Below are 484,732 nucleotides of genomic sequence, written 5' to 3' on the forward strand. Positions count from 1 at the left end.
TATAAAATATTAGGTTTTTAGATTTCATAAATTTTTAATAAAAGTTTCATAACTTTTATAAATATTAATATTTTTGAAAAATATTTTGTAAACACGGTAATTGGACCTGTGCGGTTCTAACACAACAATTATTTTTCGATTTAAAATTTTTAATTTTTTTTCAAAAAATTTGTATGCAATATCATTGGCCAAAAATATCACGTGACCTAATTAAACCCCAAATAAAAATTACCTCAAACTTTTGTTTTACTGAAAATTTTCGCGAAATGTTTTATTTTGAATGTTAGTTAGGCCAATGCGCGTCTAATAAAATACAAAATTTTAGGTTTTTAGATTTCATAAATTTTTAATAAAAGTTTTATAACTTTTATAAATATTAATATTTTTGAAAAATAATTTGTAAATACGGTAATTGGACCTGTGCGGTTCTAACACAACAATTATTTTTCGATTTAAAATTTTTAATTTGTATGCAATATCATTGGCCAAAAATATCACGTGACCTAATGAAAACCAAAATAAAAATTACCTCAAACTTTTGTTTTACTAAAAAATTTCGCGAAATGTTTTACCTTGAATGTTAGTTAGGCCAATGCGCGTGTAATAAAATACAAAATTTTAGGTTTTGAGATTTCATAAATTTTTAATAAAAGTATCATAACTTTTATGTATATTAATATTTTCGAAAAATATTATGTAAACACGGTAATTGGACCTGTGCGGTTCTAACACAACAATTATTTTTCGATTTAAAATTTTTTATTTTTTTTCAAAAAATTTCTATGCAATCTCATTGACCAAAAATACCACGTGACCTAATTAAACCCAAAATAAAAATTATCTCAAACTTTTTTTCTACTCAAAATTTTTGTAAAATGTTTTATCTTGATTGTTAGTTAGGCCAATGCGCGCCTAATTAAATATAAAATTTCAGATTTTGAGAATTCATAAATTTTTAATAAAAGTTTCATAACTTTTATGAATATTAATATTTTCGAAAAATATTTTGTAAACACGGTAATTGGACCTGTGCGGTTCTAACACAACAATTATTTTTCGATTTAAAATTTTTTTTAATTTTTTTAATTTGTATGCAATATCATTGACCAAAAATATCACGTGACCTAATTAAACCCAAAAGAAAAATTACCTCAAACTTTTGTTTTACTGAAAATTTTTGCAAAATGTTTTATTTTAAATGTTACAATGCGCGTCTAATAAAATACAAAATTTTAGGTTTTGAGATTTCATAAATTTTTAATAAAAGTTTCATAATTTTTATGAATATTAATATTTTCGAAAAATATTGGTTAACACGGTAATTGGACCTGTGCGGTTCTGACACAACAATTATTTTTCGATTTAAAATTTTAATTTTTTTTCAAAAAATTTGTATGCAATATCATCGGCCAAAAATATCACGTGACCTAATTAAAACCAAATTAAAAATTACCTCAAACTTTTGTTTTACTGAAAATTTTCGCGAAATGTTTTATCTTGAATGTTAGTTAGGCCAATGCGCGTCTAATAAAATACAAAATTTTAGGTTTTGAGATTTCATAAATTTTTAATAAAAGTTTCATAATTTTTATGAATATTAATATTTTCGAAAAATATTTTGTAAACACGGTAATTGGACCTGTGCGGTTCTAACACAACAATTATTTTTCGATTTAAAATTTTTTTTTAATTTTTTTAATTTGTATGCAATATCATTGACCAAAAATATCACGTGACCTAATTAAACCCAAAAGAAAAATTACCTCAAACTTTTGTTTTACTGAAAATTTTTGCAAAATGTTTTATCTTAAATGTTACAATGCGCGTCTAATAAAATACAAAAGTTTAGGTTTTGAGATTTCATAAATTTTTAATAAAAGTTTCATAATTTTTATAAATATTAATATTTTCAAAAAATATTTTGTTAACACGGTAATTGGACCTGTGCGGTTCTGACACAACAATTATTTTTCGATTTAAAATTTTAATTTTTTTTCAAAAAATTTGTATGCAATATCATCGGCCAAAAATATCACGTGACCTAATTAAAACCAAATTAAAAATTACCTCAAACTTTTGTTTTACTGAAAATTTTCGCGAAATGTTTTATCTTGAATGTTAGTTAGGCCAATGCGCGAGTAACAAAATACAAAATTTTAGGTTTTGAGATTTCATAAATTTTTAATAAAAGTTTCATAACTTTTATGAATATTAATATTTTTGAAAAATATTTTGTAAACACGGTAATTGGACCTGTGCGGTTCTAACACAACAATTATTTTTCGATTTAAAATTTTTATTTTTTAAAAAAAAATGTGCATGCAATATCATCGGCCAAAAATATCACGTGACCTAATTAAAACCAAATTAAAAATTACCTCAAACTTTTGTTTTACTGAAAATTTTCGCGAAATGTTTTATCTTGAATGTTAGTTATGCCAACGCGCGTCTAATAAAATACAAAATTTTAGGTTTTGAGATTTCATAAATTTTTAATAAAAGTTTCATAACTTTTATGATTATTAATATTTTTGAAAAATATTTTGTAAACACGGTAATTGGACTTGTGCGGTTCGTTCTAACACAACAATTATTTTTCGATTTAAAATTTTTATTTTTTAAAATAAAATGTGTATGCAATATTATTGGCCAAAAATATCACGTGACCTAATTAAAACCAAATTAAAAATTACCTCAAACTTTTGTTTTACTGAAAATTTTCGCGAAATGTTTTATCTTGAATGTTAGTTAGGCCAATGCGCGTGTAATAAAAATTTTAGGCTTTGAGATTTCATAAATTTTTAATAAAAGTTTTATAACTTTTATGAATATTAATATTTTTGAAAAATATTTTGTTAACACGGTAATTAGTCCTGTGCGGTTCTAACACAACAATTATTTTTCGATTTAAAATTTTTTATTTTTAAAAAAAAAATTTGTATGCAATATCATTGGCCAAAAATATCACGTGACCTAATTAAACCCCAAATAAAAATTACCTCAAACTTTTGTTTTACTGAAAATTTTCGCGAAATGTTTTATCTTGAATGTTAGTTATGCCAACGCGCGTCTAATAAAATACAAAATTTTAGGTTTTGAGATTTCATAAATTTTTAATAAAAGTTTCATAACTTTTATAAATATTAATATTTTTGAAAAATATTTTGTAAACACGGTAATTGGACCTGTGCGATTCTAACACAACAATTATTTTTCGATTTAAAATTTTTATTTTTTAAAAAAAAATGTGTATGCAATATCATCGGCCAAAAATATCACGTGACCTAATTAAAACCAAATTAAAAATTACCTCAAACTTTTGTTTTACTGAAAATTTTCGCGAAATGTTTTATCTTGAATGTTAGTTAGGCCAATGCGCGTGTAATAAAATACAAAATTTAAGGTTTTGAGATTTCATAAATTTTTAATAAAAGTTTCATAACTTTTATGAATATTAATATTTTTGAAACATATTTTGTTAACACGATAATTGGACCTGTGCGGTTCTAACACAACAATTATTTTTCGATTTAAAAATTTTTATTTTTTAAAAAAAAATTTGTATGCAATGTCATTGGCCAAAAATATCACGTGACCTAATTAAACCCCAAATAAAAATTACCTCAAACTTTTGTTTTACTGAAAATTTTCGCGAAATGTTTTATCTTGAATGTTAGTTAGGCCAATGCGCGAGTAATAAAATACAAAATTTTAGGTTTTGAGATTTCATAAATTTTTAATAAAAGTTTCATAACTTTTATGAATATTAATATTTTTGAAAAATATTTTGTTAACACGGTAATTGATCCTGTGCGGTTCTGACACAACAATTATTTTTCGATTTAAAATTTTAATTTTTTTTCAAAAAATTTGTATGCATCGGCCAAAAATATCACGTGACCTAATTAAAAGCAAATTAAAAATTACCTTTTCTTCAAAAAATTTTTTTCAAAAAATTTGTATGCATCGGCCAAAAATATCACGTGACCTAATTAAAAGCAAATTAAAAATTACCTCAAACTTTTGTTTTACTGAAAATTTTCGCGAAATGTTTTATCTTGAATGTTAGTTAGGCCAATGCGCGTGTAATTAAATACAAAATTTTAGGTTTTGAGATTTCATAAATTTTTAATAAAAGTTTCATAACTTTTATGAATATTAATATTTTTGAAAAATATTTTGTAAACACGGTAATTGGACCTGTGCGGTTCTAACACAACAATTATTTTTCGATTTAAAATTTTTATTTTTTAAAATAAAATGTGCATGCAATATCATCGGCCAAAAATATCACGTGACCTAATTAAAACCAAATTAAAAATTACCTCAAACTTTTGTTTTACTGAAAATTTTCGCGAAATGTTTTATCTTGAATGTTAGTTATGCCAACGCGCGTCTAATAAAGTACAAAATTTTAGGTTTTGATATTTCATAAATTTTTAATAAAAGTTTCATAACTTTTATGAATATTAATATTTTTGAAAAATATTTTGTAAACACGGTAATTGGACCTATGCGGTTCTAACACAACAATTATTTTTCGATTTAAAATTTTTATTTTAAAAAAAAAATGTGTATGCAATATCATCGGCAAATGTTTTATCTTGAATGTTAGTTAGGCCAACGCGCGTCTAATAAAATATAAAATATTAGGTTTTTAGATTTCATAAATTTTTAATAAAAGTTTCATAACTTTTATAAATATTAATATTTTTGAAAAATATTTTGTAAACACGGTAATTGGACCTGTGCGGTTCTAACACAACAATTATTTTTCGATTTAAAATTTTTAATTTTTTTTCAAAAAATTTGTATGCAATATCATTGGCCAAAAATATCACGTGACCTAATGAAAACCAAAATAAAAATTACCTCAAACTTTTGTTTTACTGAAAATTTTCGCGAAATGTTTTATCTTGAATGTTAGTTAGGCCAATGCGCGTGTAATAAAATACAAAATTTTAGGTTTTGAGATTTCATAAATTTTTAATAAAAGTTTCATAACTTTTATGAATATTAATATTTTTGAAAAATATTTTGTTAACACGGTAATTGGACCTGTGCGGTTCTAACACAACAATTATTTTTCGATTTAAAATTTTTTATTTTTTAAAAAAAAATTTGTATGCAATATCATTGGCCAAAAATATCACGTGACCTAATTAAACCCCAAATAAAAATTACCTCAAACTTTTGTTTTACTGAAAATTTTCGCGAAATGTTTTATTTTGAATGTTAGTTAGGCCAATGCGCGTCTAATAAAATACAAAATTTTAGGTTTTTAGATTTCTTAAATTTTTAATAAAAGTTTCATAACTTTTATAAATATTAATATTTTAAAAAAATATTTTGTAAATACGGTAATTGGACCTGTGCGGTTCTAACACAACAATTATTTTTCGATTTAAAATTTTTAATTTGTATGCAATATCATTGGCCAAAAATATCACGTGACCTAATGAAAACCAAAATAAAAATTACCTCAAACTTTTGTTTTACTAAAAAATTTCGCGAAATGTTTTATCTTGAATGTTAGTTAGGCCAATGCGCGTGTAATAAAATACAAAATTTTAGGTTTTGAGATTTCATAAATTTTTAATAAAAGTTTCATAACTTTCATGAATATTAATATTTCGAAAAATATTTTGTAAACACGGTAATTGGACCTGTGCGGTTCTAACACAACAATTATTTTTCGATTTAAAATTTTTAATTTTTTTTCAAAAAATTTGTATGCAATATCATTGGCCAAAAATATCACGTGACCTAATGAAAACCAAAATAAAAATTACCTCAAACTTTTGTTTTACTGAAAATTTTCGCGAAATGTTTTATCTTGAATGTTAGTTAGGCCAATGCGCGTGTAATAAAATACAAAATTTTAGGTTTTGAGATTTCATAAATTTTTAATAAAAGTTTCATAACTTTTATGAATATTAATATTTTTGAAAAATATTTTGTTAACACGATAATTGGACCTGTGCGGTTCTGACACAACAATTATTTTTCGATTTAAATTTTTTTATTTATTTTCGAAAAATTTGTATGCAATATCATTGGCCAAAAATATCACGTGACCTAATTAAACCCAAAATAAAAATTACCTCAAATTTTTGTTTTATTGAAAATTTTTACGAAATGTTTTATCTTGAATGTTAGTTAGGCCAATGCGCGTCTAATAAAATACAAAATTTTAGGTTTTGAGATTTCATAAATTTTTAATAAAAGTTTCATAATTTTTATGAATATTAATATTTTTGAAAAATATTTTGTTAACACGGTGATTGGACCTGTGCGGTTCTGACACAACAATTATTTTTCGATTTAAAATTTTAATTTTTTTTCAAAAAATTTGTATGCAATATCATCGGCCAAAAATATCACGTGACCTAATTAAAACCAAATTAAAAATTACCTCAAACTTTTGTTATACTGAAAATTTTCGCGAAATGTTTTATCTTGAATGTTAGTTATGCCAACGCGCGTCTAATAAAATACAAAATTTTAGGTTTTGAGATTTCATAAACTTTTAATAAAAGTTTCATAACTTTTATGAATATTAATATTTTTGAAAAATATTTTGTAAACACGGTAATTAGACCTGTGCGGTTCTAACACAACAATTATTTTTCGATTATTTCAAGTTTTCTTAAAAATTTACAAAAATTATCATTAGTTAACCAACTTTGATATATTGTTATTACTACATAAATATTTATTTTTTGGGATGTATTTATTTAGATTCCCATACTAAATCAAATACTTTAAAGCTCTTAAACTTGGTACACTATCGAACACATCAAACAATCGTTTAAATTTCTTAAATTTAAAAATAAATATCTTTTTAATTTTTAATTTTTTTAGTTTTTAAAAAAATGCTTAATTATGTATTTAACTGAATGTTGAAAATTCAGTTAACTTTAAGATAACAAAAAAATAGTTTTTAAAACTTAAATATGTTTTGAATTATTTTTTTTAATTTAACTGTAAAACAATTTTTTAATTTAATCATTTTTTTATTTTAATTTGCTGTTGAACCCTTATTATGGTTCGAAATCTCAGATTTCGAAACATATTGTTATTGTCAGTGTATTTATTATGGTTCGAAATCTTAGATTTCGAAACATATTGTTATTGTCATTATACTTATTATTATTATTTTTATTCTTTCTAGTCCCAATTTTGAAAGAAGATATCTTTAGTTCCTTAGAATTTAAAAATCTGAAATTTTAGTATGTGGTTTATTATCAGATTATATTTTCATTCTCCTATTTACAACATTTAATTATCACTAATTACTAATTAATAGGTGTTTATTTATTAAAATTTAAAGGTTGTTATTAATTTTTTAAATCTTAGTCAATTGTATATCATGATATCGGTAACTCAAAAATGAAATAAAATTTTAATTTTTATCACTAATTAATAATTAATAGGTGTTTATTTATTAAAATTAAAGATTGTTATTTATTTTTTAAATCTTGGCCAATTTGTATATCATGATATTAGTAACTCAAAAACGAATTAAAATTTTAATTTTTATCACTAATTACTATTTAATAGGTGTTTGTTTATTAAAATTTAAGGGTTGTTATTAACTTTTTAAATCTTGGTCAATTGTATATCATGATATTACTAACTCAAAAATGAATTAAAATTAAAATTTTTATCACTAATTACTAATTAATGGGTGTTTGTTTATTCAAATTTAAAGATTGGTATTAGGTTTTTAAATTTTGGTCGGTTATATCTTATTATATTTATAATTTCAAGATAATTAAAAAATAATTCTTGTTTGTTTGTTATATTAAATGCTGGTTTTTTAATTAAAAACCAAAGGTATGCAATATTCTTAGTTAATGTTTATGCATATTTTTTTTATTTATAAAATTTTATGTTAAAAATAATCAAATAATTTCGAACCATATTTTATTTATCAAATAAATCTAGTTATTGTTTTTATTCTTTCTAGTCAGAATTTTGAAAGACGATAACTCTTGTTCTTTAAAACTAAAAGTTCTAAATTTTTAGTATGTTTGTTATTATCCCAACGAATCGCAAACCTCCTATTTACGACATTTAATTATCACTAATTACTAATTAATAGGTGTTTGTTTATTAAAATTTAAAGGTTGTTATTAATTTTTTAAATTTTTGTCAATTGTATATCATAATATTAGTAACTCAAAAACGAATTAAATTTTAATTTTTGTCACCAATTTCTAATTAATAGGTGTTTGTTTATTTAAATTTAAAGATTGTTATCAATTTTTTAAATCTTGGTCAATTGTATATTATGATATTACCAACTCAAAAATAAATTAAAACTTTAATTTTTATCACTAATTACTTAATAATAGGTGTTTGTTTATTAAAATTTAAAGGTTGTTATTAATTTTTTAAATTTTTGTCAATTGTATATCATGATATTAGTAACTCAAAAACGAATTAAATTTTAATTTTTGTCACTAATTACTAATTAATAGGTGTTTGTTTATTTAAATTTAAAGAATGTTATTAAGTTTTTAAATTTTGGTCGGTTTTATCTTATAATATTTATAATTCGAAAATGAATTAAAAAATAATTCTTGTTAGTTTTTTTATACTTAAATGCTGGTTTGTTCATTAAAAATTAAAGTTCGATATTAAGCATTAAAATTTGGTATGATGTATTTTATAATATAAGTAATTAAAAAACATATTAGAAAAAAAATTTTCGTTTATTTATCATATTTAAATGCTTGTTTATTTAATAAAAATCAATTTTAAGAATTTAAAATTTACTATAATTTATATCCTAATATCACCAACTTAAAACTGGGTTAAATATTAGTTTTTGTTTGTATTATATATATAAATGCTTGTTTGTTTATTAAAAATCAAAGGTTTGTAATATTCTTAGTTAATGTTTATGCATATCTTTTTTTATTTATAAGAATTTATGTTAAAAATAATCAAATAATTTCGAACCATATTTTATTTATCAAATAAATCTAGTTGTATAATTGTTATAGGGTGGCGCATCTACAAAATATGTAATATTCGGTTTAACAACATGAAAAGCATTACAATTTTTAAACTGCAAGAGCTTTATAGTGCAAAAATTGTCCTAGTGTTAGAAATTACTAAAAAAAACATTTTGGCAATAATAACTTGGGTAAGCTAGCAAAGATGGGTCCACTGAAAATGAGGGAATGGAAATTGAAGGAACGGAAAATGAAGGAACGGAAAATGAAGGAACCGGAAAATAAAGGAACGGAAAATGAAGGAACCGGATAATCAAGAAACGGAAAATGAAAAAACCGGAAATTGAAGGAACGGAAAATAAAGGAACCGGAAAATGAAGGAAAGCAAAAAAGGAAAGGGCGGAATCTTATATACTAAAACGCGGAAATACCGTTGACTGTTTATTTAGGATTACTGTAATTTATTCGAAAACTGATAAGCGATAATGAGTTAATTTTTATTACCCCAGCATACCCTAACTCTCTTCTATAAAATACCCGTTAATTTCTAAAATAATATTGACTTTCAACGGAATTTCCGCGTTTTATTTTTTAAGATTCCGCCTCTCCTTTTTTCACTTTCCTTTAATTTCCGTTCCTTCATTTTCCATTCCCTCAAATTCCGCGTCCCCGCAAAGATAAGCCGTTATTGCTGTTTTAAGGGGGTAACAGTTAGTTGTAAAAAAGTGCATAAAGGGGAGTTTACATATCTGCCAAACTTTTTAGTTTTAAGTTCACCGATGGCCAAGGTATAGTTTAGTGGTTTGTCAAAAAGTGCAAGATGAATGCCAATGCAGATAGGTGATTTCCATCTAGTCCATAACACTGTTCTTATGTGCAAAAAAGTCACAGGATTAGACTGTTATGCATGTTTTAAACAAATAATTAACTTTAAATCTTTATTGTCTTAACAACAAAATAACTAACATTAAACAATACAAAAAAACTGTCTATGCCAGTGAAAAATTTATTTTCTTTTTCTATCAGGCAAAAATCGCATGTTCTATGTTAAAAGTTACATTGTTATTTTAAGGTCATACACGTCTTACTTTGTTTTAAAACAGAACTTTAACATATATGTGTCGTCAATGTGTTTAATTTTTAAAGCTTAGTTTTAAATTAAAATTTTTTGTTACGCACTTTCTGATCGCTTCGATTAAAATTAACAAAAAATATATGTAATTCTACTTTATTAACGTATTGTATTCTAGTAACGTCATACCTACTAGACATATTTAGGTTTGACGTCAGATTTGCAGTCACAACCACAGTGCCATAAGATTATGAAGATGTTTGTTAATTACGCTAACTTTTGAACTTGGTCTGTGCTAAAAGTCTACACAACAGCAACCCAAAGACGTTGTTGTAGTTTGTAAAAACTTATGATTTATCAAAAAATTAACACCAAGCCACCTGCATTAAACGGCTCTTATTAAAAACAACATCGTGTTTATTTCGCGTCGATAATATTTTAAGGTATTTGTTACAAACGTTTGCCACCGATTTAAAACTTAATCGCAATCTCAGATTCTAAAAAGTCAAGGGCAGATTTTTTTTGTATATAATTTTATCCTCGATGTGGGAAAGTCGAATGCGCGACTTAAACATAGAGTAACATCAGTTATTCAGACCCAGTCTTGAGTTGCCTGCGGCAGTTTGGGATATTATAGATTATAATTGCCCAATAATTATGCTGCTGATTAAGTGGTGGCTCAGCAGGTGTTCGTACCGTTTATAGCGCCTTACTCAGGGCGCTACAGTATGAGGGCAATGGGGATTGAACCCACATCCCATGTGTCGTGTAGCAAGTGTTCTTACCACTACACCATGCTGATAGATGCTTTAAAGTGGGGAGCAATCTTATTCTATAAATATTTAATTTTTTAGGATAGAGGGTTTTTTTTGTTAAAAATCATGGAGCCAATTTATAAAGTGGACTGGTCAAACGATTCCTCAAACCCAAAACTTGGCCATCAGGAAATTATTTCAAGTTCATGGTCATCTAGTAATTTATTCGCTTTCACCACTGAAAAAATATGTAACGGGCTGTTGTTCCAATATTTAAATATAATTCACCCAAACCAGCCGTGGGACATATTCTCTGTTGTATATAAAAATGGGAACATAACTAAGTTAGAATGGAATTGGAATGGAACAATGTTGTTAACTGGGGATTCAAATGGAGTTTGCTGTGTCTGGAAAATGATTGGAAATATGAATAACTCGTGGGAAGGAAAACCAATAATTGAGCTTGACAAAGGTGAATATGTGTTAGCAATGGGCTGGTTTCATCATGGTGTTCGTACTTTATTTCGAATTGAAAAATTGGATGAGCCAAACATTAACTTAAAATTTTCCAGACAAAATTTTTTGCCATCTATAACACAGTATGGTGGAAAGCATTTGGATGGTGTTGTTGTTGTCACAGCAACAGGTTTGGTTGCTGTGCAGTTACTGGAAAAGGACGAAGAGTTGACAGGGCACCAGTTTGACCTTAATTTACCAGGATATCAGGAAATTGCAGATTTAACCTTTACAGCTGAAGGCAAAATTGTGATTTTAACTTCTGATGGAAATTTACTTCATATGATTCAATTCCATGAAATCGATTTGAAATATGATTTGGAAGAGAAAGTTTTAACATTTGATGTAAAGCAAATGTCCAGCTTAGCTTTAAAATCAGCTGTCGAAGAACAAGGTACTTACTCTCGCATTTCGCATGCAAAGTTTATTTCGAAAGAAAGTTGTGAACATGTTTTGGTTTGTGTCAGTGGGCAAACAGGTGCAAAGTTTGAAAGTTGGCTGTTGAAGAAGGAAATTGTTAAAGTTCACAGGGTATTTCAACAGTTGCCTATTATTTCGGAATCGCAAATCAATGCACCCAAGAGCTGGCAATTTGTTACCACGTCAAATCATTTGCCGAAAGTTTTGGATTTTTCTGTGCCTGGTTTATCAAATGACATGTCATCAGCTGAGGATAAAATTTCAAAAGAAACCAATTTTTACAGTGGTTTATTTTTTGCAGTTGCCTTTGCCAATAACACAGTTCAACTTTTACACAGAATGCATTTAAGTTCTCATGAGACTTTACAATTCTCCGATTATTTATCAATAGAACAGAATAATGGTAAGAGATTAAAGTCCACCCAAAATATTTGTGTTCAAAGTGTTAATTTTTCAACAATGTCATGTGCAGTTATAGCAATGGATACAAATGCAAATTTATGGCTATCACCAATAACACCTTGGTTGCAAATTTCTGGAAAGCCAACACAGCAAAATTGTAAACAACTAGTTCAACTTTTACTTTATTGTGTAGTAAGGGGTTATGAATGGTGGGATATTTTACTCCATGTTAAACCTGAAATAACAACTTTAATAATAGATAAACTTTCGCTAGAATTGAACTTGCAGCCAAAAATTCAGCAACAGTATTTAAAATTGAAAATTTTATCCTTAAAAATTACGATCTATCAACTAGCTGGCAATAGTTCTGCAATGGATTGTCATTTAAGATTAATATTTGATGCTATTTCCCATATATTTCGATCTTTAGTTCGATCTCAGCAACCTGTCACATGTGATGAGAATGACCCAGCTTTAAAGTTACAACAAATAAGTTGCACCCTGGATGAGCTAAATATAGATCAACTTGTGCAAAATATTTATACCGATTTACACACTTTGCAATCAATGCAGCAACTAACGCAATGGGTTGCTGATATTACTTTATATCTTCTTGCTTCAGTGCCTTTAAGCCTTCAACCTAATAGACCTGGAATAACTTTATTGCGAGATCGGAGTTGGCTGTCTTTGCTTCGTGAAATGTTGGTTTTAATTCGAGTTTGGGGCTTGCTTAAATCAGCTTGTTCTCCCATTTTTACTGTATTAGACTCTGACTTTGATGTACTAGCCCAAATGTTTCGATTAATTACTCTATTGTGGCAAACTACAGGAAATGATGAATTACGACAACAAGAAATTTCCACTGATATTAAAAATGAATGTAGTTTGCTATCAATGAAAGTTTTAATTCCCCCACTAGAAGTGATTCAACCTGTCAATGGAATTCTTAGCCATCTTCGAATACAGAACAAAACTAAAAAATTGACATTTGGTAGGCCTCAGTATAATTTGTATTTACAGCAAGGTAAATTGCATCAAATGGACTTTGTTTCTATACCAGGTAGCTCTGGAAAAATCGACTCCTTGCGCAGAATTTTTCTGGGTAAAAACCCAAACCAGGAGATAAAAGAATGTGTTCGTTGTGGCATAATATCAATGTACAGTAGTTTGTCACAACACTCGCTTATGTTTTGGGACCAACGATTTGTTGTATCTTGTTTGTGTGGTGGCCAATGGCACAAGTTGATCTAGAATTTTCTCATGTAACTTTGTTTAACACTTAACATGGTTTAGTTTTACTTAAGTTGCAAAAAAGTTCTCGATAATGTCAAATGTAATTTATAACCAAAAATATATATACCTTAAAATTTTGTATTTTTTAGTTTAATTAAATAAAGTTTCACTAAACCTTAAGCAATTATCATATTTTAAACTAAACCTTAAGCAATTATATGTGTTATTTTTAGGTATTGTAACGATTACCACTTATTGTACAACTGCCTGTATTTCACTGTACACAATTGTTTATATAAAAATGGTGTAAAATTTGTTCTATTGATTATTTACAAATATTTCTTTTTCTTAAATCTTAGTGTCATTAAGACAGATCTAATACAACACAAAAAATAAGTTTTGCAGTTATTAAATAAATGTGTTAACTTTTGCAAATATTTAGTAATAATTTAATAGAAATCTAAAGTTAATTAACTATATTTAAAAAACTTAAGTAGCATTTAGGCATAAACCCGCATTAGCTAGCAGAATACAACTCCTTGTTAAAATAACAGTTAGCTTTGCTGAAATATTTTGTACTAGTTTACAGAAATAATATATATATTTATTTTTACATCCGATTTTAACTAATATTTTACCAACAGTTGGTTAGTTTAGTTATGCTATCTAACAATAAATAGTTATGAAGTAACACCTTGAATGGAGAAAATTCTGCAAGTTAGAATTTATTTACAAAAAAGGAGTGAATAATAGTCACCTAAACATAACTATGCACATTCACCGAATGCTCTAACGTAACTATACAAAACTTATTTGATGGAAGATGTAAAATTAAGAGGTGGCCGTAATACTTTCAAACAATTTATAAAAGCTGAAAAAAAATAAGAACTAGGTTTAAATATTTATCAATAAATATAAATAAATAAATTAAATAAAAAAAATTATTTTTTGCATATGAAAATAAAATAGTTTACTCTAGTTAAAAAATATTGGCAATGCCTTATTTAATAACTATTTACAAACAAACTAATTATTTAAAATTTGATATGTTAGACAATAGACAACACACTAAAAACTTTGTCCCAAATATTCGAAAACAATTTTTATATTACAAAATCAGTACTATTGAACAATGTAAACAGGTATATTAGCTTTCTAATGATCATTCAAAATAAAAAAAAAACAATAACACTTTAAATTAATACCACTGGTAATTTAAAGCAATTGATATTCAAAGAAAATGTATCTAATAAATTATTCTTACTTTATACTACTATACTTAATGTTAAAAATCTTCATAGAGGTTTAATTTTGTAAAGACTTCATTAGGTAAAAGTTATCCAGATTATGTTGATTGTATTCTTTTGATCAACAACAAAAAGGCTTTTTTTTCGAATTGACATAGTTTTTTTTCCCTCTTTTAATAATTGGCAACATCAACTTTACACAATTTTTAAACTATAATAGACCCTACACCTGTAAAAAAAAATGTTATTACATCCTTTAAATATTATTATTAGATAAATAAAGTTATTAAAGACAAATGTTTTATCATTTCTATATTTTACTTGCTTGACTTAAGTTGTATTTCAAACCTGCTTAAATTTGAACTAATTACTCTTTTCAAAAAACATTTACATGTTTTATAACTACTACTGGCTACTGAACTTTTTTATGTTTTTTGCTAATGATACAAAAGACTAACTGTTTTAGATTGCATAAATGTACCACTAAATCTAAGTTTGACTATTTTTTTAAAGAAATTCTGCTTCTTTTCTGTAATTTTAAATAAAAACACCACACGCTTTTTTTTGTATTTTATTAAATATATAAAAAATTAAATTTTTTTCCAAAACTGCTCTAGATCTTCATGGCAATTTTTGGAAGTAGTAGGGCAACTGATATGCTGCATATCGGTTTCTACAGTGCTGTCTATATCACACTTAGACTCATTTTTCTCCTTTAACTCATTCTGAATAGCAACACTGTCTAATTTTGGTATAAAGCAGTTTTCGAACTCAGGTGTTAAGGTCACAGAACTTAAACCAGGTTTCTGCCTCTGAATTTCTAAATCTTTTTGAAGTTGCTTAATAACTAGATCCCTGTTTAAAATCTGGGCGCTAAATATACTAACTAGCCTTCCCTCATCTGACTCTATCTCACGGATTTCTTTTTGAGATTTTTCTACTAGTTTTTCTTTGTCTGCATCTGCTCTATTTTTTTCTTGGTCAAACAAAAGTTTAAACTTCTCTAGGTCTGCTTCTCTCATTGAAATTGCGCTATCTCGTTCTTTTACAAGCTTAATCTTACCAAACTCTTGCATCAGTTCTGCTGTTTCTGACCCTCGTTTAAACTTTAAAATTTCTTTCTTATGCTCTGCAGCTTGAAGTTCAAGCTTTTGTTTAACCTTTTCCACTGCTATCTCACTTTTTGATTTAATACTTTCTAAATCTTTTTTGAGAAATATATTTTCTTTTTCCTTTTGCTGAATGCCTATTTTTAATTTTTCAATTTCCGATTGATTTAGAAGCAACTTGTTGATGAATTCCCTTTTAAACTTTTCGTTTTCGATAACGATTTTGTCGAGAGCCTTTTTCAAACTTGCATAATCAAGTTCTTTTTTCAACATAGCACCTTTTAATTCCCTCATTTGTATTTCATGTTGCAATTCTTCCTTCACTCTTTGGTTTTCTTTCTTAGCAAAATGAAACTGAGCTTGAATGGCTATATGTTCAATCTCTGCCCTTAGCCCTTTGTTGGTATTAATTTCATTTTCCAATTGCTTCTTAATTTGACCAATTTTAAGCTCATTATTTAATTTCTCTTCTTTTATTGTCTTGTCCATTCTTTCAGTTTCCTTTGCAATATCAACAATAAGTTGTTCGATACATTCTCTATCTTTATTCATATCGTATTTAAGAGCATCTTTTTCGTTAGCTAAATCTGTAATTTCAGCTCTTTTTATTTGAAGCTCCTTAGTCAGCTCATCATTTTGTTCTCTTTCTATGTCCAGCAGTTTTATCAACTCAGCAGAATCAGCCAAGCCCTTCTTTAAGTTTTTTTCGGCAATAGCTGCAGACTCCAACAATTTTATGGTGTTGTTTCTTTTAATCAGCTCTTCTTTTAAGTCATCAATAAACTTAAAATCCATCTCTCTTTCTTGATTTGGTTTGGATATTTCCTTTTTAGAACTATTTTGTTCTTCATTCTCCAACTGCTTTTTTAGTTGACCAATTTCAAGCTCGCTTTTCAACTTTTCTTCCTCAAGTGCCTTGTTCATTCTTTCAGTTTCTTTTGCAATCTCAACACTTAGTAGTTTAATATATTCTTGGTCCTTGATCATTTCGTGTGTTAGGTTATCTTTTTCTTCAACTAAATCTTTAATTTGATTTGTTAGCTTGCCATTTTTTTCTCTCTCTAAGGCCAAAACTTTTTTCAACTCTGTAGTATCAGCACTGCTTTCCCTTTTCAAACTTTTTTCGATTTCAACTGTAGCATTTAACATTTCAATAGAATCATTTCTTTTATCTAATACTTTTTTCAAGGCATCAATATACTCCAAATCCCACCCTTTTTCTTGGTTTAGTTTGGAGATTTCTTTTTTACAACCGTTTAATTCTTGCTGAAGTTGCTTTATAAGAATCTTATCTTTGCTATCAGATGATAGTGGTTGATTGTCAAGGTTAATCATGGCAGAAGTGCTGAGAGATTTTGCCAGGTTATTTGCAGTGTTAGAAACGCTGCCTGGTGGTGGAGAATTTTTATTTCCAGGTATGGTAGCCAATAATTTAATGCTGGTGTTTTGGAGTTTAGGCTTTAAAATCAGGGACGAAACAGACTTTTCTTGAGCAATAGCCCCCTTACTCGCGGATTGAGGACTACTCGCGGGTTGCACAGGAGAGTTGTTGTCATTGATTAAAGCTTTGCTAAAATTTTTGGTTTTGCTGTCTAAATTTGTGTCGAGGTTTTTTGGGGAAGTTTGGCAAAATGTAGAAAGGATTTTAGAAGTAAGGACGTTATGCCCTTTCTTTGTTGTGGTAAGCACTTCATCTAACCCTGAATTAACTAAGGTAGTAAATATCTCACTGGTAGCATTTTTCAGAAGAACTTTGTTATCGCTGATCTTAGTAATACCAGCAGGAAGATTGAAATCATCAACTGGACTACGAGACATAAATGGCTTTTTGCTTTCAATTTGTGGGGACTCTTTAACAGCATTTTTGCAGAAAGCATTTAAATTTGCGGGGTCGGAAAAAATTGACAGGTCAGAAGGATTAGATTTAATAGAAGCTATATCAGCTAAAGAATTATGATTGCCAAATTCATCAACACCATCAAAAGAGGCATTTATGGAAGTTGTACTGCATGATGCAAAAGATAATTCTTGAGGATCTGCGATTTCTTCAGCAATAGAAGAGTGGCTGTCCGTGGTTTCTTGGACATCCAAATCTGAAATAACTTGTTCCTAAGAATAAATAATTTGGTGTTAATATATTTTTTGTCACATTTTTTTTATTTGTATTAAATATAATATGATAACAAACATACTTTCTGAAGTGTTTCAGTAACAATTCGTTTTTGGCAAGGGGTCTTCGAAGATTTGATAAGACTTGGTAGTTCTTGTGCCATAGATATTTCCTTTAAAAAAATAAATGTGAATAAAATATATTAGTAATTACTTTACCTAATAAGTTATCACTTCGTAAAATAATCTATATTTACTTTTAGATTGTTAGATACTGTCGGTACAGCTTTAACTTGAACATCTTCTTGCACACATAAATCCTTTTTCAAGGATTGAGTATTGCTGAAATTTTGCTTTGTGGCTTTGACAGATGTTTTGATTTTGTCATCAGTGTTTTCTACCAGATTTGCTAAAGTTAACATAAATTTGATTAAGGAAATTTTGACTTTATAATTTTGATACTAACTGTGCTACTGTACATTAATTTTATACTTTCTCAATAACACTAACATTAAAATCAAAATTATTTTCCGAAACGTAAAATTAGGAGTTATTTTATACAATAAAAAGTATTAAAATAAAGACATTTTGAAATCAAGGATGAGATAGCTTTTTCTTGAGCAATAGTCCCATTACTCGCGGATTGGGGACTACTCGCGGGTTGCACAGAAAAGTTGTCATCTCTTGATACAATGCTGGAATTTTTCAAAGCTTTCGCTGAACCAGACATTTTGGTTACAGATTGATTTGGTTTTTCATTCATGTTGTTCTCAGCTTCCACCTCATCAAGCAAATTATCAAATTCATTTACATCGAAGTTTTCCATTTCTACATCTGGTTCAGTGGAGTATGCACTGCCAACTGGAGCACAGGATTTGTTTGCTTGGCCAAATGTTTGGCTTAAAATTTTCTCACTGGTTTTTTTTTCAGGCTCGCAATTTTCTTCTGGAGCAATATTAAATGATACTTTTTTATTTTTATCATTTGGCCAAAACCATGTTTTTGTCAAGCCCTGACTGCCCATTTCTCGATTAAAAGTGGCATTTGATTTGATTGCTTGGTTGCTTCCCTTAAGCACACCTTTTCGGGGCAATGGTGGTAATGCATTATCACTTCCTAGAGGCAATAGAGCAACATTTACTAACTCTGTGTTGGTTTGATCCGATTTAGAATTAGCACTGATTAGTTGCATCTCTTTCTGCTTAGCCTGGCTTTTGAAATTCTCCAGTAAAATTGGATTGGAATCAATTTTTGTTTCGTCCTCTAAGTTAACACTGAAATTCTCAACCATTTGCTCAGAGGGCGGGCTGTTTTGAGAAAAATCAGCCAAATGCTCTAAAATTGAATCATCAGAAATAGAATCATCTGAAGAATGATCAGAAATAAAATCATCAGAGCTGTAGGTATTATCGTCACCTAATTCTCTAGAAACTGAACTAGCAAAGCTTCTAGGAGTAACCTCAGTCAGTTCCTCGGAGTCTGAATCACTGGATTGAGATTTATCATCGGATTGCACAGAATTAAAATCATCGGAACTGTAATCAAAATCAGCAGCTGATTTCCTGGAAATTGAGCTTTCTGAGCTTTTTTGAGTAACGTCAGAGAATGAATCACTGTACTGAGAATTATCATCTGATTGCACAGAAATAGTATCATCAGAGCTATAATCAGAATTTTCAGCAAAGTCCTCAGAAATAGAACTATCGGAGGATTCACAGAAAACCTTCGGCAATTGCTTACAAACTGTATTATCAACTTGTTTGTAAGAATCATTAGCTGATCCAAAAGCAATCTCAGGATTACTTTTGGATTTTTTCGGCTTTAAAGTGTCAACATTGAACAAGGACCTCACAACATCACTTGATCGAGAACTAGAAAGCCTGGAGTCGGCATTTTTCATCTTTTTGCCAAGTTTTTGAGCATTGGACAAATTGCTGGGTTTTGAATTATTTCCTTTAATTATAGGAACTCTGTGAGGTGATTTACTTTTTTTACAAGTACCAATTTTGGCATTTTTGTTAGGTTTGCCATCAGGGTGTTTCTTGGATACTATAAAAATGTTTAAAATTATGTTAAAAAAGAGTTGCTATAAACAATTTTGTATTTATTTTTTTGCTTTTTTTAATTTTAATTTTTTTTTTTAGTTTGTATGAAACCTACAAATAGAGCTGTTATACCGCCAACCAAGATTAAACTTTAAATAATTAAGGTAGCTTCAATAAATAAAAATATAATTTTATTAACAGACACAATAAAGTAGTAAAGCTTAACAAATACCTAAAGAAACACATTTTTTCAATAATTCTTTTTTTTTAATTAAGTGCGTTTTAGAGTGTATATTTACATTAAAATAACTTGAAATATGGCCTATCCTTGGAAAAATTATTGTTTAAATATAAATTATGCAGAAATAACCATACTGTACTTGCTGGTTAAAATTAAAAAGTTCATAAAAAAACAATATTGTGTTTAAAAAATATAAAATAAAATATAAGTTTTACATTTTTCAGCCAATGAATAAGCAAATATTTAAATGTTACACATTCTCTCCTAAACTATTATTTTTCTTAACTATCTTTCTCTTCTTTATTTTCGTTAGAATGTTACTTAAATTACAAACTTCTCTCTGGCTACATCTTATTCGATATTCTTTGCAATTGTTTTTGTTATACGGACAACTCTAATACTGTTATTACAAGTTATCAATAGTATAGATTAAAACTTAATATGTATTTAAACAATTTTTTTAAAGCTCCTTTCTTTACTGCAAGGTAAACTAATTTTTATTTCTACCTAGTACCACTATCCACAAGTTTTTTATTGAAATTATGAATGAACTTATTCTTAAATTAAAAAAGTCATCTTCACTGCCTAACAACTTTTATTTTATATAGGCCAGTCTTGAATTGCTACGACTAACATGGTCGGCGGTAGCACTAATATCATCATTTTCAGCACTAATATCATTATTTTTTGTGGTCTAGTCACTGTGCCATATTTTACTTTTATTCTTACTAACCATTTGCAAGGGTTTATACTCTGTTGGGTGTAAACAAAAGCACAAAATCATTAACCAAAATAAACGAGTAAACTTAGACTTAGGCGAAAATGTTTGTAAACCATTATCCTTTTTTAAACATTGGTTCTAAGTTACTCTGGTTGGCGGTACACATAATAGCACTAATATCAGTAAAAAAATTATAATATAAAAAAAGAAAACCTTACAAACTATACAGTTAATTGTCATAGATGCTTGTTTATATATAATAAAAAAATTGTTAAAGCATTTTTTAACAAACCTGATTTAGATGATTTTGAATGCGATATTCTGCTTTTTGCTACTGCACCATAATGAGATGTCACTCCTGTTGCATAAGTTTGTTTGGGAAACTCACTTATATATTGTTCGTCTTCTAACTGCTTGGATGCATCGTCTCGTATGGGAGCAAGTTTTTTTGGTGGTGCTTGAACTTAAGTATAAAAGATATAAAATTATTACAAAATGGTTTAAAAAGATTTGTTTATTTTACCAATAGTTTGGTTTAAAACATGTATTGTTTTAGTTTATTAACATTATTTGAAAATTAAAAAACATATATGGAACAAAAAACATGTTATTTAGTATATATACAAAATTAAAAACAAATAAGCTAGCTAATTTAGGCCTTACCGTAAGAAGGACCGAGCAAAAAATCTTTAGTAGGTGGACTTCTTTTCATTAACTTTAAAGGTTTTAAAAGCTCAGCTGAATTTTCACCTTAAAAGATAAAAAATAAAGTACTATATGCTTACATACCTACCTTAAAATTAGTTCATAAAAAAATGATAACGAAATTTTAGATATTATACCTTGTGTTTCCCAACTCGGGGAATAATTTTGAAGCCCAAAAGCATTTTGTAGCTTCTTTGTTCCTCCTGTTAACTCCAAACACTTACTTGAAGGTTTGGTTTTTGTGCTAACAGCTGTGAATATATGAATTGTATAAATTGTCTATGCATTGTGATTCTAGCTTATCTAAATAAGGTATAGGGCAGGTAATTAATGTAGTAAAAAATTAAAAGCGTATAAATTTTACCTTTTTCTCCTCCACTTTTCCTCTGTCTAAATTTTTGTTCCTCACTGCTGCGGGGTAGAGACGATTTTAAAACCTGTTAATTTAAAGAGTTAAAAACACAGCTTAACAGACGAATATTTTAGTTAAACACAGCAAGTAAGCAAAAATAGCACAGTACGGTGCTATAAATTAGCTAGCATCTCCATTGAATGTCAACCGGCCCTCGTACAGGGTTGTTTGTTACCGTTTATAAACAAAACTACGAAAAGTTATTACTTTATAAACGAATTTCATCAATGCAATGTTTACCTTTTTTACGCAATGCAAGTGCGACTTATATTCTAGAATAATGCTAACGCAATTTTATATAGCCTCCCTTCAGGAAACATGTATCATACCAGGTTTACTAACCTCCATTTCCCGGCGTGTTTCAGCCGAATCAGCTGACCTGGGACCCTTCCCAGCTGGCTCAGGCGACGCTAACTTCAAAAAAGAGCGTCCTTGAGCACCTCCTCGTTTAAATTGATCTGTCATTGTGAATCCATAAAGAAAACACGATGATTTTTCAATTTAGTTGTCGTTTTTAACTGGTTTGTAGAATAAATTCTGTAGGTATACTGATGTCGTTTATATAAACTTCCAACAATACGAATAATTTTTTTTAGTTTTTTTTGTTAAAGTCCGGTTGATAAGGACGTAACAATGGTAATTATAACTCAATAGAATAAGGAAAAATTACAATGGTTAAATAGCATGCAAATTCCGTTATGCTAAAATCAATTTAACTTTTATTAAATCTTTTTTTATATGGTATTTTTAACTTTATAAATGGTAGTAAGCGATTTTTGAATTAACGTGTAGTTACCACTTTTAACTTACACCTTAAAAATATAGCAAAAGACCTTAAACCCTTTGTCTTTTTGTTTAGGGTTCAAGTTTTAATATATGACACAATTATATCAACAAAAAATACATTTATTGTGCATAGAAAATACAGTAATTTAAGATAAGTGTAAGACTGCATGAAGTGCTAGGCTGCAAAAAATGCACCTTAGTTTTAAAAACAGCAACCATTTCATTTAAAACGAGTCAAAATAGAACTTAAATAAAACTATTTTTTCTTATCCCTATTTAAAAACAGTTTCTTTTCATCGGATTCCAATTCAAAATATGAAAGATTTTCAGAACATTCGGGTTCTTCATTACTTGAAGTTGGTAAAAAGGGATCAGTAGAACCACTTTGCATATTATTGTTAGATGCTTCATTTTTAATGCTGTGGTGTTTTTTATCGGAATGTTTTTGAAATGAAGCGGTTTTCTTCGATTTGGGCCGATATGATATTTGTTGATTAAGACTATAGTAAACAAAAAATTAATAATTTTTTTTAACACAACAGAACTAATGTTGCTTTAAAAGTAATTTTTACATAAAATATTTTTAATAAATATTATGTGAGTACCTGTTAGTAATTTCACCACTTAAATTCACAAATCTTAGGTATTCTTCCTTTTGATATACCTAAAATATATATATTTATACTGTTAAACACAAAACCAACAAATAATTAATTGTTTTTTTATAGTTTATATAACTAAGGCCCTTCGACTACTTTGTATTGTCTAATTTAGTAAACAACAACATCAGTATTTAAGCTTTTACCTCAGCACCATAACGTGCATGTAAATACGAGTCAGCTGTTGCTTGCAATTGATTTGAACGGATCGAACGCAAACAACCACTGCTGTGTGATTTTGCATCAAACAAGTGCTGTTTAATACTTTTTCCCATTGGCCGCATTAAAACTTTGTTGACCTTGCTAAGTTTTTCATCTATGTAAACATTTCTCATGTTTAGTAAATGACATTGCAAAAGTATATATGTTTAAATATGTTATTTTAAATTTATACCTATTTCACAAAGCCCATCAACTGTTTTCATTCTAAACAAATAGTTGGGTGCTAAATTGTCAGAATGGGAGTTATCAAAACTGACTAATCTTTCATCGTTTGGTAACAAAAGTTTTGGCTCATAATTAAAGTAACCAGAATTATCAAGTTGCTGGTTAATTTTATTTAACAATTTCTAAAAAAATAATTGCAATTAAAACGACATAATTAGATAAAAGTTTGGTAAAGCATTTAAATAAAGGCTAAGTAGACAGCAACTATACTACAAGCAATTAATTGTTGTAACACAAACTTTATTGATTTTAAAAACTTATTGATTCTCTAAACAGTTACTGAAATTAAAAATGCTAACAATTAACTAAGGTACAAAAATGAACTATTTATTTCAATACTCACTTTTGGAGCTCCTGACCCAGATTTTTGTGTTTGCGCAAAGCGAATATGAACTCGACGATGAATTGCACGTTTTATAAAGAAAACGATTAATACTATTATCTAAAAACAGGTTAAAAAAACAGTAAGTATTAATATGAAATTATATATAGGTAGAGGTTGAGTCTATGTCATTGATTATGGCAAAATTAAAAAAATTTAGGTGATGTACTTTGTTCTATCAGTTGCATGTCGAACATAAAAAACAATTTGTCAACATTTACTTACGATTCCACCATAAATTATTACAAGAAGAAAGTTTATGCCATTCCAGTCAAAACGAAAACCATCTGAAGTTGTAGTAGTAGGTATACCCAGGGTAGTAGTTGAAACTTCTGGGTTTGTACTCTCCATTATTTTTGAGTAATTAACTAACTCAGCCAATTTTATTCATTTTTTAGTTAAAAGAACAAGAAACCACAAGATTTTAGTACCTAATCAAGTTTTAGTACCTGATACAGTATCTGTTGGAACAAATTTAAATAAAAATATATAATTCAAAATAACAGTTGAACATTAAAAATTTAAGTTTTGGTTTTATTATCTATTGCTATAATATTAAATGGTTATTAATATTCAAACTAGGTGACCAATGTTATTTATAAGTATCTGTTCTTATTTTTAAAAGTTTGCAGAAGAGTATTTCTTTTTGCATGGGCCTACACTTATTAGGCCAAAATGTCAATTGGGTATAATGCTACAACCAAGTAACCCTTTGCCACTCCACACAGAGGGCACCAAAGTCAATGTTAAAATTGAATTATCACTTTGTTTCACTAAAACTTTAAGGCTTTTTCCCTGGCTGTGTTTGACGACTTCAGCTATGGAGTTCATATTGGTAAAATTTGTTTTTGTAACAGAACCAAATTTTAAAATCTGATCTCCTGTTTGCAAACCCGCATTATGTGCAGGAGAGTTCTCTGTAACCTCACCAACATGAGCAAAAGATTCAATAGTTTCAGTAACATTGGTTACAGAATCTTGCTCTAAAGTTGATGTACTAGTTTCCATATTATCATTAGTTGATTCCCTAACTTGCTTATGATATTCTACAAGACCTTGTTGTATTTGTTTCATTATTGCTTTATGGTCATTCTGCAAACAGTTGATATTATGTCTTGCAGTTCTAACTTGAAATAAATCAATATCGTTTCTAGGAAATCCGTCAGAGTCAACCAAAGGAGACTTCATACCAACATTTCCTTGAGACGCAAGAATATCAAACCACATACTAATATCCTTTTCTATGGAGTCTTTTTTCTCCATTAGGCTTTTTAAAAATGAAGACATATTTGCAGGTTTAACCAAGCTGGTGTCTGAAAATATTAATTATATTAACTAAGTTTTCCTAACATAAAATAGAAGATAAAAGTAAGTTTAATTAAAGACAACTAGTCATGCTTTTTTGTTTCGTTTGCTTTGCCTCTGAGTGTCTGACTGTCTAAGTTGTGAATAGATTAGTAAAAGGTTAACAGTAAATTAGTTGTCTGCACTTAACATATAACAAAGCCTATCATAGTTGCTTACAACATTATAAGTTCATTAGCTCTTTGCTTATTTCTAAACGGCCCAAAAACCGCAAAATATGTAAGTACGTCTAATACGTACAGTGCAAAACTTACAACATTTTATCCTGCAAAGTGAACATGACTCTTCACCACAAATAACACGGGCCGCTTTTTTATTACTACTGCCAGCTATACCAGTAAAACAATGTTTAAAGTCATGTTAATTACATTTTAATACAGATAAGGTAGTTAAATAATTAAGTATTGCACAACACGTTTTATGTCTGTCCAAAAACTAAAAATATTTTTATTTTAAATTAAGCTTGCCATCCGCCCATGCTGTAATAAGATGCATTGTTGCAACAGAGGTTATCTAAAAGCTTTTGTTTCTATCAAGAAAATAATGTTTAGTATTCATAAGTTTTTATATTTTACCAAAATTTTAATGTTTAAAAATGTCCTAGTTTGTTAATTATCTGCTTTTAATAATAAATTTTTTTTTACTTTAAATATTTTCACAACTTTTGAGTGAATTATCTTATTTTTTTAACATAAATTGTATTTTGTATATGTGTTAGAAATTAATTATTATAGCAAGCTGTTAGGTTAACTACTCAAACTTCCATAGTTCATTTTAGTAATTTGTCACTAAGATGTTAGTTATAATATTAAAAATACCCTACATTTTAGTTTTACTGTGAAATAATTTAAAATTGGGTTATGGAATTTAAGTTTTCTTTTGATGTTTCTAATACTATTGAACCAGAAAATCTTGTACACACAAAAGAAGACCATGATATAAAAATAAAACAGCCAATGGAGAATATTAAAGACAAACATGGAAAATCATTTAAACTTAAGTCAATCATAAGCGACTGGGTTTCAAGTAATATAGAATATTTATACACAATTGAAAGTTTGACTTTCAATAATGAATTTGAACTTAGTTACGTCCAAGGTCAAATTGACATTTGTAACTTTGAACACCAACAGCAGGAATGTGAACAAACACCAACAGAACCATCTGATATTATTCCTAAAGTATATGAAGGGGGACTAAAAATATGGGAATGTTCTATTGACCTTGTGGAATTCTGTTTAGAAAATGATATTAACTTTAAAGGTAAAACTGTATTGGATTTAGGTTGTGGTGTTGGTGTTCCTGGTCTGTGTGCTGCTAAACTGGGTGCCAAACATGTTGTTTTTCAGGATTATAATGACTATGTTATTTTAAAAGCAACAGGGCCATCAGTCCTGATACATGAATGGGAACTACAAAACAAATTAAAGAGTTTCGAAAATAATTTTAGTGTTTCAATTAACAACGTTTTGTCTGATGAGACGTTCATAGTAAATGAAGATAAATATACATTTCTAAGTGGCAGTTGGAACGGAGGATCCAAAATCCTTGATCAGAAATGTGATCTAATATTAACATCTGAAACCATTTATGATTGTAACAATTTCCAAAGCTTATCTGATTTTATGAGAAAAGCGTTGTGTAAAAATGGTGTTGTTTATCTTGCAGCAAAGTCCTTTTATTTTGGGGTGGGAGGTGGAACTGGACTCTTTATGGATTTTATAAATAAACAGGGATATTTTAAAGTCGAAGTTGTTAAAACTATACATGCTCCGTTACAAAGAGAGATTTTAAAATTAGAATTTCAATAACCTGAACCTAAAATTTCACTATTTTTTATGGTCTATGACTGTAACAATTTCCAAAGCTTATCTGATTTTATGAAAAAAGCATTAAGTAAAAATGGTGTTGTTTATCTTGCAGAAAAGTCCTTCTATTTTGGGGTAGGTGGTGGAACTGGACTGTTTATGGATTTTATAAATAACGAGGGACATTTTAAAGTGGAAGTTGTTAAAACCATTCACGCTCCCTTACAAAGAGAGATTTTAAAATTAGAACTTCAATAAACCTGAACCTAAAATTTTACTATTTTTTATGGTCTATTAGAATTGACTATTAAAAATTTACATATTCAGTAAAAATTAAATATTTTAACACCTTGCAAAACGATTTTTTTGTGTTATTTTTATTTTACTTATGTTACAAATATTATTGTAACCAATACAACAATAAGTAAAGTATTAAAAACATTTAACCAGCAAAAAATACTACTAAAAACCAATGAAACAGAACTTGTTATTAACTATAGAAAAAAAATTATATAAATCACTACAGTTTAGAATAATTTTCAAGGTATGCATTTTTAGTTTGGACAATTGTTTTATCGGGCAAATTTACAATCCATCCTGGTGACAAACCATAAAATATTTGTCTTGGGTCCTTTTTCAAGCTTAACATTTCGTAATGTTCATCCTTCGATGTATCAGGCAAAGTATATCCAAATTTTGATGCTAGTTTTATCCTTTCTTCATTAATTTTTGCAGGGTCGCTTAAGTATCCACGTACCTTAGGATCTGTATAATATGTGACTAAGTTTTCAGATGGCAATAATCTTTTCCTAATAGGCTTTCCAAGAGAAAATACTTTAACTGGATCACACATATCCAAAAAGCTGATACGGTCATAGAAGGAAGTGGTAATTACCCCACCACATTTTTCGATGGTGGCTATGGCTAATTCACTTGCAAGCTGAACTTCGATATTAACTTTTGCTTCGAACACGTTTGCACCTTGGTCTACTAAAAACACCCCATAACATGTTAAATCAGTTTTATCGAGATTCAAACCACGAGAATTTGCAATAGCTGTTACATCAATTGGTTTCTTTGGATCTATTCTTCCTAAATCAATAAGTTCTTGTAGTTTCCATAATGAAAATGGTATATATTGTCTTTTTAAATGTGTGTCCTTATTATATCCATACTTTGGAATTAACTTTTGAAATGGTGTATGGACTTCAAAACCAATTCTTGGCTTAATATTAGGTCTTATTCCAATTCTTCGGTTTTTCTTTCCCATTCGACATCTCCTTTCCTTTTGGTGGTAAGGATTTGGTTCCAAGTTTTTTAAATTCAGTCTAGGTAGGCGCTTTAAAACACCACTATACTTTGAAAAACCCATAACCTAAAGTAATAACAACATAACTAAGTGACATTAAATTATCGAATTTTTTTAGTTGCAAAGCTTTGAATAAAATATATTACACAGTTCATTAACAAAGCTTAAATTATTATTAATTATTAACACATAATTTATATCAGAACATACAATAACAATTGATAATAAATTAAAGTTGTCATAATATCACTCACGCAATGTTTAATAAAACTAATATTCATATTAACTTAAATTTGTTCACACAATTAAGACGATAATTTATTAAGTTCGTCTATAAGTTTCTGTTCACTGTCTAGTTTTTCCAATTGATTTTTCTCTAAAGTCTTTCCAGCCTTTTGTTGAGTTTTAAGCTTCTCAATGGCTTGCAACTTTTTCCGCAAGCTTTTAATTGCTTTCTCGTTTTGATTTAACTGAGTAGGATTGTTTGGAACGGTTTTTGCCTCTGGTGCAAGCAAGTATTTTGCCATACTAAGAACATCCTTTTGCTCAGAACTTAAATTAGATTGATTAGAAACCACTGTGCCCTTAGATTTCTTTCCTTCCCTCTTCTTTTTATTTTTCGCCGCCGATTTTGAAAGAGGTGCACTTTCCACAGGCTCATCTTCTTCCTCTTTAAATTTTGTGGCAGAGTAATTTGCATTACCCCGGGCATGTGGTGGAACATAAGATGCAGGTTTCGATGCACTGATGATGCTCTTCATTTTGCTCTGGGAAACTTCCTGAATCTTTGGCACTTTGTAAAAGTCTTCAGGCATGGGTTGCCAGGTGACTTGAAAAATGTCACAAGGACTTTCAAACCGAAATAAAAGACCTTTAGAGTAATGCCACAAACAGTAGCCATTTCCAACACGCAGTCTGGGTGATGTTGTTGCAGTTATGAAATGGATACCATCACTACACCATTCAAAATAGGTAGTATCAGGTGAAGTGTGCTGGGAAACTTGCTTTCTTCGGTCACAATCCCAAATTTCCAATGTTCCTCTTAAGTTGCCAAATCCAGCCAGTGCGAGTAAATTTCCATGTGGATTGTAGTAACATTCATTTTTCGGAGTCTGTCCAAATTCAAACACTTGGTTACCTTTAAGGTTAAATAAAGATGCTTTTGATGGCATAAAACCAAATATTACACAAAAAGTTTTGGAATCAGGAGACCATGCCACATCATAGATAGGACCTTTCTTGGATAAGCTAACAATTGAAGTTTCACCATTGCAAGACATAAAATATAGGGATTGCTCCCCATAATAAGAACTTCCAGTCGTATCAATATCAACAGCTGTCTTTATTAAAATGTCAGTGCCTCGTTTGTTCCAAACTATTTCAATTGAATCTGCTTTAAAAAAGCTCTTATGTGCAAGAACATCGTTTGGAGAGAACTTGGGATGCTCAAACATTCTAACAGAAGAAGGATTTCCCTTTGTGCCCCGCACAAAACAAGCAATTCTATACGGAGGTTTGGTGTTGGGTGAAAGTGAAAATGATTCCAGTTTTTCAATTTGCAGTTTATTTTCTATAACATTGTAGTTGTTGTTGGAGTAAAAGTTTACGCTTCCTCCAAACACTTTAGCACAAATGTTGTCATTACCCTTGAACCATACTGGATGCCAATGATCAAATTTCTTTTGAACGAAACTGTAAAGGCGTTCACCGGTAATTGTATCCCAAACGTTTAGATTTGGAATTGGCTTGGGATTGTCTTTTTGCATGGCAAGTGTTTCCCAAGTGCAAAGTGTTTGTCCATCCGGTGAAAAATACATAGCATAAGTACGGGGCAAGTTCAAAGTGGTTAAAATATTTCGATTTTTTGTCTCCATTATCGAAACTTGATTTTTATCACACCATGCAAGTTTTCTTCCACTCTTATCGAAACAAATGCAGGAACACTGACTCCCAGTGATTTCTTGGGCACTGTTGGTTAAATTATCTGTTCCACTCCATGTTATTAATGAAAGGCCTTGTGAGCTTCGTACACCAACATTAGGAAGCATAATAAATATCAGGTTTTTAGGTAATAATTAACAATGACTGATTAAAGCACTAAGACAACTTTTTGGTTAAAATATGCACTTAAACCAAATACCTTGACGGATAATAATAACATTAAGTGAAATGAGTAAAACAACTCCTGATTTTATGTTTGGAAATTTATTTATTAACCTGTTTATTGTTATCTGTGCTTGGTAAATTAAATAATACGTCATTTATACTTTACACACATAATTTTTGACAAAAGGTAATTTAAAGCCAAAAGTGGGCACTAAACCGTTAATGTGTTAAACGTTAAATAACGAAGTTAAATTTTATTTTAAAATTTTAACTTTTAAGTTAATTTTAAAAATCGTTGTCGGACCTGTTAACTTTCGTTAAATTAAGCCCGTGAATTCAATATTTTACAAGTAAATACATAGTAATACAGGGATATATATGTTTAATATTGCCGTGTATCGGGTTGAAACTCGCAATTTTTAAACGATATAAATAAATACTATCCGGCCACTGTTAATTGGGCATTAAGCCTATGGCAGTTTTGAAAACTTCTGTTAAACTAACTTTCATTTAGGTATAATATCGACTGAGATAAAAACTATCCTTTTTTATATAAAAGTCATTTCTTTGTTTGTTTTAATTAAATTTTAACGTTATACGATAACTTCCGTTAACGGTCAGACGGTTAACATAACTTTCGTACATTTCGCTTAATGTAACGAAAAAACGTTAGCGAAGTTACTGGATTGTGTAACGATTTAACGAAGTTGCTTTTCCAAATAACTGTGCCCACCTATGTTAAAAGCCAAGAATGTTACGTATCAGGTTAAAGGATTCAACCCTACTACATTTAACAACAACATTAAATTATAAATAAAGATTTTAGCGTAAATTAAGAAGCAGATATTAAAATATCGAAGTCGATCCGCGCACGTGACATAAATCTTGTTTTGTAATATAAACAACTGCTAGCTTTATTAATCAAAATTGTCAATACACGTGTATGATTAACTGAGTGGTAGTTATAAACGCAATAATAGAGTGGTGGATATAACTGCAAATTGGTTAATCCATCATGCCAGTTTTATGACACAATGATCAATTTTATTTAAGATCTTTGATTTAACCCTTTAAAAATACTTTTAACTTAGCTAATTAAACTCCTTTAAAACTTAATGTAAGCTCAATCGTTTCCAACAAAATAAAAAATCAACTAACTAAGCAACCTTGTATTTACTAAAGAAAAAGTTAGTAAGTGGAAAGAATTTATGGTCTAACATACCACAAATTATATTTAGGAATTAATCTTTTTTATTTGACACCGATTACTTTTATGCAGTTCGTTAAAAAGAATAAAAAAAATTTTGTTGAATTATCATGAAACCTACAAGCAACACTGAATTTAATTAATACTTGCCAAAATAGCAGCATTTACAAATAAAACAACAAGTGCAATGCTAAAACAGTGGTATTTAGACAAACTTCACAATGGCACATATAGGGGTTTGGTGGGTGAGCCTACAACAATTAATTAAATGTCAATGTCAATCTCTTCTTCAGATGCGACTTCTAGTTTTAGTTTTTGTTCCTTAAGAAACAAACCACTTTTTTGTTCTTTCTTATGTTGTCGATTTTCTTTTCTCTGGCGCTGTTTTAACCACTTGGCAAACCGACGTGCTTGACGCTGGTCTTTCTAAGAATATAAAAAATAAATATTTTAAACTCTTAATAACTACAAAAATTGGATTTTTTGATTTAAAAATTCCTAGTCAAAACTACTCCAGTTTAATATGTTGTTTCTTTTAATAAACTTACCCTTTGTTTTTCTTTTTGAGCATCTGCAGTACTTTTTGCTATGTTGCCATCACTGTTGCTTCTTCTTAAAACGCCTCCACCTTCCATAGCTTGAGAATCGGTTGTAAGTGTGCAATCCCTCAGATGGTTTCCCATGTAACCCAATACTCTGGCCAGCTTATGGCTGTCAATATCGTCAATAGACATAGAAAATGGGACACAATTTTTCTTGTTGGCACCAATTATTTGGATTATATCCATTTGCTCCTAAATATAACAAGGTTAGGGTTTTTGTTTTTATTAAAAAAAATAATATAAATTTTGATTTCTAACCTGTAGTCCCATTGTAGTACTTATATTTTGAGTCAGCTGTTCAATAAAACCAAGTCGTTCATCTTTTGTCATAATATTCCAGTCCTTAACACAAGGTGGTTGAGAATTTTTAACAGAATATTGGGGAATATCTGTTGGCATGGGAAACTTGTGCAAAATAGGTATAACAGGAGCACTTAGTTGTTTTTCTGTTTGTACGATTTTTGGTTTAGGTTTTTTTAAGTTAGACTCATTCGGACATGGGCGTACCATTAATTTTCCTTCCCCAATAGAGTCCACTTGCATTTGTAGAGACTGAAGTGGGTTCAATGTCGGATAGATTGAATCGTACTGACTGTTGACTAGATCATTTGGCCCAGAGTGTATTAAATTATTACTAACAGAGCTCGGATAGGTGCTTAAATTAAGAGTGAACTTCAGAGCAGCTGGTTTGGAAAATGTGTTGTTCAAAGTGGCGTTGTTGTTAGGTAAACAAGATGTATTTTCTGCTTTTCTAGGTAAAATGTGATGATCAGTATTGGCAGAATAAGAAATTTCCTCATTTTTTTGAGAATTCGATTTTACAGTGTTCGGATGAGATAGCTCAGATGTACCGGAAGATGATTTTACAAAAAACTGATCAATTGACATATCATCTTGCTCTTCTTGTTTTAATTTTCTGGCAATTCTTTTCTTATCAGAATTTATTAATAGTTCATGGGGTTTGTTGAATTTACTTTGGTAATTCGGAGATGAAGAAATGATCATATCATTTTGTGCGGTGTCCGAACCACCCTGTTGTAACACATCATTGATAAAATTGTCAGCATTTCTGTCTTTTAAATTGGCATTCACACCCACTTCTATTTGACGACGAATTACTTCTGTTAGGTCTGATACGTTGTATCCAATAGAAGGCAAAACCTACAATGATAAATTTTGGTATTAACTACTATATGCATATATTTAAAGTAAAACAGTATTAATAAGCATAAAAGTATATAAACCGAAAATTCTCCAAACAATACGGTATATAAATACTTAATAGGTAACTTACAGTGTCATTTGTAACAGTAGACAAATCTTTGCTATTTGAGCTGGGTGTTCTAATATGTCTCTTTTTTAACCTAAACATTCCAAAAAAGTATTAGTTTAAACAACAATCAATATTGAATGTTAGACATAGACTATAGTTTTTTTCAAATAGCTGATTTAATTACTTGTTTCTATCGGTAGCAGCCGAACAACTTGGCCCAATGTCAGAGTGGGCATCACAATTTGAAATGTCACTTTGAGGAACATTGCAATCGAAATCAAGCTCACTGATTGAATCAGGCCAGTCTTCATTGGGAAATGGAGTTCTATAAAATTAAATCAATTTTTAAATTAAATAAAATACTGTGACTTCTACACACTAAGAAGCATTCTCTTATACTTTAAACTTAGTTAAAAAAAACAGTACCATAGATTTTGGCATAAGAGCCATTGCAAACATAACTTTTTTTTTTTTTTTAAAACTTGTTATTTACATACAAATTGAATTTTATTATTTGTTTATATTATACCTGCAATTAATGCTTCCTTCCTCTAAAAGACTGAAAATGTTTGTGGAAAATCCTGAGTCGCCCTCAAACATTCCGTAAGAGTCAGAAAACAACGAGTCGCCATCAAAGTATGATGAGTCGTCTGTCATGCTGAAAAATGCCAAGTCAGCAGAATCAATGTCCGAACTTGCTATAGAAGCACAACCAGAAGTAGGACTAGAATGATGTTGACCTTAAAATAATACAAAAAAATAAATGAACAACATAATTCACATTAATTCAATATCAAAAATGCTTTTTACCAAATTTGCAGTTAATTTTTAAAACTAAGTTTTTACTTTCAATATAAAACACTGCATATATAATAGAAGTCACCTGTGGTAAAAGAGAGACGTTGTTGAACTCGGTCTCTTAAAGGATGTCTGTGATAATCTGGAATCGAACTTGAATCCCAATTTCTTCGAGATTCTAAAAATAAAGGATCGAAAAAAAATAAGTAAAAAATATATTTTGGATAAACAAAATTATTAAAATAATACATATCTATGAAAAAATTTTTTTTAAAGCACAAAATGGAAAGTCATTTCTTTATTTTTTTTAAATTCACTTTATTTTACCTGACATATTAATATTACAAAGACTGCCAGCTGTTTTTTGTGAGGCTGCTATCTGATTGTTGTAGCAGCCAGTTTCATATCCTTCATCCCAAGGAAATTGGCTATTTTGAGCCCATGGTGATAAAGCAGTGGTGTTAATAAGATTTAAGGTGCTTGTTATACTAGCTATAATTTAATAAAATTAGTCAAATACTAGAAAGGTAGAGTACTCAGGATATTTAAAAAAAATGTTTCGTGAAGAAATACAATTATATTTACTCTACTGCCTTAGAAATTATTAAATTGTTCAGTTTAATTAAAGGCTTACAACTTTAAAGGCTTTTTAGATTTTATCGCTTTCCATTTACTTTCATTATCAATCATTGCTATCATAGACACAACCATGTCTATTACCACAGGGCATACACGTTTTATTGTATTAAAAAAAATTAATGAGCTTACTAAGACAACCTTATTTAGATATAAAATAACTTATATGCTAATTATAAAAAATACACATAAATAACACATTTCAACTAAAGGTATTGTGGCAATACATAAAATGTTGGCAGTGTGATAATGCCTGTTGTCTAAAAAACAGTAAAACAAAAAATTTATAAAGACCTTGTGTGTCTCTTGAATTAAAAGAATAAGTGGAATTGGGTTGGGTTCTTCGGATGGCTAAGTTTCTTTCCCGCCTCATTCTGGCAGCAACAGAACCATGACCAACACTATTATCATCCCAACTTCCACCCTGAAAATAAAATAAAATTATTAACACTGATTATAACAAAATACACATAAATTTTTAAAGTAAAAACTTTTACGAAGGATTTAAATGTAAAAACTAGAAACAAAAAATTAGAAACTAGATATATATGGGCAATTCTTCGGTAACGGAATTACAATTACTGTGGTTTACAAACTTATAATTAATTTTTTTAATATAATTGAAATCGTTTTTTAAGTTAAAACAACCCATATATTGCCATTTTAAATTTTTATAAGCATAGAAGTCCAGTTCGAACTTCTATGCTTCTTAAAAATTGAAAAATGTTTGGTAACGGAATTACGCCAATAAATTAGATATAAAAAGTTGGGTAATACTTAATCCCAATTCGTCTGAATTTTATAAAAATTAACTTAAATTAAACATGTGTAAATAATTGTCCTTATTGAAAGCAACAAAAAGATACCAAATTTTTTTAGTTGGGGTTTAAAAAATATTTATTTATTGACAAATTAACTTAAAAAAACCTGGTAACGGAATTACACTTTAAGTAACAGAAGGACACTGTCTAATTTTGGCATGTAACTTTAGTCTTAAATTTACTCAATTTCAGATAAAATTAAAAAAATTAGTTTTAGGTACTGTTAAAATAAGAAACAAACCTAACTAAAAATTTTTTTTTTAAATCTTGGTAACGGAATTACAAAACTAAAAACTACTAGGTTTTTTTTTAAATAAACTCTTAAACAGAAACAAACAAACCAAATTTTATAATTCCTAACTACTATTTTAACAAAAACTACAAACATAACTCCAAAAATAAAATTAACAAACAAACATAACATGTTTAAAATTCTAAATCGCTAAACTCTAAATTAGTAATAAAATTGATGTCGCAGAAACAATTTGTTACACCTAAATAAATGGATAATTATGCAAAAACAATAAGTCTAGTGGGTAAAATAGCTTATAATATTGTTTGAATATGCCAAATATCAGTTAAAAATCAACTTGTTTACTATGAATATTTTTATTTAATTTTATTTAGTAATATATTTACCCGTAAAACTAATTTATAAATTTCAAAACTACCTTCTCACAAAATTAAAAAAAATGGATATTATATTACAATGCCATTTCATTTTTTTACTTATAAAAATAATTATATTATTTTAAATCACTTAAACCAGGCAGAATAAGCATTTCTACAAAATCTCTGATGTTGTAATTCCGTTACCCGTAATTCCGTTACCCGTAATTCCGTTACCATTATTGTAGATAAAATTAATAAGGAACATTAAAGTTTAGTTTTTATTTATAGTACTTAACAACTAAAATCAGAGAATTAAAAATATTAAAAGTTGTATTTGATTAAATTTCAAGTTATAAAACTTTTTATGTAAATTCGGTAACGGAATTACCTATATTCTTACAAGTTAAAAACTTAAAAATTGCTGATTTTTAAATTGTAATATAGAATTTGTTGTTTAACTTATGTTAAGCATATGTTTAAACTTCTTATACAACACATTACAAATCTGTTGTAATCTGTTTTGTAACTTTTATATTAACTTAAAATTATTGCTTAAAATAGCCATAAAAGTGCAAAAAAATTTGTACATTTTAAATTTAAAAAAAAAATCACTTATAAAAAATTATTTGCCTAAATTCTTTTAAATTTAAACTTTAAATATCAAAACCAAAGAAACAGGTAAGTTAATTAAACAAATAATTTAAGTTAATTTTTTTTAAAAAAACACTTTCCCAATGAGAATTGCCCATAAATATATGGAAGTTAAAAAAATTGTCAAGAGAACATTTATATTACAAGAAAGGCAAATTTACAAAGCTTAACACAGGCTTTAAAATGAACTTTACATAATAAGTAAATTTACTTATGAACGTTTTGTTTTTGCAAAGTAGTTAATTATTTATACAATCTGATTAAATATGACTTAAGAACTTTAAAAATGCAACATACTGCAATAGGGCCTCTACGAATTCGGGAGTTTAATGAATTATATTCTTTACAGCTTCCGGACCCAAGTAAAGTATTAGCATCATGAGAAGAAGAAGTGTTTGTTCTTTTTCTAGACATCAGGGAACCTTAATGAACAATTTTTTTTATTATAGTGCACTAGGACCAACAAACCTAAATCAAAAAGATAAAAACAAAAAATATATTTTTAAACATTTTTAATTACTAAATTATTATATAGAAACATTTAGATCTACAAACGTTTTAAAAACAATTACCTGTGCTTGTCCTTCTCATATTAAAAGACATATTAGGTGCAAATTAAAGGCTATTTATTGAACAGTCCATTTATCAAATTACTCATTCCTATTTAGATTTTGTTTATTAATGTTACATTTCATTACATATTCCTACTGAACAAAATACAGCAGGTTATATATAAATAAGTAATTATAGAAAACAAAAAACAGAATTTTTTTTTTTGAGTTAAATGATATTGATTTATTGATTATGCAGCCACATTTATTGTGACCAGGTTTCTTATAATAGAATAATTCTATGAATAGGCTACACAATTTAAAAATTTAGTGTCTTACTAAAAATCAATTTTTACTAACTATTTTTATTGTAAATAACCTACAATTTTGCTTTTTAACCCTTTTATACCATATTTTTTGTTAAATGTATGATTTCAATGTCTTTTTAAAAGCAACTTCTTAGCTTTTACGCAACAGCATTTTTATATAATTATTACCCAAATATTAAACTAAAAATTTTGAGCAAATATAATTACCAAATCTTATATTTTAAAATTATGTAATACACAGCTAAATTTACTAAACAATGAAACTTTTATTACCCTAATTTACTTCCTAAAATAAAATGTAAACACCAACCACTGTAAAGTATTTAAACTATTATGTAACAAACCTATATTAAAAGTCAAATACAATTTAAAGTTAATTTATCAACACAAAAAAGTTTTTATAAAATAGTTAGATATGCTACAACATTAGGTATTAATATTAAACATACATGTATAAAGCCCTATTACATACAGACATATGCTAATTCTAGATTATTAGTATAAGTTTGGGTTAGTTAACACCTCAAGTTGATTATTATCACTTTGTAATCTGCAGATTTGTGCAGTGTCACAAAAATGTTATATGAGCTTTTTTTTTGAACAATACTAAAGTGCGGGATGCGGGATAGTGCGGGACCGTATGTAAACATTAACAAAAATTCGCGCAATGCGGGACGGAACAGAATTTTTGTACTTTTCTGCGGGATGATTGCTGTTTTTATCTAAAGGGCTAAGAGGTGATGTGGGATTGACTTTAAAGGTTAAAAAATGATGCGAAATTGAATATATAGCACAATGGAAGATTAGAGGAGGGTATAAAAAGGGCGTCCTTTTCCGCATTCAGCGTTTTTTTGTTAACGTTTACATATGGCCTTGGTATTTCCCGCACCCCGCAACTTTCCGCATCCCGTATTTTAGTACTACTCATTTTTTTTAAACAAATGTAAATAAATAAAAAATTATATATATACTTATTTTATTACTGGGACGTTGTACAACAAACATAGACATCTGATCTATCATAATTTTTTTAATACTAGGCTGTTAGTTAAGAATTAAAGTAGCAAAAAACACCTATAAACAGATAAACGCATGTCGCTTCAGGGCTTGCAAATTGTGTTTCACTATCGTTTAATAAAAAACAAACTAAAGTTAGAAAACATAAATAAGATTTACTAACTTTGATTAGCCTATTAGCACATTTTAGCTTTTGTTTAAAACCTTTTGGTGTGTTTTCTCTTTAAAAGATATCACAAACGCTTACCAAAACGCGCGAATGCCTCAAACTATGCAGGTTTAGTCAAAAAATTTACTCTTATAGCAACAGAAGTTTTACCACAAAATGCATCTATTTTTTAACTCCTACTTTTTAATTTAATAAATTTTTAGTGTTAAATATAAAGTTAGTTTAATTAAAAATAAAAAATAAAGATATCAAATTAGATATTTTTTGTTAATACATATTTAAAAAATAAATTAATTACACTTACCCCCTACACCATACTGATAACTACTGCATGATAAGACATTTTCTTGCATTTTAAGGCAAGAAAAAACCAGAAAAAGTTATTCATTTAGTAATTTATGTAATAAAATGGCTCCAATTTGTAAAAACGTGTATATTTTCATGTTTACAAACATTCAACTTTATGAGCATTAAACTTTGGACTCCTTACATTTTTTTGTGGTTTCATTTTCTTTCCATCATTTTACGTATATACAATTTAAATTTTGCAAAACACATGTTCGGTTTACGTCACAATCACAAGTAAAAAGTTTGAATCAATTAACCATACAGCGTGCTGTCGTTATGTTCCAGCCATGCAAGATACGTATAGTTTTGTGTGCAAACTTATAGTCAAATAAACAAATAGATATAATGCATATTAATAGTTTAACTGACTGACTAAGAAAATTAATACAATGCTAAGTTTTAATAATCAGTTAATGGCTAAATAAACCCTGAAACACCCTTAGTCTGTTAGTCCTTGTAAAAAATATTTAAATTTTTCATGTGCTAGGGCTTGCTTTTTAATGTGAAGATAATTTTTAAAATGGAAAATAATAAATAACTATATTTTGCAGTCATTTATTCACTTTATTATTTGTGATTTAAAATTTAGTAGAAATCTACAGCAATAAAAATCAGCTTTTTAGAAAAACTAAATAAAGGGTTAATAATACAACCCATTTGCTTACCTAACCCCCAAAATGACCTCTGTATTTTTATTGCTGTATGTAAACTTTTATTAGAGATCCACTTTTTGTTTTTGCGAATTTCACCTTTTGAATATTTTTTTAATAGATGGACACAAGTGTTGAATTAAATGATGAAACTCTTTGCACAGATTTTAGTCAGTTTATGGTATGTAAAAAATCTAAAGTCCCCTAAAATTTTTAATTTACAAACAGTTGTATATGAAACTAAACTGTATATACATGTTATTTAATATTAAAATCTTATTAAAAAAACTATATGTTTACAGGAAAAGTTAAAGGAACATAGAATAATTGATGATCGCATAATTTACAAACTTAATACAACTATTCCCACAAAATCTTTTTCTTCAAATATAAATATTGCTGCAGAATGTAAAAGTCTCTATGATATGGTAAGTTGCATTAATTTAATTGTTTATTAAAGTGAATAAAATTTGTTAGAGAATTCAATTAATAAGAAGATTTTTAGATAATAAAAGCACATGATAGCAGGACCAATGCCATAAAAAATTGTATATCAATTCAATCTGAAAAAACAAAAAAATTAATTTCTCAAAAGGAAAAAGAACCAGAAGACTTTAAAATTTTTAAAAATCTTAGGAAAGAACAAACAAATGTAAGTTAGAAATAAAGTCATATTGAAAATTTTTAAACACTAAACTATTTATAAATATTGTTCTAGCATGCTAATAATTTTTTGTTTAAATAATAAGTTTTAAATAAAATTATGACTAATAGCAAATAATGTTTTTTTTTTTAATTTAACATTTTTTAGCTACGACTGTACCAACAGGAACTAAATATTGAAGAAATTGTCCAAGAAAGAGCAAAACAGGCTTTTTATGATAAATGTAGAAATTATTATAAACCTTAAACCTTTATGTTTTGTCTTTTTTAAAAAATAATGTTAGGTTTAATTTGTTTTAAAAGTTGCAATTAGGCTAATATTTACAAAATTGTATTATTTTTTTTATTGTTTTATATACTAAACAAATTCCACCAATTTGTTAATTTATTGTGCATTGTCCACAATTGTATATGCTGCTGGACTTTCAAATTATTATTAAATTTTTTGCATAAAAATCAAGTATATTGTATTTGTAAATAAATTTAGCCAGAAATAGTTTCAATTTATATTAGTAGAAACATTTTTATGGTTGTGGTATAGCAAAGACGTAATCCAACTAACACAACTTCTTTTTTTAATGAAAAGAAAGCACCTAGTTTTAAAAAAAGAAGTTAAAATAAGTTTATTACAAAATGATAAGGTTCGAAAAGGTCAAAATATAGCAGTGTAGGTAAAACTATAGAATAACACTATTTATTTTTGTTTTTCATGACGTACAAAAGCCCGGGGCGACCTGTTATGGAGACATCTTCATTGCGTGATTTTAAAATATTACTACCAAAAAAACAGAAATATCAGCTTTTAAAGTAAACGTGGTTCAAGTTAAAATAGGTTTGTTTTTTTTAATCATGATTTTCTTAAAAAATTCCCTTTCGGTTATAGCGAAAGGTTGGTGTGAGTTTTGGCATATTTTAAGGTAAACGAGAACGTGTTAGTTGACATCTCTGCGTGATAACCAAAAGTTGTATAATTTAAAAAATTAAAGTTGTCCCAATAGGTAGCCAGCCGATGGTTTAGTCAGTAAACCATTAAAAACGTTAAACAGTTCGTTTTTTCAAATATTTAATAATTTTTTTAATACACGCTTTGTTTAGATTATTTTTTTCTATCTAACCAAAATTGCGGTTGTAATTAAGTGGGTTTTATGATTTTTGTAGGCTTTTTCTTTAACTTTTATTTGTTATGTTAAGGTCAGTTTGTTTGTGAACTTGATTGCTCCTATGATGCGGATAGATAGTTTGTTATTAACGTTTTTGATTCTAAATGGATTTTTAAGTTGCTTAATTGAATCCACAGTCATAAAATTAAATAACCTCAACACGGAAGTGCGCAGTGGGTATGTTGTTGTTTGATTTTATTTTTAAACAAATATATAAACCAAAACCCTTTTAATATAACTTAACTTTACTACTTAAATTTTCTTAAGACATCGACAAAAACGCCAAGTAAACAACATTTGCACAGTTCCTGAAGAATATTCTTGTTCCACTACGATCCAAGAGCCTTACACGGAATTATGTTTTAATTTTCTTTTAGGTTTATCATATCCATGTCAACGGTAAGTGTATTAAATGCATCCACAGTGTTACAAATTAATGTTGTTGTATTAAATAGCAACATTTCACATAATAGTTTTAGGTAAATAAACATTTTAAAACTCATTACGAAACAGAACACGAGATCGTATTGTAGAATCCACCTGTACGCGAGATATTGAAGTATGCTGCAGTGGATATAGAAGAATTAATGAAAATTGTGTTTTTGAAACAGGTTAGCCTTAATTTTTAACTAATTTTACATCGTTATAAGTCTGAAATTTTGTTATTTAAGTGACAGACAACCAACAGCCTATGGATGCATGTAACGGATCGCCTCACATTATCTCTTCCGGTAAGGGAGAAATTAGATCAACTAACTATCCTTCTTTTTACCCTCCCAGTCACAATTGTAAATGGGAGTTTCATAGTTTTCCGGGTAAGCGGATAAACATCCAAGTAACAACGCTTCAATTACAAAGTGCAAGGTATAGTTTGTTAAAAAATTGTTACGATTTTCTAAAAAATTGTTACGAAATTGTAATTTGAATAGGCCTACTAAAATATTTTATAAGATTTTGAAAATATTTCTTTCAATTACTAAATTTATAAAAATATTATATAAAATAACAACCATGGCTTAAATAGAAAGACAATGTCGAATTTTTTTTTTTTTTTAAATTAAAACTTTTCTGTTTTTTGTAGTTTTGGTTGTTTACCCATATGTAAATTTTCATGTGCCAACGATGTTTTAAACATAACTGACGGAGTTGGAAACAGACAATGGGAGCTTTGCGGAACGGAGGTTGATCTACCAATTTATACAACAACAAATAGCCCGGTTGTGATGCAATTTAAGTCCGATTGGATAACACAGGATAAGGGTTTTGTTATAGAGTATGATATTGAAGACCCCCCTATAACAACTACTACGACGACAGAAGTCATTTCTACGATTTCATCAATTACAAATTCAACTACAACAACAACAACAACAACAACAAATGCAATTTTAAATACAACAGTTCTTATAGATGGAAGAGGTTAGTAAAAACAAAGTAGTTTATGAATCTTAACTATAGTTTATACTTCCAGCAAAGAAATCCCCTTTATTTTTACCAGGGCATATATTTTGCATCGGTATTCGTATACTAAGCCAGTGTGCATCATCGTGCCAACCATCTTGTGTAAATGGAGAGATAATTGAGCAGAAAAACTGCGTTGAAGGTACATGTAGACCAGCGTGCGTTTGCCCACCAGAAAAACCGATTACGTTTCAGGACAGCTGCTTAACGCATAGCGAATGCACTGCCTTGTATGGTATGTAAAAATTTAAAAACTTAACAGTTTTTGAACTGTAATTATTTACACTATTCATATAACACAAGATTTTGTTTTAGTGCCCCCAAAGTGTTCCAGCAAAACTGTTTTCACTGAATGCATGCCACGGCCGGAGTGTGTTAAAACCTGTTTTAACCGAAATTCTCTTCCTGCTTATTGCGACCAACCTGACAGTGGTGCCTGCGTGAGTGGGTGTGTGTGTCCGCAGATTGTTCCATATCTTATTGATACCAACTGTGTCCCAGAACAACTATGCATTCTTTTATTCCCAAGTACATCGAACTTGTATATCATTATATGAATTCAGTAATATTAAATTAGCGTAAAAAACGCAAAACTTAATAATAAAACGCAAAACTTAATAATAATATTATTTATAGTTAAATTGTATTGACGTATTTTTAACCTTAGGTTTTAATTGTTTTTGTTAGATCCAGCACCAGTAATAACAGCACCGCCGATGATAACATGCGGAAAACAATTTTATAAACCACAGTTGCGAATTGTAGGTAAGGTATTGGATTACAAACAATTTAAAATTTTTAAAATTGTATTAAAGAACTCATTTTCAGGGTAAAAACAGTAAATAAAAGTATATCCATTAAAAAGATGCAAAAATATTCTCTATTAATTAAAAGGTGGTGAAACGGCGAATATGGGGTCGTGGCCTTGGGCAGTTCAACTTCACAAAGGATTTAGTGAACCTCGTATATATCAATGTGGTGGCACGTTGATATGCTCAAGATGGGTTTTAACCGCCGCACATTGCTTTTTAAATCGAGAAACTCAATCTGTAGAGTAAGTACAACTTTATGCAAGCTCATTACATTTTTATATAAAACGTATCAAATGAGAGAAGCATTTATAAAACTATCTCTCAAGTAATAGTTTATGCTGCATTTCTGAATTTTTTCTCAAATTACAGTAGCCAAAGAACAAGATTATATAGAGTTCGAATTGGAAAGCATGAACGAGCTAATGTTGTTAACGATCGTGCTATTGTAAGAACATTATTTAATTTTTGAACCAAAATGTTCTTTTATGAATTAAATTAAAAACAGTATTTTGCATAGGAAATGATACCCGAACGTATTTTCGTACATTTATCCTATGACACGCGTACACAAGAAAACGACATAGGTTTAATACGTTTACCACAAGCAGTTACCATGTCGAATAATATTCGTCCAGCTTGTGTACCGGATTTTTTTCAACGAAATCCTTATGGTCCAAATTGGGGACCACACATTGCTGAATTTTGCCACGTTGTTGGCTGGGGTTCGACTAACGGTAAGATGTAGCCTATGATATTTGCACAAGTTATCTGTATCATGAAATCTGTATAAGACCATCTACTGCAGGCTTATTATACCTCATTTATGTTTTATGAAATTAATTTATTTATATACAACAGGAATTGGACCTTCGAACGAGTATCTGAAACAAGTCAAATTAGAGATTAGATCAAGACACTGGTGTAACCAAATCTATCAAGACTTTGATTCATCGGGAATGATTTGCGCTGGTGGTAAACGTAACGAGGACACGTGCTCGGTAAATGATACCCTTTTGTCGTATTGGTTTTCAAAACAAACTCACTTTTAAGCAAAAACTTGTTTAATTTATAGGGAGATAGCGGTGGCCCGTTGTTATGTAAGCATGGAGATCGCTGGTATGTAGATGGGATTACCAGTTATGGTCTTCAGTGCGGGGCACATGATATGCCAGGAGTTTACACAAGGGTTACAGCATACACTAATTGGATAAAAGATATTACAGGACAGGAATGCGGGCATCCCGATACACAATTTGTTAATGGAAACGTCGATCCATAACCTTAAAAATAAATAAATTAAACACTAGATAAATTGTTTGCTGATTTGGGGATTCGGCGTGGCCTAACAGTTAGCTTATATCCTAAAAGTACTACATAATAAATAATAGAATAATTAACTACAGTAAAAAATATTGGAAATGCTAATTTATCATTACTTAAAACATATTTGTAATGTAAAGCCGTGATTTAATTAAATTGTAATCAACAGATGTTATCAAAAATTAGCTGAGAAATCACTAGTTGTGGTGCGTAAAACTTTCAGTTGTGACCAATTACGGTTATCGATTTTGTAATAGTGACCAAATCGGGTAAAATTAAAAAAAAACACAAATAAATAAGATTTATTGTTACATCTTAAGTTGTTTAATTAATTACTAATCAACTAAGTAATTAGAAATGCCACTTCGTGTTATTGTTGTTATGCTTGGTTGCACATATTTTAAATTTTCCCAAATTAACTGTTATGTTTGTAAAATAAGTCAGACTGTTTGAAAGTTGACGTACCCAAGCTGTCAAGTCATGTTAAAATATAAGATGTTCGTTAGAAGTTTATTTACTTTGCAGAATGCAGTTACCGAATTAAAATGATATTAAAGGACAAAAAAGGCTAAAAGGCAGAAAAAATATAATGATAAAATGGAAATATCATAAGTTAAAAGTTACGCAATCTTACTATTAGATTGTGCTTTACACAACAGAATCTGAATAAAAGCTGTATAAATTTGTTAATCTATTGAAATGTGCACCAAACGTCACACTTTCGAACCAACACATGTTTTTGCCAATTTGTCATCTCGAGTGTTAACATCATTAGATGAAAACCAATGTTCCTCCGTGCAAAGGAGATGTGTAGAGGTAATAATTTTTATTCATATTTTACCAATAAGAAACTATAACAAATGGTAATAAATATGCAAACTAACTTATACACGACTACATTCATCATAGTATTATCCAAACATTGACACACATTAAAAACTTTTAAAAAATTTTAAATTAAGGTTTCTGGGACAGCAGAGACACTTGTGCTTCCAGATGAATTTTTGTTAACAATAATGATTACCAATAAAAAGGAATCCGTAGATGAAGCAAAAGCAAGTGTGGCAAGAAGATTAGAATATGTTGAGCAAACGTTATACAATCATGGTGTGCAGGTAAAGAAATTTAGTTTTGTACGTGAAAATCAACCATATTAAACAATCCCAAAACTTTGTAACCATTAAAGCTGGATTTGTAATAAGAAAAAACTTTATAAATGGAAAAATTAAATATTATTAGGGAAATGAGGTTCAAATTACAAAAAATCTCAGTCGACCTGGGGGTAGAGGTTGGTTTCATATGGAGACACAAGTTGATGCTCTTTTTCACTGGTTTGTATTTAATATTTTTAATATCACATAAAAAATATTTTAAGAGGTTTTAATTTTGTTCAAACTATTTTTTGGATAATCAATAGTGCTATATATTGGTAAGTTATATAAATCACTTGGTCTGTTTTTTCAGTTTAATATATTTTGCAATACTGTTTTGTATAGACTTTAATCGATGCTTTATCTGTTATTTAAAAGCTATATATTTTAATTGTAACCTTGATTACAGTTTAAGCAAGTGTATGAAACTTAACAATCTGTTTACTGAGAAATTAGATGACTGTGTTAAAATTTTACCAGTTGCGTTAAGAAACAATAAACAACAATTGGAAAATAAAAGGTGTAATATTAGGCTTTTAAAATATTCTAATATTTTAAGAATTAATTTTTTTTCTATTTTAATGCATAAACAATAAAATATAATTAACAATAAATAATTTAAAGTTTGCAGCTTTAAAATGTATTAATTTTTAAGTTACAGATTCTATTTCATTCTCATCATTAATTATTTATTTTTTAAGCTTACTTTGACACTTTCTGAACTTTATACAGTGTATTTATTTCAAATTTGAAAGATGTTTTTAAAGGAAATGTTAATCATTTTTTAGAAAACAAACTTGTTTAACTGCTCTGACCAATGCTCAACAAAAAGCAGCTGAAGTCTGTCGTCTAATGGGGCAATCATTGGGAAAACCTATTTTTATCACTGAAAATATTGTTAGAGAAACCAAGGGCTGTGAAGCTTATGAACATTTCCAGAATAATGAAAAAAATGGTGTGACACCTGCTGTTCCAATGGGGTTATTAGGGGTGATTGAAATACAAAGAAGAATAAAAGAGAATAGTATAAGTGTAAGAGTTGATGTGACCACTACTTTTGAGATTCAGAAAAGGTGCAAAAAATAAAAACCTTTATTTAGTAATTGTAACCCACAAAATTAATTTTTAGCTTTTTCCGTTTAACTTTTTGCACTGTATGTGTTTAATTTAAACCCATTTAACTTGTTGTTCTGTAACCATTACACTTAAGAGTAATAAAGCATAATTTACATTGTTTTCTTCGATATGATGTTGCTTTTTACAATAACCAAAAATTTACTTGTTTTGTGCAAGTATTTTTAATTGTTTGTGATTTAACTTGAATACAACACTGTGATATTAACCACTGTAGGTATGTGTTTTTGTCAAGTTTAAGTGACAATTATAAACACACATTTAACATTTTTTAACTGTATTTTTTAACCTTTGTATAAATAATCATTTTAATTTTCATATGTCAAATTTCTTTTTTAAAAGCTGAAATTTGTGGTAGTACAATACATTTAGGTATTTTTTCTGGTCACTTTCATTGTGTTTAAAAGTATAAATTTGTAATTCATTATTATGTACTGTACTAATACATTTTATAATTTAAGTGTTTAAACTGTCTTTAAATAAACCAATTTTTTATATTCTGTTACATTTAATTTTTTTTCTACAATATTTTCTTACCTGAAATTTTTGACCAAATCGCATTACTGCTTTAATTAATCACAAATAAAAAGCAATTTTATTTTTAGCATGGGTAAAAATATTTACCAAAACAAATTTTAAATAACATAACAGGATAGTGTGTCAAAATGCCTTTCAATATAACATAATAAACCGAACAAAAACCATCTTGAAAAGCATTTTGTAACATAAACTGATACAAGTTTTTTTGTCGAATTAACAAAAAACAGCTCATCATAGTCAAGCAAGCATTGCAATAAATAGAAAAATTTGTCAACTTTCATTCAGGTTTGTAATACATGTGTATCTGTCTCTGAAATCCTACAAGGAAATATAAAGGTAACATAGTTTTTTAACAACTATTTATGCAATATATTGTTTTGAAATTCAGCTATTTTCCTTCACAATTATTAGATGTAAAAGCTAATTTAATTAATTTTAATTTTTAGAAATGCTATATTATTTAAATACGGACCATAAAAACAAGAAGTTAAGGTAGATTATTATAAATTATGCCAAGGCATAAATACACCAATACCTATGTTTGGTTAATATTGGGTTAACCTTAAGGTAAATAATAAAAATTTAGCTTCAAGTTACAAGAAACTAGTTTATGATAAATTGAGCAAACTGACCTTTGCAAATATTACGAACTGGCATTTCCAAAAACTCTACATTTTCAAAACCAACTTGTTGAATTAAATATTTGGAAAAATCTTTAGGTAGTAACTGAATTGAAGAGTAGTTTTTGAAAATTCTTTCCTACAACAACAAAAATTATTTTTTCGTATTAACTTTTATGAATAACAAAATAATTCACAATTCAGTTAAACCACAACCTCACCGACCGTTATTTTTTTCTTTTTCATATATGATTTCCATGCTTGTGGCTCGAGAATTAGTTTGCCTCCAGGCCGCAGCTGTTTATAAAACCTTTCAAAGGTATTTTTTAAACCCTCATCACCCCAATTTAGGTGTATCCACTTTGTGACACTCATACACAGAATGACATCATATTCAGGTTCTTGGTACTTTATCAATTCTTCTTTCATAGGAACATAATTTCCCTTATATCCAGGATGATTTGTTAAAAATAATATTAATTGAATTTCATGTTAAAAAAAAAATTTTACCTGTAAAAATATAACATTGTTTGGAAATTTTGATGTATCATCCTTTGCTGTTTCAACTGGGGGGCCAACTATTGGACCAAACATCGTGGCCATGGAGTCTGGATACTTTTTAAGAATTGTATTTTGTGGCCTGTGTTCGCAAGAAAAAGCATTTTATATTTATTAGACATACTAATTAGAATTAAAAAACACACAGAGTATGCTGTTACAAATTAAATTTTATAAAACCTAATAATCTCAAATATAATAAGGAAAAAAATGTTTTACCGTGTTTCAGCTGTTACATAATGTCTTGTGTTCTTTCTTGCATTGTGAATAAGAATTTCATCAATATCAATACCAACAATTTTGCGAGGTTCATATTCTCTTGCTATCAAAATCGTTAAGTGACCAGAATTGCAACCCACATCCAATACATCTTTGTCTAAAAGTACATTCAAAGTAATAACATCATTTTGTGAAAATATGTGAAGAATGATAAAATCAGTTAGAAATTAAAATACCTTTAAACCATTCTTTTTTAAAACAGGTCATTCTCTCATCTTGAAACTTATTTTGATTTCGATATCCATAATATTGGCGATAGTTTCCGAACTGAAATTTTTCATGTTTTTTTGAAAAGTTAGGTTTTCTTACAGTTTTTTCCTTAGACTTTGGTTGGCATGTTTGTGTTTTATTTGGCGTTGCTATTTTTGGTTTGCACACTGTTTTAGAGTCTTGGGTTTCATGCGAAACAATATTTATTATAGAATGTTGCAAAGGTTTTTTATTATCTGTTTTGTTCTTTATGTCTTTCTCTGAAGCGACAACATTTTTCTCAACTGAAATTTTGTTGTTTTGTTTTGAAACTGATGCTTTGCGTTTTTGAGCTTTGGGTGAAAATAAAATAGAGCTTCTACGAACATCTTGCGGAACAACAGGAGATACAATTGGATCAGTAATTATAACTGAAGGCTAATAAAAAAAATTAATATATATTTATAAAAAAAAGAATTTTAGTCTAAAATAGCAAATATTGAGAATTTTGAAAGAAGATTGTATGGCCAAGTAACCTTAAATTAAATTGGGATAGCAATACTATATTTATCACATGTATATATAAACAGCAATTTTGGTATTAAAATTAATATTACCTGTGGAAGTGGAATAGTTAGTTTATTAGATGTTACGTTGTACTGAGAATGTCCCAATTTCTCTTTCACAGATGTATCTTCTTGTTTTATTTGTTCTGTAACCTTAGTAGAAGTTACTTCACTTTCCTTGGCAACGTTGCTCTTGTCATGTTTCCGCTTTTTTCTGTTGATGAGATCTGAAGTAGCAATTGGTTCCTTCATCAGAGTCTTAGTACTTGTTGTTTTAATTTTAGCAGAAGGTGTTGCTAATAGACCGAGTGGGTCAGTCATATCACTTGGAATAACAATATTGATTGTTGAGTTTCTAGGCGGTAATGGACTGGAAGACGGTGTAACAGCATTCAATGCACGGTTAACTTTTTCATCAAGCATAGAGTTTAAATTTAAGGGATCGGCGATGTTTCCTCCTAATAGAAATTTGTTGGGTAATATGATGTCACCCGAAGCACGACTTTTGTGTGCCGCTCCCTGACGTCTTTGCTTATTGCTGGTTTGGCCCTTTTCAAATGGAAAATCCTCGCTGGTGCTGTGCCTCCTTTTTCTGCAAACTCGCTTTCCAGCTATTTGCAAACCAATGGGTTTCGAATGTGTTTTATTTAGTTTTTCTTTCGTTAAAGGGTTATCCATTACACTAGATTCCTCTGTTTTACTGTCATGTTCTTTTTGACAAAAAGTAGAGCTCGGATTTATTAGTTTTGTTGGAGAAGGCGACTTTTCCAAAGCAGACGCCATGATCTTCTATGTCATTTAGGCTTGCGGTAAACAAAATTGATTTTTATGTTTTCTCTTTAAAGATAAAAAGATATCTTATATTTATGAATGCCAAAGGAATTACAATTACGACGATTTCAAAATCACATTTCTTACGTACATTGTACGAAATAAAAAACAAAGTCAAGAAGATATTGCATATTTATTTTTTAAAAGAGGATAAAGTTAGTTTGGTTTTAACACTCGCGGGGTTTAAGGACGACGAAACTGCGAGTACCAATATTTTGTTCAAACGCACGTGTTTATAAGGTTTATTTTTCTAATTTTGTTTTCTTTGTGAACGGGTGAATTTACTCGTTAATAGATTTTAAATTTCGTTGATTTGCCATACAGTCCTGTTATACTAAACAACAAGCTAATATAATTAAAACACTACGTAACAGAATTTAATTGGTTGATTTGCCATCATTTCCTAATGCAATCATTCGTTATTGCCGTCTAAAAAACTATTTAAAAATTCTCTTTACATCGAAGTTCGGGTTTAAACTATTTTATACAAATACTGCTAAAATTATGCGAAAAAACAACATTATTCTTAAAATTGTGCACAATTTGCAAAATAATAACTACACATAGCTTATGTTAGTTTTATATAACAATTACGCTACGATATTACATATTGTTACTCCTGTGGACAAATTTTAAAACGTAATTTCTTGTACATAGCACAAGTTAGTGGGGGTACTTAGTTATTGTCAATTTGTCAAAGTTTATTGTCTATTTGTCAAAGTTTTTTTTAATTTTTTCAAAGTTTTGTTAAGTATAAAATTGTCCAATCCTCTTTTGTTTTACCCAATTTCCAATCTTATTTTCGTTACATCTGCGTTTTCTGCCTGCTTAAAGTTAAGGAAACAATGACATTCAATCACAAACTGATATTTGAAATGTTAACATTTGACAATTGACAACAATAGTCTAAGCTTCTGACAATGTAAACTTCACATTATTAATTGTTTTGACTTTTATTGCGATGTTTAACACTGTAGGTGCGCCGCCCAACTTTAATAAAAACATGTTGTAATACACTAATTAAGTTTAAAAAGTAGATTTTATTTTGTGATGAAAAGATATAAATTTTAAAAAGAAACGAAAAATTTATAGTAAGCGATAGTGTGGACTATTTATTTATTTTTTAAATAAGCTGCAGTTAAAAAAGGTTAATTTGACAACATATAAAAATAAACTTATTCGGTTTAATAAATCTAGATTTATTTTATATTAAAATGCCAAATTCAACATTTAATGTATCTTGGGGGGCTGCAACGTACTTTAATACTTTGGACGATTATATCGTTTTCATTTCTCTAAATATTTTGCTGATAATAGCAGGCTATTTAGTAGTAGCTGTATTTACATATAGTCTCAAATATTCGGGCAATAGAGGCAGCGTGCAATGCTGGACTTCAAATGTTTTTGTTACGCGAATTTTGCTGCCTGTTGCTACAGTCTGTAACTTTTTTCGAGTTTTGGTAATCTACATTCAGTTTTTCTACGGAACAAGGTCAGATGTTTTCTGTCTAATAAATACTCCCCTCGGAAACCTTTTGTATGCCATGAGCTCAGTATCTTTACAAAGCAGTTTGTGGGTGAGACAATATAATCTTTACTCCAATCCTTCCATGTTTCACCTGAGTACAACGGGGCTGCGGTGTTTCAGTAGATTAACACTTTCCTTCATTATCATTGGAACCACGTTTAGTTTTTTTATAACTTCTGTCACAACAAAATACATTGCCACTCCTATTGGTTGTGTTCCAAACCGAGAGCATACCATTTTACCACTTTGGTATGGACTTTCTATGTTTTTGGCAGTTTCGGTAATAGTTGAATTGATGCAACTGTTTCTTGTGCTTTACCCATTAATCAAACACGTTCGTGAAAACGATGCAATTGAAGAAAACAACAGAGTTCATTCCTTAATTCGAAGAGTCGCAGCAAGTACAGGAGTAAGTGTGGCATCCGAAATAATCTTTGAGGCTTTCGGAATTGTTTTGGTAGTTCAAAATCAAAGCATAGCTGCCACTTCATTATATAGCGTAGTTTTAAATATTGTTGTAATTTGTGTGTTCACTAGTTTCATAGACTGGCAACGCCGTCTTTTTATTTTGTACAAACAAGCATTAGTTTAAATAATGTTTTTTTTTTGTTATACAAATTTGGGACCTATCTTAGAAGCCTATTTATAAAATGTTGTATTTTGCTTATACGTTATTGTTCTAGTTAGGAATTAAAAAACATGTAAATATTTTTTATAAGAATTTTTTAACTTAAAAAAAATTCTTATAACTATTAAAAAAAGATTTTAATACGAAACTTTGTTTAATTATATTTTTTCATTTTACAAAATAAATAGTTTCTTGTAAAAATAAACAGTTTTTTGTAGTTGGAGGTATTTGTTTACAAAGTGAGTTTCTCATATGATACATAGCCTTGGTCAATGGGAAGTACTCATTTATTATTATGTACCTACCAAAGTTATAACTGTTTTAAGGAATTTCAAAAGTTAAATTGCAATAGTTTTTGTATGTTAAAATAGTCCTTGTAGATCAAACCAATATGCAATTCATGCTAAAAATAAAATTGTCAAATCGTTTTTCATTTCAGGCATTTCCTTAAACAGTAAATTTACATCCGCGACATAATTGGGTAATCAAAAATTGTTGAAAAATTATTTTTCGTTTTTACAAATTTATTTTAAATTATAAAAACTTAAAAGAGAAATTTAACCCTTATCAAAATTACAATTACCACTTAAGTGTCAAAATTTGCTACAAAATGACTGTTTAAACAAAAAAAAGACAACATAATTGGTAATGATAATGTTACGTCTATTTAAAATTGAGTAATTGACAGTTTTTTGCCTGTGTCAACTTTACGTTATTGATTGTTCCGTTTATATTCACGGCATCAAAACGCTATGGGCGGCGCCGTACGTTATTTATATTGAGTAGTTTATATTTAGTAGCTGTATATACTTAGCAGCTTAAACTATAATTTATTTTAAAGATAAATCATTACAAGTTCAAAGTTAACTATGAGTGATTTACTCGTAATAGTAATTGTGGTATTTCATATCACTAACAAAAGTTTATAAAAGTCTATTTTTAAGATCACATTAAAATAATGTAAACGAATTTAATTATAGACTACAATCTATTTTACAGAAAGTTGCTAAAGGGTTATTAAAATGGAAAATAACACAATATTTAATGTATCACAAAACGTTGACAAGTATTTTCAAAGTGTTGGCGATTATTTCGTTTTTGCTGCTCTAAATATTTTGGTGGTAATAGCAGGATATTTGGTAATAGCTGTGTTTACATATGGTATTAAACATGCTGGGGATCACACCATTAGGAAATGCTGCACTTCAAGTGTGTCAGTCACGCGAATTTTGTTACCTGCTGCTACAGTATGTAATTTAGTCAGAGTTTTAGTAATCTATATCCAATTTTTTTATGGAACAACCTCAGATGTCTTCTGCCTAATAAATACCCCCCTTGGAAATTTCTTGTATGCTGTAAGCTCAGGATCTTTACAAAGCAGTTTGTGGGTGAGGCAACATAATCTTTATTCCAACCCTTCCATGTTTCACCTAAGTACAAGGGGGCTGCGATGTTTCAGCAGGTTAACACTATCTTTTATTATTATCGCAACGGCTTTTAGTTTTCTGATAGCATCTGCCACAACAAAATACATCGCCACTCCAATGGGCTGCCTTCCAGACCCATTCCATACAATTCTTCCACTTTGGTACGGACTTTCGCTGTTTTTAGCAGTTTCAGTATTGGTTGAATTGATGCAACTATTTCTTGTACTGTACCCATTAATTAAACACGTACGAGAAAACGATGCAGTCGAGGAAAACAACAAAGTACATTTCCTGATTAGACGAGTTGCTGCAAGTACAGGATTGAGTGTGCTATCCGATGTAATCTTCATGGCTATTGGAATTGTTTTGGTGGTTAAAGGCCACAGCATAGCTGCCACTTCGTTATATAGTGTTGGTCTAACCATTGTTGTGATTTGTGTGTTCACCAGTTTCTTTGACTGGAGGAAACGTCTTTTTGTGTGTAAATCGTTGCACTAGTGTAAAAAAAACTGTGAATAATTTCTATTTTTTCATTCGCTTAATTCTTCTACATTGTAAATATCAAAAAGTTACGAAAATTTGTTTAAAGGTTGTTAAATGACTAATAAAATAAAAAAACTGTTAGTTGTTAGTTCATTTTTTAAACATCAATAACAAAAACAAGTACATAGAACGTAACAACTGCACGAACAATAGTAAAGTTTATTGTCTTGATATGTGGAAGGTTATGTAAACATGCTCACCTGTTGTCGGCTTTTAATAAAACTTTTCCCTTAAGTCTGGTAAAAAAAAGTCGCACCAATGACAGGTTCTAAATTTCTTTGAAGTTTATTTTGATATTACGTAGTAGGTAGATACGGAAACGTCAACACTTAAAACACCTTTTAGACATATATGTTAATGTAGGAATAGGCTGTCTGTAACCATATTAGTTTGTGGAAGGCTAGAGATAACTTAACAAACTATTTTTGCCCCGAAAATTCTCATAAAACATATTTTGTACATTTTTTTAATGGCTACAGATGTTTAACTTTGACTAAAATATATTAAACAAATTTAATGAAGTACTGATATAAGAGTTTATTCTAAATAATGATTTTTGTAAAACCGAAAATTAACACAGTGCATAATTGAAGAAAAATGAGAGCAAAAACATATTTAAAATGTGACATATTTGTACAAAAATTATATTTCAGAAACTTATCATTTTCTAAAATAAAAAATCTTTACATTTCTTTATTTCACTAACAACCCAATAAAATATAAAAAACTCAATTTAAAATAAATACGTTCTATTTTCAAGTAGCACAAAATTAAAGTTTACAAAGTTTAAAAAATAAAAGCACAGAGTTGTTTAAAAGGCACCTATACAAATTAAAAAAAAATATGTTGGCAAAAAAATAAACTTAAATTTTTGTACAGATTACAAACAGTAACAAAAAAAATAACAAATCATAAACAGATTCTGTTGAACAAATATAAAATTTATTTTGTTGAGTTAAAAAGTCACAGAAAGAGGGGAGAATTGCATGAAAAAAAAATTAAATATCAGTTTCGTTATATTTCGGATTAACTTTGCGATTTTCTACAAAAAGGTCTGGACTGTAAACGGTTCTAGTAAAGTCAGGTGGTAGGCTATTTCTCTGGTGAGAATTGCTGGGTTGGTTCTTGGCACGCAGTTGACTAATCTGATTGGGTTGTGAAGCACTAGGGTGAAGTTTAGGGGGTAAGGTAGGGGGGGACTCGTAAGATTGGGATAACCCAACATTCGGGAAACTCTGTTTGCGATACTTTTGAAATCGATTTTCACCTGATTTTTCCAAAAATTTTGTTTGAGGCGATTTTGCTTCAGTAATGTTTTTGTAAGAAGTTGATGGTGTATTAGCAAGCGAGCTTGTTTTATCCGTCATTGTGATATTCGTTGTAGAACTTGTTCTATAGGGAATGCTTTCTTGGCGAACTCTAGTTTCCGGGGAAGCTTGCTAAATCATTTCCAAAATAAGATTATAAATACAACTCTCATGATATACATATTTAAGTAGCTGTAACATGTATATAATCGATAAACCTCTTGTTTTATTAAAAACTTGTCTAAAGCTTGCCCTAATATTTATATTTTAATTGTAGTAATAGGGTTACAACTCTCAACTAAAATTTGACCGCGATAATTTACCTATGCACCACAAACAGAAGTTTTAATAATTTTGTGAACGAATAAATTGGACATAAATAGTATATATATATATATATAGATATATATATCATCCACTAAGCTCTATTATTTACAAATGGTGCAATACTCTATGATGCTTTAAGTAAAGCAAGTTTGAGTAAAACAAACAAATGCAAACCATTGACCTCCCTCCTCAAACAATAGACTTTACATTAAAAAAACGATGTACCTGAGTTGTCTCAGCAGATTGAAAGGCTCGTTTACTTTCAAAATATAGCTCGGCAGTAAGTCTGGTACACACTGATGGGATTTGTTTCATTTTGTTCCATGCAGAGTCACTGACGTTGGATTCGAAATCATATGCAACCATGCGATTTACTCTTGTTAACATCTAAAAAAATAACATATCATAAGGATTAAATGTTGATTTGTTATACTGATGTCATAATATATATTAGATTATTGATAATGAGTTATTTTTTATATTTAATATATCTCCTTTTTTCGTCATATGTGAATAGCACAACCTTTTTTTTGAATATATCAAATAAGGGATTAAATCACTTCCGGCAATGTAATCTCTGTATTTCCTTATTGTATATCATAAAAGGTTTATATAGTTTATTTAATTTTAATATACAAGATCTTAAAACTTGTTTTTGTACTTTTTATGGGAAACTAATATAACAGTGTACCAGGATTTTGGATTAACAACAATTTTTAAAATTGTAAATTCTACCTGCATCATTTCCTTTCTCTGTCCATCAAACTCAAACATTTTGCACAAATCCTGAATGTAAACAGAACCAGTTCCCTTATTTCTCCAAGCATAATAATCTAAAGTTGGCAAAAAGATATTTTCAAAATTTTAATTTATTTTTAAATTTATAGCTCTTCCAGAAAACAATTAAATCTAGTTCATGTTTTATTCATTACTTTTATAATTTAAACTTTTTTAAAAATTAAAAAAAAAACTAATTTATTAAACCCAAACTCGCAAATTGTAAAATACTTTTATGCTAAACAGTAAAGTTTATACATTTTTTAAGTTCTTGGAAGAAAATTTGCTGGGATAAACCATAATTTAAAAACTTGAAATGTCAAGAAAAAGTAAAAAAAAACACAAAAAATAAACTGTCGAGAAAAAGTAAAAAACCACAATAAAATTACCTGGTGCAGTGGAATGAGCAATTAAAAAGTCTGCTTCAACAGGAACTTTCAATTCAGTAATAGCACTATCAACCATATCGCCAGAGGCTAAACGAAGACTAGGACTCCCGTCAACCATATCACTGCTTACATGGGTTAGTCTGTGGCCCGGGTCTTTTTTAAAACCACGACACGCCTTTGAAATTAAATATAACCTATTGTTATTGTGACTTGATACACTTGAACAATTTTCAGTAATTTCAAAATATCAACTTGCCCGAATTTATATTAGTTACTTTAAAACACTTAACTTAGTCACTTTCTGTATCTTTTTATTGCAATTACCAAATATGCATTATTTTTATATATTAGTAGGTTACATGGAATATAAAAAGATTTAATTTTTAAAATGGAAACATTGTTTGGAGTTGACTTGCCTGGATAAAAAAAATCTTTGGTTTTCCAGCCAAACTTTCACACCTATCTGCACCAAAAGGACTTGTAAAATCTTTCACATGTAGAGTATCATCTTTGGCATACAAGACATCATTGTCGCCACCATGTGTTAAAATTGCACAACCGAAACAATCGTAGTTTGTATGGTCAGCATCTGAAACTAAAATTAAAATCAAAAAATAAGTAATAGAACAAATAAAAACTTAATAAAACTAGAAGTAATTTTTTAAATAATTCCATATAAAAAAATCATACTTTTTTGCAAAAAGTCTTGGATTTGTTTTTTTGTAGCATCAGGCACAACTTTAATATATTCAAACCCAAGTGCTTGTGCTGCTTGAAACATGCTATTGGCGTCCAAGTCGGTTCCTTCTCTTACTTCCATTCTCAATTTTGGATCAAAATACTGAATAAAAAATAATTTTTTTATATTGTCCAAAGTACAGTTTCTATTTTTACTAAATTAAATTTTGCTTAAAATTCTAGCTTTTTTACATAAAATTCTAGCTGAAAAAATTTGATAGGCCTTTTTGAATTAAAGTCACAAATATTTTAAAGTTTACATTAGGCCAACCTTTTGATTAAAAATGATAAAGCATCCCCTTTGTGCATGGTTCATTGAGTACCGATACTCTTTTTCAAGTTGATGAAAACTTGTAGTAGGAGTAAGAGGAACTGCATGATTTTCCTTTTCATCCCAAGCATCACCCGCCTCCCCACCCGCATCCACTTGATCTTCGTCTTCACTCAAGTATGCTGGGTGACTACAAAAAACAAAATATTCAATTTGAATTCTAACAAATTTTTCAATTTAGTACAATAATAGTAAATACAACCTTATGCTTTTAATAAAGTGTTTGACAGATCTGGTATCCTCTTGTTTATTTAAATCATCAGTAGGTATTTCTTCTTCGACTTCTTTTGTTTGCTGTTGTTCTTCAACATAAATGGCTCCAATGTGGTCTATTAGTGTAATTTCCTTATCACATCGTAATTCCAAAAACTCACTAAATTGAGAAAAAAAAAGGTTATCTACTGAAAAAGTCAACTACACTACAGGCTGAAGTATATACTAGTAAGTCACTAAAAACAATAGGGATACATTTTTTCTAGAATATTTTTATGGTATCAATATAAAAAAGATTTTCTTACTATTCCATTAAAAGTTCGCCAGCTGAGATATATAAGCGTGGTGAGTCAGATTTTATACCTTGCATTACAACTGCCCCTAGTATAAAGAAAACACATTTTTTTTAATTCAAAAAATCTAACCAAAATTCTTAATAACTTTTTAAAAGTTCTCTTAAAGCAAGTAAACATTTTTTTAAGTAAACCTTAGAAGTTTTAAAAAAAAATTCAAGTATTGGGCTTTATTAAGAAATTTAAAAAAAATTCGTTTTACATAAAACTAGTCAATAGCCTATGCTGATCAGCATTTTAATGGTCTCAAGATGGTCATAATATTTAACTATTTGCCTTTATTCATTTACCCGCCAGTGTGCACTACAAACAGGAGTTTTATTTAATTTGCAGGCCTATAAATGAAACATACAATCATTCATCAAATACCATTAGGTATAGATTATTCACATTTAATGTGACATTAATATGCTTTTCTGGTATTTTTTTGGGTTTAAACAACTTTTATGCTAATGCTAAAGAATCATAAATAACATGGTAAACCTATGTAAACTTTTAAACCAACCTGCTGGAGGTGATGCTGGAAATTCAAGTTGTTGGGGATCAAAAACAGAATTTCGGCGATCTTCATACGCCAATGAATCCACAGTATCAAAATTCTGTCATTTCCAAAAAATTTATTGCGATAAATTTTGTTTCATTCACTATTGTATTTTTATTTGTTTTCAATTTAAATAATTACATTTCCACTTGAACCCGTTTTTCTTGTGTGATCCTGGGCAGGAGTTGAAACAAGGTGATCATATTCTATTTCAACATCTACTTCATAATACTGTTGTGTTGGAGAAATAATGCTTGGTATTTCTATCGGAGAACTTCTCTAAAATTAAAAGAAAAATATTTTTGCACATTTTTAATTTTAAAATATGAAAATAAATAACAAAATAGAAGCTCACCTGCTTCTCATGAATAATTTTCTTTTTGTCCTTATTATTCTGTTTATCTTTTTCCGATGACATTTTTATAATTATTACACATTTAGTATAGGCTATTCATTACAATATTTAAAGTTTACTTTGTATTTAAAAAACTAAATAAAAAAAATTCATTAAACAATTAAGAATTAAGATGCCTGGAAAAAAAATTCATTTATATAATGATTAATATAGTTAAGGGTGTTTTTTTCGCGTTACACAATATATATTACACTTAAAGCTCAATATATAAAATATTACCATGCTCGTATTACCATTACACTACCTTTTTTAAAACATTTGCTTGATTGTAAAAAATATAAATAATGCAAAAAACGTTTTTAAATTTATCCTAATTTGTGTCAGTTTCAACACAGTTTCTAAATTACAATAAGTGGAAGATACTCTCGCGTTTGTGACGACTTTTTAATATTTAACAATTGCGGATGTCTACAAATTGTGAAATCCATGACGTCACATTCATACATTGTTAACGCTTACTATAAAACATGGGACTTACCTACGGAATATCAAACTACATTCATATTTTATACGGAGCTATATAAGTCGTATTGTATTCAAAAAAATTTCGGTAGTACACAGTTCTCTAAAATTACAATACAACTCCAAACACAAAAACACCATAACTAACTCCCTCAAGAGAAAAACAATTGCTTACAAATGAAAAAGTCCAAAATCCATAAGCAGCAGTGTTTCCAGTGATTTAAAGTTGTAATGGTTTGTAAAAATACACTTGTTATTCAATTTGACTTAATTTATTGTATCTTTACCCACTAAGTCGCAATAAAAAAATTTAAATATTTGGATGAGCCATTTTAATAATTAAATATAATAAAATTAATTGACGAACAAACTAGTGGTGCAATATTTCAAAAAATGGTGCAATAAATAGAGAAAACTTAAATAGCAATAAAAACAACTTGCAAAGATCTTTTAATTTTCTAATAAGAGGATGATGGAATTGTTTTGATCATCCTTGCGTCTAACATAAACATAGTTTAAAAACCATGACAATAAAACACCAGGCAATTATTGTCCTCATTCTGCCCGTTTGTTTACGTTCGTGGTATTTTTAATCTAGCGTTCGTGGACTTTTTTGCTTTAATAACATTTACGCAAGTCCTATCTATTTTTATGAAGTTTAAATCATGGTCAGTAGTTTATATATGGTCGTTGGAATTTGCAAGCAAAACATTGCAAAAGACTTAAATCAAGTTAGAGAATGTTAAAAGGAATTCGCAACAGATGAATGAAGACACCCACCTGCCCACCATAACTGCCAAAGGACACAACATTTTAAAAATTTTATTTTTTAGTTTTTAATTTCATTTTGATATAATTATCAGGTTTAAGTTTAAATATGTAATAAAGTTTTTTGTAGATTCTTAAATTCATTTCTATATGTTAAAACTTTGGGTAAATGAAACGTTATATACCTTAAACTTGATAAAGAACTATATCCAAAACAGTACATGTGCATTTTGTAGAGAACTTTAAAATAGATAGTAAGGAAAAATGTATTAAGTATGCTCAAGAATTTGTTGAAATTTGCCCGGCAAGGAATTTGGCCTTCTTTATCTGGTGGATGGTATTTTGATTCAAGCTACAGCAATTTTACGAATGTTTTTCATCTCTACACTTGGATCTTTTTTCTAAGTTTTCCCTTCACTTTATACCTGGTAATATTGCAATTCTTTTGATTTTTTTTCATTTGTAAAGTTATGTTTGCAATGTTATATGCTTTTTTGCAGTTTATTTAATTAAATTTATAAATTTTTATTCAAGGTCACACAGATATCATGGACTGTGATTGGATCATATTGTGGCATTATTATTATTTTTTTCGGCACTATAAAATACATTAGTAATGATCTTCATGATACATTTGATAAAGGAGAACAATTACATAAGAAGGTTTCAATAAACAATGACACTGGTATATTATTTTACTAACTGTTTAATGGCCTTATGGGCTGCTTTATTATTTACTTAATTGGCTAATAATACAGCTAGTCATATTATGGTCACAACAAATATATTTTATATTTTTAAGCTTTATTTTTTGTCTATTATGCTATATTATATGTAGATCAAGCCTATTGTCTTTACTGATTTAAAGGTAAAGTTTTGTCCTTCTAAATTACTTACCTACTATTTAAAATGCAACGTTGTGCAAATTTATAAATATGCTTTAGATCTAAACAGAGTGATAGAAAACGAACAAAACTCCTTAAAAAATGATGAAGAAGTAGTGGATTTAAATAAGTATGCTTTTATACAAATTCTGTTTTTTATTAATGGCCACTTAGTGTTATTAATGAATATATTGGCATTTAATACCATCAACATTAAGGTACCTATTTTTATTTCAATTTATAAATTTATGTTATAGAAGTGATCAAATAAAACCGAACGAAGATAACAAATACAATGATCATGTAGATTTATGGAATGAAGCCGCACAGGTAACTATTGGAGAATTAATAATTTTTTTCAATGTCTATTTAAATAATAATTTATAACTGACTTTTTCACTTCTACCAGGGTTTTTACCTAGAAAATTCACAATCAATAAATCCACTGACTTCTGATAAAGAAGTTATCAAAAAAGGAGGTTTGTGTGTCAAATATTTTTTTTAAAAAAAATTTTTATAAAAAATAAATTAAGAAAAAACCTTTTAAATTGATTTTGCAGCAATTTAGTTTAAAATTTATATTTTTAGAAATGGCAAAGGCTGAAGTGTACGAACATTTTAAATTAAATCCAGCAAAAAATACGATTCGCACTTCTTCAGAAGAATTATCAAAAATTTCAAAGGGGACTGTATTGAGAAAACAAGTAAACAGAGTTGCTGTCGGTAGATGCCATAGTCTACCTAATAATGATTTTTTATTAGAAGACATAAATAAAGAAGTCTTATCGGTAAGTTAATTTTTGTTTAACTATAGGTTTCATTATTTTAAGATTTATTAAAAAAGGCAGTTTGTAATTTTAAGAAAAATATGGTAAGTTAAATTTGAAGGATAATGTTCAGGTTTTAATATATATGAAGTATTATTGTAATCATAACTTGCTGTGGGTAAACTATGCTGTAAATTAACAATAAAATTTAAAATTTTTTTAGGGCAGTGACAGTTTAAGTGAAAATAATGAATTTAAATCATTTTCATACTTTACTCAAGGGGGTAAGTAAACAAATTTGCTGTAAATTTTTTTAAATAAAATTAATTTATATATTTACTTAATTATTTTATATGTTTTAAGATAAAAATAGTAAAAGTGGGAAGAAAATATTGCAATCTGATGGAAAACTCTATTCATCAGTTCATCGATGTTATTCTGACAACACTTTGACTTCAGAAAAAATAACAAAGGTAAGAAAACAGTTGTTTTAAAATTTTTTTTAAAAAAAAGGAAAAAACTTGATATTTGCACAAATGCTTTATGTTTATTTTTTTTAGAAAACGTCGCAGCGCAAAAAAGTTCAACGCACTAGAAAACCAGCTATAAGAATTAAAAGAAATATGTAAGACTTCAAGTAATTTAAAATAAAAATTTAATTTTTAAACTTATAACCAGAATACGGTTATATATATAAAAATTTGTTTCAACAAAATTTTAATTTTATTATACCTGTAATAATATCTTTTAAACTTTTGTAGGTAATTGTTTTTGTTTACATTATATATTGTAACTGTATATTTTTTGTTTGTCTAAATTCTTGTTTTTAAACTTTTAATTAATTGTATTTTTAAACATTTCACAGATTGGAAGATGATCAATCCAAACCAAAGCCTCAAAAGCAGGTATTTATGTTTTAAACTAATTTATGCCCAATAATAACAGTTTATTTATATATTTGACAATGAAATCCTTATTTTTAGACAAATAAAGATGAAGGTTCGATTTTAACTACTTCAACTGCTTCTTCTACTTCCAATATTTCAGAATTTATAAACATGAAAGCAGGAAATAATAATGTGTAAGTTTTTTTTGATTTTTGGTTTTTGATTTGGTACTACAGTGCAATATCAAGTATCAAATCAAATAGATTTGTGTTTTTCTGTTTGTTAGCCTATTTTTATACAAATTTGATATGTTTTAAATGAAACTTCGAAAACAATTTTTTCAATTACGTTTTATTAAATCTGTTTTTAGATTTGCTGCAGGGGATAGCAATAAACAAGTTATTAAACCCAACTTTAAGGGTAAGATATAAAATGACCTATTAATAAGTTTACTTAAAAGCCTCCACAAATAAATGAAAAACATTTTATCTAGGCTTTAACCAACATTCAATTTATTTATTAATATTATTTAAAAATTAAACTAAAATTTTGTTCTGGATAAAAATTTTGCAGTAAAACCAAACAAAAGGCAAAAAAAACTGTGCAGCTTGTCGTCTCAGGAAACTAAAGAAAATTCCTGTTTCACAGGTATGTCTATTTAAAAAAAAAATTTTAAATCATATTGTTAAGACTAGTTACTTTGCAAGACTTTTTATCTAATATAATTTTGTTAATACCGGCAGCTTGGTGTAGTGGTAAGAACACTTGCTACACCACACATGAGGTCGTGGTTTCAATCCCCACTGAGCTCATGCTGTAGCGCCCTTGAGTAAGGCGCTATAAACGGTACAAACTCCTGCTGAGCTAGCACTTAATCAGCAGCATAATTATCGGTCAATTTTAATCTATAATATCCCAAACTGCCACAGGCAACTTGACACTGGGTCGGAGTAACTGATGTTACTCTATGTTTAAGTCGCGCATTCGACTTTTCCACATCGAGGATAAAGATATATACAAAAAAAATATATTGTAATAATCACTGTTATGCATTTGATAACTAAATGTTTGTAATAATTTTATATCTTTATAGAAAGCCCAGGCGAAGTAAGAAAAAAAAACTCAAAAATATTGTGGCTTAGTGACTCAGGTAACTTAAATATATTCAGATGTCCACTTGAAATTGAGTAAAACTAATAATTTTCAAGTATTATGCTATACGTTGAAACAACACATTTTAACCAAAATAACTTTTTTAAAAAAATTTTTTTTTAGAAACTACTTCAACAGACGATGATGAAGAAATGGAAAAATTTCTGGAAAGTTTAAGACATTCAAGAATTAAGGTTTGTTCAAAGGATTTATTTAAAAAAAATGCTTAAACTGTCTAGCTAATTTTTTTTTGTTTAACTAAGTGTTATTCTAAGTAATGTTTAAATTGTTTATTTTTTAGAATAAAGATCACAAAAATAGAAAAAATGCATCAACCAAAGAATTTAATGAAAAGTAAGTCATTTTTTTGAGTAAACTATTTTATATTTCGTATTAGAAATACCAGTAAATGATTTTTTTCTTAATTATCGTGATGCAGGCACAACGAAAGTAGTTCGGATTCTAACTCTTCTGCTGCTAAGAAAACAGGTCAACATAGTTCAAGAAATATAAAACAAAAACCATCAGCAGTAGGTTTCCATTTTTTTTTATACTAGCATATTATATTCAGATGTATGTATATGGTATATATTTTAATTTAGCATAGACACTTTAAGATAAATTAGAATTGAAAATTGAATGTATTGTTAACTTAGTTAAACGAAAAAAAATTAATTAAAAATACAATTCTTAGCCGCCTAGACATCGTTCCTTATCTATCCAAACATCTCAACATTCCCGCCTAAGAAATGAATGCAGGGTACGCAGAGCTCATTCTTTTAGAATAAGGCAAGCCTGGGATAGTAGGTCGATGGGTAACGATGGTGAAGCGACAGGAAGACATCGCCACCCAGCTGGGGGTACTTCCCAGGGGGATTTTACCCAAGATACAGGGTATGCATTTTTCTAAATTATATTATTTTTATGTTTTGGTTTGCTTTTTATGTGATTATAACTTTGCAGCCTTTTTTTGGGAATACTTTTATTTGCCCTACTCGATCTTAAGTTGATGTCATCCTTTCTTTATATTTTTTGCAACAGGTTAAATACACACAAAATATCTGATGACATAATAAATAAATCAACCGGCGAACAAACTTCAGTTCATTTAGCCACCACTCATACTGATACCAGTCATGGAGCTGTTCATACTTTTCAAGGTATTTGAAAATCAATTTGACTGTAAAAAATTGTATTTTTGTGTGTATTAAATATTTTTTGCTATTGAAGTTGTTTTTTGAAAATATTAAAATATGTTTAGCCTAATTTTTCTTGTATGTTAGCAATTTTTGCAAGAAAAGTGAAAAACTTGTTTTTTTAACTTTTAACTCGAAAATAACTTATCTGACTATTTTCTTCAATTAAAACTATTTTGTTATAGATGAAAATGGAAAATGGATGACATATACATTTGGATCTGAAGCAGCACCTGTTGCATTAGAAGTTTCAACAAGTCGCGTTTCACAAACTTTTCCATCCCATTCAAGACATCTTAGTGTTGCATCTAGGTAAAAAAAGTTTTAGATCAGAGATTTTTTAAATGTAGCGTCTGATTTAAAACGTGTTAAGGTTTAACTGTTAAAAATGGTTGCTGAAGATTGTATAGATACCAAATGATAACAAAATCAAAACACATCACTAAATAATTTTTTAAAACTATTTTTTACTCCAAATTTACATGTTAAATTTTGTTTTTGTAGTTCTTTGTATATAGTTTTTTGTTTTTATTAAAATATGTTTATTAGTTTTAGTTCACCAGCAATGAGATGTGGGAACGAACAGGACCCCAATTTTTCCACCTTCACCCAATCTGCACAAACGGAGAGAATGTTAGACTTCTTGTCAGCAACTGTATCTAGAAGACCAAGAGTTAGATATTCTGGGTATTTACTTTTCAAGTATTATATATTTTTAAATTATTTTCAATATTTTTTTATTGCAATACATAAAGCATTTTTCTGCCATTTGCTTTATATATTGTTACGACACTTTGCATAAGTATTTTGTATGCTGGGTTTACTTTTTTTTGGTTTCATGTCTAAGACCATTTAAGTAAGGTGCTAATGTTATTTGGTTTTGCATAGCCTAAACAGTTATCATCAGGGTATAGTTCGGGCAATATTGCCAGCTTTATAATTTTCAATAATGATTGGTCTTTAAATCCTTGGTTGTCCAAATAAAGGTAAATGCTAAGCAGTATATTGAATTGTTATTTTTAATTTTACAGACACAACCAACTTTTAATGGATGCTTTTCATCGCTCGATTTACACGGGACAGAGAATTCCAAATGGTGATACTTCTCCATCCTCTATCATCTCACAGGTTTTATTTTGATTTTATAATAAATTAATATCGATAACTAATTAAATGTAGTTGCTGAGATGAAATTTTATAAATTAAATGTCCTGCATAACTTGGTAACTTGTTTGATAATATTGATTCAATTTATTGTCTAATTTCTTTTTAATACATTTTAAAATTTTATTAAATACATTTTTAGTTAGATATTGTGCGTCGTTCTTCTACACCAAAAGTCAAATTTCTTTACCAATGGGCTATTTTACCATTCAAGTCGTTTACTATTCAATATGATAGACTTGCCTTAACAGATCTACTAGACAGGTAAATAAAATTTTACTGCAAAAGCAAAAAGTGCAATGTGTTTTATTCAAATTATAAAAACAAAAATTTTTAATAAAAATTCAGAAAAAAATAAGCTTAGTGTAATATACCTCTTCTAACAAACAGAATGTATTTTCTTAACAAACATTTTGTAATCAGATAGTATCCTAATTAAATTTAAACAGTATGGCAACATTTAATATTATTTTTTTTTTAGAAATGTTCACGTTCTTGAAGCTTTGCTTTCAATATTTCTTGCTGTCGCAGTTGGAATTTTAGGCCTTTGGATATTGTCTCAAAATTTATACTTCGACTTGTGGTCTTTTTGGTTTTGTATCGTCATGGCAACTGCTCAGTTTTCACTTATTCGAAGTGTACAACCTGACTCTGCCTCTCCTACCCATGTAGGTTAAAAATTACATAAATTTTTTTAACGAAAAAAAAAATTGTGTAAAATTTAAAAGAAATGCGTGTTTACTCTTCAAACAATAGACTGTATTATTTTTATTTCTTTTTTTTATAAGTTTTGCCAGTATAATTTTTTTTTTAATTAATTGAATAATTTTAATTAATAGGGACACAACAGAATTGTTGCTTATAGTCGACCAGTTTATTTTATCTTGACGGGATTGCTTTTGATGTTATTTCATTACCTTGCTGATCCCAACAACATACAATTAAATGGTTTTCCTCTCTACAAGTTCACTTTGTTTAATAATGCCAGTTGTGCTGTAGCAAGGGATTTCTTTGCAAGTAAGTTGTCGTTATAAAAAAGTTTAAATCTTATGAAAGTTGTTTTTAATATTTTTGATTTTTTGTATAGTTTTTATTCTTATTCTTCCATTCGTGTTTTTGTTTGGACTTCTTCCACAATTGAACACTTTCTTTATGTATGTTTGTGAACAAACTGAGATTCATTTATTTGGGGGAACAGGTAAGCTAGCTTTGCAATTTGAAAAAAAATTTAATTAAATTTTAAAACATTAACCTATCTTAAATGCTAAACAATATGACAATCTTTTAAAACACGATTAATTTAAAAAATTTAAAAAAATGTGTTTAAATTTTTGTAAAATTTTTAAGGCTATTTTTTTAGATAAATTTTAAACAATAAAATTTTGTTTTTTAGCTTTACTTAGTATTGGAGCCTCAATATTTTGTGTTGCCCGAAGTTTGTTGGCATTATTGTTGATATATGGATTTGCTTATGGAGCGATGCTAACTACGGTTAGCAAACTTTCGTTTCGAATTTATTAACTTAAATTATTTGAATCAAAATAAAATTTTATTTTAAATTTTTAGCTTATACCAATTGCTTTGCAAGTTCAAAATATTGCTAACTTTTGAAAAGGCAAATAATTTAAAACATAATTGTATTTACATGTTTGTTGAAAATTTATTATTTTTAGGAGGGGAGTCAACATATTTTATTCTCTGTGTTTTGTGGATTGATGATTTCAATTTCCTATCATTTAAGTAGACAGAGTAGTTCACTTGAGGTCATTTGGTAAGTTTGCAATTTTTTTATATTCACTGCTTCAGATTTAAAAAAATTTACAAAAAATGGCAAGTAAATTGTTACATGTATTTGGCAATACTGTTAGCATATCTTATGTTTTTCATTTTTTTGTTCAGGCGCATTATAAAAAACAAACTAGTTGTCCATCGGGACGGAAACGTGGATAAAAAAGAGAAAAATGATCCGGCTAAGCAAGCAGATTGCGTGTCTTCAACATACATGATAAATGCTATGGTGAGTTTAACTAAAGAATTAAAAAAAAACTAAAAATACAATTTGGTAAACTTTTACTTTGTCTTATCAATAATGATTTTTTTTTTTTATAATAAAAAAATTTGATGCTACTGATATTAAAATACTCGAAAAGTTTGCTAAGCTTATTTAGATGCAAAGTGGTTATATTTTTTATATTTATTTATTTGTAGAAAAATCGTTTACAATCTGATGTTGTATTGTGTCCAGTGATCGCCATTTTCTCATTTGCTATACATTCAAGCACTGCTTTTACTTCATTACAGGTTTGTTATGTTTTTACTAATTTTTAAAAAAGATTACAATTTTCTTTTTTTTAAATTTATTTTTATTTTTCACTTTAAAAAAAATCAATCATGAAACTGTAATTTTATAAACATTACTTTCCTAATTCCAAAACATTAGCCTATTCTATTTTTTTAATGTAGCCAACCATAAGCACAGTCTTGTATATTATTGTTGGAGGACTTGGATTTGTGGTTCATTATCTTCTCCCCCAGTTAAGAAAGAATATGCCTTGGCTTTTGTTTGCTCATCCTATACTTAAATCAAATGAATATGATTTGTTTGAGGTATGTATATTTATGTTAAAAGAGTATTGGTATGTCATTCATTTCAACTTCTTTAACTAAAGGTTCTAGTTTTATATATGGTAGTTGTAAACTTAGGTTATGGTTTTCAATGGTAATTGTATGGTTTGTATTAAGGATAAGGCTTAAATATTTTACAAAATTACTTAACAAAACTTAATTATTAAAACAAAATTATCCTTTTTGTATTAGTTAGGATTAAATGTTGCTTTTTTAGGTGACTACAGCAGCCAAGACGATGTGGTTTGAAAAAATGAAAGTTATTTTAACTTGTTTCGAGCAAAACTATTTGTACCCTGTTTTAATCATGAATGAACTTACTAGAGAATCTTCTTTAATTGTTAATACTTACGGAAATATGTAAGTGTTATTCAGTTTAAAACTATTTTATTGTGTCTTTGTCTATTTATTTTAAGCATTGGGTAACAAATGTTTGCCAGGCTAAGTCTAAGTTGCCTTTGACAACCTTATTTTTCACTTTTATTTTCGGCCAATTATAGTGCCTTACTCAAGGCTATGACATTAAAAAAGAAGTCTTTGTTTATTTTATATTTAGATGTGAATCATTTCTATGTTTATTTTAGATTTGGATGTGTAATCATTGTTATTGTTGGATTAAAATTGATGAGAAGTGCTTATTGTAGTCCAAACAAGCAGTATATTTTGTTTAGTATTACTGTTTTGTTTGTTAAATATGATGCCCAGTTATACCAACCCTCTATTCTTATCACTTACTTTATATTTGGGATTTTGTTTGTAAAGGTAAGTTAAATAATAATTAGCAAAATGTTGGTAAACCTCATAATTTTTTAAAGCCGTTTTTAAATTAAAATTCTTCGGTAATTTATAAATTTGACAAAAATATGGTTGAAAAATCACATTTATTACTCTTTTTTAGTTAAAATTTGTTTTTCGACTTTTTAGTATCGTCTGTTTATCACTTTAATAAAAAAAATTATAAAATAATATTAAATTGGTCAATAAAAATGTACTACTTTTCACATATTTAAATTACCTGAATGCTAAATTTAAAACATTCTTTTTAAGATTCAAGAACTAACTTTAAAGCTTCAGTTCTGGCTTGTGTATGTAGCACCTTGGCAGATAACCTGGGGCTCTGCTTTCCATGCATTTGCCCAGCCATTTGCAGTACCACATAGTGCATTTCTAGCTGCACAAGCACTTCTTGCCGCCTTAGTTCAAGCTCCATTTTCACCTTTTCTTGGCAGTGCCTTGTTTTTATCATCCTACGCTAGACCTTTAAAGTTCTGGGAAAGAAATTACAAGTAAGACTTAAAGATATAAACGACTTTCTGGTGACTGCATTTATTTTACATTACTGATTACTCTAGTATTACTCTAAAAGATAAGTAAATTTATTAAAGTTCTATGTTGTATTATTTTTCACAAAGTTAATATTTCAAAATCAGTAAAAATTTTTGTGTAATTTTTAAGTATTTTCTATTTATTTTAAAATAAAACTATAAAACTTTTTTATTAACCTACACAGAACAAACCGGATAGATCACTCTAACACCAGACTATCCACTCAAATAGATAGAGCTCCACACTCAGTTGACAACAACCTTAACTCAATATTTTATGAACATCTCACTTACTCTTTACAGAAATCACTAGCAGGAGACCTAGCTCTTGGAAGGTTATTCATTTTACAATTTTTATATTGTATTTTAGTTTTTTATTTTATAGTTAATGCAAGATATGTAAGCCTACTACCTTTACCATAGACTTTGCATTATTTTTTTTTGGTAATTTAAATATAATTTAGCATAACACATGCATTTAAAGTTTAACAAAAGTTAATTTTGATAAGTCATTTCTTGTTTTGCTTTGTAGATGGGGAAATGTTTGCTCTGGTGATTGTTTTATCCTTGCATCAGATTTTCTGAATGCTTTAGTTCATATTGTGGAAAAGGGGAACGGACTCGTTTCATTTCAACTAAGAGGCCTGGAATTTAGTGGTTTGTTCATTTGATTGTTTTATATTAACATAAACCAAATATCTATTCATGATTGAGTTGAGACAATATCACAATCTGGTCTACAGCATATTAAACTTTACTTTTTAGGTTAAATTAAAAAGGCAATTTTCTATAATAAAATAAAATTTGGAAAATACAATTGTTTTAAGAGTTTTTTATTGAATGCTAATAAACTTTTATGTGATTATAAGATTTATTTTTATTTAACGTACAGGAACTTATTGTCAACAACGCGAGGTTGAAGCCATTAATGAAAGTCCGGATTTAAATGAAGCTTTTTGTTGTTGTTATGCTCGAAAAATTCCTGGAATGCTTTCATTTAACTCTGCATTTAATCAACGCTGGCTGGCATGGCAGGTAAAATTTTATAAATAAACACACTAACTTAATGAAAAATGCCTAAGTTTTTTTAAAAAAACATAAAAATAATTTTTTTTTAATATTTATATGTAATTTATTTGTAATTATAATATTTAAATAAAAGAGTAACACCGCATTTTTATGTTTTCACTTAATTTTAACTTGTGTTTTTATGTTTTAGGTTATGGTGAGCAATTATGTTTTGGATGGATACAGTATATCTGATAACAATGCTACTACCATGTTGGGAGTATTTGATCTTCGTAAAATTCTAACAAGTTACATCGTCAAGGTAATTTATGAATTAAGCTTTACATTAACAAAAAGTACGACTATATAAGTGCAAAAATTGACTTTTATATGTTAATAAATAATAAACCTTTATTTAAATCAATTTAAAAATTTTTGTTTTATTTATGTAGTTAAATTTTTTATTTAATTATGATATATTTTGAAGGGTATAATTTACTTCTTGGTGGCCCATGATTCTTTGGATTCCTGGTTGGAAAACCAAACAATTCGTGATGCTGTATCACCATGTGAAGCATCAGATTATGTTGACATTGATGCCACCTTTGTCGTTGCTATTGACGACGATTATGACACATGGTTGTTTGGGGTGTCACGCGCCAAGTTTTTTTCTGTGTATGGACCATGGTTACGATTTTGTTGCGCACAAAAAGAAAAGAAGACCAATGAAGTAAGTGCAGTTTTTAATTTAAAATACATATTTAGGTTATTTTTAGTTTGAAATTTGTAGAATATAGTTTTTTTAAAATAATTGTTACGTTTTTATAACACTTTAAACACTCACATTGTAACTATTAAATAAGGTTTGTGTTTTTACAGAGCATTGATTGTGGCAAAAACTCAAAATTAGTCACTTTAGCTTTTGCTATTTCAGTACTTGGCAGAAGGGCTTTGGGAACGGCATCAAGAAATCCATCATCAAAGTGAATATTTTTAAATTTTTGTTTTACTAAAAATGTAATATACCTGCAGTGTGTTGTAGTAGTTAAAACACTTGGTTTCCCTACATAAGGTTTTGTTTGAGTTTAAATCTTACTACCCTCATGCTGTAGAGCCCTTAAATAAGGCTGAGCCACAAAAAAAAACAATCAGCAAATTAATTATTGGATATGATCTAAAATATTCCAAACTGCTAAAGTCAACTGAAGACCTGGTCGGTGTAACTGATCTTACTCTGTTTAGGCTATAAAGTACACCTTTTCACATCGGAGATAAATAAATAAAAAAAAAAATTATGTTTGTGATTTAATTTTCTTTTTTGAAGTCTGGATTCATTTATGTATGGACTCCACTCATTGTTCAAAGGGGAGTTTTATATAACTTCACCTAAAGATGAATGGGTGTTTAGTGATATAAATCTTCTTGAAAAGGTGGTAGCTCCTGGAGTTAGAACTGCATTAAAATTGCACCAAGACCATTTTCTGTGTAAGTTAAAATTTATTTCCTTAATTATTCAACTAAAGGCTTGGAATTTTGAACTGCATATCATTGAAATATTAAATTTAAGATGGAATTCTGACTTTTAGATTTTGATGGTATTATTTTTTGATTTATAATTTCTTTTACTAATGCTTGTTTTAAATTAAATGTGTCAGTTTATGTTGTTATTATTTTTTAATTGGTACAGGTCCTGATGAATATGATGAACATGCAGCACTATTTGAAGCCATACACGAATACACCACAACCATGGTTATAACTCATGAAGGGGATCCAATATGGAGGAAAGCTGTTTTGTCTAATGCTTCTTCACTTCTTGCTCTAAGGTAATTATCTCTTTTCACTGATTCTTACTAAATGTGTTTTAATAAACTGAATGTAAAAACGATTAATTTTTTTGTTTTGATTAAACAATAATGTTAACAATTTTACTTTGCATATAAACAATCGTTTTGATTAATTTGTGACAACAGTATATTTTATATTTGATGAGTAGGTAAAATTTAATCTTGGTTTAGATTTTAGAACAACATAGAATCAGTAAAAAACTAAAAAAAGGACTTTTTAGTACTTGACAAAAAATTTCATTAAGATTATTTAATTTTACAGGAGAGTTGTAAGTGATACGTTCGACGACTTGTACAGCATCATAACTTTAAACCATCGCTCGCTTGGTTTTAACGTTGTAAAAATCAACAGAGAGTGTGTCAGAGGTTTGTGGGCGGGCCAACAAAACGAACTTGTGTTTCTTCGAAATAAAAACCCCGAAAGAGGGAGCATTCAAAATGCGAAGCAAGTTTTGAGGAACATGATTAATTCGTCATGCGATCAGCCAATCGGTGGGTATATATTAGAAAAAACCGGCAGCTTGGTGTAGCAGACCGACAGCTTGGTGTAGTGGTAAGAACACTTGCTACACCACACATGAGGTCGTGGGTTCAATCCCCACTGAGCTCATGCTGTAGCGCCTTTAAGTAGGGCGCTATAAGCGGTACGAACTCCTGCTGAGCCAACACTTAATTAGCAGCATAATTATCGGGCAATTATAATCTGTAATATCCCAAACTGCAACAGGCAACTCGAGACTGGGTCGGAGTAACTCTATCTTTAAGTCGCGCATTCGACTTTCTCACATCAAGGATAAAGATATATATAAAAAAAAAAGACCACTTGTAAATTACGGTTCTTGGAAAAACTTAAGACTGTAAAGCATGTGAAAAAATAAGCGAGAACTGTTGAGTATGAAAGATAATTAGCTAGGACCGTATAGAATGTTTTTCTAAAAACCGTAATATACAAGTTATCCAAATGCCCAAAGTCCCTTTTCCTATTTTGCTTTTTTTTGTGCCAGCTAAAGCTTTTATTACGTTTTATCACGCAAATGATTGAAATCTTAATCTCCATTTTTTAATTTTTTTTTCAGGGTATCCAATATACGTTTCACCGCTAACCACTTCATACTCGAGTACAAACAAACCATTAACTAATATTTTGGGAGGTCCAATTACTTTTAAGATGGTTAGAAACTTCTTTATAAATATAGTAGCTTGGTAAGTAAACGTTCATAAATATGTGAAAGTTGTTTTTAAAATTGTTGTTTTGTCACTTTTTTTTATTGCTTTTTAGTTTAAGTCAAAGTTGTTCTGAAAGTTGTAACAGTGGAGGTGGAATAAATTTTCACGGCAACCCTGCTCCCCCTTCTATTCCTATGAGTATAAGAAGACCAGGTGAAAAAAATTAAATTTTTTATTCGTTTTTATATTAGTTTCGATATTTGAATTTAAAATTAGCTTAAACATTTAATTTATATGCTACATATCTTGTCAAAGACTATTACTGTTTTTTAAGAATCTACAATATAAATAGTTTTTATTACAAAAGCTACAATAGAACTTGTTTTTGTTGCTTATGAATTGTTTTTGTTGCTTATGAATTGTTTTTGTTGTTTTATCCAGCATCTACAACGTCTTCAAGTCTAAACAGATCAAGCCAACAACAGAGACCACGTGCTCCTTCTAACAAATCCGAACATACTTTCACTAATGTGACGTCACAAGACTCTGGAACAATTGGTTCGGGCGAAATTGTATCTCGAAGGTAAGTTTGTGTAAGGTGGATTAGGAATGGTAAAAGTTTATCATAATTTAAATAAGAATTAAATATTTAGTTTTAACGTTTTTATAGTTATCAGTGGCAGTTAAAAATTAAAAAAAAAATCAACGAGTTAGTATTTTTGTTGGGGGTTAGCGTATGATAGGAAAATTAATTTTCCTAATGCTGCAAAATTAGTGAATTTTTTAACGTAGCTTTTTATTGATGATTGTTTATTTTTTAGGTCTAATTACAAACAACACAACATCACCGCCCCCGAGGATTTAAAAATAGACATAACACCCCGTAATATTTTAAATTCGGCAAATTCGAGCGAACATGGTTCGTCAAAACGTTCTTCTATGACAACTAGACTATAATCACATTTGCAAATATCATCAAAATATATTTTGTTCATATTGTTTGCACTAATCTTTAGTGAACAATGTTAAAACACAAATATCTTGGTGGTATATTTTAAATTTAAAGAAGCCTTTGAAAATGTTAAAAATAGGTAAAATTAGCACAGTTAAACACCGTTTCATGTACTATACCCACTGTTACTGAAAATCAAGGCTAGAAGTTTTTTGTACTTTAACTAAGCAAAGGGGTTTCATATTATTTTTATTCTGGTTTTGATCTTTCGACTATTTTTGTGCAATGTTAGTTTTAAATATTAAATTTTGATGTGATTTTTGGACCGTATTTTACCAAGATAAAAATTACATAAAAAATTCATTGAAAGCAACTTTGAAAGCATATCAAAAATTGAAATACTAAAACCCCATTAAAAAATAAAAGTCACACAATATAACAAATGATGATATACTACAAATGAAACAATATAATGAATGATAATAAACACAGGTAATGGTAGTTCATAGATTTAATAAGTCAGGGTTTCCGTCAATATAACTCGTAGAGTCAAAGGAAATAGACACGTAAGTGTGATTACATATTTTGTTCAATTAATCATATTTGACCATAACAACTCATTTGAGCGACAATTTAAAATAATACATAGATTTTTTTTATTATCTCTGTTTAAAAATATATTAAGTTATCATTAAATTCTTTACGTTTATGTAAATTTTAATAACTTGCATTGCAATTTGTTAAAAATGGAAAATGGAACAAATGAAACCGGAGAAGAAGTTTATTTCGACGGTGTAGAAGATTATGTTGTCTTTGCAGGATTAAATATCTTAATGTCTGTGGCATTCTATTTAATTATAGCTGTGTTTGCTTACGGGATAAGAAATATGAGTAACACCAGGGCGAAATGTTGTACTACGCAAGCATATGTCTCAAGAATTTTGCTACCATTAGCTACAGTTTGCAACTTTTTCAGAGTGCTACTGATCTACTTTCAATTTTTTTACGGGACATCTTCTAATATTTTTTGTTCAATAAATTATCCAGCAGGCAACTTAATGTATGCTTTTAGTTTGGGTTCTCTGCATAGTATTTTGTGGATAAGACAACATAACCTTTATGCTAATCCCTCCATGAAGCATTTAAGCACGAGAGGCTTACGATGCTTCAGCACTTTAACGCTAGCTTTTATCTTGCTTGCTACAACCTTTAGTTTCCTAATAGCTTCTGCAACAACTTTATACATCGCTACTCCTTTTGGCTGTCTTCCAGATCCAGATCATACTATACTTCCACTTTGGTACGGGCTTTCTTTGTTTTTAGCATCGTCTGTAACAGTGGAATTAATGCAGCTATTTCTTGTACTATATCCCTTAATTAAGCACGTTCGTGAAAACGAAGCAGCTGACGAACACAACAGAGTCCATTCCCTGATTAAAAGGGTTGCTGGTAGCACAGGAGTAAGTGTGTTGGCCGACGTGATACTAATGGCTCTTGGAATTGTTTTGGTTGTTAAAGGCCAAAGTATAGCCGCCACTTCCCTTTACAGCGTTACATTAACGATTGTTGTTATTTGTGTATTCACGACATACTTCGATTGGAAAGAAAGATTGTTTGTTTGTAAATCTATGCATGGACATGCAAAGGCAAGCTTACATTGAAATGGGACTTAAATTTTTTTTTTTGCAAACGATTTCTGTGATGTTTTTTAAATCAGATCTTTAAAGTTTATTGGATTTAAATGACTATAGCGTTATTTTAATAAATTGTCTTTCATAGCTATTAATCGATTTTTGTTTGACTCAATTAAAATTATATTAAGCTGTTGTGTTTGCTTTTTTATTTTAGTAAAAATAATAAAAAATGTAATTTAACACAAAAAATTATTGGAAAAGAAATGATTGCAACTTTAAACGTTTTACAATAATAAAATTCATTAGTGATTTCAATATACAGGCAGGTAGTTTTCTTTACTGCATTGAATGTCTAAGTAAATGTTATAAAATACTACTAAACATACAGTTTGTTACACGTAAATAAATAAAATAACACAAAAGCGAACTAAAAACTAATAATTTAAATGCTACAACTAGGTTAAACCATTTAAGGCAGCTGATAGCTTCTACTTAATATAAAACGATATATTATGTTGCATTGTAGTTCTAAACGACGACATCATTTCTAATATTTTCTTTTCGTCTGTAAAACCAGGTAACTAATGTTAAAGAAAAAAATTACAAACATGTTTTATTTTTAAACAAAATTTTAATAAGAAATGTGATAATAATAGAAAATTAAAATAAAATATTGAAGGTTACTGACCTTTTGCGTCTTAGGATAACAAATACCAAAATAAGAATAAGTAGAATCAGCAGAATTACTCCCACGATCACAAATATATAAAATGGCATGCTCGGACTTTGTTGCGTAGGATCTGTTGCATTCAAGAAATTCTCATTTGTGGTAAACGAAGAAGTAAAATTATTTTTGTTTAAAAACCTCCACTTTGCAGAAGACCAATTGTTTAATGAAATACTGGTAGATAAGTTTAAAGTTGGCGTAACTTCATGCATTTTAGTTTTGTAATGTTTCCTTTGAGTTGGTAAAGTTAGTATGTTTGTTGTTTCTTGTAATCGATTTGTAAATTTAAACTTTGTTGTAGTTTGTAAATTTGTTTTTGTAGTCAATTTATTTGTTAAAATTTGAAGGTTTGTTGTAGTTTTGAGTAGACTTGTCTTTTTAAAAAATGTTGTAGTTTTATCGTTTGAAAAAGTTGGAACTTTTGTTGTAGTTTGTAGTTGACGTGGCGTTTCAACAAATTTTGTAGTTTTATTATTTAGTAAATTTGACTCGTAAGTTGTAGTTTTGGGTAGTTTTGTCGTTTTAACAAATACTGTAGTTTTATCATTTGTTGAAGTTGAAACGTTTGTTGTAGTTTTGGGTTGACTTAAGGTTTTAACAAATTTTGTATTTTTATTATTTGTTAAAGTTGGATTGTTTTGTGTAGTTTTGGGTAGATTTGTCGTATCAACAAATTTTGTAGTTTTAACATTTATTAAAGTTGGATTGTTTGTTGTAGCTTGGGGTTGATTTGTCGTTCCAACAAATTTTGTAGTTTTATTATTAGTTAAAGTTGGAGCGTTTGTTGTAGTGTTGGGTTGACTTGTCGTTTCAACAAATTTTGTAGTTTTATTATTTGTTAAAGTTGGAACGTTTGTTGTAGTGTTGGTTTGACTTGTCGTTCCAACAAATTTTGTAGTTTTAACATTTATTAAAGTTGGATTGTTTGTTGTAGCTTGGGGTTGATTTGTCGTTCCAACAAATTTTGTAGTTTTATCATTAGTTAAAGTTGGAGCGTTTGTTGTAGTTTTGGGTTGACTTGTCGTTCCAACAAATTTTGTAGTTTTATTATTTGTTAAAATTGGAGCGTTTATTGTAGCTTGGGGTTGATGTGTCGTTCCAACAAATTTTGTAGTTTTATCATTTGTTGAAGTTGGAGCGTTTGTTGTAGTGTTGGGTTGACTTGTCGTTCCAACAAATTTTGTAGTTTTATCATTTGTTGAAGTTGAAACGTTTGTTGTAGTTTTGGGTTGACTTGTCGTTCCAACAAATTTTGTAGTTTTATTATTTGTTAAAGTTAGAACGTTTGTTGTAGTTTTGGGTTGACTTGTCGTTCCAACAAATATTGTAGTTTTATCATTTGTTGAAGTTGAAACGTTTGTTTTAGTTTTGGGTTGACTTGTCGTTCCAACAAATTTTGTAGTTTTATCATTTGGAAAAGTTGGAACTTTTGTTGGAGTTTGTACTTGATTTGGCGTTTCAACAAATTTTGTAGTTTTATTATTTAGTAAATTTGACTTGTAAGTTGTAGTTTTGGGTAGTTTTGTTGTTTTAACAAAAACTGTAGTTTTTTCATTTGTTGAAGTTGAAACGTTTGTTGTAGTTTTGGGTTGACTTGAGGTTTTATCAAATTTTGTAGTTTTAACATTTATTAAAGTTGGATTGTTTGTTGTAGCTTGGGGTTGATTTGTCGTTCCAACAAATTTTGTAGTTTTATTATTAGTTAAAGTTGGAGCGTTTGTTGTAGTGTTGGGTTGACTTGTTGTTCCAACAAATTTTGTAGTTTTATTATTTGTTAAAGTTGGAACGTTTGTTGTAGTGTTGGTTTGACTTGTCGTCCCAACAAATTTTGTAGTTTTAACATTTATTAAAGTTGGATTGTTTGTTGTAGCTTGGGGTTGATTTGTCGTTTCAACAAATTTTGTAGTTTTATTATTAGTTAAAGTTGGAGCGTTTGTTGTAGTTTTGGGTTGACTTGTCGTTCCAAAAAATTTTGTAGTTTTATTATTTGTTAAAATTGGAGCGTTTATTGTAACTTGGGGTTGATTTGTCGTTCCAATAAATTTTGTAGTTTTATCATTTGTTGAAGTTGGAGCGTTTGTTGTAGTGTTGGGTTGACTTGTCGTTCCAACAAATTTTGTAGTTTTATTATTTGTTGAAGTTGAAACGTTTGTTGTAGTTTTGGGTTGACTTGTCGTTCTAACAAATTTTGTAGTTTTATTATTTGTTAAAGTTAGAACGTTTGTTGTAGTTTTGGGTTGACTTGAGGTTTTAACAAATTTTGTAGTTTTATTATTTGTTAAAGTTAGATTGTTTGTTGTAGTTTTTGGTATATTTGTCGTATCAACCAATTTTGTAGTTTTAACATTTATTAAACTTGGATTGTTTGTTGTAGCTTGGGGTTGACTTGTCGTTCCAACAAATTTTGTAGTTTTATCATTTGTTAAATTTGGATTGTTTATTGTAGCTTGGGGTTGATTTGTCGTTCCAACAAATTTTGTAGTTTTATCATTTGTTGAAGTTGGAGCGTTTGTTGTAGTGTTGGGTTGACTTGTCGTTTCAACAAATTTTGTAGTTTTATCATTAGTTGAAGTTGAAACGTTTGTTTTAGTTTTGGGTTGACTTGTCGTTCCAACAAATTTTGTAGTTTTATTATTTGTTAAAGTTATAACGTTTGTTGTAGTTTTGGGTTGACTTGTCGTTCCAACAAATTTTGTAGTTTTATTATTTGTTAAAGTTAGAACGTTTGTTGTAGTGTTTGATTGACTTGTCGTTTCAACAAATTTTGTAGTTTTATTTCTCGTTGAAGTTGGAGCGTTTGTTGTAGTGTTGGTTTGACTTGTCGTTCCAACAAATTTTGTAGTTTTATCATTTGTTGAAGTTGAAACGTTTGTTGTAGTTTTGGGTTGACTTGTCGTTCCAACAAATTTTGTAGTTTTATTATTTGGAAAAGTTGGAACTTTTGTTGTAGTTTGTAGTTGATTTGGCGTTTCAACAAATTTTGTAGTTCCATTATTTAGTAAATTTGACTCGTAAGTTGTAGTTTTAGGTAGTTTTGTTGTTTTAACAAATACTGTAGTTTTATCATTTGTTGAAGTTAAAACGTTTGTTAAAGTTTTGGGTTGACTTGTCGTTCCAACAAATGTTGTTGTTTTATCATTTGGAAAAGTTGGAACTTTTATTGTAGTTTGTAGTTGATTTGGCGTTTTAACAAATTTTGTAGTTTTATTATTTAGTAAATTTGAATCGTAAGTTGTAGTTTTGGGTAGTTTTGTTGTTTTAACAAATACTGTAGTTTTTTCATTTGTTGAAGTTGAAACGTTTGTTGTAGTTTTGGGTTGACTTGAGGTTTTAACAAATTTTGTAGTTTTATTATTTGTTAACGTTGAAACGTTTGTTGTAGTTTTGGGTAAATTTGTCGTTCCAACAAGATTTGTAGTTTTATCATTTGGTAAAGTTAGAACGTTTGTTGTAGTTTTGGGTTGACTTGAGGTTTTAACAAATTTTGTAGTTTTATTTCGCGTTGATGTTAGAGCGTTTGTTGTAGTTTGTAGTTGATTTGTCGTTCCAACAAATTTTGTAGTTTTATTATTTGTTGAAGTTGAAACGTTTGTTATAGTTTTGGGTAGCTTTGTCGTTTTAACAAATTTTGTAGTCCCCTTTTTTGTTAAAGTTCGAAGGTTTGTTGTAATTTCGAGTAGACTTGTCGTTTTAACAAATTTTGTAGTTTTATTATTTGGTAAAGTTGGAACTTTTGTTGTAGTTTGTAGTTGATTTGGCGTTTCAACAAAATTTGTAGTTTTATTATTTAGTAAATTTGACTCGTAAGTTGTAGTTTTGGGTGGCTTTGTCGTTTTAACAAATTTTATAGTTTTATTATTTGTTAAAGTTGGATTGTTTGTTGTAATGTTGGGTTGACTTGTCGTTCTAACAAATTTTGTAGTTTTATTTTTTGTTAAAGTTAGAACGTTTGTTGTAGTTTTGGGTTGACTTGTCGTTCTAACAAATTTTGTAGTTTTATTATTTGTTAAAGTTAGAACGTTTGTTGTAGTGTTGGATTGACTTGTCGTTTCAACAAATTTTGTAGTTTTATTTCTCGTTGAAGTTGGAGCGTTCGTTGTAGTTTGTAGTTGACTTGTCGTTCCAACAAATTTTGTAGTTTTATCATTTGTTGAAGTTGAAACGTTTGTTGTAGTTTTAGGTTGACTTTTCGTGCCAACAAATTTTGTAGTTTTATCATTTGGAAAAGTTGGAACTTTTGTTGTAGTTTGTAGTTGATTTGGCGTTTCAACAAATTTTTTAGTTCCATTATTTAGTAAATTTGACTCGTAAGTTGTAGTTTTAGGTAGTTTTGTTGTTTTAACAAATACTGTAGTTTTATCATTTGTTGAAGTTGAAACGTTTGTTGTAGTTTTGGGTTGACTTGTCGTTCCAACAAATTTTGTAGTTTTATCATTTGGAAAAGTTGAAACTTTTGTTGTAGTTTGTAGTTGATTTGGCGTTTTAACAAATTTTGTAGTTTTATTATTTAGTAAATTTGACTCGTAAGTTGTAGTTTTGGGTAGTTTTGTTGTTTTAACAAATACTGTAGTTTTATTATTTGTTGAAGTTAAAACGTTTGTTGTAGTTTTAGGTTGACTTGAGGTTTTAACAAATTTTGTAATTTTACTTTTTGTTAAAGTTAGATTGTTTGTTGTAGTTTTGGGTTGACTTGTCGTTCCAACAAATATTGTAGTTTTATCATTTGTTGAAGTTGAAACGTTTGTTTTAGTTTTGGGTTGACTTGTCGTTCCAACAAATTTTGTAGTTTTATCATTTGGAAAAGTTGGAACTTTTGTTGGAGTTTGTAGTTGATTTGGCGTTTCAACAAATTTTGTAGTTTTATTATTTAGTAAATTTGACTCGTAAGTTGTAGTTTTGGGTAGTTTTGTTGTTTTAACAAATACTGTAGTTTTTTCATTTGTTGAAGTTGAAACGTTTGTTGTAGTTTTGGGTTGACTTGAGGTTTTAACAAATTTTGTAGTTTTATTATTTGTTAACGTTGGAACGTTTGTTGTAGTTTTAGGTAGATTTGTCGTATCAACAAATTTTGTAGTTTTAACATTTATTAAAGTTGGATTGTTTGTTGTAGCTTGGGGTTGATTTGTCGTTCCAACAAATTTTGTAGTTTTATTATTAGTTAAAGTTGGAGCGTTTGTTGAAGTGTTGGGTTGACTTGTCGTTCTAACAAATTTTGTAGTTTTATTATTTGTTAAAGTTGGAACGTTTGTTGTAGTGTTGGTTTGACTTGTCGTTCCAACAAATTTTGTAGTTTTAACATTTATTAAAGTTGGATTGTTTGTTGTAGCTTGGGGTTGATTTGTCGTTCCAACAAATTTTGTAGTTTTATCATTTGTTAAAGTTAGAACGTTTGTTGTAGTTTTGGGATGACTTGAGGTTTTAACAAATTTTGTAGTTTTATTTCTCGTTGGTGTTAGAGCGTTTGTTGTAGCTTGGGGTTGATTTGTCGTTCCAACAAATTTTGTAGTTTCAACAAATTTTGTAGTTTTATCATTTGTTGAAGTTAAAACGTTTGTTATAGTTTTGGGTAGCTTTGTCGTTTTAACAAATTTTGTAGTCCCCTTTTTTGTTAAAGTTCGAAGGTTTATTGTAATTTCGAGTAGACTTGTCGTTTTAACAAATTTTGTAGTTTTATCATTTGGAAAAGTTGGAACTATTGTTGTAGTTTGTAGTTGATTTGGCGTTTCAACAAATTTTGTTGTTTTATTATTTAGTAAATTTGACTCGTAAGTTGTAGTTTTGGGTAGTTTTGTTGTTTTAACAAATACTGTAGTTTTATCATTTGTTGAAGTTGAAACGTTTGTTATGGTTTTGGGTAGCTTTGTCGTTTTAACAAATTTTGTAGTCCCCTTATTTGTTAAAGTTGGATTGTTTGTTGTATTTTCGATTAGACTTTTCGTTTTAACAAATTTTGTAGTTTTATCATTTGGAAAAGTTGGAACTTTTGTTGTAGTTTGTAGTTGATTTGGCGTTTCAACAAATTTTGTAGTTTTATTATTTAGTAAAGTTGACTTGTAAGTTGTAGTTTTGGGTAGTTTTTTCGTTTTAACAAATACTGTAGTTTTATCATTTGTTGAAGTTGAAACGTTTGTTATGGTTTTGGGTAGCTTTGTCGTTTTAACAAATTTTGTAGTCCCCTTATTTGTTAAAGTTGGATTGTTTGTTGTATTTTCGAGTAGACTTGTCGTTTTAACAAATTTTGTAGTTTTATCATTTGGAAAAGTTGTAACTTTTGTTGTAGTTTGTAGTTGATTTGGCGTTTCAACAAATTTTGTAGTTTTATTATTTAGTAAAGTTGACTTGTAAGTTGTAGTTTTGGGTAGTTTTTTTGTTTTAACAAATACTGTAGTTTTATCATTTGTTGAAGTTGAAACGTTTGTTGTAGTTTTGGGTTGACTTGAGGTTTTAACAAATTTTGTAGTTTTATTATTTGTTAAAGTTAGATTGTTTGTAGTAGTTTTGGGTATATTTGTCGTATCAACCAATTTTGTAGTTTTAACATTTATTAAACTTGGATTGTTTGTTGTAGCTTGGGGTTGACTTGTCGTTCCAACAAATTTTGTAGTTTTATCATTTGTTAAATTTGGATTGTTTATTGTAGCTTGGGGTTGATTTGTCGTTCCAACAAATTTTGTAGTTTTATCATTTGTTGAAGTTGGAGCGTTTGTTGTAGTGTTGGGTTGACTTGTCGTTTCAACAAATTTTGTAGTTTTATCATTAGTTGAAGTTGAAACGTTTGTTTTAGTTTTGGGTTGACTTGTCGTTCCAACAAATTTCGTAGTTTTATTATTTGTTAAAGTTATAACGTTTGTTGTAGTTTTGGGTTGACTTGTCGTTCCAACAAATTTTGTAGTTTTATTATTTGTTAAAGTTAGAACGTTTGTTGTAGTGTTTGATTGACTTGTCGTTTCAACAAATTTTGTAGTTTTATTTCTCGTTGAAGTTGGAGCGTTTGTTGTAGTGTTGGTTTGACTTGTCGTTCCAACAAATTTTGTAGTTTTATCATTTGTTGAAGTTGAAACGTTTGTTGTAGTTTTGGGTTGACTTGTCGTTCCAACAAATTTTGTAGTTTTATTATTTGGAAAAGTTGGAACTTTTGTTGTAGTTTGTAGTTGATTTGGCGTTTCAACAAATTTTGTAGTTCCATTATTTAGTAAATTTGACTCGTAAGTTGTAGTTTTAGGTAGTTTTGTTGTTTTAACAAATACTGTAGTTTTATCATTTGTTGAAGTTAAAACGTTTGTTAAAGTTTTGGGTTGACTTGTCGTTCCAACAAATGTTGTAGTTTTATCATTTGGAAAAGTTGGAACTTTTATTGTAGTTTGTAGTTGATTTGGCGTTTTAACAAATTTTGTAGTTTTATTATTTAGTAAATTTGACTCGTAAGTTGTAGTTTTGGGTAGTTTTGTTGTTTTAACAAATACTGTAGTTTTTTCATTTGTTGAAGTTGAAACGTTTGTTGTAGTTTTGGGTTGACTTGAGGTTTTAACAAATTTTGTAGTTTTATTATTTGTTAACGTTGAAACGTTTGTTGTAGTTTTGGGTAAATTTGTCGTTCCAACAAGATTTGTAGTTTTATCATTTGGTAAAGTTAGAACGTTTGTTGTAGTTTTGGGTTGACTTGAGGTTTTAACAAATTTTGTAGTTTTATTTCGCGTTGATGTTAGAGCGTTTGTTGTAGTTTGTAGTTGATTTGTCGTTCCAACAAATTTTGTAGTTTTATTATTTGTTGAAGTTGAAACGTTTGTTATAGTTTTGGGTAGCTTTGTCGTTTTAACAAATTTTGTAGTCCCCTTTTTTGTTAAAGTTCGAAGGTTTGTTGTAATTTCGAGTAGACTTGTCGTTTTAACAAATTTTGTAGTTTTATTATTTGGTAAAGTTGGAACTTTTGTTGTAGTTTGTAGTTGATTTGGCGTTTCAACAAAATTTGTAGTTTTATTATCTAGTAAATTTGACTCGTAAGTTGTAGTTTTGGGTAGCTTTGTCGTTTTAACAAATTTTATAGTTTTATTATTTGTTAAAGTTGGATTGTTTGTTGTAGTTTTGGGTTGACTTGTCGTTCCAACAAATTTTGCAGTTTTATCATTTGTTAAAGTTGAAACGTTTGTTGTAGTTTTGAGTTGACTTGTCGTTCCAACAAATTTTGTAGTTTTATTATTTGTTAAAGTTAGAACGTTTGTTGTAGTTTTGGGTAGTTTTGTCGTTGCAGCAAATTTTGTAGTCTTATTTCTTGTTGAAGTTGGAGCGGTTGTTGTGGTGTTGGATTGACTTGTCGTTCCAACAAATTTTGTAAGTTTATCATTTGTTAAAGTTGGATTGTTTGTTGTAGTTTTGGGGTGACTTATCGTTCCAACAAATTTTGTAGTTTTATCATTTGTTGAAGTTGAAACCTTTATTGTAGCTTGGGGTTGACTTGTCGTTCCAACAACTTTTGTAGTTTTATTATTTGTTAAAGTTGGGTTGTTTGTTGTAGTTTTGGGTTGACTTGTCGTTCCAACAATCTTTGTAGTTTTATTATTTGTTGAAATTGGAACCTTTATTGTAGCTTGGGGTTGGCTTGTCGTTCCAACAAATTTTGTAGTTTTATCATTTGTTGAAGTTGGAGCGTTTGTTGTAGTGTTGGGTTGACTTGAGGTTTTAACAAATTTTGTAGTTTTATTTCTCGTTGGTGTTGGAGCGTTTATTGTAGCTTGGGGTTGATTTGTCGTTCCAACAAATTTTGTAGTTTTATCATTTGTTAAAGTTGGATTGTTTGTTGTAGTTTTGGGTAGATTTGTTGTATCAACAAATTTTGTAGTTTTATCATTTGTTGAAGTTAAAACGTTTGTTGTAGTTTTGGGTTGACTTGTCGTTCCAACAAATTTTGTAGTTTTATTATTTTTTGAAGTTGGAATGTTTGTTGTAGTTTTGGGTTGACTTGTCCCACCAACAAATTTTGTAGTTTTATCATTTGTTGAAGTAGAAGCGTTTGTTGTAGTTTTGGGTTGACTTGTCGTTCCAACAAATTCTGTAGTTTTAATATTTTTTGAAGTTGGAATGTTTGTTGTAGTTTTGGGTTGACTTGTCGTTTCAACAAATTTTGTAGTTTTATCATTTGTTGAAATTGGAACTTTTGTTGTAGTTTTAAAGTGACTTGTGCTTTTAAAATATTTTGTAGTTTTAACATTTACTGTAGAATTGAGCAAACAACATTCATCCTTAATGATGTCAGTTGGTTCTGAAATGGCTGGATATAAACCTAAAACAGTTTGTTTTTTGGAATTTGTTTATGTTGATAATTATGTGAATTACAATGTGTTTAAATAGTTTTCTAAACAGGCCAGTGTTTACCTGTTGGTCTTTGACATATATAAAGAAATTTTTTGCAACACCCAACAGCAAAACCAACGTATGAGAATATTGAATATTGCAAGGCCCCGCAACCGTTGGCTTCTACTGCTCCACTCGGTTGTCCCATTGCTAGCGGGGGACATCCTTTTTCAACAATTTCTCCATTGTCCCATTGCATATTATTATATGAAAAACGATTTAAGCCGATGTGGTACAAAGGTTCATGATCTGTAAAATAGTTTTTGTTTGATAAAAATTTCTAACTTTAGCTAAGCGTTTTTTTATAGTATATTTTAAATATGCTTATAAGACATGCTCGTATTATATTTTACAAAAGCTTTAAAAACAAAATCATAAGTTATTATAAAAAAAAAGTTTAACCTTCACGAAGATTAAGATTGTTACTAACTATGCTATAAGCCATAGAATTAGAAAGTTGCGCAAGCTTAGCATTTAATATTTGACATCTTAAGTCAGCTTCTTTGTGAGTGGCGGTTAAAGAGGAAATAAAATATTCGTCTGTGAGACCTTCACGTAACCAATTATTTGTTAAAGTTGGAACGTTTGTTGTAGTTTTGAGTAGTTTTGTCGTATCAACAAATTTTGTAGTTTTATCATTTTTTAAAGTTGGATTGTTTGTTGTAGTTTTGGGTAGATTTGTTGTATCAACAAATTTTGTAGTTTTATCATTTGTTGAAGTTGAAACGTTTGTTGTAGTTTTGGGTTGACTTGTCGTTCCAACAAATTTTGTAGTTTTATTATTTTTTGAAGTTGGATTGTTTGTTGTAGTTTTGGGTTGACTTGTCCCACCAACAAATTTTGTAGTTTTATCATTTGTTGAAGTAGAAGCGTTTGTTGTAGTTTTGGGTTGACTTGTCGTTCCAACAAATTCTGTAGTTTTAATATTTTTTGAAGTTGGAATGTTTGTTGTAGTTTTGAGTAGTTTTGTCGTATCAACAAATTTTGTAGTTTTAATATTTTTTGAAGTTGGAATGTTTGTTGTAGTTTTGGGTTGACTTGTCGTTTCAACAAATTTTGTAGTTTTATCATTTGTTGAAATTGGAACTTTTGTTGTAGTTTTAAAGTGACTTGTGCTTTTAAAATATTTTGTAGTTTTAACATTTATTGTAGAATTGAGCAAATAACATTCATCCTTAATGATGTCAGTTGGTTCTGAAATGGCTGGATATAAACCTAAAACAGTTTGTTTTTTGGAATTTGTTTATGTTGATAATTATGTGAATTACAATGTGTTTAAATAGTTTTCTAAACAGGCCAGTGTTTACCTGTTGGTCTTTGACATATATAAAGAAATTTTTTGCAACACCCAACAGCAAAACCAACGTATGAGAATATTGAATATTGCAAGGCTCCGCAACCGTTGGCTTCTACTGCTCCACTCGGTTGTCCCATTGCTAGCGGGGGACATCCTTTTTCAACAATTTCTCCATTGTCCCATTGCATATTATTATATGAAAAACGATTTAAGCCGATGTGGTACGAAGGTTCATGATCTGTAAAATAGTTTTCGTTTGATAAAAATTTCTAACTTTAGCTAAGCGTTTTTTTATAGTATATTTTAAATATGCTTATAAGACATGCTCGTATTATATTTCACAAAAGTTTTAAAAACAAAATCGTAAGTTATTATAAAAAAAAAGTTTAACCTTCACGAAGATTGAGATTGTTACTAATTATGCTATAAGCCATAGAATTAGAAAGTTGCGCAAGCTTAGCATTTAATATTTGACATCTTAAGTCAGCTTCTTTGTGAGTGGCGGTTAAAGAGGAAATAAAATATTCGTCTGTGAGACCCTCACGTAACCAATTATTTGTTAAAGTTGGAACGTTTGTTGTAGTTTTGAGTAGTTTTGTCGTATCAACAAATTTTGTAGTTTTATCATTTGTTAAAGTTGGATGGTTTGTTGTAGTTTTGGTTAGATTTGTTGTATCAACAAATGTTGTAGTTTTATCAGTTGTTGAATTAGAAGCGTTTGTTGTAGTTTTGGGTTGACTTGTCGTTCCAACAAATTTTGTAGTTTTAATATTTTTTAAAGTTGGAATGTTTGTTGTAGTTTTAGGTTGACTTGTCTTTCCAACAAATTTTGTAGTTTTAATATTTTTTGAAGTTGGAATGTTTGTTGTAGTTTTGGGTTGACTTGTCGTTTCAACAAATTTTGTATTTTTATCATTTTTTGAAATTGGAACTTTTGTTGTAGTTTTAAAGTGACTTGTGCTTTTAACATATTTTGTAGTTTTAACATTTACTGTAGAATTGAGCAAATAACATTCATCCTTAATGATGTCAGTTGGTTCTAAAATGGCTGGATATGAACCTAAAACAGTTTGTTTTTTGGAATTTGTTTATGTTGATAATTATGTGAATTACAATGTGTTTAAATAGTTTTCTAAACAGGTCAGTGTTTACCTGTTGGTCTTTGACATATATAAAGAAATTTTTTGCAACACCCAACAGCAAAACCAACGTATGAGAATATTAAATATTGCAAGGCTTCGCAACTGTTGGCTTCTACAGCTCCAGTCGGCTGTCCCATTGCTAGCGGGGGACTTCCTTTTTCAACAATTTCTCCATTGTTCCATTGCATATTATTATATGAAAAACGATTTAAGCCGATGTAGTACGAAGGTTCATGATCTGTAAAATAGTTTTCGTTTGATAAAAATTTCTAACTTTAGCTAAGCGTTTTTTTATAGTATATTTTAAATATGCTTATAAGACATGCTCGTATTATATTTCACAAAAGCTTTAAAAACAAAGTCGTAAGTTATTATAAAAAAAAGTTTAACCTTCACGAAGATTAAGATTGTTAATAACTATGCTATAAACCATAGAATTAGAAAATTGCGCAAGCTTAGCATTTAATATTTGACATCTTAAGTCAGCTTCTTTGTGAGTGGCAGTTAAAGAGGAAATAAAATATTCGTCTGTGAGACCCTCACGTAACCATTCTAAAATGCATAAGTAAGTAAACATATTGCAAAATAAACTTAAGGGGAAAAATAAATGGTGAAGTTCATTAATTTTATTAATTTGAAATTGTGTTAACAAACACAAGGCCAAATATGATTAATTAGGTATTTCCCGATATATCGGTCTATGAAATTTTTGAAAACCTTAATGAGATAAACGTAGGCTAATGCATATTTAAATCAACCTTCTCTACTTTTATTAATGATAAATTAGTCTAGCCAATGGTTTACACATGGTCTAGAATCTAGATAAATATATTTATTATTTACCTGACAAAGTTGATTCGATAAGCATTAAAATAACTAAAAAAGATAATTTTACCATTGCATATAAAACTGTTTAAAATATTTTTTTATTTAATTTATTTAGATCACTGATGAAAACTATGAATTGTAAGATACAGTTCAATATAATATATTTAGCCTAGCTTCTGTATTGGTGCTTATAAAAAACATTTTGCTGACTTGTGGATAAACAATTTTGGAAACTATTCTTAGATTCAGATGAACAATTTATTAACTGTGTAAGTAAAGACGTAATTCCTGTTCTGGCGTTTTCGGTAAAACACAATGTTTATATGAAACATACAAAGTTAAAGACAATTAATTACATTGGGTTGTTTTAATTACAGGAAGTTTAACTAGCATTGAGCATGTATATATAGATTTTAGGCTTAAATATAAACTATTTTAAATATAAAACAAATGTATTACCGATTTTTCACAGTCAAATTTGACTCCTAATCTACATACAGTTTTTATAACAGATTTATGATCCACAAATAGTTTTCATTTAAAAGATGTTATTATTTCATTAAAGGTTTAAATTTAATCATTTTTTTTTTCTAGGATTACTTGTGCTTCATGGTCTTCGAAAAATTAAGGGTTGCAAGTTACAAAAAAAATTAGGACTATAAATTCTACTGATACATATACAAAATAACAAATATTAAAATTTTTTATAAAAAACAAACATTTTAAAATTTAAAAAGTTTATATATATTTTTGCATTAATTTTTTATGTTTTTTTAGAAAAATTTGAAGCTCATTGCTGTATGTACGATTTAAATATTTAACGAACGTAAATTTTCTTATCATTTTTCTGGTAAATTTCCTTATGTTAACACTTCAGTCAACTTCTTCATGTAGTATGTCAATTTTTTAACAAATTTTTTGATCAAGTTTTAACTATTATTATATGAGGTGCAATTGTATTAAATGTATAAAAATTTAATGGACAAAGTCTTTTTTGCTTTTAATTAAGATTGTCAGATTGTGAACCTTTAAAAACTAGTTTGTCTGTTTCTTTGACTTAAATTAAAATCTAAATAACAAATTATTTCTGGTATTTCATTAAATCAAATTAAGATAAGCTTAACATTTGGGTTTAATATTTATTCATATAAATATTGGTCCTCAATGCCATTTGTACCACTAGCAATGGATGGCCGGCCTTACCTGGACGCCTCTTTAAGCAACCACACGATGGAGAAGGTAAAAAAGGCAAAAGTTACAATCGAAACATTTTATTCAAACTTGGTGAACCAACAAATTGAGAGAGAAGATCGGATGCAAGCTCTCGAGCGGGCTTTTAGCAGCAACAATATTTCTGAGGAACAAGTATGTAAATGTTTTCTTTTTTTTATTAATCTTCGATTTTGAAAGGTCAGAAGGTCAACATCACAACTTAAACATAAATTAACTTTAGTTACCGCTACCCTTACCCTTGCTGGAGTTGCCTAGGGCAGTTTAAAATATTATAGGTTGTAAATGCCTGATAACTAAGCTGCTAATCAAGTGTTGGCTTAGCAGAAGTTCATACCGTTTAAAGAAACTTACTTTAACACAGCATGAGAGCAGTGGGGATCAAACCCAGTAAAATCAGATATTCGTACGCCTGCCAAATGTTTCTATTTTATTTATTATTGAAGTGATTTACTTTTTTGTAATTAAATACTCAGCATTGCATTAATGGCATTAAAAGACAAAATCATCTTAATAGAACGAATCAAGTTTTTGGGTATATATTAGTTTTTGGGATAAACTCTAACGTTTGTGAATTACTTTGTGGATATTTATTTGTTATCTTATTAGAGGGAGGAAGCACGAAAACAACATGCTATTAAAGAAACTGAATTCTTGCGGCTAAAAAGAACCCGATTGGGTCTTAGTGATTTTGAGATGTTAAAAATTATTGGAAGAGGTGCTTTTGGAGAGGTAAATAGAACAAGATTTTTTACCTTTAAAAACTATTAGGGTTTTGAAATATAGTATTGTTTAAAATCTTTTTTTTTAAATTTAGGTTCGTTTGGTGCAAAAAAAGGACACTGGACATGTTTATGCCATGAAAATGTTAAGAAAAAGGGATATGATGGAGAAAGAACAGGTTAAGATTAGTTTATTTGTAATTACTACCAAGATATTTATTATGTTTTTTGTATTTATTTAAATTTTGACTTATATTTATGTTAGTTCTGGTTTGCTATTTTTTTTGTTGCAATTACTAAACACTTAGCCGCACAATTATTAACTGTTTGAAATTTTAATTTTTTTTTGCAATTAACCTTAATTAACAATATTACAGGTGGCTCATGTAAGAGCTGAAAGGGATATATTAGTTGAAGCTGAAAATCCATGGGTCGTTAAAATGTTTTATTCGTTTCAAGATGTTTACAATCTTTATTTGATCATGGAGTTTCTGCCTGGAGGTAAAATATTGTTCGGCAAACACAGTGTTTGCAAGTCATAAACTATGCAGTTTAAAATTTGTTTGGTTTATAATAATATTGCGTCGACAGAAAACATTGTGTTTTAGATAGAGTGGGTTTTGAATTTGTTAATTGTGTTGTTACACAATCAGTTACTTGCAACTTTATTTATAGTATCAAAGTATTTTGAAAGCATCGCATTGTATAGCCTCATATATATATAACCTAATAATATCAGTTTTAATAAATTTTTAAAATATGGTAATTTCAAACCACAAACATAACTTCAAGCGAACAATACCAAAAAGAAAAACTTTCTAATTAATTTGTCATAAATATGTTTTGCTTTATTTGGTAAATCTGAATATTTTGTTATAACTACAACCCAGCATTTTATATGCTTGTTAAAATTACAGTCTTTAAATTTTGTATTTTTTATGTATAGGAGATATGATGACACTTTTAATGAACAAAGACACGCTTACTGACGAACAGACTCAATTTTACATGGCAGAATCTGTGTTAGCCATCAACTCAATTCACGAACTTGGTTTCATCCATCGAGATGTTAAACCTGATAATCTTTTGATAGATGCCAGAGGTCATCTAAAACTATCTGATTTTGGATTATGCACAGGTTTAAAGAAAGCACATAGAACAGATTATTACAGAGACCTCTCACAAGCTCAACCCATCGACTTCTGTAAGTACCAAAACTTTTATTCATGAGTAATAACAAGCTAATATAGTTAACGGTGTAATGTTTTTACTATTTTTAACCATAGGTTTATTATGTAAAAATTAAAATAAACTTTGAATATTTTAAGGTACTTATATAAAGTTAATATTCTTTTGGCATTAAGTTATTTTAAATTTAACTTTTTTAACCATCTATGTAGTCTCTTCTCTTGTAAACCACAGTCTAATAAAACCTTAAATTGTGTACTGATCTATAAAAGACAATGCTATGATACTTTTTATTTTTGTTTACATGTATTATTTAATATCATTATGTTTAGAACTGTTTTAATTAAATCCTACATTTTTTTAATCATTCTCCAATTTCGTTATAATTTATGAATTTTATTAAACCTAAATACAAACTTTAATGGTAATTACATGCACTAACATAGTCATTGGGGATGTGTGTTTATATTGTTTCCCTTTCAATATTAAAAATAAAGTGCAATGTTGAATACAAATTCAATTTATTTTAATAGTTAGGTAGTCTGGGAACAATTTACTACTTATCAAGGCATAAATTTGTGAAATATCTGGCAGTGAACCTATTAAAATTTGTATTTTTAAATTCCTATTGTACTTGAACTAAAAAAAATAAGAATAGTTTTACTTAAGTAATTTTTTTTACTGTTTGTGTATAACTAGTTGGTCTAATAATAAACATGTGTTGTTACAGCTCACCGCCCACTCACAGCAAATGATTCTCGAAGAAAGGCAGAAACCTGGAAAAGTAAAAGACGAAAGCTTGCGTATTCAACTGTCGGTACTCCTGATTATATTGCACCTGAAGTTTTTCAACATTCTGGATACACTTTAACTTGTGACTGGTGGTCGTTAGGTGTCATTATGTATGAATGTCTTATTGGTAAGTACATTGTATTTTTGGAATCTTAGGTTCTAGGTTTTTGGTGTTATTTTACTGTAATGCTCTATTTACCTAATGCTGTTATGTTATGAAGGCCAAAAGTTTTACCCAAATAATCTTTATGAGATTGGCAACAAAAGCTTAGGATTAGGCTTAAGTAAAAAAAAGTTGATCTGGTTGGATTGTAATGTTAATAAAATAAATCAACATACAAAACGAATTAGGATTTAAAAAAATTTTTAGTGTTTTTTGATTTCTAAGGTTATCCCCCATTTTGCTCTGACAACCCACAAGAGACGTATCGTAAGGTTATGAACTGGAAAACAACTTTAGTTTTTCCTGATGAAGTGCCAATATCAGATATTGCACGTACCCTGATTTTGGCACTTTGTACAGAGCCAGACACAAGGCTTGGAAATGCAGGAGTGGAATCACTTAAAAGTCATCCATTTTTTAAGTATGTTCAAGGGTACAATTTAAACTTGTTGCACTTATGCTATTGATGTGTTCTTATTAATTATTAGATTTATTAGCAGATGTCAAAATTCCCCTTTTTGGGTAAAAAATATTTCTTAAAATCATATATAATATAGCCTACAACACAATGATTATGTAAATTTAATTAACATTAAAATGGTTAAAAAAGCTTGTTTTAAGGATTAAAACTGAACTATAATGCTTTTATTTTTGTAATAAATTAATAGTAGTTTAACCATTGCACCTTAAACATCTTGTTTTAAAGCCATGTGGACTGGGAACACATAAGAGATAGACCAGCCCCGATAACTATGTCTGTTCTGAGTTTAACTGATACATCAAACTTTGACGAATTTCCGGAATCAGACCTTAAATTAGGTAGGTTTTCATATATTTGTTTACATGACTTAATTCACTTATAACTACAACTACTTATTAGATTAATTTAACAATTAAGTTTAATATCTTTGTAATTTAAGTCAAATTATTATCAAATTGGTGTTTAATTGTTAATCAAGAGTGGTGTGCTTATTAATCAGCACAAATCAATTTTTATTTAATGTAATAATTTATTGAATTAATATTTCTTAAAAAAGTGTTTGAGTTCAAATTGGTTTTACCGCTTTGCTAATTTTTTTAAACTTTTTTAGACCAAGTTGATGAAGCAAAAGACTGGGTTTTTATTAACTATACTTACAAGCGATTTGAAGGCTTGACGCAAAGAGGAAGTGTTTTATTGCAATAACAAACTTAAAGAAAGTTGTGCACATGTGAGGTTAGACTTTATAAAGTGGGTGGACGTATTTTGATTGTAGTAACGTAACATAACAGACCTGGCCAGTGTCTCGATTAGTTTTAGGAAGGCACTAGTATCACTTAGTTTTTATCCTTTATGTATTACTAATACTGTACATTGTTGAAAGTAGTTACTTTTCTAGTTCTCTATTAAAATTTGTTTTCTTCTTGCTTAAGTTTAAATTTCGCACTTAATTGTTGTTTTTAAAATTGTTACTTTTGCATTGTTATTTTTTTTTTATTAAACTAGTTTTAGGTGGCGCATGCTCAATTGATCAAACAACAAAAAATTTAACTCATGTTTTGAAAAAATTTAAGTCAATTCAGTTAAAAATCACATAAACTTATTCTGGATTTTTCCACTGTATTTTAAATGTGATGCTTTTGCAGTGTAATTTGTTGTGCTCTGATTTCTGTGTTTTTAATAACAAAAAAATTAAATGGTATATATATTTTTATATTGAAAAAGTGATAAGGCCTGTAGGTTTTTTAATAAATTTTTGGTTCAACTTATAATATTTAAAGGCATTTTGTGTTATATTTTTATGTCTTCATTGTTTACTTTAGCAATCATTACAATTGATTTGGCATTGAGTAATTAAAAAATTCGACTTTGCACAACTTATTTTTGAATATTTTAGTGGTACTTCCATTTTTGTTTCCGTTTAAAGTGCGTTGTATATTAAATTACTTTATGCTATTTAATAAACAGTGTAATCAGCTTGTCGTTCGCATTTTGTAGCATATCTTGAAAAATAATAAATTTAACTCACCTTTGTAAGCTATTTGACTAGGGTGTGTCTATGACATAAAATATATATGTTATATATGAATGGGGCGTGTTTATAAAAGAGACTAGGTATTTTGTTTTGATTTGTTCAGCCTGCTACAGATACCTTAAAAATATTAACAAATAATATGTATTTTTACTCAACTTTTTTTTAAAATTTAGCTAATGACTCTTACGACCCCATTTTTTGTTGTTAAAATTTAATAAAATCCGACTTCGAAACAAGATGGTTTTAAAAACCGCAATTTTTGTGTTATCGATATTATTTTTAGGGCAGCACTTGTATTGTGAAAACTTATTTGTAACTCCGCGAAAAATCTATTTTGAGACCTAAGTAACATTTAGGTTTCCCTGTCTATTTGATAGTGGTTCGTTATTGTTTATTTTATTTATCAACAAAACGATTAAATGTGGGTTTGTAATCTATATTTTTTAGTATAGGTTATACCGCCTGAAAATTGGTAAATTTAACGTGGTGCATTAGCCTTAGGGCATAACAAGGATCGTTAAGGCGCTTATTCACACATATACGTCGTGCGTTTAAGTTTTCCCTATACTTACGCTATGCAGTTAAAACGTTAAGCAGTAAGCGTGATGGAAGGACCTAGGGTATTATTTTTGCAATTTTAAAAATAAATTGGGTAGTATTCAGTTAATAATTGATTTTTTTGTGATTAAGACCAAATTATCTGCTAATCTGCTAATATTTAATTTAATATGGTTTAATGGCTGTGTATACTTATTAACTAATGACTATAACAAAGAATTATGTCAAGTTTTGTTGGCTTAAATTCTATTAAACGAAACCATAATCTCGATGCCAACCTTAATAAGCAACCTGGATTCCCTCCCAACTCCAACCAAATAATAAATTTCGGAAACAAAACTGAACCGTTGAATTCTGTACCTAATTCCTCAATGGTTGAATTAAATAAAAAGACTCAAAATAGGTAAGTTTTATGAAAAATTGTAATAAATTGTAAATTTGTTGTGTTTTAAAGGCTAACTTAATTTTAAAAGCAATTTAATACTAAGAAATTATTTTTAAAAGTAAATTGTTTTAATAAATATAATAAAATTAACTGTTTTTGTTGGTGATTTTCATAGTAATCTATAAAAAACTTAAGTTTAGTAAATTGAGGTTGTTATATGATTTTATTTTCTTAGTTCTGAGCAATCTGTGCAAGAAAATCTGCATACTAACACAAGTGCAAACAACAACTTTTCACTGGATCAACATAACACTTATAATAAGGTTCCAGAATCTCCTGATTACAGAACTTTTTTGCAACTGAGACGACTTCACCAAAAAAAGTACGTCATTGATATCAATTTTAATTAAAGAATATATTATTTTTGATTATGGATTCGTCCATCTTTATATACCTGCTATATTTTATATATAGGCTATTCTTTTATGGGTACAAATAGAAAGCTTAAGTTCATTTAAATATACGCTTTATATTGTAATAAACATGTTAAATATATGGCTAATGTTAATGTACATAGATAGTATGGAATATACAACCATTTTAGTTAATATTATCTTGTCATTTCACTCTCTTCATTACTTAAATATATGCATTATGAATTATTAAAATTCTTGTTTTGATTTTTTAGGCTCGTTAAATAGAAAATAAAGCTTAGAATTTGCTTGGTTTTCAAAAAATCGATTCATTTTTTTTCTTACTTTGTATTTAGAATTTTTTTTAAATTTTTTGTTTTTTAGGTTTAATACAAAAGATGATTCAGATAATAGTGATATGGAATCTAGTGATGATGAAGTGAATGTAACTGCAAGACAAATAAACACATCAGATACTTCAGTTAATTCTGAAGTATCCAATAACAATACGGACAAATCACAATTGGAGGTAAACAAAATTAAATTATTGTAACCTTAATTAGTTTGAGTAGGTCAATTTTTTTGTTCAGTTTTCAAATTGTATTGTCTTAAGCTAAACTAAATTAGATACAATATATGTACTGTTGTTACTACAGTTGTTATGTTTTTTTTTAAACAATGATTTAATTCAAAAATGTAAAATAATAATGTGGTGTATATAAATACTTTGTTAAAAAAAAATTATTAAATTTTGATGTAGAACTTGCTTGTGTTTTTGCAAATTGTACTTATATAAAAATATTTGACGAAACAAAATGTGTTACATACAACAAAGTATACATAGTAGGTTGCGTAAAATACCACAATTTAACCACAGATAATATAGCCTTTCACTATACTTATACACACAAAAGGATATACAACTGTAACGACAATGGAATTTATTTGGGGTTTAAACATGATTACATATTCTAAAGCAACAAAAATTTAGGTATTGTACTGAAGGCTAGCTAAAAATAGGTGTATTACATTTAATGGTTGGTTTGGATTTTAACCATGTTTTGTAAAGGGGCATTTACTTTCAAGAATTTTGTGGTTTTGTGTAAAAATGACCTTGAAAAAAAATGGAATTATGCAATTGAACGTTATTTTTTTTTTTTAAATGTTAGTTTATTGCAAGCATATAACCACTGTTTTATAGATTGTTTTATTAACATATTTATTTTTTTAATAAAATTTAAACTTTAACTTTGTTTTGTTTATTTGTGTTTTGTCGCAATAAAAACAATTAATTTTTATTTCAAGAACAAGAAAGAAAAATTTTCTGAAGAAATTTCCGACAACAAAGAACGATCTATTGATTCTGTTATACTAAAAGTATCGGTTCCTGATCAAAAAATAACGGTAAAAAATAAATATTATGCTATATTATTAAGTAATAAAATGTTTTTTTATTTGGTGTATTAAAATTTGTTTTTTATTTACTATGTACACTTTCATTTCTAGTTAGGCTATCAGAATTCCAAATCTGGCTATTTATATAATGTATTGCAACATGAAATACAAATAACTACTTTAATAGTAATCATTTGTAACAAAGTATTACAATACCATTTTAAATTAGCTAAACAATTTAATAAAAATAGTCAACTAATTTATAGGTGATACACATTACACCTTTATAGTAAATAGTGATTGTTTATTTTACAGAAAGATTGTTTGGTTAGCACATAATTTACACATTGTAGACATTTTTTAATAAATTCTCCATTGAGAGCACACAGGGTAATGATAGCTACTATAAATTAACCCATAAAAGTTTTAAGTGTACAATATAAAATACTACTAATAAAATAAAAATATCAGTTTTACTATAATTTAGTGTGCTTTTGTAAAAAACAAATTATTTGTTGCTAAAATATTATTTATATTTATATATACATGTTAGTTAATCATTCATTGGTATTTAGCTTAATTTTAAAATTTTATTTTTTAGCGCAAGACTTCTTAAAATTTATGCCACATAGTTGCCATTTTACAACTTTTATTATCGCACATAGTAAATAAAAGATTTGTTTTTTAAACAGAAATGCTTTCAAGTGGATGCAAATGAAACTGCTTGGACCGTTAAACTGAGAGTTATTCAAACACTAGCTTTGGTAGGTTATTTGCTTGTACAGGTGTTATTGATTTTTAATATGGAAAAATTTGCTATATTAATAAACATAATTTTAATATATTAATCAATTGAATTTTAAATAATCCCCTGTTTTTTATTTAAAGTAAGTTAAAAAATGTTTTTGTTTTTCTTTGCAATTTTTATTTACACAGAATCAATTTATAGATCAAGATTTTACACTAGTTTTAGTTATACCATTTTTAAGTAATTTGTTTCCAATTTTTTAATTTAAATTCACAGTTTTTTCCGTTCTGTTTTTCTATATTTAATTGTTAATTTGTATTTTTTTTACAGAAACTGGCAGATCCACTCAACTATGGATTTTATTGTAAAAAACTTGGTCGATTTTTGTTGGATCATAAACCGTTGTCAGAATACGTTGCTGGTGGATCAGTGGTAAATTATGAGGTAATATTTTTTATTTAATAATTTTTTTTTATTTTTGACTTATATGAATAATAAAATGGTATTATAATTTTAACAATTAACATGTAATTGTGTTATAGATAAAATTATATGTAAAATTTTTGTATTAAATATAGTATTAAGGTTTAATTTTTGTTATATTTTAAGCAGTAAAAATTGTATGTTTAAAATTATTTCATTAACAAAGTAACAAAAATTATTTTGTAACAAATTAATATTATCAAAAAAATACAAAAAACCTTTAAATGTTTTATAGAACTTTGTATTAAACAATTTTGTAGTTCTTAATATAAAAAAAACTATAAATGCGACTTTTTTACCTTAGCTTTTCAAGTTAAATTTATTTACAACACAATTACTAAAAAGCCATTTTTTTTGTAATGTCAACACCTTTTATTCAGCTCCTTTACAAACGAAAAATCTATCATCAAGTTACAAAAAGTGCCAAAGAAACTCGCCAAATGATTAAAATGCAAAGTTCTTCCAAACAAAGAGAGTTACTCACTTACGTTATTCAGAGAAATACAGATAAAATCTACTCTTTAATCAGAAAAGGGGTTGATCCTAACTTTCACATTTTAACAGAAGGTAAGTTAGACCTTATTTATATTAATTTTTGATTTGAATTCTTTTTAACACTGTCACTATAGCTGTACTGGGTAATGGCATTATATAATTATATTACTAATAAAATGGCCTAAATATTTGCTATAGGCCTATTTAAAATAACTAAAAAAACACGATTTTTAATATATATAATTTAATAGTTACAATTATTTTTGATTTGTTAAAAAATTTGTGAGGTTTGTTGTGGTACAGAGTTTGGGCTATTTACTATTGAGGTTGAGGTAATTTTCATGTAATCCTATTTGGATTATAGAATTGGCATAATAAGGGCTTAGGTAATTATGCTGTTGGTTTACGTATCTTAGTCACGTTATAAAAGAATAATTACGTAATTGTGAGCAAAATGTATAGATACAGTCCAATTACAACATAAATTTTGTCCAATTAATATTAAAGTCGAAAAAATTGTCATCTGGGGTTAATTTTTTTTTCTTAAATACCATTTTGATACTCATATCGCTACTAATAATAAACCTTTAAATGTTTTTTATATGTTTTTAACTATATATATTATAAATGGGTGTAATATCAAAAAAAATAATAAAACTGTCAGCAAATTAGGTTTTACTTTTATTTTTTGTAAAAATATTTTAATTTTCTCTTTAAACACAACAGACTTTCAACAATTTTTAATATGTTTTGTATGTTTTTTTGGTTTTTATACTTTTTTGTGTTAGTTATTTAAAATTTTGTAAATCATTCAACGTTGCTATTTCCTGTATGAAAAATTAAAAAAGGAATTTTTTAGTTTGCTTAATTAATTTTTAACCCAACCTAAATAACTAACGCTGATTATATTTTAAAAATTGTGCAATGTTATGTAAAGATATATAGGCCTATTTATTTGGATACAAATTTATTTTTATTTATTTTTTTTTTAGAAACCCCACTCACTACTGCTGCTGCAAGTAAAGAAAAAATAATAGATCGAAAATGTTCGCCGGTAATTATGGCACTTGTTGGTGGGGGTGCTCACTTGGATTTCCGCAACAAGAAAGGGTTAACTCCAGTCCACGTGGCGGCCAGAACTGGAAACAGCGTAGCCTTAAAAGTAATATTTTTTTGTTATTTAATTTTTAATCTATTTATTATTGGCCATGGCAGAAATACACAAGTTTAATTTTAAAATAGCATTAATACTTTAATCCTATTTCAAGTTTTTAGACTGTCTAGTCCTTGCCGTTGTGCTTGCAAAAATTTTTAAATATTAAATCCTATGTTTAAAATTGTTCTGCTATGTTAAGATAGTATACTATGTCCTGCTAAGTTTATTCTAAGATAGTTTATACCTGCTATGTTAAGATAGAAATTTATTTAAAATTCTGTACTTAACCCTCTTATGTTCGATTTAATTTTAGACAATGTTGGATCTTGGTGCTTCACCCGATGTTTTAGACGACAAAGATCTAAGTCCGTTATATCACTGTGGTTACTTTGACTCAAGTGTAGAATGTTTAAATGTTTTAATACAAAATGGAGCTAAAGTTAACTGTGTGGATGCTCAGGGATGGACAGTATTACATCAGGTAAATTAAAAATTATTTTTTTGTTAAAAATTTAAGAAATTGAATGTACTAATGTTTTTAAATGTTGGGGTTACAGTATTTGCTGCTGTAGTTAATAATAAATCCAAGACTGATGTTTTTTTGTAATTTGGGGTTAAGATATATATACCTTTAAAAAAATAATATTATTTTTTTGCCAATCAAATCTGAGTCCAAGTATTTAGACTGAGTAATAAAAATATATTATTACTCATACTTATTTAAGGTTAAATTATTTAACTGGGTCCCTTAGGTTTTATTACACGATTTATAAGCATGTAGTATCTTTTTATTATGTAATTTTATTATCGTTACAGGTGTGCAAAAACGGAAAACTTTCCCTTCTACAAATACTTTGTGATTTAATTCGATCAAATAGAGATGCCAAGTCGATTCTGGATGCAAAGAATGCCACGGGAAACACAGCGTTACATGTTTGTGCGCTGTACAATCAAGAAGCATGTTTGGCTTTACTTTTAAAACAGGGAGCAGACAAGACCATAAGAAATTTCGCGAATCAAGACATTTTTCATGTAACTATTTGATTTAATTAAAATTTTTTATAGGTAATTTTGTTTATAACTTGCTATTTATGTTATTTTATGCTTCATAATTTTGAATATATTATTTTAAATACTTTGCGTCACTATGTTTAGGTGTTTGGCACATATATGCTAATAGCACAGTAAAAATACGTAGGTGAAAACAAAAATGTGCAAATAGCTTTTCTAAGTATTTACTTGACATTTGCTTAAGTTTATAACCTTTTTAAACATGTTAAAGTTAATACTGATATATACAGTTTTTATGGTGTCAAGAATTTACTACCAATCTAATTACTAAAGAAAAAAAGCAAATATTTAAAATTTTATTTAAGAAAAATATCTTTTATATATTAGGGGTGTCCAAATTACATAAAGAATAAAACAGTTATGATAAAAAAAAAAAACAATTTTTATTTTTTTTTAGTTAAAAATTTTTCGTTAAGCTATAAAAGTTTATATTTTTTTCTAAATTTTGACTTAAAAATTTTAATTTTTTATTTAAATAATTTAGGTAGCAATAGTAGCTGGAAATATGCAACTCGCGAATTACATCAAGAATTATCAAACCAACACAGTATCAGGTAAGAATGTTTAAGTTATTTGTTTAACATGAATATCTATCCAAGGTTACATTTCAACTGATAATAAGTTGTACTTAAACAAGGATATATTGAGAACACAACCTCAACTAAGGTTACTTGTAATATTTTGCCTGTGGCATTAAATGTTACACAACACTTAGTATATTTATTACAATACCGGTTTATGTGTTTTGACTTTTACGATTAAATCACTAAACTACCCAACTATCAAACAAATCTATGATTTATTATTTATTTCTCTTGACCTTTTATGAATATCATACCAAGAATCAGTTTAACCTTTATTATAAACAATATTAAAGTTTATTGTTTTTTTTAAAAATTTTTAACGAATCTAATTTGTTAATTTAGTGTTGCTAAAGAAACTTTTAAAAGTTTATACTGATTTTTAGTTTGGTAGTATATAATTTTTTGCTTATTTCAAAAAAATCATGAATATAGCTTTATTTAATCACAATTATCTTTTTTTTTGTTTCGATATATCTATATTTGACATTGACAAAAACAACAATAAGTTTTAAAATAAAATGAATATCTAAAAAAAATGTTGAAATTAAAGAATTTACAACATTTATTTGTCATTAACATAATTTTGTATGTAAAACACAACATAATAACCTACTAGTAGGCTTAGTATTACTAATAGTTGTATTTGTTTAACATAGGAACAGAAACAACAGATCCGGAAGAAGAACCAGCACAATTTCGTCGACATACCGTTACAGCAACATCACTAGCAAAAGTATGTCGTAAAAATGTATATTACATTTATATACTTTAAGTTGTAAAAACTATTCTATTTTATCTTTTTTGCGTAACTTGGTTGTTGAGCGTTTAATATGGTTTTTATTTATTTTAAGCATACTTTAATAAATGTGAATATTATTCATAACATATATTTTTTTGTAGTTTGATCAACCAAGATCAATGATTGGAACTTCTTTTTCAAGAGGGAAAAAAGAAAAACCAAACAGGTTAGCATAGTAATTTTATAATTTTTCTATCATTAATGTCTAAACTTGTTTTTTACTATATTTATTTTATGCATTTTTAAACAAAGATTTCTCTTATTCAACATGATTTTTTCGCATGCTATTATATCTTCAACATGATTTTTTCTCATGCTGTTAGATTTCACATATTATTTTCACAAATTTTTGGTATTTGAATAGAACAAATTTTTTTAATTATAAAAGGTTTTTTAATTTTTTAATTGCTTATCTAAAAAAGCTTGGCTGTTAAAGTTTGTAAATATTCTTTAATACACCCTTAATGGTTAAATCAACATTTTATTTCACTTAATATATACTTTTGGCAAAGTAAAACTAAGTTCTTAACAAGATTCATCACAGAAAATCAATATTAGAATTTCTCGACCTCAAAAGTTAAGTTAAATTTAACTACCGACAAAATGTTTTAACTTTAATTAATATTGGTTTATACAAACACTTAATGTTTGTATAACACTTGTAACATTTTTCTGGCCTGACCAAAGTAAATATGAGTTACGTCATTAGGAAGATTGATTAAATGTTACAATCCTATTTTAAAGTGCTTTGGTAAAATCACTTGCTGGGTAGAGTTGTGACCTACTTAGTTTGGGTTAAGGAAAAAAATCCTTATACATACAACCGATTGTCAATTGGCCTCATATACTTCTCTTACATAAAATAGCAACAATATTCTTTTTTTCTGGAAGCGTTTGGTAATTATATATTTGTAGAACATTTTTGTCATTGAGATTTGCTTGGGGGGTACTTGCTTAAAAGGTCTTGTAGGGGAAGGGGATAAAAATGTTGTATTTTCTGCAAAAATAATATTTCCACATTGGCCTTCTCAATTTTTTAAATATTTTCGCATATTATTGGCCTAGCTTATTTGTAATTTTGACATAGCTCCTAAGATTTTTATTTATTGACCGGAAAGTTGTTTATCAAATGTGTCTTTTTAAAACCTTAACTTTGTTGCCATTTAAGGCTTTATGTCAATCTCTGTTATTCATAACCAAAGGTGTTAAGATCTTTAACAAAACAGTCTTAAATGCCAGACGAAGTAAATGCGATTAGACAAATTAATCCATTTCTTATCTCATACCATCACCTACTGTTTACGTCATTCCGCTGTCAACTTTCTCCTTTAACCTTACGTGTGTTCTTGATTTTGTAAAACATATTTATATGTGACGTCAGAATTTTTTTTTTGAAAGTTTATTTTCCTTTTCATCTAAATTGTATTTGAGTAATGGTGTATACAAGGTAATATTAAATTCCTTAGTTCTATCTTAAATGGTAGAGAATTTCCAAATACGTTTTAGCTATGTAGTAAGGAAATGTAAGCAACATAATCTAAAAAAACGTAACTTGAAAAAATATAAAAAGTATTTTTTAATATTTATTTTGTTTAGATATGACAGTTATCTACCTCCTGGTGGTACTTTGCCCAAAAACAGTGTCACAACCAGATCAGTTACGCTCCAAGCGGTTCGTGCTTTGCCTGAAAAGAATCCGCCAGTAAATGTGACTTACACGCAAAATGGTATAAGAACTTTTAAACACTGTTGTATTGCTTTAAACATATAAAGTTTGGCAACCTAAATTTTTAATTTCAATTTAAAGAAGTAAAAAAAATGTTTGCTTTCTAAATTAATTTTTTGTCTAAAATTGAGATTTTTTTAAGACTCGAATTAAAATTGCTAACCTCTTGAATTTCAGTTTAAAAATTCATTTCATTTTAGTATAAAAATAATATTTAACAATTTTTTTTTGTAAAACGAAAATTTACTAAACTTGCGTGGCTTAAATTACTTACTGTAATTACTTTAAAGTGAAGAGGTTTAAATACAAAACCGGATTTAAACTTGTTTATAAATACAAGTAAAAGGATGTAAATTATTTAACAATATAAGTGTGTCTAAGGGACCTATAACTTTAACCTAAAACTTTTTACTTAAAAAAATGGAAAAAATATTAGTTTAAATTTTTTTTTCAATATTAAAATAAAGTTATTCATTAAAAATTAAAAAAAAGGTCTTGATTTATTAAATAAATGATTTGAAATGTTCTGATTAAACTATCGTGCTTTACTATTTTTATTTAACATTATACAAACAGACGCTTTAAAGGTCACCGTTATAATTTACATTTAACATTTCAGAATCACAAAAATCAAAAACGAATCTGTCTGCCGAATTTGTGTTTATTGCCTGTCAAGACTACCAAGCACAATCAGAGCAAGAAATAGATTTGGTTATGGGCGACAGAGTGACAGGTATTATTTAATTACAATTGATTATTTTGCGCTAATTCCTAACTTATTCTATACCTACTAAAACTTAGCCAAAGCCAATAGGTTTATAATTTTTTGTGATACTTTAAATAGTTTTTATGACTGTTATTTAAAAATGTTTTTTTTAACACTTATTTAATATACAGCATTATTTTAGATAAAATAGTATGGAAAACGGAATTTAAAAATCAAATAATTTGTTGTGTTATTGTACTTGAAGGTTGCTATAGTAAAGGGTTATGATTTTTTATGTTCAAGTGTGTTTAGTTTATAGCTGTTTTCTTTTCATCCGAACCACGTGGTTTCAAGTATGTTTAAAGGGCGGGATTTTACATGGGGAAATGTTTAGAAAGCTTGACGTAATGTCTGTGAATGTAAAAATAGTTCGACAGAAAAAAAATTTGGTCATGTTGACATTTAATATGTATTGAAAAGATTTTTATTTGATTTGTTTAAGTGAAATGTTGTTTTTAGCTCGGCAGTGCTTTTGATTGAGTCTAACCTTTAAATAAAGACAAATTTAGGAACAGTTATATCCTAATATGCAGTAAGATTTTCTTTAGTTTTCAAAGGCCTTCAGGGTGTTGTGAATTAACATCTTATCATTAAAATAATAAATAAAAATATAGAAGTTATAAACAGGGTATTGTTGAAGCACAATAAAAACGTTAAACCTTGCTGTGCAAATAATAAAGCAGATACGCTAAAATTCTTTAAGCGTTTGCTTACGTAGAAAGGTTCAATAAATAAAGATAGTGACAGCCGCTATGGTCCAAAACTAACGTAAGAATGGCATTCCACTTACACGTAGTAAAACTTTAAGATGAGTTGGACAATAGGAAAATTTGAATAATAAACGAAGGTAAGAATATAACAACCTAGGCCAAATCACAAGAAAATCATTTTCTTTGTTGAGTATTATATAAGTGTAACGTTGTTAAAAGCATTAAAAATTTAAGATCATTGTTTTTTTAAGACTCTGAAACAGTTAGTTAGATTTCTTAGCATGGTTCTGGAATAAGCTTGTTCATTTTTCGTTATTAGCTATGTTAAAATTGCTTTAAAAAAATTCTTGCTATTTCGTGCGTACTTAACGAGTGTTTTATGTGTAAAATTAGCGGACACACTTAGTAGTAACATGCTCACGTTTTCTTCATTTAACCCTACCACGTTTCTATGAAAATAGGTCGGCTTTTTTAAATAAAACTTTATTAATAAGTTATTTATTTCGGTACGTTTTTTTGTCTTGATAACTTATTGCTGATATGTTTTGTTTTTTTAATGGGCGATCACTGAACAAAGATTAGAACTAAACTATGAGTCACACAATTTATATTACATTATATCATGTTAATTTCATTTCGCTTCGGGCGTAATATTTACATCTTTGTATTTGTTCAAACTTGGTTCAAAAAGGTGAGGTTAAAAGGAGGCAGGCAATATGTTTGATTGTTTTAACTAGAGTTAAATAGGAAAAGCGAATATACAATAGCTTAAAAAAGCTCCTTTTAAGTTGGCCTATGTTATTAGAGGGTTAGAAAGTAGTTTTTTTTTTGAATAACTTTGCTTTTAGCAAATTTATACAAAACGTTTTTTTTTTATTTTTGGAAGGTTTTTTATTTTTATTTTAAACAGAAAATTAATTACAAAACCGAAAGTGAATTTAGATAAGATAGTAAAATCAAAAAATAACTTAAGAAGTTTATAAATCGTTTATTTAGACTGACATCTGATAATTTAAAACTTTAATTATACGTTGTTACTTTATTAATTAGTTAATTATATGGTATTTGTTTTTATTAGGTTGGTAACATTAAAAATATAGTAACGTACAATAAATGTGTATCAAATCTGGTTATATAAACATAAATATAAGACCACATCGTCCACTGAAATTTAATCATAGAATTTTATTTTTATTTACATTCTCTGGCATTCGTTGCTATTCATTTAAAAAAAATATTAATTTTTAGATTTGTGTATTGTACTATTTACTGTAATGTTCAATACGAAAGCACGCATATTCAAGTTTATATAATATATATTGCGGGATTGCTTTATAATATGTGGTTGGATATTTGAATTTGAATTTTTTAAATTTTTTAATTACCTGTTTTTTTGTATCATATAGCTTATACTTAAAATTTTTTATCCTTGTGTGTATTGGCTATATATGTTTAACAATCCACTTTACACTATGCGTTATAGATTTTAACTTAAGTGATATTTACGAGTGATTTACCGCAGTTATAACCGAGCGAAAATTCGACGATCAATTGCTGCCCGAGGGATACGTAAGAGCAATAGTTAACGAACAATCCGGTTTAGTGCCGAAGGATTATATTCAAGCTGTGAAGTTACGAAAACCAAGACCTGCACTTGAAATTAGTGGTTGGTTTTGTTTATTATGTTGTTTATTTTATGAAAATTTTTGGGTTTAGTGATTATTACATTTTTGGGTGTTTAAAATTTTGAGTTATCTATAATGATATATATTTTTTATTCAAGCTTATATAATTTCTATAACACTTTTGTTACTTAGTTTTTTATTAATTTTTTTTAAGTATTATGCTTATGCCTTTTTTGAATTAATATTTTTATATTTTTTATTACCATATGGTTGAATCGATTTTATTATTTTTAAAATCATTTAATTTATTTTTATTTTTAGAACGGTATGGATCAAATGAAAGTTTAAACGAAAAAACGAATTTGTAAGTTAAGACGTTAACACTAAGAAAACTATTTCTTAATTTTAAAATAAAAAAATAGAACACTTACACTAACCGATTTTTTTTATAAATCTTTCAATACTGAGATATCTATTTTAACAAAAAAAGGAAATTTATTACTTTGTGATGGCAAAAAGGTTAACAAAATACAATTCAACTGAGATGTAGTGAAATGTAATAGATTATTATATTACCTTATAAAAACAGAAATGCTATCACTTGATTAGTGTACGTGTTACCTTTATTAAACCCTAATTAAATTATAAAAATGTCTGCGTAAAAAACAAACATACATATATGTTATATAAGAAATTGAAAACAATAAAAAAAATACCTCAAATTAAACCGCATAATGTTGTTGTAAAATATTTTTAAACTTTTCTTTTTTTCTAGACATCAAGATTTTGAGAACGATTTAAACATGAAAAATGACCTTGTACCAACCTCAGATAAATCTGTACTCCACCGTTACCGTGATGTTACTTTAAGTAGAGGAAATGATGGATATGGTTTCATACTTCGCGGGGCAAAATGTAAGTAAACTTTTGCTAGGGTTCTTCAATAGGATTGTAAGGTGTCGTTTAGATACGAACATACAGAACGAAACACAATTATTAACATGGTAACTATCAGAAATACTACCTATATGTGCACACAGGGTTTTATTTGAATTTGGTGACCATGCCATAACATAGTTAAAATATTCATCATTAAATTGATTCTGTAATTTTTTTTCTGTCGCATTAACATAATGTTTTGTATATCTTTATATTACTCTTATTGATGCGAAAAAACCTAATTAAAAATTGTACGTAAAAAAATCTACTTAAAGTTTGTACATTAACACAATAATCGTACTAGACAAAACTATGATCGTACTTAAAGAAGCATTTTTTGCAAATTAAATATTTGATGTTTTTTAGCTGATGGTCCAATAGACTCGTTCGTATCTACACCAAGTCATCCAGCTTTACAATATCTTGAGTCAGTCGAAGTTGGTAGTAATGCTCATCAGGCTGGATTACGTTCAGGAGATTATGTATTACAGGTACAAAAATCTTAAAAAAAAAATTAATACAGCTATTTTCAAATGAATATAAAATGTTTTTTTTTGTAAGGAATATTTTTTTGTAAGGAACTAAAATTGTTAAAAAATTAGCATTTAAATGTTTTATTTTTAGGAATGTATAAGTGCTGTATATGTATAAGATACGTGTAAAACAACACGTGATAGATGAAGATTGTACCATGCTAGTTCTTTCATATTTAAATAACGTTTAGTTATGTATTTAATTTAAATTTATTTGTAGGTCAATAAAACTGATGTTAGTTGTGTGGGACATCGACAAATAGTTGATACCATCAAATTAGCGGGAAATCCCTTGCACATGCGCGTTGTGAATGTCGTCTTTCAGCAAAATGAAAAAGGTAAATTCCCACATTTAAGAGCTTTTATTTAAAGAAGGGTATTGGTTAGAGTTTTAATTTGTTTTTTTAACAAAAAAAATTATTTAGAATTTTGCCTATTTTTACAATGTCACATAAAAGTTCGGTCTAAAAGTTTATGGTTTGATATTCATTTGTTTTTTATGTTTTTAAAACATATTTTTATAAACCAGCTGTATAGTTTAAAGTCTTACATTAGTAAACTAGAATGTCACACTTTTAAAAGGATACAGTATTGCTTGTATAAGCCAATTTAATAACACACTATAAAGCACTTGAAGTGTACATGTAGATGTAAACTGATAAGATGATCTATTGAAAAACCTGATTTGTGCTTATATTTAAATCATATATTAGTTGTTAGAAAGATGTTTTATCATTTAAATTACGATATTGTCAGTTTGTTTCTACTTTGTTCAAGTATAAGGATTTTAATAATTCGTTAGCTTTCAAATTGGACCGTGCTATTAATTACCAGTACTTGTAAGATAGGTTGTTCTTTTTTTCTCTATAGTACGATTGCTACAGATCACTTAATCAATTTCCATACACGTGAATACAATTTGGCAAAATACTTTCACCTGGAATAATAAAATCCATCGTTTTTGTTATCACTTTCTTTATAACGAGAAATGAATAATAGAACCGCCTCGCGTTTTTAAGCTTGTGTTTTCAATAGCCCACTGCCAGTTCGGTGCTTTCATTATCAGAAAGTTTCTTAAATACAGCAATGTTTTTCTGAGTGTGTGTTTATGTATGGGTAATAGGGATAGCCAATAATGAAAAGAGGTTTATAAACTACGTTTTATTGCCAGATGTTTGTATTTATAAAGCTTTTATAAAGCTTTAAATTTTATTATGTGTATAGAAATATACAGAAATATTTAGAAAATTTAGTAAAATTTCTATTTAAAACTGAGCCCAGGTCTTTAACAACACATAACAAATGAACACATACATATATATTCGTTATTTTTTGTAAAAAAACAATCCACTTGAAATTTAAACTTGTATTGATTATCTCAAGTTAAGTCATTCAAATGTAAAAGTTATTGTCAGATATATTGAGCTATATCTGTTTATGTTTTTAAATATAAAATAGAAAAAAGGGAATATTTAGTATTATTTTTCATGCATAGGAACTTTAAAGGTAATTTTTGGGCATATTTACAGCTTTTACTGAACTGTTTGTTAATACAATTTTAAGGAAGTTAGAAATAGTTTATGTTAAAAACAAGAGTTTTAACTTATAATGAGAAGACATAGTTATCACCCCAATTCAACGGGGAACAAAATCCCGACAAAAAATACAACTTTATTGAAAGATAAATTCCAACAGAGTGCGCCTACTCAAACTATGAAAATTGTTGGTGTGTATAATTATTGTTAGGGTTGACGAACAAAAATGTAAAAAAATTAAAATCTACTTAAAAAAGAAATAAATTAATAATTAAAAAACAGAAGCTAGAAAACTTCTTTTATTTTTTTAACAACTAAAAAAAGTTAATTTTTTTTGATTTTACCAAAAATAAATATTAACATTTACATTTTCCAGAAACTTCGGATGACGTTAAAAGTGTGACGTCACATTCCACTGTTTCGTCACAAGAAAGTGGACAAATTCCTGCATCTTCCAAACAAATGGGTGCAAAGTTAATGTCTCGATCTGGATCAATAGGATCTGCAATAGGTAAATTATATATTCGAATTGTAATCAACTAATAGTTGGGTACCTATAAACTATACAGGATCAAATGGATCGAAGGGATCAAATGGTTATCAAATGGTTATCGAATGGACCGAATGGATAGAATGGAAAAAATATTGCATAAATTAAACCCTAACCCCGACCCTCACCCATTCAGAATAAGCATAATGCATGCGATCCATTCGATCCATTCGATCCTGTATAGTTTATAGGTACCGCTAATAGTTGTCTTTAAATATAAAAAGAAAGTAGTAGGATGTCTTTAAATAATAAAAATGGTAGTAGATGATTTTTATATTTATTTGAAAAGTAAAATTTTGTTTTTTTAATAAAAAAATTTTTAGAAAGATTTAATAGTACACAAAAAAAAATATTCGAAATTTGTATTTGAAGGTCAACTTGATAGTGTTTTAGCATTGGAGGAATCTGGTGAGGAAGGAGATGGGAAAAATACTGCCACCTTGCGGAGGAGACCGATCAGCAGAAGAATGAGGTCACAAGACATTGAGGTAATAAAATAGAATTAAATTAGTATATTTATTTTGTTATTAACACGTAAAAACAATGCAAGCACATCAACAATGCTTTTACATAACCTATATGCACAAATAAACAATGCCCCTACATGAACAATGTGCACATATAAACAATGTGATTTTACAAAAAATACGCACAAAACGGCAAATAATAAAATTTTAACAACAAGCTAAAATTGTTTTTATTTTTGTAGGAGATATTTTTACGAAAGTGCCAAGAAAACGCTGCAGCAAATCAACAACACAAAACAAACAACAGTTTGCAATCTACCCCAGCCAATTCTTCGCCCCCTGTCAACAGAGTTTCCCAATCTTTATCTTCGGCTACGTCGCGCAGACTCATCAAGGTGCTTCCCCCGAAATTACCTAAGCCAGTCAGGCAAGATGGAAAAAATCGAGGTAGTTTTCAGTTTCGTGATAAATTTGAAATTGGTGTTTTGGATTTTGTTATTTTTTGATACAGCTTTAAATAAAGTATGGTTGATATCAGACCACTCGGCTTCACTACATTAGGTCCCTGGTTCGATTTCTACTGCTCTTATGCTGTTGCGCCCTTTAAGTAAGGCGCTATAAACGGTATGAATTTCTGCAAAGCAAACACTTAATTAGCAGCTCAAATATCGGGCAATTATAAATTTATAATATTCCAAACTGCCAAAGACAACTTGAGACTGGGTTGGAGTAACTGATGTTAGTCTATGTTTAAGTCGTGAAGTCGGATTTTTTACAACTAGATTTATTGAATATAATACTAAAAAAAATTTGCATTTCAATACTTGAAATTAAGTTGATCACGACTTGCTTAATGCGTTGGTCATTTAACAAAATTAAATTTTTATCAACTCATAGTCATATCACATTCTCTTTCTCTGCAAGACCTAAATTAAGAAATGATAAACAAGTATATGGCTTAAATTAATTATTGTTTTTTAAAGCTCAGACTGTAACAATAGACAACCACTAATATTTGCTCTAATCTGTTATTATTTGTACATGTCAAAGCTATTTAGCCTAAACTAAACGGGGTTTTTCAAAACATGTTTACATTAGCTTGCTAGTAAAATCTCACAAACGTGATGTTAGTTGTGTAATACGTACAGGAAATTATTTGAAATTTATTGTGGGCTTGGAAAATAAACTCTCTTTTGGGAATAGACAGTTTAGGTTGGTAATAAAAATGCCGCTGTTTAAAAAGAAAAAGGATAAGCAAGCGCCAGTTCTTATGTTTAATGGACGTAAGTGGTATTAGGTATTTTTTATTGAGAATATATAATATGAATTTTTATAAATCTACGTAAATCTGAATCAGAAAAACGTGGTTACATTCTTATATCTGGTGTTAAATTAATTATTTGCACGACTTTGTGATTATTGATTTAGTGAGAGTTAGTTATTTCAAAACAATTTTAACGATAAAATGCTGCTATAGTAATAGTACAATATAAGTAAAAGGATAATGTAAATTTACCGATTTCAAATATAATATTTATAACAATTTGTTATAAAATTTAAGGAAGTTGTCGTCTTACCTTTAGTTTACGTCATCAAGTATTAAAATAACATAATCTAACTAAAATCTTTTGTTACTTTGTAGGTATAGCAATGGACGAGGTACTCGAGTACGACAATTCGAAAACTTTCGGTTCCGCAACTTCTGCAAGTAACTTGTTTGCTGAACCCGACCAGGACTTCAGACCCCCCCAATTCGATTATAGACCCCCTCAAGCTTCCTCATTCAACCACAGCCGCTCGACTTCCACATCTTCGTCTGGATCTTCGGGTAAACATTTTTTGCAAAATTGTTCTTGTTTTGTAAATTTTTTGTAGAATTATTTTTGTTTTTGTAATTATTTTTCATAAAAATGTTTTTTTTTTGTAACTATTTTTTGTAGAATTGTTTTTTTAACTTTTTTTGTATGATGGTTCTTGTTTTGTAACAGATATGTAGATCTAAAATCAAACTTCAAAAGTAAAACCATATATTTAAAATTTTTCGGATTTATAAAATGTTATCTCATTTTAATATTCAGTCGGAAACTCACGAAAACCACCCCCCGCCCCGCCCCAACGACGAAGTAGTAGGTTAACTAACAACTCACAAGAAGAAGAAAAATTAAAAATTCTTACCCAACCTATAGTACAACCTAAACCAGTTGTTCAGAAAAATTTTGTTGTCAATTCGTCTCAGCCACAACAACATCACAATGTATTTGTTAACAAGTAAGTTGTGTTATCATTTACTTTTTTAAAACACTTTTTTTAAAGTTTAAGTTATTTTTAGTTTTACCTGCCTTCTCTAATTTATAAACTAAATATATTTTAAACTAAGTTATTGTTTTTTAAAAACTTTTTTTTTTTAATAAGCCTTGCATTTTTTACATGGACAAAACTTTTTTAGATGCTTAAATACGTAAGAATTAACTTGCTTAATTCTTTATTAACAATATTGATTCAGTGATATTGTCATATAATATTACAAACTGACATTTCACTCATAGCAACTTAGCCGCGCCTTTACCGAAATCTAAATACCACGACATTTATAAACCTAGTTGACATTATCAGATTTATCTAATAATTTAATATTTTTAGCAGCCAACCCACCAATAACACCACCACGAAGGTCCCTCCACCAGTTCTGTCTAAGAAGCCGATCAGTGGAATCGCCGCCGCGGTTGCAGCAGCAGCTCAGCACCGCCAAACGCGATTAAATTCATCAGGGTCGAACGACAGTGTTCCTGTGAATAATGTCCCACATGCTGCATCTTGCCCCAGCCCCGTTGTCCCACCCACGCCCGTTTTCCAACCTACACCACCAGTTGTGTTGTCGAAACCTCCTGCGCCTAATTATACACAAAGTCAGAAAAGCCAAAATGTGAGTTTGATTTTAATTTGTTAACCTAATTATTTTTTTTTAATTTAATAAATTTCTTTAAAAAAACTTCAGTTTGGTGGTAATGGTTTGCTGTTAAGATTAATCTTGGGTTTACTTAGGTTTTTTAAAGTCAATTTATTAAAATATCTTTATTTTTAAGACCCCAACAACTAAAGTTGAGCAAAATTCGTCTTCCGCGCTGCTTATGGCCCTCGCTGCTAAGCGAGCCAGTTTAAAAAATCAAGAAAATAAGCAACCTGTAGGTAATTCGGTAAACAAACCTCCACCTCAAGTTAACTCAACTGAACCTAAAAGCAATAATAACACAAAGTAAGTTACTGGTTTGAATAACATTATGTTATTTATTTCAAGGCATTTTTTGTACTACTATGTTGATATATACTAAGTTGTTGTTTTTTTTGGTCATGTAATGGTATAATGTAAAAACTATCCAAAAAAAAAAAAAATTTTTTTTAAACTGGGTAGATATAAGATTACTAACATAGTATCTACAGTAAATATACCTTCCAAATAGATATAACTTAATATACAGAACTGGACAAAAATATAGTTCATTGAGCTTACACTTGAATACTAAAGTAGTTATAACAGTGAATATAGATTTAAACCTGATTATATTGTATTTAATTTTAATTTATTGAAATACTTTAAATAACATGCCTTAAACATAAAGTATTTTAATTTGTTGAGTAGAATTTTTATGTACTAAGAATTTCCTGTTTTCTTTTTTGCCAAAAATTAAAACTTTTTGTTCTTCAGATACGCAGTATCTCTTCCACCTCCCCCACCAACTCCTCCCGATGAAAAATCTTTTCATCTTCCCCCGCCCCCAAGTGGCCACGAAAACTCTGCTCCCCTACGTTTCGATGAACTTTTCCTCCCACCTCCTCCGGACTCTATGTTAACGGATGAAACTTTTCCACCTCCAAATGACTTCGCTGGTAAATAAAAACTAAAAAATAATAAATTTAAACAAAAAAATTTCTTTTTTTATTCTTCTATTTTTTTTTTTTAAATTTTTTTTTTTACAGGAAATAAAGGGATAAGCAATCTTACAATTTTGCCTCCTGTCAAATTTAAAGGTAAATTATAAGTCATGTAAGGTCAATTTTTTTTAACTATTCTATTTGGTTAAATATTAGACAATGATAACTATTGTCTCTACATTAACATGAATTATTCTGTCCACAGATAATCCTCCAATTACAAACACTCATAATGGAACACACAACCACCCCACAAACGACTTTCTTACCAAACCACAAGACCCTGGGTCGAATTCAATAACTTCAAACATGGAAACGATGTCGTTGGGGTCGACTCTATCGACCATGTCGTCTGAAGATGGGTCCGACGCGGGGGTTTCCCTATCTTATAACTCGAGGTCTTCCAACAACGATTCGCCGAACTCGCCCACGGACGTTTTCAAGAAAAACTTCGTGCAAAATTCTGTGAATTCGTTGTCGCTCACTAAAGTACAGTTCGGTAACAACTCGAAGCCGTTTAAAAACGATAATTTACCTGCTAGACGTGACGTCACGAAGCCATCTCAACCCGGGCCCGTCGCTGAAAAACCACAAGTAACTAAGTCCAACACCGCCGCCGAAAACAAACCTTCCATTCCTAGAAAATCGGTGAAATCTTGGACCAGTAATGACGTCACGCAGTGGTTAAATGCAATTGGGTTAGGCATGCACGCGCAATTGTTTGCTGAAAACGAAATTAACGGAAGCCATTTGCCCGAGCTAGGAAAGGACGATTTATCAGAACTCGGGATAACTAGACTTGGTCATCGGAAAACTATTGAAAAGTCATTAAAAACACTTTTAAAATGAATCAGGGGCTGTATTACCAAGTCGTACTCTTAGTCACTTCGTACCCTCTGGGTAGATCGCACCTATGTACATTTCGTACCCTTTGTGCATATCGTACTTATGTACATATCGTACACATGTGCAAATCGTACCCATGTACATATCTTCCCCTTCGTTTGATCTTCTTCCAAATCATTGTTCTTTCTATGAGTATAAAATAACTTTGTATTTAAATATGTTATTGTCTGATGTACAACACAAAGCGCTTATTTACATTTTTCGTGTATTTTTTTGTTACCATCGCCGGCTCTCCTATAATTTCAATGCAGTATTTTTACAACCGCCGCTTCTACACATCAAATATAAGCGTTACATTTACAATGTTATTTTAGGCACACCATTATACGTGTTAAATCAATCTTGTATTTAATGGCTTATTATTTTTGTGTAGTTCCCTTTTTTCAAAAAAAAAATCTCGAAAAATTAAATTTAAATTTTTTTTTCTGTTAAGTACATTTTAAATCACGTTATAAAATATATTTTTTTTCTTGTGAAAAAAAGTATTTTTTATTTTGTATAAATTATTTATAAATTATTTCTTTAACTAGGTTACATTTGTTATTTTTTTTTCTTTTTTTATGGTACAATAAACTAGTTAAATAAGATGTTTTGCTTTACAATCTTTACAATCTAAAGTGTTTGTGAAAATGTGTTTTCTTTTTTTTGTTTATCAACTTTTTCTACAAACTATTATTTTGCCTACAAAATTATTCTATATAAACTTATGCTCTGTTGTTTATATATAAAAAAGTTCAGTATATTTCAAACAATAAAAACGTATTTAAAACAAGTTGTTTAATGTCGAAAATATTAATTAAATTAAAAATAATATGTGATATAAGCGAATAGTGTATCAGTTTATTATTAAGTGGTTTAAATATAATTTTTTTTTAATGTACTAACTTTGTGCACGCCATTTAAATTTCGTATCCGAAATCATACAAAAAAGCATAGTTATTTTAAAAACATTTTCATGCACACTATTTCTTATTCTTAAATGCGAATCTATTTTTAGTTTCTACAGAAAGCCATTATGTGCGCAAAAAACAACTTTAACCGGAATTTAAGAGTTGCAAATTTCTGGAAAAAGCGGGTAAAATTTTTGTGTCAACTTTTAACTTTTACATCTTTACTAAGCTAAGTTTTTTGATGTCTAGTCAGTAAATTTAAACGTTGCGCAAATCCCCCTTTGTTAAATTAATCTTAAAATTTGAATTATTGTTTTAACAAACATCCGACTTGCGTTTAAGCTATTTTAAGCAACTTGTATACTCGAAAATCCTTATGCAAACATTAAACGCATTAGTTTATGTAACACAAAATTATGATTGTGTTTTTACAAGGTTTCTGTTTATTTTTAATCATAATCAAGCTTTTATTTTTATTGTTCATTGTTTGCATCACATTTAGGTTTTTATTATTGCACTGTTTTGACATAAACAGTATTTATTATGTTGTAATTCAAAACATTATGAATAAAAAATGTTAATTTAATTTTTCAAGTTGTTGCGAAAACCAAATGCGAAAAATAAATGAAAAGGTAAGAAATGAAATTTATATTTGCATTTTATTATTTAAGTTCAACGATTTGTATTTTTGCAGAAACTATGAAGTAATTCCAAAGTAGTGTATACATACAATAATGGGATCTATTATATCTCGAATAATTACTGGATTTCTATCCATGTTTGGCATAGGAAGACTAACTGATGTTCCGGACGAAGATGTCACTCATATAAGCGCGCCCTTTAACAATATTGTAAGTCTCTAATGGCATTTTTAATTTATTCTGCATTAAAAAATTTTTATTTCAAATTCAATTTTTTAAAATAAATTGGTAATTTTTAAACTTTTACAAATGTTTCACTAGAATGAAAGCGAAGTCAGAAAACGCTCAATATCACAAAAACCTGAGGAAAATGAACTAGATAGCGGGCAAGAAAACTTTCATTCGGAATCAAGAAACGTTAGTATTAGAAATTTACATCAGAAATTATCTTAAATTTACTGGCCTGCGATAAATAAATATAAAGTTAATACAAAGCGTAACGCGCTATTTACAACTATTATGTCTATTTTACAATGCTTATATTAGATACAACTTCGTGTGATGATAGTTTAGTTTTACATAAGAATAAAAATTGCTTAGTATTTAATTTTTCCATTTACGGCAATTCCAACGCCGCGTTTTCGCCTTGAAATGCTTGCGCGTTTCTTGTTTGGTTGTTGTGTTTCCCCTTAAGCACATTTTTCTGCTTTCCACAAGGCATTCCATGCTTGGTTGAATAGTTTTTATTATAAGCCATTTTCATTAAGCTAGTAAGAATTGTTATGCGTTATAAGGGAATTTACGTAGTAATTCAAAGCATTTATTAAGTTAAACTTCAAATGCAACACAAGTATTCATAATTTTGTCACCATCATTTTTTTGTTTGTGTAGAAAATTGTATAAAATGGGAAACAGTTCAAATAAGAGAGTAAATAATATTCTTAATTAACAAATGTGTTTTGTAAATTACTTATCACTTATCATTGAGAACAACTACATTTTGTTCAGACAGTTAGTTTAATTTTAAGCTAAGCAATTTCTATTTAGATCACAGACGACATTGTTGCTAACACACGAAAAGAAAGTTTAAAATCTGAAGGTAAGTAACTTATGAAAACTTTAAACAGAAAAACACAAAAACCACAATACAATGTTTTTAATTTAAAGCAGAAGCTGTATGCCAGTTCTCAAATCAGGAACTTGTGAATAAAAGTCAGAACATCATTTATGATGCTGAAAAGTCCGGTATTCAAGTCTTAAGCACCCCGGTACGTACATTTTTGTTTTTGCTTTCTTTAATATTGTTTTCCATTAGTTTTTGAAGGCAAAGAAATTGTAAAAAAATCGTTTTTACCCGCTCAAGGAAACAATTACGCCCTTATCTTATTTCGGTGTTACACCATTCTCTTTACTAGTTTATATCGTTGTCCTTTCTAATATGGCTTAATATTGCAATGCTTCTTGCACCCATCTAGCTTATACTTTAAACAACGTACTTGCAACTTGCTTCGGCATCAACTAAAAGCATTTGTGGTTTTTTGTTTTTTACCTTATTACTTCTTATCTTTTTTAAAATTTTATACCTTACCTTACAAAATGAACCTCTTAAGGTGTGGGCATCCAATTTAGAAACAAATTTGCATGTTTTGTTGCGTCATGCACATTCTTGTATAGGGTTTAACGGCAATTTACTGCTTTAATTCTATTTTAATAGTAAAAAAATTACACTTGAAATTTTTTTTATAAATTTTATATAAAAAACTTTTTAAGGGTTGCAATTAACATTTTCATCGTGCCTATATTCTTCAAGCTTGTTTTCTTTGTGTCCGGTTATCGGCGGGTTAAAATAACTATCAACCTATATTTAGCCTAATAACTTATTACGAAATACCACAATGGTGATTGTGTCAAAATTCCAACATTCTTGCTTAGTTATTTAATGGATCTTTAAAGTTGCCTTGAAATTTTAAAGGTTTTTCGTTGTCGCGGTTTGTTAATACGTTCCTACTAATCGCCGTGAAACGCGCTTACTTTTAAGCTTGTCTAGTAACTTATGACATTTTGAAACGTGGATATACTGACTGTCAGCGTTTTTAAATTTGAATCAAATGTGTTAAATAACTTTTGTAATATTTATTTTTAAAAGTCATGGAAAAGGTCATTACCGATATATCTTGGCAACGATTTTTTACTTATAGTTTGTTTTGAGGTCTGTTTTTACATTATTTTTAGTTTGTAAACTCGTATTCCGCCTGTTGGGGTCACATTTTTAAGCTGGCTTTGTTACAAATAGTTACTTATTTTGTTTACATGTTTAAATGCTATTCTAAACATACTTTTTCGGCCAACAAAGTCCTGTTGTTGCTGTTTTGTTTATGTATGTTTACGAAACATCATTTGTTCTGGAATTTTCGTTTGCTCAAAAAAAAACCTTTACATGCATAATAAGCCTACTTACCGGACGAGTTTGTACGTATGTATAATGCGCTTGTTTTACCTATATGTCAATACATGGGTTTTTTAATCACGTCATTGTCAATTAAGCCCTTTCTTATTAGTTTCAACGCTTAAAAACCACAAGTCATCACTCCGGCATGAGAAAGTGTCATTTTCCTGCGACGATACTAATAGCCGTCAAAAGGAACTGCAATCTTACAAGATATCTGTTTTATCTTATTTTCTGGCTATTAGAAACGTATTGAGAAACTTGTTTCTTTCACTTGCAGTTTGTCGTGTAGGAAATTTAATCGCCAAGTCCTGTAAATTTGTGCCAGGATTCACCTATGCCTGAACTACGGCACAATTTCACGGTGCATTATGATTACTATTAGGTCTATTTGCGTATCACCACAAGCGAATTTTAGGATTTGTACTTTCATTTTCGTTTTGCCCTAAATCTTAACTTTTAACGTCTTAGGTGTATTTCTTTTTAATATTTGACAATGAAATATTACTATAAAATATATAAACTTCACCTATCAAACCCCCGAATACAATTTAAACATTTTATTTTAAAATTTAATTTAAAATAATATTTTCTTTATCACTATCTTTATTTTGTTTAGGAAACTTCCGTTTCCGAAAAACAAGATGCTGAAATCGAAGAAAACAATATCAAAGGTCTGTACATTAAATATCTAATCGTGCAGTTAAATTATAATATTAAACGGGTTTGTATATACGGCCTGTCAAACTTGATGGAGAAAGGCGTTTGTTTTCCAATAATGTTTTCTCCACTGGGTGTATTTCCAGCAAACTGTTTAACGAACGGAAGTTCGGGGAAAAGTGTAAAAAAATTGTCAACTTTTTTTACTTTTATAGAAGTTGTAATCCTTTTTTGAGATTAAAGTCCATAGATAGTATCGATATATTAGGGACTTTTTTGGGCGATTTTAAAGGGCAGTTTAACTATTTAAAACTAAATACAATCACCGTTATTTATTTTTAAAAATGTTTTTAGATTACGAAATTTTTACTTTTTTATTGAAATAACAGAAGTCATGTTATTACGAAAACGTAATAATAAAATTGGGTTATTTCCGCGCAATCGGAAATCTTACGCCCAGTTGTTATTGAGTAACAGTCGCACCTCGTCATCGTACTTAAAAGGAAATACATGTTTTTTTTATCCTATAAACACTCGAATGTTGTTTTAACAGACACACACAAGTCGAAGAAGATCTGCTGGTTCGGCTCAGCCTCGTCCGTCTTCGTGAGTGGAAACTGGCTAAATTGGCGCGACACCATAGCATTGCACCCCGATAGGTAAAAACTCGTGACTTCTGGCGTTTAAAGTATTTCAATCAGGTTATGCACTTGGCGTGTGACTGGTTTTCTATTTTTGATTAAACCCGTCCAAGCGGATTGCGTTTGAAATAATATCCGAGGTCGTAGTTAGAACAACATAAAAAAGGACGTGACCAATCTAACTTGCGTGCGTCAAAATAATGAGAAGTGCCATTCATCATGTAGGTCTGCGGTTCGATCAACCTACAAAATAGAAACAAGTTGTAAACAGGCTCATCATCCTTCTATTTATATATGACTACTTATTTCCAAAGTATTTTTATTCACTTAATGTTAATGTTGATTATGATTATGTGTATTCTTCTGATTACGCAGTTCGCTCCTAAACTGGGAGGTCGAAGTTGATTTTCCTAGCCACCTTGATGTTATTGAGCTAAAATTTATCATCGATGACGAGTGGATGACGTCAGACGACATGGTAATTTTGTGTTAAGTTCTAAAGAATCAGGTTGTACTGGGCATGACTGAAATAGCCATAGAACAACGTATTCCTTTAGCGGATGACCTTTTTGTAACGTGTTCAGTGAAATTTTAAAACGTTAAAGCCACCTTTCTCCCGCCTTAAGGCGCGGACTCAAACTTTTTACCTGGTGCTAAACGCATAAATGTTTATCGCGTAATCTCTATTCAAAATAAAATTAAAACCACATCGCTTTGTAAGGGCATTACTTCACGTCACGATCCTCTGGCTCGGCATCTTTTACAGCAATCATTACTGAAAAATAAGTATCCAGTTACTAATTGCTTTTCTATTATTATTTAAAATGTTTATTTATTTGTCGGCTTATAGACATTTGCATCAGAACTTATTTTTAGGTGTTACGACAAATTTTGCTATTGTCGTAACGCCTTTCGCAATCCTTGCAACGCATTTTTTTTTATAATTTAACAAATATGATGAATGTGCGTTTAATAGTTCATGACAAGAAGTGGGCGTTATCAAAAAAAGAAAATATCATTTTTCGTTTAAAATCTAGGAAATGGGTAATTGATTTAAAACAACTAAATTTTGTTTTATTTTTAGCCTCTTATTACCAACGACGTCGGGTCTCGAAACAATGTCATTTACCTCTAAGAAGGAAACGCACTGGATTACAAAACCCAACCTTCTTTTTAAACTTTCGTATTCTTTGATTTCTGTTTATATTCTTTGCATTAAAATATTTGCGTGGGGTATAATCGTTTGTTATTCTGTTTTTTAACTAATAAATAAACAAATCTTTTTTAACAAGCTCCGTTACCCCAAGCTTGTTTAAAAAATCATTCAACAAGTTTATTTAACCTTTGTAACTTTTGCTTAAAAGGTTACACGGTTTCTCATTATAAACTATGTATAATAATAGTCCAATACAAAGTTTACTGTTAAATAACTATTTACAAAACACTACCTAATAAGGAAGAAAAAACTTTCAATCTTAGATCAATGTAAGCGTTCAAACAAGACCAATCAAACATCTGGTGTTTAGAAATTTGATTTTTAAGCGCTTAACAAAAACAAGTTTTGTTGGATCCGTGAAATTCGTGTAACCTAATTAGACCACATGTGTTAAGATTTCCACTGATAAGTTAATGTGTCTAAAACTTCGAGGCTGAGATAAATCACTACATTTATTTTTATGTTTTCTCGTTACTGAGAAACTTGATGTGGTCGTAACGTTTTATGTAGGCACTGGAAAGTTTCTCATTTAATATTATGACATATTGAAGCTATTTCATTTAAATAACTTTTTAATTAAATAAAATAAATGCTTGGTAATTCTGTTAATCTTTTAACATATGTATATCTATATAAATAGTGTAAATGCTAAAGCGTTCTTTGGATCTATATTCTCTCCTTGATTCATTCAAATTAAATACAAGGTGGAGAGGTCGATAGATCAACTTGCTAGAATTGGTCACTTTATTATTTTCTAATCACTTAAATGTTACATGTGTGTTTTTTCCTAAAAATAAAAGTGATAAAACAAACAACGGATAAAAAATCTATGAAATACTTGTTTAATGCACATTTAGGCAAATTTCCAAGCATTTTTGACAAGTTTATTACATACACATTTTGTTGTTGGAATGTGATATTTGTTTTAATATAATTGCCACTCCTGTTCTAGAATACAATATGACAATTGTCTAATATGTTAAATAAAAAGATGTATTTAATTTTAAAATTTTGAAAGTGTAGGTTTTTTCATTTCTTGTAAAACCATGCTGACAGTTTATGATAAACAGCAACAAATAACCTGTTAAGGTGTAGTTGTATTTCTAACCAAGATTAAACGTTGTAACTAAATTGGTTAATATCATGAAGACATTCTGTTTTGAATAATAAAATATTAAAAAATTTTACACTTTTTGAAGGAAGACTATTGTTAACAGTCCGTTGCATAATTGTTAATTGCAATAACTAATTTGTACAACTAATTACTAATTTTAAAAAAATCATTAACAAATCGTATCAACTACTTTCTGGTATTGGTTAAAGGCAGTGCCCTTGTAATTGCATCGCATATTTGTTGATTTATTTAGACAAATTGCCGGAACAAAAACAAAGTTTTGGTCTAAGTTCGCCAAACTATATTTAACCCGGACCGGGTAGAAAGAAGGCAGCGTAAGCGTGGAGTATATAATTCACAGCGAATTTTTGATATGATATTCGAGATACCAAGTCTAAATTAAAGCAGAGCCGAAACTAATTCATTAAAAACAAAAGTTAGATCAACAGAATATCGGTCAAGAATAAAACTTTTTTGCGAAATATTTTAAAAAGGTTAGTAAATAAAATTCAATATTTATAAACAAATTTTTTTTTGTAAATTTTTTTTTACAAATTTTGCAACTGCGTTACGACAATTAACAAATTTAAAATAAAAGAATGTTAGGCAATTGGTTTAATTTAAGTTTTTAAACCAGATTTTTTTGGTAAAACAAGTTACAACAACTTTAAAATTTTTTGGTTTAATTGAAAAAGCAAAAATGATTTTTTTACGAAAATATTCTAAATTTTTTCTTTGTTTATTACTTAATCGAAAATGGTTGTCTAGTAACATTCTTACATTGCTTTTAGCATGTTGTGGTTTTGTAATTTTATGGTTTGGTTATAGTTCGATTTTTGTTAAAGTTTTTTTTTACCGTGTTTCATAATCCAAAAAATTTATTGTCGTTTAAAAAATCCCGGTGTAAACTAAAAAATTCAATTATTTGCATGTAATCAACAATTTAAATAATTAATGGCTTTTGTCATTATCGTTATGCATATAAGATTACCACCAATAATATGGAAAAGTTTAATCAATATTTGAGTTATGTATCGCCCTTGGCGGTCACGATTATTTTACTCAACAACTGGATTTTTAAATTAATGTTTTCATCACGTATGCTTACGTTCGCAGTAAAATTAGAACGCCCGGAAAAAAATAAACATTAATAAAATTAACCGTGTAATATTTATTTGTAATTGTCTGATTCGAATGATATTTTTGTTAGATTAAATAATGACAACGTTTGAAGAGCAGCCCACCAATCAGAGCACAGCATTGTATACAAACGCATGCGGTTGTCTTAATGGCGGTACTTGTGTGGATATCGAAGAACAAGTTTGCGAGTAAGATTAAATATATTTTTTAAGTTCATTCTATAACTAGTTTTTAGGTCTTTATAATAACGTTATTCTTGTTTTAATTTTATCCGTTTTTTTTTAATTTTTTTTTGCAAATAATTTGCAATTTAATACAACTTTGTTTTGTAGTTAATTATTTCAAAAAGTATTTTTATTTCAAATTAGCCCAATTCCTCTTTTAATTTTTCTGTTTTGTTTGTGAATATTTATGTAAAAACAAAACTAGTTGTTTGCACACTTTAACGAAATTAATTTGTTTCAGGTGTCTAAGTGCTTTCGAAGGTAAAAGATGTGAGGAAACTTATATTGATTTCAGTCAAGCAAAGGATCAAAGTCAGGGTGTGAATCCTGAGCTAATTGTTGGCATTTCTGTTGCGGCCCTTATGGTTACAATCATGGTGGTCACGGGTTACGCCGTATGGAGGTTAGTAGTCATAGAGTGATTCATTCTTTATACAAACATAATTATATAATTCTAAAATGTCTTGCCAAAATGTTATGATTTGATCATAATTTGGGAAATTTTATTACTTAAAGAAAAAAACTGAGCCATTTTGTTTTTTTCTTTTAATTTTTCTATAATTTTTACATTAAATCTAACGTTTAGTGTGTTGTTTAATTTACAGAAAATGTACAAAGTTAAAGGAGAAAAGACGGTGGGTAAAATGGCAGGAAAGTCGATCCCAGTCAAAAGCGACCATCGAAGGATTTACGATTGTAGAACCTACCCCAGATCCAACTAAATCCGAAGATATCAAGTTTAACTTTAAGCTCATCGACTCGATACGAAAGGGTAGTGTTTTTTCGATTAAAAACGAGAAAAACGAAAGTTCGAATAATATGAACAGAAAGTCTTCAGCAAATGAGATTGAGTGGATTCGTACAGTCCCTTATGGGTCTTTAAACAAGACTGCTAACCATCCTGAATTAACCTATTCAAACTCCCAGCCTATTCATTATATTAGAACAGGTTATAACACTAATCCTTCCAAGATGCGAGCCTTTTCTTTATCCGAGTATATTCACCCTAATAAAATGACCCCGCCGTCGTTTCCAGCTACCATTGAGGATGTCTAAACTACATGAAAGTCGGTAAAACGAAGTTTACGAATCGATGATCAACTCCACGCATCAAGTGCAGCGTCATTGTGCAATAGCATTTTAAAAAAAATTTAAAGCTGGTCAAGAGAATTTACCTAGAGTTCCCGTTTTAGCTAAATTGTTCCAAGAAAATGTTCCTTATAAGTATATTACAATACGTTTTGGCTATTTATTATTTGTTTAAAAACGTTTTAAATTTTTTTCCCGAAAACTATCAGGGTGTTTTGTTAGCTTTAGGTAATATACATCTGCAAAGCTTCTCATCCTTCATTTTCATTTTTTCTTGTTTGCTATTTATTGCTTCTCGTATTTAAAAAACATATAAAATGTAAACGTAGAGTAATGTACTAAAAAGCCGTACTACTGAGTGTATTTTATATTTATTTGTTTTTTAATACACGTACACCTATTCTCACATTTTTTTGTTTTTACACTTAATTCATTTATAATATAGCACACGCTTTAAAATATTAACGAATTTTTTGGTTTACATTAAATGATTGAAGTAGTAAAAACTTTTCTAGTCTTATGAGTAAAAATTATAAAATTGTATAAAAATCTATTTGATGACATTGGTTCAAAATACTACAAATTATTTTACGCTTTAAAAGTTTGGTTATAACTATGTCTATTAAGGTAAAATTTTGTTAAATATAGGTTTGTTTTGAGTGGAAAAATATTTAATAAAATGGCTAACTAAAAAAATGAGCGAAATTTTACACAAGATGTCAGGAGTAAGCAACGTTTAAGTTTTCAGATTGCGTCAAATCATTGTTACATGTACACGCACTGATAAAAAAATACCATGGTGTATTAAAAATAATTTTAAATGTTAAAAAATTAAATTTATTGTAAGTTGATAAATTGAAGTATAGTATTAATAAAAATTAAAAGTATAGTATTAATAAAAATATTTGTTTAAATGGTTTATGTTTAAAGATTTTCTTTTACAGTCCGTTGGCTTTACTTTGTTGCGGTTGTGATTTGTTTTATACATTTTTGTGTAGGCCTATTAAAAGTTATCCTCTATTTGGAATGACTATAAAGGTATTCCCAATAAAAGCTTTTTGTTTTAAATATAACTTATAAATAAATAGTTTTATTTTAATCAAATATATATAATCGTGAATACTTTTTGAAATATAATACCTTATATTTTGTTGATAACCATTTACAATGACAACTTAACTTTCATATAAACTTAACAACAACATTCATATATGTATTAACAAAAACTTTTTTGCAAACTACATTAAGCAAAATCATTATAAACACTTAAATATAAAACTAAACTAAATATAAAACTAAAAAAATATGAAAAAAATGTTATTTGTATATTTTAAAAGCTTAAGTGTAGATGTAAAAGAGATTGTTACGCTTATTTGTTTTGCTTCATTTATGGTGATATGTTTATTATTTGGATTAGGAATATTTTGCGTTTGACAAGTATTGGTATACCCCAGGCTTTCTTATGAACAGATCGACTGTCTAGTACTATAGGAGTCTAAATAATAAGGTTTAAACTTAAGTATTTTAAAATTCTTTACAATTTTTAGATTTTGTTTTTGTTAATATCATAATTTACCTGATTGTTTTTCATTTGAAATAAAATAAATTTAATTGTTGTAATTTATTTTACAAAAAATAAATAATTTTATTAAAAAAATAACATAAAATTATATCTTTTTAAATAATAAAATTTTTGGCAATTTATAACTTTTTTGTAATAATAAAAAAATTTTGAATTATTTAAACTTGTAAAACAATAACACAAAATTTTAAATTCTTTGTTTTTTATATTTAAAAAAGGTTTAAATTTATTTAAAGAAAATAGATTTGTTTGTACATTTGTAAAAATAGTGTTTGAATTCAATTAGAGTATAAATTTTGTGTTTTAATTTATTTTTCTTAGTTTAATTGTTATTTTTTCGCTTAGACGTATAAATATTTGCATGATTTTTTTCTGTTACAAAAAAAGATTACAGAAAGGTTTGTAATTTAAATATAGAAAGATTGCAAAAATATTAGTATTTAAAAATAGATTCTGAAAATTGCCAATATTAGAACCAAGACGGTTTTAAAACAACACTTTTACACTAAACCTAACAAAAATTTATTATTTTTTCTTAAAACAAATATAATTATTATCCTCTGGACAAACAGTTTGTAAAAACAATAAACTAATTATGGTAAAGTGGAAACAAAAATGCCGGTTAAAATGTTCTTATAAATTGTTATAATTTAATTAAATAAGCATTTCAAGTAAAGTTAAAACCAAGCTAACCACTTTATTTCTTTTATATTTACTGTTAGCCGAAAAAAAACATAAAATTTAATCTTAAAAATTAATTTATCTTTTAAAAGATAATGTCACTTAAAATAAAAGTATTTTTAGATATAACTATTACCCATAAAATCTTTTTTTACCGCCATTTTGAAACAGTTTATTTGATCATCATAGAAAACACAAATTTTTACAAAAAAATAAAAAATTACATTGAAAGTTAAAAAAAAGTAAAATATTTTTTTTTAAATCTTAAGCTAGCACTTTGGCAAACTTTGGATAATGCTTTATCAGTTATTAAAACATTAACACAACAAAAGTAATATATAGATGTCTAATTTTCTTTTTAATTTTTATGTTAGATAAAACAGAGTGATTTAAAGGTAATTTTAATTTATTTTTGAAAGAACAAAGTGAAGTTCATAGACCTACAGTAATTTAATATTTTGCGCATTCCGTAAAGATAATGTGCCTTAATGTGTTTATTTTTTACAGATGTAAAACTTATTTTAGGTAACGCGTAATGTAGCTTGCTTTAAGCGTGTTATGTCTGTTTATGATATTCTCGATAAAACTCCTGTAATTATTACCAACTATTCAGATTGAACGCTAGTCAACAGGCGATAACGTCACTCACTCGCCGATCCAGGGAGAATGAACCTTGTCTTCATCACTTCGTCCGTGGGTATACATGACAGCCGATTTTGCCATCAGGCCTCTGATTATTTATTTAACGGCTTAAGCCAAGCGAACGCTTTCGCCGTGGAGGTTGTATCCGGCTTAAAATAGTTACATCGGTTGTTTTTCGGGTTTCTGACATGATTTTTTCAACGTTGGCAAATGTCGCCTGCTCCAAGTTATTGATGTGGCGTCGCGTTTCGATGTTTTCTTCAAAGCAAATCACGACTGTGGCCTTGGATTGACGACGTTCGTTTGGACGTCGAGCTGGGATGGTATTTTTTGACTCTACAGGATACTGTTGATCAGATTTACATCTAAATGCTGTGGTTGGGTCGTTTTCATTTATAGGCCACTCATAGAGTCGTTGGTCGATACCATATTTGTTCATTTTTTTCTTATTTTTTTTCTTCTTGGTACATCGCCTTTAAAAATCGAAAATAAAATTTAAAACAAAAAACACAATATCTTCACAAATAGGTAAACAATCAAAATATATTGTCATATTCTAACTTAAAGCATATTTTCATATTTGTTTCTTACATTTTGAAAAAATATTTTAAAAATTAACTTTGTTAATGTAATGTGTTATCAATTGTTTTAAAATACTTGACCCATTATGTAAAAAATATTATGTTGAAAAATAAATACTGATGCATTTGTTAAAATACGCAAAAAGGGCGTTTAACCCAGACTATTAGTCATATATAAAAATCCCGACCACCTTAGGTGATTTCATAATTTTTCATAACACTAAACATTACTAATATTTAACATAATTAGTTAAGGTTAATTGGCACAACCACCTTATTGTTTTTATGCTAAAATTAAATCATTGCTTTAATGATTTCAGATTATTTTATGATTAAACTCTATGTTTGTTAAAAAAAATACATCAATTAAGAAAAAAATATGACAAAATAAAAAATAATTACCTGTATATTATATATAAACATGCTAGAAAAATTGTCGTTACAAATGAAGTTACAATCACCACAACCATAATGTTTATTTCACTTTCGTTTGGCTCTTTTGATTTGTGACTAAAATCAAGGAAATCTATTTGAGTTTCTTGACATCTATCTCCTTGAAAACCGCTTGGACATCTATTCGTATATAAAATAAACATATTACATATAAACGTAAAAAAATGATTAAAAGTACCTGGTTTAGTAAATATATATTTTAGACAACAGTATTTAAATATAAAAAAATATATTTTATTCCAACTTCGTTTTATTTCCAAGAAAATTTTAGGAATTATATTTAGAAGAGTATTCAACTTTTGAAAAATATTAACATTATTTTAGAATATCATTCAATTTTTTTGTCTTTTAACAAAACATATGTAATTTGTTCAAAAACTAAAAGACGCATTTTTCAAAACAAATGCTGGCAGACAATTTTTAATTTGATTTTTGTGGTTTTATTTGAAAAAAATTATTAAAAGTTTTTACTCGCATATAACTTCTTCGTAGGCAACACACGATCCCCCGTTTAAACATCCGCAAGAATTCCCGTATCCTACATCTGAACTCTGTTAAAAACAAACAAAAAATAAAAACTTCAGGTAGCAATTTAAAACTTGTGGTAGTTTATAAAAACATAACTATAAACAATCTTAATATAAACCTAATTTAAAAAGATAAGTTGCCTATTATATTACATAACGAGTACAACATTTTTCTTTATATTATCTGTCTTCGTATTTCTATAATAAAGTGCTTTTGAATATTAATATTAAATCACAAAAAATTTAAGACTTTTAATTTATTCTTTGAACTTACATCCATTTTGTTTTGTGTTCACACCTGCAACGCTTATTTCGAGTTAAAACATACGCAATTATATTTCGAAACTGGGATAGCTCAGACATCCCTTCGCCCTTATATTAGAGAAAGGTTTTGGTAAAAGTAATATTTATGCGCACATATGAGCCCGTGACGAATCGATGTTGGACGAAATACGATGATGAATCCTGACCGTTAAGCGAATTTTGAAAAATAACTTGTACTTGAATTTACTTAATCGCAAGTGTTTATTTGGTTTTCGGATTAAGTTTGTTTCTAGAAAGGTCGTGTTTTTTAGGGTAAGTCCAAGTTGCCTCTAATTGCATTATTCTTTTTTTAACTGTTATGCTTGTCAGCCGTTGTCGGCAAAACATGCTTGTGGTTCTTTTTTGTCGGGTATTTTTAGTTTGTTTATGTTCTTATGGGTAGCAATTTTGAGTTAAGCCTATGAAGTTCGAAATTCTAACCGCCATTATCAATGTCATCGCAATATTTTGAAACGTGATACTTTTTTACGTGGGCAATGTGGGCTTACATTTTGTTAAGTCATATTGTAAAGTTTAAAGCAATTTTTCAAGGACTAAGAATTGTTTTTTACTTTAAATTGCCCCCAAATTGATGTTGTTGACAACTGGGAAAGTTAGCTTAGATCATCGGATTTTTGTAATTTGGATTTTGTTCCAAATAAGGATGGAAAATAACATCCTCCGCGCTTTCCTTGAAGCCTACCCTAGTTTACACACCACTTTACTTTCACAAAAAATAACAAAATTTTGATAATTGATATTTCATGTTATAAAGGTTAAGAAGAATGATATCTTTATTGCAACGCTGGGAACCGATTAAAGTTGTTTTTTTTGTATCCCCCGTTTCTTTGAACTTTTTCTTGATAAAACAAATATACAATTAATACCAGGAAACACTTTATTAAAACGGAAACGAGAATCAGGCCCAAGATCTCTAGTCGCCCTATTTGGTACATTGTACCACTTCCGTACCCCACCGGCATTTGCCTTTATTTTTATAACATGATTACGTTTTGAAAGCTTTTGGCTGTGTTTAGCATGCTTTTTACATATTTTAAGTTAATTAATTCTTGCTTATTTACGTACGCAATTCTTGCCCCTTGCACATCATTTTTTATCTCCTTTTCTGTAATTGTGATATAAGTAAATAGCAGCCAAATTTTACTATCGCTCTGTATAGATTAAAAAAAGCAAGTGTAACGTTTTGTAAAGTTTTTTATACCTTTTTATTGTGGGTTGCCTAACGCGCTTGTTGCGTTGCAGACCTTGATTAATTATTTAGTAATTGTATCTTTTTGGGCCAGTGTAATCAAGCAAAGTCACGCGACACTGTTGAGCTGTTGAGCTATTGGCTTATTGCTTTTATTTGGGCAGTTCTGACAGTAGCGCTTGGCGTATAGGTGTGTTTTTAAATTTTTTTGTACCTTCGCTAAGTATAACGCCATATTTCTATTGTATTATATTTCTAAGATCTTTTAGCTGTAGTTTTATATTTTATCAGTAAATTGTAAGTTTGGATTTTGGACTAAAACTAGTATCAAATTAGCATTCAGTTTTTCTCTTTACAGTTAGTTTGGTAACACGAGTTGAAGTAGTTTTTTTTTAATGCCTTAATTAGTATTTAGAAATCGCCTTTAAAGTTTATCTAACGAAATATAAAAAAATTTAAATTTTTTAGTTAAATAGTTACAATCAATTAATATCAGAAATTTATATCGTTTTTAGAGAAATTTCCCATTACAACAAATTTGTCGTGCTTTAAATTGTCAAGTTAAAAGAATTTGTAAAACTTAAAGAAATGGAGGTTATAGTGGAAACAAATAAACTTGAGTATTGGATTGGTAAGTCAGTATTTAGAAGTATTTTAAATTTTATCTTAAATTTTAAAAGTAATATAAGGAAACTCTAAAAATATTGGTATGATTTTTTTCCTGGTACACATTGAAAATGTGAAATAACATAGCCACAGCGTGGCGCACTGGGGTACACAATAAAAAGCAAAACACTCGGTGGAAAAAAATTATAAAATGAGTATTTTGTGCACAAATGAATATGCATATATCAAAACGTTTTCTTATCTGTATAAAATTTGTTTATGTTATTTTTTTTTGTTTATAGTATAAAATTTAAAATATTATAATGACGTTTGTAAATTTTTGCACATACAAAATCTTCATCTAACTTGTTGTTTTTATTTATAACTTTAATGGATAATATAAAATTAAATATTTTTCTGTCAGATATTTTGGTTGTTATAAACACTTTATCACATAAAAAATAATGTTGCATTTTAATAGGAATAGTGGAGGCACATAGAAATATGGTGTACAACCACAAAAAGACAAATATCAAAAGTCAAAACTATCTGATTCAGGTAAAAATATAAATACTATTACTAACTTAAACCCACATCGAAATAAAATAATATTCATATCGCCAGAATAAGATTAAAATCTAATTTATTTTTTAATTATTGGTTTAGGTAAAGTAAGTTAAAAGTATTTTTTTCCATAAATATCTTTCTTATTTTGTTGTCGATCTTATTAACTGTATAAGGTTACTGGGGATTGGGTAAAAAGATGAGCCGACAGATTATAATTTAATATAAATTCTGATTCATAAGATTTGTCTCCTAAACAGATCTAACTCATTGTTTTCCTTGCAATCATAAGTAACCTCCGTCTGTATGTTATAAGTTAAAGAGTATGTCATCAATTTACAGTCTGAAAGTTTTCACCTCAAAAACGACGCAAATTTAACTGTATGTTACAACTTTTAATAGACATACATAGATAAAAAAAGAAAAAGGTCATTATTGCGCAAAACAAATTAATATTTAAAAAAATCTATTTTTAGTGTTTCTGGTTACCTAAGTCGTGATATGTTTCAGCAGATATGTTTTTGTCGCTTTTAGGGACAAAACAATATTCTAAATGTTATTTAGTATTACAGTTATTTAAATCTTAAGCTTTATGGCAACCAATACACCCCGCCCCGGTTGTTTTAATAATTATAGACGCACAAAAGGTCACTGGATAACTTTACAAAACAATTAAGTGTAAACTTATGTTTTGGTATAAATTTCATCGCAGATGCCAATAAACAATTTCAAAAAAGTCCGAAATTGTGTTGAGAATCGCGTTGTGGGTGAGTTAATGTGTTTGACACAGATGACCCGAAGCCCGGAAATCAAGTGACGCGCCCAAACTATATTTACAAAAATTACCAACGATTGCACTTTGTTAATTTAAAAAATTTGGCAAAACGCTTCTTAAAATAAACATCGTTTTATTCATTGAACATAAATAATCAATTGATTCACGTTACAAACTGGATTGTGATTCGCTTTGCATAAACAAATTATGCCGCATTCTGCCTTAGGCTATTTAGTCATCGCTATTTTACGACGGTATCTAAGCATTATATTAAGTTGTATGCATAGGTTAATGAACTTAGGTTGTAAAAAAGATATAAATTTGGATTCAATTCTGAAAACTGAACGATTTTATCTGCGTCTGTATAGTATAAGCTTACCGGCGTCGAAAAATGACGATCTTTGTATGTAATAGTAGTTCAGATTTTTTACGTAATGTCGTTATGTCGGAATAACAGCACTCGTCTTTTGAAAGTGGTTAAGTTTACATGTTTCTGCTTTGAAATAAACGCTTGAAATGTTTTACTTGGGTCGACTGTGTTAGCAACGTAAAACTATATGGCATGATGTAATTAACCTAAATACGTGTAGAATTTGTTTCTGTTGTGTAGAAAAAAGGCCGAGTTTGTATCAAAAAGTAAATAAATTTTTGTTAATTGTAATCTAATCAAAAGTAAGTCAAAACTTTTAAAGTCATATGAGCATGATGTTTATATAACAGTCATGTGCCTTCATTTAGGTGAAAAGCATTAGACTGTTCAGTACTACGTAAAAGGCGAGAAAAGGGGAATTTAGGGGTATTTTTCTACAGTAGCGTTACGAAACTAGACATAAATATGAAATTTAACCTATATAAAAGCGTACATATAAAAACTACCTCGAGTTAAGTTAGTCCGTTTTTCTAAAAATTCTGCATCAAACAAAGTGTTATATACTTATAAATACAGTTAGCGTAATGGCAATATTTGGAACGGTCTGGTGGGTCTTCGAATAAGGGCGATTTGTTACAAGACCCCAATTGACACAAGGGCTGAAATAGTGGGGCTTTGTCTTTGAGACAGGAAGGGATTAGGTTGTGATTCTTAGATTTTTATTAACGGATGCATTTCTAGACGATTCGTTATGAGGTTTTTGAGTATAAAATCAAACGTTTGTGAGTTGGTTACCCATTATTTATGTGTGAATGTATAGAGCAGAATAGGGCGAAGTTCTGTTTGTATATTACAAAATGTAATATATATATAGATAAATCAAATCATATAGAATAGTGGTTCTAACCTTTTCTTTGATATAGTTCTGTTTATTCTGTAAATAGGTTGTATTAAAATTCATTAGATCTTATATTAAATTTAAATACCGTAGATTTTTAAGCAAGTTTTTTTTTATATTTTAAAATAGCAATATTTGTTTACAGAAAAATTCAGTTTTACAACAAAACTATTAATTTAAATAAAAATGCTGCTAAGGAAAAGGCTTGAAAATGTTTGTGTATCAACATTCAAAATTTTTAAATTCGTGTTCAATGTTTTGAATTGCGGTTTACCGAGACTTGGAGGAATGTCTTCTATTACTTCATTGGCTTTTTATTTCAGCTTTTTAACCATTTTTTTCGGTAAGTTTATCTTAATTGCTTAATATTATTTTTTATTACTTCTGGGTAGAAACTTTTGATTTAAATTACTTATCAAAAAACTATTAGATTTAAGAAATATTAAAAATTACGTTTTCATGTTTTTTTGTCAATTTTTTATTATAACGAACTTGCAAATGATATTTGCGTGCAAAGGAAGTGCAAATCGCATAGCGAGAAAAAAACGTGAAGTATTTTATTTTATAAACATATTAGTTCGTAAGCCTGGATTTGACTCATTTGATCTAAATCTTGTGTAAAGTAAATAACCTTCAAATTGTCACATTTTATGAAAATAATAATTTTAAAAAAAAGTTATGTAAAAGTTAACAAAAGTTTCCTAAAATTTTTGAATTTTTAAGATTGATTTTTGTCGTTGCACTTTTTAATTAATTCCTTTTTATTAACTTTTTGATTTTAAATAATTACTAGGATTGAATTACGCACAAAGTTAATAATTGTATAGTCTTTTATGTAACCAAACCGACCAATATCCTAAAAACCTAAAATTTGTAACCGACTTACAAAGGACTTCCCCTAATATTCTTCTATATTACGTATATAGTGGTAAAGTACGTACAAGTTGACTATAATTAACACAGGATATAAGAAAAAATAGGGATATATTAAATTTGCACATAAGGGGTGTGTAGTTAGTTAATTAATTCTGACTGAACAATTGGCAAAAAATGACGCAAACTGGTATGTGGTACATCATATAATTCGTTGGATTAAGTTGATTAACTTAATTCTATAAATACGTTATCCGATTATTTTTGATTTAAATATTTTATGTTTTAGTGATTAGAGCAAAAAGTATTTATATATTGTGCGAACTTGAATCACGGCATTTTCACATACTTAATAAAAAACAACATGAAAAGACTTAAAGTGGCTACGTGCGTCTTGAAAACCACTTAATATTTAATTCTCCTCTAATTTTTCTATAATGTTTTCACAAATCCACATCTAGAAACCACATAAGTTAGTCATAAATTAATTTTAAAACCTCCTACAAGTTATTTAATTGGCTACAAGTTATTTAATTGTTAAATATTTTTGGAGTTAAATAATTACTAATTTATTAATAATTTTGTTTCTGTTTAGCTTCTATAGTCACGCCTTCAAAGGGATTGTCTACTACGAAAAACAAATCTACCGAGGTGTCGGATTCCGACTTATTTATATCAATTACCGTCGATGTCGAAGACGACAACCGCGAAAATATGCTTATGGAAAACATTGAAGGTAAAAGCTACTAGTTGTAGCAACAACACTTAACAAACAATGTCAGCATAAGTTAAAAATGTTAGTTAAAAAAAGAAATCTTTTAAAGCAACTGGCAAGATAAGAATACTGAATAGTTTTAACATTTGGTTTATCTTTTAAATCTTGTTGTTGGTAAATTATATTACACAATGACTGAAATGTAACCAAAACATGTTTTTCAGTTTCGTTACAAACTTAACCGGCCAATTATTTATGTAAAGGGGGCTTATGGTACCCATTCGTATTAAATTTCGCTATATATAGAATCCAAAAAGGTTTTTATTTAATTCAGATGCGTGTAACACAATGTGAAAACTGTTGTGTGGTAAAGCCAACCGTATACTTTGTATGACGCAAGTGTGTTATCTTATTTCTATTTTTACATGCTTACTAAAGGGTGAACGAACCGCCTTCATAACTGCAAAACTAAATTAACTTAAGTGCCGATCTTTTGTTGAGATATTGAGTAACTCGCTATTTTTAACTTGGAGGGGTTTGAAATTTTCGCTAAAACGTGCGTCGGGGAGCTTGTGATTTCACAACAAAACTTAATTGCGATAATAAAAAAACACTTTGTAATCCTATTTTTATAACATCTTATGTTGATAGCATCAACTGCATTAACTTTAACTGGCAAAGCAATCAATTTATCATTTTAAAATTAGGCGTATACCAGGCTTAAATGGGTGCGCTGGTAAATTATCTCATGTAAATATTAGTTCAGACCATATCACGACAAAATATATAATTGAAACTGGTTGAAAATTAGAAATTATTTATATATCAAAAATTTTATATGTTATTGCCTATACAGCAAAATTTAACTTTTAAAATGCATTAATACTACATAATTAAGACCGTTGCCAATAAATTTAAAACAGTTTTGTAATTCCTAGGTTTATTTTTATTGACATTTTATAAATATTACTATTTTTTAATTTTTTAGTTCCTCGAGTTCAAGAATTAAGGAAACGAAAAAACAAAAACAGGCGAGGAAAAAATCGAAAATGCAAGAAAACTTTTTGTTTCAACAACGGAAAATGTCATTGGATTAAAGAATTAAAACAAGCAACTTGCAGGTAATCTATTCAAACTTACGTTTTTTATTTAAAAACTGAAGAACATTAAAACCAGCTAATTTCTATATTCAGTTTACTATTATATCACCTAATTAAATTTAGCCACATAACGTGGAACAATTTATTGAAAAACAAGTTTAAGATAGTAAGTGACTGCTCTAGTTGGCCTAAAATTAAATACCGTTCGATGGAATTTTTAATAAAGAGGTTTCTCCCAACAACATTGCGCGTATATCGCAGATGCTTGAAACTTACACAAAAAACTTGACGTTTTGTATTGCGTAATTCGGTCCGATTAAATCTCGGTGACGAGCTTGAGGTTATGGCTTTGTTTGACGAGTGCGTCACGCGCCTTAAACCTTAAGCAGGTGCCTGAGTTTCGGCTCGCTTTGCAACCGGCACTCTTTGCCACGTTCCGGTTTTAATTGTTTTCTTCTAATAATTTTGCCCAGATGTTCTTCTGTCGTAGAAATGTAATTTGCCCACTGATTTCGGTAAATTTTAGTGAGTTTAAAGGTTTTGTATGTTAAAGCGTAGGTGTACATATAAGGCCAGATAGTAATCAAATTAATTAGTTACATGTTATTTAACAAACTGCAACAGAATACTTTCCTTTTGTGGTAAGAAAGCTGTTCAAAGTTTAGATTAATTGGTATACATGCTTTAAAAACAGTGTATTAAAAGCAAATTCACAAACAATTGCAATCATCAGGTAATATTAAAACAAAGTTAAAATTTATTCGAAAATTTTTAATACATATATTTTATGATCTAGGTGTAAAGCTGGATTCAAAGGAGAGAGGTGCCAATTTTTAGACATTATTGAATTCACTAAGCAAGAGAAGGAGCGAGATACAACGATCGCCATTGCAGTTGTTGTTTCGGCATTTGTATTAATTGGATTGCTGACAGTCACGTGTGTTTGCTGGAGGTAGGTTAAGTACACCTTTACTATTAACATTTAGATAAATATAGTGATTGAAAATGACTCGTAGCTACGCTGTCTTAAAATCGTCATTTGATGTCTGCAAAATTTTATTAAACTTGTGTGGGCGTGATTCATAAATTTCCAGTCTCCTTTTGTGTAAGCACACCTATCATTTTAGGCACGTGTTAATTTGTTGAGTAATACAACATTTAAAAGGATCAATCGTCAACAAAACCATACAATAGATGCATATCCCCTAAAATTTCCAAATAGTTCATTAAATATATTTCAAAGAATGATTCATTTTAAAATTGGGTCAATTTTTACAGTAATAGGGAAAAGCCTAATTTGGTAACATTTTCTAAAATATCTGTTAAAAATTGTGTCTTAATGTTAATATAGGATATTTTTTTAATATCATTTTTGTATATTAGGCGTTTTAAACATGTGAGAGATCATTTGGAGGTTACAACCCTAGAGGTTGATGAGAAAAAGGGAATGATTGAGGAACAACCATTTAAACAAAGTAATACAAGTTTGCCAGAAAAGAACGACGACAGAGAATCGGTGGTATAACATTTTACTTTTCATTCATCTTGTTTTCCCAAATTACATTATCATCACACTGTTAATTATACCCATTTTATTTATATCGTTTTCTTACTGCCTTATTTTTTATATTGTTAAATTATTAAAACACTTTTTTGCCAATGTTAACAAGCATGGTTTAAAGTGGCCAAATTTTATTTGATTTTCTACTATATGAGCCAAATTTTTTTTAATATTTCTAAAATGTTTTATATATTCCAATTTTTATAAAATTACTAGTATATTAGGATTTATTGTTATGTTCCAACGTAGAAGTCATTTTAAAATAGTCATCCCTTTACAGCATTTGTTACTAAAATTAATTTATTATTTCTCATACACTACATGATTAACTTCTTTGTGTTTCTTATTTATTTATAATTGTAAATAAAGCTTTTGATAAAAATAATTATGTAAAAGGACTAAAAATATTGTTTCCATCTAATAATAACGTTGTTTGACAAGTTCTTATTGATTTTAAATTTTAAAGCTTAACAAGTTTTGATTACGACATTTTTTGTTTGCTATACTTAATCGTTAAGCAAATGAAAAAATGGACTCTTGAAAGTCCTTCTAAACAAGTAATTCTTCCCATAAAATTAGTTTGTTACCAAAAGGAATTTCGTCTCTTAACGCTATGTTGTGACAACCAAAATCTGGTTGATAACACAATACTCAGTTTGTGTTTTAACAAAATATTTTTTATTATATGTCAAATGCCAAATGATTCTATATTAAGCTAATCACTTAACCATAAAAGTTTTCTTGAATTGTTAAGCTAAAAATATAAATCAGCTGTCGCATACCAGTCAAGAATAAATAGATTTAAATATTTTAATTTTTGTTAAACGACAAATAATTTCTAAGTATAGAAGGGCAATTTAAAATTTATCAGCTCACCCAATTTTGTGACTATTCTTAGTTGCCTGAGCGTTAAATAAATATATGTATTACAAGTAAATCAATTTTATTTTCTGGTAATGAACGGGTCTAAAATAGCTTGACCTTAAGGTATAGGCAGTATTGGGTAATCTCGACATTACGAAATTTGTAACGTATTGCACTTTGGGTAGCATGATTTTGGGGCAAGTGTTACTATGGTGAACTTCAGTTTAGTGATATGTCTGCTGTCTAAACATTAGTTTGTATTACAAAAATGTGCAGAGTGAGTTTGCACATTTTTAGGATAAAATACCCTATTTTGTTACGGCGTTACGATTTGTTCAGTACATCAAATGGGATTTTACCCTTATTTAAGTTAATGAACAAATTTTACTGGTCTTTAATAATCTGTTTTTGTTGCTACAGCGTTTAGATTTCAATCGCTGCTAATAAAATACATTCTTTGTATTTATATAACGCTGTTCCACTAAGAGTAATATTTCCAACATCAAACCAAACAAACTATCTATTGTCAATTTATTTTTGATATTTTTGCGAAAGTTTTTGGTTCAAGTTTTAGCTAATTTAAAATAATATACACAATCTGGACAACAAATTTTTAGTAACGTCAGTATACTAAAACCACAATACAACAAAAAACCTTACAAACAAACAAATCAGAATTTTTTTGGCAAATGATTTTAAAATTGTATACTGAGGTTAAAATTAGCCCTGTAATTTTGACATTAAATATTTTTTGTATCAAATCACTTCCCTTAAATTAACCAGTACGCTTTTTGATAAAATTTCTTAGTCTACTTATTGGTTAATTTTGTAAAATATAAAATAATATGTTGTTAAGAAAGAAAAAAGATAACTAACATGAAAATAAACTTGGCCATGGTGATTGCATCCATATTGCTAAGAACCATAAACAACAAGACTAAGGAAATCAGTAATCGAAAAACCTAAAAAAATCGTTTGTTAAGTGTTTATAATTAATAAAGTAGCATGTTTTTATTAAAAGATTTTACTTATAACAGGTAAATAACTAAAATAAACCCACCCATAAAATATTTGTTAAAACTATGGCCACTCATAAAATATTTGTTAAAACTATGGCCACTCATAAAATATTTGTTAAAACTATGACTTACGAAACCGGGTTGTATTATGTTTTTCTCTAATTCTAGTGTAGTTTTCAAGCACGGCTTGTCGATAATAACTTCTGAAAGTTTTTCTTTTTCAATTAATTTCTTTTCACATTCTTGACATTTGTTTATATCTTTTGCGTCTGATTTAACCCCTAAAGATCTACTTTCAGAATTAACATGCTCCCCCAAAAGATCTCTTGTTGCCAAGGCAAGATTGTGTAATTCAGAAACGACTGAGTCCATCTTCCAGGTTTCGTTTTTAGCTAAAGCAGCAATCAATTGATTGGCATCTTGTTGGTCAAAATTCTGGTGAAAACTTTCAGTCGATTTGCTTTCTTCCACTTTAAAAAAAGTTTGTGTTTCTGCGTCGACAGAGGGGTTTAGTTGTGCAGAAGTAAACATGTTTAGTTCGCTGTTTAAAACCGGAGATTTAAGATGGTTGAAACGATTTTGTGGGCTTGATGGAATGCTGCTTGACGAAAAACTCCAATTTGGTTCTTTGGCATTTGCCTGCGTTGTAGCGTTGATCTTAAAATCAATGTTAAAATAAACACACTTTAAACTTACATGTGCTTAAATTTATCAACCAGACAAAGCTAAAAATACTTACCATTAGTAAACTTAAGTTGTGATCTGACTGCTGTTCCAGCTGTACAATTTCTTCTAAATAAAAACAACAAAACAAATTAATAAACATGGAAGCCACTCTAACAATGGCTACCGATAATTATTGTTTGATGAACTGTTTAAAGATTATGTATTGATATTTTCAAACCTTTTAAAGTCAAGTTTTCTGCCTCAATTTCCTTAAACGCAAATCGTAATGCTTCTAGCTCATCCTCAAGAAAGTTAAAATCACTTACTCTTTTGATTGATTCGTCGCTCTCCGAATCCTTAAAACGATAAAAATAATTAGAGCAATTGGTAATAACAGAATAAGGTTAAATATTTGGTAAAAGAGTTGAATTACTTTATCTGCCAGTTGGTTGATTAAGTTTTCCTTTTCAAGTTGCAATTCGATAATTTTTCTAGAAAGCAATCCGGCTTGATCCTCTGCCAACTTAATTCTGATCTTAAGGTCGTTATTTCTCCATTCCTCTTTTCCAGACCATCTCTTTCTTAATGCCACTTCCCCGAATTCATTTTTATACATGGTCAGTTCTTCAAGTAAGCGGTCCTGCAAATTTTTTAATAAAAATTTTACGTTTTTGTCCAGAAAAACAAATCGAATTTTTGTTTATGTTTTTAACAGTATTAATGCATTGACCATATTAGTAACTGCACGAATGTGTTGCTGGTTTACCTTTTCTGTTTCTACATTAACCAAACGCCCCAACATTGCTTTGCATTCCTCGCCAGAAAATTGGATTTGTCGTTGTAATTCCGACATTGTTTCCTTCTCTGGTGAAAGTTTAGCGTTAACAGTAACCGATGATGAATGGAGGCTAAGTTGGTCGACCTGGTTTGTAATTACAGCATAAATTTATATGTGAAACCAAATTTTCAGAGTTTATACTGTTTTTAGATTTAAAGTGTCTATATTTAATTTGGAGTCTATATTCGTATTTCATTTTGAATTTTTTAAACCCATACTGCTATCCACTGATCAGCTAACATGCTGATCTTTTAGTTTGATTTTTGTAAGCAAAATAAAGTAAGTAATCAGTAAATGTTAAATTATACAAAGTGAAATCTTATTTAGCAAGTGCAATAGGCTTAAAAATATACTGAATCAACTTTTTCAATTAAGGTTACCATGCTTCGCAAGGACTTTACTTCTTCTTTAATAATTGAATTCTGAACCTCTTCTTCTGTTATCTTGTGTCGTAGTTTGCTGTTTTGTGCCATCAACTATATAGTTAACATTTTTTTTATTAATATTATTATCAAATGAACAGATAAGGTACGAAAATTTGTGACATTGGTATAAAAAAGTAGTTTAATTTCTTTACTTTTTTGTTTTGATCGTCAATTGATTGTAACTCCCAATGTAGTGATACAGCAACGTGGCGGCACAATTTAATCTCGGTACTTAAAGATTTTTCATCTTTGTTTATGCTTTTTGATTCATTTCTGTAAATCAATATGTTGATCAGATGGTGTATTAGTAAAAGAAATGTAATCTTTTCGATTTGTAAATTAAAATGCTATTGCTCTTAAACTAATTTTTGTGACCGAATAGCAGCGGGTGAAAAATTTTACAGTAAGATGATTCATCCATTGAATAATTAATAGTAAAACAATCTTAAAGATTGAAAAGTCAAAAACAAAAAATAAATTATAAATTTAACTTTAAATAAAATTAAAATTACGTTTTATCGTAAATTGTAGTAAATTATTAAATTTAAAACAACTTAAACAGTAAAATAAAACGATTTAATTTCTCATATTGGTTAATTGCCCTATATATGTTAACAAGAATTAACTTAGTGAATGTTAAAGTTTTAATTCTTTTTAAATTACTTGTTTAATTCATATTTTAATATCTTTATTGATCGTCGAGCAAGTTGAAGTTCTCGTTTTAGATCTTGTATTTCAATTTCTTTATCTCCAACGTTGTAATCGAAATCGTCATAGAGTTCAATGCCTTCTAATGTGACTTGATCAAGATCATTGATAACCAACATAAGTTCGTCAATAAATTCTTCGTCAATCTAAATAAAAGCAAATGATCAATACTTTTTAAAAAATATGGTAACTCAACCAAAAAACAATGCTGTACAAATTATTTTTCTATAACTTTGTGCTTAGTACAACTGTTTAAACATAAATAATATTATTCTTTACCCGATTGGATTTGGGAAATCTATTTTTTAGTTGTTGTACTTTTGCTTGGATCTCATTTATACGATTATTCAAGTCCATAGTAAATATAAGTTTGCTATTGGATATTTCATCTTTGGTGAGCATTTGACGTTCAAGTGAAGACAATCTGAATGACTTGTCAGTTGAGCTTTCGCTGGTGCTAGGAGTTGCAGTAGACGTGTCGGTATCTTCTTGAATAGATATACTCAAAAGGATATCTTCACTTTTCGATATTTCTTGAGATTTGGTTTGTGAGGCAACATGTCTATAATCTTCATTTAAAATATTGGTTTGAGTACAGATGCTTTCTTGATTATATTCTAGCCTTTTGGCACAGTTTGGACACTCGTAATGGCTGGGTATTGAATCTTGTTGTGATTGAATAAACAAGTTCAAGTATTCATCTCTAGATGTGCTCTGGGATTGGCTTGAATAACTTTTTAGATCGTACAAAGCATGAAGTTCGTCACAGGAATCAGAAAACATAGTATTGTTAATATCATATGATGATTCAAGGTTGTAAGGTATGCGCTCTTGGTTTGCTTTATGATTTTCGGAATACTTCACTTCGTTGGTTTTTAAAATTTTAGATTTTCGTTTGTGAAACTTACTCATATTTTCATTTTTAAATCTATTATAATATGTCCCTTTTCTTGACCCTGGTGATGATAGTGGTGCTTTGTCCTTAAATTCACTCTGTTGGTTTATTTCAAGAGTTTGGTAAGTAGATTCAAGCGTTTGTTGCTTCCATTTTGCAATAGGTTCTTTCCAAAGAGCCGCAGGCAAGTGAGTGTAATTTCGTAAAGATGGTTGTGTTTCAGATATGCTATTTCTACTTTGCGATGAGCTTACTGTTACTTTTGTTTTAAGAACAGGACGAGCTATGAATTGGCGAGGGGGGGAACCTTGACTTAAAAAGTTTGTGTCCTAAAAAAATTAAAAGGGATTATTGGGTTCAGCACAATTATTTAGTATTCCTTTCATAATATTTTAAACTTAATCTTAAGTGTACATATAGCATTTTTGTTTAAAATTATATTACCTTGTAACTGCATTGCGTGGTAACTGGAATGATTTCTTTCCACACTTGTCGCTGCGGTTTCTCTTTTTTCCAACCTTGTAATTGTTTAGATGAGGATGTGGAAAAGTGGTCCAGTAGATGGTGTGAATAGTGGCGTCTGTTTGGATGAGATTGGGGTATGTTTTGGGATTCAAACATTTCGAATGAAGATGGACGAGCTGAGGTCTATTAGTGAACGTTTTATATAGAAATTGCATAGTTTATTTTTTGTAAATATATAAAACATTTATAAAATATAATATAACTAGTTATCTAAATTTGGTAAAATTGAGTAATTGCTGTAGTACCAACCAATTTATGGATTCAGTTTTAAAATTATTTCTAATATATGTAGAATAGTACCAGTTAATTTACAGTGTAGAAATTTGTAATAAGCATAAATAAAAGGCGTAAGATTTATTGATTTTATCCGGTATTTAAAGTGCCAGTCACTATATTAAAATAACCGAGCGATATAAAAAGGGTTCATCAATATATTTTACCTTGTGTTTTTTGTTATCCTCTAAAAGGTTGTTTAATCCATCTTCTTTTTCTGGAATATTGTTTCGATTAATCAAGTTCTCATTTTCATCTATTAAAAGCGATCTATTTAAGTCGTCCGAATTCGACTTCTTAGCGCGGTTAATCTCGCTGTAATGACATATTATTTTATTAAAAAAACTGAAGTTTCATAATTAATTAAAACACTTTTTGTTTTGATACATAAATTTAAAAAAAAATAATTGTTTGTAGCTAGCATATCGTTTCAAAGAACTATTTAGAACACAATTTTTCTAAAGCTTGATTGTTTTAACTTTTTTAAATGGCATTATTTTTATAGCAAATAAAATGACAAATGTTTTATCTAAGTGTACTTTTTTACAAATTGCATTACAACGCTAAATGAATTACAAAACATCCTAAACAAGTTTGTCCAAAACAAAATACTTGAACGTAATTTAATGTTAACAATCAAGCGATCAACCTTTTAAAAATTGCAACATTTTTTTTAATTTCTTCTTTGTTTCGTTCTGGCATCACTAAGGGTACAGTTGGCTTTGCTGTTAGACTATGACTTGGACACACACAAATATCTTTGCAACTACACTTATTTGTACAAGCTTTTTGTCTGGTCATGCCTTTATTGCAAATATTATTTAAATGAGCTGGTAACAATTTTCAAATCAGTACACCACGCTACACCCAGTTGCAATCATGCAATCTGAATTTTGCTATTAAGTAGCATATGCTTTACAGAAAGCGTTGTAATTTAAAAACTGGGTCTCACGATCGATAAAGCATGCCAAGCGAAAAAGCGAACTAAACAAACGCACTAACAGGGAGTTAGGCACTCATGCAATATTCATAATCTAAAGTGACGTAACGACTGCACTACCTAAGACTTTTTCAGTTATTGAGGCCATTCTTAAGTTTTAAGAATTATTTATGTATCGACAAATTTTCCCCAAAATTAAACTTGATTACAAGTCAAGTTGATCTTAGTTTTGTCACACTTTGAAAATTAACACCCACTTGGTGGTGCAAAACCTCACGTGCACGAACATTTTTAAAAAAAATTCTGAAAAAAAAAGGTTTTTGCTTGTAATACCTTTAAGCCTTAGACTGAAATAAACTATTAATGTACATCACACATGTGAATAGTTATATAACAGGGCGTTAACATGTTTGTAAATAAAAAACACGGTTACGTCATCTATGTTTTAGTGAATGTAAAGAAACGTTTTATTTAATGTAAAGAATAAACTTTAAACAAGAAAAATGATCCATTTTTAAAAAACTGAAATAAAACATTTGAGTTTTTTAACATAGTTTTTGTGTTTTTCAAAAAAAAAGGCATATTTATCAAAAAATGTTATCAAAGGCATAACTCGTCATAGGTAAAGGATAAACTAGCCTAGATACTATAATCTGTTTCAGAATGCAATCTTTACAATTCAAATTTTTAATTTTTATTTGTAAATTTTATTATTAAAAATTACAATTAATACAATAATAAAGATATTTTTTTTAAATTAATAAAAAATATTTTGTGTATTTATTCCGTTACGCTTCGCTCCGCGATTTTTAATATATTTGTGTTCCGTTCTTTTCCGCTTTGGTGTTACTGGCGAATTGTTTTGGGTTAATACTTTGACCTATATTCTGAATGTCGTGGGTCTGATTGGAATTACGTCATCAATGGTACTTACTGTTATGCGATAGAAACTTTACAAATACTATTATGACGTTTATAAACACGTGAATTTCACTCAGAATTAAATATTTTAACCTTATTATTTTAGAATGAAAATCGATTAAATATTACTACGCAATTTACCTAAAACAAAAATAGCGTGTTTTTTGCATGAAAGAAGTATAGGCAAAACGCTTTTAAACCGTTTAATTAGCAAGATTTAACTCTTGTGCAGTTAAAAATTCGTTTTTATACGTAAGTAGCGGTATGGCTTTAGTTATTTTATACTATGTTACTGAGCTCCATTAGTTGGTATTTGGTCACCATTCTAAGTAAATTGCGTAGTTATATTTAATAGATTTTCATTTCTAAAATAATAAGGTTAAAATATTTAATTCTGAGTGACGTGTTTATAAACGTCATAATAGTATTTGTAAAATTTCTATCGCAAAACAGTAAGTACCATTGTTGACGTAATTCCAATCAGACCCACGACATTCAGAGTATAGGTCAAAGTATTTACCATTGTTTTGACGCAGTGAAGGTCTGCTCTAAATTCAAAAGAAAATTAGGTCAGACTGATCAGTAGATGTGTGCTCTAATGTGATTACAAGCACCACAAGTTTAGTTAGTCATATCACAAAAGTTTATATGCTAAGCATTTCATAATTTTTGTATATTAATAAATTTTATTATTTTAAATTATGGACGATTCGCGCTGTTGTTTTTGTTTTTGTAATGCTATTGCGCATAATTTAAAATTTTACACTTTATAGATGTAGTTAATGCTCAGAAGATTAAGTTAATTAATTAACATTTAAATAATTTAAACTATGTATATTTTGAGTACATGGTTTGTATGTTATTTTTTGACTTTATAAGGTGTGATACAATATAGTTCTAAAAAATAAACTATTTATTGCGTTTTCTTAATGACACGAGTTTTGCCAAAAATAATTGTAAATAACATAAAAATTGGCATGAAATGGTAAAAATATAATTTCTGCTTGATTTTGACCAGATTAAAGTTGTGAAATTAATTTGTACAAATGTTCGAAAGCAGTTAACTTTAGGCAAGTTAAATTTTGTAACTAATAAAAATATTAAATTTCAATTTTATTTTAAAGGTATAATTTATAAGGTGAGGTTAAGGTATTTTATCGTTTTTTTTTAATACCAAATTATAAAAATGGCTGCTGTAGACTCACATAGTCGAAATCATGGGCATACAGGCTTCTCAGATACTTATATTCTAGCTGAAGAATTGGGAAAGTAAGTAGAATACTTTATTATTACATTTTTTAAATTTATTTTGGTAAAATAAACTATATTTTTTGGTGTATTAGATAGAACTTTTAAACTAACCAAAGAATTAAATTAACAAATATAGTTTCCATAATACTTTTCTTGTAGTATTCCAGATATTTATTTAACAACTCATATCAATTGGTCTGGTGTTACGGTGTTTAGAAGTATAGCAAACTTATAAATGTTTTTTAGGGGTGCTTTTAGTATTGTTAAAAAGTGCATTCATAAACAAACCAAACAAGAATATGCTGCGAAAATTATTAACACAAGGAAATTGAATAGCAGAGGTAATTAAAGCTGTTCAAATAAATTTAAAATGTCTTTGTGTTGTTCTTAACTTTATAATTGCAATTTTTATATTTTATTTCTGCAATGATATTTACCTATCTTAATATTATTTGTTGTTGAGTTACAGCATTCTTATCTTTGTGTCTAACCATATTGTATAGGCCTATATACTTCTTTTTTATACTTTGTATATGATAACAAGTTGTATTTTATGAGTTTATTTGCAATTAGATGCATCAACATTTATAAAATCTGTTATTGCAAATTTAAGCATTCATGCATAAATCTGTTTTGGTGCTAACATTTAACCAACCGAGTCTCCTATCTCATAAACCCATTGTACATTATTTTTAGAAAATAAGAGAGTTTGCATTTCGTATTTACAGTTCATCAAGGCTTTAAAGGGCTTTGATTAGGTCAAGTTATTTGTATTTTAAGCTATACCTACACCGCAAAAACTTAATTGGCAATTAATTCATGCTGAATATAGAGGTACTACGGTCTCAGTTTGGCAATTTGTCTTCCATGTTAATGTGTAATGTGGGTGGTACAGTAATAATGCAATCATACATTTTGTATCACTTGTAGGATACATCAATAGTTTTTACTGCAAATACATTAACTTCATCAATTTTTGGTGTAATGTATTTTTTTATATTAAATTATATAATATTTAAAAGTGGGTAGCGGTTATTGAATAAATTTTGTTGTTAACTTGACTTCCTCTAAATATAAAACCCTTTATTTTGAGCAACAGTATAGGAGTGTATATATGTATATATATGTATTAAATAAGTAAGCTGTTATTGAAAACTATTTTGATTTTTAAAATTCTCTCAACAGCCTAAATTTTAAGGTGTTTTTTGTACATGAAATATTGATTTACTTTTGTTCAATTATTATGATTTGTTTATTTTACATTTAACGATTATTTTCAACACGATTTGGACATGTTCGTTCTACAGCTGTTTACATCAACCAAACCTACAAATAAATAGGTCATTACCTATGTGTAATTAGGTTCAATCATGTTTTGCCTTCTAGCTTAATTGGTTTTATATAATTTAAAATGCTTGGCAAATATATTCTTTTTTTGGTTCTATACAAATTTTGAGGGTATCAATTTAAATTCTGACCTTACAAAAGAGTTTTGAATTCATTATGAATCAATTGTCGGTAAAGCAGCAATGACTTTAAAATTTAACAGTATTACACCCTATAATTTCTTATAGTTGCTGTAAAATTGGCTGCTTTAAATAGAGAATTTAAATGAGACTGATTAATTGTGTTTATATCTTATTAATTTTTAATGTCGCTATTGGCCCAATACTGTTACTGCTTAAAACCCATGAGGTGGTTTATAAAAGCCATAGTGTAGCTTAATAGCTATCTCGGGTTCTTTTAATTCTAAGTCATTATTACACATACATGCACATGCAAATATTTTAAAAGACAAATATACATTCAGTTTTTGATGTTTTCATCATTTAATATAAATTTTTGATTAATATTTTTTCATTTTTTTTTTTACTTTTGACTTTGATTAATTGATTGCTATAAAGTGTTTGCTTCAATATTTATTAAGGGAAGGGTTAGCCCTTATTGTAAGAGTATTCAAACAATAAATCCTATTTCGTAACTATCACGACAATTTTAAACCGTATTTTATTTTTGAATAAAATAAATTTTCAGTTTTCTAAAAATAACCTTTAACTAACATGTCCACAAAAAACTATGTGAAAGTACTACCTAAGCTAACTTCATGTTGTAGTTATCATAAAAAGTAAAACAAATTATATTTTACTTAACTTTGTGTGTTTTTATTTTTAGATATTGCCAAGTTGGACCGGGAAGCAAAAATATGCAGATTGCTTAAACACCCAAATATCGGTAATTAAGAAATTTTTTGGTAAATTGTTGTATAAGGCTAAAGGACGTGAAAGGTATTTGTTAGGTAAATAGGAATTTACGACGACTGCTTGACAGACAAATATTTCCTGTAGTGATATTGACTTAACCAATTTCTTGTTAAACCATCCAAGCACAAGTAATATGACAGTTGGTATTAGAGTAGCCAAGATTTTGGTTGGCTGTTAAAATGTTTTGAACTAAAATTAAGTAGTGATATGTTATTAATAATAAAACATTCACAATTTGTCTTTTTTTAGTTCGCCTGCATGCTAGTATTCCAGAAGACGGATTACATTTCTTAGTATTTGACTTGTAAGTTATGTTAAAAATATTTTTACTTTTTGGTTATTATTACTTTAAATACTGTGATCTTCTTTTACCTTGAATAATTTTTAATTTTTGGTTATCCCATCTGTTTCTCTTTTAATAAAGTTTGATGGCTTGCTATTGTACCCCTAAGCAAATATAAAAGCCCTATATAGTGGTAAAATAGTTGGTTTATTATTTTACATATAGATAATAATTTTATTTACCTATGTAATTAAATTTTATTTTAGGGTTACTGGTGGGGAGTTGTTCGAAGATATTGTTGCAAGAGAATATTACAGTGAAGTAGATGCAAGGTAAATCAGTTAACAACTTTTGATTAAAAAATTTTTCACATATTTCTTGCAACATTTTTTATTATCATTTGAAGCTGTAATCAATAAAATCATGTTTTTAAAATATTTTAGTTTTATTTAGGTTACCAATTTTAAAAATAATTTTTTTATTTTAGTCACTGTATTCAGCAAGTATTGGATGCTGTTCTGCATTGCCACCAGTCAGGGATTATTCACAGAGATTTAAAGGTAATATGAAAATATTAAAGTACAGATACGATGTTTTTTAAAACAAAATTCATATCAATTCTTTAGGTGTCGGTTTTGAATCAACTTATATATAGTTAAATTAGTGTTCATAAAAAAAGTAAAATGATTGAACTGTAGAAAACTTTAACAATATTCAAAAATTAATTTAAATAAAGTTTTAACTGCATCATTAACTTTTAATACCTTTAATGAAATTATAAATAAAAGAAATGTAGTGATTGGTAACATATGGGTATATCTTGTAACAGTATTGTACATACTGAACATTTATTATGTAATAAACAGTGGAATTTTATTCTATTGGTAAAATTTTATACTTCCTAATAAAAACTGTGCCAAACTGCCAAGTGTTTTAAAGTTTAAAATTACTGTGACAAATATTAAAAGTTTCAAAATAAATGAATATTTATGTGGGATTATTTGTTTTGGAATTAAAACAGAAAATTGAAACTGAAACAGAAAACCACATTTATATTAAATATGGTTCTTTAAATTTTCTTAATTTTTTTTTCCTAACATTTTAATTTTACCAAATCGATTTTGTGTAAACTTACAAACTAATATTTTCTATTTTTTATGTATTAGCCTGAAAACTTACTGCTGGCAAACAAGGTCAAAGGAGCAGTTGTAAAACTTGCAGATTTTGGTCTGGCAATCGAAGCAGCTGACGATCAGCCTGCATGGCACGGTATAAAAATTCAAATCTCACCAAAAATCTATTAATTATGTTCCTGTTTCACTGTATTATTGATCTGTTCGTTAATGAAGAAAAAAACGTAATTGTTATTACGTTTCAATTAGGAATATGTTTAATCAATACCTCCATTGTGCTAAAATGTACATCTGTTGGACTAATCACATCAAATCCCTTAAGTTGTAAATCACAAACTGTATGATCACTGTTGAAGGCCTGTAATTACCTCATTGTAATTTGTTATAATCTTGTTAATAGGTTTTGCAGGAACTCCTGGTTATCTGTCACCAGAAGTGTTAAGAAAAGTGAGCTACGGAAAACCAGTTGATTTATGGGCTTGTGGTAAGTTGCAACAAAACTCATTTCTTGTTTGGAATTTTTGATTTAAAAGCAAAAAGAATGTTGGTAAAATTTGTCTTTTAGTTGTTGGGCATAATTGAATTACTTTTTTAAATTTAAGTATCAAATTTAAGAATGTATTTTTAAAATGAAGTTTCCTAGGCACTTGACCTTTAAAACATACATCCAAGTCATCAGCTGTGATAATGCTATAACCTTATTAACTTTAAACCAGCTAAAGGTGCTTAAAAGAATGCCAATTTATTTAAAGAAAATCTATTTTAAGTAAACTTTTTTTTTTTTGAAACAAAAAGCTATGGTCCAAAAATGTATTGATTATATTTTAGTGCTTATAAATAATCGAAAAATTATCTAATCCGTGAAATCCCTTGAGAAGGTACTAAAATACACTTTTCTGTAATGAAAAGCGAAAACATGAACTTCAGTGTGTAAAATGTCTACCAAAGAAAAAAATAGTGATGACAAAATATTACTTATGTTCAAATATTTGATCAAAAAATTTTAAGATAATTAAAATAGTTTTACAATTTTTTTTTGCAAATAATCAGATTTTTGGAAAACTTTTTAAATAATAATTAAGTCATGTTAAGTTATGGTAAAGCTAATTTTAAATTCAAGTCCTAAGAAACCATACCATACATATAAGGTAAAAAAATAAAAAAATAGTTTCTTGGTTTTAAAAACTAATGAGAAAAGGAAATATTCCAAGTATTACTAGTTTCTTCATGCTAAATGCTTGATTGGCCTTATAATCTTTTATCCCAAATAAAACTTTTTAATAGTTGGAAATGTGCTTTAAGCCATTTAATATCTTAAAATATTTATTTCCAAATTAAGACCTTGCAGTGTTTTAATTTTAACCACATGTTTTTTGGCGCATCAAAATTTAGAAATGATGTGGTTATTTTTATAAGATTATTTTAAATTCATTATCTACTATAAATCATATATTCAGCATATTATATAAAATAAGTAAACACTAATTAATACAAAAGAAACAAAATATTCAGCGTTTTTTGTGCATATAAGAAAACGTTAGCATTGTTCATTTCATTACAAATATTATATATTTTATTAAAATAGGTTTTAATACTGCATTTTTTCTTTACCTAAATTAAAAGTATTACAATATTACATTAAATAATGTAAATATTTGTTATGTTTAATTATTAATGTACAATCGATTAAAAGTAAACAAAAATTGAAAAAAAAAAACGCTAAAAAATGTAAATAGGCTAAAAACATTCTATATATAAATAGGAGGTACTCTGCATTACTATTTTCCACTTCCTTGAGCCGTCATTATGCATAATGCATAATGTAGTAATTTGTCAAATACAAAATAAAATTTTTCTAAAATTGACAGTATGGCCAATCAATGGTTTGCAAAACCTAATTTAAAAGGGTTTATATGTCGTTGATTTAAACTGTATAAAAACTATTTTTAAATATTTTGAAGTAAATTAATTTAAAAAAAGTATGTATTTTCAAAGAAAATGAACCAAATTTTTTTGGATGGATAGCTTTTAAAATATATAAATGTGACAATTAATATAACTATAAAGTAATTCACACCTGGATTGTAATCAATATAATCCTAATTAATCCAGATGTTTATTAAAATCCTTATTATGTAAAATAATAAATAGCAAGCCAGCATATATCTCTTATAAATGCTTTTATTTTTAAGGTGTTATTCTATATATTCTTCTGGTTGGCTATCCACCGTTCTGGGATGACAATCAATCAAAGTTATATGACCAGATTAAAGAAGGTGCCTATGACGTAAGTATGAATCTATGTGAACTTAAATGATGATATGTCAATGTTAATTATTTCTAGAAAATTAGAAATAGATTGATTGTGGTTCATGGACAAATATTTTAATGACTATACTTGGTTAAGTATTAATTGGTATAGTCTATTAAGTATAATAAGAATATTTGAACATATATTTTGTTAGACATAAATAAACTAAGCCTTTAAATAATGTCCATTTAGTAAAACTAAAACAATTTTATAGCAAATTTGTTATAAAACTTTAATTCTATTAATTTTTTTGGGGTTTAAATAATTTTATTTTAAATTTTTATACATTGATTATCTTTTTTTAACTTTGGACTTACCAGGCTTTTAAGCAATTTTCATATCATTTTTGGTGTTATTATATATTAATCCCAGGCAATTTAGTATCTGTTATATTTTAGTTTCCTTCACCTGAATGGGACACAGTAACAAAAGAAGCAAAAGATCTAATCAGTCGTCTTTTAACCATCAATTCTGTGGAACGAATCACTGCTTATGACGCTCTAAGACATCCTTGGATTAGTGTAAGTGCATTTCTATTTAAATTTTAAAAATGACATAATTTTGTTCCATTTCTGTTTAAATCTGATTTATTTTCAAAAAATGATTTTTTTTAGATTTGTGGTAGTCTTTAAAAACATATCCTGCAGTTATATAATTTTAGATTAACCAAGTTATTATAGCTTATATACTTGAATGGCTGTTTATAAAATTACTTGGGTGTGATGTTTTCACTTGCTGCTTTGGCTTAATTAAATATTTATGTATTTACATTTCGGTTATAACTTATTTCAAAGTTGTTGCATTTTTTTTCAGATAAATTTTCAAACAAGCACAAATTGCTATTTTGTTGAATACACTATTTGTAATTCAACACAAGCAATAGCCTATGCAATATATATAAAATTTAAAAAACTCATTATAAATAATCTTGATCATATTTTATTTATGAACTATTTTAAAGATAATGCATGATGTTATCTTTAAAAATTTACAATGTTAGGCCTTGTGTTAAAGATTTTAGAGATTTTGAAATATTAATAACATTTTAGTGCATACAATGTATCTAAAATCCATATATAAGCATACAATAAAGCCCTTATATTTTTTTATTAACATTTTTTAATTTTTGTTTAGCAATGTGAAAAAATAGCATCTCACATCCACAGACAGGATACAGTTGATTGCCTTAAAACATTTAATGCCAGGCGAAAACTCAAGGTATGTAAACTTTATGTCTAATAAACACACATAAGATTGAAAATGTAAACATGAAACATTTTTACAGTGTTTACTTTTTGTTTCTAGGGTGCTATTTTGACCACAATGTTCGCTGCAAGAAACTTTTCGAGTAAGATTATAGAACATGTTTAAAATTGTTGCCAGATCTTTTTAAGTTTTAAAACTTAAATTTTTTACCAATTTTTTAAAGTTAATTGAACATACAGAATTAATAATATTTATGTTGTTTAAGTTAGCAAGTAAATCCCTGCATATAAATATTTAAACTAAATATTTAATTTTTATTTTAGCTTTAAGCTCTCTTTCTCGCAATAAGGATGGAGCAAAGGTAATTTTTTTACTATTTTAACAAAATAAACATAAATTTTATGATCAATATGTTTTGTTAGTTTATCACATGAATCATCATCACTGTAATCTCAGTAATTTACATATTTTGTAATTTATTTCACACTATTTTGCACGTATTATGTAATTCACACTTTAAAGTGCATGATATCATTTGTCGTGAGGTAGTCAATACAATATACAGCCAAGTAGCATAGCCACAAATTTCCAATGGGATTAAAAGCTTAACAACTTTATTTTCAGTGGTGCATATGTTTAAACAACAAGTCTAACAAATGTGTATTACAATTTGCATAGTTTGATCATTAATATTTAAATTTAATAAACTTCTGGTTACCCAAACTATTTTTGTTTGGAGTTACGGTTACCTTATCTCATAACAATTTTAAATATTAATCACCACATTCATTGTAAATTTGGATAATAATAAATTAACTTGTACTACTACTGTCATTAAAACTTGCTATTAGTCTAAGTCTGTTTTAAACACACTTAGAGTTATTTTTATCTTTTTTAAAGGAGCCACAACCGCAGGCAACTGTAGTGCGTGCCAATACCTCACTGCAGAAGGTTGGTTTCTTAATCATTGTGTGTTAGAGTTATTCCAATTAAAAATATTTATTAATTTGTATCAATGTGTGATGTTACCTTAACTACAATCAACATTTTTAAATATAATTTTGAAGTTTAAAAAATAAATTTTGCTTAAACAGAAATGGGTGGGTTTATTAAACGCATGAAATTGATGTTTTTTTTATGTTCTTTTTCTAAATCCTGAAAAGTTTAATTTTACCTTTAATTTTTGCTTGCCTTAATTTACTATCCAAAATGTTAAAATTTGTCATTTGAATTGTAAATATTATTAAAATTTAAAATTATTTTGTCATAGTTTTAAAATTACTTATTAGACCAAGAGCCGATCAAAAACTTTTTTATATTATAAAGGTAACAGATGAAAATGGATTAGTTGTTGATGATGTTGAAACCAGAAGTAAATATATTTAATATTTTTTAATAAATTATCCATTGTTCTAAGTGTGAACAAAAGTAACTTTTTGTTGTCAGATAAAAAGAAGGAAGTTATAGCTGCAACGGAACAGTTATTACAAACCATTAACAAGGCCAACTTTGACGCCTACACAAAAATGTGTACGGACTCACACACATGTTTTGATACACTCACGATGGGAAACCTTCTCCATGGTCATTCCTTTCAAAAGTACCTTTTTGATACCAGTAAGTTTTACTTTATCCAAAAAAATATGTTCAGTTTCAAAATTCTTTTGATAAAAGTGAATATCACTAGGAAGTTTAAAAAAATGGGTATTTATAAGTAAATTATCAAAATACAAAGCTGGGGGTGGGCAAATAAAAGTAAACTTATGTTTGGCCCTTACTTATATATATATACAGATTAACGCCAAAAAGTGCTAATTTTAAATTTTTATACACCTTTAGTGCCAAAAAATGCTCATTCAAGAAAAAGTTCAATTCTCTCTCCTCATGTTGTGTTACTGGGAGAAGATTCGGCATACATTGCATATGTTTGCCTCACTCAATTTGTTGACAGGCAAGTTAAAACATTTCTTGTGTAGAATTATCAAACCCCACCTATATATGTATTAGTACTGTCACTTTGATATGAATAATTAAACTAAATGTCATGTTTATTGAGTTAAAAAATTTACCATCATATTTTAATCTTAAAGTGATAGACCTTAAACTCTAATTATAAATAGTAGTAGTTTTCGAAGTTTAGTTTAATATCCCGTAATAGATTTAATTAGCAAGTAAAAGATAAAGTATTAATGTTTTACTTATTAAATTTTGATTAGTACTGGGCAACCTGTTTGCATCCAGACAGAAGAAACTCGAGTTTGGCGACGTATCAACGGTGCATGGAAAAGCACACATTTTCACAGATCTGAGAGCGCAGTTTCTGCCCATAAATGACATTTTATTTGGACCAATCATACTTGAATTATTTGCTACTCCGAATCAAATTATAAATACTGACACGAAGGATTTTAAAACCGAAATTAGATAGTGGTTTTATGCGACGTTTTATAGTCTTATGCTATTAGTTTTTACTTTGTTAGTGTTGTTGTTATCAAAGCATGTTTTATTATTTTATGTAAGATTATATTATGTGTCATGTCAACCTTATTTTAATGCTTCATGCTGCACTTTTAAGCTATAAAATTGGTAATTGTAATCATGAAGTTAAGAGCAATTTATATAAGCCAATATGTATTTAGATTTTGAATTACTATTCGTATTTCAAATATTATCATGTAAGAATTTAAACATTGCACTTTTTTGAAACTAATAATTAAAAAATTTGATTTTAAATATATGTTTTTCTTTAATTTAAATAAAATATTTTTCATTTTTTATATTATTTACATTTGTTTAAAATCTTTATGTACTATAAAATGAACTTAATTAACTTTTGGCCTTAGAATTTAACCATAGAATTTAACCATATTGTTTGTTTAGTGTAATCTTCTGATCTTTTTAGTTAAAAGCTGTACACGAACCTGTAATTTTGTTTTTCTTGTAATAAAAGTAATTTGTGATCTGTCTTAATGTAAAATCAAGACTTAAACATTTATTCAAGCTTAAGAATACATAGATAACAAAAATATATTTATCAAAATCACCTGATTTTACTAATTTTCATTACAGGAAAAACAGCAGTTTTTTGACATAGCTTAATATCAAGATGATTCCTTTTTAAGGGCCTGACATCTCTTTTAAAACTATACCAACTGTTTGGCTAAAATTTTATAGGAATTTGTACTTTTATTACTACTTTGAATAATTAATTAAAATGAAACTTGTAGTTTAAAAAATTGTTTTTGTAGCCTTTATTTTTGATTAAGTTAAGAGTATGTCGGCCTATAAAGTTAACTAAATGTTGAATAGATAAATATTTAATTTTTTTACCAATAAAAATAACATATATTCTTCAAGGGTAATTTTATAAGAAAATGTACGGGTTCGATTTGTAAGAAAATGCTAACACGTCACGCTTTAAATGTCACGGTGGGTGACTTTAAACAGGATGTTACGTCATTTAGTTTTTTTTTTCTCTTTTCGGAATTTTGTCATCGTGCGCAACATGTGAGTTAAAATTTTTGAAGAATTTTGTTATTTATCAGTTAAGTTCCCGTAATAAACATACACAAAGCCACGTTTAATATAGAAAGATTGCTAAGCAATACTTAATAAACTCAGCCACGTGTTTATTAAATATATTATTCGCTTTGATTTATTAAATGCGTTTACTCTTATGGTCAGACAATCTAAAAAGGGCGATTATTGATAATATGACGCAAAGGAGGGTCGAGTAGAATACATTTTTAACAATCCAAACTTTAATTTATGTAGTATGCAGGGGCATGTTCTTTTTAAAAAAATTAAAGAAATTTTTCATTAAAAATTATTAAAAAAAAAGTAGAAATCAGTACTTGAGAAATATTAAATCACGCTATTCTTTATTTTTTGTCATATTTTTAACAAAGTTAGTTTTAAAAAAAGGATAAGAATTATTAAAAATAGTTTAAAAGAATTATTTTTAACCATTGACATTACGTGCTTATTGTAAAAAGTGTCCAATATTTCAGTTAAACCTGTTATATAGTATGATAGCTGTGTTTTTGTTTGTATATTTTGTTAATTTTTTCACTTAGATAATATATTTAATATATATAGCTTAATGTTGAACCGCATCACAATTTACAATTTATAAAAAAATTCTCTTGAGTTTTTAAAATAAACCAAATTTTTTATTTAGCTAAAAAACTGAATTAACTGTGTTATGGATGACGAATTTCCTTCTGGTGATTCTGGGGCAGCCAAATCTCGTCCAATTCAATGTTCAGCATTGCGAAAGGGAGACCATGTTCTTATTAACAAAAGACCATGCAAAATAGCAAGCATGTCTACATCCAAAACAGGAAAGCATGGCCACGCCAAGGTAATTAAAAAAATTGATCTACATTTAAACAATTTTTTTGTGAAGAAAATGTATATACACCCAAGTAATTTTAAGGAATAAATTTTGTAGTTAAATAAATTATTTATTAATTTTGTTATAAATTATGGGAAACATTTAAAAATTACATTAGAAATTAACGATTTATAAATACCATATATATGATTTAATATACCCCTTAATTTGTGCAGGTTCATTTGGTTGCCATTGATATTTTCACTGGTAAAAAATTGGAGGATATTTGTCCCTCCACTCACAACATGCAAATGCCTGATGTGTTACGCAAGGAATACTCAGTAAATATGATTCGGAACAGTTATTTGCTAAATTAAAACAATTTGCAGTCTATTCTAAAATAATGTATGGTCCTGTCTGCTAATTAACAATAAGCGTATTGCTCAATTTCTAGTTTAATTAAACTTGTGACTTTTTTATGATACAAAAGACAAGGTAAATAAACTTTAAAAAAATTATCAAACAAATACTTTACTTCTACAGTCCTTTCTAATTCTCTTTTGTACCTTGTGTTTTTTTCTAATTTTCCCTTTTACTTCATGGTCCTTGCTAAATCTCTCTCTTACTTAACAGTCTTTGCTGATTTTCTTTTGAACTTAACAGCTGTCACTAATTTTGTATTGTCAAGTTTCAAAATTGCCCCCCCAAATTTTGGCAACCCGCTTAAACTTAATATCTTTTTTTTTGTAAGGTTATGCTTATGGATGAAGATGATGACAACCTATTAACACTGCAAGAACAAGATGGAGCTTTATCTGACTTGTCTATCAGACCCCCAGCGGATATTGCCAAAAAAATTGCAGAACACATTGAAAAGGATGAGCCTGTGCAGGTAAAGTATAATTATATAACCTTAATTCAATTTGCCTGTTGTAAACACTATATAATGTCTTTTCTTTTTTGTTAAGGTGGTTGTTTTGAAGTCTGGTGAAGAGGAAATGGTTTTATCCTGCAAAAAACAGCAAATCTAAAATAAATAGTGTATCCCAAATAGTTTCAATAATAAATAATTTTGGATGGCAAAAGAAATCTAGTTAACTGTATATAATTTTGCCACTTTATTTGGCATTGGTATTGTTATTAACTTAGTGTTAATAGATATCAGAATTTTAGTTTGTTTTTAATTGGCTTTAAAACACAGATTTTGCAAAAAATTTTATGTATTAACAACTTTATAAAATTCATTTAAATAAACAATAATGTGCTCTGAGTTTGGAAATTTAATAAACAAACTAATTTTGTCAGTAAAAATCGTTATACATTCTCATTCAAATTTATAATCGAACACTAAAAAATATTAATGAAAAAGTGAGCCTGAATCATGTTTACAAATTAGTTTCTAGTTTTAAAAAGTTCTTCGTTTAAAAAAAAATTGTTTTTTTTCCGGTGTTGTAAACTTCTACCGGTGTTTTTAGGGTGATGGGTTTTCCAACAAAACAATATGAAGTTTTGTAGGAATAGGTTAAAAATACTGAAGCGGCTGCAATAAGTTTAAAGAGATGGTTCGGTCGTAGAGTTTCCTTTTTAAATATGTTAGAATTTTTCCAACTTGCACGAGGATACCATTATTTTAAAAATTGGTCAAGTATTTTTTGAGATATCGGGATTTGAAGGTAAATATTGTAAATAGGGAAAGTCCCAACGCTCGCGAGTCACGTGACGCACGACGTCATCGTCGTAAGATCATATGCTGGCAGACATAGGAAAATGGCCATATTTTGTCCTCTCTGACCCGTTTGTTGTACTTTTTTTAAATTTTTTTTTGCAGAAAACAAACTTAACATAAAAAGCAATATTTAGGCATATTATATAAGACATTTTTTACTTTTAAAGTATTTTTAATTAGGTAGGCTGTATTTGAAAAATTCTAACAAATTAAGGTTATGTTGTTAATTTTAGAAATTTACAACCCAAAAACGGCCAGGATTGGTTGACAAACACTTACAAGAAACAGACAGGTTAATTGAGTGTTACTGAAGCAAAGTTTACCTGTTAGAACAGTATAGGTTTTGCTTAAAACTTAAAATATCCGACAATTTTGTTGGGTATCATATAAAACTAGTTCTAATCACTAAACGTCACTTGGATTAAGACACATAAAGTATATAATACATCAATAAACTATAAACTAAATATTCTGGTTAACATCTTTTATGGATTTTTTAATTAATAAACCAAACAATTTTCAACGTACAATATACGTAAGTAATTGCACCCCTGACAACAAATAATAGTGTTTGCTGCCCTTCTTAACTTTAGTTTGTGCTTTATACTTGTAAAAATATAACTAAAATAATTGTTATAGTATAACCAAAATAAAGTATATATCGTCTATATAGGCTAAATACTCTTAACTTGAACAATTTGACAATATATTAGTTAACAACAATAAAGTGATTTTATTTTAAACAAAACTAAGACTGTGTTAACGGTAAACTTTGCCTTAAGTTGACCTGTTTTTTCTTGCAAAAGTTTGTAAGCGTTTTTGGCTGGTAAATTTTTAAAATTAACAGCATAGCCATAATTTGTTAAATTTTTTTAAATACGGCCTACCTAATTAAAAATACTTTAAAAGTAAAAAATATGTAATATGGCTAAATGTCTTATATAATATGGCTAAATATTGCTTTTTATGTTAAGTTTGTTTTCTGCAAAAAAAATTTATAAAAAAGTACAACAAACGGGTCAGAGAGAACAAAATAAGGTCATTTTCCTATGTCTACCAGCATATGTTCTTACGACGATGACGTCGTGCGTCACGTGACTCGCGAGCGTTGGGACTTTCCCTATTTACAATATTTACCTTCAAATCCCGATATCTCAAAAAATACTTGACCAATTTTTAAAATAATGGTATCCTCGTGCAAGTTGGAAAAATTCTAACATATTTAAAAAGGAAACTCTACGACCGAACCATCTCTTTAAGTTTTTTATGAACTACCGCTAAGCTTTTTAACTTGCCTCGAACCAGGTGCTTACGCAATTTTATTTGAGTAAACGAACTCTTAGCTTTCGTAAAACACACATTTTATAACGAACGTAAACCAAATAATGTACTGGTTTAATAAATGTTCTTTTATTAAAATTTTAAAAATATGACAAATTATTTTGTTGGAAAAGCAATGATCACTGGACGCATAAAAAAAAAAAAAGTAATTAAACATTTAACCAATTTTTACTAAATGTTTAAATATTATTTTGTATACCTGGCTAAACTTACATTCAACTAAAATTTTTCTTGAAAATATCACGTGAAAAAAAAGTATTTTTACATACAATATATTTTTGCATAGGCCTATGCAATAAACGCAAACGTGTAACGCCATGACGGGTGAGATTATATTAATGACTTTTAAAAAAATCGAAATTAAAAATAAAACTTGCACCTTACTTTAAAACGCATTAGTTTAAAACAAATAATTATGTATATCCTTATATCAACAATCCGAAAGCGAATCTAAAAATTACTTTTTTGTATTGTTATATTGCTTGTTTGTATATTAAAATTTAAAAATTAAAAGTAATCTTTTAAATTTGAAGTAATGGTTCACTATTATATTAAAAATAAAAAATTTTAAATCGAAAAACAATTGTTCTGTTAGAACTGCATAGGTATAATTAACGTGTATACAAAGTATTTTTTGAAAATATAAATATTTTTTTTGAAAATATTAATATTCAAAAGTTATGACACTTTTATTAAAAAATTAATAAATTCTCACAACCTAAAATATTACATTTTTTTAATTTGTATGCAATATGATTGGCCTAACTAACATTCAAGATAAAACATTTGCAAGAATTTTCAGTAAAAAAAAAGTTTAAGCTAATTTTTATTTTGGGTTGATTTAGGTCACGTGATATTTTTTGCAAATGTTATTTGTTAAGTTTTGAAATTCGTGAAAATTTTATTAAAATTCTTATAACTTCTGCATATATTCAATATATAAAAAAATATTTTAAAAATATGTTGCTTTATCCCTTACGCGTTTAATGGCGTAGTTAAAATTATTATGGTTCGAAATCTTAGATTTCGAAACATATTGTTATTGTCCGTATATTTATTATTATTATGGTTCGAAATCTTAGATTTCGAAAAATATTGTTATTGTCATTATTATGGTTCGAAATCTTAGATTTCGAAATATATTGTTATTGTCCGTATATTTATTATTATTTTTATTTTTATTCTTACTAATCCGAATTTTGAAATCGAACAACTTTTGTTTTTGTGTATATAAATTTTTAAAATTTTAGTATGTTGCTTATTATCATATCGTATTTCAATCCTCCTATTTTGATAAATTAAATATTATTAATTAGTAATTAATAGGTGTTTGTTTATTAAAATTTAGAGATCGTTATTAAGTTTTCAAATTTTGGTCAGTTATATATCATAATATTAATAACTCGAAAATGGATTAAAAATTTAATTTTTGTTTGTTTATTATATTTAAATTCTTGTTTGTTTATTAAAAATAAAAGTTTGATATTAGGCATTTAAAATTTAATATAATGTATTTTATAATATTTGTAATAAAATACTTGTTTAAAAAATAATTTTTGGTTGTTTATTTTATTTAAATGCTTGTTTATTTATTAAAAGTCAAAAATCAATTTTAGGAATTTAAAATTTAGTATAATGTATATCCTGATATTAACAACATAAAACTGGGTTGAAAAATTAATTTTATTTGTACAATATATTTAAATGCTTGTTTGTTTATTAAAAATCAAAGATATATAATATTCTTAGTTAAGGTGTATGCATATTTTTTTTTATTTCTAAAAATTTATGCTAAAAATAATTAAATAATTTCGAACCATATTTTATTTATCAAATAAATCTAGTTATTATTATTATTAATCTTTTTCAGTGTCTTATATAAGCTGTAAATTTTGAGTTAACATAACTTTTGTTTGTGAACATTTACAGTTTTGAAATTTAAGTATGTTGTTTATTATCAGATTGTGTTTTCATTCTCCTATTAACAACATTTTATTATTACTAATTACTAATTAATAGGTGTTTATTTATTAAAATTTAAAGGTTGTTATTTATTTTTTAAATCTTGGCCATTCGTATATCATGATATTGGTAACTCAAAAATGAATTAAAATTTCAATTTTATCACTAATTAATAATTAATAGGTGTTTATTTTTTAAAATTTAAAGTTTGTTATTTATTTTTTTAAATCTTGGCCATTTGTATATCATGATATTGGTAACTCAAAAATGAATTAAAATTTTGATTTTATCACTAATTACTAATTAATTGGTGTTTATTTATTAAAATTTAAAGATTGTTATTTATTTTTTAAATCTTGGCCATTTGTATATCATGATATTAGTAACTCAAAAATGAATTAAAATTTTAATTTTTATCACTAATTACTTGTTAATAGATGTTTATTTAATAAAATTTAAAGATTGTTATTGTTTTTTTAAATCCCGGTCTATTGTATATCATGATAGCAGTATCTCAAAAATAGATAAAAATTTTAATTTTTGTTTGTTTATTATATTTAAATTATTGTTTGTTTATTTAAATATGAAGTTCGACATTAAGTATTTAAAATTTGATATAATGTATTTTATAATATAAGTAGTTAAAAAACATATTTAAAAAATAATTTTTGTTTATTTATCATATATGTAAATGCTTGTTTATTTATTAAAAATCAAAAATCAATTTTAGGAATTTAAAATTTAGTCTAATGTGTATCCTGATATTAACAACTTAAAACTCGGTTAAAATATTAATTTTTGTATGTATAATATATTTGAATACTTGTTTGTTTATTAAAAATCAAAGATATGTAATAGTCTTAGTAAATGTTTACGCATATCCTTTTTCATTTATTAAAATTTATGCTAAACATAATCAAATTATTTCGAACCATATTATATTTATCAAATAAATCTAGTTATTATTAATATTATTATTAATCTTTTCCATTGTCTTAAAAGCTGTAAATTTTGAGTTAACATAACTTTTGTTTGTGAACATTTACAGTTTTGAAATTTTAGTATGTTGTTTATTATTAGATTATGTTTTCATTCTCCTATTTACAACATTTAATTATCACTAATTACTAATTAATAAGTGTTTATTTATTAAAATTTAAAGGTTGTTATTAATTTTTTAAATCTTGGTCAATTGTATATCATGATATTGGTAACTCAAAAATGAATTAAATTTTAATTTTTATCACTAATTACTAATTAATAGATGTTTGTTCATTAAAATTTAAAGGTTGTTATTAATTTTCAAATCATGATCAATTGTATATCATGATATTACTAACTCAAAAATAAATTTTTATTTTTATTTTTATTACTAATTACTTATTAATAGGTGTTTGTTTATTAAAATTTAAAGGTTGTTATTAATTTTTTAAATCTTGATCAATTGTGTATTATGATATTACTAACTCAAAAATAAATTAAAATTTTAATTTTTATCACTAATTACTTAATAATAGGTGTTTGTTTATTAAAATTTAAAGGTCGTTATTAATTTTTTAAATTTTTTCAATTGTATATCATGATATTAGTAACTCAAAAACGAATTTAATTTTTGTCACTAATTACTAATTAATAGGTGTTTGTTTTTTTAAATTTAAAGATTGTTATTAGGTTTTTAAATTTTGGTCGGTTTTATCTTATAATATTTATAATTTGAAAATAAATTAAAAAATAATTCTTGTTTGTTTTTTATATTTAAATGCTGGTTTGTTCATTAAAAGTTCGACATTAAGCATTAAAAATTTGGTATGATGTATTTTATAATATAAGTAATTAAAAAACATATTAGAAAAATAATTTTCGTTTATTTATCATATTTAAATGCTTGTTTATTCAATAAAAATCAATTTTAAGAATTTAAAATTTACTATAATTTATATCCTAATATCACCAACATAAAACTGGGTTAAATATTAGTTTTTGTTTGTATTATATATATAAATGCTTGTTTATTAAAAATCAAAGGTTTGTAATATTCTTAGTTAATGTTTATGCATATCTTTTTTTATTTATAAAAATTTATGTTAAAAATAATCAAATATTTTCGAACCATACTTTATTTATCAAATAAATCTAGTTTTTTTATTATTACAAGTGGTTACTTAATCTATGTATACAATTTTGCATCATTGAAAGGTCGTGGCAGTTAGCTCAGTGCGAAAGGCCCACAACTCTCAGTACTGAGTTCCGAGGTTTGGTTCCCAACTTAGACTCCTCAAAATAATCAATTTACCAATTTTTTGTATTTTGCGTACATATCATATGATCACGTTTTTTTTTTTTTAAATCAAAAGATAACTATACCAATAAAACTGCACTGTTCTAACAGCCGTGCTTGCAAAAATTTTTTTGGAAACATTAATATTTCCGAGAGTTATGACAAATTTATGACATTGATTTTTAAATTTTTTTAGAACTGTTTTGGTATAACTAATGCTCAAGATAAAGAAATTTTCGAAAATAATTAAAAGAACAAAAAAATATTTTTTTACTTTGCGTACATTGAATTGTTCGCGCGACCTTTTGACCTAATTAAACCCAAAATAAAAATTACCTCAAACTTTTGTTTTACTGAAAATTTTCGCGAAATGTTTTATCTTGAATGTTAGTTAGGCCAATGCGCGTCTAATAAAATACAAAATTTTAGGTTTTGAAATTTCATAAATTTTTAATAAAAGTTTCATAACTTTTATGAATATTAATATTTTTGAAAAATATTTTGTAAGCACGGTAAGTGTGCAGTTCTAACACAACAACTATTTTTCGATTTAAAATTTTTTATTTTTTTTCAATCAATTTGTATGCAATATTATTGGCCAAAAATATCACGTGACTTAATGAAAACCAAAATAAAAATTACCTCAAACTTTTGTTTTCCTGAAAAGTTTCGCGAAATGTTTTATGTTGAATGTTAGTTAGGCCAATGCGCGTCTAATAAAATACAAAATTTTAGGTTTTGGGATTTCATAAATTTTTAATAAAAGTTTCATAACTTTTATGAATATTAATATTTTTGAAAAATATTTTGTAAACACAGTAATTAGACCTGTGCTGTTTTAACACAACAATTATTTTTCGATTTAAAATTTGTAATTTTTTTTCAAAAAATTTGTATGCAATATCATTGGCCAAAAATATCACGTGACCTAATTAAACCCAAAATAAAAATTACCTCAAACTTTTGTTTTACTCAAAATTTTCGTGAAATGTTTTATCTTGAATGTTAGTTAGGCCAATGCGCGTCTAATAAAATACAAAATTTTAGGTTTTAAGATTTCATAAATTTTTAATAAAAGTTTCATAACTTTTATGAATATTAATATTTTTAAAAAATATTTTGTAAACACGGTAATTGTGCAGTTCTAACACAACAATTATTTTTCGATTTAAAATTTTTTATTTTTTTTCAAAAAATTTGTATGCAATATCATTGGCCAAAAATATCACGTGACCTAATTAAACCCAAAATAAAAATTATCTCAAACTTTTGTTTTACTGAAAATTTTCGCGAAATGTTTTATCTTGAATGTTAGTTAGGCCAATAAGCGTCTAATAAAATACAAAATTTTAGGTTTTGAGATTTCATAAATTTTTAATAAAAGTTTCATAACTTTTATGAATATTAATATTTTTGAAAAATATTTTGTAAACACGGTAATTGGACCTGTGCGGTTCTAACATAACAATTATTTTTCGATTTAAAATTTTTTATTTTTTTAAAAAAAATTTGTATGCAATATCATTGGCCAAAAATATCACGTGACCTAATTAAACCCAAAATAAAAATTATCTCAAACTTTTGTTCTACTCAAAATTTTTGCAAATTGTTTTATCTTGAATGTTAGTTAGGCCAATGCGCGCCTAATTAAATATAAAATTTCAGATTTTGAGATTTCATAAATTTTTAATAAAAGTTTCATAACTTTTATGAATATTAATATTTTCGAAAAATATTTTGTTAACACGGTAATTGGACCTGTGCGGTTCTAACACAACAATTATTTTTCGATTTAAAATTTTTTATTTTTTTTCAAAAAATTTGTATGCAATCTTATTGGCCAAAAATATCAGGTGACCTAATTAAACCCAAAATAAAAATTACCTCAAAATTTTGTTTTACTCAAAATTTTAGCGAAATGTTTTATCTTGAATGTTAGTTAGGCCAATGCGCGTCTAATAAAAAACAAAATTTTAGGTTTTAAGATTTCATAAATTTTTAATAAAAGTTTCATAACTTTTATGAATATTAATATTTTTGAAAAATATTTTGTAAACACGGTAATTGTGCAGTTCTAACACAACAATTATTTTTCGATTTAAAATTTTTTATTTAAAAAAAAAAAATTTGTATGCAATCTCATTGGCCAAAAATATCACGTGACCAAATTAAACCCAAAATAAAAATTATCTCAAATTTTTGTTCTACTCAAAATTTTTGCAAACTGTTTTATCTTGAATGTTAGTTAGGCCAATAAGCGTCTAATAAAATACAAAATTTTAGCTTTTGAGATTTCATCAATTTTTAATAAAAGTTTCATAACCTTTATGAATATTAATATTTTCGAAAAATATTTTGTAAACACGGTAATTGTGCAGTTCTAACACAACAATTATTTTTCGATTTAAAATTTTTTATTTTTTTTCAAAAAATTTGTATGCAATATCATTGGCCAAAAATATCACGTGACCTAATTAAACCCAAAATAAAAATTATCTCAAACTTTTGTTTTACTGAAAATTTTCGCGAAATGTTTTATCTTGAATGTTAGTTAGGCCAATAAGCGTCTAATAAAATACAAAATTTTAGGTTTTGAGATTTCATAAATTTTTAATAAAAGTTTCATAACTTTTATGAATATTAATATTTTTGAAAAATATTTTGTAAACACGGTAATTGGACCTGTGCGGTTCTAACATAACAATTATTTTTCGATTTAAAATTTTTTATTTTTTTAAAAAAAATTTGTATGCAATATCATTGGCCAAAAATATCACGTGACCTAATTAAACCCAAAATAAAAATTATCTCAAACTTTTGTTCTACTCAAAATTTTTGCAAATTGTTTTATCTTGAATGTTAGTTAGGCCAATGCGCGCCTAATTAAATATAAAATTTCAGATTTTGAGATTTCATAAATTTTTAATAAAAGTTTCATAACTTTTATGAATATTAATATTTTCGAAAAATATTTTGTTAACACGGTAATTGGACCTGTGCGGTTCTAACACAACAATTATTTTTCGATTTAAAATTTTTTATTTTTTTTCAAAAAATTTGTATGCAATCTTATTGGCCAAAAATATCAGGTGACCTAATTAAACCCAAAATAAAAATTACCTCAAACTTTTGTTTTACTTAAAATTTTAGCGAAATGTTTTATCTTGAATGTTAGTTAGGCCAATGCGCTTCTAATAAAAAACAAAATTTTAGGTTTTAAGATTTCATAAATTTTTAATAAAAGTTTCATAACTTTTATGAATATTAATATTTTTGAAAAATATTTTGTAAACACGGTAATTGTGCAGTTCTAACACAACAATTATTTTTCGATTTAAAATTTTTTATTTAAAAAAAAAAAATTTGTATGCAATCTCATTGGCCAAAAATATCACGTGACCAAATTAAACCCAAAATAAAAATTATCTCAAATTTTTGTTCTACTCAAAATTTTTGCAAACTGTTTTATCTTGAATGTTAGTTAGGCCAATAAGCGTCTAATAAAATACAAAATTTTAGCTTTTGAGATTTCATCAATTTTTAATAAAAGTTTCATAACTTTTATGAATATTAATATTTTCGAAAAATATTTTGTAAACACGGCAATTGGACCTGTGCGGTTCTAACACAACAATTATTTTTCGATTTAAAATTTTTTATTTTTTTTCAAAAAATTTGTATGCAATCTCATTGGCCAAAAATATCACGTGACCTAATTAAACCCAAAATAAAAATTACCTCAAACTTTTGTTTTACTCAAAATTTTCGTGAAATGTTTTATCTTGAATGTTAGTTAGGCCAATGCGCGTCTAATAAAATACAAAATTTTAGGTTTTAAGATTTCATAAATTTTTAATAAAAGTTTCATAACTTTTATGAATATTAATATTTTTAAAAAATATTTTGTAAACACGGTAATTGTGCAGTTCTAACACAACAATTATTTTTCGATTTAAAATTTTTTATTTTTTTTCAAAAAATTTGTATGCAATCTCATTGGCCAAAAATATCACGTGACCAAATTAAACCCAAAATAAAAATTATCTCAAATTTTTGTTCTACTCAAAATTTTTGCAAACTGTTTTATCTTGAATGTTAGTTAGGCCAATAAGCGTCTAATAAAATACAAAATTTTAGCTTTTGAGATTTCATCAATTTTTAATAAAAGTTTCATAACTTTTATGAATATTAATATTTTCGAAAAGTATTTTGTAAACACGGTAATTGTGCAGTTCTAACACAACAATTATTTTTCGATTTAAAATTTTTTATTTTTTTTCAAAAAATTTGTATGCAATCTCATTGGCCAAAAATATCACGTGACCTAATTAAACCCAAAATAAAAATTATCTCAAACTTTTGTTCTACTCAAAATTTTTGCAAAATGTTTTATCTTGAATGTTAGTTAGGCCAATGCGCGTCTAATAAAATACAAAATTTTAGGTTTTGAGATTTCATAAATTTTTAATAAAAGTTTCATATCTTTTATGAATATTAATATTTTTGAAAAATATTTTGTTAACACGGTAATTGGACCTGTGCGGTTCTAACACAACAATTATTTTTCGATTTAAAATTTTTTATTTTTTTTAAAAAATTTGTATGCAATATTATTGGCCAAAAATATCACGTGACTTAATGAAAACCAAAATAAAAATTACCTCAAACTTTTGTTTTACTGAAAATTTTCGCAAAATGTTTTATCTTGAATGTTAGTTAGGCCAATGCGCGTCTAATAAAATACAAAATTTCAGATTTTGAGATTTCACAATTTTTAATAAAAGTTTCATAACTTTTATGAATATTAATATTTTCGAAAAATATTTTGTAAACACGGCAATTGGACCTGTGCGGTTCTAACACAACAATTATTTTTCGATTTAAAATTTTTTATTTTTTTTCAAAAAATTTGTATGCAATCTCATTGGCCAAAAATATCACGTGACCTAATTAAACCCAAAATAAAAATTACCTCAAACTTTTGTTTTACTCAAAATTTTCGTGAAATGTTTTATCTTGAATGTTAGTTAGGCCAATGCGCGTCTAATAAAATACAAAATTTTAGGTTTTAAGATTTCATAAATTTTTAATAAAAGTTTCATAACTTTTATGAATATTAATATTTTTAAAAAATATTTTGTAAACACGGTAATTGTGCAGTTCTAACACAACAATTATTTTTCGATTTAAAATTTTTTATTTTTTTTCAAAAAATTTGTATGCAATCTCATTGGCCAAAAATATCACGTGACCAAATTAAACCCAAAATAAAAATTATCTCAAATTTTTGTTCTACTCAAAATTTTTGCAAACTGTTTTATCTTGAATGTTAGTTAGGCCAATAAGCGTCTAATAAAATACAAAATTTTAGCTTTTGAGATTTCATCAATTTTTAATAAAAGTTTCATAACTTTTATGAATATTAATATTTTCGAAAAGTATTTTGTAAACACGGTAATTGTGCAGTTCTAACACAACAATTATTTTTCGATTTAAAATTTTTTATTTTTTTTCAAAAAATTTGTATGCAATCTCATTGGCCAAAAATATCACGTGACCTAATTAAACCCAAAATAAAAATTATCTCAAACTTTTGTTCTACTCAAAATTTTTGCAAAATGTTTTATCTTGAATGTTAGTTAGGCCAATGCGCGTCTAATAAAATACAAAATTTTAGGTTTTGAGATTTCATAAATTTTTAATAAAAGTTTCATATCTTTTATGAATATTAATATTTTTGAAAAATATTTTGTTAACACGGTAATTGGACCTGTGCGGTTCTAACACAACAATTATTTTTCGATTTAAAATTTTTTATTTTTTTTAAAAAATTTGTATGCAATATTATTGGCCAAAAATATCACGTGACTTAATGAAAACCAAAATAAAAATTACCTCAAACTTTTGTTTTACTGAAAATTTTCGCAAAATGTTTTATCTTGAATGTTAGTTAGGCCAATGCGCGTCTAATAAAATACAAAATTTCAGATTTTGAGATTTCACAATTTTTAATAAAAGTTTCATAACTTTTATGAATATTAATATTTTCGAAAAATATTTTGTAAACACGGCAATTGGACCTGTGCGGTTCTAACACAACAATTATTTTTCGATTTAAAATTTTTTATTTTTTTTCAAAAAATTTGTATGCAAATCTCATTGGCCAAAAATATCACGTGACCTAATTAAACCCAAAATAAAAATTACCTCAAACTTTTGTTTTACTCAAAATTTTCGTGAAATGTTTTATCTTGAATGTTAGTTAGGCCAATGCGCGTCTAATAAAATACAAAATTTTAGGTTTTAAGATTTCATAAATTTTTAATAAAAGTTTCATAACTTTTATGAATATTAATATTTTTAAAAAATATTTTGTAAACACGGTAATTGTGCAGTTCTAACACAACAATTATTTTTCGATTTAAAATTTTTTATTTTTTTTCAAAAAATTTGTATGCAATCTCATTGGCCAAAAATATCACGTGACCAAATTAAACCCAAAATAAAAATTATCTCAAATTTTTGTTCTACTCAAAATTTTTGCAAACTGTTTTATCTTGAATGTTAGTTAGGCCAATAAGCGTCTAATAAAATACAAAATTTTAGCTTTTGAGATTTCATCAATTTTTAATAAAAGTTTCATAACTTTTATGAATATTAATATTTTCGAAAAGTATTTTGTAAACACGGTAATTGTGCAGTTCTAACACAACAATTATTTTTCGATTTAAAATTTTTTATTTTTTTTCAAAAAATTTGTATGCAATCTCATTGGCCAAAAATATCACGTGACCTAATTAAACCCAAAATAAAAATTATCTCAAACTTTTGTTCTACTCAAAATTTTTGCAAAATGTTTTATCTTGAATGTTAGTTAGGCCAATGCGCGTCTAATAAAATACAAAATTTTAGGTTTTGAGATTTCATAAATTTTTAATAAAAGTTTCATAACCTTTATGAATATTAATATTTTCGAAAAATATTTTGTAAACACGGTAATTGTACCTGTGCGGTTCTAACACAACAATTATTTTTCGATTTAAAATTTTTAATTTTTTTTCAAAAAATTATTTTGTAAACACGGTAATTGGACCTGTGCGGTTCTAACATAACAATTATTTTTCGATTTAAAATTTTTTATTTTTTAAAAAAAAATTTGTATGCAATATCATTGGCCAAAAATATCACGTGACCTAATTAAACCCAAAATAAAAATTATCTCAAACTTTTGTTCTACTCAAAATTTTTGCAAAATGTTTTATCTTGAATGTTAGTTAGGCCAATGCGCGTCTAATTAAATATAAAATTTCAGATTTTGAGATTTCACAATTTTTAATAAAAGTTTCATAACTTTTATGAATATTAATATTTTCGAAAAATAGTTTGTAAACACGGTAATTGGACCTGTGCGGTTCTAACACAACAATTCTTTTTCGATTTAAAATTTTTTATTTTTTTTCAAAAAATTTGTATGCAATCTCATTGGCCAAAAATATCACGTGACCTAATTAAACCCAAAATAAAAATTATCTCAAACTTTTGTTCTACTCAAAATTTTTGCAAAATGTTTTATCTTGAATGTTAGTTAGGCCAATGCGCGCCTAATTAAATTTAAAATTTCAGATTTTGAGATTTCATAAATTTTTAATAAAAGTTTCATAACTTTTATGAATATTAATATTTTCGAAAAATATTTTGTAAACACGGCAATTGGACCTGTGCGGTTCTAACACAACAATTATTTTTCGATTTAAAATTTTTTATTTTTTTTCAAAAAATTTGTATGCAATCTCATTGGCCAAAAATATCACGTGACCAAATTAAACCCAAAATAAAAATTATCTCAAATTTTTGTTCTACTCAAAATTTTTGCAAACTGTTTTATCTTGAATGTTAGTTAGGCCAATAAGCGTCTAATAAAATACAAAATTTTAGCTTTTGAGATTTCATCAATTTTTAATAAAAGTTTCATAACTTTTATGAATATTAATATTTTCGAAAAGTATTTTGTAAACACGGTAATTGTGCAGTTCTAACACAACAATTATTTTTCGATTTAAAATTTTTTATTTTTTTTCAAAAAATTTGTATGCAATCTCATTGGCCAAAAATATCACGTGACCTAATTAAACCCAAAATAAAAATTATCTCAAACTTTTGTTCTACTCAAAATTTTTGCAAAATGTTTTATCTTGAATGTTAGTTAGGCCAATGCGCGTCTAATAAAATACAAAATTTTAGGTTTTGAGATTTCATAAATTTTTAATAAAAGTTTCATATCTTTTATGAATATTAATATTTTTGAAAAATATTTTGTTAACACGGTAATTGGACCTGTGCGGTTCTAACACAACAATTATTTTTCGATTTAAAATTTTTTATTTTTTTTAAAAAATTTGTATGCAATATTATTGGCCAAAAATATCACGTGACTTAATGAAAACCAAAATAAAAATTACCTCAAACTTTTGTTTTACTGAAAATTTTCGCAAAATGTTTTATCTTGAATGTTAGTTAGGCCAATGCGCGTCTAATAAAATACAAAATTTCAGATTTTGAGATTTCACAATTTTTAATAAAAGTTTCATAACTTTTATGAATATTAATATTTTCGAAAAATATTTTGTAAACACGGCAATTGGACCTGTGCGGTTCTAACACAACAATTATTTTTCGATTTAAAATTTTTTATTTTTTTTCAAAAAATTTGTATGCAAATCTCATTGGCCAAAAATATCACGTGACCTAATTAAACCCAAAATAAAAATTACCTCAAACTTTTGTTTTACTCAAAATTTTCGTGAAATGTTTTATCTTGAATGTTAGTTAGGCCAATGCGCGTCTAATAAAATACAAAATTTTAGGTTTTAAGATTTCATAAATTTTTAATAAAAGTTTCATAACTTTTATGAATATTAATATTTTTAAAAAATATTTTGTAAACACGGTAATTGTGCAGTTCTAACACAACAATTATTTTTCGATTTAAAATTTTTTATTTTTTTTCAAAAAATTTGTATGCAATCTCATTGGCCAAAAATATCACGTGACCAAATTAAACCCAAAATAAAAATTATCTCAAATTTTTGTTCTACTCAAAATTTTTGCAAACTGTTTTATCTTGAATGTTAGTTAGGCCAATAAGCGTCTAATAAAATACAAAATTTTAGCTTTTGAGATTTCATCAATTTTTAATAAAAGTTTCATAACTTTTATGAATATTAATATTTTCGAAAAGTATTTTGTAAACACGGTAATTGTGCAGTTCTAACACAACAATTATTTTTCGATTTAAAATTTTTTATTTTTTTTCAAAAAATTTGTATGCAATCTCATTGGCCAAAAATATCACGTGACCTAATTAAACCCAAAATAAAAATTATCTCAAACTTTTGTTCTACTCAAAATTTTTGCAAAATGTTTTATCTTGAATGTTAGTTAGGCCAATGCGCGTCTAATAAAATACAAAATTTTAGGTTTTGAGATTTCATAAATTTTTAATAAAAGTTTCATAACCTTTATGAATATTAATATTTTCGAAAAATATTTTGTAAACACGGTAATTGTACCTGTGCGGTTCTAACACAACAATTATTTTTCGATTTAAAATTTTTAATTTTTTTTCAAAAAATTATTTTGTAAACACGGTAATTGGACCTGTGCGGTTCTAACATAACAATTATTTTTCGATTTAAAATTTTTTATTTTTTAAAAAAAAATTTGTATGCAATATCATTGGCCAAAAATATCACGTGACCTAATTAAACCCAAAATAAAAATTATCTCAAACTTTTGTTCTACTCAAAATTTTTGCAAAATGTTTTATCTTGAATGTTAGTTAGGCCAATGCGCGTCTAATTAAATATAAAATTTCAGATTTTGAGATTTCACAATTTTTAATAAAAGTTTCATAACTTTTATGAATATTAATATTTTCGAAAAATAGTTTGTAAACACGGTAATTGGACCTGTGCGGTTCTAACACAACAATTCTTTTTCGATTTAAAATTTTTTATTTTTTTTCAAAAAATTTGTATGCAATCTCATTGGCCAAAAATATCACGTGACCTAATTAAACCCAAAATAAAAATTATCTCAAACTTTTGTTCTACTCAAAATTTTTGCAAAATGTTTTATCTTGAATGTTAGTTAGGCCAATGCGCGCCTAATTAAATTTAAAATTTCAGATTTTGAGATTTCATAAATTTTTAATAAAAGTTTCATAACTTTTATGAATATTAATATTTTCGAAAAATATTTTGTAAACACGGCAATTGGACCTGTGCGGTTCTAACACAACAATTATTTTTCGATTTAAAATTTTTAATTTTTTTTCAAAAAATTTGTATGCAATCTCATTGGCCAAAAATATCACGTGACCTAATTAAACCCAAAATAAAAATTACCTCAAACTTTTGTTTTACAGAAAATTTTCGCGAAATGTTTTATCTTGAATGTTAGTTAGGCCAATGCGCGTCTAATAAAATACAAAATTTTAGGTTTTGAGATTTCATAAATTTTTTAATAAAAGTTTCATAACTTTTATAAATATTAATATTTTCGAAAAATATTTTGTAAACACGGTAATTGGACCTGTGCGGTTCTAACATAACAATTATTTTTCGATTTAAAATTTTTTATTTTTTTAAAAAAAATTTGTATGCAATATCATTGGCCAAAAATATCACGTGACCTAATTAAACCCAAAATAAAAATTATCTCAAACTTTTGTTCTACTCAAAATTTTTGCAAAATGTTTTATCTTGAATGTTAGTTAGGCCAATGCGCGTCTAATTAAATATAAAATTTCAGATTTTGAGATTTCACAATTTTTAATAAAAGTTTCATAACTTTTATGAATATTAATATTTTCGAAAAATAGTTTGTAAACACGGTAATTGGACCTGTGCGGTTCTAACACAACAATTCTTTTTCGATTTAAAATTTTTTATTTTTTTTCAAAAAATTTGTATGCAATCTCATTGGCCAAAAATATCACGTGACCTAATTAAACCCAAAATAAAAATTATCTCAAACTTTTGTTCTACTCAAAATTTTTGCAAAATGTTTTATCTTGAATGTTAGTTAGGCCAATGCGCGCCTAATTAAATATAAAATTTCAGATTTTGAGATTTCATAAATTTTTAATAAAAGTTTCATAACTTTTATGAATATTAATATTTTCGAAAAATATTTTGTTAACACGGTAATTGGACCTGTGCGGTTCTAACACAACAATTATTTTTCGATTTAAAATTTTTTATTTTTTTTCAAAAAATTTGTATGCAATCTCATTGGCCAAAAATATCACGTGACCTAATTAAACCCAAAATAAAAATTATCTCAAACTTTTGTTCTACTCAAAATTTTTGCAAAATGTTTTATCTTGAATGTTAGTTAGGCCAATGCGCGCCTAATTAAATATAAAATTTCAGATTTTGAGATTTCATAAATTTTTAATAAAAGTTTCATAACTTTTATGAATATTAATATTTTCGAAAAATATTTTGTAAACACGGTAATTGGACCTGTGCGGTTCTAACACAACAATTATTTTTCGATTTAAAATTTTTTATTTTTTTAAAAAAAATTTGTATGCAATATCATTGGCCAAAAATATCACGTGACCTAATTAAACCCAAAATAAAAATTACCTCAAACTTTTGTTTTACAGAAAATTTTCGCGAAATGTTTTATCTTGAATGTTAGTTAGGCCAATGCGCGTCTAATAAAATACAAAATTTTAGGTTTTGAGATTTCATAAATTTTTTAATAAAAGTTTCATAACTTTTATAAATATTAATATTTTCGAAAAATATTTTGTAAACACGGTAATTGGACTTGTGCGGTTCTAACACAACAATTATTTTTCGATTTAAAATTTTTTATTTTTTTTCAAAAAATTTGTATGCAATATTATTGGCCAAAAATATCACGTGACCTAATTAAACCCAAAATAAAAATTACCTCAAACTTTTGTTTTACTGAAAATTTTCGCGAAATGTTTTATCTTGAATGTTAGTTAGGCCAATGCGCGTCTAATAAAATACAAAATTTTAGGTTTTAAGATTTATAAATTTTTAATAAAAGTTTCATAACTTTTATAAATATTAATATTTTCGAAAAATATTTTGTAAACACGGTAATTGGACCTGTGCGGTTCTAACATAACAATTATTTTTCGATTTAAAATTTTTTATTTTTTTAAAAAAAATTTGTATGCAATATCATTGGCCAAAAATATCACGTGACCTAATTAAACCCAAAATAAAAATTATCTCAAACTTTTGTTCTACTCAAAATTTTTGCAAAATGTTTTATCTTGAATGTTAGTTAGGCCAATGCGCGCCTAATTAAATTTAAAATTTCAGATTTTGAGATTTCATAAATTTTTAATAAAAGTTTCATAACTTTTATGAATATTAATATTTTCGAAAAATATTTTGTAAACACGGCAATTGGACCTGTGCGGTTCTAACACAACAATTATTTTTCGATTTAAAATTTGTTATTTTTTTTCAAAAAATTTGTATGCAATATCATTGGCCAAAAATATCACGTGACCTAATGAAAACCAAAATAAAAATTACCTCAAACTTTTGTTTTACTGAAAATTTTCGCGAAATGTTTTATCTTGAATGTTAGTTAGGCCAATGCACGTCTAATAAAATACAAAATTTTAGGTTTTGAGATTTCATAAATTTTTAATAAAAGTTTCATAACTTTTATGAATATTAATATTTTCGAAAAATAGTTTGTAAACACGGTAATTGGACCTGTGCGGTTCTAACACAACAATTCTTTTTCGATTTAAAATTTTTTATTTTTTTTCAAAAAATTTGTATGCAATCTCATTGGCCAAAAATATCACGTGACCTAATTAAACCCAAAATAAAAATTATCTCAAACTTTTGTTCTACTCAAAATTTTTGCAAAATGTTTTATCTTGAATGTTAGTTAGGCCAATGCGCGCCTAATTAAATATAAAATTTCAGATTTTGAGATTTCATAAATTTTTAATAAAAGTTTCATAACTTTTATGAATATTAATATTTTCGAAAAATATTTTGTAAACACGGTAATTGGACCTGTGCGGTTCTAACACAACAATTATTTTTCGATTTAAAATTTTTTATTTTTTTAAAAAAAATTTGTATGCAATATCATTGGCCAAAAATATCACGTGACCTAATTAAACCCAAAATAAAAATTACCTCAAACTTTTGTTTTACAGAAAATTTTCGCGAAATGTTTTATCTTGAATGTTAGTTAGGCCAATGCGCGTCTAATAAAATACAAAATTTTAGGTTTTGAGATTTCATAAATTTTTTAATAAAAGTTTCATAACTTTTATAAATATTAATATTTTCGAAAAATATTTTGTAAACACGGTAATTGGACTTGTGCGGTTCTAACACAACAATTATTTTTCGATTTAAAATTTTTTATTTTTTTTCAAAAAATTTGTATGCAATATTATTGGCCAAAAATATCACGTGACCTAATTAAACCCAAAATAAAAATTACCTCAAACTTTTGTTTTACTGAAAATTTTCGCGAAATGTTTTATCTTGAATGTTAGTTAGGCCAATGCGCGTCTAATAAAATACAAAATTTTAGGTTTTAAGATTTATAAATTTTTAATAAAAGTTTCATAACTTTTATAAATATTAATATTTTCGAAAAATATTTTGTAAACACGGTAATTGGACCTGTGCGGTTCTAACATAACAATTATTTTTCGATTTAAAATTTTTTATTTTTTTAAAAAAAATTTGTATGCAATATCATTGGCCAAAAATATCACGTGACCTAATTAAACCCAAAATAAAAATTATCTCAAATTTTTGTTCTACTCAAAATTTTTGCAAAATGTTTTATCTTGAATGTTAGTTAGGCCAATGCGCGCCTAATTAAATTTAAAATTTCAGATTTTGAGATTTCATAAATTTTTAATAAAAGTTTCATAACTTTTATGAATATTAATATTTTCGAAAAATATTTTGTAAACACGGCAATTGGACCTGTGCGGTTCTAACACAACAATTATTTTTCGATTTAAAATTTGTTATTTTTTTTCAAAAAATTTGTATGCAATATCATTGGCCAAAAATATCACGTGACCTAATTAAACCCAAAATAAAAATTACCTCAAACTTTTGTTTTACAGAAAATTTTCGCGAAATGTTTTATCTTGAATGTTAGTTAGGCCAATGCGCGTCTAATAAAATACAAAATTTTAGGTTTTGAGATTTCATAAATTTTTTAATAAAAGTTTCATAACTTTTATAAATATTAATATTTTCGAAAAATATTTTGTAAACACGGTAATTGGACTTGTGCGGTTCTAACACAACAATTATTTTTCGATTTAAAATTTTTTATTTTTTTTCAAAAAATTTGTATGCAATATTATTGGCCAAAAATATCACGTGACCTAATTAAACCCAAAATAAAAATTACCTCAAACTTTTGTTTTACTGAAAATTTTCGCGAAATGTTTTATCTTGAATGTTAGTTAGGCCAATGCGCGTCTAATAAAATACAAAATTTTAGGTTTTAAGATTTATAAATTTTTAATAAAAGTTTCATAACTTTTATAAATATTAATATTTTCGAAAAATATTTTGTAAACACGGTAATTGGACCTGTGCGGTTCTAACATAACAATTATTTTTCGATTTAAAATTTTTTATTTTTTTAAAAAAAATTTGTATGCAATATCATTGGCCAAAAATATCACGTGACCTAATTAAACCCAAAATAAAAATTATCTCAAACTTTTGTTCTACTCAAAATTTTTGCAAAATGTTTTATCTTGAATGTTAGTTAGGCCAATGCGCGCCTAATTAAATTTAAAATTTCAGATTTTGAGATTTCATAAATTTTTAATAAAAGTTTCATAACTTTTATGAATATTAATATTTTCGAAAAATATTTTGTAAACACGGCAATTGGACCTGTGCGGTTCTAACACAACAATTATTTTTCGATTTAAAATTTGTTATTTTTTTTCAAAAAATTTGTATGCAATATCATTGGCCAAAAATATCACGTGACCTAATGAAAACCAAAATAAAAATTACCTCAAACTTTTGTTTTACTGAAAATTTTCGCGAAATGTTTTATCTTGAATGTTAGTTAGGCCAATGCACGTCTAATAAAATACAAAATTTTAGGTTTTGAGATTTCATAAATTTTTAATAAAAGTTTCATAACTTTTATGAATATTAATATTTTCGAAAAATATTTTGTAAACACGGTAATTGGACCTGTGCGGTTCTAACACAACAATTATTTTTCGATTTAAAATTTTTTATTTTTTTTCAAAAAATTTGTATGCAATATCATTGGCCAAAAATATCACGTGACCTAATTAAACCCAAAATAAAAATTATCTCAAACTTTTGTTCTACTCAAAATTTTTGCCAAATGTTTTACCTTGAATGTTAGTTAGGCCAATGCGCGCCTAATTAAATATAAAATTTCAGATTTTGAGATTTCATAAATTTTTAATAAAAGTTTCATAACTTATATGAATATTAATATTTTCGAAAAATATTTTGTAAACACGGTAATTGGACCTGTGCGGTTGTAACACAACAATTATTTTTCGATTTAAAATTTTTTATTTTTTTTCAAAAAATTTGTATGCAATATCATTGGCCAAAAATATCACGTGACCTAATGAAAACCAAAATAAAAATTACCTCAAACTTTTGTTTCAATGAAAATTTTCGCGAAATGTTTTATCTTGAATGTTAGTTAGGCCAATGCGCGTCTAATAAAATACAAAATTTTAGGTTTTGAGATTTCATAAATTTTTAATAAAAGTTTCATAACTTTTATGAATATTAATATTTTTGAAAAATATTTTGTAAACACGGTAAATGGACCTGTGCAGTTCTAACACAACAATTATTTTTTGATTTAAAATTTTTTATTTTTTTTTAAAAAATTTGTATGCAATCTCATTGGCCAAAAATATCACGTGACCTAATTAAACCCAAAATAAAAATTACCTCAAACTTTTGTTTTAATCAAAATTTTCGCGAAATGTTTTATCTTGAATGTTAGTTAGGCCAATGCGCGTCTAATAAAATACAAAATTTTAGGTTTTAAGATTTCATAAATTTTTAATAAAAGTTTCATAACTTTTATGAATATTAATATTTTTGAAAAATATTTTGTAAACACGGTAATTGTGCAGTTCTAACACAACAATTATTTTTCAATTTAAAATTTTTTATTTAAAAAAAAAAAATTTGTATGCAATCTCATTGGCCAAAAATATCACGTGACCAAATTAAACCCAAAATAAAAATTATCTCAAATTTTTGTTCTACTCAAAATTTTTGCAAAATGTTTTATCTTGAATGTTAGTTAGGCCAATGCGCGTCTAATAAAATATAAAATTTCAGATTTTGAGATTTCATAATTTTTTATAAAAGTTTCATAACTTTTATGAATATTAATATTTTTGAAAAATATTTTGTAAACACGGTAATTGTGCAGTTCTAACACAACAATTATTTTTCAATTTAAAATTTTTTATTTAAAAAAAAAAAATTTGTATGCAATCTCATTGGCCAAAAATATCACGTGACCAAATTAAACCCAAAATAAAAATTATCTCAAATTTTTGTTCTACTCAAAATTTTTGCAAAATGTTTTATCTTGAATGTTAGTTAGGCCAATGCGCGTCTAATAAAATACAAAATTTTAGGTTTTGAGATTTCATAAATTTTTAATAAAAGTTTCATAACTTTTATTAATATTATTATTTTCGAAAAATATTTTGTAAACACGGTAATTGGACCTGTGCGGTTCTAACATAACAATTATTTTTCGATTTAAAATTTTTTATTTTTTTTCAAAAAATTTATATGCAATATCATTGGCCAAAAATATCACGTGACCTAATGAAAACCAAAATAAAAATTACCTCAAACTTTTGTTTCACTGAAAATTTTCGCGAAATGTTTTATCTTGAATGTTAGTTAGGCCAATGCGCGTCCAATAAAATACAAAATTTTAGGTTTTGAGATTTCATAAATTTTTAATAAAAGTTTCATAACCTTTATGAATATTAATATTTTCGAAAAATATTTTGTAAACACGGTAATTGTACCTGTGCGGTTCTAACACAACAATTATTTTTCGATTTAAAATTTTTAATTTTTTTTCAAAAAATTATTTTGTAAACACGGTAATTGGATCTGTGCGGTTCTAACATAACAATTATTTTTCGATTTAAAATTTTTTATTTTTTTTCAAAAAATTTATATGCAATATCATTGGCCAAAAATATCACGTGACCTAATGAAAACCAAAATAAAAATTACCTCAAACTTTTGTTTTACTGAAAATTTTCGCGAAATGTTTTATCTTGAATGTTAGTTAGGCCAATGCACGTCTAATAAAATACAAAATTTTAGGTTTTGAGATTTCATAAATTTTTAATAAAAGTTTCATAACTTTTATGAATATTAATATTTTCGAAAAATATTTTGTAAACACGGCAATTGGACCTGTGCGGTTCTAACACAACAATTATTTTTCGATTTAAAATTTTTTATTTTTTTTCAAAAAATTTGTATGCAATATCATTGGCCAAAAATATCACGTGACCTAATGAAAACCAAAATAAAAATTACCTCAAACTTTTGCTTTACTGAAAATTTTCGCGAAATGTTTTATCTTGAACGTTAGTTAGGCCAATGCGCGTCTAATAAAATATAAAATTTTAGGTTTTAAGATTTATAAATTTTTAATAAAAGTTTCATAACTTTTATAAATATTAATATTTTCGAAAAATATTTTGTTAACACGGTAATTGGACCTGTGCGGTTCTAACATAACAATTATTTTTCGATTTAAAATTTTTTATTTTTTTAAAAAAAATTTGTATGCAATATCATTGGCCAAAAATATCACGTGACCTAATGAAAACCAAAATAAAAATTACCTCAAACTTTTGTTTCACTGAAAATTTTCGCGAAATGTTTTATCTTGAATGTTAGTTAGGCCAATGCGCGTCTAATAAAATACAAAATTTTAGGTTTTGAGATTTCATAAATTTTTAATAAAAGTTTCATAACTTTTATGAATATTAATATTTTTGAAAAATATTTTGTAAACACGGTAATTGGACCTGTGCAGTTCTAACACAATAATTATTTTTTGATTTAAAATTTGTAATTTTTTTTCAAAAAATTTGTATGCAATCTCATTGGCCAAAAATATCACGTGACCTAATTAAACCCAAAATAAAAATTACCTCAAACTTATGTTTTACTCAAAATTTTCGCGAAATGTTTTATCTTGAATGTTAGTTAGGCCAATGCGCGTCTAATAAAATACAAAATTTTAGGTTTTAAGATTTCATAAATTTTTAATAAAAGTTTCATAACTTTTATGAATATTAATATTTTTGAAAAATATTTTGTAAACACGGTAATTGTGCAGTTCTAACACAACAATTATTTTTCAATTTAAAATTTTTTATTTAAAAAAAAAAAATTTGTATGCAATCTCATTGGCCAAAAATATCACGTGACCAAATTAAACCCAAAATAAAAATTATCTCAAATTTTTGTTCTACTCAAAATTTTTGCAAAATGTTTTATCTTGAATGTTAGTTAGGCCAATAAGCGTCTAATAAAATACAAAATTTTAGGTTTTGAGATTTCATAAATTTTTAATAAAAGTTTCATAACTTTTATTAATATTATTATTTTCGAAAAATATTTTGTAAACACGGTAATTGGACCTGTGCGGTTCTAACACAACAATTATTTTTCGATTTAAAATTTTTTATTTTTTTTCAAAAAATTTGTATGCAATCTCATTGGCCAAAAATATCACGTGACCTAATTAAACCCAAAATAAAAATTATCTCAAACTTTTGTTCTACTCAAAATTTTTGCAAAATGTTTGATCTTGAATGTTAGTTAGGCCAATGCGCGCCTAATTAAATATAAAATTTCAGATTTTGAGATTTCATAAATTTTTAATAAAAGTTTCATAACTTTTATGAATATTAATATTTTCGAAAAATATTTTGTAAACACGGTAATTGGACTTGTGCGGTTCTAACATAACAATTATTTTTCGATTTAAAATTTTTTATTTTTTTAAAAAAAATTTGTATGCAATATCATTGGCCAAAAATATCACGTGACCTAATTAAACCCAAAATAAAAATTATCTCAAACTTTTGTTCTACTCAAAATTTTTGCAAAATGTTTTATCTTGAATGTTAGTTAGGCCAATGCGCGCCTAATTAAATATAAAATTTCATATTTTGAGATTTCATAAATTTTTAATAAAAGTTTCATAACTTATATGAATATTAATATTTTCGAAAAATATTTTGTAAACACGGTAATTGTACCTGTGCAGTTCTAACACAACAATTATTTTTCGATTTAAAATTTTAAATTTTTTTTCTAAAAATTTGTATGCAATATCATTGGCCAAAAATATCACGTGACCTAATGAAAACCAAAATAAAAATTACCTCAAACTTTTGTTTTACTGAAAATTTTCGCGAAATGTTTTATCTTGAATGTTAGTTAGGCCAATGCGCGTCTAATAAAATACAAAATTTCAGATTTTGAGATTTCATAAATTTTTAATAAAAGTTTCATAACTTTTATGAATATTAATATTCTTGAAAAATATTTTGTTAACACGGTAATTGGACCTGTGCGGTTCTAACACAACAATTATTTTTCGATTTAAAATTTTTTATTTTTTTTCAAAAAATTTGTATGCAATATCATTGGCCAAAAATATCACGTGACCTAATGAAAACCAAAATAATAATTACCTCAAACTTTTGTTTTACTGAAAATTTTCGCAAAATGTTTTATCTTGAATGTTAGTTAGGCCAATGCGCGTCTAATAAAATACAAAATTTCAGATTTTGAGATTTCACAATTTTTAATAAAAGTTTCATAACTTTTATGAATATTAATATTTTCGAAAAATAGTTTGTAAACACGGTAATTGGACCTGTGCGGTTCTAACACAACAATTATTTTTCGATTTAAAATTTTTTATTTTTTTTCAAAAAATTTGTATGCAATCTCATTGGCCAAAAATATCACGTGACCTAATTAAACCCAAAATAAAAATTATCTCAAACTTTTGTTCTACTCAAAATTTTTGCAAAATGTTTTATCTTGAATGTTAGTTAGGCCAATGCGCGCCTAATTAAATATAAAATTTCAGATTTTGAGATTTCATAAAATTTTAATAAAAGTTTCATAACTTTTATGAATATTAATATTTTCGAAAAATATTTTGTAAACACGGTAATTGGACCTGTGCGGTTCTAACACAACAATTATTTTTCGATTTAAAATTTTTTATTTAAAAAAAAAAAATTGTATGCAATCTCATTGGCCAAAAATATCACGTGACCAAATTAAACCCAAAATAAAAGTTATCTCAAATTTTTGTTCTACTCAAAATTTTTGCAAAATGTTTTATCTTGAATGTTAGTTAGGCCAATAAGCGTCTAATAAAATACAAAATTCTAGGTTTTGAGATTTCATAAATTTTTAATAAAAGTTTCATAACTTTTATGAATATTAATATTTTCGAAAAATATTTTGTATACACGGTAATTGGACCTGTGCGGTTCTAACACAACAATTATTTTTCGATTTAAAATTTTTTATTTTTTTTCAAAAAATTTGTATGCAATCTCATTGGCCAAAAATATCACGTGACCTAATTAAACCCAAAATAAAAATTATCTCAAACTTTTGTTCTACTCAAAATTTTTGCAAAATGTTTGATCTTGAATGTTAGTTAGTTAGGCCAATGCGCGCCTAATTAAATACAAAATTTCAGATTTTGAGATTTCATAAATTTTTAATAAAAGTTTCATAACTTTTATGAATATTAATATTCTTGAAAAATATTTTGTTAACACGGTAATTGGACCTGTGCGGTTCTAACACAACAATTATTTTTCGATTTAAAATTTTTTATTTTTTTTCAAAAAATTTGTATGCAATATCATTGGCCAAAAATATCACGTGACCTAATGAAAACCAAAATAATAATTACCTCAAACTTTTGTTTTACTGAAAATTTTCGCAAATTGTTTTATCTTGAATGTTAGTTAGGCCAATGCGCGTCTAATAAAATACAAAATTTCAGATTTTGAGATTTCACAATTTTTAATAAAAGTTTCATAACTTTTATGAATATTAATATTTTCGAAAAATAGTTTGTAAACACGGTAATTGGACCTGTGCGGTTCTAACACAACAATTATTTTTCGATTTAAAATTTTTTATTTTTTTTCAAAAAATTTGTATGCAATCTCATTGGCCAAAAATATCACGTGACCTAATTAAACCCAAAATAAAAATTATCTCAAACTTTTGTTCTACTCAAAATTTTTGCAAAATGTTTTATCTTGAATGTTAGTTAGGCCAATGCGCGCCTAATTAAATATAAAATTTCAGATTTTGAGATTTCATAAAATTTTAATAAAAGTTTCATAACTTTTATGAATATTAATATTTTCGAAAAATATTTTGTAAACACGGTAATTGGACCTGTGCGGTTCTAACACAACAATTATTTTTCGATTTAAAATTTTTTATTTTTTTTCAAAAAATTTGTATGCAATCTCATTGGCCAAAAATATCACGTGACCTAATTAAACCCAAAATAAAAATTACCTCAAACTTTGTTTTACTGAAAATTTTCGCGAAATGTTTTATTTTGAATGTTAGTTAGGCCAATGTGCGTCTAATAAAATACAAAATTTTAGGTTTTGAGATTGCATAAATTTTTAATAAAAAATTCATAACTTTTATGAATATTAATATTTTCGAAAAATATTTTGTAAACACGGTAATTGGACCTGTGCGGTTCTAACACAACAATTATTTTTCGATTTAAAATTTTTTATTTTTTTTCAAAAAATTTGTATGCAATCTCATTGGCCAAAAATATCACGTGACCTAATTAAACCCAAAATAAAAATTATCTCAAACTTTTGTTCTACTCAAAATTTTTGCAAAATGTTTGATCTTGAATGTTAGTTAGTTAGGCCAATGCGCGCCTAATTAAATACAAAATTTCAGATTTTGAGATTTCATAAATTTTTAATAAAAGTTTCATAACTTTTATGAATATTAATATTCTTGAAAAATATTTTGTTAACACGGTAATTGGACCTGTGCGGTTCTAACACAACAATTATTTTTCGATTTAAAATTTTTTATTTTTTTTCAAAAAATTTGTATGCAATATCATTGGCCAAAAATATCACGTGACCTAATGAAAACCAAAATAATAATTACCTCAAACTTTTGTTTTACTGAAAATTTTCGCAAATTGTTTTATCTTGAATGTTAGTTAGGCCAATGCGCGTCTAATAAAATACAAAATTTCAGATTTTGAGATTTCACAATTTTTAATAAAAGTTTCATAACTTTTATGAATATTAATATTTTCGAAAAATAGTTTGTAAACACGGTAATTGGACCTGTGCGGTTCTAACACAACAATTATTTTTCGATTTAAAATTTTTTATTTTTTTTCAAAAAATTTGTATGCAATCTCATTGGCCAAAAATATCACGTGACCTAATTAAACCCAAAATAAAAATTATCTCAAACTTTTGTTCAACTCAAAATTTTTGCAAAATGTTTTATCTTGAATGTTAGTTAGGCCAATGCGCGCCTAATTAAATATAAAATTTCAGATTTTGAGATTTCATAAATTTTAATAAAAGTTTCATAACTTTTATGAATATTAATATTTTCGAAAAATATTTTGTAAACACGGTAATTGGACCTGTGCGGTTCTAACACAACAATTATTTTTCGATTTAAAATTTTTTATTTTTTTTCAAAAAATTTGTATGCAATCTCATTGGCCAAAAATATCACGTGACCTAATTAAACCCAAAATAAAAATTACCTCAAACTTTGTTTTACTGAAAATTTTCGCGAAATGTTTTATTTTGAATGTTAGTTAGGCCAATGTGCGTCTAATAAAATACAAAATTTTAGGTTTTGAGATTGCATAAATTTTTAATAAAAAATTCATAACTTTTATGAATATTAATATTTTTGAAAAATATTTTGTAAACAAGGTAATTGGACTTGTGCGGTTCTAACACAACAATTATTTTTCGATTTAAAATTTTTTATTTTTTTTTGAAAAATTTGTATGCAATATCATTGGCCAAAAATATCACGTGATTAAACCCAAAATAAAAATTACCTCAAACTTTTGTTTTACTGAAAATTTTCGCGAAATGTTTTATCTTGAATGTTAGTTAGGCCAATGCGCGTCTAATAAAATACAAAATTTTAGGTTTTGAGATTTCATAAATTTTTTAATAAAAGTTTCATAACTTTTATAAATATTAATATTTTCAAAAAATATTTTGTAAACACGGTAATTGGACTTGTGCAGTTCTAACACAACAATTATTTTTCGATTTAAAATTTTTTATTTTTTTTCAAAAAATTTGTATGCAATATTATTGGAAAAAAATATCACGTGACCTAATTAAACCCAAAATAAAAATTACCTCAAACTTTTGTTTTACTGAAAATTTTCGCGAAATGTTTTATCTTGAATGTTAGTTAGGCCAATGCGCGTCTAATAAAATACAAAATTTTAGGTTTTAAGATTTATAAATTTTTAATAAAAGTTTCATAACTTTTATAAATATTAATATTTTCAAAAAATATTTTGTAAACACGGTAATTGGACTTGTGCGGTTCTAACACAACAATTATTTTTCGATTTAAAATTTTTTATTTTTTTTCAAAAAATTTGTATGCAATATTATTGGCCAAAAATATCACGTGACCTAATTAAACCCAAAATAAAAATTACCTCAAACTTTTGTTTTACTGAAAATTTTCGCGAAATGTTTTATCTTGAATGTTAGTTAGGCCAATAAGCGTCTAATAAAAAACAAAATTTTAGGTTTTGAGATTTCATAAATTTTTAATAAAAGTTTCATAACTTTTATGAATATTAATATTTTCGAAAAATATTTTGTAAACACGGTAATTGGACCTGTGCTGTTCTAACACAACAATTATTTTTCGATTTAAAATTTTTTATTTTTTTTTAAAAAATTTGTATGCAATCTCATTGGCCAAAAATATCACGTGACCTAATTAAACCCAAAATAAAAATTATCTCAAACTTTTGTTCTACTCAAAATTTTTGCAAAATGTTTGATCTTGAATGTTAGTTAGGCCAATGCGCGCCTAATTAAATATAAAATTTCAGATTTTGAGGTTTCATAAATTTTTAATAAAAGTTTCATAACTTTTATGAATATTAATATTTTCGAAAAATATTTTGTAAACACGGTAATTGGACCTGTGCGGTTCTAACACAACAATTATTTTTCGATTTAAAATTTTTTATTTAAAAAAAAAAAATTTGTATGCAATCTCATTGGCCAAAAATATCACGTGACCAAATTAAACCCAAAATAAAAGTTATCTCAAATTTTTGTTCTACTCAAAATTTTTGCAAAATGTTTTATCTTGAATGTTAGTTAGGCCAATAAGCGTCTAATAAAAAACAAAATTTTAGGTTTTGAGATTTCATAAATTTTTAATAAAAGTTTCATAACTTTTATGAATATTAATATTTTCGAAAAATATTTTGTAAACACGGTAATTGGACCTGTGCTGTTCTAACACAACAATTATTTTTCGATTTAAAATTTTTTATTTTTTTTTAAAAAATTTGTATGCAATCTCATTGGCCAAAAATATCACGTGACCTAATTAAACCCAAAATAAAAATTATCTCAAACTTTTGTTCTACTCAAAATTTTTGCAAAATGTTTGATCTTGAATGTTAGTTAGGCCAATGCGCGCCTAATTAAATATAAAATTTCAGATTTTGAGGTTTCATAAATTTTTAATAAAAGTTTCATAACTTTTATGAATATTAATATTTTCGAAAAATATTTTGTAAACACGGTAATTGGACCTGTGCGGTTCTAACACAACAATTATTTTTCGATTTAAAATTTTTTATTTAAAAAAAAAAAATTTGTATGCAATCTCATTGGCCAAAAATATCACGTGACCAAATTAAACCCAAAATAAAAGTTATCTCAAATTTTTGTTCTACTCAAAATTTTTGCAAAATGTTTTATCTTGAATGTTAGTTAGGCCAATAAGCGTCTAATAAAATACAAAATTCTAGGTTTTGAGATTTCATAAATTTTTAATAAAAGTTTCATAACTTTTATGAATATTAATATTTTCGAAAAATATTTTGTATACACGGTAATTGGACCTGTGCGGTTCTAACACAACAATTATTTTTCGATTTAAAATTTTTTATTTTTTTTCAAAAAATTTGTATGCAATCTCATTGGCCAAAAATATCACGTGACCTAATTAAACCCAAAATAAAAATTATCTCAAACTTTTGTTCTACTCAAAATTTTTGCAAAATGTTTGATCTTGAATGTTAGTTAGTTAGGCCAATGCGCGCCTAATTAAATACAAAATTTCAGATTTTGAGATTTCATAAATTTTTAATAAAAGTTTCATAACTTTTATGAATATTAATATTCTTGAAAAATATTTTGTTAACACGGTAATTGGACCTGTGCGGTTCTAACACAACAATTATTTTTCGATTTAAAATTTTTTATTTTTTTTCAAAAAATTTGTATGCAATATCATTGGCCAAAAATATCACGTGACCTAATGAAAACCAAAATAATAATTACCTCAAACTTTTGTTTTACTGAAAATTTTCGCAAATTGTTTTATCTTGAATGTTAGTTAGGCCAATGCGCGTCTAATAAAATACAAAATTTCAGATTTTGAGATTTCACAATTTTTAATAAAAGTTTCATAACTTTTATGAATATTAATATTTTCGAAAAATAGTTTGTAAACACGGTAATTGGACCTGTGCGGTTCTAACACAACAATTATTTTTCGATTTAAAATTTTTTATTTTTTTTCAAAAAATTTGTATGCAATCTCATTGGCCAAAAATATCACGTGACCTAATTAAACCCAAAATAAAAATTATCTCAAACTTTTGTTCTACTCAAAATTTTTGCAAAATGTTTTATCTTGAATGTTAGTTAGGCCAATGCGCGCCTAATTAAATATAAAATTTCAGATTTTGAGATTTCATAAAATTTTAATAAAAGTTTCATAACTTTTATGAATATTAATATTTTCGAAAAATATTTTGTAAACACGGTAATTGGACCTGTGCGGTTCTAACACAACAATTATTTTTCGATTTAAAATTTTTTATTTTTTTTCAAAAAATTTGTATGCAATCTCATTGGCCAAAAATATCACGTGACCTAATTAAACCCAAAATAAAAATTACCTCAAACTTTGTTTTACTGAAAATTTTCGCGAAATGTTTTATTTTGAATGTTAGTTAGGCCAATGTGCGTCTAATAAAATACAAAATTTTAGGTTTTGAGATTGCATAAATTTTTAATAAAAAATTCATAACTTTTATGAATATTAATATTTTCGAAAAATATTTTGTAAACACGGTAATTGGACCTGTGCGGTTCTAACACAACAATTATTTTTCGATTTAAAATTTTTTATTTTTTTTCAAAAAATTTGTATGCAATCTCATTGGCCAAAAATATCACGTGACCTAATTAAACCCAAAATAAAAATTATCTCAAACTTTTGTTCTACTCAAAATTTTTGCAAAATGTTTGATCTTGAATGTTAGTTAGTTAGGCCAATGCGCGCCTAATTAAATACAAAATTTCAGATTTTGAGATTTCATAAATTTTTAATAAAAGTTTCATAACTTTTATGAATATTAATATTCTTGAAAAATATTTTGTTAACACGGTAATTGGACCTGTGCGGTTCTAACACAACAATTATTTTTCGATTTAAAATTTTTTATTTTTTTTCAAAAAATTTGTATGCAATATCATTGGCCAAAAATATCACGTGACCTAATGAAAACCAAAATAATAATTACCTCAAACTTTTGTTTTACTGAAAATTTTCGCAAATTGTTTTATCTTGAATGTTAGTTAGGCCAATGCGCGTCTAATAAAATACAAAATTTCAGATTTTGAGATTTCACAATTTTTAATAAAAGTTTCATAACTTTTATGAATATTAATATTTTCGAAAAATAGTTTGTAAACACGGTAATTGGACCTGTGCGGTTCTAACACAACAATTATTTTTCGATTTAAAATTTTTTATTTTTTTTCAAAAAATTTGTATGCAATCTCATTGGCCAAAAATATCACGTGACCTAATTAAACCCAAAATAAAAATTATCTCAAACTTTTGTTCAACTCAAAATTTTTGCAAAATGTTTTATCTTGAATGTTAGTTAGGCCAATGCGCGCCTAATTAAATATAAAATTTCAGATTTTGAGATTTCATAAATTTTAATAAAAGTTTCATAACTTTTATGAATATTAATATTTTCGAAAAATATTTTGTAAACACGGTAATTGGACCTGTGCGGTTCTAACACAACAATTATTTTTCGATTTAAAATTTTTTATTTTTTTTCAAAAAATTTGTATGCAATCTCATTGGCCAAAAATATCACGTGACCTAATTAAACCCAAAATAAAAATTACCTCAAACTTTGTTTTACTGAAAATTTTCGCGAAATGTTTTATTTTGAATGTTAGTTAGGCCAATGTGCGTCTAATAAAATACAAAATTTTAGGTTTTGAGATTGCATAAATTTTTAATAAAAAATTCATAACTTTTATGAATATTAATATTTTTGAAAAATATTTTGTAAACAAGGTAATTGGACTTGTGCGGTTCTAACACAACAATTATTTTTCGATTTAAAATTTTTTATTTTTTTTTGAAAAATTTGTATGCAATATCATTGGCCAAAAATATCACGTGATTAAACCCAAAATAAAAATTACCTCAAACTTTTGTTTTACTGAAAATTTTCGCGAAATGTTTTATCTTGAATGTTAGTTAGGCCAATGCGCGTCTAATAAAATACAAAATTTTAGGTTTTGAGATTTCATAAATTTTTTAATAAAAGTTTCATAACTTTTATAAATATTAATATTTTCAAAAAATATTTTGTAAACACGGTAATTGGACTTGTGCAGTTCTAACACAACAATTATTTTTCGATTTAAAATTTTTTATTTTTTTTCAAAAAATTTGTATGCAATATTATTGGAAAAAAATATCACGTGACCTAATTAAACCCAAAATAAAAATTACCTCAAACTTTTGTTTTACTGAAAATTTTCGCGAAATGTTTTATCTTGAATGTTAGTTAGGCCAATGCGCGTCTAATAAAATACAAAATTTTAGGTTTTAAGATTTATAAATTTTTAATAAAAGTTTCATAACTTTTATAAATATTAATATTTTCAAAAAATATTTTGTAAACACGGTAATTGGACTTGTGCGGTTCTAACACAACAATTATTTTTCGATTTAAAATTTTTTATTTTTTTTCAAAAAATTTGTATGCAATATTATTGGCCAAAAATATCACGTGACCTAATTAAACCCAAAATAAAAATTACCTCAAACTTTTGTTTTACTGAAAATTTTCGCGAAATGTTTTATCTTGAATGTTAGTTAGGCCAATAAGCGTCTAATAAAAAACAAAATTTTAGGTTTTGAGATTTCATAAATTTTTAATAAAAGTTTCATAACTTTTATGAATATTAATATTTTCGAAAAATATTTTGTAAACACGGTAATTGGACCTGTGCTGTTCTAACACAACAATTATTTTTCGATTTAAAATTTTTTATTTTTTTTTAAAAAATTTGTATGCAATCTCATTGGCCAAAAATATCACGTGACCTAATTAAACCCAAAATAAAAATTATCTCAAACTTTTGTTCTACTCAAAATTTTTGCAAAATGTTTGATCTTGAATGTTAGTTAGGCCAATGCGCGCCTAATTAAATATAAAATTTCAGATTTTGAGGTTTCATAAATTTTTAATAAAAGTTTCATAACTTTTATGAATATTAATATTTTCGAAAAATATTTTGTAAACACGGTAATTGGATCTGTGCGGTTCTAACACAACAATTATTTTTCGATTTAAAATTTTTAATTTTTTTTCCAAAAATTTGTATGCAATATCATTGGCCAAAAATATCACGTGATCTAATTAAACCCAAAATAAAAATTACCTCAAACTTTTGTTTTACTGAAAATTTTCGCGAAATGTTTTATCTTGAATGTTAGTTAGGCCAATGCGCGTCTAATAAAATACAAAATATCAGATTTTGAGATTTCATAAATTTTTAATAAAAGTTTCATAACTTTTATGAATATTAATATTCTTGAAAAATATTTTGTTAACACGGTAATTGGACCTGTGCGGTTCTAACACAACAATTATTTTTCGATTTAAAATTTTTTATTTTTTTTCAAAAAATTTGTATGCAATATCATTGGCCAAAAATATCACGTGACCTAATTAAACCCAAAATAAAAATTACCTCAAACTTTGTTTTACTGAAAATTTTCGCGAAATGTTTTATTTTGAATGTTAGTTAGGCCAATGTGCGTCTAATAAAATACAAAATTTTAGGTTTTGAGATTGCATAAATTTTTAATAAAAAATTCATAACTTTTATGAATATTAATATTTTTGAAAAATATTTTGTAAACAAGGTAATTGGACTTGTGCGGTTCTAACACAACAATTATTTTTCGATTTAAAATTATTTATTTTTTTTTGAAAAATTTGTATGCAATATCATTGGCCAAAAATATCACGTGACCTAATGAAAACCAAAATAAAAATTACCTCAAACTTTTGTTTTACTGAAAATTTTCGCAAAATGTTTTATCTTGAATGTTAGTTAGGCCAATGCGCGTCTAATAAAATACAAAATTTTAGGTTATGAGATTTTATAAATTTTTAATAAAAGTTTCATAACTTTTATGAATATTAATATTTTCGAAAAATATTTTGTAAACACGGTAATTGGACCTGTGCGGTTCAGGCACAACAATTATTTTTCGATTTAAAATTTTTTATTTTTTTTCAAAAAATTTGTATGCAATCTCATTGGCCAAAAATATCAAGTGACCTAATTAAACCCAAAATAAAAATTATCTCAAACTTTTGTTCTACTCAAAATTTTTGCAAAATGTTTTATCTTGAATGTTAGTTAGGCCAATGTGCGTCTAATAAAATACAAAATTTTAGGTTTTGAGATTGCATAAATTTTTAATAAAAGTTTCATAACTTTTATGAATATTAATATTTTTGAAAAATATTTTGTAAACAAGGTAATTGGACTTGTGCGGTTCTAACACAACAATTATTTTTCGATTTAAAATTTTTTATTTTTTTTTGAAAAATTTGTATGCAATATCATTGGCCAAAAATATCACGTGACCTAATGAAAACCAAAATAAAAATTACCTCAAACTTTTGTTTTACTGAAAATTTTCGCAAAATGTTTTATCTTGAATGTTAGTTAGGCCAATGCGCGTCTAATAAAATACAAAATTTTAGGTTATGAGATTTTATAAATTTTTAATAAAAGTTTCATAACTTTTATGAATATTAATATTTTCGAAAAATATTTTGTAAACACGGTAATTGGACCTGTGCGGTTCTAGCACAACAATTATTTTTCGATTTAAAATTTTTTATTTTTTTAAAAAAAATTTGTATGCAATCTCATTGGCCAAAAATATCAAGTGACCTAATTAAACCCAAAATAAAAATTATCTCAAACTTTTGTTCTACTCAAAATTTTTGCAAAATGTTTTATCTTGAATGTTAGTTAGGCCAATGCGCGCCTAATTAAATACAAAATTTTAGGTTTTGAGATTTCATAAATTTTTAATAAAAGTTTCATAACTTTTATGAATATTAATATTTTCGAAAAATATTTTGTAAACACGGTAATTGTACCTGTGCAGTTCTAACACAACAATTATTTTTCGATTTAAAATTTTTAATTTTTTTTCCAAAAATTTGTATGCAATATCATTGGCCAAAAATATCACGTGATCTAATTAAACCCAAAATAAAAATTACCTCAAACTTTTGTTTTACTGAAAATTTTCGCGAAATGTTTTATCTTGAATGTTAGTTAGGCCAATGCGCGTCTAATAAAATACAAAATTTCAGATTTTGAGATTTCATAAATTTTTAATAAAAGTTTCATAACTTTTATGAATATTAATATTCTTGAAAAATATTTTGTAAACACGGTAATTGGACCTGTGCGGTTCTAACACAACAATTATTTTTCGATTTAAAATTTTTTATTTTTTTTCAAAAAATTTGTATGCAATATCATTGGCCAAAAATATCACGTGACCTAATGAAAACCAAAATAATAATTACCTCAAACTTTTGTTTTACTGAAAATTTTCGCAAAATGTTTTATCTTGAATGTTAGTTAGGCCAATGCGCGTCTAATAAAATACGAAATTTCAGATTTTGAAATTTCACAATTTTTAATAAAAGTTTCATAACTTTTATGAATATTAATATTTTCGAAAAATAGTTTGTAAACACGGTAATTGGACCTGTGCGGTTCTAACACAACAATTATTTTTCGATTTAAAATTTTTTATTTTTTTTCAAAAAATTTGTATGCAATCTCATTGGCCAAAAATATCACGTGACCTAATTAAACCCAAAATAAAAATTATCTCAAACTTTTGTTCTACTCAAAATTTTTGCAAAATGTTTTATCTTGAATGTTAGTTAGGCCAATGCGCGCCTAATTAAATATAAAATTTCAGATTTTGAGATTTCATAAAATTTTAATAAAAGTTTCATAACTTTTATGAATATTAATATTTTCGAAAAATATTTTGTAAACACGGTAATTGGACCTGTGCGGTTCTAACACAACAATTATTTATCGATTTAAAATTTTTTATTTTTTTAAAAAAAATTTGTATGCAATATCATTGGCCAAAAATATCACGTGATTAAACCCAAAAAAAAATTACCTCAAACTTTTGTTTTACTGAAAATTTTCGCGAAATGTTTTATCTTGAATGTTAGTTAGGCCAATGCGCGTCTAATAAAATACAAAATTTTAGGTTTTGAGATTTCATAAATTTTTTAATAAAAGTTTCATAACTTTTATAAATATTAATATTTTCAAAAAATATTTTGTAAACACGGTAATTGGACTTGTGCAGTTCTAACACAACAATTATTTTTCGATTTAAAATTTTTTATTTTTTTTCAAAAAATTTGTATGCAATATTATTGGCCAAAAATATCACGTGACCTAATTAAACCCAAAATAAAAATTACCTCAAACTTTTGTTTTACTGAAAATTTTCGCGAAATGTTTTATCTTGAATGTTAGTTAAGCCAATGCGCGTCTAATAAAATACAAAATTTTAGGTTTTAAGATTTATAAATTTTTAATAAAAGTTTCATAACTTTTATAAATATTAATATTTTCGAAAAATATTTTGTAAACACGGTAATTGGACTTGTGCGGTTCTAACACAACAATTATTTTTCGATTTAAAATTTTTTATTTTTTTTCAAAAAATTTGTATGCAATATTATTGGCCAAAAATATCACGTGACCTAATTAAACCCAAAATAAAAATTACCTCAAACTTTTGTTTTACTGAAAATTTTCGCGAAATGTTTTATCTTGAATGTTAGTTAGGCCAATAAGCGTCTAATAAAATACAAAATTTTAGGTTTTGAGATTTCATAAATTTTTAATAAAAGTTTCATAACTTTTATGAATATTAATATTTTCGAAAAATATTTTGTAAACACGGTAATTGGACCTGTGCGGTTCTAACACAACAATTATTTTTCGATTTAAAATTTTTTATTTTTTTTCAAAAAATTTGTATGCAATATTATTGGCCAAAAATATCACATGACCTAATTAAACCCAAAATAAAAATTACCTCAAACTTTTGTTTTACTGAAAATTTTCGCGAAATGTTTTATCTTGAATGTTAGTTAGGCCAATGCGCGTCTAATAAAATACAAAATTTCAGATTTTGAGATTTCATAAATTTTTAATAAAAGTTTCATAACTTTTATGAATATTAATATTCTTGAAAAATATTTTGTTAACACGGTAATTGGACCTGTGCGGTTCTAACACAACAATTATTTTTCGATTTAAAATTTTTTATTTTTTTTCAAAAAATTTGTATGCAATATCATTGGCCAAAAATATCACGTGACCTAATTAAACCCAAAATAAAAATTACCTCAAACTTTGTTTTACTGATAATTTTCGCGAAATGTTTTATTTTGAATGTTAGTTAGGCCAATGTGCGTCTAATAAAATACAAAATTTTAGGTTTTGAGATTGCATAAATTTTTAATAAAAGTTTCATAACTTTTATGAATATTAATATTTTTGAAAAATATTTTGTAAACAAGGTAATTGGACTTGTGCGGTTCTAACACAACAATTATTTTTCGATTTAAAATTTTTTATTTTTTTTTGAAAAATTTGTATGCAATATCATTGGCCAAAAATATCACGTGACCTAATGAAAACCAAAATAAAAATTACCTCAAACTTTTGTTTTACTGAAAATTTTCGCAAAATGTTTTATCTTGAATGTTAGTTAGGCCAATGCGCGTCTAATAAAATACAAAATTTTAGGTTATGAGATTTTATAAATTTTTAATAAAAGTTTCATAACTTTTATGAATATTAATATTTTCGAAAAATATTTTGTAAACACGGTAATTGGACCTGTGCGGTTCTAGCACAACAATTATTTTTCGATTTAAAATTTTTTATTTTTTTAAAAAAAATTTGTATGCAATGTCATTGGCCAAAAATATCAAGTGACCTAATTAAACCCAAAATAAAAATTATCTCAAACTTTTGTTCTACTCAAAATTTTTGCAAAATGTTTTATCTTGAATGTTAGTTAGGCCAATGCGCGCCTAATTAAATACAAAATTTTAGGTTTTGAGATTTCATAAATTTTTAATAAAAGTTTCATAACTTTTATGAATATTAATATTTTCGAAAAATATTTTGTAAACACGGTAATTGTACCTGTGCAGTTCTAACACAACAATTATTTTTCGATTTAAAATTTTTAATTTTTTTTCCAAAAGTTTGTATGCAATATCATTGGCCAAAAATATCACGTGATCTAATTAAACCCAAAATAAAAATTACCTCAAACTTTTGTTTTACTGAAAATTTTCGCGAAATGTTTTATCTTGAATGTTAGTTAGGCCAATGCGCGTCTAATAAAATACAAAATTTCAGATTTTGAGATTTTATAAATTTTTAATAAAAGTTTCATAACTTTTATGAATATTAATATTCTTGAAATATATTTTGTTAACACGGTAATTGGACCTGTGCGGTTCTAACACAACAATTATTTTTCGATTTAAAATTTTTTATTTTTTTTCAAAAAATTTGTATGCAATATCATTGGCCAAAAATATCACGTGACCTAATGAAAACCAAAATAATAATTACCTCAAACTTTTGTTTTACTGAAAATTTTCGCAAAATGTTTTATCTTGAATGTTAGTTAGGCCAATGCGCGTCTAATAAAATACAAAATTTCAGATTTTGAGATTTCACAATTTTTAATAAAAGTTTCATAACTTTTATGAATATTAATATTTTCGAAAAATAGTTTGTAAACACGGTAATTGGACCTGTGCGGTTCTAACACAACAATTATTTTTCGATTTAAAATTTTTTATTTTTTTTCAAAAAATTTGTATGCAATCTCATTGGCCAAAAATATCACGTGACCTAATTAAACCCAAAATAAAAATTATCTCAAACTTTTGTTCTACTCAAAATTTTTGCAAAATGTTTTATCTTGAATGTTAGTTAGGCCAATGCGCGCCTAATTAAATATAAAATTTCAGATTTTGAGATTTCATAAAATTTTAATAAAAGTTTCATAACTTTTATGAATATTAATATTTTCGAAAAATATTTTGTAAACACGGTAATTGGACCTGTGCGGTTCTAATACAACAATTATTTATCGATTTAAAATTTTTTATTTTTTTTCAAAAAATTTGTATGCAATATTATTGGCCAAAAGTATCACGTGACCTAATTAAACCCAAAATAAAAATTACCTCAAACTTTTGTTTTACTGAAAATTTTCGCGAAATGTTTTATCTTGAATGTTAGTTAGGCCAATGCGCGTCTAATAAAATACAAAATTTTAGGTTTTAAGATTTATAAATTTTTAATAAAAGTTTCATAACTTTTATAAATATTAATATTTTCGAAAAATATTTTGTAAACACGATAATTGGACTTGTGCGGTTCTAACACAACAATTATTTTTCGATTTAAAATTTTTTATTTTTTTTCAAAAAATTTGTATGCAATATTATTGGCCAAAAATATCACGTGACCTAATTAAACCCAAAATAAAAATTACCTCAAACTTTTGTTTTACTGAAAATTTTCGCGAAATGTTTGATCTTGAATGTTAGTTAGGCCAATGCGCGTCTAATAAAATACAAAATTTCAGATTTTGAGATTTCATAAATTTTTAATAAAAGTTTCATAACTTTTATGAATATCAATATTTTTAAAAAATATTTTGTAAACACGGTAATTGGACTTGTGCGGTTCTAACACAACAATTATTTTTCGATTTAAATTTTTTTTTTTTTTTAAATTTGTATGCAATATCATTGGCCAAAAATATCACGTGACCTAATGAAAACCAAAATAAAAATTACCTCAAACTTTTGTTTTACTGAAAATTTTCGCGAAATGTTTTATCTTGAATGTTAGTTAGGCCAATGCGCGTTTAATAAAATACAAAATTTTAGGTTTTGAGATTTCATAAATTTTTTAATAAAAGTTTCATAACTTTTATGAATAGTAATATTTTCGAAAAATATTTTGTAAACACGGTAATTGTACCTGTGCGGTTCTAACACAACAATTATTTTTCGATTTAAAATTTTTTATTTTTTAAAAAAAAATTTGTATGCAATATCATTGGCCAAAAATATCACGTGACCTAATTAAACCCAAAATAAAAATTACCTCAAACTTATGTTTTACTGAAAATTTTCGCGAAATGTTTTATCTTGAATGTTAGTTAGGCCAATGCGCGTCTAATAAAATACAAAATTTCAGATTTTGAGATTTCATAAATTTTTAATAAAAGTTTCATAATTTTTATGAATATTAATATTTTAAAAAAATATTTTGTAAACACGGTAATTGGACCTGTGCGGTTCTAACACAACAATTATTTTTCGATTTAAATTTTTTTTTTTTTTTTTTTAAATTTGTATGCAATATCATTGGCCAAAAATATCACGTGACCTAATGAAAACCAAAATAAAAATTACCTCAAACTTTTGTTTTACTGAAAATTTTCGCAAAATGTTTTATCTTGAATGTTAGTTAGGCCAATGCGCGTCTAATAAAATACAAAATTTTAGGTTTTGAGATTTCATAAATTTTTAATTAAAGTTTCATAACTTTTATGAATATTAATATTTTCGAAAAATATTTTGTAAACACGGTAATTGGACCTGTGCGGTTCTAACACAACAATTATTTTTCGATTTAAAATTTTTTATTTAAAAAAAAAAATTTGTATGCAATCTCATTGGCCAAAAATATCACGTGACTTAATTAAACCCAAAATAAAAATTACCTCAAACTTTTGTTTTACTGAAAATTTTCGCGAAATGTTTTATCTTGAATGTTAGTTAGGCCAATGCGCGTCTAATAAAATACAAAATTTTAGGTTTTGAGATTTCATAAATTTTTTAATAAAAGTTTCATAACTTTTATAAATATTAATACTTTCGAAAAATATTTTGTAAACACGGTAATTGGACCTGTGCGGCTCTAACACAACTATTATTTTTCGATTTAAAAATTTTTATTTTTTTTCAAAAAATTTGTATGCAATATCATTGGCCAAAAATATCACGTGACCTAATTAAACCCAAAATAAAAATTACCTCAAACTTTTGTTTTACTGAAAATTTTAGCGAAATGTTTTATCTTGAATGTTAGTTAGGCCAATGCGCGTCTAATAAAATACAAAATTTTAGGTTTTGAGATTTCATAAATTTTTTAATAAAAGTTTCATAACTTTTATAAATAATAATACTTTCGAAAAATATTTTGTAAACACGGTAATTGGACCTGTGCGGTTCTAACATAACAATTATTTTTCGATTTAAAATTTTTTATTTTTTTTAAAAAAATTTGTATGCAATATCATTGGCCAAAAATATCACGTGACCTAATTAAAACCAAAATAAAAATTACCTCAAACTTTTGTTTTACTGAAAGTGTTCGCGAAATGTTTTATCTTGAATGTTAGTTAGGCCAATGCACGTCTAATAAAATACAAAATTTTAGGTTTTGAGATTTCATAAATTTTTAATAAAAGTTTCATAACTTTTATGAATATTAATATTTTCGAAAAATATTTTGTAAACACGGTAATTGGACCTGTGCGGTTCTAACACAACAATTATTTTTCGATTTAAAATTTTTTATTTTTTTTCAAAAAATTTGTATGCAATCTCATTGGCCAAAAATATCACGTGACCTAATTAAACCCAAAATAAAAATTGTCTCAAACTTTTGTTCTATTCAAAATTTTTGCGAAATGTTTTATCTTGAATGTTAGTTAGGCCAATGCGCGCCTAATTAAATATAAAATTTCAGATTTTGAGATTTCATAAATTTTTAATAAAAGTTTCATAACTTTTATGAATATTAATATTTTCGAAAAATATTTTGTAAACACGGTAATTGGACCTGTGCGGTTCTAACACAACTATTATTTTTCGATTTAAAATTTTTTATTTTTTTTCAAAAAATTTGTATGCAATATCATTGGCCAAAAATATCACGTGACCTAATTAAACCCAAAATAAAAATTACCTCAAACTTTTGTTTTACTGAAAATTTTCGCGAAATGTTTTATCTTGAATGTTAGTTAGGCCAATGCGCGTCTAAAAAAATACAAAATTTTAGGTTTTGAGAATTCATAAATTTTTTAATAAAAGTTTCATAACTTTTATAAATATTAATACTTTCAAAAAATATTTTGTAAACACGGTAATTGGACCTGTGCGGTTCTAACACAACAATTATTTTTTGATTTAAAATTTTTTATTTTTTTTTAAAAAATTTGTATGCAATATCATTGGCCAAAAATATCACGTGACCTAATTAAACCCAAAATAAAAATTACCTCAAACTTTTGTTTTACTCAAAATTTTCGCGAAATGTTTTATCTTGAATGTTAGTTAGGCCAATGCGCGTCTAATAAAATACAAAATTTTAGGTTTTAAGATTTCATAAATTTTTAATAAAAGTTTCCTAACTTTTATGAATATTAATATTTTTGAAAAATATTTTGTAAACACGGTAATTGAACCTGTGCGGTTCTAACACAACAATTATTTTTCGATTTAAAATTTTTAATTTTTTTTCAAAAAATTTATATGCAATCTCATTGGCCAAAAATATCACGTGATCTAATTAAACCCAAAATAAAAATTACCTCAAACTTTTGTTTTACTGAGAATTTTCGCGAAATGTTTTATCTTGAATGTTAGTTAGGCCAATGCGCGTCTAATAAAATACAAAATTTTAGGTTTTGAGATTTCATAAATTTTTAATAAAAGTTTCATAACTTTTATGAATAGTAATATTTTCAAAAAATATTTTGTAAACACGGTAATTGGACCTGTGTGGTTCTAACACAACAATTATTTTTCGATTTAAAATTTTTTATTTTTTTTCAAAAAATTTGTATGCAATATCATTGGCCAAAAATATCACGTGACCTAATGAAAACCAAAATAAAAATTACCTCAAACTTTTGTTTTACTGAAAATTTTCGCGAAATGTTTTATCTTGAATGTTAGTTAGGCCAATGTGCGTCTTATAAAATACAAAATTTTAGGTTTTGAGATTTCATAAATTTTTAATAAAAGTTTCATAACTTTTATGAATATTAATATTTTTGAAAAATATTTTGTAAACACGGTAATTGGACTTGTGCGGTTCTAACATAACAATTATGTTTCGATTTAAAATTTTTTATTTTTTTTCAAAAAATTTGTATGCAATATCATTGGCCAAAAATATCACGTGACCTAATTAAACCCAAAATAAAAATTACCTCAAACTTTTGTTTTACTGAAAAATTTCGCGAAATGTTTTATCTTGAATGTTAGTTAGGCCAATGCGCGTCTAATAAAATACAAAATTTTAGGTTTTGAGATTTCATAAATTTTTAATAAAAGTATCATAACTTTTATGAATATTAATATTTTCGAAAAATATTATGTAAACGCGGTAATCGGACCTGTGCGGTTCTAACACAACAATTATTTTTCGATTTAAAATTTTTTATTTCTTTTCAAAAAATTTGTATGCAATATCATTGGCCAAAAATATCACGTGACCTAATGAAAACCAAAATAAAAATTACCTCAAACTTTTGTTTTACTGAAAATATTCGCGAAATGTTTAATCTTGAATGTTAGTTAGGCCAATGCGCGTCTAATTAAATATAAAATTTTAGGTCTTGAGATTTTGTCAATTTTTAATAAAAGTTTCATAACTTTTATGAATATTAATATTTTCGAAAAATATTATGTAAACATTATATCAAATCCCACTTTTAGTTTTATTCTCACTAATCCGAATTTTGAAATCGAATAACTTTTGATTTTGTGTATATAAATTTTTTAAATTTTAGTATGTTGTTTATTATTATATTGTGTTTCAATCCTTCTATTTTGATAATTTAAGTATTATTAATTAGTAATTAATAGGTGTTTGTTTATTAAAATTTAGAGATCGTTATTAAGTTTTCAAATTTTGGTCAGTTATATATCATAATATTGATAATTTGAAATTGGATTAAAAATTTAATTTTTGTTTGTTTATTATATTTAAATTCTTGTTTGTTTATTAAACATAAAAGTTTAATATTAGGCATTTAATATTTAATATAATGTATTTTTTAATATTTGTAATTAAAATACATTTTGTTGTTTCTTTTATTTAAATGCTTGTTTATTTATTAAAAATCAAAAATTCATTCTTGGAATTTAAAATTTAGTATAATGTATATCTTGATATTAACAACATAAAACTGGGTTGAAAAATTAATTTTATTTGTATAATATATTTAAATGCTTGTTTGTTTATTAAAAATCAAAGATATGTAATATTCTTAGTTAAGGTGTATGCATATTTTTTTTATATAAAATTATGCTAAACATAATCAAATAATTTCGAACCATATTTTAATTATCAAATAAATCTAGTTATATTTATTATTGTTTTTATTCTTATTTGACCGAATTTTGAGGGACGATAATTTTTGTTCTTTAAAATTAAAAATTCTAAATTTTCAGTATGTTTGTTATTTTCCCAACGAATCGCAAACCTCCTATTTACGACATTTAAATATCACTAATTACTAATTACTATGTGTTTGTTTATTAAAATTTAAAGATTGTTATTAATTTTTTAATTCTTGGTCAATTGTATATCATGATATTACTAACTCAAAAATGAACTAAAATTTTAATTTTTATTACTAATTACTTATTAATAGGTGTTTGTTTATTAAAATTTAATTGTTTTTATTCTTATTTGACCGAATTTTGAAAGACGATAACTTTTGTTCTTTAAAAGTAAAAGTTCTAAATTTTTAGTATGTTTGTTATTATTCCAACGAATCGCAAACCTTCTATATACTACATTTAAATGTCACTAATTACTAATTAATATATTTTATTATTAAAATTTAAAGATTAAATTTGCTGAAATTTTAATATGTTGTTGGTATTATTATTTTGTATGTTGCTATTTAAAATGAAGATTTAACTCTAGCTAAATATCGTTTAATCATTATTTTAGTTTTTTTATAAAATAACGAATCAGTGTGAGTTTAACGCTTGAATAATTTAATAGCGTTCTGGTCGCCGTCAAAAATCGTCCTTTTCGCTGTCCATTAAAGTAAAAAATATTGGTTGAAAATTTAAGTAAAATGTTAAAATATAAGTAAACAATGTGTAAAATTTTAGTTTTAATTGTTTTGTTATTATTATATTTTAATACTTGTTTGATTACTAAAAAATTAAGATCGGTATTTTGCTTTTAAATTTAGTTTACTTTTATATTACAATATCAATGAGTGCGTGTTCGCTTGTTAAAATTAGGTTTAAATATAAAAAAGTTCATATTTAAATTTATAATTTAATTAATAAACCTACTAAATAAATTATATTTATAAAAAAAATCAAACAATTTCGAACCATATTTTATTTATCAAATAAATCTAGTTTTTATTATTATTTTTATTCTTTCTAGTCCCAATTTTGAAAGAAGATATCTTTAGTTCCTTAGAATTTAAAAATCTGAAATTTTAGTATGTTGTTTATTATCAGATTATGTTTTCATTCTCCTATTTACAACATTTGATTATCACTAATTACTAATTAATAAGTGTTTATTTATCAAAATTTAAAGGTTGTTATTAATTTTTCAAATCTTTGTCAATTGTAGATCATGATATTAGTAACTCAAAAATGAATTAAAATTTTAATTTTTTACACTAATTACAAATTAATAGGTGTTTATTTATTAAAATTTAAAGTTTGTTATTTATTTTTTTAAATCTTGGCCATTTGTATATCATGATATTGGTAACTTAAAAGTGAATTAAAATTTTGATTTTTATCACTAATTACTAATTAATAGGTCTTTATTTATCAAAATTTAAAGATTGTTATTTATTTTTTAAATCTTGGCCATTTGTATATCATGATATTAGTAACTCAAAAATGAATTAAAATTTTAATTTTTATCACTAATTACTTGTTAATAGATGTTTATTTATTAAAATTTAAAGATTGTTATTGCTCTTTTAAATCTTGGTCTATTGTATATCATGATAGCAGTATCTCAAAAATAGATAAAAAATTTAATTTTTGTTTGTTTATTATATTTAAATTATTGTTTGTTTATTTAAAATTAAAGTTCGACATTTAGTATTTAAAATTTGATATAATGTATTTTATAATATAAGTAGTTAAAAAACATACTTAAAAAATAATTTTTGTTTATTTATCATATATGTAAATGCTTGTTTATTTATTAAAAATCAATTTTAGGAATTTTAAATTTAGTCTAATGTATATCTTAATATTAACAACATAAAACTCGGTTAAAATATTAATTTTTGTATGTATAATATATTTGAATACTTGTTTGTTTATTAAAAATCAAAGATATGTAATAGTCTTAGTAAATGTTTACGCATATCTTTTTTCATTTATTAAAATTTATGCTAAACATAATCAAATTATTTCGAACCATATTTTATTTATCAAATAAATCTAGTATTTATCAAATAGTAATTAAAACCAAAATAAAAATTACCTCAAACTTTTGTTTTACTGAAAGTGTTCGCGAAATGTTTTATCTTGAATGTTAGTTAGGCCAATGCACGTCTAATAAAATACAAAATTTTAGGTTTTGAGATTTCATAAATTTTTAATAAAAGTTTCATAACTTTTATGAATATTAATATTTTCGAAAAATATTTTGTAAACACGGTAATTGGACCTGTGCGGTTCTAACACAACAATTATTTTTCGATTTAAAATTTTTTATTTTTTTTCAAAAAATTTGTATGCAATCTCATTGGCCAAAAATATCACGTGACCTAATTAAACCCAAAATAAAAATTATCTCAAACTTTTGTTCTATTCAAAATTTTTGCAAAATGTTTTATCTTGAATGTTAGTTAGGCCAATGCGCGCCTAATTAAATATAAAATTTCAGATTTTGAGATTTCATAAATTTTTAATAAAAGTTTCATAACTTTTATGAATATTAATATTTTCGAAAAATATTTTGTAAACACGGCAATTGGACCTGTGCGGTTCTAACACAACAATTATTTTTCGATTTAAAATTTGTTATTTTTTTTCAAAAAATTTGTATGCAATATCATTGGCCAAAAATATCACGTGACCTAATGAAAACCAAAATAAAAATTACCTCAAACTTTTGTTTTACTGAAAATTTTCGCGAAATGTTTTATCTTGAATGTTAGTTAGGCCAATGCGCGTCTAATAAAATACAAAATTTTAGGTTTTGAGATTTCATAAATTTTTTAATAAAAGTTTCATAACTTTTATAAATATTAATACTTTCGAAAAATATTTTGTAAACACGGTAATTGGACCTGTGCGGTTCTAACACAACTATTATTTTTCGATTTAAAATTTTTTATTTTTTTTCAAAAAATTTGTATGCAATATCATTGGCCAAAAATATCACGTGACCTAATTAAACCCAAAATAAAAATTACCTCAAACTTTTGTTTTACTGAAAATTTTCGCGAAATGTTTTATCTTGAATGTTAGTTAGGCCAATGCGCGTCTAAAAAAATACAAAATTTTAGGTTTTGAGAATTCATAAATTTTTTAATAAAAGTTTCATAACTTTTATAAATATTAATACTTTCGAAAAATATTTTGTAAACACGGTAATTGGACCTGTGCGGTTCTAACACAACAATTATTTTTCGATTTAAAATTTTTTATTTTTTTTCAAAAAATTTGTATGCAATATCATTGGCCAAAAATATCACGTGACCTAATTAAACCCAAAATAAAAATTACCTCAAACTTTTGTTTTACTCAAAATTTTCGCGAAATGTTTTATCTTGAATGTTAGTTAGGCCAATGCGCGTCTAATAAAATACAAAATTTTAGGTTTTAAGATTTCATAAATTTTTAATAAAAGTTTCCTAACTTTTATGAATATTAATATTTTTGAAAAATATTTTGTAAACACGGTAATTGAACCTGTGCGGTTCTAACACAACAATTATTTTTCGATTTAAAATTTTTAATTTTTTTTCAAAAAATTTATATGCAATCTCATTGGCCAAAAATATCACGTGATCTAATTAAACCCAAAATAAAAATTACCTCAAACTTTTGTTTTACTGAGAATTTTCGCGAAATGTTTTATCTTGAATGTTAGTTAGGCCAATGCGCGTCTAATAAAATACAAAATTTTAGGTTTTGAGATTTCATAAATTTTTAATAAAAGTTTCATAACTTTTATGAATAGTAATATTTTCAAAAAATATTTTGTAAACACGGTAATTGGACCTGTGTGGTTCTAACACAACAATTATTTTTCGATTTAAAATTTTTTATTTTTTTTCAAAAAATTTGTATGCAATATCATTGGCCAAAAATATCACGTGACCTAATGAAAACCAAAATAAAAATTACCTCAAACTTTTGTTTTACTGAAAATTTTCGCGAAATGTTTTATCTTGAATGTTAGTTAGGCCAATGTGCGTCTTATAAAATACAAAATTTTAGGTTTTGAGATTTCATAAATTTTTAATAAAAGTTTCATAACTTTTATGAATATTAATATTTTTGAAAAATATTTTGTAAACACGGTAATTGGACTTGTGCGGTTCTAACATAACAATTATGTTTCGATTTAAAATTTTTTATTTTTTTTCAAAAAATTTGTATGCAATATCATTGGCCAAAAATATCACGTGACCTAATTAAACCCAAAATAAAAATTACCTCAAACTTTTGTTTTACTGAAAAATTTCGCGAAATGTTTCATCTTGAATGTTAGTTAGGCCAATGCGCGTCTAATAAAATACAAAATTTTAGGTTTTGAGATTTCATAAATTTTTAATAAAAGTATCATAACTTTTATGAATATTAATATTTTCGAAAAATATTATGTAAACGCGGTAATCGGACCTGTGCGGTTCTAACACAACAATTATTTTTCGATTTAAAATTTTTTATTTCTTTTCAAAAAATTTGTATGCAATATCATTGGCCAAAAATATCACGTGACCTAATGAAAACCAAAATAAAAATTACCTCAAACTTTTGTTTTACTGAAAATATTCGCGAAATGTTTAATCTTGAATGTTAGTTAGGCCAATGCGCGTCTAATTAAATATAAAATTTTAGGTCTTGAGATTTTGTCAATTTTTAATAAAAGTTTCATAACTTTTATGAATATTAATATTTTCGAAAAATATTATGTAAACATTATATCAAATCCCACTTTTAGTTTTATTCTCACTAATCCGAATTTTGAAATCGAATAACTTTTGATTTTGTGTATATAATTTTTTTAAATTTTAGTATGTTGTTTATTATTATATTGTGTTTCAATCCTTCTATTTTGATAATTTAAGTATTATTAATTAGTAATTAATAGGTGTTTGTTTATTAAAATTTAGAGATCGTTATTAAGTTTTCAAATTTTGGTCAGTTATATATCATAATATTGATAATTTGAAATTGGATTAAAAATTTAATTTTTGTTTGTTTATTATATTTAAATTCTTGTTTGTTTATTAAACATAAAAGTTTAATATTAGGCATTTAATATTTAATATAATGTATTTTTTAATATTTGTAATTAAAATACATTTTGTTGTTTCTTTTATTTAAATGCTTGTTTATTTATTAAAAATCAAAAATTCATTCTTGGAATTTAAAATTTAGTATAATGTATATCTTGATATTAACAACATAAAACTGGGTTGAAAAATTAATTTTATTTGTATAATATATTTAAATGCTTGTTTGTTTATTAAAAATCAAAGATATGTAATATTCTTAGTTAAGGTGTATGCATATTTTTTTTATATAAAATTATGCTAAACATAATCAAATAATTTCGAACCATATTTTAGTTATCAAATAAATCTAGTTATATTTATTATTGTTTTTATTCTTATTTGACCGAATTTTGAGGGACGATAATTTTTGTTTTTTAAAATTAAAAATTCTAAATTTTCAGTATGTTTGTTATTTTCCCAACGAATCGCAAACCTCCTATTTACGACATTTAAATATCACTAATTACTAATTACTATGTGTTTGTTTATTAAAATTTAAAGATTGTTATTAATTTTTTAATTCTTGGTCAATTGTATATCATGATATTACTAACTCAAAAATGAACTAAAATTTTAATTTTTATTACTAATTACTTATTAATAGGTGTTTGTTTATTAAAATTTAATTGTTTTTATTCTTATTTGACCGAATTTTGAAAGACGATAACTTTTGTTCTTTAAAAGTAAAAGTTCTAAATTTTTAGTATGTTTGTTATTATTCCAACGAATCGCAAACCTTCTATATACTACATTTAAATGTCACTAATTACTAATTAATATATTTTATTATTAAAATTTAAAGATTAAATTTGCTGAAATTTTAATATGTTGTTGGTATTATTATTTTGTATGTTGCTATTTAAAATGAAGATTTAACTCTAGCTAAATATCGTTTAATCATTATTTTAGTTTTTTTATAAAATAACGAATCAGTGTGAGTTTAACGCTTGAATAATTTAATAGCGTTCTGGTCGCCGTCAAAAATCGTCCTTTTCGCTGTCCATTAAAGTAAAAAATATTGGTTGAAAATTTAAGTAAAATGTTAAAATATAAGTAAACAATGTGTAAAATTTTAGTTTTAATTGTTTTGTTATTATTATATTTTAATACTTGTTTGATTACTAAAAAATTAAGATCGGTATTTTGCTTTTAAATTTAGTTTACTTTTATATTACAATATCAATGAGTGCGTGTTCGCTTGTTAAAATTAGGTTTAAATATAAAAAAGTTCATATTTAAATTTATAATTTAATTAATAAACCTACTAAATAAATTATATTTATAAAAAAAATCAAACAATTTCGAACCATATTTTATTTATCAAATAAATCTAGTTTTTATTATTATTTTTATTCTTTCTAGTCCCAATTTTGAAAGAAGATATCTTTAGTTCCTTAGAATTTAAAAATCTGAAATTTTAGTATGTTGTTTATTATCAGATTATGTTTTCATTCTCCTATTTACAACATTTGATTATCACTAATTACTAATTAATAAGTGTTTATTTATCAAAATTTAAAGGTTGTTATTAATTTTTCAAATCTTTGTCAATTGTAGATCATGATATTAGTAACTCAAAAATGAATTAAAATTTTAATTTTTTACACTAATTACTAATTAATAGGTGTTTATTTATTAAAATTTAAAGTTTGTTATTTATTTTTTTAAATCTTGGCCATTTGTATATCATGATATTGGTAACTTAAAAGTGAATTAAAATTTTGATTTTTATCACTAATTACTAATTAATAGGTCTTTATTTATCAAAATTTAAAGATTGTTATTTATTTTTTAAATCTTGGCCATTTGTATATCATGATATTAGTAACTCAAAAATGAATTAAAATTTTAATTTTTATCACTAATTACTTGTTAATAGATGTTTATTTATTAAAATTTAAAGATTGTTATTGCTCTTTTAAATCTTGGTCTATTGTATATCATGATAGCAGTATCTCAAAAATAGATAAAAAATTTAATTTTTGTTTGTTTATTATATTTAAATTATTGTTTGTTTATTTAAAATTAAAGTTCGACATTTAGTATTTAAAATTTGATATAATGTATTTTATAATATAAGTAGTTAAAAAACATACTTAAAAAATAATTTTTGTTTATTTATCATATATGTAAATGCTTGTTTATTTATTAAAAATCAATTTTAGGAATTTTAAATTTAGTCTAATGTATATCTTAATATTAACAACATAAAACTCGGTTAAAATATTAATTTTTGTATGTATAATATATTTGAATACTTGTTTGTTTATTAAAAATCAAAGATATGTAATAGTCTTAGTAAATGTTTACGCATATCTTTTTTCATTTATTAAAATTTATGCTAAACATAATCAAATTATTTCGAACCATATTTTATTTATCAAATAAATCTAGTATTTATTATTATTATTATGGTTCGAAATCTTAGATTTCGAAACATATTGTTATTGTCAGTGTATTTATTATTATTATTATTATTATTATTATTATTATTATTATTGTTTTTATTCTTTCTAGTCAGAATTTTGAAAGACGATAACTTTTGTTCTTTAAAACTAAAAGTTCTAAATTTTTAATATGTTTTTTATTATCCCAACGAATCGCAAACATCCTATTTACAACATTTAATTATCACTAATTACTTATTAATAGGTGTTTGTTTATTAAAATTTAAAGGTTGTTATTAATTTTTTAAATCTTGGCCAATTGTATATTATGATATTACTAACTCAAAAATAAATTAAAATTTTAATTTTTATCACTAATTACTTAATAATAGGTGTTTGTTTATTAAAATTTAAAGGTTGTTATTAATTTTTTAAATTTTTGTCAATTGTATATCATGATATTAGTAACTCAAAAACGAATTTAATTTTTGTCACTAATTTATTTAAACTTAAATTTTGTCAATAATTTATTTAAACTTAAAGATTGTTATTAGGTTTTTAAATTTTGGTCGGTTTTATCTTATAATATTTATAATTCGAAAATAAATTAAAAAATAATTCTTGTTTGTTTTTTATATTTAAATGCTGGTTTGTTCATTAAAAATTAAAGTTCGACATTAAGCATTAAAAATTTGGTATGATGTATTTTATAGTATAAGTAATTAAAAAACATATTAGAAAAATAATTTTCGTTTATTTATCATATTTAAATGCTTGTTTATTTAATAAAAATCAATTTTAAGAATTTAAAATTTACTATAATTTATATCCCAATATCACCAATTTAAAACTGGGTTAAATATTAGTTTTTGTTTGTATTATATATATAAATGCTTGTTTGTTTATTAAAAATCAAAGGTTTGTAATATTCTTAGTTAATGTTTATGCATATCTTTTTTTATTTATAAAAATTTATGTTAAAAATAATCAAATATTTTCGAACCATATTTTATTTATCAAATAAATCTAGTTGTTTTTATTCTTTCTAGTCAGAATTTTGAAAGACGATAACTTTTGTTTTTTAAAACTAAAAGTTCTAAATTTTTAGTATGTTTGTTATTATCCCAACGAATCGCAAACCTCCTATTTACGACATTTAATTATCACTAATTACTAATTAATAGGTGTTTGTTTATTAAAATTTAAAGGTTGTTATTAGGTTTTTAAATTTTAGTCGGTCTTATCTTATAATATTTATAATTCGAAAATGAATTAAAAAATAATTCTTGTTTGTTTTTTTATATTTAAATGCTGGTTTGTTCATTAAAAATTAAAGTTCGATATTAAGCATTAAAAATTTGGTATGATGTATTTTATAATATAAGTAAATAAAAAACATATTAGAAAAATAATTTTCGTTTATTTATCATATTTAAATGCTTGTTTATTTAATAAAAATCAATTTTAAGAATTTAAAATTTACCATAATTTATATCCTAATATCACCAACTTAAAACTGGGTTAAATATTAGTTTTTGTTTGTATTACATTTATAAATGCTTGTTTGTTTATTTAAAATCAAAGGTTTGTAATATTCTTAGTTAATGTTTATGCATATCTATTTTTATTTATAAAAATTTATGTTAAAAATAATCAAATAATTTCGAACCATATTTTATTTATCAAATAAATCTAGTATTTTAAATTATTTTTTATTTAAAAAATTAACCCAATATTAATGTACTGATGACGTCACAAAGGCGGAAATGTTTTATTTTAATTGTTAGTTAAATTTTTTTTCGTGTAAAATAAATATACATTTATTTTATTATACCACTTTTAGTAATTTTGTTGATTCATTTTAATTTTTAGTAAATAAATCTGTATTAAAATTATTTTTAAGAAGCAAAAGTTTTTAATTAGTCTATTGTATTTTTTAACGGTTAACGATAACTTCGTTTAATTTAACGAAAAAAACGTTAGCGAAGTTACTGTATTGTGTAACAAACACCCATTTAACGAAGTTACTTTTTCAATTAACTATGCCCACCTATGACAAACACACTTGTGTGTTTACCCGTTTTAGAGTTGCAATAAACCAACATAAATCAATTTTACTTCTCATAAAGAACGACAGAAAAAGTATATTATACTGTAAACTACTTAAAATAAGTTTAATAAAACTGTATATAAACAAACATGGCATGAGTACAAACAACGTATACAAATCCACTATTCCTTAAAACATAAGTTATTATTTACTATCATTTTTAAAGACCTTTATTAAGCATGCTTAAAGATAGATGTAAACAAAATCATGTGATCGTAGTTCAGCGTCTCCGTATTAATAAAATATATATACACACAAAAATGCTTATTTTTTCTTATCTTTTTTCTTGTTTATAGGCATTACTAGTTAAAGTTTGCTGATTTTTGATTGTCTTTGCTGTATTAACACATTACGTTAATACAATAAAATTAACAATGACATATTTGCAAAGACAAATTTCTGAACTGATACTTGAACTTCCTAATAGTAAGAAGTCCTAATAGTCTTTTTAACGTAGCTGATATAAGCTTATTCTATTTCGAAATTAAAAGTTTGTATCACACACAAATTCCATGTTATTTTTTATTATCACATTTTTGTTTATGTGGAGCAAGTTATGTTAACTTTGTCTACCAATGTGTTTGCGACGCACTACCACCCCAATCTTCATTGGTGCCAGCATTCCAGTCTCCAGCCTCTTTGTTTGTTTGTACCGGTGCAGGAGCCGATGCCCAGTCATCAACAGCAGGAATTTGTGGCAAAGCTGCAGCTGGCAAAGTTTCACCAACTACAGGTTGCAGACCACTTTCTGCCCAATCTTGTTGTTGAGCCTTAATTTAATTTTGCACAACAACATTATTATTATTAAACCTAATATTTACACACCAGGTATAAATCAAAACCAAATTCTTGGGTTAACCTTTAGCAGCAAACATTATTGAAACATTTATGTTAAAAATTGTATGGTAAACTTAAACTACTTACTGGTTCACCACCCCAATCAGTTTGTGGAGCTTCTGGTTCTATTTCCTTCTGTTGCTCCTTCTCAGCAGCGGTCTTCATAAATAAAATGTAAAGGTTAATGTTACATACATGTTTACTCAGATTTAAACATAATATAATCAATAGAAAAAAATTTAATTGATTTTTGCCATTATAAGAGAAAAAAATAACATCATGCCATAAAATCAATAACAATAAAATTATATTCAACACTTTTATTACTATAATTTACCTGTTCATCCTTTTCAATCTCTTCTGGATCTCTGTAGAAGTACAGATCAGGCATAACATCCCATGCCTGGTTCCTTGGGATAGTTCCTCTTAAACGCAAAACCTTAAAATAACAAAATTGTTTACAAAAAATACTTAAAAATGCAATGGTGTAATTAAGTCAAAACAATTGTTTATTAAAAATATTAAATCCCACTTTTAATTTCAATTTTTTGTATATAATTCTTTTAATGGCAGGTATTTGTGATTTGTTACATTAGTTTAATATATGCCATTTAACAGTTTATAGAAATCTGAATAGTTAAGATGATAAATCAATTGAATTAAAATTTAATAAAGTTAAAAATTAAGCTTACTTCTCTTGCTAACAACCACCACATAAGACCAACTGAATGTTTGGACTTATTGTTGCATGGTATAGCAATATCCACATAGCGCAATGGAGAGTCAGTGTTACACAACGCAATCAATGGAATATTGACGTAAGACGACTCTGTGATTGGCTGATGATCAGCTCTTGGATCCGTGACAATAAGAAGTCTGGGTTCACGAAAAGCAGCCTAAGGACCAATTATAATTTTAACACAGGGTAACAAGAATGTAAAAAAGTTTCAATTTAGAACTATATATATATATATATAAATAACCTTTTCAAGCCATTATTACCTGAATTTGATTAGTGAAAGCTCCAGGAGTAAACCTTCCAGCAAATGGGGTGGCACCAGTGGCAACAGCAAACTTGAGAATAGCTCTCTGCCCAAATGGCCTCGATGAAATAACACAGATATCAGCTGGGTTCTCTATTGCAACAATAGCACGAGCAGCAAAAATGATTTTTTCCCAGGTCTAAAATTTAATTTTATTTAAATATTATAATGCTGCTTCTGAGAAATAAATATTTTTATTACAAAAAAAAGGATAATTGCTACATTGTTACGGCAAGTTTAAACCTACAGGCACATAAATTTTACCAGTGCATGAAATAACATAAACATTATTAAGTTAATAATTAGTAATTCTCCTTATTGAAAAACACAATAATAACAACATTACTTTTTTCAAATTAATGATGTGGACACCATCCTGACGCCTTTTGTAGATGTATTGAAGCATCTGAAAGTCACATGAACTACCACCAATGTGGGTCGTTGCTGCCAACATTTTGGTTACATCCTCTTCTTTTAAAGCGAGAGAATCAAGACCTTATAAAACATCGGTCATTATGAATAAACATACAAATTTGCATTAAAATTTTTGGGTTACGTAACATATATAAACATGTGTTATAACAAAAAAATAATAGGAAATTTATAAAAATAGTGACTGTTTTAAAATAATTTCACTATGACATATAACAATCAAAAAATGGCTAAAGAAAACAGAAAAATATCAAAACTTTTAAAATTTAACAGACCACAGAAAATTTAAGTGACCAACAACTAAGGATTGCAGAAGTGTAATTTGTTTTAAACGATTTAAAATATGATTAACATGGTGTCTAGTATGTGATAAAAAGTTCATATAATAAAAAAGAATATGTACTATTACACATTTAAGTACCTCCGGACATTATGACGGGTTCGTTCCAATAAAATATCAGTTACGATAGAAGAATTCCGACGTACAGCCCTACTCTACGTAGCTTGGATGTAAAAGAAAGAAATTAGCGAAAAATACGCCATGTGTTAAAAATTATGTGGTATCCTGTCACTTAATATAAATTTATCAAGTTGTTCAAAATTGCAAATTTATTTTTGTTATTTAAACTATATATGTTAAAACATTTGAATTTAATTTTTAAATAATTATTTAGTTAGATTTTAGTAAGTATATTTTACTTATCTGCTAATCCACATATACTGAAATATTGCGTTTAGTTAATTTCAAAACAATAGTTTAAATACCCATCTATCTAACAGCTTTTTTTAAATAAATCATAACAAATAGTACGTATATTCCATACTACAATGATCTTGATTTAAAACGAAAGTTTATTCTTAAACTACAGTTATCATCACATACATGTGCTTTAAAATATTCCTATTATTTTAATTGGCAAAAATAATTACAGTTAAGTATAAACCCAGCAAGTGCAAAAAACATATTTTAATTTAAAAAACCATGATACAAACTAAAAAAGAAAATATTTTTTCTATTGAGCAACTAATTTATTTGGTATAGCTGGTAGGCACACATTTTTAATCCATAACCATAATATTATACAAATATAATTATTTTAAATTTTAAAATCTGCATATCGATCAAACAAAATTAAACTTTTATAAAAACTGTATACAATAAAAACTATAACCTAATCACATGCTATCGCTTAAGTAAGCTTGCAAAACTAAACCTAATTTACAGAATTAAATTATATTTCCTGATTATTATACATACATTATTTAAAGTTTACAAAATTTTTCGAGTATTGGTTAATTCTTCAAGATCCTCAATGATAACAGACAAAGTTTTTCTCCCTTTTGGTGTTATACCAGCCTGAAAATAAATTAAAAAAGATTAGAATATTTCCAAAACCAAAATAATATATTTTAGACTAATTAATTACCATTAGGGTCATAAAGGAAAAGAACTTTTTTAACATTGCTATTATAGAAACAAAGCCTTGATTGGATTGTAAGTAACCACGAATAGGTTCAACATTGGCATGATTTCCATGAATTAAGCAGCCGAGAACAAGTGCTGCATAGGAAGCAACCATTGAATGCTCCATATGATCATTTGCTTTGTCCAATGCTAATAAAAAAAATATATATTTAAAAACTTTAAATTAATATGAAAATTGGTATGAAAAAGCGTTTAAAAACTCTAAATGTCAAGTATTATTGCGGTTTTAAAAAACAAAATTTATATGTACAAAAATTTCTAGTCCAATGAGATAACCAACATAATAATATTCAAATAAAATCTAGGTATTTTGAAAGGGTAAGAGTTTAACAATGTTTAAGCTACACATCAGATCAGATTTTATATCAGGCCCATGTAAATAAATTTAACAAAGAAATCAATACTTTGTTTCATTTCTGTTTTCTCTTCTTCGGTTAACATCATTTCTGGATTTCCCTGACTCAAAAATTCAGTTGATGTCGTTGACCTCTGTGAACCTTGACTTAGCATATCCAAACTGTCATCTGTAGTCTCTGAAGGAACCCACTCCATTCCTTCCTTTGATTCAACCCAGTGCCCACTTTGCTCCTTGGCTGGCACTAAACTACTAAACATAAAACTATATTGTTACAGTATTGAAGTGTAAATAAAAGACTGATTAGTTTACAATTTATTTATATCGGAATGCGATAGGATTTCTAAATGTCTTATTTAGGTTATAAAGTGTGTGCTGACACATAAACAATAGGTTGTTATTTTTAAAACCTTATAGCTATTTTTTAACAATACAGTTAGTATGAATTTAAAAATATGTTCGTTAAAAGATCAGTTTAAAAAAATGAAGGCACAAAAGTAATAACAAAAAAATATTTTTTCAACACATTAAATGTTTTCTTGTTAATTCTTATTAATTTTGGTTTATCATATTTATTAACCTTATTGCCGAGGTTGAAGGTTTTTGTTGAGCATTATTTCGACTCCTTTTTGAACCAACTTCACCTAAAATTTCATTCTCATCTGCCATTGATTCCCGAGATTCAAATAACTAAAAAATTTAAATTTAATTTTTTCATCGATTCGCATTAATAAATATTTTTAATCACACAAAATATGCGCAGGCTATTTGGTTTCATAAAAATGTTAATTAAGGTTGGTACGATAACCTATAGTGCCTAGCCTATGTGTTTGTATAACTCTAAACAGTTACCTCAACAATAGCTTTAACAACTGGTTTACTCTGCATGCATTCATTATCTTGCTTTGATAAAATTTGATTATTTCCATCAATTTTCATTCTCATGAGCGTGATTCGATTTTTTGGACTGCTTTCCATAAGGTTGACCAACAATGCTAAACTCTAAAATAAAAATACACCTATTTAAAACAACAAAAGTAGTTAAAACTGTATATTATAAGATGACAATTTGTATGGTTTTAAATTTTTATTTTCATTGTGACATTTTTATCAAGATTAAAAGTTAATTTGGTTAAAAAAAATAATATTTAAAGACATCATGTAAAAAAATTAAAAGTTTATTACAGGTTTGAATATAGGTATTTTAAACTAAAAAAACAAAGATTTTTAGATTAGAAATAGACTATCAAAAAAATTTAAAGTTACTCACTGCTAGTTGGAGTTCAAAACGGTGTTTGCAATGCAAATAATCAGGTGTGAAAAGAATAGAGGAAATAATGTTGGGTAATATATCTTCCTCCTCTCCAACTCTGGAGCTAATCCATTCTTTAACACATAAAAAACTCAGCTCAGAGAAAGTTAAACATTTAATTAAAAGTACCATATTTTTAAATATAAATGTCCATTATATTTGTAGATTTACTTATCATTGCTAATAATATGTAGACTAATACTATTCAGTCCAAAATTTATAAAAATCAAATAATATCATGAATTTTCTAAAATGCATAGTTAAAAAAATTAAAAAAAGGTGAAAACAAGGATATATATATGTTTATACTAAAATAGTTGAATATGAACCATATTTAAATTTCCTTACCATTGTCATTAGTTATATACACAAGTAACTTAAACATTTGTAAAAGGCATCCATCATAATTTTTATAAATTGGGTTAGGCAATTGATCGTCTTCAGATTCCAGTATTGTTTTATCAGTGATACTTTCATAGTTTGTTTTTAGCCAAACTGTACAGCCCATTAGAAAGCTAAATTCATTTAAAACAATATTTTATTTGTAAAAAAATTAGTAAATGTTACAATAGGATTTAAATAAAGTATAAAAGTAATATCACAAAGTTTATAATATGTAATTTGCAAAATATGCGATACATTAGCACCTATTACAAATAAAATAACTTAAAAATAGTTTAAAAAACAAAATGTAATATTTAAGTCAATTACCTTGCAATTTTCTTGATTAAGATAGCTCTTTCATGAGTGATTAAATACATAACATTCATGGGTGTTTCCTTGACAACATTTTCGAGGATTACGAACAACCTTTGCAGGGTCCCCAAAAAATATTGTTGGGATTTTTCCTCTTTTGATTTTAACAGATCTTCAATATTGGAATTAACTAAAAAATAATTTTGGTTAAGAGTTTTAACTTGCTACTGGTAGGGAAACTTGCTACAGGTGGTCCACGCATATTTTAAAATTTAAATAGGATTTATTAGTTTTTTTGTTATCAATACATTGAAATAAAAAAATAAAAAAAACAGGAAGTATATATTTCTTTAGTTTCTGTTATGTGACAAAATTCGAATTTCAAGAAAAAAACATTAAACTGAAAAAATTAAAAAAAAACAGTTAAAAAGTAATATTAAATTAATAACTTATTGACTAGTGGATTTTGATGTTTAAATACCTAGCAATATAATATGATCCAATCCTCCCTTTAATCTTACTTCATCTTTGAACCAAGCTGGTGTTCTTCTTGCATTAAATCGCAAAAAGGCTTCACTTGCTAACCTTTTTGTCTAAATTAACAATAAAATGTTGGTTTTTGATTTAATTAATTATTAAATAAAAATTAAAATAAATATGCTTAACATTTCTCATAATAAAACATCACCAACACTATTTTCCCTATTGTTATAAAATTTAAAATTAATTTAGATTATAGAATAAGCCTACAGGAAAAAATTGATAATTGTTTACTAAGGTAATAAATAGTTCTGCAAACAAGGTCATGTTGGTAATGTATATGGTAAATGTCATTGTTAAAAAAATCTAATAAAAGTAAAAACTTACTGAAATGTTATGACCAGAAACCAATACATCTTCACAAGAGTCCACAATTTCTTCTACTAATTTTCGAGTCGCAGAATTGTTCTGGGCATTATTACTAGCATTAACTCCACTCATTTTACTTGTGAATAACTTGTATTTTTTTCCTGATTGGTTTGGTAAGGTGGCGCTGTCTAAAAATATTTAAATTGAAATATTCTAATTAAAATTTTAACCCAAAAATTAGTTTTCTAACAATTTTGGTTACATAAAAAATTAAATTATTACTTCAGCCAGTGCAAAACTTAAATTACCAAACAGAAAACTACAACCAAAATATCTTATTAACATTAAATTCAGTCAGTGTATAAGCTTTACCTAATAAATATCCAAAAAAAATTAAAACATAAAAAATGGTTTAACTCACCTGTTATATTGGTATTATAAACATTACTCTTTTCCTTTCCTAGAGGATCAATTAATTGAAGTAACAAAAATAGGGTTGATTTATTAATCTCAAATTGGCGATCTCGGCTTAGCATAAACAAAAGTAATGAAGTTGCTAATGCTAAAGACTGTAAAAAGAAAATTTGATTAATCAACCAATAAAAAAATAAAAAACCAAGACTTTATTTATGTTCTAATAAAGTAGTTGTAAAATACATTTTTAACTTTTTAGTAAACATAGTAATTAAAAAATTCGGTACCATTCTTGTAAATTAAAAAAAAAATAAGTCTTAATTTTGTGTGGTAAAAAGAATTCATTTTATATAATTAAACTGTATTTTAAATATACCTACCTCATCTTGTTTGGCATCACTTAGGTATGTGAAGACCTTGTCACACACGTTGTGAGCTCTTAAATAAAGTCGAAAGTTAAGCTCCTTACAATTCTGTGCCATCTTGGTTACAGATGAACACCTTAAATTGAAACAATGTTTATTTATAAACTCAATAAATATTTATATATTATTATTTTTCTAAAATGCTATTTGTTAAATTATAGTAGCAAAATTTTAAAATAAACAATAGACTATAGGCTTATACATAAAATATATAGAAACCAACCGGATCATTGTAGATTGCTGAGGTTGAATTCCTTCCAGAAGATAATCCATGTCATCTTTAAACTCAATTACCTCCCCCTCATCTAAACAATTCTGATAATTTTTCACACGTTTCACATAGGTGTAAGTCTGAAATGTTAATGAAATTGGTATCATATTTAGATATTGTTCATTTCTTTAGCCTATATACTATTTAAATTTATAATTAAATGATTTTATAAATGCATTACTCCAGCACTACTAACGGGCATATTTTAAAATGAAATCCTGAGCAGAAAAGTGAATTGCATACAAAAAAGTGTTACAAAGGCTTTCAGTATACTTTACAATAGAGAGAGCCCTACCGGTTTTTCTTTTTGCATAGTTGAGTTGGGTGATTCCTCTAAAACGTCATCTTTACTTTGCATGGGTAAAAACTTGAAAGGCATTGATTTACTTTCCTTTAATTATAATAACAATTAAGCTTTGGTTAATATACTAGGAATATAGTTAATAAACTAAAACCATTTTCTAAATTTAAAGTTACAAAAAAAAAAAAACTCAAAACAGTCTTTTTATTCAAGTAGGCTATATAAATATCTTACTAATGTTGGAACCGTGTGTTTAATTGCATTAATCCAGGGTCTGGAAGTATAGGAAGCACTATTATAAACCTGTTAAATCGAAATATTTCTTTACTATAAAATAATTATGTTAATTATAATTAGTATATTATATTTTATTAACAATATTATAGGTGAAAAAAAAAACTTATTCTTTTTATAGCAAAAACACTTTTAATAATATTGCAATGGAATGAATGAAACTACAAAATCTACCTTGTGCTTAGTTGAGGTTTCTTGTTTAAGTTCAGAACTCAAGGGAGTTTTTTGTAACCTACTGTTGATAGAACTTGTATTGTTAACAACAGAAACAGATGATGAGGTTTTTTTTGTTTGCATATTACTTTTATTTTTTAATCCAATGTCAGTGTTTTTTAAACTGTTTTTGTTTCTGTAATTGTTAATTGGCGATGAGGGTGATTTTATTGTTTTTAAACATCTTTTTCTAGGTGATACTGTCATTTTTTTTTGTATTGCTCTTCCATTACTTGATTTTTCTGGGTCGATTATTTTCTGACGATCGTTATTCTTAGAATTTGAAGTTGGGTTCAAATTTTGTTGTTTTTTGCATTTTTCTGTATTAGTACTAGAATGATTGGTGCGGTAACTAGTTTTTATTAAGGGTGTATCTTCACTATCAAAATCAAACAAGTCATCAAATTCTGAGTGCATCTGCTCAGAAGGAGTATCCTTTGATTCTAATATGACAATCGACTTAGTGTTTTTAGACAAGGGTTTAAACGATTTAGACAAGAGATTTAACGACTTCTTTGTTTTTTTTTTATCATCAGAAAAATCATATATTGAATTGGAAATAGAGCTTAGTAAGGGTATTGGTTGGGAGTTAGATTTAAAATCATTTGAATCTTCTTTAAGTTGTATATCACTTTCTTCATCGCTGTCAAGAAACAACGATGAAGTTTTTCCAAATTTAGATTTTTTTGGAAATTTGCTTTGTTCGGTATTAGCAGATTGGCGAAATATAGCATCAAATTTGTCTTCTGCTGTTTCTCTTTTTCTCCCCTTTTTCTTAAAATCACCACCATTGCCAATGTTTGATACCGCATTAAAGATAAATACTTTGTTTTTTGTTTCTGAAATTTTCGGGTTTAACACAGCTTTGCGTTTATTTATATTTGAACCAGGATAATTGGCGGTTTGGTAAGTCTTCTTTTTACCTAATTTTTTCATTTCACTCAAGTTCGGTTTTGTTTTTTGAGGAGAATTTTTAAAAGAATTTAATTCCATCTTTAATGATAGCTTTAAATCAATGAGTTTACAAATTTTTTTTAAATGGTTAGTCAGTTAGTATAAATCTACAAACATTACACATTTATTAACAGATTTTTTTTTAACAATCAATATTATCATCAAGAACAGAAGAACACGAAATGAGTGTACTAACTTAACAGGCTAACACCTGTCTGCCTGTAGATCATTATCAACACTAGTTTTTTTACAAAAAAAAGTTTTAAATGTGTTTTTAACGTTTTATTACACTGACACAATTTATAATACCATTTTTTATATTCAGATAAAGAAAACAACAACAATACCTCTTCTACTATTTTACTACTTCTTTCGTTTGTTCGTTAGGTTAGAGAAAAAAATGACAGAAAAAAAATGAACGAACCGAAATGCAAGACAAAAATGGCAGACCTAAAAATGTAATACATTTTTGACATGATATAGAATCTTTTATAGTACCAATATTTAAGCCTTGAAAATATTGTATCATGAATTAAAAAAAAATACTGATGGCTTTCATACAAAAACTCTTTTTATGATATAATGAATAAGCTGATTAACAATTAACACTAAAAATAATCCTTGTTTTACAACGTTAAAATATAACAAAACATTTGTAGTACTGTTACGTCAAAATGGTTTTATTCCCAACTATTTAATTAGTTTTATTTCTTAAAAACTAGGTTTCTAGAAACAATGTAAATTAAAATCCAATTAACAAGATAAGAAAAACAATATTTAAAATGAAAGTATAAAATTTTAGTTTTTCATTTTATGTTAAGAATGTTCTCACGAAGCGAATCATCAATTTTGCAGAAGCGAGGCTACCTTTTAGGCGATGATCTAGGAGAAGGAAGTTATGCAAAAGTAAAAAGCGCGACATGGACTCGTGCTGCGGGCAATGTCAAAGTTGCTTTAAAAATAATTGACATCCCGCAAATACCAAAAGATTTTAAAGAAAAGTTTTTACCCCGCGAACTAGAGATAATAAAAATACTTGACCACAGCAATGTGATCAAGACAATGGAAATATTTTCTGGTGGAAAGAAGACTTATATATCGCTAGAATTTGCTGGACACGGTGACATGCTTTCTTATATACAATTAAGAGGAGCGTTGCCAGAACCCGATTCAGTAAAGTTGTTTAAGCAAATTGCACAGGGTCTTCAATATCTTCACAAACATGGAGTGGTACATCGTGATTTAAAGTGCGAGAATGTCTTGTTAAGCAAAAATGACGTAATCAAAATAGCAGACTTTGGTTTTGCTAGGCGTATGACAACTAATGATCTAAGCATGACATTTTGTGGAAGTGCTGCATATGCCCCGCCAGAAATTTTACAGGTAACTTATGTTTTCAACTTTGCAATTGCTAGTTTATTTTTTTATTTATTGGGTTGAATAATTACAAGTTACTAAAATCGAATGTAAGTTCCAAAAATGTAATATGGCAGCTAAATTTCTAAATGATTTAATACTCTACAAGCAACTTTTTTTTATTTTTTTGAACGTAGCAGTTGTATAAGTTTTTAAGTGCATTTAAACTGTTTAATTTGTTTTATAACTTTAAGATCATATATAAAACACAATTAAAATTTACATTTATGAAGGGCGTGCCATATGATGGTACAGTTGCCGATATATGGAGCATTGGTGTTATTCTATTCGTTATGAATTGTGCTATCATGCCTTTTCGCGATGGAAGCATAAGAACTTTGTTGCTAGAGCAGCGAATGCCTTTACGGTATACCCCAAGGCTGGAGAAGTCTCTTTCCAACGAGGCTAAATCTATGATGAAAGATTTACTGACGTACAGCGCACAAATAAGACCCAATATCAACATGATCTTACAACATAAGTGGTTTAAAAAAGATTTTGAAGAAAAACTTAAAAAGATTAATGAAATTACAGCGCCACCAACATCCAATAATACAGAACAACAAAACGTAGAACAAGTTGAAACTGGAAATAATCCTGTAACAGATGTTCAAACATAATTCATTTCCTTTTTCTTGATTTGTAATATTATTTTTAATTGACTGTGTTAAAAAAATCAGGATAAGAGTTTTTGATGTTTCTATACAAACAAATATTAAAATAAAAAAAGGAACTCGTACGAGATTAAAACTGAAAATGACAAACCATTGGAATCGAACAGTTTGCATGTTCCTGCCCCTACTTGCTATAGCTACGTTAAAAGAAAACCAATATGTTTTACGCAAAACCAAATAAAGATTTATCAGAAAGATTTTAAGTTTACCTTTTATCGAAACCATTGTTTTAAGATTATAAAAAGGCGGGTTTAAAATTTTCCAAAAGTAGTCAAGATTTAGTTTAGATTAAATTTGCCATACGTTGTAGATAAAATTAAAAAAAGTTTTACCATTTGGATAGTTTAGTTTAACTAGTTGTCTGAAAAGTTGTTTATTGTATTCTTTAACCAGAAAGACTGTACTAATGGTATTATATTGCAATAGAAGTTAACGTTTGATGATCAAAATTTATAAAAAAAACAGCAATAATGTTAATTACAATGTCAGCAAATTATTATGATTAAAATAGCTAAAAAATCAGCAAATATTAAAATAAATCTTGCTAACTTACAAGAAAAAGTGAATAACTTTGGCAAAGAGCTTACTATACAAACTATGAAACAAAAAAAAAATGATTAATATAAATATTTGGGGTATATTTAATCCATATTGAAAATTGTATAGTTTAAACAATAAAAATCTGGCCACAGAAATCCAAAGTCAAAAATAAAATATGTTAAGAGGAAGAATTAACAAAAATATTATTTTTTTTAACAAACATTAATGTAATAATTAGTATACTTATACTATACTTATACTATAGGTAAAAAGTTGTTGAAACTAGACCAACTAGTGTTCAATATACATTTGTACTTGGCACTTAATAAGTATGTACCATCTTGCCATATAACTCTTAATCATAATAAACATCACTTTTAATAGCGTCAGGGGCAAAATTTTGCTACACATATTTTCAGGGAGTAATTGTTTACATGATTTTTAAATACTTAGAACTGCAAATAATAAAAAGGATGTGGGGTATATTTTAATCATGAGAATGAGGTTCAGCAATTGGCATTGTGTGCAAAACTTCATCTAACAGTTGTAGTGCTCTGGTAAAAAAAAATATATTTTTTATAAAATTAATACATTATCTAATAACAAACAAAAAAATGTTGGCTGTTGAATTATTTTTTTTTGCAATACAATGTTAAAAATTAAAAGACAGACGTCAATAGCAAAAAAAATATGTTATGCACTATTAAAACATTTAAATTCTTCTAATAAAATTGTTTGCTTAAACTACATTAGTATAAGTTTAAAAATGTTTCATTTATGTCATTTAAGATATTTAGTTTTAATCAATTTACCTGTGCAATTGGATTTCAATCCAACAAGGTGTTTGTTTTATATCCTGTCTGGGGTAATCTGGACCCCAACCCTTAACAAAACTCATCCGCAAAATACACAACCTCCTCAGGTCATCTACACCAATACCTGCAGCAGCAGATAGACCAGGAAGCCCTAAAAAAAATTTGCTTTATTAAATACTGTGGCAAAGCAGCACTTACAACTAAAAAAAGCTATTTTAAATAATATAACACACTTAATCGATTAAATAAATAAACATAAATTTATTGCTTGCCTATGGCAGGAGCAATTCCACCGACCGAACCAGGTCCTGGTATATTTCCAGATACGGCTGCTGCTTGTGCATTAGCAGCTGCAGAGGCTGTGTTAGCTTGCTGCTGCATCTGACGATGACATTGTCTCAAGTCGAAAACCTATTTGTTTCGAAATCACAAACTTTAATTTTTTTTATGCAAATCTAATAAATACAGTTAAAATAAATAGTTTAATATTAAATAGGATCTGACACAAAACTTATTATTAAAATGTAAATATTAGATTTGGCATTTTTAACAAATTTTTTACACAAAATTAAAAATAAAGTTGAATGGTAAAATAAATTTTCTACCTTAATATAGGCATTTGGATAAATTTTATGCACAGCATCACCAGGTGATCTTCCTGCTTCACGATCCAAGTAATAACTCTGTACAAACACTGCATGATCACTTAAACATTTTACCCACACATCTCCCTCCCCATGGCAGACTAATTGTACACCTTTTCCAATGTGGAGCCTGACAGAGAGATATTTTTATTAACGAAAACTTCAGAATTCTTACAAAAACCATTTTTAAATTTTTTTTTACAAAATGTGCAATATTTATAAAGAAAAACAGTCATAAGGCACTGTAGCAAAAATATAATAATGCTATACCTTGCTTTTTCTGATGCTTCAGTTCTATGTACATTTGATAATTGACCCAAACAAAACCGGTTCCCACCTTTTAATCGACAATAAAACAAACATTATGCATTTATATATAGCATATAATGTTTTTTAACTATAATAATATTGTATTTACACCAATATAATAACATGTCTAAAAACTAACCACAATGTACAATTGATATTAATTTCAATATTAAAAGAATATATTAAATATTTTACCTGAGGGATCAACATAACCATCAACAGTCACTGCTGGACAGGTGGATGGAACTTTAAAAGTTTCACCAACTTGAACATCCATCTCATATGCAGTTATAGAACACCAAAATTCTGGGCCTATATTTATTTTAAATCATGTTTTTTTAAAACAATATATTTTAGGCTGCATTTAAACTGTTATAATATGGTTACGACAAATATAAAAAACAGCTTTCTATCCAATTTTACAGGTTAACAACGATACCCCGATTTTGTAGGGAAATTACCTGGGTGGGAAGAAACAGGCATAAAAGAAGCATCATTAGGAGCATAGTAAGGAGCTACTTGTGTGTTCATGTCAGGTGTGTACTGTGCAGTGCTTCCTGCTTGCCAGGACATATTTTGTTGATCTTAAAACATAAAATATACAAATTAAAAAAAATAAATAAGATATAATAGTTTTAATTAGGAAGACATGGGCTATATATATTTTTTATGGACAGGATAAATCCTAGATCAAATCTTTTTAGAGGCACAATCACATTTCTGTTCTTCTATTATGTACCATTTGTTTACATTAACAACCATTTAACACTGAGTTTTTTACTTCTTTGGCTATATTGAATAAGTTGCTGGGATGCTGTTCTGGTAGGTTGGTTAGATGATATACTCGAAGTAGGTGTGTTACTTGGTGGAACAAATTTTTCACTCTTTTTCGAGTAGTGCATAGAGCCAGCCATATTCTCTGGATTTTTGCCAGGTTCACCATTACCAGCTCCTATAAAATGCAATTTACCATTTTTATTTACTATTAAGAAATCAGCTACAAAGAGCTTAGTTTTTTTTATTACATTTAGCAGTTAAAATCACCAGTAAAAAAAACAATTTTAAATCATATTTTGAGTAAAACCTTGTTTTATTTGTTTAAAGTCTGTATGTTGGATGGTTTGCACTGATCCAGGGACAACAGAAATTTCCCCGTTTCTGTGATTCATCCAATTGCCTGGTACATCACTGATTTTAATATCACGGTAGTCATTGGTAACAAGTGGAGCAGGAGGTGCTGTAAATTTTCCACAAAAAAAATGATTAGATAAATAAAGTATTTGTCTAATGATAATGCATGGAAGTGAAGTCGAAATAATTTGAAATTTAAATTTTGGGAAATTTTTACACATTTTTTAAACCAGGTATATATGTGATAATGCTAAATATTAAAATTTAAATAAAATTCAAAAGAATTTGAACTTTTAAAATAAGTAATCTTGAAGATATTTATCAGTACCCAACATTACTTAAATTAGCATATAACATTTATAGTTAAACAATAATAAAGTTTTTTTAAAAAGGTTTTATATTACATTACCTAAGCTATTTAATTTGTTAAAACTTCAACATGTCCTAAATAAATTTATAAAAATTTATGGCAGATATAAAATTTATGGGACTAAGTACAAACCGGTATGTTGTAATGTCAATCCAGATAGATCGATACCAGGCGAGACCACACGGTCATAATGATAAGGATTGATGCAAACCGAGTCACATTTTAAGTCAAAAGCGAACTTGCAAATCTTTAAGTGTTTAAGTTCGTTTTTGTGTAAATCTGGCCATCTCCATAATCTGGCATATATAACGTGAGGAAACCCTTTACGACCTGCAACCTGTTAAGTAAAAATCATTTAGGTGATTTTTGTTGTGTTGTTAATTGTAATAATTTTTTAAACATTACAAATTAAAATTTTTATTTTTGATATTCTTCCCTTGATTTAGCTTTGCTAAAACTAACCTGTACTAATTAAACAAAAATAAATACAAAACAAACTATTAAAGATTAATTTTAAAAAAGATTTAGAATACTTACAATATGAAAGCCATTTTAACTGTACAACATTGTTTAATTGGCTTTATTCAAGTAAATTTAAAACATTCATTGTAATAGAGAACAATCTTGAAAAAAAATGAATTATAAAAAAATTCCAAGGTTTGAAATTAACCAACTTGTAATCTTCCATCCAATGTTCTTTGTATGGTTACACATTTAGAGGGATGTGCTCCACTTGTTGTTATTGCACTAATTAAACTGTCCAGTTCATCTTTTTTCTCCTTCAACTTTTTCACCAAACTCTCGATGGCACGCTTTGCAAATGTTTCACTTTCACCACCTTGCCTTTATTACAAAAAGGGTAAAATTTTATTTAGGTAGGTATACTAAGCTTAAGCAATGTAATAAAAAATTTAATAAGATAACCATACTGTTATTTTGTGTGCTTACAAGTGGTTTATACCAAAAAGTTGAAAAGAAACAAAAAATTTACTATTAAATAATGAAAAAGTTTTTGTATAATTTTAGCTTTTCTTTTGTTAAAATTAGACATACCTATGACACATTAAACTGTGTACAATACTAAGGCAAGCATCATTAGAAGTTGTGGGGTTTTGCATCATTTGAATTTTACAATTTACCCATACATTTAGTTACCTACTTTATTTTAAATTTCCAATTTATTAAATTAAAAAAAAAAGGTTTACAATTTTAACTTGGTGCACATAAAGTTAATTAACAAGGTGTCTAAAAAGATCATGATATTTTAACAGATAAAACAAATTATGTGTAAAAACGACTTCCAAAATCACAAATTTAATAACAAAAAAAAGTTTGCTGGTAATACAATAAATGAAATAGGTGCTAGTAAATAAAAAATATTTTTAATTGGGTAATTAATTCATTTATTACGACTACGTAAAGTGTTAATTGTCTAAAATAAATAAAAAACTTAAACAAGATACGTAACAATCTTATTATGATTAGACGAGAAAGCATTATTTCTTTTCTGATAAGACAAACGGTCCAATATTCACATATTTCGTTGTTTTACTTTCAGTTCACCACTACTTCATGCAACACAAAAAATAGTGTTTACAAAATATTTAAATCAGTTAATACGAATATTTATTTCAAAATTAAATGGGTAAATATTATTAAACTTCAGCGGGGGACGCGGAATTTGAGGGAATGGAAAATGAAGGAACGGAAATTGAAGGAACGGAAAATGAAGGAACCGGAAAATGAAGGAACGGAAAATGAAGGAACCGGAAAATGAAGGAACGGAAAATGAAGGGACCGGAAAATGAAGGAACGGAAAATGAAGGAACCGGAAAATGAAAGAACGGAAATTGAAGGAAAGTGAAAAAAAGAGAGGCGGAATCTTAAAAAAATAAAACGCGGAAATTCCGTTGACTGTTTATTTGTATTAAAGTCAATATTATTTTAGAAATAAACGAGAATTTTATAGAAGAGGGTTAGGGTATGCTGGGGTAATAAAAATTAACTCATTATCGCTCATCAGTTCTTGAATAAATGACAGTAATCCTAAATAAACAGTCAATGGTATTTCCGCGTTTTAGTATTTAAGATTCCGCCCTCTCCTTTTTTGCTTTCCTTCATTTTCCGGTTCCTTCATTTTCCGTTCCTTCATTTTCCGGTTCCTTCATTTTCCGTTCCTTCATTTTCCGTTCCTTCAATTTCCATTCCCTCATTTTCAGTCGACCCACTTCAGCGTATACATTGTTTTTTTAGGTGTCGAGCTAGTAAAAAAATAAGTAAGTAAATTTAAATTAAAAAAATATTTGCCTCCAAAAAAATTTAATTGTTATCTTCAGATTATTGGCGATACGGTCTATTAAAAGTTGCAACATTGCAATTCCAAGGATAAAAATTATTTTTTAACAGATGTAAAAAATTAGTAAATACCTTTCTAAATTCCTTTTTCTTACATTTTCAGTTTGTTTAGTTTTTTTAATAAAAATGCTTCCCATAAAGAAAACATGCTGTCTATCAGATTTTTATGTGATTTCAACATTTGTACGATCGTATCATGGAAATAGGAAATACATGGCTCTTCGAAGAAGAAATTCGCCACGAAATGTTTTTACACCAATCGAAACTTTACATTCCTTAAAACGGGGAGGAAAATATGCCGTTAGATATACTGATAAATATGGGGTGAGATCAGATAAATTTGTCCCTAAACATAAATTACCTGCTCCAAGGTGGAATTGGGATTACAATTTGACAACTGAAAATGCATCAATGTTAAAGTTACTCAACAAGGCAGAAAATCATAATCTTGTAGAAAATTTTGCTGCAAATCCCCTTACAGATGATGACTGGCCATTGCAGGAATGGGAAGTGGGATCAAGAAGGTGTGGAGCTATTGGAATTAAAATGGGAGTGCATCCTTTGTGGTATAAAGATGGCAGTCATGTACTTACAACACTTATTCAAGTCTCAGATTGTCATGTTATTAAGCATTTTTCCACAGATGAGTATAACAAAAGGAGTGCTGCTATGCTTGTTGGTGCAAAAAATGCAAGTCCCTTTTATCGAAACGAAAAATATCATGATTTTTGTATTGAAGCTGGCGTGCCTATTAAAGAAAAATGCTTTCGATTTACCATATCGGAAAATGCAGCATTAAAACCTGGAACCCCTTTAAATGTATCTCATTTTCGCATTGGACAGTATGTAGACTGCACAGCTCAAAGTGTGGGTTATGGATTTCAAGGTGCTACGCAAAGGTGGAAGTTTAAATTGGGTCGCAATTCCAGTGGAAATAAACAGGCTCAAAGACCTACAGGCACGCTTTCCAGCAAACCAAATAATTACATATTAAAAGGCAAAAAAATGCCTGGTCAATTAGGTGGGACCTATGAGTGTACCAGAGGATTAAAGATTTTAAGAATAAACCATCGCTACAATGTACTCTATATCAAGGGCCGAATAGCTGGTCATATTAATCAATTTGTCAAATTACAAGACTCAAGTGTCCGAAAATATCAACCAAAGAACGAAGAAGAGGCTAATAAATTCTGCGGCCCATTTCCAACTAATCGTTCTGTAAAACATGAAGAAATTCCGGAAGAGGATTATGACGATTCTGTTTTTCCCATCCATTCATCCACTTTTCCAGCAGCAAAATAGAGTTAATAAATAAAACTCAAGGATCTATTTTACTAATTTAAAATTTTTTTTATGTGAAAATATGTTGCTAGTTAATATTTCTACACAAAATTAATAGCTAAAAAACAACTGTTGCATTTTTTAAATAAATAAATAAAATATATAAATTTTGAAAAGTATAATAATTATCAAATGTGAACTAAATTATTATTTATTTGGTCTGTAACAATAGTACTAAACCAAAATAATAAGGAACTTTATTTATACTGTTATCCACACATTTAAAAGTAAAATAAATAAAGTACATACACATAAATTTACATAAAAATTGAAATTTGTTATCTGTAAACTTTAAAAAATTAACAAAAAGTAGAGCAAATTAAATATGTGGTGTGCTAAATAAATTTAGTGTAAAAAAATGATAACAACAAACACTGCAATATTAATAGGTTAAAATTTTCCACAACAATTAACTATAATTTGGGTTTAACCAGATAATATGGTGTCAAAAAAAATTAACTATCAAGAGCTTTGTTTTGGCTTTTCCATAACTCAGAATATAGGGAGTTTTTATTTCGTAATAATTCCTCGTGAGTTCCTGTCTCCGAAATTTTGCCCTGTATTTTAAAAGGTTAAAAAATATTCTAAAAACTTTTTCTAGGTTTATAAATAATATTTACTTTCTTAACGAAATAGATTGAAAATTATGTCAAACTTTTACATGGGTAAAAACAAAAATTTAAACAAGGCTTTAAAATTAAATCGAATTGAATAAACAAATATTTTATACAAATAAATATAGATCAACCTTTTTCTAAATAAACTTACATTTTGTAAAACAAATATTTTGTTACAATCCATAACTGTTGATAATCTATGTGCAATAAATATGGATGTCTTGTTGTGTGAAATTCTACGAATTGCTGAAAGAATTCTCTAAAAATAAGTTTAAATAAAATGATTTAAAATTTTTTTTTTTTTTAACGTCATTTAAATTTTACTTTGTTGATATTAATGAAATTTTTTTATTTAAATCACCTCTTCTGTAATTGAATCGAGAGATGAAGTTGCTTCGTCATAAAGTAAAACTTTTGGGTTTTTCAAAATGGCTCGAGCAATTGCAACTCTTTGCTTTTCACCACCTGAAAGTTTTAAACCTCTCTCTCCCACCTTAAAGATGTTCAAAAAATTGCAATCAACACTATAAGTACCAGCTACATAGTTTAATAAAACATTATTAATTCCTTAAATTCGGATTCACATTTTCTAATATTTTCAATTTTTTTTTTTTAAATTTTGACCTTAAAAATAGTTTAACCATTATTCTTGATTTTAAATGTACCTTGAAATAGCCTTACCTGAGTTTCATAACCCTTCGGCATATTAAGAATGGCATCATGTAAATCAGCCATCTTTGCTGCTTCAAATACCATTTCCTCTGATGCATCCAAATTTCCATAAGAAATATTGTGGTATATGGTGTTATTAAATAGCACAGTGTCCTTGAAAAATACATAAAGGTAAAATTATTTAATTTTTGTAAAATAAGATAATTTTAAACGATAATTACCTGTGGAACAATAGCTAAAAGCTTCCTGAGACTTTTCAAATTGACATCTTTCACATTATTATCTCCAATGAATATTTGTCCTTGATAGGGGTCATAAAACCTAAAAATGATATCAAATATTATGGAGATATAAGAAAATAAAATATTTAAAAGTTTACCCTATAAAAATATGCAGTGAGCGTTCAGTGGATTGCCCATCTTGTTTTACAACTTAATTTTCAAAATAAATATATACCTTTTAAAAACATTTGAAAAATTTAATTGCAGTAATTTTAACCTGTATAATAAACGGATTATAGTTGATTTTCCACTTCCGCTGCCCCCAACAATTCCTATCGTCTGACCAGGTTCTACGTCAAAACTAAGTTGATTTAAGATTGTTTTTTCTTTACTATATCCAAAAGAAACATTTTTAAAATGCAATGAAAGTTGTTGAGCGGAAGGGCTAATCATAATACCATTTGCATCATCCTAAAAATATTTTTTACATATTACTGCAATATATATATATTTTTTTGTGATGTGAAAAGGTAAACTGCACGACCTAAACATAGAGTAACATCAGTTACCCGGACCCAGTCATAAGTTGCCTTTGATAATTTGGGATATTATGGAATATAATTCAAAATTATGCTGCTGATTAAGGGCTGTCTCAGCACAAGTTCATACTGTTTAAAGCGCCCTACTCAAGGGCGCTATAGTATGAGAGCAGTAGGTATGAAACCCACAGCCTCATGTAGTGTATATTGAACACATATTTATTACAAATAACTTAAAATAATATAATCTGCAATTTTAAATCATAATTCTGGTAGTTGTAATAATTATTGTTATTTATTTTAATTCGAAAGGTTTTTATTACACCACCATTAAATTTAATACCTTAAAATAAATTGGAATTTCAAATGTAAGAATAGTAAATATTAGATGTGTTAAAAACTCACCACTATATCAAGTGGAGTTTGCATTAGATTAAACATGGTCTGCATATCAATAACAGATTGCCTAATATCCCGATAAACCGATCCAAGAAAGTTTAAGGGAACAGAAAGTTGAAAAAGTAAACCATTTACAAGCACGAGATCTCCAACAGTCATGTGACCTAAACCAAAAACATTGTGGACCCAAATAGTCTAATATTAACCAATTAAAAACTTAGCATTTGGTTATTTAAGACTAGGTAGAAAAATTATTTTTGAATTTTTAGATTTGATAATTAGAAAATATTAAGACAACTTATGTAAATGGTGTTATAAACTACCTTGTTGTATTCCCTGTGCAGCTAATAACATAATGGCAGTTAAACCACAACTAAATATTAGTTGCTGGCCAAAATTTAACATTGCCAAAGACATGTTGGTTTTGAGATTTGAATTCTCGTATTCTTCCAGTACTTTGTCATATCGTTTAACTTCAAATGCCTCATTGTTGAAGTACTAAAAACAAAAAAATTAGGTAAAATGCCCTACTTTACCAAACCCAATAATAATTGCAATTGGAAATAATTAATATCAAAACATACAATAAAATAAAACTCTTACAAATCCTATTTTTGGTCTTACCTTAACAGTCTCGTAATTAAGCAACGAATCAACTGCCAGATTTCCCATTTTGTTGTCAGCCTGGTTCATTTGAACTCTAAACTTTGTTCTCCATGCTGTTATTGATAAAGTCCACAAAGCATATGTGAACAAGGTGCCAAGGGTTATGGCTGCAAATTGACCACCACACTTGTACCACTGAACAAAAAGTAATTTTGGTGATGTAGTTTTAAATGATTCTAAATTTACTGCAAATTTCAACAGAAAAAAAGTGTTTAGTTTTCTATAGTTTATATAATTTTTTACATAAAATTTAAATTTACCTCAAAATTTTACATCAACAAATCATTAAAAAGTGAAATCCTACATTCATTTGGTTGTTTTTTTTTCACTAATTTAATTACACTTACCAAAAGGGAGCTAACCAAAGTAACTTCCAATGCCGTTGGTACTATATTAAAAACCAACGCTCTTAATACAAAATTAATGCCTCGAGTTCCTCTATCAATGGCTTTAGATAAGGAACCAGTTTGTCGATTTAAATGAAACTTGAGGTCCAGTTTATGGAGATGTTCAAATAAGTTTTTTGCTATATTTCTGATAGAGCGCTGTGCCACTTTTGCAAACACAGCATCTCGTAGTTCGCCGAAAAGCGCAGAACCTGCCCTAGCACTTCCATCTACAGATAGAAAAAAAAATTAATTTTGTTTTTTACTGAATTTAACACAACTAATAAGTTTCTGCGAAAAAAACGTTTACTTTAAAATTCAGATTTTTTAAAATTAAAATCATGTTAACATAAGTAGCAGCAATAAATTAATGTTTGTGATTGCATTATAAATACAATATTAATTATTTTGTAACAGGGTACATTTAAAAAACATCGTAAAATATACATCCACTAACATGCCAATATCAAGCAAAACACTGAGGTAAAAACTGCATTCGTAGCTGTATCCAGATTTAATCCCACATCTCCTAATGTATCTACAGCTTTTTTAAACATAAACGGAACCTAAAAAAAAAAAAAACATTTTTTAATAGGCTACCAAAGAAAGATGTGTGCGTGGATTTGATAATAGATTTTAAAACAAAATGTGATGTGCATGGATTTGATAATAGATTTTGAAACAAAATGTGTAATTTAAATCTAAAATATAACATTTTGTATTCACAGGCTTTTTTTATTGACTGTTCAAGCATATACCCACTACAATTACAAAAAAGAAAAAATCTCCAAATATGTTATTTCGAATCCCAGGCTTTGCAAAAGCTTAAAAAAAGTGAGAGTCAGCCTATTTTAGATATACCTGAATATTAAGCAACTTTGCACCAATTAATAAACTGAAGGAAAAGATCACTCTTCTACGAACTTTATTATCACCTTTCGGCCAAATATATGACAACAGAAATCTAAATACACAGAATTTAAAAATTGAAACAGACAACATAGTCATGAAATAAACACACAAAAATTTAAAAAAACACACATTTAAAAATGTTACATATTTGTTCAAATCAATGTAAAGCGCTCAATCAAATTTAACTTAATATAAAAAATATTTTCCATATGCTTGATAAAACAATTTCCTGAGCTACATACACGTAACAAAATTGCAGTTTTAAAAGTTTACATTTCTTAAAAATTGTTTTAAATAGGCAATCCGCAATGTAATTGTATAAATTTTTTTATAACATAAAAAACACTGTACAAAATGTTTACATGCACTTAATGCTATTACCTTAATAACTTTTTCGTTCCAATAGATTTTGATGACAAATCACTGTGATTGTGAATAACATTACCCGCTGGTTGCTGTGCCTTTCTAAAATACAAATTATATTGTTTTTTAATAGTTGTAAATACATAATGTTATCATGAACAACTAAAATTAATGCTACAAATAATCAAAACAATAAACTAGAAAAACTTACCGGATGTTGAGAGAGAAAAATCTTTTCCAAATGTAGCTGTTTTTATAAAACAACTTGTTTGAACTTCCAAATTTATTATAGTTCTACAGAGAATATTTACAAATTGTTAGATACATGTCTAACTTGAAACAAAATACATCAATTTATAGACCAAATGACTTTTTTAAAATGACTTTTCGAACGACTTTTTAGCCTCGGCCCCAATTCAAGTTACCTTTGGCTTTCAATAATTTTGTCCTGGCAACGTTACTCGACCATTAATTTGCTGGTTGATATTTTACCTAAGCAAATGTAATACTGTAGTCTGTAGTTAGTGAAGCTGAAAACTGACTCAAAACATCAAGCACATACATGTTCATTGCTTTTTTTTTGTATATCTTTATCCTCGATGTGGGAAAGTCAAATGCGCGACTTAAACATAGAGTAACATCAGTTACTCCGACCCAGTCTTGGGTTGCCTGTGGCAGTTTGGGATATTATAGATTATAATTGCCCAGTAATTATGCTGCTGATTAAGTGCTGGCTCAGCAGGAGTTCATACCGTTTATAGCACCTTACTTAAGGGCGCTACAGCATGAGATCGGTGGGGATTAAACCTATGACCTCATGTGTGGAAAAAAAAGTAAAAAATATACAAATTAAACAAAATTACATTAAGCTTTGTCCATGTTCCAGGAGTTCGTCTACAAGTTATAGTAATATTTTGAATAAAACGTGGTGATCTTTGCAATCCAGTTGTAATGTACGGTTTCAACAATGAACATTTATTAAGCAGAACTAAAGACATTATAAATTAGACCTAATTGCCTAGACTAGACTGCTTGAAAACAAGTAAAAATAATTCTATGTGATTCTAAGTTAAAAATCACCTTTTAAATAAAATTTCAAACGCAAATTTACGTCACTCTAGTACCTAGGTTCTTAACCTGTGTTCGACCGAACCCCGGGGGTTCGGCGAGGCAGTCTCAGGGGTTCGGCGAAGGTAACACAACACCTAAGTATATTTATAAACACAAGTAGTTTAACAGATTTAACCGGAATTTCATTTAACTAATATTTTAACAATTTTATACGCAAAAATTTTATGAAAGATGAAAAACTGTATTTTTCTTTATTTTATTAAATCAAAACTAAAGAATAGTCTGTACTACATGTCATCATAAGAAAATTGCAGGTGTACGTTTATGGCCGTTTAGTTCACCACACTTGTATAATACATTGACATCAGCAATAGGCTATTTGCGCTGCAGGCAATACGGTGCGCCCAGTAGTCGACTTGTGACTGTCGTGAGCGTATGTAATTTGTAAATTTTTTATAGTTAAAACTATGTCAAGCAAAAAAAGGAAGTGGTCGGACGAATACGTACAGTATGGTTTACATGCATTACGGATTTTGATGAAAGTCAGCGTTCTCAGTGTATGATTTGCAATGCCTAGTTGAGGAATTATAGCGTAGCACCGGCAAAACTAAGGTAACACTTCCTAAAGCTGCATGGAGATGGTAAACACAAGAACACAACACTTGCTGAATTCAGGGTGAAGAGAGCTAGATTTGACGACAAAGGTACTTTGCCTGTCCTTGGCTTTGCACCCATTGACAAACCGGTTTTAACAGCATCATACGAAGTTGCGTACCTTATTGCAAAGCAGGGTAAACCACACACTATTGGTAAAACATTGGTAAAGCCAGCTGCGTTGAAGATGGCAAATATCATGCTGGGTAAAGCTGCTGAAAAAAAGTTGTCCCAAATTCCCCTTTCAAATGACACCATCAGCAGCAGAATTGATGACATGAGCCGTGACATTTTGGCTCAAGTCGTTGCAGATTTGATTTCAAGCCCAGCAAAATTCGCCCTCCAACTCGACGAGAGCACCGATGTCTCCAGTCCAAGCCAGCTTGTTGTGTTTGTGCGTTATGTAAAAGACGACATCATAAAAGAAGACTTTTTGTTCTGTAAACCTCTCACAAGAACAACTAAGGCAGCCGACGTGAAGAAACTTGTGGATAATTTTTTCAGAGACAACAATCTTTCTTGGAATATGATTTGGAGCTCCAGCAATGCTGGGACGAAAATCTGGTTTGGTGCGCTGATGAAAGCCAATGTATCACACATTATTGTTACACACTGTGTTCTTCACAGACATGCATTGGCAGCGAAGACCTTGCCTCCAAAACTTGCAGAAGTATTAAAAATTGCAGTGGAATGTGTGAACTATGTGCGAAATAGTGCTTTAAAGCATCGCATTTTCAAAGAGTCGTGTAATGAAATGGGCTCTGAATTTGAAGTACTTTTGTACCATTCTAATGTTCGGTGGTTATCCCGGGGAAAGGTGTAAAATCGTTTTTTTGCTTTGCGTGTTCAATTAGCCACGTTTTTGCAAGAGCACCAACATTGTCATGCAGATTTCTTAACAAATTTTAAGTTCATTCTCATTTTGGCATACATGGCCGATATCTTTGGTGCTCTCAATCATCTTAATCAACAAATGCAGGGCGGTGGGGTCAACATCATCGAAGCTAAAGAAAACCTGAAGGCTTTTTAAAAAAAGCTACCGTTATGGAAACGACGAACAGAAAATGATAACTTTGCAAACTTTTCTTTGCTGGATGACTGTATAAGTAAGGCCGAGGACGTTCCCAGTATTGGAGACATTTCTGTACCCGGAGACGTAAAACAAGCTATTACCATGCACTTAAATGAGCTTGCAAAGTCTTTTGACGGATACTTCCCCACCAAAGAGTCATATCCAGCATGGGTAAGACAGCCGTTCACGTTTAGTATTGCGACAGCAGATGTCAATGATGAATACCTCGACGAAATCATTGAACTGCAGCAAAGTCAGGTTCAACTGCAATTCTTCAGAATATCAACACTCTCGACGTGTTGGTGTCATAAAATTAAAGCGTACCCTCTTATTGCTAAGAAAGCTTTCGAAATACATGTACCGTTTGTTACAACATATCTTTGCGAGCATTCCTTTTCAAGGATGGTAGACATAAAAACAAAGAAAAGAAACAGGCTTTGTTGTGAAAATGATATGAGAGTGGCACTTGCCAAGATTAAGCCTCGGATTTCTAAAATTGTCTCTCAAAGGCAACAGCAAAAGTTACATTGATTTGCAATACATATTCATAATGTTTTTGCGTAAGATTTACATTTTGTTGATTTTGTTCTTTAAATACAGTGGTTCTGTGTGCAAATGATGCATAGTTTATATTGTGCGCTAATACAATATTTCGTATGTTTTGAATTTGAAATTTTGCTGGTATATTTAGGTGTAACATTATTTTATTTATTCATAATATTTCCAACGATAAAGAGTTCGATGACTGTAAATAAGACTTTTGCGGGGTTCAGTAACTTTGAAAAGGTTAAGAACCACAACTCTAGTAGATAATGACGTAACAATGGTAGAAGCGCTGCTTCTACATACGGTTTTGCAATGTTTTCTTTTGCGCTTTGAAGTTTTATGGTGAGTTTCATTTAATTAAAAGTTTATTTTAGTTTAATTTGTATTCTTGTTTGCCAAATCAAACCTAGGAATAACGTAAAGAATTGGTTAAAAAACAATCAGACTGTTAAAATTTACCTAAAGCGCAAACGCGATTTTGTTTGGCAATGTATGCTAGCAATTTCTTTTAGATAAAGGCAAACCAAAGTGTTAATTAAATTACAAGTATGTTTTTTAAATCGTTTTTTTGTTATGTAAGTACACCTAACATTTTAATAAATCGTAGGTGGGAGTAACTAAAACTGCCCGACTTCCAGACCCGTGGCTGTTTAAATGGAAATGTAAAATCGCCTAATTTAATTAAAATAAGCATACCATCAGAAACTTATTGCTATTTGCCCTATTTATAACAATTTATGAATAATAAGACCCGTAAATATTTTTAAACCTTAACAATTTTACCTAATCTCGCTTTTAAGATAACTTTGAAAGGATGTGTAATTTGATTGTGACGTCATAATCTACTAGAATGACGTCAATTCGCGTTTTTACAAGAACAAAGTTTTAAACTAAGATTGCAGACTAACTATACGACCAAAATTAATAAAATTTAAAACATAAACTAACAACTACATATACTTTAATTTGAAGTTAAGTTGTATGACCCAGAGCCATACTGTTTAAATATAGTCAATATTTTATTTTGATATTTTAGCAGCTTGCCATAACATAATGTGTTAACAATTGCCAAAATAAAAGTAAATTTTGATACAAAACGTTCTAGAACAAAGCATTTAGTTGAAAGTGAACTTTATATTAAGAAAAACAGGAAATTTAATCTATTTGTAGAACTCCATTTCTTGCTCATCTTTCTTCATTTGTGTTTTGTATGCTTTTTCGAAATCTTTAGCAAGAACGATGTAGCGATTTTCTCGCACAGCTAACATACCAGCTTCTTGGCAAATAGCATTAATGTCAGCACCTGAAATTTTGTCTGGGCGAGCAACAACTAAAATCATAACATGAAAAGTTATTTCTGGATTTTATTAACTTTAAATTTTTTTGGTAAAATTGACTACATCATCTACACATAAAGTCCTATTTATGCCCCCCAAATATTCCTAATTTATCTATGCCAATCTAATGTGTTGAGAAATGAAAAAACAACTTGTAAATTTATATAACCAACTTACAATCTTCCAAATCAATTTCATCACTGAGGTTCATCTTTCCAGTAATTGTGGAGAAGACAAGTCGTTTCTGTCTCCGATCTGGAAGAGGAAACTCAATTTTTCGATCTAATCGACCGGGTCTTAGTAAAGCAGGATCCAAAGTGTCAGCTCGATTCGTTGCCATAATTACCTGCATTAAAAATATGGTACTTTATTTATGTTAACCTAACCCCAAAAGTTGTAAAAAAGGATCCGACTGTGTAAGATTAAATAAAAATGTGTCAACCCCTAAGGACTTTTTTCATATTTTCCCTTTGAGTACACACTTCTACTCAACCCTTTTTAGTTTGCCCATCTAACCTCAAATGTTTAGCAAATTTACCTTAACATTGACAGTTTGGTCAAACCCATCCATCTGGTTTAAAAGTTCAAGTAAAATTCTTTGAACTTCTCGATCGGCACCTGTTTGTGCATCAAACCTTTTCGTAGCTATGGCATCGATCTCATCAATAAATATAATTGCTGGGGAGTTTTCCTTTGCAAGTCTACAAAGCAATACTAATAGTTAGGTAGTGTTGAAATTGAAATATCTTTCTGGACAAAAAAATCCTATGAATTAAACATTACCATATTAAAGAACTTAACAATTCTTCATCAAATAAAAAAATTTTGTTTAAAAACAATGGATTTAAAAAATAATAAAATAAAATACATAGCTTACATAAGCAATTCTAATACAGTAAACAAGCAAAAGGCATAAACAAAATAGACGCTCTTATTATAATATAAAAGGTATATCCATTAAGTATAATTTAATACCTGAAAACCGTACACTAAAGTCTTACGTACAACAATTATATTTCTTATGCCAAAACTCACCTGAATACATCTCTGACCATCCTTGGACCTTCACCCAAATATTTTTGTACAAACTCAGAACCAACAACTCTAATAAATGATGCAGTTGTGTGATGAGCAACAGCTTTGGCCAACATTGTTTTACCACAACCTGGAGGTCCAAATAACAACACACCTCTAGGTGGATCAATTCCAATCTGTTATATAAAAGTTGAATTAATTTTTGGAGTCATTCCGAAATAGGATTAAACAAAAACTTATGTTCTAACAAAAAAAATTTCCCTACTGTTGGATCAGTGTCTTTTTAGAATATTCCCATAAATATTAGCAAGATGTGATAACACCCTGGGCTACTACTTTTATAATGCTAAGACATTTAAAATAACTACCAGACTAGTTTAGTATTTGAAATCATTTAGACTGAACTAACTATTTTTCTAATATTCTGTTACCTGTTTGTAAAGCTCGAAATGAGTCAAAGGTAATTCAACTGCTTCTTTTACTTCTTGTTTTTGAATGTCCATTCCACCAATGTCTGAGTAAGCTACATCAGGTTTCTCATCTTAATATAAACAATAATAAATCAGATAATTTTAACCTAAACATCATTGACAGGTATATACTTAGATTATATATTGTTTATAGTAATTTAATGGATTTTGTGAAGAACTTACCTGCTGAAAGCATAGTGATACTACTATCTGCTTCTGGGGGTAAAACATCTACTAAAGCATTGCTGTGTTTGTGCAATGCCACTGATGAATTTGGTTTTAACAGCTCCCTATTATAAAATAATTATTAAAAGATAAATTAAGGTCTTGCTCTTGCCAGTATATAAACCTACACCACAAGTTAGGTTTAGTAGTTATTTGTGCCTTTTTGAATAAATTTCAAATTTTATCGATGCCATAAATGAATTTAAAATATTTACCTATCAATAGTGCTTAATATCCGAACATAATAATTTGATCCGGTTGTTGATCCCACAATAGCATTGTTTTGATCCACCGCCTCCAAAAACTGACCAATCACAAGAGGAATACTTTGAATCCGCTTAACTTCTTCTTGAGCATGCAAATATTCTTTACGCAAATTTTTCATTTCATCTAGAAAATAATGTAATACCTTGTTAAAACAACGAAAATCTGAAGTAAAATAAATTTAACATTAGTTACCTCGAACACTATTAGCATTAAAACCAAATACATTTTTAACATCCTAATTCTATCTTAATTAAACTACAGAAAACTGGGGATATTTTAGTGTTACAATTTTTAATATTTATTTTTTACCTTTTATATATTCCTCTTGTACTCCCAAAAATTCTAGTTGTTTTTGAAGTTTCATGTATTTTGTGTATGGGTCCTCAATTCTGTCTATTTCAGTTGTACTCAACATTGATTGCATGGTATTAGGTCTCGAAATTTCAGAGGTTGCAGGCTAAATCAATGTAGTTTAGCATTTATTATAATTTCTAGTCTGCTAGTTGACTTGGTTCTTATTAGGTGGTAAAAAAAATTTAAAATATGAGTCTATCTACGATTTACGCAAGTTATTTATTTACATTTCAGAAAAAAATGATTTACCGTGACAGGTTTATTCAATACAGCTACTTCATCCATATCTTTAAACCAAAAATGTGTTAAAAATTGACGAGCCTTCAACTGAATTATAAACAAAACTTAAAAATATTTTATAAATTTAGAAAATCGTTTCTGTTTTGCACTGTCATTAAACAAGAAGCTTTTTTTGTCAACTCTCTCAAAATATGATAAATCGTATCAACAAAAAATACTTACCTTAATTTATCCTCATTGGAAGAAATTTTACAATATTTTTTATTTGCATAGTTTTATTTAGTAATTTGCTTATTTAAAATTGTGGTGTTAACCAAAAAGATATTAACAAATCACTAATGACCCGTTTAATAATAAATCCTACATTAGTTTGCATAAGAGAAGTTTTTATCAAACTTTTGTTTTTCCCTATTTATTTAATCATCCTAGTTATTACAAGACAGATTTTAGAACCAGATAGTTAGATTGACGTTTACCTATGTTCTGTCATAACTAAATATACTTTTAGCCAACCATTATATTAAATATTGGTCTTTCACATTGCAATTGATAACAATACATCAGTCAAATGATTAAAATTTATTTACAAGTCTGCGTGAAAGTGAACGCAAGGCGAAATAAAATGGCGAAAAGGTAAACAAATTGCTCGTCAACTTCTAGTTTGAAGAAATAGTCGTTCAACCAGTTAGCATGCAAAAAAATATTTCATAGAAGTAGTAGTAGTAGCAGCACGTTTAAATAAATTAGATCCGCAGCTATGGAATGTGTTTTAAAAGGAACGTATTAGAATAAGTCAGGGTAACTCAATGATTGAAAAAATGTCATTGCACAAAAACGGGGCAAAATTTAAAAAAAATATTTATGTACATAACAGTAAAATATACGCAATAGCCCGAATGGATAACACAAAAGTAAATAAATTGAAGAATAAAGTATAATATATACATTGCACATTTGTATGTACCAATAATTAAGAGACCAAAAAAGTAGGCTATTTACATGTATGTCCATATTGACTATAAAAATTTACAATTAAATAAAAATAATAAATAGTACCTCGAGTGTTTAATAAAAACGGATTAAGAACCAAAAAAAGTAAAAATAAAATTAAGAGAGTACTGCAACGTTTCATAATTCATCACAGTTTAGAATTTTTTGCACAGTGCCACTGCTTGCCGATTAGAGTAGTTGTGTTAAATTTAAAGATGTACAAATAAGGAAATTGAGTAAGGGTAAAATGTTACCACTTTGTACATTAATAGTAGGAGTAAAATTTCACCGCTTAATTTAGTTAAAATTATAAAAAAATAGTTTACTAGATTTCGATTAAAACATTAAAAAAATTTGAAGTATAAAAAATAATAAATTAATAGTTACATTGCGGGTGTGCCTTTTTAAAAATATTCAGATTTAATTAAAATGAATAAATATAATATAGCACATTAGATAAAAATACTGAACTAAGAAGTAAGTTGTCCAAGCGTTTGTTGTAAAATCTTTGCGGAACAATTGCAAACATTTTAAATTATAATCCTCATGACTGTATATGTACAAAAGTCTAAAAAATAAATTAAATCAAATTTAGTGTTAATTATAATATAATAAATTTATGTAAAAACTTAAATTGGAATTTTAATTATTCTAAATAAGAATTATAAAGGCTTACTTCTTATATAAAAGAATCCCATAAATTATTTTAGAAATAAACTTTTTGTATAGTCGATTTAACGTAAACAAATAATATACATATAAACAATATACAGAATATTGGACATTTTTTTCCATTAAACAAAATAGTAGATTACAATTATACCACAACTAATTATAAAAGTTTTATTTTATTGAACAAAAAAAATGATTTTCGTAATCACATATACCACATTTTTATCTGAGAATCACATATACAACATAGCTTGCAACAGCCATAAACTATATCTCAATACCCCTTTAATATAATACATATCAAATTAAATATACAACGACGTAAGTTAAACGGGACAAGATCTAGAGAATAACCAACAACATAAAACATTGTTTTACTGAGAGGACATCATACAATAGTACGACGTAACGACAGATATAATAAATCAACCTGTTAATTAGACAACTGCACGGGATATCTATAACCTCTGTTTAACCAGAGCCAGCGCATGGCCTGGCAGTGCATCTTTGTATAAAGACCAACTAGTAAAATGAATGATAAATAAAGCTGAAGGAATTGACAATAGGCAGTTATAATTATGCAAAAATAATCCCCAAATTTAAGTAGCCTATAACGTTACGCGTATATTTGTTAAAATAAAAAGTTAAAAAACATAAATATTTAACTTACCCTTTACTTTTTATCTTTTGTTTTTAGTTAATAAGGGCGACTTTGTTCCTTAGGTCGTTTTAATTGAACTTTTAGGCGTTTCATTCCGATCTGAAAACCGTTCATAGTTTGAATGGCCGCCTGGGAGCTAATAGCATTATCAAAGCTGACAAAACCTAAAAAATATTTAATATGTGTTTAAATAAAATATAGCGAAATATGCAACAAATGGACCTGTCAGTGAAAAAACTACCCAAACTAGTAGAAAGCAGGCAAAAAATGCTTAAATTCATAAAATTTAGGAAAATTTAGGAAGATTCAGTTAGAGTAAATTTTTTTTCTTTTTTAAAGTGATATATCAGCAAAAATATTAAATTAAACGATAACAAAATCAAAAATTAATAATTTTTTTAAAATTACCGAAACATTTGCTCTGATTGGTAGCACGATCGATAAACACTTTTGCGGAGATAACATTTCCAAAAGGTTGAAAAACATTCGCAAGATCGCTGTCGGCAAAGTCTTGTGGAAGATGATATATGAACAAATTACAACCATCAGGGCCTGTACAAAACGCACATTTATGTTATATGATAAAATTTGGTTTTGAACAAAGGCTTTGATTTTTATCAATTCAATTTCCTAACGATTGGCATTTAGCTATCACAAAAAATTCATAAAATGATCTTGCTGTTTCACAAGAAAACACTAAATTATTTTTACGATTTTGCATCCATCATACTGCATTTAACAGTGACCATGTAAATACTTAAATAACCAGATAAATTAATCTAAAAATTTAAGTTATATTACAACAAGTTGTTACCTTCTTTTTGTGGAAGGTTGGGGCTGGTAAGCATAGTTGATGGTTGTTGGAGCTGGGTAGCGGCCAGGGTCGGAGTTGGGGGCGCCGGAATAGCTGGGGCATAATGGGGAGTTCCGTAAGATGGAGCCGGTACATAGAGTACTAGAAAACAAAAACTTGTTTGAGAAACAATTTTTTGTTTAAATTAAACAAAAGTGTTGATAAGGTATAGTTTTACAATTTTTTTTCGAACCAACCTGTATATGGTTGAGGTGGTTGATATGGTTGCGACATCTCCACAGCTGGTGGTGTTTGTGCTAAAACAAACAAAATATTGGATAAAAAATGAACAATTATGGCAAATATTAACACAATATAATTATACAAGAGAAATGTTAGGCAGCTAACAGCCATACCAGAGCAAAAAGTAAAACCTAAATTTTTTAAATATAAAATCATTTTTTCTTTTTGCAGAGAATAATTTGCTTAGCGACATAAAAATACTTAAAATAACTTACACATTGGGACAATCCCATGTTCGCTAACCCCTGGGGTGATACTCGGCTGAGGCTGACTCCCAGCAGAAAATGCCTGAATCGAGTACAAATTTCCATCTGGGGTTGTGCCCGTGCCTGAAGAAGCGGGCTGCACCATGCTTAAAGCAATTGGGGCCACAGGACTATGAGGAGTGCTAGGGGTCATACCAGCATGTAACACTATGTAAAAAAATGTTTTTTTTAGTTTGCAAATTGAGCCTTTTTTAAGTTTTAAATAAAAAGTCTACTACACAGTTTATAATTTGTAAAAAGTGAGCCCAACCATGCAAAGGAATTAATTTAAATGAAACACCTCAAGTTAGCACCGTTTACACAGAATATAATCCTTAAGGTACTAACCTGTTTGGGGTGGAAGCACCGTTGCTGATGGGTTAATTCCACCAATGGTGGGATGTGCAGCCAAAGAATTCCATCCAGCAGGAATCATGTTCTAAAAAATTAGTTTGATAAAGGTAAAAAATAATATAAATTGCAAAAAAAATGCCAAATTACTAAAACCAAAAAATTTTAAAATGCGTACCACATAAATTTCTGATTAAAGTATAAATAAATAATATAAATTTTATAAAATTTTGCATTTTTGTTTAAATGTGTAGTTGGCAATTACCTGTGCATATGGAATACCATAACCACCAAGTTGAAGTGGCACAGTTGCTGCAGCTGGGCTGATTAAACCGTAAGTTTGTGCCATCTGCTGCATGCGACGAACTGCTCTTTCTTTATCGGTATCCGCAAACTTCACAACTAAGCTTGACGAGGCACCCTATTAAAAATTAAAAATTTATATGAAATACTGAAACTGACATATTACTTATGTGTAATTGCAAAAAAAAATATTTTAATAGTTCTAAGTTAACTCTAAATAAAGCAAATTCGTTAAAACAAAATATTTTATTAAATTAAATTTATTTTATTTGATTTGGTGATTTACAGGCATTGTCTGACTTCCATGCAGCGATTCGATGGCAGTTTTTGCTTCTTGGTGGCCACACAACTTCACAAAGGCACAACCCTTACTCTGGCCCTCTGGTGTTCTAAAAAAAATGAAAAAAAAATGAAAAAAATTCAAAAAGTGATGAGAAAAAAACAAAAAACTTTTACAATTCATATCTAATAAAACAGTTCGAATTTTTAACTTTATAGTTCAAAAAATATGTGTTGTACCTTAATATAGTGCACTCCTCAATGCTCCCGTATGGTTCAAACAAAGCTCTCACGTCATCTTCATTCTGACGTTTTCCCAACATTCCAATAAACAATTTTCTGTCTTCTACAAAAATAATTATATGATTGATTTATTTTTATTTAAAAATATTCACAAGATTATGATTGATTTATTTTTATTTAAAAATATTCACAAGATTATATAAATCCTACTTTGCAGATGGTTTGATGCGCTAAGGCTGGCGAACCATATGTCGTTTGAAAATGTCAGTTTCATTAATTATTTAATGCCTTACGTAAGCGGGGTGGGTCCAATTTATTTAAAAAAACACACATGGCTCATATAACCAAATTTAAGAGTTATTTTGCCAAACATTGATGTCTTTTTGCAACAGAAAATGACAAATCCTTTAATTTATTTTTATTTGATTTTTGTAGTCTTAACGTTGAGTTTGATTTTTGTAGTCTTAACGTTGAGAACTTTGTTCTTGTTAAATAATTGAAAATGTAATAAAATGGAACACATTTTACCTCCTTTGCTTACTGTGTCTGCAGGTTTGACTTGAAGAGGATGATTCATCTAAAAAAACAAATAACATTACAAATTAAAAAAAAATACGAATGTTTAAAATTACATGTCGGCCAATATTATTTACTACACATCTGCTGTAGATTGAACAAAACTTAAAACGATCTGAATTTTTTTTATTATTTATTGACAAAATAATTTCATTTTTGGGCAAAATTACCAAGGATAAGGTAATCGGGGAAAAGATAAACCATAAGTTATCCCATATTTAACTACTTAAACTTTTTTGTTTTTTATATTATCGCTTTACAACTTGAGCTCAACCTACCTCGGTTAACGGCGACTTTAAATAAAATTCCATTTTATAGAAGGCAACTTTAAATAACAACACCAATCAAAAAATATATTTAATAAACTTAAACTGGCTGCATAAATTTTAACAAATAAAATTAAATTAAAACTACAAGTTGTTCCTATGTCTTAAAGACAGTTAAAAAAATCTTACTAGCGACTGTTCTTGCAATGGTGCCTCGCCCAATGCCTAAACCAGCCCTTAATGAATAATCATATGCAAGGAGCTAGCATAAAAACTAAGGGTTCGGTGATCATTAAATATTAATAGGTAAGGCAGAAGCAAGCAAGGAACTTATCTATATATCGATCTATGATTGTAATCGATTTAAAATAAAATCAATATGTTGAAACTTAGGTTAGCTTTTCAGCAAGTCTTTTTTAGTTTTTTTTTAATATTTGTTTTAAAGTGTTTTAGCAAAGTATTTTATTATATAACAGACTTTCTTACTACGAGCGCGTCGTTTTTTTTATAATATTGAGCCCAATAAATTATTTAAGAACACATGCTCCACAGATGCTATAAGCTTAAGCAATTCAAAGGTCTTTGAAAAAATATGCTTGCTTAAAATGGAATATAATAGAAGCCATGTGGTAAAATTTAGACTTAGAACTTAGACAATATATTACTTCATCATAAGCCGTTCTCATTTAAAAATTGACCCCTAACCCATATAAAATGAAGATATGTTTAATTGTGTCATAGGAGTGGCCAAAAATGACACTTTTTTTAAAATAGAAAGGACAGGAAAGGGTTAAATAAATACAAAAATCAAACCGTGAACTTACCCCAGGTAATGTTTTTCTTTCATGTAGGGCATTCTGTGCGTTCATTGACGACAACTTCTTGGAAAAAGTAAGGAAAGCACAACCTGTGAAATAAAAATCAATTAAAAAACTTCACAATCTTTTGTTGATATTTAAAGTTTTTTTTATTCGAGCACAGTAAATTTATCGATGCCGCCCGAAAGCAGTATTTTAATCCGTCTTAAAAACAAAAAAATCCAACATAGATTACAAAAAACTGTTTAAAGGAAACAAGATACAGCTGGAACAACAAAAAAAGCAAACAGGTTAAATATTCCGGAGAAAAAGAAAGTATATAACAGATAAAGGTCGGATATTAAAAATATAATAAATCAGCCATAAAGCAAAACTTAATTTTTATATGGGTAAATAAGTAAATCTTATGTATTATTATATTAAAAAAACAATTTAAGCGCATAAATGCCCATTGAAATCATTTTTTTTTGTTTCAACAATGCACAATTAAATAAATTTTATAAAACAATGCGTACAGGCTAAAAATACTCAAACGCATTATCAAAAAAAATAGTCAACAAAATGCCAAAAGCCCAGTGATGTTTAATGAACAAAAGGGTTTTGTATAGATTTTCACAAAATATTAGGCAATAAATTATTCATAAACATTCACTCACGCACATACACACACATAACACTATCATCCCTCTTGTTCGTTGTTACAATACATTGTTTCCTGAATCCGCGGCTTCTATATCCGCTAAATGTTGGGTTAAAATGACGGACTTTGACAGTCCGTTCGATAAATCACGCGCTAAAGCGAGCATGACATTCGTTTATTTTATTTAAATAGGCCATAAATTTTGTCCATCTATTAGAGCATGATATTGGATTAAAATGTTGGTTAAAAAACTGTTTCGTTATAAGGCTTTTCATTATCACGCGATTTTTAAAAATTCACAGAAAGCAAAAGTTATATATAAGGAGAAATTGGTGATGGCTAACTACTATCATTATACGATTTAAAATCATTAACGAAAAAACAAATAGTCCACGTCATATTTAAATACCATTTTCGCCACAAGTGTATCGACATATGTTTTATACATCTACGAGCAAGAAACATCCCGGGTTTACTCTGGGACTGACATCTGGCGTATTACATACGACTCACAATGGGAGAGTGGTTTTTAAAACCCAGCGGTTCGCAGATGCATCTCGACCGCAAAAACAACCGCGTCACTGGTCGTCTGTCGGCCGATAATCGCGCGACGCCGTATTTTTAATCGGCCCACTTACTAATAATCAAGCTAATCTGGCGCGTGGTGATCATAGAAAGTTTGCTTTTTCGGTGATATGTTTTAACCAGTGTTACTAGCCTTATAATTAAATCACTGTTATAATGCGATACTTATATTTAACAACATCTTCGCGAAATGATACGTGTATTAGGTGGATTAACTTATTAGCAATAATATCTAAATTTTAAAGCTAATAACAATATTTGACTTGTAGTATATTATTAAACAAATGTACCACAAAATATATAATAAAGTAAACTCAAAGAAAAAAAAAGTTAAAAATATTGTGTAAACCTTATCCCATAGTTCGTAAAAAAGGGATATTTTTAACATAAATTAAGAGAAATGACGTCAAAAGATTTATTATTAAAGCCCACATAATAAAAGCAAAGCCCGCTGCACATATTTCGAACGAAAAAATATCCCGAATTGGGGACAGATGTTATATGCGCGTTTCTAAATCAATATCTTATTTTCTGAGTGGAAAATCGATCGGTGACGTAAGTACTTCGACAAAGCAACAGAAATTGCATCTTAGTCAAAATAAAAGCATTCTGATAAGACGTAAAAATTTTAAAATAAATTCTAAAAGTATTGCAAGCTTTTTTTAAATGACCCCAAAATTGAATACAAAATAAAACTAAAAAATAATTTAAGAACTCTGCCATTTATTTACGCTTTAGCGATATTCGAATAATAAGTAAACCCTTTTTAATTAATATGCTTTCTCTATAAAAGGTTAACAGGGTCGACAAGGTTGCTGCGTTGGTCACGTGATCTTTTTAATTAATTAAAACCCAGTCACGTGTCTATAATCCACGGCCCCGTGACAAAGGCCATTACTTATATTGAAGTGGGAGGATAATACAAATCAATGTTGTCCTATTATAAATCATGCTAATGGTGGTTTATGGACTAGATTACAGGACAATTAGGCGGTTTAGTGCTCACCCAATTACACATGCCCCAATTAGAAATGGTCAATAACACTCATTGGTCTAATTGTTTTAAAACATTAATCACAATAAGCTAGAAGGATGTAACAACAATAATAATAATACGATCCGGCTTCCAGTGCTATATTTTCATATGTTTAAATAGATTTTATTTGTTTATCGCAAGTTTTATAGTTTAATCCCAAACAAAAACAACTGGACAGCAATTTTTTTAAATAAAATCGCGCTGGCAGGCGATTTGGATTGAAATAGCCACGCGTCGGGTATAACAAGCAACATCCTGCTATGTTATTCTTTTGTATTTGTTAACTAGTGAACTACATAGATCGTACGTGTGTACAAAACTATTATTACCACCCCAGCGCAACAAAGCAAACATACAATTATTAATAGCCGCACAATAATTCAAGATTTCTTTAGGTACTGAATAACGTATATACGCTAATATTCTTTATAAATTGAAGTATAGTCACCGTGGCAAGAAACAAAGAATCCAACAAATCATATGCTTATAAATTGTAAAAGTTCTTTACAAAAACCCATAGCAATGACAACGATATTAGATACCGGGCGTTGATAGGTTACTATAACGACCTTCTTACCTTTGTGCATACCGGTGTACTTGTCTCGTAGAACAGATAATTCAAATATTTCGCCAAAAGGAGCGAAAAGTTGTCTTAGTTCCTTTTCCTCCCAATTTTTGGGTACTTGTCCTATAAATAATTTTACGGCGTCGTCGTCTTTGAGAAGCGTTTCTAAAAAAATACGAGCAAATTAAATTAACTTTACTAAATGTTGGTTTGATTTTATATAAGCCACACTACATATTATATGCAGCATAATAAATATTTTAAGCACCTTTAACTGGGGCTACATTTGAATTTGCAACAAAATTCCCACATTGTACTTGTTGAAGCGTTGGTATTTGCGATTGAAAAATTCCTGTAAAATACAAATTCAGATGTTTCAATATAAACTTAAAAACTTATTTTAGGGGGCATTTTTACAATTTTATATAGTTTATTAAACCATTTTGCACATTAAAATTGTAGTTAGTAATGTTTATTATTTTTTTAAATAATTTTAAAATACAACTTACCATTTCCAGCAACAGTAAAATTATTTGGTTCCATGGCAGGGTGATGATGCATTAAAGGAATACCGGTGTTCATTACTGAAGGAAGAAATTGAGCAGCACCATGGACAGCCATAGTCATTCTACAAAAATATTAAAATATATATATATAACAATAAAATTCTAAAGAAATTTAACAATATATTTAACAGAGTTATATATACTGTCACTGGTGTATATCATTATTATTATATTGTTGGTAATTCAAAGGGCATAATAATTGCTACCACTACATGAATAGTGCTGTAAACGAGGAAATGGCATTTAATCAATAGAATATTACCCACAACAGGAAATTTAATGAGCCTGTCTTTGATGGATAAAAACTGCATTAAAGCAGCAAAGATTTAAGTGATTTTTTTAATTGATATCATTTATTTTAAATGATGTGCTATATAAGTTTGCTTAAAAATAACTAAAATTTATTAAATAAAAAAATTATTAAATTAACTGTAGACAATATTACAATACACTTTAAATTGCAATAATTTAGTTAGTTTAATCACAAAATAGCTAAAAACATTTTTATTTATAATACTAATAATTACCTGTTTTGCTATGGAATATAATTTTCTTTTCAGATAAATCAATATCGCTTTACTTTCTCTTTATTTTCAAGTAAACCTTTGTGTACAAAATAACCAACTAAAATATTTTATTATAAAATCTCTACCAATTTAAAAAATATTTTTTGTATTTATAAATTTTAAGTGCGATATAGCTAGTAATTTTTTACCCTTGTAAAATTATAATGACCACAATATTATTAATGAACTTATATAACAACATAAGAGACATCTGCTCAATAGAAAAAAGCCTAGAAATTTATTGTTGTCATTTTTTGAAAGAAAAAGGAGAAAGGCCTTACCAGCTTGAAATCAAACTCTCTCATCACTGTGCCTACTCTCTCTCCTTTGTCATTAGGCAAACCCTGTAATTAGCCAGTAGGGGTCCTTTATTGTTTCTGAATGAGAGTGTGTATAATCACTCATTCACAGCAGAATTCTCTCTTGTTTTAAAGGTTATTGCATTAAACCTTTAAAACAAACATGTCACAGCTTGGACCCATTTTTAAACACTGCAGTTTTAATTATATAACCAAAAGTTTTACAAGCTAAACAGATTAAAGTACATAATTAAACAATACTTAATACTGTATACAGCTTTTTGAAGACTAACACAAATGCTAAAAAAATTGATTAATACCAACTTAATTTTGTCCTTGCTTGTCAACAGTTGGTATTAATTGTGACAAAATTAAAAATATTAGAATTAAGTATAGATTATAATTATACTTAATAACAGTTTATATTATTGAAATATGTATATAAAAAATGTTCAAAAGGATACCTATTTTAATTTTTGAAATAAAACTGAACAAAATCACAAATAATAGAAAACACAACTACATGTTTTTTCATGTATTAAAACATTTTTTTTTATATATTTACATTTTTTTTGATCCAAAATAAAAATTTTAACCATGGCCAAATAGAACGATTATGACTTAAGAAAAATGTTGGTGACTATAAAATAATATAAAAAATAGGAACCATCATAGGGTATAATATATAAATAGTATATAGTGATTAATGATTATCAGTGATGGATTTTATATAAGCCGATCAGGGTAAGTGTATATAAAAATGTATTTAAAACAAGTAAAATTAATGAAAAAATGATAAAATGTAAAAACTGTAAACTACAAGTAATCTAAAAATTATACAAAAATATTCTAATTAAATGTATATATACGATACTGTTTGGCAAAGTCACTACGTTTACAAACGGCACAGCTCCGCCACGGCCACGCAAACAAATGCCATAACTTTCATAGTAACGCGGGTTAAAAAACTTGCTACAAAATAAAATAAAGGTTGCCAAGTTTAATAAGAAAAAATGACAGAAACAGAAACTGAAAAAACGTCTGATAAAAAACAATCAAAAACTAAATCCAACTTACAAATTTAAATATGTAAATCTTAAACCAGACTAAAAAGATTAATAGTAAATACAAGATAAAACTGGCTAAATAAAAATGTCAGTTAGTTACACAAACAACGGTAATAATAAAAAAAACATAATGTAGCCTTTGAAGATACCATGATCAAATCATTTGCATTATAAAGCCTTTTCATCAACAGATACATTATAGATGTTAAATCTGGAGTGATATATATAAGGCTGTACAAATTGTGCTGCGTGTGATTAAAAATTGAGGATAAACTGTTACTTACGTAAAACCGAAAAACATTTTACCGAAAGGACGGTTTGGCCACAGGCATAGCAAAGTCACTAAAGAAGATAGGTAGAGATCATTTTAATTAGTAACTAGGCCCAAGTTATCTCCTTTTAATTAAATAACTTTTGATTATATAATTTTTCTATGTTTTTCTTTTTTTATCAAGTTTATACTTACAAATATACAAGCTTACGGCTTTGACAAAGTAAAAAAGTCTAATTAACTAAATAATCAGATAATGTAAAGTGTTTACATTTTTATCTAGGATTTTTTTTTAATTTATGGGTGATCGTTTTAAATAAAAAAATGAGGGTCACAAAATTTCTTAATCACAAATTTGGACATCTTGGAGTACATGTTAAAAACCAAATTGTGTACACAATGTCCCCGTTTGAGCAAAATGCAACAAAAGGTGTAATCTCCACTGGATTTCTGAACACTATTCGCCGAATTAGGGAGAGAATTGTTTGTGTTGCTGTTCGTAAGTTAACTCTTAATTACTTTTCTATTTTTGAACATTTTTTTAAAATTTTTTATTCTTGATGTGGTAAGGTCGATTTGATGACCTAAACATAGAGTAACATTAGATATCCTGACCCTATCTCGAGTTGCCTTGGCATTTGGGGATATTATAAAATATAGCTGCCTGATAACTAAGTGTTGGCTCAGCCGAAGCTCGTACCGTTTATAGCACTCTACGTAAGAGTGCTACAGTATTTGAGCAGTGAGGATTCAACCCAGGACCTCATGTAGTGAAGTCAAGTGTTCTGTCTACTGCACCACGCTCAAATCGAATCCCAAAAATAATAAAATATATCAAACCTAATTCAAGTCAATGAATTACACTTTCACTGTGTTATCGTATTGGAATTTATAAAAATTTATTAGCATCTGCTATGTTTTAGAATACATTTCTTTATTTAGCTGGATTAATGTTTTATGGACTTTACCGATGGACAATTGACACCCAAAATGCAATGGATAGAAAAAACCCCAAAGATTTTGAAAATGATGTTTAAAAAATAAATTATTTGACCCTTTGTTTTAAGTTCAGTAAAATATCACTTTTATTAAAATGAACATTTGTGTTGTGTTTAAAGGATGATAAAAAGTAAATTTAGTTAGTTGACCCATAAAAATCTTAAGATGACTCTACCCACACATTTCTTTTTATTATATGTTTTTTTTTAACAATTAAGTCATATAAACAAAAAATTTGACTTTGAAAATCTGTTTTAGCAAAATAGTAGGCAGAAGTATACAATTGTTCATATTTTATTCTTGGTAAAAAAGTATTTATTAGAAAGTAACAACTGACACAAGCACATAAAACAAGTATTTATATATTTTATAAAAAAATCTAAATATTTAACATAGTACAAAGTAATTTACACTGAAGTTTAAATTAGTTACTAGGTCTATAAATTTATATAAGAATTTAAAATACTAAAATGAATTACAGGAACACTTGTGTAAAAGATTACTAGTATGCCAAATATTATGGTTTACAAAATCATTTAGCAAAGGTATAATACCAGATACTTAGACTAAAATTATTTAGTGTACAACTTTTTGATAGGCCTTGTAATGTACAATATAACTAACCTAATAAACCATACCTGAATATTTATATTTTAGTGCAATATTAATGTATAAACTATTAAATAAGAAATCGAAAGCACAAACTCACATAGGAGTTCTAAAACAACAAATAGTACTGCCCAGGTATCATGTTATGGTATATTTTATTTTTTTAGTATTTATAACTTTCAAGGTTTTTGAATTAAATGACTTCCACAAATTGTAATCGTTCATTAGCGAGCTGATCCGCCGACAGGGTACGGGGTTCACTCACATGGAAAAATTCTTTTAAATTTGCCAGCCATCCTTGATCGAATGGGTTAGAAAATTGGTTGTTGGCATCATTTAAATATTCATATCTCTTATAATTAAGCCTTTCGTTTGTAGTAATGTTGGTTACTGCTTGATAAGTCTTAAAATAAAACAATGTAAAACACATTAAAAAGTGAAAAACTTTGATTTTTTATACAGTTCAAGTAGATCTAAGTTGAAATATACTTACAGTAAAAGCACTAAGGCCGACAGCAATTATGGTGAAAATTCCCATAATAACTCCACCAAGCAAAAGTAGAATGTCACGATGATAGTGTCTGTTGATGAACCACACAAAATAATCACCCGTCAGCAAAGTAAATGACATGCCGTACAGGAAAACAAGAAAATATTGCCTGCACAAAAAATGTGACAATCTTAATAGATATTACAGTGCTTAAAAATTAAGTAAATTGTAAGGTGTACATTTTTGAATATTAAAAAAAAACACGTTGTTAATTTATTTTCTTATTAACTGTTGTGACAGTACATTTTACCTGTTTCTGTATCCAACAACATTATAAATGTATGGACAGTAGTGATCAAAATGCTTGACACATCGGTTTGTAACCCTGCAATGTTTTGCTCTTAATGGTCTTACAAGCCGACAAGTATGGCAGAGTCTACTTAAAGGATTCTGACCTGTTTTCCACTCATAAAAATAAGCAACCTGTAAATTAAAATAAATTATTTTTTTTGAAAAAATATTGGTTTACATCTCAAGATAAATTGATTAATGTTCAAAATATAAAAAAATACTTTTTAATTAAAACAATGAAACAAGTTTCACAAACAAATAAATTTTGAAAAATAGTTTACCATTACAAATTCCTAAACTTAATTTAGGTTTATTAATAATCTGGACAAAATGTTAGTCTTTTTTCTTTAATATTCATTAACAAAAAACACTTTTGCACTGTAAATAAAATACTCACACGCTAGTGTTAGTAAAATAACAATATAGCCAACACAACAAATGGGATTATAAAAAACAAACCAAACAAGTTTAAAGCAAAAATTACAAAACTTACACACATGATGTATAGTACTATTAAAACATGACTGCTTAAATGAGCAAACCAACAACATAACTATGTTATCATAATTTTTACCTGCTTGAGTGCTTGATCATATTCATCTGAATTTTTAGGAAGAAAACCTGGATCTATATTGTGTGCTTTTATCAGTGCATACCACATTACAATTCTAAAACAGTAATTATATTAGAAGAAATAAAATAATAAAATATTTCAAAAAATAGGCCATAGTTTAACAATATTGCACCTAATGAGCTATGACTATGCAATTATGGTGAATAAATACTAAAATTTTAAATATTTTTTTGTTTAGATTTTACAATTTTAAAATTGGTAAAAACAAGGAATTTATGAAAATCTTGCACTATATTTTATATTTGAAAAACTAATACTTTTAAAATTTCGAAACTTACGTGTTTACAAAAAATAGTAGATGAGTTATTTGAAAGTCTATGGTCATAGGCAAAACTTTAAATATATAACAAGGATAACCATAACAACAGGTAATAAATATCATAAAAAGAAAAGCTCCCTTATTCATTCCTGGGGGACCAAAGATTAAAGATCTAAACAAAATACCAAATTTTAATAAAGTTTCTGATTGAAAACTGTCGAATTTATATTATTAAAGTAAGTGGTTACTAATTAATTCTTCTCTACAAGCTGCATTAAACAATTTTTACCGGTCAGTATTAAATTAATGTATTAATATAGTCACAAGAAATATATGCCTGCATACCACAAAGAATAGACTGATTTTCAATCTTTACAAATGAGACATTTAAAATTGATTTTATGGCATTCTTTAACATAAAATAGTTCTTTAAAAATACTAAAATTTTAATACTCCGCACTTACTTTAACTCGAATGCAGGCATAAATTTGTTTTTTCCCGATTTTAAACCTTCAAAATATGAAATGAGGTTTTTGTATTTCCGTCCTTTAGCTAATTTAATTGGAGTATTTCCATTATGATCTTCTAAGTCAACATCTGCACCATCCTTTAACACAATAGTTAAGAAATAAGATTTGTGAAAATTTTATTCCTATATAAAGTAAACTGTTATTTAAAATAACAATGTCTACAAAATAATGCTACATATTCAATACTTTTAGTTCTGTATAATGTTAATTGTGAATAAGAGCCAAACTTTTTAACAAATATATTTAAATTTATTGTACTAAAAAATAGCAGTATTGCCTAATAAGATATACCTGTTCACATAATAACTTGCATGTTAGTAAATCTCCACTTAAAGAAGCAAGATGAAGTGGGCATTGACCAAAATTGTCTTTTTGTCTTGGATTGAAACCAGAATAAATCAGTAGCCTCGTTAATTCACAATGTCCTTGATAAGGAATTTAAAAACACATTAAACTACACAACTATTTGTATTTTTTAAATCCTTGTTGTAAACATTTTCTTGGTTTGTATTTGCAAATAAGGCATTGCTTTTGTTTTAATCCAACGCATTTTTTGGATTAATGTAAGGTTGCGCATTAAACAAAACTCCTAACTAAATAATTTAAGGTTGCTTTAATCCTAGCCTTAGGTTATAAAAAAGGTATAGCAACTTATGAATACAAATTTAAAGTTTTTTTCGACTTAATTGTAATCCAAATTAAAACATTATCACATAGGCTCTTTATTTTTTGCATTAAAATTAAATTGGATAATAACCTTAATATATGGTACTGCATATTTACATGGTACTGCATATATGTAAGTTAATTGAAAGATTTATGTTAAAATTTTACCAGAAAAATAAAATGGCAATGAAATTATTAAAAATTATTTTTTTGTTAACATATACATAAAACTTAAAACACATGCAATGAGTATACAATTCCTACCTTTAAATGCAGCCCAGTGAAGTGCATTATCTCCTTCTTTATCAGTTATTTGTAACCTTGCTCCTTTTCCCATTAGAAAACCAGCCAACATTGTTCGGCCATATTGTGCAGCGATTATTAGTGGTGTACATCCCTTGTTGTCCACACTGTCAATGCTTATTCCAGCCTCCAGTGTGATTAAACAAAAAAAAATAATTAAAAAAAAGTTTTATTATATAAAAGTTTGTGGTCAAAAGATAGTATTTTGTATTGATTAAATAGCATTTTGGTGTATTTATCGGTTAAATAAAGAGTAGTAAAGGTAATAGCCTATTGCAATTGCATAAATATAAATCTTTAAAATTTAGTAAGACCTTCATGCCAAAACCTTTTTCTTGTTCACACACACATATATATACATAAATTTCTTTCTTAAAAACTAAATTTACTGTTAAACTATGTTTGTTTATATAAACATTATTTTAACTTAAAAGAGGTCACATAGATACCTGAAACAAAATGTCAACAACTGCAATGTGGCCATTAACACATGCCCAGTGTATTGGTTGTGCTCCCAAAAGATTCTTTGCAACAGTGTCTAGCGGAGCCTACAAAAGTAGAAAAAAATTCTAATTAAAAATGTTTATTTTTAAGAGGCAATATAAATTAAATACAAAAATGAATTTGTTAAATTTTGATATCAAATAACTGTTTGCATACAAGGTCCTGTTATTTCTAAAAAATCCATGTATTTATTTAAAAATTGTCAGTTTTATTTATCCTCGTTTTGGGATTTCCAATGTGCGACCTTAACATAGAGTAACAACTGTTTAGCAGTTCGGAATATTATAGATTACAATTGCACGGTAATTATGCTGCTGATAAGTGCTGGCTCAGCAGGAGTTTGTATCGTTTATAGCGCCTTACTCAAGGGCGCTGCAGCAGGAGAGCAGTGGGAATTAAATCCACGACATCATGGTGGTGTAGCAAGTGTTCTTACCACTACACCACAATGCCGGATTCATTATATAATCTTCAGATTAAAATATGCCTTACCTTAATTTGAGAGAAGTATCTTATTACATGAGTATGTCCACCTAATGCAGCCCAATGAACTGGAGTATGCCCGTCTTTATCGAATTCGTTCAATATTCCAATTCCCTGCTTTTCAACAAGGTCTTGTACTGGTATAAGTAACCTTAAAATAGATATATACATTTGCAAAAACAAGAACAATTTAAAAACAACTGATATCTTTTATTAAAAAAAAAATTTACCCTAGTTTTGACACGTGAAATATATCCATCATCTTCTGTTTCATATCTGGGGGAAGATTGTCATCTTTTTTACAACAATCTTGATGTTCGCCTTTATTATGAATGTGTTCGTGTGGCAATGAGTCAAATAATGAAGAAGCGTTCGATGCCGACTGATTCTCCATACTAGATACCAGGACTACGATTTTGGTGCAAATAAATTTACTAACTATTCCAAGATTGATTTACAGCAATACGATTAGCGTGGCAACAAACAACTATTTTTTTAAACGCCACTGTTGAAAACAACAGTTGTAACTACTATACACAGTTTTGGAATTGTTGAATTTATTGCTGACGTCTTGCCTTTTGTCAACTTACACCCAATGTGTTATGTTTTATGTTTAATAAATTATATTTTTTATTTAATTGAGGTTTAAAAACTCTAAACTACAGGAGAGAGTATTCAAACATCGTTCACAAAGTCAAAAAGTATTAATCATTTATGAATTCTATATTAATGACGTCAGCACACGAAACAAACATTAGTTTGGGTGATTATGTGAAATATAAAACATGTAATCACATCGGTAAACGATTTTAAATTGGTTTACCTAATTCAGTTGCATTAAAACAACATTACAAATTTTACTTTTACAAACAATAACATATTTAGGATCCTAATTAGTTTTTAGTTTTAAAAAAATTATCTATCTCAAATTTTTAATTAATAAACAAACGCAAAATGGACACGAACAGACAAAGCGCTTTAATTATGCAAAACAAAAAATTACTCTCGCTTATGGAACTAATGAAATTAATATGTATTTTCAGTCATTTAATCTTCTTAATTGTTTTAACACTCATTTTGAGTTTACCTTGTCGTTTGTACTACATAATGGTAAATGTTTTTTGACATAAATTAAAATACAGCATACACAGGTTTACAGGCATGGGGTTTATTGTGTCAAAAGATAAAACAGAATTTATCAAACAGGTAAAAAAATTGTTAAACCTAAAATAAAATCATAACTTAAAATTTTTAAAACGTTAAAAATAGTTTAATTTTATTTTGCCTTTAACTAAATGAAAAAGAAGAGGGACACAAAGATACTTCTTCTTGGAATTGGTAACTCGGGAAAAACCACTTTACGAAATCAAATGCTGTTAACTGAAGGCATCTTTCCTCTAGAAGAATTATATAGACACAAGTAAAACCATTTTGCGTAGGATCTAGATTTGTTTTTAAGTTTACAACAAAATAAATATATATATTTTGTATTAAGAAAAACAATTCAGGACAACCTAATTTGTTGCATTGCATCGGTTGCTAGATCAATGGAAAATTTAAACATAGTATATGAAACAAAGGCAAATAAGGTAACGTTTTTTATATTATAAAACGATTACACACAATTTTTTTTAACTTAAGAGCACAATAGTTACTTACTTATATAACAGAGAATGGCAAGAAGTTTGTTGGATATTGTAAATAACAAGACTGATGAACTTTATGAAACAATTGTTGGAGAGTTCAGCTTAAAGCCGTTGTTAAGCGACAAAGGAATTCAGGTAAATACTTATAACCTTGTGCATAGAGTATAACAACTTTATTTTATTTTTTTACATATTACAGAAGTGTTTTCAAAGATCATCACAATTTAATTTGTTAGACAGTGCCAAGTACCTGATGCAACATTCGAACCGAATTTTGGACGACAGATATCAGCCCATTACACAGGACATATTGCATATGCGAGTAGTCACTTGTGGGGTTATTGAAACGAAGTATGTACTGAAAATTTAAAAAGTCTAACACTATAAGTCGTAATCTTTTGGTTTATTTAAGGTTTGATTATTGTGGAAATCCGTTTATATTGATAGACGTCGGTGGGCAACAATCCCAACGAAGAAAGTGGATCCATTGCTTTGATATAGTTGACGCTGTTATTTTCTTAGTGGCAATTAATCAGTACGATAAGGTAGCCTAATTTCAAAAAGTTGTCTATACTGTTCTGGTAGTATCTTTGCATTAATACAGCTTTGTAACATTAACATACAGTAAAGTAAACATTTTAAAAACAACTGACAAAGTACCGATGATTTTTCCATCATGATATGTCAGGCTAGTTTTTGTTAATCTTAATTTAATTTTGGATTTCACAGGTTATAGAGGAAGATGGGTCTACAAACCAAATACATGAATCGATGAAAGTGTTTCATTCAATTTGCAATAATCTCTTTTTTCAAAAAAAAGCCGTTATACTATTTATGAATAAAATCGACTTGTTCAAAAGCAAAATAAAAACAGTACCCCTTTCAATTTGCTTTCCACATTATCGAGGTAAAGGCATTTTACATAATGTAATTTTAACCTTAATAATTTAGTATTTTAATTTCGGCTAATAGATTAAAGGTGTTTGATTAAAATACTTGTAATTCTAAGAATGTAACTTGCATGATGTAATTTTTTACCTAGCCTATATCTAAAACGTATATTATTGTGTTGTTATTTACAGGTCGGAACACTTTTGAAGAAGCATCGGGGTTTATACGAAAAACATTTGAACTTTTATACCATGATGGAAACAAAAAATTGTACTCCCATTTAACATGTGCTACAGACACAGATAACGTTAAGGTGATCTTATTGATTACTCATTATTTTGTTATGCGATGTGGGATAAACTTAATTATTCATGGTTTTAAAAACAAATGTTGTGAGAGTTTAATAATTATATCCATGAATGGTAAATCTAAATATAGCTACAGTGGAAAGGGTAAACTCATTTTAAAAATAGGTGTGCATGTCTTTGAATCATAAATATTATTTGAATATCATAACTATTGCTTTTTTCACAGGTGGTTTTTAAAAGGACAACCGAAAACATCGCTAAAATAAATCTGGCGTCGTTGCAATTGGTATAATTTATACAAGACATTAAAAAAGCACCTGCCGGAAAAAAACGCATAAAAAAATGATTTTTTTTCACATTTTATAATGTTTTATTATTTTAATAGTGTATGTACATAATTTTAAAATTTTAGGATTTATGTTAATATGGTCATCAAAAGCCGTGTGCTGGTATGTTAAGTATATTTTTTAATATCTTGGTATTAAAAGTTTACTTTTTATCATTTGCAATCCATATTAAGCTATTGTTCTTAAATCATTTAAAGCATCAACTGTAAAAAAATTCATCAGAATATAACGATTGTGGTATTATTAAAGATAGAGTAAATGTAATATATATCAAAATAAAATAAATATATGGCACACTTAAAATAAGTTTTAGCACATAAAAAATAACTACTTACATTTAAATCAATATTTAGTTGTAGTTAACTAAGCAAGGTTTTAGAAAGTTTAGTACTGATGTTCGAGTAACAAATAAGACTTTTTGTCTTAAAATAAAATTGATTAAGATCGTGTTTTAGTTATATAAACTTCAGGTATCAACATGTCGTCTGATCCATTCAACAAAATCCGCAACTTTTGTGTAAATCCCAGGACGATCAAAATTAGCACAACCATCCCCCCAACTTGTAATACCCCACAGCACAAAATAACGCTTCTGATGTCCAATTTGTTCACAAGCTAAGGGACCCCCACTGTCCCCCTGGCAACTATCAATACCCCGTTCCTGGGTTTAATATGATTTTTATTAAACAATTTATAAAATATTTTTTCAAAAAACATTTTTTATTTCTAAAAAAAATTTTGTTTATTTTTTTTACTTACAGCCGCGCAGACTGTTTTATCACTAACTCGTTCCCTTCCATTTTCGCTTAATCCATATAAATTTCGGCATCTTGCTTTGTCAACTATTTTGATTCTGCCTTTTTGTAGAACATGAGGATAATCTAACGGATCTGTAAATTGTCAATCATAATAAAGTTTCAGACTTGATTATTTTTTTTAATAAAATATTTCAAAACACAAATGGATAAGTTACCCATGGTCCAATTTTGTGCACCCCAACCGCTTATAACACAAGTTTTTTCCGTCGTAAATTGCTCGTTATTTGGTAAACATATCGGCCGCACAAAATCGCTAAAATAAAGAAATACCTAAATTTTTTTTATAAAATTCATGTTACTGAACCAAAGATTTAAATACAAAATAAATCAACAAAAATTGAGCTTTACAAACAACACAATAATTGGTTAAATTCTACTTATTAAATACAACGACCTAACTTACCCTATCACAGCACATTTTCCTCTATGCCTTTGAAGTCGCACAAGAGCAATGTCGTTCTGAAGACTTGGGTCAACTGAATAATTAGGATGTACGATCACTTCACTAATGTTAAAATCCTGTTAAAAAATAACACAATTTACGTACGAAAAGTGGCTTTTTTAAAGTTAATTATTTTTTTTATATAGAGATTATTTTTATAATCAATTGTTAAATTTTTGTCACTTTATTATTTTTGTTAAGTGCAATTTGTTCAATTACAATAAATAACCTCTGGTTAGCACAGCCAAACTAATTACAAATTTAAAAACACAAAATTTCAAAACAATTTAGAAGTACCTGCTGTGCTTCCCGCTCGCTGTCGCTTGCTGCATCTTCCGAGTTAGATAAATCACCAACGCGAAACACATATTCATCTTTATGTCTTTTTCTATAACAATAAAATAATAGTACCCAAGTTTAGTACATTCTCTATCGTTAACAACTTAACTCAGTTTGCTATGTTAACTGCTGGCTACAAACAGTAAAACAAATTTAAAATTTTTTGAGGTCAACATTTTAAGGGCTTCTTATACGTACACTGATTGCACGCAATGCGCAGCTGTTACAACCCAGCATGGAGCTATAAGACTTCCCCCGCATAAATGTTTGTAGTTTGCCCAAGGGTAGGCAAATTTTCGCCGCAGTGCAACCTATAAAAATAAAACATTGGCTCAGATATGTTCCAGTGTCATTTTTTTTAAATATATAACATTTTTCACTAAAGCTGGGAATACCATTTATGACAAATAGTTATGCCTTTTGGTGTAGGAAATTAAAATTAAGTCGTTAAGTTAAACGTAAAAAATCTATCGAGTACCTGCCATGGGAATTCCCCTGGTTTTGCATCCCGTCCGTTTACTATACGAGCTCTAATGGGTCTAAGACCGGGCGTTGTTCCGCACGGCTCTGTTAATGTTACATTTAGATAAATTTGGTCGGACAAACATTGTTTTTAACAACAACTTTAATTTATTCATATTTAATAACTCATAAATTATAAATTAGTAAGTTTTCTTTCCATTTACTCACCATTCGTGCGTCTTGCATCTACAAAATAATCAATATAGTGTTTTTAAATTGTTACTTTTAAATAAATAACAACAAACTTTGTAAATTAATAATAACACATGCAAACAGAAGGTAACTAAAAATTTACCTATTCCATCTGCAGGTTCTATTGGTTCGTTACTCGGGATAAATGAAAAATCTGTAAATTCGGCACCATAACATCGAAATTCAATCACAGTGTTATGCCCAATGTCGTCTCTGATTGTTCTCATCTGTTTTCCGTTTAATGTTATTGTATATGAAGATTCGTCAACTGTAGAGAAACATTTTAAAGTAGAGCTAATTTTAATACTAACAGATCACTATTTACCAATTTGTTTTAACAAGTTTGCATAACCAAAAAACGACTGTTTTACATACTTCTAGTTTGTTTTTTTTATATTGGTTTTTCGCACATTGCTAAAAGCAAATAATAAATATGATATACAATTAATATTACAACAATGCGACGGGAAAAAAATGACAAAATCTATTTAATGATTTAAAACAAGCCAAAAGTATTAATGTTTACCTAACATAAAGATTTTAAGTATGTTATGGCATGGCCACAAAACCCTAGTTACAATACTTTGTTAATTAATTTTGTGTGCTGATACCTAGCTATCACATAATAATACTCATTTGTAACAAGCATTACATATTAAAATATTGTGTAAATGTAATGTTGTTCGCTTACCGTAAATTTTCAACCTAAATTTTTGTCGGTACTGTATTTGTTGGTCAGAAACAACGCCAAGGCTGTGGTCGTCCCTATCATTCGCACTTCTTGGTTGTTGTGGGGATCCTTTGTTGGCTAACGTCATCTGCAAAAAATATTACCCTTATAATTGATTTGTGGTTACAACAAAAAAAACAATTTAGTGCCATAGTTAAAATTGGCTTGATTGTATAACGTTAGTATAGATTAATGATCTTTAATACAATCAACTTAGCCAGAACTCAGAAATTAAAAAAAAAATCCAAAGTGTAAAAAAATGTCTACAAAAATATATATCAGTATGAAGATAATATGTTTTATTAAATTGAAATAAAAAAACACGAATTAATCAAAACTTTGAAATATATTAATACAACTAACCTGCCTTCGCTGAGGCTTAAATGCCAATACCAAGGGCTGACAAAATGGCTTATAAGTTTTCTTTTGAATATTTTTTGGACATGCTTTTTTATCGCTTATTAGACGAACCTCGGCTCGTCTGTTTAAAAAGGTTCCTTCAAGTAGAAACTGATCGTTGGTTCGCAAAGGCGTATCGATAATTGATCTTATGTGCGCTAAAATGATAAAAACATGTTAAAATATTACAATATTCTATTTACAATGTTTTTTTAGATAAAATACGCATACATTTTTAATTAAATTTGTACTCACACTTTTGCGTAGTTGGTTTAACGTATAAAAGGATAAGTAAAGGCAAAGAATACAATACTTTGTGCATTTTTAAAGAAACCTCCGTTTAAAACTAAAACAATTTCTACAAAAACAACTTGTATTATTAAAACCTGTCATACCGAACATTTATTAGGTATAAATATCTAACTTATGCCAAAACTATGTTAAGACTATACAACTAGCAAATGTCACTACAAAAAAACTCACTATAAAATAAAAAGTCTTCTACTATGGTACAGCATCAAATAAAAAAGCAATTCTTTTTTATTGTAATAGTAAGAAAAAAATTTGCCTAAAGAAACTGTGAAAAGGAAGTACTAGGGAACTGTGAATGACTTGCTGACGTGTTTGCATTGCACATTTCCGCAGATTTAAACGAAATGAGTGCAAATAAATAGTCCAACAGATTTATTTACTTTCAATTCGTGAGGGGGTCAAAAATTTTATTTGGTCATTTGATTGCTGTATATTTCTATATGTTGAGTTGATGATATTCTTAAAGAGAAATGGGCAACAATTTCGTCATTTGTAATTAAATATTTTATAACTAATACGGTTTTTGGTAGAAACCTACGTAAGCATGGCTTTATTTTATTTGTCATGTTAGTATTGTATTTCTTAACTTAATAATAAATATTTTTTAGTTTTTTTCTTGTTAATAATATATCCATAGCCCTGTTTTAAAAGTGCTAAAGGTTTGCTGGTTACTACCTAAGATACTGATTTACTAGCTAACACTTTTCTATTTAACCACAACCTTTAAACTTTTTTTATGTCTAGCTACTAATAATAAATATTATTGTTTAAGGAAGTGTTAAATAAAGAAGTTTACGTGGGAATCGTGTGCAGACATATCTCGTTTTTGGCTGACTATTTTTATTTTAAAATTAAATCACTTTTTTGACTGTTTTGTATTACCTTTGTTATATTTTTTTGTTGCTGGGTTACATAAAAAAACATTATGTCAGTTATTTATAAACTAAAAAAAATGGTTGGGTTATAAAACTTAGAATATTTTTTATGTTTTTTTGAGAACGATTGCGTATTTAATTTTTTTATTCTTGTTTTTATTTTACAACGATGTTTAACTTATTTATTAATACAACAAGTATTTAAACATGTTATTTCGCCACAACAGCGTGTATGTTATTTTTGAATTTTTAAAAAAAAAAAACGTAAAGATGTAACACCTCTTTTCGAGATATAATAACACCTCTTACAGGAGCATTGTGTATACCCTTTACGATCTGAATATTGGAAAAATTCATTAAGAAAGACCGCTGGGATTCAATTTCATGCATTTCAGTAAATATCATGTATATATATAAGGCTGTTTTGCCTGTTCTTTATAATTAGTCTATTGGTTTTAAGAGGTTAGAAGCATGTTTATGTTGAGGCCAATTTTAATATATTTATTTTCCATCTTTAGAATTATTAAAGCAAATACTAAATTACCTTTTTTTTTGAGGTAAGTATATTAAAGTATGAATAGAAGTATAACCCAACGAACACAGGTTTTTCTAAATGTTACCACTGTTCAACAACTGAGCGATATAATTGATAATTCTATGTCGCAAGTTGTGTTGCCCTTTATATATGCGGTAGTTTGCGTCCTGGGCTTAATTGGAAATGGTACGGTGATTTACATAATGAGAATAAAGGTAATCAAAAATATTTTAAGAAAATTGAAATTGATGTTACCAAACCAATATAACCCAAGCGAATTAGTCAACTACAAAGCCTTCAGTCTAAAAATACTTTTTGTTTATTTAGATACAACAAAAAAGCATAACTGACGGCTTTGTTACAAATCTTGCGGTTGCAGACTTTATTTTTCTGGCCATGCTACCGTTCTGGACCACCGAAAATGCATTAAATAGAAGGTAACACATTATTTATATGATTGACTAAAAGAGCAAACCTATTTTAGCGAATTTTTTTAAACATATAGGTGGATATTCGGTCGGGCTATGTGCAAACTAACTAGTGGTAGTACTCTAATACATATGTACGCAAGCGTTTTGTTCTTAACAGCAATGGCGGTCGACAGGCTCATAGCGGTCGTTTTTTACAAAACAAGCAGTTTATACAGGTAAAGTGTTTGTGTTTATTCAATAAACTGTCTCTAAAATTTCAACAACTTGTTTGTTATTTTTAAATTGCTTTATTTCTTACCCTCTAGAAGCAAGAAATCAGCGAAGACTGGGTCAATAGTAATTTGGTTGGTGTCGTGTTGTCTGAGTATTCCGACATTTTACTTCAGAGATGTTATGCCGCACGAAAACCCTGGTATGCAGTTGAAAAGTTAACTTTAAAAAAATAATGTTAAAAATGATATTATTTAAATTTAGGAATAAATTTTGTCGCTTTTTTTAAAACTTTAAAACAAAATTTAGGTATATATTAAAAAAAAGAAAAGTTAATCCTTAGCTAATGAATTAAAACTTATATTTTAAAACAACTTAAAATATTCTTGTTACAATAAAAATCACACTTTAACAAAACTTTACTAAAATAAAATAAGGCTTATTTTTTATAAAACACTTTTGTTTATCACACTAATTTTTAATAAATATTGATTTTAGTGGTATATAGCAATTAGAAATAAATTACAGGATTTATGGCTAACAATGTGTGTCAGTTGAATCAATAATCATTAATACACAACATCAAATATCACTAAAATTATTACCTTATTGTGTTTTACATTTTAAGGCACAAGTATACTTAAAAATTGTTAATGAAAAAAAATTCTGTTGCCTATTCAAGATTTTCATTATTTACTACATTTTGTGTGTTTATCTATATATTTCTTTTTTTGTCATTTTTAAGGTCAGTTTGCAAGATAAACACTTTTAATAAATAATTTATATTCGGGTTAACAAAGCATGTTTTTTATAGATTATTTCCAATGCAACTGGACATTCGATTTTACGCTGACAGTTCACAAATCATTTTTTGTTTTGCATCTTATTAGTAGGTAAGTTATGTTGAAAAACTGAAAGATTCCTAATACCAAGTTACTTGCTGCGAATTTTGAGTGACCCTAAGATAAACATCATTAACATGCTGCCGTTGCGTCTTGTTAGGGAAGATATAATCTATAACTAAGGTCCCATTGGGCACACGGGTTTTAGCACCCACAACGTTGAACTCAAAGCAACTGTTTGTGTATTATTTTATATGCTCACAAAACTAAACGCCGTTTGTTTATCAATTCTATAAGCGTTGATAAAAATCTAACTTGTTTTGTTTAGGTCTATACTTGGATTTGCTCTTCCGTTTATTATCATTGCGGTATGTTATTGTACCATTGCTGTCTTTCTCAAAACGCGCAAGACGACAGGTCGCCTAACCAGCAAACAACAGGTCAGACGTCACTGTTTTAAGTAGTCTAAAATTAAAGATACACTGTCAAAATTTATGGTAAAATGCATTAACATGTCGATTGTCTGTCTAATTGCAGGACAGGGCAACAACCATGGTATTAGTTGTGATCGGAGTTTTTCTGTTATGCTGGCTTCCGAATCAAATATCAAATGCCACTTACTCTCTAAGAGCTCTCGATTTAATCTGTACGTGACACATTTCAAAAAATTAGACGGAGTTAAATATATCGCTTCCAACATTGACATTGGATTAAAATTTAATTATTAATGTTACTCTTTTTTATGCAGCCCAACCTTGCGCAGAGTGCAAAAAAGTTTATTATTTTGTTCATATGTTTGGCACATGTTTGGCGTGGGCACATAGTTGTGTTAATCCTATACTTTACGTCTTTATTCGAAAAGATCTCAAAATAAAAGTAAGTTACAATTAATACAGGTATAAATTCGTTTAATATACATTTACTTATGAATTTTTTTAAATGGCCACAGTATCACGCTAACAACTTTATGTTGTTTTTGTGCGATATTGCATTGAATGACAATTTTTACACTTCTACAGGTTATTGAACTATTGCATTCCAGTGCATGCTGTTTTAAACAAAACAGTTGTTTTAAGCACGTGACCCACAGTAAACTTAACCTACGAGCTAGAGCCAGTGGATCTACCACAGTGGTTAGTTTAACCAGTGTGCTTTCTGAAATACCATTAACATTTACGCCATACAAAGTTATTTAATTTGACACCTACGATAACGTAAAATTACTTTTTTTAGGAAATAGAAATGGTAAACGAAGATCAACTTTCTAAAGAATAATCTGAACACTATTGATTTTAAATATAAAATAAGTCATGTAAAAACACTTCGCATTTAAATTGCTATTTAATAATAGTTGTAAATATAAGGCTGATGATGCCTTATATTATATTGCACAAAAAATGGCAAAACAAAAGTTTTTCTTTTTTGAATTACGTTTTGTTATTAATGTACATAAACTTTTAAAAATAAAAAAACATACCTTTTTGTTGTATTTTACTTTGTAGGTACGTTTAACAGTTTGTATATCATGGAATAAGTCTTGCCAGCAACTTATATTTGTAACTTAAGTTATGACATTTCTAGATCTTATCACATGTTGTAACTTTTTAGTAATACATTGTATTTTATTACTTATTTTAACTAAAAAAATGTTTGTATTCAAATAGGTTAAATAGTTGAGTTTTAGTAACAAGTCGCTTAAAAAAAAATTCGTTGATTGCTGTTCGTGGAAAAGTGACGCTTTGTTTTTTTCTCGTCTCCCGAGAAATACTTACATAAGAAAAACAAAATAAATCATTTCCTCGCTAGTTTCCGCGTTTTTTGTAAGAAAATATACGCCCAGTAAAGTGTTGTTGTTGCTATAAATTAAATGAGCTTTTTAGTACAGTCAACCCAATTTATTTAGGTTAAATTTAACTGTTAGATGAGTGTTACATTGTGGGCTAATATTAATGTATCAGAGACTGTATTAGAGTATATTAAAACAATGTTTTGTTACCTAATAAACATTAAAAATAGGATTACCCTTTTTCTAAATGTTAGCTTATGGTATTACCTTTACTTTTACAAGTTAGCTAAAGTTGCGCAAATAAACGATAAATTTAATGAAAAACAAGTTTTATGAGAGATATATACCATATCGTACAGGGTTAACGTTTCATGTAAAAAAGAGATTGAAATTTCTAAAATTCAAAAAATTCTAGTTGTTAGTGATCCTAAATAAATCAGCCGAATGAATAAAGGTAAAAAATGCCTTAAAATAAAGTGATATAAAACAAAAAGGCTAGTTTATTCTCTGAATAAAAACTTAAACAAATTTTGTTTTAATACTGATTATTGCGTAAAATTTGCACTACTATGATGCCTTTGTACTACTATGACGTTGTTTAACAGGGTAAAGTTTTATCACAAACCAATCTTATGTTATAACTGCAGTTATTAGTAAACAGTGTTATTTTCTTTTTTCCGGGTTTTAAATGCCTTAAGTTTGTATTTTTATAATGGTATCAAGTCAGCTAGCGCTCAAATTTAGTTAGACGCTAGATGTAGTAAGGGGTTTGTTGGCAAGCATGCTAAATGGAATTCGTGTGTTATTAAAAAAAGGTTAACAAATAGTGTTTGACAAGGCGAGCTTTTATTACTGATTAAAATTTAAACTTAGATTCTGTTTATTTTATAAAGTGCTATCGTTTAATCTACAGTAATGTTTAAAGATTAGTGTGTATCTAACAATAAATATGCTGTTTAGCTTAGGAGACATTTGTATAACATGTGGACACACTAAACGGCTTAGACATAAGTCAGATAAAGGTTAAAATCAATATAACAACACACATACTTTGTTGTTATGGTACGCATAAGTAAACTGTATTATATATAAGTTTTCAAGTTTAAAAGGTGTTAAAACATTTTGCAGCTACAATATTTAGTACCATTACGATCTAACTTGGTAGATTGTTTTATGTTGTATTTTATTTTATTTTATTGGTTAAACTGTTTTTGTGTTACTTTGCCCTGCTATATAAGTGCCTTTCTCGTTAATGTGGTAAACACGTGCGCTAGCAGAAGGGGTTAACAATTCGTTGAGTATAATGTGGTTTACGCAAACTATCTTTCCTAATTTTTAAACAGGGCTTTGAACTTATGGCATAATATAAACAGCATTTGTTGTTTAAAATCAAGACCTGTCGTATATTTGTTAAAACCGTTTTTGTATAAACCGTTAAGACCCCTCCCCTTTACAAATTCGTAAAACCCTTTTAAAACTTCTTTATTGCTTCCGCTTTATAACCTTCTCGTGAAAAAGGCGTTGACATGAACCAAGGTTATATTAATGGAAAACTGTGGTTTGCATGTGTTTGTGTATGAATACCCTATGTTAATCCCCAATGTTGTTTTTGTGTCATACAGTTACCCTTACTTATATGCCTAGAACATTTTTCGAAATTAGGCGTAGTTTTTAACAAGTACATTTAAACAAAGCTGTTAAAAGGGTTTAATTGTTTTTTTTTCTAAAACGTAATCTTCTTTTATATTTGTGGTTGGTTGAGCTATAGAAATTGTGAACACTAGAAATTTTATACCCTATTTAACAATTTTTTGTCTGAGAAGCAGGTTATCCTATCTCTATAAGACGTCCTTATGACTTTACTTGGATTAAAAGCAGGTCAAATCGCCCCGACGGCATATGTTGTTATCGCTTAAATGCGCGTTATCGCATGCAAGTATAATAACAGATGGAGAGGATATTATTCTTGTTCAAATTAAAAACGATCGCTCATTTCTTTGTAAGACCAGCATTGTCATTAGAATAAAATTGCAAAATTAGCCTTGCTTTAAGTCAGAGATATATGCTAAAGTTTATGAAGAAGGTTGTACGATTACTGAACATGTGGTTTTTACTAGGCTACGGAATCACGTTACATCATTATTTTAACACGGCAAGAGCGTATAATATATATTTGTAATATAATAGTGAAGTAAGGCTAAAGAACCAACATTCTGTATATTTGCTTTAAAAATATTTGCTATAAAACCTTAATAGTCTTTGTTTCGTAATTTCCCATTGCCGAATTGCAAGTTCAGGTAAAAAGGGCATAGGCAACCTGTTTACATTATAGTTTTTGTTCCGTGAAATAAACAGCTGCTAATTTTTTTAAATAAGAAGTAATTTTTTTATTCAATTTAATTGTTTTAAATTTCGTTACTTAGGTGTGAATGTTGCACAAATTCATACGCGTAAGATAATTTTAGGGAAATCTTAAGCAAAAAAAGTAAAGGTGTTCGGATTTAAATTTTTTAAAACTTGCCTGTTTCACATGGTAGTTGCCAACTTTGGTTGCATTTTATCAACAACACTGGTTGATGTTTTGTTAACTGTGGTTTTATATTTCTAAATCAGTGGGAGTTAATTTAACCTAAACTTGTAAAGAAAACTGTTTTTAAATCGTCATTTGTTTTAGTTAACTACCGAAAAGTGTAATCAGTAGCGGTCACGGTTAATTGAATTTGGAGAGTTGCTCCTATGTTTTAATTTAGTATTATTCATTCTAAATAGAAATTGTTGCAATAACAAATCTTAAATACGTTTTTCTTAAAGTATTTACGCGTGTTATATAAATTCTGGCTTATAGTCAAGTACAATTTATAGTTTACCTGAATATTTTTACTATTTAGAGTTTCAGCCTCATTTGCTTTGAATACCATACCAACACGTGCAACCCTTAACTAAATTGTTTGCCGAGAGTATGGTGAAATGTATTGAATTCTAAGAACACTTAACGTTCCATTAAAGTCAAACAGCCTGTATTTTATTTATTGTCATTTAAGGGTATAAAAACGACATCCGACTACAATGATGCCTAATTTAGTTATATACGTATTTTACAGATTTATGCAAATTATTTAGTTTCACTATAAATTAAGGTTTTTCTGTAGTTGTGATTATAAAAAGCAGTATAGTTAGTAATTTGTATTCTTAGTTGTCATTTTCATCGTTTAACAGCGAATGACAAAATTTAAAAAAAAATTATTTCCTCCTGTTATTTTGTATTCAATGCCTATTTAGGAAAATTCGGTTCTCGCCCATAATGCAATATTTCGTTTGCATACCCACGCTTATAAACAGGTGGGATTAAGTGACACTTGTTTTTTCAACATGTTGTTTTTCACGACTAGGCCGACTACCCTTGACCTGCCCAACAACATTATGCAATAAATAAGTAATAAATTCAGCTTATAAATGCAAATAAAATACTTGGAAAACTTGTTTATTTCGTATATTAAATCGGTGGATTTTACGTGTAATACAGTACTTTAAGAATGCACTTAAGCTGACTGCACAGTATTACTTTGCCCTAGTATACAGAATAATCATTACAAATATGATTAATGACACAAACTGCGTATGCTATTAAATTACAAGGGTACGAACTTTAACAGCGCAGAATTTTTATTAAAGTATATAAGGCCGCCTTTTTTTTGACAAATTTAACAGGTATGTGGTTTAATTGTATAAGCCTAACGTCTTTGTCTAAATTGCAGATCAATAGGGTTTTGTAGACTGTTAAAAAGACAAACAAAACGCCGTAAACTGAACAATGGTGTATAACACGGAAGGCTACCAAGCTACCAACGGTAACCATGGCAACACAGAAATGCTACCTGCAGATCAAAAAGCGCTGCTATCTGTAAGTAAATAAAAACTCTTTAAGTGTTCATTTTAAAAAAATTGTTCCATTGTACATGGCTATAGGCAAAGTGAGTGATAGTTCCTATGGAATTTTTTATTAGTTTTAACAAATATTAAAAGTAGTTGCAGGGCTTTGTCTGCATTTAAAACTGTTAGCGTTTGCTAGAGATTATGATTTTTCTACGGTAATGTTTTTAGCATTAAACTAGTTAAAACTTATAAGCTTAATGCTTAAAAATTATTTGTGTTTATTGAAGGCTCGAATCTTAGAAACAGGAAAATTGCGTGGTGTCGTTTATAAACATAAGTATAGTCTGACTTGCCTTTAACGTAACGGAATAATAATAATTCTTTTTTAACATCATCTTCAATTCCACTACGACAGATGCCTTGAGTTTTAAATATAATAGGTCGTTGGTAAGGAATTGTGTATATTGTAAAGCTACCATGCTGCTTATTAATGAAAAAAATGTTTGCAAACAAAATTATTTCAAAATAAAAGCGAAGACAATAAGTAAACGCAAAATTGCAAATAGTAATAACAAACTAAAAGGTGTTTTTTATTTAAAAGAGAAATTACCAACCATTTTGGTTAAAGTTTAAATATAAGAATGTAACTAGTTTATTATCCACGCTTTATTAAATTTTTAATAAACTTTCTTGCTCATCGTTGTTAAAATTTTTAATGCGACTTTTATATAGTCAAAGGCAATAAAAAAAAGCATAAATATGTTGATTCGACAAAAAGTGGCATCAATAAAAATTACGTTACTTACATTCCTCTTTATGCGTTACGAAATTGCTAACAACAACTATTACCGCTTCATTTGTCAGCAAAGTGTTTGCACGTAGAACTGCTTTACAATAACAACTTGTTTACGGCGACCGATGACGTCACATCAAACAATAAGTTTTATTTGTTATCCCCCTTTTTTTTCTACTACTTCATATTTCAAAGCTCAATTGCATTTCTAATCGTTAAATTGTGCTACTTGATAGGTAAAGTGCGCTGTTAAAGTCCTTTAATATTTTCACCCCTCTTAAATTTCTAATGGTGGTTTAAATCTGTGTTTAATAGGGCATACATAGTAAAACTAGGCCGTCGTGACTTTAAAACCTTGCTGCGAATATTAGCTCCTATTTTTCGTCGAACGTTCGTGTGAAGTTTTGTTATTGGCAGCTGTGTTTTTGACCAAGCAAGTTTGCTTGACTTTAAACAGATTGTAAAAGTTAAATTAACCGAGAATAATAAAAACATTTAAATAAAAAAAAATTTCTAACTGTTGCTTAATCAACAAGTAAATTTGTTTTTACAACGTAGATTTTCAAGATAATATTTTATCCATGAGCTATGTAAAAAAATTGATTAAAAGTTGATTAACAAGTCGATAGAGATATCATAGGCAGGTTTTATGTAAATAATTAAACCACAATTTATATCACTCGATTAAAAATAAATATTTATCAATATAGATTTTTCGAAAATTTATTTTCAGTCAGGCCTTAGGGGGAACACGTTGGTTGCTTGTGGGTGTATATTGACTTTTTTTAATAAAGTCATAAGTGTCAAAATGCGGTCTCTTTAACGTATTTTTAAAAGGATGAGCATAAAATGTTAACTTTTAGGAGTGAAATTACTTAGTTTGTTTATTTAGAAGTTGTAACTAGAAAAGTGTTGTAGAAATAGAGTTTACAGCGATGTTGTAATTTGTCGACAGCTTATTATACATTTTATTTTATAGACCTTTGCTATAAATTAACTTTTAAACCAACCATTTGTCAGGAAGGTGAAATGGGAGATCCAATGTCTGAAATAGCGACTAGTTCGTTGCCGAGTACGGAGGCATTCGAGGACGAGAAAAACTTGAAAGTTTCAGAAACAAGTCTCACCGACTCGGACGTCGACGTTCCTATTCCCCGTGAGAAATGGGCAAGAAAAATGGACTTTATTTTGTCGGTGGCTGGCGGTTTTGTGGGTCTTGGAAACGTTTGGCGTTTTCCTTATCTCTGTTATAAGAACGGGGGAGGTAAGACTGTTGTTTTGAGATTTTAACGTAAATAAACTGATTGCTAAAGTTAACGCACCAACTGCAACCGTATTTTAAAGATAGTGCCACTTTAGTACAGTTAAGCTTCTCTGTTATTTTGGTTCTATTTGAAAATGCCTCTTTTTTACGTTGTTAATGCTTTACCCATTTTTAGGCGCTTTTCTTATTCCGTATGCGATTTTCCTTGTGCTTGGAGGAATCCCAATTTTCTTTTTGGAAGTGTCTCTAGGGCAATACATGAGTGAGGGAGGTGTGACAAGCTGGCGATTGGTTCCTGTAGCTACCGGTATGTAAATCTTGCCTGAGTTTTATTTTAAGTTGTAAATTTCCGGTTTCGATATATATAGACATATTTATATATCAACTGATAGTTAGAAAATCGTTTTTAAAACATAGTTTTATATAGTGTTACTTAGTTTTCCCTGTTTTTATGCGTTTTTGTGTATGTATATTCATCTATTTTAGGTTATCGAGGTAAGTGCCTAATGTTTTTATGTTTTTTTTTTCAACAAATTAATTATACTTTTGTTTTCCCATTTAAAAATCTTAAATGTTATATTTAAGGACAATTTGATTATAGCAAAACACTTTTTTTTTTTAATTACTTTACTGTTTCTAATTTTCCCATTTTTCACTTTTAAATAATAATAAGTAAAATTTTCTTCATTGTTAAATTAAATCTTCATTGAGCCATCGGTGAAGGACCCTTAGGTTTTTGTTTAAGTGGCCCTTGTATTACGTTCAAAGTTAAATTGTTCCAGGCATCGGCTACGCGTCCATGGTGATCGTGGCACTTCTCAACATTTACTACATTGTCATATTGGCATGGGCCGTGTTCTACTTGTTTCAAAGCTTTACGCTGGACTTGCCGTGGGCCAAGTGCGACCAGTATTGGAACACGCCTTGCTGCGTTTCCTCATTCCGAGCTTTGCTCACCGAAACCAACGACACTTTTAACGGCACCACGGCATGGCCACAATCCACGTCGACTGATCACGTGACCTCGAGCTATGCAGAACTCCTGACTACAGTTCCCACCACCTACAACGCCACCTTTTGCAACGGGACAAGGACTTCGCCCGAGACCGAATATTGGGAGTCAGTATTAAAAAAACCTCGCAATTTTTTTAAGCGTTTTAGTGTGTGGTTAAACTGAACAAATAATTTTTAATTGATTGCATGGTAATATAATGTGATTCGCTAAAAAAGCTCCGCAATGACACTTTTAATTTTTATTTTCCTAATTCTAATGAATGTTGTCTAGCCGTTTCTTCAGTTTGTGGCAGTAGTGGCATATCAAGGTTAACCAATCTAGCGTTAAAATGGGGAGTGAAATTAAAATATCTGAATAAAGGGCTCTAGTATCTTGGTAGGCCATTGCTGCAAATCGCCGAAAAGAACTAAGTAGAACGGAAATGAAAAAACTTATGTTCAATAGGACAATTTGTTAAGTGGATGAACGGATCGTACGCAGAATAATGTTTTGCATGTTGCCCATATGTTGGTTATTGTAACCTGACGCCGAGCTTTGACATTTTTTAAGCGTTCGTTGAATATTTTGAGATAGGAAACAAAAACGGTAAAGCTTTAAGCAGAAACGCCATTATTTGGTACAAATACTATACTTAAGAAAAAATTTAAACGTTGGTAATTGAATTTGGCAAAATTTTTCTTATAGCGTTGGTTTTATTGTTTTTAGGCATCAATGCATATTTAAAAAGGGTTTATTTTGCGCATTTATGCGGTTGCGTTGCATTAAGTTTTGAAATAGATGTTGCGTTGACAGCTTTGCGTTTTGAATTAATTAAACGTTGCGTTTTTTTGTTGCCTAATTTGGATTGGTAAACTTTTTTGCAAATTATGCGCATTGTTGTACGAAAATTGGTTACCTTACCTTGATTTAATGCCATAGTAATTTTTTGCTTCATTTTTAACGTTAAAATTATTTACGACGTGAATAAATTCGATTTTGCGCCAAATTTTATTAAAAATGTTGTGTTAAGATAAGATTGTGCCTTGATTAAAATATAAAATTTTTCGTTCTTTTAAAACAATAAAAATGCGATATCGGCCCCCTAAAAAAACTGACCCCCTTCCGCAAGAAATTATAACGGGCTCTTCATTCGCGTGACCTTTACCGGTTACGTGTCTAAGAAATTGACCAATTGTGTGGAGGGAACTTTGTCGTCGTGGTGAATTTGTTGGACGCGCAGTTTTGCAACACGGATTTAAACTGAAGATCTTGACAACATTAATTTTCCCTTGTAGTGGTTTTGTAAAATCGTTCGCGCTTCCGTTTCCCTGTAACAAAAACCTGACTTTATTACAAATGTTTATTTCCTCTTAAAACTGTAGTTATATATGCATATGGATGTTTTAGCAAAATATTGCATAGGACCTAAAACCAAAAATTGGCCTATTTAAGAAAAAAAAATTTTGTAGTTTTTACTTTTTGCAATTTAGTTACACGAAACCTATATTATATCTTCTGCGTTTTAACCCATTTTTGTTAAACTATTTTAACCTTTATTAAACGGAAGCGCGGCGATTTTACCCAATTTCACCGATCTGCGGTCTGTCAACGTTTAGTCTTTATTACAAAAGCATAACTAGATAATTCTGTGCATTACAGACGTAGAGTACTTGGAATATCAACCGGTTTGGACGACGTGGGTACAGTAAGATGGGAACTAGCATTGTGTTTACTGCTTGTCTGGGTGGTTTGTTATTTTTGTATATGGAAAGGAGTGAAGTCGACGGGAAAGGTAAATAATCTTACATGTTCTTATGCACTTGCGTAAGCACGAAAATGTCGTCGTGTTATTAAAGGAATATAATTTCGCTCGAGGGAAACAAAAAATCTGAGCCTCTTTAAGAGTTTATTTCATTGTACGCGTACGCACTATTAAGATCGTTTTACAAATATTTACATGTGTGAAGAGATGGTAATCTATAACGTCAGTTGTAGTGGTCGTTAATTAAAAATAAACAGGGTAAATGTGTTTATTAAATGCAAAAATAACATATCATAAATACTGCTTTGAAACAAAATGATAAAATTTAAAACAGAAGTAAATATATTTGGTAATAACACAATATCACTAAAACAGTTATAAAGGCTAATTTAAAAATGATTCTTAGGTTGTTTACTTCACTGCCACTTTTCCATTTTTAATGTTGATTGTCCTTCTTATTCGTGGTGTAACCTTGCCTGGTGCTGCAAAGGGAATTGAATTTTATCTCAAACCAAACGTCACAAAATTGGGCGAACCGCAGGTACTTTCTTTACATCTATATCGTTTTTGCCTTGTTTTTTTATTCTTCATTGTATTACAATTTTGTTTTTCGTTTTATTTTTATTTAAAATGTTATTATTATGGATTGGTTGTACTTCGTGGTCCTTGCCAATTCTTCCTTGCATTTGCGTTTCTAAATTTTATGGAGAACCGTAAAGTACAAGTGATCCAAAATGCTGTATTGTTTTATAGTTCTTATTTCAGTTTATATCAATCGATGTGTGGAAATTTATTAACAACTTTAAGCCTTTGGGCCAGTTATTTTAAATCTATTTAAAGGTTGTGATGTATAAGAAATATCGCTTCCAAAAATAGCTTTGCAGGAACTCGTTAATATTAACCAAACTCGTTAATATAAATTATTTAAATCACCTTTTTTAATTTAGGTATGGATCGACGCTGGAACTCAAATTTTCTTTTCGTTTGCAATTTGTTTGGGAGCGTTAATTTCCTTGGGAAGTTACAACAAATATAACAACAATTGCTACAAAGTGCGTAAAGTCCAAAGATTAAAAATAAATATTTAACGATGGTTTTATAATAAAAGAAGACTTACATTTAATTATAAATAAAGGGTTAACTAAGTTTAACTATAATCTTTTTAACAACGCCTTCGAAATGATTAAAATCAAAATGTGGGCATACTTTACATTCCATGTGAATATATTTAATAACATAACCAAAAAAAATTAAATTTAAAATCAAAATTTTAACATGCCTTTATTCAATTTAGGATGTTATCGTACTGAGCTTGTTAAATTCGGGAACAAGCTTCATGAGTGGGTTTGCTATTTTTAGTGTACTTGGTTTCATGGCACAGGAACAGGGCGTGGAGGTGTCTGAAGTCGCAGAATCTGGTATTCTTTCTTTTAATGTTATTAAAAATATTTTTTGGAAAACAATTGCTAACTAAAAAATTGTAACGCTTTTTTTGCTCACACTCTCTTTAAAATATTTTATGTTTAAAGGTCCTGGATTGGCTTTCATAGCTTACCCGAAAGCTATTACTATGATGCCGGCCCCAACACTTTGGGCTATTCTGTTTTTTGTGATGTTGATATTATTGGGACTGGACAGTCAGGTAAGACATTATTGTATATTTTTATTACATAAATTCGCAATAACAAATGCATTCCAACTATGCTGAGCAGAAACACAATAGGCCTATTGTTCTTATACAAACCTACTAAATGTTTTTTAAATAGATTGTAAATTATATTGCTGCGTAAGGAAGAGAGTGACGTCATGTTAAAGTTAACATCGTTATAAAAATGACGAGGTAAAAGTTTTAACAATCTCTCGTTAATAATTTGGGGTCAACAAATAAGTTTTAAAAGTATAACATTAAAATTTTACGTGGCCAGCTTTATGAATGTAGGCTAAGAAAACATGTTTTAATAATGGGTTGTAAATTATGTGTTTAATATAGGCCGAATCTCTAATGTATATGACCTTAATATTTTATGAGAAGCGGGGTTTTAAAGAGTAATAGCCACTATATTATCCATGCTTCTGGTATTTTATTTAAAAAAGTTTAAGTTAAACAAACTTGTTATGCGCAGAAAATTATTTTTTGTTAAGAACTTTTACGTATTTTCACGTTATAAAATCAAATTTGGTTATTTGCATAAAACTTAAAAAGGCCCCTTTATTCGTTTGACTAATGTATTTTTTAAACTGATTTTTGCGTTCAAAGTCAAAAAATATTTTTCCACTGTTGACTGTTAAATTCATTATTAAATAATTAATGATGTATAACGTACAGTGCATAGGATAGCGCGCAGTTCGCGCAGTTTCCTTGACAAAAAAAGGATATACGGAATAATTTACGCTTTAATGATAATAATAAAAAGAATATACAATTAATAATACACAAGGGATAAATGAAAACAAATAAATCAATTTTTATCATTTAAATATGCCATGGATCACAAATGATTAAAAGTTCTTAATAATAAAAAAAAGGTTTTATATATTTTATTATAGTATGGTAACCAAACACCTTTCTTTGTAGCTTAATTTCAAAAGATAATTAAGTGATCGCCCTAATGGAAAGTTACCAGTAAATCTTCGTCCTGTAATTTAAGATTTTTAACTATGGTCAATATGTTGTTGTGTTTTCTGTTTCTTTTTTACTTGTGGCCACTTACAAATAAAAAGAAAAACAAAAAAATTGTTAAATTAAACTGTTACAAATAACATACTAGTCATACATACTCAGCAAAATTTTTTGAAAAGATATTTTGTATTTTTCCACTCGCAATTTTTGAAAGATATTTGGTATTTTTCCACTCGCACGAGTTTTTTTTGCACTATTTAACATTTTCCGATAAGAAGGAAACACGTGCGACTTTTTTTTCGGGAAAATTGTGTTTTTATTCCGCGAAACTACCGCATCATGACTTTCTGGTTGGGCGTACGGTGGTTATATATCCTCAGCAGGAAACAGATCCCACAACACTTCCTTATTGTGTATCTAAACGCTGCTGATGTGCTTAAATGCCAAGTTCAATTTAAGAGAAATTTTATATTGCCTAACTTGAATCGTGATCAACTTCTCTACTTTTTAACTTTTAAAATTGACTTAAAGGCGTAAAAATAAAAATTTTAACAACTACCGCATGTATTAACAAACTACCTCATGTAGTTTTCTTAACAACCACCTCATGTACCTAAAACAATTACACTTTTTTATTTAGTTTGTTGAAACGGAAGGTTTTATCACGTCAGTTGTTGATTTGTTTCCCAAACAACTTCGTCGAGGTTATAACAGAGAGCTCTTCATCGCCGCCACGTGTGGAGTTTCATATTTAGTCGGCTTGACTATGGTCACTAACGTAAGTTTAATTTTCAAAAAAATGAAAAATCAATTATTGATATTCCATAGAATTTTTGTTGTTGCACAACTGCAATATTTTTAAAGAAATTTTTAACAACGTTAATTATTGATTTTTAATTATCTATAGCGTTTTTTTCTTGTCGGCTGATTAAAACCCAGTAATTTATTCAATGTTAGATTACTTAATAAAAACCAAGATAATTTGCCCAATACTCAACAAATTAATAAAATGTAGACATGACTATAACATTTTTTAGTTTAGTTATATGTAAAATACTAAACAATTAATATTAATTCATATTTTTTTGATTTTCAGGGTGGTATGTACGTTTTTCAACTGTTTGATTATTACGCCGCAAGCGGGGTTTGTCTTTTGTGGGTGGCTTTCTTTGAAACCTTTACCATTGGTTGGATATACGGTAAATTTGTTCATAAAATATTAAGACTTTGCATAAATAAAATCTTAGGAGAATTTATTTTCGTTAAATGTTGAATAAATACATTTATGGTTCTTTTATAGTTTGTAAAAGACCTTCTTTTGTTGTGGGTTAACTCATTATTTAAGTAATATGCTTGTGTTAAAAAGGTGCGGAACGAATGTGGAGGAATATAACAGCTATGATTGGTTATCGTCCCATACCTATCATGAAATATATTTGGATTTTTGGGACACCTCTTTTAACTACTGTAAGTATTTTTGTTGTTGTTTTAAAAGAGAACCCTAAATATTATATATTTATGTGAGTTTTAAATAACTAAGTATAAGCTAAACCAAATAAATAGTATTTGATTAAAATTCTTGAAAAAATCAATATATATTTCAACAGCTAGGATATATTCTACTGCTTTTACTGCTTGTTAGTAAGACATTTTTTTTAATTTTTAGTGTACTTTTATATATGCGATGGTTAAATTCGAACCTCTAGTGTATAATAACGTTTATGAATACCCTGAGTGGGGTACTGCTATTGGATGGGTTTTAGCGTTAAGTTCCATGCTTCTTATACCATTGTACGCCATCTACAGTTTTATTATCACACCAGGAACTTTTGTAGAAGTAAGTTTGTGAATCAATATTTTGCATATAGCCATTTGTCTTTTAGAATTAAAAAAATATATTATAACGCTTGATAAAGCGCAACCTTATAACTAAAATCCCTTTATGTTACAACGATTAGAAAACCGTTTGTTTCCCCAAAAACATTTAGCTTACTAGTAAGTGTGCTCTTTTCTTTAAAACACGAAAACCGTGCTTTAGTAACATAACTTGTATATCGTTAAATAGAAAAGTCCCTTATTTCTAAATCGTTCTAGGTTTTGGTCAATGCAGTGACCTTATAGTACAGCAAGTATTAGTTTAAATGTAAGCCTCTAAACTTGTGCGAATTGCACTTCTTCGTTTTCAGAGATGGAAATTTCTAACCACTCCAAATCTCCGTCGAAATCACGTCGATTATAACACCAGCAAAAATACTTATTGCGGCAAAATCGGAAAAATTTTTGGGACCAGCAATACCAGGTTCGAATCCTACTCCCCGGATCCCCCCGCCGTGCTTAAAACTGTTTCAAATCGATCGCCTAAAACAGGTGATGACTTAACGAAAGAAAGTGATTGCAGTGACCCCCCATCTTATGACGTCGTTGCCGCTAGTGACAGATTATAACTTTGTAGTGCACTCGAAATCACACACGCTCTCACACACAAAACACATTACATTAAACTTGGTTTCATATTATTACAAACTAGACATTTATCAACGTATGCGTAAATTCATATTCTATGCTCAGAAAAATAATATTGCGATACATTTGTTTTGGTCTAAAATTATTATGTTTGAATAATGTTTTTATTGTTTTATTTTTTACTGCGGTATCTTCTGTTTTTATTTCACTTAGCAATGAAGCTGCAACGGTTACAGGCCATTTACTATACACAATCCTTTTTTTATATTACGCCGTATAGATTATGAATTTTAAAATATTTTAAAGTAAAATACTTAGAACGGTATATATATTTTTTTTAATTATTTCTTACGGTATGAGTTAGCAATTTTCGAAAAACATTTTATTTTTTACAGTTAGACTGTTAGTTTAGACTTAATTGTTTAAACTATTTTTTTTTTCTTTTTCATTAAACTATACTATATTAAATAATTTGAACAATAAAAAATTTAAAACAAGTTAAAATTTATTTTTTTACCCTTTATTTTTTTTTACAACTTATAAAAGGCAAATTTTGGTAATTTTGTACCAACAAAATATTATTTTAAGTCGAGTCATATTATTTACTATTCAACCTGTACTGAAACTTGTGTTTTTTAGCAACCCATTATTTTTACAACTCTTGAACAGGCAATACTGTTATCTTTGTATAATTTTGTTCAACACAGAATCTTAACCGAACATATTTATATTAAAAACATAAAAATTTACAATATTTGAAATTCTTTACATACATAGTTTAACAATAAAATAAAAAATCAATTGCAATTCCGCGTGATAACATTGGGCAAGGACTTAATAGTTTAAAATACAACTTTAAGGGTGTAACAATTTACTAAATTTATAATAGGCAGAAGAATGAAATATCAAAAATTATTTTAGAAATAAATTTTGGAGAATTTGCCGATGTCGTAACCTATAGATATAATAAAGCTAAATTCAAAAAAATGTTTACAAATTTCAATACAATACAAATCCACAATAATGGGCAGTATCAACAAAAGCTTAAAAAGTGCGCAATTTATATGTATATATATGTTAATCACCTCTTTTACAAAAAAAACGTTATAAAAATAAAACTATGAAAACAAATAAATAATATTCTTGCGTTAAATGACATTTTGCAAGTTTTTAAAGGCCGTGTTGTATTTTCGCTCAACGTTGAAGATTTTAACCCACGGGTTTATATTGCACCTTAAAGTTGACTTTTCCAACTTTTTTATCGACGTAAACCGTTTAATTTCTAAAACTAAACGATAACTTAATGTTTACCATTTAATCTTCTGGGTTTGGGCAAATCTGGTAACAACTGTACGGTGGTATGTCGTACCACCCTGCTTTTTCCAATAGAGTCGTCTAAATATATAACTACGTTCAAGTAGTGTTGAACACAATCAATGGAAAGTTAAATCAGAAATGATCTTGTATTAAATAGTTTTAATTTATATTAAATAGTTTAAAAATTAACTTACGTCGTTCACATATCGTTCTTCTTGGTCGCTGACAGGGAATAAGATACCATCTTTGACTTGGTGATATTTCGACACAAAATGTTTCATCCCTTTAAAATAATCAAGTTTAAGTTGTTTACGTATACCGTGCTTTAAATTTTTGATACCGTGTATTTTAACCGATTTTACTTTAAAAAATAAATAATTACCTATTTCTCAAACGCTTTAGTTGGCTGCTCGGGAATTTTTCAAAATCGCCTTGGTTCATAAGAGTACCATCAGCCCACTTAAGAGTTCCGTTATTATACTTGATCAAACCAATCCAAAAGTAAGCGTTGGGGGTAAAGGCTCTCATCACGTTGTGAATATATCTAAACACATGTCGAAATTTATATATTTTGATGTCGTATTTGCCCTTGAAATATATTGAATAAAATAGATTGCATCTGCCTTTAAGACATACTAAAACAACTAAATTTACTAATATGTAATACTGTTTAAAATAAATAGGCAACATTTAGTAGGCCTTTATTTTTAGATTAAATTGCAAAGTGCTACTTAATTTAAGACAACAACTTTTTTATGTAAAGGTTTAAAATAACTTATAGAAATAATTTACAGTGAAAACTGATTAATTGTTTTTACAAACTCTTACCTCACTTCTTCTGCATTGCGGAAAACAGCCAATCTGGAATTGTAATTAGCGCAATGCTCGACTGCGTCTGTGTAATTAAACCTCTCTCTGCCTAAAGCAAAAACGTTTCCAGTTTTGTTTGACAAAAACCAACCGTTGTGTTCGCATGTTTGCTGACCTCTAAAACCTGTTAGTAGTGGTAGGTTTTACTTTGTGGGCTTGTAGGATTAGAGTGATTTTGTGAATTATCACGATAACTAACTATACAAATAAATGAAAACAACTTAGAATAAGAAAAAAATAACCACCTCGGTAAAATAAATAAGCATGCGATTAGCAAATTAAGTTAGTTTACTTGGACAGAAGACACCAGTTGTAATACTACATACCATGGCGCTTATGTAACCAACGTAGTCTTTTGATGCGTTTTGAATTGTCACTAAGTTTTTTTTCTAAGTGTGAAGCTCTACGCGAAAGGTTTTGATTAATATAGGCAAGTTGCGCTATGTCTTTTTTAGTGCCTTCGAGCTCTCGTAGGCATTCTTCTTCGCGCGCCATCTCTCGGACAAACTGTTCGCTTCGCTTTATCTTATTGATAGCGCCATGAAGCTTTGAGTTCTCGTGCTTTAGGGCTGAAAAGAAAAAGGTTCATGCAGGAAATCACCGTAGAAAGCAAGCTAACCATTTCATGCAGTAACGGAGCAAAATGTCATAAAATTATTGAAATAACAAAAATAAACTCAAAGGAATGGAATTATGTAAAGTAATTTAGTGTATGGCCAAATATTATGTCCAACGACTAATGGTAATAGAAGGCCCATATTATTTTACCATGCACATTTTGCTCCGTCGAACAATTGCAAAAATTATTCATGATTTCTATAGTTAAATTTGAATGCTTTAAAACGCTTTAAAACAGGTGACCACCATATGAGTTTGATCTACTGATTCACCGTCGTCAGAAATTGAACAAAAAATAAAAAACTTGAACAAAACAAAAAATTAAAACAAAAAAATCACCATTCCAGCCTTACCTGCAATTTTGGTTTCTGTTAACTTGGCAGACCTTGTCATTAAAGATTTACATTGTTTGGTGCCAGCAGCATTCAATTTCGAGGAACTGATTTGCAGTTCCTTTGTTAATTGCTTTGTCTCGTTTTGTTCCTTGGTTAATTTTGTTATACAGTCGGAGTAAGATATTTCAAAATCACGTTGCTTCAGTTTGAGGAGTTCTACTTGGTGCTTCTCTTGCTCAAGCCTGTGTTAATAAAGTTAATATTCATACGCTGATATCTTAAACTGTTAATCAAAAAATGTTGGTTTATGTTGAATTTACCTATTCAGCTTCGAAAAAAAATGTCGTTAAACATGATTCTTAGAATATTACTTACTGTTCTTGGGCTTTAACTGTTTGTTTATATGCCCAAAAAGCCTTTACTTCACATCCATTGTTGTCACTCTTCAAATTATTAAATTCTTCGATTTTATCTCTAAGAGCAGTTTGCGTTTCGGTTAACATATTTGCAAAATCTCGGATAGTCTGATTCATTCCCTGCGTGCTCGTATGACATTGCAAAAGTAAATTCTCCAATTCGACTATGTTGATTTTTTTAATTTCTAACTCCTGCTTAACGGCCTGGTAGTTGAACTCAGCAGTTGAAGCGTTTAAGCGCAATTCGTTCATCAGTTGCTCGACTGTAAACGGTAAAATATTTATAGTTGTATTTGATTTTTTCTGCACAAAAATGCCATTTATTTGCCTTTATTATTACCTGGGTCAATTTCATCGGGTTCGCTGGCACAGGTCGCATAACTTGACATCCTTTTTAGTTGATCTTTTCTTTGCCCACTATAAATAAATTAAATAAAATAAACCGTTTTTTTTATTTCATTACGGTCTAGAAAAAATAATGCAACATCAAAGGTATTGAAAATGTGTTGTTAAATCAGGTATTTGGTTTTATTTAAACTGTATTACGTTTATACTGAAATATTGATTTCCATATTTACTTAAAAAACATAAGGTTTACAGGGTCATTAGTTGGCCAATTTTTTAAACTTACGAAGAATCGTAAACTGATTTGCATCCCTTCGTTGGATCCCACAAGCAGTATGGGTCACGTGACTCCATGCACGTACTGCACGAGCGATAAATGGAGCACACTGAGAACGGAACTTGTAAAAGAGTGGAATTGGTGGCTACGAATAAATATCGATCCCCAATTGAGATGCTTTGTACCACATCACCGTTGCTTGTCTGTATTATAAAAGTATATGATTACAAGCTTCAACTTAAGGACTAGCAAGTGTTTTTGTGATGTTGACTTTTTTACGCATAGGGTTCTAATGTATAGTACAAAGATGCAAAAAAAAGGTTTCAAATCAGTATCGTGATGTGATTACCAAACCATTTCGAACGGTTTATAAAAGCAATTTGCCATTTAAATCTTTGCCATTCTCATTATTATTTACCCATAGGAACTTCAAAATGTCAGATTACTAGATTTGGTACTTCCTATATTTCACCTTTGAAATCGAAATGTCAAATAGAAAGCAAAAGTGAAAAGAAATACGAAATCGATAATAATAGAAATTGTATTTCGAACGATTAAGGATGACTAATCTTTGGTATCTTAATATTTCAACTTGAGTACATTAAACAGCGATAACCTTTTCATCAATAACACTTCTGGCGCTTACAGTCCATAACATAAACATCCTAAAGTTGATACAACACATCGCTCTATTGTGTAATTGATAATTAAGAACAATTCATACGATAAACTAAATAAGGTTAAAATAAATATTGACTATTTAAAGCTAAGTCAGTTACTGTTAATATGACTATAATTGGTCAATTAACGGAATAGCGTGCGTTAATGAACGAAGTGTTATTATTATTATCAATTTCTGGTTAAACACAAATACGTACATAAGACATATAACAAGTTAATAACCTATACATTTCCTTGTAATAAACCTATTGTAAAATGTTAATTGTTCAAGGACTCACGTTAAACAACTGAATGTCGGGGAGGGTCCATTCTAGATTGGGAACATCAGGAGACCTAATAACCCTTGACATAAGTCCATTACCTGAAAAAAAAAAGTTTTTATTACCTTATAAAAGTACCAACGGTTTATAAAGGTTTCACTAACCACTTAAAATTTGTGTAGCAATTGTAAAAATACTATTTGATATTGAGGCTAAGACATTACTATTTGATATGAACTTTTGCCTAAAAAAACTTACTGGTTATCAAAAAAATAGTTGTTGTATCAGCCTTAAAACTTGAGGTACGAGCTGGATTATTTCTTACAGCGATGTGAGAATATTCAACACCTGATGACCGATATAAGGGCGTGTTATGTCGGGGGAAAATGGTTCCAAACTTAATTGGGTGGTTTTTGCTAAACGTCAGTCTAAAAAAAAATATATATATAAATTAGGCCTTGAATTTATAAAGACAAATTTTCGACATTTATAAAAGGGGACAAATTCTCTTTTTCCAATTAACACGAAGTGTTGTTTTATGACACGTTAAGGACCCAAATATTACATCCGTGTTAGATCATGCAACGTTTTTATAAAACCTAGACATTAATTAGAGACTGTTGCAACCCCATTACACGAAATGATTTTTCTGGGAAAGTTTGTAGCAAAAAACATCGTGAAAGGGGTGTAAAATATAACATAATGGGACAACTAATTAAACTATTTTTAGCCAAATTAGAACTCCATAATTTGATTTCTATATTTCTAGCATTTCTGCAAGTTATTAAAGTATTTAGTTACTAGAAATTGCTTGTTTTATTAAGTCAATGATTTAGCAATTTCTCGAAACAGTTTTAAAAGGTTGCAGTCTACACGAAATAGACAGAAAATTGTGTAATGAAAAAGATATTGCTAATTTAATCTAAGAATAACTCAAATTGTGTTTTAGCCGAAAATGAGCACCCAAATGTGAATTTAATTTTAGGAAATACTTTTATGTGCAATTCGCAAATCACTTTGTTCTTTTTTACTAAAAATGTCCAATTTCAAGGTTTACGCTATTTGATTTTAAATAAATGTCAAAATAATGAAAAAGTTTATAAAGACCTACCTGTTATGGTTTAGATTTGTAGTATCGGGCACACAAGTTCCGGGCGCGGGACCGAACTTAGTCTTGTATACTTTTTTGATAGGGTACTGGCCTTCCTGATTCCAGTATTCGTTTGTTTGTAACCTTTCTTTAATATCGTCCATTGAATAAGCACATACCGCAGATCCCATGTTTGAATTTCTGTAAAAAAATAGCAGGAATAATATAAAATAATTTATACAACTCTATTTATGATATTTTCTATTTTTTATATTTTAAGTTTAACTTACTCTGGTCCGTTAAAAACCCCGTAGAGGGTTGGATTTCGACTATCAGCCTTATTGGCCATCACATATGTCCCAACTAAATAAATAAGGATGAGATTTTTCATGACGATAATAAAAGTAACCTTTAAGTTAAGCGTATTTTAATACCTAGCAATCAAATACAAGTCCAGCAAAATTACAATTTTACGCATTTTTTAATGATTAGTTTACTTATTTTAATTTCCGAAAACGGAACTTACCTAAATTGTCGTAACGAATCGAAATATCTCCTTTTTTATCTGCTACAACACACGAGATTGACATTTTCGCGAACGTCGCAAATTTTTTGTTCAAAACCCAACCGGTCCCACCTTCGTCGTTCTAAACCAACATTAACACAATTAAATACAAAAAAACAATATTTGTTTAGTTTAAGGTATTTAAATATTCCAAAATCCACATAACTTATTGCAACAGCAACCCTAATTTTTGGTTACATTAGATTAAAATCATAACACCATTCTTATAGTAGATAATAAACGGGTCAGAGATAAAAAAAAAAAATTAAATAAAAAAAAGTTGATCTTTCTTTTGGGTATGCTTTAGGTAAGTTACTTTGTTTAGAAAACATTTTTTTGGTTTCGGAAAACAAAATTTATGTTTCATAAACAAAAAATAGGCATTCGAATTAAGGCGAAAAAAACAATGACGTTATTACTCGAAAATAGTTGTGTTAAAATAATAAACGTATTTTGCAGCCACTGAGGCCAGACTATACAACAATGGGTCTATTCTTTCCGCACCAGATCGGGGAAATATTTAAATTACGAAAATAAATAAATAAACACCAAATCATATAATCTTATATGACAATTTACCCAATCGCCCAGATAACAATTTTCGATATATCGTGGTATAACACAGAATTGTTCATAACAAGTAATACAATGTAGACCATTATAATTCAAATGTGTGTTAAACTTCTTAACCGTTTACGTTATCAGGCTTTCTTTTAATCGAAATTGAAACACACCCAAATAGTTTTCTAAGCAGAAACACGACGATTTGGAATGTTAAATTTAACCACATGTATTGTAAAACCGGTACAACTTATAGCTGTATTTTAGCGAAGGTTGTTTAAAAAACCTTAGTATAATGTCACAATTCCGTTGTCAAGCCTAAAACTTCTTACGAAATCTAAAAATATTTTTGGTAAATTAACCCTTGGGATATCAACCCGAACGAATGGATTGGGAGTGTGGCATTTGGGTTGGGGTACTTTAGGGGTATTTGTTGTGTTAATTATCCTTAAAGAGGGTAAAATTATTAGTTGTTACTTACAACGCACACTGATGCCACTCTTGACACTATATTTCGTTGGGACGGATTCGTTGACATTCCAAACTCGTGGGGTCGAAATTCTTCCGCCTTTTCGCGGAAGAATACAAAAACCTTGTCGTCTTCTTTTCTTTCCTCTTCTTGGTGATGAATTCCAACAAAATGTGGTTCTAAATAAAAGCAGCAAAGTTGGAAAAGGTGTATTTTAATATAAATTGATGCTTGTAAAATGTTGATCAACAAAATTTTCTGTTGATTGTGCACTGAAGTTAGCAGATGTAAAATACATATGAAAATAGGCTTGGTTTTGTAGATTAACAAGATATACCAACTTACAGTTGCCTGTAATTTAAATTTTATGTAAATTAAACCACAAATCCAGAAATGCCTTGTCGCTTAAAAGATACACGCCCTTCTTCGTTGTCAATTTGCTTAACATCAACAATTTCATTCCATAACTTTTACTTAACAAGACCATATCATGTTTTTATGACGTCATAATCACTTACCATTTAGCCAAAAATCGTCGCGTTCTGGCGTTCTCAAGTTAGATGTATTGAGCGATTTTGAAATAACTCCGTCGCTACCTCCCCTTGCATTTCCTCGTGTCGCAGTAAACAATAAGCCATCTATTGATAGTTAATTATTTTTGTTTAGTTTTTGCATACCAGTGACTCAGCAGCAATTTAAACAGTATGATCAAAAACATAATGACTTAAAAGACAAGTTAACGATGAAGGCACACGTATGTACCATATCATGGTTGCCTAACATTTAAGAATGTTATTTGCTATATCAAGACGAAATCTTAACATGTAATTTAACATAACATACAAATTTACATAAATTTGACTCACTGGCAATAACAGACGACAGAGTGGCGTAGGGATTATTTGAAATCTTCCATTTACCACGCTGTGCTGTACTTTCAATAAGGGTAAAACTCTGCAGAGATTAAACAAACAAACAGGTTATACTTAAGGAGAATTTGCCAACTTCCTACCGCGTAAAAATCGATTTTCTTCGGCAGTGATTTTAGTTCTAGTTTATACCTTATTCTAAAGTGCTTTTAAAAAGCACTAAAACGGGTTGTTGAATTATTAAAACCCATGGAAGACCATAAGCCACATGGAGTGTTATTATTCACTTTCAACCCACAAGAAAGTGAACGCATAATTACAATGACGTAATTTGTTTGCAATGACGTAATCCATTTATAAAGGACGACGTCATATGCTGTGATAGATGGCCAAGTTTGCGCAGACTAGGCAAAGTTTTAAATTAAAAATTGGTATTTTTTTAAAAAAATGATCAATCTTAATAAAAACCCCATAGCCTTAATACGTTTTAAATTACCCATATACACACAGACCCAATTTGCATGCAAAAGTAGTTCGTATACGGATCACACGTTTTGTCTGTATTATAACTTGTCGATCGTTTTTAAGTCTGGGCATTGGTAATATAGACTTAATAACATGCCAATATTAAAATTTGGAATCCATTTTCTTAGGTCACGACGCCGGTGAAATGCATATGTTTGCTCTTAAGCCAAATATTTACAAAAAACGTGTTCAACGAACCTCTTTGTGTAAGTAGCAGCAAGTTGGATTGAAAGCCATCGTTCCACATGTGTACATATGAGTGCTGTTAACAGGCTGTAGAACTCTTACGTTATTTTGGCATACGATCTAAAATGTAAATTAAAGTATTATAACTGGGTTAAAATAATATGTCGTAGTATAAAACGTCTAATGAAAATTTTTGTAGAAAAAAACGCAAAATCATGTTTAGAAAATTCCATTGCAACGTAGTATAGCATGTTGCAAAAAAAATTGTTAAAAAGTTAATTAATTAAACGAAGCACGTAATTTAATTGCACAAATTTTACGTGTTCAATGTTATATTTATAGAAAAAAAGTTTTATTAAAAAGTTGGTCATAGAAAAATGAATTCCGTAAAATAATGCAACCTCACAAACATGTAGTGCTTTATAAAGGTTAAGTTATACTAAATTAAATATCGGTTAAATTAAGCCTAACAAAATTTTATTCAGGGTTTGCCAATAAGAAGTTCATGGAACATGATTAATTTTACAATAACTCCCGTGGGGGCGTCTTAAATAAAGTGTGTGGTCTGTTTGTAGGTTCAACAGAAATGGTGTTTTACAATTATGTGTAGGTTAAAAATTTTAAATCAACCAACCTCATCCGATTTAAAACTTTTACAAATTTCCACTTGGTCGTCCAAGGGCGTCCAAACTATCTGAAATCACAACATATCAAATATTTAACCATTGCGAAAAATTCTATATATAATATGACTTAAAGTGATTTAAACAGCCTTTCACACATCAATCAAAGGGGTCTTGAAACTTAAGAACTAAAGCTACTTGTTAGCGTGTTCGGTTACAGATTACTTCTGTTTTATTGCTTCGATGTGTGAAAAGATGAAACCGTTAACTTACCTCTCCCAGAACGTTCGAGACGTTCAAGGCGTCTAAAACGTAAATTCGATCGACAGCTCCAATATAGAGTTTGTCATCTAACTGGTCGTGGTAAAAAGTTCGAATATCGAATGTCGTATCAAAATCAGGCCATAAGGCAACCACGTCACTTTGGGCTGAAAACATAAGTTTGTCATTGCATATTACGCCATACAACACTTAGTTAAAATTAAATTTTTATTTTTTTAATTAAACTGTGTTGTAATACAGTAATGTTTCGGTTAATGATATTTCATGTTGTCTGGGTGATTAGTTTTACCAAAATACTTTTCTTAGAACATTTGCTAATAGTCTTAATTCCACAAAATGTCAATAAAGGAATGGAACGTAGCTAATAAACCAACGACTAAAACGTGCAAAGTTAACTATAGTATATCAACCAACAATTCAGTAGAAAAATAAATCGATTTTTAAAGTTTCAATTTTCGCATGGTGATAACTAAATAAATACATCTTATACATTTAAAACTTTACAGTATACGTTTATCTTACAAAGAAATCTATCTATAACTTCACCACCGGATATATTTGTCATTTCAAAAGATCAGAGCAGGCCATTATGGCTTGATATTTATTTTACAAAATAAACGTTATTCGTTAAAGTCGTAATGTAGATTTTTGCTTTTATAATTCGGGCTGGTACAACCACTATTTCGACCATAAGTAAACACTCTATTGTATTTGCTTTCTTAAGAAAAAATTGTGCCATTCCAGTGTAAATGGGTGCGGCAAGAGAAAAAGCAGGCTCACGATTTTTATGGGCAGCAATATAACATGTAATATACAATATTACTCTAAAATAAATATACAATCGTAATAAAGTCATTTTGTTTGCCTTATGCAAGTCAAAACGTTTGTTTAAGACAATGACGTCATTTTACATGCGGTTTGCTTTAAAACCGCACTTGAAGATTTGATCATAGACCATGCGATTAACTGTCTGGTAACACCGCTGTAGAAACTAATAAAACGACAATACGGCACTGTGTTCTTAACGGGTAATGTTCGTAGTTGGGTGATTTTGTAATAACTAACTCATAGTTGTCTAAGAATAAATGTAAACGTGAAAGGCATAACTACGAGAAAAATTTACGGGCTATTGGACGACAATTTACTCGGACAAAATACTGCATTTATTATAGCAATTTCCGAATTCTAGTAATATGATGCATGAAATTATACCTTAAATCGTTGAATCAATATTAAAACGAGCAGTTACGTAACTTCACGGCCAGAAAGATATTTGTTTATGGGGTCAATATACTAAAATCGCCAATAAAAATATTTCGTAAGAAAAACAAAACTCTGAATAACCGTCTTATGACAATGTGATTTTTCCAATTAGTCATTCTTATTTTAAACAAACCAACAAATTAACGATGTATTATAAAATTTTAGATGATTTTCTCTTTGATGAAGCAAAAAGGTTTTATTTGCCTTTACGAATACGATCATATAAGCCTAAGTGCCCGTTATTTGCAAAAGCACTTTCAATAAAAACCGAAATCACTTAAGTACATTTATAATGAATAATTCTAGCTTTTATTTACTTAAAGGTATATTTACATTGGAATAAAACGTCACGTTTTGGCGAGTTGTAAGTATAACGTAGTGCAATATAAAACATATTTAGGTCACCAAAAGTTTAAATATTCTTTTAAAAAAAATATATATTCTAAAAAAAAATTGTCGATTTTATATATGTAAATTCAATGAATTTTTTGGCTTACGACAAAAGTAAATAATTTTTACCGATTTTAGACAAGCGGTTTTGTAAAGCAAATAGTCGACTTCGTAAATAATTTATAAAATAATCTAAAATTTCTCAATGTTTGTTACCTTTGTTTTCATATCCGTTGCAATAGTAGGTGGCCAAGTTAATCAGAAAGCACGTTAGTACTCCTTTGAAATATCTGTATCTGTCGTGTGAAGACATCGTCTTAATTTCCAATAAAATTCAACAGTTGAGTTGGGACTTACAGTTAAACCTTACTATCCTAATGCCGAAACAGCAACTTAACTGTAACAAAACAAGTATATTATTTTATATGACAAGTCAATGCGATCCCTTTTTCTCGCACTCTCTCCGCTTTGATAATATTAAGCGTGATGTAACTTGTCAATCAGTCCACTATTTGTCATTGATAATTAAGTCAACTTAAGGATTAGCATTCACTAAGTAAAACAGATTACTATTCATTGCTAACAAAAACTGAAACCGCGTGATTCAGTGCCGGCTGTGATTCACATCCACTGTCTAGTATTAGCTGCAAGGTTTTTATAACCAAAACATCTTACCAAGTGGCCATTACCCTTAACTGCTTAAAGTCGTTAAGGGTAAACCGCAAACAGCCACTTTGTTTTAAGATAATGACGTCATCTTTCCTTTAAAAGATTGATAAAGATATATGTTTATTCTGATAAGCTGATAAATAAGTAGACTTATTTACCCATAACAGATTTGGTGATAAGTTTGTTTATGTATCCACCTACGGGTTATATTCGGGTAAAGCTATGGTAGAGACGATTTCCTTTCGTGATTTAAGTTTCACTTAATGTTTGCGAATTACACGTAATACAACATTACACATAAAACCAATTATATTTGCTGCTAGTAAATCTGACTAACGGTAACATTAAAACTAACTTTAGTTTCAATATGCAGTTGTAACATTAATTTTTTACAAATGTAGTTTTATTACCGTTTCTACGAGGTAAATTTTAATTAAAAAAAATTTAACTGCCAAATATGTGAAACACCTGTTAGCTGACAATGCCCCTATATAAGTTTATATACACAATGGTGTCGGGAAACCATCACCTTTATGCCCAGATCCTTTCTGTATTAAATTTCTGCACTGGTGAACGCACGATGACTTGGGCTCTGACTTTTATGTTTCTTCACATTTATTTTTATTTCCTGGCAAACGGGCGTGCCCTACCCAAAATACTGTTTCGAGAAATTCCTATTATTTAAATACGTAGTGTGAATTAAACCAAATTTTGTTAGGCGTAAGTATAGAGCCTTAAACATATCACGAATTAAAACTGTAAAACTGTAGTTATTTTTTAAATGCGTGGAATATTGAGATTATAATTTTTGTAAAATTTTCCATTTTTACAAACCTATAACTTATTATAAATAAAAAAAGTTTTTATTCTGAAATTAAAGTTTACCCTAAAATAAAATCATGGAATTTTTCTGGTTAATTTTATTACAATCGTGATCGTTATTGAGCTACGCGTAACTGTATTTTCTATACGACAAATAATTTATTCCTTTATTTGTTACCAGTTCAGAAAAAAAGTTTACTCATTTTGCAAATGCTGTAAAACTGTCTTTTTTGTAGCGTAATTTATTGTATAAATTTTTTCTATAACTTATATAACAATAAAACTTTAATTGTTATGGCTATAAACTAAAGTGTAAACATAAAAAAATTTGTTTTTACATTGTGTAAATCTGTGACTAAAATATAGTTAACATAAATATAAAAAGTCCTTCTTAAGTTTAAAGTTCTTAACTTTTTAATTAAAAAATGTCAAAAAGCGAATGATTTAGTTAGAATAGATTCTTTACAAGCCTTGTAAATGCCTAAATCCTATTACAAATGTTTCTTATTCTAATAAAACATATTCGGTTCAGTTCCGATTTTATAAGAAATTTCTAAAAAAAGTTCAACGACTAACTCCATTTATTATTTTCTCTTTACATTTTTTTACAAAATCTTATCTTTAATATGTAATACGTTACGTTACTGTTTACATAACAGTTTTATTACTTAGGCTTTACAATCTTGAACATACATTTTTTGTAACAAGGTTCAGCCCTTTACGTAAACGCGTCGGGTGCGTGAATTTTATTACGCACATTGGTAAACATGGGAATTTAATAAAGTACATTTCCGTTTTTCTTGGAAAATGATTCAAGATTTGTAAGTTTGATTTGGTGCGTTGTAAAATTAGAAAAAATGTGACGTCAGGTTTGTCGCTATATTTGCATGGAAGCTTGCGACTATGACACAATATGCAAACGACTTACTTAATTCTAAAACAATATACATTAACAAGTTTAATGTAATATGAAACAGATCGTTTGTTATTTTTGTTTATTGGTCTTCTTTGATTTTGTCAACATAATTTTATTTATAAACTGCTGAAATAACATTGTGTTTTGCTTGGGTTTTTCCCTTTTTATAGTGTTTCCAAAATGTAATCTTACTAAAATGCATCAAATTATCGTAAATAATACTTCAAAATTAACTATAATAAACATCAATGTTGCGCTCATTTAAAATTTAGTTTAAATGAATTGGTTTGTTTTGATCTACATTGCTTAAAATATTAAAAAAACGTTAAATTACGTCAAATGTTATCGAGAAATTTTTGGTCACGAAATTGTTATTTTTTTGGCAGCACTGTTAAAAGCACATGTTGTGATGATTAAAATTAATAATAAAACAATCACCTAGTTTAATATGAGAATTTAAATGTTTTACATTGCAAAAAAGTTGAAAATGTTTTTTAAATTTATTAAAAATTTTAAATTTAAGTTTAGCATCTAAATAATATCTGCAGTTCTGTTTTAAAGACTTTTTGTTAAAACTTCGTAGTAAATAACAAATGTTATCAGACTAGAATAAAGCAATGGATTCAAGTGGCCTTCTAGGTGACTTGGCAAGGGCGTGCAGTAATTTACAATTAGAAAAAGTAACAGAACGCAAAAAGAATGCTGATTCTTTAAAAAATCTTATACAGCATCCACGGGTAAATATATGTATTTATTTAAACACACATTATATTTATTAATTGATTGCTTTTTAAAATAATTTTTATTTATATTTTTTTGTTTGACAGGTTATTGCTGCTTTGGATTCCATATCTGATAGATCTGCAAAATCAAAAATAACATACACTACAGTGTTTAACTCAGTGCAAAGGTAAAATAAAAAAAATACTATGAGTAGTGTGGTGTTGTGGTAAGAACACTTGCTTCACCACATGCAGTTGTGGGTTCAATCCCTACTGCTCTTGTGCTGTAGCGTTCTTGGGTATGGGGCTATAAACGGTATGAATTCCTGCTGAACCTGCTCTTAAGCAGCATAGTTATCGGGCAATTATAATCTATAATATCCCAAACTGCAACAGGCAACTCGAGACTGAGTTGGGGTAACAATTGTTACTCTATGTTTAGGTCGTGCATTTGACCTTCTTGCATCTAGGATAAAAATATATACAAAAAAATATTTGGAATGTTTTATTTTATTAACTTTGTTTCAAGTTATCTTCAATATGAAACTGAACTGGTGAAGCCAAAATGGGACGAGTTACCTAAATCTTCAAAGAACTTGAAAGCCACAAAACTGAAAGAGATATCAACACTACTAAAGACTGTTGTCAAAACTGCATGCAAAAGTAAGATATAAGCTTATTTTAAAACTAAAATACTATTGCTGTTTAAAAAAATATATTGGTGCGCTTGTCTATTATCTTAGGTCATGTATAAATACACTTTTTTTCACATATGTTGTTTTGTACTGCAAAATACATAGTAATTATGCTAATATTGTGATACTAACTTAATTACCATAACTGATAAAAATTTGTTTACCTTATTTAGATTTTCCTCGTATTAAATGTAAGGAATTAATTGACTCCATACTCTCAATATTAAAGAGAAAATTTCAATGTGAATTATTTGGATCTATCTATTTGGATTTGTTGGTTGATATTTTAAAGCACAAGAAATATGTATGTCAAATACAAAGTCATCAATACAAAGGTTTGGAAAATACTGTTTAGTGTTTAAAATTTATCTACATGTGTACTTTCTTAATTTTGATTTAAGTTAAGTGGTGCATTTTTGTATATTAGTTTGTGAACAATAATTTGTCCTTTTGCTAAAACTTATGCTAAAGTTCTTTAAACTACAGATATTTTGCAAATTTGTTTTTCTTTTTGCCTTAATGAAAGTGAACAACATATTGGTGATGTACAAGTAATGGTTGTTCTAAACTGTGTGTTAAAATGTGTTGTTGAACAACTGGATCCTTGCAATTTTTTTGAGTTGTTTGATCTCTTTAAGAAGACAGCACCAAAATTAAGGTTGTGCTTTACTTTCGGATTATTTTTCAATTTTTTAGTTATTTCCAAACAGAAAATATAGTTTAAAATACTCTGACTTAGTTTTAAATTATCTTAGATAAATTTAGATCTAGTAGATCTTTTTGTCTGGTAATTAATACGCTTGTTAGTTTTAGACTTGGCAAGAGTTCCTACCTCTTTTGTGCCATGCTTTAAGGCACTATGGCATGAAAGCAATGGGGATCCAACCTAGAACCATGTGGTTGATGCTATTTTTACCACTTTCAACATAATTATGTTTATTGGTTTTTAAATTGCTTTTTAAAGAGTACAACAATATTTAAATATTTTGCAGAAAAAACTCATCAATATTTATTGAAAATTATCTTGCATGCTTACTTCAATTTTCTAAGTGGCAATCCGTAACAAATAAATCACTTGTCTGTCAACTTGGAGAAAATGTTTTAAACTTTATTCTGGATGCTATGACTGGTAAAAGTAACTCGAAACTAGGAATTACGGTGTCTACTGAATATTGTAGTTTACAGGTAATATTTTTAACATTTAAAATAGATAGACCAATTTTTTATGTTTTACCCTTTATTTTTATTATTAGTATATAAACTTTTAAATTGTGACTAATAAACAATTAAACTTTAATTAAAATTTGTTTACAGTAATTTAAATATTATAAAAAAACTTTAATAATATTTTTTTTCTTGTAGTTGTTGTTACGTAACTATAACACCACAACTACAAACAATAACAATGATAATTTCTGTGAAATTGTTCGACGAATGTTAACTGTTGTAGAAAACCTAATAACCCAGAATTGTACATTTGCTAAGTATTCTTCCAAGGTATCCTAAAAATTTGATATATTTGTCTTATTTTTTATGTGGGTCAAAATACTTGCAAATCAATTGGTCTTGCATAGAGCATACATGCTAAACCTTTTTTTTCAGAGTCTAAATGTATTTTACTTTGTTTTTTAACTTTAAAATCTGTTTTACTTAATGCAGAATAGACAATCTGTCATAGATCCATCACTGACAAACCTTGCAGCAGATTCTCTTTATTATTTGTTTCAAATAAATGCTAATGCTGATGTTGTTTTAATGCAAGTGAACCAATCTTTGGAGGTAAAATATTTGTAAAGAAACCAATAAATACTTAATAACAGGGGGATTTATTAGTAACTTAAAGGGAATTACAATTTTAAAAAAAGGACATTTTTTTAAAATATGCTAAGGCTCTTATTAATTTCTTTTATCTTTAGAAGTGTAAAATGTCTTACTTAATTGCACACATAAAATTTTTGTTCTATACATCACACAGGCATCACTTTCAACAAGTCAAATTGTTGATTTTACGAATTTACAACAACTTATACTTCTTTTAAAAAAGGATGAACCAATTATTTTGAGAAGTTGGTTACAGGTATAACATCTTTAAGTGTTTTTAATTATTGCAACTTGTCTTACTTTTATGAAATTCGTTTTTTTTTTATTTTAAGATTATTAATCAACTTTTCAATAAACATCCAATTCTATTGGGGACAACAGAGTTAACTGAATTTTGTGAATATTTGAATAAAATTCTGATTGGACAAAAATCAAATGAAATTTCCCAGGAAATTCTTAATTGTTTATATTCAATGACTGATTCTCCACATTTCTTAAAACTAGGTAAGTTGCATTACTATAAACTTTAAAATATTATATGTATATACTATTTTTAATACAATATACTGGTGGTAACATTTTAAGAAAATAATTTAAAGAAATAATTTCAAAAGAGATATTTCCATCTTTTTTTTTCTTTACTGTAGAAACAGAAAACGATTTAAAACCGTGGATAAAAACTTGGGAAAATGTTAATCGAATAATTTCATCATCTGTATCCACCAATGCATCGGTTTTAGACATTTCATTCAGATTAATAACGAAGTTGTTAGAATGTGATGAAAAAATGAAAAACAAATTACTTTTAAACATGGCTGAAATGTCACTTCCAGATCTTTGGCCAGTGATTCGTCTTTCTGCACATCCAACCAAGTATGTGTTTTATTTTTGTAATTTTTATTTTAAAATCTGTTTAATTTTATATTTAAAAAAATAAATAAATTAAATGATGCGGATTATAGACTATAATAAACACATACCATCTTCAGAATTGTTTTATTTATATATTTGAGTATATATTTTTTTATTTTTAGTTCAATTCTACATTTCTTGAATACATACCTTTCTGTGTATGGTTTAAAAAGCATGAAAAATAGTAAAAGAAACATACATTTGCATGACCAAGATCAGAAACACTTGATCAGATTTGCTGTGATAGATTGGTTGCTAAGCAGCGAAGAAACAGAAATTTTCTATGCTTCCACCAAAAGTCGACCTAACTCTTCAGCTCATTTATCGTCAACTTTTAATTCTACTGTTAATAGAAGTTTAATGGCAACTGAAGAATTTGTGTTGATTAATCAGGCAAATATTTTTTTAGAGGCTTCCAAAGATCAACCTGATTTTAAACTTTTTTCACTTTTACTTAAAAGTTTGTGTTGTAAGGATTCAACAATTGAATTGTTTAAGGCAACTTCTCAGATAAATAAAGTGGATTGTAGCTTTGTTAATAAAACACAGGTCTTCTTTCAACCTCAAATTTTTGAAACTTTTAAAGAAATGCCAAAACTAAGGTTTTTACCTTATACTTTTAAAATTAAATATATATATTATAATTTAAAAAAACATAAAAAAAATTATAAAAATATTGTTGTATTTTATTAGATCTGGGCAACTTCAAAATGTTTCCAATACAAACCCTTTGATCGCTGTTCAAATTCCAAATCTTTCGAAATATCTGAAAGATTCAATTTTTTCATTTGCTACCACAGTTGTTTCAAATTTACAAACTTTAAAATCAATCACAATTTTGGATAATTATTTGTGTGAGATATTGTACACAGTGCACATAATATTATCTCTTAATTTTCAATTTCTTTTGGAAGGTTAGTGTTGGCAAAAACAACAGTTTTATAACTTTTTATAAAAACATGATTTTACATTTTTTTTATTAGTATATTTTTCATTATTTATTTTTTTATTTACATTTACCTTAAAATTCACTTCTTTTAAATTTTTAAACCTTACTTCTTGTTTATATTAAATCTGTTTCACATCTTAGATAACAATCTATTATGTCAAACTGCTGAAAAGTTGCTTTTGGAAGTAACAAAAATATTATCCCTTTATATTGATGATTCAGAACAGATTCAAATCAAGGATTTCGGTGCAACATTCATTACACTTTGTAATACCATGCAAGAAATAACATATTGTTTCTCACTACCAACAAATAAAACCCATGCAAATATAGTCAGCAGTTGTATGTCAAATGGATTTCGCAAACTTGGTGATCTATTGTGTTTGGTTCTTACAAAAATTATTTCTTCTCCAAACAAAGAAAATTTAGCACAAGTTGACGGAAAATCAAACCAAGTTTCCCAATTGGACGATTTTGATATTGAGCCATCTAGTTCTCAGTTTGCTACACCACAAAACTCAGAAATGTCTTCAGTTAGAGGAGAGTCTGGATATAAGAGAAAGCGATATGGTCAATCTGAGGTAAGTGCAAAACGAAGAAACAGCACACAAAGCTCAACTTCAGGTTTTTTAACCAACTCACTTGGAAAACAATTTCTGGGTTTGTTGTTACTGTTTACAATTATTAATTTACTTTTTGTTATAAAATGCTGTTTGTACAATAACTTTTAAGAATTTACATGCCTATATCGATTTTAAAGTATTATTTAAGTTGTCTGTTTAACAAAAACAAAGTACTTCTAATATTTTTTAAGAATGTTTTAATAATTTTATATTGTTTTTAAGATTTAGGCAACAACAAACTTCTATATATGAAGATAATTACACTTGTACATTCATTTACTTCTTATAGTATACTGGCAGATAATCAGAAAATTACTTCTATTGCAAGAAGTTTATTTTCTGATACATTTCAAGTCAATAATTCAACAAATGTAGAATATTTGATCTATTTTGTTGAGGTAACTAGCATTTTTTTTTTTTAATAGATGTATTTTATATTTTTTTTAAATAGACTACTTTTGGTATAAGTTTTGTTATGGTTGTTTTTCATGCAAGGATATTTGTTAAAATTTTGCAGACCTTTCAAGATCAATTGAATAGCTTGGAACTAACTCTAATTTTTGAAATTTTGGATTTGTTTCAAGAAATATTTCGCTTGCATTATCAAAATCAACTTCTGATGACTGACACCATGCAAATACTACCACATCTTGTTAAAACTTTAAATAATTTGCCAGAAAGTGACTTTATTGAGGAAAAGTTAGTTTTAGAACTAATGGATTTAATTTTTAACATTAGAAATAGACCACAAAAAATTTAAAAATATATATATTGTTTACTTAAATTAAATTTTTTTATTATTTATTTACTACTACCACCAGAAAGCAAGACCTTGCCTCTATTTTTGGTATTTTTGAGAATCTCATTAGTAAAGAAAAATGTGGTCCACTGTTAAGATGTGCCTACATAGTTGCAAGTTGTTGTTTGACTTCAATTACCCCCATTAAAAAACAAAACAAGTGTAAAGGTTTGATTGTTATGTTATCAATATTGATACGTAAGTAACATGAGAAATTTTAAGTTAAATTTTTGTTATTACTTTTGTGTAGAAATAAAGAATTTATCAGTGTTCCTTTTGGATGATAATCTGTCTGTAAATAAATGCTGTGCTTACCAACTCATACAGTATATAACAAATATGGATTTTAAAGATATTGAGAATACAAACAAACCGAAATTACATCATGATCTTTTTCACATTTTACAAAAAGGTGACCTGCATTTTGGGTCAATAACACAAATAATATAAATGATCGCTTTAAAAACATATTATTTTTTTTTGATAATTCAAATAGCAGTTACCCACACCCATGTATTGGAAATTTTTAATTCTATATTCCTAACTACATTTTTATTAACTTTTACTTGTAAATATGTTTCAACAGTTGGAAAACAGTTAGTCACATCATTGCCAACTTCTATTTCAAAAAAGCTTGATTTAAAAAGTGAACAACATGATGCCATTTATAAATTATATTGTTACCTTTATGTTCTGGTTGGCATGGTAACTCACACAAGTTATCCACTAAAAAAGGAAGCCACACTAGAGGCCTGTGTCTTTTTGTCATCAGCAATCAAAAATTTGAAAACCAGCAAAATTTTGAAAACAGAATTATGTAATTTGCTCCAAAATCTTTGCAAGAGTTTGAACACAACACATGGTAGGCGTTAAATGTTTAAATAACAGAACCTGCTGCTGTTAGTTGAGTGTTTTTAAATAAATATTTTTTTATTTTTAGGTGACATGTTGCTAGAAGCAAATCTTCCATACATTTTGGTAAAATGGCCTGAACATCAAAATGCTTCATTTGCTGATTTTCCTTATCACATTTTTGGTTGTGAAAATCTGGATGAATTCTATAAAAAATATTCGAGCTATGTGTATTCATCGATTGTGCTAAATTGCATTGTTAAGGATGTTAATATATCCACACTTGGCAAAAGTCACAGGTCTGTCTTGCAAGATTCTATTCCAATCATTTTAGCTGTCTGCTTTGCTTCAATATGTGCTAAAGGTGAGTGATTTTACAAAAATTTTAATAATATAATAAAATTAATATGTTTTGTTTAAGTTAATTGTTTTTTAAATTAATTATTTAAAAAAAATGTTGAAGAATTTCTGACATAATGATAATGTTATTACTTAGAGTAATTGTTAATTTGCCTTTTTTAAATATTATTTACTTTTTCGTTGTCTGTTAAATAACCAGCTAATTAATTTTAAGGCTTTTATTTTCATTTACATTACTTAATTTATTTTTATGGTACAGATAGAGACAAATGCCCTTCCATGTCAAAACTAGCAAAAACACAGATCACTGATTTGCTTAAGTTGGTGATGTCATTTTCAAAAGATTTTAGTTCTGCTGCAGAACTAATTCAGTTCCATCTGCCTGAGATTTTGTTTCAGGTTGTTTCGTTTCTATTTCTTCGAAACGAAAATGAACAGCATAATGTTGTTGATCATACAATGTGTGATCTTGATCCAACTTCTTCTGCTCCTGTTCTTCTGAATATGGAACAATTTCAAGGTAAAATTATATTTTAACCGTAGTTAATATTATATTACTATAAAGGTTTTTTATGTCTTTGTTGTAAAGCTGACTTTAAGTATGCATGGATTAAAATTGTTATAAATTTAATATTCAAACAGATATTTTTTAGTTAAACAGCTTTAATTATTATATCAAGTTTGTGGAAGTTGCATTTCAACCTATAAACTTAATCAAACTTTCATAAAAGACCAAAGTTAATATTATTCACAGATACTATTGGATTGCTGATTCACATTTGCAACAATGATAATCTTTCAAAAATAAATGCTATACATTTTCAAATGAAAAATGTTGTTAAAATTTTATCAGAAAATAATCACATCATTACATTTTGTTTAAAACTTAAAAAATTGTTTTTCACGACATCACTTAGTTGCTGCTTTGAAAGGAAACGAAGAATTTTTGCCTTCAGGTAGCTATTATCATGCATTAGTATAACAACAATGGTGTGTAATATAGAAATCGAATTAAAAATTTAAAAAAATCTGTATATTTTAACAAAATATTATAATATTGTTTTGTGTTTTAGATACTGCTCACTACTTTTAGTAACATTTATATTTGAAGAAACTGTTTCTTGTCAACAGTTTGTAGTTCAATCTATATTATCCACTGTAATGCATCAGCTAAATGACATTTCAAAACTGGTATGCAGTTTATTTCCAAATCGTCATTAAATATTTCAAACCTATATTTAGTTGTCTGTCAAGTTAATATTATTACTTTTAACTTTCAGTTGTCAACATTGCATAATGATGACAAAATTAGACAGAGTTTGCTTTCTTGTGATGCTTGCATAGATCTTATGTTCTCAGTTTTTCAAACTGTATTATCCAATGATCTTACTTTTACTTGGGAGGTGCTGGTTAGCACAAATCTGGCCTCAAGGGTTATCTCATGTTTTGCTGACTTAGCAAAAAATCTTTGTTTAAGTAATGGTACTGATGATATAAAGATAATAGAATCTAGAATTGGGGCACGAATGAAAAAGTTTATTGAACTGGTTGTTCAAAATAGGTTGGTTTAAAGTAATAAATATTGCATGTTTTCCAAAACTCTTATCTTAGATTGGAAACAACATTTTACAATATAAATTTTGTTTTCTGCTTATTACTTGTCACTAAGTTTAGTCTCTATTCCTTAGATTAAGCAAAACTGTTTATGAAGATATTTTAAAGGCTATGCCATCCAAACATAAAGCTTGGTTTAAACTTCGTTTAGTCAATGACCAGCTTTTTGACACACCCCAGGTAACAAAACAAAATAAATTACAAAAATAAAAAAAATAATAGCTAATCTTTTATTACAACTATTTTATTAAAGATTGAAGATGACATTGTTGACATGGAATGTGAAGAAAATTTAGAGCAAAACATTGTTCAATTAAAACAAGTTTTAAAACTGAATACTTCCTATTCTGGTAAGAAGCTATCAGTACTATCTTATTATCTTAACTAAACGTAGTATAAAAACCCGGCTAAACATAAAGTTAATTATGGTGTGATGTGATGATTTGTCAACTTTCTTATAAAAACCTAAAGGAGCAGATGTCAAAATAGATTTTTTTACCAAACTTATCATTGTTAGAAAAGCAAATGCTTTTGGAAGGTATTCTTGAGTCCATTACTAATGCTCTAGCAAAACGAGAACAAAACCAACAAATTAGCCAAGAAATATTAACAACTTTTTCCAAAAACATTTCCTGCATATCAGCTGATTTTCAGGTATTTTATTCTAGTTTGTAATCTTTTTGTTATTTCTTTAAAAAAATGTATTTTCTATAGGATTCCTTATCAATATGCTTGGGAAATATCGGATTAACTTTGTTTGAAGAGATTAATTGCAGTAAAACTTCTTGTAAGTAAACTTACTAAAAAACAATTATTACTGTTTCTGTATACAGAAAATGTTTGTTTTATATTTAACTCCTCTGTTAATGCATTTATCAACTTGAACTTCTTTACAGCTCATAAGTATACCTTAGCAAATATCTTGGTTACATTATGTGAAAACTGTTTTTCAAATGATCCAGTAATTGCAGAAACATCAAATTCTTGTCTTCAAAACCTAGCAAGTTGTCAACAAATTATGGACAGTTTGGCAGTTACGATGGAGTTGAATCAAAAACTCAAATTGGTTGTTTCTCAACTTCAAAATTACAAGTAAAAATGTTTTTTGTTTTATTACTAATAACTGCAACAACAGCAAAAAATATTTTTAATTAAAAAAATATAAAGCAAATTTTATTATTTGGTATTAAAAAGTTAAAAAATAGTTAAACTTTTAAACTATTTTTTATAATATCAACGGTGGTTAAAATGTTAACCATTCTATAACATAAAATGTGTAATATATTTTAGAAATATAAAGCCACAATTATGCCCAAAAACTTCTAACAACAAAAATGTTTTGCTCTTATCATCAGTATGGTTGAACCAGGTAAAGGATTATGAGAAATGGTTATGTGAAGTTACCGAACTACTTCTTGATTTTACAAGCGTGCAATACCTTAAATATCTTAAACCAGTGTGCAGGTAATGATTATTACTAGTATGGTTCTGTTTATAAAATTGTTATAACTTTTTATCCATCATTTGATTTTTTATCTGTTAAAGTTGAACGCACAGTCTAAAGTTGACTTTGTCAGTTTCGGATATTGATAAAATGATCTAATTTTTGTTATTTTATATATCTTGTGTTTTAAATTTACCTTAAATATAATGTGCAGTTATTCCTTTGACTTTTGTGAGGTATTGCTCCCCCATTTAGTTTTAACTTTAACAATGGAAGACCACTTGGAGGATGTTGTTTCCCACTGTATCAATAAATTTTTTTCATCTGCATTAATCGAAACTGGTAAAAAATGACTCTAATTTAAAAGTATTTATTTATTAAATTGCCGCTATGACTATTATGCTTCTACCTAATTTTTTTAAGATCACCAAGCGGCGAGTTTTAATTACAAATCTGTTCTTATTGTCCTGAAGGTTCTACAACATTTAAGAACTCAATATTTTGTGCAATGTAAAATTGACAGTATGTTACTTTCTTTTTTTTTATATTAACTTTTTTTAAAACCATAGCTGGATATATTGTTTAAATGTAAGAAAATTTGCAATGTTGTAAATATGCTCATATGTATAAATATTTCTTATTTTAAAGATAGTTCCAGTTCTTCGAGAAAAAAGAATGCTGCCAAGAACACATTTGTAAGTCATGTTTTGGGAGTATTGTTTTAAATATATTTAATCAAAAATTATTTTGTTTTTTACATCAAGATTCCTGTTGGTGGTTTGTTATTAAATATTGATTTTATGATTGCTGCAAAACTTGCCTTGTTATGTAATGAACCAAGCATGGCTATTCAGTTTGCAGAATTTTGGACAGGTTTTAACTTTTTGTTTTAAGTTTGTAAAATTACAACAGTCTTATTAAAATGTTTTGTAAGGTTGTTAAAAATAAATTTTAGTTTTCATTATTATGTTTAATCAGTGCCATCTATGTTTAGACAATTTTGAAGAACAACTGTTTAAAAAAGCTGAAAATCATAGAACCCAACAATTATCAAGTTAGTTTTTTAACAATTTAAAATATATTATTTTATGCCACACTGAACTATTACAAATTGTTATGCAGATCTTAAGCCAGCAGCAAGAGCTTTAACATTTTCATCAAGTGAGTTGGACACAAGTGAAACTTTATCTCCATTAAGTGAAAGTTTAATTATGCTGAGATGTCAGGGAATAAAATGTTCAATGGATGTGCTGAATGCTGTCAACAGTAAGAATTAGTTAGAACCTTAAGAGATTAAATGTGTATTATTGCATATATTTTTCTACTTATATATTTTTTTCCTAATTATCATTTTAAAGTCTATAATTTAATCCATGAGGTTTAAATAATCTAGAAAAAAGTTAATTAAAATGTTTCTAAATGTATATTAGACAATGAAGCAAAAAACATATTAATTTCTGCATTTAAATCCATGGACGACTTGGAAAGCCTGTATGGTTGTTACAGTTTATGTTCACTATCATCTACTGAAGACCCAATGCTAATAGAACTACGGGAAAGAGAGGGAAGATGGTTTAAGGCTCTTAAAAATAATGACTTGTTGATGTCTGGACCCAAACCAAGCAATACACAACAAGTAAATGGCCAAACTTAAAGTATTAATTTATTCAAAAAAAAGAGTAATCAAAAAAACAAAATAAAGTAATAATTGTGAATAATCTAAAGTACATGACTTAAAGTTATGTTGCAATATAGTTTCGTATTGTTTTTAAGTTGCAAGGTAAATTGATTGAAGATATGGAGCAATGTGGGTTGGAACATATATGCAATATTTACATGAACAGCTTAGACACTACAAACTTCTGTAACAAAGTAAGTATGCTAGTATATTAAATGTATTATAAAGTTCTTTCATACAATAAAAATGGCCAAATAAAACATGAAACTAAAAAACATTTCAAATCATTTTTATGAATTTTTGATATAATATAGACTCTTGATGAAATGAGATATAAAACAGCTTGGAAACTTGGGCAATGGGATGAAAATTTACTGCTACAAAAACATGATGTGATACAAGATACTGAAAACTTTGACAGAAATCTATATAGTTGCCTGTGCTCACTTACTGACGATGTTTCTCCTAATTTTAGGAGATATCTGGTGATTGCAAGAAGAAACTGTGTAAGGTAAATTGACTTTCTTGGTTTATCTATCACATATAGATAATTTTGTTGAGGTTAAATTTATAAGTAAATTAACGTCATTAAGTATGGTTTTTTTATCTAAATTTCTTTCAACCGATTTGTATATAAACTTTTAGAGAAGTGTTTAAGAATAGTTTTAAACCTCAGCCCTTTGAAATTTGTAAAATTTTATCAAAACTGCAATGCCTTAAAGAAACTGAAGACATACACAAGTAAAATTTCATTAAATTTATGCATTATGTGTTTTTATAATATAAATTATATTGAACTATAAATTAGTAAAAAAATGTTACAGAAATGTTTTTAAATTTGTTTAGTTCATTTGAGAATAATTGTGATAATTTCACCCACAATTGGAAAAAATACGATGATGTAGGAATGTTGTCCAAGTTTAACTACAAGGATGTTAATCTTATTTTTTCTGTGAGATCAACTTTGCTAAAGATTGTGGAAAAAAGGTATATTAAAATGGAAAACAGATAATGAAATATCTCAAATTATTGGTTAGTTACAAAAAAAATGTTTTAAGGTACAATTTGTAAAATATCCTGTTATATCTTGGTTACATCAAAAATTTTCAACATTTCAAAACTATTTTTTTTTTAATATATGTAGGTTTAATTACTAAAATCAAATAAAAAAAATAGTTAAACAATGTATGAAATAGATTTCAGGAAAAACCAAGTCACGATAGTGCAGTTGAGACCTTATGCCAACATCTACTTCTTTATATAAAAGTAGCTTTCAAACATGATCATCTTCAACATGCTCAAAAAATTTTAACAACCTTGAAATGTTCACTCTCTGATGTCAACCAAAACTTATCAAGCGTATGGTGGAAGTACAGGGTTAAGCTCGAGGAGGCATCTATACTGTTTAAACAAAAGGTAAAATAATATAACTAATTTAAATACAGTAATGTGTTTTTTACATGATATTGTGTAAGTCACTGATGCAAATACCTGGCAGGCATCTCAGCTAAAGGACTAAAAAAATACAATATTAGTTTGATTATATTACACTTTTTACTATTTTTTTAAAAAGGAGACAATGTTTGCACTGACTTCTCTGCAACAACTAAAAAGCGAACTTGAAAGCGAATATAAACCTAAGCAAATTGGTAAAAAACCAGCTGCTTGGTTGTACTTATTACTTGCTGAAACATGTCGAACTATTGGTCAATGGTTGCAAGAAACTAAATATGAAGGCCCTACAACAATAAAAGAAGAATATTTAGACAGGGTATTTTTTTGAAAAAATAAATTAGTTTTCTTAATATTGGTCGTAATTTTTTTATGTAGTTCAGCATGGATTGAAAATTAATGTTGGGCTTTTTTTTTTGTTCTAATTTTTTTTTTTTAGTCGGTTTTGTTGGCTGAAAAAGCATATGCAGAGTGGTCAAGCAACAAAATGTCAGACAGATGCTCTGATGCATTACAACAATTGGTCACAAGTCATTTTGTAATGGCAAAATTTGCTGACTATCAATATCAAGAGGTGTTAGAGATTTATTTATATACTAAATTAAAAATATTCACAAAAAAATACATGTTTAATGGATTAACTAGGTATCAATAATTTTTAACACTATTTGTTGTAAATCTGTTTATTTTAGATGGTAGCGTACAGGAAATCTAGTGAATATAACATGAAAAAAAATCTTTTTTCATCTTCAAAATCGGATTTAGAAAAAATACAAAAGACGGGCCAGATCGCCAACAAAAAGTTCAGTTAATTCTTATAAACTGCTTTAATCGGATAAAATTTTATCTTTTATCATAATTTGTTCTTTAGAACTATGTTACTTGTAAACAAGAATTTGAACATTGACCAGAAGGAGTTATGCGGAATTGACGAAAAATTTACCAATTTTTTATCGTCTGCTTTACAGAGTTACCTAAAATGTTTACAACTTTCTAATGAACATGATACAACAATACACAGGTTAGTTATTTTTTTGGTAAACCTTGCCTATGCTGCCTGGCTGTATACTAATATATTTATGTATACGATTATTTTTTAGAGTATGTGCCTTGTGGTTTGAAAACCAAAAAATAAACTTGGTGAATAAACTAGTCTCACATGGGCACAAGGCTATATCATCTTATAAATATATTCCACTTTCTTACCAACTTGCTGCTAGATTGGATAATGATGCAGCAACATCAGAGTTTCAATCTATTTTAAAGGAGGTTTGAAAATAATTTTTTAATTGTTTAGTTTAGAAATAAACTTGAGACCAACACTTTTTTAATTAGGTTTCTATCAATATATCTGTTTACAATCGGGCATATTTTTAAATTGCATGTAGATATTAGTTAGAGTTGCAGTGGATCATCCTTACCACTTGCTACCTGTTGTTCTTGCACTTACTAATGCTGAAAAAGATAAAACAATGATGGAAGGTGTACCAACCAAGCGAAGCTCAAAATCTAAAAAGTCGCATCATGTAAATATTTTTTTAACAGTGTTTTATTGTTATATGAATTAAAAATAGTTTCAGAGTTAATAAAAATATAATCCTGTTTTTGCTATTTTAGACATACAGCCTCAAGTTTTTTTTTATTTTTATGTTTTTAGGCCAACAAGGAAATTTCATCAAAAATTATTGCAGCAAAACAAGTTTTAGAAAATATTCGTCGCGTTAAAACAACTTTGGTTGCTCACACTGAAACACTTATGAATGCCTATATTGGTAAGTTTGATTTTGTAAGTATTAAAAAAAAATATTAAAAAAAACTTGATTTGTTTATAGAACTAGCTTATTTCGATGCCAGTCCATGGAAAAGCCAAATCTCAGAAAATATTTCAATTCCAAAAAATACTAAGTTTTCGCAACTAACTGACATTACTACTAAAATGTGTGAAAATATTCAAAATGTTGCAATCCCAACAACTTTAATTCTAATCGATCCAACCTGTCAGTACAACAAAACAACAGGTTTTAAGAATTCACAATATTTTTAAAGGAATTATGATATTTAAATACTTTTTTATTGTTTAACCAATAATTAAATAGAAGAAAGTTAGTTCAACAAAGGAATTTTTGTAAATTTATGACTAAATACTATATGTTTTTTTGCGATGAATAATTTTACAATTAATTAAATGTTAATATTTTGTTAAAACATTTACAGAGGTTATAAAATTCAGTCATTTTAAACCACATTTTCAACTCGTTGGTGGAATTAATCTACCCAAAGTCTTGGTGGCAATTGGATCTGATGGTAAGGAACAAAAACATCTTGTTAAAGGAAAGGACGACCTTCGTCAAGATGCTGTCATGCAGCAGGTAATAGACTAGCTTAAAAATTAAATAATGTTAAATATAAACCATTAATAAGAAAATATCTTGATAACAAATTGTCCAAAGTTTTATAAGGATACTGCTCAAAGGTCTGCATTCAAAGTTTTTTTTTTAACAAAAGAAATGTTTGGTTTACTTTTACACACATTAATTGTGGATATATATCCTTTAGGTAAGTTTTGGAGAGATTTATCTCGATGTGCTTACAGTTTACTTAATTTAAAACAAACAACATTTTTTCTTAAGGTTTTTGATGTTGTTAATGTGTTGCTTGCCAAGGATCCAACTGCATCAAATCTTAACATTCGAACTTACAAGGTGGTGCCAACCTCGCAGAGAAGTGGTTTGGTAGAATGGTGTGTTGGAACAATGCCTATTGGTGCTTATTTAATAGGCAACCCAACACAGGTATTAGTTTTCTAAACAATGTTCTAAAATAAAATTTAAATTTTAAATTTGTTGAAATATCTACAAATAATCACAGACAAAAAATGTTGTTAGGTATTTAGAAAAATATTAATCCATGAAATAAAATCTGATAACTATAAAGTGCTTTATATAACAAGGGAGAAGATGGAGCTCATAAACGTTATAGACCACAAGACATTCACTATTACAATTGTCGAAAAGCAATGCACAATGTTGCTCAACAATCTCCTAACAAGAAGCATCAGACATTTTGTCAACTCTGTACCAAGTTTAAACCTGTTTTTCGTCATTTTTTCACTGAGCATTTCTTAGATCCTGCTGAGTGGTTTGCAAAAAGGTAGTTCTAAATTAAAATATCCTAAAGAAAACATAAGACTTCAATAGTGTTTTAAAATTGTCCTAGTTTGCTGTAAAGGCAATATTATTGGAAAATTTGTTTGTGTTCTAAAGTGTGTTACCAATAACCTTATTTTAGATGTGCTTATTCACGGAGTGTGGCTATAACCTCAATAGTTGGTTATATAGTTGGACTTGGCGATCGGCATGTTCAAAACATATTAATTGATACAACCACTGCTGAACTTATACATATTGATCTTGGTTAGTTTTTTATTGTATTAAAAAAGGAATGCTATACTTTTTTTTTATAAAACATTTTACATTTTTCAGGTGTTGCATTTGAGCAGGGTAGGTGCTTACCCACCCCCGAAACTGTTCCTTTTCGATTGACCCGGGATATTGTTGATGGAATGGGGATTACCGGTGTAGAAGGTGTTTTCCGAAAGTAAGTAATTACTAAAATTTTAATTAGAAACCAATTTTCTATTTAACTTGGTTGTTTTCATACAATCTTGCAGATCGAGTGAGAAAGCAATGCAGGTTATGAGGGGTTCTTATGATGCTATAACAACCATTGTTGAAGTTTTGTTATATGATCCTTTACATGATTGGACACTCACTCCAAGCAAAGCATTGTCTATTCAGGTATTTTTAAACCACATTATATGTTTTTTTTAACAAAATCAATAATTTTAAATTTATTTATCATTTATTTAGTGTCCCACAAATAAGCAGGTAATTCAAAAATATGCCACCAATGAGTCGGATATAAATTCTAATACCATGTAAGTCATTATTGAGTTATTTATTTAAATTTTTATAAGGATACATGGTTGAATTAAGAGCAAGAGTTTTGCCTGATTGAACCTTTTATTCTGTAACTTTAGTGATCAAAACACCAATAAGCTTGCTGAGAGAATGCTTTTAAGGCTGCAAGAAAAGTTAAAAGGGTCTGAACAAGGATCTATTTTGGGTATAAGTGGCCAGGTTAACATGCTTGTTCAACAAGCTACTGACCCGTTCAATTTATGTCAGTTATTTGCTGGGTGGCAAGCATATCTATGAAGTCATTTAACAACATTTCTTTATTTTTGTTTTTCATTTCTTACTTTATCAACGTTCATTTCAAGAATTAAAAAAGTTCGAATTAGTTCAATAAAATTAGTTGTTTTTAAACAAGCAAGACAGCCAGCCATACACTTTTGATACAGGTCCAAGAAACTCTACTCTTACATCTTTCTGTTAAATGAATTTTGCTTCCAGTTTAGTATTAAGTATTGCCAAAACTTCGGTGCAAATTGTGTCTTTGGCCTTCGCAGTTATGTGCCACACTTGGGCATTAAGAGATATTTATATTTTTTTGTGTTACTAACTTTTTTTAAATACATATTCAAATTAACTGTAGCATTAAAGAAATTTTGTTTATTAGGAACTACACATAGAATTTAAAATGTGGTAACCACCAGATGCAGAAAAGGAATTTATTATAAATTTCGAACTAAAAGTTTTATAAATTAGAGGTTGTTGGAACTCAAGCGGTCTTTATGTTATTCAATTGGGAAATGCATGCACTTAAGGTTGCCTTTTGCTGTAAAAAAAATATATATATATATATATACGTAAAGAATAAAATATATAAATTCCAACTAAAAAATTTTTGTTTAACAACAAAAGTCTTACAATACAAGGTCTTAAAAAACAGTTAGTTTTACATACCGAGGCTGGAGTAAGAGTTTCCATAATTTTTTGTTCAATCCACTTTACCATGTGACCATGCGCAAGTTCTGTGTCTACTTTCTGAACAGCAATCTGGTAATCCAATTTGTTTTTAACTGCATCGATAACAGTCTTTTGTCTTTGGAGGAACTCAGTTTCCAACATCATAGCAAGATTGACCTATAAAACATTTTATAAAGGTTTTATAATATATTACTAGTAGAAGATAGCATAGTAATACATGTTGTAAAATAACATAACTATTTTGTGTGTGCATAAAGTAATTTTAATTTTAAAAAGTTTTGGTATTTGTTACATTATGTAAAAATGATTTTGTTTAAAAAATACCCAATACTTAAATAAATGATTTCAATGTTAGTTAAAGCATTGCAAAATTATAATTCAAGGATATTAATCAAATTATATTGGACGCTGTGTTAAAAATCATATATACTATATTTTTTTTGTTCTACCTTCTTTGCCTCATTGAACAATTCTTGAGCTCCTGATCTCCATTGTTCCAACTTTGTTTCCTCGATGCGATCAATAAGACCTTTAACCTCTTCATCTTTCACTTGTTCATAAGCAAGAATTTGGTTCTTGGATTTGTAAAAAAAATTCAAATTAGTTAAACGAAAAAAGCTAAATATTCAACAACATAAGGCCTGATGCAACAATAGGTTTTGATAACACATTATAAATTAATAAGTTGTTACTTTTTTCTATCTTACCACTCTAGAGTTTTCATAAAAATCCCTGATATAAGAGCCACCATATATGTTTAGTACAGTAACAGTTCCGAAAAGGGTGAATGTGTACCAAGTCTCAGGAGTGTAAACATAAAACTCTTTTGACACTAACATTGCTGCTACACCAGCAGCCAAGGTATACAAACCTGTGCAAAGTTAAAAAGAAAGTGCAAATTAAATAATCAAGAATTATCATAACCACCATAGCGTTTTAATCCAACGCAGTTTAAAAGTTTTAAAATTATAGGTTATAAAATTAATTCAAAACATTTAATGTATATATATTATAATATTTTACTAAACTAAAAGAAAAACTACTTACCAGTGGCTCCTGTTCTTGGATATAGAAACTGAAACCAGTATTCAGGAACAACATAATGACGAAGCATTTTTGAGTCAAAGTCTGGTAAGGGGGGTAAGGGACCCATTCCCTCGTAGGGTGCACCTGGCATTTGATAATTTTCCCAGTCCATTAATCTTTTCTATAAAATAAATTTTTACAGTTAGTTAAACTACTTCGTGCAAACAAACCGAAATAAAATTTCTTTAAAGAATATTTACAGGATATTTGTTATCCACTACAAGGGAAGCGGCGGAATCTCCTGTGGTTGTTACATCATTGGCGTTAAATCTTGCTGCTGCAACTCTTACACAACGCGGAGCATCTTTCAATACTGTTTGACCTAAAATATAATAAAGAAAAATATATATAAATAATACAAAACACAACCTTTGAAAAAATACTTGGTCATTTCATTAAAAGAGACAAATAATTTGCAAAACCACAATTAGTATGGCACAAATAACAACAAAATAAACCAATTTAAAATTTTAACAAATAGTTTATTTAATACTATTTCACAAAACTTACCAGATTTAAACAAAAATCGTGAAAGCATATTTGCATTCGAAGTTGATTCTAAATTTGATCCAAATATCAATAAATTAACTTAAAATCTAAAATTAAAAAGTACTAATATTAAGTGGTATGTTGTGGAAATGGAAATTGTTTTTGGTCTCCTTGTTATACGTTCAAAGTAAGATTTTAAGTAAATCCTTAATACAAAATTAATTCGAGTAGTCACATAAATATTATAAATTATAAAAGGTCAATTTTTGCCGGTTACCATAAAATTATTTTATACGGTTTTTATGTAAAAATTTGTAAAAAAAAAACTTATTTAAAAAGATTTACTCCATTTTAAAAATATACATAAAATATATAAATAAATTTAAAAAAATGAATTATAAGTATATTTATAATAATAGTATGTTAAAAAAGGTATTTGAATATATATTTAACAGCGATAGTTCGAACTAAACGGAACTACGTACTTTTTTGTTTTATTTTACGGAAATGCCTTAAATTTAACAAAACATTTAATAATAATTAAACCAAACTCCAATAAAAACACTCCACAATGTTAAGTTGTTAAACAGTTGAGGGTAAATTAAAAAAGTCGAATATAGCGCACCCTTGCGTAGAAAAATCTGATCCCCTAAAACGAAATTCGTGTAAACACCTTTTCGATCACCAAAACTTGATCAAAATGGTACATCTTTATCTATTTTAATCTAAAATCTTGTATATTATAAATCTAAATTACTGTTAAAAAAATAACTTTTAAAATATAAGTAGAAAGATAGTATAGTTTACGTTATGTAGATTATTCTTGCGGTCATATTACAGGTTTTATTATATGTATTAAAACATTGATCAGTAAAACAGTTTTATTATGTATAGGTTAACGTACCGAAAACCCGTAAAACCTATTGTGGTCACAAGAACTGCAAGAGGCACACCTTGCACAAAGTCACTCAGTATAAAACTGGAAAGGCTTCTTTATTTGCTCAGGGAAAACGACGTTATGATCGTAAACAATCTGGATTTGGTGGTCAAACAAAACCTGTCTTTCACAAAAAGGTACGAAAATACGAGTTTTTGATAAGTGTTTTGTAACCAATATTTTAAAACTATGTATAACTATGTTTTTTAGATATAATATAATGATAGATTAACAAGTCTGCGTCAGTCTGTCTGTCTTATGTCTTTGTGTAATTGCATAAATTTTTATCTTCTATATGTACTTATACAAAATATTAGTTCTGCATATAAGTTAAATTCACATTTTTTTTAAATATCACATTATTATTTAAAATCAATTCGAAATTTCTATAATTAACTATAAATATTTTGTTTTTTGGTGGTAATATTTATTTAAAATAAAACTAACAGTGGATACGTAGAATCCACGCTACCAAATTATAAATTCTTATGAGAAAAAAATGTTATAAATGTTTTTGCTATTAAATTTTGTTAAATTGTAATGAAGCAATTGTGTTTTTATATTAAAGCCTTTTTGCACTAGTACTTTAATAATTTAAAGTTTATTTAAAACATACCCATTAAACATTAAAAAAACTTTCATGTGGCACTTATTTTTACTTTATACTAATGTTTTGCTTAAAAAAACTTCAGGTGCAGGATCTGAGATAAGGTGTTTTAATTTTTTTTTTAAATTACAAATATAAAATTTTTAGTTGTTATTTCTAGGCCAAAACCACAAGAAAGATAGTCTTAAGAATGGAATGTACTGTATGTAAATCTCGAAAACAACTTCCAATCAAGAGATGTAAGCACTTTGAGTTGGGAGGAGACAAAAAACGAAAGGTAAATTATATTTTAAGAAATTGTCAATAAATAATTTTGTTTGTACCATTGTTGCAAGTTTACATTCATTATTGGATTGGCCAGTTAGTTTATTTTTATATTTTTTGTAATAATTTTATATATCTTTTTTTACAGGGACAAATGATTCAGTTTTAAGCATTTCTTCTGAAAACAAATAAACCACAAAAACTTATATTTTGAGTTATGTTTATTTGGTCAAGTTTAGGGAATGATGTATTAAATTTTGTTTGTTTTATTTAGTCACAAACGTGGTTAAAAAAGGGTGCAACAGGTACCCTTTTATTACCACCAGACACTGCCCTTATTCAAACCCAACAAAGAAAAAAAAAAGATTTATTATTTGTATTGCCCCTTGACCAAAGCAAAATCTCAACATATAAAAAAAAACAACATTTATGATTTTGCTTTAAAAGTTGTGTCTACTTTGGGAAAGTAATTATTTTACGATGAGCTGTCTGGATCGTGGAAAAAATTCAATGTTTTATTGAGTTGGTCCATAGGTTAAGCGTTTCTTTTTCGCCTCGACTTTTGTACTTTTGAAAAAGTTGGCGAACCATGATTTCATCTTTCCCCGAATATTCGATATTTTCCGGTTCCAATTTTCGCGATTTGGCTGAACCGCCAAGCGATTGCGCAAATCTCTTTATAACAGACTTGTACAACATGTCTATTTCTATAGAATTTAGTGGTATAATTGAATTGTATCCTGCAATGGCTTTTGACGCGACCTTGTCAACATTTAACCTCATTCTTAGAGCAGTAACACACTGGTAGGCAACCAAAATAGCTAATTCAAAAACCCAGTAACTGTATATCATGTCCCCAAAATCGATAATTCCTTGAAAAAAATAAATTATTTGATGTTTTCCATATATTTATCTAATAAACATAATTTTGAGGCTATAAAAACGCAAGACTTACGTCTGCACTTTGTCATAGCAGTACTTAAATACAAACCTGAAAATTCCCACTTTGTATTTTCCTGGCCGTTTATCTTTTTGTTTTCTAATTTTACCAAGATGTTGGCGTCGTTACCGTCACTGTGAATAAGACCTAGTAAAATTTACACTGAATTTTAACAGGTTTTAAATATAACGTTTTATAGTTTGGTTAATTTATGGATCAAATGCATTTTATGTTTAGGATGCTAAGTTTAGGGCTAGCAATGGTCTGCTTAGAATTGGTAAATAAGCACGCTAACCTGTTCTTAAATATTTTAGCTTGGGAAAAACTTGATTACTAAAATCGTTCACAGTATCTTCGCACATTCTCTTTAATGTTTGATCTTCTATAAAGGAAATGGCAGTCATTGTTTCTTTGACGTTAATACAGTTCCACATCGAGTTTTTCCGAACCAAATCTTTGCATTTAAGGTCCTAATTAAAATTTATGGGTAAAAAACATTTACTGTGTGTAATGCTTATTTTTTAAAGAACAAGCGAGTATTTAAAATGCACAGCCTGTTTTAGTTATACCTTAGTTACACCTACCAACCTTTATATTTAAGTTTAGTTTAGCAAAGTTTTTTCCGCAGTCGTAGGCCACATTTTCCATATTTTCTTGATTTAATGTCAATTCTTGAATAAATGTACCAGGTAGAAAAGTCAGCAGTTGAACAATATATTGGTCTATTATTTTATACTTGCTAGTTTTTCTTTCTAGAAATGCACAATATAGGTCAAAAACTTTTAAAATTATTGCATTATTGAAGGTATTAAAACATAATTAAATAGAATTATTTGAAAAGTTTTATTAAAGTAAAGGGAATCTTTTCCAACCTGTGGTTATCGTTTCCACATACTTTTGAGACAAGGTCTTGACAGGTTGCGGAGTCTTAATATCAGTTATGTGGAACAACGTTTTTGATATTGCGTTGTAAATATCTAAAATGATAACATTACTTTAGTCTTATAAAATAAGTCGTAGAGTCGTTAAGTACAGTCTTAGTACACACTAATTGGCAAGTTAAATATAGGGCAATGCAATTAAAAATATTTAAAATAGAAAAAGGAAGCTTTAAACTAGGTAACGAAATATGTTACCCCATAAATATGCTTTGAACTTGTCATTATCATATTGAGGATAAACTTTAATTGTGATAATAAAAAAAGTGTTTACTATTTCAAGTTCAGGAAAAATGCCATTCCTTCAATTTCTATTTTTAGACTTACCTACGTTTTGTGCAGTGTATTGTATAACTTTCATGTTGTATTTTACTAAGTTATTATCGTCTTTATTTTTTTTGACATCAATGATAAAGTTTTGATCATCATAACTAACTTCTTCTTTAACTTTTATTAGTTCGAGCCCATAGTATTTATCAGCAATTCGTTTTATTTGGTTGATATTTAGTTTCAGGCGAGTTTTAAAAAACCTTTTATTCATAGTTATAACAACAATGTCCTTATGTTTAGTTACGACATGTTTTGCAATAGCAAACTGCATGGCTATGCTACGTTTTCCTGTTTAGATAGGATTTTCTTGTTTACCAAGTCTCGTTTTTTAAATTAAAAAGAGAATAAATTGAATACAAATAAGTTTAGCTTTATAATTCTTACGTGAATTCGTATCGATTTTTACTGACTATACACCCGCTAAATCTTTGTCCCTGTATAAAAACACTACTGTATACTTAAGGTTGTTGTTGTTATTATATTTTAAAACACCGCAGGGCAGTGTACTTATAGTCAACCGTGAGGTTATTTCTTACAGGTAAACATTATTAAACAAAAGACTAAAGAAAAATTTTGGCTTAAAAGCTTTTCTAATACAAATTGCACACAATTTAGCATGAGATTTCTACTGTCTGTCATCATAAGCTTGGCTGTTGCTTTGTTAAGTAAGTGCTACATTTTTTTGTTATGAAATCTGTCATATCAAATCTGATATCATGTTTAGTCAAACGGAAATATTATAATCGCGCCAGCACATACGTCGGAAGGAACCTGAAACTGATCAACCATTAAACCACTAAAAAATGATTTAATTCATGTTACTACGAGTGCTTAAACTGTTAACACATTTATACTATCACAGGCTTTAATAAACAAATATGTACATTCGCGTGGTTTGGCTCATTTATGTATTTAAGATATCTTTTGTGCTAAATACAATAAATAATATTGCCTTTTTTGTATGTTTTAATTTATTCACGCCGTTTAGATTTTTTTTTAGTTGAGCAATTTCTTTTTTTGCACCAAATTAAACCATAGCCCCATTGTTTCACTTTTTCCTTTAGTCCAATAGTTTTGTAAAAGTTGGCGCGCAATTTTTTCATCTTTTCCGGCATATTTCATGTTTTCCGGGTTCAAATGTCGAGTTCTTGTCGAACCAGATATCGATTGCACTAATCTTTTTAAAATAGAGAGGTACAAAACGTCTTTTTCAGTCGAGTTTAATGGTATAATAGATTGGTATCCCGCAATGACCTTTGATGCGACTCTGTCAACATTTAAACCCATTCTTGTGGCAGACACACATTGGTAAGCGACCAAAATTGACAGTTCAAATATCCAATGACTATATACCATGTCACCAAAATCGATTATTCCTTAATGAGAAAAAAAATTAAAATTCAACTTTTTTTTTCAAGAATGTGATTTTAAAAAATTAACCTGAAAATCCCCATTCATTATTTTTTTCATTATTTTCTTTTTTTAATTTTAACAAAATATTTGCATCATTCCCGTCGCTGTGGATTAACCCTTGAAATCAAACAAAGAATAAATTATTGTTTTATAGCTTTAGCTTTTTTGACTAAATCAACAAATAAATAGATATCCTAATAAAAGTCAATTTCATCTATGAGTTTAAATATACCTTTTCTTAAGTCACCCAATTTTGGTAATATTTCTTTAATGAAGTTTTCTAATACTTTGTTGCACATTTTTCGTAATATATCGTCTTCTATTAAAGCTACAAAAGTACGCGTTTCCTTTATATTAAGAGGATGCCAAATTGAGTTAACGTTACCTAAATCTTCGCGTTGAACATCCTAAAACAAGTTTTACACAAAGTTTTTCTAAAATTATTATTTGGTTATGTACATTAAATACTAACTGTAATATTTAAATCTAGTTTTGCAAAGTTTTTTCCACATTCGTAGGCTATCTCTTCACCGTTGGCTTGAGTTAGTTTTACATCTTCAAGAAATGTTCCAGGAAGATAAGTCAGCAATAACACAATAAATTTGTCTGTTTCTTGAGTTTTTCTATGGTTATCTCGTCTATCTTTGAAGTAAAAAGAAGCTTAATGACATATATATAGCTAAAATTAGTATAGTAGCTTTTGTAAATGTTCTCTCGAACCTACCCTTAGGTACAACTTCCACAAGCCTGTTAGACAGCGATTCTACGGGTTTTGGGGCATTAACATCAGTGATGCGCTGCATTTTTTTGGATATTGTGTCACAAATATCTTAAAATAAAAAAATTGATTGTTTTTTTACCGAATATTTTACAATTTAAAAAAAAAATATTGAGTAGGTATGTTTTAAAAAATTGAGTTACCTTTCTTTTTTACAGAATACTTGAGTATTTTCATATTAAATTTTGCCGTGTTGTCCCTGGATTCATTATCTTTCACATCAATGATAAAGTTTTGATCTTCATAGCTGACTTCTTCTTTAACTTTAACTACTTCTAGTCCGTAATATTCATTTGCGATTTGCTTTATTTGGTCAGTTTGAATCTTCGGATTCGTGTTAAATTCTTTAGTTGACATTTTTATTAATTCTATTTCTGTACCAGTAGAATACTTTTAATCACGCTTTTACTCTTAATTTAACTTAAACCACTCTGTAATAGTAGAACTTATAAGTATTATCAATTTTGGATAAACCCATATAAGCTTACCTTATTTATATAAACTGATAGTTTTTTTATGTTAACTCAAATTGCAGTTGTTATTTATTCTCCAACAAGCGTTTATTTTACCTCCCCGTTTTAGTTATTTGTGTTTACCTAGAATTTGTTTATCAACTGACGGTATGCGTTTAACAACTATTTATGTGGGAGTCTTGAACTTGGTTTCCTAGTATTGCTTTTATATGTTAAACAAATCATTGGGCTTGTTACTAAGTGCAAATGTTGTTTTTTAAAGCAAAATTGGTAGTTCATTTTTTTACTGAAACAACTTAATAACATAAAATTAGATAAAACGTATTCTATCGTATATTTTTAAAAACTAAATAGAATTTAATATTCTCTTACCTTCACGATAATTTGTATTCACATATCGCTGCATAATGCATAAATTTGAAAAGATACTTATTTAACAAAAAAATAAATAGTTAGGTAATACAAGGAAACTGTTACATTATAATACAATCAATCTTATTATTTGCCTTAACCTACTTCCTTAACTTTAACCGCTTTATCATATCGCCATTAGATTATAAATTTATTTCATAAATCAGGTCAAGATTTTTAAAATTATTAATCATATACTTGTCGGTCGTAACCCTTTTACATTTATCTTATTTGCTTTTTAAATACTATTATTCTGTCAGGGTAAATCATTTGTCATTTTGTTGTTTACAAACTCGTGTTGCTTTAGAACGCCTAAACTTCCTGTAAATATGTAGTTGTGGTAGTGATACACTTGAAATACCACACTAATTGGACGAAGGTTTTTTAATATGGGGTCATTTTAATTCTAACGGTATTTTAAACTATATGTACAATTTTTCAGAGTAACAATATATATCTACCCCTAGTTAACGTAAAACATTCTCAGTAGTTTTCAAACATATCTTAAAACTAAAGCCTTATAAATATTTGTGTAATGTTGTATGTTAACGCAACCTGACGCAGGCAGCAGCTGTTACCAAAATATACGAAGTCGAAAATGTTTAAACGGAAATGAAGTGCTAACAATCATTAAATAATAGCACTTTACGCAGATAGCTAAAACCTGCATTTTTCAGACGTAAAAACATAATTTGATGTTGTTTTAAGCAACATTTGTTAATACATATCATAAACGGTTTTTCTATGACATTCACCAGGTAATTTCCTGTTTTGGTAGATGACTTACACAAACTATTAAGCTGCATTTCACGTTAAAAAGTTTTGTGAAAATAATTTATAAAATTTTTTCTAATTTTGTTAAAAATATCAAACATGAATATTAAAATGACACTTTTATTTAATTTTTACAAATACAACAATTGAACGTTTTCTTTTTTTAAAAATATAATAATATGTTAATATTCACAATACTACATCATATAGAACAAAAACATAAAAATATGAGCTTAGCTGATACCTAAAAAATTACACCAGGCGAAAAATGACTTTAAAAAAATAAACTTAATTTTAAAATAAAATATATGTATATATAATATATGTGCTTAAAATTTTTATAAGTTATGCGACTACATGTTTAAATAAAGTGTTAACTTGATATTATTTTAATACAGAATTAAAAATTGTGTACGTTTTATATAGCTTATGTACAAAAAATAAAGACCAATTGTTACAGTGATTTAAATTAAAGACAGAAAATTAAAAAAACGTTTTTTTGGAATATTTATTAACACAGGATAATTTTAAACTAAAAAGTAATAATGTGTAGGTATTTTGTGCTCGTAATTTTAAAGTTAAAGTGTCTAAGTGTAAAAGATAGTAAAATATAAAGATGCTGATATTTATTACAAAAGGTGTATTTTGGACGGACTGCATAATAAAAAAATAATTGTAAGTTGTTAAACGTATTCCTGGTGCTTTATAATATATACTAACGATAAACATTGAATATCTATTAAAATATGGACATAAAGATTGTCATCTGTAAATCAAAAAGCTAACTTTAAAAAACAGGGTTACAACAATATACGACACTGGTCTGCCAATTAAATGACTTTTTTCAAAGAAAGAACACCTACAAGTACAAAGCAATTTGAAAGACCAAACGAAAGGAAGCCAATGTAAAAAATGTAAATCTTTGGATGACAAAAAGTTAACACTGTTTTAGGGAGCTTAGTAGAAAGAAAACACGGTTACATATTTTTGGTAAAAAAAATGACAACAAGGAAAAGCATTCAATGGACGGTGGTGTTAATCGACATTAGGAATTGTGCGTGATATTACCAAACCATATTGTCCATTTGTTCTTGAAATAAATTCAAATTTATTCACGATTCAGCTTCTGCAGCTTCATGGGCAATACCGTTTCCGACCGAGTGTTTTACTTCGTTTGGTTCTTGTGTGGTAATGTCGTCCGCTTGTTCATTTTGTTGCTCGTCGTCGGTAACTGCTTCGGAAGCGGGCCTGTAATGTTTAAAAGGCGGCATTTAAATTGAGGATAAACACAAGGAACAAAATATTGTTAATAAATTAAATATAAAATCAACAATAATTTCGCCTGGCAAAAAAGGGTTTATATCCTTAATTTTACATATATTTACCCTATATGTATGTACCTTGTAGTAACGAACCTTGCTGTTGATTCCGCTGACAACTGAGATCCATCCTCCGCCTTTTCCTGCTCCTCATCTTGTTGCTTATTATCTTCCTCTTCTTGTTCTTCCTTGTCTTCCTGATCATTGCTGGGGTCTTCTTTTGTGCTATTTTGCTCCGGAGTTGATGGTTTGGAGACAACTTGTTCGGGGTTTTCACTTGGAGGACGCGGCGAAGACGGAGTTTGGACGATCTGTTCCTCCTCCTTGTTTTGCTCTGGTTGGTCGTCTACAACTGGTTCTACAACAGGTGGTTCTGTGACGTCATTTTCCGTTTCTTGTTGGTTTTCGTCGATGCTTTCTTGTTTGGTATTATTGTTCTCGACATCTTCAGAAACTATTTGGTCATCTTCTTCATTTATTGGAGCATCAGCTGGCGCATCTTCAACCTTGTTTTCCTCTTCACCTCTATTAGAAGTGACATCCTCTTGGGGTTCGTTTGTAATAGAAGTGACGTCATCTTTGTTGGTGTCATCAGTTGCTTTGTTTTCATTTTCATCAACCGGAGCGGATTCGACATCTTCGTTACTCTCAAGACCAGGAACAACTCTTTGTTTATTCTCGACAGAAACATTTTCGATGTCTTCTGTTTCCGAAATATTATTCTCTTGATCAACTTCATTTTCTTTTACCTCTTCAGTTGTCGGTTCAGTCGAAGGATCTTCGCTTTGATCTTCAGCTCCGTCTAGCGGCGAAGATGAGCGCGCTTGGTTGGTTTCTGACGCAGCTACTTGAAGACCAGCTTCGAAGACTTTCGTTTCTTCTTCAGTTGCCTGTGGATCTAGCAGCTGTGGCTCGGGACTTTCCTATAACAAAATTTCTTGTTGATTTGTCTTTGTAAATTTTATAATAAAATCATATTTTTAAAGGTATAAGTGTATGAAAGACTAACCTTTATTTTTACCTACAGGCATACCTTTAATTCAGAAAATGACATTTTACATCATAGGGACATTTTGCATAACTAGCTTTGACTATTTACTACTACTATATCAATAAGTGTTTTTATTTAAAAACTAGATATTCAATTTATATTGAAATATGTTTTTATAGGAATACTAGAATATAAAAAATCATTTATTGTACGAAACGTTACGAGCGTTAATCTTGGTAAAAAACAAGCATATATTAAATTGAAAGCAACTATATAAATAATAGATTAATGCGAAATAGGATAGTAAGATAGCTTTAAGAATTAGTTATTATTTTTGGCAACACTCAAAAATATTTGGCAACTTTGTAATTTTTAACTAAGGTATATCTCATTGCATCGTTGTCCAAAGTTTACAAAAATACAGCGTCTTCCTAGTCTCAAATCAGGCTGCTGGGTTTTGCATTGAATTGGACGTGACTTTAGTTTTTCTGGGCGAAGCCTGTGTGGAAAAAATCTCGTCTAAGAAAATATTTCCACGAGAATTTTGCCACACTGTTTTAATTATACCACAGCAAAAAGGGTTAAATAGTGTTATGAGTTTGGTCAATATTGATTAGTGATTGTGTGATTTATTGTACAGGTTACTTTGGGTCTGCATGTCTGGACCTGTTTTTCTAAACTATATGAAAGTTAATAACTTAAATATTTGTTCTAGTATAAAAAGCTATACACTGAACTGTATTGTTTAACTAACAGTAAGTTAACTTTTTAACTTGTTAGTAATATTGTCTAACACCTTAAAATTTGCAGTTCAAAAACCGTTTTTAATTTACTTTTTAATAACACCATCCATAGTTTGTATTTGTTTGTTGGGCTTTTAGTCCTCAATAAAACTAAATGTTTGGTGTGCTAGGAAAATTTAATTCTGTGCTAAAATCTCGTTTTAATAATTTAGTAACTGTATTGACATCGATCGCTCTTGATTTAGAAATACACCCATGCTCTGTTCTTTATTTCTTCCTCGCCTTTCTTTTTGCTATTTTTCGTTTTTCTTAATTTTTTTTTGATAAGATGCTTACGGTCTATGCTTACTAACTTTAGAGCACTATTGTTCCACTAAAAACAGTAAGAATGTGTAAAGAAATACAGCAAACAAAAGAATAAAATGAAATTTCTTTAAAAAAGAGGTAAAACATACAACTTGTTCTACAAAGATTAAAAACTTACGTTAGACTCCTCTACGTTGTTTTCAATAACTTCATCCTTTAAGTCTTCTTTCTCCTCCGGTTTTTCTACCTCTACCACTTCCGGAATCTCCTCTTCCTCTTCATTCACGGGAAATCCGGAGGACGGAGCGGGGGCTGGATGCTCTAAAAAGTCCGGAGTGCAAAGGGAGAGGGTTAGCGAGGGGCTGCTAATGTTAGTATATATACTACTGATAGAACTTTGACTATTACTACGCAGGGATTTCTCTATTTTAAACACAAATAAATTTTCATCTACGCTTTCTATGTCTTACATTACGTTACATTAGTTGTATTACATTTGTGTTTAGTTTTTTTTTAATGTAATATATATGCAATAATTTATATTAGCATAAACAATTATAGTAATGTATTAGATACGTTACCGTTGGGCGTCAGTTGATTATTTAGGTAAGTATTAGTTTACGTACCGATAAAATTAAGTTTTATCCGTAATGTTTAAAATGTAAATAGTTTTTAAGTTTAAAATTGCGTCATAATTTTTATGAGTCACATTAGTTATGAAAAAGGGGGTATGAGGTGTAAAAAATAATCAATTAAATAAACCTTATTTTACAAAAAAATGCAAAGTGTTGAAGAAAACCACGACCAAAACGCAAAACAATATTAACACATTGATCAAATTTCCTAATACCTCTTTATATTGTATGCCAGGACTGGTTAAAAAAATTAAATTTTAACCTACCTTCCAATCCTTGTGGTGTGTCGTCATGTTTATTTTCTTCCTCGTTCTGCCGCGAAGAAAGATCAGTCACGTGTTCACTTTCTGTGACGTCATTGATGTTGTTTTCTTCCGCGAGGTTATCCTTGGAGGAGACGGCCACGATAACTTCATCTTCTACAACATCGGCCGGAACCTAAAATTAAAAAAAATAAAATGAAGTTTTTTCAATTGTTCCAAAAATTTAATAGTTAAGAAAGCAGCATATTATTATTATAAACTAAATAAATAAATTTAAAAAATAAAAAATATTTATTTTTTTACTTGATCGATCGGAAGATCAACTTTCGTGTCTTCGTCCTCTTCTACTTCATCCGCTTTAATGTTGTTTACATCGTTCCGGAAGACTCCTTCGTCGTTCGTGGTTGCAAGAAGAACGGGGGCTCTTCCACCTCCGGATCGCTTCACCTTGACAGGTTTAGCGTGGAAGACAGATTCTGCCTCTTGGGAGGGAGGAGGACCTAAAAAATAGCTGAAAAGTTATAAGATTCTTTAAAGTAGTTTTAATGAGCTAGGCTGTTGCGAAATGCTAAAAAATAACCAAGTGCATTATTTTTCGTTTATTAAATAATAAGAAATCGAATAACTAAATAAATAGGCAAATGATCAGACCTAATAAAGTAGGTAAACCTATGAAACATATATACAAACCTTACATTAGCCTACAAAACATATGTAAATTAAGTGTTAAACTTACATAAACCTATTTAACTATGTATAAAGTGTTACCTGGCGGTTTTTGTGGTCTGTATTTTTTAGTTGTAAGAGGTTTGTATCCCGTAGCCGCACTTGCCCCCATTACCGTTTCTTCTTCTTTATAAAATTTCTTTCGAGCATACTGTAAAATAAGTGACGTCATATTCAAAATCAAATACGCAACATTTTGGCTCAATCAAACACCTGCCTCCAAAATATGTATTTATATTAACAGGACCAACGTAACAACAAATATGTTTTGATAAAATAAACATGATATTACAATTCTTTTTTGGTTTTACTATATAGTAAACAACAGTTCACATTTTACCATTTTTGTGTAGGTTTGACCGTCGTCTTCTTTTGCAGGAGGTCTTGGTCTACGCGTTCTATTAATTGGGGGCAGGGGTGCATTACTAAACAAAATAAGCATTTTTCTTGTGATTTGTAGTTTTTATTAACATTTTTTATAGAATTTTCCATTAGAAATGAATAAACTTGTAATTTTTGGTTTCCATATCAAATATTGAACGAATACGTAAACAAAAAAATTAGTAACTGGTAACCTAACTAAAGATGTGGTTTAATTTACCGAAAAAATGTTTCAGTTAATTTTAAATTGTTACGTCATTGACATAAATAAAAACATTCCCTCAATTTAAAGAAGTTTTACCATAACTTACTTTCGTCTTGGTGATCTTGCTAAAGAATTGAGGCTTCCATATTCTAGTTTCACAAGAGGTTGTCGGCTGACAGCAACATAATGCGATCCGTTCACCAGTTGCTCTGGGGTTGTTACTTTTTTAAAATCCATATCGTATAAACTAAAATCAAAAATGTTTAGTCAATTTCAGGTTTGATTTATTTCTAAAAGTTGGTAAACTAACACAAGGTTGTTTGAAACACGTACCGACTAACGGCGGATGCACTGTTGAAGATGACTTTTTCGTTCACCTCCTCCAAAATTGCACCTATATTTCTTAGTGACTTTGGTCGTAAAAGAACACGTTTAGCATCCCTGTTTATGTCGTTGTTGGCATAAACGCTGTAAATAGCATTACGAATTTAATTTTACTATAGTTAGTTTGCTTTTTTTTCCAAATATGTTTACGATTTTGGTTGTGTCGCTAGTAAGGGTTAAAGGCACAAGGCATTATTTATTACACATGATCACAGGTTTGATTCTCCTATGATTAATTTTTGACCGGCAAAGTCATTTAGAGTAGAGACTGATAATGGGTAACAATAGTTAAATTTCTTAAATTTCATTGGGCTTTACAGTCGACCTATTTACACCGAGGATAAATGAATAAGTATATAAAAACAGGTTAAAAGTAATATATTGCCACTTACTAAATCGTTTTCGGCCGACCGCTTTCTTTCTGCCATCTTGCTGAGACTTCCATTTTACGGCGATTTGCAATCTAAAACAAAAACGTTAACAGTTAGGCATTCTGACAAACTATTATTATAATGTCCAACTTTAAACTATCTGTTGAAGTTGGCTAATTTGAATTTTAACATTTTGTTTTACACTCACTTTACTAGTATTGGAAATCCGCAGCCTTTCCATTAAAATTCGCCGTCTATTTAAAAAATTATTTTCTGGCCGCCAAGAGTTATATTTATTATTACAAAACGCCATCGAAAGAGTAAATATTTTATTATCTTTCTTTTTAAATTAACATTCAATATCTTTAACAATTTTTTTTGAAAAGCTGTTAAAATTCAAATTGCGAATTTTTTCCCTTTAGCTTGATATTAAACTAAACTAATCAAGTGGTCGATCGTATACTAACCAGACCGAACAAAAGTTTGAACACAATACAATACAAGTCCTTCGCACGCTTTATATATCTGGTTAGCCCCAATTAAAACCACGAAAGCGGCGATTCGTCACACTCAAAAGATTAAGGCCTGTTTATTTTATTAATAAAATTAACTTTTTTCCAATAAATTTTCATGTTAAACAATATACAATTGATAAATACAAATATATTTGCAGACTGTCACATTATAATTATATTGAAAATGTCGTTAATGTCATATTTTAGCGTTGTGAAATGCATCGATTTTTAATGGATGTACAAGTTAGGTAGAATTGTTTGACCAAGTACCTGGCTAAGAGGTTTTAAAATTCCTGGTTACAAAAGCTAACACCAAGCAATTTGCTTTTAAATTGACCGACTGACCACTTATGTAATGAAGTTTGGCATTTATCAGATTTTTAGTAACTAAACACTAAATATATGTTTAAAAACAAAAATTAATCCTATTTTGGGTACATTTTAAATACAAAGTGATTCTAATTTAAGAGAATAAAAAATATATTTATATCGTAAATTTTAATTGGTAAAAAATTTATGAAAAAATTTGTAAATGTAAATAAAACTTTATTGGTTATTTAAAAGCATAAATATAATGTAATATCCATTTAAAGCTATACTATAGTATGCATTAACTCTAAAAATCTTGTTTTGGATACTATAGCGTCATACAATTTTATAAATATATAGAAACAAATCTGTTGAATTTCAAAGTATAGGCGACATTGATAAACAAAGTCTGTATCAAAATTAACAAAGAGCCAGTCGCTAAGATGGTATCAACTTTCATTGTTATGTATTTTGTACGACTTTGTTACTTAATTTTTGTTTCGTTTTTATAAAGGACAATATACAATGTATTGGACTTAAAAATATTATAAAAATGACAATTTAATTTTAACTATATGATCATGGCATACTTACAGCTTCAAATAATATCAAGTTAAAACGTAGTGTCATTTTTTAAGTGTCATTTTATTAAGTTTTAACGTTACAAATTCGTTTTTGTCAACCTAAAAATTGCTTAATTATATGTTAGTAAAATATAAAACTTAGTTAAGATAAATAACAGCCAAAAGCACTTAAACCAAATTTAATATTCCATTTAAGTACGTCTCAAAACGAAAAGTGAAATTGAAAAAACCATAACTCAAAAGTTTATAAGCTGTCTGTGCGATCAATAACTAAATCAAAAAATAAATTGAAAAGAATGGGAAAGGCGACGTCGTAATTAACATTTCGTATTGAAAACTTTTAAGAAAAATCGGCAGTTGAGATTTACATATTTAGTTCCTTGCGTCCCGCCGTTTTTTCATTTATTATTTATGTGCGGTCGCAATATTGCGAATTTTTTCAATCTGATCGATTCTGCCACGCCACGTCTTGGTCACGTGATTATCACGTGACAACTTTTTCAGTTATAGACACTCCCATTTTACATAACAAGATACAAATTATTTTACACTTTAAATTAGAAATGTAATATTTTTTTCTTTTGATTTTCACTAATAAAAAAATTTAATGTCTTAAATTTTAACGAATAGTATTTAATTAAGAAAATAAAAATAATTACCTTTTTTAAACTAAAAAACTTATATTTTTATTTTCCGCACAACCAACTGTTAAACAACCCCTAAAGAGCTATAACAGTTTCTATAACAAATAAGAATTTAGTTTGATAGGAAATACAGTTGTTTGCTTTTGTTTAAGCCCTTTGTAAATTAACTAGTTGTTCATTTATGTAACTTCAGCTTCTTCTGTTAACTACTTAGAAACTCTTTCACACATTTCTGCTAACTGGGAAATGCCATGACTAAAATACTGTATATAAATGTTAAAACAAGATAAAAAAACTCGATTTTGCGCCTGCGCTTACACTCTGAAAATGAGAAATGCAACAAGTCTGCGCGAAAACATCACATATGCACGTGGGTCGATATTTGGAGAAAAAAACACAGGAAATTAATCACGATCTATAATGCACTAAGTCGAGTCAAGACGCGCGTTTTTATATTGATTTTTATTTGGTAGCAGTGTCGTTAAACGTATAGCAAGGATTTACATATGACTTATATATTGGTATTATCACTGTCTTACCCTACCATTCACGATACTTTGTTTATTTTTTAAAAATTTTACTAGCTATTCTAGCAACTGAGTTTTCTTTAAATACAGTTCTAAAGTTTCTATTCAGGCAACTCATTTTTTTAATTAGGGAAGGAGACTTTTTTAGCATACGCTTGGTTCCCAGATTAATTGTTGCAATTTTAATGTGGGCTTGTGCTTTTTAGAGTTAATTATTTATTACTTGATGCGATTTAAAGTTTAAGAGCAATTAAAAAAATAATTAAGGTAAAGCTTTTACGTATGTCATCTTTTTTGAATTTACCAATTCTCCCGAAATTATTAAAATATATATTTTTTGGGATAGCTAATCTGGCATATTTATTAAATCCCCTTCTTAGATAATAATTTTTAATATTTACTTGCAAAAACCAATATGTATAAAATTCTGTTAAAATTTTTCCAAATATTGTTTTTTTCATTTTTTGATTATTTCTCAAAATCTAACAAAATCATGATAATCTTTAAAGCTGTAAACTAAAAAAACAATTAAACTTACGTCCATTGGATTCTTTTTTGGTGATGGCTTTTGCCTTATGGCTATGTCTCTATATCTGTAATAAAAATAGGGTTAAAAAACCTTTGTAACCGTAAGGCTTTAAAATGTATACATACAATTTATGATATACAATAAAAGAATACAATATTAAGCAAAACTTTTAACGCTTAAATTAAAGATTTCGTTATATTGAGAAAAGTTTGGTTAGTTTTTTTTGGTTGGATTTGTAATTCAATACTAAACTACTTTATATTAATGGCCATTATTCTTATAAAAGGTACAATACATTATGCATGCCTATTACTTTCCCATTAACTAATCCACAAAGTAATGCTTTTTAAAGATAATGTTGCTTTTCTTTTTGACCTTCGAAGCTATTTAATTAAAATTAAATAAAAATCTATTAAGTGCAAATCGAGGAGGGGCAATGAATGGCAGTTAAACTACTTTAAAATAAATAATAAAAAGCCATCAATTTTTATTATTTAAAATTAATTTTTTTATTTTTTAAACAGTGTTTTGTGGTTTTAACAGTTTAGCTATGTATTTAGTAAACACATAGCTGTAAATGTATTATCTAAAACAATAACAAACAATACATTAATTGCAAAAGGGTGAATAAATTATAACCTACTTTACATTGTAAATAAATTGTGTAAATAACTAACTGTCGTTAGGTTGACCATATTACAAATTTTTATGCTGTTAAAATGACCGGCTTATTAGTAAATCGTTGCCACAATTATTATTGTTAACCTTTTTACCCCTATAATGAAAAACAATGGGACTAAGCAAATGTTATTGTAAGCATGCTTCCCAGTATAATAAAGTTAATATTTTCAAGTGTGTTAAGTGGCTCGCTTTGTGTTTTTGATTTATCTCGGAAGTCTAAATCAACACAAATGTGATATTGACAATACAACTTCAAGTTTAGGTAAAATAATTAGCTTCTTTACTGTTTCGAACGTACCGGTAAAAGCGCTAATTTTAAGGATAAATGCTTTAATTTTTGAAAGTAAAATACTATAATTTTACCAAACAAATGGGTTAAAAAATGTGTCAAATTTTACAACGAAAACGTATTATGTATTAATTTGAAAAGATATTATTTGAAAAAAATGCATCAATTTAAAATTTAAAATTGTAATTACCAAATTAAAAAAATGTTTTAGTTTAAACAAATAGATAAAATCTAGAAGCTTTCAAGCTAATGGTAGAGGTAAATGTGAAGGAGGAAAAATTAACACACTTAGAGCTGTATAAACGTTTAAATTTTGCAAATTTATTATGTCAAGTTATCATAACTTTCTCAATGTCGGATCATTTCAATTTTAGTTAACCGGAACTAAACAATATTCAGCAACTACCCACGCCCAGCTCTGTATATAAAGAATTTTCCAGAAAACGCCCAAGTAAAAAAATAGTTAAATAAACCTTGGTGGGTATTTTTTTTAATAAAGGTGTATGATCTACAGGTTAATATTTACGTTTACGTAGCGTAGGCGTTATGTTTAGCTAAGTTTAAAGCTTATTGTTCGAGTTTATTCACCAAGTGAAAAACATTTCTTGTTTGTAAACCGGCCTTTCTTAACAAACAAATTCTTACAAAAAATAAATTTTAGAAATTTCGAAAAAAGTTATTGGAATTTTAAAAATTGCATTTGTTGGCACATTCCTATTACAATTTAATATGTCATTGTCCTTTAAGTTAACCAAACATAAAACTTTTTAAGTAACCTTAACAATGCGCGAAATCTGGTTATACAACAAAGCGCAAGGACCAAACCAAAAACGGGTATTAACGTCGAGTACAACAAAAGAAAGTTTGCACTTACTCCAGCCTTCTAAACCTCTCAACTCCCCCCGCGACCAAATCCATTCCATTATGGAGTTCCTGTAAGGCTTCGACTCTGTGACCGCCCTTCGGGGTGTAGATATTTCGTACAGCGCCAAATGGTGCCTTTATACCCACCGTTACCTGCACAATAGATAATGAATTGTGATTTGATTGACTAACTCGATTTTAATCTAATAATTTTAAAGGTGTCTCTAAAAATGCGGTTATTGTTAATGTATTTTGGTGTTTATTAGGTTTTTTAAAAGAGTGCTTTTGACTTGTTTATGGACATTTTTGTGAAGATGATGTTTATATGTTTAAATACATGTCCCTAAATAACATAACCACGTTTCGTTAACTTTTTATCAAGTGCTAGCTTTTTTTGTTACCTGGTTAAGAAATCCATTGAAGTCGGAAATATATCGACGATTGACCACGAACCGTCTCCCAGGAAAATGTCCATTGCCGTTTAAATAAACTTTTATGTGCTTGGCGACCTCGGGTTGCTGCATGTTCATAAATTTGTTGTATTGCTGGTATGCTTGACTGTGGGTGTCGTCGTGTTGTGAGAGCGTGGTAGTCATGTCGTGAAGCGCTTTTGCGCAGTCACAAAAGAATTTTAGCACCCGAGCAAATTCAAAAACGGAGACCGGGGTTTCTTACAATGGGGTAGTTTTCGCCAAAACCAATCTTGTTGATTAATCCCCTATAGCCAACGTTTTCTATAAATACATAAAAATAGTTTTACTTTTAACGAAAATACAAAATATCATTAATTTCTCTACCTTTATTAATTTATAACCTTATTACTACATATAAAAATAAAGATAGCAATTCTACAACTTACTAACCTACTTATTAACCTAGAACTAAGGTCTAATCTATTCTATACACGTATAAGAAAATTTCACTTGGATCAATTAACCGTATTAATTTTACAATAGGTCACTCCGATTACTTGTTGTGTGTTTTAATTAGATTTTAGTAAATACGGGGAATTAAATCTCTTGAAATCCGTTACAACGTGGTGCAGGTGCATTCGGCTCATCAATAATGTAATTGTGTATTAGGAAAAGGCATCTGGGCACAGCGTAATTGATAGAAATAATTTTTATCCGTAGACGCTGTGTGATTGATTTAATGATTTGGTACAGTACGGTGTTCGTGCTATTAAAATAAAGGTATTCTAAAACGTATTAGGGACTAATGTTCGTAGTCCTATTTCAGGTCAGTCCAATATTGATTAGGCCTAATAAATACGATCTAAAACAACAAGCACGACATAACCCATTTAAAAAGACAATTTCCACTGAGACAAAATAAACATTTAGATCGTTCTAATAAGCGTGCTTCAGCGAAATAAAATTTGTTGATAGACAAGGAGGCTGTAATTGTTGTTTTTTACAACGATTAATAAGTAACCAATTATCAGAACATAGTAATAAATTCGTAATAATTTATGGCATATCCGATAATGTATATTAAAAGTAACTTATACAAACGTCTGGCACACAATATTATACGATCCTTGTGTTACTTGACAACCGCGCTGTCTATAAACGCCAACACTTCAAAACGAAACAGCACAGCTAAATTGTCAAGTTACACATCCATGTAAAGCTTGCCCTGCCCAGCGTAAACACCATGCGAACTGGGTTTTTAAAACAATGAATTGCGTAAGTATCTCATTTCGCTCGGCAACACAATATAACAAAAGAAATTTGTATACTTTTGTTTTTTGTACTGGCGGTTCGTTTTCAAAGCAGTAACCCGGAAGGCAGCGTATCCATTTGTATCCTAAGTTTTGTTTTTTAGGAATTATGACAGTTTTATACTGGCGCTGTGCACCGTAGCAAACACACGAAAATTTTACAAAGTGGAATGTATAAAATCAATGTGGTGTGGTTTAGTCTTAACTACAGTTTAATATTAAAGTCGCTCCAAATTCGTACGTTTTCAAAACAATAATACCTGTACAATTAATTGTTACCCATTTATGTTTGTGTAAAGTATATAAGTCATAAGTGATATACAGTTTTTACCCAAACCAAGTAATGTCTGGAAAATAAATTTATAAAACTGTTTTGGTGTTATAGTAAATGGTTATTCGCGTAGTTAAATTTGACTAAATTTACTAATACATTAAAATATTTACAACCTTTTTTTCCTGGCAGCACTTTAATGTCTAACTGTTGACGTGCTATATCCGCCTAATTAAATCTAATAATATCTCCTGCCTTTCTTTTTTGTTTTCTTTTTTGTTTGCAATAATACCATTAGCTTAACCTCAACTACATTTTTATTTAATTTATTCTTACGCAAAGTAAACAGTTAAAACCTCATTTGTAATATTTACGCCATTTGGCATCGGTTACATAGTAAAACTGTAATGTCACTTTTACGACTCGCGCTTACTCTCGATATTGGAAATAATATGTTGACAAAAAGAAGGCAAGTTACTATGGTTTCGAACGCGTGGTGCCGCTATTTTATAATTAAAACATTTGTCCCCGTCTTAGATTTTACAAAAGCTTAAAATTTTATTTAAAAAAAAATATGTTGTTTAAAGTTATTTTAGCAACTAAGATTGCAGTTTTGTTAAAAAGTATTGAAAAGTAGACATGTTTCTTTCAACAACTCCCAGCACCACGGGATAGCATTGTGCATGTCAAAAGCAGAATGGTCAATTTATTTTACAGCAAGGATGCCATGCTTTGATTGTGTAATCGTATAAAATAATCGTCATTTTGGTTTAAAGAAAAATTTGTTTATGAACTACGCTTTTAAAGGTTGTCAGTCAATATTGTGGCAATCAACAACTTACTAACTAAAATTCCATTTATGTAAAATATAGTGTTATTGTAATAATTTACTTGCACTTTATTCATTACTGTAAAGAAGTACAAAAAGTATTTAATACCAGATAGAAAAATTGTTCATAGTTTTTAGCTTTTATTTTACATATAATCATCTTATAACAAGACTCCAGCCTAAACACTTTAGGCATCATAAGTTAAAATCTTGCCTACTTGCCGTCGAGGCAAAAATGTTTGCCTTTCTTGCGCAAAAATCCGTAACAACGCAACACTATTTTTTATTTTTATTTAAAAACCCTTGATGTTCAGACGTAAAACAAATACAAGTTATAGTTGTTTTGTGATCTTTGGTATTATCACAAATCGAAACTAAGTAAGTTACTGAGAAAATTATATATATAGAATAACAATAACATTATATAACTGCTATTGATTTTTTTTAAATTCAATCATTTTTTTTAAATTCAGAAAGCATGTAACCGATACTCTACTAGAACATCGACGCTAACTAGTTAATTGATAGCTTCAAGACAATGAAAAAAATACCAAACCATGGTTACTAAATTTACCAACACTATTAGTTTCAGTATTTGGGATTTACTTACTTGCTGACATCGACTATAGGTAGGTAAAAGTAATTTGTAGAAGTTGCGTTATTGAAGTTGCAAAAGTTATTTTGTACTGGCAAAATGATATTTGTGCTTTTAGTGTATAGAAGTTTTAACAACATATAGCTTTAGTAACATTGCATATAATATTGGCTTAAATTGGGTTTTAAGTTAAATTATTTACTACAAAGCAGCAAAGACGAACCGGCCTAGTATAGGCTAAATAGCATATTTCAAAAATTTTAGGACTTTGTAGAAAGTAACAAAACTTGAAATCGGGTCAAATCAATCGATTCACATGCCTTACTACTAAACAAATATTTATTACTCATCTTACATAATACTTTTCATGTTTGGCAGGTATTAAGCGCATGTAACATCAAACAACTTTACACTGGTTGGTGTTCCATCAAAGTTTACAATGAAACGAAAGCGCTTCGATACGAGTGGAGATGGTGATAAGCAATCTGGCACTACACGCCGAGAAGCACTGTATGTTAAAATGGATGAAACAACACAACAAGAACACAATAAACAAAGCAACAAACAAGAGACTGTAACATCTGAACATGTTTCAGAACCTGGCGAAAAATTTAAAACAGCTTTTCAGCGGGTAGTCGCTGGAACATCAGGTCTCAGTAAAAGAAGAAAGCATAAAGAGGTATAAATTTATCGCCCGCAAGGTTAAACTTTTGGGTTTTTAAAAAGGGTAATTTAGCAAATACTTATTGTAATACTCTGGTAAGATGTGATTAAAGTTCAAGAAATTGATCATGTAGATACAAATGATATATAATAAATCAGATTGCCATAAACTTCGAGATATTATACGACTAGGTGTTACAGCCTGATAACCTTGACGAATGCAGCACAAGCGACGATGCATCAACGTTAAAAGACGAAGAAGAAGATACTGATCTTGAACCGACATCAGTGATGCCACAAAAAGTAAGGTCACGTCCACAGGACAGATGGGTTTTTAATGATGAAGTGTTGGAATGTAAAGAGGGTAAGCTGATTTTCCTTTTATATGCTATGTATTAGAAAAAAATAGTTTTAAAATAAATTTAAAATCAAGCAATATGACGCTATATGAGCGCTGTGTGTCGCTTTATAATATTAAAAAATAATTCTAGACAACGTTAAAACGGGTCCACCAATGTGGGTACAAATAAGACAAAATTCGGTGGAAAATTTAACAAATCTTAGTGTTGGTAAACGCCAAAGACGACATTCTGGCGAAAATAAACGGGTAAATTATTTTTTTATATATTGTCACATTTTTTCAAAATTTTTTAATAAATTTGCAATATACTTTAATTGTTTTTAATAAACATAAATATATTTTGCTATTACGCATGTAGTAAACACTTAAAAATAATATGAAAAAAAAAAAAAAGTTATTTTGTTAGGCATTGCGCCCGTTTTCACCAAAGCCTCTGAAAAAGTATTCATCAACTGGCGATTTAAGCAAAACAGAAAGTGAAGTAAATTTTATTATTTTATCTAATGAGTAAATTAGCTTTAGCTTTTTTATGTAATTTTTTAATTCCCTAACCTTACCTAAACGTTTTTAAGGTTTACAACTTACCTAGAAGAATTCTCCCTGATCTTTCTATATGTCAGGTAAACGCATTACTTTAGTTACATTTTTTGTGTTAGCAAAATGAGTCTGTTTATATATTACTAAAAAGAAAAAGCTAATTTACGTGTATGATTTTGGTTTATATATTATACAGAAAATAGCAAATCAGGAAAACGTTGACATGTCCGACACAAACGTACCAGCGACCCCAAGTGATAGAAAAACTCTGGAAGCCCAATTTAAACTTTTATATTGCGAAAACGTAAAACTTGACCGAGCTTATGGTGATTTGCAGGTCATTAAAACAACCAAGAAATTGTGTTTTAATTAGCATTGGACCAAATAAGTTGTTTTTACCTATTTAAACGCGAGTAACTTAATGAAATTCAAGGGGAATAAATTTGTTTTTAAAATTTTTTATTATAGGAAAAAGTTCGTTCACAAAGTCCTCAACTTTTAAATTCACGTTTTAACAGCCCAAGAGAATTAGATTTACAAAACGAGAACAAGAAACTTCAACTAGAAAATCAGAAATTAAAGGAAGAGGTAACACAATAGTATAATCATCTTGTCATAGTAGTTACTATTGTTATATTAATATTGCAATATTTTTATAGCTTTTAGAAGTAACAAAGTGCGATAAGTCGGAAATGTTGTCTGTTTCAATGATGGTTACTCCTGGTTCTCTATCTCCACCTAGCGAAAAAACGGAAACATATTGGAAAGATGCGATTAAGTGTATTACAAAAGTTAAGGTAAATTAATTATTAAATTAAACAATATTTATTTGATTTTAGTAAATGTTTTGAATAATCGTAACACGACTTTATATTTTAAATATAAATCCAATAAAGCAGATTCATGAAAGATTACTATACATAATACAACTTTTATAAAATGACTATTTATTTTTTCCACATCATGTTGTTGTAATTTTTAAAAGTTATTTTTGGACAGATGCTATATAACCTTATACTACTAAATGTGTTACCAGGACGACGAAATTTTACGCCTCAGTGATCAGGTCGCCTATTGGATGGAACACGCAAATTCATTGTCACGTGATCAAAACGTAACAGACGATATAGATGAAACAACTTACATAAAACCATCTACAATGTTAAAGGTAGAAAATTACACTTTCTAACAAAGTTCTTTTAATTAAAAAAATGTAACCCCATTTATTTATAGTTTATTTGCAGTTTTTAATTAACATAAATAAATTATTTTTATGCAAAATTATCGTCAAAACTTAATATTTGCTTGATTTTAATTGTATTATACAAACAAAATTTAAAACAAAAAAGCCCAATGCCAAGTTGTAATTTCCATAACAGTTAAATGGTTAACCTTTTCATAAATTTTTAAAACAAATAAGGTATTAAGATTAAATTTATTAAAAACATTTTAGGTAGTCGCATAAAAATAAAAATTGTGGAATTTATATTTGTAACCGATCGTCTAATGTTGTTTGCGGGTTTAAATATTGATTGTTGTATGTTATATTTAAGTGCGCTCAAGTACTTTGTAACAAGCGCGATAAAACACCTATGTTTAAAAATGTATTTTTTATATTTAAGTTTACGCTTTGGTTATAAAAATAGTTTTGTACTCATTACAATAATTAGAATATTGCTAAAGTATTCTTTATAAACAAAAGGGGGGTTTTGTAAACTTTACTTTGGCGTATTGTTCTGAAGTAAATTATTGTAACTCAATACAAGAAAAACATATATAAGTACAATAGATATGTAGGTAGATGGTTAGTGTAGGCCTGTATTTGTAGTTTAAGTAAGACAATTCTGATTGCTCAAAATGTTTAAAAGTAAAAACAACAAGCGCCTTGAGGTAACCATTTTATTTTCTCTGTGTTAACAGTATCTTAATTGAAGGGTTAGTGTTTTTAAAATAATTTTTATTTAGGAAAGAGTAGCGGAATTGGAACAATCAGAAGCTCAACTGAAATGTCAAATTTTAAACTTAGAAGATCAGCTAGTTTCAACAAAATCTAAACTAGCAATCTCTAAAACACAAAACGACGATTTAGGTGACCATTGCGCAAAGCTGGAAGGTTGCTTAAGTAAATTCATGCTTTTTTGATCTATTTTAAGTTTATTTTTTACTTGATTTTAGATTTTTGCTTCTATTGTAACTTTACAACATAAAGTATATCACTTTTAAATATTCAAGTTTTAAAGTGAGGTGTTCTAATTATGACCTTACACATAACAAGTAAAGTCAAGCTTTGGTTTAGAAATAAAATAACAACGTTATATGGTGTTAAACAAGCCAGTACTTCATATTGTATCAGTTACTAGATTAAAAAATGTTTTTTTTAGGTGTAATAGATGCGGAAAAAATGTTACTTGATGATCTAAAACTACAAAACGGCTATTTGAGAAATGAATTAGCAGAAACTGAAAAACAAACCCAAACTTTAGTGGGAAAATTAGCACAAATGGCAGATGAAAAAGCAGATATTGAGCTTAAGGTAGCATTTTTAATAACTTCTTTTATTTAAAATAACGCAAAAACAAGTATTTATTAAACAGTCCACATATTTACAGTTGGCAAGAAGTACCAAAGAAAAGGATCTTCAATCGATTGGTTCAAACTCTGAATCATTTAAATTAGAAATGGACCAACTGAAAATTGAGCTTTCTGCCTCAAATGATCGGTAAAAATAAATACACTAAATTCAATTTTTTCTAACAATGTTGCAATAATACTTTGTAGCATTTTCTGTGTCGAACAAAGGTTTTGTTATTTATTTTTAGTTTATTATTAATATATGGTAAATTAAGACGATGCCTAAAGCCTCAGGTTACCCGAGATAGTTTAACAAAACATTAATGTGTTAGTAGCCTAATACATGTTTGTTAAATACTTAACTCTAATTGACTATTACACTACCAAAAATATTTTTTAACTTTAACACATAAAAGTTTTTTTTTTTTATGTTGTATAGTTGTGCTGGTTTGGAGGACGTTAAGGAATGTTTGATCGAACAAATTAAAGCGCTAGAAGAAGAAATTAACGGTTTTGAAAAACAATCTGATCGCATAAAAGATTTAAATTCTAAAATAAGGTTGGTGGTTATAAAACTTTTGCAATACAAAACTCTTTGAATTACTAAACTTTTTTGCGCTATTAAGTTATATGTTGCATTGCAATACTACTCCGTTGTGTTATACAATAAATACATACTTTTAATTAAAAGATTTGTATAAATTTAAGAAAACTTAATGCTGAAAAGGCTGAGATTGTTGAATCCCACGATAAACTACAGCTTGACAAAGATTTAAATTCCGACATGTCTGAAAAGCTAAACCAGAGAATTTCCGATTTGCAGGTAAAGTTAATATCAATTTTATCTAAGTTTTGCAAATAAAGTGACATGACAATTTTAATACATGCAAGAATTTAGTAACTGTGGCTTGTTTTAAATATTAAAAAATTAGATATTTATTACTTCGTTCATGCCTTTGTTATTTTTGACAATTACTTTATTTTTTTGATTTTACCCATTGAGAGTGTGTAATTTAAACTTATTCTAATTTAATAATATTATATATTTTTTTAACATCAAAGGGTCACATTGAAACGTTAAAATCTCAGCTAGATCACCAGAAAAATAAAATAATTGCATTTGATCAAATCCAAGAACAACTTGAACATGTCATGAACGAGAAATGCACACTCGAGGCAGCATGCGAACAATTAAAAAATGAAAAACAAGACATCAAAAATAAACTTACAGATCAACAGGTTATTTTTGTTATTCTGTTTAGTAACGAATTAAATTGTATTGCCTATTTGTGGTGTGTTTTGTTTTATTAAAGTGTGCCGCTACTGGTTAGAGTACAAAGTTGCATCACTTTTGGGCCAGATGTTAGTGGAAAAATTAATTACATCTCGTTATAACATCTTTTATTATAAGATTTTTAAACAAAATAATTATAATTATAAATACAAGAAAAGCAACATAACGCTATACCCCTTGTTTTATGTTATTTTTTTAAACTACTTTGTTTTAATTAATAGGAAAAACTTTCTGAGTCTTTTGAACGAGCGAACACTCAGCTAATGCTTGAGACGAACGAAATGGCCACCCGGCAGCGAGATCTTCTCACCGACGTGCAACAACTTCGGGTTCGATCCCAGACCAGAGGAGTTGAAGCTATGGTTGGCACAAAGTTTCTTAACACATTAAAATTAACAATTCGTTCTTGCAAGCCAATTGTCGAAAGCGTGAATAAATTGTTAAATGCCTCGACACAAATTCAAACTTCTGCTGTCCCATTCGATGATTTCAATGAAGAAGAAGCTATGCTAGATCACGACGCAATATCAATCCTTTCCGGTCACATAAAAGAAGTTGATGGTCTATCGTTACAACAGTTTGTGGAGGAACAAAACCAAAGTCCAAGACCAGAGGGAATCATTTCTATATCACAGTTACGTACCAAGGTGAAGGAATGCCATGAGATCACAACTGCTGTTACTAACTTAAAGACTACGCTAGAGCTTCTATTACAGCAGTATAATCTTACTAAGGACCCAAAAACGTTCAATAAAACACCAAGGTATGTTATGGTTTATTTAAATAGGTAAACATTTTTATTCTTCTTTAAAGTATTTTTAACTAATGTTATGGCCCAAACATCAATTTAAAGATGTAAAAAAATGATTTATTTGGATTATGTTAGAAGATCCTATTTAAAAAAGTTTTTAATTGTATTAAACTACTTTTTTTGTTTAGTGAAAACGACGATATAGATTCACGTCTTAAATGCTTACAAAATGAAGTTAAAGCATTAAAAATTGAAACCGAGAATCTGTCTAAAAAGAACAACTTACTTTCTTTTAAAAACGATGATCTTTTAGGTCAAATTGAGTTGTTTAAAAATGCGTCAACTGACAACAAAACTTTAGAATTATTAACTAAAGAACTAGAACAAATGAAGCGAAATTCTAAACAGTTAAACACGGAGCTTGAAGATTCGCGTTTCACATGTAAAATGTTATCTGAAAAAATGATGGAAATTCAAGAAAAGTCTTTGCTTAAATCAGAAGAGTCTGTCAAGCAAGAGGAAAAACTAAATAACCTAGAGACGGTGATAAACGAAACTAAAGGAATGCTGGAAACAGCACAACTTGAAAACGAGATGTATAGATCTCAAATAAAGGCCAGGTCAGAAGAACAAATATCGACACAGAAAGGATATGATCAGGAAAATAGCAGTTTATTACTACAGCTTCAACAGTTAGTCGATGCTAAGTTAATACTTCAAAAGGATCTGAATGGAATAACAGAAGAAAAAGATAAACTAGTGGCAACGGTAGATATGCTGAAATCCGATAAGAACCAAACACAACAAAAACACTTGGCCGAAATTCAAAATTTGCAAGCAATTATAACTGCAAACGACATGGTGTTAAAACAAGTCAAAGATGATCTGGAAAAAGCAGAAAATGACCTGAACCATTTTAAAACCCAGGACAATGAAACTACAACACAAGAAAATAACGAAATTTTGCAAGAAAAATATGTTTCCTTGGACAAAGAAAATTCTGAGCTAAAAGTGAAATTGGATGAAGCTGAAAACGAAAAATCTAAAATAAAACTTGAATCTTCTCAGAAATTGGAAGAACTACAGAAAAGATTAAAATATGTTACGAATTTAAATGAAGAGAAGGACATATTGATAGATAAACATGAAAAGTAAAAAAAATTAATATGATAATTTTAAGTTTAAAGTGTTTTAAATTAAAAGTTTTAATACAGTTTAAATACAAAATTTTTGACATTTTTTTAGATCACTTTTAGAATTGACCCAAGAAATTAGAAGCAATTCGTTTATCTCTTCTGAAACGAAACGTCTAGAAATGGAATTAGAAGCGTCTTTGTAAGTTACACAAATGAGTCTGAATAATATTTATGCCTTTTTAATTAAATTTATAGTTATTGTTTAATGGTAGTCTTGATTGGCAATGTGTTGCTTTTTTTTACTTCAAAAATGTTGAAAAATATTTACCTGTCTTAGTTTTAACAATTGTTTCTTTAGATCAGCTAATAATGAGATGAAAGAAGAAATTAAAGTTTTGATTCAACTTCAAAAACAGGAAACGTTAATGGAAGAAAAGTCATATGTTCAAGAAAATAAAAAGCTAGCAAATCAAATTCTTGAATTAGAGGCTCAGTTGCTAGAATCAGAAAAGGCAAACTCAAGTAGAAAAACAAAAGCAAGTGAAAATAATGAAGAATTTTCACAGAATAGTAAACTGGCCGAAAAAGAAAAATTACTAAAATCTCTAACTACTAAACTAGATGAATTAAGTAAAATAAACGCACAGCTAGTCGAAGAGAATTCTACGATTTCAGCATATTTGAACAAGGTATTACTATCCAAACAAACACCAGCGGAATTCGGCGTAAATGACGTAAATATTTCCGACAATAAATCCCCAGGTTTTGAAATAAAGGAGAATGTCATTAAAACGTGTATTGAGGAGACAGGCAATACAAAGCCAATAGAGTGTAGTTCGACAGCGTGCTTACAATGCAAAACCCTATTAAGTGAGGTTGAGTGTTTAAGAGCAAAGTGCTTACAGCTTGAAAATGAACTGATTAAAATGGAAAAGCAAATATCGATCGACACTTCTAACGAAAATAAGTCGATCGTACATCTATCTGACGCACCATTACAGTTGCTTGAAAAATTATCAGCAAAACAGACGACAAATGATAAACCCAAGCCGCGCAGTAAATTAAATAACTCAATGGAGAACTTAATCAGTTTTGACAATGATTTGCCAAGCATTAAGTCATCAGACTCTGTTGGCAACTTGAGTACTACAGAGTCAAATGTCGTAGATTTAGCAACAGATTATAACCAATCCTTGTCAAAGCTAACTGAGGAAAATGCGAAGTTATTAGAAACAATTAAAGAGTTAAATGCTAAGGTATCAAACACATCTACTAAAAGTGATCCTGATTACATTACCATTCTCAGAAATGAGAATGTACGACTGCAGGCATTGCTAGAGAAACGAAAAACGGAAAACCAAAGCATAAAGGTACAAAACCGCATTCAGCGCGTCAAAAAACGACTTTATCTGATTGGTCGATATGTCGACATGCTTGATAGCCTTCGCCTTACCCTTAATAACGACGGGTTAAAGGCTATAGCTTTTGATTTGTAATCACGTGACTGTTTCGTGTTGGAGTGTTGTGAAAGGTGTGCAATTAACATATGACTTGTATTTTATAGTTATTTAGCTATTTACTAATATAAAATGTTACATGATTTTTACTATATAAGGAAATTAAAAATATTCCAATCAATTTTTTTTGTTTTACCCCAAAATTTGAACGTACTTAACTTTGCTTTTTTAAATAACATGGTTAAAATGTGTCTATTAACATTATAGCAACTAATTAATAAGCTTAAAATTACTTAGTAACAACCAACGCTTGATTTTCAACAGAGTGTCCAAAATGCGAGTTATGCTTCTTCTACTGACCTGCAAAGCGACACTGAATCTGATCCTGAAGCTGAAAGAAAGTTCCATGAACATGAACAGGCAAAGGAGTTGGAAATGCTTCAAGTAAGATTTCATACACCTTTAATGTTTAACGATATAACTGTGGTATAAAAAGTGCCTTAATGCAATTTAAATTTTGGTTATTTGTTAAAAGGCTTATCGATATTAATCGTTCTAAATTTTTGTATTTAACAACATTGCTAGTTTTATTCATTTTTGCTTAAAATGTTAATGCCATTATATTTAAATTTAGAATTTTTGAGTTTTAAAAGCTTTTGTTTGTCGTTTAGTTGGAGAACCAAGAAATGAAATGTCTTGTGGTGGCACATAAAAGAAAGCTGGATTATGTTGAAAATGCAAATCAAGACCTGAGTTTAGAGAATGGAAAGATGAAGGAAGAAATTAAAAAGTTAAAATCTGTAAAGCTACCCTCAAATCCTTTTTTAAATGACGTCCTAAAGAAAATCGATCCACAAATCAAAAGGTTATCCTTTTTGTTTTTGTTTGTTTGTTACCTTGTGCTTTATATTGCTGGACTTAATCTACAAGAGCAAGTTAACTTAACTCGTACTAATTATTATTGAAACTGGTTTTCAACTTATAAAATATGTTTTATCGAGAAAATTAAAAATAAGGTAAATTTGTTTATTTTTTCACAGTTTAGCAAGTACCGCACCTGCTGTGTTACAAGATCGTGAATCAACTTCACCTCGTGACTTTACTCCTTGCGGATCGATGACAGAAAATGGAACTATTCCATTTGATGCTAAAAATAAAGAAACGGTAAACACATTTTTGTAACTGTATAGGTTTTATTTTATAAGTTTAAAGTTTAATTGTTCTACCATTTTTTTATCGGAAAAACTTTTTATGTTTACGGTAATTTTTGCTTAATTTTCTATTCAAATCACTAAAATTTTATATTTTTTTACCAGGATAACATAGAAAGATTATCCACAGAACTTGAGGAAGCAAAAATAAAGTTACATACAATGGAAATTAATAACAAAGAAATGTCTGTGACCGTATGTTAAATTTTTGATATATTTGCAATTTGTATTACAACCTACTTAGTATACTTCTTATTTCTAAGCACATCTTATTTGGATTTGCTCTTTTTCTAGTAAATATAAAACTTATTAAAAATTATTTTGTAGACCATTCAATTAAAAGAAAATTTGCATCTTGTAAATGAAAAACTTAACGTCAAACAAAACGAGGTTTCCCAGTTGGAAAGCATACTTGAAGAAAACGAAGCTGACTTGAATGAAACAAAACTAAGGTTATTGTATGAAAACTTATTATTTTGCATCAACAATTTTGTGGTTGAACAAGTTATTCGAAAGGCACACACTTGTTGTTTAATAACTAGAGTGTATATTTGTTTTAGCAAAGAAAAAGAGATCAAAAACTTGCGAAATGAAGTCAATTTGCTGGAGAAAAATATTAAAACGAAAACGAACGATATTGCGGCTTTAAAATTGGACGAAACATTACAAACAGAAAAGTTTGAAAATCAGTTATCGAACATGAAAATGAATTTACTGGCAGTAAATAAAGAAAGCGAAAAATTTGTAAGAAAAATTAATTTTATTTAATATCTATGTAATTTATGATATTTAATGTAGTCTTAGCAAATCAATGGCAGTTATTGTAAAAATTAGGCAAATTAAAATATAACGTTTTCACAACATTAACTTATAAATTAATTACCAAGCCTTATTTGTACACAATTTAGACAAAGAAAAATCAAGAACTGTTAAACAAAACATGTCAGATAGAAGCTAATGAACTAATATCCCGCAACGAAATCAAGCAAAAAAATCAAGAAATTGAAAAAATTAACAACGAAAAACAATCCTTGATAAAAGCTAACAAAATTAAACTTGAACTAAAAGAAAATGAGCTTAAAGGTTTAATTGGTAACTAAAAACTAATTTTTTTTACAATTAAATTTAAAATAATTTTTTTTTGTGTATTGTAGAAACTATAATTCGCAATGAGGATCTTGAAAAAACTACAGCAATGCAAAAGAAAGAAATTCAAAATATGATTTCAAAATTGGATTTCATGTCTTCAGGTACCACAGAGTTAATGGGTACACTGCAACAAAAAGGTAAATTCAATTTTCTTATCTATTTTTTGTTTATATATTAAAAATTAAACAAATGTAAAATAAAAGTTTAATTTTTTGATGGCAACTTATAATAAAATGGACTTCAAGTAAGATTGATTTTGCTAAAGCTTATCAAGTTAAAACCCTTTTCTTAATTGATTTATTTTAAGGCCTTATAAGATTAATCAAATGATAAAACCGTATTTAGTACGATACGATTTCCAGTAGGTTTGCCTATATCTGTGTTTCGCATTCGAAAAGCACAGTTGTCGAACTTAATGAACACGTCGTGCTGCCGTAGTTTTAAACATTCCAAATACAAAACGTTTAAAAAATTATTTTTAGTTAAAAAAGATGTTGGATCTCTCGATAATTCTGCTGGTATGACAGCTTTATAGCTATTGTAGAAGTTGATTAATTTTAATAAAATCAATCAATTTTGCTTTATTGATCAAAATTTCAATTTTTAACATAAAATGTAAAAAAGTGAAAAAATGCATTCACACATTAATTTGCTTGTTATGTGACCTAAAAAAGATGTTTTACTGTTTTATTTTTTTATCTTATATAAAAAATTTAATTTAATCTAAAAATTTGTTTAACTCATATTTTACAACACATTTTGTTCGTTTTTGTTTTCTTCTCCTAAAATTTTTCTAACATTTTTTTTACGATTTTTTGCATTTACATAAAGACGAGGACATCACAGTACTAAGCACTAAGCTTAAAACTAAACACGAAGAAATCGAAGTTTTAAGCGCCCGGGTTGGCGAACTTACGGATGCCCAAGATGCACTTCAAAGCACGATGGAAAATGCTGACGACATGATTCTAGAGAGAGAAAAAGTTTACAAGGATGAAGTAGAAGAACTAAAACAAGGATTAAACAAGTATTGGTTTTAAATACAAACAATTACTTTATATTATTACTACTACAAGTCGTTTTATTTTTAAGGCTAAATGCTTAACATAAACGGTAAGTTTAATCATTATAAAATAATGTTAAAATTAAACGAATAAAATAAAAATCTTTTTTTGTTTGGCCCTCTTAAAACGTTATTTAATTAACAGAACACTTTCTGAGTCATTGACAATACAAAAAAGTAATGAAGAATTATTAACCGAAATATATTTACTGGAAAAAGAAAATGAGGAATTAAAAGAAGAAATTAACTTGATTAGAAGTAAAGAGAGTGATGTGGCTCAAGATATAGAAGCAATGGAGGTAAATTTTTTTTTAATTTTTTAATTTTAAATTTTTTTTATTTGATTTAAACAATTAATTTATTTTTACTGAAAAAAACTAAAATAAACAAGTAATATTGGACTTTTTAATTGGAAATTAAAAAAAAATTTGTTAGTATAAAACAAAATAATAAAATAAGAATATAATTGTATTTTTTTATAATTTTTAACACAATGGTATTATGATCTAGATGGAAAGAGAGTTAATGAATACAAGTCTTGACAATGCAAGAGAAGATGCGGACGATCTTATACAAAAAAATCAACAACTTACTTCGTTAAATTTCGACCTTGAGCAAGATATAGCACAACTTGAAAAAACGATTAAAACACTCAATCATCAAATTTTGGATGCAAGAGATGAATGCGAGAATCTTGAACTTATTGCAAATGAAAAGCAAAATGAAATCGAGGAGCTACGAAATAAATGCAACAACCTAAAATCTAACCAAGTTCCCAAATTTGCAGTTCCTGATAATATTGAAAATGCAACAGGTTTCACTATGGAATATTCAAAACCGGACCAAATAATATCGTAAGTTGATTTTGAATTTGTATTTAGAACAGGCTGTTTAAATTTTAGCAATAAATTTTATAGTTTTAAAAAAAGGTTAAAAAAACATTAACTAAAGAGGCTATACACTGGTTAACACTTCTTATTTAATTGTTATTTCATATCAGGTTGTGTAAACATACCTGATTGACTTATCGTAGTATTACTATCGGCAATTAATAATTAATTAAAATAAACAGTATCGGTGTTAAATATTCATATAAATTACCTTATACTAGTATATTGATCATGCCATTTGATATGGAAATTAAAGAGATTTATTGTCTTAGACTTGAGAATGATTTGGAAAATGCCTTACAAGAATTGGAACAAACCAAGAAACATTTAGAACAGACTAAGATGGATAAGGAAAATTTCAAAAAAGTAGTATTGGAAATGGAAGAGCATCAGTTTATTGCATTGGCTTCGGAAAGATCTGGTCTTGATGATATTAAAAGATTTAATACAAATAAAAACGTGAACATTTTATTAATATTCTTACAAGATCTTGTCGTTCTAAACAGTCTTAAAATGTTTATGTATTGGATTTATACTTTGACTTATATTTGTTTATGTTGATGGCTACTTAACTTTTTTACAGGACCAAGAAGATTGCGAAACACTTCGATCAGAGGCAAACGAACTACGGAGAAAGATTTTGTTTCTAGAAGATCAAATCTCGGAGATGAAGGAACATCAGGTCCCCAAACTTGAACTTGGAAGCATCGCAGATGAGTCAGATCGAACTCATCAAAATCTTTTATCGGAGAACAAACTTCTTAAACGAAAAATAACTGAACTGAAGGAAAGTTTGTGTTTGTTAACGGAAAGACTCGTGCCTAAACTTGAGCTTGGCAGCATAGCAGAAGAAACCGACAGAACACCAAATCTGGAAGAAGAAAATCGAATTTTGCGGAAAAAAATTAGCAATCTTGAAAGTGGGATATTTGAAATGACCGAAAGACTTGTTCCAAAACTTGATTTGGGGAGCATATGCGAGGAGGAAGAGCACGTGTCGCCGGTTGTTGTTGATGACGACACATGTCGTGACGTGGAAGAATGTGACGTAGACACCGAAAGAGAAACTCTGACCGCTGATAAGTTGGAAAACAGACTAAAATGTTCAGAGGAGAATTCGGCAAAGTTGCTTTTGCAGGTACCTTATTTTTTCATTTACAAAATCTGCCAATTGGTCAAATTGTTTTTAAACTCCAACGCTTCTAAGTTTATAGGCTTGGCATACTTTTGTTCATTGATATAAATCCCCGCAAATGCGCTGCGATTAGGTTGGAAAGTTTGTTTGCTTAGATTGTCGGTTTAGAGTTGTAAATAATGTTTGTCATACAGCATAGGCGTCTGGATATAATTGTTAACCAAAAAATTTAATAGGTCTTATTTTTAATTAAAAATAAAGCACATGCACTATATTTCAATAAAATAATTTTATAATTTTATTTCAATATATATAACTTTGTTTAAAATAGATAAAAACAAATATAACATTTTTCCACAACAACTGTAACTTACCTTAAATTAGACACCCTTTAAATTAGGTTTTAGTTCTACGCCTATATACATAATATAATCTTATTGGGTTTTAAATACATATGTTTGATAGCATAGTAATTGTTATTAAACGTAGTTTTAGGTCATATACTCTACAGTGATTAATTGGGTCTATATAGAAAACTGCCTAGGGTTTTAAAGAAGTTATGTTTTTTATGTTATTTAAAACATTATTTTATTGGTTTTTATTTATATTATTAAGTGTTTAAAATTTTAGAAATTGTTAAGCCATATCATAATTTGTAATTAAATCAAAATTTAAACAAGGTTCAGGAAATGGAAGAAGAAAACGACAACTTAAAAGCCAATATGGAAGAACTTGCCAAGAAAAATGAAAATTTGCAAAAAGAATTCTTTGAAACTATTCATGAAGACTTCCAATCACAGGTAAAAGTTATAATGTTGTATATTTTGTGTAAAAAGGCAACACCTTAGGTTCAGAAGCTTATTTTTACTACCACGGGCCCATCGATCCATAACTTCGACGTTTTAGTTCCGTAGTAGAAGTTGACAATATTCTGTAAAATTACGTAATCAAACATTTCAGATGGACGAATTAAACACGTTGAATTCTTCACTTAAAGGAGAGTTGTGTGAAAAGGACAGGGAATTAACAATGCGACAAAACCAACTAAAACAGATTTCTGCCGCCGAAACTCAATGGAGAAAAAGGTTAGTGAAACATTATATAAAACAAATAAAAGTGTCAACAAATGGTTGTGTTTTCAATTCCATTTTTTTTTCTTAAGATTATGTTTTTATTTTTGAATCGGGCCTTTGACCTTAATTATTTTTTTGTATATTTTTAAGCACAAGGTCATAAAAACACATGTAAATCAAATTTGTAAACTTAAACGCTCGCAACCGAAACCTTAACTTCATAGCCCTAAAATGATGCAATGTAACCTCATATAATTAACATACCAAAATCATAAAAACTTATTTCTATCTTTGTATTTGTGCATTAGATATCAGGAAGTTCAACATATGGCGGAAGAGTTAAGACTACAACTTCAGAGAGCAGAGGTTGACAATCAAGATCTTCAGTGTCGTCTTATTGACTTGGATGAAGAGTGTCAGAAGATGGGAAAAGAAGATTACTTACGTCATCCTCAGGTATGGAAAAGGGTACTTTTATTAGGTCTGTATTGTTCAATAACTATACAAAGAAAAAATATTACTTGCTTATTGTTATTTTTTGGTTTACAAAGTTAGTTTAGGAGGGAAATTATTTTACTAATTTCATGTAAAAAAAATTGGAAATGTTATGTAATAACTAATTCTATTGCGTAATTTGCAATGAAACTGTTAGCAAGTCATTTTACAAAATCAATGTATTATTCGGGTGTTTTTATTTAGGAAAAACTTATAACAATTTAAGAAAACTACTAGTGTATTTACGTTAAATAATGGACATTTTTTGAGTGTTTGTCAAATAAATGTGAACAGTATGTACGCTTTAATATATAGAACACCGCATCGTGTCTGGACCCGCACATGGATTGATCCCTTTTACGTTTACGTTAATGTTTGAACTAGGCCCATAAAGGCGTCCCCACATTGTTATCATAACCCGCTTTGTACATAGGGATTTAACTTAATTTAAACTACATTTTACCATTGATAGCTATGAATAGTTTTGTAACAACATCGTTTTATATACAGTTATAGTTTTTAATAGGGAAAGTTTTGTATCAAGCAAAACTTTAGGAAGTATTCTCAGTCGTATGCATGTTAATATAGCACTTTTAATATGAATATATTTGTATAGTCGGTACAATAAACAATTAACAGACTACTAAGCATAGAGTTTATGCGGTTCGAATCTACTGTATTTTATCTTTAAATATGATTTTAATAAAATAGTTAATAAAAATTTATTAAGAGCTGGTTTATAACTATTACTTATATATAAGTAAACTTGTGACCCTTAAGTTGTTTTGTATTCCCAATAGGTAACAAACGACTTAGACAATGAAATGAAGGAATTTCAAGTAGAATCGTGCGCTCAAACATTATCTTGGTCAGCTCTGGTTCAACTTATAAAAGAGGATATCAAGGATACAAAAAAGCCAATTGTTTTGTTACACAATGAATTAGAAGATCAAGGTGTGTATGGTTAGGTTTTGTATTGTATGGTATTATATATAATATGCTAATATTGGCATTGTGTGTCGAGGAATTATTTGGTGGAAAGGAAGTTTGATCATATTAAAGAATAAGATTAAATTTTATCGGACAATTAGGTATAGAACGACGTAACACATCAAATACATGCTTAGCAAGCACTATTATAAACAACCTAACAATTTACTAATTGTGTTGGTCTATGTTTTTTGTAGTTTGACTACATCACATAAATATTTTTTTTAATTTCAACTTGCCAAATAAGTTAAAATTGCAGTTGATAAAACGCTACTAAAAAAACGGCACGGTCTTTAATGATAACCTCCCAAATGGGTTAAATTTACAGTTTGAAAAAGGTATTACTCCAATACACAGTTATATTGTTATGTTTTGTTAACAATATCAAGTGAAAAATAACATATTAATAAAATGTTGTTATTCAGAAAATGGTATTAACAATACCTCAAAGTTGCACAACGAATTTGTAGCTCAAATTCCTGATTTAACGATTAAAGAACAAATAGAAAATGCGGATGAACCCACCAAACAAAACATAAACAGAGAAAAAACTGACGGAGCTGGCACAAGTAATTTTTTCAATACATTAAGATGTTTAAAAAAATTATTGTTAGTAAAAAATCAAGTAACAACAACATACATCTGTTAACATTTAAAAATAAATTTATAAAAAAAATTTAAGACCGAATGATTTTAAAAATTAAGTTGTGGTCATATATAAGAAGATCAGTTCTATAAGAAACTTATTAAATTTTAATTATCGATTTTTTTTAGCTTCCAAGGATTCTTCTTCCTCTTCAGACTCAGAATCCGATTCGGATGAGTTGAAATCGATACGCAATGACGTCATTACTTATCAGAGAAAAATCGATAAACTTCGAAAAGAAAACCAGGTATATTTAACTTTTAGCAAATTTATAAACTTTATATATTTAATTGCTATCTGTTTAAATTTAATAGGCTTTAAATTGCTTTTCTGGCAACATAGAAAGTACATTTTTATTTAAAAAAGGTACAGGCTCTATATATATCTTATATCTGATCTAAGTGATGTATGAATGTTTTTAAAATAAACTTAAAATTTAGGGTCCTTGTTTAGTCTTCTTTTATTTTACAGTTTCTTTTGAGTAAAAACAAATAAACCTACTATACCGGCGTGGTTTCGCGTCCCATGTAAACAATAGTAAAACGACACTGAATTTAATAATCAAACACGCGTTTATTGTATTACAGCAATACTTTTATGTTGTACTTGTTTTTGTAAATATACGAACACAGAACGGAATGGTATCAGCAATATATTAAGTGATAACACCGTTTTACCGTTAGTGTTTTTTAAAAGAGTTTTAGAAAAAACTGTAAGATTAAAAAAGTATGTGAATAGCACTAAAGCACAGCAGTCCAGTTCGGATGGTAAAATACCTTGCGTTGTGCTGTAGCTTAGTAAAACATAAGAAGATAATTTAAGCTAAAAGTAATGCAAAATAAGATTTTTATCTTTGTTTTTTTTATATCGAATTATAATACAGAAAACCTAAAGATATTAGTAAGAGTTGGTAAATTTAATATGTGACTTGTGCAAGTTTAAATATGTAGCCTCTACATTTAAAATAGTTTTAACTTTTATAATCAAACTATTGTTCCTTCTTAGGAATTACTTGATGGAACAGGATCTGTGATGACGCAGGAAGACAGAGAAGCCTTGGAGCATGAAGTAAGTGCTCTTCGTGGCCAAGTAGCATTACTGGAGAGAAATAACCGAATATTTTCCGATCGAGAACGAACAGATTTAAAAAAGGTTTGTACATTATTTTAAAAACCACTTCATTTAGTTTCTATAATATATTAAAAACTAATTTCATGTAGTATTGGTGGTAGAGTTTAATTGTTGGTGTTGTAGGACTTAGCTGCATCAAATAAGCGATGCAATGCTTATCAGACCCAGTTATTGGTTCTAAGACGAAGTTTAGAATATGAAGAAGTGGAAAAGCTTAAGAAACAAGTCGGAAATCTTCAAAAACAAGTTTGTTTATTTATTGAATATATCTGGGAAAATTACATTATATGTGATTTTTGTAGAATGTGTTATAGATATCATCATAGTTTTAAGGTGGCCTTATTTCTTTATTTTTTTAATGTATGTTATTTCATTATTTTTGTTTGTTATTTCATAATTTTTAATTTTTCAGATTGCTGAATTACAAAGTCAGTTAGATGCCAGATCTAGTGATTCGTCCACAAGTGATAATGATTCAGATGACGAAAATCCGAATAGAAACAAAAAATATGTTAGGTTGTTGGAGTTGGAGGAGGAAGCGGAAGAACTAAATCGGAAGTTGGAAGAGAAAGATAAAACTCTCAAAGGTATATGGTCCTTTTACAGTTAGGTGTAGTTACATTTTTAATCATTTTTTTTAAATTGAGCATTAACATGGTTAACACTTTAAAAGTGTTGTGTTTAATGCATTCACATGTAAAGTTATCAATAAAAGTGTTAACCTTTAAATGTCACAAAATATAAATAAAAAATTCTTTATAGTTTTTACATAAACAGTTTAACAAGTATATGATCAACTTTTTATTTAAATTTGTTGTTTATAGACCGCAATAAAGCGATTGAAAATATACAAACTCAATTGGACAACGTTAAAAGGCAACATCAAAACGAGGCAAGGGAATTAGAAAAGAAAAATTTAAGAAAAGAAGCTGAGCTGAACGAGGAGATAAAAGAGCTTTCAAAGCAAATAGACGAAAGCAAGGAAATCATAAAGGTTTTAAAAATCACCTAAAGCTTATAGCAATCTTTGCTTACAATACGTAAATGATTATTTAGTAAAATTATACATGTATATTCTTTAAGTTAAACGAGAGTTAATTAAAAAAACAATAAATTTTGTAATTTAACTAAATTGTAAGTCATTCGTTTAGCTAAAACAAGCGAATTTTGAGAAAAAATGCGAACAACTTGGTGATTGTGAGGCAGAGGTCGAACAACTGCAACGTGATGTGCAAAGAAAAGAAAACGAAATTAAACGACTTAATTGGGAAATTGAGTCTCTTCATGTAAGTTTTAGTTATTTCTGTTATTTAGATTAAAAGAAATATAAGCTTTTCATTGCAGATTGGTGCTCTGGACAAATAAAAATATATTTAAAAAAATATAATAAAGTTATAATGTTTAATCATGAATTTAAGGGCCATTAAAAAAAACATGATTATATTGTTATAAGTCCTACAATAATAACTATTGATTAAAAAAACTAGAAAAAATTATGTATTTATTTAAATTTTAAGAAAGAAAACAAGGCCCTTCGAGACCGAATTAACAACCTCAAGATTGCCATTTCCAACACAAGTGACCCAAACCTCTCCAACTTTCCCCTTTCACCACTTAGTTCTGTGCGCTCAAACTCAAACTCACATTTACACAACTCAAAATTAAGATCCTTCAACTCTCAAACTTCATCTCCGGAACATATGGAAGTGAGAAGAGGTGGGAGCATCATCCACGACCCTGTTGATTTAAATAGATCTTTCGATGACACAGGTAGTCAAAGGGGAAGAAGTATTTCTATAGGTAGCGACAGTAGAGCACGGAGTTCGTTACGTGAGGGAATCCTGGAAGCAAAACAAACAGTAAACGATATTGGAGATGTGCTTGATACTCCACGGACTCCTTTAAGAGGAAGAAGTCCAGTGACCAGACAAGCAATTAATGTTGTTGATGTTGGAAACGAAACACACAATGCTGATTCAAATCAACAAAGCCCAAATAGTAGCCGGGACAAATTAACAAGAAACAAAAGTTTATCCCCTATTCGAAAATCTAAAATTGAAATACTACCTAACCGAGGTAAAAGTACTAATACTGAAAATACAGAACGCATTAATTCGTCATCGTCAGTAACACCCGAAAAACAAGTAGTAAAACAAAAAAAATGGACAAGAAAAGAAAGTCCATCGATTAATTCTTCTTTTCATACTTCTGATGACAAATCGTCGTTAGTTGTTTCTGATCATGCAAAAGATGATAAAGCCTCGGATTCTTCGGTATTGTTGCATCGATCCAAAAGATCAACGTCTTCTTTTACTGACGAGGAGTCAACCGAAGTTGGTTCGTTATCTGAAATAACGAAAAAAGATCGGAAAAACAAGAAGGCTGTTCAAAAAAAAAAAACTAAAAACAAAAAGCCTAAACATGACTTAAAATCACCCCATAGCTCTAAAAGTTCCAGTCATTCATCGACTGACAACAATTTGGAACCAAACCAAACTGCAACAAAAAGCGCTAAACACCAATGCGGGACAAAAAGTTTACCCTTAAAGCAGAAAAATAGTAAACCAGAAACTTTGCGTTCAAAAAGTCAAGGATCGGACACCTCTTATTCAAAAAGCTGTGAGTCATCAAGTTCAGAAGCCCCAAGTAGCAAAAATACATATGCTAAAGAAGTTGTGGACGCACCAAATAAATCTAATAATCAAGCACATTTGGTGAACGAGGTGGCTAAAGCCAGATCGGAGGCAAGAAAATGGTTTAAGAAGGTTGCCAAAGCCGATCGAGATAAGGCGGTATTGGACGGTCGTATGGAAGAATTAAAAAACGAACTTCGGCAATTGGCAGAAAGTAAAAACAAGTAAGCTTTATGCCATTTTGGTTTTGGTTAAAAGTTATTGTTGACCAAATTTGTGTAAATTAAGATGTTGACATAAAGTAAAAGAATACAATTGTGATTATTGTATTGTATTCTTTGGGTAAGAAATAAATAATCGCGAAGTTATTACATTTAGTTAACTTAAAATTTTAGTCTTGTCATTTATTTGCGGCATCATTTTTTACAATTTGTGAATTAGAACTTCGGATGAGTTAAAATCTAAGCAATCATTAGTTGAAAGGCAATCAGGTGATCTTGAAGTACTCCGTGCACAAGCAGAAATAGCCAATCGCAAGGCAGAAGAAGCGCGGGAAAAGAGTGCCTTGCTGCGAGCTCATCTTATGGACAAAGAAGAGGTCGCTAATATTAACCGAAAGCTTACGAAGAGTATGCAGGAGCTAAAGGAAACCAGTTTATCACAGGTTGTTATTTACTTTATTATGTTTTGTACTGTTAGTTCTAGCATGTTATTGTATATGTGCTATTAAGTGTGGCCATGTAAATCTAAATAAAACTTAAACAAACTTTAAGATCTAAATAGGTATAAAAAGTTTGAGCAGATTACTTGTTTTTGCTTATATTTTAATAAATTTAATAGGTTTTAAACAATAAATTTAAACAAAATTCATATTAAACAAACTATTATTGTCACAGTTGCCCGGCAGAACATTTGATTCAAATAAAAGTACAAAACATGCCAATAGATCAACCAAGAATATATCTTCGGATAAGGAATTGAATGAAATAAGAGAAGGCTTCGAATACATTGCAAATAATGTAAGTACCACTATGTTGTTCAACAGGTTTTAATAGGCCGCAATGGTAGGCTAAAAAGGCTTTTATTTTTCTATTATATTTTAACAACTAACTTTTTATTGCCGGTATTTTTATTTGATACACCCAAGTGATAATTATGTGAGCTTGTCTAACTACATTTAACCCCCATCTTAGAATTTTATCACTAATACTATGTGTCCTGTTGTTACGTGCTAAAAAAAACAAATATAACAAGCCTAACATAAATACTAACAACTAACAATCTTAAACCATTACTAACATTTGTAGTTTGCAAGTCTTGTTTTAAAGAAACATGACACTGAATTACTACTTGGACCTACACAGGTATATTAACTTTAATAAATTATTGTTGTAACTAATATTACTGTTTTAATGGCTTATTTTATGTGTTGCTTAACATTTTACTAACTCTAGGCAAAAGTTACAAAAATACCTCAATATCTTAACTGAATGTAACGATATTTTTGGGTTCTTATAGTGTATTACCCTATGTTAAATTTTTAATACGATTTAGGCAAAAGTTTCAAAACTGAAACGTAAATGTCTCGAGCGGGATCAGATTTTGGCAAAACTTGTCATCAAGTTAAAAAAGCAACAAAACAGCAAAACGACTGATGACGTCATCGAATCGAATGACGAATCCGTGACAACATCAATGGACCTGGACGACATATTGTCCAAAGCTGATCACGTGGTTCGCTGTGGAGTTTTGGACAGTGACGAATCATCAAATATTACTTCAAAACCAAAACAAAATTTAAAACCGAATACCCATGAAAACATTGGTAATAATAATTAATTATACAATAATGATTTATTTAGGCTTTTTATGTTTGTTGTTATTATTCTTTTGGGGATTTATAAATTACTATCCTTAAGTAAAAAAAAGAAAAAGATATACATTGTTAAAATCTATATTTGCAAAATATTATTTTGTTTAGAATTTCTGCTTCCCATGCGTCCTCCTTCCTCTTTGCTTCGCTCCCTAAGCGAGAAATCTCCCAACCCTAAAAAAACATCAACCACCCATCGAGTGTATGTAGCTAAGAAGGACTACATTCCAGCTTCGAATCCGAGTGAAAGCAATCTTGACATTCCAGTCACACATTCTCTTTTACCTGACCTTGCACTGCTTACAGGTGACACTGCGGTTGCTATTGGTAGACCGGATACACGATCAGATGGAAAGGTAAGAAAATAAAATATTAAAGAAGGAAAAAAATCATTAAAAAAAACAAGAAATCATTTTTACGTGAAGGGAATATTTTAGTGATGTTTGGTGGGTAACATGCTTGCTTTGTCTAAAAATTTATATTCTAAATCTATTTTGGTAATTATTTAATGTTTTTGTTATATTTAAACATTTATTTTGTTTAAATTTGTTTTAGTTGTACCAACTTTGTGAGGTTCATGGCAAAATTGGATTTGTTCCTTTTAGTCACTTAGTGGCAGCAGAGCAAGTAGATGGAATGCAATCATATCTACTTGAACGTGGAAAAACAAAACCGACCAGGGTAAAATGAAAACTAATTAAAACAATATATTGCTATACTAGTTTTTTACTAGTACTCTTAAACAATACACACAAACACACTTTTAACAATACATTAAAAATAACTGTGTTTAAATTACCTCCAAATTTATATTTAAAAATTGACTTTTTAAAAATAACCTGGTGTAAAATGAATCATTAGAAGAACATTCTTGCATGGAAACTGATACGGTTAATGTTAAAATAATAACACCATTTTTTCGTTCTAATAGACCGTATCATCAAGTCCCGAAAAAATTGCAAATCTGTATAAAAAGTTGGCGGAAGCTCAAAACATTGTAGCTGATCGCTTGGACAGGTTTTAAAAAAAAATATTTAAAATTAATAATTTAACTTCGTGGTATTTCTTAAGTATCTTTTTTATTTTAAAATTGCCTTTATTTATCTTTTTAAGGACGACATGGGCAAAACCCCCTTGTCGTGACGCTACCAACCGTGACGTCACAAAACCAGATTCTTCGGTGACGTCATCCGAATACAAAGCCCCACTTTACCCCGACCGCCGTAACCGGACACTGCATCAGAACGAAAACAAAATACCGACATCAGTAGAAAATGAGTTGGAGAAATCACGAAGCTCTTTGTCCTCCGGAGTAAGATCGGCCACGTCATCAGTGGAAATATCAACTGATAAAATGTTACCTAACAGTAGAGAACATTCTAGAAACAGTGATAAGGGTGATCAATTGAACGTATCGAACCGCAGTTTTAGCCCCATATATCACCATGACAACAACTTGATTAGGACGAGCACACCAATCAATAATAAACGGTTGAACCCTCCGCGTCCGCGAAGATCATCGTCTCTTCCTCCCAGACGAAGTTCCTCCCCCTCCCAACATTCGGATAGGTCAACGCCGGGTCAATTTATAACAGCTTCGTTTTCGAGAGAAAAACAACCATTACGTCATAGCTCTAGAGGGTTGGCATCACCATTAGGGTCGCCTGAGCCCCCTTCGTTTATCGTCATCGAGAAAACCATGGGTCAAAAAAGTATGATTATATCCTGGACCCCGCCCTTGCTTGATATGGTACGTGTTTTTGATTTATAATATTTTTAGTTAACGCATTACGAATACTGTAACATTTTTAGATATCACGAAGCAACAACATTCCAGTAATTGCTTATGAGATCTCGATAGATCAACAACGAAAAGTGCAAATCGCAGGAGCTTACACAAATAAAGTAAGTGAACCATATTTCAAATAATTGAGGACTTTAAAATTTGTCAGTCGCTGGTTAGCTTATATATACAAATTATATCTTGTCACGCAGAAACGTTTTTTTTTTATTTAGGCTATTTTGGGTGATCTGGATTTGCGCAAAACCTTCACAATTCAAGTACGGACTGTAAGCTCGTTGGGAACTCTTTCAACATCTGCCGATGTTGTGTTTACACCGAACATGCACCACAATCACTCTGAAACAACATTTATGTCGTCCCTTAACAACTCGCCGCCGATAATAAAAAGTCAACCTTACAAAAAGGTATATTTAATCATACATAACATTATTTTATTTAATAAGTTAATTTGACAAAAAAACTTATTTTAGGATGATGTCGACCTACCTCGAAACGCGACTGTTTTATATGACTATGATCCTGTGGTAGACAGTCCTTATAAATCCCATAAGGAAGAGTTGAAGTTAAGACAAGGTGATTCTGTGATTATTACCGGACAAACAAGATCCGATGGATTCTGTAAAGCTAAGGTAATTTTTAACCTAATTTGTTTAGATTCCTATTTAACCTTGTTTCTACCTAAAAAATATTTTTGTTTAGGTCGGCAAAAAATCTGGTTTTGTCCCGATATCATTTCTATTACCAAATGATGACGTCACATCAGATGATACTGATCAATTAACGAAGCCGAAAGTGTTTTTGTCTTAGTTACATGTAGTTAAAACTTAAAGCACACCAATCCTTTAATACCACTGTAGTTTTAAAATAATTGTATATACTTTTTACTAATTCTCTTTTTCTAATCTAGATTATATTAACGTAAGCACACTGTATTTTTGTTTTAAAAATGTAATATGCACCAGATTCTTTTTATATATTTTTTCTTTATAAACTTTTAGATTTATTTTATATTATATATATATTTGTATTATAAATCGAATTTTGATTAAAATAAATTTAAATGTTGTTAAAGAATAGTTAACATCATTACCATTTGTAACTATAGTTTAAATACATTAAAAAAATATTAAGAGCTAATGTACAAAAGTGGCACTATTTTGTATAAGTGAATTACCAACAAAAAAGGAAAAATTACTAAGTCAAAAGATACATACTAGTTTTTAAAATTTTGTTAGTTGATAACATGTTTTTTTAACGTGTTTTGTGCGTTTCTGTACTTTAATCAAAGACTGCGTGGTTCACTGCGGCGTGCTTTTTGCCGTTTGCAATCTTGGCCTGAAACCAAGTGAATGTAACTAATGACACGTAAGATAAGCAAGGTAACACTTAAACGAAGCAGTTTTAGTGGTTAGCAGTAGCATGTTATTGAACTTTAGGTTTATTTTACTGTATTAAACCAATGGTATTTCTGCATTTAAGAAACAATAACAAAAATGTTTATATTTGCATAAGCTGGCTACATTGTATAGAGTTAGTTAACTAGTCTGATTAAAACAGTTTTAATGCAAATGTGAGCAAACTGCAAGGGGATTTTTCAAATAAGGTCGTATGTAGTGCAAAAAGAGTAACATCATTTTGAGTTTCCAATTACATATCAGTACAACTAATATAAAATGATTGCCAGTCTCCTAGAATTGCCAAAATTCAGAGTTATAAACTCCAAGAATTAAGTTGTGATTTAGGATACATAGGTAAGTTTTAATATCATTGAATAATAAGTTCTGTGGTGTATTATAACATATTATAACATACCATTGAATAATAAGTTCTTGAATAGCGTAAGGCATAACTTGGTGTTTTACTTAGAACCGTTGCCAAATCAATTTACCTCAAGGCCGAAACCACATTTATTTATATATCGACACAGTTACTGTCTAATATCTCCACAGTTACAGTCTATGCAAATAGTTTATTTTTATGATAATGAACATAGCTTATATTTCTAAATAAGTATAATTTTGCAGAAGTGTCACTTTAAAACCTTGTTTGAAACTAATTATACGTATACCTTGACTTATTGAAGTATATTGAACGATAGACAAAATAAGATGTAGATTTTATTTTAAACGTTATTTTCGAAAAAAGGATTTTTAACACTTATATTAAAACGAAAAATTACGTCTAGAAAGAATGAAACATTGCTAAGGAATATTTTTATATTTTTTCCACAGAAATAGTAATAAAGTATTTATATCAAATACGAAGTCTCATTACCCAATGTAGCATTCCAATCAACGTAATGGTGTAATCATTGGCGCTTTTACCAAACAATTATGACGTCACACATCTGTTCCTACGCGTTCACTTGATGTTGTTTGAGGAGCTGTTGTGGTTTTACTGAAGAGGCGGAGCATTAATGACGATAAAGCGCTGGAAACTCGCGATTTCTTGTTTTGTTTATGACAAAGGAAGGCATAGGCGAGAACGTTAAAGAGCAGGCAAAACAAAATTCCGCATGCAATAATCATCATATACCTTAACCTAGACACATAACAACACAGTGTTAGATCATAAAGGTAATCATTTTAAACAATTATATTGATAACTAATTAGGTTACACTTTTATCTATTTATTTTTGTATGAATTGACATTAACGTTATAGAACACAGTACAAAAAAGCCTTACCGAAAAAGACTAATATCGTGTAAAATGCAGTTCGCAGTACCATCTATTTCTCCATTCCAAATTATACAAGTACTGTCTATTGCGGCACCAGTAATAATAGGAGCTGGTACCAAACCTTAACAAAAAACATGATGGTTGGTTTTTTACACACAATTTTTGCCTAACGTGCAGTTTTTACTGCTTTTAACACTTGCCCAAGGAGTCAGAATTAATTAGTTAAAAATGTAATTTATTACTTTATTTATTGGCGTTAGTAAACCATTTTTTTAATTTTACGCCACACCTGTAGTTAAATATTACAACTTGTGTAATTTTATGCAGGGCAAAAAAAAACTATTTACTAATCCTGTGGGATTTAAACTAAGCTGGTTTACCTTTGCCGATAAAGATTATTTTGCACTAAAGGTTAATTTAAAAAAGCCCCCAGGTAACACTTCGTATATGCAAGTTTTTACAATTAAATTTGGCACGTTTTAACTTTGTTATTGGTGCAAGTAAAATAATGATGAGAAAATACATTTGTGGCAAGGCTTCTGTTGTTTTTCAACAAACAGTCATAATAATTCAAACGCTGCGGCTTAAACTTTACCGTTTTTTCAGGCTTTGTTATTATACATACGGCTACCCAACAATAAACTTAGGCAGAAAAACAAATTAAAGACAATTTCGCGAATAAATGAACAAGTAAGGACGAATTTAAGGTCGGTAAAGCTGTTTAACTTTATTTACCAGGCTAAGTCACAAAGCAGCGTTTAAAGATTATAACTAGCTGGGTGGTAGACTATCGAACTTTCTTAAAAATTTAACGCGTGATTAATGTCCACCTTGGACATAAACCCTAAAGATAAACAACTATGTGTTTGTTTGAAAAGGACAAATATAGCGTGCACACAAAACTCCTTAATATTAGTGTTATGTTTGGTTAGGAGTGATGAATACAGTTAAGTACATAGAAGCTTCATGATTCATAATTGTGTGTTTTCGCTATATTTTCTAGAATTTTTTTAATTTTATTATATAAGTTATTTGTATAAGCCTGGGGTATTTTTAAGGCAAACCCTAAGCCTACTCAAATTCTTATATAATCGTTTATATTAAGGATAAATAACAAAATATGTTTAACTTACCAAACACTCGAATAACTAAAAACATCACCCCAATGCTTGTACATTTATCGTCAGGATGAACCGATCTGCAAACAACAAGTCATTTCTCAATATTGTTAGTTACCTTAAACTACGAATAAAAACACAAGAATTAATCAAGCTTATAAATCGAAACGAAACGGGCAATATACCCTTGCTTGTTTCAACTAGTTTGACGTTATCAGGTCAAAAAAAAGCTTTCTTATCAGTATTTTCAAAAACAACAATAAAAACCTTAAAACAACAGTGTAGATCGGTGTCACCAGACACGCTGCAAGAAACGCGGCCAATGACATCACGATCACAAACACGTAGCACATGACGTCACAATTATTGTCCGTGCACATCTTGTCAGCTATCAGATCACCTGATGAAGTCACGGAATCATTCCCCGGTAGCATAATCGAGTCGTGACAGACCTTCTACAAAGATCAAACAGACTTAAATTTTTAAGAGTAAACGCAAATATTGACCAAATGACCATAACTGTTTACTTCAGGCATTAAGATGACCGACATTGCAAATACAATTCAAGTAAAGCATTTGATAACAACACACGCTCACCTTTGTGTCGCAGGTTAAGAAAAAACAGAGAAATATCGGAAGTAATGAGGCGGAAGCACACGCCATGGCAAACTTAAGCATTCCATGAAGTGTCTTAAGTAGTTTCTTTACAATAATTCCACCCATTAAAAGACCGAGGCATAAGACCGGCGGCAAGGTTAATCCTGTAATAAAAAAAGCTTTAATAAAATCCTTACCAATTTGTGCTACAAAAATTATCAAATCCATATAAGTTAATAATCCTCTAGTTTTCCCGGTGAAAATATTACAAATTATCCAAAAAAAATTTATTATTACAAATTATCCAAAATTATCCAACTTTTTCAATGCAGACCTAGCCTATGTTACACGTATATGTATATATATATATATATAACAAACCAAAGTTGAAGAGTTAGGACAACCAAACAACAAGCAATTCTTTCAAATTTGTATGTCTTACGTGTCAAGATTGAAAAAATAACAAAGATAAAAATTTTAAAATTTGTGTTGTTGTATTATGTACAAATTTGTAGGTATGCAAAAATGTATATTACAAATATCTTTTTGGGGTTGGCAGCATACCATTTCAAAACAATACCGTGATTACATCATTCAATTAAAAAAACTAATACTTAAAATACGAATTGTGTGGCCAAGTATCATTTCCTCGAAGTTGTTAAACACAAAACTGACTTGTTTTCCAAATTAAGTAAAAGACAGTCATTTCAAAAATGTTAATGATCTTGCTAAAAAAGATTAACTTGCAATTGACATCGACTACCAAACTGGCTCGGGTTGGGCAATTAATTTTAAAGCGAGTCTGTGATTGAAGATACTAAAGAGCCACAACTGATTCGAATAAGCCTAAAAAATGGATTGCGGGCAAATACCACTTAAAGAAGTTAAAAAATAAATTATTTTTGCAAATTTTGCAACGACTTGATTGCAATAAACTGAACCTACCTTTTAAGTGGTAAATACTTTTTGGAATTTAAACATATAGTCTGTGGTTAAGTTTCACCATAAACATTTCATCAAATAAATCTGTTCGTGAAGACTAATTTAAGTTGTGTTACTTAATCAAAATATCTACTCACCGAATAACAAATTTACTGAAGCTGGTGTTTTATTGTAAGCTTCTTCCAAGAACTTTGGCATGAACGCGGTCAATGTTCCGACAACAAACATGAGACCAGCATATCCGAAAATAACCGACACATAAACAGGGTTGGTCACTAATCTCTTTATAGTGAGTGCGAATCCTGTAACATCGGGCAAATTTGTTTAATTGAAAAGATTTCAATTTGGTAACAAAATAACAGGCGCCATAAAATTATATATAATTTATTTATAAATTGTAGCATTTTAAAGACACCCATACCTAAAGGTACTTCAAAAAACGAATTTTATACTACGTTATTATTTACACAAAGAAGGTTTGCCTTGTCACTATGGGGTTAAACACGGTATACCTGCACAAAAAGAAAGCTGGGGCTGTGGTTGCACTGAAATATGATTTGTTTCATTAACCCCTCCGTTTAAAGCCACCCCGTTGCTATTTAACTCGTCGTCAGCGCGAGTCAATATGTTGTTCCCAGCATGAGGTATAAACTTCACCTTTTCATAATCGTCTGACTCAAGGTCGCGGTGGTTTTCTTTTTCCTGCGATTTTCCGCTTGGAATATTCTGTCTGTTTGTTCGCATCGTTTTAGGAAATAAATAAAGTGGAAGAGCCGCAACAACCACCCATGCTGAAATAATGAGGTAGCCTAACCACCACGCTCCTATCCACTCGCTACTTGTATCTTCAGGGATTTGATCTGCATGCGAATAACAATTTACATACATTATACGCGAACCGGAAATTTGACTTTGACTTAATTTGTTATGTATTGACCTTGCTTAAGTAATCCGTAAACTGACACTAAACATATAAGTACTTATACCCGCTTCAACTCGATCAAAATCCACGTAATATTTGGAAGTCCATGAGCCGACCAAATATCCGAATCCAGGACCAATATTTTGAAACACAAAAGAAATTCCTGAAAAACGAGTTTTTATAAACTTTTAAAAGGTTAAAACATTGTTTTAATGAAGGATCAATAAAAACACTTTATATAATGTCAGTGACGTATAAAAATAAATGCCATGTTTAGATATTAATGTTTTGATATACAAAATTGCCTTTTGGGCATAATCTGTTGCGTACAAAACACAAATCTAGTATATATTTAAATATTTTTTTTTTTTTTTTAAAAAGGTGAGCGATAATAATGTTTGTTATGTAAGGGTTGTTTTTTTTTTAAATAAAGTAAATGGTATGTATAAAATAACTCCTAAACAACAAAATAAAAAAAATGTGAAAAATATAAAATCAGCTGGGCTAATTTTTAAGAATTCATTCGGTGCCAAAGCAAATAACAATGTTCTGCAATAACCATGTTAATTGTGCATTGGTGCACTAAATACCGCCACAGCACGATTTACTAAAATCAGGCCTTGCATGATATTTCGTTTTAACCTTACCTAAATAAACAGGCGAATTTTCTTTAGAAGCAAAATCGTCAATGTAGGAAGAACTTAGTGGTATATGGACCGTTGAACCAATACCCTACGGCATATTATAAGTAGATTGTATTACAATATATTGTTTATTGCATTTTTGGTATTAAGCATTGCGATAGCATTATATCCAATTAATGATAAAATTACCAGCTAAGTAACATATGAAATTAAATAAATATTGCGTTTTAAAAAACAAAAAATATTATTACATTAGCTTTATAATCACAATCTTAACTTTGTGATAAAAAATGTTTTAAAAATGTTATGTGCAATTAAATTAGTGTTTACCTAAAGACATAAAAGCTATTTTTTACCTGAAAAATTTCGCCCAGAACTAAGATAAGATAAAGGTACGGCATCGTGGCTGTGCTGTTTGATGTTCTGTTTGACGTCATCACTGTAGTGTTGTCGGAAAAATTATTTGAAGTCATATTGCTGTAATGTTTACAATTAAAAATTAACGTTTAGTTATATCTTGATATAAAATTTAAAGCAAAATGTATTTATAAATGATTTCGTAAGGGCGACCATTCTATTAAACTTAGGCAATACGAGACTGTCAATTTTAAGCTATGTTTTAGTTCATGCTTTAGTAATAGATATGTTGCAGCAACCTTAATAAAAAACAATGTAAATTTGCCTCGAATAATTCCCTTTTTTAAATACCTATTTACGTTATTTATTAAAACCTACTTACAGGGAGTTTAAATACAAATAATAAGGTTCATTGATCAAATGAGGAATAAAGTTGACAAAACCACCGAGTGCAATTAACATAGAACCTGTTGCCATGATTCTGGGACGGTGTCGATGACTGCTTAGTTGACTAACCTATATGAAAAACAATTATGTTATGCATTGACTTTCAATATAAAACAGACATATACGTCAAAACAAAATGCTATAACTTTTTAAACAGAATGTTATACTGACAAACCGTTTAAAAACAAATTTATAGTTCGGTGAATGTTTAAAATCTCAAAAATAAAATCTCACGTTTTTTTTATGCTGAACCGGTTTTTCAATAATAAGATTTTAAAAGGATTACTTATTGATTTATGATCCAGACTGAAGTGCGACAAATTAAATTAGGCGAAACAAATTATAGGTGAGATTTTTAATGTTTATAGTCCGAAACATCACGGGCATTGCTGATAACATCTTGACATATTAAGATAAGGAGTATAAACTAATGACCGACTGAACGTTTTCGAGTGTTTGACAAAATAAAATGTTTGAAAAAAAACGGGGAAAGGTTAAGGAATTTCTTTTATAACATTACACGTTATAAATGAACCGTATCTTTTTTGCATTTTTAGTTTAAATCTGTTTGTATTTACAATTTGCTTTGCAACTTATAAATGGTTTTATGTGGAGGTAAAAATTAAGTTTTCTTTTTACAAAAAAAGGATTTTTATATTTGCAATCGACCCGTTTCTTATTACATTTCAAATTGAGGTAACTTTTAAAAATATTTTGACGTTGTTCAAAATTTGTAACTGCTGTCGTTAAACGGTCGTTCAGTTTTAACATCAGTTATTGGCAATAATAATAATTTTAATTTTATGACGTAATAAAATATATTCGCTATTAAATTGCCAAAATAAAGTATTAAAACGTAAAAAACAGAATTATTTACCACAACTACAAACAACAGATTTCCAATATTAAAAGATCCTACGATAAATCCAGCCAATGAACTTGAAATCTCAAATCTTTTTTCTATTGAAGTGAGAACGCTTTTTGTGTAGATAGCAAGTGCCATCTGTGCACACATTACTAGCCCAGCAAGCCCCACAAAAGCTTTCATAGATTGAATTGTACATCGTTGTTTTGTTTTCTTTTTATCTTGTTGATTCGACTTCAAACTTTCAGCATTTTTATCGTCAATTAAGTTCATATTGATATTAATAAAATAAATTTTTAATACCTTTCATACCTTTTATATGTTATTAATAAAAACTATCTGGAAAATTTTAAAGCAAAAATAAAACCTCACGACCATTTATATATAAATATATATATATAAGGTTTTAAAACCAAAAATGGACATGTGATTGAATATGAACTTTCATGAATGTTCTATTTTAGAGAACACTTGACTATAATCTATTTTTTATACTCGGGTTTATCTTACAGCTTCTTCCTCGCTGTTCGTTTGTGTACTGCCAAAAATTTTTTTTTACACAACCCTTTTTTTTCTATTTGTAAACGATGACTAATATGCCAACTATTAGTAAATGAAACAAGAAAGTCGCCCAATTACATATGTAAATTTGCACTCTTTAAAGTCTTGGTAACAATTCCCTAATAATTCCAAATTGAGCACAAAATCTTGTCCTACTTCGTGATTAGGTAACATACACTCAAACAGTCTTTTAACAGGTATACAGAAACTGAAGGACTGCGGCAAAATAAACTTTTTGACTGCCAGAGTGCCAGGTGCACGTTTTCTGATTGTTTGACATTACAACAAACCCGAAAATCTCCCTGATATTTGGTTGCCAATGGTTTTTAAAAACGTTGCGCAAGGTCTTAAACTCCCCAAATAAATGCGTTACAGTTTTTTTTTTTTTTTTTTTTAAACATGCGTCGTAAGAAATTTTGTTTGGGTTCGTTAACGCTTTGGTAACTTTCTTAAGTGAAAAAAAACTGTCTGCAACCCCAATTCTGTCTAAGAACACGTTTTATTTGCATATTTTTTACTGAAATATTTTCAAAGGTTTAATTGACTTATGTTTTGTCAACATAAAGCATACAAAATAGCAACAATTCATAAATGTATGCGTAGACTATAACGACTTAATAAAAACAACTACGATCGCTCTAAACTAATTCGTATTATATACTGCCAAGCGTAGACATTTTTCTGTTACGAACAATACTAAAACCACAACTAGAAAGTGAGATATCGAGAAAAAAGAGAAATTTCTATGTTTTTTTTTCTCTTTATGAATAAACCACAGCCACGGGTAAGCAGACAAATTACCTATATTGATTTCCGATTAGCAATTCTAAAGTCTTCAGATGATGCGTGTTAATTACCTCTGTGTATTTTTATTTTTCACTTGCGAACAGGCCGCATCCCGTTTAGCAATTTGACGTACGGATTTTTTTTTTATTTTTCCGACACGCCGTGGTTAAAAAGTCAAATTTTACGACACTTCCTGTTCTTTATGACACCCTGATGTGTCAAAAAACAGTTGAAACAAGTAATTTTGTTTCATCAAACTGAAGTATTGAACACGCGATTTTGCCCTAGGCAATTAAATTTTAACCATATTAGTTATTACATTTATAAATCACATTTTATAGATTACTACAAATACGGTAAATCAGTAAAAGCCCTAGTTTATTCTGACCAAATAATACTAATTTTTGAACATTTTAAACCTGGAAAACATTACAGTTGTTTCAAATTTAAAATAACAAGTTATGCGACAAAAAATATTAATTTTTTTTTGATATCTTTGAAATAACAATTTAGAAATTTAAAGTGGCCAAGTAATGCCACCCACTCAAATTTGCGGGCGTCGAATTAACCACGCAGTTTGTAGAAATTTAGTTTTTTATAAACAAAAAATAACTGTTAAGGCATACATGTACGATGGGTAAAAATTTAATTATTTTGTCTACTTGATGCACACTTTGGGAAATTTAATTTAAGTTATTTTCAAGAAATATTCAATTTCGAAAAACGTTTTTTCAACCACCTTGCTAGGTTTTCCTGTTTCCGTATTAGCTGTTTTAAACTCATTTTAAAAGGCTTCGTTAAAATAACTGTTGACAGAAATGTCTAACCTTCAACATTCTTTTTTCTATTTAATTTCCACTGTTTGTACTGCATTTAGTATAGGCCTTCAATCTTAGCCTTTTGTGTGGTTTTACGTGGATTTCTTGTGCATTTAGTATCGATTTCAGTTTGCTTTACTTATTTCAACACGCAAAGTGTGTAAAAATATAAAATAAAAAATTATACAGGGGATTTTGTATAACTTATTTGATATATTCTTGGTTTTTCTATAAAAACATTTTCTATATATAGACACCTAAGCGACTAAAAAAGTTTATGTTACACAAGTTGAATATATATTACTTTTCCGTTGTTTATGAGCACCCAAAATTACACTTACGGCTAATGAAACACTAACGCTAGAAAGGAAATAACAAAAATACAATAAACTTATTCTTTATTATCTGCAAAAATTTAAATAAAATTGTAAAAATAATCAAACAATATTTTTAAAAAGCCGAATTACTATTTTTTTAAATAAAAAAATTAAACTTTTAAACAGCTGTGGCGGTGGTATCCTGTATTGTTGTCTTATTTCTTTACGGATTTCAAGTTCGACCTAAGATCCATGGACACTTTGTGTTTAGATCCAAGCAGAGCGCGAAGCATCTGGTCCGCGGACATACGGACACGACGAAGAGGCGGTCTCTTGAATTTTCCTCGAAGATCAAAGATTTTCTGGTTCAAGTCTTCGATCTAAAAAAAACAAATCAAGTTTAAAAAAACAACATATTTTTAATTTATGCCGGTATTGCAATCACTTGTGCTTTAAGGTGGTAAACGCAACCTCTTAGGTTCAATTTGCGTTAATTTGGTCAAATTTATTTATATATACTTCTTGATTGTTCTTGTTCACTTTTACTTCGATGTCCCATCTTTGTTCGTCTACCTTGTCGATTTTTGCATGTAAGTCACGACATAAATCCTAACAAAAAAAACATATAACATTGTAAACATGTACAAGGGAACTCGTACTTTTTTGCCCGATTTTTTTAAACTAGGGTTAGCATATTCAATTTGGCTTAAACTAAATAAAAAATACCATCAGCTCTTGGGCTGACAAAGATGATATATCAGCAAGAGGCTCGATTCTTTTTGTAAGTGCGTTCTTTTTTTCCTCCGCTTTTTGTTCGGTCTCTCGTTTTAAATCTTCTCGTGCTTTGTTAAGCATGAGTGATTTCAACATCATTTTGCGCTGGTGCGTCATCTTGCGGGTTCCAGACTAGCAACAAAAATGTCAATAATTAGTTTTTGCGTATATGGCATTTTTATGTTGAAACACTAGGCTAACTTTACAAAAATATGCAAAATATATATCTAATGTACATATGTGCAATAGTGAAACATAAAGTGCGGTCTAACTTTTTTACATTGCTCTTTGTTAGCGTAAGTTTGAAAACATGCATTGCGTCATAGATCAAGAGTGCCTGTGAACTACTATTTCTGTATTTTAACCTTGTCAGAATTACAGTCAACAAAATTAACACTTTTAGGCGCAACAACTTTAAGCGGTTCTGGAGTTGCTGGTTTCGCTACAGCGACTGCTTCATTTTCAGATTCAGATTCCTCGTTCTAACAATTTATTTATTGAATTTTTGATTTAATAAGAAAGCGCCACTTTTATTTTATTAATTTTTTAATGACTTTTTTAAATAGTTTTTGATTTGTGCTGATTTTAATATTTCTAGTAATTTGTGTAAATATGTGCGATGTGCCATAACCTGACTTTCTTCTTCGCTAGATTCCTCTTCTTCGCTTGTTGAGTACTTAAATATTATTGTTAATTTAACCATATATAAACAGTTATCAATTAGTACTTATTTATAAGTATTTAAAAAAATATCAGATAGCAAAAAAATAAATAAAAAAAATCTTACTTGTTCGTCGTCTGCCATTTTAAGTGTTTAGTAAAACCTACTAGATTAGAAACTTAAAATTACTTTTGTTTGCACTGTATTAACAAAAATATATTATTTATTATAATAAAATCCAACTTTAGTTAGTTATAGCAACAAATGACATGACCTTAACACTATATGTAAATATATGTAAACCTATTTAGTTAACTTTTAAATGTTGATTTGACTAACTTTAACTTGCATAGGCAGACAATGACAAAGCGAATGGTCTTATACCTAAAAGAAGCAGCCTTTATACGTCATTCCAAAGTGATAACAGCATGGAATATCCATTAGTGCTGGTGATAACAGCCGACATAATCAAGAGATCACGTGGTATCATCGTGTTTTCAATCATTTGTCGTCACTTTTTTAGTATCTGAGTACGACAAATTCTTTGTTAATAACACTAACTTGAAGAAACACGATGTTGTTTAGTTGTAAATATTTTAGATACTATATTTTTATAATTTGATATTTGTAATAATTTGTGTTATTTCTTTATTTTGTTTATTAAAATAAAAAGTTGAATTTGTAATATAATTTGTTCGTTTTAGTAAAATTTTAATACAAAACATTTACAAAAATTATTAAAATTAACAATAAATTGATTATTACAATTTTTAATATATTGTAAATGTATAAGCAATGTTATATAAAACAACAAAAAAAATATTTGATAAATAAAGGGTGGTTCGAAAACGTTTGTTGATTTTTAATTTAAATATATATATAAGAATATATAAATTTACATTAACACAAATTTATTAATTTAACACAAATTTATTACCCATCATGATATTGTTAGTATTTAGTAATAACTAAATTTCATAAACAGGAGAATAGAAACACAATGTTATAATAAACAACTTACTAAAATTTTAAAACTTCTAATTTTAAATAACAAAAGTTATCCTGATCCAAAATTTGACCTAATAAAAATAATAATTACAAAAACATTGTGTTTCAAAATTAAAAATTTCGAACTATAACTAGATTTATTTAATAAATTAAATATGGTTCGAAATTCTTTGATTATTTTTAAAATTAATCTTTATTGTGAATAAAGATATGCATAAACATTACTTAATTGAAAATATTAACTAAACAAATATTATAAAAATACTAATAATAACATGCCCCCCCCCCTCCCGGAGCCGAAGGTCAACAGACTTTCAGGTCGTGAATAGTGGGTTCGAATCCCACGCAGAAATGCAAAGATTGAAAGACAACACATTTTAAAAGCTCCTAAATTGTAAGGTTAATACACAAAAAAAGAATTCTCAAAAACTCAAAAATGTTTTTATCATTCTTCTCTGTTGTGGAATTGAACCCTAGGAGACTGCTTACTAGTCTAACGCGTTACGTGTTAAGCCAATTTGGCGGACAAAAAAATGATGTTATTTTATTAATGATATGTAGCTAGTGTGAAATGTCAAAAAAATAGGACAAAGAAATATTTATAACAATTTATGGAATTAATGTAGTATTTCGCGGCAAATACTCATTACAAAAGCAATATTATTTTTTGTCATCGGCTAGTATATGAATATCTCCCCTAAAAAATGATTTTTAATCAAATTTGGTAAAAACAGCAAGGCTATATAAGCCTTGTAAAAAATTCCCTACATCGTTTTTTCAAAAAATCGAATAAAATGTTTAATTTTAACTTTTGAAAATTTGCATAAATTTGGTAAATATGCCATAACTTTATTAATTATTAGAACTTTTGGGAATTTTTATATGATACATATATGAGATCAAATGGGGTCCACCTGGGCCAATAAAAATTAGCTCTAAATTTTGTTTCACTTAATATTTCTAAAATTTTTTTATTTAGTATGTTAGTTAATTCAATACGCATCGAAGGAAATGTTTAATTTTAAGTTTTAAAAATTTTTGATATTAAAAAAAAAAAATCGAAAATCCGTTAGTAAAGCCTATGCGGTTCTATTGGGGTGGTTTAAATTCGATTTAAAATTTTTCATTTTTTTTATTAATTTTGGCATATGTTATATGGTACATATATAAGATCATATAGGGTCAACATGGGCCAATATAAAATAGCTCCAAATTTTGCTTCACTAAATATTTTCAATTTTTTTTTATTTAGTATGTAAGTTAAGTCAATACGCATTAAATAATTTATTTACTTTTAAGTTTTGAAAAATTGCAAAACTTCGATAAACATGCCAAAACTTTATTAATTATTAATATTTTTTAATAGAGGGAAATGAAATTACTTTATTTGAAACAATAGAGGGAAATGGCAATACGTTATTACACTATCTTAATATTGTTTCAACTCCATATAATTTTATTATTGTTTCAACCCCATATACATTTTTATAATACAATTTTAAAATCTTTTAATATGTAGATCAATAAATTAAAAAATCTTTAACCTGTCTGTTTACATAATATTTAATTTAGTTGGGCGTAGTATATAAATAATGACCTATAATTCTCTTACCTATGTACACTTTGCATCAAGCAATATTTTACAGACGTTTTTTACAGAACCTAAAAATGACGAAGTTAAACTCATAGTTTTAACATGTTATTAATATTAACTGTTTACAAAAGTATTTCTTCGTGCCAAAGTGTCTTGTTATATCTCTAATATTGTTATATCTCTACTGACGATCACAAAACTTCATTTCTGCGTTTATAAAGTTTAAATAAATTTAATTTGTTGATTACTTTTAGGTTTTTTGGCTCGTTTGCTTTAACTTTTAAAATGTGTTTGGCTTACAATCATAGTAAAATTTTATTTTTAAAGTACTTCAAAATAGTTGGATGTCTTTACTTTAACTTGAGATTATATTTATGTTAAAACACTCAAAAGAACACCTAAGATAAAAAAAAAAATTCAAAAAATATTGAACAGAACAAAAATTACGTCATTTTTATATTACGTATACAGTTTATATTCATATATCGCGTGTAATTTAAGTTTTCAAATTACGTTATGTAATATTTTATTAAATATATTTTTTGTTTTACAGGCAGTATTGATCATTACAACACATAACAACATCGGTTGTTTTTATAAAATCATTTTTCTTTAATAAAATTGATTATAATATTTTTTTAGTATCAAAAGTCTCTTGCAAACATATGTATATAAATAAGTAACGCTTATAACCCATCTTCCCATTGAAAATAATTTTTTTTTCATTTTTTTTTTCACGCATAGCTATAGTCACGACCTGTAATATAAAAAAAATTTATGTTATAAATACGCAAAGAAAAAAGTGCTTAAATTTTTGTTCTTTTAAGTTTTTGAAAAACTTTCTTTATCTTGAATCTTAGTAACGTCATTACAATTCTAATTAACTATAAAATTTTAAGTTTTGCGACAAAAATTTTTTTCTGGTCGAGCCAATGATCATACAACCCTTGTATGATCATTGGTCGAGCTAAGTATACAGTTTTGATAGGTCAAAAGGTCACGCGAACGATTCTATGTACGTGAAATAAAAAAATGCTCTTATTTTTGTTTTTTTAATTGTTTTCGAAAATTTCTTGGGTTTAATTAGGTCACGTGATATTTTTGGCCAATAATATTGCATACAAATTAAAAAAAAAAAACTTTTAAATCAAAAAAAAATTGATCTGTTAGAACCGTAGGTCTTATTATAATGATTACATAAAATTTTTTGAAAATATCAATATTCATAAAAGTTATGACACTTTTATTAAAAATTGACAAAATCTAAAAACTTAAATTTTTATATTTAATTAGACGCGCATTGGCCTAACTAACATTTAAGATTAAACATTTCGCGAATATTTTCAGTAAAACAAAAGTTTGAGGTAATTTTTATTTTGGGTTTAATTAGGTCACGTGATATTTTTGGCTAATGATATTGCATACAAATTTTTTGAAAAAAAATAAAAAATTTTAAATTGAAAAATAATTGTTGTGTTAGAACCGCACAGGTCCAATTACCGTGTTTACAAAATATTTTTCGAAAATATTAATATTCATAAAAATTATTAAACTTTTATTAAAAATTTATGAAATCTTAAAACCTAAAATTTTGTATTTTATTAGACGCGCATTGGCCTAACTAACATTCAAGATAAAACATTTCGCGAAAATTTTTAGTAAAACAAAAGTTTGAGGTAATTTTTATTTTGGTTTTCATTAGGTCACGTGATATTTTTGGCCAATGATATTGCATACAAATTTTTTGAAAAAAATGAAAAAAATTTTAAATCGAAAAATAATTGTTGTGTTAGAACCGCACAGGTCCGATTACCGTGTTTACATAATATTTTTCGAAAATATTAATATTCATAAAATTTATGATACTTTTATTAAAAATTTATGAAATCTCAAAACCTAAAATTTTGTATTTTATTAGACGCGCCATTGGCCTAACTAACATTCAGGATAAAACATTTTGCGAAAATTTTCAGTAAAACAAAAGTTTGAGGTAATTTTTATTTTGGGTTTAATTAGGTCACGTGATATTTTTGGCCAATGATATTGCATACAAATTTAAAAAAAAAAATAAAAAATTTTAAATCGAAAAATAATTGTTGTGTTAGAACCGCACGGGGCCAATTACCGTGTTTACAAAGTATTTTTCGAAAATATTTGTATTCATAAAAGTTATGAAACTTTTATTAAAAATTTATGAAATCTCAAAACCTAAAATTTTGTATTTTATTACACGCGCATTGGCCTAACTAACATTCAAGATAAAACATTTCGCGAAAATTTTCAGTAAAACAAAAGTTTGAGGTAATTTTTATTTTGGTTTTCATTAGGTCACGTGATATTTTTGGCCAATGATATTGCATACAAATTTTTTGAAAAAAAATAAAAAATTTTAAATCGAAAAATAATTGTTGTGTTAGAACCGCACAGGTCCAATTACCGTGTTTACAAAATATTTTTTGAAAATATTAATATTTATAAAAGTTATGAAACTTTTATTAAAAATTTATGAAATCTCAAAACCTAAAATTTTGTATTTTATTAGACGCACATTTGCCTAACTAACATTCAAGATAAAACATTTTGCGAAAATTTTCAGTAAAACAAAAGTTTGAGGTAATTTTTATTTTGGGTTTAATTAGGTCACGTGATATTTTTGGCCAATGATATTGCATACAAATTTTTTGAAAAAAAATAACAAATTTTAAATCGAAAAATAATTGTTGTGTTAGAACCGCACAGGTCCAATTACCGTGTTTACAAAATATTTTTCGAAAATATTAATATTTATAAAAGTTATGAAACTTTTATTAAAAATTTATGAAATCTCAAAACCTAAAATTTTGTATTTTATTAGACGCGCATTGGCCTAACTAACATTCAAGATAAAACATTTCACGAAAATTTTCAGTAAAACAAAAGTTTGAGGTAATTTTTATTTTGGGTTTAATTAGGTCACGTGATATTTTTGGCCAGTTATATTGCATACAAATTTTTAAAAAAAAATTTTAAATCGAAAAATAATTGTTGTGTTAGAACCGCACAGGTCCAATTACCGTGTTTACAAAATATTTTTCGAAAATATTAATATTCATAAAAGTTATGAAACTTTTATTAAAAATTTATGAAATCTCAAAACCTAAAATTTTGTATTTTATTAGACGCACATTTGCCTAACTAACATTCAAGATAAAACATTTTGCGAAAATTTTCAGTAAAACAAAAGTTTGAGGTAATTTTTATTTTGGGTTTAATTAGGTCACGTGATATTTTTGGCCAATGATATTGCATACAAATTTTTTGAAAAAAAATAACAAATTTTAAATCGAAAAATAATTGTTGTGTTAGAACCGCACAGGTCCAATTACCGTGTTTACAAAATATTTTTCGAAAATATTAATATTTATAAAAGTTATAAAACTTTTATTAAAAATTTATGAAATCTCAAAACCTAAAATTTTGTATTTTATTAGACGCGCATTGGCCTAACTAACATTCAAGATAAAACATTTCACGAAAATTTTCAGTAAAACAAAAGTTTGAGGTAATTTTTATTTTGGGTTTAATTAGGTCACGTGATATTTTTGGCCAGTTATATTGCATACAAATTTTTAAAAAAAAATTTTAAATCGAAAAATAATTGTTGTGTTAGAACCGCACAGGTCCAATTACCGTGTTTAGAAAATATTTTTCGAAAATATTAATATTCATAAAAGTTATGAAACTTTTATTAAAAATTTATGAAATCTCAAAATCTAAAATTTTGTATTTTAATAGACGCGCATTGGCCTAACTAACATTCAAGATAAAACATTTCGCGAAAATTTTCAGGAAAACAAAAGTTTGAGGTAATTTTTATTTTGGGTTTAATTAGGTCACGTGATATTTTTGGCCAATGATATTGCATACAAATTTTTTGAAAAAAAAATAAAAATTTTTAAATCGAAAAATAATTGTTGTGTTAGAACCGCACAGGTCCAATTACCGTGTTTACAAAATATTTTTCGAAAATATTAATATTCATAAAAGTTATGAAACTTTTATTAAAAATTTATGAAATCTCAAAACCTAAAATTTTGTATTTTAATAGACGCGCATTGGCCTAACTAACATTCAAGATAAAACATTTCGCGAAAATTTTCAGGAAAACAAAAGTTTGAGGTAATTTTTATTTTGGGTTTAATTAGGTCACGTGATATTTTTGGCCAATGATATTGCATACAAATTTTTTGAAAAAAAAATAAAAATTTTTAAATCGAAAAATAATTGTTGTGTTAGAACCGCACAGGTCCAATTACCGTGTTTACAAAATATTTTTCGAAAATATTAATATTCATAAAAGTTATGAAACTTTTATTAAAAATTTATGAAATCTCAAAACCTAAAATTTTGTATTTTAATAGACGCGCATTGGCCTAACTAACATTCAAGATAAAACATTTCGCGAAAATTTTCAGTAAAACAAAAGTTTGAGGTAATTTTTATTTTGGTTTTCATTAGGTCACGTGATATTTTTGGCCAATTATATTGCATACAAATTTTTTGAAAAAAAAATAAAAAATTTTAAATCGAAAAATAATTGTTGTGTTAGAACCGCACAGGTCCAATTACCGTGTTTACAAAATATTTTTCAAAAATATTAATATTCATAAACGTTATAAAACTTTTATTAAAAATTTATGAAATCTCAAAACCTAAAATTTTGTATTTTATTAGATGCGCATTGGCCTAACTAACATTCGAGATAAAACATTTCGCGAAAATTTTCAGTAAAACAAAAGTTTGAGGTAATTTTTATTTTGGGTTTAATTAGGTCACGTGATATTTTTGGCCAATGATATTGCATACAAATTTTTTGAAAAAAAATAACAAATTTTAAATCGAAAAATAATTGTTGTGTTAGAACCGCACAGGTCCAATTACCGTGTTTACAAAATATTTTTTGAAAATATTAATATTTATAAAAGTTATGAAACTTTTATTAAAAATTTATGAAATCTCAAAACCTAAAATTTTGTATTTTATTAGACGCGCATTGGCCTAACTAACATTCAAGATAAAACATTTCACGAAAATTTTCAGTAAAACAAAAGTTTGAGGTAATTTTTATTTTGGGTTTAATTAGGTCACGTGATATTTTTGGCCAGTTATATTGCATACAAATTTTTAAAAAAAAATTTTAAATCGAAAAATAATTGTTTTTTCACGAAAATTTTCAGTAAAACAAAAGTTTGAGGTAATTTTTATTTTGGGTTTAATTAGGTCACGTGATATTTTTGGCCAGTTATATTGCATACAAATTTTTAAAAAAAAATTTTAAATCGAAAAATATTTGTTGTGTTAGAACCGCACAGGTCCAATTACCGTGTTTACAAAATATTTTTTGAAAATATTAATATTTATAAAAGTTATGAAACTTTTATTAAAAATTTATGAAATCTCAAAACCTAAAATTTTGTATTTTATTAGACGCGCATTGGCCTAACTAACATTCAAGATAAAACATTTCGCGAAAATTTTCAGTAAAACAAAAAATTGAGGTAATTTTTATTTTGGGTTTAATTAGGTCACGTGATATTTTTGGCCAGTTATATTGCATACAAATTTTTAAAAAAAAATTTTAAATCGAAAAATAATTGTTGTGTTAGAACCGCACAGGTCCAATTACCGTGTTTACAAAATATTTTTCAAAAATATTAATATTCATAAAAGTTATGAAACTTTTATTAAAAATTTATGAAATCTCAAAATCTAAAATTTTGTATTTTAATAGACGCGCATTGGCCTAACTAACATTCAACATAAAACATTTCGCGAAAATTTTCAGGAAAACAAAAGTTTGAGGTAATTTTTATTTTGGGTTTAATTAGGTCACGTGATATTTTTGGCCAATGATATTGCATACAAATTTTTTGAAAAAAAAATAAAAATTTTTAAATCGAAAAATAATTGTTGTGTTAGAACCGCACAGGTCCAATTACCGTGTTTACAAAATATTTTTCGAAAATATTAATATTCATAAAAGTTATGAAACTTTTATTAAAAATTTATGAAATCTCAAAACCTAAAATTTTGTATTTTAATAGACGCGCATTGGCCTAACTAACATTCAAGATAAAACATTTCGCGAAAATTTTCAGTAAAACAAAAGTTTGAGGTAATTTTTATTTTGGTTTTCATTAGGTCACGTGATATTTTTGGCCAATTATATTGCATACAAATTTTTTGAAAAAAAAATAAAAAATTTTAAATCGAAAAATAATTGTTGTGTTAGAACCGCACAGGTCCAATTACCGTGTTTACAAAATATTTTTCAAAAATATTAATATTCATAAACGTTATAAAACTTTTATTAAAAATTTATGAAATCTCAAAACCTAAAATTTTGTATTTTATTAGATGCGCATTGGCCTAACTAACATTCGAGATAAAACATTTCGCGAAAATTTTCAGTAAAACAAAAGTTTGAGGTAATTTTTATTTTGTGTTTAATTAGGTCACGTAATATTTTTGGCCAATGATATTGCATACAAATTTTTTGAAAAAAAATTAAAAATTTTAAATCGAAAAATAATTGTTGTGTTAGAACCGCACAGGTCCAATTACCGTGTTTACAAAATATTTTTCGAAAATATTAATATTCATAAAAGTTATGAAACTTTTATTAAAAATTTATGAAATCTCAAAACCTAAAATTTTGTATTTTAATAGACGCGCATTGGCCTAACTAACATTCAAGATAAAACATTTCGCGAAAATTTTCAGTAAAACAAAAGTTTGAGGTAATTTTTATTTTGGTTTTCATTAGGTCACGTGATATTTTTGGCCAGTTATATTGCATACAAATTTTTAAAAAAAAATTTTAAATCGAAAAATAATTGTTTTTTCACGAAAATTTTCAGTAAAACAAAAGTTTGAGGTAATTTTTATTTTGGGTTTAATTAGGTCACGTGATATTTTTGGCCAGTTATATTGCATACAAATTTTTAAAAAAAAATTTTAAATCGAAAAATATTTGTTGTGTTAGAACCGCACAGGTCCAATTACCGTGTTTACAAAATATTTTTTGAAAATATTAATATTTATAAAAGTTATGAAAGTTTTATTAAAAATTTATGAAATCTCAAAACCTAAAATTTTGTATTTTATTAGACGCGCATTGGCCTAACTAACATTCAAGATAAAACATTTCGCGAAAATTTTCAGTAAAACAAAAGTTTGAGGTAATTTTTATTTTGGGTTTAATTAGGTCACGTGATATTTTTGGCCAGTTATATTGCATACAAATTTTTAAAAAAAAATTTTAAATCGAAAAATAATTGTTGTGTTAGAACCGCACAGGTCCAATTACCGTGTTTACAAAATATTTTTCAAAAATATTAATATTCATAAAAGTTATGAAACTTTTATTAAAAATTTATGAAATCTCAAAATCTAAAATTTTGTATTTTAATAGACGCGCATTGGCCTAACTAACATTCAAGATAAAACATTTCGCGAAAATTTTCAGGAAAACAAAAGTTTGAGGTAATTTTTATTTTGGGTTTAATTAGGTCACGTGATATTTTTGGCCAATGATATTGCATACAAATTTTTTGAAAAAAAAATAAAAATTTTTAAATCGAAAAATAATTGTTGTGTTAGAACCGCACAGGTCCAATTACCGTGTTTACAAAATATTTTTCGAAAATATTAATATTCATAAAAGTTATGAAACTTTTATTAAAAATTTATGAAATCTCAAAACCTAAAATTTTGTATTTTGATAGACGCGCATTGGCCTAACTAACATTCAAGATAAAACATTTCGCGAAAATTTTCAGTAAAACAAAAGTTTGAGGTAATTTTTATTTTGGTTTTCATTAGGTCACGTGATATTTTTGGCCAATTATATTGCATACAAATTTTTTGAAAAAAAAATAAAAAATTTTAAATCGAAAAATAATTGTTGTGTTAGAACCGCACAGGTCCAATTACCGTGTTTACAAAATATTTTTCAAAAATATTAATATTCATAAACGTTATAAAACTTTTATTAAAAATTTATGAAATCTCAAAACCTAAAATTTTGTATTTTATTAGATGCGCATTGGCCTAACTAACATTCGAGATAAAACATTTCGCGAAAATTTTCAGTAAAACAAAAGTTTGAGGTAATTTTTATTTTGTGTTTAATTAGGTCACGTAATATTTTTGGCCAATGATATTGCATACAAATTTTTTGAAAAAAAATTAAAAATTTTAAATCGAAAAATAATTGTTGTGTTAGAACCGCACAGGTCCAATTACCGTGTTTACAAAATATTTTTCGAAAATATTAATATTCATAAAAGTTATGAAACTTTTATTAAAAATTTATGAAATCTCAAAACCTAAAATTTTGTATTTTAATAGACGCGCATTGGCCTAACTAACATTCAAGATAAAACATTTCGCGAAAATTTTCAGTAAAACAAAAGTTTGAGGTAATTTTTATTTTGGTTTTCATTAGGTCACGTGATATTTTTGGCCAATTATATTGCATACAAATTTTTTGAAAAAAAAATAAAAAATTTTAAATCGAAAAATAATTGTTGTGTTAGAACCGCACAGGTCCAATTACCGTGTTTACAAAATATTTTTCAAAAATATTAATATTCATAAACGTTATAAAACTTTTATTAAAAATTTATGAAATCTCAAAACCTAAAATTTTGTATTTTATTAGATGCGCATTGGCCTAACTAACATTCGAGATAAAACATTTCGCGAAAATTTTCAGTAAAACAAAAGTTTGAGGTAATTTTTATTTTGGGTTTAATTAGGTCACGTGATATTTTTGGCCAATGATAATGCATATAAATTTTAAAAAATAAATAAAAATTTTAAATCGAAAAATATTTGTTGTGTTAGAACCGCACAGGTCCAATTACCGTGTTTACAAAATATTTTTTGAAAATATTAATATTTATAAAAGTTATGAAACTTTTATTAAAAATTTATGAAATCTCAAAACCTAAAATTTTGTATTTTATTAGACGCGCATTGGCCTAACTAACATTCAAGATAAAACATTTCACGAAAATTTTCAGTAAAACAAAAGTTTGAGGTAATTTTTATTTTGGGTTTAATTAGGTCACGTGATATTTTTGGCCAATTATATTGCATACAAATTTTTAAAAAAAAATTTTAAATCGAAAAATAATTGTTGTGTTAGAACCGCACAGGTCCAATTACCGTGTTTACAAAATATTTTTCGAAAATATTAATATTCATAAAAGTTATGAAACTTTTATTAAAAATTTATGAAATCTCAAAACCTAAAATTTTGTATTTTATTACACGCGCATTGGCCTAACTAACATTCAAGATAAAACATTTCGCGAAAATTTTCAGGAAAACAAAAGTTTGAGGTAATTTTTATTTTGGGTTTAATTAGGTCACGTGATATTTTTGGCCAATGATATTGCATACAAATTTTTTGAAAAAAAAATAAAAATTTTTAAATCGAAAAATAATTGTTGTGTTAGAACCGCACAGGTCCAATTACCGTGTTTACAAAATATTTTTCGAAAATATTAATATTCATAAAAGTTATGAAACTTTTATTAAAAATTTATGAAATCTCAAAACCTAAAATTTTGTATTTTATTAGACGCGCATTGGCCTAACTAACATTCAAGATAAAACATTTCGCGAAAATTTTCAGTAAAACAAAAGTTTGAGGTAATTTTTATTTTGGTTTTCATTAGGTCACGTGATATTTTTGGCCAATTATATTGCATACAAATTTTTTGAAAAAAAAATAAAAAATTCTAAATCGAAAAATAATTGTTGTGTTAGAACCGCACAGGTCCAATTACCGTGTTTACAAAATATTTTTCAAAAATATTAATATTCATAAACGTTATAAAACTTTTATTAAAAATTTATGAAATCTCAAAACCTAAAATTTTGTATTTTATTAGATGCGCATTGGCCTAACTAACATTCGAGATAAAACATTTCGCGAAAATTTTCAGTAAAACAAAAGTTTGAGGTAATTTTTATTTTGGGTTTAATTAGATCACGTGATATTTTTGGCCAATGATAATGCATATAAATTTTAAAAAATAAATAAAAATTTTAAATCGAAAAATATTTGTTGTGTTAGAACTGCACAAGTCCAATTACCGTGTTTACAAAATATTTTTTGAAAATATTAATATTTATAAAAGTTATGAAACTTTTATTAAAAATTTATGAAATCTCAAAACCTAAAATTTTGTATTTTATTAGACGCGCATTGGCCTAACTAACATTCAAGATAAAACATTTCACGAAAATTTTCAGTAAAACAAAAGTTTGAGGTAATTTTTATTTTGGGTTTAATTAGGTCACGTGATATTTTTGGCCAGTTATATTGCATACAAATTTTTAAAAAAAAATTTTAAATCGAAAAATAATTGTTGTGTTAGAACCGCACAGGTCCAATTACCGTGTTTACAAAATATTTTTCGAAAATATTAATATTCATAAAAGTTATGAAACTTTTATTAAAAATTTATGAAATCTCAAAATCTAAAATTTTGTATTTTAATAGACGCGCATTGGCCTAACTAACATTCAAGATAAAACATTTCGCAAAAATTTTCAGGAAAACAAAAGTTTGAGGTGATTTTTATTTTGGGTTTAATTAGGTCACGTGATATTTTTGGCCAATGATATTGCATACAAATTTTTTGAAAAAAAAATAAAAATTTTTAAATCGAAAAATAATTGTTGTGTTAGAACCGCACAGGTCCAATTACCGTGTTTACAAAATATTTTTCGAAAATATTAATATTCATAAAAGTTATGAAACTTTTATTAAAAATTTATGAAATCTCAAAACCTAAAATTTTGTATTTTAATAGACGCGCATTGGCCTAACTAACATTCAAGATAAAACATTTCGCGAAAATTTTCAGTAAAACAAAAGTTTGAGGTAATTTTTATTTTGTGTTTAATTAGGTCACGTGATATTTTTGGCCAATGATATTGCATACAAATTTTTTTTTTTTATTAGGTCAAAAGGTCGCGCGAACAATTCAATGTATGCGAAATAAAAAAATGTTTTTTTGTTCTTTTAATTATTTTTGAAAATTTCTTTATCTTGAGCATTAGTTATACCAAAACAGTTCTAAAAAAATTTAAAAATCAATGTCATATATTTGTCATAACTCTCGGAAATATTAATGTTTGCTAAAAAATTTTTGCAAGCACGGCTGTTAGAACAGTGCGGTTTTATTGGTGTAGTTATCTTTTGATTTAAAAAACAAAAAAAAAATTTTTAAAACTTTTTTACCAGTGTGCTAGGTCACGTGATCATATGACCGGCCCTATGTACGCAAAATACAGAAAATTCGCAAGTTGATTATTTTGAGGAGTCTAAGTTGAGAACCAAACCTCGAAATTCAGTAATGAGAGTTGTGGGCCTTTCGCACTGAGCTAACTGCCACGACCTTTTAATGATGCAAAATTGTATACATAGCTTAAGTAAGCATTTGTAATAATAAAAAAAACTAAACCGACCAAAATTTAAAAACCTAATAACAATCTTTGAATTTAAATAAACAAACACCTATTAATTAGTAATTAGTGACAAAAATTAAATTCGTTTTTGAGTTACTAATATCATGATATACAATTGACAAAAATTTAAAAAATTAATAACAACCTTTAAATTTAAATAAACAAACACCTATTATTAAGTAATTAGTGATAAAAATTTAAATTTTAATTTATTTTTGAGTTAGTAATATCATAATATACAATTGACCAAGATTTAAAAAATTAATAACAACCTTTAAATTTTAATAAATAAACACCTATTAATTAGTAATTAGTGATAATTAAATGTCGTAAATTGGAGGTTTGCGGTTTCGAAATCTAAGATTTCGAATCATATTAAACAATATCACGTGACTACGGATCAGTGTTTCCACGAAATATTTAATAATTAAAAATAAATAAATTGTATGGCACCAAAATATAGCACTTATTTATATCTTGTTGTTTTTAATTGCAGTTAAAAGCTAAAAAAAAATTAAAAATTTATTAATCACGACATAAAAACGCAATAATCCAATTAAATAAATTCATGACACAAATAGATTTAATGACATTTACGGTCAAAGGGCGACTTAGATATGTGTTGCGTCGTTTTTTAATTTTAAAAGTGTGTCTTTGACAAATTAAATTAAAACAATTTTTCGAAATTTTTTACCTAAAAATCACAACAAAAATTAAAAAATTATGTTATATCTTAAGAATCCTTTTTTTTCCAATAAATCATTCACAAATATGGATTCAAATTACATGTTAAATAAATAAATAAAAACGTCAAGAAGCAAATTATAAAACAATTTTAAAAACCCGATTCTTAAAGATTTTTATCTGATTTTAGGCTAAAATTTAACTTGTATATCTAGAAAGCAAATCGCCGTAGGCGTTGCAAGCTACGCACAAAAAACACATTTAGCCTATTATAACGACACACGGGTTGAGTCATATTTAGCAAGTGTCCACGAAATATTTGAGATTATTTTCAAAATTAGTAAACGATCGGGTGGAGTTTACTGAATTTTTTTATATAACCACTAATAAATAATATTTTATAGTATACCCTGCAAAAAAATAAACTTAAAAAAGTAAGAAAATAAATGTAAAAGGTTTCATTTTGTGGTTATTAAACCCTTTAATTATAAACCAAATTTTTAATAAGGATATATATTAAGTTGAGGTTTGTGGGTGAGTGTAAGTTTGTATGAATATTTTAAGGCCCGCAACTAAAAAATATGAGGGAAAGAAGAACTAAACTCTTGTTCTATTTGACAATCTCCTTGTCAGCCTTTATTTTATTAGTGTTTGTACGTCATTCTCAACATTTAAAACGTGACGTAAATAGAGTTAGACGCCAAGCTGATGACGGTGGGTTTATGTTTTATTAACTTTACTTAAAAATTTTCTTAATAAAACACAACTTTTTAACTTTTGTATCGCATGATATTAGCTTTCAAAAACATTGATAACTTAGTTAAAAGTTTTGTAATTTAATGAAGTGTCTCTTTAAAAAAATAAACACCCCTATAGGTGATTGCAATCAAATAATCATTGCCCTATATCGCCAAATAATGTGTTGTTAAAAGCAATACCCATGTTTTATAAAAAAACGTGTATGTTGCACTAAGTAAATGTTAGCCATCACCGGAGGCACAATCCGCCCAATCATGATTGTTTTTTTAATCGAACTTTTTCATGAGAATAATTTTCTTGTTTAACCCGTTTTAGCCTAAACAATTTGTACAGCGTGTTATTTTTTGGCGCAAAATGACTTTGCTTAATTGGAGCACTTGCACCACGTCTCTGTATATTTGATATCAAATACATTATAAACATTATATGGTTTTGTTATGAAATTAATCTCCTTAATATTTTTGTAGAACTTCCGCCACACGATGCTGCTTATTACTATTACTATTTGCATGACGGTAAGAAAGAATGGTAATAACTATGTACAATAATTTTTTTTTTATTTGTAAATTACAAAATAAAAATATTCTTTAGTTTAACAATAAAAGAAACACATAATGCCTCTTATTGTAGTTTTTATAATCTAAATTATTTTTTCTTATACAGAACGTCCACCTCCAGAACTAGGTAATATAGTATTCTAATTCAAATATTTTTTTAAAAATATTTTGTTGGTTTATGGTTAACTGGTATTTTATTTGATACAATGTCAATCATTTATTTAGCTTGTTTAGCATGCAGTTGGTTTACCTATATTTCTATTTTTAGGTGAAGTTTTCCCACCAGATGTCGAACTTCCACCAGGTAAAGCTTTTCAAGTGATTTTAGCAAAAAATATAAATTTCATTCCTTTTTTTGAAAAGTCGTTTTTTAAAACATTTTTAAATTTTATTTACATATGTATAATTTAAACATTTCATTAATTATTTTTTTTGTTTATTTTTAGATGATGGTAAGAAACGTTTAAAAAGCAGAAAATAGAATTGTTAAGTTTGTGATAGTTGTGGTAAAAGATGAAACCATAACATGTTTACAAAATCGATAGTCAGAAATTTCGGTAAAGTGAACCATAACCTAATTATATTATCCACCAATAATCCTATCAAACAATATATGCGGTTTACGTGGAATCGAGAATGTGGTAATACCGCGATTTATATTAACATTCAAATATGTCACCTCTATCGTCGTTGAAGGTTTACAAAACAAAAGTGAATGGTATAATGCTCAATTGAGCCCGATGGTTTAGGAAATTAAATAAAGTTGACGTAATAACACTAATTTATTATAAATTTAGTTTTGCTTTGAATTTATTAACTATAAAATTTCGAGTTTGTTCCATGACAATCTGTTCAACAAAAAAGTTTACTAAAACTTTTACCAATTACTTCAGGCTAAAAGACACTTTAAAAGAATAAATATGAGTTTGTGATATTCAAAGTTATACGTAACTAAACTTATTATGCTCTCTGCTCATTAAAATGGCCAAGATATTAAAATATTTAATCATTTTTAAATTTTTTAGAACCCACGCCACCCGATCTCACAGGCAGTGATAACAAAGGTTAGTTTATCTCTAAAAATAAAGATATTTTAAGCGTTGCATTACACGTTTAGTATCTTGTACCAATAGCTTAAGGGCATGCGTTTTTAAAATAATGTTATATTGGCTTTTTTTTCTCGCATGACACGTTACCTTTTTAAATATTATGAAATTAAATTAAGAGAGTTTAACATTTTTACAAACTCAAAAAACTTTGTTTTATATTTTAGATTTTGAACCGAGACCAGGTACGTGAAGTAAAATATAATATTAGATTAAAACAGTTTAAAAACGAGTAAAATTATTCTAAAGCATTGTAATTGCCACTACTTCAATAATTAAACTTTTATTACTTAAATCTTAAAGGTGAGCTGATTTGTGATGTTCCAAAAGCTGTAGCTCCAGTAATAGGCGTAATATCGTCATCGCTTGTTGAGCCACCGCCGCCGCCCCCAAAACCTGTCATTTCGGCTGTACTTGAAACAAATGTAGTCATCACAGAAAATGACCTTGAGCGAATACCGCTTGTAAAAGGTTGGAGAAAACCAGTGGGGCAAAAGATTGGGTGTTGTCCTATTGGTGACCGAAACGGGCAAGTGTACACGGAAGGATTTGCGTGTTGTGGTAGCACAATTTACAACTACACACAGTCGTTCTGTTGTCCAAATGAAATAAATCAGTAGGTTGAATTTAAACTCTATAAATTGTAGTATTAAGCATATTAATTTAAAATGTTAAGCTTTTACATTGAAATAGATATTACCCCTGCGCAATGTTGTTTTTTAACAACTATTGCAAAATAAAAATAATTAATTAGAATTTTTAACAAACTTTGTCTTTTCATCTATAGGGTTTATGACATTAGCCCAGCTAACTTCACAAACTGTTACGGAAACGCTACAACCGATACAATAGATTCTGTTTGCCGAGAAAGTGACTTTAATTTGGCAAATAAAAAACCACTGGATGCCAAATGTGAACTTAACAAAGAAAAACAACCAGTAAAATGCACATTTTCTTGTCCACCAGGGACAGTGGTAAGAGGAGATAAAACAGCAGTTTGCCTGGAATCGGGCATTTGGGAAGGCGGAGCAGAATGCTGTAAGTTAACTATTCACCTGTAATGAAAATTAGGTTTTTTATATATAGTGTTTTTTGAACTATTAAAAATATATATGTATCTTTTTTAAATTAGGCAACATAACTTTATATGGCGTTTTGACTTCATGAATAATATAATATTACATAAAAATAAGGCTAAGGCTAGACGACAATCCAATCAAAGAATGGGTAACCAGACACTTCGGCCCCCGGACACTTCGGCCAAGACACTTCGGCCAAAATTTTTTTTTCAAAACAGCGGGGATTTTGCATTTTAATTACCGCGATAAATTTTATTTTCGCGTAGTTATATACAGTTTTTTAGACAGTATTTGAAACAAAATAAGCAGTAAATTAATATTTTATTTTAATAATAATGTGCAAGAACATGTTATCTTTCTTTTGCCGTGTCAATTTTTTAATTTTACAAACTAAAACCTATAAAAAACTAATTTTAAAAGCGCGCGCTTTTAGGTGACACAAGACGATGCAATATAATATCACGTATTTTGCGAAATAGAGCCGTCTTTCCAAACAATATTTGAAGAAAATAGATCATTAATTAATCATTTTTTACACTGAGGAATGTGCATAAATATGTTATTAGTTATTGCCCGTGTTAATGTATATAAATTTATATACTAAAACACAAAGAATAAAACGTTTAAAGTGTTGCCAAAAGATTTGTCCTGCAAAAAAACGGCGGGGAGTCGGCGATGAAATTCCCGTGTATAAAGTCAGCGTAAGACCATATTTTACCGATATTCAAAATAAAATTTTGCATAAAGTACAGTATATGTAAAAGTTTTTATTAGTTGTTACGTTCTAAAAAACTGTATATAACTACGCGAAAATAAAATTTATTGCGGTAATTAAAATGCAAAATCCCCGCTGTTTTGAAAAAAAAATTTTGGCCGAAGTGTCCGGGGGCCGAAGTGTCTGGCATTCCAAAGAATGATGTATCTACGAAATAGAATTTAAATTTATTATAAACTGTTTTAAATTTTTTAACAGGCGAAGGATGTCCAGCTGAGTTTAAACAAGATATTTGGTTTATAGTTGACATCGACGATGGAATTGGAATTGCAAATCTTGCCGACATCAGAAGTTTTATCAGAGGGGTGGTTTCATTTTTCCCTGTATCGCAGGTGCTTGAAGATTACGTTTCAAAACTATTCAATAAATTTAAAAATAAAACTTTTTAGGTATGAATCCTAAATAATCGATAACACGCTAATGCATTTAAATAAAAACAGAGTCAAGTTCGAATTGCTGTAACGGCGTATAATCGTGTGGTATTTACAACTCAAGGAACGTGGAATTTGGAGGCTCACGATAATCTTGAGTCCCTCACCAAGGCTATTACTAATTTGCCTGACGAAGGTGGAAGCTAAGTCCATAGATTAGATTTAATATAAAACTAGGAAATAATAAGCTATAACGCCTTAACTAAATTACAGTTAACTAATACACAATGTTTCAGAAACCATTAAATTTTTTTGTAGGAATTGGAAGAAACACACAAGCTGCATTAGATTACGTGGATGTAAATGGTTTTACAAAGGCAATGGGAGACAGATCTACAGTGGCCAACACTATTGTACTCGTTACAACAGGTGCCTTAAAAGCAAATACATATAAATATCACATATAAATATCATATATATTTCAAAAATTTTAATAAATATGTTAATACTCTTTTATAGAGTAAATAAAAAGTTTAAGCATATAGGTGGTATTAAAACTAACTTTCGTATTTGTAAACAAAGTATAAATGACAACATTTATTTATCACAGGTGATCCAGATGCTTTAATAAGCGCTGGTGCAACTGCTCTTCGAGCACGTGGTCGCTTTATTATAGTGGCAATAGGGCCTGATGTTACAAATAACGACTTTGAATCTCAAGTATCAAGACCACCATCTGAAAACTACATTCGCATTCCAGACTTTGACTTTGGACAAATATTGGCAAGAAGAAACTTTCTGTACAGACTTTTATGCACTGAAGGGTGTGTTGGGGGTAAATAATTGGGGTCAAAGTATTCTAGTTTAAATATTTCAAAAGTTTCAACATGTTGCTGCTTTTTATAGGCAACTTACAAATAACCTTAAAAATATCTTGTACAAAATTTCGATGCAAATTGAAGCTTGCTTTATGTATTCTTTTATAGGCAAATCTGTAAGGAAAATAATGTATTTAAAAACAAACCTATTATTTCTATTATTAAATTTTTAATATGGTTTATTATTTAATATATCCAAAAATCACAATCCTTTATATTAATTATTTAAAATGTTATACACTTGCATAATATGATATATCTATGCTATGCTAATAATGCACTTTATGTAAAAATTATATTAAAATAAAACAAAGCAGATTATGAACTTGATGTGAATGGTCATTTTGTCAAATATTAAATAAACAGTTTTTTATTCACTAAAGTATATATAAATAAATTTAAATTTAGAAGTAAGTGAATACCTTAAGTTTTATTTTGAATTTCCTGAATTGTCCAGTTCTGTTTTTCTATATTACTTTTGACATCTTTATATTCAGAAGCTATTGCTTCAAATTCTTTGCCAAGGTTTTGAAATATTTTTAACTGGTGCTCAATCATAACAAGTTCTTGTTTAGCAATCTCTTGTTTTTCTGACAACTTGGAACTGATTTCTGTTAGGTTTTTCATTTTTTTATCTGTGTAAGTTTTTAATTTTAGATCCAAGGTGAGTGAGCGGAGTTTAGTAAGCATCGTTTCCAACTTAGCAAAGTGCCTTTGTGTGATAATTTTATTTTTAATTGGCAATAAATGAATAGAATATTTCTTTATTAGTTTCAATAGAATATTAGAGCAGCTTTGTAGTTCCTCAAAATATTTGTTGGTGATATTTGGGTTTTCCTTTTTAATAGATTTCAACCTTTCCACTAATTCGTTCAACTCATTTTTTTCGGCTTCAACGATATCTCCTAATTGTTTTGATCTTGCTTGAGCTATTTTATTGTTTGGAGAATATTCTTTCGGAAAATCATGATATTCCAGCAGCTTAATACACATCATTTTTAATTTTTCATCTAAGTTGTTTAATAATTGCTGTTTGCCAGTTTCGATATCTGTTTTTGGAAAATTAATTGTTGCTTTCAATATTTGAGGATTAACTTCAAGAAAATGATTTTGTTCATCTTTGAAACAACTTTCTGAAACTTTCGATACAACAAAAAGTTTCTTGACCGCTTCCCATGCATTTTTTTCTTTTTCTGAAACTTCCATGTTTAGCACTTTAGAATCCATTTCCAGCAAAATGGTTTCAACTGCCATAAAAATAATTTTATGTTCAATTAATTCCCGCTTTGCCAAAGCCCATTTGGCCTCCACATCTGACATGTCACACTGTGATGCATGCTTCTTATTAATTTTAGTTAACAACTGGTTAAAATGTTCATTTTTTGTTGATTCCATTTGATCTTTCTGTCTTTGAATGCTTAAAGCTTTTTTTACATCTAAAGTTACCAAATTTTTCTATCAAAAACAAACTAACAAAAATTGAATGTATTTTATCACCAATTAATATTTTTAAAATGTTACTTTACAATAATTTTTCTTAAAAATAAGACTTTTATTTTACTTGAATTATCAAATTTTTGTTACAACAGTACAACACTGCCTATTTGCTACATTTCTAATCGACATAAGACGTGCCTTTATACAGTAGTACACACCATATAATACATAAGCAAAGACAATTTAGTAAAAAACTTGTCAACTATCTTTAAAAAATTAATAAACTTACTCAACTTTACAACTCAAGTTATTTACTCAACTTTTGCCGGGAAAATTTTTAATTTTTTCTAAATTGTCGCCCAGTGTTCAGAATAAAGTATGTTTTTAAATTATTCAAAAATAATCTATTTTAATTTATATATTAATTTTTTTAATTAATTTTTATTAATATAGTGTAGTACTAACGCCATTATGTTTAATTCTTATAACAAGTATGACAGAAAAAACTTAAAATATTTTGGCAACCCTAACTATTGAGAAAAATCCCCTACAATGATATAAACGTGTCCTGTCTACTTGTAAATTAAAAATTTAACAAAATTTTTAAAACGAAGCTAAATTATTCAACATTATGGCAATTCTAAAGCTTGAGTCTTAGGTCCTCAGTCTGTCAGTCACGTGGATTCAGCCAACAAAATTACAAACGCCTGAAAAAACATTATTTGACCACAGTGAAACAGTATTATATTTGTATCAATTGTAGCTGTAACAAAAAATAGTAAATTTGCATTTTTATTTGTTTTTAGATCCTCAAAACCAAAAACAATCTTATGATAGAAAAAAAGAAAAAACTGTAACAAATAAATAAAATTCTTGTGGCCTATAGTAATGGAGGTTCTAACGTGTTGCAGTACAACTAAAGCTAGGGTAGGAAAACTCACTTTGAAGCATTCTGTGGTGGACACTCCAGTGTTTATGCCAGTTGGCACGCAAGGCACCTTAAAGGGAATTACTCCTAAACAATTAGAAACAATGGGGGTTAAAATTATTCTTGGCAACACTTATCATTTAGGAAATCAACCAGGAGAGAAAATTTTAGAGGAAGCCGGAGGCCTGCATAAGTTTATGGGTTGGTCGAACTCCCTGCTTACCGATAGTGGTGGGTTTCAAATGGTCTCTTTGATTAAGCTCTCTGAACTTTCAGAGGAGGGTGTCCAATTTGTACATCCCAGAGATAAGGCTGTAATGATGTTATCCCCCGAAAAATCAATAGCAATTCAAAATGCAATTGGAGCTGATATTATAATGCAGCTAGATGATGTTGTGAGTAGCACAGAGACAAAATCTAAACGGTTTATTGAGGCAACTCACAGATCAATAAGGTGGTTAGATCGCTGCCTATCTGCCCATAAGCGACCGGATGACCAATTTTTATTTCCAATTATTCAAGGTGGCTTAGACGAAGAGTTAAGACAAAAATGTCTTCATGAAATGACAGCAAGAACGGTTTCAGGCTTTGCAGTTGGAGGGTTAAGTGGTGGGGAATGCAAAGATGATTTTTGGAAAATGGTTGCTGTAAGCACGACAGGCCTTCCTAAAAGCAAGCCCCGATATTTAATGGGTGTAGGATATACTATTGACCTGATTGTTTGCGTTGCTCTTGGTTGTGATATGTTTGATTGTGTTTTTCCAACTAGAACTGCACGCTTTGGAAGTGCCCTCATTCCCTTAGGTCAACTTTCACTTAAAAATACATCATATGCTAAAGACTTGGAACCTATACAACGAGACTGTAATTGTAGTACATGTACAACTTATTCAAGAGCGCACATTCACATGCTATTTAGAAACAACCACCCAAGTGCTTGCCATGTGGTAACAGTACATAACATTATGTATCAAGCTAATTTGATGGCATCAATTCGCGAAGCAATCACAAATGACTCTTTTCCAAATTTTATAAAAAAGAAATTTGATATCTTGTATGCAAGTCCAGCAGATTATCCACAATGGGCAGTGGATGCTTTAAAATCAGTTAATGTTGCATTAAAATAAATATATTATTACATGTTTATAAACAAGTTGAACACATAAAACAGATTCTTTCTTAGAACAACTATTACTAAAAAACATGATATTATATGTATGGCATTTTATGTATTTTAATATATGTACATAATATAAGCTATAACAATGACAAAGTCTATATATTTGCAATTAGGTACAACAATAAATTTAAATAAAATCATAAATCTAATTTATAATTTAAAGTATAATTGGTAATGTTTTTTGTGAATTTTTAAACACAATAACATACATTTTACAGTCAAAATGTTACTAGAATACCATCCCCAGGCACGAATCTACTTTATTATAATGGAATGTAAATACCCAAGCAGCATTTTATATTAAAAAAAACATAAATTAGCCTAAAGTACAATCAATTAAATTTAATATTGCCCAAATTAAAAGTAAAAAATCATGAAAAAAAATGTTTGGTGATATTCGAAAATTTTAGAAGGGTACATTGAAAAAGGTTTCTATTCTTGTATAACATAACAGTCATTAGTACAGTTGTATAATAGATTAATGCAATATTACAAATAAATACCTCTATCACATATTTTTCATATGTTTTACAATGACTTTGCATTATTATTAGGTATTTAAAAACAATTGCAGATTATGATATATTATTTATTTACATTCGGGTGCATTTGAAATCATTCGTTCATCGACACATAATTTATGATTATTTTTGGTAGTAATTTACTAACTGGAAGCTTTTGATTAACATCGGGTTTCGTAAAGACCACTACGCCCAATATATCTTACCCATTTTACTACATCGTGGTCGTTGTAATTTAGTTTTGGTTCAAACACTTTCAAATATCGAACTTTAAGACCAGATGGTGCAAATGGAACCTACAACATAGACGCAACAAAAAAGTTATAACAGAACTTGTATATTTGGTTTAGTCAAATGTTAAACTAATTGTCAACAAACACAATTTATCTTTGAAATGTATTTTTAAAATCATCTTGGCTTAATATTGTTTATACATAGAACATATTAATTAACAATTTTAAACTCATTGTAGAATTTAAAAAATTCTAATAACATATATTTAAATTACCTCAAAGTTCATGGAGATTGGAGGTCGGGACCATTTTTTCTTTTCAGCAGTGGGAAGTAATTCAATTTCAGCACTGATCTGTGATTCCTTCATTCCAGTCATTCTCTTCATTCTACAATGAACAAATAAAAAGTTCAAGAAAAATATCTTATAAAAATATGAACTCACCTTAATTTCTTGCTTGCTAACTAAAAACATAGGCTTTAAATATAACTTATACATCTACACTTACATTAAGTTTATTTTCGTAACAGTAACTGACTTTTACTTTCAATGACTTACTAAGGCATTAATCTAATCTAATTTTTAAAACAACAATGACAAAATGAAAATCTATCAACTTACTTCCACACAATTGCATTTTCACTGGCCTTGTATTTAGCTTTTCCTTTCATGCATAAAACCTGGACACCACTTGTGTTCAGTGGTGTTGGAATTCGAATTTCAATTTTTTGGGCAATTAATGTTGGTTTAAAGTTGGATTTTAACACAACCTGATTAAAAATATCATGAAATGAAAGGAGTTTGATAAAAAAGTGGTAATTTATATTTTAAATATTAAATTATCTTATATATATTACCAAGCTAATCCAAACATTTATTAAAGCACAATTTCTTGTTAAAATCTATTTAAAATTGTAAATAAAATGGTATTTTATAAATTTAAAACAATTTTTTTTTAAAATATCGATAATAGAAATACCTTGACTTCCATCCTAGATCTTGCAATATCTCGAACCAACGGGATAACTCGAAAAGGCAAACTAATATCTTTAGTGGTGCGATATCTGCATTACAAAAATAAAAAAAAAATTTGTTGAGGCCATTTTATTATCAGAAATATTTAAAAAAATTTAAGTAGTAAAATGTTTGTTAGCGTACCTCATAAGTTCAAATTCACCATCAGCAGGAATAAAACTAATACTTCTCTCTGATTCAAATTTGCTCAACTTAACACATTGGTGGAATGTGCAATCATCAATTGCAATAGAGGGTTTGCCACTACTGTTTCAATAATTAACAAAATTTTAACTTTTATTTTTTAAATTAATATTTTGTGATTTTCCAACATAAGTATCATTAATAATTAGTAAATTGTTACTAATTATTGTTAAAAAAGTTTCCTTTTTTGGATAAGTTGTTTTTATTGCTAAATACCTTTTGGCAAGGTCATCGGATCTTTGCGACTTATCAAGAACAAGTTTGTCATTCATACCAAACTTACATTCCGGCATTCCACTCAAAAAACTTTTCATTACAACTTTTCCAGCAACATGGGCACTCAGAACTTGACCTTAATTTAAAAAAACACATTTAATACAAACAAAGTTAAGATACACAAAAAAATTTCAAACAAAAATAAGACAGCAATAAATATAAAAGTTTAATGGATTTTTGAAGATTGTTTTTGTAAAACTTGAATTAAAACAATGCAAAACCTTAACAAGTAAATAAAACAAAGCGGAAATTCAATTTGACTTGATTAGCAACTCTTATAATTTCCTGTGCTTTTACATACAAAGACCATTTCCCAAAGGGAAAAAAAATCAATATCCTAAGTATTGGTTTTTGGTTTAAACACAAAGGTTTAAAAAAATCTTACTAGTATAAAATCTGAGATAAAGTTGTTTTCAAAAATTAAAATTGTTTTTAAATAATAAGAGGTAATATCTAAAAAAGTGTCTAATATTGAAACAACTAAGACCAAAAATATTAAAATATGATAGTACAAGAATAAAATTTAAAACCAACCTTGTGGAGACATTAACAAATTCACGCTTTCCAAAACATCCAAAAACAATTCATTCCTTCGATACTTAATACCTTCTCTTCTCCAACCAATTTGACCAGTAACTTGGGAAGTAATTTGAGTTGTTTCCTCCTTTGTCTGCAAATAAACTTTAAATTAAGCTTCAGCTAATATTAACCGAAAATCATGTTTTTAACTATTGTAAATGCCATTAAAAATTGTACCCTTACTATTTGGGTAAATGGATGATTTTTATATAGTTATAAGCCACTTGTACAACTATTACGACATATTATGATATAAGAATATAAACAAATAAATGGGGCATTTTGCTAACAAATACGAACACAGGTCACAGAAAACAAATGATATTAAATATTTTAAAGTTATTATCATGCATAAAAATATATTTTTTATTCGTGATCACAAAACATGTTTCACCTGTTTTTGTCCTAAAACAACATTTTCGATCTTTCGTTTAAATAAATTAAACAATTTTTAAAATTATTAATTTTAGAAAAAAACTAGGGTTATTTAAGAAATTAAACATTTTAAAGTATTACATATTCACATAAAAATTATTATGATATTCTAAATCGAAAGAAAATAATTGTTATAACCGAAAGACTTATGTTTTTTTTTTATTTAAAAATTTTTTTTTTAAATTTATAAAATACAAAAAAATTGGTGAAAAATGGAAATATCGCTAACTCCCAATTTTTCATTAAGTTTTAAATTTAAAATGTAAAATTAACATTAAAAAGCTACATTTGATAAATAGCTCAGTTTACAACACTCTGCCTTGAATATTACTTACAAACATACCTGAGTTTTAATTCCTTGTTGTGTGATAAATGTTTTTAAAATCCCTGTGTCAGTTTTCTGGGGATATCCAAAATCTAACACCTCTGAAATAATACAAAGGCAAATGGAGTTAAATACAATATCATAATATAGATATCTTGTAGGCCCTACTGTAATCCTATACCAACTTTAAAATAAACCAAAAAATCACCCATGTGTTTAAAAAAATACTTCTACCACAATTGGGTATGGGCTTATGAAACTTTTTTATTGGACAGGGCATAGTATCATTGTTTTATAAAACAATCTACAAAGTTTTCGTAAATGTAAACAGAATGAAATTTGTGTGTTACCATCCAAAAGTTCATAAATGAGGACAAAATTATTCTTGATGTTTTCTTCGTTGATTTTGCCAAAGTAACTTTGCATAACTTCAATCATTTTCATCAAAAACTCAAACACCATTACTGAGTTAACATTTTGCTTGGTAACCTATAAAAAGGAAGATAATTTATACTATATTTAATTAATCTGTTATAATTATTTCGAAGTAATAATTGCCTTCTTGGGCTATGTTAATAAACCATAAAAAATATAAAATTTAATTAACAAAATTAAACCTAAACACATTGACTAAATATAGCCTATACCAATAGAAAAAAAAACTAACTGCACAAAGCCATATATTTCCTCGCTTTGTATGAAAAAAACTTGTTCTTGCAATGTTGTTGACAGGAGATCGAACATTTTGTCGAGCATGTATCACATTTACTCTGAATGCGTCGCAAGCATTTCTTCTACAAATTTAAATAAACAAAATAGTTTACATAAAATTAAATAGGATCTCTATTAGTTACGCACGCCCTACATAAACAGGGCGTGTAACCAAAATGCGGCACATGTAATTAAACAAAGAGGTTGCATAAATTAAACCCTTACCCTAACCCTCACCTATTCAGTTTACCCATTAACACATCTGCCTCGTAAAGTGGACTTAGTTATACTCATTAAAACATATTTTAAGTAATTTTTAATGTCTGGTTGAACAATTGCCATACTTAGGTTATAACGCCTTGTTAAATTCGGCCGTGCGAAAGTAATAGAGATCCATTAAATATATATATCTATTATGTATATATATATATTTTATTTTTAATGAATACTTGAACATGAATTAAAACACAAACAGAGCTTGTTTCAAGTTAGTTTTTATTTTGTGTTTTTGTTAAGAATTTTCAGCAAATAAAAAACAAATTAACTTACCCTATATCGTCGCGATAAATTCTTGATATTAATACTTCACCTTTGTGATTATAAAGAAACAAACCGCCGATCATTTTTTTCTTTCAGACAAATTCAGGCTTAGGCTAAATTACCCACTATCCACACGGCTTAATATAAACAAAATTACGTAATGATATTAAGAAAGTAAAAAATATGTAAAACGAAACCCTCTACTTGCCTATATTAACAATTTTCACTTACTGCCTGAGATAAATAATTCTATTCTGCCAAACCCATGTAAAAATAGAATTCAGATTTATAAAGATTAGTCGGGGTATCTTTTTAATTATATCGACAACACAAAAATTTATTAAAAACTCCTTTTCCCGAACATTTTCAGCGTCGCATTTTTTGTGTAAATTTTAACAGAATTTTAATTCAATCGCAGAACATTTTAAAAATCTATATATTTAATACAAAAAATTTATATAAAAAATTTACATACAAAATAACAGCAAGTAATAATGGTTAAGTAAAATGAATGGCCAAATACGAAGTATATATTTTTAAGTAGGTTACGTGAATTTATGAAATATCACAAATAAACTAACACTAGTATTTTTATTTATGGTAATATTGTATAAATTAAAATTAATTATCTAAAGAAAGCCAAAATTACTTTTAAAATATCCATATAATCACCAACTTATTAAAAACAATAAACCTAAAACAATAAAAAAATAAAAGAGAAAAAAATCTATAGTATTAAGCAAGATAAAATAAAAAAATAAAAAAAACAGCATTATACTAATATTATTTACATATAGACAACACAAGAAAATTTTTTAATGCCAACTCCTTCGTAGTTTTTCATAAAGACGTTTTCCTAAGTGACAAGGAATAGCATTCTTTTTTTTACTTACGCATGCACAAGCAACAGGTAAATTTAAGGTCACTATATTCTCCGGCCCTCTTATTGCGATTGGGTGACTTACATAAACTGCCAATGGTTCTAAATACTTATATTCGGTGCATCTATCTGGGTTTATACAACTAGTGCAATTAACAATGTTGAACCTCTCTGTGTTAGAGTTTCTACAGGTAAGTAAAGCCCTGGTCGACTGCGAAACACTTAGACGATTTGATGGGCCACGTAATTCAAAGGAACAACTGTTATTAATAAAATTTCTGGAAAAAAAATTTTTTAATGATTATTTCTATAAACTAATATTATAATAAATTTATATTTTTTACCTGCTTGTTTCTGAATTTTTGCTGAGAACACTTTGTTTTAATTTTTGTAACTGATTTTCATTTTTACTCCTACTTCCGACACAATTTGAGATACAAGTCGCAAGGAACAAAATTAAAACGATGCGAACAAACTAGAATATTTAAAATTAATTTATGAGTTTTATGTTAATTTTTATAAACGAAAAATTTACTAAATAAAATTGATAAGAAAAGTTGAAAAATGTAAATATTCACAAAATAAAAAAAATATCAAAATTCTTATTAATGTTCTTTTTAACCACTATTTTTTTGCTTACCTTCTTATCCATCATATTTTTCTTTTAGGAACTTGAATTTTATTTCTTTTAAACCAAATTTATATTTTTTTTCAATTTTAAATTTTTTATGAGGTTTTTTAATTTGCGAGCTCATTTTATATTAATTTTCACCGGTAAAAAAAATTTTGACGCAAGGTAAAAATGCATTCGATCCAAGGAAATTTTGCTTTCAGAGAATACGTCTTTGTATTACCCACACATTAAAAACTAATTGTTTTCTATATGAGAAGTCACGTTTAAAATTTTTATCCCAGGAAGAAATCATAGTCCAGAATAAATTGATAAGAAAGTTAGGTAGTTTTCTAAAAATCATTTTATTCTTAGATTAAATAATTATTGAAAGATGTTTACTTTAGGGTAAGCCCTTAAATTAAAAACTGATTTAGGTAAAACCTTCGTTGATAAATTTGTTGTATCACTGTTTCGGTCGTCAGTAATGGCATTAAATTACACTAAATATGCGATTTTTATTGTTCTATCTTGTTCTGGCCTTTGTTTAGGTAGGAAACCGAACTGTTATTGTTACTACATAAATTTTAAAAACATTACATGAGTGCGTACCCAAAATAAGAGTTTCACTATAAGATAATTATTATTTTTAATTATAAAAATAATACCCCAACATAGTAAAAAAGATTATGTCACAATTCAATCCATTGTGGTGGTTTAAGATTATTTTGCCCATATTGTTATATAAAAAAAAAAAATTTACGAAAAAAAATGATTTTTTTACATTTTCGATAATCAAGGCACAGTTTTTAATGTAGTTATTTTTAAATTTAAAAAGAGGTAAAACCTATTTAAGAGCCCTTTTTAGTAAGGTTTAAATTTTGTTGAATTACATGCACGATTTTAATTTGTAAAAGTATTTATTTTACAGGTTCACCCTTTTTCAGTAAATGTTTATAAATATATTTCATATAAAACTAACATTTTGATTATTTTGTCACATTAAAATTTGAAATCTAATTAATTTTAAGATCAAACATTTTTTACAAAAAAAGTATAGGTGCTTTTTGATTAAGTTAAATAATTTATTTTTTTAGATGCAGCGATTTCTAATGGCGCAGTGTATTACCTACCGGTTGTGTAATTAACTAGCAAGTCGCAAAAGATAAGTAATTTAAAGACAAGTAAGGTAAAGCGTCTTGTTATATTATATACAACTATTACTTTTCTCCTAAAGTGCGTCTTGTTATATTATATACAAATATTACTTTTCTCTCTAAATATTACTTTTCTCCTAAAGTGTTCTCAATTGCAATGATGTTTGTTATTGGATTTTTTTAAAGTTGAAGGCAAGAATTTTTTAAGACTCGGATACTTTTTTGGATTCAGTTTTAGACTAAACTTTCTTAATTTACAAATAGTTAAAATATGTTTATAGTATATAAGCTTTCTTAAACTCTTTTTAAAAAATCAAAAAAGGCAATCTCATGTAAGTATTTGCGACTTATTTTAAGTTAGCAAGCCCCAATAAAGGTTCAATCAATAAAAAACAAAACTAAAAAATATAAAGATTAATGTTGTTGGAAAAGAACATAATTTAAGAAAGAAAACTAACGAAATAAAACATTCACACATGTATTACATAACTACTAAATATTAAAAATGTTGAGCATAAATTCCCTATACAAGAATAAAACAAAAAACCTTTGTTTGTTTAAAAACAATTAAAATCGGGTATTCAAATAAAACTCCAATTAAAATATATTAATTCGTAAAAGTATAATCATTAAAAATTTTAAATAAATGCGGAATGTAGTTTTTTTCTAGACTAGTACATTGCAATAAAAAAACAAGGCACGTTATATGCCTCTGCATTGTAAGGCAAAGTGAAAATTTAAACAGTGGCAGAAAAAAAAATAATAACGTGACGAAATGATAAAAATGTCAAAATTGGGCTTCGTACCGAAAATTTAGGGTTCAACTGCATTAAAAAAGCTACGCGCATAACTTGGTCTAATTTTAATAACGTTTGCTTGGTCTTATATTCGATATAAAACGAATTGTGTTGCATAGGAACTAGAACTGAAACATTTTTTTTTTCTCGAACGAAGTTGCTTCATTATAATCGTCCGAGAGAAACTAAAAACGGAAACCGAACTTGGAACAAATGAAATAAATTAAGGAAACTAGTTAAGTGCACAAGCATCCTACGCAAACGAACGTGGGTGGGGGAAATATTTAAACTAAAACGAATGTGGCCACCCCCATTAGACAAAGGCTCTATTCACAATGTTGCATATAGCTACACCGCATATTTAGTGCAAAAAGTACTGCAATAAAATATGAAAAGGAATTACTAAAACCGAAAAAAATAAAATAATACAGTACTAAGCCGAAGGGTGAACGTCGTTATCTTTATAAAAACTCGCTCCAGGACCCTGATTGTTAGTGTATATGACGTCATTTTCCGGATACGTGACGTCATAATTGTGACTAGACGAATCGTTTGAGTCGCGGCTTGTAGAAGGCACGTCAGATAAATCCGCATTTGCTACGTTAATATTAGGGCGATGGGGTTGAGGGTAATAACCCACACGGGCGGCCTCCTCGTCGTCGGTTAGCCCCAGGTAAGCGGAATTGTCAATACCTGAAAAATTAGCGTTGTTGGAATGGTTTGTGTTATGAGCCCCATAGTAAGGCGATTTTGTGGTCAAGTCGGGCGTGGACCCGCCGAAGCTGTACCCCAGCGCTTCGTTGCCAATTTCGGGGTGATGCGCGCGCCCGTTTTCCGCAAACAAAGTGCTCGGTCTCCGTCGGTTTGTGCGATCGTTTTCTTCAACGTAGTTTGTGTTAAGGAATGCTGGATTGGGGTGGTTGGAACTACTGCCAGACGAGTTAGCCAACGAGGTTGTCGCAGTGCTACTTGCCCTGTTTCTGTTCCGAGCATTTTCCAAGTTTCTTTCTTTAACGCTCTCCGTGGGAAAGTAATGAGCTTGGACTGCCCGCACAAAGTATCTTAGATTATGAAAAAATTTTTTTTTAATTTTCAAAAAAAAAATTTACATTTGATTTTTTAAATATCTAAAGCAATGTAACTTGAAAATTTAGTAATTAGTTATAACATCCTAGCAGCCACCGTAGGTAATGAGCTATAATCAGCGCAAACTTTATTTGTAATTACAATTAAAAAGGCATAATAAATGCTTATAAACAAATAGTAAAAATATTAACTACCTAGGAAACAAGGCTACAACAGTAGCCAGTAGGACGCTGAACCAAAATTGACCAGTTTGGATTACCCTCTCCATTATAAAATACGGATTGGAAGGTGGTAGGCAGGCTGGACATATAATATTGTATATTAGAATCGTTGCAAAATAGACGGCCACACTGCCTAACTGTGCGGCCCAATGAATCCAAGTCTACAAAATAAAATGAAATTGTAAGGGCATTAAAAATATATGCTGCATATAATAAACATAAAACCAATTGTATTTAAGGTATGGGTGATAAATTTTTTTTTAAAAAGTAACAGTAATTTGGAAGTGAATAAAGCATAAAAGCAAAGAATAGTTTACCCATGACTTAGTTTCTATCGCGAGGTGTAATAAAATAACGAACAGCGCAGCAGTCGTAACTCCAGTTCCCCATTCAATTAAACCAACATTTGAATCATAGTAAGCCTATAAAACACAATCGAATTTTTGAATAATTACAAAAGATTTTTTTTGCTAAGGTAATGTCAAAATGTTGTTTAACAAAATAAATTGTTTTAAAATACACAGAACTTACCGCCAAAATAACAAAGAATATTGCTAAACTCTGGTAACAAGCGTCCAACATGTTGATCCAAAACGTACGTTGCATATATAACTACATTAAAAAGATAATATGTTTAAAATTAATATGCTTACATTAACTTTAAAAATGATATACCATTTGTTTAATAATATTCTAATACACCAATAATATTCACTAATCCAGTTTTATTAGTGAACACAATTAAAGATATTACTTATAGTACAGTTGGTTTAGGCATATACATACATGACTATGAATACTAAAATAAAAAATAATTGATTTTTCGAAATTTTTACTTACCTCATCTTTTAAACCTTGCTCGTACAACTTTGGTTTAAAAAGAAGAGTCTTCTGACTAACATCTTGATCCAGGATGGCATTGATAAGAGGAGGAACGCTCGTGAAGATGAGATTAAAGACGATCAGCGGAAGTTGCTCGATCATATTTGCACCGGAAAAACCACAATAAATTTGAAACCAGAAAATCAGAAAAACAAAAGCCTAAAAAACAAAAAAAAAATTAAATTATTTTCTTTTATTTGATTTATTTTAATTTGTCGTCGATAGAAAATGGCTAACAATAACAGAAATTAAAATAACTATATATACGACTGGTCTTAAGTTCTTTTCACTATTTTGTTATTTTATTAATGTAACACAATACAATTTTTCTATCATCCCAATTCTAAAAGCATAGAAAAAATTTCTATAAAGTTAAAATATATATCTACTCACATTAAATTTTTTTTTTATAAAATTATCAAAACTCACCGCATTCTTGTAGAAGAAGTAAAGCACCATTGTAGAGAGCCTAGCATAATTCCAATGACCGTGCACCAGCAATAATTTGCGTAGAAATCGAAATTGTGCAAGTGCATAATCGGAACTCATAACAGCTTGCATTCCTTCCTGTCCACTCAATCCAATTCCTACATCAGCTACTTGGATCATACTCACATCATTTGCACCATCACCTTTGTAATAAAAAAGGAAAAGTAAAAATTTTTTCAAATTAATTTTTTTTTTTTAAATTTTGTTTGAAATATTTACAAGTATATATTCAACACAAAAACAGGATTGTTAACTGTTAAAAATAAAACGCAAAACAGGCAACATAATGTTAAAAAAAATTTATAATAGTTTAACATTAAACTGGCATTAAAAAAATTGTATTAAAATAAATTAAAGATAAATTAAAATCTAATAATTTTTCGCTTATCTATAATTTTCCTTAAAAAAACTAGTAATCAATTTCTAGTACCAAAAGAATAATGTTTCTAACACTTACCTATAGCCAGTGTCATCACATTCAGTTCATCTCTCATCAGTTTCACCATTTCACCTTTCTGTAATGGAGTAGCACGACAACAAAGAACAGACCTACATCTACGAGCAAGTGCCACAAATTTTTTTTGGACATCTTTCTGAAGCGCAAATGCAAGTGTCTTGCCATCAATAATAAGAACTAAACAAAATAAAAACATTTAAAAATGATTTACCTAAAGTGTTGTTTAAATACTCTAAATGAGAATAGTAGTGGGTATTTACTACAGAACCTTATATTAGACTCAATTTTACTGTTACCAATCTCAAAAAGTTTAAGTAGTAAATTACCCAGTGCTGGATGTTCACTGCTGTCATCAATTCCAGGATAATTAGTTGAATTTGGAAGAGAAAAAGAGATGTTAAAGGAAGAAAGAATCGATGTTTGAGTTTGGTATTCATGTTGTAAACCTCTTTTGTTGTTTTGATCTTCGATATGAAGATTAAGAAGTTCCATAAACGCTTCCTGCAACAACAAAAAAACAAAATAATAAAAAAGATTTCACTAATATTAAAAATGTTTAACAAGAGCTGCATAAAAAAATTTTTTTTTTTAAATTTTGGTGATGTTCTACCTTGGACTCAGAATTAAGGAAGATTTTTTCATCATTTTGATGGATAAGACGACAGGCGTAACCGATGTTGACGGCTGTTTCTTGTTTGTCACCGGTCACAACCCAAACTTGCATTCCTGCTTGTCGCAAGGCTTCAATTGTTTCAGGTACACCTTCCTGCAATCTGAAAAACAAAAAAGTTTAAAAAAATATATATTTGTACAACACAAACTAGACCCTTGCTTTAAAAAACTTTAAAATTAAAATACTATAAACGTAGATGTCACAAAAGGGCCAAAACATATTGTACTTCATTTAAATACTAAAAGTGGATGAGTATTTAACAAATAGGCTTATAAAGCCTATGCATATGTGACAAAATGGCTAAGCCTTTGCTTTAAAAGCTTTTAAAATTAATTTAAAATACTATATAGTTAGGTTAGATGTAATAAAATGGCAAAAATATAAAAAACTGAACTCAAAATTTTAAAAGTAGATGATAGTTTAACAAAAAAAAAACAATAAAAATTGTAATTTACTTGTCTTCGATTCCTGTTGCTCCAAGTAATTGTAGATTAGTTTCCATCCGGAGGCAGGAGTCATTAAGAAGTTGATCCCGATTTTCAAGAGATTGTTCTGCTAGTATATGTTGTGTCAACCATTGGTTGTATTCATCGATTGGCACAACCTAACAAATAACAACAAAAAGTAAGGTGGCAATTAATAAAGAAAATACTTAATTAAAAAGATTACAAAGACAGTATTTGTAGGCTTGTAAAAGCTGATTTTAGGACTAGTCCTAGGTTGCCCATGCTAATTTATGTTCATTTTTTATTCAAAAATATTTTTTTTAATTGAGAATTCATGAAAAAAATCAATTTTTTATTAACAAAGAGTTGCCTGTTTAACAAAATTTTGGTATTTTAAAGTTATAATATCAAGTTTAATTAAAAGGTTTTAGTTTATATTTGTTTTAAGAGTAATCTAGCTTTGGTATTTGCATAAAATTTACCTTTTTTGATATCAACAAAGTTCTTAAGCCATGGTGAGCATAAGCTGATAGAAAGTGTTTGGTTAATCTAACAACTTCATCAGAGTTATTCGGATTTCGTGCAGCATCCACGTGTCCATCATCATTTAAGTCTATATAAAAATTTTAATTTTGAAAATTAATTTTTTTTTGAAATTTAATTTTAAAAAATGATTTAAAATTAAGAGTTATATGCATCTAGTTTCAATATACACTACAATTTAACAGAACCATACAAAAAAAATTAAAATCAAAATTAATTATAAAATCAATAATAAAATTTTTCTAATTAAAAATAATTCCACAATTTTCATTAAATTAAATTTTTAATTTTAAAAAACTAGGCAAGAAGTTTTTTAATTACCGAATTGTACTCTAGAATCTGGTTCATCAGCAAGTTGGTCAAAAATAGCGCTATCAGCTCCCTTGCAAAACAAAACAATTTTGTCTGTTCTCGGATCACGAACCATAACTGACATCCTCTTCCGAGTTGAATCAAATGGAAATTTGTGTAAAACCTAAAAAAAAATTATTTTACAACATTTTATTAAAAACTATCCGACAAAAATGACAATAAGTAAAGTATTTTTTTAAAAGTAGCAATTGGTAAACAACATCATTACAATTAAGATAAAAAAAACATAATTGTATGTTTTTTTGCTAACCGACCAGAAAAATACAAGAATCAATAATAAAAATATCGAATATCTTGCATGTTATTTATTTTAACTAATTTAAATAATTTCCTAAAAAAATCAAATCTTTATATAACCTATAGAAAGTTTAAACTTAATGCATAAAAAATAAGCATAAATGAAGTGAAAGCATTTTAACTTATGCTACTTAATTAAAAAGAAAAAATATACAAACCTCAAATGTTAAAACACCACTGTTATTTGGTAATGTCACTGTTACAGTTTCTTTCCCCGATTGAGAGGAACGATGAGCAAGGGTAAAGTTATAAGCACGAGCTGCATAAACTAAAGCTGCTTCGTCGGGGGATTCTGCTTCGTATTCAATTTTAAGCAACTCTTCCATCGAGAAACTAAAAAACAATGACAATTTTTTTTTATTGAATAAATATTTTAGTGCGGGTTTTTTTTTATTAAAAATATATTTTTAGTATGTAAACCCAAGTAATTTGTTATTACTTCCTTCACTTTTTAGACAGATTTTGCCAAATGTGCATATAGTTAAACTGTGAATATAGTCTGTTTATCAGAATGTTTATTTTTTTTTTAATTTAAAACAATTCTGAAGAATTAAATCAAAAAATTTCTTTTTATAAAAATACCTGTTTTCAAACGCAACATGAGGCCCGGCTTCTGAGTTTGCAGAATTATTTATATTTCCAGTTTCTTGAGTGTCTTTATCTAATGCCAGTGGAGACACGGACCGATATGTTCCATTTAACTAAATAAAAAATAAACTTCTAAATTGGTTGGGTAAATACAGAAAATCATTATGAAAAACTGCAAAAAAAAATTACACAGAAATTACTTTCCATTAAAAAAATTAAATTTCTCAATTGCGTTACTATATTTTAATTTTTAGATTTGGTAAAAACTGAGAAAAAATTGAAATTTACTTTGATTTTAAAACACAAAAACCATTTTGCAGACAATCAATACTTTGTTAATGATTTGTTAAAAAAGTAATTTAAAATAATTTTTTGAGGTAAAAGTAAATAAATGATGTCCTTTCAACTAAGTACCTTTTTTAAATATGACAATTAACAAAGAGTTGCCAAATTAATTAGAAATAAAACAAAACATGAAAAATTTGAAGCTCTAAATTAACTGTTTTAGTGTTGTAAAAACAGTCATCTAAATTAACAAAAACTGATCATTTTTTTCAAGATCATGATATGTAAATAAAATTTGGTGATTTTATAATAATGTTAAGTTAAACTATACTTTTGATGCAACAGATCTTAGAAAATTTGGATAGTTCTGTTCAGGCTCAGGTTTAGAAATATTTTCCTTTTTCTGGTTAGAAATTCAATTGTTTTTTTTGTCATTGATGCAAATTAATTTAAAAAATTACATGTTTAAAATGAAGTTAAGCTATAAATTTATGCAGTCATCCAACTTTTCTTAGAAATGAAATACTTATATATTTAAAAAAAAATATATATATTTAAAAATTATTAAAACTCTATGTACAATACCAATTAGTATTTACTTTAAATGGTAATAACACCAAATGACAAATTATCTAAGCCTACTTTTGAATACAAAACTCACTATATTTATATAGCCACCAAAACTGCATCACGAAGTTTCAACCAAAACTAACAAAAAAGCACTTTAAATATTTTCTTACATTTTGTGTTTGAGTAACTGGAGTTTTCACGGTTCCCCGTTTTCCGGTAGATAAAACAACCGTGTTACAAATCGCAAGATTAATAAAAAAATCCAGAATTCTTTCGCGCTCCCGAGATAAACTTCCATTTGTTTGATCCACGAGATTGAAGCTGGTCATCGATGTTATTTGATTTAATAAAACTGGATCTGGAGTAACGTCAATAGCCTAAAATTAAATTATTTGTGTTACAACGAATAATAATAGTCTTATTATCAATTAATCAAAGTATGTTACCTAATTTGGGCTAGAATTTTTTTACTGCTTAAAAATTACTACAAAAAAATGTTGGTTTTTACCGAAAATAACAGTTACCAATTTAAATTTCACACATACAATACAACATTTCATTAACATTTTTTTTACATATTATTTTTTAACATTTTTACATCTTATTTTTTTTAAATTATAAAATATTTTTAATTTTACCAAAATATCAACTTCTTCCTCATCTTCTACACTAACAGGTTCTGGTTCATCCGGCTCATGAGCAGCAGTGTTAAAAATTTCCCTCGCTGACACCGAACTGATATTTCTACGATGATGAGCAGCAGGCCTCCGAGTGCTCGCCTTTAAATATTAAAAAAGATTTAGGAAATTTGATAACAAAGTAAAAATTACACTCTACACTGGTATGCACAAATTTCTTACAGCCTATAAATTTTTATTAAATATATTTTCGGGGTATTTTTGGTATAACATATGTTATTGATAAAAAAACAGATTATTATAACAAGATTTTATATTCAAAATAAAAATTCTAAAAATTCAAATAAGTTACATTATTTCTTCGCGTTGACAAAGGTGAATTCGGGGCAGATCTTGTGGAATTTAACTCATCCACCACATTTCTTGATACTGTACTTCTGGTACGCCTAGTAATAAAAAAACACAAAAATATTAAAAAAAATATATAATGTTAAGAAAGGTGGTCTTAAATGTTTTGCTCAACATCATTTGGGTTAATTGCATTAGAATCCTGAAATAAACAGAAAACAAATAAAAAAAAAAATAATATCTGAAGATTTAGTTGATAAATACAACTATGTATTTGCAACTGTTGTTAGGAAAATAAAATAATCTTTCCTATTACTGGAATACGACAAAAAAAAATGTTGTACAACATTTTGTTGTATGTCAACAATATTAATTGCGACATGCAACATATTGGAACTGATAACATTTGTCACACAATTACTCACAACAAATTCTCCGTGACATCAGATTTTACACGCATCACATCTCTATTATATAACATTTTAATGTAACAAAATAAAAATTTGCAAGATTCTTTATAAAATTTTTCACATAAAGTGCATTGTGTAAACAGTATAAATAAATGCATATATATATACAAACTTGCTTTTAATAATAAAATTTTGTATTGAAAGGGCGTGTTTTTTGCCAAACCTTACCACTATCAAAATTTATTAAAAAAATGAAGAATTTAGATAAACGCTTAAACATTATACTAAACTTTTTTTTTAAATTAGAAATTATTTTGGTATTTTTTAATTATAAATAATTTAGTGACATTTAACACATAGAATATTTAACAAGACAAGTCATGAAAAGAACAATACCAACATGTGGTAAACAACTATTCAAGTAAATGTTTAAATCACCTGTGGTGTGGTCTTCTTATTGAAGCACTATGTGGTCGACGTTGACTTTGCCTCGATAAAGTTCCAGTTCTAATCTGTTGTTTTACTGTTATTAGAGTTAAGAAAACTTGTTTAATATTTGGTATATATGTATATAACAATAAAAGATTAGGCTATATTGCATAAAAGTTACTATATTTTAGTTTAAACCAAGAATTAAAATGTTTGCAAAATACAGAAAAAAAAAAGTTGTCTTTAATCAAAAAGTTGTACTTAATACAAACAAATTTTGCAAGGAAAATATTACTGTGAATATTTATAAAGTTAGCCTATAAAAAATTATAAATTTTTACTTACCGGAAGCAGAAGATGTTGCAGGATCCGCATTTTCTATTCTTTCCGCTGCAAAAAACATAAAAAGTAATAATATTTAAATAACAGAAGTTTTACGAGGAACTTTTTAAACAAACAAATTTTTTTTTTAAATTACCGTTTAAGGCATGTGGATAATCCACACCCCCTATCGTACATCTACGAAATATCATTTTATTCTCGGTTAAGGTTCCAGTTTTGTCTGAAAACACATATTGTATTTGGCCGAGGTCTTCTGTTATGTTAAGTGCTCGACATAACATGGGTGTGTCTGTTTCCTCGTGGTAAAGATCGATGTCATTGTTGATCATAAAAACCTGGCCAACTTTAACTAGTTCGAGGGACACATATAAACTAATAGGAATAAGAATCTAAACAAAATTAAAATTATAAAAATTATACAAAGGTAAATGAAAAAAGACAAAAAAAAATGATAAGAGTGACAAAAAAAAATCACGAAATAAAAAAATTTAAAATTATTTTATTACCTGTAACAAAATAACCATGGTCCAAAACATATAAAAACCAGAAAGGCCGGGGTTTAAAACATTCCCGTCAGTCTCAAGTGGAATGAATAATAAAGTTTGAGGAATTTGGTTCATATAGTTGGCCCATATCCCATTTCCTACAAAAAGCACATATTGTATTACAACGTTGCCCTTAAAGCATGCTTTTATCAGTAACGGCTATACAAATAGCACAGTACTGTTCCAATTTGAACATAAGAATAGTAACACCCAGCTAAACCAATATGGTAAAAAAACAATTTACTTTCACATACCTACAGCACCAGTAAGGCACATGATAATTAGTAACACCACACAATAAATAACATCTCCGTTCATTCTTCTTTCAAGTTTACTGCGTTTGTATCTGAAACACAGAAATAAAAATCCTTAGGGCGATAAAAACTAATTTACATGTTATTTCGTAAGTAAAGAACAACAACAAAAGCGGATTAATTTTTGTTCTACAAAATTGCCTGGAGTCTAAAAAGGATATTTGTTTAATAAACCACACCGTCCTTTATTTATACAGTGAATAGCAGTAAGTAATACAGGGGAATTAAAGCCCTACAAAAACCTTTTATGTAAGCATGATTTAGCGTTAACTAAATATTTAAATAAAAGTGTAAAAAAATACAAAAAAATTTTTTGTCTGTGAAACTTTGAAAAAGTTTACATTCAGCATAAGGAGAAAACTTTTAAAGGAAAATTGTTTTCTTATTTTATTATAATGTAAAATTTACTCTTTAGTTAAAATCCATTTGTAATTTATAAATATTTAAAAATTGGATCAAAAATAAAACAATAGCCTATCCAAATTATGTTTAAATATTTATATTTAACATATTTAACAATAAATGTACAACATAATAACCATTTAAATAATATTGACAAATTTTTGATTAAAAAAGATTTTATCTTCAAATTTACATACTGTAGGACAAACATACCTGGGACCATTGTTGTTTAGCATAGCTTTGGTTTCGTGGCCTGCGTAGATTACAATTCCTTCAACATAGTCTGTGTTTCGAATAACACAGCCTCGTAGAAGTAAATTACTGTTGTTTACTGAAATCCTCTCACGCTCGTCTGGGGGGATTCTAAAAAAATTTTAAAAAAACTTTTAATTTGAGTCATACAATTACACTTCAAAATTCTGTCATTTTAGTATTCTACAGTTTTATAAGGGTAATTAAAGTAAATCTAAATTTAAGACACCCTTTAATTACAACAATTACAATTTTACATTAAAAAGTAAAACAATATCTTAACCCTTTTAACTTGAAATAGAAAACAACAAATGATTTTTACTTACATGTTTCCATGAAATTTGTATATTTCGTTGTTAGGTGTTTGGCACTCAATAATACTTTTAAAATCAGGTGGATGAAATATATTTGACTATAAAACACAAAAATAAAAAACTTTTAAATATTTGAAAAGTCAAAAAGAAACTCCTTTGTTGTATTTAATTAAGATTAAATTGTAACCCAAGCCAAAAATTTTAAAGGCGTACATGATTATACAAAATTAAACATTTTCTAAATAATTTTGTAAGTATTGTAAATTTTGTGACTCAATTTTTAAATGATTCTATTCCTATTTAGAAAACTAATCTACTTTTATTAAGAAATAAAATAGGTTGTTTAAAATAGTAACTTAATAATACAAATTTTTAACTAATGTAAAAAATTTACATCATTATTGCCCCAATGTTTTTGTACAACTGTTCTCTGCTTCAAATTACTCTCCCCATCAATGTTTGAGGTCTCGAGAAAGCAGATTCCATCCCTATCTGAGGTGTGGAGCAATAAAAGATCAGCTGGAATAATATTGTTACATTCCACGCGTACTATGTCCCCAACTTCTATTAAAGCCCATTTTACTTTGTGATATTCGTTGTCAGAACTAAAAGAAAAAAAAAATCTTGTGTTAAAATAACAGAAATAGTATAACAATAAGAACGAACTTACTGATATTAATAAACGTTTATTCACATTGCTAAACTCAAAAAATGGAAAAATGGAAGAAATAAAAACTGTTTTAAAATTTTTTTTAAAAAACAAACAAAAAATACAATTAAAAATTTTACATATAAAAACAAAAATAAGGTGAAGAAAAATTAAAAAAATATGTAATATAGCAGAATTAAATTTAACAATGTTAATAAAAAAATTATCATTTAAAATAATTGTAGGTAATATTGGATTTCTGATAACTTGTTTGCAAAGAGTTAGTCATTATGCAAATATTGACTCTTGTCAAAATTTAACTTTAGTAATAAAAGTATATAGCCTAAATAAAGAATAAGAGAAAAATTTTAGCCTTCTAAAAATAGAAATTATAATCACTTTTGAAAATAGAATATACTAGAAAAAAATACTAAGTAAAACCTCAAACTTAAACACTGTAACGGTAACAGTACAAAAATAAAAATTCAAAATAAAATGAAAAATGTATTTGCCTACTACAGAATGTATTTAGCTAATTGTTTACACATGTTTTCTAACCATCACGAGATAAAAAATAAACATAAAGTACCGGGTAAGGTCGAGTGCTTGACAAAGTCACAAGACCACATGATAATATGGTAACTTATTAAACAAATGACTTATGGTTAAAGAAAAGTACACACACAAAGTTTCTTCATTTTATTACACAGGTAAGTTTACCTGTACTAGCATAAACTAATACATATTTCTAAAAACCTGATAATGTTTAATTTTTTTTAGTTTTTAAACTAGGTAACAATTCAATAACAGGACCAACAAATTTTAAAAATACACCCATATTTGTATGTAATATATATATATATAAAGCAAAAATCAATGCTTAAAATCAAGAGCAAATTTCTTACTTAAAATGTCAGATATTTAATATGAAAAAAAATCCCAAATTTTTGTTAAAATACAAAGGGGTCAAAATTTATACACTTAAATTATTATCCACAAATTTTTTAACAATAGAACTCATTAACATTACATAATGTTATAGAAGTTCACAACCAAAGCGAATAAGGTTGCTTAACTTAAATTATTTATAGTGTTACAAAAAGAGAATTAACAAACAAAATAGGCTGGAAATAATAAAATAATTTAAGCGTTAATTTCACAAAACAGTTCTTGGTAAATAATTAATTACGTAAACAGATAGCCAGAACAATGTATTTATGGCCAGAACAATGTATTTTAAACTAATTTAAAAATTGTCAATATTATTTTGAAGTTTACATTAAAATTTTTATTAAAAGTTTGTCAACGCGAAAAAATAATGGAACTAATTTTTACATATTCTATTTTAATGTTTATTTTTAGCCCACGCAAATTTCGTAATATCTTGAAACGTTGTTTAAACACGCGACACAATAAAGGAATATTTCCAGCAGATAGGGGGTTTCCTGTGCTTTTACCAAATGACTGCACATGGCGAGCAATGACTTGCGATTTTGTTGATTGACTACGCATGTGTTTACTGTATAATGTCAGATATACAAAAAATGGATTAAACAGTGAAAAGACGGTACATTTATTCGCAAATTAACGATGTTTATTTTCTCCTTACACCGGTTAGTTTTGGCCATAGCAACGATGTCGCACATTAAATAACAACCTTATTATGACGTTTTGAATAAAGAGATCACGTGGCCGTACATTCCATTGAAAAAAGGTGTGCGACCACTGTTAAGCAAAGAAGAGCTTTGAGCGCGACGAGTCGAAACAATGTTCTAATATGACGTCATAAAAGGTTGTGTGCGTGTAAGAAAGACCTAAAGATACGCATGAGTGAATTATGATACAACGTAATATACCTCAACGCTTTATAAAGAGATTTAATAAAATTCACAGGCCTAATTTTAAATTTTTCAAGTTATTTAAATATTATTAGTTCACCATAAACGTGGATGACGTCACGACATTTAACTAAATCATTTGTTTTTAAGGCGTGGCAGTTACGTTAAACAAAAAACCTTAACAAAACATATTACAATTTGTTTTAACTGCAATTTACCAAAAACTAACCCAAAATATCCTAAAATAATAAACTATAGTGCGTTTACAAAATATAGGAAAATTTCAAAGCATTTCCTATACGTTAAAACTCTATTTCGTTACATTATTATGCAATTTCGGTAAAATTAATTACACACCGTATGTTTAATAAGCACAACAGAGCATATTCAATTTAATTTTAATTACTATCTAGGTTTATTATACTTTTGCTAATAAGCTAAAATTAAATCATTGTTTATACCAATGTATACGTTTTCGTATTACCAGGACAACAGCCATTGTGTATTTCAAAAACATACAAACATACAATCCAGCGAAAAACGTTACACACCATTGTAATTGGAACTAAACGCTTAACATAACACAGTGGGCTAATTGAAAAGTCGTGTTGGAGGAGAAAAAATTACTTTTAAACGATTTTGAAAGATCGAAACTGGCATAGCGTAATATCGAAACCAGTTGATAAATTACACTTTTTTTATTGCCTTCTAAAAATAAAAAAACGTAAAGTGCTTATCTCGTAAATTTAATAAACTAAATTTACGGGTAGCGTTTGTTTTTGTGTGAAATTAGCTAGGAAAAATTTTTCAAAACAAGTTATATAAACCGATATTCGATGAAAACAAATCTATTTTAAGACTTAAGGCTGATTGCAGAAAATTAAAATGGCTTTGGGCTATTTTACAATTGCCACTGTCTATAACTAACAGTTAACACATAAAACACGGGCGATCCTTGACACCATAAAAGACGCACGTGATATCGAATTAAAAATAATATAAATCATTATTTTAATTTGGCCAATAAAATTGCCATTAAATGCCAATTTGTAGAAAGCATATTTCATTTGTGTAATACATAAAAACCAAACTAAAAAAAGTCTAAAATAACCTACCGTAGCGGTTTTTAAGTCATGTGAATCTAACAATGTTTAAAAAAGTACTAAAAATTTTCCACTTTTTTCACAAATTTTTTGTGGGTTATTTTGAAATTAAAAATAATAACATAAACAAGTGATAAAATATGTTATAAAATGGTGAAATATAATATGAGTTGAAATCGCGTTTAAATACTACAGGGCAGTGTACATGCCTAGTGTACGTTTCAGTTAATTATTAATTTCCACACAATTTAAACAGCTACAAACGGGACGTTAAACTATAAAACAGAAAACATAAATAATTTAAAAAATTAATGTTTTAAAGTTAAACAAGCCCTTATCTACTTTAACAAAAAAAAAATCAACAAATTAAATTTAAAAAAAAATTAAATAAATAAAATAGTTGTACATATATATATATATCTAAATATTCTGACATTAAAAAACTTTAAAATATTAAAGCATTAATTTGGTCTACTTTATATTGACTAAAATCAACTTTACTTATTAGTGGCAAATTTTTTGCAAAAACTATTAAAATGTTTGTCAATAGTGACTAAGAACATTTCCTACGCAAATGTGTACTGGACCTCAAATAACTCATAAAATGCTATTAATCAGATTTGGTTGTGTGACATTGCTGAGTCCTATATAATTTATTATAACAGACAGTGCATATAATATGCATTGGTACCAGACTATAAATAATTACCCTTTGATTAATCTATATTAGCACGTTTGCTAATTTGCTACTCTTCTAAAACAATTTTTAACAACTCTAAGTTTGTAATTTTAATATCACACCATTGAAATACTCAAAATTTATTTTCTACAATAAACTTTGGGTTATTTTAAGTAAAATCAAACCTTCGATACAGTTGTGTATATGCGTTGTTGACTTCTTTGTCATTTTTTAACCTTCCATAATCTTCATAAAGATCTTTTATTGCTTGGACAACTAAAATTCCAATTACAGGCACCATGGATAAAAATGGCTGAATTGCAGAAAATTGAGGCACAAAGTTGAGCATAACAGTAAAAACAAAAAAGCAATTGGCCAAACGATGAAATTGTTCAAATAAGTTTTTTGGCAAAAAAGAAAGGACGGTGTATTTCGTAGTTTTGATTTTGTTTTTGCAATAATGATTGTGTAGTTTTCTAATTTTTAGCAAGTGTTCGCTTTCAGCTGCACTATTTCTTATATGTTCGGCTACTAATGTACGAACTTTGTGCTCATTATGTATCCGCCTGATGTAAAAAACAAATAATTTAACAATTTGATAAACTTTTTTGATTGTTTACAAATTTTAATCAAACAAAAAAAAAATTTTTTAACTCATAATTTTACCTTTTAAACCAAACAAAATCCTGAATGGTTTTTGCAATTTTTATACTTGAGTTCCTGCTTACTTCGTTTCCAGAGTTTATTTCAGTTTGGTCAACTTGACCGTTAACGATTGCCATCCTTATGTTTTTATATTGTTCGACTAACGACTAACAGGACGTGGTTTATATACTCAACATCATTATTGTATTTTTAGCCACAATGGCCTCTAATAAAGTATACAGAATTATGTATAAATATAAACTTACTTAAGTTAAACCTATACTTTATTTAATTTTTTATTACAATCTCATCTAATAACTAGGAAGAAAAATAAGTTAAGGCAGTTTTGACTACTTATTAATTTACTTTAAAACGAATAGAACTCAGAAGATGATGACAAAATTGTTTTCATTCTCTCACTTTCATTTTTTTGAAAAGTCCTTTCTCTTTTACTTAACTATCGCCTACAAAAACTATATGTGTTTACCTATGATTTTAATTACTGCGCTGCTGTTTTTATCTTAGGCTTTTCTAATACAGAATAAAATGTAATTTGTTGTTGAACCACAATGCTGATTTAAATTGAATTTAAATTTATAACAACAACTGACACAACCTGCGAACTAACAGCGGAAACAATATAAATACGTCAGAGACATCACGAGGTTACTCGATGTCAATTATTTTCATGAAGTGTAGCTATGAGGGCGTCTAGCGGAACCATTTTCTGCTATTTTTTAGCAAAAATTTGGCCAAGACCAATCACTAAAACGTCGTCGAAATTTTGTCTAGGTAAGGTCCACGAGGTTAAATATTAACAAAATAAATTACAGACCTACACAAATATGCTAACATAATGATATCATATCACGACCATTACTTTTAACAACATTTTTTTAAACAATAACATAGTTATAATGTCACGCATGTTTTTAATATACAAATAACATCATCTAGTAAATGATGATGTAGCGCACACTTTTCCATTAAAAAAAAGCAATGGACCTGAGGAAATGCCAAGTAAAAACATGGCTTTTAAGTGATAAAAATAAAACATTTAAGAAAAATGTTGTAACTTAATGCGATAAACTACTTAAAATAACAACATTTTAACAGAAGCTACTTCAAATTATTAAAAGTATAACTTAAATGTAACCCACAAACAATTTCCTAGTCAAAAACATACACCAACAAAGCAGCAGGATAAATACTGCATAGCCTACTGATAAATAGACAAAAACATGCCCGTAGTAAAATCATAAAAATGTATAACTCAACCCTAAATAAAGCAAGTTTTTTTAAAGTTTGCACTACTTTTTAATTGACTTACCTTTTGTATACGTCAACCTTCGAGGCATTAATGTTTTTGTCGCTTTTAAACCTTGTATAGTCTTCAACGGCATCTTTAATGGCTTGCATAGACAAAACAGCAAGTAACGGCAGTAGGCTTAAATATTTATCTACTGCGTTAATCCGAGGTAAGAAATTCAGTATAATAATCAACATAAAATAAAAGTTGGCAAAGCGATGAAATTGTTCGAATAGATTTTTTGGAATAAACGACAGTAGCGTATATTTTGTAGTTCGAATTTTATTTTTCATATATTTGTGATTTTCCAAAAACCTTTCTTTGTATTTTTTCATTGAGTCATCTTCATTACTAAGTAATTCATTCTGGTCAAAACTTTTCGGAAAGATTGTTCTTGTCTTTTTTATCTTTTTTGATTTTGAAAAAAATGGAAATCTTAATGTCATTTTCGAACGAGTTGGTTCTTGGTCAGACTTTATATTTGTCAACACGATATTTTACTTTATTACATCACATTAAAGTTCAATTTGCTTTGTTGGCATCACAAGTTTAATACATATTTACATTTACAATCTGTAAAAAATAACTTAAAAATAATCTTCACGACTACTACCTATAAAAAAAACTTTTTAACAATTTTTACTTTAAAACTTTTGTATATTGCTAACCTTATTATAATACTTCGATATAAGTACGATACTTCAAAATTAGCTTCAGTGCAGTAGTCCTAAATTCGCGTTGGTATTACTTCAAAAATGTGTACAGTAACTTTTGTTAAACGTTTCCTAATAAAGCACACTCACGTAAATAATGTACAAAGATTGGCAAATACAAAAGCGAATGTAATGTTTAATCTCTTTTTTTTATTTGTTTAATAGTCCCTTTTTCTGACATACGAAACTGCCTTTGCTAAACACACAAAATTAAAATTAACAGTGGCAATAAAAATGTAAACATACAGATAACAAATACCAGGTAAGGACTTTTACAATAAGAACTAAAAATTAACGTACAAACAAAAAACACTTTCTCTTTTTACGTATTGTATGTATGTTCAATATTTTTTCAAATTAAATTACGTTGCTGTCTTTTGCATTTGCAAAAATATAATTTAAACCAAAAATATTTGGCAACTGCAAGCCAAAAACGATTAATTAAACACAAAAAATTTAGGATTTTTCTATTTTTAGTAATATTAAATGTTTTTCATACGATATTTAACATGAAAATGTACCACGAAAGTACGACTATCAGCTGACTGAAGCGAAATGTCATTAGAACGCTTGCCGTATGCTGCAACTTATAAACTATAAATAAACGAATAAAGTAATTAACTTCAGCTACTACCGTTGTTTTACTTTAACATAACTAACCCTGGTAAAAATAAACTGGTATTTGGCAAAAATTTTAATGTTTAATAAAAGCTAGGAGAAAATTACTGTTTAGTACCAATACATCGTTCTACTGTTTAAACGGAGTTTTTTTTTTATTTACTTTTTTTTTGATTTAGTAACAGGAGTTGTAAATATTAAAATGTCTGATGTCATGTGTGGATGTCACCTGGTGTTTATTTAACCTTTAGGCTGGCCAAAATACCCTCCCTAATCATGTGAGACCACCGAATAAAACAAAAAGTATCAATTTTTCTTTTGCTGTTTAAAATGCGATCGCAAGACTCTATTTAAACAAACAGACAACAGATACCATGTAAATAATGTAGCAAACCATTTTTTATCGTCGCAAATAAAGTTTAACTTTTTTGACGGTTCAATAAAGTTCGTGCCGTGGTCCTAGGGCCAATACATACGTTTGAATTTAGTATTTTGTTTGTCAGTCACTTTGATTTGAACTTGTAAAAACATTTAAGTCAACACACCTATGTAGAAATATTTGCTCGACTGCCCTCGACTACGAAAAACATTACGATCACTTTATTTCTAAACTTTAAATTTTCTTACTTAAATTCTTTTTTTACAGGGGAAACATATTCTTAATGTTTAGAAAATCTAAAATTTTCCAAAATAACGATTATTAATAACTATATAAATTTTTAATACTTGCTTTCAGGTAAAGAGCATATCCAATAACGCCTCTAGCAGTAATAATCCTATACATGTTTTAATCAATACAAAGTTTATCGTTAGCCTTTAACATTGTGGTTTTGGCCTACCAGATCTTGTATTTACACAATTCGGTCCCGTATTTTTTGTTTGGCATTCTTGTCACTAATTAACTATATTATTTGCCAATCTACAGCCACCCAAGAATCTTTTTATCACGTAACAACACACAAAATTTCTTAAATTGTAACCAGCCTACAGACCTATTTTTTATATTAACAGACTTGTATAAGTTAAATTTAAACCGTTTGGCTAATGATTGATAAAGACTTCATAACCTTTTCACCATATTACAACTTGTAGTTTACATAATATAATATTTAAATCGCTGTTATTGTTTATTAGCAAATTATAGTTACACGCTACGTTGTTAAGTCTTATCTAAAAAAGGATAACTGTAAAAATACCAAAAGTCATTCATGCAATGCTTTTTTGGTAGTGACTCTCTCATCTACGTTACTTTAATTAACCTATTACCTAAGTCATAGTTTTTTGTCAGGTATAACCTTTCTACATTACAAACATAATTGTGTTGTTATGTAAACTTTGGACTTCTAACATGCGGAACATTAACTATACAAATAATCGTTGGCAGGTGTACACAACTGCCTTGCCTAAAAATGTGACTAAAAACAAATAAAAGTCGGTTTATTATTTAAAGCTACCAATTGCTCCCTATTTTTTATTTACGTTTTCGTTTATTGCAGTTAATAATTTTAAAATATTAGACAACCCTGCATGGGGAAAAAAATATTTACTAAAAACAGTTTTATAATTGTTGACTAACTAAACCGATCAAGGTCTTACTATGCCACCCGACTACCTAGCTTTAAAGTAGCTACATTTGCTACTTATTTATTTATAGACGTATTTTAACTTCTGCTTATGTATTTATTAAATTTATAATCTCGTTAAAATACAAAATGGTCTACCCAGTTTTTTGTTGCCAGGTTAAGGTAACTTGAATACTACAATTCACTAGTAAACTTAAACAAAAAAACAAGTCGCCTTCATTTACGTACTGTTGTTCAACGCCGTGTCATTTGTTAGCGTAAAAGGTTCGATTCCACTCGAAGTCTATTATATAACTTTTGTGTTAATCTAGCAAATGGTGTACCCTTACACGCAAATTAATACAGTTCAGTATATATAAACCCTAGTTTTCTCGATGAATTTTGAATGGATGAACTAATAGCAACTTCCTTTCTCTTATGCCAAAAGGCATTGTCTTTACTAAGCAATAACGAATAGCAACAACAATTACCAACAAACTGTATACAGATGCAGTTAACGTAGGCATAATAAAATAGTTAACAACGGAAACCTTAATTCGATTATTTAACAGCCTGCTACCAACAAAAATGGTATTGAAACCCACAACAATGCTGTAGCAAATTGTCTTTAAATTATAAAAAAGCATCAGTTTAAAGTAATTTGGTTTATAGAAAAATTTACTTACCGGCAATACTTCTCTATTAAGAGGGAATTTATTTGAATGTCCGACTTGTATCTTTGAAAGTCTTCCAGGCCGTCTTTTAAGCCAAGAACACACAAAACAATAATAAGTGGAATCATGGATATCTAAAGCGTAATTAAAAAGTTACAAAAGCAATCCACGCAATTTTAAAACTGGATATATCTTAACAATATAAATATTTTAACTGGGAACTGTTTTAAAGAAGTTTACCTCCCTTCCGTAAGCATTAAGATAGGGAATCCAGTTAAGAATGATTACGGCTAAAAAGTAGAAGTTGGCCCATCGATGAAATTGCTCTAACAAGTTTTTCGGAATAAAAGAAAGCACCGTGTATTTGGTTGTCTTAAGTTACATACAAAAAACAAATCAAAAAACGTTAAATTTTAAAATTTATCTTGTTAAAAAAGTAGAGCATGTGTACTTTACGGTCATCGTCAAGAACTTTTAATCAGTATGGGCTAAAGTTCGAATATTTAAGATTCGTAAAGTACACAAAACCTAGCTTCGCCTTTGTTTATTAAAACAATAACAAATACAGATTTTGAACGCAGAATAAAATTATTGTATTCTCTTACCTGTATTTTATTGTTTTTATGGCAGAATGTACTTTTTACGAAACGAGGGTGATGTCGTCTGCAGAACTCGTTTTCATCTTCATAGTCGTTGCTGTACTGTAGAGGCTGGTTAATCGCAATGCCGTTTGCATCTACCTCTACTGTTATATTACTTTCGTGGTCACCAGTTGACCAAAAATACTTCCAAAACCAGCGAATAATCGGCAAAGTTTGAGCGTTTTTAGACTTGTGCCTTTGTTCAATTCGTGGCCTTACGAGTCTGGTCATTGTTTGTGTATTTTGAAGAAGCTTCAAGTTTTTCAAGTTTGTGCTTTTTGTTTATAACTTTTTTCACAGGTTTTATATTGTCTTTAAACGCTACCTAAACCTTAAGGTAAGATAACAGAAAATAGTTTGCAGATTTCATTAATATGTCGTGAATGGTTTATGACAAAAAAATTAGCAACTTTGTATTTTTTTATCATACGTATGCCTAACCAAACTGCATGCTTAAACTGTAAAATACCAATGATACATTTGCCGTTGTTAGGTTCCTATTATAAATAATAACAACAAATTAATCAACTTTGTTTAGTAGTTTAAATGACTAGCCAATTATTAGTTGCATTTTTAAATGGGTAAACCAGTTTGATTAAATAACAAACACATGTTATTAAGTACAACAACGATGATTAAAATTTGGTAACAGTGTGATGGTTTTAACAAATTTTCCAAAATTATATCCCACGTTTTTCATAAGAGCCTAAAGTTCTACAGCCCTATAAGTTCTATTGTTAAACCTATACAAAGTGCAGCGGAAGTTATAAACTATAGCTTAACCTTATTCAATAAAGTTTGGTTGAACTATGCTTAGTTATGAGACAAATCGACTTAAATATAAAAATCAAGCAAAATTCTAAATATAAAATACGGTAATATTTATTATTATACACTAATATATTAATTGCAACATTTACACACAGCATAGTTTCTTTATCAACTTAGTTAAAATTCTGACACTTTTTCATAAAAACTAAACTGCTGTACATTTCGCACTTTCTGTCTGATGAAACGTTTATTTTAAAGTTGGCATAACATGAGTTTGAAAACATAAACAGTGCCAAAGCAAAATTCTTTACGTTTTGCATTTTTTTTAAATTACAACTTTTTTGTTTACTGTTACTTAAAACAGATAAGGATTCCCTTTTCTACTAAAAACCATTAAAATGTAAGCGCCTTAAGCGTGTTTCTGAAATTTACAATAGCAAATATCGAATACATACTTAAATATAAAATATTTCTATTTATACATCAGCAAGGTGACCTGAGCTAGTTCGATATTAAAGTAGTAGCCTTAAACTTGCTTAGTCAGTTATCTTTGTCAATGCAGGGTCTGTCCTGAATTTTCGTTCACATAACAATAATAGGCCAAACTCTCAGCGGGATATCCCGTTGTCAAACGTTCGACAAATCGTCGTACAAAATACGAACATATTGGAATTTTGATGTATGCAATAGTGCCAACGTATTTTTTATCTGGCTGGCAGACTTTTCCACACTGAACCAATTTATAAAAAGGTTTTTTTTTTGGGGCCAAGAGGCTACTTTGGGGGACTATACCTGTAACGTAATTATGAAATAAAGCGAAAATAACTAATTTACTGAAATTAAATGGACATAGCAACATCGTTTTGTAACATGTAAAACATAACAACTTTATGTAAAAATAAACAATAAAACAACCATATTAAAAATCATTGCAATGAGAACTGTTTTTATTACATTTGTATAAAACATAAGGTCGAGGGGCCATTCCCAAATTATGCAAGGTGAACAAAATAATTTTGTTAGCTTAGAAATTCTCGGTCTGTACTTTGGTGTAAATTTAAAAAAAAATCAAAAAGCATGCTTAATTTTAATAAATTGCCAAAACCCAAACTAGTTAAGGGTTTATTCTTTCTGGCTAGCACTGAATTTGATAAAAAGTAATCTATTATTTTTTTGGATTATTATGTTAAATTCCATTTAAATCAAAATTTGCAGCTAAAAACTGATTAAAATATTTAAACAAAATCTGCCTTTTCACATTAAGAAACAATTATTAAATGTATAAACTTTATATTTTAAATGACAGTAATTGTAAAATAAACCCAGTCATAGTGTAAAATACACTAAAATAATTGCACGAGACAGACAACAATTTGTTGATAGCAACAGAAAATAAATAATTGTGTAACATTAAAACCCAATAACCCATTAAAATGTTATATGGCACTAATAAATAGCTTCAACAAAATAGCATTTACATAGGGTCAAATGTTAAATAAAATTGTAATATGAGAAATAAATATAGTGTTGATCCAAATTAGGTGGTGTATTGTATTATAATATTAATTTTAATATAGGCAAAATTGATGCTACACTGAATGTAAACTGCTTAGTTGCAAAAGGCATCAATGAAATGCTTGTATTATAATACTGCAAAAATGAAACTAGCATAATGGTAGAACATCTATATCTTGTGCTTAATAAGTTTGCTTATTTTATAATTTTTTGACTTATTTTAGCTGGCCAAGAAAAAGCATTTCATTAGAAGTTTAAATTCAAAAACAAATAAATATTAAAACGTAATTTTAAAATATTAAATAATGACAAATGCAATATAACACAATAAATATTTTTGATAAGCGAACGCAAAAACTGGATTTACAGCTTTAAAGATTTATTTTATTAGTTAAACATGATTGAATCTGGGTCTTGTTGATTTAATTGAGCTATGTGTCGTAAAACATCTTTTTTTGTAATTATTCCAAGCAAACGCCTAAAAATAAATTTTTGACATAAATATAGTTAATTTTTACATTAATATATTTAGGTGGCTAGATATATATCATGGCGTTATAAATTAATACCTTTCAAATAAAACTTTTCCAAAAAAAAAAATTTAACTTAATTACATAACTTAAGATAAAAAAAAAATAATCTGTGGTTTTGACAGAATAAATATTCGAAGAAAAAACCAGGTAAAAAATCAACCCAACAGAATTACATCATCTTAAAACAAAACAAAAAAATGTAGGTAAGTTAAACAGTCAGGCAACAATAAATAAAACAACACATTTTACCTGTCTCCTCCTACTGGTAGTATGCTAATTAATTTTACCACAGAAAAGTATTATAAAGGATAGAGTTAGAAAAGTAAATATTTAGTTAATGAAGTAATTTGTTAGTAACTTTTATAAGAAACAATAGTCAAAGTTTTACTAGTACGTCTTATATAATTTTGTGTGATTTTAATCATTCAAATGATTTTTTTTGTTTTACGTTATACAAATTCATATGCTTAGTAATCCATTGTTAATTAAAAATTGCTACTATTATTCGCACAAAAAAGTCCCAAAAAAATGCCAACAGAAAAATGAATAAGTCAGTTGAAGTAAATTTAAATCATAATAAATTAAAACTTACCCATTATGTGTTACCAGAGCTTGTCTTATGCCCAATTTGGAAAATATTTCAACCACAATTTCCATAGGGGTGTGATCAGTTACAGTGATTGGACTTAAGTCAACAATGTTAAAAAGTCGAACTGTGGTTGGTTCGTTCGAAGTAGAAGACACTGAGCCACCGTGTGGAGCAATTAAGGTAAAAAATACTTTGGAGTTGCTTAGAATATTCTCATTATGTGAACGAGCGTTTTCTATAGCCAGAAAAAAATTTCAATATAAAAAACTATAACTTGTAAGGTTTAAACAATAAAAAAGAAAAGGTTACAATAAAAAAAGAAAACACATTTATTAAAAGATGCCCAACACATTTATTTATTAACAACCTTCCATAAACATTTATGTTAAAACAACAAAAAAAAACATGCAGGCAAAATATTTTAATAGCCCATAAATACAATTAAACACATCTTAGTAATAACAAAATAGACAATTTAGGTATATACTTAATTTTTTATTTTTTAACAGCAGTATACTAGAAAATTCAGGCTTACCTAATGCGTAAATAAGATCTCTTCTATAAAGATAACCAACCAACCGCTGGGAATCATGAGAAGTTATGACAGGAAAACCGTTATATTTCGTTTCTTTCACCAAAATCTCAAGATCTTCGACCGTCATTCCTTCTTGGGTGACAACTTTTAAAGGAGGGTCACCCCGACGCGGTCGCATAACATCAGTGGCTAGAAAAATATATAAAAAATAATAAAAAATCTCTGTTTAGAAGATTATAAATTTCATAAAAAAATCTGTGCATAAAAAAAATAAATTTCATAAAAAAAAAAAATTTCTTAATTACATGTGATTTTAAATCACAGCAGCAAAAATAATACTTAATAATTTCACAGAAAAAAGGCATACCTAAAGTTGTATGAGTAAACTCCTCTTTATTATCAAGAAAAGGATATCCATTTAATCTGATGTGTCCATCGTAAATACCTTCATGACCAAAAGCATCACCTACCCATTTACTAAACATTGCGGCAGCCATTAGAGGAACAATATACTGTAAACCACCAGTTAGTTCAAACATAATAACTACAAGGGAAACGGTCATTCTGGTAACACCACCTATAACAAAATGCAAATTTAAGCTAATTTTAAAATAAACTAAGTTTTTAGAAACATTAAAAAGGACATTAATAAAATTCAAAATAAATTTGGGATTTTAGACTTATTTGGAATGTAACTCTAATAAAAAAAAACAATCAGTACAGAAATTAAATTTGACTTTTTATCATTAGCTAAGTAGAATAGAAACCTTATCTTTAAATTTCTACAAAATTCACCAAACACCACCATTAGTTGCACAAAACAAATTTTTCACTATGTAATATCAAGCGTTTCATACATTTTCAAAAATTACATTAATGTTATTGCTATTTTTAAAAAAATATACAAGTTTTTTATACCCAGTGTAGCTGCAGCTCCCACCATTGCATACAGACCGGGTGTAACACATCTATGTCCTGCATGACAACTTGATTTCCACAGTGGACTGTCTGGGTAATGATATACAAGTTGCTCGACAGAAATTCCAACCATTCTGCCCATAATAGCACCAACTGCCATACTTGGTATAAATAAACCTGTTGGTATCTGTTAAAAGTAAAAATTAATTTTGGTATTTAGTATGGGATCAATAGAATTTAAACATTATTAGGTTCCACGATGTTTTTCTCATTTTTTAATATTTACTTAATTGGGTCATAAATTTTTTTTTTTTACAGAAATTTATTTCCAAGAAATTAGGAAGTCAACATCATTTTAACGATAAAAATAACAAATATTTGTTTTAGGTTTTTTCGTAACTGTCAACTTACATTTTTAAAGAAATGATTCATACCTTTAATCCAAATGTAAATATAACGCTAATCATTTTGAATACAAGAGCGATACCAAGTTGCCACAAGGCTGTCTTTAAACCAGGACCAATGGGAGAAATGGGCATCTCCTTGTTTAACGTGGTAAGTGCGTAACTTGTATTTGCTGGCTGTTAATAAATTCAAAGTTTGTTTATTGTTTGAAGGTTGATATGGCTACAAAAATAAACAAACAATATTTTACATTACAAAGTTGAGTTTTAAAAGTTTTGTGTTTTAAAATAAAGTAGGTTTAGTCGAGGTTGCTTATTAAAAATCAATAGCGGCAATCAACTGGAACACCCATGTTATGGTAATCGAGAGAAATTAAATTAAAATTGATTTATTGGAAAAATATTTAAGCTAGTACTGAAAGAATAACATTTTGCAAATATCGATTTAGACAACAATCTTACTTTACCAAAAAAATAGTAGCATATTAAGTTTATATAAAACCAAAAATGTGGTATTGTATATTATATGTTATATATATTATAAGGCCATAAGCTCAAAATGTTGCCATGAATAAAAAAAATATAATAAATATAACCAAATAAAGACTTCATGCATTAATCTCAGACCACCAACCTTTCCTTTAGGATATTACTTAAGAAAACACAATACTCCTACCTGAGCTTGATAGTCGCACAAATTTGAGTCATAAATTGGTCCACACTCCTTCACAAGGTTGGCAATCATGTCACTTGCATTATCACGAGTGTAAGGAATTGGATAACATGCAGCTGCAGTGATAAACGTCACAACCATAACTTCTATGATGGGGTATTTACCAAGCTAAACAAAACATGAACAGTTTAAGTTAGATTTATGCATTAGTAAGCCTGAAAAAATAAATAATTAATTGACTTATATTTTAAATATGTTATGTGTACAATACTAATATTTTATTTTTCTAATGACCTTTAAGAAAATTATTAAAATTAACAGATTTATAACAGCAGTTGTAAATATATATATTTATACAAGCGCAGGCAAATTAAAATTGTACACAAATGAAATAGTACACAGTTTATAAAAGTGGGTAGAGAAATTTTGACTAACAACAAAAAACTGTTAAAATTATTTAAATATAACATACCAAAGTTTTCTTTCTAAATTTGCACCAAGCCAGATTAGCATGAATAAACATAGCCCCATATAATCCCCCCAACATTCCCAACAAAGAGAAGGGTAAGAGCTCAAACAAAAACCACGGACGATTGTACGTCACATAAAACATTACTAGATGTGAGTTTCCGAATGGATTGATTGAGCGAAGAACAAATGCAGCAGTTAGAGCACAGAAAAACGAGCGCCACAATGTCTTCATTGGAAAATAATAACTAACCTGAAGGCAAAGGTAAAGTTGAAAATGTTGGACTTATTAACATTTGGAAGATTTTCAATCCATTTTACAGCGGTTAAAACAAAATATAATGCTAAAAAAATTATTTTTTAACTTAAATAAATAACGAGAATTAAAAAAGGGAAAGAAACAACCATAAATTAAAAAAAATAATTACCTCTTCTAGACTAAACAAAACTCCTCCGATCGGAGCTCCAAAGGCAACGGAAACTCCAGCTGCAGCAGCTGCTGACAAAACCTCACGTTTCTTAGCTTCGTTCTTTCCATATTTTGGAAACAAATGTGCAAAAAAGTTGCCACAACAGCAAGCTATGTGGACTAGAGGTCCTTCTTTTCCTAAACTTAAGTTAGAAGCTACAGCTAGGGGTGCTCCAACTGACTTGATTAATAACGTCCACTTTCCAAGGTAACCTCTGATAATAAAACCACTCAGAATTGTTTTTACCTACATAGAATAATTAAAACATCATTTCACATGACAAAAAAATTATGGCATATTGTGTGTTTAATTTTTTTTTTAAATTAAGCACATTGGAAAAAAAATTATGGCATATCAAGTGTTTAATTTTTTTAAAAGTAATGACATTGGTAAAAAAATTATGGCATATTGTGTGTTTAGTTTTTTTTTTAAATTAAGCACATTGGAAAAAAAATTATGGCCTATTGTGTGTTTAATTTTTTTTAAAGTTAAGTACATAGAAAAAAAATCATTGCATATTGTGTGTTTAAATTATTTTTAAAGTTAAAAGTACATGTAAAGATCTGCTAATGCCTTGTACTAGTAGAAGCATGCCAATTTTTTTAATTTTTTTAACACAAAGAAGTTCAAAAATCTACCTCAGGAATACCAGAACCCATGGCATATGGTGCAAAAGTTCGAACTAACAGAGCTGACAGAGTGGAGAATCCAACAGCAGTTATAATGTATAGTGTATAATTTATCACATACTTTGAACTTTCACCCTAAAAACAAATATAAACCTAAATTTTAGATTTATTGCTAAGAAACCGATGTAGCATTTAAAAGCAAATTACTTATATTAACTGTGCACATTATATTAACTGTGCACATTAAAAATTATTAGTATTTAAAATTTAAAACAGGAACATATCTAAATTAAATTATTTAGAAATGTAGTATCTAAACCAAAATTTAAAATTTTTGAAAAATTTAAAAACACCATTGTTTTCTACAAATTTTAAGCATTTTGTAAACTACATTTAAAGGTTTTCTTACAGTGACACCATAGAGATCTGACCAATCTTTCCATGCTGAACAATTCCCACCCGTGGGGGAACTCCAACAACAACCCTCCTTGTTCAACCAGAATTTTTCCGAACAAACTCCAATTTTAATGTCTCCCAACCACTTTGTCACTATGTCAATAAGACCAGCAGTTGCACCTAATTAACAGTGATTGAAACACCATTTATTTGGGGAGTTTTTTTAGTTAAAATTTTCTTTACTGAATTTTAGGTTGGCTTGGAAAAGTACTTATTCAGTTCATACAAAAAAGGGGAACTGGTAGTGCCAGCAGTGTGTAAAATCATAAGAGTTCATTTAGTGATTAAAACTAGTATCTGCCGCAAGCATTGAAAACCACTAAAAATACTTACATGGATTATATTTAAAAAAAATAGTTTATTGTGTTACCTGCTGCCAACCCCACCAACAACACAACAAGCCAGCCAGACCAAGCATCGTGCAGGCCTTTAATTGTTCGAAAAAGAGACTCTTTTTTTCGATGTAAAATCTGGCGATGTCTAAGTCTATTTCGTGACATTTCCCTTAACCAATCAATTGTGTGAAAATCATCGTAAGTCCCAATTTCGTCCATGTTAGCGTTTGATCCATCAAGTGCTTGTAAAAGATGACTTGATGTGGCTGCTGTTGCTGGTTGTCCATTTCCACCTGAGTATTTTCCTAATATTAAATATGACCCATTGAAGTGTTCACATATAAGCTTTGTGTAAATGTAAAGGAATGTTAATAACTTTTGTAACTAATATGCAACATAGAAAATACACTTTGGACATTAATACATGCTTTACATCTTTGCCTTTTAGTTTTCCATGCATTATCCCACCATATAACACTTTTTTACCATTTTAAAATGTTCACATTGCTGTTTGAGAATTTTTATTCATATCAGTAAAATAATAAGGCTATGAATTAACAAACTTGTATAGCCCTAAACTTGTATATAGTCCTATAACCTATTTTCTTTTAGGTTGTTAAATAAAAGAATTTGATTAACCTTGAAATGTTTGATCTCCGAGCAGAAGATCATCCTCAGAATCATCTTGATAAAACACTGAATTCTTCGCAAAACCCGACATGTTTGAATCTATTAAATCATCATCGCTATCAATATTGGGTATCTCTACCGGTAACACATTTGACCTAAGTCCTCCTACATATTTAAACTTTAATAACTAACCATTTATGTACAGTAATTTTTTAACGTGAAAATTCTCCCTAAATAAATAAATTAAGGACCAAACCAATTGTAACGAAATTCTTTTAATTAAATACAATAGAACAATTGCAATAACACAATTGTTTCAAGTTCAAAACACAAAGCAATTTGATATATTTTATCCATCTGACTATAACAGTGCTTTTAATAGTTTGTAAATCTAATAAGTTAGAAATTTTTTACTCAGCTTTAGCATTTTATGTCATAAAGATAATTAAATATCAAATTTAAATAAAGAAAAAAGTTTCTGAAAGCAGTAACACTAACAGACCACTCCCTTTAAACCATTAGGTTTTTACTCACTTAAATTAAAGTCACATAGTTTTTTTATACTGTCATAGTAACCTACTTAAATGCCACCTTGGCATAACAACGGGCATATGCAATATGACCAAAAGAGGCAAAGTACAAGTTTAACAACCTGACAACAATCAACAAACAGTCCAGACAAATAGCAAGTTAAATAACATTCTCACACAAACCAATATTTTAAACATACCTTCTTGTTTGGTCTTCCATGCCGAAGCAGAATTCATAGCAAAATTAAATTTCTTTTAATAAGCCAGGAAGGAAACCGTTATTAACAAAGTAAGGAAACATACAAAATTCGAACATCAGCTGATTAATTATGTTGCAAAACTAGGAACTAACAGATACATGACCTATCTGCCACAGTTTTTTATATTTAACCGAAATTTTGTTTTTGGTGACATTAATTTTTTACAAAAAGTACTTATGCAAATTACATAAAAAAGATAAAAGTTTAGTAAAACAAATTTGAGTTGTTTAATTTATCTTTAATTTGCTTAACGAAGTACGTTTTTCTAATAAAAAAATGCATTGAAAAAATTTAACAATTGTTTATTTTTTGCTTTTAACCAGCCAACAGTTAAATCATTGTCTCTAAATAAAACAAAATCACTACAACTAGACACAATGTATCAAAAAAGTAACATAAATAAGTTAAAATCTAACAACATAAAATTAATTGTATAATATGTGATTTGGATCTTCTCCTTCTACTTCTGCTATGTGACGCAAGAGATCTTTTTTTGTAACGATAGCGATCAGACGACTACAAAAAATAAGCATAATAATAAATCTAAAAATTTGAAATAGCAGCATGTTTTAAATTCTTAGTAAGTTTTGCTTACCCGTTAGTAGTTACTAGCATCTGCCGGTGTCCGATTTTGCAATACATCTCCCAAATAATTTCAACAGGGCTGTGGTCGACCACTGTAAGAGGACTAAAATCAACAATGTTAAAAAGGCGAACCGGTGCCGGATCTTCGGGCGAAGGAAAATCAGGGTTTTCGGCATGAAGGGTAAAATGAACAACAGATCCATCGTAAATGCCATCACATCTCCGCGCATTGCCTGTGTGAATTAAAATAGTTAAAGCAAATAATATATATCATAACTAGGTGTCATACTACATTAAAACATTAATCTTAAAAGTAGCTAAGATCTTAATTTATGATCAAAAATAAAACATCCATTTACCAAGACCTATGATAAGATCACGACGGTAAACATATCCAATCAGTTGTTCACGGTCATTCGGTGACACGACAGGAAATCCATTGAATGCATGGGATCGAACCACATCCTCCATCTCCAATATCGACATCCCCTCTTGCGGTAAAACCACTAGAGGATCCATGCCGGGTTGTGGCCGCATAATATCTTGTACTAAATATAATATGAATAAAAAAGAGTTTAACAAAGATTACCAATTATAAACTAAATGCGTTTACGTTACCAGTTAGATCATTGTGTACGCCATTTTTAAAAGATCTATTGAAACTCATTACTTTAAGAAGTAAACTCAAAAACAAACAAAATGCAGTTCTTTAATTACACACAAACTCTGTGAAACTAACCCAAAGCGGTGTGCGTGTAATCGTCTTTGTCTTCCAAATAGGGAAATCCATTAAGTTTAATATGACCATCGTAGATACCTTCCGAGCCGAAAGCATCGCCAGCCCATTTGCTGAACATGATTGCCAACATAATAGGAACAATGTAGGTAAGCCCTCCTGTTAACTCGTACATCACCACAGCTAAAGATACAGTCATGCGGGTAACACCACCTGCAAAACAATAAGTCTAGTGTTAGTAAGTTGAACGAAACTGCAGTGAAAAAATAAAATCTTATATAATCAGAGCTGGGAACAAATTTACATAATTTAAATTTTAATTTTCTTATAATTACCGAGTGTTGCCGCAGCTCCCACCATCGCATACATCCCAGGAGTGATACATTCATGTCCTTCATGACAAACATATCTCCATAGTGGACAATGTGGAAAGTTAAATACTAGTTGCTCCATAGCGATGCCCATCAATCGACCCATAAGAGCTCCGACACCCAAACTGGGGATAAACAGACCTGTTGGGACCTTTAAAAAATATTTGTGTTGACTTCATATTGTTATAGTATGCAATTATAACTTGTACAATAGGCTAAGTATGTTTATAAAAGGCCAACCTTCAAGCCAAAAGTGAAAACAGTAATGATGACTTTAAATATAAATCCCACTGCTAACTGCCACACACCAACTGCTAAACCGCCTCCAATAAGACTTCGTTCAGATTGCGTAATTGGATAAGTGACATTCTAATAAAAATTTAAAGTTTAAGGGATAAATAACTTATAGATGAAAATAAACAACTCCTGGCATTTAAAATTTTGATAAAATGTTTATAGTATATGGAGTCAAGGTAGTCTAAAAAAATCGTGTTTACCTTTGGTGAATATTCACAAAGATTGTTCGTAACAACGGGGCCACATTCTTGAACCAATTCGTTAATCATTGCACTAGCGTTGATGCGAGTGTAAGGATTTGGAAAAGAAGCAACTGCAGTAATGACCGTAACAAACATTACTTCGACAATGGGCCACTTGCCAAGCTATCAACAAAATTAAAAAAAAAGCGTTTATAGCCACTACAAATTATGTATATATTGGCATAAATAATAGTTAGTTGTAGCCTAGTAAAGCAATAACCCTGTTAAACTAACCCTTGAAGTTTTTCGAAACTTGCACCAGGCAAGATTAGCATGTATAAACGCAGAACCATAAAGACCACCAAAAGTACCAAGAAGAGCAAATGGGACTAATTCGAACAAATACCAATCCCGAGTATAGGTCACCCAAAACATGACATAGTGGGTGCTACCAAAAGGGTTGAGCGAGCGTAACATAAAAGCTGCAGTCATAGCACAAAAGAAGGATCGATACAAAGTTTTCATTGGAAAGTAGTAACTGCACTATACAATACAAAAATACAATTTTCATTTAATGCACTTTTGCATAAATTTTAAGAAAAACAAAAACTAATAAATGTTATAAACTTATCACACATTTACCTCTTCTAAACTGAAAAGTACGCCACCAATTGGCACGCCGAAAGCGACAGCAACGCCAGCAGCAGCTGCGGCTGACAATGCTTCCCTTTTCTTTGCTTCGTTATGGGCATATTTCGGAAACAAATGCGAAAATATGTTACCACAACAAGCTGAGATGTGGACCAAAGGACCCTCCTTGCCGAGACTGAGATTTGAAGCAACAGATAGTGGTGCGGTGACACATTTGATAAGTAACGTCCACTTGCCTAAATACCCTTTTATGATGAACCCACTAAGAATTGTTTTGACCTAAAATTGTAAAGTTAAAACATGTATAAAGATAAAAATCACACAGATATACAGAATTTTGTTTATATTATATTTGTATCAGTCTTCCTACCTCAGGAATACCTGACCCACAGGCATATGGGGCAAACATTTTAACAAGTATAGCGGCCAGCGTGGACAATCCAACAGCAGTGACAACATACATTCCATAATTCACCGAATACCGTATGCTTCCCTGTAACAATAAACTTATATAATGAAGACCAAGCACATTAAAATATAAAGTTTACAAACAAGTTTATCTTACGTGATTAGAAACGTTTATTATCTCTGCCCAATCTTTCCAAGCCGTACAATTATTTCCTGCTGCAGTGATTACGTGAGTGTCCCAGCAACAAGATGCCTTGTCCATCCAAAATTTAGTTGTACAAATTCCAAATTTTAAGTCAGTTAACCATTTTGTTACAGTGTCGATCAATCCAGCGCAGGTACCTGTACAAAAACGGATATTGTTATTACGACATGCAATAACTTTAAGTTTATATTCATTTATTTTAAACCATTTTAACTTTAATTTTAATTAATTATGCTACATTAAATCATTATAGCTTTACCCGATGCTAAACCGGTAAGGAGTACAACTAGCCAGCCCGACGCAGCATCATGTACGCTACGAAACCAGCATAAAAAAGAGTCGTGCATTTTCTGTTTAATTTGTCTGTGTCTCAGGTGGTTTCGACACAACTCTCTAAGCCAATCAATAGTATGATAGTCTTCGTACGTTCCAATATCTTTCAAATTCGTGCTAACCTCTTCTTGGTCTTTTTGCTCATCCTCTTTTCGTGTTTTCATAGCTAAAAATTTGGAATTAAAACGTAAGTTTTGTTTCATTTTATACCTAAAAATGTAAATGGGGGTAAATTACCTAAGCCAGACCAAAATCGTCGCAGTGGCATTGTTTCTTCTCTCCCAAGAGAGTTGAACGAAGTACTTCGTTTTTTCTTTCCCGGAGCTTTCGCCATTTTAAAGACTAAGCTACACCACCGCAGGTAAATAAAAGGTCAAAATACAAAAAAAATTAAAGGTTTATAAAAGATTCTAAAAATTTTATATGTATAAGTTATTATGTTATGTACTTAGTAGACGTCGCTTTAAGATACCTAGACCTAATTTTGTTAGGTTACGTAACTACGTATTACGTATAAAGTTACACTTAAAAATTCAAATGTAGAAATCAATATACATTTCTAGTACACATAAATAGACTAAAATCTTTTTTAAAACTAATATTACCCTTGGTAAACAATAATTTTGCCTGTGTCGTTAGAATGCCAAATTTGATATTTATATTTTAGTTTCCTAAACTGGCTTGTGCTAAGTTAACCACATTTAAAAGTAGCCTAAGCCACATTGGGCCTAAAAGTACAGTGGCCCTACACAAAGTTTACGCCCCAAGGTCGCCTTCTTCTTTCTTGGTCAACCAGAAATGTATATTGTCTCGAAATTAAATTCAATTAATCTTATTGATAACTTTCAGCATGAAAAGAAAATCCCTTTCACCCGTGCCATTTGATACCCTGCTGATCTCAGCAAAATAAATAATCTAGCCTATATTGATACGGGGTTAATAATGCCCGCAATGTAACCTTCATATACAAATCGCCTGTTGACAGATGTGGTAAATATATGTTATGTCACAAACGCAATTTGGATCGGAAACAGGGAATTTATCAAGTTGGAAAAGCGCGTGACAATTAAATAGCAAAGTCCGTTGACCCGAATTATAATCGAGAAACAATATACTACGTTGTTTAAATACCCTTTAATTTTATAACATACAGGCAAAAAATAGACGATATATGTACTCAAATTAAAAGGATTAAACAATTTTACATTACTTTAAAAATTTAAGTATTGTTGTTTCCGCTAGCAAAAAATATGACAGTTAATTTTATTTCCGTTTAGGGGCCAAAGGGTCTACATTAAAAATATTTTTCATACATCATCATTTAAACTTTTACATAGTTACAAAACAACTCTTATGTATCAATAGATAACAAATAACAAGGCCCGACCTACACTTGTTATTACATAATGTAACTGGAACAAATACTTTAAATGGCTTTGCCCTATTCGTCTTAAATTACTTATTGTCCTAGGAATGATTTCGTAATATTGTTTCAAAATTATTTCCTCTTACGGTAATTTAATCAAATCAAAAATTGAACCTCAAACACATAAAGTTTGCTATTAAACATTATAATCGTTATTAAATATTTCATGCTTAAAAGACTTTAAGACCAGAACTATTTTAATACCTTTTAGCATTGCAAAAATACTCAAGCTATATTCTCATTTTTTATTGTTACATTACGTTAATGAAGTTTTTTTACAAGCAATTTAATTTTTCTACGACATCCACTGTTTTTGAATAAATTTTTCCTATTAATACAATCAAGCTAAATGGCTCAAATAAGCAATAGCAAAACGCCCAAAAACAACTTTACTACGAATAATAGCCAACTAATGACCATTAAAAAAAACATAGATATCAATTTTTTGGCTATATAAACGTGAGTTGTAATAACTTTAATATCATTTTTGGGAGATTTAAAAAGTTGTAATATTTTTAATATCATTTTTGGGAGATTTAAAAAAAGTCAGTGTCATCAGGAGCATCAAGGTCTTGGTACCCAATGATTGGCCGAGAAGAAAATGGGTCACTAAGATAAAAAACAAATTTTTAATGCTAGTTACACAGATAACTTAGAATTAATAAAAGTCAGGTAATAAAAAAAATTTTTTTTGGAAAGACTACTTTTTTACACAGGTATAAATTACACACTGCTGGGTTTATACCCTTTTCTTTACAAAGCACTTACCCTTGCCGCATTTCTCTGTTTTTGGGCGGGTAAGTCCTCCCTGCCCCATTACCATATGGGTTTGGTGCTCTGTGGTGAAATTGGGGAGTAGAGTATGGGGGCCTGGCTAAAAATCAATCAGTTTCCCAATTTTAAAACTAGTTCTCTTTAAACTAAAAAATAATTTTTTCTACATACCTGATTCTCCCCTAAAGTGTGGTGTCCCCGGTGGACCAAAACCTCTCCCTGGAGGAGGGCCAAATCCTGGCGGTGGTGGCCCCTGTGGTGGGGGACCTCCTTGTGGTCGAGCCCCAGCACCCTCCAAGGGACCTGGTCTACGTGGGTCCATAAGATAATTATTAAAATAAACAACATCTTTTTTAACCCCTTCCACCTTGTCACCATGTTTGTTGAAAATGTGTTTTCTGATATAATCTGGACCCTGCATTAGATTTTAAAAGGTTTAAAATATTTTGGAAATAAATCATTTACATAAAAGGTAAAAAATGATTAGCTGGATATAAGGAGGTAGTATTATTACACCAAACTTTTTTCATACCTTGAACTTTTTGCCACTGAGTGGGCACAACCATTTATCTTTTCCAAGTTCCTGACTGTTAACCTTTATAAACTTTTCAACCTCCACATTCTCATCTTTTGGTCCTTTAAATCATTGTTTTTGTTAATAAATAATAATCATATATGTGATAAAAACCAAATATTAAAAACTAAAGTTTCGCAAACAAAACTGTTATGTTTGATTATTTTTTAGATCTTTTTAAATAATTAAATAAACACCTTACATACAAAAATATACGTTTTTATTCAATTTACCAAGTTTTTGGGCTTCCTCCGTAGTCAGACGATCTTTAAAATTGAGAATATGAACAAGTTTGTCATTGAACCTTTTCTGAAACTCGTTAATATCAGATTGTGTCAACATATTGGGAGGAATTGGACCTCGAGCATGCATTATTCCACATCTGAAATTAATAAATAGTTTTTTTAAAACAAGAATTGATTGGGCCAAGCCTACACTGACAGAAACATGCCAAAGTTGGTAAAAGGTTAAAACCAAAGCAAATTCATGATTAAAATCCAATGTTTTGTTTTGCTGACACTTTCTTTTTTCCCATTAATAATTAACCAAGATACTAAATACTTTAGTTAGTTTTAATTAAATTTAAAAAGTTTGAATAAAATAGAACCTGTTAGGCATTTCATCCTCATTTGGATATTCACTTGCATTGTAATAATCAACAGAATGAACAATTCGAAGATAATACAACAAACGATCCAACACCTAAAAATAATAAAATTCTATGTAATTTGTCCTGCAATAACACTATTTAAAAAAAAACATTAAAAAACTAATCTACCAAAAAAAGATTCAATCAAATTTTGACACTACTTAAATAAATAAAATTTTAAAAAATTGTTGCAGTCTTCAAAATTTTTTTTTTATTGAACAAAATTTTTTTTTACTTTAATGAGATCATCATCTCTAGTGATCTGAACCACACCAGCAGTTTTCTCCTCATTCTTTGCTCCTTCCTTTCCTCCCAACAAGTCCTCCTCCTCGGCACTGCTTTCATCCACAAGATATTCAGAGATGTTCTTCAACCAAGGATTTGTCCCGCCCCCGGACTCTGCATCCTTGTTTTCACCCTAAATGATTAAACAATTGTAAAATAAATATTCACAAGCAAAGTTGGAGATAAAATGTTTGTAATCTAACTAAATTGAGCCATAACCTATATAAGCAACTTAAGTCTAGCATGCTACGCACATTTTTTATTTACTAACAAAAAGTTAATATTGTGAGTTTTATACCAAATTATGAAAAACAAATAACAAAAATTTAATAAAAATATTAATAATTAAATAGTGATCACCTCTGATTTAACTTCCCACACTTTCCACTTTTCATCCAAGTGCATAATAAGTCGAGCAATATTTTTAAGATCATTGCGAGCACAAGAATGATGTTGAGCAATCCCCGAGATGGGACGAACTCGACGAGCCAGGTCTCGATTCACAACTGGGTTTAACTCCAAATCTCGCAGCTGAAGTGATTTTCATTAGTAATAAAACTTTAGATAAAAATCTACTTTAAAATAAGTTTTCCAATCGACATTAAAAAATATTTAATTTTTTTTCAAAATGAACAATAATTTTGTATTTAAATACAAACAATGCATGAATTTTTGAATTACATTTCTATTATTATTAAAATTTTTAACATTTCAAGATGAAATTAAGTAAAGAAATAAATTTCTTTGGTAACATAAACATAATTAACACTTACTCTCAAGTTGTTGAGATTCCAACAAATATCTTTAATGTTCACACTTCTATCAAATGTCACCCAACATCGCCGGAAAAAACGACTAAAATAAAACAAAATACAACTAAACAAAATACAACAATAAAATAAAATAGTTTATGTAATATTTTATTAATATCAGAGATCAAAAATTGTATTTTTTTTAAAAACTATTCACCTTCTATCTTCCAAAGGATGGGAGAAAGCAACACGGATAAAACCGGGAAACTTTTTGCACAAATTAATAATCTCCAGTTTATTGATCGTTGGTGGGAGATTTCTCATAAAAATCGAGTGAGTTTGATGCAAGGGTCGAGGTTTAGGTGTGGCTAGTACCTTCATTAAAATTATTTTTCAATCTTGTTTGTTTTCAATAATTTAGAAATACGAAAATAATTTTGTTAAACATAAAGTATTTAAATGACATTACAAACTATCCAAATAAACAAAAATCCACTAAAAGGATTATTTTAAAGTTAAAGTTTGTTTTACGCAAATATACATACCCTTATAGCAACACATGTTTAGTAAAAAAATAAACCATATTTTGAAGGAGGATTACCATAATAAAAAGTTTAATTATATGTTATTGTAATTATACAAGTCTTTGTGAATGTTTACTTATTAGCCTAATAACATAGGATATAAGAGATAATAATAATAATTACTTTAATTATATAATAAGCAAAATTTAAATTTAATTACCTCTCCTTCTTCAGTCGGTTTCTTCTCAGTCTCAACATTTTCTAAATAAAATTTACAATTATTAGATTTTTAAAAAACAATTAGTTTGATTTTACAACAAAAGGATTAAGTTTTACCCATTTCAGCTTTCGAATTTTCAGGTTCTGATTCAGGTTTCTTAACAGCATCTAAACCTAGAAATTAAAAAAAAACTGAAAATTTCAATTTATATTTTAATTTTTTAAATAAATTTATAAAAATTGTGGAACACAAAATTAATATTGTGGTAAAACACCTAAATTTCTTCTAGGTTTTGTTAGTAAACTTTAAAATTAGTTTTATAAATACCTGGAGCAGATGTTGGCTCATCTTCATTTCCATCGCTACTCGAACCTTCTTCCCTTTCATCATCATAACCCATAAATCCCCGATCTCTTTTCTTCTTCTTAACATTTTCAGACTCTGCCGACTCACCCTAAAAATATTCCAAATAAATAAATTTTTTTAATAGTTTTTTATAGTTTAACTTAAAATAACTAAAAGTAAATTATGAATATTATTAGTTTACCTCAATTGATTGCTCCTTCGGTTTTTGGTCAACTAATTGTTTGTACAATTCCGCTTGTTTTTTAAGCTCATATTGCTCTTCGGTTAATACAGGCTAAATAACAAAAAAAGGTTATTTATTCTAAATAATAAAGTGTTTTTTTTTTCACTCGACATTAGGAATTTATATAAAGTTAAATAAATAATAAATTTTTACAATTTACCACAAAAACTAGAATATAAAATTCAAAAAAATAATCAAACGAGTATTTTTCCATTTCACCTTTAGTCCACCCTCTGAAATTGGATCAGGAATTTGATTTTCACTTTCAGGTTTTTGTTGAACTGGTTGTTTCTCAACTGCTGATGGTTCCTCACTAAACTCCAAAGAATTTGGATCTTGGTCCAACACCGTAAGATCAAACTTCTTACCACCTTCCATTAGTATTACAGCTAAAAAATGTAAATGATTATTTAATTTTTATAATAAAAAAGATTACTGTTTAATTTTTTAATTTATCAAGGTATTTTTAAATTTTTTATTTTAAAATCCTTATTTATCAAAATTTTAAACAGTTTTTATGCTTTTTGTAAAAAACTATCTTTTAAAAGCCAAGTTTTCTGAAAGTTAATAACCTAAACACAAATGAAACAAGATTTTCAATAAAAAAAAAAAATTACTTACAAGAGTCCAATACTTTAACGATTTTCAGTTCGTTCAACAAATCCAACCCAACATCATTAAAGACGTTGTACTCAACCAAAAGTTTAAAAACTTCGGAACGCCACTTCACACACGTTTGCTCATCAATAAACCTCTTTGCTGCCTCATCTGGATGATATTTCTCCTTAAACCTAGCAAAACAAATTTTAAAATTATTGTCAAAATAAAAAAAAAATTTAAGCATTTTTTTTACACATGTATATATACAATATAGCTTTAAAGTATTACTTTTTACATAGTATAGATAAAAATACCAATAAATTGGAGCTTTAATTAAAAATGTTTTAAAAAACATTTGGTTATAGTGAGATTAGCCATCTGAGATAGATAATGTTGTTTTTTTTTGCTAGTGCAGTACACTGTACATATTTCACCCAAATTTATATTAAATATTTTCATTATAGAACAAATTACCTCATTGAAATATGTCGCAAATAGAAATAAAAACCTGTCTAAACTGACTAATGAATTGCCACAGTAAACAAGGCATTCAATACTAACATTCAGATAAAAAACTGCAATTTCTGTCTAACCTATTTGATTCAGATATACAGTAAAAAGCTAAGTTTAGTAAAATTTGAGAATATGCTCTTGATTTTAAATACAAGTTTTCTAGGCCACCTGTTAAAAGTAAAATGTTATTTATAAAAGCTTAATATTTAAAAAATTAAAAACTAGAATAAAATTATGCTTAAGGGTGTGGAGTGGACTCAAAAAATATAAGATAATTGTAACGCTCTACTACAATCCATTATGTTTAAGATATTAAATTCACAAACCATTCTTCATCTTTGTGGGCAATAAAAAAGTCTTGCAACTGCTGTCGTTTGAATTCAACTTTATAGCCAGTGTATTTGGTCACTGCATCTTCATCAGTTATATCGTCACTCTAAAAAAATGATTGCCAATATTTTAGATATTTTACTTTACACGATAGCAATTTAGGGTACTATCCAATCTATTAATATACTTTTCAGACGAAAGGTAAAAAAAGTAAAAAAAATTAATAACTGGTAAAACAAAAAAAAATTATTGACCTGCGTATTAAGCCATTGTTTAAATGTCATCATGCGTGGTCCATGCTCCATTTCCATTGGGGGACCTCCTGGCCCCCGATCACCCTGCCCCCATTCCTCGCGGTATGGGGGTCTACCACCTGGGTGATCCCATGGACCACCCCAACCTCCCTCGAACCCAGGTTCAAATGGTCTGTAGATTTTAAGTTATATATTTCAATTAAATATCAATCTAAACAAAGAAAAAAAAAACTGAATACAACAATATATTTTGTTATTATTTTTTACCTCATTCTTTTTCTTCCTCTCATCTCTGGCTCTCTTCCAGGACTGAACCTTCTCTTCATTTCATGAGCTGGAGGTGGGTATCCTTCCCTTCTCCTGTGCATCTCTCCTCCACCTATGGGCCGCATCCCTCCTCCAGGTTTCATCTCACCCCCAGGAGATCCATTCCACCCCCTGGGTCTAAGAAACAATTTTATTTGTTTACACAAATATAACAAAATCATTTTAATTTTTTGGTCATATGTGATAGCTTTGCAGGTTTACAAGCGATAATTTGAGGTTCATTAAAAAAAATTACAAAAAAAGCTTCAAAAATAAAGTTATCACCGTTCCCTGCTATTCCAATCCCTTTCTCTAGCCCTTCGCTCAAATTGATCACCTCTTTCTCTTTGAAATTTCTCCCTTCTCTGCCGATCAAATTCATCTTCACTATCCCCCATTATAAGCTTTTAATTACAAAAACCTACACTCTAAATACACCAAAGTAATATAATTTTTATGGCCAATTAGTTGTTAAAGAGGTACAAATATACAAAAAATTTGCTTTTTCAGTGGAATATTTTTGTACTATCCCAATTAAATAATAATAAAGGCAACATTGAAAATTTATGAGGAAAAATAATAACTTGTATATTACTTGACATACGTGAACAAAATGCAACAAAATTCCAACATTCAGACACTATTGATAAGTTACTAAGTGAATAAGCAGCATCGTTTACAAAAGAGTATGATATTTAAATTTGTAGAAGCATGATAACATAGACTTTTGAAGGTCTTTGCGATAGTAAAAAAAACATGCAAAGTTATTTAACTAACAATTTTTTATAAAATTCCTAAATTCAAATTTATCTTAAAGATAGCTTTATACATGAAATAAAAATGTTAATCATAATCAACAAAAATTAATCCCTAAATTACCTTTTTAACTTTTATTCTTCACAAAATTGTTAAAAGTTTTAGTAAATACCACCCATTAATAAAAACAAAATTATCAAACTTTAAACATGCTTGAAAAATTATCAATGATACCAAATATGCTACTTCAGTTTTAAAAATATTTACACAATACAATATTTTTTTAATATGAGGAAATTTATATTTATCTTATTTTTAATAAAAATTGGTTTATGGAGTAAGCCGCTTTGGATCACGGGGGAAGAGGGATGCAGATCGGATGTTGTGAAGTCCCAGATACAACATTGTAACTCTTTCCATCCCAATTCCTCCTCCAGCATGAGGTGGACATCCATATCTAAAGGAATCGATATAAGCCTGAATCGTATCAATTGGTATTCCATGAGCTTTTGCTCTCTCAGTCAGAAAATTGGGGTCGTGAATTCGCTGGGCTCCCGATAATATTTCCTCCCCTCTCATGAACATATCATAAGAGTTTGACCATTTAGGATCATTTGGATCAGGCATGGTGTAAAACGGTCGAACCTCAAGTGGATATTTGTCAAGAATATAATAATCTGTGTCATATTTCTTTCTAACCAATTTTCCTAAAAACTTCTCATTGGGAGTGCTTAGATCTTCATTGTCGTTCATTTCAACACCTGCATCATTCAGCATTTTAACAGCTTCAGGATACTGCAAAATAAGAGTCGGTTCTAGAAATTTAAAAGGTTCAGCAGGGTACTGCTTTCCTACAGTTTGAATCTCCTTTTGATAATGTTCTCTTAATCCTTTAAAAATAGAAATAAACATGTCACCAATCACTTGAAGTACTTCGTGGTAATGATAGTTAAATGCCATTTCCAAATCAAGCCCGACAAACTCTGTTAAATGACGATGAGTATTTGAATCTTCGGCTCGAAACACAGCTCCAACTGTAAAAACTTTACCAAAATCAGAAGCAATTGCCATCTGTTTGTAAAGCTGAGGGCTTTGTGCCAAAAATGCATTGCCTTTAAAGTAAGAAACAGTAAAGACATTTGCGCCACCTTCACTTGCTGCCGAAATAATCTTTGGCGTATGAATTTCACAAAAACCTTTTTTAGTTAAAGTGTCGCGAAATAATTTACAAACACCTGCTTGCAATCGAAAAATTGCTTGCTTTGTTGTTGTCCTGAGATCAAGAATTCTGTTATCCAATCTAGTATCCAAATTTACTCTTGCTCGACCTGCCTCATCTAAAGATCCATCTTCCAATTCAGGACGAGAAGCATCTTCAATTTGTAATGGAAGTTGTGGTGCTGCTTTGCTAACCACAAAAATCTTTCTGACATGAATTTCAACATCATCTTGTGTACAACTCTCAATCTTTTGATCCACCTTTTTAACAATACCACATACATCAACAATGCTTTCTTTGGATATCGCAGAACAAAACTTCACCATTTGTTTGCTAACAGTATCCCCAACAAATGACAAAACTTGAATAGTTGATTGCTGGTCACGGAAAACCATAAAACATTGCTTTCCAGACCCTCTGGATGTATGCAAGCGACCACGAACCCAAATTTCTTTCTCTGCAAGTGCAGGAGTTATGTCGGTAACTGGTGTTAAAACTCGATCTGGTTTTTCAGTTGATTGAATCATCACCATGTCGCCGTAATCATCTTTAGAAAAATCATTAGCAGCTTGTTGATTGTTTGCTTCAGCTAGTTCAGCTTGTCGCTGGGCTTTCTTGGCTGCCTTTTCAGCTTCTTTTTGCTGCTTTTTTATTGCCTTTTTTGACAAGGGTTCACCCTGAGCACCAGCCTGTTGATTTTCTGTATCACCCATAATTACAGTCTTATATGATTTAAAACTAAATCTTGATAAATAACAAATACGATACCTTAATAAAAAATATATATTCTTTTAAAATATGAAATAAAAAATTTAAGTCAGACATTGGGTAATGGTCACATAGCTGTATTAGTGTAAAAAATGTGTAACATTTTTTTGTATATATCTTTATCCTCGATGTGGAAAAGTCGAATGCGCGACTTAAACATAGAGTAACATAAGTTACTCCGACCCAGTCTCAAGTTGCCTGTGCCAGTTTGGGATATTATAGAGACTATAATTGCCCGGTAATTATGCTGCTGATTAAGTGCTGGCTCAGCAGGAGTTCATACCGTTTATAGCGCCTTACTCAAGGGCGCTACAGCATGAGATCATCGGGGATTGAACCCACGACCTCATGTGTGGTGTAGCAAGAGTTCTTACCACTACACAACGCTGCCGGTTTTATGACTACTTTTTATGTACACATAAAAATATGTAATAACATAGGTAACAGACTAACATACGTTTTACAACCATCCCTACTGGCACATAAAGCCGGCATTTAGCTAAATACGTACTAACATTTATTAACAGCGCAAAACTCGTTAACTATACAAAAAGCGTGGCAACTTCAAGCTGGCATACAATTTTGTTCTATGGTACACGTCGCGTCAAATTTATTTTGTTAATCTGTTTTGCTAAGAAATATCTACAACGTTTTAAAATAACATCAAGACGTTTAAAATGTGCATTATAAAATAGAACCCATGTATTCCTATGTTGATAAAAAAGGTGAAAAACTTTTGCCACGAGAATTTATTTTGAAACGTCGTGTAACCATTTTCGCGGACAACTGAACTCATTTTGAAATACCGTCCTGTAACGATTGCATCATTTCTTTAACGCAATTTTATACATTTTGCTAATGTAAAGTAGGGCCGAGTTTTGGGGTAAAAATGCTAATATAGAACTTCTGTAACTAATATAATAGTATCTCTTTGTAAGAATAGCCTGAAAATAAGGGCATGTAGATTACATGTTACAAGTACTGTTACTATTTTGAGTCGTGACCTAAAACAACAAACTTTTAAGGGCCTGAATCTAACTATTTTATTTCTTTAATCAAGTATTTAAATCTTTTTAAAAGTACCCCATGATTACTTTTTTGAAACAATCAAAAGTGCCTACGCCTATAAAATACGTGAAATAAAATGCCACGTCGTTTTAAAAAAGGCTAAGGCCAAACGTGTTTCGACATTTTGCTGTGTGAAATTTGAAACAAAAACGACATTACAAAATTCTTTTTTATAATAAAGCTTTTATGTAAACTGCAATAAAAAAAAAATTAAATGCAAATTCTTGAAATGTAAACAAATAAAATGTAACAGTGCAATTAGAAACAGTAACAAAACATTAGGTAGTGTGTTGTAAACTTAAAGCTAAGTGATAATCGCTGTGGCAAGATTCTTGATCTATAGGAATGTAATTGTTGCACTCATTGCACAAATAAGAAGACATTTCACTTTGTTTGTTTTCAGCTGAACTCCAAAGTTCTTGTGAGTCCCCCTTTATCTTAATACATTCTTTATCGGTTGATCTGAAAATTAAAAGTTTTTATTTTATTTAGGTTGAATAATATCCCTTTAAATAAACTCCAATATACTTTAAGTTGTTCTCGTTTTCTTGAATTAATTTTGAATCTTGTGTTTGTGCTATTTCCTTTTTATTTTTATTGGCTTGTTCTGATTTTTTTGTTAGTGCCAAGTGTATTGCATTTGATGCTTGAGTTCTGGCACGAAAAAATCCCATGGGCAAATGTTTTTTTTCTGTCGCCTTGATTAAACCTAAATACACACAATGGTAAAATATCTAAAATTAAACTTGCTAACAATCAAATAGCTCTACTATATTTGTAAATATATTTTACTGAAAAGGTCTTTACTAAAACTTAACTACATTTAAAATAAAACTTTTGTGTCACCTTTTTTGGCAGTTCTTTTTTTTGTGCCACCAGTTTGTGGTTCTTTTGTTGTAAAGTTCGGTTCCACTTTTTTAAGGTATTTTGAAATTGATGTTTTATTTGGTGGCAACTTTTTTGTTTTCTTAGGTGATTTCATACAGTTTGCTTTGATCTAAATTTTAAAATGAATTCTATTAGAATATTATATTTAATCTAAAAATGAATTCAATTACAATATTATTTGTAATCTTATAACAAAATGAAAAAAATATATATGTAAAAATTTTGAAATACATCGTGTTGTAAATACAGTGGTAAGGAATTCAGCACATTTAAATCTATATTGTCCATTTTAAATTGTTGTTCTTCCTAAAAAACATAAACATGTTGGTCCTTATACTACCTTTGACTATAAATTACTTATGATTTTATATTTTACTATTGAATAACTGATGTAAGATAAACCTCATCCTGATGATAGCTCTGTGTAAGTGCTGGTTTTGTCTCCATGGATTCTTTTTCTTGACAATTTTCAGGAACCTCAGTTTTTTGATCTAATATAAAAATATTACAATTACAAATTAATATCAAAAAGTAATTAATTTAAAATCTAACTAGTATAAAAAAAGTTTAAGTAAAGTAATTAATTACCTTGCTTATTTTTGCTGTTCATAAAAGCTTGATCTATTTTACAAAGCATTGAATCCGGCTTATTTTTCTTCTTTAGATGTGAGAAAAAGGACATTTTTGTATCAAACAATGTTCCTTTCTGCTTATTGACAGTTTTGTTATTTTTAGTGTCATCTTTACTGGTTTTGGAGTTTGTACATTTTTCTTGTGTTAGTAAATTTTGATCATTTTTATTAGATCCATTTTGTGGTAAAATGGATTGGGTGTATGTGGTTGTTTCATTTGGTGTTAAAAACATTTCAATTGAATGCTTTTTTCTTTTTTTTGGTGGTGGGCTACAAATGGTATCTAAATTTAACATATTAAACTGTTTATAGTCGAAATATTGTACACATCCAAACAAAATATTCTTTTTACCACTCTTTTCTTTAGCTTGTTTTGGGGATTTCAGTACAGATGCCGCAAACATGGTTGCCACATTTTTCGATTTGACACCTAAAAGCAAAATTTGTTAATTTTTACAACACCCCCAGTTACTTTTTAGCCTAAAACTATTTAAAAAAATTATAAATTAAAAAATACCCTCATTGGTGGTCACATCTTTAAAGTTTTTAGCAGAAATACCAATCATAGTTATTGCCGGAGTCCTATCAGGAATAAAAAAATATAGAGTATAGTAATACATACAAAAATGCAAAAAGTAATTCTACAAATTTGTTATAAGTTCATGTTGATCTATTAATTATTTAAACAAACAAATATTTTTGACAGGACAAATACCTTTTGAACAACTACCCCCAAACTAATAATATTAAAAAAGAATTTTACCCCTTTGTCCCCCATTCATAACTATTTTATTAAAGAGAATACATAAAAGTATGTGAAGTCAGTTGTCAGGGGTTTAGTTCTCCAAAAAGATAATTAACTAAGGCATAGGTACTACAATCTTCAAGAATTATATCTGAAAAAATTACCATGCATCTGATTTATTATCTTGTGTTTCATTCAGTTGTTCTAAAGTTGACAACGTATACTTCAACACCTGCTGAATGTCATATTTGTCAATAGGACAAACTCTTGAAACTGCCTTTCTCATTTGTAATCCAACATGTGCAGTTAAATTTGTAGCAATTCGATTATTCTGTGATATAAAATATTTATGTTAGTTTACTAGTTCATTATTCTGGCAGATTAAAAAAACCTCACAGCATTTGAATAAATAAATGCTTTCCTCTTTTTTAATAGAGTTACATTTTTTAAATTAAGGTTATAGGCAGTTTTCTATAATTTTTAAATAAACTAAAAGCAAGTTTTATCAAAATAGTAATTTCAAATAGAAATTAATGTTATAAAATCTACAAAAAAATAATTAAACTGGTTTAATTGAATTATTAAATTGGTTTAATTGAAGGTTGAAGAACCCTTTAATGTCATTAATTAAATGAAAAAACAAACTTTTTCTTTGTCGATTTGTAAACGTTCAACCAACTCAGTTGCCAAACACTCCAACCATTTTTTAACCTTTGTTCTAGTGTCAAGAGCATCAGCTCCAGTAAAGTTTTTGCTACAACCGACTGATTGAGCAACATGTCTTTCCTTCACCAGCTCATAATCAATTCCTCGACATATTTCATACAACCAACGGCTAAGTTTTAACCAAAAATCAATATTATTTATAACTCTTGCAAAGTTAGCAGATAGGCTATTTAAAAAGCAGGCTTATATTGATTAATAAACATGAGTGCTTTTTCAAAAAAATTTATCAATCTTGCTTAGTTTAAATACGAATAAGTTTTTATAAAAAAATTAAATTATTTATTTTAAATTATTTTTAAAAATGATCTACCCAGTTTTCTCCCCATATTCAGATAATAAAGTCTGGCTAGGAACTTCAGTAAGTTGTCCAATTTTTTCTATGCCATAATTTCTTTGCAGAGTGCAACCCAATTTACCTCCCAAATTTCTTCTAAAAATTAAATATAAATGGTTATTTGTACACAAATTGGCAATGGTAGAAAAATATATCAGCTCATAAATATATTATAAAATTAATGGTACTTTGGTTCTAAATTTAGTGATACTTTGTATTCATACACTAACAAAGCTTACATTTTTCCAATTTTTATGTTTAAAAACAGTCCCGCCACCTCTTCAAATGGCAGTATTGTTTGTTTATTTGGTTTGTTGATACCACATGCAAGTTTTGAAAGCATCTACAAAAAAGTTCAAGTTAGAAAAAGTTACAATAACCTTTAATTCCTAATACCAATTGTAATTTTGTTATTGACCGAAATTGTAATTTTTATTGATAAGAAATCTATTAAGACTGCGCTTAAGTCCTTTTTATTGTTACAAGGACAACCTTGTTGTGTGATATCCCAGCAGAACAACGAAATGATGTTTGCTGATAAATGGCAGCTCTAATTTCTTCAACAACTACTGCAGCCATGGCAAGTCGAACTACCTCTGCATCAGTACCACAACTTTCCAAATATTCTTTTAAACCAGCTAACCTCACATCTTAAATAATTTAAAAACAAAAACAACAAGATTAAAAAAAAGAATTATATTAATACCATGTATGCCGCACCATTTCATTATTTTTTAAATTACAACTAATATTTTATCACTTTTTTGATACAACGTTTTGTTTAAAGAAGATATCTTACCATTTTTGTTATCATTTAGTGGAGAAACACTTGGTTTTCCAACAACATGAGTGTTTTGTAGTTTACTAGTTTCAGGAACACATTCTTCAGGCCTAAAAGATAAATGATTAAAAAAAGATTGATTCAAAAATACAACAAATAAATTCATTTCTATCTTACACTTTGTTAGCTAATTTTTTATCAATAATTGTTGTGAGATCAATGTATGCTTCATCAATACTAGCTCGTTCCACAATACCACCAAACTGCAATAAAACTTGTATAACCTCAGCACCAGCATCTCTGTACCTTAAATGCAAAAAAAGGTTGGTGATTATTGTACAAATTATGCTACAATACAATCTAATAAGCAAAGTCAGTTTTCAGTACCTTGTAAGATCAGCTTTTTCGTTTGCCGTAGGTACTTTACATAAAATAATATCAGGGCAAGCTTTTTTTGCATCATCCCCCCTCATTTGCCGAGTCACACCCTTATCTCTTGCCTCATAGGAAACAGCAATGATGCTATAAAAAATAGCTATGTGATAAGGATACAGTATGAAAAATATTTTTTTCATTACCTACACTTTTAGACTTGGGAAAGATAAAGTTTGAAAATAATTCAATTGATTCTGTATTTTTAATAGGTAACTGCTGTTGTCAGGTTGTGGAAATGTGCTGCAACCCCAGTTTTACAACATTTATTACAAATACAAAAAATTAAAATAGCAAATCAACAATATTCCTTTTAACTAATACCAAAAATAATTTAAAAAACCGTAAAAGAAAATTATTTTACCCTCCTCCTTTCCATTTATTGTATTGCACAACTGCACAAGGTTTTCCTCGAATAGATGGATTCCTTCTTTGTTCAACTTGCACGTAAAAACAATCCATGTCGATTAATGCAATAATTCTTTGTTTCGAGTCCATTTTTTTAAATTTGTTTAAGTTTTTGTATAAAACATCAATCTGCGAACGTTACATAACTTTTGTTTTTCACGACAATGTGCTTTGGCGGGAAACTCCCGGATTTGTTTACGCCTGCAATGTGATAAATTCTGTGGATCCGGTTTATCCGTTTATTATGTCGTGGGTTTGTTTTCGACATGTTTTAAAGTCATTTATAGTGTTATAAACACATTCATAAAAAAGTTAGCCTATTTTTTTTAAAAATAATTATAATGACTGCACTTCATAAGGTTATTGTCATAAATCAAATTCTAAAAAGTATTTTTTACCAATGATATTTATCACTATCTACGTCTTATGATCCATAGACGATTGTTTACAACGTGTTACAACAGAATCATATCTATCAGTTAACAGTCTATAAAAAAACAAGCAGTTTTTGCAAAGTTAACTTAAGTTGGTAATGGAATCTACCACAAATCAATCCACAGGTGACAAGAAAGCTCAAAACAAAAAAAGCTCCAAAAAGGAAAGGCGAAAAGAAAAGGTTTTATCGAAAGATGCTTTACAGGTTTTATATTTTTTAAATAACGTTGAAAGTAAATCTGTTATATACTAGCGCAATTGTTTTTTAAAACTTGAACTAATAATTATGTTTGTAGAGTCAAGGTGTTGAACAAAATTTACAGAAAGCTTCTATAGCAGAACCACAAGTGACTAAATCGAAATCTGAACTTAAGGCCGAGCGAAGAGCTAAACAGGTATCGTACTATTATTAATTTTCACATACATTTTTCTTTATTTTATAAATTATTTGTAATGGGTATCATAATTTTTTTAGTTTGTATTGGGCAAGTGAATTTATAATTTTGTTTTATTTTAAGGAAGCTGATAGAGCTGCAAAGGCAGCTGGAGTTAAAAAGTCAGATCAACAAATTTCGCAAAAACCAAAAGGACCCAGAATTCCTTCCAATATTCAGGTTAACTTTTTTATATTTGGGCATATTATAAAAAGTGTCAAAATAATATTAAGTTATAAGCATTTAATTTAATTTTTTAGGCTGATGATCCTAAAGTTCAAAAGAAAGCCGCAAAAAAATTGCAAAAACAACATGTTCCCAAACGATCAGATGGCCAAAAAAAAGTTGCATTGTTCTCACACTTACATCAATATGAACGAAGTTTTTCGATTACTAAGGACATAGGGTATAACAACAAATTTCATTAAAATTACATTTAATTTATATACTGTATGTGTACAAATTTGTTGGTTTAAATAAATTATTAACTTAGATGACAATTAATATTGTGAAGCCGGGTTACTGTAATCAATATATATTAAGAATTGCCCTTTTTGAAAATGAATTAAATTACCTTGTTTTAACTTTTATAGGAGTACATGTTATTAAAATGTTTAATTAATCAATTTTATTTTAAATTTCTTAAATTTGCCTGCTCTTCCAAAGCTATGTTTAAAAATGGAAACTACTATCTCTTTACATTTTATTTTTATAAATTTGTTTAAAGATTTGGAAACAGTAGCATCCACCCTTCAATTATTCAACTTGGTTTGCAATATGCTGAGGGTATAATTACAGGCTCCAATGCAAGATGTGCAGCTCTTTTAGCAGCAGTGTGTCGGCTAATTCAAGATTATAAAACTCCTCCACAGAAAGAACTTGCCCGACATTTGGAACAAAAGCTAAAATCAAATATAAGGTAAAAAATGACTTTATTTGCATAAAATCTAAGATGTAAATGTGTAATATAAGCATGAAATTGTTTTTAGTTTTTTAAATCAATGTCGTCCTCTTTCTGTATCAATGGGCAGTGCAATAAAATACATGAAGCTACAAATTGCCAATATAAAGCCAAATATGACAGACAAAGAGGTTATTTAAAATTAAATTTTTGTGTCAGAATTTTTTTATTGTAAATTGTTAAAATATTTTTAAATAAATTTTATTTTTAATTAATGCCATGAAAGATCCACTTAAACAAGTGCACACTTGAAATAGTTGTTTTATATAGGCTAAGACTCAACTTATTGAAAAAATGAAAGAATTTGTTTATGTTAATATCAAACTAGCTGGGGAGGCAATATCAACATCAGCTTCGACCAAAATCAATAACAATGATGTGGTGCTAGTATATGGAAGGTATGTAAACTTTATTTTATATTAAATTATCAAAAAAATTAAATAATAAAAATTAGCAACATTTTTACTTGTTGTTAAAGCAACCCACATATTTTCTTGTATTTTTTTAGTTCATCACTAATTATCAAAGTGTTACTGGATGCACATAGCAAAGGTTGTCAGTTTCGTGTTGTTGTTGTCGATGGCAGACCAAAGTTATCTGGAAGAGGTGTTTTGCATCGTTTATGTGCTGCTGGTATTAGGTGTTCCTATGTGTTAGTAACTTCAATTTCTTACATAATGCCCGAAGTGAGTTTGATAATTGTAAAATATTCATGTATTTGTTATATTTGCATATTGTTAGTAGTGGTCGATTACCTACAGGCTAAATATGGCAAGAAATAGAAGTTGCCTAAGGTAATTTACCTGCGCATTACAATCAGTATTTTTGTAGGTCCACAATTGTACAATGTTAAAAAATATTTTAGGATTAAAAATTGTGTTACAATAATTTTTATCACCAATTTTATAGTTGATTAAATGTGTTCATTTTAAATAACAATTTTATAAAAACTATTTGTTTTAATAAGGTCACTAAAGTATTACTTGGTGCTCATGGCTTGCTATCAAATGGTTATGTTATGGGTTCTGTTGGTACAGCTTTGGTTGCCATGTCAGCAAAGGTTCGAGGAGTTCCAGTTTTAGTTTGTTGTGAGGCTTACAAATTTTGTGAGAGAGTTCAAACCGACTCATTTGTTAACAACGAAATTGGTGAGTGTCTTTTGTATATATTTTAACCAAAAACCTTACAAAGCTTAAAAATTTTTTGCATATTGTTTCACAATCAATTTCAATAAAGGAAATTTCTGGTGTAATTTTATTGGTAGATTTCTTTTTTTTTCTAGCTTGTGTTGTGTTTTGTTTAAAAAAAGCTTAAGTATTATTTCTAAATATGAATTTTGTTTTCTTAAGGGGATCCGAAGGATGTGCTTCGTACCCACAATTCTTCAGATCCTAGTTCTTCTCCTCTTCTCAAAGATAATTCATGGGAAGATCTTCATTCTTTGAAGGTATTTTTGTAAACCTTTTTTGTTATGTATTATAAATAATTTAAAAACAAAAACGCAATTTATATTTTGCTGCTAGGTCTTACACCTGACCTATGACGTCACACCACCCGATTATATCGCGATGGTTGTTACCGAACTTGGTATGATACCCTGTACTTCTGTTCCCGTCGTGTTACGAGTTCGTAGTGTGGAAACGTGACGTCACCAGATTTGTTTACTTCGACGTTCTTTGGTTTGGGTCACGAGTGTGTAGTGTTGTTTAGGATATGTTAACACGGACAAAAAAAACAATAAAATTAAATATATATTTATTTTCAAATAGAATTTCATTTGACCGGTTATTGACAAAAAAAAACATAAAAATATCTTGTTGTATAACGATTACTGTGTTGGTGTATATTTATTTACGCTTTTTCGGAAAATAAAAAAACTATTTGAAAAACCAAATTAGAGGAAAATGGTAAAAAATAAAATTTGATTTAAGCAACTTTATGAGGTGGTAATAAAGAATATCCGTCGCTTCCACGAACTTTGGGTTGCGGAAGAAATCGATGTAACAAGCCCTTAATTAATAGCCAGCCACCGCAATATACAGCAAATACCAAACATAACAGAATTAGGGCAATAATTGAAAGCCAAGATGACCGACTTTCCGAGTATTCAATTCTTTCACTAGTCTCGTCTGTGTTGCCAAAGTTGCCGGATGAGATTTCCTTGTTTACATTTTCTTGTTGGATTTCCTCTTCTTTATATTCGTCTTCACCTGCAAATTAAAAGAGTTTTTTATATATATTTATATATGTACATAGATTTTAATAATGGTTAAAACGAACTTAAAGCTATGTACAAAACTATATAGTCTTATCTACAACGGAAACTAACCTTCATCCATTTCCATTTCCTCGTCGATTGCTATTTCATCTGTTGCACCAGTTGTCATTTCTGGATCAAAATCTATCAATTTGCATAATTTCAATAATTCAAGTAAGTTAAAAAAAGTTGATTCAAGTAAAAAAAAAGCATAAAGTAATATTTTTTATTAGGTCATAGTTTAATTAGGATCTACCTGTTGCAACAGTCGTATCTTCGTCCACCATATCGTACAAATTAACTCCGCTAGCTTTAAAAAAGTCATACTAGTAAGGGTCTCATACAATTATTTAACCATTTTTTTCATATTTAGGCTAAAGCATATATATTTTCTTAGTCTAATCACTTTAAAAGCTGTATTATATTAGCTTTGTTACAGTAACTGAATATTAAAATAACTATAAATGATTTTAATTGAAACATTAACTGTGTCACACTTTAATCTTAAAAAAATGTTTTCTTACTTTGACCAACGGTTTGATCGTCACTCTCCAAACCAAACCCATTACGATCTTCATCTATTTCCACATTTTCCCAACCTTCTATTTCTGAACTCTCTTTATTTTTAAAATTGCTTTCTAAACCGAATTGGTTACGGTCTTCGTCTATTTCGTTGTTATTCCAAATTTCTTCTGGGATTTCTGGATCATTAAAATTACTTTCCAATCCTATTTGGTTATGTTCTTCATTTATTTCATTGTTATTCCAATTTGTAGTTTCGGCGTTATTTTCTTTAAGTAAACCAGTATTTGTAACGCCTAGTTCGCCTCCTTCATTCAGTGCCGTAGTTTCCTCATTTTGTTCAATAACTTTATAAGGTTGTTGAAATGGGTCGTGTTGTTCTTGAAATTCGCCCGTGTTTTCGCTTTGTTCAGCAGTAAAAGAATTTTGTTGAAAATCATTAACAACTGCGAGTTCATTTTTGCTTTCTGTAACTTCTGATTGTTCGTTGGCTGCAATGTTAACATATTTAATACTTCAACCTTAGCTTATGTTATTACAAAAGACATATATAGCACTATGCAGGTTGCAACCACAACGTTTTATTATAAATACTTTAATAAATAAACTACTTTGTAGGTTTCTGACTACATTTAAGCCAATTAAAAGTTAATTATTAAGTTAATGTAAGTTACCGTAAGGGTTTAGGCTTAAGTTTGCCGATGTTTCAGATGACATCCGTTCTGGTGTTGTATCATCATTCACCGCATTATTAAAACTAGTCTGTTGGCCAAGATTATTATCAATTTGATAGTTGTTCATTACGGGTAATATTGTTTTATCATTGTTTGCCAACATGTCGTTTGAAAAACCATTATTTTCATTAGGAGCATTGTCAAGACTAATTGGAAATCCGTTAACACTAACTCTATTTAAACTTAGTATGAAAACTAATACAGAACTTAAATTCCAAATCATATTACTTTAATATTTTAGCCTTTTACCTAAAAAACAAAGCGTAAAAACTAGAATAGTTTTACTAGAGAAATTACGTTTTAAATACGTCAAAGTACTATGCACCTATATACTATAGGACTTGCTTAACTTTTAGAAGTATCCCAACATATTAATTTACTTGATTGGCTAGAATAACTGTAACCTCGGGCTATTAACGCACAATACAAATTTTGCTTTTTACGAAAGTCGGATTATCTTAAACATAAACCATAAAAACAGGTTTATTTTCAAAAATATTAATTGAATAAATGTGCGTCTTGTACGTTTTTATATCCGGGTTGTGAAGATTTACTGTAAAAACTATGACGTTTATGTATCTAGCTTTGGCTAAATTTTAAAATGTATATTAAAATTTCATTTGATTAAAGGGTAATATACTTTTGCTTAACATGTTATTACCTTTAAATAATGAAGACATGGTTTGGGCACCTGGTGTAAGCATTTGTAATTATAAACAAAATAACTGCCAAGTCAAAACAATTCCAATCTTACAATATAACAATAGTGCAATAAAAACAATTTTACAGTTAACTTAATATATTGTTAACTTTAGTATCTTACAAGTTTAATTTAAACCAAATATTACAACCTGTCTATAATGTAAGTGTTCATATCTAAGCCTCAATGTAATGGTAGCTATTGTATTTTAATTTTCCTTCATAAAAAAACTATTAAAGTGTTAATTAATTTATTTTCAAATTTGGATTTAATAAAACTAATTAAATGCTACTTTATCAGGGTCATTGCTGTACTTAAACATTGTTAAAAAATTTTGTGCATTTAAACTACAAAAAATATAAAACTATGCCATGGAATAGCAAAATGGCAATTCAATATTTGATATCCTTATGGTGTTCTGGCAAGAACTAAAATACATTAAAATGCCTGCAAGATTGGACATTTGTTTGGTAGTACAAATACAAAAAAATATTATTGCAAGAAAACAAAATTATAATTGATATACGAAAAAAATTGCACTAGTTTATAACAAGTGTTTAGAATATCATAACAAAACAATCAACAGTAACTTAATTAATTTTTCGTTTACGAAACTTGCGCAAAATGAAAATAATTGCTGCAAACACAGCTAATAAACCAAAACCTATTCCACTGATAAATGTCCAGTGGTGACTGTGGGTATGATCTAGAAATGATGCTTTTAATGCCGATACCAAATCCTCTAGCTTTTCACTTCTGTAACAATTTCTTATTTTATTAAAACCAATCAGTTGATTCAATTTCAACTAAAATTTTTTTTTGTTAATCAAAAAGATTTTAAATTTAAATTTATTTCGTATTTGAACTAATCACAAAACTTACGAGTTATCAACTGGCGGTGGAATTGAAAGAGCTTCGGTTTGCATAAACTCTTTCAAAACAAAACTGACAAGACTTTGTGAAGATTTATTTTCACTTTTGTAATGATAGAGATCAGTGCGATGAAAACTGTATAAGAAAATAATAAATTTAAACATTATTTCTTTTTGTGATTTCACATACTTAAAAGTAAAAAAATTGATCATCTATTTAGTACCATGGCTACAATAAATATTTTTATGGTAGTACAGCTAGCAATGTGATTGGCAATTTGTAATATATATTTACAATACAATAAGACTTTTTATTTTAATAAAAAAAACTTTTTGTTTAAACTATGATGAATAACTATCATTATTAAACTAAACATTTTCACTTAAAAAAATAAATAAAATTTTAGTAATTTAAACTACACTACACAACTACTATTATTAAACTAAAAGTTTAATCTTTTTTACTTTCTAATAGCACACACACTAACATCATTAAACTCTCAAGACATTAGGTATAGCAAATGTGATTGTATGGGTTTTCAAATAACTATCTACTACCAACATTTATGGAATATTAGTGTTTATTGTGCATTGAGAATACCTGTAGGATAGTAAATTGCCTCGTGCATGTTTCAACGGCACTTCCGTCTTTTTTATTCTACAATTTACTTTTTTTATAAAATAAATACCACACCTTCATTTGTAAATGCTATTAGAACCTAAAATGGTATATCCAAACCTTCTTAAAATATTTATATGTAAACACATTGCTTATTAAAACACATGCAACAACTTACAATAATATTTGAATGCAGTGTTCGGTTGGATCCATTCCAAATCTTTTGGTTGTAGCAGGGCTTAAGCTTGTGTCAATTGTTGCAACATTTTTTCTTCTTCGTAGTCTCACTGCAGTCGTGGCAAGGTCGGCAAGGTACGGTTTCATACATTCTGGCCTTTTTCCGTCTGCACTATAAAATCGGCAGTGTTACAATTATGTCTTTCACAAAATAACGACCCCCAAAAATTACCCAAAACAAATTATCATAAAAACATGGTTTATATATTATAGGAAATTTAAGTAAATAAATCAAACTTACAACATGATAAGCCAATCTCCAGTTGTTGCACCAGTGCTCGCTTGTGTCAAATGTTCAAAAGTTTCATCATTTAGTTCAGGAAAAGGAGTTTGTTTTGCTTCCACCACCCACTCCACAACCTCATCTGCTAATATTTCATCTGAAAACACATAAAAAAAAAGCTTTCATATAACAAAAATAAAAGTGAAAAATAAATTTAAATTAACTCTTTAAAAGTTATATTTTTTATCATCAATCCAGACCAAATTGGGTTAATTTTTAATAAGATTTGTCAAAATTTAGCAGGGTGTTCAATCTTAAATTAATATGGTGATAATTTGCAGTAAATAACATAAACCTTTAAAATATACAAACCAGAATTTTCGTAGCGAAACGGGATTTTACCAAGAAACAACACAATTTGAGGAAAATAATTGACTCCATATTCTGGAAATTTAACAGCAAGTTTATAACTTTTTATCTATAAAAAAAGAGTTTGTTTAACAACGAGAATACAGAACATGGCGATTTTATAATTCTTGAATTAAATAAAATAAATAGCAATTTTTTCCAATTCAATTGTAAATAGTATTATTTTCAAACTAATATTGTAAATATAGCAAAATGTAATTTTACTTTGCCATCTTCCAATGTGTTTAAATATTCTGCAGCTTCATGAAAAATCTCCATTTTGCTTTTGCAAGTTGGACAATCTTCAAACTTAGTGTCTACAAACATGATTTATTGTAAATCGACAACTAAATAAAACTTTTTTAAATTTATTTACAAAATAAGATAGCTGTTTAAATAAAACTGTTTTTCATATGCATTAAAAAGAGTAAGAAATTATTTAAAACAATTCACAACTCACAAAAGTACACCAACAGTTCTTTTGATCCAGTTTCAATAGCTTCATTTAACTGAACTTTAGTCGTATGTGGTACGTCATTTGGATCGAATTCTGCTTGACAAAACTTTATTACCACAACCAAAAAAAAATTTAAAACATTCATTTTATTCAAATTTAAACTGTGTTTTTACTAAGGCCTAATAAACTAGATAAGTTGAATACTAGTAGTTTATGCAAATGTTAAGGAATACTGTCGCTTAAATTAAATAATACTATTTTAAAAAAAAAATTAAAATAGGCAGTTCAGAAATAGTTACTGTGAATAATTGTTTTAAAAAGGTGATAGCAAATTTTACAGTTATAAATTTTCTTTTTTCTAATAGCTCAAGACAAATATTTCATTTACTTGAAATCTAAACCAAACCAGCTGTTTTAATTAACAATAGCTAAATAATAAATTGCGTAAAATCAGTATTTTGTACCAAACGAATATAGAAACAAAAAAATTAACTGAATGTCAGGTGTGTTTTAAATAAAGAAACTAATAAAACGAAATGTTTTAATTTTTTTAAATGTAAAAAATCAAACCAAAGCCCTTATGTGGAGTATAAATTATTAAACTACTGCATCAAGTCGCCGGTTAAGTGTATGTTTAAAATCCTGAAAATATTTTAATTTAAAAATTGTTAATACTGGCTAAGCCACGCGGACTCTCTTGTTAGGGAATTACCCAATATCTGATTGATGAATCACCCGAAGCTATGATAATATGGCTTTGTAATCACCAAGCCAACCCCTCGTCATTGCTCCATTGCGCCCCGGTTGCGAAGTTTAAAATTTTCTAAAATTGTCTGTATAGAGTCTGTAATGTACACATTCATAAAAAAGCAGTGTTAAAACGTGA

The 484,732-nt window shown here is 28.3% G+C and overlaps 59 protein-coding genes and 1 long non-coding RNA gene across 76 annotated transcripts; 27 read left to right on the forward strand and 33 right to left on the reverse strand.

Annotated features, from left to right (window-relative positions):
• The first annotated feature begins 9,642 nt into the window (after window positions 1–9,642).
• LOC145750890 (mediator of RNA polymerase II transcription subunit 16-like) lies at window positions 9,643–13,799 on the forward strand. The gene has a single exon (XM_082566966.1). It carries the CDS (start codon window positions 10,920–10,922, stop codon window positions 13,380–13,382), a length of 2,463 nt encoding a protein of 820 aa, XP_082423092.1. The 5' UTR covers window positions 9,643–10,919; the 3' UTR covers window positions 13,383–13,799.
• A 9,062-nt stretch (window positions 13,800–22,861) lies between these two features.
• Window positions 22,862–24,587, reverse strand: LOC145755805 (lipid transport auxiliary protein 1-like). The gene is made up of 6 exons (XM_082572052.1): window positions 24,453–24,587; window positions 24,189–24,287; window positions 23,793–23,967; window positions 23,545–23,714; window positions 23,345–23,403; window positions 22,862–23,239 (listed from the first exon to the last, which is right to left on the reverse strand). The coding sequence occupies exons 1-6, from the start codon at window positions 24,576–24,578 to the stop codon at window positions 22,996–22,998; spliced, it is 873 nt and encodes a 290-aa protein (XP_082428178.1). The 5' UTR covers window positions 24,579–24,587; the 3' UTR covers window positions 22,862–22,995.
• A 100-nt stretch (window positions 24,588–24,687) lies between these two features.
• LOC145755815 (26S proteasome non-ATPase regulatory subunit 9-like) lies at window positions 24,688–25,582 on the reverse strand. The gene has a single exon (XM_082572062.1). The coding sequence runs from the start codon at window positions 25,512–25,514 to the stop codon at window positions 24,906–24,908; it is 609 nt and encodes a 202-aa protein (XP_082428188.1). The 5' UTR covers window positions 25,515–25,582; the 3' UTR covers window positions 24,688–24,905.
• Window positions 25,583–26,452: 870 nt separating this feature from the next.
• On the forward strand, window positions 26,453–27,819 carry LOC145740724 (histidine protein methyltransferase 1 homolog). The gene has a single exon (XM_082558554.1). It carries the CDS (start codon window positions 26,453–26,455, stop codon window positions 27,401–27,403), a length of 951 nt encoding a protein of 316 aa, XP_082414680.1. The 3' UTR covers window positions 27,404–27,819.
• Window positions 27,770–28,776, reverse strand: LOC145740725 (large ribosomal subunit protein uL15m-like). The gene has a single exon (XM_082558555.1). It carries the CDS (start codon window positions 28,770–28,772, stop codon window positions 27,921–27,923), a length of 852 nt encoding a protein of 283 aa, XP_082414681.1. The 5' UTR covers window positions 28,773–28,776; the 3' UTR covers window positions 27,770–27,920.
• On the reverse strand, window positions 28,776–30,841 carry LOC145740723 (eukaryotic translation initiation factor 2A-like). Its single transcript, XM_082558553.1, has one exon. It carries the CDS (start codon window positions 30,755–30,757, stop codon window positions 29,015–29,017), a length of 1,743 nt encoding a protein of 580 aa, XP_082414679.1. The 5' UTR covers window positions 30,758–30,841; the 3' UTR covers window positions 28,776–29,014.
• Window positions 30,842–32,030: 1,189 nt separating this feature from the next.
• LOC145756717 (uncharacterized) lies at window positions 32,031–38,124 on the reverse strand. The gene is made up of 11 exons (XM_082572389.1): window positions 37,988–38,124; window positions 37,713–37,837; window positions 35,626–35,755; window positions 35,023–35,187; window positions 34,781–34,873; window positions 34,427–34,637; window positions 34,082–34,222; window positions 33,919–33,988; window positions 32,883–33,785; window positions 32,571–32,816; window positions 32,031–32,448 (listed from the first exon to the last, which is right to left on the reverse strand). Exons 1-11 carry the CDS (start codon window positions 38,016–38,018, stop codon window positions 32,287–32,289), a joined length of 2,277 nt encoding a protein of 758 aa, XP_082428515.1. The 5' UTR covers window positions 38,019–38,124; the 3' UTR covers window positions 32,031–32,286.
• Window positions 38,125–40,092: 1,968 nt separating this feature from the next.
• LOC145762838 (protein MIX23-like) lies at window positions 40,093–41,604 on the forward strand. The gene is made up of 4 exons (XM_082574712.1): window positions 40,093–40,660; window positions 40,782–40,907; window positions 40,985–41,131; window positions 41,291–41,604. Exons 1-4 carry the CDS (start codon window positions 40,601–40,603, stop codon window positions 41,387–41,389), a joined length of 432 nt encoding a protein of 143 aa, XP_082430838.1. The 5' UTR covers window positions 40,093–40,600; the 3' UTR covers window positions 41,390–41,604.
• Window positions 41,605–41,775: 171 nt separating this feature from the next.
• On the forward strand, window positions 41,776–45,867 carry LOC145763683 (uncharacterized). The gene is made up of 14 exons (XM_082575191.1): window positions 41,776–41,793; window positions 42,334–42,479; window positions 42,570–42,701; window positions 42,816–42,913; window positions 42,974–43,166; window positions 43,384–43,721; window positions 43,801–43,998; window positions 44,079–44,291; window positions 44,451–44,528; window positions 44,658–44,817; window positions 44,945–45,020; window positions 45,093–45,309; window positions 45,434–45,573; window positions 45,648–45,867. Exons 1-14 carry the CDS (start codon window positions 41,776–41,778, stop codon window positions 45,852–45,854), a joined length of 2,214 nt encoding a protein of 737 aa, XP_082431317.1. The 3' UTR covers window positions 45,855–45,867.
• A 505-nt stretch (window positions 45,868–46,372) lies between these two features.
• LOC145746647 (interleukin-1 receptor-associated kinase 1-binding protein 1-like) lies at window positions 46,373–48,863 on the forward strand. The gene is made up of 5 exons (XM_082564824.1): window positions 46,373–46,711; window positions 46,858–47,010; window positions 47,135–47,226; window positions 47,456–47,566; window positions 47,835–48,863. The coding sequence occupies exons 1-5, from the start codon at window positions 46,595–46,597 to the stop codon at window positions 48,130–48,132; spliced, it is 771 nt and encodes a 256-aa protein (XP_082420950.1). The 5' UTR covers window positions 46,373–46,594; the 3' UTR covers window positions 48,133–48,863.
• LOC145746626 (7SK snRNA methylphosphate capping enzyme-like) lies at window positions 48,726–51,849 on the reverse strand. Of its 2 annotated transcripts, none has more exons than XR_014281420.1 (7): window positions 50,984–51,849; window positions 50,354–50,804; window positions 50,118–50,274; window positions 49,851–49,980; window positions 49,562–49,784; window positions 49,353–49,479; window positions 48,726–49,038 (listed from the first exon to the last, which is right to left on the reverse strand). XR_014281420.1 is itself a non-coding variant. In XM_082564823.1 (7 exons), the coding sequence occupies exons 1-7, from the start codon at window positions 51,713–51,715 to the stop codon at window positions 48,998–49,000; spliced, it is 1,857 nt and encodes a 618-aa protein (XP_082420949.1). In that variant the 5' UTR covers window positions 51,716–51,849; the 3' UTR covers window positions 48,726–48,997. The 2 variants fall into 2 exon arrangements, 1 of the variants encoding a protein (XP_082420949.1); XM_082564823.1 differs by having other exon boundaries at window positions 49,566–49,784.
• Window positions 51,850–56,423: 4,574 nt separating this feature from the next.
• LOC145751883 (uncharacterized) lies at window positions 56,424–61,415 on the reverse strand. Its single transcript, XM_082568018.1, has 12 exons — window positions 61,221–61,415; window positions 61,007–61,144; window positions 60,830–60,923; window positions 60,277–60,352; window positions 59,961–60,131; window positions 59,699–59,888; window positions 59,380–59,530; window positions 59,106–59,284; window positions 58,690–58,864; window positions 58,259–58,356; window positions 57,749–57,910; window positions 56,424–57,328 (listed from the first exon to the last, which is right to left on the reverse strand). Exons 1-12 carry the CDS (start codon window positions 61,281–61,283, stop codon window positions 56,888–56,890), a joined length of 1,938 nt encoding a protein of 645 aa, XP_082424144.1. The 5' UTR covers window positions 61,284–61,415; the 3' UTR covers window positions 56,424–56,887.
• An 812-nt stretch (window positions 61,416–62,227) lies between these two features.
• On the forward strand, window positions 62,228–77,814 carry LOC145763681 (pecanex-like protein 1). The gene is made up of 47 exons (XM_082575185.1): window positions 62,228–62,938; window positions 63,045–63,195; window positions 63,455–63,524; window positions 63,652–63,724; window positions 63,804–63,873; window positions 63,983–64,182; window positions 64,385–64,445; window positions 64,525–64,634; window positions 64,722–64,786; window positions 65,027–65,066; window positions 65,145–65,242; window positions 65,419–65,468; window positions 65,622–65,696; window positions 66,142–66,198; window positions 66,324–66,394; window positions 66,502–66,554; window positions 66,640–66,730; window positions 66,895–67,094; window positions 67,242–67,360; window positions 67,582–67,708; window positions 67,946–68,083; window positions 68,428–68,524; window positions 68,703–68,824; window positions 69,042–69,228; window positions 69,400–69,577; window positions 69,648–69,758; window positions 69,954–70,051; window positions 70,234–70,331; window positions 70,460–70,577; window positions 70,769–70,861; window positions 71,024–71,167; window positions 71,403–71,545; window positions 71,770–71,947; window positions 72,233–72,471; window positions 72,696–72,845; window positions 73,043–73,167; window positions 73,403–73,545; window positions 73,730–73,840; window positions 74,006–74,248; window positions 74,398–74,501; window positions 74,843–75,003; window positions 75,206–75,344; window positions 75,628–75,857; window positions 76,442–76,568; window positions 76,645–76,745; window positions 76,974–77,115; window positions 77,354–77,814. Exons 1-47 carry the CDS (start codon window positions 62,786–62,788, stop codon window positions 77,487–77,489), a joined length of 5,790 nt encoding a protein of 1,929 aa, XP_082431311.1. The 5' UTR covers window positions 62,228–62,785; the 3' UTR covers window positions 77,490–77,814.
• Window positions 77,815–93,352: 15,538 nt separating this feature from the next.
• LOC145764155 (serine/threonine-protein kinase 38-like) lies at window positions 93,353–98,514 on the forward strand. Its single transcript, XM_082575750.1, has 9 exons — window positions 93,353–93,825; window positions 94,300–94,422; window positions 94,508–94,591; window positions 94,790–94,913; window positions 95,359–95,616; window positions 96,331–96,519; window positions 96,781–96,976; window positions 97,262–97,374; window positions 97,647–98,514. Exons 1-9 carry the CDS (start codon window positions 93,625–93,627, stop codon window positions 97,739–97,741), a joined length of 1,383 nt encoding a protein of 460 aa, XP_082431876.1. The 5' UTR covers window positions 93,353–93,624; the 3' UTR covers window positions 97,742–98,514.
• A 753-nt stretch (window positions 98,515–99,267) lies between these two features.
• LOC145745542 (uncharacterized) lies at window positions 99,268–121,020 on the forward strand. The gene is made up of 30 exons (XM_082563653.1): window positions 99,268–99,531; window positions 99,749–99,895; window positions 100,311–100,455; window positions 101,232–101,330; window positions 102,014–102,085; window positions 102,400–102,513; window positions 102,933–103,119; window positions 104,040–104,209; window positions 104,517–104,684; window positions 105,020–105,235; window positions 105,759–105,828; window positions 106,515–106,591; window positions 106,759–106,823; window positions 108,254–108,384; window positions 109,003–109,116; window positions 111,382–111,525; window positions 111,806–111,848; window positions 112,260–112,399; window positions 112,790–112,914; window positions 113,177–113,294; window positions 114,868–115,002; window positions 115,414–115,529; window positions 115,751–115,955; window positions 117,151–117,336; window positions 117,587–117,776; window positions 118,149–118,431; window positions 118,592–118,761; window positions 119,212–119,393; window positions 119,484–119,534; window positions 119,644–121,020. Exons 1-30 carry the CDS (start codon window positions 99,350–99,352, stop codon window positions 120,285–120,287), a joined length of 4,689 nt encoding a protein of 1,562 aa, XP_082419779.1. The 5' UTR covers window positions 99,268–99,349; the 3' UTR covers window positions 120,288–121,020.
• Window positions 121,021–128,338: 7,318 nt separating this feature from the next.
• LOC145763422 (uncharacterized) lies at window positions 128,339–130,846 on the forward strand. Its single transcript, XM_082574868.1, has 4 exons — window positions 128,339–128,446; window positions 129,163–129,280; window positions 129,558–129,719; window positions 129,922–130,846. The coding sequence occupies exons 2-4, from the start codon at window positions 129,171–129,173 to the stop codon at window positions 130,370–130,372; spliced, it is 723 nt and encodes a 240-aa protein (XP_082430994.1). The 5' UTR covers window positions 128,339–128,446; window positions 129,163–129,170; the 3' UTR covers window positions 130,373–130,846.
• A 2,564-nt stretch (window positions 130,847–133,410) lies between these two features.
• Window positions 133,411–135,151, reverse strand: LOC145763693 (uncharacterized). Its single transcript, XM_082575201.1, has 4 exons — window positions 135,146–135,151; window positions 134,816–134,895; window positions 134,294–134,464; window positions 133,411–133,783 (listed from the first exon to the last, which is right to left on the reverse strand). Exons 1-4 carry the CDS (start codon window positions 135,149–135,151, stop codon window positions 133,411–133,413), a joined length of 630 nt encoding a protein of 209 aa, XP_082431327.1.
• Window positions 135,152–139,737: 4,586 nt separating this feature from the next.
• LOC145763360 (uncharacterized) lies at window positions 139,738–144,593 on the forward strand. Its single transcript, XM_082574795.1, has 5 exons — window positions 139,738–139,940; window positions 141,066–141,206; window positions 142,174–142,306; window positions 143,082–143,237; window positions 143,669–144,593. Exons 1-5 carry the CDS (start codon window positions 139,784–139,786, stop codon window positions 143,808–143,810), a joined length of 729 nt encoding a protein of 242 aa, XP_082430921.1. The 5' UTR covers window positions 139,738–139,783; the 3' UTR covers window positions 143,811–144,593.
• An 8,456-nt stretch (window positions 144,594–153,049) lies between these two features.
• On the forward strand, window positions 153,050–163,055 carry LOC145763738 (calcium/calmodulin-dependent protein kinase type II delta chain-like). 2 transcript variants are annotated; one of them, XM_082575249.1, is made up of 18 exons: window positions 153,050–153,189; window positions 153,418–153,512; window positions 155,344–155,403; window positions 155,682–155,736; window positions 155,982–156,047; window positions 156,203–156,275; window positions 156,882–156,984; window positions 157,249–157,332; window positions 159,041–159,135; window positions 159,558–159,680; window positions 160,294–160,377; window positions 160,465–160,507; window positions 160,689–160,726; window positions 161,266–161,316; window positions 161,692–161,737; window positions 161,812–161,982; window positions 162,205–162,316; window positions 162,582–163,055. In XM_082575249.1, exons 1-18 carry the CDS (start codon window positions 153,107–153,109, stop codon window positions 162,697–162,699), a joined length of 1,500 nt encoding a protein of 499 aa, XP_082431375.1. In that variant the 5' UTR covers window positions 153,050–153,106; the 3' UTR covers window positions 162,700–163,055. The 2 variants fall into 2 exon arrangements, with proteins under 2 accessions (XP_082431375.1, XP_082431376.1); XM_082575250.1 differs by lacking the exon at window positions 161,266–161,316.
• Window positions 163,056–163,842: 787 nt separating this feature from the next.
• On the forward strand, window positions 163,843–165,971 carry LOC145752199 (eukaryotic translation initiation factor 5A-2-like). Its single transcript, XM_082568434.1, has 5 exons — window positions 163,843–163,872; window positions 164,546–164,728; window positions 164,938–165,042; window positions 165,453–165,593; window positions 165,670–165,971. Exons 2-5 carry the CDS (start codon window positions 164,570–164,572, stop codon window positions 165,730–165,732), a joined length of 468 nt encoding a protein of 155 aa, XP_082424560.1. The 5' UTR covers window positions 163,843–163,872; window positions 164,546–164,569; the 3' UTR covers window positions 165,733–165,971.
• A 56,509-nt stretch (window positions 165,972–222,480) lies between these two features.
• Window positions 222,481–224,808, reverse strand: LOC145740697 (small ribosomal subunit protein uS2-like). The gene is made up of 7 exons (XM_082558528.1): window positions 224,706–224,808; window positions 224,199–224,347; window positions 223,812–223,991; window positions 223,502–223,705; window positions 223,147–223,248; window positions 222,897–222,968; window positions 222,481–222,742 (listed from the first exon to the last, which is right to left on the reverse strand). The coding sequence occupies exons 1-7, from the start codon at window positions 224,713–224,715 to the stop codon at window positions 222,542–222,544; spliced, it is 918 nt and encodes a 305-aa protein (XP_082414654.1). The 5' UTR covers window positions 224,716–224,808; the 3' UTR covers window positions 222,481–222,541.
• A 352-nt stretch (window positions 224,809–225,160) lies between these two features.
• LOC145755025 (wings apart-like protein homolog) lies at window positions 225,161–232,223 on the reverse strand. The gene is made up of 17 exons (XM_082571225.1): window positions 232,202–232,223; window positions 230,862–231,905; window positions 230,628–230,696; window positions 230,388–230,483; window positions 230,045–230,172; window positions 229,777–229,897; window positions 229,404–229,551; window positions 229,001–229,170; window positions 228,615–228,726; window positions 228,149–228,323; window positions 227,786–227,952; window positions 227,396–227,511; window positions 226,978–227,127; window positions 226,706–226,815; window positions 226,175–226,377; window positions 225,712–225,899; window positions 225,161–225,641 (listed from the first exon to the last, which is right to left on the reverse strand). Exons 2-17 carry the CDS (start codon window positions 231,891–231,893, stop codon window positions 225,555–225,557), a joined length of 3,072 nt encoding a protein of 1,023 aa, XP_082427351.1. The 5' UTR covers window positions 231,894–231,905; window positions 232,202–232,223; the 3' UTR covers window positions 225,161–225,554.
• A 45-nt stretch (window positions 232,224–232,268) lies between these two features.
• On the forward strand, window positions 232,269–233,890 carry LOC145763703 (testis-specific serine/threonine-protein kinase 3-like). The gene is made up of 3 exons (XM_082575213.1): window positions 232,269–232,284; window positions 232,657–233,237; window positions 233,504–233,890. The coding sequence occupies exons 1-3, from the start codon at window positions 232,269–232,271 to the stop codon at window positions 233,888–233,890; spliced, it is 984 nt and encodes a 327-aa protein (XP_082431339.1).
• Window positions 233,891–234,523: 633 nt separating this feature from the next.
• LOC145746136 (SMAD family member 4-like) lies at window positions 234,524–239,309 on the reverse strand. The gene is made up of 12 exons (XM_082564332.1): window positions 238,807–239,309; window positions 238,428–238,596; window positions 237,886–238,090; window positions 237,337–237,489; window positions 237,034–237,204; window positions 236,714–236,836; window positions 236,448–236,564; window positions 236,214–236,280; window positions 235,905–236,073; window positions 235,572–235,710; window positions 235,297–235,450; window positions 234,524–235,038 (listed from the first exon to the last, which is right to left on the reverse strand). The coding sequence occupies exons 1-12, from the start codon at window positions 238,872–238,874 to the stop codon at window positions 234,972–234,974; spliced, it is 1,602 nt and encodes a 533-aa protein (XP_082420458.1). The 5' UTR covers window positions 238,875–239,309; the 3' UTR covers window positions 234,524–234,971.
• Window positions 239,310–240,204: 895 nt separating this feature from the next.
• Window positions 240,205–241,753, forward strand: LOC145764100 (large ribosomal subunit protein uL3m-like). Its single transcript, XM_082575686.1, has one exon. The coding sequence runs from the start codon at window positions 240,235–240,237 to the stop codon at window positions 241,408–241,410; it is 1,176 nt and encodes a 391-aa protein (XP_082431812.1). The 5' UTR covers window positions 240,205–240,234; the 3' UTR covers window positions 241,411–241,753.
• LOC145764099 (iron-sulfur clusters transporter ABCB7, mitochondrial-like) lies at window positions 241,527–247,247 on the reverse strand. The gene is made up of 15 exons (XM_082575685.1): window positions 247,088–247,247; window positions 246,436–246,518; window positions 246,243–246,326; window positions 245,811–245,913; window positions 245,407–245,515; window positions 244,911–245,179; window positions 244,522–244,698; window positions 244,221–244,395; window positions 243,904–244,061; window positions 243,237–243,430; window positions 242,960–243,059; window positions 242,748–242,891; window positions 242,428–242,559; window positions 242,218–242,325; window positions 241,527–242,006 (listed from the first exon to the last, which is right to left on the reverse strand). Exons 1-15 carry the CDS (start codon window positions 247,220–247,222, stop codon window positions 241,905–241,907), a joined length of 2,073 nt encoding a protein of 690 aa, XP_082431811.1. The 5' UTR covers window positions 247,223–247,247; the 3' UTR covers window positions 241,527–241,904.
• A 515-nt stretch (window positions 247,248–247,762) lies between these two features.
• Window positions 247,763–249,552, forward strand: LOC145763712 (protein FAM200C-like). The gene is made up of 3 exons (XM_082575222.1): window positions 247,763–247,852; window positions 247,924–248,766; window positions 248,986–249,552. The coding sequence occupies exons 1-3, from the start codon at window positions 247,763–247,765 to the stop codon at window positions 249,550–249,552; spliced, it is 1,500 nt and encodes a 499-aa protein (XP_082431348.1).
• Window positions 249,553–250,573: 1,021 nt separating this feature from the next.
• LOC145764092 (26S proteasome regulatory subunit 6B) lies at window positions 250,574–253,643 on the reverse strand. Its single transcript, XM_082575675.1, has 9 exons — window positions 253,505–253,643; window positions 253,211–253,358; window positions 252,850–253,024; window positions 252,593–252,699; window positions 252,371–252,480; window positions 251,940–252,115; window positions 251,443–251,605; window positions 251,082–251,250; window positions 250,574–250,897 (listed from the first exon to the last, which is right to left on the reverse strand). The coding sequence occupies exons 1-9, from the start codon at window positions 253,538–253,540 to the stop codon at window positions 250,728–250,730; spliced, it is 1,254 nt and encodes a 417-aa protein (XP_082431801.1). The 5' UTR covers window positions 253,541–253,643; the 3' UTR covers window positions 250,574–250,727.
• A 458-nt stretch (window positions 253,644–254,101) lies between these two features.
• LOC145750518 (CUGBP Elav-like family member 3) lies at window positions 254,102–264,342 on the reverse strand. 2 transcript variants are annotated; one of them, XM_082566585.1, is made up of 17 exons: window positions 264,235–264,342; window positions 263,915–263,990; window positions 263,331–263,449; window positions 263,090–263,173; window positions 262,834–262,986; window positions 260,002–260,084; window positions 258,864–258,912; window positions 258,333–258,438; window positions 258,100–258,202; window positions 257,776–257,931; window positions 257,508–257,598; window positions 257,130–257,327; window positions 256,869–256,928; window positions 256,633–256,773; window positions 256,227–256,370; window positions 255,828–255,982; window positions 254,102–255,053 (listed from the first exon to the last, which is right to left on the reverse strand). In XM_082566585.1, exons 3-16 carry the CDS (start codon window positions 263,446–263,448, stop codon window positions 255,855–255,857), a joined length of 1,614 nt encoding a protein of 537 aa, XP_082422711.1. In that variant the 5' UTR covers window position 263,449; window positions 263,915–263,990; window positions 264,235–264,342; the 3' UTR covers window positions 254,102–255,053; window positions 255,828–255,854. The 2 variants fall into 2 exon arrangements, with proteins under 2 accessions (XP_082422711.1, XP_082422703.1); XM_082566577.1 differs by lacking the exon at window positions 264,235–264,342 and having other exon boundaries at window positions 263,915–264,033.
• A 1,525-nt stretch (window positions 264,343–265,867) lies between these two features.
• On the forward strand, window positions 265,868–266,688 carry LOC145750534 (cytochrome b-c1 complex subunit 8-like). Its single transcript, XM_082566596.1, has 2 exons — window positions 265,868–266,089; window positions 266,533–266,688. The coding sequence occupies exons 1-2, from the start codon at window positions 265,915–265,917 to the stop codon at window positions 266,625–266,627; spliced, it is 270 nt and encodes an 89-aa protein (XP_082422722.1). The 5' UTR covers window positions 265,868–265,914; the 3' UTR covers window positions 266,628–266,688.
• Window positions 266,689–266,909: 221 nt separating this feature from the next.
• LOC145750509 (uncharacterized) lies at window positions 266,910–271,915 on the reverse strand. Its single transcript, XM_082566565.1, has 11 exons — window positions 271,649–271,915; window positions 271,428–271,569; window positions 270,881–270,979; window positions 270,393–270,558; window positions 269,754–269,887; window positions 269,397–269,539; window positions 268,952–269,104; window positions 268,614–268,707; window positions 267,999–268,171; window positions 267,692–267,857; window positions 266,910–267,601 (listed from the first exon to the last, which is right to left on the reverse strand). The coding sequence occupies exons 1-11, from the start codon at window positions 271,810–271,812 to the stop codon at window positions 267,392–267,394; spliced, it is 1,644 nt and encodes a 547-aa protein (XP_082422691.1). The 5' UTR covers window positions 271,813–271,915; the 3' UTR covers window positions 266,910–267,391.
• Window positions 271,916–272,713: 798 nt separating this feature from the next.
• On the forward strand, window positions 272,714–274,555 carry LOC145763721 (guanine nucleotide-binding protein G(o) subunit alpha-like). The gene is made up of 8 exons (XM_082575234.1): window positions 272,714–272,838; window positions 272,914–273,007; window positions 273,089–273,199; window positions 273,264–273,415; window positions 273,477–273,609; window positions 273,794–273,971; window positions 274,147–274,268; window positions 274,490–274,555. Exons 1-8 carry the CDS (start codon window positions 272,714–272,716, stop codon window positions 274,553–274,555), a joined length of 981 nt encoding a protein of 326 aa, XP_082431360.1.
• A 45-nt stretch (window positions 274,556–274,600) lies between these two features.
• LOC145758898 (serine protease 29-like) lies at window positions 274,601–278,458 on the reverse strand. Its single transcript, XM_082572594.1, has 12 exons — window positions 278,308–278,458; window positions 278,017–278,210; window positions 277,615–277,741; window positions 277,027–277,191; window positions 276,900–276,917; window positions 276,688–276,776; window positions 276,408–276,520; window positions 276,168–276,258; window positions 275,832–275,947; window positions 275,584–275,681; window positions 275,370–275,500; window positions 274,601–275,271 (listed from the first exon to the last, which is right to left on the reverse strand). Exons 1-12 carry the CDS (start codon window positions 278,372–278,374, stop codon window positions 275,077–275,079), a joined length of 1,404 nt encoding a protein of 467 aa, XP_082428720.1. The 5' UTR covers window positions 278,375–278,458; the 3' UTR covers window positions 274,601–275,076.
• A 1,426-nt stretch (window positions 278,459–279,884) lies between these two features.
• Window positions 279,885–282,148, forward strand: LOC145763731 (apelin receptor A-like). The gene is made up of 8 exons (XM_082575244.1): window positions 279,885–279,989; window positions 280,102–280,211; window positions 280,280–280,420; window positions 280,511–280,617; window positions 281,230–281,308; window positions 281,586–281,697; window positions 281,795–281,903; window positions 282,006–282,148. Exons 1-8 carry the CDS (start codon window positions 279,897–279,899, stop codon window positions 282,146–282,148), a joined length of 894 nt encoding a protein of 297 aa, XP_082431370.1. The 5' UTR covers window positions 279,885–279,896.
• A 4,637-nt stretch (window positions 282,149–286,785) lies between these two features.
• Window positions 286,786–297,621, forward strand: LOC145763410 (sodium- and chloride-dependent taurine transporter-like). Of its 2 annotated transcripts, none has more exons than XM_082574852.1 (14): window positions 286,786–286,944; window positions 288,730–288,973; window positions 289,149–289,280; window positions 289,756–290,092; window positions 291,627–291,759; window positions 292,136–292,270; window positions 292,677–292,781; window positions 293,024–293,147; window positions 293,259–293,371; window positions 294,990–295,127; window positions 295,446–295,548; window positions 295,716–295,816; window positions 296,016–296,186; window positions 296,536–297,621. In XM_082574852.1, exons 1-14 carry the CDS (start codon window positions 286,855–286,857, stop codon window positions 296,791–296,793), a joined length of 2,184 nt encoding a protein of 727 aa, XP_082430978.1. In that variant the 5' UTR covers window positions 286,786–286,854; the 3' UTR covers window positions 296,794–297,621. The 2 variants fall into 2 exon arrangements, with proteins under 2 accessions (XP_082430978.1, XP_082430979.1); XM_082574853.1 differs by having other exon boundaries at window positions 286,806–286,944; window positions 288,734–288,973; window positions 296,536–297,620.
• On the reverse strand, window positions 297,388–309,138 carry LOC145763409 (semaphorin-3C-like). 2 transcript variants are annotated; one of them, XM_082574850.1, is made up of 21 exons: window positions 308,971–309,138; window positions 307,093–307,247; window positions 306,831–306,890; window positions 306,209–306,316; window positions 305,483–305,570; window positions 305,135–305,254; window positions 304,629–304,795; window positions 303,548–303,668; window positions 303,312–303,384; window positions 303,043–303,222; window positions 302,190–302,359; window positions 301,950–302,032; window positions 301,000–301,193; window positions 300,709–300,785; window positions 300,328–300,631; window positions 299,971–300,194; window positions 299,326–299,568; window positions 298,958–299,123; window positions 298,512–298,673; window positions 298,324–298,412; window positions 297,388–298,207 (listed from the first exon to the last, which is right to left on the reverse strand). In XM_082574850.1, the coding sequence occupies exons 1-21, from the start codon at window positions 309,065–309,067 to the stop codon at window positions 298,113–298,115; spliced, it is 2,976 nt and encodes a 991-aa protein (XP_082430976.1). In that variant the 5' UTR covers window positions 309,068–309,138; the 3' UTR covers window positions 297,388–298,112. The 2 variants fall into 2 exon arrangements, with proteins under 2 accessions (XP_082430976.1, XP_082430977.1); XM_082574851.1 differs by lacking the exon at window positions 299,326–299,568.
• A 2,622-nt stretch (window positions 309,139–311,760) lies between these two features.
• On the forward strand, window positions 311,761–316,230 carry LOC145763741 (serine-protein kinase ATM-like). Its single transcript, XM_082575256.1, has 13 exons — window positions 311,761–311,898; window positions 311,989–312,071; window positions 312,413–312,546; window positions 312,752–312,913; window positions 313,065–313,236; window positions 313,571–313,763; window positions 313,941–314,075; window positions 314,238–314,357; window positions 314,554–314,655; window positions 314,732–314,903; window positions 315,047–315,272; window positions 315,434–315,913; window positions 316,005–316,230. The coding sequence occupies exons 1-13, from the start codon at window positions 311,779–311,781 to the stop codon at window positions 316,228–316,230; spliced, it is 2,325 nt and encodes a 774-aa protein (XP_082431382.1). The 5' UTR covers window positions 311,761–311,778.
• Window positions 316,231–316,423: 193 nt separating this feature from the next.
• LOC145746440 (serine-protein kinase ATM-like) lies at window positions 316,424–329,772 on the forward strand. Of its 3 annotated transcripts, none has more exons than XM_082564743.1 (45): window positions 316,424–316,920; window positions 317,106–317,281; window positions 317,401–317,582; window positions 317,705–317,850; window positions 317,933–318,094; window positions 318,269–318,544; window positions 318,623–318,898; window positions 319,154–319,414; window positions 319,649–319,850; window positions 319,968–320,085; window positions 320,175–320,455; window positions 320,583–320,688; window positions 320,762–320,858; window positions 321,026–321,162; window positions 321,223–321,295; window positions 321,405–321,600; window positions 321,799–321,972; window positions 322,167–322,294; window positions 322,376–322,474; window positions 322,601–322,647; window positions 322,717–322,825; window positions 322,947–323,006; window positions 323,075–323,218; window positions 323,383–323,588; window positions 323,726–323,824; window positions 323,945–324,141; window positions 324,276–324,371; window positions 324,477–324,617; window positions 324,827–325,046; window positions 325,204–325,401; window positions 325,522–325,656; window positions 325,775–325,884; window positions 325,954–326,103; window positions 326,183–326,351; window positions 326,471–326,608; window positions 326,740–326,854; window positions 326,915–327,100; window positions 327,297–327,451; window positions 327,713–327,874; window positions 328,033–328,232; window positions 328,371–328,495; window positions 328,565–328,679; window positions 328,753–328,879; window positions 328,952–329,019; window positions 329,664–329,772. In XM_082564743.1, exons 1-45 carry the CDS (start codon window positions 316,536–316,538, stop codon window positions 329,674–329,676), a joined length of 6,960 nt encoding a protein of 2,319 aa, XP_082420869.1. In that variant the 5' UTR covers window positions 316,424–316,535; the 3' UTR covers window positions 329,677–329,772. The 3 variants fall into 3 exon arrangements, with proteins under 3 accessions (XP_082420869.1, XP_082420852.1, XP_082420860.1); XM_082564726.1 differs by having other exon boundaries at window positions 329,122–329,673; XM_082564734.1 differs by having other exon boundaries at window positions 322,376–322,462; window positions 329,122–329,673.
• Window positions 329,635–331,658, reverse strand: LOC145746472 (ATP synthase peripheral stalk subunit b, mitochondrial-like). The gene is made up of 7 exons (XM_082564766.1): window positions 331,571–331,658; window positions 331,261–331,382; window positions 331,022–331,181; window positions 330,682–330,845; window positions 330,424–330,549; window positions 329,951–330,130; window positions 329,635–329,822 (listed from the first exon to the last, which is right to left on the reverse strand). The coding sequence occupies exons 1-7, from the start codon at window positions 331,596–331,598 to the stop codon at window positions 329,766–329,768; spliced, it is 837 nt and encodes a 278-aa protein (XP_082420892.1). The 5' UTR covers window positions 331,599–331,658; the 3' UTR covers window positions 329,635–329,765.
• A 480-nt stretch (window positions 331,659–332,138) lies between these two features.
• Window positions 332,139–333,565, forward strand: LOC145746481 (uncharacterized). The gene is made up of 4 exons (XM_082564777.1): window positions 332,139–332,252; window positions 332,444–332,623; window positions 333,254–333,370; window positions 333,506–333,565. The coding sequence occupies exons 1-4, from the start codon at window positions 332,250–332,252 to the stop codon at window positions 333,524–333,526; spliced, it is 321 nt and encodes a 106-aa protein (XP_082420903.1). The 5' UTR covers window positions 332,139–332,249; the 3' UTR covers window positions 333,527–333,565.
• A 96-nt stretch (window positions 333,566–333,661) lies between these two features.
• LOC145746461 (hydroxylysine kinase-like) lies at window positions 333,662–335,848 on the reverse strand. The gene is made up of 6 exons (XM_082564754.1): window positions 335,563–335,848; window positions 335,170–335,274; window positions 334,886–335,049; window positions 334,593–334,767; window positions 334,349–334,444; window positions 333,662–334,229 (listed from the first exon to the last, which is right to left on the reverse strand). Exons 1-6 carry the CDS (start codon window positions 335,834–335,836, stop codon window positions 333,865–333,867), a joined length of 1,179 nt encoding a protein of 392 aa, XP_082420880.1. The 5' UTR covers window positions 335,837–335,848; the 3' UTR covers window positions 333,662–333,864.
• Window positions 335,849–336,561: 713 nt separating this feature from the next.
• On the reverse strand, window positions 336,562–337,490 carry LOC145763752 (hydroxylysine kinase-like). Its single transcript, XM_082575267.1, has 4 exons — window positions 337,451–337,490; window positions 337,211–337,306; window positions 337,006–337,095; window positions 336,562–336,941 (listed from the first exon to the last, which is right to left on the reverse strand). Exons 1-4 carry the CDS (start codon window positions 337,488–337,490, stop codon window positions 336,562–336,564), a joined length of 606 nt encoding a protein of 201 aa, XP_082431393.1.
• Window positions 337,491–339,745: 2,255 nt separating this feature from the next.
• On the reverse strand, window positions 339,746–351,435 carry LOC145753659 (uncharacterized). Of its 2 annotated transcripts, none has more exons than XM_082570086.1 (13): window positions 351,082–351,435; window positions 350,691–350,833; window positions 348,856–348,910; window positions 345,760–345,830; window positions 345,317–345,451; window positions 345,090–345,230; window positions 344,738–344,822; window positions 344,440–344,548; window positions 343,975–344,171; window positions 343,675–343,846; window positions 342,952–343,094; window positions 340,830–341,656; window positions 339,746–340,662 (listed from the first exon to the last, which is right to left on the reverse strand). In XM_082570086.1, exons 1-13 carry the CDS (start codon window positions 351,274–351,276, stop codon window positions 340,527–340,529), a joined length of 2,409 nt encoding a protein of 802 aa, XP_082426212.1. In that variant the 5' UTR covers window positions 351,277–351,435; the 3' UTR covers window positions 339,746–340,526. The 2 variants fall into 2 exon arrangements, with proteins under 2 accessions (XP_082426212.1, XP_082426203.1); XM_082570077.1 differs by having other exon boundaries at window positions 340,815–341,656.
• Window positions 351,436–354,098: 2,663 nt separating this feature from the next.
• Window positions 354,099–379,915, forward strand: LOC145752874 (uncharacterized). The gene is given in 56 exon segments (XM_082569240.1): window positions 354,099–354,132; window positions 354,477–354,777; window positions 354,954–355,125; window positions 355,253–355,368; window positions 355,529–355,603; window positions 355,695–355,742; window positions 355,856–355,996; window positions 356,128–356,247; window positions 356,319–356,456; window positions 356,696–356,827; window positions 357,625–357,781; window positions 358,041–358,192; window positions 358,269–358,378; window positions 358,670–358,789; window positions 358,939–359,053; window positions 359,293–359,469; window positions 359,746–360,287; window positions 360,464–361,426; window positions 361,521–361,610; window positions 361,770–362,781; window positions 363,193–363,312; window positions 363,540–363,733; window positions 363,909–364,032; window positions 364,185–364,274; window positions 364,407–364,531; window positions 364,640–364,823; window positions 364,988–365,171; window positions 365,234–365,365; window positions 365,711–365,746; window positions 366,060–366,255; window positions 366,437–366,590; window positions 366,802–367,145; window positions 367,454–367,640; window positions 367,765–368,319; window positions 368,997–369,116; window positions 369,277–369,401; window positions 369,698–369,845; window positions 370,685–370,838; window positions 371,300–371,443; window positions 371,649–371,767; window positions 372,526–372,672; window positions 372,775–372,897; window positions 373,064–373,238; window positions 373,476–373,645; window positions 373,803–373,937; window positions 374,169–375,508; window positions 375,726–375,948; window positions 376,181–376,303; window positions 376,839–377,109; window positions 377,266–377,513; window positions 377,713–377,838; window positions 378,089–378,174; window positions 378,271–378,907; window positions 378,970–379,062; window positions 379,174–379,590; window positions 379,661–379,915. Coding segments are annotated over 55 exon segments (12,477 nt in total). The 5' UTR covers window positions 354,099–354,132; window positions 354,477–354,537; the 3' UTR covers window positions 379,769–379,915.
• A 1,150-nt stretch (window positions 379,916–381,065) lies between these two features.
• On the reverse strand, window positions 381,066–387,863 carry LOC145753566 (solute carrier organic anion transporter family member 3A1-like). Its single transcript, XM_082569974.1, has 12 exons — window positions 387,546–387,863; window positions 386,604–386,737; window positions 386,221–386,341; window positions 385,868–385,952; window positions 385,285–385,383; window positions 384,811–385,158; window positions 384,436–384,600; window positions 383,357–383,520; window positions 383,027–383,214; window positions 382,775–382,839; window positions 381,648–381,762; window positions 381,066–381,502 (listed from the first exon to the last, which is right to left on the reverse strand). Exons 1-12 carry the CDS (start codon window positions 387,804–387,806, stop codon window positions 381,301–381,303), a joined length of 1,947 nt encoding a protein of 648 aa, XP_082426100.1. The 5' UTR covers window positions 387,807–387,863; the 3' UTR covers window positions 381,066–381,300.
• Window positions 387,864–390,079: 2,216 nt separating this feature from the next.
• LOC145752595 (troponin I, fast skeletal muscle-like) lies at window positions 390,080–391,594 on the reverse strand. The gene is made up of 4 exons (XM_082568903.1): window positions 391,577–391,594; window positions 390,742–390,921; window positions 390,535–390,624; window positions 390,080–390,395 (listed from the first exon to the last, which is right to left on the reverse strand). The coding sequence occupies exons 1-4, from the start codon at window positions 391,592–391,594 to the stop codon at window positions 390,231–390,233; spliced, it is 453 nt and encodes a 150-aa protein (XP_082425029.1). The 3' UTR covers window positions 390,080–390,230.
• A 15,026-nt stretch (window positions 391,595–406,620) lies between these two features.
• On the forward strand, window positions 406,621–408,645 carry LOC145763792 (uncharacterized). Its single transcript, XR_014288453.1, has 5 exons — window positions 406,621–406,979; window positions 407,492–407,539; window positions 407,688–407,708; window positions 407,850–407,885; window positions 408,028–408,645. It is a non-coding gene; the product is annotated as an uncharacterized LOC145763792 (long non-coding RNA).
• Window positions 408,603–412,101, forward strand: LOC145763760 (uncharacterized; the record flags this gene model as incomplete). Its single annotated transcript, XM_082575278.1, has 8 exons — window positions 408,603–408,645; window positions 408,855–408,872; window positions 408,991–409,303; window positions 409,475–409,725; window positions 410,740–410,873; window positions 410,982–411,108; window positions 411,231–411,341; window positions 411,523–412,101. Coding segments are annotated over 8 exons (1,230 nt in total), but the record flags the coding sequence as incomplete, so codon positions are not given.
• On the reverse strand, window positions 410,639–413,239 carry LOC145763791 (HAUS augmin-like complex subunit 4). The gene is made up of 2 exons (XM_082575314.1): window positions 412,213–413,239; window positions 410,639–411,904 (listed from the first exon to the last, which is right to left on the reverse strand). Exon 1 carries the CDS (start codon window positions 413,183–413,185, stop codon window positions 412,214–412,216), a length of 972 nt encoding a protein of 323 aa, XP_082431440.1. The 5' UTR covers window positions 413,186–413,239; the 3' UTR covers window positions 410,639–411,904; window position 412,213.
• An 858-nt stretch (window positions 413,240–414,097) lies between these two features.
• LOC145764195 (queuine tRNA-ribosyltransferase catalytic subunit 1-like) lies at window positions 414,098–415,446 on the forward strand. Its single transcript, XM_082575800.1, has one exon. It carries the CDS (start codon window positions 414,116–414,118, stop codon window positions 415,280–415,282), a length of 1,167 nt encoding a protein of 388 aa, XP_082431926.1. The 5' UTR covers window positions 414,098–414,115; the 3' UTR covers window positions 415,283–415,446.
• Window positions 415,371–420,384, reverse strand: LOC145764194 (AP-2 complex subunit mu). The gene is made up of 11 exons (XM_082575799.1): window positions 420,182–420,384; window positions 419,589–419,715; window positions 419,272–419,410; window positions 418,940–419,022; window positions 418,117–418,252; window positions 417,523–417,658; window positions 417,247–417,369; window positions 417,068–417,152; window positions 416,710–416,858; window positions 416,365–416,476; window positions 415,371–416,152 (listed from the first exon to the last, which is right to left on the reverse strand). The coding sequence occupies exons 1-11, from the start codon at window positions 420,253–420,255 to the stop codon at window positions 416,018–416,020; spliced, it is 1,299 nt and encodes a 432-aa protein (XP_082431925.1). The 5' UTR covers window positions 420,256–420,384; the 3' UTR covers window positions 415,371–416,017.
• Window positions 420,385–423,152: 2,768 nt separating this feature from the next.
• On the reverse strand, window positions 423,153–441,404 carry LOC145763419 (phospholipid-transporting ATPase VD-like). Of its 3 annotated transcripts, XM_082574863.1 has the most exons (28): window positions 439,455–439,678; window positions 438,974–439,354; window positions 434,914–435,124; window positions 434,532–434,617; window positions 434,167–434,316; window positions 433,492–433,583; window positions 433,199–433,335; window positions 432,829–433,081; window positions 432,696–432,740; window positions 432,360–432,444; window positions 431,516–431,609; window positions 431,164–431,304; window positions 430,696–430,902; window positions 430,287–430,358; window positions 429,665–429,783; window positions 429,241–429,415; window positions 428,735–428,888; window positions 428,353–428,483; window positions 427,880–428,028; window positions 427,362–427,524; window positions 427,078–427,252; window positions 426,752–426,928; window positions 426,235–426,437; window positions 425,764–425,964; window positions 425,455–425,535; window positions 425,241–425,345; window positions 424,897–425,084; window positions 423,153–424,677 (listed from the first exon to the last, which is right to left on the reverse strand). In XM_082574863.1, the coding sequence occupies exons 1-28, from the start codon at window positions 439,568–439,570 to the stop codon at window positions 424,050–424,052; spliced, it is 4,719 nt and encodes a 1,572-aa protein (XP_082430989.1). In that variant the 5' UTR covers window positions 439,571–439,678; the 3' UTR covers window positions 423,153–424,049. The 3 variants fall into 3 exon arrangements, with proteins under 3 accessions (XP_082430989.1, XP_082430991.1, XP_082430990.1); XM_082574865.1 differs by lacking the exons at window positions 438,974–439,354; window positions 439,455–439,678 and adding an exon at window positions 440,764–441,404; XM_082574864.1 differs by lacking the exon at window positions 430,287–430,358.
• A 5,596-nt stretch (window positions 441,405–447,000) lies between these two features.
• Window positions 447,001–454,737, reverse strand: LOC145763785 (H(+)/Cl(-) exchange transporter 4-like). Of its 5 annotated transcripts, none has more exons than XM_082575306.1 (14): window positions 454,607–454,737; window positions 453,886–453,975; window positions 453,282–453,539; window positions 452,865–453,031; window positions 452,465–452,590; window positions 451,785–452,072; window positions 451,361–451,609; window positions 450,892–451,056; window positions 450,246–450,392; window positions 449,812–449,998; window positions 449,261–449,470; window positions 448,894–449,082; window positions 448,362–448,593; window positions 447,001–447,714 (listed from the first exon to the last, which is right to left on the reverse strand). In XM_082575306.1, exons 1-14 carry the CDS (start codon window positions 454,641–454,643, stop codon window positions 447,624–447,626), a joined length of 2,436 nt encoding a protein of 811 aa, XP_082431432.1. In that variant the 5' UTR covers window positions 454,644–454,737; the 3' UTR covers window positions 447,001–447,623. The 5 variants fall into 5 exon arrangements, with proteins under 5 accessions (XP_082431432.1, XP_082431431.1, XP_082431433.1 ...); XM_082575305.1 differs by having other exon boundaries at window positions 453,282–453,551; XM_082575307.1 differs by having other exon boundaries at window positions 453,282–453,591.
• Window positions 454,738–454,963: 226 nt separating this feature from the next.
• Window positions 454,964–458,835, reverse strand: LOC145763788 (H(+)/Cl(-) exchange transporter 4-like). The gene is made up of 13 exons (XM_082575310.1): window positions 458,672–458,835; window positions 458,361–458,600; window positions 458,054–458,238; window positions 457,859–457,981; window positions 457,480–457,767; window positions 457,132–457,380; window positions 456,856–457,020; window positions 456,599–456,727; window positions 456,323–456,509; window positions 455,991–456,200; window positions 455,611–455,799; window positions 455,262–455,484; window positions 454,964–455,182 (listed from the first exon to the last, which is right to left on the reverse strand). Exons 1-13 carry the CDS (start codon window positions 458,766–458,768, stop codon window positions 455,092–455,094), a joined length of 2,376 nt encoding a protein of 791 aa, XP_082431436.1. The 5' UTR covers window positions 458,769–458,835; the 3' UTR covers window positions 454,964–455,091.
• Window positions 458,836–460,097: 1,262 nt separating this feature from the next.
• LOC145763784 (serrate RNA effector molecule homolog) lies at window positions 460,098–466,652 on the reverse strand. The gene is made up of 20 exons (XM_082575302.1): window positions 466,516–466,652; window positions 466,192–466,368; window positions 465,925–466,096; window positions 465,667–465,776; window positions 464,849–465,018; window positions 464,447–464,616; window positions 464,186–464,278; window positions 463,966–464,092; window positions 463,755–463,811; window positions 463,639–463,679; window positions 463,112–463,269; window positions 462,916–462,997; window positions 462,503–462,673; window positions 462,093–462,275; window positions 461,816–461,910; window positions 461,442–461,590; window positions 461,167–461,270; window positions 460,806–461,049; window positions 460,629–460,734; window positions 460,098–460,469 (listed from the first exon to the last, which is right to left on the reverse strand). Exons 1-20 carry the CDS (start codon window positions 466,626–466,628, stop codon window positions 460,397–460,399), a joined length of 2,595 nt encoding a protein of 864 aa, XP_082431428.1. The 5' UTR covers window positions 466,629–466,652; the 3' UTR covers window positions 460,098–460,396.
• Window positions 466,653–466,657: 5 nt separating this feature from the next.
• LOC145763789 (aspartate--tRNA ligase, cytoplasmic-like) lies at window positions 466,658–468,970 on the reverse strand. The gene has a single exon (XM_082575311.1). It carries the CDS (start codon window positions 468,916–468,918, stop codon window positions 467,317–467,319), a length of 1,602 nt encoding a protein of 533 aa, XP_082431437.1. The 5' UTR covers window positions 468,919–468,970; the 3' UTR covers window positions 466,658–467,316.
• Window positions 468,971–470,212: 1,242 nt separating this feature from the next.
• LOC145763786 (DNA polymerase eta-like) lies at window positions 470,213–475,113 on the reverse strand. 2 transcript variants are annotated; one of them, XM_082575309.1, is made up of 17 exons: window positions 474,944–475,113; window positions 474,535–474,669; window positions 474,325–474,453; window positions 474,166–474,257; window positions 473,859–474,016; window positions 473,606–473,709; window positions 473,343–473,462; window positions 472,952–473,141; window positions 472,471–472,637; window positions 472,079–472,143; window positions 471,914–471,991; window positions 471,518–471,844; window positions 471,332–471,420; window positions 471,161–471,235; window positions 470,888–471,038; window positions 470,570–470,750; window positions 470,213–470,503 (listed from the first exon to the last, which is right to left on the reverse strand). In XM_082575309.1, the coding sequence occupies exons 1-17, from the start codon at window positions 475,075–475,077 to the stop codon at window positions 470,320–470,322; spliced, it is 2,379 nt and encodes a 792-aa protein (XP_082431435.1). In that variant the 5' UTR covers window positions 475,078–475,113; the 3' UTR covers window positions 470,213–470,319. The 2 variants fall into 2 exon arrangements, with proteins under 2 accessions (XP_082431435.1, XP_082431434.1); XM_082575308.1 differs by having other exon boundaries at window positions 471,518–471,991.
• A 121-nt stretch (window positions 475,114–475,234) lies between these two features.
• Window positions 475,235–478,705, forward strand: LOC145743128 (translation initiation factor eIF2B subunit delta-like). The gene is made up of 11 exons (XM_082561035.1): window positions 475,235–475,627; window positions 475,719–475,817; window positions 475,941–476,036; window positions 476,117–476,262; window positions 476,584–476,775; window positions 476,846–476,948; window positions 477,088–477,215; window positions 477,326–477,503; window positions 477,785–477,965; window positions 478,167–478,264; window positions 478,341–478,705. The coding sequence occupies exons 1-11, from the start codon at window positions 475,520–475,522 to the stop codon at window positions 478,461–478,463; spliced, it is 1,452 nt and encodes a 483-aa protein (XP_082417161.1). The 5' UTR covers window positions 475,235–475,519; the 3' UTR covers window positions 478,464–478,705.
• On the reverse strand, window positions 478,609–480,575 carry LOC145743138 (uncharacterized). Its single transcript, XM_082561047.1, has 5 exons — window positions 480,271–480,575; window positions 479,599–480,087; window positions 479,331–479,384; window positions 479,147–479,218; window positions 478,609–479,027 (listed from the first exon to the last, which is right to left on the reverse strand). The coding sequence occupies exons 1-5, from the start codon at window positions 480,551–480,553 to the stop codon at window positions 478,744–478,746; spliced, it is 1,182 nt and encodes a 393-aa protein (XP_082417173.1). The 5' UTR covers window positions 480,554–480,575; the 3' UTR covers window positions 478,609–478,743.
• A 694-nt stretch (window positions 480,576–481,269) lies between these two features.
• On the reverse strand, window positions 481,270–484,028 carry LOC145760564 (uncharacterized). Of its 2 annotated transcripts, XM_082574486.1 has the most exons (8): window positions 483,850–484,028; window positions 483,615–483,706; window positions 483,354–483,459; window positions 483,000–483,138; window positions 482,700–482,870; window positions 482,504–482,560; window positions 481,913–482,038; window positions 481,270–481,786 (listed from the first exon to the last, which is right to left on the reverse strand). In XM_082574486.1, the coding sequence occupies exons 1-8, from the start codon at window positions 483,989–483,991 to the stop codon at window positions 481,621–481,623; spliced, it is 999 nt and encodes a 332-aa protein (XP_082430612.1). In that variant the 5' UTR covers window positions 483,992–484,028; the 3' UTR covers window positions 481,270–481,620. The 2 variants fall into 2 exon arrangements, with proteins under 2 accessions (XP_082430612.1, XP_082430620.1); XM_082574494.1 differs by lacking the exon at window positions 482,504–482,560.
• Window positions 484,029–484,732: the final 704 nt, after the last annotated feature.

The sequence above is a fragment of the Corella eumyota genome, chromosome 1 (genome assembly GCF_963082875.1).
Source record: "Corella eumyota chromosome 1, kaCorEumy4.1, whole genome shotgun sequence".
Lineage (NCBI taxonomy): Eukaryota > Metazoa > Chordata > Ascidiacea > Phlebobranchia > Corellidae > Corella > Corella eumyota.

What these genes read in the sequence shown, in the direction of transcription:
- LOC145750890 (XM_082566966.1), top strand. Translation starts at nt 10,920, where the DNA reads ATGGAGCCAATTTATAAAGTGGACTGGTCAAACGATTCCTCAAACCCA.
- LOC145755805 (XM_082572052.1), bottom strand. Translation starts at nt 24,578, where the DNA reads ATGGAGAGTACAAACCCAGAAGTTTCAACTACTACCCTGGGTATACCT. An exon ending in ATGCACGTTATGGTGCTGAG is followed by an intron (nt 23,404 to 23,544) that starts GTAAAAGCTTAA and finishes TATATATTTTAG; the next exon opens with GTATATCAAAAGGAAGAATA. An exon ending in AGTGGTGAAATTACTAACAG is followed by an intron (nt 23,240 to 23,344) that starts GTACTCACATAA and finishes TGTTTACTATAG; the next exon opens with TCTTAATCAACAAATATCAT.
- LOC145755815 (XM_082572062.1), bottom strand. Translation starts at nt 25,514, where the DNA reads ATGTCTTCATTTTTAAAAAGCCTAATGGAGAAAAAAGACTCCATAGAA.
- LOC145740724 (XM_082558554.1), top strand. Translation starts at nt 26,453, where the DNA reads ATGGAATTTAAGTTTTCTTTTGATGTTTCTAATACTATTGAACCAGAA.
- LOC145740725 (XM_082558555.1), bottom strand. Translation starts at nt 28,772, where the DNA reads ATGGGTTTTTCAAAGTATAGTGGTGTTTTAAAGCGCCTACCTAGACTG.
- LOC145740723 (XM_082558553.1), bottom strand. Translation starts at nt 30,757, where the DNA reads ATGCTTCCTAATGTTGGTGTACGAAGCTCACAAGGCCTTTCATTAATA.
- LOC145756717 (XM_082572389.1), bottom strand. Translation starts at nt 38,018, where the DNA reads ATGTCTTTTAATATGAGAAGGACAAGCACAG. An exon ending in CTACTGTTACAAATGACACT is followed by an intron (nt 33,786 to 33,918) that starts GTAAGTTACCTA and finishes TTATCATTGTAG; the next exon opens with GTTTTGCCTTCTATTGGATA. An exon ending in CTCAAAAAGAAAAACAAAGG is followed by an intron (nt 32,449 to 32,570) that starts GTAAGTTTATTA and finishes TTATATTCTTAG; the next exon opens with AAAGACCAGCGTCAAGCACG.
- LOC145762838 (XM_082574712.1), top strand. Translation starts at nt 40,601, where the DNA reads ATGGACACAAGTGTTGAATTAAATGATGAAACTCTTTGCACAGATTTT. An exon ending in CAGATTTTAGTCAGTTTATG is followed by an intron (nt 40,661 to 40,781) that starts GTATGTAAAAAA and finishes ATATGTTTACAG; the next exon opens with GAAAAGTTAAAGGAACATAG. An exon ending in TTAGGAAAGAACAAACAAAT is followed by an intron (nt 41,132 to 41,290) that starts GTAAGTTAGAAA and finishes AACATTTTTTAG; the next exon opens with CTACGACTGTACCAACAGGA.
- LOC145763683 (XM_082575191.1), top strand. An exon ending in TTATCATATCCATGTCAACG is followed by an intron (nt 42,702 to 42,815) that starts GTAAGTGTATTA and finishes ATTACGAAACAG; the next exon opens with AACACGAGATCGTATTGTAG. An exon ending in CGAGAAACTCAATCTGTAGA is followed by an intron (nt 44,818 to 44,944) that starts GTAAGTACAACT and finishes CTCAAATTACAG; the next exon opens with TAGCCAAAGAACAAGATTAT.
- LOC145746647 (XM_082564824.1), top strand. Translation starts at nt 46,595, where the DNA reads ATGTGCACCAAACGTCACACTTTCGAACCAACACATGTTTTTGCCAAT. An exon ending in TGCAAAGGAGATGTGTAGAG is followed by an intron (nt 46,712 to 46,857) that starts GTAATAATTTTT and finishes TTTTAAATTAAG; the next exon opens with GTTTCTGGGACAGCAGAGAC. An exon ending in CAACAATTGGAAAATAAAAG is followed by an intron (nt 47,567 to 47,834) that starts GTGTAATATTAG and finishes ATCATTTTTTAG; the next exon opens with AAAACAAACTTGTTTAACTG.
- LOC145746626 (XM_082564823.1), bottom strand. Translation starts at nt 51,715, where the DNA reads ATGGCGTCTGCTTTGGAAAAGTCGCCTTCTCCAACAAAACTAATAAAT. An exon ending in TAAAAAAGAATGGTTTAAAG is followed by an intron (nt 50,275 to 50,353) that starts GTATTTTAATTT and finishes ATGTACTTTTAG; the next exon opens with ACAAAGATGTATTGGATGTG. An exon ending in TGAAAAAGAAAAAAATAACG is followed by an intron (nt 49,480 to 49,565) that starts GTCGGTGAGGTT and finishes TTGTTGTTGTAG; the next exon opens with GAAAGAATTTTCAAAAACTA.
- LOC145751883 (XM_082568018.1), bottom strand. Translation starts at nt 61,283, where the DNA reads ATGTCATCGGAAAAAGATAAACAGAATAATAAGGACAAAAAGAAAATT. An exon ending in TCCAGCATCACCTCCAGCAG is followed by an intron (nt 60,353 to 60,829) that starts GTTGGTTTAAAA and finishes TCTTTATACTAG; the next exon opens with GGGCAGTTGTAATGCAAGGT. An exon ending in CAAAGATTTTTTTTATCCAG is followed by an intron (nt 58,865 to 59,105) that starts GCAAGTCAACTC and finishes TTAATTTCAAAG; the next exon opens with GCGTGTCGTGGTTTTAAAAA.
- LOC145763681 (XM_082575185.1), top strand. Translation starts at nt 62,786, where the DNA reads ATGCTCAAGAATTTGTTGAAATTTGCCCGGCAAGGAATTTGGCCTTCT. An exon ending in GAAGTAGTGGATTTAAATAA is followed by an intron (nt 63,525 to 63,651) that starts GTATGCTTTTAT and finishes TTTATGTTATAG; the next exon opens with AAGTGATCAAATAAAACCGA. An exon ending in ATGGAGCGATGCTAACTACG is followed by an intron (nt 70,052 to 70,233) that starts GTTAGCAAACTT and finishes TATTATTTTTAG; the next exon opens with GAGGGGAGTCAACATATTTT.
- LOC145764155 (XM_082575750.1), top strand. Translation starts at nt 93,625, where the DNA reads ATGCCATTTGTACCACTAGCAATGGATGGCCGGCCTTACCTGGACGCC. An exon ending in GAAGAGGTGCTTTTGGAGAG is followed by an intron (nt 94,423 to 94,507) that starts GTAAATAGAACA and finishes TTTTAAATTTAG; the next exon opens with GTTCGTTTGGTGCAAAAAAA. An exon ending in AGCTCAACCCATCGACTTCT is followed by an intron (nt 95,617 to 96,330) that starts GTAAGTACCAAA and finishes GTGTTGTTACAG; the next exon opens with CTCACCGCCCACTCACAGCA.
- LOC145745542 (XM_082563653.1), top strand. Translation starts at nt 99,350, where the DNA reads ATGTCAAGTTTTGTTGGCTTAAATTCTATTAAACGAAACCATAATCTC. An exon ending in AGACGACTTCACCAAAAAAA is followed by an intron (nt 99,896 to 100,310) that starts GTACGTCATTGA and finishes TTTGTTTTTTAG; the next exon opens with GTTTAATACAAAAGATGATT. An exon ending in TTAAACGAAAAAACGAATTT is followed by an intron (nt 111,849 to 112,259) that starts GTAAGTTAAGAC and finishes CTTTTTTTCTAG; the next exon opens with ACATCAAGATTTTGAGAACG.
- LOC145763422 (XM_082574868.1), top strand. Translation starts at nt 129,171, where the DNA reads ATGACAACGTTTGAAGAGCAGCCCACCAATCAGAGCACAGCATTGTAT. An exon ending in ATCGAAGAACAAGTTTGCGA is followed by an intron (nt 129,281 to 129,557) that starts GTAAGATTAAAT and finishes AATTTGTTTCAG; the next exon opens with GTGTCTAAGTGCTTTCGAAG. An exon ending in ACGGGTTACGCCGTATGGAG is followed by an intron (nt 129,720 to 129,921) that starts GTTAGTAGTCAT and finishes TTTAATTTACAG; the next exon opens with AAAATGTACAAAGTTAAAGG.
- LOC145763693 (XM_082575201.1), bottom strand. An exon ending in TACGAAGAAGTTATATGCGA is followed by an intron (nt 134,465 to 134,815) that starts GTAAAAACTTTT and finishes ATATACGAATAG; the next exon opens with ATGTCCAAGCGGTTTTCAAG. An exon ending in TGTTTATATATAATATACAG is followed by an intron (nt 133,784 to 134,293) that starts GTAATTATTTTT and finishes CGATTTTTAAAG; the next exon opens with GCGATGTACCAAGAAGAAAA.
- LOC145763360 (XM_082574795.1), top strand. Translation starts at nt 139,784, where the DNA reads ATGCTGCTAAGGAAAAGGCTTGAAAATGTTTGTGTATCAACATTCAAA. An exon ending in CTTTTTAACCATTTTTTTCG is followed by an intron (nt 139,941 to 141,065) that starts GTAAGTTTATCT and finishes GTTTCTGTTTAG; the next exon opens with CTTCTATAGTCACGCCTTCA. An exon ending in GCTTATGGAAAACATTGAAG is followed by an intron (nt 141,207 to 142,173) that starts GTAAAAGCTACT and finishes TTAATTTTTTAG; the next exon opens with TTCCTCGAGTTCAAGAATTA.
- LOC145763738 (XM_082575249.1), top strand. Translation starts at nt 153,107, where the DNA reads ATGGCTGCTGTAGACTCACATAGTCGAAATCATGGGCATACAGGCTTC. An exon ending in GCTTAAACACCCAAATATCG is followed by an intron (nt 155,404 to 155,681) that starts GTAATTAAGAAA and finishes GTCTTTTTTTAG; the next exon opens with TTCGCCTGCATGCTAGTATT. An exon ending in TGATGATGTTGAAACCAGAA is followed by an intron (nt 161,738 to 161,811) that starts GTAAATATATTT and finishes TTTTGTTGTCAG; the next exon opens with ATAAAAAGAAGGAAGTTATA.
- LOC145752199 (XM_082568434.1), top strand. Translation starts at nt 164,570, where the DNA reads ATGGATGACGAATTTCCTTCTGGTGATTCTGGGGCAGCCAAATCTCGT. An exon ending in GAAAGCATGGCCACGCCAAG is followed by an intron (nt 164,729 to 164,937) that starts GTAATTAAAAAA and finishes TAATTTGTGCAG; the next exon opens with GTTCATTTGGTTGCCATTGA. An exon ending in AAAAGGATGAGCCTGTGCAG is followed by an intron (nt 165,594 to 165,669) that starts GTAAAGTATAAT and finishes TTTTTTGTTAAG; the next exon opens with GTGGTTGTTTTGAAGTCTGG.
- LOC145740697 (XM_082558528.1), bottom strand. An exon ending in AGATTGAAAAGGATGAACAG is followed by an intron (nt 222,969 to 223,146) that starts GTAAATTATAGT and finishes TTATTTATGAAG; the next exon opens with ACCGCTGCTGAGAAGGAGCA. An exon ending in CTGATTGGGGTGGTGAACCA is followed by an intron (nt 222,743 to 222,896) that starts GTAAGTAGTTTA and finishes AATTAAATTAAG; the next exon opens with GCTCAACAACAAGATTGGGC.
- LOC145755025 (XM_082571225.1), bottom strand. Translation starts at nt 231,893, where the DNA reads ATGGAATTAAATTCTTTTAAAAATTCTCCTCAAAAAACAAAACCGAAC. An exon ending in AACACACGGTTCCAACATTA is followed by an intron (nt 230,484 to 230,627) that starts GTAAGATATTTA and finishes TTATAATTAAAG; the next exon opens with GAAAGTAAATCAATGCCTTT. An exon ending in CAGCAATCTACAATGATCCG is followed by an intron (nt 229,898 to 230,044) that starts GTTGGTTTCTAT and finishes TTTCAATTTAAG; the next exon opens with GTGTTCATCTGTAACCAAGA.
- LOC145763703 (XM_082575213.1), top strand. An exon ending in CCCCGCCAGAAATTTTACAG is followed by an intron (nt 233,238 to 233,503) that starts GTAACTTATGTT and finishes ACATTTATGAAG; the next exon opens with GGCGTGCCATATGATGGTAC.
- LOC145746136 (XM_082564332.1), bottom strand. Translation starts at nt 238,874, where the DNA reads ATGATGCAAAACCCCACAACTTCTAATGATGCTTGCCTTAGTATTGTA. An exon ending in TGGTTATGTTGATCCCTCAG is followed by an intron (nt 236,281 to 236,447) that starts GTAAAATATTTA and finishes GTCGATTAAAAG; the next exon opens with GTGGGAACCGGTTTTGTTTG. An exon ending in GAAGCATCAGAAAAAGCAAG is followed by an intron (nt 236,074 to 236,213) that starts GTATAGCATTAT and finishes TCTCTCTGTCAG; the next exon opens with GCTCCACATTGGAAAAGGTG.
- LOC145764100 (XM_082575686.1), top strand. Translation starts at nt 240,235, where the DNA reads ATGCTTCCCATAAAGAAAACATGCTGTCTATCAGATTTTTATGTGATT.
- LOC145764099 (XM_082575685.1), bottom strand. Translation starts at nt 247,222, where the DNA reads ATGTCTTTAGTTCTGCTTAATAAATGTTCATTGTTGAAACCGTACATT. An exon ending in TTTTTCTCTCTCAACATCCG is followed by an intron (nt 246,327 to 246,435) that starts GTAAGTTTTTCT and finishes TTTGTATTTTAG; the next exon opens with AAAGGCACAGCAACCAGCGG. An exon ending in AAACTCCACTTGATATAGTG is followed by an intron (nt 243,431 to 243,903) that starts GTGAGTTTTTAA and finishes AAATATTTTTAG; the next exon opens with GATGATGCAAATGGTATTAT.
- LOC145763712 (XM_082575222.1), top strand. Translation starts at nt 247,763, where the DNA reads ATGTCAAGCAAAAAAAGGAAGTGGTCGGACGAATACGTACAGTATGGT. An exon ending in TGAAAGTCAGCGTTCTCAGT is followed by an intron (nt 247,853 to 247,923) that starts GTATGATTTGCA and finishes CACTTCCTAAAG; the next exon opens with CTGCATGGAGATGGTAAACA. An exon ending in GGTGGTTATCCCGGGGAAAG is followed by an intron (nt 248,767 to 248,985) that starts GTGTAAAATCGT and finishes TTTTAAAAAAAG; the next exon opens with CTACCGTTATGGAAACGACG.
- LOC145764092 (XM_082575675.1), bottom strand. Translation starts at nt 253,540, where the DNA reads ATGGATGAAGTAGCTGTATTGAATAAACCTGTCACG. An exon ending in TATCACTATGCTTTCAGCAG is followed by an intron (nt 252,481 to 252,592) that starts GTAAGTTCTTCA and finishes GTTTATATTAAG; the next exon opens with ATGAGAAACCTGATGTAGCT. An exon ending in ATTTCGAGCTTTACAAACAG is followed by an intron (nt 252,116 to 252,370) that starts GTAACAGAATAT and finishes TTTATATAACAG; the next exon opens with ATTGGAATTGATCCACCTAG.
- LOC145750518 (XM_082566585.1), bottom strand. Translation starts at nt 263,448, where the DNA reads ATGACTATGGCTGTCCATGGTGCTGCTCAATTTCTTCCTTCAGTAATG. An exon ending in GTACACCGGTATGCACAAAG is followed by an intron (nt 260,085 to 262,833) that starts GTAAGAAGGTCG and finishes TTTATTTCACAG; the next exon opens with GTTGTGCTTTCCTTACTTTT. An exon ending in AGACACAGTAAGCAAAGGAG is followed by an intron (nt 258,439 to 258,863) that starts GTAAAATGTGTT and finishes TTATTTTTGTAG; the next exon opens with AAGACAGAAAATTGTTTATT.
- LOC145750534 (XM_082566596.1), top strand. Translation starts at nt 265,915, where the DNA reads ATGAGGGTCACAAAATTTCTTAATCACAAATTTGGACATCTTGGAGTA. An exon ending in AATTGTTTGTGTTGCTGTTC is followed by an intron (nt 266,090 to 266,532) that starts GTAAGTTAACTC and finishes TTCTTTATTTAG; the next exon opens with CTGGATTAATGTTTTATGGA.
- LOC145750509 (XM_082566565.1), bottom strand. Translation starts at nt 271,812, where the DNA reads ATGGAGAATCAGTCGGCATCGAACGCTTCTTCATTATTTGACTCATTG. An exon ending in GCAAGTTATTATGTGAACAG is followed by an intron (nt 269,540 to 269,753) that starts GTATATCTTATT and finishes ATTGTGTTAAAG; the next exon opens with GATGGTGCAGATGTTGACTT. An exon ending in TCGGCCTTAGTGCTTTTACT is followed by an intron (nt 267,602 to 267,691) that starts GTAAGTATATTT and finishes TTTTATTTTAAG; the next exon opens with ACTTATCAAGCAGTAACCAA.
- LOC145763721 (XM_082575234.1), top strand. Translation starts at nt 272,714, where the DNA reads ATGAAAAAGAAGAGGGACACAAAGATACTTCTTCTTGGAATTGGTAAC. An exon ending in TGTGGGGTTATTGAAACGAA is followed by an intron (nt 273,416 to 273,476) that starts GTATGTACTGAA and finishes GGTTTATTTAAG; the next exon opens with GTTTGATTATTGTGGAAATC. An exon ending in CAATTAATCAGTACGATAAG is followed by an intron (nt 273,610 to 273,793) that starts GTAGCCTAATTT and finishes TGGATTTCACAG; the next exon opens with GTTATAGAGGAAGATGGGTC.
- LOC145758898 (XM_082572594.1), bottom strand. Translation starts at nt 278,374, where the DNA reads ATGCACAAAGTATTGTATTCTTTGCCTTTACTTATCCTTTTATACGTT. An exon ending in TAAACCAACTACGCAAAAGT is followed by an intron (nt 278,211 to 278,307) that starts GTGAGTACAAAT and finishes TTATCATTTTAG; the next exon opens with CGCACATAAGATCAATTATC. An exon ending in ATAAAACAGTCTGCGCGGCT is followed by an intron (nt 275,272 to 275,369) that starts GTAAGTAAAAAA and finishes TATTAAACCCAG; the next exon opens with GAACGGGGTATTGATAGTTG.
- LOC145763731 (XM_082575244.1), top strand. Translation starts at nt 279,897, where the DNA reads ATGTCGCAAGTTGTGTTGCCCTTTATATATGCGGTAGTTTGCGTCCTG. An exon ending in GAAAATGCATTAAATAGAAG is followed by an intron (nt 280,212 to 280,279) that starts GTAACACATTAT and finishes TTAAACATATAG; the next exon opens with GTGGATATTCGGTCGGGCTA. An exon ending in TATGCCGCACGAAAACCCTG is followed by an intron (nt 280,618 to 281,229) that starts GTATGCAGTTGA and finishes TGTTTTTTATAG; the next exon opens with ATTATTTCCAATGCAACTGG.
- LOC145763410 (XM_082574852.1), top strand. Translation starts at nt 286,855, where the DNA reads ATGGTGTATAACACGGAAGGCTACCAAGCTACCAACGGTAACCATGGC. An exon ending in ATAACAACAATTGCTACAAA is followed by an intron (nt 292,782 to 293,023) that starts GTGCGTAAAGTC and finishes TATTCAATTTAG; the next exon opens with GATGTTATCGTACTGAGCTT. An exon ending in TATTGGGACTGGACAGTCAG is followed by an intron (nt 293,372 to 294,989) that starts GTAAGACATTAT and finishes TTTTTTATTTAG; the next exon opens with TTTGTTGAAACGGAAGGTTT.
- LOC145763409 (XM_082574850.1), bottom strand. Translation starts at nt 309,067, where the DNA reads ATGTCTTCACACGACAGATACAGATATTTCAAAGGAGTACTAACGTGC. An exon ending in AACTATTTTTTTGATAACCA is followed by an intron (nt 302,033 to 302,189) that starts GTAAGTTTTTTT and finishes TTTTTTTTTCAG; the next exon opens with GTAATGGACTTATGTCAAGG. An exon ending in AAATCAGTTTACGATTCTTC is followed by an intron (nt 300,786 to 300,999) that starts GTAAGTTTAAAA and finishes ATTTATTTATAG; the next exon opens with TGGGCAAAGAAAAGATCAAC.
- LOC145763741 (XM_082575256.1), top strand. Translation starts at nt 311,779, where the DNA reads ATGGATTCAAGTGGCCTTCTAGGTGACTTGGCAAGGGCGTGCAGTAAT. An exon ending in GTGTTTAACTCAGTGCAAAG is followed by an intron (nt 312,072 to 312,412) that starts GTAAAATAAAAA and finishes CTTTGTTTCAAG; the next exon opens with TTATCTTCAATATGAAACTG. An exon ending in TCCACATTTCTTAAAACTAG is followed by an intron (nt 314,904 to 315,046) that starts GTAAGTTGCATT and finishes TCTTTACTGTAG; the next exon opens with AAACAGAAAACGATTTAAAA.
- LOC145746440 (XM_082564726.1), top strand. Translation starts at nt 316,536, where the DNA reads ATGCAAGAAATAACATATTGTTTCTCACTACCAACAAATAAAACCCAT. An exon ending in TATCTTAAACCAGTGTGCAG is followed by an intron (nt 321,973 to 322,166) that starts GTAATGATTATT and finishes TATAATGTGCAG; the next exon opens with TTATTCCTTTGACTTTTGTG. An exon ending in GCTGAGTGGTTTGCAAAAAG is followed by an intron (nt 328,233 to 328,370) that starts GTAGTTCTAAAT and finishes ACCTTATTTTAG; the next exon opens with ATGTGCTTATTCACGGAGTG.
- LOC145746472 (XM_082564766.1), bottom strand. Translation starts at nt 331,598, where the DNA reads ATGCTTTCACGATTTTTGTTTAAATCTG. An exon ending in ACGATTTTTGTTTAAATCTG is followed by an intron (nt 331,383 to 331,570) that starts GTAAGTTTTGTG and finishes ATTATATTTTAG; the next exon opens with GTCAAACAGTATTGAAAGAT. An exon ending in AAACTCTTACTCCAGCCTCG is followed by an intron (nt 329,823 to 329,950) that starts GTATGTAAAACT and finishes TTTTTTTTACAG; the next exon opens with CAAAAGGCAACCTTAAGTGC.
- LOC145746481 (XM_082564777.1), top strand. An exon ending in AACCTGTCTTTCACAAAAAG is followed by an intron (nt 332,624 to 333,253) that starts GTACGAAAATAC and finishes TGTTATTTCTAG; the next exon opens with GCCAAAACCACAAGAAAGAT. An exon ending in GAGGAGACAAAAAACGAAAG is followed by an intron (nt 333,371 to 333,505) that starts GTAAATTATATT and finishes CTTTTTTTACAG; the next exon opens with GGACAAATGATTCAGTTTTA.
- LOC145746461 (XM_082564754.1), bottom strand. Translation starts at nt 335,836, where the DNA reads ATGCAGTTTGCTATTGCAAAACATGTCGTAACTAAACATAAGGACATT. An exon ending in ATACACTGCACAAAACGTAG is followed by an intron (nt 335,275 to 335,562) that starts GTAAGTCTAAAA and finishes TTATCATTTTAG; the next exon opens with ATATTTACAACGCAATATCA. An exon ending in TGTGGAAACGATAACCACAG is followed by an intron (nt 335,050 to 335,169) that starts GTTGGAAAAGAT and finishes GTGCATTTCTAG; the next exon opens with AAAGAAAAACTAGCAAGTAT.
- LOC145763752 (XM_082575267.1), bottom strand. Translation starts at nt 337,490, where the DNA reads ATGTGGAAAAAACTTTGCAAAACTAGATTTAAATATTACA. An exon ending in AACTAGATTTAAATATTACA is followed by an intron (nt 337,307 to 337,450) that starts GTTAGTATTTAA and finishes GTACTTTTGTAG; the next exon opens with CTTTAATAGAAGACGATATA. An exon ending in TAATGAATGGGGATTTTCAG is followed by an intron (nt 336,942 to 337,005) that starts GTTAATTTTTTA and finishes TTTCTCATTAAG; the next exon opens with GAATAATCGATTTTGGTGAC.
- LOC145753659 (XM_082570077.1), bottom strand. Translation starts at nt 351,276, where the DNA reads ATGACTACCACGCTCTCACAACACGACGACACCCACAGTCAAGCATAC. An exon ending in CAAAAAAGAATCCAATGGAC is followed by an intron (nt 345,831 to 348,855) that starts GTAAGTTTAATT and finishes TTTTTGTTTTAG; the next exon opens with ATTGCAAATCGCCGTAAAAT. An exon ending in GCAAGATCACCAAGACGAAA is followed by an intron (nt 344,823 to 345,089) that starts GTAAGTTATGGT and finishes TATTTTGTTTAG; the next exon opens with TAATGCACCCCTGCCCCCAA.
- LOC145753566 (XM_082569974.1), bottom strand. Translation starts at nt 387,806, where the DNA reads ATGAACTTAATTGACGATAAAAATGCTGAAAGTTTGAAGTCGAATCAA. An exon ending in TCTTAACCTGCGACACAAAG is followed by an intron (nt 383,215 to 383,356) that starts GTGAGCGTGTGT and finishes TGATCTTTGTAG; the next exon opens with AAGGTCTGTCACGACTCGAT. An exon ending in ATCTACACTGTTGTTTTAAG is followed by an intron (nt 382,840 to 383,026) that starts GTTTTTATTGTT and finishes TGTTGTTTGCAG; the next exon opens with ATCGGTTCATCCTGACGATA.
- LOC145752595 (XM_082568903.1), bottom strand. An exon ending in TGTCAGCCCAAGAGCTGATG is followed by an intron (nt 390,625 to 390,741) that starts GTATTTTTTATT and finishes TTTTTTTGTTAG; the next exon opens with GATTTATGTCGTGACTTACA. An exon ending in TGAACAAGAACAATCAAGAA is followed by an intron (nt 390,396 to 390,534) that starts GTATATATAAAT and finishes TGTTTTTTTTAG; the next exon opens with ATCGAAGACTTGAACCAGAA.
- LOC145763791 (XM_082575314.1), bottom strand. Translation starts at nt 413,185, where the DNA reads ATGGAATCAACAAAAAATGAACATTTTAACCAGTTGTTAACTAAAATT.
- LOC145764195 (XM_082575800.1), top strand. Translation starts at nt 414,116, where the DNA reads ATGGAGGTTCTAACGTGTTGCAGTACAACTAAAGCTAGGGTAGGAAAA.
- LOC145764194 (XM_082575799.1), bottom strand. Translation starts at nt 420,255, where the DNA reads ATGATCGGCGGTTTGTTTCTTTATAATCACAAAGGTGAAGTATTAATA. An exon ending in GAAATATATGGCTTTGTGCA is followed by an intron (nt 419,411 to 419,588) that starts GTTAGTTTTTTT and finishes TCCTTTTTATAG; the next exon opens with GTTACCAAGCAAAATGTTAA. An exon ending in AACAAGGAATTAAAACTCAG is followed by an intron (nt 418,253 to 418,939) that starts GTATGTTTGTAA and finishes GTTTATTTGCAG; the next exon opens with ACAAAGGAGGAAACAACTCA.
- LOC145763419 (XM_082574863.1), bottom strand. Translation starts at nt 439,570, where the DNA reads ATGGCAATCGTTAACGGTCAAGTTGACCAAACTGAAATAAACTCTGGA. An exon ending in TAAGATCTGTTGCATCAAAA is followed by an intron (nt 429,784 to 430,286) that starts GTATAGTTTAAC and finishes TTTTTTATTTAG; the next exon opens with TTAAATGGAACATATCGGTC. An exon ending in AGATTCTAGAGTACAATTCG is followed by an intron (nt 428,484 to 428,734) that starts GTAATTAAAAAA and finishes ATTTTTATATAG; the next exon opens with ACTTAAATGATGATGGACAC.
- LOC145763785 (XM_082575303.1), bottom strand. Translation starts at nt 454,643, where the DNA reads ATGAATTCTGCTTCGGCATGGAAGACCAAACAAGAAG. An exon ending in TTTTGTTTAGTCTAGAAGAG is followed by an intron (nt 451,610 to 451,784) that starts GTAATTATTTTT and finishes CTTTGCCTTCAG; the next exon opens with GTTAGTTATTATTTTCCAAT. An exon ending in GGGAGCTGCAGCTACACTGG is followed by an intron (nt 449,471 to 449,811) that starts GTATAAAAAACT and finishes ATTTTGTTATAG; the next exon opens with GTGGTGTTACCAGAATGACC.
- LOC145763788 (XM_082575310.1), bottom strand. Translation starts at nt 458,768, where the DNA reads ATGGCGAAAGCTCCGGGAAAGAAAAAACGAAGTACTTCGTTCAACTCT. An exon ending in GGGAGCTGCGGCAACACTCG is followed by an intron (nt 456,201 to 456,322) that starts GTAATTATAAGA and finishes ATTGTTTTGCAG; the next exon opens with GTGGTGTTACCCGCATGACT. An exon ending in TGATCTTATCATAGGTCTTG is followed by an intron (nt 455,485 to 455,610) that starts GTAAATGGATGT and finishes TAATTCACACAG; the next exon opens with GCAATGCGCGGAGATGTGAT.
- LOC145763784 (XM_082575302.1), bottom strand. Translation starts at nt 466,628, where the DNA reads ATGGGGGATAGTGAAGATGAATTTGATCGGCAGAGAAGGGAGAAATTT. An exon ending in GATTGGAATAGCAGGGAACG is followed by an intron (nt 466,369 to 466,515) that starts GTGATAACTTTA and finishes ATTGTTTCTTAG; the next exon opens with ACCCAGGGGGTGGAATGGAT. An exon ending in CGTTAAAGTATTGGACTCTT is followed by an intron (nt 464,617 to 464,848) that starts GTAAGTAATTTT and finishes TACATTTTTTAG; the next exon opens with CTGTAATACTAATGGAAGGT.
- LOC145763789 (XM_082575311.1), bottom strand. Translation starts at nt 468,918, where the DNA reads ATGGGTGATACAGAAAATCAACAGGCTGGTGCTCAGGGTGAACCCTTG.
- LOC145763786 (XM_082575308.1), bottom strand. Translation starts at nt 475,077, where the DNA reads ATGGACTCGAAACAAAGAATTATTGCATTAATCGACATGGATTGTTTT. An exon ending in CTGGGATATCACACAACAAG is followed by an intron (nt 473,710 to 473,858) that starts GTTGTCCTTGTA and finishes ACTTTTTTGTAG; the next exon opens with ATGCTTTCAAAACTTGCATG. An exon ending in AAAAAGAACTGCCAAAAAAG is followed by an intron (nt 470,751 to 470,887) that starts GTGACACAAAAG and finishes GTGTGTATTTAG; the next exon opens with GTTTAATCAAGGCGACAGAA.
- LOC145743128 (XM_082561035.1), top strand. Translation starts at nt 475,520, where the DNA reads ATGGAATCTACCACAAATCAATCCACAGGTGACAAGAAAGCTCAAAAC. An exon ending in TATCGAAAGATGCTTTACAG is followed by an intron (nt 475,628 to 475,718) that starts GTTTTATATTTT and finishes TTATGTTTGTAG; the next exon opens with AGTCAAGGTGTTGAACAAAA. An exon ending in TTTCTTACATAATGCCCGAA is followed by an intron (nt 477,504 to 477,784) that starts GTGAGTTTGATA and finishes TGTTTTAATAAG; the next exon opens with GTCACTAAAGTATTACTTGG.
- LOC145743138 (XM_082561047.1), bottom strand. Translation starts at nt 480,553, where the DNA reads ATGATTTGGAATTTAAGTTCTGTATTAGTTTTCATACTAAGTTTAAAT. An exon ending in CGATCAAACCGTTGGTCAAA is followed by an intron (nt 479,385 to 479,598) that starts GTAAGAAAACAT and finishes ACTTTTTTAAAG; the next exon opens with CTAGCGGAGTTAATTTGTAC. An exon ending in AGATACGACTGTTGCAACAG is followed by an intron (nt 479,219 to 479,330) that starts GTAGATCCTAAT and finishes GCAAATTGATAG; the next exon opens with ATTTTGATCCAGAAATGACA.
- LOC145760564 (XM_082574486.1), bottom strand. Translation starts at nt 483,991, where the DNA reads ATGAATGTTTTAAATTTTTTTTTGGTTGTGGTAATAAAGTTTTGTCAA. An exon ending in GGAGATTGGCTTATCATGTT is followed by an intron (nt 482,871 to 482,999) that starts GTAAGTTTGATT and finishes CCGATTTTATAG; the next exon opens with TGCAGACGGAAAAAGGCCAG. An exon ending in GGCAATTTACTATCCTACAG is followed by an intron (nt 482,039 to 482,503) that starts GTATTCTCAATG and finishes TTTCTTATACAG; the next exon opens with TTTTCATCGCACTGATCTCT.